This window comes from Acanthochromis polyacanthus, chromosome 3, assembly GCF_021347895.1.
Source record: "Acanthochromis polyacanthus isolate Apoly-LR-REF ecotype Palm Island chromosome 3, KAUST_Apoly_ChrSc, whole genome shotgun sequence".
In the NCBI taxonomy this organism is placed as follows: Eukaryota; Metazoa; Chordata; class Actinopteri; family Pomacentridae; genus Acanthochromis; species Acanthochromis polyacanthus.
In genome coordinates, this window is record NC_067115.1 from 2886891 (window position 1) to 3441673 (window position 554783).

General features: G+C 40.4%; 10 protein-coding genes across 12 annotated transcripts; 3 read left to right on the plus strand and 7 right to left on the minus strand.

Moving 5' to 3' along the window:
- Positions 1-54116: 54116 nt before the first annotated feature.
- gtpbp1l (GTP binding protein 1, like) lies at positions 54117-70250 on the minus strand. 3 transcript variants are annotated; one of them, XM_022194139.2, is made up of 15 exons: positions 70163-70250; positions 69663-69853; positions 69085-69196; positions 66143-66323; positions 63842-64025; positions 62563-62727; positions 62312-62435; positions 61288-61402; positions 59240-59384; positions 58351-58533; positions 57922-58057; positions 57567-57745; positions 57311-57448; positions 56697-56747; positions 54117-56035 (listed from the first exon to the last, which is right to left on the minus strand). In XM_022194139.2, exons 2-15 carry the CDS (start codon positions 69849-69851, stop codon positions 55922-55924), a joined length of 2016 nt encoding a protein of 671 aa, XP_022049831.1. In that variant the 5' UTR covers positions 69852-69853; positions 70163-70250; the 3' UTR covers positions 54117-55921. The 3 variants fall into 3 exon arrangements, with proteins under 3 accessions (XP_022049831.1, XP_051801354.1, XP_022049832.1); XM_051945394.1 differs by lacking the exon at positions 70163-70250 and adding an exon at positions 70062-70159; XM_022194140.2 differs by lacking the exon at positions 56697-56747.
- A 1751-nt stretch (positions 70251-72001) lies between these two features.
- On the plus strand, positions 72002-75072 carry lgals2b (lectin, galactoside-binding, soluble, 2b). Its single transcript, XM_022194142.2, has 4 exons — positions 72002-72083; positions 73685-73758; positions 73903-74074; positions 74660-75072. Exons 1-4 carry the CDS (start codon positions 72081-72083, stop codon positions 74804-74806), a joined length of 396 nt encoding a protein of 131 aa, XP_022049834.2. The 5' UTR covers positions 72002-72080; the 3' UTR covers positions 74807-75072.
- A 2400-nt stretch (positions 75073-77472) lies between these two features.
- On the minus strand, positions 77473-80011 carry LOC110951185 (E3 ubiquitin/ISG15 ligase TRIM25-like). Its single transcript, XM_022194141.2, has one exon. It carries the CDS (start codon positions 79907-79909, stop codon positions 78170-78172), a length of 1740 nt encoding a protein of 579 aa, XP_022049833.1. The 5' UTR covers positions 79910-80011; the 3' UTR covers positions 77473-78169.
- A 2054-nt stretch (positions 80012-82065) lies between these two features.
- uts2r4 (urotensin-2 receptor 4) lies at positions 82066-85230 on the minus strand. Its single transcript, XM_022194125.2, has one exon. It carries the CDS (start codon positions 84540-84542, stop codon positions 83469-83471), a length of 1074 nt encoding a protein of 357 aa, XP_022049817.2. The 5' UTR covers positions 84543-85230; the 3' UTR covers positions 82066-83468.
- A 1062-nt stretch (positions 85231-86292) lies between these two features.
- Positions 86293-113283, minus strand: zgc:92360 (uncharacterized protein LOC436988 homolog). Its single transcript, XM_022194126.2, has 11 exons — positions 112732-113283; positions 110371-110501; positions 108469-108560; positions 105586-105668; positions 102568-102680; positions 100802-100948; positions 99671-99754; positions 99378-99440; positions 93491-93562; positions 90908-91139; positions 86293-88671 (listed from the first exon to the last, which is right to left on the minus strand). Exons 1-11 carry the CDS (start codon positions 112817-112819, stop codon positions 88643-88645), a joined length of 1134 nt encoding a protein of 377 aa, XP_022049818.1. The 5' UTR covers positions 112820-113283; the 3' UTR covers positions 86293-88642.
- A 16590-nt stretch (positions 113284-129873) lies between these two features.
- Positions 129874-132392, minus strand: LOC127533274 (C-type mannose receptor 2-like). Its single transcript, XM_051945897.1, has 4 exons — positions 131892-132392; positions 130339-130701; positions 130129-130217; positions 129874-129969 (listed from the first exon to the last, which is right to left on the minus strand). Exons 1-4 carry the CDS (start codon positions 132187-132189, stop codon positions 129874-129876), a joined length of 846 nt encoding a protein of 281 aa, XP_051801857.1. The 5' UTR covers positions 132190-132392.
- Positions 132393-169623: 37231 nt separating this feature from the next.
- Positions 169624-454880, minus strand: LOC110951180 (voltage-dependent T-type calcium channel subunit alpha-1I-like). Its single transcript, XM_051945256.1, has 38 exons — positions 453567-454880; positions 377436-377864; positions 340984-341093; positions 335198-335331; positions 310296-310393; positions 298899-299058; positions 285251-285593; positions 283577-283669; positions 273441-273783; positions 272940-273346; positions 263018-263169; positions 259878-260063; positions 256524-256641; positions 255921-256076; positions 250528-250615; positions 247686-247849; positions 244691-244761; positions 243969-244464; positions 243271-243371; positions 239956-240079; positions 239223-239291; positions 228259-228437; positions 224804-224930; positions 223358-223483; positions 222178-222267; positions 217888-218080; positions 216744-216895; positions 213925-214034; positions 208245-208378; positions 205567-205637; positions 200681-200759; positions 200054-200175; positions 197097-197543; positions 187100-187240; positions 182235-182369; positions 180372-180546; positions 175671-175894; positions 169624-174142 (listed from the first exon to the last, which is right to left on the minus strand). Exons 2-38 carry the CDS (start codon positions 377848-377850, stop codon positions 173474-173476), a joined length of 7002 nt encoding a protein of 2333 aa, XP_051801216.1. The 5' UTR covers positions 377851-377864; positions 453567-454880; the 3' UTR covers positions 169624-173473.
- A 41829-nt stretch (positions 454881-496709) lies between these two features.
- On the plus strand, positions 496710-511694 carry fam83fb (family with sequence similarity 83 member Fb). Its single transcript, XM_051946149.1, has 8 exons — positions 496710-497023; positions 497994-499823; positions 499971-500063; positions 501053-503719; positions 508480-508647; positions 508939-509060; positions 510194-510918; positions 511024-511694. The coding sequence occupies exons 4-8, from the start codon at positions 503231-503233 to the stop codon at positions 511068-511070; spliced, it is 1551 nt and encodes a 516-aa protein (XP_051802109.1). The 5' UTR covers positions 496710-497023; positions 497994-499823; positions 499971-500063; positions 501053-503230; the 3' UTR covers positions 511071-511694.
- A 2930-nt stretch (positions 511695-514624) lies between these two features.
- Positions 514625-529437, minus strand: cyth4b (cytohesin 4b). Its single transcript, XM_022220038.2, has 13 exons — positions 529283-529437; positions 526413-526495; positions 526211-526275; positions 525305-525371; positions 524379-524497; positions 523979-524059; positions 522117-522229; positions 521752-521900; positions 520160-520271; positions 519718-519794; positions 518328-518399; positions 518036-518190; positions 514625-515656 (listed from the first exon to the last, which is right to left on the minus strand). Exons 1-13 carry the CDS (start codon positions 529299-529301, stop codon positions 515575-515577), a joined length of 1194 nt encoding a protein of 397 aa, XP_022075730.2. The 5' UTR covers positions 529302-529437; the 3' UTR covers positions 514625-515574.
- Positions 529438-531701: 2264 nt separating this feature from the next.
- rac2 (Rac family small GTPase 2) lies at positions 531702-549022 on the plus strand. The gene is made up of 7 exons (XM_051946114.1): positions 531702-531838; positions 539685-539756; positions 541702-541819; positions 542588-542650; positions 546685-546844; positions 547635-547768; positions 548473-549022. Exons 1-6 carry the CDS (start codon positions 531804-531806, stop codon positions 547763-547765), a joined length of 579 nt encoding a protein of 192 aa, XP_051802074.1. The 5' UTR covers positions 531702-531803; the 3' UTR covers positions 547766-547768; positions 548473-549022.
- Positions 549023-554783: the final 5761 nt, after the last annotated feature.

Here is a 554783-nt window from a genome sequence, read left to right on the forward strand (position 1 = left end):
GGGCTTGATCTCAGACATTCCTTCCAACACACAGGGTTAGTTTCCAGCTCAATAACTTCACTAACAACTCTCTGTGTCCCTGCACGGTGCCTCAGTTTGTTTTTATTTGTCTTTTGCTATTGATTGTGTTTGCTCCTGCTGCCGTCTGACAGACATGACGTCTGTTTGTCTAAGGCTGTTATCTACTACTCATATTATTTAGATTTTAATTAGTTGTGATTTTCTTCAATTTAAAAAAAAATACACAAACTAAATTAAGGGCAATCTACTGTTACTCTCAATTAAGCCTATTTTGATTGGAGTTTATTATCATAGATTTTTGTATCTACTGCTAATTTTATGCCTTGTAATTCCAGCTTTCCTTGCTTTCTGTTCTTTGAAATGAACTATTTAATGGTGTGATTCTCATGGTAAGAGTTAGATAATGTGGTCATTTCCGCATAAAAATCACCCAAGGTCTCATTATGTGTCCTTAAAAATCTACATTTATTCCTAGTAGAGGAGCCCCAGGTTAGATTTCTTCAATTATGGAGAGTCTCGTGGAGAGTCACTGGCTTCCAGCTTGAAGGGGAAATTACTATTATATGGAGAAAACCATTTAATGGATGCTTTTATCCACACAATCTTAGTATGTATGGGAACTGATGTAAAAACCGAGGCACTGTTTACTCGTTGAAGACTTATCTATTTTCCCCTTTAGATATACAGACACAAACAGACACTGTGTGTGCTTGAGTGTACTATATTCAACTGAAAAATAGTCCAACTGGAGGAAGCGTTTGGAAACCTACGCTAACATGGTGGTGAAAGTAAATAAAAAAAGAAATAATTTTCACAGACTTGTTAAAGCCGTAAAACCTAAGGGAACAGTCAGTGCTGGATAGTAAATCATTTGCTGCTCTTAACAGAACCACAGTGTATTTTGTGGCAGTCTTCACATATATTTGTATTTCCTGATCTTAACACTTAATGGATGTACTTTGCCTCCCTTCATTCCCCGTTGAATTATACTCAAGTTATGCTCAAAACTACGGTAGCCGACAGGGGCAAACACGCTGCAAACCGCAAAAGCGCTGCAAACACAGAAATGATCCAAAGCCAAAAACTCACAAACGCATAAAACACATGCAAGAAAAAAAATGCTGCAAGAGAAACATTCTGCAATCACAGAAACGATGCAGAAGCAAAGACTTACAAAATCACAAAACAGATGCAAACGAAAAATGCTGCAAATATATAAAAACACACACAAACCCCCAGAACAACCGCAAGAGAAAAACGCTGCAAATTCAATCCACAACGTTTGTGCGCTGCTCTTCGATAATATTGTATAAAAATAATATTGTATAAAAGATGCCAGCCAAGTAAAACATGATACTAAAACTAAATGAAAACGTACCTTTTCACACTAAAAAATATCAGACACTTTCACTTTCTTCTTCTTCTGCTTCTCCTTCTTCCGTCTTCTTCGTGTCTGGTGCACTTCCGTTGTGGATTGAATTTGCAGCGTTTTTCTCTTGCGGTTGTTCTGGGGGTTTGTGTGTGTTTTTATATATTTGCAGCATTTTTCGTTTGCATCTGTTTTGTGATTTTGTAAGTCTTTGCGTCTGCGTTGTTTCTGTGATTGCAGCATGTTTCTCTTGCAGCATTTTTTTTCTTGCATGTGTTTCATGCGTTTGTAAGTTTTTGGTTTTGGATCATTTCTGTGTTTGCAGCGCTTTTGCGGTTTGCAGCGTGTTTGCCCCTGTCGGCCACCGTACAAAACATTTATTGCAGTGAGGTGTAGCCAATATGAAATTTCACCCTTCCTACAATTCTATTGGCTTGTCTGTGTGACAAAATTTTAGTGATGAAAAATATACATCACATTTAGCCAGAGTTACAACCTGCACAGAGCTCTGCAGCTATTTCCACACCCATTACCTGCTCTTGTTTGAACTCTTTATTGCAGATACATGAAAATCTAGATATCTTAATGTCAATGCAATGCAATTTTGCATAGATATTTAACATATATATGCAATGCTATGCAAATATTACGTCAGCAGGATTTATCATGACACAACCAAACATTAATCTTCCACAAAACAATATCTGCACTCATTGCATTCTGTATTAAAATCAATGCAAAAATATTGGAGTTGTTTGCCATTGGAATAATTAAAAAGTTGTGGCTAAAAAAGTTAGCACCATCGCCTGTGAGCCAAAAGGCAGTGGTGATCTGAGCAAAATAACAGCATATATTCCAGTTTGGCACCATTTCTCACAATTTATTAGCCATATGTTCCCTACACAAATATGAAAAAGTATATCTACCACAGCGAGATACATGTAAAAACTAAGTTTCATAACACGACTTTTTCCTTGATAAGACACTAAAAATGAAGATAGCTAAATTATCCTCACAGGTTTAAACACAACTTGATGCTAGCCACACCCCAAGCCCTCCACCTCTCACCACTGAACCATGCTTTGATAAATGTGAAGAGTTTTTCCTGTAATAAGGTTCAGGCTGTTACAAGATAAATGACCCCACCGACTTGGATTGTCCTTGTCTTCCTGCACTCCAGTGGCATTGAAATCAGAAAATAAATGATCTTTTTTACTGGATACTTTTCGCTCCTTTCATTCAATCTGTCAGTTTATCCAATTAATTATCAATTTTCTCTTACTTCTAGAAAGCATCTTATTACTTTTAATCAATTATATTTTAATCAATTCTAAAGGGGAAAAAAGCCACATCTTTCGCTGGCCATTTAAAAAAAAAAGACAAATAATAAACATTTAAATGTAATTTTTCTGTCTGGGAAATTTTTTTTGGAAATGTTGCTAAGCAGCTGATTGAGTGTATGCCATGCAAAATGCTCATCAGCTTTTAGAATGGGCCATAGAATTGTAAGGCACTTAGCATTCCTTTATTATTATGTCTTTGATATTCTTGTTGTGGGGTGATAAGGAAGGGACATAACCGCAGGCATGCAAGGTAGGGAGTGTGTGGGGGAAAAAAAACAACCAGCAAAAAAACAACTTTGAGTGAAACCTTTCTGACGGGTTATCAAAGGCAGGCAGGGGAACAGATTAAAGGCAGCTCGAGATCCACGGATAAACTGAGGCGAAATCTGTGACCAAAAAAACAAATCCACGGAAACAAAAATCCCAAAAAACACAAAGGCAAGGGGAGCAGAACGAATGCAGGAAACACAGGAGGCAGTCAGGCAGGAAACAGGAGGTAAGCAGACTGTGAGCTCAACTTAGCTTGAGAGCCACTGCAGGAGCTGAGGAGAGCCTGCAAGTTCCTCTTGACACTAGAAGTGGTAGTCCAGTCTTGACCGGAGCCACAGAAACCTGGGGCTTGGCTGTAAATGCCCTCTCAATTAAAGTATAGGCTACAAGCCTCTACTCTATGTCTGTGGATCTTCCAGCCGCTGAGTTCAGTCTCAGCACAGTGTTGTCAAGACGCTGTCAAGAGGGTCAAGTTCAGGTCTGCAGGATCCATGATTTCATACTGCTGGAGGATGATCATACACAGGAGGGAAACAGGGAACCAAACACAACTGGTAGTCACACAAGAAACACAGATTGGAACTTAAACAGGTAAGCCGGAAGGTTAACAGGAAGGCAGGCAAACTGTTGTACTGACAACTAACGGGGGAGAAACACAAGGATATACACCAAGGTAACATTCCTGAAATCACAAGGGCTCAAACACCTGTTTTATTCCTTGTTAGATCTTCCTGCAGTTTGTGATATCATTGATGGCTTGATTTCAATGAAACATCTTCAACATTAGAGATACTGAGCACAGTGTCCATATCTTTCTTATACAAATATCTGTGCATCCACTGACAAATGAAGATTCTCCCCGACCCAGTACACTAATGGAGCACCCCAAGGCTTTGTCCTTAGCCCACTATTATCCTGCATTTATATTCTATCTCCAGGACTAATCTATCCAAAGCCTCCCATTAATGTCCATTTCTATGCAAATTATTCCCAGCTCTAGTTGTCTCCAGACTCTAACAACACATTGTAATTACGCAATGCAATCATCTTACAGACAATACAAACTGGCTTATTCAGTGTTTTCTTCTTTAAAACGGAGATAAATCAGAACATTTTGCTCCACTGATCACATCTCCACACCCCTGGGTTCTCTGTTGCTCTGCATTAAAACACAGTGTAGGATCTCAGTATTATCTCTAGTGACTAACTTAACTTCAGATTGTTTGTCTGCAAGGAGCCTTTCATCCATTCAGTCGTTACACCCCAGATAGAGCATCATAATTCACTGTATAAGTCCATTTGCTGGATTCCATGTCAGCAAAACATTCTGAACTTCAACAGATCCAGAATAACTACATATAAAAGCCAATAAGATAAGATAAGATAGACTTTATTGATCTCACAAAGGAGAAATTTACCGTTACAGAGCTCTTAGGAACAAACAGAGGGGTGCAAAAAGTCACGAAAGGTGCAAGTACAAGATAATAAAGATTGTAAGAAATGGTAAAATAGTAAAATATACACATCTAAGGATAGGAAACTTTTCTTATATACATTGTTATAAAATAAGATCTTTGGAAATAGAGCTGTTCTTAACAATACTAACTATAAATAGAATATGGAAAAATATCTACTAGTGCAAAAATGGATGCAGTGTAGTGTTTACAGTCACAGTAGAGGTGGTAGTGGTTGATAAAGTGTCCGAAAAATGCAGGTATTGGCAGGTATTAGCATCTACATAACACCCTGATGACCTGTACATTTTAGAATAAACTGAAATGATTGCTACATTTAAAGCGTATATGGGGTTAGAACTCGATTAAACCACCAACATGCTCTCCTCTTTTGAAGCAGAATGCAGCCTCTGGTAGACGTCCTTTGGTGATTTATGCATCAAGAATGAAATCCAGAGGAGGTGAACCCTTCAAAGCAAGTCAGATCCTTTTGACTCTAGAAGTACTAACTTTATTTCTTCTGTATGAAAACAAACTCTGGTATTCCCATGAAAGTTGATCCCTCAGCGTGCTCATTCACCTCCACATGCTAAATCTGCATACAGTATATGACTCACTAGCGTCTTGGCATTTAACACTGGATGTAAATCATGAGGAGTGGAAGCATGTAATGTAATCATAATTTCCCTTGGCTTGGGGCAGACTACTTTATCTCTGTTTTCATTAGCTATGAAGTGTTTTGATGGTTTAATATTCAGTCATAAAAGATAAAAAAACAGCTTCTCAGGCTGACTCTTTTCTGTAGAGTTTTGTGAAATTAGAAGTTCAGGCTTCATTGCTGAAGTTCCATCACTACTTCAGGCCTCGCAGCATGACTCCTCATGTCTCAGCGTTGGTTAAAAAAAGAGCTGAGATCCCCTGTCAGGCTTATTGTACCTGAAATCTCCAGTCCGCTTCCTTCCCACTGTTTCCACCTCCCTCTCTGTCTCTCTGGATATTCTCTCGTCTTTCTCTCCTCTCATCTCATAATCTGCTCATCCACATCAGCATCGACCAACTCTTGGAACTCTTCTGTCTCTCCTTTCACTCATGTCTCCCTCCATCCTTCTTCCTGCTGTTTCTCCCGCCTTTCCTCGTGGCCCCCGGCATCAATAATTCACAGTCCCCTGCAGAGGCAACCGCCTGGTGGACTGATTAAACATGAGAGAGAGAGAAAGACTGAGAGAGACTGCAGAGGTGTGAGGGAGATGCAGGGGAGCGGAAATAATGATAACGTAGACGAATCAATGTTCAAAACTTTGAAATGCACTAAACACAGACTGAAGAAATGCAACTGAATAGCAATGAGTTCACGGTTAATTTGAGATTTCCATTTTTGTGTGGATTTGTGCCCTTCTGTACTGTTTAAAACCGTCTAATTATGGAAGCTTTAACATCATGGCCTTACTTTTTTAGTGGACAGGTAGAAGGTGAGGGCTTGAAGGCCAGAGGTGTGGCTCTAATGTCTTTAACCCAGCAGCACTGAAAGCCCAGTATTATCCCCATCACCAAGTGGGTGTGTGCAGCATAGCCATCTCAGATTTACACAGCCTCACTAATGTACTGTCCTTACGTGAAAGGAGCATCACATTAACATTGTCTCCTCTCTTTAAATCTGCCACATCCTCTCCTTTCCACTCACCAGGCAGTCACCCATGAAGGAGTTTGTAGCTTGAATCTTTTGGTCTCCTTCCTTTGCAGTAGTTCTGTTCTCTACTTTGCCACATGACTACTTTTAGTTGGAAAAGACCTTAACAATGCATGTGGGATGAACCAGTGGTGTGGTATAAAAAATTATTTATATCGCTTAAAAGCGTTCCTTTTCATATATTTTTTTATATTGATGGAAATCCGATTAGTTTTACAGGGCGGAGTGAAAATTCTGCTGCTGTATTCATCGGCATCGGTATTTTTCAGGATCACATTATACATAGTTTAAATGAGAAATGAGATAAACCATTTTAAAATACCAATGGCACAGCAGTAATAGCAGCACCGGGAGCTGTTCCTTACTTTGTAGCTGGAGCTGTTTCTACCTTTAGTGTTGTCTGCAGGGAGCATGCTACTGAATTATTGTGTTGCACATTACATTAAAGCCTGATCAAAGAAAAACTGCCAAGCTTTTAGTCTTGTTTTGTAAAAAGTGGGTAAGTGGTCACTGTTTTCTAAGGTCAGAGCATGTTAATGTGCTTTTGCTACAAATATGCAAGTGTAGATACATTTATCTTTGTGGTTAATGCTGGGCATCATATAAGCTGCTACTCTGCATGCTCATCAGATCTCCATGGTGTTATGATAGCAATCATCCTTAACTGAACTCCAATTAAGTTCCTGCAGCCACTAAAAAGTTAGCTGGTGCATTAAGGAAATGGGATTGGCTGGCCTTAGGGAACATTTGTTGACTAATAAATTCTACATAAAGATGTAAGCAGGGAATCAGCCAGTTGCCAAATGCACTGTCGACATTGTTTTGTTTTGTTTTTCTTCTCTGCTTCAGTGACTCACCTGAGTAAAAGTTAGCAGGTGCAAATTGGCATTATAATACATGATATTGACTACCTAACATGACATTTTCCTGACAGTCTCACTGACTTGAAGCGAAAAAAGCACTTGATGTAGATCTCCAGCCATTGTATTTAAAGTATTTGTCTTCTCATTGATGATTAAGTACCTTGAAATCCATGTTTGTGTGTCAAAGTTACATATTTATAGGCTTTCTCAAGTTCAAGTTTACTTTCTCGTCTCCCCGTGGGAGAAATTTGTCTTAGACAAGGCAAAATCAAGCTGCACTGCAAGACAATAAAACAGGACACATGCTACTAAAAAACACAGAAAAATACATGAAATATAATAAATAAGTTAAAATAATATAAGAACAAAAACTAAAATACACACATCCCCCCATACATACGTGTCACACATCCCCACTCACACACCATCCAATGACCTCCCTTTGGCAGCTGCACCTCACTGCTCATCAATGAGCCTTATTGAGAGGGGGATAAACAAGTTTTTTAAACGTGTGAGGCTGCACAGCGGGACTGTATACCTCCTGTCTGAATTCAACAGCTCATACTATGTGAACAAGACATGATGGATCAGAATATTGCTTGTTTGCCTGGTGGTGGCCTGTATACATAAGTCTTGTGGCATAAATGGAACAGGGGTACCCATGATTTCACTCGCCATCTTCACCAGCTTATGAATCTGTGTTTTCAACTTGACTGTGAGAGCCACAAACCAGCAGGTGATCCCCTACCTAAGTATGGATTCAGTGGCTGAACAGGAAAAGATCAACATGATTTCTCTGCAGACACCAAAAAGCCTGAGTCATCTGAGGAAATGGAGGCATTGATGGATTCTGGCACAAACACCACCGTGTGCCAGCTGAGGTCGCTATCGATGTGCGCACCAAGGTGCTTACAAGAGGTGACCTGTTTAATGGGTTAACAGCAACTCAACAGTTTTTTTCCGTGTTCATCTGCAGTTTGTTGTTGTTACACCAATGAACAAATTTATCTACAGCACTTTTATGACTGTCTGGATCATGGGCGAGCAAACTGAGAATAAAAATATCGTCAGAGAAGTTGAATACAAACTGGTCTGGCTGACTGCTGACACAATCATAGGGTGAACTGACACAACCCTGGGGGACCCCGTGCTGCTTACCGCGGAGCTGGAGAGGACAGAGTTGAATTTCACTGGTTGTGAACGATGTTAAAGAAAGGAACGATACCACCTGATTAGAAATGGGTTGACCTTCAGCTCAACCATTTTTTTGAGAAGAATGTGTGATTGGATAGAGTTAAAAGCAGAAATAAAATCACTAAAAGGCAACCTGAGATATGTTGCAGGTTTTTCTAGGTGCTTTAAAACCAAGTGCATCATGGCAGCCATGGCATCTCAAGTGCTGCGCTTTCTTGAATAAGCAAGAAAACGCAGCAATGATGGCTCCACCTCTGTGAATAAGAGATCCAGCAGGAGTCTCTCCACAGACTCATCCATCCATCCATACATCCTCTATACACCGCTTTATCATAACTGGGGTCGCGGGGGGTGCTGGAGTCTATCCCAGCTGACTCGGGTGAAGCCAGGGGACACCCTGGACAGGTCACCAGTCTGTCACAGGGCTACATATACAGACAAACAATCACACTCACATTCACACCTACAGACAATTTAGAGTAACCAATTAACCTCAGCATATTTTTGGACTGTGGGAGGAAGCCGGAGTACCCGGAGAAAACCCACGCATGCACAAGGAGAACATGCAAACTCCATGCAGAAAGATCCCAGGCCCAGGCTGGGATTTGAACCGGGGATCTTCTTGCTGCAAGTCAAAAGTGCTAACCACTACTCCACTGACCTTGCAGCATACATTCTCTAAAATTGCATTGCACTTCCTGACATTGTCTGTTTCAAACTGCAAGTAAAAGTTATTAAACTCATTTGCTCTTGCTGTTTCATTCTGAGCAAACAAGGCCTTCCTTGTAGTGCTCATGTTGGTCATACCTCAGATAGAGTCCCATGGCTTCTTTATATTGGAGTTGGACAGCTTCTGTTCTGTACTCTCCTTATGCTGCCGCCATGCTGTTCTTAGCTGCTGGCTGAGGTCCTTCTGTGCAGCTCTTACTCCTGCCTTGTCTCCTAATTTGAAGGCTAATTTCTTTGTCTTTATACACTCCTTTATTCCGCTTGCAATGTAAGGTTTATTGTTAGGGTATGTCTTCACAGTTCTGTGGGGTATAATTGAGTCAACACAATAGGAGATATAAGCAGTGATAGAGTCAGTAGCAGCACTCATATTGGTGTCCTCAAAGAAAACGTCCCATTCCGTGCACAGGAAACAGCTCTTCAGCTCCTCTCTTTTCATGTCGGACCACACCTTTACAGTACATAGTTCAAGTTTTTTAGATTTAAAAAGAGACTGAGAAGTGGGGAGCAGTTGAATCATGTTATGGTCAGAGTTACTGAGAGGGAGTGTTGTTCTAGCCATGTAGGCATCTTTGATGTTATCATAGCAGTTATCAAGAATGTTGTTGTTCCTTGCATTGCATTTCACATACTGGCAAAAGCCTGGTAAACATTTGTCCAAGATGCAACGGTTAGAATGACCCAGTGGCTCTAGAGATGGTGGTGAACACAGTCTGAGATATGTCTGGCTGCTCTGGTGGCATTCCCACTTGGAGGGATATATGCAACACATACAAAAACTTTTGTAAATTCCCTTGAGAGGTAGGATGGCCCTAGGGTGACAAGCAGCAGCTCCAGATCAGAGTTGCACATTTTGTCCCTGACAGCAAAGTTAAGACACTTTCCCTTTTTTTCTGCCTTTGGTTTAGATGTAACTGTAACTGTTGCTTCCTGTGGAATGCATCAATCTATTTAGTTCTCATTTCTCTCTTCCTCAACCCCTCCCACTTCACTGCAGCTAGAGCACACCAGCTCACCTACAACTCCGTTCAAATATTTTAAGACGTTATGTTTTACAATGGTAAGCTGTATTATCGGCATAATCCAGCCATATGTGTTCAAACCGATTCTGGAGAAGAATAATGATACTGGAAACTCTACCATGCAAGTTGACAGGATGAGTTGCTACGTTTGAGACTTGTCGCTGGTATGTTGCAGTTTCGAGGTAGAAATGACAAAACACCATGAAAAAAAATGTCAAATGGACATGTCAAAAGAAGAAGAATGTGAAAGCTTTTGAGAAAACGTGTTATTGATATTTGAATGGTTTGATTCCTTTATTCCCTTACATCAGACATCAGTTAAACGCCCTAAAAAATGAAGCATGTTGTTACACTGTCACTTTACCTGCACCAGTAGAGTGCCAAGAAAGCACATGGCTTGCCTGATGGACGCACATGGAGAAGTGCCATGTTGCTTTTAATGGAAGAGCTACTAAGAACCTGGGAGCAGCCATTAAATGTGGTTCTGATTTGAAATGATAGAAGATGGCACCATTTAATGAGAGCTTTAAAACACACCACCTGCTTGGGAGGCACGGAGGCGAGACAGGGGGATTAATATTTATCTGTGGTGCCTTGAAAGCTGTGGCAAATGATAGAAAGTTATGTTTTCATGGAGTCTTCCCCTCTGCTTCGCAAATTTGTCACAGTGACTGTTAATAATTCAGTAATGCACATGACCACACGCCCACACACACTGAGGTACTTATTTTAAATGACACAAATCTGTTGTTAAACACACACAAGCTTACATTGCTGAGTGCACTTCTACATGGCTGAGACGTCAGTGCCCCTTAATGATTCCTGCCGATGCCTGAGGCTGCTGATATATTAGTGTCATATTAGGAGGAAATGGAAAGAAGTTACCTAAGGGGGTTGACTATTTCCATTTATTTATGGGCCTGTGGAAAAGGTAATGTACTATATCTGACATGGAAACTGGCAACATAGTGACACTGAGCAGATGCTGGAGACAGGTGTAATGTGTTTTTCTCTACCTGTGCTTAAGTCAGTGAGACTTTGCCAATATATGTTTTGCCGAAAATCTGTCAAAAACACAGTGACTGTATTTGGAGTAGAAACCGTGACTGGATTTGATGGACAGTCACAAAGACAAAGTTTGCACAGCCCCTTTCATATGAAGTTTCCAAACTTCTCTGACTCCTCATAATCAGACAATGGCTGCTATTCTGTATGGTAATGCATCTCCTCACTTTTTTCTTAGCTCCTCCCAGCGAGGATGTGAGAGACAGAGGGAGACGTGAGGATGTAACACGAAGACGAATGAGCCAAAGCTGCCACTGGGGTGCCACTGTGTCGGTCTTAAGCGAGGGGAGTCACTCGTGATGCGCTGCACAGCTGCATCACCTGTTAAGCTGAATGTTACGAATATCCACAGAAGCCCTGATTTAAGAACAGCTTCAACAGTGCCTCTTATAAAAACACAGAGGTGAAAATCTCTTCCAGGCCCATATCAGTCTTACACAGAAAAGAGGCTCCTATCATTCAGATAACTTGTTCCCTTGTTTGTTATTGTCATTGAACGGCTGTTATCTGCGTAATAAAACACTACATGCTGTAGCTGTAAAAGACTGTGTGTATCTTGATTGTACTGTAAAATAAAATTTAAAAAACGCTTCTTTATGTAATGCCACAGTACACAGAAATTCATTTTTCTATATAGTCCAAGTGTGCACACAAGGAGACAGAACATTCTATTGTATTTCTTTATGTAACTGTGTTCTGTTATATTATCTATAAATGACTATGTAAACTAAAAGCTGTGAGGATAAACTGTGTGAATAAAGAAAAATTGAACCCAGCTCATGGATCAATTACCTGCTGCAGCGGATCACTAACCAGACGTCCAGCCCATAGATCAGTGGACTCAGTTCAAATAAGGCGTTGTGCAGCCTGAAGGCTATAAAGGGGAAATATCCTCACATTCTGGCCATCCATTCAAAGATGATTTTAAACACTACTGTGACCGATCAATCTGAAAAAGAATCCTGTCCGCGGCCCAGGAGAGCACAACTGTGTTGCAACAGTGTTCTCTGCAGCAGGTAATAGCTACCCTGCTTACAATGTGTCATGATATTATGTGAACTACTTTAAATTAAACACTGGACTATTAACAGCATGCACACAACTTACCTCAATAAATCGATAAGTCTTATGGCTATGAAAAGATACGTACACGTGATAGTGATGGTAATGGCTGCATGTGTTGATCTCAGGGGCTAGTCATTATATTCACTGTTGTATGTCATTACAGAGAATCTTACTGCGCTTTGCTTTGTAGGCCATTAATGTAACACGGTGCCAGTAAATGCAGAAAAAACTCAAGGGACCTGTCCTAAAGATCAGCCAGATGGGAAACGGGACATCACAAAGGACTACTGTCTGAGCCATACCTTCGATGAAGCTGTGAGTAGATTTCTACCAGCACATCGTAGCACTGATAGCTCTCTACTGGCCACCCATGATTTGCCCTTCTGTGTCGCATCTGGGGGCAGATGGTTGTTGTTTAGAGGTAAATTCTGACACGTTTTGATGTGAAGTGCTCAAACATTTTCCAATCAGTCACATTATTAAAAACAACTACCTAATATCGTGTAGTTCCCCCTCATGCTGGCAAACCAGCTCTGGGTCACTAAACCCGTGGGCCCCTTGTGGATTGGGCTTCTTCCACCACATCCCGTAAATACTCGATGAGACTGAGATCTGAGGAGTTTGGAGGCAGGGTCTACACCTCTTTGCTGTGCTTCTCAAGCTGCTCCTCAGCAGTTTTTGTTGTGTGGTTAGGAACATTGTCTCTCTGGGGAAGGTCACTGTCATTGGAGAGCGTCATTGCTATATGGAGGGATGATTAGTGGTGGATGTAATGTGTCAACATGACATCCATGTGAATACCAGGACCAGAGTTCCTAAGCAGACGAGACGTGAGCTTCAAGAACTGACTGTTCACTTGCTGTCCAATGTATCCCACCACTTCACAGGGTCCATTGTAATGGGACAGAAGACTGCACCATTTGTCTGTGGTTTAAGTGGTTTTAATGCTGATTTGCTCATTAGTTTGTCCAGCATCAATTCCCACGCAATAACTAAACATGCTTTTTTCATGTTGAAGACCCGTTGGAGGTCCCTGCTCTTCACGGCCCTGGAGGTGAACCACAACTTAGCACACATGGTCACCACCACTTGTGCTGTCCTACACAACATTTTCCTGAGAACAGAGGACATCCTTGGACCATTGCATGACATTGACACCCCTCTGTGCCTTCCCCGTGTTCCCCATGCCTTCCTTCTGTCTGAATATTGCTGCCTTACAGGAGCACACATTATTGCACATGCTTTTTTGATTAGTTATGAAGCCATACTGTTCACATGTACCTTTTCCGTGCCCTGCCTTTGTTTTGTAGACCTTGTGGTAATTGTATGGGCACTTAGATTTGTCTGACATTTTATTGTGCTTTTACCCAGCATATTTATCGATCTCATTTATGGATCTGCATTCCACCTACAGCACCCTGGTGTCTGTGATTGTTTTTGTTGCTGTATATCGTATAAACTCTCTGGTTGTGTGTATGTTGTACTTCAAGCAAGCTACTGCAAACAAATTGCCCCTAGTGGGATTGATAAAAGTGTTTATATTGTACTCTTGACATTTATACCCTCTGACAGATATTTGTCTGAGGACCGCAAACTGAGATATAAACAGACTCATTATTTTATTTGTTCAACATGAAATTATATTGACAGTATGAACAAATCATTATCCAAAATACCTCAAATGCCAACTCTGTTAAGCTACATAATATAGTGTCATGAATTAAAGCGGTATTTGGGCTCTTTGGTCTGAAAAAACAAATAAAAAAAAAGCACCCACCAAGAATCCTGGAAGGCCTGGTATAAAGAACACGCATGAGAAACACAAACAGGTCAACAGAGCACACGGGAGTGACAGAAACACAGGTACACAGAGAGAGGGAGACCATGGACTGAAAGATGGAGGACAAATTTGTGAAATCACTCTTAGTTTGTCTTGAGCAGCACTTTCAAAATATAGTGATTGGTGGATCTTGGTCACCATATTGGAAATGTCTGACTCCTGCTAACTCCCAGAAAATTAAAAAATGAACAAAGAGGAGGAGGTGAGACAGGTAATGTAAACATCTCTGGACCATGGACTGAGACTTACTGGCAACTGTAAGTGGCCACACCTTTTATTAAGTCTTAATTCAATTTAAATGGTCAAGTTATTAAAAAAAAAAAAAAAAAAAAAACTTGAATACAGCTGTAATAGAAAGAAAATTAGCTGTAGAGACCAAAACAGTGTTTTTGTGTCTGGCTGTAAAACTGATGCACATTTGAACATGGGGCTGCTAAGGATTGACTTTCTCTTGGAGCCTGCCTCAAGTGGCCATCCAAGGAACTTCTGCTTTTGATATTTTAGCACTGGCTCAATTTTTCTGTGCTGGAGGGAGGGTAGCATGGAAGACACAGAAAAAAACTACAAAGTTCAAATACTAAGCAAGGATCAGACAGAAACCATGATATGTGCTCTGCTGAGGAACACAGCGGAGTAATGTGGCGATCAGCTTTGGTTTGTCTACTTGTCTGTTCGCAACATTACTCAAAAACAGATGAAAGGATTTGGATTAAATTTTCAAGTAAAGTCAGAAATGACACAAGGACCAAGTGATTAGATTTTGGCACTGATGCGGCTTGTAGTCTGGATCCACGGATTGGTGAAAGATTTCTGTGTCATTGCAAGACAGCAGCACGGCGTCACTGTTACTATGACAACAAGTGAACACTACGTCAGCTGCCTGCTGATGATCACATGATTGCGATCCTACAAATCAGTCGCTGCTGACTTATCGGGACTTGTCCGTGAGAAATGATCACTGAACATGCTTTTCTGTACTCAAATTAAAGTATCAACACAAACAACAGTTACATATCAAAATGAATTACTCACCTACTCCGTAGCCTGTTTGGCAGTGCTTGGCTGCCCTGTAACAAAAAAATGTTGCGTTTTTGCTCTTAATTGGATTAAAATGAGCCTTTGCATTGTCTCTGTCAGACATGGGATCGAATCAGTTTCCTGACAAATTCACACCTGACTGACGTTAACATACATGACACCACAGGATGGGTGTGCAGGGAGTTAAACTACGATGTAGACCTACACCTGCTCAGCACATAGCCCCTCTGGTGTTCATTTGCTCTTTTGTAGTAGAAAAGACAGTGTTCTAAAAACAAAATAACTGCCACTAGAACCATCTTGGACCACCTACATTCATGAAGAGCTGCTCCCAAGCACCCAGCGCCAGCTTGTGAGTTGGGCTGGAGACCATTAATCCATGTGATTAAATACCGTTTCTGGAGTGAACCAAGAGGAAATATTTGCATCTCCTATTCCTTATTAATCTACGAATGATGCTGTGATAAATAAGCCTTGAGGCAACATTTCTTTACATGTATTTGCATGTGTTAATGTGTATCCGTGCTTTTATTTGCTCCTGTACTGTAGCTGTGTGTGTACTTGTATGGGTGTTTCTGTGTTTGCATTTTGCTCTGATTCATTATTGAATTTATTTCGTAGACAGCTACACAGTATTGGGGCAATTCATTCCCTCATCAATATGAGTTTGTGAGGTCATCATTTTATGCAGGACTGCAGGCAGTATTGACAGCCGCAAGATGGGAGGATAGAGAGCATAAAATATTTTTCTTTATGGTTGTTAAAAAAGGAAAACAAGAAATGTCTATAAAGCATCACAGTCTTTGGAAGCTGGATTTTTTTTAAAAAGTAGAGGACAAATCAAATTTTACAGCAGTCGGAGAAAAAGAAGGATCCTAAACTGTGGGTCAAAGTCTCAACAAGCACGTTTTTAACCTAAATAAAAGAATGACAGATATGCACGGAAGAGTTTTTCAGGTTGCACAAGACCGTGGTCATGATCTTAAAAAAAGTTATTATTGGGGGTTTGACACGCTGCATAACTTCTATCTGTGCACGAGTGAACGAGCAGACAAATGCAGCACAGACTCAGAGTGAGGTTTGAAAGGTTTACTGCAAAACTTAAGTTTCAACGGGTGAAGAATGGCTGATGGAGGCCAGGGAGCTGGAGAGAGCAGAAGGCAAGGGGCAGGCAGAGCGGAGTGAGCAGTCTTTGGGGAGAAGGAAGAGGGTGATCCAGTGACTGAGCTGGCAGAGGAATGAAGCTTGCAGCGGCGGCAGAGAGTGAGCAGGCGGAGCTGGAGTTTGGAGGTGAGTGTGGTGGGTGGAGAGGGTGAGCAGGCGAGCGTGGCTCAAGATAAGAATGGACAGACCGGCAGCTGGCTGGGTTGAGCTCAGCGTGCGAACTGGCGGGCGAGGTTGAGTCTGAGGCACACGGAGATATTTTTTAAGTAAAAACAGATACAAGAAAGTAAGCACAAAGCAAGTGTTAAAGGCCTGAGAGTGTTATCTACTACACTGGGTGTCGGAATAATCTGGCAAAGGTGGGGATGCATTTAAAACTGCCTACTACATGCTACTGACTAGTATCTGTACACTGATCAGGCATAACATTATGACCACCTGCCTAGTATTGTGTTGGTCCCCTTTATGTCGTCAGAAATGCTCTGAACTGTTTCCCTAGAACAGAGGACCTGTCAGAGTGGTCTATGGGGTCTGGATCAGGCAGCGGATACTTTGGGTTTCTGGGTTGTGCAGTGGGGCCTCTGCAAATCAAACTGGTTCCACTGCATCCTGTTGATGCCTTATCAGAATGGGCTTTTGGGAATATGGAGGTCAAATAAACATCTTGGGCGATTGTTGTTCCTCAAGATGTTCCCGATTGTTTGACATTTTTACGATGTGGTGGGGTGCATTTTCCTGCAGGGGTAGGCCAGTGACATTTGGGATTGTTATTTGCATGAAGGAGTGTGCTTGTTCTGGGACAGTGTTTATTTTCTCATCAACACAGACGACAAAATCCTACATTTTCCAGCAGAACACCACATAGCAGCGATATGATGAATGTTATTCACTTCACAACAGTTAAAACAACAGCTTTAAAGCATGAATGTCTCATTTTGTCAAACGCCTGTTGCCTCTACTCCTCTCTCCTCGAGTATCTTTCTTGCACTCTGCACTCACGACTCAGGTGGGAGGGACTCAGACACGAGGGGATGAATCAACGATGTACGAACTAAGAAATGAGCAGAGGAGAGGGAGTGAGGCACGAAACCAAAGGAGACAGGAGGGAAGAAGAGAAAACCCGAAACACAGGGAGAAAACACTGAAATCGTGGGAGAGAGTCATACCTATTGAGACACACTAATCTTCACCCTTCATCACCAGCATAATTCAGACAGAATGTTTGTTTGATCAAATATGAATGTCGTCTGCGGAGGTTCCACAGAAAGGACATTAGACAGCCGTGTTCAGTCCATATCAAACATGAGCCTACAAATCAAATAAGCGTTCAAAGATTCATTGTTTGCCCTTATATACATTTCATTCAGCAAATGGGGCAAAGCTTCAACCTCTCATTACCACTTTCTTCAGTTACAGATAGACCCAGTGCTCGCTTGTCGTTGTTCAGAGTCATTATCATATCTTAAATTTGTATGAGTTACATTTTGAACAAAAGACATCAGTTCACTCTGATTCCCTGCTGCCAGAAGCTGTGAGCACAATCAGACATTTTTGAAACAATGGCAAAGCTTTTTTTTTTCCTTTTAAAATCTCTGCCAATGTTGTCTCAACTAAGTGTAATTACAGGTTTTGAGGAACAAACATGAACACAGTGATGAGCTTTTCTTCACAGGATGTTGACGCCTCAAAAAAAAAAAAAAGTATAATTAATTGTACAGCAGAGCCATACAGTGTAATGCTGGATGCTGACTGGTGTGACAGAACTCTGGCTCAGAATAACACAAATCATCTGCAGCATTTTTATGCCTCAAGTTGAATAATTCATTCGCTTTCAAAGTGAATCTAAAATGCTCAAAAGTACTAATCATACTGAGTTTGGCAACATCTGTGTTTTACTGAAGGGGACAACAAGTCAACAAGTTTCCAAAGCTTTGTTTTCCAGCTTTTTCTACGCCGAGGCTCATGCAGGAGTTGCACTTCTGCAATACTGGATGTAAACATGAAACTATCAGCCAAGTTATGAGATGGAACCTGAAGGGTTTGAACTTCTGCTCAGCTAAGGTCATTTAATCATTAACTTGGGAAGCCGGGCAGTGGACTGTTTGAAGCAGAATTTAAAATTTTTAATCTTTTTCTTTCAAATAAAACCTTGAAAATTAGCAGCAATTTGTTTCTGTCTGGGTGGCAAAATGGGAGAAAAAGTACTGTTGTGCTCTTTTCAGTCGGTTAATTCTGTCGTTCAGCCTTCAGACGTTTACATTAATGTTCCTTCCGGCTTCATTCATCAATCTCCACCACAGTCATGTACAGGGCCAAAGTATTTGTCGTACTGGGCAGTGCATGAAGTGATGTGTAATGCACAACAATACAACAAAAGACTAAACCTAAAGTAATAGCAATTTCATTAAAATGAAGGCGGGATCGGTCAGGATCTAACAGCTTGTCACCCAGTGTGCTTTTCCTCACATCAGACAGGTGAGCTGTCACACACAGTTTATAAGCTGCAGTTAAATTATTTATAACATAGCAGCCGTCCTCAGGTTGAGTCCTGAGCTCCATCAGAGCTGTCAGGATATTATTTTCCTGTAAAAGTCTGATCTCTTCACTAAAGTCTAAATAATTACTGTCAAGTTTGTTTGGTTTTATTTTAAATAGGAGTGTGTTCACTTTTACTGGGCATTTGCATTGGTAACAGCCTATTTATTGTCTCTCCATAGCTACATAAAGAGCTACAAAAAAGGTTGATCATCACAACAGGCCAGCGTAACGACTGAAACCTGGGATGTGTGTACCAATCTGTTAATTCAGTTTAGACTTGTGTTATAATGTAAAAGCTACCAGGTTTAACCTAGTAACAGAAGGAAGGAAGGCTTGATTTTCTGCTTTGATAATGTGCACACAGACACCACTGGCATAAAGTTGTTGCTGTTATACTATTTCCTACTGTGCTTGGAGGACTCTTAATGTAGTCGCCACACGGACGCAAAATTAGGGATGCACACGGACATGCGTTTGTGATCCTACATCACACGGACCCAAGCAGGCCGTCGCAGACATGGAATGTATGGCACTGGCTGAGGAAGAGCATGTCAGGAAGGATGGGGTCTTAATGTAGACAAAGCTAGGCTGCAGATAGCTCTTTCCTAAATATATATTTTTCTCTGTTACCAAAAACCTTCCAGTCAAAGTAACATGCTGCATATACTGCAATGTCTCCTTTAAATTTATATCAAATCTCTATGCTGGCTCTTAGCTCCTAACCAGGCGTGAACTAACCGTGACGTCACCCGTTGGTTTCAACGCCGAGAAAATGAAGCCCGGATTTTGCTACTTCCTGGTCGCCGTTTTGGATTTTTTGGAGCCAGTGACGTAAAAAGCGTCATCAAACAGACTGGACCGGAGAGCAACTAGGGGCAGGATTGGCTGAGGACTCTCTTATCCCGCCCACATTTTACCACAGAGGCTTCTGTTGCTGTCTATCAAGTATAGCCACGCCCCCTGGCTCCGCCAACTTTAACGATTTATTTAAAATTCAGTATTGATTTATTTTAAGATCGGCCACCTGATCTCTCATTTTGACCATGAAAACTAACGGGAAAAAAATCCTGAGCTGTAGAACATCAGTCTATCAAATTTTATTTTTTCCATAAATGAATTTGGGTCTATGGAGAAAAAGCTGTTTGGAGCCAACCCTAGCGGACGGCGTGATATTGCAAGTTTTTGACACTTCCGGGTGGGCTTCAATTCTGGAGCCAGATGCTACGTCCATCTTTATATACAGTCTATGCTCCTAACAGGAACTTTTCATTATTGGTCATTGAGCCAATCAAAATGTATTACTTTAATCAGTCTGTTCTTCGTATCACAATCAATTGCAAACCCCCCATCTTTTCTAATGAGGTATATTTGTGATATTGGACATGTTCATCATCAGCAGAATTTTTCTGCACACAGACATTAATCGATTAAAACTCAAATGTTGAATGCAAACTGATTACAGTTTGTTTCTCTTTGGCATTCATTGGTTTAAAGTGAGAGTCCTTTCGCTCAGTGTTAGATGACGAAAGCTTCTTTTTGCCGTTTTCCATTTGCAGCACTCCAAGTTGACTCCTGAGGCTGTAAGAGGAGGACAGATAAGCCCTCACCTCCCTGAGCTCCATGGTTGTTCCCCTCATTATCAGTTTTAGCTTCAGTCTGGATATTGTAGCACCAGCGCAGAACATTCCTGTTCTCCTCCAAGAGAAATGCAGCGAGCCAAAGACGACTAAATGAGACCGGTCTTCATTTCAAAACCCAGTCTTTTTCAGGAGACAGAAAGTGACTGCTCATTGCTACTGTCTGCCGAACTATTTTTAAGTCTGACGGTTTAAAAAGTTTCACAAGTGTGATAGAGGCTCCTCAACCCACAGAGTCTTGCTCTGCCACTTGCAAAAACGTGAACATTACCACAGTTTCAGTTATATAGATTTTGACCTTCCAGCTGAAAATCCCTGCAGGGAAAGAATTTAATTCGGTCAGACTATAACAACATGTGCTTGCCAACACATTGTTTTCCCAAGCTGTCTTGCAGTCTCATCAAAGAATCCATTTTGTGAACCACAGGGTTATTTTCAAGTGTAGAAAATCCATTTATATCTAAGATCTGAATGCCTAAATAATGTAGGCCCACATAAACTGAAAATGTCCCTCTTCATTGTCTATGCTGCACTGACAAGACAGAAAGGTTTCTACATGAAAATGTAAAAATCATTTGTAAATATAGGAAAATCTTTCATAAGATCTATTATATGAATTAACAACGTTTTACTGGCAAATTTTGATTTCCATAACTTTGCAAAAAAAAATATGGGCAAATGCATTAACTGAGAACAGCACTGGGTTATCCACTTTAAACTGAGAATTTCTCTAATGAAAATGGAAATATTAAAAAAAAAAATCAAGTATAAACTACACTTACTAAAAGGTTAACACTCACTTTTGGTATTATCTACTGTTCTGCAGCAAACCGAGAGAGGGTTTAATGTGATTCCCTCACACTTTTTCTGCTTAAAGTCTTAAATTAGCACAGATTTTATCAAATGAGCCGAACTGACTCATCCTTGATTTTGATAAGTAAAGACAAAAGCACCTCATGGACAATCCAGACTGATCATGTGTGATTCCAGCACACTTCTGGTCCTTGGAAAAGCAGACAAAAGCATCCTTGAAATGTGCTTTTCTCTCGGGTAGAGCTAAAAAGATCTTCTGTCACACATTCAACAGCTTCATTCAGAGAGCTCGACATACTAACATCCGTATGCCAACCTGGTAAAACACCTACCTACCATGCTCACTGTCTTAATTTAATAAAATGCTAAGTTTTGCTGATTAGCACTAAGCACACAGTGTACCTGGGAGTGTCATTAGCTTATCTTACATTTAATTCAAAGCCACAAATTATGCAAAATGCCGCTCTACTGTAGACATAAGCATGCTTGTGCTTAAAACAAGTAAATTTGCCTATGAGTGCAGAAAGCAAATTTAACTTAATAAGCCTTTAAATAAACCCAGCTGTCAAGCTGTCATGATAACAGTCATAGTCCTGAAATTGGATCCAAAAGACGGATTTCAAGCAATCTAGTTAAGCCGAGTTAATGCAAAAGGCTCCTATAGATGGACATGTCCCTTACAGTTGGTTGAAGAGAACTTCAATAAAGATGAAGCTGCTTGTCAAAACATAGCAAGAGCGACTAGATCTTAAATCCTTATATAAAGCTATTACATTTAGTGCGACTGGTTGAACACTCATAGGAACTAATGATACTTCTTTGGAGAGCCATTGTTTTTTAGTATGAAATTCATGTCAGTCAGTTAAAGAGCTGTTAAAATTTCTGTCAAAAATTGATACGTTTCATCAAGACTCAACGATTCACTACAACAACTGCCTTCATAAGAAGTGCAGTAGTCTTACGCACGTTCAAACACGAGTCCTTCTGGTTTTCGGCATAAATTGATAATCTAGTGATGCACACTTCGGGAGTTTCATACGCAACAAAACCAAAAACTTTCTAAAGTTCAAACATAAATGGATGAATTACTCCAATTTTACAGCTTGAGGGTAAATCTAGAGTAGTTTGACAGCGTCTGGGCAAAGTCGTAAGTGAGCTGGTGTGCTCAAGCTGCACAGAGTGGCAAAAGACGTTGTAGATGTAGACACAGATCTACACATGCTAAAGGAACCAGTAGTGTAGAGCTACATCTCAATCATTTTAAGGTAGACAGGAATTATTTTCATTTATTAAAAAAACATCTAAATATGCAACTTTGATAAACACATACGACTGTTGAAGGATTATGAGATATTATGAAGTAAAATTCACTTATTGCACCGGCAGTAAAATTTGCTTGTTTTAAAGGCAAACATGCTTTAAATGCCTTAAATTTGACAAGGCATATTTGCAGCGTTTATCCTCTGGCAGCCATGAATGTCTGTACAACATGCAATGGGAGTCCATCCCATTGTTGAGATATTATCCCTGCAGCCATGCTGCCATTATCACCTAAAACACACCAAAATGCACTGGCATTGCCTTCATAAGTATCTCAATACTGCCTTCCACTTAGATGCTCTGACTTCACTTTAAGAAACATATTTACATTATTAAAACAACTGGTCTGGAAACCAATGCACTCGTCCTTTATATTGTCAATCAAGCAACCTGCACAACTGAAAGCAAAACAAAAAAGCAAATTCTAGAAAAGTTCAATTTATGTCCTGAATTTATGGCTGTTTATTATTTTAATTATGTAGACAGAATAAATGTAAGGCAACTGCTAGAAAGCTGGAGATTAAGAGGTGTTTTTTTTATCGTAAATCTAACTGTGCTGCTTTGTGTGGAGTTTTTGATGTGTCCCATCAGTATCAAAGTGGAATGATGCCCTCTCAACATGGAGAAGGTATAATGCACATTTTAATAGTGTTATAGTAAACAATCTTGAGGCCTCATTTTCTTTCAGATATTGCAACTGTCACAACATGAACACATGCACGAAAAGATTAAACTGAGGAAACGGCAGATGAGCACAAAGAGACAGTGTATAATGGTTAGGTCACAGCTTTGATCCCGTAAAGCAGCTAATGAGCACAAAAACAGCTACAGCATCTCTTGTTACAGCGTCCTTGAGGAGAAAACACCAAACCTCGACGATGCCCACTCACTGGATAAGACTTCCAAATTAGAGAAATGACTTTTGGATGTGGCTGGAAAAAGAAACACGTGAAGCTTGACTGTGCAGCTTTTTACTGTGAAGCAGTGAGATGTGATTCTAGCCCTCTTCTGATCTGAGCCCTGTTCTTACAGAGCATCACCATTTATATCTGTTCTCCAAGATTTTAGATAATCAGTCTTGAAAGTTTTAACTTCCACAAAGTTGTTAGATTTTGAAAAGAATGCTCATAATTCATGCAGCAGAGTTTTTGATATCTTTGCTTTGGCCGACGTCCAGAAACATTTCACTTGCTGTAATGCAAATTGATAGCAACTTTTGTAATAGTATCACAGTGTAGGAAGCACCAACAGCTTGGAGGTGCACAAATACAGGTGTGGTGCCATGTTATCAGCTCTGTGGAACAATACTTAGACACCAAGTATTGAGAAAATGTTGATGTGATGATGGTGCTTGTTGAAACCTTAAACAATCAACTGTGAAGCGTGGGGTTCATGAGGGGGAACTCCTGAGGAATGAAGCCATCACCTCAAATCGTTCCAGGCGAAAGGAACGCCAGAGAAATCAGGAAGCATCATGTGCCAAGTGCCGCCGGGACTGTCACTCGCGAGTGTGACTCTACAGCCACTCACGCAAGTGCAGATAAACCGACACTTAGTGGAACTACTCCATCGTCTCTGAAGAAGGAAGGATGCTGACGACAACAAAACAATCAGTCAGTTTGTAAAAGAAGCATTCTCAATGATACATGTACCAAATTTGATATTTCATGAGCTATTTCACTCAAAATCACTACAGAAGATCAGAAGATCATCAAAGACACAACAGAAGTGAGTGTATGAATTATTCAAAAACTGCACCATCTCTCAATATTTCAAAACTGTTGAGTATTTCTCCTTATGAACCACAGAAACACATTTTAGGTCTGGCACTGAGGTTTTTGAAGAAGTCCGCATTGACTTACTGAGGGAATTGTATTTGTATTACAGTAAATCTAAACAGCTGGTTTTTAATTTGACATAAGCACCAATACTGAGTTTTTCAGATTTGAAGTTTGAAATCACAGCAGCCCATCACTAGCCTAGCCACGCTAGACAACCCACGGCAACGAATTTAATTCTCTGCCAGGGTGGGTCTAGTTACCCTCCATAAGGCTCGAGGCTGGATTCTCCTAAAACTGGCCGGACCAATCACCATGAAGTGTAGAGTCAGAAGGCGGGCGTAACTAAGTGACGACAGAGGCATGACGATTCTGACAGAAACAACCGGCGCACAATAAACAGTTATCTTTGGACTCGGCTTTGGCCACAGCCCTTAAAGATTTGAAGCTAAAATTCAACTTGAAAGATAAACAAAGGACGTCACTGAAGTGTTTCATTGAGAAGAAAGACGTATTTGGACTTATGCCGACGGGATATGGCAAATCCTTAATATACCAGTTGGCTCCGCTGGTTGGGAAGCTAATGGGACTTAGCCACAATCTGCCGGCGCTCTAGGAACTACGTCAGCCGATTCGTTGCGCTGATTGGTTGTATACCTACCCAATTGCTGCAGAGTGATTTGAAAGACAACCTTTTAGCCCGCCTCCCTCCCTGTCGAGCGGTCCCAGACCCTTGTGCCTTCAGAACATGGGTCTAGCATGGCTAGGCTAGCCCATCACAGAAATCATACCTGGAGCAATGTCACTAGAACAGAGTGAATCTCAAATACTTTGTTTCTACTTTCATGCACTAAAATGCCACTAAAATGACTGGTTTGGTTGTAGCTGTGCTTAAATAACACCTGTTGTTATTCACTTTATTGCTTGTTTTTGCTTTTGAACATTTTATGAGTTAACACAGCTAAGCATAATTTATAAAAAATGACTTACGTAAAGCAAAAGGACCTTAATTCTGACTCAGCAAGTCTCTAAACAGCTGTATAGAAATTTTAGTTCCAGTAGATAATTAAGACACTTTGACATGTTTCTACAAATAAAATTTCATCAGCGCCAAAGGGTCAAAAATGTGTCTGGTGCTGCAGAGGCAGCGGCCACAAAGTGTCCAGGCTTGGACAAGTTTTTCCAGCATTTGAATGGGATAAAAAAAAAAAAGGAAAGGAAAAATCAAACACGATGAGAAATATTTTATGGACTGGAGATGATGCTTCTACTGCATTATGCCACCAGGGCCCCCCAGGGCATTTTTGAAGCACACCTGGCAAACTGCTTTGCCAAGGAAGGTCTTGGATCGCTGGTCGGCTACCACTCATCTCTCATATCGCTTTAATGCCCACAGGGCAGGAGAGATTCTCCAGCCCCCGGGCAGCACTGGTATCCCAGACAGGAGGCGGTATCCTGGGGCTTCCTCTTCATCCTCAGACACGTCTTCCAGGCTTGTACACACAGAATCACATATAAGCCTGATGGAAAAAAGATCCAAAACAAATAGATGGACATAAATGTACACTGATGGGGAGTTTTTTGGGGTCCTGTATGTTTCTGCCAGGAACTTCAAGGACAGGGATCTACCAACCTTATGAATCCAAGGTGTCATACTATTCATTTTCACCTCTCTCTTCTGCAATGCTTCAATGTGTTGAAAGCTTTTTTTTTCCCCCAAATGCACAGAAATGTTCTGTGCACTGTTAGTACCAGAGCTCAGTTTCCAGCTTCACGTATACCTTTCCATGTACACACGTGGACAAAATTGTTGGTACCCCTCAGTTAAAGAAGGAAAAACCCACAAGTCTCACTGAAATCACTTGAAACTCACAAAAGTAACAATAAATAAAAATTTATTGAAAATTAAATAATCAAAAACAGCCATTACTTTTGAATTGTTGATTAGCATAATTATTTAAAAAAACAAACTAATGAAACAGGCCTGGACAAAAATGATGGTACCTCTATAAAAGATTGAAAACTATTTGACCAGAGTGACATGATTAACTCAGGTGTGTCATTTAATTGACATCACAGGTGTTTCCAAACTCATAATCAGTCAGTCTGCCTATTTAAAGGGAGACAAGTAGTCACCCTGCTGTTTGGTGAAAAGGTGTGTACCACACTGAACATGGACAACAGAAAGCGAAGGAGAGAATTGTCCCAGGACATCCGAAAAAAAAATTATAGACAAACATCTTAAAGGTAAAGGCTATAAGACCATCTCTAAACAGCTTGAAGTTCCTGTGACAACAGTGGCTCATATTATTCAGAAGTTCAAGACCCACGGGACAGTAGCCAACCTCCCTGGACGTGGCCGCAAGAGGAAAATTGATGACAAATTGAAGAGACGGATCGTTGGAATTGTATCCAAAGAGCCCAGAGCAACCTCCAAAGAAATTAAAGGTGAACTCTAAGGCCAAGGTACATCAGTGTCAGATCGCACCATTCGTCGTTGTTTGAGCCAAAGTGGACTTCATGGGAGACGACCAAGGAGGACACCACTGCTGAAAAAAACTCATAAAAAAGCGAGACTGGAATTTGCAAAAATGCATGTTGACAAGCCACAAAGCTTCTGGGAGAATGTCCTTTGGACAGATGAGACCAAACTGGAGCTTTTTGGTAAGGCACATCAACTCTATGTTCATAGACTCAAAAACCAAGCATACGAAGAAAAGAACACTGTCCCTACGGTGAAACATGGAGGAGGCTCAGTAATGTTTTGGGGCTGCTTTGCTGCATCTGGCACAGGGTGTCTTGAAAGTGTGCAAGGTACGATGAAATCTGAAGACTATCAAGGCATTCTGGAGAGAAATGTGCTGCCTAGTGTCAGAAAGCTTGGTCTCAGTCGCAGGTCATGGGTCTTCCAACAGGACAACGATCCAAAACACACAGCCAAAAACACCCAAGAATGGCTGAGAGAAAAGCGTTGGACTATTCTAAAGTGGCCTTCTATGAGCCCAGATCTGAATCCCATTGAACATATGTGGAAGGAGCTGAAACATGCCATTTGGAGAAGACACCCATCAAACCTGAGACAACTGGAGCTGTTTGCTCATGAGGAGTGGGCCAAAATACCTGTTGACAGCTGCAGAACGCTCATTGACAAATACAGAAATCGTTTAATTGCAGTGATTGCCTCAAAAGGTTGTGCAGCAAAATATTAAGTTATGGGTACCATCATTTTTGTCCAGCCCTATTTCATTAGTTTGTTTTTTAAAATAATTATGTTAATCAACAATTCAAAAGTAATGGCTGTTTTTGATTATTTAATTTTCAATAAATTTTTATTTATTGTTACTTTTGTGAGTTTCAAGTGATTTCAGTGAGAATTGTGGGTTTTTCCTTCTTTAACTGAGGGGTACCAACAATTTTGTCCACGTGTGTATATTTTTGCAGATTCTTAATTGTAGTTTTATTTTTGTCAGGCTAAGCTTGATAATTAGTATTGCAGTAGGGTCTTAGCCTTAATATTTGATTTAGTCAGGTAAATTTCTATTTTATATATTTTTCTAGGGTATTAACCATATTTAAATTACTCAGGAATATTCACATTCGTATAAATAACAATTTAGGGTCTTTACTTCAATAAATAATCTGGTGAAGTTAATTTACAACAGTCTTAGCTTTCTACTGGAAAGCACTTTGGCTCGACGGCTGTTGTTATAGATGTGCTTTATAAATCACAGTGACCTGACTTGACTGGTGTTTTTATGAACTTTTCTACCATGTATCACATTTTCTGGCAGGTTTTAATGAGATTATGATCAGTTAGATTATTCAACAGCTCCCTGCTGTCCTCAATGGAAGCTTAATAACAACTGAGACTGAAAGTTAATTCGAGACTGAACGTAGTTTTCAACAGTATCATGCAATCTCCCTCAGCAGATGGATATGTCCAGTATATTTTCACATTTTCTGAGCTCCGTATCGGCTGAAAAGTTAAGTTTTTTTGTTAACTGACAGAATGGAGGGCATTTCTCAGTGTAGTCAGGCATTAAGGGATAACCAAATGGGCCTGCTAGGCAGAGGCTGAGGGGCTGAAGAGCTGAAGGGCTCCAGGGCCTCGTTAGTGAAAGCAGCACAGAGGCAGAAGCTGCAGTTTTCCTACTGCTGTGCACAGGGCCGGAGTGAGACTCATTTTCAGCCCTGGACTTTCATGCCTCAGACCAGCCCACTTTAGATCAGACCTACTACTATTAAAATCATGTAATTCTAGCCTTGCATGTTCAGTCTTCAATGGCGCACTGTTCTGCAAAGTCTTATAATTCAGTGTGTTTTTCTAAAATATTTTGAGACCGGAAGTGGTCATCAGCAAGTGTGGAGCCAAACAGAGTACGGTGCATAGACTGTATATATTTTTTCGTTAGTTTTCATGCTAAAAATGAGAGATCAGGTGGCCGATCTTAAAATAAATCAATATTGATTTTTTTATAGAGCTTTAAAGTTTTGCAAAGCCAGGGCCCAGGTTACTTGATAAACAGTCTGGTTTGGAATAATTGACAGGTCCTATGGAGGAGACAGACCAGATTCTGTTCTCCTCGTTTGGATTAGTTCTGATATAATAACTGTTTATTTATTGATGAAGCAGCAGAACCTTTTCCACATAGTTTTTCTGCCTTCGGCTGATTCTACCAGCAGACACTGAAAGGACTCTGATTGATCGGTAAGTGTTTATTTTCGTATCGGTGCCGCTTTTAATGCACTTTATGTGCAGCTGGAGTGTCAGATATAATGTGTGCCATGCTCTCCAGATTTTGGTGGATTTATTTCTGTGTGTATTGACCAGAGAAGAAAGTTAGCATCCAGTAAATATTAGCTTTAGTGTTAGCAATGCTAACCGAGCTAGCTGCTCAGTCGTAGCCTGATCAAAGCTAACGTAGCATTAAGCTAACGATGTTTGTGTTGTGTTTCATGTAAACAGCTAAAGTGTGTTGTGTTGCTGTAATGTGGTACATTTAGTTAATAAATCTGTCAGTGGAGATGCTGGTTCACATCAATGTAACGTTTACAAAACCTAAATGTGATTAAAACAGTAAGGTTAAGGTTCTGTGTTGTCAGTAGTCCTGAATATCTGCTGAGTCTCTGAAGTTAAACTGGAGAAAACAGTAAATCTACCCTCTAGTTGTTAACATTGTTTAATGACTGATTCACATGTTGTAGTATGTATTCCTGCAGTGTAGATTGGAAAAATAACCTCCCAGAATATGACCAAAGTAATAATGAACACTACAGTTATTACATTTAAATTACACCACAGATAAGATGGATAATAAAATCCTCTCCTCTAAAGCTAAAGTGACGACAGGCCTTTCTGCTTTTCAGTCCCTGGCAAAATATATATGACAGAGGAAATCTTTCCAGGGGTAATTATTTACCTTGTGTCTAAAACCAAATTTCAAGGTACATAATGTTAGGGAAAACAAATAATTACATTAACAGAGCATATCATATTCAAAACCCTTCAAATTTCAAATCTAGCCCAGGCGAAATCAAAATTCTAATTCTGCCTAGGCGGATTTAAAATCTGCCTGGATTCTAATTTCGCCTGTAACACATACAAATGAGTTCTGTGTATTTACATTTTATAGAATATTTGTCTTCTTAATCTAAATACTGTAGGGTCTGACCCTAAATATTATAAATTGAAATAAATAATATTGTAGTGCAGTCATAAACTTTAATCAGCTAAACTTGCATAATAAATATCACTGCACAATCTTAACCTGAACATTCATAATATTTAGGTAAATTTACATAAATCCTGATATTCTACAGTCTTAACTGGAATATTTCTGACATGAATCTTTTTGTATCGTGCTGATGAACAACAATAACCTGACTTTCAGATCACATTTATTGTCTGTGATTGTGAGACTAAGTTCCTCCTCATTCTGGAACTTTCCCTGCAGCAGCTGTAGGAATAAATTAAAATAGAATCTGTTCATTTTCACATCATGCACATTTATTTATTCTTAATATCTCAGACTGAATGGTAGCTGTCAGTAAAAACAAACTCATCTGCTGGACTGCATCCCATCATGAAACATGGACAGAATTTAACACTCATGTATCCATGGCAACGCTAAAGTTTCTGCTTCTTACCAAAGTTCACAACAAAAGTAAAGATTTGAATGTAAAACTTCAGGGATGACTGCTGACCATGAGTATTCTGATCAATACTTCATGATCAATATCAGGACAGATGTTACAGCTCCAGCTGTTCCATTAGACTGCAGTTATTCACAGAGAAATAAAAATGTCACATTCCTCATAAAAACTAGATGGGACTTTCGTTAAATAAAGTGTGGGTGAATAAACAGTGGAATTAAATGAGGAGATGTGAGACTTCCACAGCATGGATCACCATCAACTGGATCTGAATGTCAGAATGAAGTGAGATAGAAAAGCTGCTTTGAGCTGCAACATTATGCTCTGACAATCCAACACAGCACAGTTTTCATCTGGTTGTTTTGCTCCAACATGCTCTGAAGTTCAGTTTTTACCTGAATCAATACAGAGATTCTATTTCCAACCAAGACTGGAATCAAAATTAAAATGTTATGAGATTATTAATGCAACTAAATCCTTTCAGATTGAAGGATTTACTTCAAAGTTCTAGTTCAAGTTTCAGTTAGAGCATATTGCATTCACAGAGAAAAACAGCGATACCTTCATAGGAACATTTAATAAACCTAAAGCTTCCCTGTGGGCTCACTGGTGGAGTTAGTTCCTGAGCATCTGAACCTTAAATCCAGTCAGAGGACCATCTTCAGTCAGAGAACTTCAAGACCTTCCATCGGCTGGACCAGATGTGGCATCAGCTCCCTCTGAACATCTGGATGAGGAGAAAAGACAGAAATCAAACACAGATCACAGAAATACAATATATTCACTTTCATCATTTTATAAAAGTAGCCTGAACTTTATTAAAACTGGACAACATCAGTAATGAAAGGAAATGTTTGTATCTCATCCTATTCCCTTTGAATTGTGGGCTTTGTGTATTTATTATCTTTTAATGATAAAAAATAAAATGGGTCACTGCTATGGTTTGGGCACAGAAAGTATTGGAACTAATGTTTGCTTGTTCGCTCTGTTCCAACAGCTCACCTGTTCCTTTACTGACAGCAGTAATCCTCTCATCACTACTGGCTCTGCCTCTGACACTAAATCTCTTTTTTTAAAATGGTCAAAATTCTCAGCACAAATCTCCCCTTTTTACAAACCCATCAGGTCAGTTTCATGAATGTAGAGCTGAATCATCTTCTCATATAGAGCAGGTCTACACCAGACTCTTCATTATGTTCATTCTAATAATATTCAGTCAGTGAACAATCCTACCTGCCACTCTGGACTTGTGGCTCTTGGCTGCTTCTTGGTTCTGGATCTTTCTTCTGACTCTGAGGGGCCGCAGGACAAAGTTTCCCAGTTATGTGGTCGCATCATACTATTATTTAAATTCTATAACATTATGCTTTACGCCACAATGACACACAATTCGTTGATTTGATAATTAACTTGAACGGTGGTTTGCAAAGTTCAACAAAGTCCGTATCCGTTTCCTCGGCCTCAAACCACGAGCTTTAGTGAAGAAGTTTCCAAATTCTGCACATTCGGCTGCATCTGTTTCCAGAGCATTCCTCTTTTTAATTCTTACCTTCTCCACACCACCCTTGCTCTTCCTGTTTTCATCTTTCAAACATCTTTGACCGTGTGCACGGACGTGTTACGTCACGGTGCGTCTGCAAAAAAGAAAAAAAAAGAGCTGCCAGTAGAGGCGGCCCAGGAACAGCGGCAGCAGCAGAATGATCAACCCAGAGCCATGACTGAACACCGGCCCTCGCAGCCCAAACATCAGACCGCCCCACTGGGAATTGTCCCGGTCCTCCTGATTAGCCACCCCGGGCCCGGCTGTGCATGAGAAGTGTTATGGCAGCACTTACAGCCCAAGACACAACCAATGCAGTCAGATGCACAATGGAAAAATCTAGACTTTAGGTGTGGAAAATGCTTTGGATCGCAGTTCTCCATAGCTGTGCCAGTTGCATGTATAAATAAGATGATACTAAGACGTCCTTTCTCTTCTACAGGACACTCCAGCTCAGTGTTTCTTCCTGACGTCGTGTAGTAGGAGGGACATAGTCTCTCGTGTCCATCCCTTTGATCAGAGATTGAACTAGTGCTGTTCACACATTAGTTTCTATAACCTCTAGATCACTACTGTTCTCATCTCACCACATAAACAAAACCACACTGTCATGTTCTTGATTCTGACGGCATGACGCCTCTGTCTAACAGGCAGTGACACAGCACTTTGGGTTACAAACACTTCATGCCTTATTAATCTCACAGAGGAACAACAAGATCTGGCCTCCAAAATTAGTTTATTTATTAATGTACAATTAACCAGAGACAAACTGCGGCAGGCATTTACGACTGTCAGCAGAGCTGACCGTACAGATTAGTGAGATTATTAATGACTCCTGAAGAGCTTGTCCCAGTCAGCAGTTTGAACACATCACAGAAAAGACTGTCTGTGCATTTTACCCAGAGCTTTTAGCCACTCATTCATATTCACACTATTATAATACCATTAGAATAACTTCTGCAGTGATACATAGCCATTTAATCAGTCAAAGTGACTGATTAAGGGGTTGGTCAGGGCATCAATTAAACATCAAATTGCTGTAAATCCACCTGATATATTTTTAAAATGTCAGCTAAATGATTCACCTCTCACTGACAGTTCTGATCAGCCCTCATCTGCATCTGTGGTACAGTCTACATATTATAGAAGACATTCTCTTTCATAGCAGATAACCTCTAAAGCAACACGTGTCAGTGATCCGTGGTGATGACTTTCAGGGATTATATAATTGCAGGAAGTGATATGAAGTCTGTGTCTCGGCAAACCTGCTGAGAACTGCAGTCCAATGGTTCAAAACAACAGCTGTCCTTTGGATGACACTAAAACTATCTCTAAGCCATCCACCTACACAAACACATCTGTAATGAGGCCTCTTCTGACAGTGCAGAGGTCTGGCCTTCTGTCCAGCACTGGAATGGTGTGACATTTAGTTTAAGGCACAGATCAAAGCAGGAAATAGTCGTGACCTTTTTGTATCTACTTGCATAATTTAATTAAATCAGGAATTTCAGAGCAGTGTGAAATGTTCTCAGCAAAGTCCTGCTTTTATTGCGTTACCGAGAAATCCCTTCCAACCGACCACATTCTCCATCTCATTTAGAGATGCGCCGACAAGCGGGTGGCTGAAGTATTTCTTAAGGGAAAATATGACTGAGGAAGAAAATACAGGGAGTCTAATAATTTCCATTTTCCAAAAATGTTGAAAACATTCCAAAAGAACAAATTTTAGGCCACAGTATGAGCCATATCTACTTGACTAAAGTGCAGCATATTTCAGTACTTGACCACCAGTTGACCTTTTACTTCATTAAATCACGATTTACCTGCTGTCATTTAATGCAGACAAAATTAGATCTAATACCAGCCTGTACATATACCGCTCATAAGTTTTAGAATGCCCCAGTTTTTCAAGTATTTTATTGAAATTCAAGTAGTTTAAGTCCAATGGATAGTTTGAAATGGTACAAAGCAACCTCCAAGTGCCACACATTTATGGGAATTTCTGCAACAGAGTTTGTTAAGAATCCTCTGAAGAATATTTGATTTCCATTGACGAAAGAATGCCACATGTGTTCAGCTGTTAGAGTTTTTTTAAAACTTCATTTGTTTATTTGTTCTATGCTATCATTTCAGAGGACAATGAGACATTAACATGCATCATTTCCAAATAAAAAAGAAAGAAGAATTGGGGTGTTCTAAAACTTTTGACTGGTAGTGTACATATTGAAATAGTTTAAGTCAAAACTGAACTAATTTATACTTTGTGCAGGCTATTGCTGTTCCTCCTGATTACAAACATCAGGTCTACATTGTGGCAAAGAAAAAGCAAAATCAGAACAAGAAGTTTTACCAAACTTGGACCGCCCGGCGACAAAGATGACCCCTGTGACCTTGAAAATGAGGTCACGGTCACCAAATGCGAACTTGACCTGTGTCTTATTATGGTACACCTGTGTACCAAATATGGTGAGGCTACATCAGTATTTTATGGAGTTATCACGCGGAAACCAAATTGTTACAGACAAACAAACAAGCAAGCAAGCAAGACCATGCAGCTGAAAACAATACCTTCCGGAAAACGCAGTTTTGCCGGGCGGTAATAAGACACTCCCAGCAGCATTGTGAACACAGCCTCAGTGAGAATTCATTGTGCTGGGGACACACAGCAGGCGCTCCGCATGGCAACCTGCTGATTATCCACCCACATTTTCATCTAAGAGAAAGCAGCTGTTGACTGCACCACGGTTACTTTAAAATAGCCACATTAGCTAATTTGTATTTTCAGCGACGCGGGCCATTGTGCACTATCTCTGTGAAACAACTGAATGAAACAGAACTGTGAAATGAAAAGGCCAATGCCAGAAAAATCGTGCTGGTTTGAATTACAGAAGTTTGAGAAATCTTGTACAAGTTTTTGCTTACAGATTTGAATGTGTGAACAAAACACAGAGGAAAATGTAAGAATGGAGAAAGACAAAGAAGGCTGATGGTATGCGATTGAAGCTGATCAGATGGTTAAGCACCTATACTGACAACAAAAATGACTTGAAATTAAACCTAAACTGAAAACCTCAAGGAGCTTTATACATGTAACCAAATAGTTTACAGAGCTGCGAAGTTAACTGGTGCAGCCAAAATCAACCTGCGGCTCAGAATCAAACACAAAAGACGCAAAGATGAACTCCTCGCTGTAAATCTACCACCCTAAAATACGTCTGTCTGAGCCTAAAAGCAGGCGCCTCATCACAGGAACAGCTTGGTTAGCGTGCAGGGTTGGGGCACTGGTCCAATCAGCCAGGGCAGGAGGAGGAACAATAAAAAGTATGGGATCCAAATGTAGGCACTAATTCAGTACAGGAGGTCTCATATACCAATTTATCAATGAGTACATCGGAATAGGAGCACAGAGTCAAAACACAATGATTATAAAATATAACCGCTTGTCCCTTATGGAGTTTTTGTGTGGACCTCTGTGCTCCCATTTGTTTTGCCAAGGCAAACAAATTGCACATTCATTTATTTTAAACAGTATTATCTTCCTTTCAACATCTCGAGTTTATTTAGCATTTAAAATGTGTCTGTTTCCAGCTGGTTTAGTCACATCGTTCTGGGCTTGTCCTGCTGCGTACAGAGCTAACATGCCCAGTGACCAAGCTACATGACAAATGACAACACAAAGACAGCTGAAAAAACAATAAGCATGACTAAAATTGACTCAGTTTTATTGGCTGTGCGTGTCAACTCTTAAATTTGCATATTGCTTTGACTGTCCCAAAAAACATTAACTTCTCTTGGCAGCTTCTGTGTTGAAAGAAAAGTTCATGAACACAATGTCAAGGCAAATTAACGGGATGTAATGAAATGCCAATTTGGTCTGATTATCAGGTTTGTATTTCTGACATGTTTGACTATTTGGGAGCATTAAAATCGAGCCAACATCCTGAACAACACGTTCTAATATATTTAGCTTTATGATGTTTTTAGGGATACCATTTTCACAAAAAAGTTCCCAGATATAGGTTAAGTCTAAACTGGAATTGTAGGCACCTGGCAGGTTTCTTTACTAAAAACAACGGCCAGTTTCTGCTTGAAAAAGAGGTGACACAGGAAGTTGTGTTTTGTAGAATAAAATCAATAAGCACAAAAGGCTAAAGGAAGCCAACTCCAGGTTATGCAGTTTGGATAATCACTTGTTTCCATTTATTATGTACAGTATATAGTGAGCAGAGGCAGTCTTTTATGTAGTTTCTGTCTGTAGATTTGTTGAAAACATATCTTGCTCAAGGGCAAACTGGTAGGAAAGAGCCAAGCTATTTGTTCTGATTTGTCTTTTGGGCATAAAGCAGATCGAGTTCCAAGAAAATGTCAAAGTCAAAAGGTTGTACTCTGTAATTAGTGGCTGGAGCCAGAGGATTTCAATAATTCCAACTGCTCCTCTACAAAACAAACCTCAACAGAACTCATTTTAAGAACAAAATAGTCGTCTTTTTTCATTCAGTCTCACAAATCACAAATGTCTGCCCAGGGAATGGTCACAGTTGTTCATGATGCAGATTGACCTTTACAGCAATTTTCCATGTGTCGACACCTGGGCAGGAAGGTGCAGAGAAGTGAATCTAACTCTAGCAGTGAGAAGAAAACGACTCCGACTGCATATTAGCAGGACTGAGAGTCTACAGCAGTGCCAGCAGCTCTGCAGAAATCCAGTTCCACCAAATTACATTCTTGTATAACTTAATTGTTTTTGAAATTACATTATGGTGACAACATAATTGCAGCTGGATTATCTTCATAAGCAATGTTTTTTTTTGTTTGTTTTGTTTTTTTTAAATTTTACTGAAGGAAGTGTTAAATGTCTGAACTGCACCAGACTCATTAGAAGATGGTCGGGGGGATGGAAGGCGCACAGAGTGAACAACCCTAACACACGAACTGATGGGAGTCTGTTGTTAGGTTTAGGCACCTCAAGCACTTTGTATAAGGCCAGGGAAAAATCATGGTTTTGTAGATTAGTAAGCATATTGTGGTGGAAGTCTCTGTAAACTTTGTTTGCATTTTTTTTCCCACGCCACGACCTTTCAACATCATTTAGTAAGCGGTGCCAGTTCCTAAACATGAACAAAAAGAACGTTTAATCACATTTTTGTCCTTAAAAGTGACTATTTGGCAAAATCTAACCTTTTTGTGGTACTGATATGTCTGTTGTTCACATATGTACGACTTGCTAAATGTGTAACCTCACATTTCCTCATGGTATTAACAGAGAGCACTGTAGCGCCATAATTCAGCGCTCGATTTAGACGGTCGCCAGGTCGCCATTTGCGACTAAAAACGTCGCAAATGGCAACCTGGCGACCGTCGAAATCGAGCGCTCGATCGAGCTGAACCGCCTATCATGTTTTCTTCATGGAGGCAGCCACTTTGTATGATGTCATCAACCTGCCATGATTCCCGGCGCTCGCGGCGACCTGGCGACCGTCTAAATCAAGCGCTGTAATTACCCGTTTCCTTCAAAAGCAATTTCTTTTAGAAAGCATTAGCTGTTGCAAATTAGACAAATTACACAGGACTCTAAGCATATGGGCACAACAGGGCTTTGAACTTACCATACTATGCTATAAAAAGCAAAAACTATACCTGAATTCAATTTTGTTTGAAGTAGTCTTCTTGTGTAGCACCACAACAGCTCCAAGTGCTCCCATCCATCCATCCATCCATCCATCCGTTCTCTATACACCGTGGGGGGTGCTGAAGTCTATCCCAGCTGACTCAGGCGAAGGCAGGGGACACCCTGGACAGGTCACCAGTCTGTCACAGGGCTACATATACAGACACACAATCACACTCACATTCACACCTACGGACAATTTAGAGTAACCAATTAACCTCAGCATGTTTTTGGACTGTGGGAGGAAGCCGGAGTACCCGGAGAAAACCCACCCATGCACAGGGAGAGTGATCCCACTGGATCTTCTCTGTTGTGTCAAAACAGGAACTGGTCTCTATGAATTTCACTTTTGGGGAAGAGAAAGAAGTCACCTGGAGCCAAATCTGCCAATAAGGGCAGGTGGAAGGAGAACAAACCGGTTATTGTTGCCAAAAAACTGAATGTGACAGTGGAACTCAGCATTGACAGTCTGACACTCATAACCCAACTCTTGTCAGCAGTGACGAGCCTCCACTTGAAGGGTGCATCAGTTGAATTTGATGTTTGCTCTCAATAAGGTCCATGGTAAATACACAATGCACACCAGCATCTGGTCACGCGGACTTCTAAGAGAGTGTTCCAAACAAGGAATCACAGAAATCATTTGTCTCTTGGAAAAATGGATATTTGTATTGAATCTTAATGAAAATACATGTTAGGAAAAGAAGAAGACAGGACGAGGAGGCAGAAGTAAAGGGAGGGTGGGTGGGGCATGAGGAACAAGAAGGAACAAGTGGGACAAGATGTACGATGCTCCGGGACTTCAGCTAAACATTTCATCTCCATCTGAATACTTGAGATATTTCCGTCTGGACCACAGCAGTTTACCAACATCTCTTTAGAACTGTAAAGAACTAAACTGGTTCTCTTTCGTTTCCACAGGGTTCGCATTTAATTTGGGAGTTTGTGCACAATTTTAAAAGTTGGTTGATTCAATAAAAACGGCAGTGCAGTGGTCCTGGAAGAGAGAGGAACTTGGAATGTTCAAGAACAAACAGAACACTTAATTTCTGGGAGAATGAAGAGACAAACAAGTAGACAGATGCAGGAACGGAAGAGACTGAAACTAAGAGAAAATCAGACTTTGGCTTTGACATAGCAGGAGTTGGATGCAGAGTCGCATCTTGGCTGGAGGGTCCAGCTCCTCTTGGCCCTCCCTGTTTCCCATCTCTGGATGCACCCATGAAGCGGGACGAGGGGAGGCAGACAGCAGGCTGATGCGAGTGTGTGTGAGAGAGAGCGATAGCAGCCGGCAGAGACGATAACAGCTGAATCAGGGAGAAACGGGGCCAAAAGTGGGATCTGCCCTCACCTAATGAAGCACCATAAATACAACAGACAACTTTCCTTTCTCTTTCTCCTTTGTCTTTTTCTTACTTTGCCAACTGCTGTGGATCAGCCACACACACATCCACACACAGACATACAAAATTCTATATTCAATAGCTTCCTTTACAGTATCGGCTTTACTGGAGATAATACTATTCCATGGACACGCGCCAGACGAGAGCCTTCACGCTCAAACACACCCGCAAACACCAATAGCCTGTGACTAACTGCATTCTCATGAGGCTGAATTTGAATAAATCCTAACACAACAATGACACCTACTGGCCAACAAAGACCACATGGACACAAGAGCAACCTTTGCACGAGAATGGAGACCATGTAAAGCCTAAGGAGTGCATGCTCGATACACCGCACTGTTTTGGATGACAGCAAAAAGTGCTGAATAGGAGAGGATAAATATAGCAATCTTGATTTATTAAGAGGGTTATTTGGTGCCTTGCCCCCAATCTGAATCGTCTCATGGTTGGATTTCTTGCTCACTACAGTAGCCCCTGCCTAATTAATTTTAAATCTCCTTGCCTAATTCAAAATGTCTGAGCCTCATTGAGAATGCTGGAGTTGTAAACGGCTGCAAATGAAGAAACCGTGTTGCTGAAGTCAAAGAACATTTCATCTGAAAGGCAGATAATCAGCCGGTTAATCTCACAACATCTGAACTAAAGAGCTGCAGACAGACCAGCCATGTCTCTTCACATTATAGAGAATAAAATCAGGCTGTTACAGTATCTTATAGAGCCTGATAATTGAAATAAAGACAAATACTTCACATGTGAATATATTATCATTTCAAGCAGACAGACTGATAACTTCATGTTTGAGTATGGTGTGATGGTCTTCTTTCCTAGAACTTTTGGAGGTGATGAAGGTTTGTTCAGACTATTTTGTGCCCCAGCAGAAGCTGTAGCCATCCTCGTGACATTTAAGCTGCTAAAACAGGATTTCAACTATATTGTGCCATGAAGCAAAACCCAAGCTAATGAGATTCATTTCAGGTTAACAGCTTTTTAAGTCTGGGTGACTCAGTTTCACAATAAATCTGCTTAAATTGTGGAGCGCTTAAGTGAATAAATGGTTGTGAAATCCTTCTCTGTTTAAGAACCAAGTCTCTGTCCTTGACTGTGTGAATGTGACTCCCGCTGGCTTTTGTGCTGAGCAGCTCATTTCACCAGTCTTTATCCCCTTTCATCGGCCATTCCTCCCAAATCAGCGAATTTAGCTTCATTGACTGACGCGGCACACCGGCTTAACATTAAAGGAAATATTTCTCAAGACATTGAAAACCACGATCCCCTGTGTCTTATTGCTATTATCTGACTATAAAAGGCAATGATTGCTTTTTTTGCAAGTACAAAGGAGAGAGTTTTTTTTTTTTTTTTTGCTTTGTCACTGATGTTTGTATTTTAATGGAATTACACAAAGGGATCCTGATCATTTTTCAAAAGAGCGTGCCCATCAAAAGCCAATGACTGAGATGTCAGCAGGAATTGATTTCTTTCAGCTGAGTTTCAAAGATAAAAAGAGAAACACAGAAATCAGAAAAGTTTTTTTTAAACAAAGAACATCAACGTATCAGTTAAATTTTTTGTGTTTTTTTTTAAACTATGGTTGTTCCTGGAAGCTTAATGTCTGTAGATTCTCTGTCTTCCAGGTCTTGGTAATCCTGAGTGCGCCAGAAGAAGGTCAGTGAACTTGTTTTTGGTTTTTCGGGGCCACCTCTCAGCCGCATACACTTCAGTCCTGACATCTCTCCCCAGGTAGCTGGGTGCTTTTACTATGCTAACCAGTGCTTCCTTGCATTCTGTCTCCCCCACAACCCAGAAATCTTTCCCCTTCCACCACTGTGAGGGATCTTCCTAGTACTTTGACACAAGATGCATGGAGAAAGGATGCTTTAATAGGAGCTTAGAGTGAGGAAGCCTACAGGAGTTTTTTTTTTTTAATCAAGTAGCATTAGAAATAGATGTTCAACCCAGTCTCCACAAATTACTTTCCTGTGCTACAAAATTGCATTTTCAATTATGTTTTAAGAGAAGCATATTTCTGTCCAGATTCCTTATTTTTTTTTGCAACATATCACCAATATGTTTCTGATAAACACACATCAACTCCTTTTCAGCCAACCAATCATATATTAGATGGGGCTTGATTTATCACTCTGACAAATCAGGAAATTGTAGTAAAACAAATCATGTTTTACATCAAACTCAATCCTAAACTTAATAAAGTAATTTTGGTGCCTTAACTTAACGAGTGTCTACTCAGTAAACAACAACAGGCAACTTAACTAAGTCTAACACTGACGGTCTTTCACCGGGTGAGAATCAGAGCCTCCATCCTTCTCTCCTACCTCCTCCAGTGGACGTTGTAGCTTTACAACCGTGGATGTCACAAGTGAGAAAACACATTTATTTCATAATGAAAATAGTTTTCCTCAAGGTGTAACTTAGAATGCAGTTTGGTTGGAACTCCCCACTGGTCAATGAGAACTTAGGAAGCCTCTATGATGAGGGAAATACCTTCAAGAACCAAACAGAAGCAGTTGCTCTACACTGGAATCATTTTCTTATTCTTCAACAGGGTACTATATTGCTACTACATGAGCTTAGGTACAGAAAGTACATGAGGTCAGAGCATGTGCTGGATACTGGACGCAAAGAGGTCAGCCACACAAAACTTGCTCAAGCAGCACATACAAAGTTCTCTCTGAGTTTATAGGGGTATCATATAGTACTTCTTGGTTGGCCGACTGGAAAAATAATCATTGACTTTCACGCCATGATGACTTCCAAGATAAAACTCCATTTTGAAAAATATTGGGACGAAGTGAGGCGTCCTGCCTTTCCAAAGAATTAGACACTGATCAGCAGATATAATGAAGTCTAAATCTAAAGTAGCAGGCTTTTTCAAAAAAGGAAAAAGAAAAACTTTCCTTTAAAGTTCCCTCATCTTTTTTCAGCTATTTCTTCTAATCCTATCTGCAATTAATTATGTAATGCATCTTTTTGTTTTTTTACAGTCAAGTATTCCCCAAGTATCCTTTTTTTCTAGCTCATTCACTTTCCCATTGTCTTTCTCATCGCCCACCCATGTTTTGAATCAATACACTATTCCTTCTGCCTGTTTTGCTGCCAGCCCATTTCTCTCCATCTGTCTGTCAGTCTGTTTGTTCTTCCTCTCTGTACAGCATATACCACAGTTGGCTCGCTCACCTTCCATCCCTGTTGCTCATCTCCGGCAGATGATCACTGTTTGTCATACAAACACTCAATGAAAGCAGTTTCATAGGAGCCAGAAATCACTTTGCTGGCGGAGTAAAACCTCGATAGATCGAGTAAAGTGACTGTAAATATCAGTGGACTAATGCCCACTGAAGAGGGTAACATGGAGGCTAACTTACTTTAGCTTTGCATTTGGCACTTTTGCACAGAGAAGTGAAACTCTTCTTTAAATGAAGTATGGCGGACCCAATAACAACACAAGTGTCAGTTCCCTGGAGCTAGATCTTGTGTCCCGTGGCTTTTTGCTAAAGCTACCCACAGATGACTTACGTTATGATGGCCCAAAGCACACAATGCCGATCAATACTGAGCTGAGTGACTGTCAGTGTGAGTGATTGTTTGCGCCCCTGGATGTTCACAGGCAACAGAAAACAAATGCTTTCTCTGAAATATCCTGTCAATGCATAATATGGTGGTTACATAGTGTTTACAGGTGACAGAAAAAACACTGTGATCCTGTAATACACAAAGATTACACCTGAGCTGGTTTATGGTTTAAACAAAGGGACAGGGTTCATAAGATAATGGAAACATAAAGATGAAAATATTAGAAAAATAACATGCTTCCAAAAATTCAAGAAGGGATAAATATAGTAGCATGAATAGGGATAAAGAAAGAGAAAACATGTTGATGTATGCAGAATCTCTCCAGAGTGTTGCAGTCTGCTGGGAATGACCGGGGGAGCACGACAGAACATGAATACTGGATGAACAAAGACGCTGTAGGATGAGACAGCTCTGTGAATTTTAAGAGTGAAGGAAGGACAGAGGTGACATCTGAGGCCATGCTGCCAAACACAGTGACAACGACATCGTCCTTTGCTATGACGAAATAATGGGCTGGACATGCCTCAAGAGTAAAGCCACTGGTATGCTTTCCACAACCGCGAGTACGTGATAATCCGCTAGAGTCTATGACATGAAGTTCGTCATCTCTTCAAGTCTGCAAGACTCGGTGCAGAGCCCGAAACTTGTGTCCAAACAGACATGACCTATTGCATGATGTCTGTGTAGGTTCTCATTCATCCAGGTCATGGTTATCCAAAGTAGTTTAAATCAATCCACTGGACTTTGAGAAAGTTCCTTGAAGACGTTTCACCTCTCATCCAAGAGGCTTCTTCAGTTCTGGTGGTGGTTGGTGTTGCCTCAGCTTTTAAACCTCTGTGTTGGAATAATAGCCCTGGACACACCTCACAGAGGTGTAAAAGCTAAGGCAACACCAACCACCACCAGAACTGAAGAAGCCTCTTGGATGAGAGGGGAAACGTCTTCAAGGAACTTTCTTAAAGTCCAGTGGATTGATTTAAACTACTTTGGATGACCTATTGCATGTATGCAAGTAGACTCCAAGCAGGCTAGAAATTAATATAATAGCAATGTTGTTCAAGTTGTCTGCAGAGTATGATTGAGGTCTAAGGGTCTGGTGCGCCTTCTGTAGACCTTTTTTTTTTTTTTACAGATTTACATAATAAAGTTACTGGGCCATTACCTAGTCACTTGCTATATGCCCCAATTATTAGTCCTACAGACAGGTTAAAGTATATAATGAAAGGGGATATGTTTTGAAAAGGGCACTGTGAAACTTGGTTTGGGTTTACCACTTTCTGCCATTTTTACAGAGCACGGGATCCAAATTTGAGCAGCAGGATGGATGTGTGATGCTCTGTCGTCTACAGCAACAACAACCACGTCTGATATAATGAAACACCAATCTGCTGATGTAAATTCTACTTCAGACTTGATTAGAATACTCAAAGAGATGATTCGCTAATCAGGTGCTGCCACAAAACCCTTTGCTTTGCATATTGTAAGACAGTTTCTTTGCTTTTTTTTTTCCCAGTCATTGCTCAGTGAATAATGAGTTGCAAAGTGAGACAAAGTTTGTTTAAAGGACACAAGATGCAAGTTACCACATTGTCTTTAATGTGAGCCTTAACTGGATTCTACTCAGGGGACACGTGGGTGAATATCTGTGACAGACATCTTAAATAGTTCCCTTTTTTTTGTTTTTTACAACACTGGAACATGCAAAAGACAGACAAAGCCACCGGACAGCTTCAGTCCATTGACTCTGGAATTCTAAAATAATTCCCTCATTTAGTGTTTGGGTGATGGCGGAGAAGAGCGCTGTCTAATATAGTGGCCCAAGAGCTCCCATAGGTGTTCAGCTGGCTTAAGATTTGGTGGTTGTAAGAGTCACATAATTTTAAAGTAAATCAAACAGTTCAGTGTCCCCTAATGCTTTATGGATGGAGGCATTGTCATTCTGTAAACGATAGCTCCCATCAGAATAGAAATGTCTCATAATAAGACAGAACAGTGTTGTATTGATTAGCAGTGACCCCTCCCTCTGAGGGAACAAGTAGAAACAAACCATGCCAGCAAACACAGTATAACAAAGCCACTGGATTCCACCTACTGTGGAGATCAGCATTTGAGGTTTTTTCAATTTCCCATCCATTTATATGTATTCCAAAGAAGAAGAAAAATGGCAAAAAAATCAGTATGAAAGGAACTGAGAGGCAGGAAGTCAAGTTACAGAAAGACATATTGTGCAAAAATGCAAACTAAAATGAGTAGCTCTGTAATTTTTAAAAAATAAAAAGGAAGGCTGTAGCTTTGTCTTCAAAAACCTTCTTCTAAAGGATGATTATTCAGGCTGGCTCGAAGCACTGCCAGTTGGTTTATAACTGATGGGATCCATCCTCGTACAAAAACCCACTAGTTGAGCACAAGCACACATTGCCTAGATTAATTAAAGGAGTTGGCCTCTCCTTTCCAGAACACGCTCATGTCAAAACAAAAATGAAAAGCTCTTTTAGTCATGCGCTCAGAGCAATTTAATGGGTTTTATTTTCCATTGACTTTCCACAATTACAGACATTTAACGGTGACTAAATCAGACACTGAATGTCACGTCTGCTTTCTGTGCTTATTCACTGATGCATTATGATGGAGTTCTTTTTATTAACTGTAGAATCTTTAGTGCATCTCTTTCACTTATTATCTGCCACTCTTGAGTTTCTTTGTTAATTTCTAATGCAGCAATATGAAGAAGTTTGGTTGAAATATCTATCAGCTTCAGCTAAGCTGTTCAGGAAAATGCATTGTGTTTTAGTTATTTGGCCAATTAATAGGCAGCTTCTCTATAATAATGATTTTCAAAGCTCACTTCACGTGCATGTCAGTTTCCCAAAAAGCTCCTCACAACATATATCTGTTGTATCACCTAAACCATCCCCTGGTATCAAGATATTTTATTAAACATAAACCAAAAACGTGACATTTTCCATCTTCATAAGATGTTTCTGTTGGGCTTATTACCTCCGCCAAGGAGGTTATGCGATCGGGTCCGTTTATTTATTTGTCTGTCTGTGTGCGTGTCTGTGGACAGGATTTCTCGGAAACTACTTGTCGGATCTTCACGAAATTTTCACCAGAGGTGGATCTTGGCCCAGGGAAGACTCCATTCAAATTATGTGTTGATCCGGATAAGGATCTGGATTCTGGATCCGGATTTAGATTTTCCAATTTCATATCATATCTCCAAAACTATACCATCCACATCTTCCCTTGGCGGAGGTCAGAAATCTTGGATTGCTCTTGTTCACTAACATACTATTCTAGTAAAAATGTTCGCCACCTTCAAGTTAAATGGATTATTGTGGGAGAGTGCTCATTATGCAATTATGGGAATATGTGCAGCCATGAAATTTGGCGTCAAGACTACGATCTTATCTTTCAGTCACAAGTTTATACTGCAGGGAGCCGGCTGTGGCAATAATTAGCAACTTCAAGAATTCGTCCCCTAAAGCAGCATTAGGCAGGCTCTAACGCTGAAGTCCACTCTAACTGCCTTAAAGGGTGTGTTGGATACACACTGTGTTGCAGTGAAACAAATGTAGCAGCAGCATCGAGTCGACTGCCTGAACTAGCTGTCAAGCTTTGCTTCATTTAAGCTGAGCTCGCATCTCAGTATTAGTGCAATCCCTTTTGGCTTTAAAACAGAGATAAGAGAGCTCTCCTGCAACCACTAACTACCTTCACACAGTGCCAATGGGATCAGCTGAGTCTAGCTAGCCTTCTGTGAACAGGGCCAATGCGTTTAATGGTGATTATGGGCATCACAGCGTTGCCAGAAAGAAGTTTGTCAGACAGACTATTTCTTTGGAATCAAGCATTTGCTCAGTGGTTTTGAGGTATTGTAGTAATATTGCTGTATTAGGTGACTAAAAAAAGCCATTTCTGAAGAGTTTTGCAACTTCATTTTTTTTTTGCAGCTGCAACACAAAACTTTATATCCAACTTGATGTTTCAAGACAGAGATTTAAACAGATTCTGCTTGACTGTGATAAACACAAATGGTCTTTCTTTAATGAATAGCCTCACAAGACAGTGATGACACCAGCAGCTACTGCAGTCAGTGAAGAAAATCATTGTTGCCATTGTGTTTCATTTTTAGTGTTGAGCACGAGGCCAAAGGACTGTACAGTCCACAAATGATACAGGTGGTTAAAAAAGCATTAAAGAATTAGGTTTGTAATAAGGGTCCATTGTTTTTTATCCTTTTTTTGTCATGTTGGTCTCGGCCTGAGCCTCTTAGGATAATTCTCATTCTTGGTCTAAACCCTGTGTTGGATTCCAGTTGCCTCTCATTCCCTTTACTAATTATAGCCACTTAAAAGGGGGTTGATTGGTTAAGTATGATTTCCACTTGAATTTTGGGAGACTTTTGTTGAAGTTCAATTTCCTGCTGCCAGTTTAAAGTGCACGTGTGGTGGTGAGAACAATTACCCGCATGTTTCTATTAATATCCACCTGCTAATGTGCAGTTGCTTCAGAACGTATTCAGATCTCATCGTATGTACACAACTTAGTGTGTTGTACATTTCATTTTAAACAGAAAACAATGGCAGCGGTTCCAGTCAATGTATGCAGACTTATCAAAAATTAAAAACGGAATCCTCTGGTTTCCACGAGTATTCATACTGTCTTCAGGTATGTCCTATTTGCTGATAATCCTTGACATGTGTCTAGAACTTGGCTGGAGTCCATCTGTGGCAAATTAATAGATTGAAAAGGTCCCACAATCCTTGCTGCATTTGAAGACAAAAACTAAAGCAGGAAATCTAAGAAACTCTCTGTGGACTGCCATAACAAAACTATAGTGAGCCCTGCAGATGGATCCGGAAAAGAATATAAAACCATTTCTAACATTTTGGGTGCTTATAGAACTAGTGTTCTCAATAACTTTGAAACAGAAGAAATTGGAAATTACAGGGACTCCCAGTGGAGCCAAATTAAGCAACTGCTAAGTAAATAAGTGGGAGAAATGATAAATGGTTGTATTTATATAGCGCTTTACATGATATGCCACATTCACACACTGATGGCGGAAGCTGCCATGCAAGGCGCTAACCACGACCCACCAGGAGCAATTAGGGGTTCAGTGTCTTGCTCAGGGACACCTCGACATGAACACAACAGGCCGAGGATCAAACCAGCAACCTTCCAGTTAGAAGATGGCCACTCTACCCACTGAGCCATGCTGTATTAACAGAGACATAATACTAGCAATCGAGACCATAAACTCATCAGAAAAATGTTAATTGAGGTTAAAAAAAACAAGTCGTGAGGAAAAGGATTTTTTTCTAATAGATGTCTACAGAATCAAACTTCTTTTTTCCAACCAAAGCAGTTGCCCCCTACTGGCTGTCAGACAGAATGCAGGTTTACAACACTTGGGCGCTGGCTTCACTCTACCTGTAGGCTACGACTATCTCTTATACACAGTCTGTGATCATTGTGCTGTTTTCAGCATATTATGACTCACAGCTTCTTGCAATATTTGTCCGAGGTGACTCAGCATTATTCTATCATTGCACTTCTTGTCCCTCACTCTCTGTAAAGGAGCACAATAAATGTTTAAACTAAAATGTAAAACAGAGAATTATATATTAAAGTCAGGACAGTAAAGTTGCTGACTGCTCAGTCTGAGCCTGGCAAAATATGCGAGTGTGAGGTCGGCTACAACACGCTGAATCCATCTTTGCCCTTTAAGAATCTCCAGTAAAGAAATAATTAAGTCTCTTCATATCATGCTTGAGATGACACGATGGCTCTGCATATTCTGCCAGTGATATGGCTCATTCAGTCCTGCAGACTTTGTGATGAGGCTCTTTCTCTGCATGGTGTGCAAGCCAGTAAAATCAGACGGAGACATGGTGATACATTGTTATTGGTTTTTAATTCTATCCGGGGAGACGGATGAATACGCAACCGGAGAATGGGAATAAACAGAAAGCCACGGTCCAAGAGGTTCTTTTTAATCTCTTCATAAACTGTGAGACTGCAACCTTGAAGTGCCCCCCATCCACATTCATCAAGTCATTCACTGACCCTGGGCTCTGCATCAAAGGCCTGCTCCCATTTCCATTTTCATACCATCTGGCTGAACACCACCTGTGAAAATGAGTTGACAGGTTCACAGAGCAGGACTTTGATTGAATTCCAACAAAAACAATCACTTGTTACGGACTAAAATATGAAGCCCTGGGGTTTTCTCAACTATTGAACAGATTTGATGGAAAGTCCTTTGCATTAATAGCAGGTGTGCAGTAAGCGATGTGTCCCAGAGCCATGAAAACGGCTGCGCGAGTGTTTTAGTAAAGGGAATTTCTAATTTGACTCCACAGCTTTCTGTGAGTGATTAAACACCAGCCTGTCATGCAATGTGTTTCCAATGCGAGGCAAAATTTAACAATAGACCCCCTTAGAAAAGAAATGACTCCTGTATTTGCCAATCAAAAAGCTCAACATATTCTCCCTGGAGAACCCTAAAGAATCAAAAAGAAGAAATGAAGAATTATGGAATGGCAGTGCACCACAGTGAACTCTCAAATGTCTTGGAATTGAAAGAATTTCCACGTGAAAGTGGCCATAAATTTCAGTATGCGGTGGTCAAAGACTAGTGAACACTCTCTGAGGTCACTATTTACTTTTTCCTCAGAAGAATATTACACGTGTTACCATTTTTGTTCCATACTGACTGAGAGCGTAGGGATATAACAGTGCAGCAGCAAAAATCTCAGCAGGGAGGAATGGGAACCCAAGGGAGGCAGCTTTACAGGCTCAGACAGCACTTAGACAAATGGATATTGTATGGCAGATAGGGAATTGTCACGAGGGGGGGTGGATGAAGCACAGCCAAGACGAAGCAAAGCGGCAGCAGCTGGAATGAGAAAACAGGTTGAAGATGAGATTTAGAGGCGACAAGAGGCTGTTATATGTGCAAGAGCAGCCTCTCAGCAAAGCAGGGCTAGTGGATGAGCTGGGAGAGTGGAGAAAAAGAGGAAGCTAAGCTGGAGGAAGGTGTGGGGCATGAAAGCAGGCAGGATGATTTTCATGCAAGGAGAATTTGCTGTACGATGTGCTCGACCTCTTTTAAATCTTAGCAAGCGGAACCACTGTGTCCTTTCTATTCACTTGTGCGTTCACCATTGGGTGGCACAGTGGATTGGTGGTTAGCAGCTAGAAGATCCCTGGTATAAGTAGTCCTGTGATAGACTGGCGACCTGTCCATGGTGTCCCCTGCCTTCGCCTTGACTCAGCTGGGATAGACTCCAGCCCCCTGTGAGCAGTATCGATAATGGATGGATGGATGGATGGATGGATGGATGGATGGATGGATGTTGACCATTGCACATTCTGCTAGGATGTACAAGAAGGCTAGGGGGTGCTACATCTTGAGGCTTAGCCAAGCCAATACACATCTGCTACAGACACAAGCAAACATGTTCTACCTGTGACAAAAATTAAAGCTCCGATAAAATTATTATTTTTTTGTCCGAAAATAAACTGAAAAAAAAAGGGATTTTTTTTCCCCTTCTTGAACAAGCATGACACAAAATAGCTAAAAGCAGGAATGGACTAGCAAATAGGAGTAGGGTTGTAACTGAATCATCCCAAATAGTATGTCCTATGTCTTTTCATAAACACGTTTCCTTAACTTTGATAGAAAATGTCATGAAATTACTTAAAGGTGAGAAGCAAAATTCATGAGACTAATGGACCTTTCAGACAAAGTGCAGTTTGAGCTTGAGGACTTGATGACCAAACTCTAACACGACTAAACCACCAAGTCAGTCAGATATTCTGTATGAAATTATACCTTTTTTTTATGTTGCCAAAATGTAATAGGTCTATAAGCACAAATTCATGACAAAACTTGAGCTACGTTTAAACATATTGCATACCTGCAACAAGCCAGGTCAACCAGTTCAAACACACCTGACAGGCCAACTTGGATGGAAACCTGTAATAAGATTGGGCTTTCCTTGTCTTATTGCACACTTGTGCCTTAGGATTCAGACACAGTATCAGCTGAACACCTCCATGTTTGTCACAGCATGCAGAGGTCAAAGATCAACTAATTTGAGCACTCTGCTTGATGCAGCGACTCACATTGAGCTGCGGTGCTAACTATTGCAAATGATGTTTTTCAGAGTGCAGTGGTGTCATTGATGCATTCTGCCCAGTGTCCCCTTGAGGAGAAGACGGCCATGATGCTCAGAGAATCCAGCTGCACTTACATTAGGCTCCATAATTATATGACAGATGTTGTTGATGTTGGTCCTCTGTGGGGAAGCTACAATGTTTAGTAGATGGATTATTAAAACTGCATGTTTACACTTCGCCCTGTGCGCCCTTTCTGCAGCCTACAGAACCTAGCCTAGCCGCGCTAGACAACCCACGGCAACGAATTTAATTCTCTGCCAGGGTGGGTCTAGTTACCCTCTATAAGGCTCGAGGTTGGATTCTCCTAAAACTGGCCGGACCAATCACCATGAAGTGTAGAGTCAGAAGGCGGGCGTAACTAAGTGACGACAGAGGTGTGACGATTCTGACAGAAACAACCGGCGCACAATAAACAGTTATCTTTCGACTCGGCTTTGGCCACAGCCCTAAAAGATTTGAAGCTAAAATTCAACTTGAAAGATAAACAAAGGATGGCACTGAAGTGTTTCATTGAGAAGAAAGACGTATTTGGACTTATGCCGACGGGATATGGCAAATCCTTAATATACCAGTTGGCTCCGCTGGTTGGGAAGCTAATGGGACTTAGCCACAATCCGCCGGCGCTCTAGGAAATACGCCAGCCTATTCGTTGCTCTGATTGGTTGTATACCTACCCAATTGCTGCAGAGTGATTTGATAGACAACCTTTTAGCCCGCCTCCCTCCCTGTCGAGCGTGCCTAGACCCTTGCGTCTTCAGAGCATGGGTCTAGCGCGGCTAGGCTACAGGTCACCAGTTACAAAAGTGGAACAAAATGAGAACGACTGCTCACACATACTATTATTACGATTGCATGAAAACGATTGCTACAATTATGCAAGACATATACGTAATCTATTACACCTAAAAATGTACTGTATTTGCGCAACTATTCAAAAGTTTGGGGTCACCCAGACAACTTCATGTTTTCCATGAAAACTCACACTTTTATCCATGTGCTAACATAACTGCTCAAGGGTTTTCTAATCATCAGTGAGCCTTTCAACACCATTAGCTAACACCACGTAGCATTGACGGTTGCTGGAAATGTTCCTCTGTACCCCTATGGAGATATTTCATTAAAATCAGCCGTTTCCAGCTATAATAGTCATTTACCACATTAACAATGTCTATACTGCATTTCTGATTAATTTAATGTTATCTTCATTGAAAAAACTGCTTTTCTTTCAAAAATAAGGACATTTGTAAGTGACCGTAAACTTTTTAAACAGTAAGATCCAACCACACTGAATATACAAACATCACCCATCTAAAGACATCCTATCACTCCTTCAAGGACAGACCTATGGTAAACATACTGATTATGATTTGAATATATGTCTGAACTTACTGTATAATCACTGAAAAACCACCACACAGATCAGTACACACCCTAAAATGTTGTAATAGTTTCCTTTCATTTCAGAAAGGATGCTCCTGTGTGTCCTACAGGCTAACGGAGATAAGATAGGAAGCACCCAAGCACCCTTTACTCAGCATTTGGAGAACTGGACCGGCTCTTATCGTCGCACTATGAAGCTTCCAGGTCATTTCACTCAATGAGAAACCTTTCTAAGCAAAAAAGACCTCAACTGATAATATCAAGCAGATTTAGGAAAACAAGCCCCAGGGGAAATAGCTACTACTAATCTAAGAGCACATCTTGTTCTGTGGATCCTCCTGTGGTGCTGATTGGGAGAACACAGTCGAAGGGAGAAAAAAGCTTTGCAATGCAGAACTGGCAGCAAAGGCTAAGGAGTGCAGTTAGGGCGCTAAGGTTAGCCCAGTGGAGGTTGACTGTAGGGGATTTGTTGGCAAATCAGTGCTATCCTTGTTAACTGGGAACAAGAGAGATGGAGCCAACAGCAGACAGCTCCTGGTGGGGAAAGTTATAGAGGAGTGTGAGAAGGCTATCAGCGTATTACACTGCTTAGCAGGCTCTAATTGGGGATGTGAAAGAACGGCCATGATGATGATGTACGGGGCCATGATACGTTCAATATTTGATAATGGATGTTTGGCCTACTGATCTACAGCGCCATCACTTCTGGGGGGGAAAAAAAAAACCCTGAAGCATCATTCAAGCTAAGGCTCAGAGAATATGCAGTGTGGCGTTTCCAGTATTAGCTCTGCTCGTAGAAATGGGAGGAATTAGCGTTTAATTAGTGGCTAAAAGGATTTGGAGGAGATTTCTTAGCACAATGCCTACTTGAGAAACACTGAGAATTCTCTGAGAAGACAGAAACGAAGAGCACTTTGTTAACTGTTAATGCCACTGGGGCAAGAAGCAGAGGAGTGAGAGATGTTAACAGAGGGCCTGTGATGGGAAGGTTTAACACAGTCTGATGCACATATTCAGAGAATGGCATTAAAGGCAGTGAATAGAAGCATCCTGTGTGGAATGACAGAGACTGTAAAGTGGCTCTCCTTCAGTGTGGAGAGTTTGTGGAGACGGTTTTAAAACTGGTGGCCTTACTGCTTATGTAGAGACAAAAAGAGCCAACTTCACTTCACACTACTGATCCGTACCACCGGAGATAGATTTGGAGCACGACGATTATAAAGGAGGCGGCAATATGAGGGAATGAGGGGAAAAAAAGATGAAGAATCAGCTGCAGCAGAGAAGAAAGATGAATGACTTGCAAAAAGACAGATAGGTGCAAAGATTTTATTGCTAACTCGTGTTGGTGAAGGCTCTATGTTCACCCGGCATTCCACACATTTTACACGGCTCTGATAAGAAATAAAGGGATGTTATTAGAGACTCCTTCAGCGCTTGGAGGCTTTTTTTTTTCATTTTCGATTAAATATTTTAGATACCCTGCAAATATGAAAATCCCCATCGAACCTTTGAAAACCGTGACTTCAAAGCCGCATTCATTCGACCTCAAAGGTGGAGATAATTCCGCAATTTCCCATCAAATTACTGAGTGATTTCAGTGTTTATGTAAAAACATGCATTTATGCGGCTGTTAGCGTTTGAATGGATATCAAACAGAAAACTTTTGCTCACTCCTGTTGCTTTTACATGAATATTTAACCTTTAATCTTTAAATCTCTGCTGTTCATCGTGGCACCAGCATTTGTTCTGTGATTTTAATTTAACGTTGTAAACATCCAGCGGCACGGTGCAGGGGGTCAGTGGCAGTTACAAACTAATGTAGAATACACCTCTAATTTGAAAATGAAGACATACAAACATCCTAGGCAATCATGGAAACTGAAAAGTGATGTTTAACGTCGCAAACAAAGCCCCCTTTCACCTCATTCTTCTTTGGATTCGCTGCCTCGCGGCGTCAGTGGATTGATTTGAAAAAGCCAAGTGAGTTTTCTACAACATCTTTATTTCAAAGGATTTACAACACAAACTGGCACCACTTAATTTAAATGGCATCTCCTTTTATCCTTCTGCACAACTCGCATGTTCGTATACACACACAGAGAGCATCAAAAACAAACCCATGCACTACTGGTAAAGTTAAGAGGGAATAAAGGGAGAAATATTCTGGCAGTTCAGTATGTTTAGGATCCTGAGAAAATGGGTTTAGCCCTTAAAAGACACTCAGATGAGACTGACCAGCACTCACAGGTGTGTGTGTGAGACCGGGAGAGAAGCCAGTGAGGAACTTGATAAAACATGTAGCTAACAAAAGGATGTAGTTTTCTGCAGCTCACTTTAGTTTGATGGGATCGGCGGTTTGTGTTAGCTTATTAGACACAATATGAGAGGATTTGCATAATTAACTGGTACATTGCCAGGTGGTGTTTACACCCTAAACAGTTTCTGTGTCACGGTTTGAGTAGTGTAGAGTAAAATCTGAATCATATAGAAATATCTGCGGGTAATATTGATTCTGGATGTACCATAAAAAAATAAACGAAAGTAATTTGTGTTTGCTTTCCAAATGTCATCGCACTGAAATTTGTTTTGCAGCTGGAATAAAAAAAGTGCCACCAAAATGAATGTTCTTCCTTGGCTTTTCAAATCGTGAGTGTCTAATTCATTTATCAAAATGGCAGGTAATGGTTTTTGTGCTTTCAGCTTGTGGGTTATTTGGTTATCACAGTGGATTAAATAGAAGAACTGTGCTTAACAGTCTGCGCCTGCTTGGCTTGTTTCCCAGCAAACAGAGTAAACAAGTTCAAAAGGACTTGAACCTGATTAAAACACGACAAACGCCATTTGGCCACTAGACAGCACTTGTTGGGAAGAAAGAAAAAAAAAGGGGGAAGGACTATTCAGAACTTTTCTCTGTTGGCTGCATGAACCCGATGCAGTAAAACAAGAACACTGGCTCTTGGGAAAACAGTTTGGCTTTTAATCAATAAAACGACCTTTCTTTTGCAAGGATTAAAGAGACGGTTTTGTTTGTCGGGCACAAGCAGATGCTCCACGACGCATGAGTAGTTAGAATTTCCCGGCAAGAAGGGAACTTTTCTGTTAAACAGCCACAACATTTCCATCATCACCACCATCTCTGTCACATCAAAAACACCTTCAGCAGGGGATTAACAAAAGACCAACGCAGCTACCACCCAAAACGGTGGCAGAGGAAACAAACACACCAGCTACATCCAAGCCATGGTTTTCTTTACAGACGTTCCCTTTCAGTTCACTCAATTTCAAATGTTCTGATTTTTACTGCCAGTGTCCATGACAAATCTCAAAACTACTGAATTTAAGTAGCAGACTCGAGTGCCGTCGTCATACGAAGTTTGTTAATGACGGTCAGGTGGAGAAAAATATAGGAAGTGTATCAATAGGAAAAAAAATACTAGTGGAGGCTGAAAACAGGGCTGGGGAAGTGACTGATGCCTCTGCTGGAGGTTCTTAGGAACACCCCTGAAACATCTGTATTAAAACAGAAATCGATAAATATAATGGAACCTACAAATTTCAAATTGTTAATGCAGTAAAACTCAAACCAAATAGCAACTATCACCCTCTGCAGCACACGGGTAGTTGGGTATAAACTGATTTAGGGTGAAAAATAATTGCAAACTGTTAATCGTTTTAGATTAAAGACACATGTCATGACCGGCCAGACAACCAGCAGAGCATCGCGGTCACTTCTCCTCCCCGTAAAGACGTCATAATGACGGGCTGAGGGCAAATCTAAGGTTGTGTTTAGGCCGTGCCTGCTGATCCTGCAGAAACCGCTGTAGAGATTGTTGCAGCGTTCAGGCCTTTCCCTCGATGTCTCTGACCACCTCTCCTGCGTCCTCCACCTCCCGACTTAAGCTGCAGACACACAAACACCACAGTGAGTCGCACGACATCAGGTTTCAGATGAACTGAACACAGCAGGGGAAAGCTGGGTGGTCCAAGAAACAACTATTTGTTTCTCATCCGTGCCTTTAACTAAAAAGGTTAAGAGGGGAAAGATGAGGTTAAAGCTTTTTTTCCACGGGGAAGGAACAGGGTGGAAACGTGAAAAATAAAAAGACAACTCATTGTAGTGCTGCAAACCTTTTAGAAATTCTAACATACAAAAACACTGGTTAAAGTTTTCATTAGAAAATTAATTAACCGGGCAGAATTCACAACAGAAGGACTTCAAATTAAAACACGCTACGCATTTACACCACAATCATGGGGAAAAACTTCAATGATTTTTGTCCTTTTAACGGTAAGTATGTTGACTGTTTCTAAATCAAAAACCACAGGGGTCCAGTTTACCAAGTAAACACGTAATTGTGCTCAGTGGCCAGCAATTAAACAGTGATGGTTTTACTGAGCAGCTTCCAGGCAGAACTGGGTGAAAATAACGTAAGACTTTGCAGAAAAGGAGTGTGCATGCTCAAAAACATCGGTTTAGAAAGTGAAGACAACAATAGCACAACAACATCCAAGTTTAAGGAGACGCTGTCACGACTCCCACGGTCTGCAGAAACTTCTTTACCTTGTTCTCTTTGTTGCCATCTTTACAGAGAGCCTCCTCCTCTGCCACTGTCTGACGCAGCATGCCAAGACAGGGAGGGAGGACAGGAGAGGGGAAAGGAAAGGAAAGTGTTAAAAGCAAAGGAAAGACAGTGAAGAGCAGAAAAAGCAGAGAGGAGGAGTGAGGACCACATGGAAAATGAGTGGATTGATGTGGGCGTACGTGGAGATGAAGGTACAGTATTATAGGAAGGGTAAGAAAGAAAACCAAAGGTCATGAGGAACAAACCAATACCTGATTAAGACATGAAACCGAATGGGTAAGAAAGGGGACAGTCTGAGGTTCAAAGACGGTCAAAAACACGGCAACTTTAACTCTCAGAAATGCACCGAAATGGAGAATAAATGCTTCAATTCAAATATCAAGCCTTTTGAGTGAGAGGTTTTCAATACAATGCAACTCTAAGATCATTAAGAAGGATTACACTTCTTCTACTATTGGCAGTTTTAAAATAACATGCAATACTGGACAGATAAAACATATCCTCACCAAAAAGTGTTGAAACTTCTAACGTCTCACTTGGTTTACTAAGAACTTGCACTTAATAAAGTTTCATAAATCACTGGTGTACTCACTGGTAGCTGTGCTGCGTTGGGACTGGGCGGCCGTACTGTTGATCCACCCTCTTCATTTGCATCTTTAGAAGTCTTCTTACTGGCCTGACTCTTAGACTGCTGGGCCTTAGCCGCCTGGGTGCTCACTGCTTGGAGAAGCTAAAATCCCAAACACAGCCAGCGTTACTTACACTTGCACTGACCTAGCATTAAACAAGCTTACTACATCGTCTACAGATGGAAACTGAAACAGGAAAGCAGCAATAAGCTTCCAGACCTTGGTGATGGTGCCCACAGCTTTGGTACGTCCTTCCCTGAACACCAGCTTCTGCTCACAGTGCAGGTACTCGGGGGTCTTGATGAAGCGGAAGTGGACCGTGGCCTTGTCCCCTGTCCTCAAACAGTCTTTGTTCATTGTCAGGATTGTGGCCGTCTGCCTGATGCTGCCACAGTGGACTAATGAAACAGACAGAGTGACCCAGTTATTCTCGGTTGAAACTTTAAGGGGGACTACATAGTTTCCAGAAAAGCCAGTCTAACTTTACACGAGTGGCTAAATCAAAGGCATAAAGAAGACACACAAACTAGGGCCAACTGCTGTAAAACACATTTGAGGGTGTGCTGTCACTGACCCATGGCCTGGTATCTGGGGGATATCGTGGTCGGATGGTGGAGGACCAAAATCTCAGCCTCAAATTCCCAGGTGGCCAGTGGCATCAACTTTGGTGAAACCATCACCATTCCTTTCCTTATAGATGATCGTTTGATCTGAAAAAATACAAAGTGGACGGGGGGGGGAACGGCAGGAAGAAAAGACATAAAATGAAGATGGGGAAGGAGTGAAGACAAAACAGAATTAGAGCCAGAACACGACCTGCTCCCACTCCTCGGGATTTGCATGTATTAGAAAACTGATTAGAAAGTTATGAAACTAATTCTTATTCATAATACATCCAAAAGTTTCTGAATAATTATCCTTTTCAGAAGTTTTTAAGACTTTGTGTCAGGTTGTCTAAAATGTCCTAAATGGCTGTAATTGAGCCTAAATCTCCCCTACACACCTTTTTGAGGGCAAAGGATGCCGTCTGTCCACCGCGAACCTCTCTGACAGGCATCCTCTTGCGGTGGATGGACTTAACAGCGATGGGGATAAAGGTGCCCAGAGGATCCGGGCCTAAGAGCAGCGTGTCGTTGAGTCGTATCATTCCACGTAACGTAGTGCCTGAAACTACTGTGCCCACACCCTGTCAAGAAAGGATCAACAGAGGACGAGTTAGGCGTCTGGCTCTTCTTCCCTTGGTACCATCTACAGAGAGGCTTCATCAGTCATTCTTAGTAACACTGAGAGTGCACTTTTCTACAAATTATGTATTTTCTTTGCATATTTTCTACTATGGAGTGTCGGTGTAGAAAGTTCCGCTCACGGTGCTTCACACCTTATCGTGAATTTTCACACACCGCCCACAATCTTCTTTACATGTTCAGAAAGTATTACTCTGTGAACTCTTTCTCCAGCGCTACATCAGCTGCCTCCTTTTAATACGATGCGCTGTGGAAACGTACAGAACGTCCTTGTTTTTATATTCAGCTCTGCTATTAAAAGCAGTGACAGTCTGGCTGTGCAAATCAAAATGCTGTCATGTTGTGTCACCACATGCTCACATACAGAGGCTTTTGACACTGAGTGCACACATTCAGTTCAGTGCTTCACATTTTCACATGGCCCTGCTGCTGGCAGACACATCAGCTTTTGCATCAGTATTAACCTGCAACAGCAGAGACTCTCTATTGTCTCCCCCTCGGGGCTTGATTTAAAAACATTTGGACTTCTGTCAACCATTCTCTTTGGTCTAGCTGCCCCCTTTGGCAACCACTTTCATGTGCTAAAACGCTATGGGGGGAAAAGAAAACATTGAAGAGTGTACAGCTGTGTGTGTTTTCTGTTTTTACCGGTACTGAGTATGTGTCATCTATTTGGAACTCTGCAGGCTCGTCGTTGCTGAAGGTGGCCCTAGAGGACAGGAGGTTCAGGAACATTTTCAGCAGGTCCATGTTCTCTCCTGTCACATTTGAGATCTGGAAAATCGGACACATCCTAGAGAGCGGGTGGGAGTCAGAGAACAAAAGTATGAGAGTTAAACATCACCCTCTGTTCAGTTACATGAACACTGGAATCAAAAGGCAAAAACACAGCAGAATGTTACAACTAAAGACAGAATGTAAGCAAACATCTGCTTTGTCAAAATGGGCTTCAGAAATGCTTGTGTTTCACTAAAACGCTGGACCTCCCATTGGGTGAGACGGCAGATTCCCTAAAGGCACTGTAAAACCTAACCTTGCCAGCAAGTTGATTTCTCGCGATATTTGTGAGTTCATAAATCTCTCAAGAAACCATCTTGCTCCGCTCCCGCATTCACTGAGCCAAGCTGGCACGGGCCAATCACGCAGCAGCATTCGTGTGTGGGGCGGGATATCCGGGTGTGAAGACGACACCAAACGCCAGTAGATCAAAACAAACACGGCAACGGAGGACAACGATCGTGTAGATGCTGCTATTAAGTCAGTTTTAGCTGAATCTCCTATCGCTTCTTTGAAGGAAGAACAACGAGAGGCGCTTTGCGCATTTCTGGATGGTAAAGATGTTTGTGCTTTTTTACCTACGGGTTTTGGTAAGAGTTTAATCTACCAATTGGCTCCGCTTGTTGTGAAGATCCCGCGATTGGCTAAAAACAAACCTGTCAGAGGCGGGACATACTGTTGCATTGTCCAATCCGTGCCTCTTTCCTCCGAACGGATTTACATGGAGCGGTCCCAGAATGATATTGTGGAGTACTATCAAGTACTACACAGTTATTAATCTGGCTATTGCCTGGTTATGTAAAACCAGTATAAGAACATTTATTAAAAAGGGCCTGAGACGTACCACTAAATGTGTTGATTAAAGTGAATATGCAAGACGAAAGATATTTAAGCAAATACACTCCTATGAGCCTGAAATACACCCTGCACGACCTGCACATCACAGCGCTAATGTGCACTGCTGCATACAGACATGATCTTCAGTAGCATCAAACACACTCTAGGCTCCTTTATCTACTAAAACGGTAACAGATGCTCTCGTACTGTGACATTCTGTAGGGAACAACACACACCACAGCAGGTCTGTCATGACACAGGTAACTGGACGAACATGCAGGCAACTGAACAGAGAAAGAAGCCAACACTGATGAATACAGGGTTCTGATGTGGTCATACAGTTAAATGTGCAAACACAGAGAAAGCTGTGTGCTGCATGTGCAAGAGTATTGTGTTGAAATATGGATTGGAAATATGCCTCTGAATAAAAACTGAATAAACAGGCCTGCAGCACCTTTATGGAATAAACCACAGGATGAATTAGTCAGCTCCCAGACCTGCAAAGTGCCAATCTCAAAGAGTTCAGCCATGGAGAATTTGGCAACACCTGTAGTTACTAGCGGTCACAGCAAACACAGTTTAATACCACACGGATTTCTGTGCACAACAAAGGAAAAGTTATTTTGTCATTTTAACAAATCGGGTAATAATTGAACCTTTTTCCAACCATATTAACCATTGAGCAACTGTAATCCCATGGCACAGTGAAAGGCTGCCTATTACGAAGAATAAAGACTATTATTATTACGGTCATTATTGTTATCATTATTCTGGTGAAGACACATTGTGGTTTTTGGAACAACTTTATAATACAAGACAACTTGTGTTTTGTGACTGAAATGCTTTTAATGTGAAGCTACAATAACAGGAAATGCTCCGTTAGCAACTTCATACAGATTTATTTGCAGATATGTTTCGAATATTGCAAATATTTGAGGATAAAACCTTCAGAATTGCCGCTTTAAGTAAACATGGCATATTTTTCCACGTACTTTCTCTGTTGTTTTTCAGTTTTTGGTCTTTCTGCTTTGTTTTGGGTCCATGTAGTTCCCATATCCAGCCCACCTTTTCTTTGTTCTTACCTCTCGGAGCTGAAGTTAGAGGCTGTGACGATGACATCATCCTTGTTTTGGACAAGAACTGGGATTTTCCTGCAGCCTGGCGACTTTAGTAACCTTTGTAATAATTTTAGTGTCTCTGTGGATAAACACACACACACACACACACACACACACACACACACACACACACACACACACACACACACACACACACACACACACACACACACACACACACACACACACACACACACACACACACACACACACACACAGACAAATCCACAGAAGTGAGTGTTTCTTAAAAACTAAAACAGTGCCTGTCACAAAGTCTGGCAACATGCCACACTACTTATGAGACAATAACACAAAATAATAGACACGCGTGCTTCATAATGAGCTAAATTTAATGAGTACACATTTTAAGACAAGGGAACTGGAAAAGAAGCAGGCCTCTATTAGAAAAAGCCCCGTATTTGTAATTCTGTGTGTTTTTTAAAGCATATTTAATCATATTTTAGGAAGGAAACTCAACATTTTCTGAATTACTCCCATCTGCTTTGTTTATTTGCTCTTCCACTGACTTCCCATTTATGCAAGCTCAACTCTTTCTCCTTTAGTTTCACATTAAAACCCTTCCAGCAGTTAACGTGATATAATTCCTTTTCCATCCCGGAGAAGCTTTTCGTGTAAGTGCTGAGTTTCATAAACACTAACTTAACATCATTAAAGTACAGCAGAGCAGTGAATAGAGAGAATTAATGTGTACGAAGAGTCTTTAACAACAAAATGCTGTGGACGGTGTGGTTGTTGCAATGATTTTATCATTGCTGTGGGAATGTAAATTACACTGAATTTACAATGCAAGGCATTACTCTCACTGATAACTGCCTTCTCACTATGTGCACTTTGACCATACGGGAAATTTCACCGTAACTAGTGAAGCTATTTACTGAAGATGCACAGCTCTGCAGCTCTGCAGCCTCTGGTGGGATTCAACACGAATAAATCTCTCAGTTAAACAAGCGGTCGTTTATCTCTTTACCTTGCAGGATGTTAGCAGGACACATGTCTATCTTAGTAACCACTACAAACACCGGTACATTCAGGGCCAGTGCCAGACCCAGATGCTCCTTGGTCATGCCAACGATACCAGCGTTACTGCCAACCTAAGAGGAGCGACGAGAAACAGACAGACAGACGGTGAAATCTGCAAAAAGGTCTGAAGCATTGAATGTTAAACGTGAACAGGAACAGAACACTACATAGGCTTTTCTTTCTTATCCTGCTCCTCACCATGAGCATGCAGAAATCAGGTAAATGTCCCGTCATGCCGAAGACAGTGGTCTTGAGATATTTCTCATGGCCTGCCAAGTCGATAAAAGTGATGACTTTTGAGGATTTCTCACAGATCTTGGTCCAATCTAGGCCTCCCCCGTGGCTGTCTGGCTTATTTACCACCTAAACAAGCAGTGAAAGACAAAATACAATATAACTTAGGGAAGATGTAAAGTTAAGAAAAAAACAAAGTAGAAGATAACTCGACAAGAGATGAGAAATAACTTTCGCCAAGACTGTCTCCAGAAGTTAATTTTCTTAAACCTGAATCAGTAGTTGGGTTTCCATTACAGTTTTTCGCAAAATAAAAGCGATATTTCTAAAATTTCGACAGAGTATATTTACGCTTTGAACGTGTTTCCATTGAAGGTTGTTCTGGGCAGAAGCATCGTAACTCTCGTAAAATATCATCCCGCGACATTTCACTGCAGGAAGATGGACGCCCAAAACGTGTTTCTATCTCCTTCTAACACTCTGCATTCCTCTGCTGTTTGCTGTCTAGTATGGCAGTGATGTTTTTCTCAAGAATAACGGCAAGAAAAGTCTCGGTCTCCTCTTCTGTCCACACGCACCGCGCCATGTTTACTCCGAGAGAACTGGTCATGTGACCAGGTACGTCACATCCGGTGACGTATAATTGCGGAAAAAGTGTTTTCATTGCGCTTTTGCGATATTTTTCAATCTCGAAACGTCTGAAAAACCACCTCATGAGAGCGTAAAAACTTTTTAGGGATATATTAGTCCTTTTTTGAAATTCGGGTGTTTCCATTACCAGTTTTTTATTGCACTATTTACATTTTGCGCATATCTAAGGGAAATGGAAACGCGGCTAATGGCATTGATTTCAAGTTTATAAATTATAGAGAACATTGAGAAAAGAAATGTGCATGCTTTTAAACTGGGCTGTCCATGTCAAAAAATGTCCATCTTTTGTATTTACACCACAAGCATCTCTTTACTGTACAGCCACGAGAAATGTGGGAGGCTCTACCAAGTTCCACATTTTGGACTCATAGCCTAATATTTTGTAACTACAGCACAGTCCATCACAACTATGAATTCTACACAATCAACAAAGCTAATTAAGCTGTGATAAAAACAGCAAAAATCACCCTTGAAATAATGTCTTTTTTGAGCAATGTTTTGACATACGTTTTTTTAATTCAAACAACTTCAAAGTAAATTAACTTCATTTCTTAATTTCTCATGCGTCCATTTAGAGCTGGCAGAAGCTCACCTGTCCTTCCTGGTCAAAGCCCAGGATATCATTGCCCACGCTGCTCGTCCTGCCGCTTTCCATTTCATGTTTGTGCCTGAAGAGCTTCTGGCGAGCAAAACCTCTGCCATTGTCCAGCTCCCCGTGGGTCAACACTCCCAGCAGGGTGCTCTTTCCAGCGTCTACGTTCCCTACAACTGCCACTCTGCAGACAGAACAAAAGAACACGAAGGGTGACTTTCAAGCGTTTAAAGGGGAACTTCGGTGTTTTGGCGCGAGCTCTCGCGCAATTTCGGAACGAGATTTGCGTTCTAGCGTCCTGAGATTTGGATACAGACCACAACAAAGAGCGATGGCCAGGTAATGTGGAGGTTTTCGTTCACTGCTCATCTCTGGTATGTTGTGGGACACTCGTTGAGACTATCTGAGCCGGTCAGTGTGGGGAAAAAAGCACGTTAGGGCGGACTTTGACGCGGGGGGCAAGTTGCCCCATACTTTTCGCTAGCTGAGCTGCTAGCTGAGCTACTAGCTGAGCTGCTAGCTGAGCTGCTAGCTGAGCTGCTAGCTGAGCTACTAGCTGAGCTGCTAGCTGAGCTACTAGCTGAGCTGCTAGCTGAGCTGCTAGCTGAGCTGCTAGCTGAGCTACTAGCTGAGCTGCTAGCTGAGCTACTAGCTGAGCTGCTAAGCTGCCTGCCTGGCTAAATACTGGAGCTATGTCGAAAATTCATTTCTCCATCACTCACATGTATGAAATTACATATGGAAACAGACCCCAGGTTGGAAAAAACCGAAGTTCCCCTTTAAGTCCAATCCAACATAAACAAAACCAAACAAGACAAGATACGGTAAAGATGTCAAAATATAATAAATACTGCCAGCAGCAAAATCTGATACAATAAAGGCGTGTGCAGTAATATATCACAGTCTGTCACTGACTCCAACAAAGCTGCAGAAAATCTTTAGTTTTATCCGTTTAAGAATATGTTGTCAACCAACTGTATGGAATGAATAAACTTCATTTAATTAATGCTGGAATTTCATGTGCACGTCAAGACACCAAAAAGACAATAAGTACATTAAACAGCAAGAAGTGTACGGCATTTGATCTTACGTAAAATGACAGACAGATAAAATACATTTCATAAATGAGCTCCTGTACAATCAGCACATCGCAATAGAAAATCTGTGACAAATGCAACAAAAGTGATGACATGTGCAATTTTTGATTAAGGCTGAATACATGAACAAAGCTATGAAACAACCTGTAAAAACACAAAAGTGTTCTCATTTTTGGTCTAAGCTGGGTCTAATGTCACACCGTTGCACCTGTTAAAACTGCAGAAGCAAATAAAACGGTGAGACGGCGCACCAACACTTGCATGCAACTGAACATAAGCTGAAACACAATTCCAGCAGTGGTTAGGAGACAGAGGAAGAGCTATATTATCGACAACACAAAGTGCAGCGGCTCTGCACAGGAAATGGCGGCACATGCAATTTGCTACAACGAAGCCTTGCACTGAACAACAGAACAACAGACGGGTAAGTGCTTCAGAGAGTGTGAAGAATTACACATCAAGTCCACCTGTGAGGACAGTGTCCAAGAAGAAAATTGCTGTTCACAAAATCACACAAAAGCTGCAAGGTTAAACTGCAAAAAAACAAACACTACATGAAGCCTAATGAATATTGGACAAGAAAAAAAAAAGTAAAAACTGACTGGGACCTGGCCAAGTTGTCCTTGACTTTAATTCAATAAAAACACCTGTACAGCATTTTCTAGTGGACGGCAGAGAATCAAAGAGCAGCTGAAATAATCAAGCAAAGTATAGCAGAACATCTGCTGTCATATTATGGAAGATTGGCATCATCCACTCCTAACAGACTCAAATCTGTCACTAAAAACAACATCCATCCATCCATTCTCTGTACACCGCTTAATCCTCACTTGGGTCGCAGGGTGCTGGAGTCTATCCCAGCTGACTCAGGGTAAAGACAGGGGACACCCTGGACAGGTCACCAGTCTGTCACAGGGCTACATATACAGACACACACTCACACTCACTTAGGCTTAACTCTTTGATGCACAGCATGGGTCAAAAGTGACCCATATTTAACGGAAAATGGGTATATCTTGACCCATGTTGTGCATCAAAGGTTTAAAATTGCACCCCAAAAAACGGTATTTATACTCTCTTTATACAAAACGCAGAACCTAACCCTAAGAGCCATCCAAATGAGCACCTTAACAGCAGCGACAGAAGTAGGTAAAAGCTCACGATACTTTTTCCAATTCACAGAACATCGTGTTATACTTTATACCTGACTTCCAGGAAATCCTGCTCGCCCACGCGCCGACGGATGAGGTAGTCCTGAATCTTTCCGCCAGTGTCAGTCCTTTCTCTCAGCAGGATTAGGTCAGCCTCAATCTGTTCACACAGCGACCGCACAGTTGCTACCGATGCTTCCATGTCCTTCTCATCCAGACCATAGTCACCTCCATCTAAACAGAAAGGAGAAGGAAGGACAGAGACTTACAATGACGCGGGATATAAAGAAACTGGATTAACGTTACTCATCTTCTTGCTAACGTGCGCTTTGCTGAGGTGCCAGTGAGCATATGCTTTCTTAGAATGTTTGGTTAATGTGAAGCCTCCCTGGGAATGTTTGGAACTTCACTGTTGTCCACCCAATAAAGGAATGTTAGTAACATGCAATATGACAGGGTGGTGACCAGGAAGACACATACCACACTAGACTTTGCAGAAGACAGAGCAAAGAAACCAAACAAACAGGTGGTGCATAGAAAAGACGGGAGTGTTGTGCAAAGATGAGAAAACCTCAATTACTGTAACCACAATTTCATAAATGATTGAATCATGACCAGTTAGCTTCAGACAATGTCCAAGAACAGCAGTGCTGCAGAGTCTTTCATAAAACTACACAAATATATATTTTTATGTAACTGTAAATTTCTCAGGAAACCTACTTATCCACAACATACCTCATATTAAGCCTTCACTCGCTGCCAGTTATTTTACGGTTAAAGCAGCTATAATTAGACCCTCCAGAAAAACACGGGCAAAAATCCTTGATTATGCGAATAAATATGCGGGGTTTTTATGCCAGTTTATGCGGGGAAATTGCGGAAAGTTGCAAAGTATGCGAATAGTTGTGAAATATGCAAAAAGATGCGAAATATGTAGGAACTGGGAAAAAGGTGATTCCTCTCCTACATCCTGTTACTAGGCTACCACTGAATGAAAAAGAGCAATATAAAGAAAAACAGACATACTACATGCAAGACACATCACAGTAAGTGCTGCCAATGTTTCATTTATTATCAGCTTAAGCAGGACTTAAACATTCCTCAATCATAAATTTCTCAGAAATAAAACATTCTTTCTGCTTAGTTATACTTTGAGGTAGCGCAAACTACCTGCAACACGGTTGATTTTCTTCGGTGCTCCAGAACGATGTTGCACGGGCTGCAAAAAAAGTTTCCCCCCCACTTTCGTGCAGTAAATCTGGGTACTGTTTTGCCCGCTCTCTGGCTGAAATATTCGTAGGTAAATGTGATCTTTGAGCATTCGCCGTTCTTGTTTTTCGTCTCTGAGCGCCGCTCCACATCAGCTCGTGCTTCTAGTGTGTGTGTGAATGCGTGAACTGATGACGTCAGGCCGGGCGTCACATAAAAAGTCACTCACAACTCCATTTATATCGGTTATAGTTTTCTCATTTTATGTGGGAATTGTGAAATCAAGCGGGACCCGCATATTTCTCCTTTTTTTCCACGGAAATGTGAGATTCTTGCGGGAATTATGTGCTGTTTTGCGGGGATTATGCGGCCTTTTGGGAAATAATTGACCCCCGCATAATTAGCGGCATTTTGGTGATTAATGCGGGAATTCATGCGATCGCATAATTGCATTTTTCTGGAGGGTTTATATAATCACTGCTACCTATTTCAATACAAACACCACAAAAAAAAACCTTCCTCTAACCGCTCACACAGTTCAGTTGTACTAGACTGAGAAACACTGACTTCCAGTGAGGTCATCAGACTCGTCAGCCGGCCACACGGGTCATGAATACTGACATATGTACTACTGAACCAGTGACAGTCCCTGTGCTGAGCAAGGATAAATGACACCCCTTTACACATGCACTGTGACCTCTTGAACAGGCCACATGGGTCAGACATGTTGCTGTAACAGGCAAAAAAAAATAACTCTGGTTCCCAACAAAGGCCCTCGTGTTTGTGTGTGGAGCAGAAAACTCGACAGCAAACAAATGGGATTAGCTGCCTGGGAGGCACAGCCAGCAGAAGTGATGGCTTCACAATGGCGGCTTCGCTTGTACTTAGGAATACTAAAAAACTACTTTCCCAAAACAATTTATATGGATATGAAACAATATATGCCATAGCCTAAGTCTATATGTGTGGAAATGTGTGTTTATATTTAGTGAGGCTGCACTAACTATATTTTCAAGGAGCCAGAGGTAATAAAGTAGAAAATAAGCACTGGCTTTCCACAACAACATGGCAGATTCTTTTCTTTGCCTTCGAGGTTTGAGTTTACTCTAAAAACAAGGTGCCTGCAAAAATATTAAAAGTCTCTGGTGCCATCTATAGGATCTGTGCATTACACACACCAGTGACTCAGGAGATTACTGTTTTGATCAAGCTGAACTTAAACTTCAGCTACAATATTACCCCAAAAAACAGCAGAATTATCGTTCATATTCTTATGCAAACAATCAATTTAGTTGATATAACAGTAAGTTTATACATCAAAGAGAATAAATAAAGATTTCATTAAGAAGTTTTATATGTGAAGATATTATATTTTTATTAATTCAAATCATATATTATGACAACAGAGGCACTAACAGCTTATGTAGATGTAGTGAAAACCAACATCGGCACAACATTAGTAAGGGTCAAATCACAGCTGAAATGAGGTTATCAAGAATCTTACTTTACTGTTGAATCTTATGAATCTACCAACAAAGACTTCTGACTGTCATCTGCTCCTCACAAATGAATTTTTTCTCACTGTATGAAGACAATGTAATGACAGTTTTATGTAGCATACTATCTTCAAGAACATGAGTTTCCTCCACTCTTCCATTGAGCAAATACATTTTTAACAACAAGCATATTCTTAATGGTGATTCTGCACTGCTTCAAGGTGAAGACCAGATTTGAAACTGCCTTTTCATGGTGACAAAGACATCATCCTTAGGTTCTGAACTCTTACCTGAGCCCATGCCAACCACATAGATTGTCTCTCCGCAGCCCTCATCTATCCGCTCCCTTAAATGTCGTAGTAATGAATCATACTGTTCTCCTGTTGGACTCACAAGGACCAGCTGAAAGGTGAGAGACCGGTGAAGAGACAGAAGACAAAGATTTTTAAAGTCAAACAAGTCTTTTGTGAGTGTCTGGAAGTCACTACTTCAGCAAGTAATCAGCTTTCGTTTATAGGCTGTGTGCTCTGCAGATCAGTCAATAAGGTTTTGCTTTGCTAATTCAGTCTGACGCCTGAGGCTTCTTCCTGTCAACAATATACAAATGACTGCACAGTTTGCACATACATTTAATTCTACCCCATGTCTGGGAACCTGCCAGCTGGATGCAGCTACATAGGCTGGGCAATATACGTGTCACTCTCCAGCGTTTTGCACAGCCAGCACAAAATGCGCTGTGTGCAACTTTCTTGCATCGGGAATTTTGTTACTACATATCAAGAGTTAACCGAATCAAAACAACAAAAAATGCTCGGTTGGAACACCTTAAAACTTAACGTTACTAGGTGCAATTTCCAACGAGGCCCACCTTGCTGCTTAAGTCTAAATGATCCGCGGACTCTCCGTTTGTACCATCGCCGTCTTCAAAGCCCTCTCCGCCTGATAGATCCTCGGCACATCCCCGATCCGGTGCAAACATACAAGCGGGCACTATGGACTCTGCGGCTGGTGCTGAACCCGGGCATTTCGCTGGCTCTGTCGCCACTGACGACGCCATTTCTACAAGGAAGAAAAATCAAAAATAAGCATGAACAACAAATAACTAACTAATTTCCTTTACATGGCTCCACTAGCTCATCTTTAGCTATTAGCAAAGACAGAAAGTTAGGTTGATAATCAGAGCAGGCTAGCTAATGCTAACCAAACATCGAACTTGTTATTATTACATTTAACACATTAAATGGGAAACGAAATTTTAATTAATCACCATAGGTGTAACATGTCAACTACATTTTCAAACTTGTGGACATTTAAATGGTGAATTAAGCCGAATTTGATATTTATATCTCTCATAAAATAGCAGCATACCAGAAGTTACAGCTAGCTGACAAGCTAACTTAGCTGTTGATTCTGGTTGGCTTCGGTGTCTGGACACCGACTGTAAGACACGCCTACCGTAAAACGAAGACAGACGATTGGCTAAACTACACAAAGCCACGCCCGTATATATGAAGCACAACATACATCAGAGTGTTGCTCGGGTGAAACCCTGAAACCCTGACCTACTTTCAAACACACACACCCTTACTGTTACACAATAATAATAATAATAATAAATAACCCCCAAAGAATGCTATAGCCATCAAATAAAAATGCATTATCAATTAATTTATTCTCTGTAAGGAAAACTATTACAAAATTAAGCTGAAAAGCAAGTACTTTACACCTTTTAAATACAATTTAAGTGTTATCTAAACATACATGGACATGTGAACTTGCTATATTATAAGTAAATATTATTAACAAAATATAAATGCAACATGTAACATTTTATTTAATTCTATTCATTCTTTTTAACACATAGGAATAAGCATTTGTTGTTAAAACACGCTGTATTTCTACACGTGAATGGATGTCATAAAACGACCAAATGCACACATTAAATGGAAAATATAATGGGCAGATGGAGAGTGGTGTCAGTGACCAGAATTCACCGGTAAGCGTGTCCACAGTTGCATTGCGTAATTCCACACATCTGCAACACTAAGAGTTAATGTTGGGCCACTGTTCCTGAAAGGCTTGGAGACGTTGTTGGATGTTTTGGGGGACGGGATCATATTGTTGGACACATATTTCCAGAACTGTCTTAAACAGTTTCTTAGATGACAAATAGTGGAGCTGTGGATGTTCAAGTGTCTGGCTAAAGCTCTGACCGACGTACCAGAATGCAGCATACGACCAGCCCGTTGTCGTGGCGCTGGGTCATTTAACTTCCAAAGGAGTGTCTGTGTACAGATCACGCTATCTGATCATTGTCCTTTCAAGACACACCTGACTAGACTAAGGATTAACCTAGTGGTTAAGAAAATTGTAACCATTTGAACAGTTTAAAGATTTTTGTATCCACTTGGCTAAAATAAACCTTTTTTAACTGGACAAATAGAAATGATATTTTTAACAGTTTTCTCCAAGTCAGAAATGAAGAACTTCTAAATGCTGCCTTTATATCTTTGTTCACTGTAAATAATAATTACTAGTATACATCATTTTATAACTTTCCCTTACATTCTGACACAAACATGCTTTACATAATGTTTCTATATATGTCTATCTGTTGTGTTTCTGTTCAGAAACTGTATGTTACTACAGCGCGTTTGTTTTTGAACCCAGTGTCAAAACTGGAATACAATTACTAAAAATATTTCCTATTGTAAAATAAAAAAAGAGGGCAAACTGTAATGAAAAGTAATATACTTTCTCAAAATGATGCTCTTTCACAGAAACATATGTCAAAAACATATAATAACAGCAAAAAGGAAGAAGAGTTATGCACATATTTATACAAATCAGACAAAATGTTTTACATTACATACATGCAATATGAAAACCTCAGTGATCCATAAGAGTAAAAAATGTGTGAAGGCAAAGTTGTCATCAGTGATTTAGTGATCAGGTATTTTGACTTTACATCTGAGGAAGAACCATTTCTTAGAAGCATTTTTGTCAAAACCTGCTAAGCAAAGGATTTGAATGTTACTTTTCAAAAAGATAAAGTCGGAAAAAAAACATAAAAAAAAAAAAAATGACCCACAGCAGTCTGCAAAGTGAAGAAGAACAGCGACTAAATGGTTTCATCACAGAGCAACACTCACCATGTGTTGTTAGTCATTTTTTAACCTTTCCCTCTGTGCCACTTCCTGCCCCCAGTGTCACCGGCGTTATATAAACCGCTCACCTGCCTGCAGAGCTCTGTCACTCCAGACGCAATCCACTGACGACAGCCAAGATGGTGAGTGGTGTGAAAAGCTTTATTCATTGGACATTTATTCATTCTGCTCATGGGCAAATATCTGAATTTGTTCTCTTAGCTATGGCATTGTGGCAAGCTGTAGAAAATTTGACTCATTTTCTTTGACTTTGTTGTCAGATTCTGTTGAGGAAATTCAATGTTTAATGTAGAATTTAAAACATAAGATACAGCATGCCTTGCCATCTAGAAGTTTAGTTTCTCGATTACGTCTAAAATATTCAAGCTAATATTCACAAATTTCAAATGAAGAGGTTAAAAAGTAGTTAATTCAAAGTTTTACTTGGTTTGTGTAAGATTTGTATCAGCATTATTACCACTTCTAATAACTTCATTTTATGTACAAAAAGGAGAGAAGTGGTTTGTAATAAACCTTCTTCTATTTTTTCCTATAAAAACTTAAATTAGCATTTGGTTAACCATTACCATTCAGTAAAGAGAACAGTTTCCTTGAATATTCTCGTGTGCAGACCAAGGGCAGGAAGTCTGAAATTTTAATGTTTCTAAGCCATGAAAACACTGTTCTCACATTTAACACTTCATGAGAACAAATAAATTGGTAAGTAATTAACTGGATCATCTAACTGTAAAAATCCCAGAGCTTTTTTTTTTATTCCTGTGAGGTATGCATGTATTAATTATAATAATAGCCTGGGGGGACCTTGGACTTTTCAGGCTGCACCCAAATAATTGGAATGACTCAAATCACAGTAGGATTAATAAAACATATCTTAACTGAAATGTTCTCCAACATCCTGTCCGTGAGTGCAATGATAAACCAGTGCTATTCTAACGTGGGTGGTAGGGCGGACACACTGAGGTACCTATGGGTGTGGTGCAGGTCTATAGGGGCCAGCATGCTGACGTTGATTTGTCACTATCAGAGGATGTCTGGCACATTGAGTAAGAGGGGAATTTACTGCCTTATCGATTAGGTGAAAACATTCACAGACTTTGGACAACATTTCTGAAATGCCAGAATAAGTGCAAATATTTGAAATCAATCTTTTTTTGGTTAGGTTTCCTGTTTTTTTTATAGCATTTTTCTGTAACTGTTAACTGCACACATTCACACTTCGTAGGGAAGAATAGCCAAGGGACCCTGTGTCTGCTTATATTCTAGCATGAGTTCCTCTTAAGGCATAACTTTATGGTTTTACTATCTGTATATGTGGACAGCATGTATGGGAACAAACAGGGCTCCTTCCCGTTTCGGTGCTTTTACAACAACGAGTGCAATGTCTCACCCTGGTTGATCATCAACAGCAAAGATAAGAATGACTCCAATCATCACTTCTCCCATTTCATCGTCGGTGTTTGCCTCTCGAAAAAACATCTAGACATATCATTAGCTCAAATCGATATATACATATTTGTACTCATTCCCTAACAAAGTGCGTTGGTTTCCAATGGGGAAGGAGCAGTTAAGGGTTAATGTTCCATCTTGAATCTTATAAAAGCTCTTTTCTTTTTGCAAAAAGTGACTGAATTTACCTCTGTAAAAATCTGAGTATAAATTCTGTGTGATGATAGGGCCATTTCAGTCAATCAGTTCCAACATTAATCTCTGTCTCCCTTTACAGAAAGTCCATGACATGACATTCAAGGAGGGGAAGGAGTTCAAGATCCGCATTAAGCCCAACGATGACTGCAGTAGGTAAGACCTCCTCATGAGACATTCAACCTAAAATGTTCTCTGTGTCACCTTGCGGTATTGATTCAGTTTTTATGCTCAAGAGGAAGCAGCATACCGTGAGACGGGTTCATGCTTAATCCACTTCTTTCCTCTGTGTTCCTGCAGGTTTGCCATCAACATCGGCCATGACCCTGACAACATAGCGATGCACTTCAACCCCCGCTTTGACTGGGGGGGAGACTCCAACGTCATCGTCTGCAACTCCATGTCTGGTGGATGCTGGGGCGACGAATGCCGCAACGGAAACTTCCCCTTTGTGCGTGGGGAGGAATGCAAGGTGTGTTAATGGAGTATATGTTAAAAATGTCCAAAGTGTCAAAGAATAAATTTGACTGTACCTTACATTCTTGTAAAGATCTATCATCCCATTCTGCATCATCCAGAACTGGCAAATCTCATCTGTTCCAGCTTTCAGAGATGTAGCTCATATTCTTATGGTTTGTCAGTGTTTAGACAACAAAGGCTCACAGCAGCTGAAAGGTGGGATTACAGTTCTCACACAGACCTGCTGTACTGTATTTGAATGAACATCTGTTGCAGATCATTAGTAAAGTGTTGCATTTATTACAGTTACTTTGTCCAAGCCCCAATATAAAAATGTCTTTCACCATAGAGACATGATTAGTGGGCTTGGTATTTGTGCTGCTAGTTCAACACACAGTAATGAAGCATTTTATGGGCTCATAAAACTTAATGGCTGCTGATCACAGCCTGACGTCTCTGGAGAATCATTCTGTGTTAAAAATGTTGCCTCAGTCTTTCTTTTTTACATGCATGTTCTCTTATCTTTCCATTGTGCAACAGAATATTAACCTGAAGACTAACCGTGCTTGTTTGCTCTTTCTTTTTTTGTCTTACTCAGTTTTACATCAACTTCAACATGGAGCAGTTTTACATCAAACTCCCCGACGGCAGCATGATGGACTTCGCCAACCGCCTGGGAGACGTCAAGTACAAGTACTTTGAGGTCACCGGTGACGCAAAGATCGTCGGCATCAAGATCAAGTAGAGGTTGACGTCTCTCTGACCCTTGACCTGTCTGGATTTCGCTTGCTGCTGCAATAGTCTGTTTTAAATTACTGAGCCCAGGCCTGAATGTCCATCATTCCTCCTGCTGAAAAGCAGCATTAGAACATGTAAACCAACATGAACTGCTGATCTTGTAATAGGAAGAAACAGCCAAAAGATGGAGCCACAGCACATCTTACCTCACTTTGCATGCCTGACAGCTCATCAGTCACTGAGTGTGTTAATAAAAGCTGAAAAAAGAACTAAGTATCGTCTCTCTCTGTTTTTTCATTATTTGACACACACGTACATCATTTCCAGTGATGGTGTTGACTTGAAATATCTGAATATTGGTGTATATGTTCTTAAATCTAAACATTATTCTTATAGCACAGATATGTGTTTAAATTGTAAAACAAAGGCACAAAAATACCTGTATTTCCTGTAACAATGAGGAACACTGTCTATGAGGGCGTTTTCAATCCCAGTGATGTAAAATAATTTAGCTGATGTGTGTTTTTAAGGACATCTAAATGAGACGTCACCGTACATTTAGGAGAGTTAAAACTACATATGTGCAACAGAAACTGTATGAAGACCAGAGGTAATGATACAATTATTTGTGGTCTTCATTTTATTATGCATAAGCACTGAAGCACCTTTATTGTTATTGCTCATTCCTTTAGATTCTTCCGACGTGATTTTCAGCCAGCCTGATCTCACCCAGTGGCCTATAAATATCAATCCAGCTGCTTGATTTATTTTGCGTGACATCACTGAACACTTCTTGCGTTTCATCAATCAGCGGACGCCGTATAGTCACTATTCAGGGTGAATTAGCTAAATTACACATTTCGTGCCTTGAATTTCTAACATTGGATACTGACGTGAGCTGTGCTGACTTGCTAGCTGCTGTGTCTTCGCTTAAATTTTTGTACATGCTAAATACAAGTAGGTGTCAGTATTATTAGAAATGTATGTCTGCGTCAGAAATGTCAAACACTGGATGCTGTAGTTTACAGTTGCTCCCTACTTGTAGGTGCCTGTCCTTATTTTTCCTAAAAATAAGCTGTAACGCCATGACCTGAACGATATGAAGAAATACTTGCAAACCTAAAGCTGACAGTCTTTTTTTTGCTATATATTTTTTTTAATCAATCTATCCTTCAATCTTTATGGAGCTTGAAAATGCCAACACAAATTAGCCTATTTTGTAGTTTGTTTGTTGGAATTTTCTTAAACAATGTCATCTCTTTCTCTGTCATCCCAGTCCTGCATGCAGCCAGCCTAACTGCAGGGATTGGAGACAGCTACAGGGATCTGCTCTGCACTGAAACAATCACCATATGCCTTAAAATGACCATAGACGGCCATACCCTGTGTCCTGCCTGCCTGTACCTGTCTCTAGTTATGGCGAGATGAAGCATTTAAGTTTTCCACTATTTGGTTCACTCATGGGCTGAAGCTTGTTGGTGCTGCATTTGCTCTACTGTGCCATCAAGTGGACAATAAATGTAGAACAGGCAGAGTGATTACAATGACGCTATGGCTTTGGCCTGAGAAGTTTTGAATTAAATGAATGAATTATGTTTGTGCTGCCAGTACATAAATTATGAATTTAAAAATATGGTGTCCGTCTTCATGATACAATGACGGGCTCAAAAAGGACAGTGGAAACACGTTGGCGACCTCTGTCAGTGTAGATAGAGGTCCGCATATCTCATGTTAAACTAACTGCCTTTGACACAATGGCTTTGGCTTTCTCCTTGGATTCCTTATATCTCTCCTCCACCACAGCTTTCAAAGCCTTAAGGAAAGAAGAGAACTCTCTCCGAACAGCAAACATGAGGGGAAAATGCTTCATGTGCTCACATATGCACCTGTCTTGCAGACAGGGCCGGCTGCTGGCATAAACACTCTATGCTGTTGTTTATAGCCACATCCACTAGAGGGGGCCACACCACAATAAGTGTGTGATTCGCATTTTGTCCCTGTCTTTATTCCAATAAAACATAAATCTGTTAATGCTGTTAATCATGTGCATGTGTGTTTTAACCCAATTACAAGCTGTGCACGTGATTTGGTAGTTGCCCTGTGCATGTTTTGGGGCCACAAAAAAAATCTTGCTTAGGGCCACCAAAGTCCTAGGGCCGGCCCTGCTTGCAGAGAGAACATGGACAGGGTTCAAAGCTTCAACAAGCTTTCTGAAGCCTTTGTCCACCACTTTGTTTCTTTGTTATGTTCACACTGAATTTAATAAATGAGCAAACTGACAATAACTTAGCGATGTGAAAAAGTGCACTTCTCTTTAACTTTACTTCAGTGTTTTTACACAAATGTCAAGATATGCAAATTAATTTGAAAAAAAAAAGGTTTCTAATTGCAGGAGATTTTTCTTTTTTCAACAAGACTTCTTATCACCATTGGTACATCATTAACTGACAGAAAAGGTTTTCTTTTCTTTAGAAAAATCTTTTTGCAGCAGGTTAATCACAAGTGAACATTACTTTTTAAAAACTTCTTTTGTCTTTACACTTTTGATTTATAACTAAATAAAAGAAAATGTCTAATTTTTTCCCCATAGAGCCGCCATTCGATAACAGCTAATGCTGATTTTTATTTGAAATGATAGATTTAGTGTAAAATGTTTAATAATGTCCTCTTCTTTTTGTTAATACATTGTTTCGAAAATGTTTTTAATTTTTTGGTTTACAGTACATAAATCATCATCATCCAGAAGTCAAACAGAGAATACCACTTTTTAAACAGTGATTTTCTAGAATAAACTCATGAGACTACATGTTTCAGGAATAATGAAATCAATAAATGTTGACATATTTTTTTCATTCATTTCATCCATAGTTTGTCTCCATTGTATAAGCAGACAGTCAGCGTTGTTCTTATTGATTATTGGTAGAGTCATAATAATAATACAGGTCTACATTCTTGAATATTTAAGAAGACAAAGTAAAAATCAACTACATTAATCTACATTTTGGTGTACTGATCAAACATTTCCATTGGCAGTCAGGATTTTCAAACACAACAGTATTAGAAGCTCATTTCACTACAAGTCATGTGCAATCACTTCAGCACATTTAATGAAGCTAAACCACATTTTATCTTCTAACTCTGAGTATTTTCACAGTTACAAATGAAAATAAGCCAGCAGGTTTGATTCTCCGCCCTCATAATTTCATTCTACTTAATGCAGCTGCACTCTTTGAGGACAACATCTGCTCTGACTAAAATGGCTTTATGTCTGCAGAAATTCAACACTCAGTAACAGACACACCACAGCACAGAGACAAAAATCAATTGACACTACCAGATTGTAACTCTTTGGCTCCTTCATAACATCTGTCTACTTGAGCTCACACAGTTCAACAAAGCGATCAAAACCATCAACTCCAAGTCCAGCATAGAGAGGCTGAGTGAATGTGGTCTGGACTCTGTGGATCAAGGTCATGGTGTCAGAGACTCTGTAGAAGGACAGAATACCTGCACCGTGATCCAGATAGACTCCGATTTTGGAGGACCGAAGACCAGAGATGAGAGTTTTGTTGCTGTTGTGAATAAAGAAGAATGAATTCTCTAAAGCCCAAGATCTGTCGTTGTACCCAAATTCACTTTCTGGTCCTGTTCTGCTCATATCCTTGTATGTGACTGCTACTGTAGCTGCTCTTTGTTCAACCTCCCAGTAACAACGTCCAGTCAGACTCTCTCTGCTCAGGACCTGCAGCTGTTCCATGAATCTGTCTGGATGATCAGCATATGACTGAATCTGTCTCGTCACTGTTGCTTTCCTGTTCCTGTCAGACAGTATTAACTGTTGATGTGCTGTGTTTGGATCCAGTGTGAGGTGACGTGAATACTGTAGGAACTCAGCTCTGGTCTTTGGTTCTGCTGGTGACAGGACTTCCAGTCGTTTAACATCTGTTACATTTCTTGTCCCAGTCCTCAATCTTGAAGCCTTCTTTCTTTTCTTAGACCGAGTTCTCAATCCTGAAACATTCTCAGGTCTTGGTGAGGTCTTGGTCCAGTCTCCTTTCAGAATATCCTGTAGTTTATCTCTGGTCTTTGACACGGCCACTGTAACGTCATCAAAGTATTGCAGACGGTGAACATTTGTGATGTTGGGTGGGTTTGTGGACTCAATGAGATATGACAGGAAAGGATAATTGTGTAGAAACTGGATGTGGTCTTCTGTTTGTGAGAGCTGCTCCATCTCAGAGCTTCTCCTTCTCAACTCAACAAGCACCTGCTTCAATGTCTCCTGAAGCTCTGTGACTTTTCCCACCTCATCTGTCTGCTTGGATCTGATCTGCTGCTTCACATCAGTGGCTCTTTTCGCCATGAGATGGATGAGACCTTTGAAGATCTCCTCCATGTTGGTTACAGCTTTGTCAGCAGATTGATTGATCGCTTCCACCTCCTGCTGAAGCATCCTCATATCTTTCTCTACGTCCTGGATTCTCTGCTGGATCATCTCTTGATTCAACCCAACAACTCGTTGCTTGTCATTCCTTTCTGCTGCAGCTGAAACTGTGTCGTGGCCTCTATGTTCATCCAAGGAGCACAGATAACAGATACACTGCTGATCGGTGCGGCAGAAAATCCTCATCACATCATTGTGACGAGAGCAGATGCTCTCCTGAATCTTCTTGGACGGGTCGATCAGCTTGTGTTTCTCAAATGCAGGAGACTGATAGTGAGGCTGGAGGTGTTGGTCACAGTAAGAGACCAGACACTGCAGACAGGACTTGACAGCTTTCAGTTTCCTCCCAGTGCAGAAATCACACGACACATCTCCAGGTCCGGCATAGCAGAGATCAGCTGGAGCAGACTGAAGTCCTGTTTTCTTCAGCTCTTCCAATAAATCTGTTAAAATGGTATTTTTCTTCAGGTCAGGCCTCGGTCTGAACGTCTGGCTGCACTGAGGACAGCTGTGTGTTTCCTTCTGGTCCTCTCCATCCCAGCAGTCTTTAATACAGTTCATACAGTAGCTGTGTCCACAGGGAATAGTCACCGGATCCTTCAGTACATCCAAACAGATCGAACAGCTGAGTTTCTCCTGGTCCATCTGAATTCCTTGCTGTGCCATTTCACCTCTCTGCCACGCTGATCGTCAGATACTTTCACTTTCTCACATGAGACAGACAAACTTATCTCTCCATGGATGGTATGACTTGCACTTCACAGCATGTTGGTTACACCCATCTATGGACTTGGAGATCTGTGAAGGGTTGCAGGAAACACGTGGACTGGACAGGATTGGTAGGTCTTGAAAGCAGGAAGAGAGGGGAGGAGCTACTGGGCTTCAGTCCAACCCAGGCAGAGGAGCCTCTGGAGCAGTTTGGTGTTTCTGTAGCCGCTATTGAAAGAGTTTGTGACACTGGATTGGCTGAATTCATCCTAAAAGTACGTCCTGCTCACAGAGTACAATCTCAGCTTATGGTGCTTTACGTCTTCATTTATACCCTCCAGAGTTTAGAACATCAGAATCCATGTTTTGCAGTCTGACATAATTAAAGTATGGTAGTTTATTTTACTGTCTAAAGCCTGTAGTGTATCATCTATAGAGAACATGCACATGATGAGTGGCTGCAGCCTCCTTTTAGAATATTTCTTTAAACTCCAAACTGTCAGCAAAGGAGCTCGTAATAGCTCAAAAATGTTCATCATGTCGTCTTATTAATGCAATAGGTTTGAGTTCAACATCTATCTATGCACCTTATGTCAGAAAAAAGAACTCAAAGCAATGGCAAAGGAGCTGGTCAGGGAAGTAGGAAATCAAGGGACTCATTTTTTAAAACTATTTCTTTCTGCTGCTGGGACTCTTATGTTTGTTGGGTTTGTCATTCTTTCACCACCAGGGGGCTCCCTTGGCTCAGTTTTCCTTGTTCTTTTTCATGCAGTAATTTTTCTTTTTTCAACAAGACTTCTTATTACTATCAGTAGCAAACAGAAACGGTCTCTTTTTTTAATGTAGGTATAAAATTGACAAAAATTGCTTTTTTTTTACAGCAGGTTAATCACAAGTTAACATTTTTTTTTTAAAGTCTGTGGTTTTTACATTCTAGATTTACAGTTAAATAAGAGGAAATGTCCAACTTTCCACAACAGATCCACCATTAGATAACAGCTAATGTTGATTTTCAGTAAAATTAATAGATTTACTGTAAAACTCTTGGATAATAGCCTATTTTTTTCTGTTTAATTGCCATTTAAACACACAAAAAAAGTCCTATTTCCTGAAACCGTTTTAATATGTATTTTGTTACAATATAGAAACAAACAGAAAATATCACTTTTCAAACACTGATTTTTCTAGAATAAACTGATGAAGACAATACTTGCTTCAGGAAAAATCAAGTTGATTCGTAAATCAAATCAATAAATGCTGACATATTCTTTTCATTCATTTCATCCACCACCAGTCTGTTCAGTTAGTTTGATTATTGGTAGAGTCATAATAATAATACAGGTCAAAAAAGTAAAAATCAACAACTACATTCATCTACATTTTTTTGTACTGATCAAACATTTCCATTGGCAGTCAGGATTTTCAAGCACAACGGTATTAGAAGCTAATTTCAATAGACTCTCTCTGCTCAGGACCTGCAGCTGTTCCATGAGTCTGTCTGGATGATCAGCATACAGTATGACTGGCTCTGCCTCCAGTTTACTGTTGATTTCCTGTTCCCGTCAGACAAGAATAAGAAAAGGTGTGCTGTGTTTAGATCCAATGTGAGGTGACGTGAATATTGTAGGAACTCAGCTCTGGTCTTTGGTTTATGCATTTCAATTTTAAAATGTTGAATGAAGTGATAAAATAAATGACATCATTGTGAAAACAGCAGTGTCTTCATTGTACAGTGTGTTATAATTTTACACTATTAATTTACAGTGATGAAAAATAACACAGCATGGCCTGTTATGTTAGTCTAATATCTGCTGTGGTCATAAAAAAATAGTATTTTATATTTATTGTGAATAAATTTACTTTAGAACGCAGTACAGCAGCTTACTTACAGTTTGCTGGCAGCTAGTTAGTGTGCATTTTACACTATTCTTGTCTACAATTCACCTTTATATCCAAGTCCTGGAATAATTGGAAGTGAGCTTTAAATAGGAATGAACCATTAAGGCCTGCAGCGTGAATGCGATCCATACACTGAAAGGGCTGTCAGGAAAGAGCAGAGAGAAGAGGATAAAACAGAATACTGCAGAATAAATAGAGTGATAATATACAGCAGAGGTGAGACGAAGCACCTCCTCATCTGACAGAGACAATTTGCAGGAAGACTCAAAAGATCTGTGTCCCAATGCTGTGGAATGTAGCACGATGCAACCACATTCCCTGAGAGGAGCTGAAATGTCCTTTATGTGTGTGTGAGGTAGATGGAAAAAAAACGTACAATAAAAGAAAAACTAATCCGGTTAGCTACATTTGATTCCATTGTCGATCTATTAGATTTTTTGTTTACAACGAAGTATTGCCATTATGAATTAGTGCAATCAATATATTTTCTACCTTTTTGAAAAACAAATCCATGTTGTAACTTTTCAATGCTGGCTTAAACTCTTTAATTGAAAAGTAATTCACATTTGACCACATATATTAGTAGCTGATTTGTCAGAATGATGGTATCAGGAACAACTTGTACACATCAAGATAAGCGTTAGATTATAACAGAGAACACAAATCACCGTGTCATTCGTGTTGTTTGCCCTCCAACTGGAGACCTGCAGTCGGACTTTAATGTTAGAAAACATCCAACCGCTGAGCTGAGCTTCAGTCCTTCACAGCTCTGGTTTCTCTTCTCAATATCACACCACATATGTTTGCAGCCTTTGCAAAATTTGAAGAGAGTGCTGCAGATCACAAGTTTCTCCACAAATATGACATTTTCAGTTCTGTACAAAACTGCTATACATTGTGAAATATAATGCAATAATTTTTAGGAAACAACTAATTTCCATTTCTCATTAACTTAAAGATTTATTTCAGTAAGTTCAAGACGAGTCAACTTTTCATTTTCAGTCCTCTTACAAACATGAATTCCTCTGCCTTGATGTAACGAGCTCAAAGCATGAAATGTTGAATGTTCCTTCTGCTTATTTAATTCAGTTTCTAAAGAACTCATTAGCAGACTTCCCAGCATGCTTTATGAGTTACAACTCTGCAGAGACCCCGCTGTTTTGTTGTTTGACGAAAATATTAATGATTGAAACCTGCTGTGTGTCTTCAGTACATGTTAAATTATGTTCTGCTTTTTTCTTCTCATAATAATGACAACAATGCTGAATGCAATGAAGGCTTATATTAAATTCATTCCGTCCCTCAACACACTTTCAATTAACCCAAGTCACAGTGAGAACTTAACGTTGTCGCACACGTGCTCTGGTACAAAACAACCACAGCTGGTAAATGGAAAGAACAGTTGTTTGCTCATTTGAGCAGATGTTGTTTTAACTTTACACGGTAAGTTAATTAAACATGTTTGCTCAAGTTAATTTAACTGGTTTTAGCTGGTTCTGTGTTACAAAACAACAAATACATTTTGAACAACATATGTGCTAAGGCAGCAAGTTGCACCAAATGTTTTTTCTTAGGCTGATAAGTCAACGACATTTTGCAACCACACGATGCTCATCCGTTAAAGGGTCTGCAGAGGAGTCGACACAACTGACCCAGGATCAGCCCTGCTTGACCCAACAGACTGACCTTTCTGGGCCAAGTAATCTTTATAGTTCCGGGTCAGTAGAGTGTAAAGAAACGGATTGATGCAGCTGTTCCCATAGGTCAGACATGTTACAAAGAAATTGACGTAATTATGAGCAGCTGGAGACAAAGCTTTGAGGGACTCTGGAGAGAAGAGTTTGGCCAGCTGCCATCCCCAAAAAGGTAAGAAACATGCCCAATAAGCGACTACAATGCTAAAGATCATTGATACAACTTTTTGCTTGAGTCCTCTCCTCCGAGCAGAGCGGCTGCTACCTCCTAAACTAGCCTGCGCTGCCCAGTAGCGCTTGGCTAGTCCTGCGTACAACCCAACGATTACCAATCCGGGCACTAAAACACTTGTGAAAAACAGTACAGTGATATAAGCCTTGAAGGCCTCCGGGGTCCAAGTAGGGAAGCAGATTCTCTTAACCAAACCAGTCACGCTGGGTTTGCCCTCCCTGAGTCGGATCATCACCATCATGGGAAGCGTCAGCACGAAAGCTAGCCCCCAAATAATCCCTGCTGCGAGCCTTCGGTTGCGGGATGAGGACCTGTGAGCGCTGAAGGGCCTGGCAACGGCACGGTAGCGTTCCAGGCTCATAGTGACCAAAATGAAGACACTTGCATGCATCGTGAGGAGGTCGAGACTCAGCAGGATGCGACAGCCGGCTTCACCGAACAGCCAGTCGTGGGCGAAGTAGGTGCAGACAACGAAGGGGATGGTGGAGAGGTAGAGCAGGTCAGCCAGAGCCAGATTAACGATGTAGACATACATAGAACCTGTCCGCCACAGAGCAGCTGAGCGTGTAATGATGAGTGTGTACGTGTTGCCTGCCACACCCATGGCACACATGATGGCGAGCGTGGCACCGAGCAGGGACGTCACCCACAGGCCTCCACTGCCTCCAGCACCACTACCACTCCCCTGGGACTCTCCATCTCCAGCCCCTGGGCTCAGGCTGAGGCCCTGCTGGGGAGTGACGGTGGCATTAAGAGTGAAGTTCATGGCAGGTTTAAAGATCAGAGATCAAAGGTGAGGCTCCAACGCTGAAGAGCCAGTTCACACAGAGCTCTTTGATAGTCGGCTCCTAAAAACGGAGAAGCTTTCAAGTCTGTGTCAGCATTTCATAGCGTTGGGTGAAAGACAGAATGCAAATAGCAGCAGAATGGAAAAACTATCAAATGAACTTTTTGGTGAAAAGAAAACATTGCTTGTCAGTTCATAGGATTGATTTGAACCTTCTTCGAACTAAATCCAAGAGAAGGGCAGTCGGTGCAACTGCAGGGGACAACAGCAGCTGTATTAATCCATAGAGGAGATGCAAGTTGAAACGATGACATGGCGAAAAGCACCAGTGACTACAGCTGCTTGTAGCTTGCAGTGCTTATTAATAAAGGTCTTCTACACACCTATGATCCCATACATCTCTGAAATCGACACAGTGGTGAAGCCTCCAGCAAAGATATAATCCATCTAGACACCTCAGACTTGAGAGGAGTTCTCAGTTACAGCGCTCAGAGATTTCACTGTTGGGCTTTGGGCTGAAGTACATCTGACATGGGTCATTTGGGAGCAGCAGGGAGGCGAAATGCCTTTCAGCTGGACAAACTGTCTTCAAAGTCCTCGATAGCAAGATCCTGGCGAGTCGAGATGTGCTTGAGAAGACTTTAGTTCCTGACATCACCAGAGCAGTCTCCACAGCAGGGGGGAAAAAAAAAAAATCTAAATTCTCTCCAGATATGTCAGCGTGATGTCTTGAGTAATTTTCAAATATTTAATAACTTCTTGTCCAAATTGCACAAAGTAAGATTGAGTCAGCAGCTGTAATGCATCCAAGTCAAATTTCGTCTCGTCTTTGTACATCTCTCTGTTTCTGTCCTAATGCAGGCTCTCAGAATATTCAGATACTGACGCTTTGTTAAATCCAAATCATTCATGATGCTCCCCTGCAGCTCCTCTCTGTGAATTCACTTAGTGGAAGCTGAGTCTTCAGTTTCTCCTTGAATCTTAAGCCCTACTTTATCTCCCACTTTTGACAGAAGACTGTTGTGTCTTTGTTCCTTGGAGTTCTCTTGGTTACGGTCCTCTCCTCCCTTCTCTCCTCTGTCCTCCCTCTTTCTCACCAGGGTGAAAAACTAGCATGGGCCTATAGATGTATGTGGCATTCCTCTCGGGCCTCAACCTGCCATCTGTGAGCACTAAGGTGGAGTTTTAGACACCCAGAAATCGCTGGCAAGGGCAGCCGTCTACAAACGCTTACATGGAAACCAAACACATAACACAAAATTTGGGTTTTTCTTGAAAAGAAGTACAATTTCGGTTTCTTTTAAAAGTAATGTAAACTCTTAATTTCAATGTCAGTGTGATACTTGAAGAGGACACTGTAAGCTGTAACAGCTTAAAACTTTAGCTGGAAATGATCCATACACAGTTCTGTACAGAAAATCATTGAAAACATCTCGAAGAAATACTGTCTGGATGATCAGCATACAGTATGACTGGCTCTGCCTCCAGTTTAGTGTTGCTTTCCTGTTCCCGTCAGACAAGAATAAGAAAAGGTGTGCTGTGTTTGGATCCAATGTGAGGTGACGTGAATATTGTAGGTACTCAGCTCTAGTCTTTGGTTTATGCATTTCAATTTTAAAATGTTGAATGAAGTGATAAAATAAATGACATCATTGTGAAAACAGCAGTGTCTTCATTGTACAGTGTGTAATAATTTCACACTATTAATTTACAATGATGAAAAAACATCTCGAAGAAATACTTTTTATTTGGGGGGATCAATAATTTCTTATTCTCGCTCAATCATGGTCGAACATAGAAATGCCTTTAAAATTGGACACATCAACATATACAAATAAAGTACCATTAAAATTTTCAGTTAGGTTATTTGATAGTAATAAAAATGATGAAAAAAAATAAAGGTCACATGTTTTAACATAGTCTTAGTATATGTACTTTATGCCACATGGAGGCGCTGTTAGACCATCCAGGGTTTTGTAGTGTTTCCATCTGCTATCTTGACATTGTAGATCTTTGACCGAAGCACTCATACCTTAAATACAGACTTGTTTTAAAAAAAGATAACTTACAAAATCATTGATGACAAATTGAAATCATGATGAAACTGCATTGTACAGGGTGGGGAAGCAAAAATGTCCTGTCAGGTAAAAACAGGGGGTTTAGATCAGGTGAGCTCGGGGGCTAAATTCCTTTGGGCCAGAAGTTCTCCATATTCTACTCACAGAACTTTTGGACCTTGATTGATGTGTGAGCAGGAGCCCCATCTTGCTGCCACACATAGTTGTTTTCAGGGTAGGTGGCCTTCAGCCAGGGCAAAACAGTGTACCTCAGAACTTTGTAGTACACATCAGCCCCAAATTTTCTGATCTGGCTTGAAGAAGTAGGAGGGCATCTGATTGCCATCTGAGCCCAAGACTCTCAGGACCATCTGGAGATCCAGCCTGTCCTCAAACAAAAAACGACCACATAGGTCGTCTGTACACGCCCGTATTACGACCCAGTGTTACGTTTTGACATATGCGACCTCTAGCGGTTGAGTAAATATCGACACTCCGGAGTTGCAGGTGAAACGTCACCATGAACAAACTTTTATCTAACACTATCCCTAACCTTAACCATAACCCTGAACCCGTGTTGAGAAAGTGAGGAAAAAGCCGTTTTGCGATGACGGAAAAGCCGTTTCGTGAATTAAATCCCGTAATTCGTTCCTTTTCCCCGTAGGGGCGCCAACATAAATATGCTCTCACGGGTCGTATTCCGGTGTACGGTGCATACGACCGATGTGGTCGTATGAATTTGAGGACTTGTTGGGAGATCTCTTGGTGCCCAAACTGGATTATCTGACATGCTGGATGCGGCGAATGGCCCTCTCACTGATGCCAACAATCTTGGCAATGTCCTTCTGAGGGATTTGGGCATTCAGGAGATCACAAACCCTGTTGCGTTTTGCTTGTTGCTTGCTCACTTCACAATGCACCAAGGTCTGACAAATACTACAAAGATTAGTTAAAGGTAAGGAACTTTGATTTTAATTATTGTTTTGATGACCCTCACCGTTTGGGCAGGACATTCAAATTTGTCAATAGGACATTTTTGCTTCCCCACCCTGTAGTATGTCTAAAGATATTACTGCACTTGGGAGATAACACAAAAACTCTGATCTTGCTCGAGCCCATGACCTGGAGATGACAGTGGTTAAAAAGCTTCAATAAACCACTGAATAACATTGCTTTTGCTGCCAATCTAGGCCTGACCACACTTAATGGAATCAGCTTTACTTCTGTCCTCATGGCCTGCATGCCTTTTTCACAGCAGATATTTCAAGTTGTCATAGTAAAAAAGGCACAGCTCCATTCAACAACAGCGTGACAGTAAGCCAGCATGGAACCCTGAAAATAAAGCAACTAAACGGAAAATCAAAATCCTTTCAATGAAAAGAGGCACATTTGAGTGCCTGCGTCCCACTAGCATTAACCAACCATCACAGAACACCTGGACACACGGTACCTAAAACAAGGGGACCAAGGCACTTTTCACCTCAACATTTCTATTTTTAATTTGCATTTAATATACAAAAATGCTATATTTGTCATGTGAGTCTTTTACTTGTCTATAGGAGCTTTTAAACAGTATATTCTTTCCCATGTGAAGTCTCCTGGCACAACGGCAGTGACACATTTAGAGAGTATTTATCACGAGCAGTCGCCACAATGACTGAAGAGACCAAAGAATACCATCCAGGCATTCAAACACGATACATACAAAGGATAAAGATTTATAAGTGATGCTTTGGATGCACAAACAACACACAATATCGAAAACACCAAATGAAAGTACAAAAAAATACAGTGACATTAAGGTATTGTTTTCTTCTTGTGTACCAATCAATATCGCCTTGGTCCTCTTGTTTGCATTCTTAATCTCCGGGGCAAACCTCTGGGATTTAGAAACAAGCTCCAGAGTGACCATAGTAGCAATGAAGGGCAGATTTCAGGTCGATGGCAGAATTTAAGTGGGTCCCATGTCAGAGCAGTGATGGGCAGAGGGGAGAAGAAATGGTCCCGCAGGTCTCTGATCCATCAATGTCTGTGCCTGAACAAGGCCTCCACTTAAAAACACACAGAAGCCCAAAGTTAGGAAAAAAAAAGGCTCTTTTACACACAAAGACAAACCCGTTGTATGATTAATAATTCAAATATTATGAGATTGAATGTTTTTATTTGTCCTGTACTTGGATTCGTGACCAAAAACCTTCAAAACTAATGAAATTGCCATGATACGATTACATTCAGTGCTAATTACCAAATGGGCTAACAAGTTAAACAAGAACACAGTAGAAATGTACACAGGTCTTGCTAAATTTGTTAATGTTTTTAAAAACAAACTTAAAACCTACCTTTTCAGTCTGGCTTTTACTTGAATTACCTTTTAGTGTTTTTATTCTTTTTACAACTCCCAATTTATAATTATCACTATTATTATTATTTTATTTTATCTATCTTTTATTCTGTTTCAGCTTATTTTATTATATGATATATTTAATTGAATTTATTTACTTATGTATCTATTTATTTTACTGATCTACTTATGGATTTATTTTATTTTATTCATTTATTTTTATTTATTTATTTTACACTTTAAACTAACCTCCAGTGTTTACCTATTTTAAACCTTTAAGATGGCGTTTCCTCAGTACGTACTGGGTATAACAATGTCCCTGATTTATTATTGTCTTTTATTTATGTTGCTTTTTAACAATACAGTGTATGGATTGCGGGGTGGGTGGGTTTGGGGCAGGGTGGGGTGGATTTGGGTCATAATTTCTTTCATCTTATTTTAATTATTTGTCTGTTTGTAAAGCACTTTGTGCTAAAACTGCTGTATGAAAAGTGCTGTATAAATAAAGATTATCATTATATTATTATTATAAATTTATACGTATTTTCATATTTCTGTACATGTTTCCTAAAATGTTCCTTGTTTTATGTATATTTATTTCCAGTATGTTATTTGTATATAAAGACAATTTCATTACTTGTTGTATAATGACAACAAACACTGATTCTGAACCTGAGCTCTGACCCCAACTTCCTTACAAGCTGGAATATGTGGAAAAAAGAAATTCATGGTACTGTAGGTATGTTATGACAAGTAAAGACTTCTCCTTCCTCTTTTAACCATATCATGTTTTGGCTGGCTTTAGGCTGATCGTTAAAGCCATTTAAGGGTGTGACTCTGCTTCCCCACCAGATAAGTTATCTAGAAGCATAAACAAAAGCATGAACAAGGTTTCTGTCACCTAGAAGTTACCTGAGAGTAGCCATCGTGTTGTACAAACTGTGTAGATTGGTTATGAACCAGTTTGGTGTTCACAGAGGCACAGGCACATGCGTTATGTCGCGGTATGGTGTGAAGCTATGGATGTGCACGTATCTGTAGAAGTCAGCAACCAGGATATGGTGCCAACATGTGACGGTATCCTGATTTCCAACATAGCTGGGTCTCTCAAAACTGTGATAAGGGCTTATCCAGATTTCAGAAATAGGTAAATAAAGTTTACATGCACAAACACACAACTGTGAATAAGTAAAAATAGCCAGGATACTCAAGATACATGACATAGTCTGTATTTTTCGCCAATTTCTAGTGGAACTGTTGCACCAATCAAGATGACAGGCATCGTTCTGTTTACCTGCAAGTTTCTAAAACATGTGGTTGCAAATATTTCCTTCAGTCCAACACACTTTCCTGGTAGATATCGCGCAGATGTAGGCGAGTACGTGACGAATGGAGTGGAACTTATTTTTATTCTATTCCATCGTCTTTCACTTTTAAAAAAGACATGCCTGCTGATGACACGATAGTTTGTGCTACCAGATGCTGCTATTTTGTCTCAAAGGACCTCTTTTGTGTGAAGCTATGAGGATCGCTCACATTAGGAGAAATTAGTCTTGAGAGCAAAATTAATGCATTTTCCAGTGCCCTCTTAAAGTCCCACAATGGAATGAAACAGTAGGATCAATACATTTCCTTCTGTCAGTTTTTGTAGGAACTACTGGTCAGCTACTCAAGAAAGATTTCCTTTTTCCTTATAAAAACGTTGCTTTAGCCACTAACACTTTCTCTGTTCCCGTTGTAATTAATACCAAATTGCAAGGAACAATATTTCTAGAATCTGTGGCAACTCATTTTTGTGACCTCTTACTTCCACAGTGTTTCCTTGGAGCAGAGTAGGTGTGTGATGTTACCTTTAAAAAAAGCAATCACAAGAAGTAACCAGCAGCTTTAGAGCTAAGCTAAAAAGCTAATAAATATTTAATGGCTACTTAAAAGTGAATTCTTACTTGTGTACTCCTGAGGGGACATTTGAGCGCTCATGACATCATTGAAGTGTTTCAGCCAGTCCTGTTGGTCACTCTCTGTCTCGCAGGTAAACAGGAACCAGCGGTCAGGCGTTTCTATGGTGATGCCGTGTTGCCAGGTGCCATTGCAGTGGGTGCCAGCAGGCAAGCCGGGGAAAGCATTGTAGCCATGGTCCCGGTTCCCCAAGAAAACTTCCCCTTTGGCAAAGGCGTCCTTTAAACAGAAAGACAGAGAGGTCAGCTGCACAAGACAAACTCTTTATTCTGCATTTTAGGGCACAGGGTATCTTTTGGACAAGATACAGGATATTGCAGGATGTTTATACTTTACTTCATAGCCCTGCTTAATAATGAAATAACTGACTTGCTGCAGTAAGTTTGACACCATTGGTCCTTCACCATTATGGTGAATGAGCAATTTAATAAGACATTTAAACAAATGTGAAACATTTTCTTGTCTAACACTAATGACACATATGAGGTAATAAATACGAATTTTACAAAAGTACCAGTCTTATTTTATTAAGTAAAGGGACACCATGAGAAAGTCTTTGGTGATGCTTAATGCCAAGGGGTCTCCTTTTGTACGTGATCTGAAGTGCGCTAAGACAGCATCATTGTGGTAGCCTAGCCGCGCTAGACCCAGGTCTGAAGACGCAAAGGTCTAGGAACTCTCGACAGGGAGGGAGGCGGGCTAAAAGGTTGTCTTTCAAATCACTCAGTGCAACGAATAGGCTGACGTAGTTCCTACAAAGCCGGAAATCAGAGGATGCGGGAGTTCGGTGAAGCCTTATTTATACAGTCAATGGGTGAAGCTCAAGTATATTACTGACATGTTAACAGAAAGATTATTCAGAGCCGGTACTAATGGAGCTCAACGACTGTTGTCGTTTTTGTTGTCGACCCTGGCAGAGAATTAAATTCGTTGCCGTGGGTTGTCTAGCGTGGCTAGGCTAGTTGTTTCCGGTTGTTTCTGTCAGAATCATTGTGACTCTGTCGTCACTTCGTTACGCCCGCCTTCTGACTCTACACTTCATGGTGATTCGTCGGCCAGTTTTAGGAGCATCCAACCTCGAGGCTTACCGAGGGTAACTAGACCCACCCTGGCAGAAAATTAAATTCGTTGCCGTGGGTTGTCTAGCGCGGCTAGGCTATCATTGTGGCCCATTGGCTAATAATGTATGCCACTGGAGTGCTTATTTCACATGACATAAGCCGTTGGAGTGGCTCTTGTTACGTTACCGTGTTCAAAGCAACTTTATAGGAATGATATCCATGGAATTAATTTTGTTTTACAGATGAATCAATTACTGATTGCTCAGGCTGCCAGAAGAAGTCTTAGAATGTTCACAATTTGCATCCCTACTTCCAAATACCGGTTAACAGTCTCACTGATTACTGATAACCAGAACCGTGCCTGAGAAAAACCAAAGCGTTCTATCCAAACACAGGATGCTTTCTTTATTCACTTGCATCCTTTTCTTGGTAAGCCTGCTGTCACATAGTTTATCAGGGGTTGGGGTCCAGCACAGGCCAGTGTTCTTCACCTCAAACTCAAAGTGCTCGTCCTTGGCCTGCCCGGGTAGCGAGGGATGCTAACTGTAAGCTCCTGGACGGCATCGCAGCTCGTCACAAGATTACGAGACATAAAGTGCTCATACTGAAGCCTCCTGGGTTCACTCAAACACACTTCAAGTGATTATGTGTCACATTATGTCTTATAAAAACAATTACAACTTGATTTCCTGTCTGAAATTTTATTCTGTTGTAACCAAAAGCAGACATGACGTGTGGATATATTGCTCTTACATGCACAGTGAATCATGGCGTACACACCCTCTGACATGCATAATTTACCTATTATCCAAGTGATCAAATGACACTGCTTTAGGCAGCTTCCTCCACATATTCCCTGTCCACTCTCGGCTTCACTGTACTTCTTTCTTTCTTTCATCTTCCAGCTTTTCTTGTCCGACACTCTTGGGATGAGTGGGACGGTCACTTAGCACCTATAATTATTGCAACCCTCCACTGAACCCTTACATCAGCAACAATGCTGAGCTGCTGCTGATCAGGGCTATTTGATGTGTATTTAGCCAAGGCTTGGGCAATGTGAGCTGCCCCCTCTTAAAGCCTCTGGCAAAGTCTCTGTGATAACCACAGCAATAAAAAATCCTTCTAATCATGCAGAATCTTCTGAAGCAGCCTCACTTTTACGTCTCAACCGATGATATGAGATGAATTAGGGGAACGTCTGGACAAAGTGTTGTCTGTAGGAGCGCAGTTTTCTGCAGGATGGAATCTAAATGTACTTTTGGGGTTCCTACTGTGAGCTCATGGCAAGAAATACAGTATGTGTAATTAAGTTTCAGTTGGATTGAAACTATCTTATATTCCATTTTCCCCACTGAGTCATGACTTCATATTGCCAACCCCGTCTACTTAATCTTATTTGCCTGATGAACCCCCCAAGAAATCAAGCAATGCACTAACACACCGACTACAGGCCAAAAATACACAGAAGTCTTTCTGATGTGTGCAGATGTTTGTGTCAGGACGTCATACCAGTGGATCTTTGAAGTACATGAGTCGTCTGTGGTCCAGGGTAAACCAGCGTTTCTTGAAACCTTCCGTTTGCTGCGTAGACAAACAAGGAAACGGAGTCAGACACTGGATGAGTGAGACAGTAAAGGACTGTACAGCGTCACAAAACAGCACTGTGCCTGAACCAAAGGAAGTGTCTTTGTGGTTTTAAATCAAAATGTAAATCACGCTCTTTGACTCTGAGACTCTGAGACTGTCATATATCAGGTTAGCTTGTCCTAATTGTCTACAAAATCTTAAAAATCCTCCTAGTTCAAATGATTTCATCAAATTTTGTCTAATCAACTGTGAGACAAGAACGCAGAAATTGCTTACATCTGAGCACCAGAAAATGCTTGGTATTTTTGCTGGACTTCTTTTTGACAGTTTTGCCAATTAATTTGTAATTTCTAGTCAGAGGAGACTAATTACAATGATGCTCGAAAGTTTGTGAATTGTCTCCAGTTTTGCATTAATATGCCATAAGACATCAGATTTTCACATGAGTTGACAAAGAGAGTCCAATTAAACAAAACAAAAATCTTATACTTGGTTACTTTTCTGTTTCTAAGAAAAAAAAATACAATAACACAAAGAGCTAAAGGAATGCAAATATTTGCTTGGGTATATGTTGTCACCCTTGTGTAGCAACAATTGCAGGTTAAGTTTCTAGTAACCATTTATCTGCCCTTTACACTGAATTGGAGGACTTTCAACCTTATCCTAGATGAAGAACAGCTTCAACTCTGAAATGCTGGTGGGTTTCCTCACATGAACGATTCACTTCAAGGCCTTGAAAAACATTTACGGTCGCAGTTTGTATGCTTAGGGTCACTGTTCTGTTGCATGTCCTACTTTCTCTTGAGATTCAGTTCATGACCCGATGTCCCGACATTTTCCTTTAATTTTCTGCTGGTATTCAGAATCCATTGTTCCAGCAACAATGGCAAGCTATCCCTGCCCAAATGAAGCGTAAAAGGTCCAAACCATGAAAATGCCACAGCCGTGTCTCACAGATGGGATGCTGGAATGCAGTGTTTTCCTCTTCTCCAAACATTTAAACTACAAAGGTCTCCTGATGTTGGACTCATGGTAATTAAAATTAGTCAATGTGAGCCTTAAGTTGCGTAAAAGTTTCCTTGGGTTCTTTTGTGAACGTGCAGACTAGTGAACTCACACAGTTTGAATGTGGATTGGTAGAGTCCAAATTCTTAACAGATGGTTTTTGCAACCTTTTCCAGCACCAACGACTCTTTTTGTGACGTTCTCACACATTTCCTTCGTTCACAACACAATACACTTCCTAAAACGTGCTGTGAAGCTCGGACTGTAATAGATGATTGTTCTTTCAGTTAAACAGAGCACACACTCAACTATGGTCTCACTGATGGAAAACACTAGGGCTGGCCCGAATAGTGATTTCTGGCCTCCGAATATTCCCTATTAAAGACGAATATCCGAATATTCGTTCTGCCCCGTAATGTCCAACGTAGACGGCCCGAATATTTGGATCCGTTCGTCTGGTCTTCCGGGTCCAAATTTTGCCTTCGTTTTGTCTTCAGTTAAACTGAAGAATTCCCAAACAGCGGAGGTCTTCAGCATCTTGTCTTGTGTTCATGCAACAAAGTGAAGCGTGACGTCAGAGTTGGCAGCAACCCGGCCATTCGAGTGGTGGAAACAAACACGAATGGAGGAGCCGAGATGAGCCGAAGTGGGCCGAAGGCGAAGAGAAGAGACGAGCTCCGAATATTTTTTCGTCTGGGGGGAGGAGGGGTGATCACATAGACATATGTGTATATGTCATCGACATATGTGTATATGTTTATCTGATCACACGACGGGATGAGCCGATATGAGCCGATGTGGGCCGAAGCCGAGGGAAGACAGTAACGCAGAATATTCTTTCCGCCCAGTAACGTCCGACAGGGGGAGGGGGGGTGGGGTGGGGGATTATATCCGGATACCCCCGTAGCGAACGAATATTCGGATATTCGGGTCAGCCCTAGAAAACACATGAATCTAATTTCACCTTTTCATTAACTGCTAGTTCTAAAGGATCTCATACTTTTGCCACTCACAGATGTCAATAATATTGGATCACGTTTCTCCATAAATAACTGACCAGGCACAATATTTTTTAATTTGTTTAATAGGATTCTCTTTGTCTGCTTTCAGGACTTGTGTGAAAATCTGTTTTAGGATCACGAATAGAGAATAATACTAAGATTCTAAAACTGGACTGAAACTTTATGAGCACACAATGACTGTCTTCATGTCGACTCTCTGCAGCCTAATTCAACCAGTTTGTCAAGAATATTTTCCTTTTCATGAATCAGTCGTGTCATTTCATTAGGATTGTGTAATAAACCAGATCTCAGGCTTTTTAAAGTGAGATGAAAGCATTCTTCTTTGTCAGATGCGCACTGTTTTCTGTTTGCACATAATACTGTCAGACTGTTTTCCTCTCAGCAGTCCCATCTGAGTGTTTGTTCCACCACATTCATAACACTGATGTTTAATTTAAAAACTTGTCATAGTTGAAAGTTTACAACAGTGCAAGTTTCCAAACCCACGATGAAAGCAGCCATCTAAGGACGCAAAGCGCGGCACCTTCGGAGAGTTTACTGAAGAGCACACGCTGCAGCTCTTTTCAGAGCCGCGCCTCAAATAATGACAACACTCAGGCTCCTGACTGCTGCCAGATTGTCCTCCTAAAAGTGTTTGATATTTTCACTGTGGCATAAGGCTGAGCAACTCACTATTCTTGCCTCATTTCGCCAGTTGACTCCTTCCACCAGTATGTCTCCTGTGCGGGAAGGAAATGAATTAAGCAAATCATCCCAACGCAGCAAGTTAATGAGTCCTTTCATCTCTCAGCCTGACAGACGGAGATTAAACTGAGAGCTTGTGTTTGTCTGAAGACAGAGCCGGTTGTGTCACTGAGGATCAGGTTGCTTGATGTCGCCTGTTTAGATGCTTCTGTCTGAATCCTGTATGTGAAGACGCCTGCATGTGTGTACAAATGCAAATACTAAAGTGTCAGTGCAACGCTGCACAAATGCCTTGTTGTGTGTTTCCTAAATCCCAGCATATGTCTTTGTTTTGTGTGTCTATTGACACTTGAGAAATAAGTCCATCCTCAGCTGGAAGCCCTTCATTCTCTGTTAAGCTGACAGACGGACGGACGGTGAGGCAGGCAGGTACAGTCGGTGCTTTCAGCTGTCAGTCAGCCTGTTAGGCAGAGGTAGAAGGGACCTGCACTGACAGCTGGGCTTGTTAGCCTAATAGATCGCCCCGTTCAATTAAAGGGAGAACAGAGAGCTGGGATCACAGGAGGAGATATAAGCAGGGGACTTACAAAGTGCTAATTCAGTCTCAATCACAGTTCACAAATAAATCTGGTTTACATATATACGGATATATTTTCCCCTCTGCTGACAGATAATCTATTAATGTCCTGAAGTGTTAATTACACTTGTGAATTTCTGCTTCTTCTTCAAGATCTATACATATAATCGTGTATGTGCAGTATCATAGCATCCACAAATGAATTACTCTATGAAGACATTGTCTACCATTGGCAAAGTGGAATAAATAAACCCTGTTAGGGCTCAAGACTGTGACCACAATGGCTGCATTTGCGACCTTTTTGAAAGTGTACCAATTAAAATTCCAAGTGGTTGCACTGGTGCGAGGGCATGACGATCACTGAGCTGTACTGGTGTCACTCTTACCGGTACAGACAGCCATGGCGTTAAGGGGGAGCTTTACCTTCAAATATGACAGATTTAGGTGAAAAAGTTAAATTTTAAAAAAGATGATTATCATATACCTAAATATGTATTCTTTGTCCTGATGAACAGTTTTTTTTTTTAAATTTGATTTCTTATATAATGAGTCATTAATCATAAACTTTAAGTGCTGATTTCTCAAAAGTTGATTTTCGGACACGAATAAACTGCCCCTTAATTTATCTTCTTACGCTTTTGACCAAAACTTCCCATTTTTGGCATGCTGCTAGTACAGGCTATGTAGAATGCACCTATTAGCCTTTTTTTGATAACTTCATTCTATGCTGAGTTATATATGAAAATCTTTGTAGCAATTGTTTCGTTTCATTACCATGGTAACCACAGTGAAATATGACAAAATGCCTAACAGGTGCACAGGTCCATACTTAAAGTACTACGTGATGCACTGGTATCATTTTATGGTAAATATTGCATGAGATTTTGCTTGGGGCAAATACAAGATGTAATTTCGGGTTCCACAATTCAACAGTATTTAATTTCAATCCAGTTGTTCAAAATGAAACAAATTTGGTTTCACAGTAAAGTTGGTGTTTAGAGGTCTCTAAAAATGTACAGGTTGCATACCTTATCTTAAAAAGTGTGTGCAATATGAAGCTTTCAACATTGGTCATTTTTAGTACTCAGCCGGGTGAAGCTCCCCCTTAACCACAGCGGTGGAAAGTAGTACTTCTACAACTTCGGTTTACTGTGGTATTTACACTTAAAAATGAGGTCTTCTCGTGAAATAGGAAAGACCGCATGTAGAAAAATATCACTCGGTTTCATCTGGGACAAATCTGACATTGCAACACCCCAGTTTAACTCGTGTCAGCATCAGCTCCCACAGCCTGCAATGTGGGGCGTTTAGGGAACACTGGTGAATTGTAATGTCTCTCGATAAGAAGATGTTCAGCAAGTGATGTGTTTTTCCGGGTCGGAGGTGCAACCAAATGAGAAAGCACTGTCAGCCCAGCCTGTGTAACTGATATTAGACGCCTCATGCAATTCATCAGTTAACCCCAAACTTTTCTCCGTTTTTGTTAAACACATGCAGAGAAAGAAAACGTATTGCTGCTCATGCTGAATGCTATCAAATATGTGTCTGGGATTTCAGTTGTCTCACATTGTTGTGAAGTAAAATGGAAGCTCTGTAACGCTACAGCTTCCACTCCTGCTGCCTTTTTTCATGAAAAAAAAAGAGAAAACGGATGCTGTCTGGATTAAAAAAGAGAATTAAGCAATTTGCTGTAATGCTCGAGGAGGCTGTTGATCGTCTGAGCTGGAATTTTCACTTTAAAATGTCACACACAGACGATTTCCATATAATTGCCGCATCTCCATAATTATTACAAATCACTGAACATCAAGTATCTGTTCCATGTGAACGGGCTTTTAAATTAACTGACAAATACGCTCTGATTAGTCCTGTACCTCCAAGGGAGTTCTGGTTAATGGAAATCAATGCCTCTGTACCCCAAAAACATTATCCTATTAGGAACTAATATAACAGTCATTAACACTGGTTACATATGCATTTTTTAAAATGTACTCTGAAGACTCTGACTTTAATTATAGGATTATAGCAGGATTAAAGGATGTAAAAAAAGAAGGAATGATTGAACTCAGACACAGAAACATCCTCTGTTAGCTGATAACCAACATGTGTGTCACATCAACAAATTCAAATGTCACACAACACGTTCCCTGCTTTGGAAGTTTAAGGTGAAGTTAACGTGAAATGCAAATATGATCTACCAGTAAACTGATTTACTGTCCAGACTATAACTGCAAGCAGGCAGGGGCATAATTAAATAAGACATCCACACCCTTTAAAAAAAGGACAGCCCCTCCAGCAAAAGTGGCAACACCATGGAACACCTACAAAAGGATCCCGTCAGCAAATTTTGTTGACTTCAATTTAGGAAATTCTTCTCGTTTATTTTCTGCTTATTGAAGCTAGCTCTGATCTACATTCACTGCTTCATGAAAATATCCCTTTGTGTATTTGCTTCTGAGATTTTACAGAAGAACTGAAGGGTGAGGAGTAAAATGAGCGTATATTTTCAACGTTTACGTACTCTGGGACCGGTTTTTTCCATGCATCCTTCTTTGAGAAAGTTCCGGGTAAGTTTGGGTATCAGCTGGAAGAAACAAACAAAAGGAAAACACTGAGATTAAAACAAACAAAACAACATCAGTTCAAATTGTTTCAGAGTTTTATGGCAGTTCTGCAAAAAATAGCTTCCATCATGAGCAGGAATTGTAACAGTTATGTTGCATATATGTGTGTAACTGTTCCTAATGAACTCCCATATTAAAAATATCTATATAAGCTTACATTTTAGGTGCGTGTTTGTCTGTGTGTGTTTACCTCTGCATCAGTCGCACCAGGGAAGGCCACCTTTAGATAATGAAGCTGAACTGCACGGATTGAATTGAACCAGTCGACGATCTCCTAATGAAGACAGAGAGGTTAAGACAGAGACGGTGAGGACAGACAGTCTTCTATTCCTTCTTTCTTTGCTCCTCACTGTCGTCAAGCGAGACACAGTAACACCACAGGTTTGTGTGCGAGTCTCTGTCACTGCTATAATTGTTATGCATGGGGAAAAAAAACCTGGTGACAATTTTGATTCCATTTATCTTACATGATGTCTTGATGATCTGTTTCAGAAACAGTGAAGTCCTCTGTTTGCTGAAACTGTTTCTTGTTTCTGAAGCTTTCAGGTTTATAGTGACTTGATTGCAATCATAAAATGCGGGATTTTCATTTTTAAATTCTGCTTCATAGCAGGAGTAACTGCATTTTTGAAGAATGTTTAGTTTTTTGTGCCAACTTCTTATGTTTCTAAGCTATTTTCTGTAGGTTTTTTGGTATATTTTACCATATTTAAAACACAAAAGGCCAAAATGATCCTAGATAGTGCATCCTAACCTCCAGTGTATGGATTGTTTACTACATGGAGAATTTCTTTGCATATTTCACCAAACAATAATGTCATCTCTACCTTTGACAGGATAGCAGGGAAATGGCATTCAAAGTGTAGCTTGTTTAATGTAACGTCAAAATGCCAAAATAATGTGTTCATTGAAAGTTGAATTGACTGTAATGCACAATGCACCCAAATAAATGTTAAACTGAGTCATAGTGTTGTTGAAATTGCACTTACTTTAATCTCTGGTTGTTTCTAATATAATTTTTAAAAGGACAGTTCATTACATGTAAAGATTTTTCTAATATACTTGTTCTCCTTTGCACTAAAACGTCGGAAAAACTTAGACTTATTGTTACTTCTCAGTAATTATGCTGTAAGTTTACTGGTTTAGTCCGTATGCGGCCCCTGGACCAAAATGAGTTTGACACCCCTGTTATAGACCCACACTGCTGAAGCGCAAAGAGGAAAGCAGTCATTCTGCTTTTACATATTGCATGTACTTAGGTATGTATATGATTCATTTTAGAGCCTCTTGTGTGCGCCACACACAGTGCAGAGATGCAGACCTTGCCATTGTCGTGATAAACGAAGATGTTGCGGGTGCTGTAGTCTTTGAGGTAGGTGATCTGCAGGCCGTTGGGGTTTCCTATCTTTTCTGGCTGAAAGGTTGCGTTGATGGTGTCCACCTTGATCACTGCTTTGGGTTCCTTAGCCTGCAGGAGAGAAGATAAAGTGGAGACTTAAGTGTGAAATGCAGGGGACAGCAACAAAATATGTAGGAACTGCTGACTAATTCAATGCTTGCAAGCTGATGCCTGTCAGCCGCTAAACAAAGAGATCAGGAGACGGATCCTTGTTGTTTTTGCTTAATAATAACTTATATTTTAGATTCTGTAAATGGTTTAATCATAAGTTTTGTCACTCCTTAATTGATCTCACTGCTATAACATGAATTGCAAATCTATTACTTATTTCTTCACATTTGATTGCAAAAAGAAGTCACGATGTTACCCTGCATAGTGATGTTACTTAATGTTGAGTAAACCTCAGCTTTGAAAGGCATGCAGCTCACTCTTGTGAACAAATGTATACAAGTCCAGTAACAAAATTCCAAATAAATGCTTCATTAAATGCTGCATTAGAGTGCTGCCAACACCACTCGAAGACAGAGAGCATATGAAAATCCACTGCAATTAAACCTGTTATACATATGAAATCTCTTAGACCTCTGAGAGTTCAAACAGAAATAATATGTAATTATGTTTTATGGGTATTTCTCTCCAGAACCTGATCAGATATTAAGGTTAAAAAGCAAAAGTCTTCTGCTTTGAATAGACGTGACAGTCAAAACAAATGCCTGTATTCATATTTTGTCTTTCTTCTAACCATAAAAATAAAATCTACACATCAGTCCGTGTCACTGATATCCATCATTTCCATCACCAACACTAATCCCAGCAAACCAGGTTATGAATGCTGTGCTTTCATCTGCAGTGGCTTGAATTTAAATGGGCAACTATGGAAACAGAACCTCCATCTGTGTGTTTCTTTGAGTTAACAGAAAACACACACAGCTATGCCTATTGAAAACTGATTACATTTGACCCCTTACATCAATGTGAACGTTGACTCTTGAGTGTGAAAAATCAGTAGGAAAAAGTGAGATCAATTGCAAGAGGAGCAGTGAGATGGACTGGAGTCACACTTTCAACTTGTGCCTAAATATTTTACTCACTTTAAGGCTCTTGTGAATCTGTGGAACTTTTATCCTCACACCGACTGAATGAGGATGTTTTTTTACTGTGCGGTATTCACACAGAGAATGAAGAAACAGAGTGAAAACAGTCATGGATACCAGGAAAAGCATTCACATTAAAGAGGCGTTTGTATGCCGAGACATATCCGTAAATGCAAACAGATTCCAACGTTACAGTCTTTCATTTTTTATTATGTCTTTCTGAATGTATTATTCCCACATCCCCTGAGCTGGTTTACTGTGACAAACAAAGTGTTCCCAGTGCTTCCAGGCCTAATTGGTCTGGGTGGTGTACAGCACAGTGAATCAGCCACACTGACAGAGAGGACAGACTGCTGGCTAAGCTTGTCTGAGCACGCTCAAACGCTGTGGAGGGAGCAAGTATCATTTTGGAGTCTCCTGGTAGGTGTGTATGATTACAAAGCCAACCATGTGTCTGTGTGGAAAAAGCACCGAGTCAAATAAAGTGGGGGTTTATGTCTTTAAAGTGTTCTGTGATGTGGTTGCATGTGTGTGGGTGCTGCACATGTGCAGGAAGAGAACTATCGAAAAAGAGCGTAATTAAAAGCTGCTTACGTCATATTTGGTAAAATACTTCAGAGTCCCCTCCCTCACAGAAAGGACGAATCGCCTGCTCAGGAACTGTCCGTTGTCCCGCCCCCTCTTCATCAACATGCCATCTCTCGTTCCTGCAGGAAACCAGTAGAGGTCAGTCATGAGTTTTAATCACAGACTGTATATAGGAGCTGGATGTACACACGTGGACAAAATTGTTGGTACCCCTCAGTTAAAGAAGGAAAAACCCACAATTCTCACTGAAATCACTTGAAACTCACAAAAGTAACAATAAATAAAAATTTATTGAAAATTAAATAATCAAAATCAGCCATCACTTTTGAATTGTTGATTAACATAATTATTTAAAAAAACAAACTAATGAAATAGGGCTGGACAAAAATGATGGTACCCATAACTTAATATTTTGTTGCACAACCTTTTGAGGCAATCACTGCAATTAAACGATTTCTGTATTTGTCAATGAGCGTTCTGCAGCTGTCAACAGGTATTTTGGCCCACTCCTCATGAGCAAACAGCTCCAGTTGTCTCAGGTTTGATGGGTGTCTTCTCCAAATGGCATGTTTCAGCTCCTTCCACATATGTTCAATGGGATTCAGATCTGGGCTCATAGAAGGCCACTTTAGAATAGTCCAACGCTTTTCTCTCAGCCATTCTTGGGTGTTTTTGGCTGTGTGTTTTGGATGGTTGTCCTGTTGGAAGACCCATGACCTGCGACTGAGACCAAGCTTTCTGACACTAGGCAGCACATTTCTCTCCAGAATGCTTTGATAGTCTTCAGATTTCATCGTACCTTGCACACTTTCAAGACACCCTGTGCCAGATGCAGCAAAGCAGCCCCAAAACATTACTGAGCCTCCTCCATGTTTCACCGTAGGGACAGTGTTCTTTTCTTCGTATGCTTGGTTTTTGAGTCTATGAACATAGAGTTGATGTGCCTTACCAAAAAGCTCCAGTTTGGTCTCATCTGTCCAAAGGACATTCTCCCAGAAGCTTTGTGGCTTGTCAACATGCATTTTTGCAAATTCCAGTCTGGCTTTTTTATGAGTTTTTTTCAGCAGTGGTGTCCTCCTCGGTCGTCTCCCATGAAGTCCACTTTGGCTCAAACAACGACGAATGGTGCGATCTGACACTGATGTACCTTGGCCTTGGAGTTCACCTTTAATTTCTTTGGAGGTTGCTCTGGGCTCTTTGGATACAATTCCAACGATCCGTCTCTTCAATTTGTCATCAATTTTCCTCTTGCGGCCACGTCCAGGGAGGTTGGCTACTGTCCCGTGGGTCTTGAACTTCTGAATAATATGAGCCACTGTTGTCACAGGAACTTCAAGCTGTTTAGAGATGGTCTTATAGCCTTTACCTTTAAGATGTTTGTCTATCATTTTTTTTCGGATGTCCTGGGACAATTCTCTCCTTCGCTTTCTGTTGTCCATGTTCAGTGTGGTACACACCTTTTCACCAAACAGCAGGGTGACTACTTGTCTCCCTTTAAATAGGCAGACTGACTGATTATGAGTTTGGAAACACCTGTGATGTCAATTAAATGACACACCTGAGTTAATCATGTCACTCTGGTCAAATACTTTTCAATCTTTTATAGAGATACCATCATTTTTGTCCAGGCCTGTTTCATTAGTTTGTTTTTTAAAATAATTATGTTAATCAACAATTCAAAAGTGATGGCTGTTTTTGATTATTTAATTTTCAATAAATTTTTATTTATTGTTACTTTTGTGAGTTTCAAGTGATTTCAGTGAGAATTGTGGGTTTTTCCTTCTTTAACTGAGGGGTACCAACAATTTTGTCCACGTGTGTCGCCTCTGGGTCTGAAAAGTGAAGCCAACGTGGAGGTGAATTCAACCTGCATTCTTTCCAACAGCCAGCAGGGGGCAACTAGCCTGGTTGCAAAAGGAGGACATTCTCACTTGATCTGTTACTTCAGTAAACATTTTCCTAATGAATCTATGGTGTCAGTCACTCCTTTAATGCAGCATGATGTAGCACATGTAAACCAGGGGCTGCTAGATTCCTTAAGACAATCTCGGTGCTTTGATACGTCAGAGAAAAGTGTGAAAATTCTATATCTGCTGCTTTATGTGCAAAAAATGGAGTTCAAAACAGTGCTCATGTATCCTCTTAAGTACTTATCATGTATACAATCGATTTAGGTAAATAGGTTTGACGCAGGATGCATGCTTGGCTCATTTTCCACCTTCGATTTAGGTGTTTTTCTGTCCCGATAATTCTGGTCTCCAGCAGTTACGGGGTTTGCTGACAGTATAGTAAGAATATTGACATCAAATATAATGCAAGTAAGAGTAATACGACTAGAAAAAGGAAAGGAGACAGGAGAAAAATGGCATTTCCTGCTGTGGGAATGTACTTAAGATGTGTAACAACCAGCAGTCTAGGTAGATGATCACGGTGTTTGTGGACAGTGTCACAAATTGTAGGAAGAAGGACACATGTTGAACTGTATATTCACCTTATGTGCAGTGACCGTGAAGAGTTCTCAAACACTGTAAAACTACCCTATTCTACACAATAGAGGAATTCAGTCACACACGTTCACACCAGAAACTGATTCTGACAAACAGGAGTGATACAGAAAGCTCCACCCTGCAAGTTGACAGGATTGCTTGCTTAGATTTATCACATATAAAACCCTGGGAATCTGAATCTGTGTCTTTGAGACTGTCAGTACACTGAAGTTTCTATGTAAAAACACTCAGACATGGTGTTGACTCCTTATTTTGCTCATGATGCATCGTATCCAGCCCATAGAAAACATTGTATGCACATGTTAACCTTCTGCTGTTTAGTCTATCTAAATCTATATATGATATTATCCTGGCTTAACCCAGTCCTGAACTGGCATCAGTCAGGTTCAGCTCCAGTATGTGAAGCATTCTCCTTCTCTGTAAGCTAATGCCTGATCACTGAAGGACTATATCCATCTTTTATACAGTCTATAGCTTTTAAAACATGTGTGCGTGTTTGTATGCATCCTGCACTCACCTTTCTCATATATAAAGCTGTTCCCAGGGTTGGAGAACTCTTTCCTCTCGTACTTGGCTCTAATCCACTGCTCTCTCAACACCCTGGACAAACACAGAGATAAAATGTCAATAAAAGTAGCTTGTAAAATACCAGCTCACGGCAGACTGATAGTCTTGTCTGTACTTTGTGATCTCATGTGATCTGCATAAGTAGAGACTCATATTTGTCTTGGGAATTTTTTATTTGCAAATTTAAGTTAGTTTGCTATTTAGTAGCTTATGCCTGAAAAATATTCACTTTTCAACACTGTTGGCTAGTTGCTGTTAAGCCAACTGAGGCTGTCTAGCAAAAGCTAACCTCAACAGAACAAACAAAAAAAAAAGAAGTGGGCCACATACAGTAAGTCTGTAATATAATTCAGTTTGAGATAAAACCTCAAACTACATTTCATGTTCTGTTAACATTTATATAATTATGAACATGTTTCTTCTCTTTTTCTCTGTCGCACATCTTCTGCTCCACCTGTTTTCTGTTGCTAATGATCACAATGAAGGAGCTGCATGGACTGACCATTCATAACATCAAAGCAAAGTTTGCCACCAGAGCAGTTCTGACACAGTGATGAGCTGCTGCACACATTTAACACACACTCGACAGTTTCAATCAGGTACAGTAGGAAAAACCTGGCTGTGCGACTCGATATGCAAGTGTTTGTTTCATTCCTGTGCCACCTAAGAAGGTTTGCTTTTTTCCCCAAAAAAATCCCCGTTTCACATTCATAGAATTCCAAACACTCTTTTCTGGGAGAGACCTGACCAAGGAGGACGTACTAAGACACAGTCCTCATCTGTCAACAGGTAATCAGACTGAGCAGCAGGAAGAGGATCACCAACAAAAAAAGAGAAACAGCCCTTTAAAAGAGAACAAAAGAACTTATTAGAGACCTAAAAGGCAAAGTAGACCACCTCTTAAAGAGAAATGCAGAGAGTCTGTGTTCAAGGAAGCATGATTTTCAGGATTAATTATTTACAGTGGGGAGGAGACACAGATGTCTCAGAAAGCTAAGGCTAAATAGAAATAATTAATAAGACACACACACATACAGAAGATCAACATGTTGTAATCTCCTCCTTGTCTTAGTGTATATTTGCTTTATTTATCATTAATGTTGTGCTGAACTGAAACAATAAAACACAGAGCAAAACAAATTAAATGCATTCACACACACACACACACACACACACACACACACACACACACACACACACACACACACACACACACACACACACACACACACACACACACACACACACACACACACACACACACACAACACACACACACACACACACACACACACACACACACACACACACTACTTTTCTTTACTTATACTCATTAAGAAGATGGGATGAATACTGGTAAGATTCTCTGCATCCCTTGACTCAAAATTCACAAGAAAAATCTAGAATCCCCTGTGCGACGGTGTATTTCCTGCTTAACACTATGTGTCTTTGTTTAATCTGGAAATTATTAGAATATATAGTTTATAGCATCGTACAATTACAATGAGTAGCTTAAAAATAAAAATTAAGAGCTGACAGTGATGGTCAGTAAATCAATTCGTACAAACTATTAATCAGCCAAGCTTCTAGAATTAAGAATGACCGCTGCTTGGATAAAACTAACGATCTGAAGTTTACTTTTACTTTTTTTATTAAGGAAAAAGTCAGTGCATAACGTTGCAACAGGAAACTAATCTTTCTCATCAACACTTGAACGTCAGCCTTGAATCTTACCAATGAGGATATCAGTCAGCTTTATTGGTTGGGCAAAGCTCTCACAACCACGCCCTCTCTTTAACTTGACCGAGCTTGGGCAAATCTGCCAGGTAGCAAAAGCAGAAAAAATGCATCCCAAGAACTGCAGTCACGAGGGCTCGCTGAGAGTGTGTTACGCACTGGAACGCTCCAAAAGCTAAGTACAAGACGGTCAGAGTGTGTCAGGACAAAGCTTTCAGTCTTGCAACCTTGGAGGTATTTTTTTCAAACACATCTTGAAAACAGCACAATACCTTTGAGGGTGAATGAGAACATGACGGTACAAAGTATGCAAAATGATTTACAGCTATTGACGTGTGAAATCTTACATTTTTATTCATTTTATGTTTAAAAAGCTTATATTTCCACTTGTACCTACTACAAAACTCTGAAGAGATTAACATGGCTGTTTCTTCACACCAAAGTGCCTCCAATGTCTATTTTAAATGAATTTTACCGCTATTTTTTATTTTTGCATTGATTGGTAGCTGGTTTTATTTGGTTTCAGCAAGTTTTCATATCTTCCTTATAACATTAATTAAATAATATAGCTGGTTAATTAATGTGCTTGTTCATTTATGTGTTCTCTTAGACTCTTTTGCCTTTTATATCAGTGTGTTGTTAATCATTTGCCTCAAATCAAAAACATTTTTGTGAATTTCTGTCATTCTAAAATGTGCTATATCAGTAAAAGGAACATGACTCGATTCTCCTTCCCAACTAGTCCACTACATATTCAATTAGAACTTGGAGAGTTGGGTTTATAACCACTTCAAAAGAGTGAGTTTTTTCTTTTTTTAAAAAAAAAAGGTGGGCTGATGATGTAACTGGAATAAAATCTAAAAGATAAGGAAGGACTCCTTTTAAGATTCCAGTTGCATGCAAATATTCACATGCATGTGTTCCAAGAAAAACAGGAAACCACATGCGAGGACACACACTGGTGCACTTGTAAAAAATACATCACAAAATATACAATCATGCATACAGCATATGCAAATATTAGAAGAATTAAAAACAAAACTGCATGTTGTCAAAGATATGATTACAGAGTGTGGTTGTTGCTATGGGTACTCACTGGCAGTCCTTGTGGGTGGGTTTGTAGTAGTAGACTGGAACAGCAGCCTCATATTTACTCCTCATCAGCTCATTACCATTCTCTGCCATGAACTAATAAAGCACACACACACACGGAATGAACTGATTATGCAAAGAAGAACTTGGCGCAGGAACAGACAGTTTTCAGGCTACGGGACAATTTTCTTTCACAGGAGTTTCAAACTGATGTTAGAGGAAACTACTGACCCACAGAGCCAAGATGACAAATGCAAGAAGCATTTCAGGATAAAAATGTACTAAGACCAAACTCATTTACTATCTGGTGTATCCACAGCAGGGTAGGGAGTCATTGGCCAACAATGTCACGTCCTCACATTTCAAATAAATAATAAACTCTTTTTTTTTCTTTTTTTTTTATTCTCAAGATGTTTCCAATTTTGCAACTCCCTTCCACTCAAAGCTGGGTTTGGCTTTTGTTAATGTGTGAACTGTGTACTTATTGATTTTCACACCATAAGAGTGTTTTCACCTCTAAAGGGCCATCTAAAATCTCTTTTTTAAAACCTCCAAGTAGGATTCGGGACTTCACAACGAGGACAACTGTGGAAACTTTAAACCTGTATTGCAGAAACGCTGACTCCCTATATGCAGTATTTAAGCTTATTAAATTGATAAGTGTTCCATGTTAGTAAAAGACTTTATTATAAGGGAATTTTTTTTGTATGCATCACATCAGACACATGCAACTGTTCAAAGCAGAGTAATTTTCTGTACCTTTCCACAAGCCTGGAGGTGATCTTAAAGACTGATCCTACTTTTTTATACCCTCCGTTGTGGTAGGAGCAGAGTCGTGATTAAATGTGTTACATGCTGACAGTGTCATGGCCACTCAGACGACAGTAGACTGCATGAAGCGAGGGATCAGGAATGTTCTTTTTTAGGGACAGTTGGATTGATAACACCTTCTTATCTGTCCATTAAACAGAGCAGACAGTCAGAGAGTGGAAGTGAGCAAAGTAAAAGAAATGAGTTGACCACTGAAGCTTACAGATAAATACTTAAGATCCCATTTATTCAAGCTGTACAACAAAAAAGCACAATTCAGCATTTTAAGATTTGTCATATGGCAAACTATTTCTTGGCTGGTGCCATAAACTTTGCAGAGTTTCTGACTTCTTCTTGAATTAATTTTTTAAAAAGTTATAGGTTGTTTGTTACTGCTAAGCTAAACTAAAGAGCTGCTTGTTTTAGCTTCGTGTGTATAGAAGCATTCATACCATAAATGTTATTGGTAAATTGGTAAATGGCACATTTTATTATCTACATCTTGGTAAATAAGCATAGTTCACAAACTGCTCTTTATAGAATTGCTTAGTATTAGAAGAATACCTTATCATTGGCCTCGTGTGTCAGGAAAAAAAATTAGAAAGTAGCATTAATTATTAATATTACAGATTTATAGTCTTAAAACAGCAGATCCATAATGATGTATTTGCATTATTCCACTTTTTTTTTATATCCAAACTGAGAATATGTCTCAAGTTTTGTTGAAGTTTAAGGAAATCATGTGGTGACTGCTGTCCCTTGAGGGCACCTGATTAGCCAGCCATGGCTAAGGACAGCAACAACCACAACGAAAACAAGTAAAAGAAGAAGTAACAAAGTGTTTTTGACCACACAAGTCAGCGCGAAGTGTTAAAGTTTAGGGTTCACATCAGCAGCTAGCAGCTCATATACAGATTATCACCACGGTTCCAAGTGAGTGCACACTTCAACCCCAGTAAAATGCTACTTAGTCAGTGAACATTTAAAGTATATCCAGTCAGCGTTGGTCCTCGTCAAGAAACTGAACAGAAACCAGCATTAAAACAGATAATTATAAAAGCTGGGGGTGGTGAAGGGGCTGACTGTGTCGTCTCACCTGCACCTCGTGGTCCTCCCAGCGGGACAGGCTCAGGGACTTGACCTTGCTGATGTCTGGGAAGTTGCGGTGGATCCCAGAGCAGGCCAGACAGACGAACACTCCCAGAGAGCAGGAGCCCCATGTCGGGTCTGAACAGAGGACATGAATAGGACACATGGAGCGTTGTGATATAAAATGGCATAGATAGTGTGGAAGAACAGGAATAAAGACAAGAATACAAGGACGGAAAGATGCAGGGGCTAAGAGGGATGCTCAATTTTAGACCAAACAAACATCTTTTGTATGGCTAAGAATTAAGATTCCAAAAAAAAGCTGCTAGTTTTGTTTTATTCCACAAACTACTCATTCAATCCACTAAATATTTTGAAATGACCATCAGATGTTCTCAGTCACCAAAGTGCAGCATGTCCTGTCGCATTTTATCAAATGATAAACAACACAACTTCAATACACTAGTTTTACCCAGTTCAACATTCTAAAGCCAAAAGATAATTAATTAGTGATATCAGACAGAAAGCAGTGAATGTCTATAAGCCAGACCCAAATGAAGTTCAATGACCCATCAACGTTACTGGCAATAGGCTAACAACAAGCATTGTCATCACTGCATATATTGTTGGACTTTCCAAGCTAAAATTAAAATACACTTATTCAGGGAGATGCATTTGAGCTACAACATGATTCACAGCTCGCACATAGTTTCTGTGTCTCGCCTAAAGGCAAATCAAAGTTGTTGTTAGGTGACAGGAAAGCATTTTCCCCAAATCAATATAAGCCTTGCGTTCATAAGCTTAATTCCAGTCAAGCCAGATCAGCATGACACAGAGCCAAAAATCTTTAGAGTTAATTTATCTGTCTTCCCTTTCTGTAAACCGAGATATACGAGAAATGCTTCCTTTGCTTTGGCCACACCTGTCTTATCTTTCCGCAACCTTTCTGTAGACTGCCAGTAAACAGAGCCTTTGAGAGTTGTGGCCTTATCGGTTGAGATCACAGACGTCTGAGCGGAGAGGGCATTCTGTCATTTTCCAACCGTAAAGGGCAGATTAGAATATGATTTGCTTGGCTGGTTAATATGCATGCCCAATGTTTTGCTATGTCAGTGGTGCACAACTTTAGTGAGAGAGCTAATGAAAAAAATGAAAAAAACAACAGGCTGACACGTGCAAGTCCTAACACACACACACACACACACACACACACACACACACACACACACACACACACACACACACACACACACACACACACACACACACACACACTATCTGTAGTCTCTAACAATGAGGAATCATTGGACATGATGGGAATGGGTACCAGAATTTAACCAGAGGGTCCATTAGGAACTTAGCCAAAAAATGTGGCTTTGAGCAAGAAACCTTGTCATCCATACACCTTTTCAATAAGCTTTTCTTGGATAAACAAAGAAAAGATGAGGAGATAACGCCTAGCAACAAATGATCCTTGTTTTACATCCTCGGGGCATAGATTCAGTGGCATTCTGGTTTTATTTTGATGCACTGAAATGTGGCAAGAACATGTTACGTCAAAAATTACTTTTGACTGCATTAAAACTCCACTGACAGAACACAGATAGATAGATAGATAGATAGATAGATAGATAGATAGATAGATAGATAGATAGATAGATCAACGACACGCCATAGCTAGTGCACGTAGCTGTTGAGCCACAGCTTCATTTTTTTGCTACTGTCAAAACTATATCTGGAAAAAGAAACACTCTTCTCAAACCTTGACACGCATTTTGATGAACTAACATCTTTACTTTGTTATTCCACAAACAGACATTAAATGAGGCAGGAGTTACATCCAATATCATGATAAAACATCATTTAACATAAAGACTTTAAAACATGTTTTGTCTCTAATTCACTCCACACATTTTCCCTTTAAAGACCAGTGGAGTTCCTCAGATGTCTCCATAATCTCTAAAAGTGGGCATAAAAACCTCAGAAGACATCCACTGTTAGCCTCAGCTGGATGAGTGTGGACAAGCCCTACACTCATGCATGTCAGGACTTGCTGATTTCTAGAAGTTTCTTCTCTTGGAGCCTCCACATTGTACAACCAAAGAGCTTCACCTGAGCTTGTTTCCTTCAGGAGCTCCTCCTTCCTGACTCACTTCTGGACACATTTCAGATCCCAAAAGCACCAAAAGCGGCTGAAACATTTAGTTTCAAGTCTCGTAGCTATTTCAAGCTGAAGCGGTTGGACTATAACAACAAAAGATGCATGAAAATGTGGTTTAAATGTCAGCTCAGGTAAACGTACTCCACACCTGAGCTACTAAAGATAAAGTTCCCCTTTTCACCTTTTACAGCTGATTTTTGCACCTACCCGGCGCGCCACAGTCTGCGCAGGCGTCATTTCCAGGTTTTTGCAGGATCTCTCTCAGGTACCGGGTTGCTCTTTCATTTGCCGACATTTCAGCGTGCAGATCGGTTATTCCTCCGCTCTCAGAGGGACACGGAGGCACTGATTAAAGGTGTGTCTCCTCGGGCTTCACTCCCCCTCTCGGAGCGCGGACAAGTCCTCGCAGGTAGCTGTGTGAGCCCTCAGCGCGGGCGAACTGAGCCTCCGGGTGGAGAAAACAATCCAGTCAAAGCCGCCTCACAAATTTTAAACGCCAAAATCCAGTTTGTTTACGCTCTGCAGCGAGCCAGAGTCCGGTGTTGACACCCAGAGGTCCTGTGGAGGTCTGCAGTCAGATCTCCACCAGGTCCCGGAGCGGCTGAGCGGAGGATGAACCAGCACAGGAGGAAGTGAAATGCAGAGGTTGTTCCAACTTGCTTTTCCGCATAATTCGAGCTCAGATCGCTATGCACGACGCCACAGTGCCAAGCACCAATTTAGCTTTAAGAGGGCTGACGTGCAGTCGGCCTGCCTGATTCCTGTAGTGGCCTTCAGAATGAAACACATGGGCAGTGTGTCCGGTTTATCAGAGATGATCAATCTATGTAACAAATGAATGTGCTCCATCCTTTAAAAACATCCCCATCCACTTTAGTATAGCTAAAGTGGGATTCTGTGCTCATCAGGTATCTATGACTTTTCATCACACTAAAATATGTTGTCTTTGTAGAAGCAGAAAGGAAAAATTACATAAATATATGCATGCAGTGGTGGAAAAAAGTTTTGGACACCCCATGCATTTGTAAAATAGTGCATTAAGAATTACACTTAGGTCTTCAGGTGCAATTTCTTTTAGTACAGTCACAGCCAAAATACTAAACACATCCTTTAAAAAAGCCATTAAAAAGCTTAAAATTGATTGATTCCATAAAAATACATTAGAAATGTTAAATATTGGGTCATTTTGGTACCAGTGATCCACTAATGAATGTTTTTTATTGAAAGACAGAATTTTTGCTGCCGTGGTTTGTGTCTATATAAAGCCAGCACATTTGAAAGTTCTTCAGAGACAACTATGGCTACAACAAGAAACTTAACTGAGGAAACACACCTGAAGATCCAGATTCTCAGCCAGGAAGGGTAGAGCTGCTGCCAGATAGCCAGGATGTGCAGATGCAGTCCTTCCGCAGTTGGATTCATTCTGCAGAAATACAGACCAACCAACAGCTTGGAAGACAAACCAAGATCTGGGCGTCCAAGGGTTTCTTCATCAAGAAATGTCCGCATCCTGATCTGCATGAGCAGGAAAACCACCGTATGACATCACAGGAGCTTCAGCAGCAGTGGTCAAACCAAACTGGTGTCCAGTGTTCCATCTGCACTGCACGTGGCCGACTTTTAGATCATGGCTGAAGGTCCTACAAGGCTGCCAAGAAGCCCCTGATCAATGAGAGACGGAGGATAGCCTGGCGTTGTTAGACCCAAGCACACACAGAACTGGACAGGCAGGAGTTGGAAGAAGATTCTGTGGTCAGATGAGTCCAGTTCCTAACTTTGTCTTCCTCCTGCTATAATGTGAGGGTACACAGAAGGCCAGGCGAAGCATCATCTCCAGCATGTACAGGACCTACTGTCAAGCATGGTGGAGGCAGTATCATGGTTTGGGGATGCATGAGTGCTGTTGGTGTTGATCATCTCACTGTCTGTGATAGCGCATTGAACTCTGCCAAGTAGTGGGATTCACAGGGTTAAATATTCTCATAAAAGTGACAAAAGTAAAAAGCACAAAGTTTACTGACACCAGGCGAAATAAAAACACACCAAATCTGAAAATACTCCATGTGCTGAAAAGTTGTCTCGTTATTGTTTTATTTTGTATAAAAGTAACAATAACAGCAACAATAAATGATTAAAAAGGTTGGAAAGAAGAAAAAAATCTGCAAAACAAATCAGTTTTCACTTCCTTTTTTTAAAAGTCGTTTTAGTGCAAAATATTTTAACGGCTAACTATATTTGGTATAAACGGACAACCCTGTGCATCTATTGTGAATCTCTGGGGATGTTTTTCGTGGTTTGATTTTCTTTTAGTTAAGAGGAATTTCAATGTTACATGGAGACAGTTATGTCTACTCTCTGGCAAGTCTGTCGAAAACAAACCAAAAATAAAAGAAAACAAAAGATAGACCTCTATCTCATCAACACCTTTGGGATGAAGTAAAATGCTAACAGTGACCCAGGCCTTCAAACCCGATTCACATGCACTATTGTGGCTGAACGGGAGGGGAAAAAAGGGTTCCAAAATCTGTTAGAAAGTCCTTAAAAGCAGTAGATTTTTGTCCAAATGTAAAGTTTAACCATCATACATGAGTCTTATCTCAAATAATCTACACCTGGTAATAATGAAAAGGTGTAAAAAGTCCAATATCTACCTTAGAAATGTGGTAGAGTAGAAGTAGACAGTTGGAAAAAAATGTTGAAACATAGTAAGATTTTCTTGTTGTATCTCCATATTTGGCCAGTAGATGGCAACAGTTCACTACTTTTCTGCCTATATGACTGTCAGAATATGTCCTGTGTAGTACAGGTGTGGCTGTCGGTGCTGTACAATTTCAGCGTAAATGTTTATCATTCTCTTCTTTCCCACTGAAACCCAGAGAGATGCTCAGGCTGGTGTGATGCTACCTGGTATATCTAATAATGATGCTGATCAGCCACACAGTAACCCTACTTCCCATTACAGAAATAATGATTATCTGTAGAAAAATGACAGCAGGACACCAAAACAGTCTGTTTTTGAAGTAGGTTCCCACACGCCTGAACACTCAGTACCCCAATTTGGTTGCCTGAGTGAGACTGATAGGGGCTAGGCCGATTTGACAGTCAGCGGCGGTTTGATGTCGTTTTGCAGTGGTGGGATTTTTTTCCTGTGACAGCGAAAGGCTAATGCTCTGTTACCAAGCTCATTTGTCTACACCAATCTGGCAGACAGTCGTTTGTCTGTTTCTCCACCACCCCAGTCGCTAAATCTTCTTTTTTGTTCTGTCGATTTTGGAGTTGGATGCTGAAAACTGTCGAGCGGCCCCTAATTGATGAATGTTAAAGTCTGAGAGAGTGCTGCATCCTTCCTCTCACTCTGGATTTACCGTGTAATAACATCAGTCAAATATATACGAATAAATGACAGAATTCTACAGCCAAACAAGTTACAGTGTTGTCTCCTCTGTGTCTTTTTTTACGTTATGTGACTGTCAGCGTTTGTTTGTCTGTCTGTGTTACTCAAAAACAGACAAATGGATGTGGATGAAATTTTCAGGGAAGGTCAGAAATGGCACAAGGGTCAAGTGATTCGATTTTAGCAGTGATGCAGCTTATAGTCTGGATCCATGGATTTGTTAAAGATTTCTGTATCGTTGCGAGATACTACTACAAATAGACCACTGCAGACTTATTGGGACTTATCTGTCTGAAATGATACACGGAATTGATTAAATTGTGGGAGTGTCCAATCAATTCCCGCCGCCCGCTACATACACCCCCGCTACATACACCGGGTTCTCATTCAAATGAATGAGAACCCGTCTCAAAACTTTTGACAGGGGGTGTATTTACGTCCAACGATTTGGTATCTGTACGTCACATGCATTACACACTCCTGTGCTCAGTGCAAAGTCACTTTCTTTGTGGGTACACCTACAAGGTAGGCCGTAAGTGTCCATACATAGAAAAATGTATAATGTATATTATTTTACGTTTCAGACACTCCAGAAGATGCGTTTGACGCTATCTTTGGGGGAACTTGAAGGCCATGGTGTATCAGGTGAAGATACGAGACATAAATCATCTCAAGGAACGTATCACCAACGCCATCACGAGTAGAACTTCAACTGTGCTCATTCAAGTTCATCAGCAGAGGAAAACGAGTATTAATATTAGTATTAAATAGTAGTAAATATAAGTATTAAATTCGAAACAATGGTAATCATATAGAGCACAGTGTGTAAATAAAAACAGCTGTCCAACATAAAATGTTTACTGTATGGAAATTAAAAAGCCACATGTTGCCGTGATTTCTGCCAAAAATTAATCCAAGATTTCAGCCGTCAGAAAACGACACAACTGAGCAACCACGGAGGATTACTGCACTCTCTGAATGATTTCTTGTATTTTACTTGTCATCCTGTAAAACCTTTTACCGGTTTTGCCTCTTTTATTGTAGTCTGCTTATCCTTGAAGCTGATTACATCACATTCTTTATATCACAACTTATCTAAAGCACTGAAAGCTATGTTTTGACAGTCTAATGTATTGTTGTACATCCCCTGCGTCTGTATCAACAACTTGTAGCTAAAAATGCACCCTGTATCTCTTTTCTGTCCCCCCCTCTGATGATTTATATGCACGCAGTTGGTGGCATTTTGAAGCTCGCCGGGTATGACAGGGACTAAATGGCAGCAAGTCCAGGCCATTAGTATGTGTCTTGCTGGGTGCTTCTGACATATCATGCCCTGTCTGTGGCCCTGCCTTTGAGTCTGGGCTCTCAGTATATTCTGTGATATGTAGCCATAAACGAAGCTTGCAGGAGCTGTCCAAAAAAGTTTGAATCAATCCTGCAGACTGGGCACTCATCGGCTGAAGACGTTCCATTTGAGAAAATTCTTTAACTCTGATGTCAAGTCTCCATAGGTGTGAAGAAAGTGGCATTAAAGTGGTTGAAAAGTCGAACAAACTGGGGTAATCAGAGGCTCGCACAATCAGGCAGGGGCTGTATTCGCCGACATCAGGGGAAAAAATAAGCATAAAAGCACATCAGAAGGGCTTTGAAAAGGCTGTCATACACTGAAATGGTAGTCTCAGTGGGACCGAGAGTCCCCAGAGCAAATTAAAATGGAAATATAAAAGCAGATAAAGCAAATTAGATTAACGCTCACAATTCACACAAGACATGCTAAGTAATACTGAACATGATTTTTTCTTCCAGAAACAGTTTGTCTGTTTTATTTGTCTGTTTAATGTTAGTCCACTGTACGCTCCCACATCAGCAGTGGATCTTAACTCAAGCTGTCTAAAGCTGAAAACACACTGTCACCATGGCGATGTGGCGCCTCATATGACACGCATCAGCTGTCACACCCGCATCAACGAGAAGCGTCGGACAGCAGTGTGCCAGCAGGAAAACAGTGCAAAAATGCCTTCTACAGCATGCACACATTAGGTTCAAATCATATGTGGACCAGTCCAGCTCAGCCACCAGCAGTGTGGAGGTTGGAAGATGTGGTTGTAATTTGTGCATGCTACTGTAAACTAATCTGCCTCAGTTCAGTGTTTTAGAGCTTCTGTTAGGAGTTCTAACGATTGGCTATTTTATTGGATCTTGTACATCAGGGGACCTCATGAAATAAGGTTCTGTTTGTGTTGGGACAGCCGCTGTTCAGATGTTCACATTTCAAACTCGCAACTGCAGCTGTGTGTATGATATACATTTTGTTCTAAACACATTAGGAAAGAATCATTGAAGTGAGAATATGCATAACATTTAAAATACATGCCAGTGAAATGCTTCCCAGAAGAGCATTTGTCTAATTATAGCTTGGGAACTGCAACTATGGGAAGCCTGTAAAGCCGGTCTAGGTGCTTAATTGTGAAAAAAATTCCCCTGGTAATGACAATTACCTGAAGTGCATTGCAGTATATTTATCTTTTCTATTTCAGGCTGCATAAACACCCTGTTATGCTACAGAAACAATTAGCTGCTAGGTGTGGGTCCAAACTGATCTCATGGGTAAATAAAGAGCAGAAACACAACAAACCCTTTCCATGGAACACAAATTGTGTAAATAACATCTTGGATTTTATATTTAGACATTGAAATGCACACTGACAGGCTCAATTTTTAAGCCTTAAAAGGTCTCATTTCACTGTAGTTACACACAATTACCAATTATTAAGTGAACTGTACAGGAGGTGGCCATGACTCTGTAAATGTTTTTGTATACTTAACAGTGGGAAAGACATGCATTACAGTATGCCTCCTGATGAAAGAAATTTTTAAATTATTTTTTTAATGTTTTTCCTTTTTCTCTGCTTCAGAATCTTCGTGCTGAACTTTAAATTTGATTCTTCTACACTCCCGCTCATGTTTCCTTTGTCGTATTTGTAGTTGCCTGTGCAGAATTCATATACTCCCACATCTGTAATTTATGCATACTTTGTTTCTTTGCACTGTTGCTCAACATCATTGATGCAATCTTCCTCATGAATATGTATGATAGCCGTGATTTGAGGCCCCTCAGTGGCCAAAATCAAAAAAGGCACTTTAATGAATTTAGTTTTGTTGTTGTAGCCTCCCACAAATATTACATTTCACTACAAGCAACGTACATTTTAACATTATCTGCAGACATAATCTGGATATTTCTATAATTTCAAAAACCAGCATTGCCATCCTAGTATAGAGGGTGTATAAACAGTCAAACTGCAGGCACCATATCAGCCAAGCCCTCTGACATACCTCTTGTTGTAACCCCAGCAGCAAGGGTTCTGCTGCTATCTTCTTTTTATAAGTCACATTTTATAATGTATCTATTGTTTTTTTTTCTTGGTACCATATGGCACATAGAAGCAAATACAACTGCCAGCACTAGTGTACAGTGGTCAGTATGTACAGCAGAAGATGTGGATCTTTAAAAGCCACATTTGTTTCAAAGCATTGTTGATGTTGCCTGTTGAGGCATAAAACATTTGACCGTGTCACCTTTGTTATTGCTTCAAAAATAACTGATAGCTTTGAACCAAAGAAAGCCTTTATTTCAAATCAAATCAAATCAAATCAAACTTTATTTATAAAGCACTTTTCATACTATAAAAAGCAGCTCAAAGTGCTGTACAACATTTAAAAACATTTAAAATAAGAATACCCATCCCGCCCTCCCTCCTTATAGGTACACAACTGCACGCACACACACAGACACACACACACACACACACACACACACACACACACACACACACACACACACACACACACACACACACACACACACACACACACACACACACACACACACACACACACATTGACTAGACATTGACTTATATAGAGATGAAACTTAAGCTGAATATAACGGGCACCTCTTTAAACGCTGAACCACAGGGTTCCCTGAGGAGTTTTCTTACACAACTAGCAATTTTTTTATTTTGGAACTTTTTATTTTTATTTTTTCAATTTAACAGTAGAACTTTAACTGAGACAAGGTTAGTGCTGTAATATCAAAAAAAGGTAGAAAACCTAATGCATACATAAATATTGCTGCAAATGATGCAGATGTACATCCGATATACATTCTACACTGCAAAGATAAAGACACAGAATAACATACATATATACACCCATACCCTTACATATAGACACATGTACACATTCACACATACATACATATTCCTTGCATGTCTGGGCCCGTTTCCATTAATCAAAGAACCACCTCAACAACCTAAACAGTTCACATTATCAGGTAATTTCCGACCGTGCTCCACCTCCGATCAAAAAGGTCCATTCTCAACTGTAGTGACGCAGTCATTCTTTCCATAAGATACACCTGTCTTAACCTCTGCTTCCACTCAGCCACAGTCGGTGATTTAACATTCTTCCAATTTGCCGGGACAGTTTTCTTAGCAACCAACAATAAAATATGCAGAATATATCTTTGGTCAGCACCGAAAAGGTCGACCGGTATAACACCAAGTAAGTAAAACAATACATTTGAAGGGATTTCTCTTTTCATAATTTTTTTTTCCCCACAACTAGCAAGTTATGATTACCTCCACTATTCCTCATCCAAACACATTGTGTGTATCCTCGAAGTATGAGGAGTTCTGAGACATCATTTATTGCTGTTTGTGACAGACGATTCATGTTGAGTGTGATCAAAAGGCAGATAATCTGGCATTTGCACCACTTATTGCCTGAAAGTGTATTCTGTCAGCCAAGAGATGACACTTTCTAACTGCTACGGCATATCTCTGACCTTCATTAATTATCCACCCATTGTCCATTTACAGCTTAATCCTCGGTAGGGTTGTGGAAGAGGCTGGAGTCTATCCCAGCTGACTGAAAACGAAGGCGGGGGACACCTAGAGACAAACAAGCACACTCAATTTAGAGTTACCAATTAATCTGAGCATATTTTTAGACTTTGGGAGGATGCCAGAATACCTGAAGAAAACCATACATGCACAGAGAGAACAAACAAATTCAAAGCAGGAAGATCCAGGCCCAGGATCTTCTAGCTGGAAGGCAACAGTGCTAACCACCGCTCCACTGTGCAGCCCTCCTTCATGAACTAGTCATCCTGTTTTCATTGCATACAGTTTTGCTCGATGGAGCGCTGGGTGAAAAGCATTTTATTCATTTATTTTTGTCAGAGTTCTTCATTGAATTTCAGGGTTTTTAAATGTCATCATTATCTTGTCAGAGGAAAAAGATCTGGCTGAATTGTCTGATGCGATTGCTCAGCGAGTGAGAACATGTGGGCCAAACGGATTTTTTTTTTTAGTAGATGGGTAGACGATAGATAAACACATCTCCTTATTATTAGCATGGTTGCTTTATCACTGAATAATGTTTAGAGGAAAATGTTTCATTTTTTTAAAAAATTGCATATGCTCTGTGTCAAACATAAACAGGATGTAAACATTGAACGCATCAGCTGTGATGTCACCATTTGATTTGTGGACTACCATCATCCAGTCAGCCTCCAGTTTGGGAGATTTTTTTTTAACAGGGCTTGACAGTCAAGTTGAGGACACTACACAAAGCCATACAGTAGTGATTTGATAATTACACGGTGACCTTATCCTGAAACATCCTCTGCTTTATCTACATGACACCATAATTTACAAAATCAGCATCATGCTGTATTGAAGGAGACTGGAGACTGGTGACAGAGACCATAACGCTCCTAACACTGACGTCAGCACTTAGAATACAGAGGGGACATTAAACCGAAATATGCCAAAAGAAAATGTTTCACAGTAATATAGACCATTGCGTCAAATTAATAAGGTCCTTTTGAGCTCTTATGGATGTTTTCTGTAACTGTATGCACCACCAGGCATCAACCCTGGAGTGTGCAACTTACATGTAACCCTTCTGGCATTGAGAATAATATAACACACCTGCTTATGTCATTTGCCTTCTCTTTAAGTGATTATTTGTGGACGGTAATTGTCCCTCTGACCCTCTGAACACAGTATCTTTTTCACTGGAGCAACAGTAACATTCCTAATCTGTCTACGATGCAACGGCTGCTCTTCTGTTCAACATAAGTTGTGAAGGTTGCTACAGAAAGCAGATTTCAAACTCAGGTTTTAGTGTGAAATACAGAGAGACTTATCTAACTCTGATAGACTTTATCAGCACTGGGTGATAACAGACTTTTATTCAACAGTCCTGAAGTCCAGCTCAAACCCAATGATCACTCAAAGAATGTGATTAGATTTTATAGGGTATATTAGATTAATGTACTAAAACCAAGATGCGGTTAGCAAATTAAGTGCACATAAAAAGAAGAAGTCTGAATGTGTGAAGAGACAGGGGAAAAGCAGAAAAATGACAGTATGAAAAAAAGGAAAGATCATAAGGGAAAAAACAAAAGACCAGAAAGAGAGAGAGAGAGAGAGAGAGAAGGAAACACAGGCATGGCAATAAGAAACGGAAAAAGAAAAGAATGAAGCCTGAGAAAGAGTGAAACCTAAATTGAGACAGATCCTGAGTAGAAAACAGAGACAGAAGAGAGGCTGGATGGCAGAGGGCGATACTAGAAAACAGCCAAAAAGAAGAGACACAAAAAAGCAGAAGAGAGCATATTACTCGTGGCAGACTCTGTCATAGAGTTAATGGGGTTTTGCCACTTCCTAGCATCCTGGTGCCTTCTGAACCATGGCCTTTGCATACAGAAAGATCATTAACTCCCAGCTCTGCCTCCTCCAGGGGCTGCATCTCATGTCAGCAAGAGCCTGACGCCATTTAAATCTGCACCATGTACTTTATGTAACACCCCACCCATATTAGCAGCCTAAATCCCAAATTAGAGCTGTAACAGGATTAAAAGCACAATTGTCATTAACTGAGATGTTGCAGACTCCTTGTTTTTATTCATTTTTTATACAAGCATTGTTGAGAAGAAAAAAATGTAAAAGAAAAACAAGATAAAGTTTTCACCATTATGTCTGCTTCACATCACAAAAGCTCACGATTTATCTTGTTCTTGTCTTTATGTACCTCAGAGATAAGCATCTGGTGGACATACTGCTGGATAGAAGACTATTTATTATTGGAGCGTACACATTGGCTGGAGCAGTGCTGATGACTGAGAGAATGGAAGGAAAAAGTTACTTTTTACACGTATGGACCCACACTGCGTCTGTTTTTTTTTAAAAATTATTATTATTATCATTATTGCTTGAGGTGATTTGATGAACACTTTATGCTTATTTAAAGATGTAAAAATATTCCTTCTTTGTCCCAGTAATTTGCAAGAAGGATGAAAGGACTGTTGTTTCTCACAAAAAATGACTTAAAATTCTGCTTTTGTTTGCTTTCACTCCAGTTTATATCACTGCTTTACCAATTCATTTCCAGAATAAAACCACAGCGTGAAGAGTGGCTTTCAATTTTCTTTTTTCTTGCCATAATTATTCCCCTAAATCAATCAATTACAGAGTTTCCTAGTTCAAACAAAGATGACAACTAGATTATACTTATTTGTGAAATGGCTGGCTTCTAACACTTTAGTCAAATTATTTTGATAGTTGTGTTGTTTCACAGTGCATGCAAATGCAGAACTTTCACCTGGTGTGCTGTAAAATTATGAGATGTCTACATTTTTCACTTGCAATTCTTGTGGATCACCTCAGCAACATCAAAGATAGCTGGAGTTTTGTGTGTTGTGTTTTCATGGGCGCATTTGAGGCCAAACCGTGATCGTAAACTAAAGTAAGCAGTGAGTGAAAAAGACAAAAAAAAAATGTCAAGAACTAGTGACCGAAAATGAAAAATGATTAAAAAGGTAGTGTCTACAGATACGGACCCGTACCCGTAGCCTGTGGCCTACGGATACGGCACTTTCCATTTGCCAGACAGATACGGATCTCACGAGTCAAGAAGCTGCTAACCACTGCAAACTGTTGAAAGGTACGCAAAGGTTAAGGTTAGGGTTAGTGTTAGGGTCAGGTTTAGGGTCCGTACCTGTAGTACCGATGCTACGGGTCCGTACCTCTAGTGTCTACCGGGAGTCACGTGACCAGATCTCGCGTATCTGATTGGCAAATGGAAAGTGCCGTATCCGTAGTCCACAGGCTACGGGTACGGGTCCGTACCTCTAGCAACTACTGATTAAAAATGACAGTAAAACAGCAACAAAAAAATGAAAGTTAACAGCATTTGCAAGAGTGTGTTTGAAGCGGTATCAAACAGTCGTATCAAGTGCCAAAACATACCAGAATTGTTTTGTAGCCCGAACAAAAGGACAAAGCAATATTAAATAGTGAGTGAAAAATAAAGTTAAGTGTAAAAAGAAATCATACAAACAACTGTCCAGCTCAGGACTCCACTCAGCCTGGTGAAAATCCTGTTATGATTTATTTATTGATTTTTTCCCCCCATTAATTATAGAGCTTGGAACTTGACTGTATTGGTTAACTCTCAGCACTCCCATTAGGCTTCATTTTGAACACACTGAAACCAGTTTGTAAAGAAGAATTAAACCACCAGTCATATGTGCTACCAAATATCTCTAAACCGTCGTACAACCTCTGGAGGTTTTTTGTGGAACCAGGACATGGGCAGTGCCTTTGGATCAGGCTGGCTCTGGTCTATCCCACAGATGCTAATTCAGGTTGAGATCTTGTGAGGGTAGAGGCCAGTGGGGTCAATGCCTCTCTATATTTTGTTTCTCAAGCCACAGGAAAAAACGCCCCTCTCAAAACAAGAAAAAAAACTTATTTCAAGGAGCTTTTACCTGGAAATAAGTAAAAAAAAAAAATCTGCCAATAGATGGTAAGATTTCTTAAAATAAGATATATTTAGAATATTGAGATCTTATAATTAGCTGAGAAAACTTATTGCAAGCTATATTTTACCAGGATTGTCAAGCTTAGATGCCTCCTGATGTCCGCACCAAAAAATGTTGCTGCCAAAAATCAAAAAATTGAGCAAAAAATTCCCCAATTTTATAAAAATTTGCAAAATCTTCAGGAAGAAAATTCACGAAAAGTTTCCTTTAAAAGTTTTATTTAAAAAAATCCCAAATTTAAAAATCAAAGTTTTAAAAATCTAAAAATTATAAATATGTTTTAAAAAAATGAACAAAGATCTTCCAAAAAAATCCTAAAAATATCTAAAGTGACTACATATATATCAGTAACAGTTCTAATATTTTCTTTAAGAACATTCAGGAAAAAATCTGAACATGCTTAGAGAAACAATTTTTTCAATATTTTTTTTTCCACCAAAAAATGCTCAAAAATTTCCCAAAGAATTTTGAAAATGTGGAGGTTTTCACTGTAAAATATATCTATTTTTTCTACATTTTAAAACTTTAAAACTAATCTATTTGACTCGCAGGATAACATGAGGGTTAAAATAAGATAATTTCAAGATTGTTTGACTTAAGATATGCATTGTCCCTCCATCTTGCTGAAATGTCACTTTATCTTAAATCAAATGGGATGAGACATATTGACTAAAAATAAGACAAATAGACTTTGTAAGATTGTGAGTTGTTCCGGTGCATTCCTCAGCAGGTTTTATAGTGAGGCTGATGTTGTGAGACAGTGTGGTGTGCTTGGTCTGGAACAAGTATGTATCAAAGGAACATCCACATGAAAGGCAGGAGCCAAGGTTTCCCAGCAGAGCATGTTGTGCCAATAAGGCACGTTTCTTTCGACATTTTGGTTGCGCCAGGAGGTCGATGGAAGCTCACACGAAGTAGTGTTGACGCGGTGGGTGGTGAAAACGGGACGAGAGAAAGGAGGCTCGTCACAGCTGCTGAGATGATCAGTGTCATTCACTCCACCTGTCCGAGGTTTTAATGTTGTAGCTGATCAGTGTATCTCAGCTAACAATATTATGCTTCTGCTGCCACACAAGTCAAAGAAACTGATGATTGCAGATTTAAGATGCATCATATCATTTATCCTGTTTAATTTTGTTCAATGTTGCCAGTTTGTTACTGATATATTACAGCAATAATTTTACAGTTACTGGTGAATGCGTAAATGCTTTTGCTTTGTTACCGTTCTGCTTTATCTGTAGCCAGACTGTAGGGTTTAAAGTAGACAAGTGGTGTAAATCCTCACTCAGATGGTGGAAGTGTAAATGAGGTGGAAGGCCAGGACCAGAGGGAAGTCACTCTTATCAATGCCCTCCCTTGAGTTTTCCACCCTCATGGAAGCAGATTCACTTCATCAGCGCAGACCCACAGGGGGAATCCAAGGTGTGTGTTCATTTGTGTCTGATTGAACACCTGATATCTGAGTTTGGGGGAGAAGAAAACCGGAAAACAGCTTCACTGTCTTCATACTGTATCTGCCCTTGAAATTGATTTAAAAGACAACTTTCATGTTTACATAATTTAACAGTTCGCCTACAGACAGAAAGGGGGAAGAATTAGACACAAGAAATAAGTGAGGCAGTCGTGGCTGTAATCCTTTTTTGTTCATCTTTTTATCAAGAGAAACTTTGCCACTTGAGTGATTTTATCGTTAAAGACAAACTTACATTCACATGTGCACCTAAAGTACTGTGAATTCTTTTTGGTAGTGAGGGTGGTCCATGTGCAAAGGCAATACTGAATCACTTGCATTTGCTGTTAAATCCTTTAAAGCTTTAAACTAATTATTTGGTTATAATATTACATGACAGGTGTCAGCTGTAATCAAACCCCTAAGAAGGATCACCTGACTGTACAGTTACCCTCATCTCTGCAGAGCTTTTACAGACACACACACACACACATATTCAAAAGATGCTCTCCATCACAATGCTGCTCTGTGGACAGCAAAAACACAATACAATACAATACAATAATAAAAATGTCTAGAAAGTTTCCTCCTGATTTGTTTTACTGACGAAGGTCACTGGTGTATTTGTCTCTTCATGCAAAACGTGTCACAGTGGCTTCCTGTATGTAAATGTTTTTGTTTTTTGTATACATTACATTGTCTAAGGTGACCCCCCCCCCACACACACACACACACAGACACACACAGACACTTAAAAGACAGACAAAGGGTTTTTGAGGAAGTTTAGAGACCCTTTATTAATCTTGTGGTGACCAGTGCAGGTTTTGTATTGTGCAGATTCACTCTGAGGGCACTGGATGGCTCCTTCAGTAACCAAATGCGTCATCCCAGGTGTATGAAGAAGCGATTCCTTCCTATATAGAAAGATATGTGTGAAATACTCATATATAAAGTATTTTCTGGCTAAAAGCGGTTGACGGACAATTAAAAAAAAAATACAAGAATCTCAGAAAGAACTTGATAAATCAAGCTAAAGGACCAATGATGCTGTTTAAACCCACAACTGTGAAGCATGGTGGAGGCAGCATCATGATGATTCCTGCCAGCAGGGCCTGCTGTAACTTCATTGATCACAGTAAGACCATCACCTTGTATTGCAAGTTTTCTAACATTTCATGTGTTTCTTAATTATTAAAAAAAATTAATTCAAGCAATTCAGAGATAGTTGAGCAGAAGCTATTTGATGATTAGAGATGGAATGACTCTACTCTGAATACAACTGGTTTTAAACTTTTTTCATTCTTCATTTTATTTTTTTTACTCTTTATTTACTTTTAATGTATCATTAGTATTTTTATCCTTGTGTTTATGGCTATACATTTTATTTTTTGTCTACTTGTTCTTTCCCTGACTTGGATGTGGAAATTTATTCTTTTATCTGCTGTTATTGTACATATTTATTTTGAGAATCTTTCACCATGTTTGGACTGACCAGCCTTGTGTTTTCAGTGTTCTTCCTGAGTATCCTTCTTTTCGTCCAGACCCTTGGTAAAGTCTGTTCTTCAAAGGTGCTAAATAAATTCTTAATTACATTTAAAACTTCTGCATTTCATCTTTAAATTGCATGAGGCTGCTTCACTTGATTCAGTTCAACTCAATTTTAATTACACAGTGCGAATTCAGAGCATGCATTTATTCAAAGAGGAAAATTTTAAGCAATGACAAAATCCTTTCCTGGATTTTACAGGGAGCTGTGACTTTTAGATCGGCAGTCAATGAGGCAGAGATGCTTTTAGGTTGAAGGGGATTTGTTTTTTGCTGTGTTACTTTCTGTATTTGTCAATGAGCGTTCTGCAGCTGTCAACAGGTATTTTGGCCCACTCCTCATGAGCAAACAGCTCCAGTTGTCTCAGGTTTGATGGGTGTCTTCTCCAAATGGCATGTTTCAGCTCCTTCCACATATGTTCAATGGGATTCAGATCTGGGCTCATAGAAGGCCACTTTAGAATAGTCCAACGCTTTTCTCTCAGCCATTCTTGGGTGTTTTTGGCTGTGTGTTTTGGATGGTTGTCCTGTTGGAAGACCCATGACCTGCGACTGAGACCAAGCTTTCTGACACTAGGCAGCACATTTCTCTCCAGAATGCCTTGATAGTCTTCAGATTTCATCGTACCTTGCACACTTTCAAGACACCCTGTGCCAGATGCAGCAAAGCAGCCCCAAAACATTACTAAGCCTCCTCCATGTTTCACCGTAGGGACAGTGTTCTTTTCTTCGTATGCTTGGTTTTTGAGTCTATGAACATAGAGTTGATGTGCCTTACCAAAAAGCTCCAGTTTGGTCTCATCTGTCCAAAGGACATTCTCCCAGAAGCTTTGTGGCTTGTCAACATGCATTTTTGCAAATTCCAGTCTGGCTTTTTTATGAGTTTTTTTCAGCAGTGGTGTCCTCCTTGGTCGTCTCCCATGAAGTCCACTTTGGCTCAAACAACGACGAATGGTGCGATCTGACACTGATGTACCTTGGCCTTGGAGTTCACCTTTAATTTCTTTGGAGGTTGCTCTGGGCTCTTTGGATACAATTCCAACGATCCGTCTCTTCAATTTGTCATCAATTTTCCTCTTGCGGCCACGTCCAGGGAGGTTGGCTACTGTCCCATGGGTCTTGAACTTCTGAATAATATGAGCCACTGTTGTCACAGGAACTTCAAGCTGTTTAGAGATGGTCTTATAGCCTTTACCTTTAAGATGTTTGTCTATCATTTTTTTTCGGATGTCCTGGGACAATTCTCTCCTTCGCTTTCTGTTGTCCATGTTCAGTGTGGTACACACCTTTTCACCAAACAGCAGGGTGACTACTTGTCTCCCTTTAAATAGGCAGACTGACTGATTATGAGTTTGGAAACACCTGTGATGTCAATTAAATGACACACCTGAGTTAATCATGTCACTCTGGTCAAATAGTTTTCAATCTTTTATAGAGGTACCATCATTTTTGTCCAGGCCTGTTTCATTAGTTTGTTTTTTTAAATAATTATGTTAATCAACAATTCAAAAGTAATGGCTGTTTTTGATTATTTAATTTTCAATAAATTTTTATTTATTGTTACTTTTGTGAGTTTCAAGTCATTTCAGTGAGAATTGTGGGTTTTTCCTTCTTTAACTGAGGGGTACCAACAATTTTGTCCACGTGTGTAATGGCAGATAAAGATCCAGGGGGACCCAGCCGTAAAAGAAAGCTTCACGAGTCCTACGCAACTTTCTGGAGGGGGGCGTTTCTTCGTAAATGTTAAGAGGGGGGAGGTTAGAGGGGGAGAGGGAGAGGTTGTATGTGCGCATGCGCATGCTACGTTCAAAGTCGTAGGAAATTAAATCTCCTCTAATGCCTTTAAAGTTGTCACTGTGTAAGTGTTGCTAATTAAATCACACTAACACACACAAACCAGTAGCTAACAAGAGTTCACAATAACTAAAGCTGCCGGCCTACATCGAATGTCACACTCTCTTCTTAAAGGCAGTCATATTGGAGATTCAAACACAAGGGGTGCTGCTGCACTTTAGTCAACACACATGTATTTAAAGAGCTCAGCTGACACACAGGTGAGGTTATTTAGAGATCCTCTTTGTGCCAGACTTCCCCATCAGGCTGCTCTCTCCACTTCAGGGTGACTCCACTCACTCCTTCCTCCTCCAGTCTGTCCTGGAGCTGAGAGACACACATGGCAGCCATTGTCAAACATCCACTCATACTGAAATCTGTGGCATTTGTTGGAGGCTAGCTCACATTTGCTCTGTGATCACTGCTCCCAGAATGGTGGGAAGGTAAAATGTGTGGGATGTCTGAGGATGGAGTTTGGAGACTTGCCTTTTTCAGGAGCGCCGCTTTCACAGCAGGGTCGTTCAGATCCACACAGGAGTCGTCCAGTTTGATCCTCAGCTTCACCACCCGCTTCACTTTTATTAGAAAGACACAGACAGACAGAAGTGGAAAAATTAAACATGCTTGGAATGGCTTCTGTGATATCAAACATGTGAATGTAAATAAATGAGCAGTGAGGAGCAGTAAAGCACTCACCGGCTGGGGTGTTGCAGACAAATGGTAACCTTCTTTCACAGAGCAAAAAGCTCCATTTTCCTGATCTGCTCAGAGATGAAGCACCACAAAAGACTTTATCTGAGCCGAATGGGTCTACATCATCATCGAAGTGGCGGAAGACGAAGCTGCTCCACTCAGACCAGTTAAAAACAGGATCTCTGAATAAGCCAATCCATGCAGCATTCACCCGGTGGTTGGCTCTTGAGTCGAAGACGTTGTCGTATTCTGCTTCGTTCCTCACAGTGGCCAGGTCTATGTAGTTGTCTCTGCAGTACTTCTGAGAATAGGACCAAGTCCCGTGATGGCTAACCACAGAAACAAATTCAGGATTCTGTTGGGTTCCTGCAATTTGAAGGAGAAGATGAGCTCACATATTGAATTAAAAAAGTGTTGTTTTTTTTTTAAAGACAGAAGTGAGTACACCCATGTGCAAAATCACTTCATGACACATGATTCAACTTTGTATCAACGCTCAGTGAATATTGTTTCTAAGTTATATTGAAAATACAAGCCCCAAGCCAGAGCATCTCTGGTTTTCAACCAACAAAAACAGCACGTCACCCCACTGTTCAGATCACTTCACAAATTAAATATTCTGACACTGGCATTCAGAACTACAATGACAACAGCTCTCTAATCCCTGAATTCTCTCATTCAGGTCTACACTCCGTCCTGCTCACTACGGTCAGACAACAAAAGGCGCCTGATCCAGCCACCCCAACAGGGCCTGTCGAGAGCTACACTCCTCTCCTCTGTGGTTTGCAGTGGTGGAACCATTTTTTCTTCAAGAACAGATTAAAAACCCAGCTCTTCCCTCAACTCCTTTACACTTGACAGACTGCAAAAAAATAGTAATACTAATAATAATAATAAAAAAACACTGCCAATGCACTGCCTAGAGGCACCACGGTCCTATTGTCACACTTTAACTTTTTTTTCATGGCTCTTATCCAGGTTGTTTTCTCCTGGCTAGATCCTTGCTTGTGTTGCATCTATTGTCAGATGTATGGATGAAAGTGTCTGCTGAATGAAATTGTACAGTTGTAGAACTGAAGGAGTGAGTCATCAAAATCAGAAGTGGACAGATTAGTATTCAAAAAATAAAATTAAAAAATAGAATGCTGAATCATGTGAGGGGCTGCACAGTGGCTTGGTGTTTAGCACAGGATCTTTCTGCATGGAGTTTGCATGTTCTCCCTGTGCATGCGTGGGTTTTCTCCGGGCACTTCGGCTTCCTCCCGCATTCAAAAACATGCTGAGGTTAATTGATTATTCTAAATTGCATGTAGGTGTGAATGTGAGTGTGATTGTGTGTCTGTATATGTAGCCCTGTGACGGACTGGCGACCTGTCCAGGGTGTCTCCTGCCTTCATCCTAAATCAGCTGGGATAGACTCCAGCCCCTCCACAACCCTAATGAGGATTAAGTGGTGTATAGAGAATAGATGGATGGATCATATGACGTTTACATGATATTGAAAAGGAGTGTACTAACTTTTTTTTAATCCTGTATATGATTATATATATCCTTACCTTTGTAACACACCATCGGGAGGAAAATGTCACAGCGAAGAGATTCCCATGGTCCAGTGGGGCTAGTGGCCACACACATTTCACTTGTGAGATAATTGGGTTCACCATCTGCCCAAAACCTGTACTCAGCCCTGCTGCCATCTGACCATCTCCAGTTGACTTCAGCAAACGCACCAATCCACACCTCAGAGTTGTAGCCAGTGGAGGAAAGTGTGTCGATAAGTCGGTTCATTTCGGTCGTGTTGCCTATACGTGGCCAGGTCTGTGAATCTCTCTCTGCAGTAGGCCTGAGCTTCATACCAAGTCAAAGGTTGGTTCACAACGTAGTACTGACGGAGAGGGCAGGAGGGGAGGATGAACCACCCTGTGAGAAACACAAGACACCAGAACTTTAGAAAATACAAGGCGGCCCCAACTGACAAACCTTTTCTTCAGCATTTAAATGAATTATCACAAACAGCACATCAAGAAAGAATTCACTGACCTGAGAGACACAAGAGAGCCAGCAAGACGCTCTCCATCCCGATGCTGCTCTGTGGCCAGTAAAAGGAGACTCTTCCTTATCATGAAAAATCAGTGGAAAGTTTCCTCCTGATTTGTTTCTCTGAGGAAGGTCACTGGTTTATTGGTCTCTTCATGCAAAAAGTGTTGCAGTGGATTAGTGGATGTAAATGTCTGATGGAACACATCATTCAAGGAGCTGTACGCTGAAACCTTTTATTCTACAACAAACGTTCGGGGACAAGAAATATTCTCCAGTTAGCTCCAGTGTAAAAAAAAAGATTAAAGATTAATCCTTAGGACTTTTATTTTTCTCCAAATGAAAATGGAACGGACCACTACAGCGGACATCTTGCATCATTGTTATATTTTGCTCATCAGGGCTGTATGTCTGCTCCACTATAGTATTGTACCACACTATACAGACTGGGTAAACCTCTGTATTTATTTTGTAGCTGATGAGATTTTCTTGGTCAAAGGTCACAGTGACATGCTTGAACTAGTTTTAGTGATATTATACCCCAAATCCACACACAAGACCCTTCAATTGATTCCTCTAAAGTCTTCTCTAGATTTATTATTATTATTACTACATGGATGTAAAGTGGTTGGTGGAGGGCAGGCAGTAATTCAAGCTGTAAGATGTTACAGTTTTGACTACAGTTTTTCTCGATTGCTAAGACACATTCCTGGAAAGCTGCTCTCCTTTTCCCTAAACTGTGAACACAAAACCCAATTTCAATCTACATTCACAAAACCTCTGACTCTTCTTGCAAAACCATACTTTGACCCCAAAACAGTTCAATCTGTGCTCAAAACTGAACTTTGCTGTCAAATCATGCCTCAAGTCAATCTAAATTACATACTCTGAGCAGTCACTAAACACTACATAGAAAAAAGGAAAACACAATGCTCAGGACATGAAGCGGTAGAAATAAATGTTTATTTAGGCTAAATGCATGTTGCAAAACTAAATACCTGGGCATTTGTAACACTTGTACATAGAAAAAAGAATTAGCAAAAAAACATAAATCCTGTGCATTTACATGTAGCACTTGTACGTAAAAATAAAGCACAAAAATATACAAATGAAGTCCAAAGAAAAGAAGTGCATTACTCTGCCACAGCATCATTTCTCCGTACTGGGTCAGGCCACAGGACTTCATCTACATCACAGGACACGTTTTCTCTGGCCAGGCAACGGAGGAAAAAACCCCTGGCATGCCGTATCCATGCTCCTCTTCTTAGATTTCTATCCATTGTAGTGCCTCACAACCAGTGCTCTGGCTTATATGTACCCTCACATCATGAGCCACAAGTGTGATCAATTTTGAGTTGTTGTGTTCAACTGGTGACGCCTGAGCTTTAACTGTGTTTGACTTTTGCCACCTGTGCTCACTATTTTGCAACACAGGTGCATCACAATGACAATGTGTTGACAAGATGTGTCCAAACAGGTGGAAAGGGCTTATGGTTTAGCCAAAAGTGTGACTGATTCAATAAGTGGGTTCAGGCAACTGAGAATTTGGTTCAGACAATAGAGTTTAGTGTTTTAGCAATTGAGAAAAACTGTAATTTAACATTATTGATGTAACAAAGAAGAGCATCTATGACAGGATAATTCTTATATAACATGTAGCTACACTTGTCGTCAAGGACTGTGTGTGTGGTGACCTCTGAAAATGTAAACCTCCTTGAATGATGTGTTCCATCAGACATTTACATCAACACTTTTTGCATGAAGAGACCAATAAACCAGTGACCTTCCTCAGAGAAACAAATCAGGAGGAAACTTTCCACTGACAATGGCAAGTCGCTATAATAGAGTAATTCTGCCACACATGTCAGGTTTGTTCGTATGAAAGGCGTTTGTGTTCTTAAGACATCATCATCACACTGAGTTTCAAGAGGAACATGCTCTACTTTGGTGTAACTGCTTATAGCATCACATACAGTAGACTTGTTAACTTGGTCGAAATCTTCTCACAGGACGGGGTCTTATGCAGCAAAAAAGACAAAGTGATGGTTAAAAGAGAGCTTAAATAATGGAATCTGGAGGTTTATATAACTGTTTCACAATCCAGGGTGGCCCTGTGTTTCTATTTTAGGCTGTATTGAGGATATTGAGCTGGGAATACAGAATTATATTTCACAGCTTCAAAGTATTGCAGTTGCTGCTTAAATGACATTATTACATCTGACATTGAATGCCACATCTTAATTAGTAAATGGTTAAATTGCTGCTGGGTTAACGGCTGCGTATTCGAACTCTTTATTTTTTATGCTTTATGTCTAAATTCGTTACTGTCTGTGACTCCACTTACTTTTTATTACACTAACATATTTCTGGTTTGGCTCATCTTTATGGAGCTGTATTTTGTTCTGATCTGTTATCACTGTCATTTAACTGTACCGTTACGCAATAAAATGTTTGCAGTTTCACAGTTGCTTCCATTAAAAAACATAAGAAGCAATTCTAGCTCTCTGTGTAAGTGTGCTGCAACATGCACAGTAAAGGACAGAGAACAATTCCATTCCTGGATGTATCTGTATGTGTAGGCTACTTTATTATTACTATTATTATTTATGTACCAAAAAATAAATGTCATCATGCCAAAATAAAGAGCATTTATTCATCTGTCTTTTACAAAAGATGGAACTCACGTGAAGAATACAGACAAAGATGCGACATTGTCATCCTCTCCATCCATCACTTGACAAACAGTGAGCATAAATCCAAACTCTGCTCCTCCAATGACGGCAGCAACGCAAGGGACAGATAAAGACATGACTCTGGGACTCCATGCAATTAATTACATCCTTGGAGCAAGAATGTGTAATCGAGATATTACACTTCAAAATCACCCTCTTCACCCCATTCATACAGGCCCTCCTGCTATGTATTTCTTCTTTTCACCTCTTGACAAACACAATTTACTGTTTGTCGTTCATCCTTTCTGTACTGATGGATGGAAAGGGACCAGAAACACAGATTACAATATTAAGCCGGGATTCTGAATAAAATGATAGCTTTGTTTATACAGAGGCACCGACTGGTAATGCAGCGGTTTTGTAGCGGGACAGATCATGATGGTGGAGATACAGACTGTTTCTGCAGTCTTTTTATATGAATATCAAGGCCACATGAAGAATTTACATACACCGTTGCGCTCAAATGATTAATGAACCAAATGAACGGCATATGTATGATGCAAGATGTGTGCTACAAGCTGCTGCGGTGCACATCAAAGTCAAGGTTAAGTCGTGTCAACCAGCCAGAGGGTAAGAGGAAAGGCTGAATAGATTAAAGCATCTAATAGCACAGATGTACTTCTCTATATATTTTATAATCCGTTCGGCTCTCTCCAGAGGTGGCCTTGCAATGCACATTTTAGTCCTGCTGCACACCTGTAAATCCATGTTGTCATTTCCTTTCATATTTTACACATGTATTGACACATGAATTGCACAGTATTGATTGTGTACATAGAGCAAAGAGAGCCTCTAAAACCTGGGTGACCTACTCAGTACTGTGTCTCTTGTGTAGACAGATGGAGCCCCAGAGTTGCTGCTGTTGCTCAGCTGCTCACACCACGCCTTCTGTATAAACAGGTGTGAGTCCTCGGATGGAAGACACTGTGATGTCTGTTGTTTCTGCAGAGACTGTTCCTTTCTTACGCTGGGAGATTTTCCTCACATGAGATCATGTGTCGGCATCACCCCTCCGGGCAGAGCCAGGGCTCTGTCATGTGTCAACACCTGGGAGGGCAGATCTGTCAGTTATCGTAGGAGGAAATGAGTCAAAGGACCATGAGCAGTTCTGTAATTACAATGTGAAGGTACCAGTCCTGCCTGTGAGGTGAGGTGGGACATGAAAAGCAAGAAATAATGATTATTAAAAGTACACTGATTGAGCAGCTAGATGGGCAGGTTTTGCATCTTTTACTATGCAAGCAAATATATTTTAATTAAGAACCTGGACCCGTAATAACTGAAGCTGCGGTATCATTTCATGCTCTGCTTGGCTTGAGATGTTGCACACTACAGCTGTGCACAGCAAGAATTAGTTGCCTTACAGAGATGCTGGAGGTGTGCAGCATGTCACCTTGTCCTAAAAATTCTGTGTTTCAATGTTGCTCTTCTTTTGTGTTGCATTACAGCAAACAGATTTATGCTTCTCAGATAGATACACACAAACATCTTTGCAGACCTCTGCAGACAGGGGTGTTTTGGGTCAGACCACAGGTTGCCGATCAGCCACTGTTCACAGCAGGTTGTGCCAACCTGTATGTCAAACTGACTTCGGTTTTAAGCAGAGATGGAAAAAACGTAAACATCCTATTTTAAAAATGTATTTATACATGTTTAGATTACAGGGAAAGTGCACAATACGTTCCACTTAGCCAGCTGGCTAATTTTCAACTGCAGATGTGATGGCAGTTACAAAGGACGTAAAAAATGCATCAAACAGTAACAGCACCACCCCACATTACATTAGAGCACAAACAATACAGAACACACACAACAAAGTAAGCTTCTGTTATCTCAATAAGTAAGACAGAAATAAAATGACACCCTTCAATGATTTTCACCCATGACTTTCGTTTGAATGTGTAATGTGTGCCACAGTCTCTGATAATAGTGGGGAAACTGTTCCATGTATGAGGTACTTTCACTAAAGAAGTCAACTGTCCAAAAGGCAGTCCTCCACACAGGTGTTGTACAGTCTGCTGGTCTCTGCCATTAGTGGCTTTACAAAAGCACCAAGAGGGGGAAGAGCAAAGCCATATAGAGCCCCAGTGAAAAGTAAGCACCTGAAATTCTCTGGAAACCGACTGATTGCTCCCTCTGGGTTATGGGTGAGATTCTTAGAATCTATTTCCCAAGTGTCAGGAACTTGGAGCATTATATGCAGACAGATTGGTGCAGTGACAGCAGTAAACCAGGCGCTGTACCAAACTGTTGAGGTGAACATGGAGCAGAGCTAGAGGGTTAAGCTCTTGATTTACAGACCAATCTACAACCAAAATCCACCTCTCGTCTATGCTTTTAAGTTCTGAGTGAAGACCAAAAGGCTGCAAGTGGCTTCAACAGGTTTACTCTGTAGGGTGGCTGGGCGTAGCCTTAAAGATAGTGTGAGGAGCTTGGACTAGACTTATTGTCGCATCGCTTCGAAAGAAGTCAGCAGAGGTGGGTCACACCTCTGATGATAATGGCTCCTGGGCTTTTTCTTTTTGAAGTTTTTCAGGTCCATCCAACTGGTAAGGAGACCCCCAGGTAGACCCAGAACTCCCTGGAGTGACGACATTTCTCATGAGGATCCTCTAAAAAGAACTGGAAAATGTTGTTGTTGAGAACAACTTCAGGAATGATCGACTTAGCCTGCTGTCACTGCAAGTCGGCTTTCCATCCACCATTATCTGTACACCGCTGCTTCAGTTTGTGGGACGATGAGCAATACCTCCTGGGTAAAAAAAAACAACAACAATAACATCTTTTTTTTCTAGAAATCTCTTGTATGTGCATGTCATTAACCCTTAAAGGCCAGGTTTCTGGAGAAGTACATATTCTAAAACCACCTAATCAATAAAAATATCGATCAAGTGTTGCGAGGTCTCATTGTCGTAGACGTTCGCCATATTGAATTTCGGCCGTGTTATTACGGTACACGGCCTGGATAAAAGCTTCGTAATTGTGGCTTCGTTATCCGGGTTTATCGTTTGAAATAAGCAAATTTGGGGCCAATGTTTATATCTCACCATTGGTCGACTTAAACATACGGGTGTGTGCATATTTTATGTTAATTACTGAGCCGAGAATGTTCGGTTTCGACTGTGTGTACGAGTAAGCATGAACCGAGTATACTCGGGCCCAGCTTTTTAAGGGTTAATAGCAATCAAAAGGGAATTGTGTTCAGAAAATCAATCGTCAGTCAAAACATTTTGACAAACCACTTGTTCATATATTTTAAAACTGGGTGTTGTATAGTTTGTTTGTTTTTTTTAGCAATTTCTCATATCATAATGTGAAACTATATCTAAAAAACTGAAATTATCACACTTTTGCAGAGTAGCATTAATTTTAATATTCCATGTTCTGCCTTTATGTGTTTTTCAGGCTATTAGATGTGATGTTTAGCAGACAGCCACGGGGTTAGGGTGTGTGTGGATGTGGGCATGTGCATCTATTCAGTAGAAAAGAAAGAAAAAACCCACACCTTGAAAATAGCTACTACAGTGTAAGGCATAATAACACCTAATAACATAATACCTCTGTATTATCCATGAGACAGACGCTTAGAAGCAATTTAAGGCAACTTTTTCTGACCTTTCCAACACAATGCTCTTATTCATATCACCATTTATTATACACACACACTACTGGGTCTACAGTGATTGTGAGTTGTTTTGCTATGTATTTATGTTGTTTGAGGATGGCAGAGCAAATAAATACAGTGACCTAAACAGTCCTGGGTTTGTTACCGAGGCATCAACAGCTAAATTCTCAAGACTTTCCGTAAAGGAAACAGAATGATTCGATGGGTGTTAGACAAGGAGAGTTGAAGACGTGTCGGTCAGTTCGAGGAGCTCATCTCGTGTTAACGTGACTTCAGATGTCTCTGGCACTCTAGACAGTGTTAGCTACTGGTTAGACAGCAGGCCATGTAGATCTAGTTGATGCTGTATTTGTCCCTGTTTGACAGCAATTCAATCAACTTGTTGTGTTCTCTGGTCTCCTGGGCCCCCATCACCAACTCCGTTAATACTAATTTGATATGCATGCCTGCTAGTAATAATCATAAAAATCCCTACATTGAATGTTAGATGATTATTGTCAGTCATGTTTAATCTACTATCCGCATGAGGCCAGAACTTCTGACTCACAGGCTAATCTGTGGGTCATGTTTTGCTGAGGGCATCACAATAACAAGAAACATACCTACATTAGCATGAGTAAATCACAATCCCATTTGGCCCCAATAGAATAAGGATGAAGTGGTCAGAAATCCCAAAGAAAAGCCCAGCTAGAATGTTTGAGTTTGTCATAAAGATTAGTTGGCATCAGTTAACTGTCTCTGGTCCCTCACCAATGCAGCATAATGACAAGATGTGAAGTCGAAGGCGTACTGCTCCGAGCTGCTGGTGGGCTCATTACTGCGGTGAACAGGGATTTAGTTTGTTGACAACTGGCCTTCCTTCTGGGGCTGTCCTGACCTTCTGAAAGCATACAGTCTTCACCATGCTGGGACTGATGCTGCTGTTTTATCTAAGAGTTCAGACAGGTGTTTGTGTCAAGTTAGACGTTTGGGACTGAGCGCTGGGCAGGTCGCAGGTGATTAGACAGTCTGCTAGGATTTAGAGTCCACTGGCTTCGTTAATATTCTCCTAAATATGTAAATCACTACAATCTAATTATCATCCCCTGCTCACAAAGCACCTCATTAATGTTTTAAGTCCGAGACTGTTTTCTGAAACTTCCACAAGAAAACAAAAAACTTGCCCAAATTCAGGAAAGAACTCCATAATTTTAAGGCCAAAATGAATCATCTTGGGGTCTATGGATACAATAAAAACTATAAATCAAAGAGTAAATGACAGCCTTATAAAATGAGTCAATAAGCGGTGATGTTATAGAATCTGTGTCAGACTTCATGCATCAGAAGTGAAGCGCAGCGATTCTATTTCAGTTTCAGACATGCACTCCTTTCCGTTAAGCTGATGGCAACTGAACATGTTGGCCTTTTTTCTGAATGAACACTCTGCTCACTTTTCTGTGAAAGTGTTGATGGCAGTCTCACTCGTTTGGATCAAAAACATTTCCTTATCACTTTCAGTATGGCATAAGCCTGAAGGCCATATTTTAGCACCAATGTTCATCCAAAAAACATCATAGACACAGGCTCGTGTTTCCCGTTCTTAGCTTGACTTTTCTAGCGTTAGCATGCTACGTAAAACCTTCAAGAATGCCCATTACTTATATCGATTTCTATGTGGTTCAAAGACGTCTGATGATTCTTGTCTACTTCTGTAACTTCTGCAGTTAACTTTAGTGTCAAAATACCTCATTTATGTTTTGGTTTCTAAGTAAATCCAGTTCTCCCTCAAGCGTAGCATCCACACAGGACTAAGTGAAGGCAAGAGAAAGCAAAGATGGCGTATTTCGGTAAGATGACCACCCCTAGCACTTTTTCGCGCACTAAAAAACTTATCAAATTCAATCTTGGGGACAATTGAGGCCTTCTACTACCACCTTGTGGCCAATTTCAGGTACTAAATCTCCTGAGAGAAAAGGCAAAATAAGGGACTAATTCAAAAATACTGGCTTTATTAATAACCTGAGGTTATCCACCTGGGTTACACTTGCAAACTGAAACATCGAAGGAAATCATATTTATATCCCCATCTGTCACATAGGCCTATGCAGGCCACATGGATGAAATTTTCAGGGAAAGTCAGAAATGACACAAGGACCGCCTCATAAAGTTTCCACAATGATGCGGCTTATAGTCCAGATCCACGGCTTTGTTAAGGATTTCCCATTGCGAGACATAGCTGCCGGCACGGCGTCACTGTAACTATGACAACAAGTGAACACTACATCACATGATTGTGATCCTACTACAAATCAACCGCTGCGGACTTATCAAGACTTATCTGTTGTAAATGATACAAGGAACAATTGATTAAATTGTGGGGGTGTTTCTGAGTTACATACACATTTAGGTCACGTGATTCGATATCTGTACGCAATGTACACATACATAACACACGCCTGTGCTCAGTCATTTTCGTGTGTGAGTACATCTATATTAAATGGCCACATTCCATGTTGCCATGATTTGTGATCATCAATAACTAATTTAAAAAATGCTGCATTTCCACAAAAATATGCTGTATTTCTGACAATGCCATGTGGGGGAATGAACGGCCTTGGCGGAGTGCTGCGCTCTGTGAGTGCTTTTCTAGTTTAGAATGATTTTATTCTTCAATTTAATCTGGATATCACTGTTTTTTTGTGAAAGAAGGCTTAACCTTCACCTAATAAGCAGCACTGTTATTACTGAGTTTTAGGTGCTACTTTAATCTGCAAATTTAAAAAATGTGTGTGCATTTACATATGAAACACATTCAGCACCTAGGAACATAATGAACATAAAAGCATGTTTGCAGTTCACAGACACCAGGTGACTCTATTGTTCATGTGTTATCCAGTGTGTGTGTGTGTGTGTGTATCGAAGGCTGAGCACTTGGCAGTTATATAGGATAGGGGTGATAAATCTTTTATCTGTTCAATTTCATTGCAGGTGTCAGGAGAGTCGTGTGTGTGCAAATATGTGCACATTTGTGTGTATGTGAGCGTGTAAGTCTGTATTCTAGCAACAGTTTGACATTTGGGCGTGGGAAAGGAAGATCAAACTGTGCTCTGCTTGGGTAGCATCTGTTTCCTCCAAATACTGGCAGAATCCCTGTGTGTACACACTGGTGTCTGTGTGTGTGTATTTCCTCTCTGTGATGTAAGATACAGACACACACATATGGCATGTTAAATGTTGTCATTGATTACTTACCTGCCAGCACTGGAGTGCGAGAGTAAAGAAAAAAACATGATGCTGATCTACAGGTTAATATTTATTCACCGTTTACAGAAATTCACCATCTCTGCCAGGGAAGCGGAATTATGTAACCATTGGCGTAGGTTTGTCTGTTTGTCCGACTCAAAAACGGACTGACAGATTTGGATGAAATTTTCAGGGAAGGTCAGCAGAATGACAACTCAGATGAAGAGATGGATGACATGCACGGCAGTGTGCGGTTAGGGACGTTTTGCTGTCTTTCAACAGACTCAACAACTATTCGGCATCCTGCTACAATCATATCAGCAGAGAATGTCAGTAAATTAGAGAAAAACAGACTTTGTTTATCCTGTGCAAATACACAGGATAAAGAAAGTCGGTATCAAAGGAGGTATCAAAAAGTAGTCCTTATATCTGGGATTTAGAAGTATTTGATCATTTGACTAGATGTTGAATTTAGAGGATATAAAAAGGTGTGGAACCCCCACCCTACTGGCGCCAACAAGATCTTTTGTTATCAAGTTACTGTACTAAACCAATAAAATGTTAAAAGGATGAAAGGGGGCAGGGCTGCAATCTGACCTGATGCCCTCTCAGCTAATCACAGCCTTCAAGTTGGAGCTCTTGCGTACAACTGACGCCATCCCCCTCTCCTTCTTCTCTACACACAGGACTAAGACCTCCAACACATCACACCTCTTCACTGACGCTTTCATTGTTTTCTCTCTCAGGGTGCAAAGAAGCATATACTTGTGCTGCGTTCACTGGCGAATCTCTCTCATCAGTCTGAAGATAAAGTGAGCAAATATAAGTGCTCAACTCTCCCCACTTCCCTCCTCCTCTCCATAGCTCGCTCATCTTTCTACCTCCATATTTTGATAAGATTACGCTGATGCTGCGGGAGGCGCCTCTAACATTACTTTACATCAGCTAAATAATTACTTTGCCCCTGCCTTGTGCATATATCATCACAAAGACCTCGCCTCCTTTCCTGCCTCTCTCCTTCCCAACGACATGGCTTTCATCGCAGCAACAATGGCTTCCGCTATCGATGGCAGAGAGGAACAGTCTGCTTTACTGAAGCATGCATGTGCGAGTGAAACAGGCAGTGTGTGTGTGTGTTCCTTAAATAGAACAGAATGAATTAGGCTTTTTGCCGTGGTGGGATCAGTGTGTGTATTCAAGACACTGAGAAACAAACTGATTATCATTCTCCCACTTTTAGAACAAATATATAAAGAATCTTGTTACTAAATATGTGAGTTTGCTGTCGTGTGTGTGTGCAGTAATGTTGTCACTCTGTGTAGGGTTGGAGTGTGTTTGTGTGTAACTGCACTCCTCTATACGTTTCTGCAACATTGCTTTAATGCAGTATTAATGGCAAGAGACAACCACATCAAATCTGTAGAATGAAGAGAGAAATAAGGCATGAAGAAAAAAAGACACACCAAGAGAGATTGTGTCTGGCGTTTTGCTACGATATGAGCACAAGAAAAATAGAAAAGTTAGAGAGGAAGATCGAAAAACAAAAGACCCATTTTAGCCGTGATTAGGTTTGACTCTCTAACATGACATTCTGCCTCCTTCATCTCCATAAACTGTCACAGGCACATAACAAACACAACTTAACCTCCTTTGAAGTTGGTTAAGATGGCAGCTACCGCTGTGTGTCGACTGTGAAAGCCAAGGGCTAGCGCTAAAAATGCAGCACTCGAAAGCACTATGGATAAAAGTGTCCACCACTGGTAAAATGTCCAAATGTTGGCTGTTATTGAAAATTAATGCCTGCTGCTGAGGCATCCACATAGATTGGCAATTTTCACACTGAGAGGCATAGCATTTTTAAGAGGTTTATCTTAGTTATGTAATGGGGATGGAAAATTATTGCCCATCAACGTGACAGGGAGAGATAGAGAGAGCCACAGCATATATTTGCTGTCAGAGGCTTTGGTCTGCGCCGATGTATGCATTTTAAAATGAAGAGCAGAGCAGAATGTGAAGTGTGGGCTGAGATGTAAACCCTACATGATATGTTGCAAATTACACACACGCCAAAAAAGCAGGAGGAAGACTGGCGCATGAGCGTGATGCACGCTTTATGTGTGTGTGTGTGTGTGTCATATTACATCCATATGCGCCAGTGAGTGTATTGTATGTGTGGGTGTGTTTGTGTATCTTTCCATTTCTTTATTTTCCAGCAGATGTTTTATTGCCAGCACACAGGGAGGAGGAAGATCCTGAGGAGAGAGGACAGCTCATCACCCTCGCTGCTTAAGGGGATAAACGGCACGCAAAAATATTTTGTCGTACAATGGAGGCGAAAATGGAATTTCTTTTGTGGATTCCATTCACTGAAAAATGACAGTGTCAGCAGTTTTTGTGTGCTAGACTTTACTGATTAATGCCAGTGAAAACGTCCACATTTCTCAGTCCACTGGCTGTTTGCGTTGTATTACACCTTTGTTTAAGTGTATAGCTGTTTATTTGTACTCTATTCATTTAAAGCTGCAGTTGGCAAAAAATCTGGAAACAAAAGTCAGGATTTAAAAATACAATCCTCCTCCTGTCACTCTCTCTTCTGTTCCAATCCCTTCCGAAAACTTTAAAAAAAAAAACGTCAGAGAATCTCAGAAAATACATTTGCAATACGGACGAATTTGGAACATCCAAATGGAATATTCTGTTTACATGCCGTATTCCGAATTGGGGACTTTATTATATTTGGAAAAATAATGGAATTTTAGTCCTCATATACTGTGGAAATAATCAAACCTTATTCTCTATGCCATTACTTCTGATTATCATTTTGCAATGTGTTTTGCAATTTATATTCTTTCACTTGATCAGTTAGACTCTCCTGTCAGTGGTTAGACTTTCTGAGGCCTGAAAAGGGAGCCAAGAGGTTTGTTTTCCTTTCAAACTGCTTAAATTACAATATGCTTAAATCTTATTTTCCCAACAATGCACCCCCCCCCCCAAAAAAAAAAAAAAAATCAAGAAAAAAAGCTTCAACATTCTGTGTTTTAGTTTAGAACAGCAGCCTTTCCCACAGTACATGCACATTTATCAGGAGGTAGCTGCAGGATGGTGTATCTGATTTCTCGCCTTTGTAATGAGACATAAACTCTACATGTCTACACCCTGCTGCATCTCATCAGCAATCAGTCGCAGTATATATGGTCTCTGCTGTGTGGAGGCCAGTGGAGCTGTGTGCACCAGACTCCCCGTGGTGCCAAATGACTGTCGGACTTCCTTTCCTGAACTGGTGATGGAGGAAATGAGGCTTTCTGATGCAATGAACCGCTTGAGGTGGCTGTGTTGAAAGTGTTTGAAAAAAATGTGGAGTGGTCAACCTGATGCCACCCAACTGCAGTATTTATTTTTGAATCACGTCCAAAGTTTTGTCTGGTAGTTGAAAGTGTGAGATAACAAGAAATATTGCAGATTGTGGCAGTGCTGTTATGCAGATGAGTTTTGGTGCTAATGATTTCGCTTCAAAGGATTTGAAAGCAAAATTGAACAACTTAAAGAAAATAAAAGCAGCCTGATGGCTTTGGAGGCAGCACAAGTCTTCTGTTCTGCATCTAAACCTGCTCACGGCTCCAACATGGAGTCTGTTGACTTCTATCCTGTTTCTCCTTCTTGAATGTGTTTGTTTAGTTGCTTGGGCAGATTCTCCTGTCTCTCCACTTGTCTGTTCCTCCTGCACTAATTTGAATTATTTATTTATTTTTTAATTCCAGATTTACAACTGCTTGCCCTTCAAAATAACGGAAGAGCGGCTGCTGAGGTGCTATGTTGTGTGGAAAGTGTGCAAATGTAAAAATACATCACACTCACTAGAACCTACGACTTTAATCGTAAAGTTGGATGTGAGCTGTGATTTGAATCTCAGCAGATAGCTGGATCTCACTGTGGTCACGCCGTATATGTGGGATCTCCATTCTCAGTGAAAATACTGCTGCCTGAAATGAGGGACACTGAAGCTTCCTCTCGACTAAAGAGATGGAAGTAGAGAAAACACTTTATCCATATCAAGCTGATATTTTCATAATGTTTTCACCATCTACATAGTTATTCATCTTCCTCTGTAATTGTTTATGACTGCACGGTGCGCCTGTGGTTAGCACTATTACCTCGCAGCTAGAAGATCACCGGTTCGCATCCTGACCTGGGATCTTTCTGCATGGAGTTTGCATGTTCTCCCTGTGTATGTGTGGGTTTTCTCCAGGTATTCTGGTATTCTCTCCCACAGTCCAAAAACATTGATTGATGCTTCTAAATTGTCTGTAGGTGTGATTGTGTGTCTGTGTTTGTAGCTCTGTGATAGACTGTTACCTGTCCATGGTGTGGATAGACTCCAGCACCCTGTGACCCTAATGACGATTAAGCGATGTAAATGTTCTTGATTGGAGCAGCACCAAATGCATATTGAAACATGCATTAATTCATATTTTCCTTTGCTGATTTTCTGTTCTGATTTGAGTTACGAGTCACTGTTGTGAAAAACAACAAGCAAGTTTGCAAATGAATTTGAGCATCTAGCACCTAGAGAGGCAAATAGTATCGATGGATTTGGGCATCACTGTTGGATTTACATTCATCAGGTGACAAGAACACAAAAATGAAAATTCAGTCTTCAATGGATTCTTGTAAGCTTCTGACTAATGTGATGTCATGGACTACAGCTGTAGGAGAGATGTGGGTACGTTTGCTCAAAATGCAGCTCAGATAGCCACTGTACTCATTTACTTTGTCCTTCTACCAAAAGTAGAAAAAAACTATATCATGAACCCACTGACATAATCACAGTTAGCTTGTTCACAAATTGCATTTTTTTTTACAAAGACTTTTTATATATTGGTGTATCTCATGGCAAATATTGCTTAAATTGAGGTGCATACACTGACTTCATACAATTATTTTGCTAATTTTAGATTTTTCCTTAAAATATATTCCTCAGTCTGAACCACATTTTAACTGTAGATTGCGTATAACTATCTATACATGAGAGCCCTTTTTCTCCAGTGCTCTTAAATGTGCACCTAATCTTGCAGATCTGTCAGCCAAGATCTCATTGATCCAACTCATTAAATGCCGACTTCTGGTATAAAATTGCCGTTTTTGCACACACCTTTCAGCTATCTGCACATTAAAAATTCCAAAAATCTCCTTTATTATGGGAAACAACAACAACCTACAAACAGCAACCCACACACTAAATATGTTAGGGATGAAGGTTTGGATCTTGCAGTAAGACAGGCCTGCTTGGTTTTATCAGTGAATTAGCCATTTTAATGACGGTGCTTTCCACCTCGCATGCAAATATCCCACCAAAACAATTCACCCATCACTATTTTGAAAGTTTGCTACATCATGGGCTTAGCACCACACGGGAAGATTCTGACTGGCTTGAAGGAATACAAACATACAAGCATTTTTTTCGTCTTACAGCTAAATTATAATGAAATGCAGTCAGATCATTCTCCAGCACTTAAACAGCACTGTGGATCTCTGGCTATTTGAGACTAACATCTGCCCAAGCTAGTTCCATCTGCATTACTTTTCTGCATTCTTAAGCATTTATGATTACATTCACATATATGTCTCTGCGCTTTTAAAAAAATATTTTACATTGAGAGTCATCATTTGATATGCTTATTTTTAGAAGCTGTGTAATTGTTGGGAAATCATTTGACGAATTAGCTCTCTCGCTCTCTGTTTTCTTCTGTTTTCTCAGTTTTACAGTATCTTATCAATTTCCCACCTCATTGCATTTTTCCGTCGTTGTAAAATTCTGCCCATGTTGTGTTGAAGAAGGCTCTCAAAAGCTCATCTTGTTGGGTCGTGACTTGTGGAAATGAGAAAAGAATTAAGATGAATTGAAAAAATCGTGGTCTCGTCATGGTCTGCACTGTTCATGTGTCAGGCACCATCACTGCAAACTGCTAGTCTGCAACAAGCTGTATTTTTAAAATCCTTTCTGTGTGTAGTCTGGTTGATTACATGCACTGACAGGATGAAGAAAACACTTTTTGATAGCGCTAATATTGCCATCTTGCTGGCTATCATTTTAAGACGTTATTACTGTCTTTCAGTTGCAGTGAACAGTAGAGAGCAATCTTTGAATGACAGTAATCCACTTTTTATCCATTTCAGGTTGACAAGCAGGACTTTGAAATGACGAGTTCTGAAAGAAGGAAACCGACAAAATCTGATTGGCTGACGGTCGCAGACAGCGACAAGTTCAGCTTCTGGCAGTTTGACAAGTTCACCATCTGAACATCATCTGAAATCCTGTGGTTGTCAGGACCATGAGTACCAGAACTTGACAGGTTTTTATTCAGTCACTGTGCAGAATTAGATGTTCTGTCCACCTACCATGTGGAGACAAGAAAACATGTATTGAACAGGACAAAAAATATTAAGCTGTTTAATAAAAATTCAGCAATAACAGTGAAATGTGAAAGAACACCTGAGATGTTCCTCATATCAAAGGACAGAAACATGAATGCACCTGCCTTACCGATCACACAGACACACATTAGGCTTACAAAACGTCATTTCAAACAACACTCCCTACATCTGACGACACCCGTACACGTCCTTGGAGCAGAACAAGGGACCGAGGTGACCTGTAGTCTCTGAGTCAATGAGCTGATATTACACAGAAGTATGGGGCGGTGAAGCCACGGTTCACTGATCTGATTGGTTCAGAGACAGAGGCTGTCCATTCTCATCCAGCAAAACCACGATGACTGGTCTGGGTAGAAGTTACAGCCGATTGAGCCTGAACTTCGCCCTCTCTCCATTTTCCTCCTTTTTTCCCCCTCCATCCTTTCTCTAAGCCTCCTACAGTATTTACCAGCATGGTTACACTTCTCAGAAAAATCTATGATTATTTAGTGGAGCTGTGCACTGTGATCATTCAGGTCATGTTTAAGTTAGTAGACTCAAATAGTTGTTCAACACAGCAAAGGGGAATAAAAATACAGACAGAAAATGCAGGAGGGAATAAACAGTTTATAGTTTTGTGTGTGTCATATTTTCTGTCATGAACGTGCTTTAAATTCTACAAGCCCATGGTTCTTAGTATGGTTGGCTGTGGCCAGAACAAATCAGAAATCTTATAAGCAGACTCAGCAGGTTGTCAGACCAAAAAATATTGAGTTGAGACTATTTTGGAAAGGAGGACATGTCAGGAGCAGAGAGTAAGGTGTGATCCTTCTCCTGGGCTGGACAGACATGCATAGACAGTACAGAAAAGATGATTAACAGTATAGATAATCAATATGGCAAAAGCTGGAAAGAAGACAGACTCCATAGAATTACAAGAGGCAAAACTCAAGCATAGTTTGGTTTTTTTGTACATATAAGAGAGTGAAGGAAACACACAGAAGGAGAAAGACAATATTCCAGCTGGCTATCTGCAATAGATCAGGATTATATTAAATACATGTATCAGCCAGAACATTAAAATCACACACAGGTTAAGCAATCATCTTGTCACAATGCAATGTTCTGCTGAGAAACCTTTTATTCCTGGCATTCATGTGGATCTTACTTCAACATATCGGCTTTTATGTCAGCATTTTTCAGGATAAAGCATACCTCTCCTATGGAAATGGCACTTTCAGACAGTTGTGGGACTATGCACCCTGTATCATGATTAAAACTGCCAGGAACAGCTGAAGGGACACGATAACGAGTCCAAGGCACTGGTTTCCACAGATTCTAGTCTGGTCCAGCAACTGTTCGATGCTCATCCCAACGCAAAATACTTCATGACACCCCAAGAGGTCCCAAGTTAACGCCCCAATGGGTCAGAACCAGGCGTGAACTAACCGGGACGTAACCCGTTGGTTTCGACGCCGAGAAAATGAAGCCCAGATTTTGCTACTTCCTGGTCGCCGTTTTGGATTTTTTGGAGCCAGTAATAATAATACTGCATTTTACTTTTAAGCCCCTTTCTTGACACTCAAGGTCACTTTACAGGAAAAACAAATACAACAGAACAGATAAATGAAGTTCTGCTTTTTGCTCAGATGTCCCGACTTTACCATGGCTTGCTGTGACAATGCAGTGCTCATATTACCATTAAAGAGGAATATGTGTTGTGTCGTTTAACTGACCTGGTCTAAAACCATGTTTAAGGCCTTATAAGGCCAGAAAGAGTTATATTTAAGATATTTGGTTCTGCACACTTGCTGACACTTCATTTTTAACTGTGCATGAGTTTACCTGCCTCTTACAACTGGCTCCACATTCTCTCATGTTTGTCTTTACATAAATTAGTAAGCTTTAATTATTGCCAAATGAATAGCTAACAGGGAATGAAAACAATACTCGGTTATTATTTTATATGGTCCAATAATCCACACATCAGCGCTGCAGTGTTCAGTAAAAGACTGTCCAGTGCTCCGGGTTAATTCCCTCGTTCTCCGGCTCTTTCCTCACTCCTCTCCACTGCACTCAGCAGATGTTTGCTGTTAATTAACAAGCTGACATGGCATATGTAGAGGTCGAGAGTTTGATGGCGGGCAAGTCCTCCATCTCGATGGTCATGAAAAATAAAGTTCTGTGAGTGCCGGACCTGCGGGGTTAGTGCAGTGGAAGTCCATACTGGAGAGGTCAGAGCAAAACACTGACCAATTAGTGGCACAACAAGAGAAAAAACCTATTTGGTTTTCTTTCTCAGTTCAGTCTATGAATTTGTCAGTCTGCACCAAACCAGCATGGAGGGGCATGGATGAGGACTGCCAGCTGGTCAAGGAATACATGTGCAACGCTGAGGGGCTAAGGAGATTAGAAACAACTTCTCCAGTTAAACACTGGACCTCTGAATCGGTTTCAATCTAAGATATCGTCTTGCCAGCAGCATTATCTTAAAGGGGAACTTCGTTTTTTTTCAACCTGGGGTCTGTTTTCATGTCATTTCATACATGTGAGTGATGGAGAAATTAATTTTCGACATAGCTCCAGTATTTAGCCAGGATGATGATAGCTCACGCCAAAACACCGGTGGGGGAAACAGCTGTTTGCCTCAGGTGAAGAGAGACGAGTAGAGCGATTTTGTGTCGGATTACAGAACAGTTATTTTTTTCTAAACCTGGTAAAACGAATGGGTCGTCAGTGTGCATTTCTGAGCTGTGGCAACAGAATGGTGCGCTACACTTCGCGCAGCTTTCACAGACTACCGTACTCGGAGAAGGAAACGCGAAAGTTGTGGCTAAACGTTTTACAAACGGACCCTGAAACTCCAGTTGATGCACTTCGACGTAAAAACTTCGGTAATCCGTTCCGTGTTGTGGGACACTCGGTGAGACTATCCGAGCCAGTCAGTGTGGGAAAAAAAGCACGTTAGGGCGGACTTTAATGCGGAGGAGCCAGTTGCCCCATACTTTTCGCTAGCTGAGCTGCTAAGCTGCCTGCCTGGCTAAATACTGGAGCTATGTCGAAAATTCATTTCTCCATCACTCACATGTATGAAATGACATATGAAAACAGACCCCAGGTTGAAAACAAACGAAGTTCCCCTTTAAATAAGTGGAAACATTTAACCTTTTAACTGTTCCAGAAAGTCTTTTTTTTTGTGTGCTGTACGGTCTGGTTGGTGTGGGTGGAGGAGTCACAATAGAATTCACACATTTTTGACTATGCATGAATTTACCTGCCTTAAGACGCATTTTATGAAGCTATCACTGCCCATAGGCACCACTGGGAGGAACAAATAAAAAGTTCACTAATTGGCAGGAAATTTGGATCTTTTCAATTTTCATATCCAATTAGTTTCATAATTTGTCATTTCAGGGAAACATTACTATGGGAGGTTGCTGATGAGATGAAAAAGACCCTGCTGAAGTAAGCGTGCTGTCAGGAGACGCATTCCAGTTGGGCGCTGACAGTTGCTGATCTGACACCAAATCCAAGTGCAATAATTACATACACGGGCACAAAACACATGAAAGAAGCTCCTGATCCAAGATAAATAAATAAAAAAATACCCTGCTCATGTTCCAAAACAATCATGTCACAGGAGTCAGTGACAGCAGATGTTGATTTATCGGTTTTTCAAGACCAAAATTTGCAATGTTGTTGTTTCCGTGGGAACGAAGGAGGAGGAGCTAAGCCTCCAGAACCTGCGTTAGGTCGAAGTGAGCACTGCAGCCGTTTTATTCTATTTATCGCTCCCACACACAAAACAAACACAATCATGCTACTCATTAATTTGCCTTTGATTATGCTACAGTACAAGTGCTCAGTTGAAACACCTCCTTTCATATCTTTGATGAAATGATGATGAGGTGTTGCTCTGCCAAGCCAATAAAAATGGAACTTGTCAGAGCGAGGCAATTTTAATTATACAGCAGAATTTATAGAAACTGGCAAACCAAAGGGCTTTTTGTACAGCCTGACATTTGATGGCATTTTTTTAAAGGAAAAAAGTACTGTGGCACTAAAAATCAAAGCATGAATGAGCTTTTTTTAATCATGTTTTGATCTAAAAAAAAAAGAAAAAAGGCTGACTTAGTTATTGCTTTGGTAAAATTTGTGCTCTTGTGTCAAGCCGTCCTTAGTCTGTCCTCCTTTTTCTTAAATGAGATTGGTTAAGTTTTGCCCTTACTGAGCTGAAGGAAAGTTTTGAGACATGCGGTTGTTAATGTGGTCAATGCATCGACGAAGAGATTCTACAGGACCAAAGTCATTTGTTATAGTACATTTTGGTGTCATCAGCAAAGCCGTGGTGATAAATCTTGTTGCCTTTAGTGATTTGTCCAAGGCAGACCCTTTAAAAGCTGAAAAAAAAGATCCTGATATCGACCCACAGCGAGGACAGCAGTGAGTAGGTGCAGTTTGTAAAGGCAAAAAAGAGGCTCCTGTCTTGTATGACCAGAGCTACGTTGGTGTTTTACCTGCACTAGTATTAAGACACTTGCTGTTTAAAACCCAAATACCTTAAAGGGAGCTGTGCCAGTGCTGTGATGAGTCGATTAAAAAAACCACACATTTTCAATGATTTTCCAATAAATGGGGAATGAGCTGGAAATTGTTCAGTGTAGAACCATCGAGATTAGTTTTTAAATAATCTTTATAACAGATGTTTTTTAAGGAATGTGAACATACCAGTCAGCAGCTCTACATTTAAACACATCGTGCTATGAGATGAAAGCAGTTTTTCTTTTTTAAAAATGTGAAAGAATTAGGATTTTACAGTGTTTTATTCTAAGCTTCGTTGCCTATCAAATGAAATTCTGACATCAAGTTGAGTTCTGCTGCTTTTGCTGCTCTTAATTCCACAAGTTAGGTTCTTAGATATTTAGCACAGATATTCTATCTGATCTTTCAATCATTTTTACTTGAACAAAAACATGGAAACATTGCACTTCAGGTGAATCTGTGTTAAGACCAGCATGTTACTGTGAGCTGTGCAGATGTTCTGGTGTACAACTGAATAATAAAAGCAATGAACAGACTACAGAGCACATTACTGACCGGCCTGGTGCATTGGCAGTGCTCATCAATATTTACAGAGAGCTACAGGCACCAAAGTACAGCAATAAATCCACCTTTAGTTAACCTCTCAACAGTTGTGAATGGCAAGTAAGTATTGTTTTAATATATATATACGTTACATATACAATTATATTTTGCTTCCATGGTGGCAACATTTATTGGAGCAATGTTGTCCATAAGTCCATCCATCCATCCATCCATCCTCTATGCACCGCTTTATCCTCACTAGGGTCATGGGGGGTGCTGGAGTCTATCCCAGCTGACTCGGGCGAAGGCAGGGGACACCCTGGACAGGTCACCAGTCTGTCACAGGGCTACATATACAGACACACAATCACACTCACATTCACACCTACGGACAATTTAGAGTCACCAATTAACCTCAGCATGTTTTTGGACTGTGGGAGGAAGCCGGAGTACCCGGAGAAAACCCACGCATGCACAGGGAGAACATGCAAACTCCATGCAGAAAGATCCCAGGCTGGGATTTGAACTGGGATCTTCTTGCTGCAAGGTGAAAGTGCTAACCACTACGACACTGTGCAGCCCGTTGTCCATAATATTTAAGTTAAATGAAAAAAAGAGATTATTCAGTAAATTACCTACACAATCTGACTGTTAAATTGTCCTTAAAATTCCTTGAACGAGCCTATTCAGAGCATTAGAGCAAGTAATTAATTGCCATAGCCATGCATCTGCTCAGAGCATGTAGAGACAGGGATATTGAACTAAGAAGTTATAAGTTAAGACTAAGTCCTTGACAGTTGTGGAGATATTGAGACCCTCTGTGATGACGAGATGACGAAAAAAACGTGAGCTGACTCCTGTATGTGTTGCATCAAGCTAAATATTTCAAGCAGTGCATTTAGTTCCTTAGCATTTAGCTGTGCTTGCATGCAAGTAGAAATCAAAGCAAATAACTACAACAAAAATAATGAAATGTTTTGAAGCCCTCTTAATAATTACTAACAAAATATGAGGACCTAATGAGAGCACATAGTTTTTTAAATTATTCAAATTCCCCGAAGGATGGCTGTTTATGCATCTCCTGTAAAAGAGAAGATAACAGTGACAGAATAAAAAGTTGGAAGGAAATATGAGGAATCTAAAAGCACAGCTTCTCCCCTTCTCTTGCATCTAATCACACATCTCAAAGGCTGAGAGATTAGATACAGTTAAAGGCTTTTTCCCTCATGCTGGAAAGCAAAAGTTAGCCGCGAGCAAAGCATGAGTTCAAAGTGTGCTAAGATGTTGCATAATTCTTGTTGTCAGGAGTCTAATTAGCCAGTTAACCTGGAGGAGCAGAGGGAGAAATATTCAGTTTAAGGGTAAAGTTAACAGTAATGGAGAGTCTCCACAAAAAAGAGCAGCACCCTGAGGGAACTAGTGAGTGTCTTCATTGGTGCTGCTCTTTTATGTGGAAGAAATAGTCAAGACAAACATCTGGAGCTTTTTTTGTCTGAGGATAGCAGTAATCAAAAACCTATTAAACAAAGTAGTGTCAAGAGATACGGACCTGTACCCGCAGCCTGTGGGCTACGGATACGGCACTTTCCATTTGCCAGACAGATACAGACCCGTACGCGAGTCTCGCGAGTCAAGAAGCTGCTAACCACTGCAAACTGTTGAAAGGTAAGCAAAGGTGTTAGGGTCAGGTTTAGGGTCCGTACCTGTAGTACCGATGCTACGGGTCCGTACCGCTAGTGTCTACCGGGAGTCACGTGACCAGATCTCGCGTATCTGATTGGCAAATGGCAAGTGCCGTATCCGTAGTCCACAGGCTACGGGTACGGGTCCGTAACTCTAGCAACAACCATTAAACAAATTTGTTGCGTCTCTAGTATGGCTGCAGTATGTCCTTCCTCATAATAAAGGTAAGATCAGGACAGAGTTGTTGCACACTTAACACACAAGGACTCCCTGGTGTGTGTGAGTTTAAAATAATATCTTTACTTTGCTTTTCTTTCGTTCAGAAAATACAGAAACACAAACACACTAGGATAATGTGGCTGCATACTGCTGTCGAGGTCTACTGACTGGATCACATTACAAACGTTCTAGTTCATCCTTGAACACGTATGAAGCATTAAATGTCTGCTCGCACAATAACCCTCAAAACACATTCATGCTCACAACACACACCAAACCTCTATTCCAGACGACTACCAGTGGTTACACCGCTGATTCACTTATTTGCGTGTTCCACGGTAAAGCACTGCCTCACAGGACATGGCAAAACGCCAGCATAAATGTCATATTTGCGTTAGGGATAGTCCATTAAGGCCCATTCGTGGCTGCTGCATGACCACTGCAGACTTTAAAAGTGGATTTGGTTCTATTCATGCTACAATTCATAGATCTCAGCCTGATATGAACACGGTCGTTTCCCTTCATATTAAGCACAGAACACAGTTTCTAAATGGCTGAGTGCGACTTGTGGCTGCGGGAGGAAAAATAATGTCACGTGATCTGATTGCCCACCCCGTGTCACCCCCCAAAATTTTCGTTGGAAATTTACATTACTGATCCTCCGATTTCCGACGCTCCTGAACGCAACTTCATTGTTCGAGTGCACCTGAATGCACCAATGACGTTAGTTTGATCTTTTGATTGTATTTCATTTAGATTTGAAGAAGCTTTGAAGACATTTCCTGATGCCAGATGAGGAGACGAGCAGCTTTGTACCTTTGCGGTAAGAAGACTATGGCCGTTTCTCAGTACATAACTGTCTGTACTTGCGTTCTCACTTACTCCTGAAACTTCATCATCGAGACTGTATCGGACCAGACTAGTGTGCATAGATGTGAATCAGTAGATAGATATATATCTATGGCTGCAGCTCCCAGTGAGGAGGATTTTATTAGAGGAAGTCAGACACAGTCACACAGAGAAACATTAGGACTCACACTGAAATGGAGCTACAGCTCTGTGTCTTGTAGAAGATTTATTTTTAAAGCTACATGTGTGATGGTAATAATCCCTGTCAGAGCAGACCTCATTAGCACTTCCGCTAGGTTGGGTAACTTCCGGTCACTCCATGGACGCTGCTGCTAGTAGTGTAGCCAGAATATGGATTAATTTTTCATTTGGGCTTCACAAAGACGAGAATAAAATTATTCAGAGCAAGTGGAGCAGCCAGCTAGTGCTTAGTACGGTTTGTTTACATTTTCAAAGTCACATTTTATAAATAATATATAAATATATATTATATATTATTTAGATACATATAAATGCAGATGGACTTCATATATTTCACTATGCAGACATTTTTATTGATGTCCAGTACATTTTATAGACATAAACATATTTAATAGAAATATCAGACCCTCCAGAAAAACGCGGACAAAAATCCTTGATTATGCGAATAAATATGCGGGGTTTTATGCCATTTTATGCGGAAAGTTGCAAAGTATGCGAATAGTTGTGAAATATGCAAAAATACGCACGATTCATCTGCCGTCTGGCCACGGAGGGATGTTTCCTCTAATGAGACACTGGGGCTGCTGTGGGGTTACTGGACTGACAGCCTGTGCTTTGGGAGGGGGAGAAGCTCACAGCAGCACCTGCTGCTTGTTGAGGACAGTAACTGCAGAATGATCCGAGTTTTCCTGTCAGAGTCTCCAAAACGGCAGAAAAAGTCGCTAGATTTGTAGCTAGTCACTTTTGACAAAAAAGTCGCTAGGACGCTTTGGAAAGTCCCTAAGTTGGCAACACTGCTTGTGGTACACCGTTCAAAGATTTCACGCAGTAAAAACAGCATGCTTTTAGGTGATCCAATGTTCATTAATCTGTCAAAAGTTTTTGTGGGTCCCACAGAACCACCAATGTCAGGATTGGCCTTCCAGCCTGTGGATGTCTAACCTATAATACCACATACTAATGTAGTTAGATAAGGGTAGGCTTGGCCTTGGAGGCAATGCTTGCTGGGTAATAAGCTTGTTAGTCAGAAATGCCAGTGCTTGCAGTTTGCTCTGGAAAATAGTTTTGGTTGTCTTGTTTTGTTTTTTATATTTTCCTACTGCTCTGGGTGTCAACATGTGTTGGTTTGTGGCTGAATTGTTTTCCTGTTAATAAAATCAACTTGATGTTAGGACTCCAGACATGACCAACCACACCATCTGCAATCTGAAGATTCCCAGAGAGACCTTTTAATGCTGGTCCACCACTGAGACTGAACAATGGCCTAAATGGTTTCAGCAAAGTCACAAAAACAGCCCCCTGATTTATTTACACTAATTACACATGAAAACTGACATCCACATTCTGTATTCTGACATTATTTTACACATGCATTTGTGGGCTGTGACATACACATAGATATGCTTTATGCCGATGGCTTGAATGTGACACAGAAAAACTGTGATTGTGCTGAAATGCTCATTAATGTCAAAAGCACACTCAAATTATCCATGGAAGAAAAGACGACGGGGTTGTCAAGACGTTATCATGATGCTCTATGGGAGTCATTATCATGTAAATAGGAGGAGAGGCTAAACAGAAGACCAACCCAGTGACCCTCTTATTTAGAGGACTCCCCAGATTGATGCTTCTGTCCTTGTCATTAGAATGCAGCTCTGACCAGCAGCCACCATCCTCCTCCATTTAGCCTGGGAATTACAGTTTAGCTGGAATTACAAATTATGTGATAGGATTTTCCCAGGGATGCCCTCAGCTCCCAATCACACTGATGTGTACAGACAGGCATTAACGGGTGCACACACACACACACACACACACACACACACAATCATTCCACTTGAGAGCCTACAGAGTCAATGAAATAATAACACGCTTGATTTTCAATCTGCCTCCTCTCTCCACTCTGTTTGATGGCGCTGAATCGACGTTGACACCCACAAATATGCTTTCAAATCTACTCATATTGGCACTTAATACCTGCATATGATAAGCATTTAACCAGAAACCTTCACACTACGTTACGTTAATTTGAACAGAACTGCCACAATTAGAAAATCTGCAGGTGAGGTGAACTTTAGTGAAATCTGACATGTCATTTTGTACTGCCAGGTAGTGCTGAGCTCTGAGGGGTCCAAAAAATAGGGGACAGGTAAACATGACTTGGATGAAAGCTTGAAATGACCCGCGGGGTCACGCCCGCCCGTCGCCGATGGGTACAGACACCTGATGGTGACAGTAGAGACGTATTCTGATGAGCCATCCTTTTTATCATAGTCATGTTTCTTTTGCTGTACCCATGAAGCTATGGTAATTTTTTGTGCATAAGTTTGATCTGGCTTGTTAACACAATCATGAAAGTGTGAGTTTTCATGGAAAACATGAAATTGCCTGGATGACCCCAAACTTTTGAACGGCGATGTGTATAATAATAGAGATCTTGCTCTTACGAAATGACACTGATCATTTTTCATTGCTTTGTGCTACAAGTAGAAAAGACCTGAAGGCAGCTATTGTAGGCGTGTATGTGTGACACGCAGAGAAACAAATGCTAGAAGTGGAAGTCAAGAATTACTTGTCGATTAATTTTGTTTGGTCCACTTCACACTGTGTAACTCCCACTGTGAGAAGGTGCTGATGCAGTCAGTGCCTTGATTCAGCAGAGTGAGCTAAGCTTGAAAATCCAGTGATAAAGATTAATTTGTGTACTCGCATACGCAAGTGTGTGTAACGCAGTCTACCGGAACAAACAAGAGCAAAGCTGTGGGTTTGTGAGATGGATGGTTTGTGTCTATGACTCAGTGTGCACATGCAGTATGTCCATATGTGCATGAGTCAGTGCATGAGTCTGTGCCAGCAGAGATTCAGAGGCCATCACTCTTCCATTGTCTCTCGGTTCACATCGGCTGCAGAAGGAAGAAGCTTTTGTGCCAGACCACGTTCATGCTTGGCACCTCCACACAGCTCATTTTTAAGCACCTTCTCCCATTGTCTCCTCCTGCGCTGTGCTCAGCGTGGCTTCAGCGTCTGAGCTTTAAGCTTAGCCTGAGCCGGAGACAGCAGGAGATGGGCTGGTAATTGCATGTCGTACTGCGCAGCCTCCTTTTTTTTCTGCCCCGGATGGCCAATTCATTTTGCAGCGCACCGCTCACAGAGAGGAAACATATGTGTAGCCGTTTCACTGATGAGATGCGGTCCAGCAGTTCACTTTGTGTGGCCTAAATACATTTATTGATGGAAATAAGAAATAAATTGAGACCACTCTTATCTTGTTATTGCACTGTAAAAATCCATCGTGTGGTCACACATGATTTGTCAAGGACGTGCATCTGCGAGTTCACTTCAATTCCACCATGACTAAGACTACTGTTCGGGTTTCACAGAAGAAATTACTGCAGCATGTACCATTCCTGATCCCTTTGCTCCTTCTCAATTGGCCGTTTTGACATAAGAACTGTACAATGTGGAAACAAATTAAATTCCTGATCATATTCTTCTGACTAAACTGTGTGTAGCAGCGGCACTATTTTTAAAAAGTCACTTATTCTGTGGTTATCACATTATGTTCTAATCCACCGTTGGAGCTGTACAGTCACAGATGGTTGGATTGGAGCTCATTTTGAAAATGAGCTGGTGGGCTGGATTCTTTACTTTAAAATATTCTTCGGAGGAAAATGTTTTCAAGGGGCATCCAAAGCAATTAATTCTCATTATGCAACTTGAGGTTTTTAGTGAAGCTGTTTGCTCAAGTGCCCGGAATGACTCAGTGAGTCAATGAGGCAGAGCAAAGTCCAGGAAGAGTGACATTTACGTGTGTCAGATCACTTGTTACCGAAGCTGTGCGACATTTAACATTTACTGCTGATTAAACATTTCCTATTAAAGGTCTCAGTTGGGAGCTGCAGGTGATCTCTCCTGAAGTGGCAGGTACAAAGGCTTTAAATGTGTCACTGCTGAAGATTTTTTGTGTACCGTATGCCGTAAAGGTGGCATTCAGCAAACACACACACACACACACACACACACACACACACACACACACACACACACACACACACACACACACACACACACACACACACACACACACACACACACACACACACACACACACACACACACACACACACACAGAGCTTTGTGAGGACCCGATGTGGACCAGCAGCAAAAACAAGATAAAACTCCGCAAGCACCACAGCTGGTCAACATCTGGCAGCGTGCTACAGCTGGTGGCTGGCTTCCATCTCCGTCAGGCTGGAAGGCCTGTCCAAGCTATTAATGGGACTGACATTATTTTCACACTCAAATGTGTTTCAGAGAAAAGGTCATTCCATGTGTTGATTTAAATCTCTGTCAGGTGATTGATTAAGCCCCTAAAAACTCATCTCTGTGCATCAAAGTTACATTTTTTTTACACTAAAATAATCCCTTCTGCTTCTAAAATGGCTTAGATGTAACTAGAATGTGCAGCTCTATGAAATTCCAGCAAATTTCTCCAGTTGAGCACAGCATCTCCCCTTTTACGTCATGTTCAAACTCAGGAAAAATACACTGCACTTCACACTTTAGAAATATTGGAGTAATTCAGCCACACATATTCAAACTGGAAACCAGTTCTGAAGAGGACTAATCATACAAAAATACCACCTTGTAAACTGACAGGATTTGTTCCTTAAGTTTGTTACATTTGAAAACCTGTCTTGTTGCTTACAACATAAAAAAAAGGATTTTAAATAGTAGGAGAAGACGACCAACCTGTCAGGAGGATTAGAAAGAACCACATTAAGTCAGAGTGATGTCTGAACTACCTGCATCTTTAGATGTCTATGAACTCACCAGAAAGATGGAAAGCTCAGTAAGAACTCCGGTGCCATCTGTTTAGTCTAAGGTTGCATTCCTAAAGATATTAATTTTGGTGGTTATGGGGAAGCTTCTGGTTAAGGTGTTTTAATTCCTGGAGGCAGAGCAAAGTCTAACTGAGCAAAAGAAAGGCATGTTTTGAAACAAACGGGGTAATGAAAAGACGTCAGATTTCCCACAAAGGCGTGAGGGTGCATAGCATGAGAGCGAACCGAGGATCTTGTAGCTGCAAGACGACAGTGCTAACCACCGAGACATTATCCAGCCTTCATTTTGGCAATTCTGACTTTTTCCACTCCTTCCATTTATATCAAAAGTGGATCCTCTCTCAAAAAAGGTGGAGAAAGACTGTTGTTTTGTTCCTCCATTTGACAGAGAATTGTGACGCCAAAAACTGCCTTTCTGAATTGGCCAGCTGTGAAAAGAGGTTGTATTCATCTCTGTCGCTCCTTTTTAAAAAATATTTTACTCAGTTTTTTGCGTCTCTTCCCATGTGGAAGCTGAACACGATCAGTGTCTGCCAAGAGAGACTGTCTGAAATGAGGGTGTTATCCTCATTCTCAGATGACGATAACACTCTGTGACCAGCGGCTTTTCACTCCACCTTCCAGTATGCCCATTCGGACCAACTAACTATAAATACATCTGATTTCCCATGCGGCAGGGCAACGTGCCTGGATCAAAATCTGGTCCTGTCGGGCAAAATAGACGCCCCCTATCTGACGCTGGAAAGTTGTGGCTCGGAAGGACGTTTCTGAGGCAATCCCTAAATCCAACTCGGACAGACCATAAATCCTAAATTACCACTGTGGTGTGGGAGTAGGAGACACCACCACAAACAATGAAAACTATTAGGAAGAAACTTAAAGCAAAGACATCACGTGGTTTTTGCATATGAAGGCTGACCATAAATAGTATTGAAAGGATCTGGACAGGCAGATGCTTTAAAGGTAAAACTTGGTCTGTCTGTCTGTCTGTCACAGTTGATCAAGCTCTCATCATACAGGTGAATAAGCGAAATTGGACCTGAGAACCTGCAGTTTGTTTACATGCTGTCTTTGAGTATATCTGTCCCACTAGGTTTCCAGGTGTGTGAGTTTGAGGAGTGGTCTCAGGTGTGAGTTTTGTGTTTGCATGCCGGCTCTGAGCTATATTAATTCTGAGCTGAGCGATGGCTTGGCACAGACTCAAACAACCCCTGATAAAATGTGCTGCCCATGAATAACAGGATTGGCTTTGCTGGCAGACTTTTTAAAAGTGGCTTTACTCAACTAGTGCTCAGTCACTTCAAATGTCCAGAGAAATGAAATGGAATGAGAAATGTTTACTCAGTTGTCAGGTGAAGCACCATCACCTGCTGTCATCACTCACTATCCATGGCAACCCCACTCGTCCCCATATCAGTGTGGCAGAAGTTTAGTTTTTAATCACCAGTTAAAAACGATGCTTTGTATTACCACACCTTTATGTGCTCTGCTTAATGTTCTTCAGATGAACGTGTCTGGAATCCTGGACATACCTGATCTCATACATGGGTGCAAATGATGTTTGGTGATGTCGTTCAAGTATGCTCATGTTTGTAGCTTTACTACTTGTACAAGCTGTTGCAGAATGGACTGTCTAACAGGGGTCTTATCTCAGCAGCCCACATCTGCTGAGCTAAAATGATCAAATAGTAGCATGGAAATAGTTCTTTAGGACTGAGCCAAGAAAAATGGCAGTAAAATCTGACAGAACTGGTGCTACTTCAGAATTGTTCATTGTGTGCCAGCTGTGGCGTGAATAAATAAATTAATATGGTGTAATTCTTAATCATGAAAAACCCAAGCAGCTTGTTTTCAGCTGATGGTTGGTCCATTTGTCAGTGCTCCACTTTGTTTGCCTGGAAAATCCAGACTGACTTTATTTATGTATTAATATAAATACAAATAAAGGCAGTCTGGCATTGTGATGACAGGAGACGATTTCAAAAAGGAGGGGCTAACGAATGCAGCTTGAACGAGAAAGAACCAATCAGCGTAACACGGATGTGACGCACAAACAAATCGACCTTGAAGTCCATGTAGTCCAAACAACAACGGCATGCAGCCGAGAAAGCGTCGCGGCGAATGATTACTGCCGTTTTTGTCACAAAAATCAGCGAATACATGGGGTGCTCTCAAGTACAACACTTATTTTTGAAAAGGCTACGCAACAAAAGACTCCTTCCGAACGATTAGCGGTGTTAGGAATAACTTTAAATCGGAGCCAAACCAAGTTGGTGCGTATGTGTAAAAGTTGCTTAAATTTACTCACACATTTGGAACGGGATTTTCCTCTGTACAAACAACGGCAAGAAGCCAAAAGTAACGAGCCATCCACTGCTTCCTCATTGTCGGAAACGTTAAGTGAAAAGAGGCAACGACTAACGCCATCCAAAACACCAAGAGACCACAAAAAGATTCGCTTTGGCCCTCCTCCTCCTCCTCCACCTCCTCCTCCATCTTCGAGGTGCTGAAGATGACGCAGCATTAACTCCCGCCTCCCGTGCTATGATTGGTCGTACCAAACTGTCCCGGGAGGGAAACGCGATTCAATTCGCCCAATGCCAAACTGACTCTCCTGTATCTCCTAACATGGAGATAGGAGATTACATGGAGATTCAGTTTGGATTTTCCAAGCTACCACTTTGTTCCACATGTTTTGTATGAGTTTCCCTAAAATCTAAAGATATTAATAGTTCCTAGAGAATGAATTGTAATAACATGTATGTTCTATTGACCTTGACCCTCAACATGCACATTTTGCTTTGCTCAACAATTTGTTTGTTTTTTTCAAATTCTGACTAAAAGTAAAGACTTTCCTATCTCCACTGCTATACATTGGTTTGAGTCTTTGCAAACATCAGCATGCTAACATGTTAAACTGAGATACTGAACATGATAAACATCAGAAATAAAAATCAAGATGTTCGTCACATTGTGTGAATTTGCATGTTAGAGTCAAAGATGTGTTCAGGTGAAGTGGACGTTAAAACAGACATTAGCACATCATTCATCCAACTTACAGATGCTCTGGGCACATTTTGCAATAAAAACCTTCTGAGCTTCCACCATGAGGTGAAGTTCCACACGCTTCTTCCCATTGAACATATGAATTACTGTCCTCAGTTTAGTCGGTATTGATCATCTGTCCAAATCTGCATGAGCCCACATACAGCTGAAAACTTTCCACACAGACAGTCCTTGCAGCCACTGTAAAGGCAACACTGAGCATGCTCAGTAGTAGTGTGCATGTGTGGAATATGTAAAGGTCAATCTACTGCACATGTATGGAAGAAAGCCCTCCAACTGGACTAGGTATTGGACTGAATGGGTCACATTGTGATTCTATAATAATTTTAACAAGGAATGCAATGGTCAGAAAATGGATTCACTGGTTTCCAGCCTTGTCCTATGATTGTATCTGGAAAAAATCCCTTTTGGGCATCACATAATGAACAGAAATAAAATCCACATGAGCAGCACCATACGACCACAGTGCTGCACAAGTGAAAGAGAGAGGAATCATATTGAAATCTGTCATTTTATGCAAAGAAGGTACATAAATATAAGAAAGCTACTTTATCTTATTTAGTTTGAAGCTTGTTTCTGGAGATTAAGGCAAAAATGTAATTAAACTGTACTGTATGGACTGCTGTGTGAACCGTACTTGATGGAAACTTGAAGGAAACTGCGATCGTCGTAAAATGGAAGAAGGTGGTGGCAGCTCATTTCTGTCCCTCAGCCCCCTGGTGCTTCAATCCAGTCATGCTTACAAATGTAAATGTATGCTTATTCTGAGAAGTGACAGGCATTATCCAGGTGTGAATGTAGGATGCGCTTTATAATAATCTCCACTCCTGTTGGCATATATGAGAAAAGTTCGACCGCTTTGTTCTCTGGGCTCCGAAAAATGAGCAGAAAATAGAGTTAGAATTAATTTCTATTGGGGTTTATGTGATAGCAAAGCTGTGTCAAATATATTTCACTAATGACATTTTCTTTCAGAGTTGGCAGCTCCTCACTGTAATGGCCCCGGCCTGGGTGAGATCAGAGAGGAAAATAAGGATGAAAGGGAGAGAGTGGCATCAGAGGGAAGAGCGGAGGCACTTAATGTGGATGCGAATGTAACGGAGGATGGATGGATGGATGGATGGATGGATGGATGGATGGATGGATGGATGGATGGGGAGTTGAACAGAGGGGAAAAGAAAAAAAAGAAAACACACATGGAAGGGAGAAAGCAGGAGGAGATGGATGTTTTTCTTACAGTTGCATGCAGTGAAATGTGAAAACAACCCCAGCAGCCAGAAATGAACCTTTCTTCAAATGCTAATAAACTACTAATTTACTTATTTTGAATGAAACATACTGAGAAAAACAGTAATTGTCTGCAGAAGGTGGCATGTGGCATGGTGAAGGCCACCAAAGTGCTTCCAGCCTGCATGTTCCCCGGGCTGAAAGGTCATGGATTCCAGTAAATACCACCAAATAATTCAGAATGCAAATGTCTCACGGCCAGTCTAGAAAGTGAAAGCTGTAGCTTTTAAAGTGACAGCGACCACCTCCTGATCTGAACAACGATGAAAAAAACTGCATGTTGAGCTTGAACATGCAGTTACTGAACGACAGCATGGATGAAGCTGTGTTTGTGTGTAGGCTTGGTGTTCAGGAGGGTTGCATTAAACCAAGAATCAAATCGACTCATATATGAATGTCTTTCGGTTTAGCCACACAGCTGCAGCCTGTAGATAAAATGAGCAGCAGAAGATGCAAAATATTGATTGAAATCGATTGTTCTGACACGGTGGAGTAACAATGGGAACATACTGACTTTTTCACGCTACTAATCCAGATAATCCTGCTCCAGAGTGCTGAGGTTAATTAGTTAAAAAATACTGATTCCACAAATGAAAAGCGAAGCTGGGACTTCAACGTTCTGCCATCAGATGATCATTTGTCTCAGACGAGAATAATTGCTCTGTTGAACGCAGCTCACTGACATTCACAATGGTTTGTTAGCAGTTTGGAGAGAGAACATGAACTGACAGACTGAAGTGTCAGCAGAGCTCTTATGGAATTAACATTAATTAGCTTCAGCTGGTATGATCTACTGTCTGTGACTGTCACTATAACCAGCAAAAGCAATAATAAGCGTCAGCTAACAATGACAGGCTGCTAATGTTGTCTACTGGTCTTAGAAACATAAGGACATATAGACAGATTTAATAAGAAATTAGTTGGTGTTCAAACCGAAAAATCGGAGCACTGTCGATTTTCTAGCTGATCTTCTTTGCTTTTTTTGTTGGTTTTACAGTCAAAGGCTGAGAACCAAACGTAGAAGATAGACTCCAGTTAGCAAAGCTTGAGAGTGGTTTATCGGCGAGGTTAGCGAAGGAGATGATGGCAGAGGGGGATGAAAAAGATGCTGGGTGAACGGGTCAGGAGAAGGCTGCTGACCGAATGGAAAACAGGCTGGCAAACAGAGGAAGTAGTAGACCTGAAACACGAGGAAGCAGGATCAGGCCATAAACAGGAACGCTTGAATTAGTACCAGACATTATGACTGAACAATCTGGAGGTAAGTGGGCGGAGGGCCGCAGAGGTTACAAGGAGTAGGTGTATAGGCCGATGCAATCAGGGCAGTACAGGCAGGTCGCAACACTCAGCAGAGATCTTGGTAACACCCTCAAGAACTTGTTCTGGGCTAACAAGACCAGGACCCTCTGTAAATAAATGGAGAGAGAACCAGAACTGCAATTTCAGTGGTCACCAGGACATCATTTTCTCCCACCCAGGCAATTGTACCGCACCGCTGACCTGCCTGAATGGTGCAGCCTGTCTACAGTTGATTCAAAACTCTGCTCACAAACACTCGACACGAGGGCAAACATTACTCCAGTCCTGTCTGAATTGCACTGGCTCCTCATTCACTGCAGAACTCAATTTAAGATTCTGTTGACTACGCTTAGATCTCTGCGTGGTTTGGCACCGCTCCGCACCTCGGCACCATTAACCCCTTATTCTGCATCCACAGACCCCTCATTTCAGAGATTCAATTACTGTCCAGGCTTTAAACAGTAGGGGGCATGGTTTCACAGTTTCAGCCCCAAAGCTCTGGAATAAGATACCTCTTACTGTCAGAGCAGCTCAGTCAGTGCCTCTGTTCAAAAAGCTTTAAAAAAGACACTCCTACAGAATAGACAGGCATTTGTAAAACATTTTTTACTTGTTTTTTATGATACTCAGTCGTATCATTTCCGATGAATGAAATCTTGAAAAAATTTGTGCCAGAAATCACAGCACCACTGATGTATGGCCCCTCCATACATTCACCACCAACATTCACATGCATTCATACTCCAGTGTGAGAGCAGCACTGGTGGCAAGGCGGGTAAAGTGTCTTGCCCAAGGACATAACAGCACATGACTAGGGCAGAGTGGGAATCGAACTGTCGACCCTTTGATCATTGGACAATCTGCTCTGCCACAGCCGACCCCCGCCCTGCATACAGTTGCCTTACTGAAGTGCTCTGCATCTCCGACATTATATAAAAAGCTTCCATTTGCAACACACAATATCTGCTGGGATGTGAGAGCATGACTACAGTTGGTAATGTATAAATGTAAGGACGGATTAGAGTCTGTACCGTTAAAATCAAAACGATAACCATCCCTACACCAGGAGGAGGAAAGATTATGTTTGAAGGACTGGAGCATTTATACCTTTTAACATTTACACTTTGCCATCCAAAACATGTTTGTAACTGGAGGTGAAGTTGCAGCTCAGTAGGTGAACTTCAGCTGACTTATTAATTTGGAGTTGGCTGCACAGTATTTCTAAAGAAAATGAAAAAACTGGGTGAAAATAAACACCCAAAATACAGAAGTCATGAAATCTCAAACTGTGTGGTGAAGCTATTAAACTTTGAAGCCAAGTTGCTGATAACATGCGCCACCAACGATGACACCACCATTCACAGAGGGCCTGAAAAGCTGGGTGCCTTCGGGAGGCTCGTGATAACATCCACACAGACTGAACCACTGGGCTGTGTAATAGAAGGAGAGGTGTCAGAGGCGAAGTTTCTGCTATCGCGAAAACAGTGTTTCGCTTGCATCTAAGGACAGGGATAAACAGCAACAAGCCCCACTTGTTGCTGCTGTAGGGGAAACCTTTCCACTGTCCTGTTCATTCTCGTTGTAATGCAAGAACACCATGATTCAGGAGTCAAGATCACATCTGAGCAGGAAGCGTCATCCAAGCACAACCTGGCAACACATGGTGTTATGACTGTATGAAAACAACAATTATTTTTAACATGACATATCCCCAGACATGAATGTAAACAAAAGACATGTTTCCATAACAGATCTAAGATATATTTGGATCTAAACATCCTTTTTAGTCAAGTTTTGACAGAGTGAACATCTAGATCCCATGACTGAAAGACTGGTTTCACTTCTGTTTTTGCCTTCCGGTTCCTTCATCTCTGATTATTACAGGCGTTTGGAACGTAGCCCACACCGCCATCCTCTGATGCAGTTCAGGCCCCATCCACACGAAGACAAAACGCTTAACGGTTTCAAAAACGATGGCCATAAAGACGAAGGCGTCTCAGAAAATGTGTGCGTCCACATGAATGCACTCGACACGCATGGAAACGCTGTAAAACACATGCCAGACCTCTAGGGGCGCTGTAACGATATGACGGAAACACGCGCAAACAGAAGAAAAAACAGTGGGTCCTTTTCCGAGCTGTATCCATAAAGTGCTGTAATGTGTCCTCGATAATGGTTTGTTCAACTCGTTGGTGATTGAGAAGAAGGAGATTTTGCTGCAACAGGGATAGTAGGGTCACTAGCTTCATCAGCACATTTGCTACACTGTACGCTGCCATTATTGTTGTCGTAGCCGCGTGTGGCGCATGCGTGTCAATGAAGATACGAAACTATGACGCAAGCGTATCTGAAAAGTAGCAGAGAGCCAGTAAACACGGAGCTGCCTATACGGCTTTTCAAAATCTTTCCACTCCGGAACCTGGTTTCAAAAATGATCGTTTACAGACCCCCAAAACGCCGTCTTCGTGTGGATGATACGCAGATTCCGCAAGAAACCTATGCGTTTAGATCTCAGTTTGTCTTCGTGTGGATGGGGCCTAAGTTTATTCCTCCCAAAGCAGTTAATACGAACAAGCCTGGTTTCCATTATCTTTCTGATTAAAACCGCACAACTTTTGCACAGGTTGTTTGTGGCAGTGTGAGGGCTTTTGGTTTGGTAACCACGGTGCACGGCAGTAGAGAGTTAAACTGAAAACTGTAAGAAAATAAACACCAAGTTAAATCGGAACAGTTTTGAAACATCGCTACGTGACAGCAATTTATTTGCCCTACAGGCTGGTGATTTAGCCTCTGATTTATTAATCCAAAATTACAGAGAACATATTGAACATTGTGCAATATAATGTCAGTCAGCAGCTTCAGTACTAAAGAGTTTCTTTCAGTGGAATCCGATAAGAGGCCTCAGACGATATGTGGCTCCTGGTCACTTTGGATCTTCGTTCATCTTTTAAGCTTTCAACACTTAGCAAGCTATTAAGTCAAGGGTTATGATTAGCAGAGCTTTAACTCACTCAGTCTGTTAGCCTCTTGACAAAAAAGCACTCTGACAGAAAGCGCTCTATCATTTCCTGTGTTGTTCACATGTTTCGTCATACTAGGCTGAATATTTGGCCCAAAATGCAATCATTGAAACGTCTTGACATTTTGGTTCATTATACTTCTGCGAACTCAAAAAAACAGATTGATGTTATGCAACTGTTTCTTGAATTGCAAAGAGATCGAGCTGTTATAAAAAGACTATTTTGATCTGCAGCTGATCCTTAGTGGCTGACAGGGTCACTGTGTGGATGTTGTCTGCCTGTAGGAAGAAACATGCCAAAATGAGTGATGAGTGCTGTAGCAAGAAGTTTCACATGTGGACAAAAGCAGCCTGAAAGCAAAAATATAGATTATTAAATTACACCAAGAAAAGTTCTTTTGGATATTAGACAAAAGGTTAATTTCTAAAAAATTAGAAAGTTAAACCAGTAGGCTAAATTATTCATCCAGTCTAATTTAATTTTAAAAGAGGTGTCACATGCAGTTATTCTAGATCTTCTTGCAGCGATACCACTACGGTCACAGCCTGACAAAACAAATACTGTACTGTGAGTAACACTTGAGACCCATATTAAACTCTGACACAACTCTGAAGAACAAACGGAGGGAAAACAATACAGCAAATGACATTTTGAAAGAATAACTTCAGGAGTCCGAAGATGTTGAAAAGCTATCTGACTTTTATATGACACTAGAATGACATTTAATCAAACGGGGGGGGGGGGGGGACAACCCACATGCATTTTGAAAATAAAGAAAATCGGGTCGAGGAGATGGGAGGGAAAAAGAGAACACACACTGTGGAATACATGAAAACATCATCATCCTTTCAGTGACCTTTGAATCTTGGTGACATTTTATTCTAATACATGAATTCATAAATATAATCTTCTCTCACCATATTGCCTATCTATACGAGTCTCATACATCTAACTGTACATCTACTGTAGCATATTGCATATCTCAAATAGAGGTGGGGTCGTCAATAGTCATTTAATCCTCCCGCTTCCCTGTGGAAGGGAGATAATACAATCGAATGAAAATAAGGAGGGGAATGAAGACAAAGTAGGGAAAGAGATAAACACTGAGGTTTCTTCTGTCTCGCCATAAACAACTACAGAAACATCCTGCATTGTTTTGACATTGGCATCTTTGTATGATGGTGGCTGTTGGTGTGTGTGTGTGGGATAATGTGTATGTGTGTGTTGTGTGTGTGTGTGAGTGTGAGTGCATATTGGTCCACCTGAGGTCCACCTGGTTGGGATTGTAATGATTGTGACACAATTATATATCATCACAATCTGTCAAAATGACAAGTGCTCAAAGGTAAAAACTACATTAATTTGGACCACATTGCTTGCCATAGTATTAGCTATTTTCTAATATCATGCTACACTCAAGCAGACCTGAGTCAAATAATCATTTGGGTTTAACAGAATCGGAGCCCCTTGCTTTTCAGATCCTATGCTGACTTCACAAGACCCTATGCGTTTCTATATTACATTTTGGTCTTTTTAAAATTGGAAAAAGTTTAGAAAATCTGTTGTCCAGTTTACTCCGAGTCCCTCGATCCATCCCACAAAATGACATAAGCCGGTATCTTCTATTTGATTTAAAATAAACTGTAGTGCTGGTGCTTTCTGGTGACTACAATAAAAGAAGGAACTGTTGACATGTTAACAACCTGGCGATTAGCAAGGGCCTATACCAGTGGTAATATTGGATCTAATAATGTGGCTTTGTTGTCTGTAGGCAAACACTGTTGGTACAAATGCAAAAGCTTATCCAAAGGTAGCCTTTGCATAAAAGACCGTATAACTAGAGACGCACAATATTGGATTTTTGCTAATATCTAATATGCCGACATTTTCCAAACCATTTGGGCTGAGTCTTTCCTGATTTATCCATCCAACTGCAGAGAACACCAAGCCTCGTGGGGTGTGGTAACATTAAATCCACCTGCCTCCTGCCTATTCTTCTTGGGATGACCCACTGGCAGGTTTAGACATAACTGCTTTTCAAAAGGGCCCATCGTCTGTGCGAACTAGCTACTTCAACTTACATGCAAAACTGGCAATATTAATTTTCATTCAATGCGCTTTGAAAAAAGAGAAAAGGGTGCTTAGTTAGTTACAGCGTCCAGTTGCAATGCCAATCACAAGGTAGGTAGCATGTCAAAAGAAGTTTCAGCAGTCAACAACTGTCGGATGCAAAGATGCTATTATTATGGTAGCCAGAGGGTAAAGCTGGAGAATTTAGAAAAAATAAATAAATTGCATTAATCCACATCTTATGTTAAAGAATTGTTTTTAAATTAGTTCAGATTTTATCTTTGACCTGTAGAAAGTACAACAACCTATTTAACATGTACATATGTAGGACATGTACTGAAAAAGTCCTTTAAAGTGTTTGTAGAGGGAACCTAATTTCAATGTTTTTGTTTTAAAAAATAGCTTAATATAGCTTTAATCTAATGTACTAATATATTAACATCAGCAAAGTCTCCAGAAAAGGAGTGGATGTATCTAACCAACATTTTCAAACAATTGTGGTAGGCAGCAAACAACTGTTTGCCAACAGTATTTGGCCCAGGTCTGCATTCAATACATTTTAGCCCTTTCATGGGTATGGAGAAAGCAAGACTCCACTCGGAAAGTGACCAATGCTTCCACTAGCTACCCACAAGTATCTCAGCAGCAGTCATATGTTCATTCTTCTTTTCAAAGAGGCCCTTCGTCGATTTTCTGACTAGCCAGGCTCCTCGCTTGTCTTGCCTCCCTCTTTCTCACAAATGGAGACAGGCATATCGACATTCACACAACTTCAATTCGTTGAAGTTGAAAAAAACAAAACAAAACACACAGAATATACAACCTTTCAATTTTCCATTACCCACCAAATCTGCCAAAGAGAAAATAAAAGGTTAGTGCTACTGTTACTGATGGATATTACAAAAAAAAAAAGAACAACAGAAAAAAACAACTGTACAAAGTTCAGTTCTTCCTCAAAAGAAGCTTCAGAGTTTGTCATCTGTCCATTTGTGACAACACTGGTTTTGCGCAAAGGTTCAGGCCACACTGGGTCAAGCAAGTCCTGTCCCTTCATGTAAACAGCATCACTTTCGTAATGTCCATCAATTACCGCAATTTTCACACCCATCTCTCTAATGGCTTCCGGATTATTCTGTCAAGATGGCTAAAATACAAAGCCTCTGACTGCCAGATCATTCAAGGCGGATTCCTGATTATGCTTAAAGGCCCCTTGTCAATACTGTTAAGACCTGTCTAAGAGCAACCACATGTCCTGTGGAAATCATCCCGCGGATGTCAAAACTCAGAGGTACCGGTCATCTTTTGAGAAATGACTGATCCCAAGCAGCTGCATCTGAGGAGGAAAGAGAGAGAACAGACAATTCAAAGACGAGAGAGAATTTCAGAAACAGGTTCACAGGACGTGTATTCAAAGTCTCTCCCTGTTCTGTTCAAAGTCCAGAAATGCAAATAGTAGAAGAGTTCCACTACAGAGAGGCAACAAGTGTTTCATCTTTTTTTCCTGGAGCTTGTGTCTGTGGGCCGACTGCTGCTTTTCATGCTGAATCCTGTGAAATCATTGTCCTCCTCCTCACCTCTTGCCCTTTCCTCTGTCCAGGGATTGGAAAGGTAACCATGGGTATCTATGCTGTAGAACTGGCGTCCATCTTTACTCCGGGCAGATAGATTGGTTTGGTCTAGAGAACCTGTGCTGTTACATTTCTTCACCAGCGGGGGTGCCAGAGAGCCCGGGGTGAGCAGCGAGGTCAGAGAGAGGCTGTTCAGAGTTTCCGACAAGTGTTCGCTGTTGAAGGTCTGGCGGCAGCCATCCCTGCCCGTCCCGGTGCCCACGTCCTCATCTGAAGGGTCCATGGAGTCCTGCCGGGGGCAGCCGGGGCTCGTGCTGCCGCCTCCACTGCTGCTCTGACTCCTCTGGTGCCGACGGGTGGCTTGGAGGGTTAATGTAGTGCTGCATCTCTTTATTGATGAGCGGCCCTGTTCACCTGTGGTCGGTCCCTGGGGGTGTAAAGAATGGCTGGGGAGAGGGACGAGGACAGGCATGGGGAGACCCAGACCTCGGGGTGGGGAGACGCTGAAGCTGAGCCCTTCTTCCAGCGTGGTCTGCAGGCTGCCCTCTGAGCTCTCTGTGGCCAGCGAGGAGTCACTGTGGGACGGGTGCTGGACAGAGAGGATGATCTTTTTAAAAATCTAAACCAAAAGATTAACTTTGTCGAAAAAACACACCAATACACACCTCTAAGCTCAGTCACTTCTTACCTGGGCTTTCAGGTGGGGCAGACCGACAGACCCAGTTAACAGAAAAGAATGATTTAAGCTCCAGACTTAAAGTTTGCTGACAAGCATGAACATGGTTTACTGTCATGGCAGAAGGGCTGACATGCATCTTCTGTCCAGGATGATGGGCTGTATCAGTGTTATTGAAATAAAATACAAAAAATGAAGAAACGAAGAAATAAATGTTGCAGCAAGACCAACTGTTGTGGGACACTAGAGATCCATGTTTAAAATAGTGGAACACCAGCACTGGATTCAGTTTTGGTTTGGAGATGGAAGAAATGACTGCGACGCAATAAGAAAGTTTTAAAGTTCATTGATATTGTACAGCCTGTTCAAAAAAACATTGTTTAATTCAAAATGTCACATGAGCAATGGGATTTTGGTCATTATTCCTAATCCTGGCACCAATACTGGAATATTCTTAGTGGACAAGACCACAGGGAAGAATATGAGATAATGAAAATTGAGAAATGGAAAAAAACAACTGCAAAACAGAAGACATAAAGAAAAGGCGTAGAGAGAAAGATCACTGAGGAACACAGAGAGACTAAGAAAATATAGAAAAGCGACATGAGTGGATGCGAAAAGCGAAAGCCAAGAACAACAGCGTGCATGGAGTCTGTATCAGGCTCAGGGCTGGCCAGGCTAATTAGCTGAGCGCCGCAGAGCATTACTGTAACAGCTCAGGATCACAAAGGCACTCAGGCAGGAGCTAAACAAACCAAACAGGTAGAGGAGAGAGAAGGAAAGATCCGTCTCCATGGTTACAAAGGAGCAAGAACTAAAATAAGGGTCTTTTCATTCGTGTTTGTTTCATGCAGGAGCAGGCAGAGGGGAGGTGTTTGTTTCAATATGGATTCTAGCTTTAATTACCCTAAATGACTCTGGAGTTTCAACACTATGGAGTAGAACATCAGTGGAGAGTGTTAAGTGTTTCTTCACAATTTACCAGTGCAATGATTACAGCACTCAGCTCTTTTCAGCCATTCTTACATCTATAGTTTCTGAATGATAGACCGCACAATATGTTTCTGTTTAACCTCAGTTTAAACTCCCAATTAAGTGTTCATTTCTAACAAAATGAAGTGTTTGTCAGTGACTGCAGCTATAATTACATCATTAAAGTCAATTTTTTTCTGTCTTCTTTGACTGTGCGTGAAAATACATTAAGATATGTTATAGTGTCGGGTGTCCAGATAATCTTATCGAAGCTACAACTTCTTTTGGTAAATACAATCACCGTGATTTGTGTTTGATGCACGGCAACTTTGGTTCACTGAGCATTCACTCAGAATGATTTCTCTGCTCTGTTCCATTGTGTTTCTGACGTGCTGCACTGAGACTGACGTCAGTCCTCCATTCGTCTCTCCAGCTAACCCTCCAGACACAAATGAACTGCTCACATTACCTGAGAGCTCAGAGGCCTGCTGCTGCTGTCTCCAGGTGAGCGGAGGGAGGCCCACGAGGCTGGGGAGGCCAACCTGGATGGCCCTCTGTCCCCTGGGCTAACACCATTCCCATTCCCTGGACTGTCTGGATGAGCTGCAGCAGCTGGGTGGAAGAAATCTGCTGGTAGGTGGAATTTGGGTGAAGACCCACCATCACCTCCACTGCAGCTCCCTTCATCAGCACCTGAAAGGAGAGGGTTGCGATTTCACAAAAAAGTTTTTATTTGTTCGTTTTAGTGTGTTTTGCATATTACATTTTCCCGTATCATTTCTTATCAGGATGGTTCTGTCTCTGATACAGGGCACTTTTGTCTTAAAACCCATAGCAAACATAAACAACATAATAGGAAGGTAGGAAATATTGAACCTAATCTCTTGAAAAGTCTCAAATCTGTTTGCACCTCTATGCAGATGATACACAACTCTACATTTCTGTTTCAATGAACATTCACTGAGACAATACCCGTGGCTCAGATTGTCATTGCAATCTTTGATATAGGTGGCCTTTTACCACCTAAACCTGGTGTAGGTAGAAATTTGGTGACATCACTGTGTAATAAAAATCGATACCAATTGGTCTGAGAGAACTAGATCTCTGCTTGTCGTGCTTACTGTGTTTTCAGGTTTAATGAAAATCTAACTAAAGACTTTGGCCAATCAGGTCAGGGCTTCAATCCTATAAGTGCTCAAATGCAGACAAGCAGGAACATCCTCTCTGATCGGAGAGAGCCTGATTCAACAGCACAAAATCCTGCAGGAAATGTTACTATTCCAGCATTGGCAACACCTTCCTACAAATACGTAAAAGCGATCCAAAATAGGAGCACAGAGTAAATAAACAGAGTTTGACAAGAAATACAACAAAACGTGCCAATAGCAGCGAAGCATACTTATAGAACACAAGCTGCATTCAGCAATTACTGTATTAAAAGTTTGCCAGTTTCTTTCCCTGAAAAGGTGGTGCTATTTAATTTTCTTATAATATCAAAACATGTAGTTGTGGTTGGTTAAGTTGTGTAGGTAGATCGACCATCAAAACTGGTGACGAGTGACGATGTTGCTGACAATTTAGTCTTCTGCTAACTAAAGCCCAAGACTCAAGGCTGCAGCTGATTCAGTTCATGTTTATGCTCATGGTTACAATCAAGCTTGTGAGGCCTGGGCATATGAAAAGCATCCATATGCCTGAGCTCAACTAATGAGGAAGCGAAGGAAAGAAAGGGGGGAGAATAACGTACTGTTCACAGGCCTTCCTCAAAAAGCAATCAAGCATCAAATACAGATGGTTCAATTTGTTGCTGTAAATATCCTTAAGACAATAAGATCCATCATCCAAATAGTATTTTATTTTAAGGCATTCCACTGCCCCCTTCCAGACAACAACAGTGAGCTCACAAACTACAGGATACGGAGTTTTGCTGAAACTGTTCTTTGGTCCTGGGTTTCAATACAAATTTTCATGTAGAGTTAAAACCAAGCTGTCGACAGAGAGAAGCACCTATTTTACTATAAATTAAGAGTAGAAAATTCATGGAAACGCTTACAGGGATTACTTTAAAATTCACCAGAAATTCCCTGAAACTTGTAATTTGCTTTGTCGTATATTAAACCATTGCAGCATCCACTATTTTGAGATATTTGGATTTACGCCTGTTCCTGTCTAGCCAGATATAGTTGTGTAATGTCTATTCATTTCTGCGAGCACATTGTTAACAAGCTTCAGACTGAAACTGAGAGATGAAGTTTTGTAACTTTTTTCTCACCAGGGATTTATCATCGTGAAATGAAAGTCATAAACTGGAACATTTAGCTCCAAATTAGACCTCCAGCGTCTGAAAAGCTAATGTTTGATTAGAATATCAAAACAAAATGCACTACTTACTGAAGTCATAAGCGACAAATTAAAAGTGGTAACGCCACTTGAATTGAGCATATTTTAGAGACATGAAAGCAGCAATTTAAATATTTCATTCCCTAAACTGAGCATTTAGAAAATTATGTAATAAAAAAACTATTTGATCTTTTGTATGGGTAATTAAGTCTCATTTTGTTGGCAGCAGGCACACCTTGTGAACACGTTTTCCATGTTTTCTGTGACACTGTGTCCACAACAGACTTTGCCTTGCATCGCTCCATCTGTTGTGGTGATGACGGTCATGTTACGAGAGGTGGTGAGCCATGAGCATACCAAAACATGTCATTCATTAACATCCCTGTATCTGCAGTGGAAGTCAATCAGCAACATGGAAGTGAGACATGTCCTCATGTGGCCGCCTCCTGAAACGCTCAGAAAAAGCCTCCTTTTATTGAAATGATACCATCAATGTCATGCCAAAGTCATGGTTTAATGAAATCATGGTGGTTAAATATCAGTGAGGGTCACAAAGAAGACTGATAAGAATGACAGGGAACGCTGATGAAGGGGATTATTTTAATACGACTGGTTGATGTGAAAGATTACGTTGAACCATTTGGCTGCCACTGGATGAAAAATGGCCCACAAATGGAAGGAAAGGAAAATTTCATGTATTGGAATCTACAGTGAGAGTCAGTCAACAAAGTCAAACATAAAAACGGCAGCAGCAGTATCCATGAAAAGGTAACAGCAGGTGTTCTCTTTTCATTGAATCATGGTCAATTTAATTTCGCTTTTTGGGCAAGACTTTCCAATAAATAATCAAGACACCAAACTCAACAAGGTTATTGAAAGTACAGGTCAGAGGACGGATACGAAAAATGTTCAAAGAGACTGAATATCCCTTGCAGTACAGTTGAATTCATTATTAAGAAATGGAAACATATGGTGCATGTGTATGTCTGCCCAGAGCAGGTCTCCTACAGAAACTGAATGACCATACAGACTAAGGGGCTGGACACATGGAAGGCGACAACAGTCGCGCTCCATTCATTTTCTATGGCTGCTGTGCGACGAGACGAACATCGCTTTCCCCCCTCCCAACAACGCAACGGCGACATTCGTGCATGCGAAATTTCGCGCGTGTTCATGGAGACGTGCACCCGCTGGCTTGCGACGCGATACAAGAAAGTTGAAAAATGTTCAACTTTTGTCGCTGTCGCCTGGAGCTTCAACCAATCAGCGAGGGTTTCACTCACTGACCAATGAGCTTTCAGCATGTTACACAGTACAGTCTGCTCCTATACATTAATGGTCCGCTCCGGTTTTCAGCCCTTTTCAACATAGAGGAGCAAATTATTTTAGCTTCCCGATTCTTTATGATCCTTCCCTTAATGACTATCGTTATATAAATAAAAAAGCTGCTGCATGGGAGTTGGTTGGCGCCAGGGTAAACTTTTATAAGCCAATGTCAATAGTAAAATTTCGGCTAAATCAAGCAATATCCTCTGGCTCATCATCTTTATGCTTTTCTGTCATGAAACTCTTTGAAAACCTAAAAAATCCCTCTAATTTCACAGCCAATCAGAAGTGAGGGAGACAAGCGATCTGTGCTTTTGCACAGCGTGCCGTGTGTCGCCGTCGCCTGCCGCTGCCAAGCATCGCGCACCGGGTGTTGAATTTGTCTCCTGTTGCGATGACTTTCGCATTCCCCCCTCAACTGTCGCTTCTCATGTGTCGAGCTCCTAATGAGGCAGTCCGCCAAGACAACTACGACTCCTCTGAAGGAGTTATGAGCTTCAGCAAATGCAACTGGCCATCACTCAAAAAGTATTTTGTAAGACATTCAGTGTTTCTTATTAAAAGACACAGTACCTCTCCTTTAGGCTTTGTTAAATGTGTTCACTGTATTTCATTATAGATTTGTCGAGCTGACATTCATACTTAGAAATCTGCATGTATAAAACCATGTTTTCCAGTTAGCAGTCCTCTACTTCCCTACTTTTTGTTGGCATATTGCTACATTTTCATGACCTGTTGCTGTCACTAACTGTAGGTCTGTGGAACAGACACTAACTGGCAGTAGTTGTAGTTTTGACCATGTATGGAATACAAACAAACTGAGGGACCAATTTGCCGAAATGTTGCTCTGTGGGGGGCATAAAATCCACACAGTACCATTAATTACTTTGGCTGCTAAAAACTAGAGAGATTTCTTTTCGAAAGGCAAAATTATTTACTAATATATTCAGTAGAAATGCATTACTAAGTCAGTTTTTTGTTCCATGTTTTGAGGCACTTTGTGTTCAATTGCAGTTAAAATGAGAAAAGCAAAAGACCGAAGGTGAATAAAACAAAAATGCAGTTCAGTCCTACAGATCCAAAGAATTCCGTAGGGCAGCAAACACTCCTTGTGCAGCTCCTCCATCAGAAATGAAAGAGAAGAGCAGCTGTTTTACGTGTTTACAGTGCAGCCACACTATGTAAAAATGTCAGAAAAAAAAGAAGTTATTTGTCAAGATGCCAGGAACAACTACAATCTTATTTCACAGTGCGAGAAGCACAAGCAGTTTCACAGACAACAGGAGAGTGTAGTTAGGACAGAAAACTAGCATCTTAACTGCTAATAGCATGATGCAGCCATATTTTGCAGCAATCCAGCTTTGTTTTCTAGTCATTCTGACACAGTACACCACAGTGAGTACAAACAGGCACAGACAGATGACAGATTTCTTCCCTCTGGATAACGGCACACGCTAAACACAGCGTCTGTAATGCTGTTCTGTCGTCATGTGATCTCCGGTACCTTTGCAGTGTGCCGGGCTTTGTTGCTCCAGCGAGGGAGGATTTAACTGAGGATGGATGCCCACTTCAAACAGCTCCTGGACACCGTCCTCGCTTCCTGAGCTGGAGGGACGGAGCCCTGTGTAGCCCCCCTGTGTGAGCAACTCCTCCGAACTGTGGGAGTCAGTGCTGCCCCTCTGAAGGGAGAAATCAGAGAAAAATGATGACGATAGAGGAGTGAGCGGAAGAGAACAGAGCATGAAATGCAGAGATGCAGAGAGAACAACCGTGGTATCCAGGTGTGCTGATGTTCACTGGAGCAAGGAAGATATCAAACTAAAGCCTTTCATTTCCTCTTGTCATAATGGGAACCCAAGTACAATTTGTTTCCAATTTCAAAAAGCTCCCTTTTCATGTGTCTTCCTTCATCCACCTATACAAATCTGATTAAAACTGGATGTGGTATAAAAAAAAAAGCAGCGACAGGCTTCAAAGCTTCAAATTGCTTGGCTGTTGTCGATTGTAAACTGGATCAAATGAACCGGTCTTCAGTATTGCGGTGATGAAACGGGCCAGGTGGAACCACTCTGAGCTGAGAGCACAGCGTTGATGGGGAGATGGAGATATGAAAGACTCGCTCTGCCTCACACACATCCCAGTACGCCCACGCCAAGATCACAGCGGGATGCAGGTGCTTTAATCAGGCACTAAAGCATGTAAATAGTAATTAATGATGATTAGCAAGATGGAAGAGGTGTGATGACATGATTTGTGACTCCTCAAAGCCCCATAGACATCTAGCGTGTGTGTGCGTCTGCATGAGTGAATGCACATCATTTTTATTACACTTAACAGGGCTTAATCTGAGACAGGCACCTTTAATACATGGCTGTTTTAAATAAAGCTGTGTAGAGATGCTCAAAAATTCATTAGTGGATATGACAGTGATTTGCACACACACGTGCAGTCGGCCTCTCTGCATGTACACTGTACGTAGGGCTGGACTGTAAATTTGTCACACGTGGCTGCTAGAACATAACACACATGTATTTTTCACAGGAGCAGCTTTGTGCAGGTTGGTCAAGTATGCTAAAAACAAAACAAAACACAAAAACAAACTGTAAACTGTTTCTCTATCCAAGAACGGGAAGAATGAGCAGTGAGTGACAGAGATGGTAAATCTGGCAGATCCTAACGATCTTAATCTTTCTCCAGAATCTCAGACTCCACATTTAATGTCTCAAAACTATGCAGGCAGGGCTGTCCATAATCACTGGCCGTCCAAACAATAAATTGCACACTCCAATACTTCATTGGACCGCCTTTAGGTCTGAGAACGACACACATTCACCGTGGCGTCGTTTGGATAAGCTTTTGCAATCTTAGAGCATTTATTTCTGTTCAGAGTTGCATTCATTTTCTAACAATATCTTATATTGATGACGGCAGAATCGGACCGCTGTGCAAAGTCTTCTCCAGAACATCCCAAAGATCCTCAGTGGGGCTGAGGTGTGGACTCTGTGGAGGCCAATCCAACGCTCTGCACCACCATCATCAAAACACCAAATGAGAGAATATCTTTTGAAAAAAAACCTGTTAACGCCTTCCAGTAGAGGTCCAGAGAGTTGGAGAACAAATGCAAATGTGGGCTGAAGAAGATGTTCTGCTGTTCTGCTCTGATGTTTTGTCAGACGATGGAGCACCACATGGTGATCCAACACCTTACTGAGACATTTTATACCGTTTTTTTCCTTTAATTTTACATCTGGTTGTATGTGTGATGCGACAGTGTGGGATACAGGGACACATTTTGCCACATGGTCTATGTAAGGTAAGTGTTGTGCATGTCTTATGTCCATGTGCTGCTGTGTGAGTGTGACCCTACCTGGCTGCCTCTGACCAGCAGCTGGTAGCTGCTGTGCTCATCCAGGCTGAGGTCATCAGGCAGAGCTGGAGATGATGACTTGTCTGACAGCTGCTCTGACATCAGCGACGCCTGCTCCACCTCTGCCAATCGAATCTGTCCACAAAACACACGGTGATCAGTCGCGTTGCATGACTCATTTGTCGGCAAGACACGAGAAAGACGAGGAAAGGCAGAAACCTGACTTGGATGTGGCGACAGAAACTAGATGGAGCATCTAAGTCAGCAATGTTCAGTAATCAAATAAAAATTTAGTTTTTTCACTGCATTTCGAAAGAACACAAAAAGCACAAGCATGAAACTGAAGGCTTCAGGCTTTGTATTAAAGAGGAACTGACAAGCACATCAAAGAAAAAATACTTCAATTAAACAAAAATGTAGTTTACAGCCATTATATTATTTGTGGTATTTTTATTCGACAGTTTTAAAAGAAAATGAATGTGAGTCAGACAGCTGCACAAAAAAACCTTAGTGTAAAAAAAAACACCGATAAAATGAAAATACGTATAAAAAAGCATTCAGACTCGTGCTTTGAGTATTTATGCTTTACACAGATACAGATACAGTAGACTATATATTGCCAGATATATTTTATGTACCTTTTAAGCTTTAAATTTCCTAAAAAAAGGATGAGATCTTAAAACATTTTCACCTCAGTGTGGGGAGATCAGATCAAATAAATATGACGTACAGCTCTAATATTTAGTTTTGAGGGAACAGGAACGAAGAAGAAAAGAGCAAGGCCATATTACATTAAAGCACATTTACATTCCAGGCAACCTCCAAACACATTTTATTTGCACAGAGTAAACAATAAATATCACAGCCCTGGGTGAAGCAGTTACTGTATGTATGCAGAAAATACGCAGTCAGGTTGTGCTTCTTTACAGGCGTCTATATCATATCTGAAGCACATCAGCAACAGCACGACCGCAGACAGAAACATCCAGTCTGCACACACATCAGGAGGAAATCACTGGATCACTGCAGCTGAAATTGGTTTTGGGACATACACCCCCTGCCAAAAGTTTTAGGACGCTTTCTCATTCATTTGAATGAGAAAACGTCCTAAACAGGGGGTGTACGTGAGACTGACGTGTTCATGGGAAAATCTGCACAGTTCGCATTCACTCATGACCAACATGTGTGTAAATCATTTAGTGGTGAGAAACGTGATTGGAGCCTTGAGAGGGACAGGATTGTACGAGGAAACATCAGAATAATCCAGGACACAGAGGTAATATGTGCACATTCTGACAGCTAAACCCTATAATATTGGACGCAGCTGTTTCTTTCATCAAAGCAAATTAAATGTGTTTACCTTATTTCAAGTGGAATTTAATCGGATGAAAACTGGAATACGATTTAAAGTGCATATATCATGAACAGCAGTGGGATAAAAATTGGATTTTTTTACACGTTATTATCAGGATAAACACATTTGTGGTTCAAGGACATTAAGCACTGAAACATGTTTTACTTGCTGAAAAAGAACAGCAATTCCAGAAGCTACAAAAATACTATTAGAGCATAGTACTGTGGCTTGATTGTAAAGTAATGCAAACATCCACGGCTAATCTTCATATCTATACGGAAAATATCATTGTCGCCTTCCTCTCACCTTGCTGGGATTTAACTGAAAAAAAAATGGTTTTAAGGGATATTGTATAGGTGTTTAGGACAAGATATACTTTCAATATTAGAAAATTAAAGGAACCTTATAGCAGTTTAGGATGGTTTACAGTCATATTATTCATGCACGGTCTTTTGAATAATGCATTTGGATCTGCCAGTACAGTAAGAATATTACACTGCTCAAACATGCAGCACAGTATTTTATTCTATTAGGCAGTGACCCTAAAACAACAATGAATGTCACGGTGTATAAGAGATTAACTGCACACAGAGAGTTCCACGGCTCTGGAATATGTGTAGGATTATTTACAGCTGCCAATAGGTTTGTGTTGCTTCTTTTGTTTACACTGGAGAATGCATAAGCAAACAAGATTTTTAGTGAGCTGAGGCACATACAGGCAACTTGGGGAAATGGAAGATGGTGTAGATCGACTGTGATGTTTGATCTTGTATTGACTGGGGGATACATCTGTGGATACATGCTGAATATACTTATTGGACTGACACACACATACACACAGTGTGTCACTCTCTAAGTTGTTTGTGATGCACAGTGTTGGTATCTGGTTTGGGAAAGCTGACATTCGTTAGTTTGATTCACGCATAAATGTTCCTTCAGTGACTCTCACAAACACCATGGCGAATATGATGTTGCAGTCACATCCATCAGTGGGACACACACACACATTCATAGACTGTACATAAATCTTTATATACAGATTTCTTTCTTCCTTTCTTTCTTCCTGCAAACACTGTTTGTATGATCTACGTGTACAACATGTTCACAGGTGTTACCAGTGCTGGAGAAAATGTGACACGAGATACTACAGATTATTTTACTACCTATATTTTTCATTTTTTCCCAGATTATCTGCTCTGTGTAAGCACAGCCTGCAGTTCAGCTGGAATTTTGCCTTGTGACTGATCACACCTGAAAATCCAAGACTGAATCAGTGCAGAGTAAACGTTTTTTTGGTGAGTGGAAATGGAAAATGAGACACATAAAATAAAGTGGTTTTGATGAAAATTGTCCCTATAAAGCTTAGATTTGTTCAATCTTCCCAAATAAACAGCACTCAACAGATGAGTAGTTCAAGGATCGCTAGAAAATTCCAAATCCCCCCATTCTCGCTGTTTTTCCAGTTTCTTGCTCTGATAAATGGGTCATTCCAGAAGTGGAGGACATTTTACATCCCACCCATCCAATTTCAGATAATCTATGTACAAAATACTAAAACACACAGCTGCTGTTTAAATGTTCTTGTCTTGAGACCAAATGTAAAAAGAAAAAAAAAAGAGAAAAGAATGTTTGAAAATATTTTTAAAATTACCAGATAAATCTGGAATTCCCCCTAAAAATGACATTTTTCTCTTGTCCTACCCTGATGATGACCAAATTGAATGTCAAATATAACTGCTAAAATGAAACCTAAACCTCCTTTTTGTGTATTCATTCTTTCATTGATGTATCTTGTAATTGTGGGAACATTTTTTAATCAACATAATATTTTAAATATTAATTATTATGCATGGAAATGGTTAGCATAACCTTTAAGCTGATAAAAGAAGAAAACAGGGAATCACATGATACACTGGAATTAATATCATCAAATAGTTTTCCAAAAGAATGGGTGGAGCAAAGCTATGTCCTCTCTTCTATTTTTCATATTTTCATCACATTCATCACACTCTCTCTACCTCATATTATCAGGATCAGACTCATTCTTTTCACTGTTTTCCATCAGTGGTCAGCAGTAACAGCCAGCTAAATATCTAGCTTCTATTGCTGAGAAAAAAGCTAAGATTAGCATGGATTAGCAACCCTGTTACTGTGATCAGAGTAGGGTTATTATAATAATATGATACAATAATAAAAAATAATAATACAAAAAATGATAACAGTGATGTGTAAGCAGAGCCAATCAAGCCTTTGATAGTTTACTCCGTATCATTGATGACTGTGGAGCAGAAAAATGTAAAAGAGAAGGTTTATTTAAAAATAAGAATGAAGCCTAAATGTCCTCCAATGACTCTAATGGTGCTTTTTTGAGAGTTTCTTTCAAGGCAACATGTCTTTCAAATTTGCTGCTGATTATGGGATTGAGGGGTTTAATACTGAATTGCACTAAATAATATGCGTGATAATGTTCATATTGATAAAACCCCATTTGCTGCTTTATGCTTCTTTTGTACCTCTTCCCTACACTGCAGTCCTTTAAGCTGTATAGCTCCTATCCTTGTCCCTGGGAGAAAAAAAACCTCACTACAGTTTTCAAAGGACACAATTTCTCACTCATAATATCAGGCCACCTTCTGCCGTTGCTCTGTGGTCCAGCTCTGACGCTCACATGGTCGTTGTAGACACTTCAGGCGGTGAACAGGGGTCAGTGTGTGAACTCTGACTGGTCTGTGATGTTCTGACACATTTCTATCACAGTCAGCATCGAGGGCGTCAGAAATTTCTGCCTCAATTGTGTGATCGGTCCTCACAGGTCAGCGTTCACTCCCCACATTCACCACTGGGACCTGGGTGTCCATAACGCTGTTGTCTGTTCACCAGTTGGCCTTCCTTGGAGCTTCTGGAGATGTTCTGTTCCAGTCATCCAGTCATTACAACCAGTCATTAAAAGCTTTTAACACATCCACCTTAACTGACTGTTTACCTGCTGCCTTATGTGGCCCACATTGTTAAAAGGTGTTGCTGTAACATAACTGGTGTTACTCACTTCATCTGTCAGTGCTTTCAATGTTGTGTACGTGTGTGTATTAGAAGTACAATATATACCCACTAGTGCATGGGTCTTGCAGTCAAGACAACAGATGTTAAGAATTGGGCCTCAAATGTATGTCAGTGTGAGACTTATCAAGCCTAACCTTGCTGTTTTTTGTGTAGTTTATTCTCCAATCTGCTGTTATTTTGGAGAAAAATACACTTATCTAGCTAAAGGGAGAAAAGAGAAAAGAAAGTGCAAGAACATATTTTTGTAGCATTATGTCAGAAAAATAAATAAATCAAACCACATAGCTCTAATATGAACATGAAGGTAAAAAGCCTTTATCATCATGGCAGCATGACTAAACACTGTCTCAACTGTGACTTCTTCACGGTAACACTGGGTAGTTCTTTGTATTGTAGTAGCTGCATAGATGGAGACAGCATCACTGTGTGTGAGATTGTGTCCCCCTCTCACCTCTTCTGGGTGACTCTTGCAGTCCTTGCACACAGGAGGAGAGCAGTAGTGATGAAAAACTGAACCAGAGAGGTTGTCAATCATGTCCCCTTCCAACGAGTCCTTAATCAGCAGAGACACACTGTCCAGCCACTGGCTCTCCTGCAACACAAGAACACAACTCTGACCTTTGGGTTTGCAATTAGCACAAATCACAGTAACTCCAGACAAGAACCCAGCACATTTATAGTGGAGAAATAATAAGTTGTGTGTTGATGTTTTCACACTGGATGAATTGTGTTCAGAGCAGAGTCGATCACTTAAAGGCATTAGAGGAGATTTAATTTCCTACGACTTTGAACGTAGCATGCGCACATACAACCTCTCCCTCACCCCCCTCTAACCTCCCCCCTCTTAACATTTACGAAGAAACGCCCCCCTCCAGAAACTTGCGTAGCACTCGTGAAGTTGTCTTTTACGGCTGGGTCCCCCTGGATCTTTATCTGCCATTATGTAAAAAAAGATGAGCAAAACAAGTCGCCAGCTAACTACGAAGCTATACCAAAGCAACACATACAGAAAACACGTAAGTCCAAGGCGTACGTAATCTACGTAACTAGGCCTGAGCCGGAAGATTTTTGATTGACAGGAAAGGGAGCAAACCAAACGCCTCGGACTGAGCGCGTTGATTGGCTGATGTTTTTCAGGTCCTGCCATGTCCACAGTTATTTTTTTTAAATTTTATATTCTTTTAGAGACCATACATACAAGTCCACTAAAGGTCAGTATATTCATTTTATGTGAATCAGACAAACTAAATAAAAAAAACATCCTCCATAATGCCTTTAACAATCAGCAATATGCAATTAAGCGTACTTTCCCAAAATGCTGAACTCTTTAACGTGCTACAGGTGCTGTCATTCTATCGTATGTACGGAATACAAAGTTAGACGGTTTACTGTCACTTCAATTTCTGTCACTGCAAGAAACAAATGATCCAAATTACTATTTCTCCAGATTTAAACCCCTTTTCCCCCTCTGTCATTCAACCACGTTCTCCTTAAAAACCATCTTCTCCTCATCCTTCACATGTAGTAGACATGATACTGTCTACACTCGGCTTCTTCTGGGCTTTCTACCACTCTAGCCTCGCACCGACCCCGAACTAGGTGGCTGCTGACCGCCCACAGGTATTACTACCCTTGACCCATTTGAAGTCCCCCTGCTAAACACTGCCGTCCTCCTCGCTTCTGGCGTTACAGTAACCTGAGCTCACCACAGCATTATAGAAGGCCACCGCAAACAAGCCATTCAGTCATTAGCCCTTACCATCCTCCTGGGGTTCTACTTTGCTACGGTATAATCCTATTTATCACCTAGTGTCTACAGATACGGACCCGTAGCATCAACCGTCTACATAAGGCAGCCAGCCCCTCCACCCTTTCTTCCTCATTAGCATGAAATCTCATCTACTCCTCTCTTATCTTGCTCTTCGTTAACTTACTCTTCCCGTCTTCCTTTGTACGACATATGTAGCAACTATATCATGTGATGTGCTGTAATTAACCACCATCTGCTGGAGATGCGGTTATTTTCAGCTGCTGCTGGCAGATTCCAGACAGATCAGTGACTTTTGCCTGCTTTAATTTGAGCATGGGGAAGACAAATGTCAATTTTGTAAAATTAACTGTGGGACCTGTTTAAGAAAAAAAGAACAAAAAAAGTGTTTCTGGTCTACTTCAGACAAGTTGTAGATCGGAATTCACACTAAATGAGAGAACATGCCAACATGCCATAATTGGCAGATTCCTGTGCTTCAGCCAGTAGCCAGTATGATTTAATACGAAAATAAACTGAAATATCAAATGAAGACAAAGTCTTAAGGATTGAATTTGGAGAATGAATCAAGAGCGGTTTAGCCGTTGAACTTTTTTTTAACCAAAAACACTGATATCAGCCTTGAATTGACACAACCTGTCAAACCTCTTCAACCACCTGTAACATTTTTACTCACTGTGGGCTCATTTTTCACTGTAATTTACAGTCCTGCCCCTCTACAGAAACAGCACAATCATTTCTAAAAACAGACAACTCATAAATGTCTTCTGTCCAGTGCAGCAAAGTTGTAATTACATCAATTACAAACACGAAAGAAAAGTTTGAATTATTTGACGACAGACATGTAGAATAAAGGTATTTCGATGACATATTTGCTCCTGACGGAACCACATGTCACAGATAAGTAGCTGAAGAACCGCCAGAAAAGTTACAATCTTTCAAACAATTCTTTCTGCTTGTACAGTTCCATGCTGCAATCAGTGGTGTAATTTTAACAGTTTTTTTAAGACACCATGTCTTCATTAGTTGGTTTTGGGGCTCAGAGGCTTGAGAACACCAAGTATGTAGCCAGCTATGTGAATATAAGTTCATAACGTTGCATTTTTCAAGAAAAAAAAGCTACAGAAGCATCCATTTTACTTATATGTAATATAAATATAAGTCATTCTCCACTATCGGCTGTATGTTCTCAGCTTATATATTGCAAGCATTTGACTATTCAAAATGTCAGTCTTTAGAAGAAAAGTCACGGCTTTGTATCGGTAATTTGCTGAAGCTCAAGTGATTAACATTTAACTTGATTAGAACAATGTTATTATAGACAACATCAGTAGGCAAATCATTTAAAAATGCAGTACACTGAAAGGATCCTTTCTTCAAGTGTTAATGAAGAGTCAAATGTAATATTAAATGTTTTTTTATGTCTACAGTGTTAAAAATAGTGCACTCGCTCACATTTGAATACTTTTTGTTAGAGTTTTTATCTTGTATAAATCATTGTTCATCATGTGAAATGAGATGAAATAGAGCTGGCATGTAAGCAGGAAGTATTTTGTTTTGTAGCTACTGTTAACTCATAACAAATTATTATTTGCAAATGATGATGAATTAAGACTCAATCATTGCAGTGTTTCATTTTACTAATTTTGTTTTCATTGTAGATTAGATGTTCTGGGTTCCCAGCTTACTGATCTTCTTGCTGTCACCTCCTGCTAGTTGCCTTTCTCCATATTATGCTCTCCTTGTCCCTGCTGCCATGTCTGAAGTTCACACTTCTAGTTCCCTCCAATATATTCTCCTTCCTGATTTTTCTCTCTTTATGGGGATAACTGCTAAAGGGTGTGAGGTGAAGAGGGCAGCCACAGTCAATAGCCAGTCCTTGGCAGCTCGACACACCATGAGAACACACATGCACATTGTTTTAAGTGCTGGGAGATGCACAGTGAGTGGTGAGGCTGCCTGATTGATTGGCCAGGTGGGGGGCCTTGGTTGTGGTAAATGGTGCCCATGACCTATTTTGATTCACTGGGCAGCTGTGCGGTTTCTCCCATCCAGAACTACACCCCCCGTCAAAAGTTTTAAGACACCGTCTCATTCAAATAAAGTAGAACCTGTCCTACAACTTTTGACAGGGGGTGTATTTCATCATATGGATGTGATCAGGGCAGGACTCTGATCATACATGTAAAGTTTCAGGCAGATTGGAGCATGTTCAGGACATTTACACAGCATTTGAAATTTCATGGCGAAGGATCAAAATTCCAGAGGCCGCCACGGACACGCCCTTTGACTTTGGAAAAAGATTTTAATAACTTTGGATCATTAAGGCCTCCTGTATGTACTGGCCCAATTTGAGGTGAATTGGAGTTTCCCCCTAGGAGGAGTTCGCTCTAGAAAAAATGAAAAATGGGCAAAATCTGACATTCAACGCAAAATAGCTCACTTTCTGTTGGGTTTGGAATGTGGCTGTCACTGACTTTTTTGTTCAGCCTGATGTGCTGCACATGTGTACCAAATTTGGTAGATACACCCCCTGTCAAAAGTTGTAGGACAGGTTCTACTTTATTTGAATGAGAACGTGTCTTAAAACTTTTGACAGGGGGTGTACACTCTGAACCCCACATTCAGCATGGCCTTTATTATTTCACAGACATTGCACTCATTTTTATGTCTAAATTCAGCGGCCATCTCTCTCAATTGTACAGAGTCCTTCAAAAAAATCCTGGATCCAGACGGTGACCTGGATCACCTCCAAAATCTAATTGATTGTTACTTTTGCTCTTCCGGACATTCTGTGAAAATTTGGTGAAAATCCGTCCATGACTTTTTGAGTTATGCTGTTAACAGACAAACAGACAAACAAACTTCGATGATTACATAACCTCCTGGCGGAGGTAATAATAATAATAATAATAATAATAATAATGATAAAGGATGGCCAGTTTGCTGCTTGCTAAAAACACCTTTTCTCTCTTGGTGGGACTGACTTGCCCTGCATGCTTCAGATGAACTAATTACAACCAGAGTGCATCCACTTAATGATAATTGATTGCCTTTTGTCTAAATGTTTTGTTCACAAATCCCCATGATCATCTAGAGGTGAAGTCATTAGCAAGTGAAGTCTTTCTAACAGCATGAATAATTCAACAGTAATTGTACAATAATATTGCTCTGGTTTTCTTAAATGTGTTGGGAATTAAGTTATTCCTTGTTTTGTTTTGTGTGAGCTTTCTGTAAAAGTTCAATGGATCTTTTCTTCTCTGCAGGTTTGTACTTAACACAGAAAGGAAGAAATTCAAACTTTGAGACTGTGTAGTTTATTTTATAGACTCTGGCCGTCCTCATATGTGCTCTACATCAATTTCCAAACTACCTGCCTGCCCTACGGGGAGCCTGAATGAGGTGAGGAAAATCTCTGGAAATGTAATGAGCTATCCGCAAAAGAGACTCTGTACTTTTGCAGCCTGTAAGCAGTCATAAGAATGAAATAAGCCGAGCGGTTTTAATAAGCGTTGTGTTTCACTTGGCCTGTTTGCCCTCTCCACTTGTACATTTCTTGCTTCATCTGTCGTGGAATTTGCAGTGTGACTCTTCTTCCCGCTGATTTGTACTTTGGGTTTGTAGGGACTCTCAACTTGTTTGTCATTTGACCCTTAACCGAGATGTAAATGGGGCTGAAGCGCTCTGCTGCCTCTTCATTTATCAAGCTGATTTCATTAGATTTCTGGATTTATGTGGGGAAAAATTCACTTCTTCACAACATTTTCACATTCATTTTTTTCTTCTGCGTCCATGTTTTCCTTCAGTCATCCTGTTTGTTGTGATTTTGTTTTTCCGTGGCCGTGTGTTCCATGAGGAAAACACTTAATCCTCTAATAAATGTACATATAAAAAGGCTTTACAGTGTGCTTTTGCTGGCTAATCAGGATTGAGATTAAAAACACAGCGCATTCAGAAGGACAAAAGGAAAGGGTCCACCTTTTTCTCGTTCCATCTCTATTTTTACTTCCCTCCTGATTAAAAATCCCAGTCCGCTGACAGACAATGAGCTCCATGCACAATGAGAGCGTGGTGAAATCTGCCACCCACTCACAATCTTAATGCCTCTTCCAACCATTCCAGTGTCAGCCTCTCTCATGCTGCTCCTTCATCTCTACTTGCTCATTGATTCAGTGTCATTCTTTGAGATGGATGACAAAGTTAATTTCCTTCCCTATGAACCGCAGCACAAAAGATCACTTAGGTTAATTAGGTTCACATGACACAGTTACTACCGAATCCAGATTTGTTGCTGAAAGAGACCCCAAAAGTAATCTGATTCCACTTTCTGTAACTGCAGTCAAAGGAAATGACATATTAAGACTTCTGTGTGGATTATTGGTAACTTGGGAATCATAAGTCATCGAACAAAGTGGCGCCAATTCAATCTAGTCTGACTCAGTTGATGGATGACATTTAAAGCTGCAATAATTTACTTTTCTGCCCATTTTAGGGGGGTGGATCTGCCTTTATATATAATACGGACACATTATTATGTAATAAAGTTATAGTGGTCAATATGTTAACAAGCATTATTAGTAAATATCTACTTGTTTACATTTATGGAGAGTTGCATTTTTTTCATTGTCAGGTAATCTGCGTTCACCATTTAATTAAATTTTTTGCTCTGTTTGGGTTTCAACCAGAACTAACAAAATACATTAAACGGATCCATTACGTTGGGGGGGAAAAACAATGACTAAACAGTTAAACAGCACGCTGCGCCATGAGCATTTTACTTCATTAGGTTTAACTGCAGAGCGACTTGAAGCTGCAATAACTCGCGTTTTACATTAAGACGAGGCAAACCGATAATGTGGAACGTTCAGTGGTGAAAAGGCCACAACACAGCTTCTACAAAATTATATGTTGTTCATTATTATTGATTTTCTTTTCTGTTTTAGGGGTTTCGGGAATGACTGCTGATTAAATACTTTGGGCTGTCTATTGTCTGTGTTTGTAAGTTTTCCTGAACCTCTGTCTCAGTTTGCGTTATCCATGCTGCTTACTTCATAATCTAAACCAAACTTAGATTTCTTTCAGTGTATGTTTTAGTATTTTCCTAGTAGATTGCAGCAAATGAGCAACAACGTCCATTTCTGTTTAGAAGTAGAGCCACATGTTCTTGTTGCTGAGACAGCAGGTGGAAATATTGACAGTATTTCAGGTTTCTTGTTCTTGCTTGATTTCATGAAAATGGTCTTTTCTTATGCCATTAAAAGAACAAACTGCTGTTTAAAAATACAGACTTTTGATGTGGGAATCGTGCAAAGTTTTGGCCAGTTATTCTCTTTGTTTTGTATTATTTCAAAGTCAACATGTAACTTTTTTCTGTAAACTGTTAAGAAAGCTTAACTATATAAAGTGTCGCATTAAATTAGTATCTGTGCCTGCTGTCAATTCCACACCACATGTATAAATCAGAGAATGAATAAATATGACATGTGAGCAGCTTTGTCAGAGTAAAGCGGACACAGGTGGCACTCAGATAGCACTAGCCGTCTATTAATCAGTGTTTGTGTTTACAGGGTCATTTCCTATAAACCACAGTGCTGTTCTCTCAGCACTGCTGTCACCAGCTCAAATAAACCGAAGCTAAAGATCAAGCGATCCACCTTGATCCTATTCACTGGTTCAAATACGATCCCTCATTCATCCAACCAATCATTCACTCACCTCCCCAAACTACTAACTAATGCTCTCCTCTCCCTTTTGCCTCCCTCCTTATGCTGTGCTCAGGTTTCATTTCTATTTGTTCTATTTTTCCCATTCTCTGTTTCCAGATTCCTCTTGTTTTCCCTCCCCTCTGCTTTGTTTCTACTTTTGTTTGTTTATTTACTCGTTTCCTTCTCTCTGGCTCAGCAAGCACACTTCTAAAAATACCTGTTCTCGTCTGCAGGTGCTATAATTTTATATGAGTGTGACTGTAAATGTGGCTTGTTTGTGATGCAGTGATCAGAAAGCTGAAATGACGCTGAGCCAACACTGTCACTGATAGTATTCTTTAGAATGGTGGACATGGCGGCTACTTAATACCTATGCGCCTGTGTGCATGAGGGTCCTCTTGCACACAGGGTGTTTTGTGTGTTTTAGCTTGTCCCAATGCATGTGTGGTAAAGTCATCAACACCTTCTATTTGCACAAGCAGGGCAGCAGTATTTCATGAATAAAAACAACTCCAGCTGCTGATCTGTCCCAAAGAGCCTGGCTGGAGGAGCTGCACCAACTGTTGCAACGGATCAAGATTATGGAGTCTAGAAATAACAAATACACTCCTGCTATTCATGCACAGTAAAATATTGACAGAATGTTTGCACAATGTTGTAATATCAGCCAGGCTGCAACTAATAAGAGTGGTGACAACAGTTGAATAATCAATTAGCCATTTAAAAGGACATAATTCACCAACTATTAGCTGTGAAAGATTTTTTCATGTTCTAAGATTTGAAGATTTGGTTGTTATATCTTTCTTACATTATGGCTGATTTATTCAGTCAGGATATTAGACTGTTAGTCTCAAATAAAACAAGAAGACATGCAAACCCTTATAGTCTGGAGGTCCCTTTACTGAGATAATGCCATATCTGGAATAAAAGTAACTGGCATCATTGATCAATGCTTGCTATGTTCAGGGAAGAAGCCTTCTCTTACTACTATGACTAAAGTGGAAGCAGAGTTTCTGTTTCATGAAATTTGCTTAGTTTGGATATGAGTTTTTTTTTAGGATAGAGTCAGTAATGTCAGTGCCACGTACTTCTTGGTATAGGGCCGTTTTATTTTCCAAAAGACAGCTTAGACTAGCTGAAAGTAAAATAGTTGAATCTTCCCAATCTTGCACCGGTCAGGTGGTGAAGTTAATGGGACATATTGGATTCCTAAACCACAGAACCAAAGGGTGCTCATTTGGCCTTACAGGGTTACAGTTTTTCTGACTGCATTTGTTTCAGGTGGAACCCCTCCAGTGAACATTTTCGTCTTTTTAAAACATCCATCTGGTGTTTTTATCTGCTAGGACACAAATAATAGGAGAAATAGGCAGTCAACATTATGGCTGAGCATTTCCACCTTAAAACTGCAGTGGATCTATGTTCATGTGTGACAAACCTGAAGAACCAATTCTGTCAGTTTGCTGGTCAGGACTTTCGATTTCATTATTCTTCTTGAGAATCAGTTTCTGGTTAAACTTATATGGCTGAATTACTCCAGTATTATAATCTACCATTGTGCAGCATGGAGTACTTATGCAGTGTTTGTGCAGAGCTGGAGGTGAGCTGGTGTACTGAAGCAGCGGAGGGATATAAAGGAGTCACATTTGAGCATTTTTGAGGCAGAAACAGAGATTAAAAAACAGAAATGAACTTTAAGGGGTTAATACTGTCACCTTGGTGCACTAGGAAATCGTGACGGGCATTTTACACTTTTCCCTGATGGTTTATAAACCAAAGATAATAAACTAATGGAAATTATAAACAACAGATTAACTGAAAACAGAAGCAACTTTTATTTTTAACACTGTTTAACTACCTTATGGTTTCTAATTCTTTCTACATGAAATCAGAAAACGGTAAGAAAAAAAGTCTAGCAGAGGTTCTGAGAGCCCACGCCGGCATTTGCACATCACTTGTTTTGTCTGAACAGTCAAACAATGAAAAAAAAAAAGAAAACAGCAAATGAACAGATGTGAGAAGGATTACTTTTTTTTTTTTTGCATTTTTGATCAATTAAGATTGTTTATTAATGGTTAACTAGTTCATCATTTCTGCACACAGTGGCTGAATTAACTAGATTGCACACTCTGGGTGAGACAGCAGCATTGTTAGTGTTATTATGAATCCAACTATTGAGGGCTAAAACCGAACACCTCTCAGGCCTACCTGAAGTGCCACTACACTGTGACTCAGAAAATGCATCGGTGCAAAAATGGATTAGATTGATGATCTTGCTATTATATTGTTGAATGTGATATTCAGTGACTGATGACTCATCTGCTTGCCATTACCATTTGAATTCAGAGAGGATGATGCTGCTGCATTGAGCTTTCTGTTCGGAGATCAGCCGACTCACATCCTGTCGGCTCGGTCATCTGATCCCACACTGTTCTTCTGCTGAGAACTTTCCATGACGCGGAACTCAGCCACATTTTCCAGGCTGGTATAAAGTATAGGCTCAGGACATTTGCTTCTGTTCTTGACTGCCAATGTTTCTCAAGTCTAACCTACAAGCCAGTCAATCCCAAGTGCCTGGGTGAGATTGTGAGAAGTCCATTTAGATGATCACCATATTATGCATATCTAATCAGGGTCTGCAGTAAACTCACTGGTAGTCATGGTCATTTGAGTATTGGTACTGTGCTGCTTTACGGAGGTTAAATGGTTGAATATGGCTCCAGTGGAAGAACATATCCATGATGAAAACAATGAAACATCAATTCAACTAAGTTCTTCAGTGTTTGTATTAGTATAAAGTAGTTTGCATAAAGCACTTAGTTTTTGTGAAAAATGAATGACATTTGTATGCAGCCAACATGGAGACACAAAAACCAAGAGCTCTCTATTGCCCAGCTCTTATCTGCATTATTAAAAGTCGAAGTGGGGCTGCATCAGCAGTAATTACTCTCTTGAACGTCTGAAAGTCCACTTACCTGAGCAGGGGAGTAGAGCTGACATCGGTGGTGTGTGTGTGTCTCATGAGCTGCACCGCCTCCTCCATCTCGCAGCGGTGCCATCATGCCACCACTTGGACCCCCGACCATCCCGGCTGTAATTGCACCAGACGCTGCGCCGCCCACACCCGCCCCGCCCGCGGCGCCGCCTGTGGCTCCGGCGATCGCTCCGATGCCCCCCATCATGCAGCAGAGGCCTCCCTGAGCCAACTCTAACTCAATTTCAGCGTCCATCTCGGCGTCCTCCTGTGCCTCTTTGTTGGAATCGTCCAGATGCTTCATGAGCACAGCCACCACCACGTTTATCAGGACAAACTGCGCTGTGAGCACGAAGGACACGAAATACATCGGGGAGATGAACTGCAGCCCAGCGTGGCAGCCGTAGTCAGTGCCTGGATGACTCGGAGGGCACTCCCTTAGGGTGTCCTGGTGGTAAGCAGGGTATTATGACAAGTGAGGAAGGGAAATAGAAAAGAAATTAAAGCAGCACAAGAACAGAAGAAGAAGGCATGAAGTCAAAGAGTGTCGTCAGTTCCTTCATTTTGATGCAGGAAGTGGTATCATAAACCACTTTCTTTCTACAATGTTTTCTATGAATGGGTCAGTTTGTCTGCTTGAATTTTATTTCATTGTTGTTTTCACAGACTTATTTTTTGTGGAAAAGAAAATCTTTCTCAGATGTCTTAATATTGGTACTAGAATTTATACGTCTTAAGGTTTTTATTGCATGAAATGGAGCATAGTGAGAATTTGGGGAGATGGACAAAGAGGGGAAACAGAAGAGTTTCAAATCAAGTCACTCAGATTAAGAAGAATTTATATAATAATAATACAGAATATAACTGCAGGTGAAATGTTTTTCCAGTATAATTTACTCTACTATTACTGTCTGATTAAAACAGTACCACAAGGTCTTCAAATCACGGGGTTTGTCTGCCTAACAGACAAACCCCAAAATCTTCTAATAATTGACAAGAAAAAAAAAGCTCAATGCATCTGAGAAGCTCAATTTCTCTCCTCATATATAACAAACGTAACCAGTGAATTATCAAAGCTTTGTTATCAGACCGAGTCAAACAAACAATAAACATCATAAATACAAAATTAGATTTAGGATGGTTTAAATCCAGTAACTTTACAGTTTAGATAAATCAGAATAGAAAAGAAACCCCTTAACTCATTCCCAAAGCAACAATGTCTTTACAGTGCACATCACTGAACTCTGACAATCCCAAAATCTGCATTTCAGCCACATTCAGCCACTCTTTGTAAGGGTCTAATCAGCACTGATGAAGTGTCACATCTGAGCTGCTATAAATGTTTTAGAGCTCCTGGTACTTGGGTGTGACTGGAAAGTGAAGCTTGATTTGAATGATAGTTGAGTGAAGCCTGAGCTCAAATACTCACATTTTGTGAATGTAAATTTGAATCTCCATTCATCTTCTGCAGCTTTTGAGTGCACACGTACTTTTTTTTTTTTAGCATCATCCTTGCTAAAGGGCACATTCATTTCTCGCTCATTTCCACCACCTCAGCACGGTCTGGTCCAGAGATTTGAACTAAAGACCTTCAATTATAGCTCTGCCTCTCAGCTTCATCTGTCTGAATATTATGTCTGTTTAAAATATATTTGGACAGGTTAAAAGGTAGAAAAAAATAGGCCTCGACGTATTTCTTGAATGTCAAATAGAGCTACTTGAGACAGCATCCGTTCAGATTGACCCTCATGAGAGAAAATCATGGTAGCTGTGTTGTTGGGAAAACAGGAGGACAGTGAAAACCAATCAGCTCAGCCAATTAGACAAATGACACCATGTCGCAGCTCTCATATAGCCCTGATGTGGTCCAGCCAACACTGATCACTTTTAGTCAAACACTCTATTTTGTTATTATATAAAACAACAATGTCCGTGTTAAGGCTCAATTTAGCTCAGAAATTTAGCTGAGAAACAGTGTAAATTATGTATAATCATTCATATTTTGTCATCTATGCACGTCTACAGTTTGTAGCCATGATTTAAATGAGGAACACTTTTAGCCCCAGCAGTTTAACTCTTAATCGCATTCATATATTACACAAACAACTGTACAACTGAAGCTGACATACTGTGCTGAAATAATGGGAATTGTCATTTCACAACGGCATGGATACAACAAGGCTCATACTCAACATTTATTCTTTGAAAATATAAAATGAATTGATGCCATTTATTTCATTCCCATCTCCCATTTTCCTGTACGAACAATGTGCATTCTCAATTGTTTTTTTGTTAGATTCTGCTTGTTTATGACACATTACAAGTAAGTTTCGAATAAACATGTCTTTACCATTGTTTTATCGCTTTACAGTCGCTCCTCTTTAGCCAGTCAATCATATATTTGATGGGGTGGGACTCATCACTGTCCTAACCCCAAAAAATGCAGGAGAAGCTTCAAACATGTTGTGAAAAACTGCCTAAACCTCAAAGTGTCTAAGCCTAATGAACGACTACAAACTGAATGCAAGTGTAAGATATTAGCCTCAGAATGGATTCACACCTTGGTCTCCTGGCTGAAGGTCATGCTGCCGCCTTCTGCTTGCCTTCGAAGTACAACCCCAAAAGTTTTAGGACGCCTTCTCATTCAATTGAATGAGAAAGCGTCCTAAAACTTTTGACAGAGTGTAGAAGCTTAGTTGTTTTGAAATGTAATTTTTGGGAAACTTTTTTTAAAAATTTTTTAGCATTCACATGTTTTGCAATGTGAGCTTTTATAGCTTCTCAGATCACCTCAGTCTTCCCTCTGTCCTTCCAGTATCAGCACTATGAGCCTGAATGCACGTTTCAGCTGTGAAATTGTGCAAATGTAGCATCTAACCATTGACATTGAAAAAAGAACCGCCTCGTATAGATCTTTCAGATGTTTAATCAACAGTACACTGCTCGGTGGGGAAGTACCTTCATGATGCCGTTCCAGTTGTCACCGGTTGAAACTTGGAAGAGTGTAAGAAAGGCCATTCCAAAGTTTTCAAAAGTAGCGTGGCGGCTCATTCCCTCACAGGGGTAGTCGGCATTACACACTGAGAGGAGACGATGATGAGAGAAAAGCAGAAGGGGAAAGAAGAGAGTGAAACTTTGGTTGCGGTTGTGTTCGAGTGAGAAATAAGAGATGAGCAGGTGGTACAAACGAGGATTATACTGGCTTTGTGCTGTCTTTCATTCGAAGTAAATTAAAATAAATAATTAAACAAAATGATGCCAAGGGGGTTGCAAACAAATCCCTGCACTTTGTTTCCATGCTGGTGATTATTACTATTACACTGCTACAATTTTACATAATGCCACTGTAGAGAGGCAAACCTTCTGTTATTTCACCAAACAAAAACACAAAAGGGACAATTTAAAATGTTACACAGCAGTGTGATGTGTCAAAATTTCAATTGGCCTTGGTGGCTACTGCGAATAAACAAAAACAAAAAAACACCCCCACGAATTAAAAGCCACCTTATAAGCCAGTGACGCTCTAAATATCAGCACAAGTGTATAATAAGAGTATAATTTCAGCAGATGTACTGGCAGACCCACCTAGCTCTCCAAACAGCTCCACTCCCAGAGCAGCATAGATGAAAAACAGCAACATGAAGAGCAGGCCCAGGTTCCCCACCTGCCACGCACAGAGGAGCATTCATGATATATTCATTTACTAATTAAATCAGGAGTACTTTTATAGTTTATGCCAACATCACATACACACATTGTGATCATATTTAGTATTCCTGACAGCAGAATGTGCAAGATTAATTTGTATCTTTTGTTACTTGTTATTGGAGCATTGAACAGAGTGTGATCTTCCTCAGGCTAAAAGATCCACTGTAAAAAAACAAACTGCAATACTTTCCCCATTTATCTTCTTTTTATGCTGTTAACAGCATTAACTGAATCTATGTGAAGAAAAGATGCAGATATCATTGCAGATGTTACAAACAGTGAAGCTTCTAAACTATTTATGGTGTGCTGGACTCCCTCTCTGTGTTGCTCACCCAGCTGGACGGTCAACACTGGACAGGAAGCCAAAGCTTTTCAGAAAATATGAAAACAGACTTAATGCTCATGAATTTTTAAAATGCTGCATTAGGCTTTGGAAATGTCATCAAACTAAAGAGGCACATCCAGGATTTGGCAAGCATTGCCTCAGATCAGAAATAGTTGCAAACAACCAAACTGGAGGTTAACACGAGCAAGCGTCAGAAAACCCCTCCCTGCCGGGAATCGAGGACAATCACTCTATTACACAATTTGGGGAAATTTTACGTGCTGACTTCATAACAGGTGTGAATCCATCCGTGCAGACTTAAAGTGTTCACAAATGGTGCTATGCAATGCAAATGGGTAGAGAACCCCCTGGGGTGCAATAGCAGCACTAGCAGCACACCATTAGCTTAGTCACTTCACAGGAAAGGCAGCGGGGTGTTTTAGAATGCGTGACTGTAGAATTCTATTAGACAGTCAAATAAACTGAGAGCGGCTGGGGATAGAAGATGTATAGTTTTTATTAGAGGAGAGGGTGACAGGGGAGAAAGGCAGGAGATAATGAGGGAAGGAGAGAAATTAGGAAAGGTTAGGCAAAGCCTGAGGACACTTTCCACCCCTCCCCTGTTGTGCATCATGATGCTTCCTGGTGGATATTAAAACCCATGACTTGGCCTGAGGCACTTTGCAGCATGTAACTTAAACCCATCTGATGTCTTTAGATCCCTCGAGCTGAGAATGAAAGCGCACTGCAGGGTGAGGATGCTGTGCTATTAGAAACAGATTGCTGGATGCCGAGGAAGCAGCAATGTTGGCAACTAGGTAACTGATGTTGTGAGAAACACAGTTACAGCAGATTTTGTTACTTATACCTTTTGGTTTCCATAGCGAACAAACTTGCATTGGTCAGAAAACTTTGAAAACTGTTCATTTGAAGTGTTTTTTCTCATATTAGACCAATGAAACCTTGAGTCAGTCACCTGCATCATGATGGACACATTTTTTTTGTTACAGTTGAGCACATTTTTGCTTTGTATTGTTAAAAACTTCTAAATATATAAGTTTGATACACTGAGATGAGGTCTGCATCACAATGAAAAAAGGATAAAGTGGTACTACACTGTTTTTAATTCATGATTATTTTATGATTATATTTTGTCCTATTCCATAAGTCACTTTAAAAAAAAGTGAAATATGTTTATATCTGTATGAGTGTTCACAGATTCCTATTCCTCATTTTCATTTCATTGCAGTGACTTGTGTTTGTGTGTATTAATGTTAACAGTAACATTGTTATGATATCAGTCGCTTCCACAAAAACAAGAGGGACTGGAAAGAAAACAAGCTAAAATGTGGATTTCTGTGTGACTGTGTGGGAACATATTTTCAGGCCAAACATCAAGAAGAAAAAAAAGTCCCCCTGGAGGGCTAAGTCAGAGCACTGACAAGTCAACAGAACTAAAAAAAATTAACTTGTGACTAGTCTCACTGCATTACAAATGGCTTTAATAAAGAGCTGTCCTGAAGAAAGCAGCCAGTCCAGATCATTGACTGTATATTTTCTGGTTTCCTTGCATTAATGAAATAAATAAAGATGTAGATCTTCATATTTTTAAGAAAAGGTAAATCATGACATCACTTCAGTAAATACTTCTCTTATTCTTATGTGGACAAAAGACAAACTACACTCCAGAGTGGATGCAGAAGATGACTAATGACGCGTCAAATTATCTTGGCACTGTAAGAAGACAGGAGGTAGCTTTTTCTACATTTGGCTCTGACCTTGAACATCTCTCTAAGGATATTTTTTCTTTATAATCCTCCACATCACTCCTCATCCTCCATTATTATTAAAATGCTTATAAAAAAGTGTTCAACCCCATTTTGTGTTTTATATTTTTATTGCTTTTCAGCACTGAATCACATCAATTCAGCTTGGATTTTTGGACAAGAATTTATATACTTTTTAAAAAAGTATTTTATGTCAAAGGGAACACAGATTTTAACAAAATAATGGCAATCACTTAAAAAAAATATAAAGCTCCTGATAAATCAGAGCAAGACTTCATTGGAAAGGATGGGGGTGGGGGGGGTGGGGGGGGGTGGGGGGTGGGGGCTCTGAAGGTTCTTTGGGTTCTTTGGTCTAATGAGATAAAACTGAGCTTCGTGGCCACAGACTACAAGCTATACTTGGCAGAAATTAAACACAAACACATGATCCCCACCATGAAGCATGGCGGTGGCAGCATCATGATTTCGGGGTGCTTCTCAGGGCTTTTAAAGGGAGAGGGGAAAATGAATGCAGCAAAGCACAAGAAAATAATGGATGACAATGTGACACAGTCTTCAAACATGACCTGGGAGAAGATTTGCTTTTTTAGAAAGACAATGACCTGAAGCAAAGAGCCAAAGCTACACAGAACCGGCTCAGAGACAACAAGGTCAACATTCTAAAGTGGCCAAGTCAGAGCCCAGACCTCAATCCAATAGAAGGTTTGTGTTACACTTAAAACAGGCTGTTCGCTTATAATCTCTGTGTAACCTTACAGAGCTTGTACATTTTTGCAGAAAACAATGAGGTACATTTTTTATTTTGTTAGTGGTCACAAATCCCAACATCGAACTATGATTCCATCCGGGAAACAAATAATTCTGTATATCTAAAAACTGAGAAGACCCCATCCTGCTGCTTTAAATTAAATACTCACCTGAGCACCAAATCTGTGGCTGAATAATACTCCCTAATCAATCAACTATTTGCTCCCGTTTAAGAAACACGGACTAAAAACCCCAGTGCCCTGCTGTGTGAGAAAATTGCACAGCCTGATTGAAAAAAAACTAAACAAAACAAACACATATTTGGAACCAATTTCTGTCTTTAGTCACAGTCGGTTTTGGCCTCTCATGAGATTTACTGACAAAAACAAAGATACTGTATGTCGGCAAAAACACATTATCTGTCCCTGAAAGGCTGTATTGGACCAACATGCTTTGATTTATCATCTGAACAAAAAAAATGCAGGTTTAAAAAGGCATGTTGTCTTTTTACAAAAATCATCATAACTACACCATTTATCAGAACAAGAAACTGTAAAAAAAAAAAAAAAAAGTCAGATTATCTAACTTTCCAAAGTACTTCAACTAATCATGAATGATATGCAGCTTGGTGAAGAAAAGTAACCAAATCTAAGCTTAAAATCCTGGTATTTAATCAAAATCGTGTTCTCATACATCTCATTTCAAAATAAATCTTTTGCACCTGATTCTGAAACAATTTTTTCATTTTCGAGACCTTCAGTAAATCAAAGAGCTGTGACTGCCTCGGCTGTGATCAACAGTAACGTGACAACAATTAGGAAACTTTTCAGTCGAGCTTCAGGCTACATTTAAACAGAGCAGAGAGGAGACAGATAATATCAATTACATGCAGTCACCATTTTTCAACATAAAACGGTGTATATGCTCATTTAAGGTTGAATCAGTTTTGTGACATGAATCATCTAATAAATTCAATTGTTTCATTTTTTGTGATTTATGGTAGCTCTTAAATTACACAAAAGGCAGCTGTGCTGTTTCCACCATTAACAACTGCAGTGGAAAAGGATCCCACGGTGACTAAAAAGACACAACGGGAGCAAGAAACCCATCCAGAAACCACTTGGAGCTCAGAGAGTTAAAGATAACCCAAAGTTCCTTGTGACTAGTAACTGTACCAAAGATGCACCATCACAAATCTGACAAAAAAATCTTCTCTGTCACCAATTCTATGCTTAATCTGTCTTTACTATTAAATACACTCACTCTAGGCATATACATCTCCAGCAGCTCTCCCATTTACTGATGTTGTTTCCACTTTAAACTTTACTTTTACAATAGTAAAATCCATCTGCAGAACCCAAAAGAAACTAATCATTAAAACAACCTCCAAAAGCCATTCAGGTGCTTTTCCCTGCAGACTAATGCAGAGTACGCTATAAATCTCCAGACATTTATTTAGTTCCTAGGGAGTTGGCGAACTTTCTTCAGCTCCCTGGGTGTAATAGGAATTCTCCAAATATCACGGTAACTTTGATACATATGCATATGAGCAAAGGTTTAAGAACGGAAAATCTTTTTGTGCACCAAGGGAAAAGAATATTTTAGCTGCTTTTGTCTCATTAACAGTGGTGAGAATGAAAAATCTGAAATGAATGCCGCAAAGGTCCTTATTTTTCCGAAATAAATGAGAGGCGCAGTGGAAAGGAAGCACAGTGTCGTAACACTGGGGGCAAACTTTTTGCCATACCCTGACTTCCTTAAAGCCTTAATTCTCAGGGAGCATTTATCGATGCTGGTCGTTTATCATTTCACAAATGTTAATTAACTCCTGGGTGTCCTTGTGATATGCTCCGGGAGAATGTGTGTGTGTTTGTGTGTGTGCATGTGTGTGTGATGACACATACCTGAGGAAGAGCCTGGACCACTGTATCAAGCAGAGCTCTCATTCCGGTTGCCATTTTCAACAACTTCAGAACTGAGAAGAGATCACAGAGGGTGACACAAATACAGTCTTTGAATCAATATATGACCCTAAGTGTTTGTGTGTGATGCTTCAGACATGTACATTCGGGTGATTAACAACTGATAACACCAAGAGAGTGAAGTAAAGTGAAACAAAGGTCAGACAAAAGACACCGCAGTGATAGAAGGGAACAGTCAAGATAGATAAGAGGTGTACAGAGACAGAAGAGGAGAGAGATAACAAACGATCAATACATGGAATAGGTTTCCCAGCTCTTCATAAGAGACCTTCCCCAATTCCCAGAGGTCCAAATTCTGGAGGAAACAAGACTGAAGATACTTCCAGTAGTAGAGAGAGTGACGGAGCATATTCTGTGAAAGGATGGTGCTCAGAAAATACAACCTCCTGAGAGTTGGCGTTTCTTTGGATGGCTAATAGGATGTGTCGAAGAGAAACAACCCGAATGTGTTAGTGGCACGCTCTTAAAAACTGCAATTTACCCTAACTTGGCAAATCGGTATAGTTACTGCATTAGTGTAGTTCCTTGATCACATGTCCAAATGACAAATGCCCGTTCTGACGTGGTTCTCCGCAGACTGCTCCCTGTGGGTTGGGATGAGTTGCTGCCCAAAGCAAAGGCGTGTAAGTATCTTGGGATCTTGCGCGCGAGTAACAGGAAGTGGAGCATGAGATGACTGATTGGGAAGCGTCAGCAGTCATGTTGGTGTCATACTGGACTATCGTGGGGAGCTGAGCCAATATATAAAGCTCTCAATTTACTAGTGGGTCCACGTTCTAACCCTCATCTATGGTCCTGACCAATGACTAGTGGCCGAAAGATTGACATTGTCAGTACAAGCAACCAAAATGAGTTTCCTCAGTGGGCTGGCTGTACTCTTAGAGAGAGGGAGAGGATCCTTCATGTCTGCTGAGGACGTTCTGACATGTGACTAGGATGCCTTCTGGGTGCTTCCTTTGGAGGTTCTCTGGGTGTACCTAATTGGGAGGAGACCCTGGGCCCTGGGGGAGAGGGATTGCATATCTCATCTAGCCTGTGAACCAACTGGATCTCTCAGGAGGAGCTGCAAAATGTTGCTGGAGAGAAGGCCATTTTGAATGCCCTGCTAAGTCTGCCATCACCACGATCCAACCCATGTTAGCCAAACCAAATGGATGGATGGATGTCTAGAGGAAAGCCACTGCTAGCAGCTTTTATCAGCATTACATAATACTAAGACTAAAACTTAAGTTGGTGGAACTGGCTGTTTGGACTCCAGTTGACTGTTAATGTATCCAGCAGGCAGTGGTCAAAACTAACAGAGCACATTTCTCATGCACTTAAATATGTTGGGGTACTGTACTTTACTTGAATACTTCATACTAGTTTAAATAAATGCTGATGTAACATTATAGATTAAAATATATGCATATGTATTCAAAAGCTACCCAGGAGTTAAACTACATAAATACAGGCCGTTTCACATTTACCAACTTCAAGTGATGAACACATTGATGTATAAATAATTATAAACCAATTACATAAAATACATTATTCCGAAACGTCCCAGTCTGCACTTTTACACTTCTGGAATTTTTTTTAATGTAATCCATTCATTATATTGTAAGCCAAAGCATTCCAGTACAAACAGCATACAAATATTTTACAATGCATTATTTCTTCAAATGTAACAAGCAAAGCTTACTTTAGGTAAAACATAATTGAACAACCAACAGGGGGCTTAGATCTTTGCTTTAACCATCTCATTTTAAAAGACCATTCTTTGCATTTTAGATTAAATCTACAACAACGTGTGCTAGTTTAAAGACATCCAAAGACCATATCCGAGTGTTTTCCTTCGTTCAATTTACATTTAAAGTTAAAGCTACATAAAGGAAGTGTGCAGTTTTCTGTTGTTTCCCACAGTCACACAAGTTAGTTAACATTCATACAGAGTGGTAAAAATATTATGAGAGGAACAGAACCAGTAGCCCTCACACTCATGATCAAATACCCCACTCGGTTCTTAATTACCAATGGTTGCTGTTTAATTAGCATATTACCCATGGGTCCACTCAGCGGTCCCTCAGCAGCATTATAGAGGGCAGAGGGTGATGATAAGAGGGCGAGGATTAAGTGAGATTGATGTAATTAGCCTTTATCCCCTTCAGTATGAAGTTAACAAGAAGTGGGGCAGCTCATAAAGCCAGTCCTGCAATTTCCCATGTGTAATAAGAACACGTGCCAGATGAGAATCGTATCAAAACGGAGAGTTACTGAAAGGTGACAAAGAACAGTTTTGCCTCTGTCTAGGGACAATTAGGACCATATTAGTATTGTAGATGAAACACGTACAAGAGAAATGAGATGAACTGTATGTTATCATCTGTATTTCAATGAGCGTCAACAATTAGATCACATCTAAAAATGCTACCAAAAAAGCAATTAATGCAAGACAACAGCATCTTTAATATGCTATCATGAAACATTGCACCAGTGCAGGATGGATTTGCGGTTGTAGTTATAAATGACGTTAACTGCAAGTAATCCGAGTATGACATATTTCTTGCGTATTTCACAGAAAAGTGAATTTACAGTTGTGTTTTTTGGTTTGCATGTACCTCGTGCTATCCTGAGCACCCTCATGATCCTGATGATGGTGGGGTTGATGGGAAGAGAGGCGTTGATCTCGATCTCCTCCAGGGTGATGCCCATTACTGACAGCAGCACAATGGCCAAGTCCAGCTGGTTCCACCTACAGAGACACACACAATGAGCTTTTAATGTGCCCACCGACATCTTTGAAAGGTGAAGACAGGCCTTAAACAGGTGAATGAGCATGAAGTCTTTACTCGGCATGCGGTTCAAAGTCTGTATTATGCTAATTTTCCAATGAATGTTAATGTTCTACACCAACTCTGTGCATAATTTGCAGTGACTTTCAAACAGCTGTAGGAGCTTCAGTAAAAAAATGGACTTTTCTCAACTGACTTGGCAGAGGAATGGCTAACAGCCCACCATTACCTGAAGGCCTGCTTTAGTCATGAATATATTATTACTAGAATAAGAGTTTGAATACTAGGCAACACTTGAACCGTCTGAAATATCACAGTGTGGGTTTGTTGTGTAGCCTCTTGTCATTTTAGAGACAACAAAGTGTATGCTGAATGCGATCCTGGCTGCAGGAAATGCAGCTAATGGCAAGCAATGTGATGAGTGGCATCACCTCATCCACTCCATCAAAGCACACAGATCATGGTCTAAAAATTGAAGTTCAACTAGTGTAGGTGTTACAAGTCAAGGGGAAGGTTAAGTTCATTTTATTGTTCCAATCAACATCAGATGTGGGGTTAGTTATGAAAGTAGTGCTTACAGCCCTTCTCTGGTTGTTGATTTAACCTTTAAAAGCTTATTTCTGCCTACATTTTTAGAGTCTAACAGTTAAGTTTGTTTCCACAAAAAACAACCCCTGCCTGCGTTAATCTAGCTTAGAATTTTAGAACGCTTTATTCTACACAGTGGAAGTTGTAGTATTGCTGTAATTCAGCCATAAAACTTGTGAGGTTCCTTAGGTTTGTTACCTCTGGAGCCTCCGGTGAATGATTCTGCATTTTTTTGACTGTGGGTAGTAAACTGCAGCTTCAAGGTAGAAATGCTCAGTCATGATGTTGACTAGCCTAGCTGCGCTAGACCCATGTTCTGAAGACGCAAGGGTCTAGGCACGCTTGACAGGGAGGGAGGCGGGCTAAAAGGTTGTCTTTCAAATCACTCTGCAGCAATTGGGTAAGTATACAACCAATCAGCGCAATGAATAGGCTGACGTAGTTCCTAGAGCGCTGGCGGATTGTGGCTAAGTCCCATTAGCTTCCCAGCCAGTGGAGCCAACTGGTATATTAAGGATTTGCCATATCCCGTCGGCATAAGTCCAAATACGTCTTTCTTCTCAATGAAACACTTCAGTGCCGTCCTTTGTTTATCTTTCAAGTTGAATTTTAGCTTCAAATCTTTAAGGGCTGTGGCCAAAGCCGAATCAAAAGATAACTGTTTATTGTGTGCCGGTTGTTTCTGTCAGAATCGTCGCGCCTCTGTCGTCACTTCGTTATGCCCGCCTTCTGACTCTACACTTCATGGTGATTGGTCCGGCCAGTTTTAGGAGCATCCAGCCTCGAGCCTTATGGAGGGTAACTAGACCCACCCTGGCAGAGAATTAAATTCGTTGCCGTGGGTTGTCTAGAGCGGCTAGGCTAGATGTTGACTGCTTGTTTCAATGATGGCAAGTTCTCTAGCATGTTAAAAAAAACATGATTTGGGCTTGCTAACAATGTAGAAACTGTTTATCCAGAGGTGATTCTTTATTATTAAATTAGTTTGTATTTGGTCAGTGCAAAAATTTTGTGCAGCTTAGAAAAGAAAGATCAGTACTACTGTTAACAAACAAAAGTCTCACAGAATCTATTTCAAATACCAGTACTTTTAGATTCAAGTTATTTTTAGCCAGTACTTTCTGGTCCATTAAAAGAATCCACACATACAAGAAACCTTACAGTTACACTGCATTGAAACCAAAACAACATGAGCAGAGATGGAGCGCAAGTAAGCAAAAAAATTTGTTAAACATTCGTCAAAGCCAGAGTACAGCATGGCCTCTATCAGGTCAGAAAGCACTTACACTTCCTTAAATACAAATTACCTTTTTTTTTCCTTTTAAAAGGAAGTGAAGTTTCAATTTTACTGCAAAATTGCTGCCTGGGGTATGTTGCTCTACAGTGTCTCGTCCTAGTTAATATCTCAGTCCCAGAACAACAAGAACTGGCACACCAGACTTATAAAGTGTAAACACACTCAAAACGAGGTTACCTCATAAAGCCAGGGGTTTCCAAAAAAAACTTACACAAGTGAAGACAGGAAAACAGAGAGAAAGGAAGAGCGACATCATAACAACGTGTACAGAAAAGACAATGGGGAAGAAGCAGCAAGAAAGGTGGGCTTCAAAATAGACCGGAAGAAGTAGCTTTGAAAACAAGAAATAAGCAGAAATTTTCTTCAGCACACCCACAATTCTCAAAATGGATCACAGCTGCAATATTACATCTACAAAGGAGTGTCAAATGATATTCACCAGCACCATCACAGCTGCTCCATATGCTTGTACACATGGGAGGATGGATAAATATCTCCTAGAAGTTATGTTCATATACTATTTAGGTACTGCATACTTTAAAACAGCAGAATATTGCCATATCTGACAAAACATGAGTGCTGAGTGCATTTGAAGTTTATCCTCGAGCAACGCATTTTATTTTTTATTTCTATTCTCACTTGAAATGCAATATGTGCTTACAGTGACTGGAGCATCCATCCATTTCCTTCCATTTATCAAGGGTCGGGCCACAGTTGCATCAGGCTGAACAAAGCATTCCAAATATCCTTCTTCTCAGCAACGTTGTTCAGTTCCTCCTGGGGAATCTCAGTATGTTCCAAAGCCAGATGAGATAATCCCTCCAGTAAGTTCTGCATCTACTCCCAGAGGCATCCCAATCAAATGCCTGAACCACCTTTTTAATTGTCCCCTGGGGACAAATAAAGTTTTCTGAATCTGAATTAGCTGGTGAACCGACACTTCCCACCCAGATGAACTGCACCTTAACACGGTGGACGGCTGGGTGTCGATGTGATCCTCGAAACTATGTCATAGGGAGCAATAGCCACTGCTAGGGACTGCTAGGGACTCCCAAGGAAAATTGGTCCGAGGGGAGGGATGGGATCAAATTAGTGATCAAGAAGCAACACAACCTCGCCCAGAACAGAGAGATCAGGACCGCCTTGTGGAGCCAGGCCCAGGGGTGGAGCTCACACACATTCTTTGTACTGGCCAAGCCCTAAGAAGCTACATGGAGTCGAAAGCATGATTAAACTTTAGGCGCTCACATCCATCCATGCCAAAACATACGACTCAACAAAAAATTGAAGTATGAGACAGTACTTTGTTTTATTAACCAGTTTACCAGCTAATTTATCTGTCGGTGTAAGAGCGTGTTTGCATTGTTGTCTGTTTCTTTGTGTTAGCTCTGAATGGACTTGTGGTGTGTCCAAATTGTACCTTGCCTGTTGTCTTATGTCACCTCGGACAGGCTCCAGCCCCCCTGTGATACTCTACAGGATAAAATAGATGGATGGATAACTTTTCCCATTCTAAGTTAGCCGCAGACGTGAGCGTGAGTTTGCATGGTTGTCTGTCTGTCTCTTTGTGTTAGCTCTGTGACCAGGATGTCCCTGCCTCTCGGCGAATGTCATCTGGGATCTACTCCAGTCCATCTTCCAGGATAAAACCAATATCTCTTATGGATGATCTTTCCTTGAATTTAGATTTAAAGTTAAATCCTTTAAACTTAAGGACTAAGGAGACGAACCCTGGGGTCTCGTGTAAGAATCTTGCGTTTTATATTCCCAGTATCCACCCTAATCACAGCTTCCATGAAGTATACAGCATACCTCCACCTTCCTTTGAGAAAGATGTGACTGTGAGCATAGTCCAGGCAGCAATTACTTGTCTAAAGACAGAATAAATGTGTAGAAACAGAAGAGACGGGGTTGAGGTAACAGTGGTTTTACTCTAGACTGGCTGGAGGCCCGCATTCACAATGAAGGACTTAAGTTTGGTCCTTGAATCTGTGATCATATGTTTTTCTACTACACTTGAGTGGCTCCCATCAGGTCGTAGGCTAAGATGTCCACGCTGCACAACACAAAGGAGGAGGTCCACCTTTGTCCCCACAGCAGTCCAGCTTCTGAACTCTGACCCCTCCCTGTCCAGACATTACACAGACCCCACAGCTAAGTGTACTTAGCACCTCAGAGTGAAGCACAGAGCACTTTACTGACATGACAATCGCTTTTAGAACTTTGTTTTTTACTTACAGTACTTTATTAAATTATAGAATTTTGTTTGTAAATCATAGAACTTTGTTTTTAAATTACAGTATTTTGTTATTAAATTATAGAATTTTGCTTTTAAATTACAGTATTTTGTTATTAAATTATAGAATTTTGCTTTTAAATTACAGTATTTTGTTATTAAATTATAGAATTTTGTTTGTAAATCATAGAACTTTGTTTTTAAATTACAGTATTTTGTTATTAAATTATAGAACTTTGTTTGTAAATTACAGTATTTTGTTATTAAATTATAGAATTTTGCTTTTAAATTACAGTATTTTGTTATTAAATTATAGAATTTTGCTTTTAAATTACAGTATTTTGTTATTAAATTATAGAATTTTGCTTTTAAATTACAGTATTTTGTTATTAAATTATAGAATTTTGCTTTTAAATTATAGTATTTTGTTATTAAATTATAGAACTTTGTTTTTGAATTACAGTATTTTGTTATTAAATTATAGAACTTTGTTTTTGAATTACAGTATTTTGTTATTAAATTATAGAACTTTGTTTTTAAATTACAGTATTTTGTTATTAAATTATAGAATTCTGTTTTTAAATTACAGTATTTTGTTATTAAATTATAGAATTTTGCTTTTAAATTATAGTATTTTGTTATTAAATTATAGAACTTTGTTTTTAAATTACAGTATTTTGTTATTAAATTATAGAACTTTGTTTTTAAATTACAGTACTTTGTTATTAAATTATAGAACTTTGTTTTTGAATTACAGTATTTTGTTATTAAATTATAGAACTTTGTTTTTAAATTACAGTATTTTGTTATTAAATTATAGAATTTTGTTTGTAAATCATAGAACTTTGTTTCTAAACTTAGAACTTTGTGTCGGTTTTATTGTCTGATGTTCTGTTCTGCGTTGATGCTGCTCTTTATGCCTTTTTAATTGCCCCTCAGGGATAAATAAAGTGTTTTGAATTGAACTGAACTTCATGAAAATCTCAGAGCTCAGGGCCAAACAGTAGGTGAGCGCCGTCACACAGATATCTGACCTTTGTGCTTCAAATAATCTTTCAGTATGTCTGCATTCCTGTTTACATCTTACCCTCACTAAAAGTCAAACCCAGACACACCAGTGCTGTGTGCAGTTTACTCATGCCACACCACAGGATTTCTGATGTTAAGGTTTAAGGCCACTCATTACAGCATCTCAGAGTTGCCAGTTTGTGCCGTTGCCTCGTGAAGGGTAACACTGGTACATGTCTAAATCTTACACTGTACAAAGGGTAAAGCAAGCAATCCCTTTATAAAAGTGTGTTAAATCTCCAAGGATCGTCTTGCTATTGGTACAGAGAGGAAACATTAGCTAAATGTATGAAATCTCAGTATAGCTGGAACTATACCTGTCCTTGAAGAAGCGTCGAAAGCCAAAGGCTACCAGCTTCAGAGAGGCCTCAATCACAAAGGTGGATGTGAAGAAGTAGTTGCAGTACTTCAGTGCAGTCTCCAGAGACTAAGAGTAACAGGGGTTAAAGAGGGACAGAGTTCAGAAAGAAGAGAAGCCGGCAGAAACAATCAGTTAATGTCCTGTTTATGTCTCATCTTACTTATTCTAAATAAATTATATTGCTTTTGTTGGAAGCAACATCGTGTCTTTGTCCACCGTAAAATATCAAAATACGATTTGTTTACATTTTTGTATGCCAATATAAAAACTTCTGACTTTGCTGCAGGAGGAAAAGATGAAACAATATAACAATTAGAGTATGAGAACAGTTGTTCAGTGAATCTGTTTAATCAATGTCAGACCAAGGACCTTGCCAATGAATCTCTTAAAAGAAGAGTGCTTAATTGAGACTGACAACTAAATCATGTCACACTCTGGGGAGGAACAGAGAACATTTCTTTTTCAACCACTCTGGCATTAATGAGTCAGACAAGAAAGGACAACATGGATAAAAAGCTTGCAGTGTTTAATGTGCATAATGAAACTGAAGCGTTTCCACTGTCGGCTGACACTGAAAGTCCTGGTTAAGCTACACTAAAACGCGTAAGAGCTAATTTTTTGAGCGATGCACTTACTAGTTTCCAAGTGTTAAATAAAAAGAACATCCATTGTCAGCACACCATCATGTCTGTATGCTATTTGGTGGGAAATAGCCTTTTCAGTACCCAAAATCAAACTATTCCCTTAACTATAGAAACCTTAGAGTTTTTACTGGATGATTTCACCTTTTACGTTGGGTCTTATCTCGGTCATGGTGAGGGTTAGCAAGACAATCTGTATACATTTTATTCATTTTATTATTGTCCAAAGATTATTTTCTATCCAGATCTTCTATTATTTGATGATACGTAGAGATTTATTTTATATATTGAGGAAAAATCAATTATTTTGAAATTGTTAGCTTTCCACTTGTATCTCACTATTTTGTTTTTATAATTGGATAGGGACGACTGTCTGGCAATATCAGAACCATATTCCATGACTTAGAAATTAGGAAATGATGAGATTAGTGCCCCACAGAAATAAAACTGATTATTTTATGCACTGAAGTGTTCACATTCAGTGCAATACTTGTGGAGGTAGAAAGCCAGGCGAATGGTAGATGAACATATGATTGCATAGCTATTACTATAGCTGTAGAAAAAAATTATATTGCATAGATATTAATATTTAAACATATTATTATATGAGTAACTTTAAGAGTAAAGCAGTGTGGAGACAGAATTGTATGCAGGTGGTAACTATAATTAAATTTGATGTAATTTCAAATGTCACTTTTTCTCACCAACACTTTATCACAAAGAAAAGCATTGTTGTAAAGGTTAGGTCATGTGACTTCAATTAGCATGTGCTAAATCTCACTGCCATACATACTTAGAGAGGAATTTAACTGAGAAGAAGTGATGTGAATTTGGACTGGGCTTGTCAGGCTCTGAAGGTTAAGATCGGCTAAGCTAGGCTTTGGCTAAACAGCTAAACTGAATCTCAAGTCCCTGCATAGTGGTTAAAGCAAATTGTGGCATAAATTTGTATCTTGCAAGTACAGCAAAACACTTCAGTCCTGAAATGGTGAGATACGGTGTATATTTCAGACAATAAATCTGAGGAGCGTTCATTTTTAATCAGACTTCTGCAGCAAATTTCCAGTAGTGGTACAATAAAATATACTCGGTTTATGTCAAAAGTTATAGTTTTTCAGAGCCCAAGCTCACCAATATCAATGTAAACAGCCCTGCTCAACTTGAGACAGCACTCCTACTCCTCAGAACAACATTTCTTGCTCGTTTCCTTTCACTGGGATTCAATCAAGTGCTACGATACCAGGAAACCCGTGGCTCTTTGACTGTGGCCTCACATGTGTGGGCAGTAGCTTTAGATGCCAATGACAGCTCAAATACTTGTTGATGTGGAGTGTCAGTGGTGGTAAAGCTGTCTTCAACAGACAGGTAAAGTTAACTGAAAATAATGAGCTGTGTGGGCTGTTGCCACAGCTACATAAGTTGCTATTATCTTACACCTTTGGCACAGGCATATTATTACCCGAGATCAGAAAAGGTTGAGTTCAGCACTGAGACGAAGCAGCCTCCAGACAACGCATTTCCCTTTCAGCCTACATGTGGTAAGAACCCCAGCTCAGAAATGTGACAGCAAACATGAGTTCCAGTGCCATGAGAAAATATCTCCTACATCACATTATTTAATAGCGAGTTACTGAAATACTTCAAATTCCTCCTGCAGCCAAAATTAATAATCAAGTATGATATAAGCAACAGATTAATATAAACGATACAGGCAGTAGGACTGTGTTTTATTATTGCTTTTGGCATGAAAAATGAGAATTTACTTCTTCAACAGCCCATAGCCTTAACAGCTGCTCTTTGTTTAACAGTTCAGAGTTTATCTGACTTTTAATTTACAATTTTTTTAAACTAGCACAGTTTCTTCTCAGCAACTGATTCCCCCCAACCTCTTACTTTACATAACTAATACTCTAATCTGCCAGATTGTTCGTATTTGAGCTCTTGGATAAATGTTTTGGTTGTTGGCTGTCCTTGTTGCTGATTCAGAGCAGCCGGCTGTCAGCCAGCCTCTGGGAGTGGCTACTTTCAACCATCACCACCCACTCAGAAGCCCTTAAACAAGCCTGCCCTGTCTGTCTCAATCTACCACCCACAACAGGTCCATCCCTCCGTGCGGGCGAACAAGCGTGGTCACCTGTGGTTGGCTGTAGTGCTCCAGGGACATGGTGATGACGTTGATGCAGATAATGAAGGTGATGACCAGGTCCAGGTAGTGGCTGGTACACAGAGCATGAATAGCCAGGCGGGCACGGCCGTAGTTGGAATAGTACGGCAGTTTCTGGGCCTCTGGACAGAGAAGAGGGTGAAGAAAAGGACAGAAAGGGAATAAGAAATACATTTTAAAAAAGACAGAAAACAGATTTGATGGAAGGATATAAATGAGCCCAAAACAAACAAAAAAATAGGTGAAGAGTGAGGGGCAAGAGTAAAAAATAATATGGGAAAGAGAGAGAAACACATGTATTAATAAGAAAAGACAATAAAGGCATGGGGAAAGCAATGCAAGGTGCAAACAGAATGATGTATTTAATGATTTATTTAAAAGAGTTGAGAAACGAAGGGCAGGGCAAATGATGAGATAGAGAGGGAGATAGAACTAGGAGCTAATATGAAGAGAAAAAGTTTGATAAATGTGTAAGACAAGATAAGTAGTTTTAAATGAGTTGAAATAATGACTCATTCACAGTTATATTATCATTATGTAATATAAAATATCAAATTAGAAGTGCTGGGTATATACCAAGATGGAGTGCAGTCTGCTAAACCTTCAAGTCGACTGTTAACTTATTATTTTACATTTTAACTTGCTAAATTGCATTTTATCAATGGCAAACATTTATAAGAGAAGATATTGTTACTTTAGGTTTTCTTTTTAAAATCTAGGCTGTATATTTCACCTGTTCGTGCCTCATTACCTCTCTTGATTTATTGCCACTAGCTGTGATTATTCCTCTTTTCCAGTAGGACTCCACTGATCTCTCCATCATTCATTCCTCTGTCCATTCAGTCTTTGCTCTCATCTTCTCTTCCCAGGAGGTTCCATGTCCCATCCATCATTATTTCCCTTGACAATTTCCATCTGCACTCTCATTTTTTTTACCCTACTCTCAATGTATTTTTATGTACATTTTCTTTTACCTTAAATAATCTTCCTGGTCTTTTTTCTTCTTCTTCTCAGTCCTTCCCATATTTTAAAACCTCTGCTGCCTTCCCTTCCTATCCCTGCCTACACAGGGATTTCTCTCCCCTCTACCTTCTTCTGCTTCCTTGGGTCTTACTTCTTCGTTTTTTCTCCATGCGGCGCTGGCGCTTCTCCTCTCGCCTCCTGGCCTCCTCCACCTCCTGGTGCTGCCGACACTTGTGAAAGTTCTCCACCACCACGCCCACAAACATGTTGAGGACGAAGAAGCTGACGATCAAGAGGAAGGAGATGAAGTAGAGCAGCATCCACGGGTTGTTGTTGGTCACCGGCTGGCAGGGAAGAGCAGGATAGAAGAAGGGGGAGAAAAGAGATTAGACAAGAAAGAAGGAGCCTGTCAGGAGAAATGAGAAATGACATGCAGGAGTGTTTTAGTAAAGAGAGTCAATATAGATGCAGTGACAATGAGGTATGATTAAAAATTTTGGAAAACCACAGCTACTAAAAGCAAAACTGTACCTGATTAGCATTTGGTCACCACACCCTTTAAAGTAGTCACCTTGTACAGCAATACAACACTCTAAATGCTCCTGCCACACTTGAAAGTCTCTACAGAAGTTCTGTTAGCATATCAGTTTTAAATAAAATCAGTTTTGGGGAAGGGGAATAAATTATAGGGAGGCAAATCTGGTGAGTAGGTGAGGTGGTGACCAACAGTAGTGTTGGTGTAGCCAAGAACTTGCGATGAGCAGGTCGACGTTTGCATGACGGCACATCCGGGTCACTTACTCTGAATGATCTCTCTCAGATGCTTTCTCACAGAAGACTGCAGTTGGGTCTTTGGGTTGCAGCTGTAGACCCAACTGCTGTCACCAGAGAGGGTCTTCTACTTAAAACTTGTGCCAGTTTGACACAGAATGTTGCTGTTTGCTCTCTGCACAAGTTTGAGGTTAATGTGAAATCACAAAAGTGCACCTGGGCTGCACAGTGGAGTAGTGGTTCGCACTTTCGCCTTGCAGCAAGAAGATCCCCGGTTTGATTCCTGGTGTGGGCCTGGGATCTTTCTGCATGGAGTTTACATGTTCTCCCACAGTCCAAAAATATGCTGAGGTTAATTGATTACTCTAAATTTTCCGTAGGTGTGAATGTGATTGTGTGTCTGTATATGTAGCCCTGTGACAGACTGGTGACCTGTCCAGGGTGTCCCCTGCCATCACCCGAGTGAGCTGGGATAGGCTCCAGCACCCCCCGTGACCCTAGTGAGGATAAAGCGGTGTATAGAGAATGGATGGATGGACAAAAGTGGTCCTGCAAGTGGTTAGAATGAAACGTCCAGAGAGGTTTACAAGTGAACTGGAGTGCTGGGAGTTATCTTTTAATGGTGATTTATTTAAGCAAACGTTCTTCTGGATTGTCTACACTCATTCTCATGTTCCTCCATTCAACTATTTGAAAATATTGTCTTCTTTCTGTGTTCAATTATTTACACGTTTCTACGTTTTATGACCCTTTTTCTCCTCTTATATTTTTTATTTGTTGTATCAGAGCAATTCAATTTTCTCAAGTGTGAGGAAATAATAACATGTCTGTCACATACTGAGTGTGATCAAAGTGTTAAGAGAAAGCACCAATAACAAGAACGCATGTACCTGATTTAAATTCTGTCCTCCTTGTGCGGCTTTTCAAAGCTGCTGGCATGTCAGATATGCACAAAGGACAAGAGTGATTTTGGGAATCCTCACTCTTTGTCCTTTAGCGTTGGTGTGTTCCACATCACACACTGTGTACAGTACAAGAAGGTTGGATGAATGATTGTTGTTGTAAGTCACAGTGTTTTCAGGAAGCAGAATGATGGCTGTGTCCTCTGACGTCACCAGTGTGAGAACATTTGGCTACAGTCTCATGGTATCTACTTCTGGAACAGAATTGTACCGGTCTATTGACTAACCTTTGTATTAAAAATGACAGTAAAGGATACCCACTTCATTCAAAGTGATTCCCAGTCGTCCAGACAAAGCATCGATACATGAAGAGTTGGAAATGAGTCTGGGCTCCTTTATAAAGTCTCACAAACTGTTTCTTTACTTGTTGCTGGATAGTTTGTTACCGTAGCAACGGATACAAACCAGACCAAATCAGAGAAAGCTGTTGTGTCCCTGTGACCTTTTATAACCTCAGTACTGCGTCTAGCTAAAAATGGAAATTAAATGTCTAACCATTGTTATTGCTACTGTCACAGGGAAACTAACTTATTTAAAGTGGCCGCATGTCTACTTGCTGTTGTTGCATTGCTACTGTGCTTTGAGTTTTGTCTATCTAATGTATTAAAATTATAATTTAGGCCACAAGTAATCCAGAGGACTCATGCCAACCCGACTTTCTTGATTCGTTTGCCACTGTGATAAACGTAACATGCAATGAGTGGCGTTACTCGTCTGTTTTGTTAAATGACATCTAATTCTCATGATGGACAGTCATCCAATCAAACGAGTGACTCCGCCTTTACTATCGTTCAAAATCTGTGACCTGCACCAGTCACAAGAGATGACAGAACATAGAAGAATAGGCAGAATAGAGAGATGATCTGAAGAAAAGTGTAGGATGACTGGGTGTGGAGGCAGTCATTGCAGGGAATCATTACCAAATAAAAAATCTACTTCAGGTGCAATATAAACAGAGATGAGAGTCAGATTTTCAATTTGGAGGACCGCTGATTGTTGAAAGCACAGGGTGGAGTGTAAATGGGATTAGTCATTCAGTGCCATGTTGGACTGTAACGAGGTTTCTCCCTGAGGTGGGGAAACTGAATCATCCAGAATAACGCTGTCTCTTTAATAGAGTCTCTAATAGGTTTTCCAATAAACCAAGTCTAAAGGGAATGCGCTCACTTTGTAGTCAACACAGACAACTAATTTGCATCATGATATTGGACATTGACGCCACGTGTGAATATGCTATTTGTTAGGAGATGATGACGCTGAACTACTCTGAAGCAGTACACGTCCTTATTTTGCAAACCGTACGTCTCCTCTCTAGTTTGTGAGTTTATGTTCGCCAGTATAACTGGTACAGTTTCAGCAATGATGTCAACATTCCACTTAAAAAAAAAAAAAATTGACTAAATGAAAAGGTTTCCACAAGTTTGCTAAAAAAAAAAAAAAAGAGTGTATGAAGTTTTTAACTTGACAGCCAAATTGTGAATCAACCCTCAATTACAAATACAACTTTAAGCAGGTTAACAAAAAAAAACATGAACACTTACTCAAATTGACAAAAAAATTGAGAAAAAAAATGACAGTAAATGCAACAAAAATAACAGCAGGGTAAACAGGGAAGTAAGCTAACGCCCTGAAAGGAAATCAGATCAGGCGTAAATACATGCAATGCATCTTACCGTAATCTCATTTTAGCAAAACTTTCAAGACAAATTGTGAAGTGGATGTTTGGAAGAAGTGCAGGATGATGCTCCTTTGCACCTATGAGAGCACATGAGCAGTCTGAGATAGATCTGATCAAGATGCCTCCAAGATGCCTCTCTGTGGAGGAGTTCTGGGACATCCAAGCGGGTAGACACTCAGAGCACCAGAAGGAAGGATTTCATGTTCCATCTGGCCTAAGAAAGTGTGGGATTCCCTAAAATGAGTTGGATGCTGTTGCTGGAGAGCTGGGCAGGCACGTGGGCGGGTCTCTGCTTAGTCAGCTACCACTGCAAAGTGGACTCAAGAAAGCAGTGGAAAAGTGTTGGATATATGGTAAATAAACATTCTGCGCGTCAGAATGTGACTTCATGCTGCATATGCATGTCAGTACAGTAGGATCAACCAGCCAGGACTAAACAAAGACAAAGATAGAGCAGACACCTCTCATGTTCAGTGATTGGCCCTTTAAGCTGAAGAGCACAACTCACACCAAACCAATATCACTAAAGAACCTAAAGACAATTCATCTATTGCTGAAAACTCACTTACTTTATTCACTTATCTAAGTATCTACAAAATACTGAAGTCAAAAACATCAGTATGATCAGATACCCAGCAGTCTTTACTCCAATTGATTAGTCTGCGTTAGCCTGACCCTGTCGTGGCTTTTGACTACCTCATAGAATGCATCATCGCCGTGTCAGTGGTTTGTTGTCCTTTATGCACATAAATGCAAGTTCAGTTGCCTTGTTCACATTTAGGTTCCTAAATTGCATAGATTCCAGATATCTAGCTTTCAAAATAAACATTCCTGTCTAAATAATTTCTATGACTTTTCTTGACTGTGCATTAAGAAGAGCCTCACATATTAGCATTGTCACAGTAATCTCATTAAATTATCTCGCTCTCTGGACACAAAGTTAGACTATGTAATTATTCTGTAAAACCATTTATCAATCCATTTGAGCAGACATTTCCAGGACAGCACGCAGGCTTGTGTCTGTTATTACCTGCTGGTCAATTCCCACTGCATCCAGTCCATGGTACATGATATTGACCCAGCCGTCCTTTGATGCCAGCACAAACAGGGACATCAGAGCCTGCAGTAGAAACACACACAAACAAAATTTAAATAAAGAGACAAAACTACATCATGTTAGCTTGGAAAATCCAAACTGAATCTCCATGTAATCTCCTATCTCCATGTTAGGAGATACAGGAGAGTCAGTTTGGCATTGGGCGAATTGAATCGCGTTTCCCTCCCGGTACAGTTTGGTACGACCAATCATAGCACGGGAGGCGGGAGTTAATGCTGCATCATCTTCAGCACCTGGATTACCCATAAAACACCTGCACACCTCCCGTAACCAAACACAAACATTAACAAAGTTATTCCTAACACCGCTAATCGTTCGGAAGGACAAAAACGGCAGTAATCACCGCGACGCTTTCTCGGCTGCATGCCGTTGTTGTTTGGACTACATGGACTTCAAGGTCGATTTGTTTGTGCGTCACATCTGTGTTACGCTGATTGGTTCTTTCTCGTTCAAGCTGCATTCGTTAGCCCCTCCTTATTGAAAACGTCTCGTATCATCACAATGCCAGACTGACTTTATTTGTATTTATATTAATACATAAATAAAGTCAGTCTGGATTTTCCAGGCAAACATCATGTATTGTGTAGGGAAGTGCTGGAAAAATATTACTGAAGGTAAACAAAAAGTAAAGTCACATTATAGAAAGCAGTTTCAACCCTTTGTGTTTAAAGCAGTAAGTGTGAATTGATATTATGTAACATTAATCAGTGAGAGAGATATATAAGATAAATGGCTACTTTTTCAAAAGAGATAATTACTAATGTAAGGAGGAGAGTCCGTCACTCATCTTTGCTATTAGATGGTACTGTAAGCTGCAGTAGTTAATTAAAAAAAAGAACTTTTACACTTAGTACAATCATTACTGAAATTTTTCCTAAAAATATAAAAACATTTTTACTGTTGCCTTACAAGCACTCCTTTATGCACTAACCTATCCATGCATCGTTTAAAAATGACTCCTCCACAGTGTGCACTGAAATACTGAGGGTTTTAATCTTTATTAGCGTTCCTACACGCTTGTGCACCGGTGCTGTGTATACATCTAGATTAAAACAGACAGGTTGCCAGAGACGCATTTTTATCTTTCTTGTACCTGTCCAAGATTGTCAAAGTTGTATTTGTGATGAACCCATCGATAGCTGGCAGCCAGACAGTCAGATTTGTTGGTGATGTTCTTCACATCGAAACCCACACAGTAGTAGAACTTGCCTTTGAAGAGCTTGGAAAGAAAACACAGAGAGAGGGGGAAATGAGAGACAGAGGCACACAAAGATGAAGCAATGACAACACTTGTGTGCGTAGCCATTTCCTCCATGCAGCTTTTGAAGTAATTTACTAATTAGCGTCTTTAACTGGTGTGTGGATGAAGCTTCACTGAGAAGCACTTGATATCAACAGCATGATTCCCCTCCTGAGAAAATATGTTTTTAATTCTGAGTTATATTGAAGACATCAAAGAGGAAAAGGAGTAAAATAATGCATTTCAGAGGATGCAGAGAGAATGAAAGCATGAAATGAAGTTGAGAAGGCATTGACAACTAGATTTAAAAGAAAATGAGAACTTCTCTGATGAAAGTAGGAAAACCAAACCGTCTGTACATTTCAACACACACTGATAGGCTTATTTGGGTTTAATGGCTCATTTTTTTCCCCAACAGAGCCGATAAGATTGTGGATCTTTACGAAACCCTGTGCTAGGATACACGGACAGCAACATTCTGAGCCTGTTTTGGAAGAAAATGATCCCCACCTGTTAGATTTCTTCCCATTGGATTCATCTCTAAATAGCCTTCTTAGTTGTGCTGTGAGAATATGATGTTAATCTAAAGTGCTTAAGGCAACCAGACTTCTCCTTTGTGATTCGAAGACATTTTATCATCATTCCTGGAAATACCAGGGATTTATTGTCACCCTCAGAAACACATGGCTAAGATCCAAGACTCACAGCCTCAAGGTGTGAATGGTGGTAAAACTGTCTGGGAAGGGATCACAGGACTGGAAAAAGTAGCTGACACATGGTGCAGTGGACCAGCTCCTCTGCTAAATGAAAGGCTTTTCCAGATTCACGTGAATGACTTCCTTCCTAAACTATACTTATCTTGTCTGTCCACAGTTTAAACACTGCTGTCTTCAAAGGAGTGTCTCTTATTTATTTTGATTGCCGAGTCTTGCTCTGAAGAACTGGCTGGACTGTGCAGTGCAACAGAAATTCTTGGTAATAGCAACCAGCCCATTAGAACGGAGGACGCCTCTTGGACGTGGAATGAAATGTCTTCAAGTGCAGTTGGATACTACTCGCAAGCACTTTGCATCATGGTAAGTCCTCCAGTTCTTGGGCTTAGCTTTTGCTCTAGATGTAAATTGAAAGCATAAACTGTGGCCCAGAAAGCACATTTTGACCTACTTTAACTCTCATCTGTATGAAAACTTTATATGACTATGGGGTTGTTGCGCTACGTCATCTTTAGTTGGCAATAGTTTGACTGTCTCAGGACTAATTAAAAAGCCTGATTAATAATAATAATAAAAAAAACCTTACCTGAACACCAAGGATGCCAAAGATTATGAAAAAAGCGCAGCAGATGAGCACAATGTTGCCAATGGGCTTGAGGGATGTGATGAGGGTCTCGACCACCAGCTTCAACCCTGGAGCTCTGCTGATCACCCTGAAAGCACACAAGAGAGAAAAAAGACACAACAGTTATGTAATCATCAAATCCAACAATTCAAACAGTCATCTAATTCACTTTGAGATGGTTGTAAACAGTTATGTATGCATACACTGGCTTTCATTTCTTGTGAAGAATTGTAATCAAACCACAAAAGGAAAAGACAGCAGGAATTCATTAAGAACAAAACTGACCATAATTTAGTGTAAATTAAGGTGCGTCAAACTCATTCTCTTAACACCTTCGTCACACCGCAAAAACTCTAAATCTTACCGAGTGTATTTGTCTTATTTTTAGACAAAATGTCTCATCCCACTTGATTGAAGATAAATTCACTTAAAAGTGACATTTCAGCAGATGGAGGGACTGGTTTTAAGACGGAAATATCTTGTTAAGTCAAACAATCTTGAAATTATTTTGTTTTGAGGTGAATTTTACAAGAAATCTCAAAATAAGTTCAACCCTCGTGTCGTCTTGTGGGTCAAATTGACCCATTTTGAAATTTGAAAAGGTGAAAAAAAAAAAAAATGTTCACAGTGAAACGTCTGATGTCCACATTTTTAACATTTTTGGGAAAATTTTTGAACATTTTTTGGTGGAAAAATGAAATGTTAAAAATGTTTCTGAAGAACTTTCACACAAAAAATCAACCAAAATCCAGCGAATTTTGCTGGATTTTGGTTGATTTTTATGAGAAGTTTTACTGATAAATATGTTATCATTTTAGATATTTTTAGGATTTTTTGGAAGTTTTTTATTCATTTTCTGAAAATATTTACAAGAATTTTCTTGACAAATTTGGGGATTTTTTTTAATTAAAACTTTTACAGAATTATTGGAATTTTCTTCCTGAAGGTTTCACAAATTTTCAGAAATTTGGGGAATTTTTTTGGCTGAATTTTGAGATTTTTTTCAAACAAGGAAAATATATCTTTTTGGTCCCTATAAATGAGAACAACAGGAGGGTTAATACATCTGAAATTAGGAGGTTACATGAAAGCAAAAATCTATTTTTGAGTGAAAAACTACTTTTTTTTTAACATGTCTGGCTTATTTTAAGACACCTAAGCTTGACAATCCTGATAAAATGCAGCTTAAAATAAGTTTTCCCAGCTAATTTTAAGATCTTAATATTCTAAATATCAAATCTTATTTCAAGAAATCTTACCAAGGCATTTTCCACTTGTTCTGTTGGCAGATTTTTCACTTATTTCAAAGTAAAAGTTCCTTGACATAAGTTTTTTTTTCTTGTTTTGGGAGGGGCATTTTTTTCTAGTGCAGGCAACCTAATGCAACCTGCCCCTTGGGAATAGCCCAGGGTTGCAAGATAAATTTGAAATGTCTCAAAATGATTAAAGAGGGAGGCAGAAAAAAAGAGAAAACATGAATCTGCTTCACACAATTTCTATTCGTCTTTTAATACATTTCATGGATCCTTCATTTTTATGATTCAATTTCACCGCTGCGTTCTTTTCAAAATTTTCAAATAAAGTGTAACTAAAAAGCTCAACTGTTGACAACTCATGAATACACTATTTGCAATCTTTGTGTAGGAGGAATAAATTGACATTCACTGTAAAACCAAACTAGGTTGAGGAATGCTGTCTTCGATCATATGTAAAAGAAAAAAATGCTAAAGCATATGGAACAAACCACAAGAACAAATGACTGGCTAAAATGTGGACATTTGCTCAACTGGTTAAGGTGGTGATTCATGATGTAAATTGTGTCAGAGACGTGGGTTCGAGTCCAGCTTCTGGCCCTTTAATGCAGATTTTCTATGTCTTCCAAAATATGGAAAAAAACGTCATAGATTTGTGTGGGGCGGCACGGCTCAGTGGGTAGAGTGGCCGTCTTGTAACTGGAAGGCTGCTGGTTCAATCCTCGGCCCATCGAGCTCGAGGTGTCCCTGAGCAAGACACCCAACCCCTAACTGCTCCTGATGGGGTCGTGGTTAGCACCTTGCATGGTAGCTCCCGCCATCTGTGTGTGAATGTGATGTATAATGTAAAGCGCTTTGGATAAAAGCACTATATAAATACAACCATTTACCATTTAATATATGGCTGTACAAGTACTACTGCAGTATTTAAGTGCCTTTTGAATGCCTGTACATGCTGCTATCCAATACACTACACAGCCGGCTGAGGCTCTTAGGGGAATAGTTTGACATTTTGAAAAATATGCATATTTGCGCTCTGGTGGAGAGCTCAATTAGGAGATCAATACCACTTTTATTAAGCTACTGCAAGCAGCTACTTAGCACCGACACTTTTAACAGGATGAAGCAGTTAGCCTGACTTTGATCCAAAGTGACAGAATTTGCCTAGCAGCGCTAAGCTTATTATTTCATTTTCTACATTACGTGTGTTTAACCCCATGAGCCACAATGCTGAGATACTCTGGAACTCAGAAATAGGTAAAAATGTGTGCTTAGTGGAGTATGCACCTACAGTACATTACTTGAGACGTGACGATATGCAGCAGGTCTATGTTGTAAAATCTGTGGGACTTATTCAGCCAATGCAAAAGCATGAAAACAGACGGAGAAGTTATCAAACATATTATTTAGCAGGTGTTTGATCTATCTTTAGAATTGGATTATTTTATACAGTATGTAGCAATATTTTACAAACAAAGCTTCAGTTCTGCACATTCCAGTAATATGACACTACCATGCAATGATTGAAATTTACAGAAGCTAACAGACAACAACAAGCTATAGGATAATGACATATCTACGCGAAATGAGTTTACAGGTAATTACATACAGGATTAAATGTGTGGAGACTGATGCACAGCTGTAGGCAGGTTCGAATTATAGTTAAAATTTGATGTGAATTCAAGACAATTTTTTCACACTAACGCCTTAACATAGCTTGAGGAGAATTGGAAAGGACAGGTCACATGGTTTACACCGACTTGTGAGAATTTGAATGCAAAGTATGTCCGAAAAACTCTTCGCGTTAATCTGTACAAAACCTGAAATGTGAAAGTTACAGTTCCACTTTGGTCCCGGATCATTTCTCGTTTGTCTCGGACAAGTACCTGGAATTCCTGGAATGTGTTGCCGGGCAACTGGTCAGAGTGATGAGGTGCACTGAGGTGCTGTTAAGTGGTTTTTATTAACCTTGGATAGAGTCAGGATATGCGTTTGCCATTTTTTACAGTGTTTATGCTGAGTTGAGTTAACTGTCTGCCAGATGTATCCTTATACTTAACAGACACATACAACAAGGGCAACAATCTTCTCATCTCACGCAGAGGCAAATATTTTCCCATATTACTAACACAATCCATGCAGGAAAACATTTGTTCTTCTGACCTGAGAGGACGCAGCGTCCTGAGCAACCTGAGAACACGGAGAACCCCCAGGATCTTAGCCCCGCCTGCCATGGACACCACAATGTCAATCAGTGACACGAAGACCAGGAAACCATCTAGAATGTTCCAGCTGCTCCTCAGATAGGCTTTTTCCCCAACGTACAAACCCATGGACACCACCTGGGGAGATGAAAGCAGAGAGATGCTGAAGGCCACACAGGTAATGCAACGGCAGCCAGATGGGCAGACTCACATCCACACTGTTTAATATTCAGATTGATTATTTAGCTTCTCAAACAGGTGGAAAGGAGAGGAGAGGAGAGGAGAGGAGAGGAGAGGAGAGGAGAGGAGAGGAGAGGAGAGGAGATGTGTGTGATTGAGTTAGAGAGGTGTTAAATCTACAGCACTCAAAAATCCAACATTCATTCCTCACTGGAAGACAAATCCACAGTGAAATCAAAGTCCTATGGATTTGTTTGTGCAGCTCATCAGCTTTTATGTTGACACTGAACTTTGCTGACTGTACTGTATCCAAAGAAAATGTCTATGAATTAAACTTAAGAAAAGAGTTACAATTTTAGACATAGTGCATACCAGACCGCTGACAGTGCACTGTGCCACTTCAGCAGTCTGCCCAAAATCCTCTTAAATAAAACACTTCTACACTCTAGACTCCCAAACTGTCATGACACAGAGGGCAAAATATTAAGAAGGCGTGTGTTGTGACTGAAGCTGCAAACTTTATGAGCTGCACATATTTCATTCCTGTACTTTAGTGGTCTGTCATCCTCTAGTTACAGCTGGGTGGGAGGTCTCACTCACTTGGCAAAATGAGAAAGGGGGAAATGAGTGAGGAGGGGTAGATCAACAATTCTGAGGAAACAGTGAGCCAGCTATCAGTAGGAGGAAGTCAAAGGCAGAGGAGAAAGGCAGAAAGGGCTCAAAGAAAACAACAGAAAGTTTTGAGATCAAAAAGGGTTAGTGTGAAGGAAAATCCGGATGGCAGATGTTTGTGAGCAACATCGTTTGACACCTGCCAGGTGCTTTCATGGCATGAACAATTTGACTGTCATGTCAAAACAGAAGTTACAAGTCAGAGTCGGCTTGTCTGCCTTGTTTTGCAGAAAATACCACTAAAGAGTGATATGGAAAAATTGAGCTTTCGGGAAAAGTTGTTGCTGGTGTTGACCCGTTAAGCTTCAGTGTCCCGCCGGCGGTACACCTACTAATTTGCATAGGAATTTAAAGAATGTCCGAAGGCTGCAAACGCGATTATACAAACACTATACACCGATGGAAAGCTTAGATTCTCATGAATCCGCCGGTATAAACCACTTTCAGATGTGATTACCACAGCGGGTGAGAAAAACACATTTGTCTGACAAACAACGAATATCCATCCATCCTTTCTCTATACACGGCTTCAACGTACACAGCGCGACTCACATTTCCGGGTTCATTATTACACACAGATGAAAATATTCCACAAAAAACGGCCATAATCCAACCTTTTACATCCAGACGACACAAGCCAGTAAACTATTTTGTCCAAAACATGTCCTGAAGTCGGTATAAAATCCACGAACAGGTCGTTTTCAAGGAAATGCACCTCGCGATGCGCGTCCAATATTCCTTGTATTTCTCGTCATATTTTTTATTTACAAATAGAATATTAGCGATTTTTTGTACTGAAAATGGCTGAAACTGACTGCAGCGTGCATGCATTTATTAAATCAGCACTTTGGATGATCATTTGCATTGACAATGTACCGATTGCTTGTGGATGTTTCATTGTTTAAAAATTCTGAAGCTTGCCAGCAGAGCATCGCAGCTGTTGTCAGGTTGTATTGACAAAGATCCAGCCATACATTTTCTTCCAGCTTTCCAGGGTCGGGTTGTGGTGGTAGCTGGCTAAGTAGAGCATTCCAGAAAACCCATTCCCCAGTAATGTTTTCAAGTTTCTCCTAGGGTGTTTCCGGGCCAACTGAGATATAGTATACCTCCAACAAGTCCTGAATCTACTCCAGAGTCTCTTCCCAATAAGATGCACCTGGAAAATCTCCAAGGAAGGCACCAAGGAGGCATGTTGATCATATGCCTGAACCACCTCACCTGACTCCTTTCAGTGACTGTACTCCAAGCTCCTCATCCTAGCTCTACGTCTGAGATTCCCAACAGAGGGAACTAATATCGTTCAGTTTTTTTTCCTCACTCAACCTTCTGGTGTCTGTCCAGAGCTCATGAGCATCAGTGAGGGTTGGAACAAAAACTGACCGGTAAATCAAGAGTCATCTTCACTGTGACGGTCCGGTACAAAGACCGCATTACTGCTTACACGACTGATGTCAGCGTCAACACAATACAATGAAGGCTGAAAACATAGAAGAAACAACGATAGGAACTTTTCAAATCCGTCCTACATTTTCGACCACTTACAAGCCACGGATGTGTGTGCTTAGGAAGCTTATCTTTACTTTCTGATTCCTTTATATAAAGTCCAGTGGTCACTAAAATGTACAAAACCATCTTCCCATCACATCTTTCTTTGAGTGCTTCTAATATGTACAGTTCGTAGACGTAAAAAAAGTGCAAGAGAAATGAAAAGTCACCACACATATACATGTTTTCATGCAGTCCTTAATTTTGCCAATCCAAGTAAAAAGGCAGATTATTGAGAAACAATAAAACCTATTGGCCTTTTAATTCTGGCAGGGGGGACAGCCGATGCAAACTAGCCTTTTGGCTAATTCGGGTGCATTTACATTTTTTTTATGTATATAAAATGTTTATTAATGTGCAGTGTCCCTCTGAAACAAATAAAGAGAAAAGAAAGAAAGATTTAAAATATATTGCATATTGCTCACTACATTATGCAAAAGGAAACTGAGGTAATAATTGAAACCTGTCTAAAACAGTTCAAACACTGAGACAGCACCTCCATTTACTAGACTCTGAACAATCATAATTACTGTCACCACAGTACCCAAACTGAAGGATGGTAGCAGCCAAATTCTGTAGAAATAATGTACAGAAGCTGGGTGTCAAAGGATGATATGAAATAAAATTCAAAAGAAAAACATGAGACAAAGAGGGAGAGAGAGAGAGAAAGACGGCTGGATAATGAGAGATAAGCTTAAAAAACAACAGAGGGAGTCCTACAGCATGCATCAGAACACTGACAGAAGTGGTGATTCCATACAGCTCTGTTTAGGAACAAACAGCCTTTCCACATTGTTTTGACAGCCAACAGGGTCCAAACTCTCACTGTGAGAAAACATTTCATCTGTCCTCACTGGTGGAGCTGTACAGTGGTGAGGCACTGTCATATCCTATACTGTAGATCTTTTGTCACGTTTTGACAGCCTGGATAGCCAGTTTTAATGTGTCCGCTGTGTTATTAACAGCAGTCGGCTATACTGAAGCCCCTGTGGATCTAGTGGAATGCCGTGGGGCTTCCATTAAGCAGATCAAATGTCACCATGATAAAACATGATGCATGGGAAATCTATAGAAGGCTAATACCAGCGCTATTATTATCAAAGCCTGTTCCTCTCCTCACGCGCTACAAGCTGTCGTTTGGCCGACAGGGCGAATACGTCACAGTGAATTCATATTTAAATTACATTCAAACTCCATTTGCAATTTGATTGAGCAGAAAACACGGTAATTATTGCGCTTGTCGCTGCAGCATTTGTTGAAAGCTGATGTTTAAAATGGGATTTTGTAAGTTGACGCTGCCACACGGTGACTTTAAAATGAGTGACCGTGGTCGATTGCTGATGGGTGTACGCTATAAAATGCTACATTTACACCAACTCATAGTTTCTGTGGACCCATTCTACACATGCACGCCTGACACAACAAGATGACAACCTCTTGATGGCAGAAGAAGAGCTGCTTTGCTTACAGTGTTTGCCTGAACAACGTGGAACGACGCAGCATCTTATCACGACATGAACAGACTGAAGTGAAAACCTAATGAAAATCACACATGATGAGCATGAAACAAGTGTGCTGATCATTTTTCCGGCACAGGTACAGTTTGCAGACGTGTAGAATTCGGGACAAGGAAGCGACCAAGGTTGACAGGGCAAAGAAAATGTGTCTGACTATGTGCACATTTTGATGTATTGTGGAATCAGAGACAGCTGGTTCTGACCTTTATGTAGTTTTTCTAGATGTTTGCTCGACAGATATAAAACGGAGCTGAGTTGTTGTAAAGTATACAAGTTGTAAGGGGTCATGAGGGTGGATAGTAGCTAAAGAAAGTGCAGGATTCTGACAGTACAGACGTGTTTACACCTTAAACCCTATGTATACTCAGTCTTTTGCAACAAACGGGCTTGGGTTAGCAGAACCTGTGGCTTTCGTTAAATGTTACAAAGCAAACAAGTCCATCTCCTGCTTCAAGGCTCTTGTGACTTTTTCAACATTTAAACAAATCACCACACTACGCTTCAGTTTATTTCTTTTAAGTTAAAAATATATACAGATTTGATATACTGCATGTGGAATTCTGACCTCATTCCAATGAGTATAAAAAAACTAAAATTTAGCATATGCCAGGCTTTTCTCAAACATTTTTTTTGTGTGTTTTAAATTAGATATGAGCCTGTTTAGTGGCACTCAGACCAGATTTGGGTCAGTGCTGCCCCTGATCAACTCAAGAAATGACTGAAATGTGCTCATCAGCAGCAGTGTAGCCTGTATCCAAACCTGCTGGATTTATTGTAGGGTCACTATTAATTACATTTAATTATTACATTAAGTTTTATTAGTTTGGGAATTCTATATCTGGATTAGAGGTACTAAGTTAAGCTTCCGCTGCAAGACTTTCTTACTTTGCGGGACAGTATAGGGGATGTGTGGTGCTAATATTAGTCTACTGCTTCCAACAAAAAAGTCTTAACGTAAAGAGATCTGAGCAGCTAATACTAAGTGTGAAGAGTCTGAAGGGCACTTTAGAAAAAGGCGTTTATTTAGAGACACACTGTATGGAGAGTCTTAAATAAGGACATGACTCAAAAAATTTGCTCAGTAATCTCACTTAAAGCTAAAAAGGAAGATAGTAGACTCCATTGTGACCTGATTTTCTTCAGCTTCTGTTACTAATCTCCTTAGGAAGTGTTATGATTCAGTGTTGCTGCCGTTTCATGACAGCCCCATAGTTAAATGACTACCACTGGATGGGAGGGAAAAAATGAAGCAACTGAGAGGGTAAAAACACAGTGCTGAGTCTTAAAATGAGAGGAAAAAATGCGTATAGCAACTTGAAATTGGGTATGTAAATGCACAAAGCAGTGAAAATGAAGGCTAAAATGCTCAGTCTGTCAGGTCTACTAAGATGTAATAATGGTCTGATTAGTTTTAGCAGGTAAAAGGCACAAAAACTGAGCATGAGTCTATGTCTGTATTTGTGTACATGTATTACTCATGCTGTGGGGGAGAAAAGACTTAAACAGTCATTGAAAAAAGCAGATCCCCATAATATAAATCAGCAAATTTTAGAGTTTAGGTGCTGTCCTCTGAAGTGTTCTAAGCAGAACCTTTGTGAGCGTATGTGTGTTCTTTTGCCTTTCACAACAACGTCACACAATCGAATCTGTTTCAAACTCACTGGTAATCAAGTTCGAACGGCATCGCCATCAAATGATATCACAGAGAAGATCACATATTCAGATGAATTTCAGGACAGTCAGAGACATTATAAAGGAGAATTTCCCCCCTTTAAAATGAATAGAAATCTATGGGAGAATTCCTTAACGCCAAAGATGGTGGATACATGACCTGCCACGCTCCCCAAAAAGCCAACTGTCAGCTTGATAGTCGCTGAACCAGGAAACACCAAACCAATTGTGTTTTTGCACTGACACAAGTCATGACACTGTGACCACAAGAAGTATTATAAGAGTTGGGAGAAACTTTATGAACTTTGTTTCAAGGCAAAATTTTAAAGCACTTTTGATCAAAACTGACAGACAGAATTATGAGCGTGGAAAATGAAGCTATAACTCTCTCCCTATTTATTTAAACTGAAGCCTGGTCTTCAGAGCAAAGAAATAAATGCTGAAACTGAGGACTAGTGAGCCTTATTTCTCAGGACTTTGGTGTAGAAGAGTAAAAATAATTATCAGTGCATATCAGCAATGAAAACAAATTTGAGCAACTTTTCTTTATTCACATCTAGATAACAGCTAAACCTTTTTCCTGAAGATATCATCACACGGAAAAATACAGTTGACTTGGTTGAAGACAGTGTTACTTGTTTTACAGGAGTCTAAAAGTCTGGGAATGTGCAGGTGGCCTTGAAGCGAGAGTTACATCCCTGTGCCGGATAAGATCTTTCCATGTCAGAACAAAAGAGTAACTATCCAGAACACAGAGAGCTCACACGTAGCTAAACAAAGTGGTACAAGTGTATAAATACTGTCATCCATTTTTTTCAAGGAGCTCCTCTCCCTTCACCTGGTGGTGTGTGAGATGCTGTGCACTGCATTAATAAACAGACACTGACTTCAAGACCCTCACTTTGAGGGTGTGATTCTCTTTCACCCACAGTAGCACACTGGGAAATCGCCACATACTGGAAGATTTCACTTCTCTGTAACCAAGTACTGCACTATAGACGTCGTTATTCTGCTACTGTAGCGGGCTAAGGAGCAGAGAATCCCTTTCTCACAGCTCTACATCTGCTAGGAAACCATTTTAAAAGCCAGCTAACCTAAAACTTCCACTCAAATGGAACAGCAAAGTTGAAAGTTTACTGCAGAATGACTAATCCCAGCCCTATTGGGGACAACAGGACGTCTCCGACCTCCCTGGGACTCTGATAAAATGTGAATAGTGATGAAAACCACACCTCTGGACGAGACGAGATTGCACTCCCCCATCCTTCTCTCTTCTAATCTATAACCTGTCGCCACTTTCAAGATCTCTTTCATCGTCAACCCTTCAGACTCTACATTACCCCTTTATCTGACCTCTTGCTCCCCCATCCTCACCCCTCCTTCTTTCCACTCAGGCGTGAACTAACCGTGACGTCACCCGTCTGTTTCAACGCCGAGAAAATGAAGCCTGGATTTTGCTACTTCCTGCTCGCCATTTTGGATTTTTTGGAGCCAGTGACGTAAAAAGCGTCATCAAACAGGCTGGACCAGAGAGCAACTCGGGGCAGGACCAGTCTATGGGACTGTCAATCAAGTATAGCCACGCCCCCTGGCTCCGCCAACTTTAACGATTTATTTAAAATTCAGTATTGATTTATTTTTAAGATCGGCCACCTGATCTCTCATTTTGACCATGAAAACTAACGGGGAAAAAATCCTGAGCTGTAGAACATCAGTCTATCAAATTTTATTTTTTCCAAAAATGAATTGGGGTCTATGGAGAAAAAGGTTTTTGGAGCCAACCCTAGCGGACGGCGTGATATTGCAAGTTTTTGACACTTCCGGGTGGGCTTCATTTTTGGAGCCAGATGCTACGTCCATCTTTATATACAGTCTATGTTTCCACCCCTCCATTAGCCCTTTCCTCTTGACCTCCTCTCCGGTGTCCCCAGTACCCCTCTCTCTTTTATCAGCCTCATCCACAGTCTCTAAATTGTCCCCAAACACAATAAAACACATTATCAATCATCAAAAATCAAATAAACAAGAGCAGTTATATGCTTGTTGTTGTACGAACGCCGCTGCTTGTAATTAAAAGGCGGTAAAGCTCTGAAGGTTGTTATTATTGGACAGGATTCTCATGATGGAATGAAGCTGTCATTATTTTGTTATTACTCTAAGTGTGCTCATACGGTAGCCTACTTACAACCAGAGGACCTACACACATCTTTGGACCGCAGCTTTTGAACTATTGCAATTAAAAGTAAGTCAATTATTTCATGTTTGTTTGCATACAAAGGGGAATGCACCACCAGACTTTTAGTTGGAGATGATGCAGGAATCAAACAGCCTGAGGCTTTGTAGCACAAATAAACAATTAGCCTACCTGATCCAGGAATATCTACACGTGTGTGTGTTTCTAATTAGAGCCTGATGTTCAAGGGTACACCCAGCGTGTGCAGGTAACACAGTTCACACTGATCACTACCACTCATCTGTGTGTGTGTGTGTGTGTGTGGACAGGAGATGAGAACAGGCAGCCTGTGATGGGGCGTGTCTCAGAGAAGAAACTGTTTAATTAGTGTGGTTGCTTAATTAGGGCTCCTTGGAGAGAGATCAGACTGACCAGCCTGGAACAACAGATTAAGAGCAACAGGAGGGGAGGGAGGGAGGGAGGACGGGAGCAGCGATGAAAGGAGGGCGAGATACAGTGAGAAGAAAATAGCAATGAATTTATCTAGAAATTACAACAAACAGCACAGCAGGATATCATTTTCTGTTCATTTTCATCCAACTGTTTTGTTTAAAGGAAATTGCTAACAGGTTTTAACACATAAGGAGTCATTCTATTAGTAAGCAAACATTTACACTGTGCACAATTCGCACAGTATTTTCTCCCCAAGCACACAGCCCACAGCTAATGGTTAACACATCATGAACTCAAAGTTACACCCCCTGTCAAAAGTTTTGAGACACTTTCTCATTCATATAAATTAGAACCCGTCTCAAAACTTTAGACAGGGGGTGTATTTTTACATGTGATGTGAGAAACTAAATCAGGTAGTGGGTATTATAATCTAATTTTTAATTTGTCAAAAGATCAAAATGATGAATATTTCAAAAATGAGTGGAAAGCTGCCACAGATCAAGGATTTGCCAAAAATTCCCCTTACAGCCTGGCTGCATCAATAGGACATAGTCAGGAAAATTAAAACAAAAAAATATAAAATAAAATATCGGTCATGTTGTCTGGCAACGCTTGAGTTCAACTGATACTGCAGCTCTTAAAAATGGCCACAATCCAAGATGCAGTGAAAAGAGTGTGTGTTAAATCTGTATGTGTGCATTTTTTCTTTACACTTTCAACATCGGCTTTTCACTTTCCCCCTGAGGACATTATGAGAGCCTTTAACAACGCGATGTTAAAGGTCAAATACTTTCATTCATTTTTATTACGTTGTGTTCATTTAAAACTCTCAGAGATGTAAAATAAAAGCTGCGAGAATATGAAGACACTTATTACTGCAATTTTTCAAGGCACCCCACAACTAGATGGCGTGTTGGCTGTACAAGTCAGTAAGAGTCGTATTCAGTTTATAAGTAGTAACTGAGGACCCAGTTGTTGAGGATTTGTATAATCCTAACCTCTCACTGCCTGCTGCATCCAGGTGAACCGTTTAAAATGAGCTGCAGCCACTCAGTCTGCCAGGTCTTTTCAGTCTCTACAGATATTTCTGCTCAACCTAAAATATCTGAGAACAGTGTGGAAATTAACACATAAGTTAAAAACAACAGTGCATTCATTGATACTGTACGGTGAATTCTCTGACATTTCCATATAAAATGATCACTCACAGAGAAACTTAAAGCAACATAAAGTCTTGGATTCACACACTACTTCTCATCTGTGCCAGCAGCTGGACAGCAGCAGCTCAGCTGCATTTAAAGCTACAGACACTGAAACAGGCCACACATAATTCAGCCAAAACCAGGAGTTGTACAGCCATGGGAACACGAACCATATTTGCAATAATTTTAGCAGAAATATTGAAACGCACATTTTGGGGGGCATGCAAGACTTTCATGAATTTGCCAAAATGGGCAGAATATGAGACCTTTAATATTTATATGATGAGCTGCAGGACAAATTGTGCCATGGATCTAGTGAGGTCATTGAGAGTGTGTGCGTGTGTGTGGGGAATATCTGCAGCAAAACAACTACAGCTGGCATAAGCTGGTACACTGAACAAACACACAAATACAAGACCCCTCAATTGTGACAACTTACTGACAATTGCTATGTTCCAGAGAAACTGCAACAGTCATTGATACGAGTGAGACGAGTGTGCAAATGAAGCAGCGCAGGAGACGATAACAATGGATTTCCAACGATTAAATGAAAGATCAGGGGGGCGAAAGAGCAGAGACAATGATAAGAAACGTACAGGACTGAACATGAAGTTAATCAAATGACCAAGGCTCATAAAAGATACAGCTACTGAAAATGTGAACGGCTGGATGACGTATTTGAAAGAATTGAAGTAAACGGATGATCAAGATGTAAAAGAAAGAAATTGCACGACAAGTTAAGTTCAACCACAGGCCAGCTGCATATATGTGCACATATGATGAGATTATCTATGCATCATCGTGCTACATGTGTCTTCATTATCTCTGATCATAAATTAATCACTGCAGGATTTTCTACCAATGAAAAAAAAAGGCCTGAAGACACAGGGGCCTTAAATAATAGATGACGCCATGTCTTCTGGACAGCAGATTAGAGGATTAAAAAGAGGGTGTGTGTGTGTCTGTTTATCGATGGGAATTCCAGGAGTAGCTAAAGGCCAGCTGAGGAATGATAGCCTTCTAATTAACTTCATTATCAGGCTGCCCATCGCTAATGGGACATGTGCAACTGATTAAACCGCACGTTTCAGAATTGTCAAGAAAAAGCAGGAAGGAGTAATAGGGGGAGGGGAATAAAACGGAGGGGAAACTAGAGATGAAAGACGAAGGGAGATGCGGATAAGAAAGGAGAAGAGGTAAAGAAAGAATGGATAAAAGGAAGTTGCAGGAAACCACAGAGCAAATCAGAAGATATAAGAAGTGAAAAGGTGCAAAAGAGAGGAGGTGAAGTGATAATACCTGGGGGGGGGCTGAAAAAGAGCAAAAATATAAATGTGCAGGAGAAAGACAGCAGTTTTAAAAAGGAGGAGATAATACCAGCAGATAATTGAAGATGGGAGAGAAGAGAGTCCAGGGAGATGAAATGAGACACAAGGTTGAGACAGGAGCTGGAAAGACGAACAGAACAATAGCAACAGAAGTAAGGAGAGGAAGGGTATTGGCATTTTACCTTAACAGTCATCTCTGCAACAAAGATGGCAGTAAAGATGTAGTTGGAAATTGTGAGAAACAGTCTTTCCTGTAACAAAAGCAAACAAGACGCAAAAAATTAAGGCAAAAAGCGCTTGATGGCAGTGGCAGAGAGAAGCCTGTAAACAAAAACTGTTTACATTTGACTGCACTTGGCTTCAATCAGAAGCATTCAACGCAGGACTAGAGAATCACGATCTGCTTTGCTCCTTCGTGGTTCACTCTGAAAACTTCACTGACTGCATTTGTCAGTATTTTCGCTAAATTAAAATTAGATCTTTTTGCTAAATTAAAATGCTAAAAAAGAGAAGAGCCGGTGCGCTTTAATTTGAATGCTTCAATTTCAGTTGCTTTGGAAAGAGCTTATTATGCAATAATTATGTTGTGCCTGATTGCAGTAAAGTGGCTTGATGCCAGAATACAGCGAGAGCTTCAAGAAAGTGCCATTTTGGATACTTTTTTTATTTTTTATTTTGGTAATTGCCTTTTGTCAGAGCAGCAGTGCAGAGTGATTTCTCATTATTGTTACTTTAGCATCCATTAGGCACAATGTTCCATACGCGGATCAATCAAGTTTGCCACATGAGTAAATAAACCAGGGAAGGACAGAAACCTGAATATGTTTTTCTCAATGTGCATCCAACACATATAGCTAGTAAACAGTGCTCAGCGTCGACAGTATGAAGGGCACAATGGAGGATCATCGGTCTTACCAGGCTGCCTTGCAAAATCTTCGGCCTCTCCAGAGCCACTGTGATGCAGTTGAGGAAGATAAAGGCCAGGACCACGTAATCAAACAGCTTATGAGCAATAATGGACTGGCAGAGCAGTCTGAACCTGAAAAGAGAAAAACAAAGCGAGGTAGAGCGCAGACAAAAATAGGAGAAAAACCTAAGGGTTGATCGAGAATTTTTCTCTACGGGTACTTGTTCGTTTCTTAATAACTTGAGCAGCTGAAGAATCTTATGTGCAAAAGTAAACAGGGTTCTCTGTAAAGATCTGATATTTTGCAGTGATTAATTAGATCGAAAGACGGCACAATTAATGGAATCAAGAGCACAGAGAGTGTAATCATGTTTAACACAAGTTTTAAAGTCTAATCGTTTTGTGTCTGGTGGCGATAAACATCTTCAACTCCACAGAATAATAATAATAAAAAAGGTAAATCCTTTCCAATTAGCATTTTGTGAGCCAGCACTGCTTCTGTTTACGTGCTGTAACAACTTCTAATCAGGTAAATAAAAAACTTAAATGCAATATTCTCGGAGTCATTATTTGCTGGGAAAAAGCACATTAACTGTTTTGCATTACACAGAGTTCTGGTTTGTATTTCTGCTTATCCACTCATTTGTGTCCTTATTGTTTCATACAAAAGGCTGAATGGTTTTGCCTCCTTTGGCGTCAAACAATCAGTCAAATCTAACAGTTTGTAAAGTTTTGAAGGAAATACTGCGCACATTGCAAAATCACAGACAGGCATTTTGTCATTTCAAGCTGCTGTATACCAAAAAGGCAGAGAACGACCGGTGCAGGGACAATCACTGAATAGATTTAACATTTTTAGTCATCTGAAAAGTTGTCAAATCGTCAGCTCCAGAGCCAGACCAGGCAGTAGGCAGCTGCTGAACGAAGGCATCCCACTTCTCATCTCATCTGCCAGCTATAAAGGGAGGAGAATATACCTACTGCTGCACCTGCTCTCTGGGTGAGGAAATCAATGTGCTAATCTGAATGCTTTTCCTCAAGACATGGCAACCCTGTCCCTTTATCTATCGATTCAAATCTGGCAACCCTGTCCCTTGAAATTGATGGTGACCAGCAGCTGCGTTAGCACTTATCCCACCTGAGACACAACTTCTGAACTTCTGATGCTGGCTTCTTTCTCCTTTGGTTTGCTTGTCTGCTCGGCTCACTTTAATTCTGCCTCGGTACACTCGTTAGAGCGCACACACGAATATGAGCACACACACTCCCACATGCACATATGCAAAGTCATCCAAACACACGTACAAACGCGCTACATGACACCACCAAAGATATAGCCTTACACTAGCACACACAGACACACACAGAGCCCTTGCTTGACAGATGGCACCTGCCAGGATGCCAAAACACAGCCCTGGGGCCTGGCTTCCCTTAAGTGGCTATCAGCACGCTGGGAATCGGGTGAGCGAGCGAGTGGATGACTGAGTGATTTTTCTTTCATGTTGCTTTCAGGGGCATTTGTCGCAGCAATGAATTGAATGCTGGTGGAAACACAACACAGACTACAGCTCTGTCTCCAGGAAAAAAAAAAAAGCGTAGAAGAAAGTGCTACGGAACAAACACAGCAGCATCGCTTTAACAAGATGCCAGGAGAAAGCAGTTCAATGTAAACAGACGAATGGTGTGACTGTGCAGCTTCCTGTTCTTTCACAGTATCTGGACAGAGGCGGCTACGTCTGCAAACATTTGTTTTTCGGGGCCATTGGTCTTGCTTGTCGAGTCTTTATTCTACACTGTGTTTCTCCGTGCTTAGTGCAGAATAAAGAGGCTGGCAGAAACAGTCTGCCAGAGCAAAGGATCACAAGTAGCATACGGACACATGAGGCCACACAATGGGCATTTTGTTTTCATGCTAACTTGATATTTGTTGTAGCCTAGCCGCGCTGGACACATGTTCTGAAGGCACAAGGGTCTAGGGCCACTCGACAGGGAGGGAGGCGGGCTAAAAGGTTGTCTTTCAAATCACTCTGCAGCAATTGGGTAGGTATACAACCAATCAGCGCAACGAATAGGCTGACGTAGTTCCTAGAGCGCCGGATTGTGGCTAAGTCCCGTTAGCTTCCCAACCAGCGGCGCCAACTGGTATATTAAGGATTTGCCATATCCCGTCGGCATAAGTCCAAATACGTCTTTCTTCTCAATGAAACACTTCAGTGCCGTCCTTTGTTTATCTTTCAAGTTGAATTTTAGCTTCAAATCTTTAAGGGCTGTGGCCAAAGCCGAGTCGAAAGATAACTGTTTATTGTGCGCCGGTTGTTTCTGTCAGAATCGTCACGCCTCTGTCGTCACTTCGTTACACCCGCCTTCTGACTCTACACTTCATGGTGATTCGTCCGGCCAGTTTTAGGAGAATCCAGCCTCGAGCCTTATGGAAGGTAACTAGACCCTCCCTGGCAGAGAATTAAATTTGCTGCCGTGGGTTGTCTAGCGTGGCTAGGCTATATTTGTTGCACATTTCTTGTTCAATTCAGCTCCCACTTGTGAAAAGAAGACCAAAGTTTTAAAGGAAGGACAGTGGGTCTTACATGTGAAGTGTGACTAGAGAAGCACATCAGCAGATTATATGGTGGATTATGCACACACAAGGACTGAACGTATCTGAATCTTTACACCAGCTACAGAGATGCCGCTAAAGGACTTGCTGAATAACCAACAAAATCCTATAAGCGTGTGGGGAATGGTCTGATATTCATTATTTGATCTAATCATGTGTTACTTCTGGTTCGACCAGCAAAATTAACCAAATATGACCTTAAAAACTCATATATTTCAGGAGATCTCATTTAAAACCTGACCAAAAATAAACAGTTTATACTAATCAGGTAATGTAATAAAACAAAACAAATTCTAGCCTCCACAGCACAACCAAAAAACTAATACCATCTATTGATAGATTTTGACTGAAATGCTGTTAAGTCCTGATTTGACTAGTGAGGCATTTGATACGTTGCTCGACTTTCACCAAGGGAATATGACTATATAAGCAAAAAGAAAAATTTACACCCAACATTACTTTAGATGTATTTATCAAAAAACGTTTGATGTGCTTTTCATCAGTCACAGCATTCCTCACATCACACGTTACAACACATAAGACAGAGATGGTTGATGAAGGGCTTGAAGGAGGTCAGAAGTCAAAAGACAAAACCCTACAACCGTTGAATATCCCAAAGAGAGGACATGCTCATCCTTTGTCATTACTGATTCTCAGTCGTTTGACGTCAGCGTTCACACGTGGGAATGATGTGAGGTTGTTCACTCACTTGTTCTGAGGGGAGAACAGGTACACAGACCACTCCTCTCTGGATTCACACCAGTCTGGCTTGTACACCTCCATCATCTTCTGGATGCGGAAACACAAACTCTTCATGGGAGAGCAGGGAAAACAGATGAGAAGAATCAGCATCACCAGAAGTTTTTTTACTGATTGTACCACATGAATCAACAGCCACTAACTACTGTATGTACAATATATATATAACAATGATTGAATATGTTCATCAAGATATCTTTTAGGGGGTTTCTGGGGTACTTGGAGATTTCATAAAATGACTGCAAATTCACTTTAGTCACTCATTTCTGCACCAACTCCTATCATGATTTATGTTTAATTTTGTTTGGCATTATTATCTGACAGTTTGTGGAAAAACAATGAAGACTTTTCCATTCATCTATCACTAGCAGCATCCCTGAGTGAAGCCCTAAGGCTCTTCTCTTTTCTCACGGAAACAACAACAATAAGAAACCATAAATAACTCTTCTAGCATCTCTTCTAAACCTTGAGTATCTACTATTGTGTTCCTACAGCTTTAACAGAATAAAGTGACAACTTATCATCTTAAAATATAATCACCATTCATGTTTACTGTCTGTTGTTTGGATGTATAAGTCCTCTGTCACAGTGAATGAAAGCAGAACCACTGTTAACTAATCTACAGAGATCAAGAAGAAAACCGCTCACATAGTCTGTTTCATCATCGAGGTCTGCTCTGTCCTTTCGGGCGTTGACTTGGGGGAAAACCTCAGCAATCAGCTGAGTGTGGGGACCCGGCGCCTTGCCATTACAGTCCCGGTGGTCCACACCTAAACCACTACCACCAGCCGACCCTCCTGCGAGGGACCCTCCTGCCCTGGACCCACTCCTCCTCCCAGGGTCTGGGTGGATGGGGGGCAGGCATGGAGGCTGTCCACCTGCCCGAAGCAGCTCTGGGAGCTCCAGAGAAAGAGCCCGTCGATCCCTCCTTGCAAAATGTCGAGAGAGGAACAGTGGGGGCGGAGGTGGATGATGAGGGAGCAGAGGATGGTGGGAGTGAGGTGGGTGAGAAAGAAGGGACTCCTGCTCTGCAGCGTAAGCGTAGGAGTGGGGAGAGCGAGTGCTGCGAACACGAAGGCTGCCTCCCACCGGAGGTGCCCCGCTGAACCCATAGCTCCTCCGACCCAGGCTGTTCGAGCTAGACCTGCAGAGCCGAGGAGATTCAGAGTACAATTAAAAGCTAATGCATATTCATGAGGTAAGCAACACTATTCTGTATATTAAGCAGTCAGTCATGAAGCTAAGAGCAACATAAAACAACAGCAAAAGTCGGATGTCTCCATGCACGTAATTAAGGCTTAATGAAGGTATTAAGAATTCATTGAGGCAACACATGAAATCAGTTGCTGAAAGTAAATCTGATTGTCTACCTGCGACTCCATGCAGACTGTGGAGGGAAAGGGTGTCCCCAGTTGTGGTAGTTGGAACTGCGCCCGTGGCGCTGCAAAAGAAACACAGCAGTCCACAGCCACTACTGAGCCAGCATATCTCCAAACCAAGCATCAAAGAGCCACACTGTCAACACGGGCATTTCACAATTAACTTAGTGAGTACAAATTTCCTTATTTACTTTTTTAAATGGCGAAAACAACTAAAATAATAAGAGGATCCTGCAATGTGCAATGCCACTGATGAATAAACAAAATTTAAAAAAGGCAAACCTGCCACCAGAACCTAAATACTCCTCTTGTTACAGGTCAACAGAGAGGAGTTGGTAGATAGACCATTGTGGTAACTGCAGAGATAAAGCAACACTTTTTCATACCCTGCAACCACTGGCATTCTTGAGCAAGAAACCACAGTGAAGCTGCTGCACAAAACTAGTACAAGTTGTTTAAGTGTATGGAGCATGGCTGCTACTGCATGCCAATCATCCATTACATAAAACAACAACTACATGGCCGAACAAATGAAACATAAACTGGTCTTTTCCAAATGAGACTGCTGTGCACTGTGAGCTGTCATCAAATTGAATATGCAAACCCCTGAGTGCCAGTTCCACTTAAAGGAACATAACCAGTTCGGTTTGTTTCCGCATGTCTAATCCTCTGAGCCTCATAGATCTAATTATATGTTTTGCCCTTGGAAACATGCGTGTTGTCAGTCAAAGTGTGAGCAAAGGCCATATACCGGGGAATCCGTCTCTATAGAAACTGCACTGACGAGTCTAAGCTAAATGTTAAATAACACTTCAGTCCACACAGAACAGCAGTGCAGATCACTCAAGAGGAACACTGAGTGTGTATGTTTCAGACAAATATTACTGTCAAGACAATTTGTTCCACACTATTTGGCCTTAATCACAGACAGCGGCTGTTACTAATGTACAGTATATTGTGTAGGCTTCTTTCACTGTCAAACACACAATACCTTCCACAACTTTACCTAAAATGTAAATTACATCAAATAAATGAGTGCTACTATTCAATTAATCAAATCAGATGTATATTACAATTTTAATATACACAATATAGTGTATATTTGTCCAAAATGCACACACTATAAGTGCCAAAACATCAATGTCCTCTGAAATCATCCTGAGAGTGAACAGCAGATTCTAGGCAATCTTTTATGCAATTTTGACTTGTTTGTGACTTGTGCCTTTTTAAATTTTAAACTCCAGTGTGCACTTGTCTCCACTTCTTTATGCATCATCATCTAAATTGTATCATAATTCAGTCACTGTCTAACTAACCCAACAAAGCAGCCTGCCCATTACACAGATGAGAGAGCTTCTGATTGTCCCACAGCACAACAGAGAAAAACATCAAACCCGACATTTCAACTGAGTCCAATCAACAGCATCTGATACAGAGTGAAACAAGAAAAACACCCAGAAAACAGATGGAACTGATTCATAGTCTGATGTGTGTGATTTCATCAAAGAACAAACACTAACTGCTCACAAACTTCAACAAAACAAAACAAAACAAAACATGACATTCTTCATAAACAGCTCTCTTCAACGCTTATTCCAATGCTTTTGCCCTAAGTGATGTAACCGGTGCCTTCTGATATCAATAAACTCGGAATGCTCCTGGAGGAGAGGAGGAGGCTTCACAGAGAAGTGGATCTCCCACGCCCACTGTGTTTAACATTATAACCTCTGCGGTAAGAGCATTGCTAAACCACAGCTTATCATCTCTCTGCTTTTCACTCCCCTCTATCTTCCTGTTAATGCATCGCCCTTCCTGTCTCTCATCATCGCCGTCTCTCTGCTCTGCTTTCTCCTCCCTGCCGTCTTTTTCTCTGCACTTCTCACATAGTTTAACTGAACAGGAGAGGGGAACAGTCAATTAATAATAGAAGTTGCCATGGCAACTGTATGCCGAACGAAACCTCGCAGAAGTGTTTCACTTTCTCTCTCTGCTAAGGTTTGAGTTCAACAGGCACAACACTGGGGGATTCCTACTGTGCACATGTAATGTAATCGTTTGTATGTTGACTATAGAGTACAATTATGTGGTTTGAATGTGGAAGTCAGGGCAGCAGTTGATGCAAAAAAACAGAAATGCTCTTTACAAGTAATCAGTGCTACCCCTTATGCTAATCTTCCATGTATCTAATAATATATGTGAAGCACAAATCCACCTTATTTGGTGACGCTAGACGTGTCCTAATAATAGTATTACTTTGAACAATAACTGCATCTGATTAAGGTTCTGTTTGTCGACTGCACTGTGCGCACATTTTGACGCGTACCGATTTGTGATGTGGGAGATTTTAGGTTTTGGTGTGTTAAGTAGCATAATGTAAGTTTATACATTGATTGATGTGGGGTTTTTTGTAGTACCGGCAGCAGCTGGTACAGAATACACATTGATGCAGAATTCATGTGGTAATTTAAATGGCTCTGATAATACCAGCAACCTATCTAAGGTGCACCCTTCATTTTTACCCTACGTCAGCTGGAATAGGCTCCATCCCTCTGCGACCCTCCACAGGACAAAGCGGTGTATAGGCAGCGGATGTTATATAACCACTGGATTCAATATATTTGTCAGTGGAGTTTGATAATGTGTGCAATCATGTGCAAATGCGGAGTTCATAGCTCCAACATAATTTCAGTCAATCACAACAGCCAACACCATCTAACCACACAGTGTAATTTATTGATCATCTCTGTTTGTTTATCCTCCGAGTTTGATTTCTCTATTAACATACCAAATGAATGCAGAAACGAATTATGGTTTCACCTGACAAAATGAGATACAATTACCCTGAATGAAGCTGTGCATTCACCATGACTGACGGCATATCTGGGCCCAGTTTAAAGTCTGCACACGTGGATTTGATACTGATGTGAGAGCATGCTTTGTAGTGAACAGGCTGAGAAGCATCCATGAGTGTCTGTGGATGACTTACCAGAGAGAGGGAGCGTCTCTCCAGGCTGCTCTTGCCCAGGCTCATCACGCTGCTCTTTCTGGACCCTGTAAAGCTTCGCCTCTCTGAGGAGTAGGATCCCCTGGGTCCTGAAAGGGCACCCAGCTCCAGGTGGCCATTAGGTGTCAGGGTGCAGATCCTCGGGTCTGCAGGGTATTGAGCAAAGTGAGCTTCAAAGAGATTTTTTTGTGGGCCATCGATGCAACATGTCTCCCAAAGTCCCCTAAATCACAACCTACTGCCAGGTCGGGGGTCTGCTGACATGGTATTCTTACATGTTTTTAGGCATCGCCAGTCTACAATTATTGTTCGTTCCTGAAGCGATCCTGTCATGGGATTGCAACTCTTTTTAGCTCACACGTTTTCCATCAGGCTGTCTTGTCTAGCTAAATTTCACAGAGTGATTTCCCACATTTTGTAGAATGACATTTGACAACACCCCAGGCAGCAAGGTTCAATCTGCTGTGCACTTTACAAGGTGGAAAGAGGCAAGACAGGAAAACACAGTGAAGTCTCTTTTTTTTGTATAAATTCAGAGGAAACAAGGAAAAATGTCAAGCCCTGGGAGTACTGGTGAAGACCAAAATAAATTTAGTACTAATACTTTGAAAGCTTTGGACCAACATTACACTGGTTATGAGTAAAAAAGCTCCAGAGATATCACATTTCTGTATTTGATTCCACTTAATTCAAAATTGTAAAAAAAAAAAAACTTAACAAAACAAAAAAATACTTGAAATGGCTGACGTGATGATGTGAGCATTTGCATCATATTTCAAGACATTCCTCAGCTGAAACTGTAGCAGAATGTAAAACTCTTTGGTTCGCATCTCAATCCTCTCAACAGTGATAAATAAATTAAACACTGAAGAGAGGCCGAGGCCGAAAACTTGCGCTACTCATGCAGCCGAGCTGAAGCCAAACAACCAAAGGTAAAGCCTCTGAGCTGTGTAAGCAAACAGAGTGAACCTTGTAGTTTTTCTGTTCATGGAGAAACAGACTGCAGGGTTTCATCTTCTGCTTACACTGCATTGCGGAGATTCCTCTGCAGCGGCAGTATAGCAGCGATTCTCCCAGTCTCTGAACTGATGTTTAATCCTCTCTGAACTGCATTGTTTTCCTGTATGGATGGAACAGGTTCATTGGGAGCTCTGGACAAAGGTAGGGCTCATTCACCTTTAAAGACGGAAGGCTATTCTCAGAGTTTTTGCAGGTTTGCAAGCCTTTGACACGTCTGTCTGTCTTACATCTAGTTTTTGAGTTGAGCACATCTACTATTCCTTTGAATAAACCTCAGTGGAAACAATCACTACTGACTAAAATGTGATGTGTAAGGAGATCCTTGAGCTTATTGTTCTGTTATGAAATGAAGGAGAAAATCTGTGATTACAAATTAGGCATCAGTGATGCATCAGGGAGGATTTGCTGAGCTGCAGGTTGTGTTTACAAAGAGCAGAAAGGCGAAACGTGGATGAAAATGTATTAAAAATGTAAGTAGTAAATATCAATAGTATGTAGGGGAACCACTTTTTCCAGTATTTTTTGTCAACAATGAAAAAAAAAATCTGTTTTCTGTTATTTTTCCTTCCGATTTATGGCATTTTGATTTTGATACACTGCAAAACAAAACATCACAAAAACAGAAAAACTGTGGGGCTTTTTTTGTAACTTCTAGCCATGATTGTGTTGTTTCCACAGAGGTGGAGGACTTAATATTGGAATGAAAAATTAGCCCACACTGAGTAAAGAATGTGGCAGGAGTAAAAACAAAGCTCAGAAATGTCAGACGCCTGTACGACAAAGTGAGATTAGCGGGACAGCGAGGTTTGTTGAGCTCAAAGTCTGAATTTTCATGAAGGTGGCTCTCTTTTTACCTGGCTGGACTTTAACTGTCACAATGCTCCCTCAAAAATGACCATTCGTTGGAATTACGTAAAACGATAAAAAGTGAACATAGGCTACGTTCAGACTGCAGGCTCAAGTGACCCAAATCCGATTTTTTTGCCCCTATGCGACCTGTATCTGATCTTTTCATGACAGTCTGAACGACACAGATCCGATTTTTTCAAATGAGACCCAGGCCACTTGGACATGTGGTCCTAATTCCGATACGTATCGGATCTTTTGCCATGCGACTTCAGTCTGAACGGCCAGGTCGCATTTATCCGACCTATACGTCATTGGTACACGACAAACGTCACTATTCTGCGTTCAAGCAAAACTTGCCATGAGAGTGTTAAAAAGAGGCGCTCACATATGTAGGTAAAGGTCGCCCTTATCATTCTAAAATTCTGAAAGAAGTCTGCATCTGTGAAGCCTCTCCATCACTATCCACCACTCCTGGCTGCGACTCCGCACCCACACAGTTCTCTGGACAGACGTTGCTGCCACTGCCCCACAAAACGCCAGGGCCAAAATCCTGGCTCTCTTCCTTCTTGACCTTCTCCTTAAAACGATTACGTTCTAAATATGCTGTTAGCGTCCATGTTTACTTCCGTAAACACTGAACATTCTCTCTGCGTGTCGTTGTTGTGTCCTCTTCTGCGCATGCGGGAACCTTTTGGGTCGTGTGAGGTTCACACAGGAGATCACATACAAGTCGCATTTTACTGGAAATTTGAACGAACTCGAAGAAAAATAAACGGATTTCACAAAAAAATCCGAATTGAGCATTAAGCCCTGCAGTCTGAGCGTAGCCATTATGACCTAAGGAAGACAGGAAGTATTGCAGATCCGCTCTTTTGACTGCATTTTCTAGCTAAGTGGAGCTAATTAAGCTGCAGGTGAGCGTAACTGTAAAGTTGGGAAGGGAATGTGTTCTCACCAGACAACTTGACAGAGTCGTGTTTCTCACTCTCGTCAAAGTTGGAGGAGGAGCGGTCGTCGTCCGAATAAGAACGATTTGCATCGCCCTGGAGATAAAGAAACGAAGAGCAGAACAGAGAGGAAAGAATCTATTACACAGGGTTCATAAGGGACTCTAAAAAGACACATTGTACTATACTCAGGACTTTTTTATCTCTTGGGTGACATTATTGTAAGACTGTATTCCCTCCCACCAGGTATTTTTTTTTTGATATCATCAAAGTGGTTCAGATCTGTGCCCTGTCTTCAGATTAAATCAGCAAACCTTGAAACTACTGACACACTACTCCAGAAACCCTCACAGGTTTGGTTAAGACCAGTGGGACTTCCTGTACAGTCTTCACTCTGGGAGCAAATTGGCTCAATAATCCTCGGTGTGTAGCAGCAGTAGCAGAGACAGAGCAGATGAGAGCCGGAGGGGAAAAGGCCGACGGTGAGGGAAGAGAGAGAATGAGAGGCAGCTTGAAAGACTGATGGCTGTGTTTTGTTTTGGCATTTCAGGAAGATCAGTCAAAAAGCCTTGTGATTTGTGTCAGTGCTTCCACCTCCAACTCACACATCACAGCTACATGCCATGAATATGGTAATGTTTTGATCTGTGTTTGAAAACTCAACTGGGTTACTCAGCCGTGCTACAATTTTCCAGCGATATCGTCTGTGAGCTTGACAGTTGACGGCAGATTGACAGCATCATTTTGCAGTGTTTTCCATTCAGAGGGATAACTTCAGAAATTATACTGTATTAAATGCACCATTATTATGTTTGGACTGCTGCTGCTGATAGACATCATAATTGTGACCGATTCCGTAAGTATTACTTCTGCAGCATAAAATGGGTTTTGAACACTTTGAATCCTTGGCTGCACATTATTTTCACAATATGACAATTTAGTCAGAAGTAGCACTGATATACATCTAAAAAAAAACTGTTCAACAAGGAATTATTTCTTTTTTTTTCTTTTATACAGACAGTCAAATTACACAGTTAATGATCAGAGGATAATGCCAGTCTTCCACTCCTACAAGCAGCATAACATATTATTGGACTTAGTTTTTATTAGTTCAGTTAAAGAAGAAGAGTTGCTTTTTCATTATTATGTAATATTATCATTTCATAGCTGAAGGCTATACACAAGTTACTTCTTTTAACATTGTTTACATATCAACAAATCTGAAACATTGAAAATGATGCTTCATCATCTGTCAGAAATACTTGCTTGTACTACAACAAAAATCTAAAGGATTATGTTTTTTACTGAAGAAAAAAATCAGGTATTATGTCTTCTTTTCCTTTCGACTTTTCCCTTCAGGGGTCGCCACAGCGAATCAATTGCCTCCATCTAACCCTGTCTTCTGCATCCTCTTCTCTCACACCAACTACCTTCATGTCCTCTTTAACCACATCCATAAACCTCCTCTTTGGTCTTCCTCTAGGCCAGGGGTGTCAAGATCCGTTCCTGGAGGGCCACTATCCTGCATGTTTTAGATGTTTCCCTCTTCCAACACAGCTGATTCAAAAGATCAGGCTCGTTATAATGCTTCTGCTGAGCTTAATGATAAGCTGATCATTTGAATCAGGTGTGTTGGAAGAGGGAAACATCTAAAACATGCAGGATAGTGGCCCTCCAGGAACTGAGTTTGACACCCCTGCTCTAGGCCTCCTGCCTGGCAGTGGGAAACTCAGCATCCTTCTACCAATATATTCACTCTCTCTCCTCTGGACATGTCCGAACCATCTCAGTCTGGCCTCTCTGACTTTATCTCCAAAGCCTCTAACATGTGCTGTCCCTCTGATGTACTCATTCCTGATCCTATCCATCCTGGTCACTCCCAAAGAGAACCTCAGCATCTTCAGTTCTGCTACCTCCAGCTCTGCCTCCTGTCTTTTCCTCAGGGACACTGTCTCCAGACCAAACAACACGGCTGGTCTCACCACAGTTTTGTAAACCTTTCCTTTCATTTTAGCTGAAACTCTTCTATCACACCTGACACTTTTCTCCAGCCGTTCCAGCCTGCCTGTACACGCTTCTTCACCTCTTTTCCACACTCTCCATTGCTCTGGACTGTTGACCCTAAGTACTTAAAATCCTCCTACGAACACACCTTCCCCCCCTCCTTCTTCGACCAACAGTCGTCCATTTTCCACCGGCACCCTGTAGGTCGACAGCACCGATGGTGGTCGTTGTTAACCCGGGCCTCGACCGATCCGGTATGGAAGTCATACATTTGATTCGCATGTTTGGTTTGGCCAAAGTTTTACGTCAGATGCCCTTCGTGACACAACCCTCTGTATTTATCCGGGCTTGGGACCGGCACAGTAAGCCACTGGCTTGTGTCCCCTTGCAGCTACATTAAAAAAATAAAAATAAATCAGGTATTATATGCAGAATCTAAAGTTGTAAGGAGTGCGTTTTTTATATGTTGAAGAGGATTTCATCCCTGATATACTTCACTGCCTACACTGGAAAAAGCACAGGTTCTGACGCCAGCATTATGTACTTGAGGATTGTATTTAAGTTTAAAATGCTAAAACAGCTACTGGTTGAGTAGATAAAAGCACGACTGATGAAGTCAGCTTTACATGTTTCTCTGGTTGCAACATATGTGCCTTGTTGTTCTGTGACCATGAATGATAGACTCTGAAGTTACACCAAACACTGCTGACATTATGAGATTTTTCATGTATGCAGCTTTCACTGCATTGCATTTTAGTCACTGAGCTGCAGTAAATCTGCATGTTGGCAGAGCAGCTGCAGCTTCACTGCTGCATGGGTGTCACCTCAGGATGTGTTCAGGCAAACGAAATGGTAAGTCACCTGTGTTTGGACAGCTTTTAGATTTCAGTACATATCTATACACGTAAAACACAGGAAAACTGCCTTAAAGCATAGAAACATGTTTTGGGCTGTGCTAAAATACAAACAGTGCAAATTAAAGTTACATGGCCTGTGCAGACGGCTGGATTGATTTGCTTCAGTTCTGTCAGACGCTGTAAGACGGATGTCTGAAAAACGCATTCTGTGTAGACCTGCTGTTAGCATGTCAGTCTGCTCAGTTCTATGATTATGAAAATCAACATGTGGGGCACAGGAGCCAGACTGATTTGAGCTGTGAAGGTCTCCGGAAATGTCTAAAGTCTACGGTTCAAGAATGCAGACAGATGGATGTCAGCTGCCCATCGGAGAGGACACCATGCAGGGAAAATAAGGGTGGAGGGAAGGAGAAAGGCTAAACACTGAACTGCTGCAATTTGAAAATGTGTGTAAATCACAGGCTGCAATAAGCCAACAGTTCACAAGCAACACGTCATTTCCATTATGTAGAAATGTGCCACTTGTTTGCAGGATGTTGTCATATCATTGTGAGATAAGTGCTGCTCCATTACTTTATAAACTCACGCATTTTTAAATATTGAAGTTTTGGTTATAAGGAGTTTGGCATTAATGTGGAACAACTGAATTACTGTGGAGTACAGGCTTGTTGATGTGTTGTGGTTAGAGGGTAATACACACGTGGACAAAATTGTTGGTACCCCTCAGTTAAAGAAGGAAAAACCCACAATTCTCACTGAAATCACTTGAAACTCACAAAAGTAACAATAAATAAAAAAATTTTGAAAATTAAATAATCAAAATCAGCCATCACTTTTGAATTGTTGATTAACATAATTATTTAAAAAAACAAACTAATGAAATAGGGCTGGACAAAAATGATGGTACCCATAACTTAATATTTTGCTGCACAACCTTTTGAGGCAATCACTGCAATTAAACGATTTCTGTATTTGTCAATGAGCGTTCTGCAGCTGTCAACAGGTATTTTGGCCCACTCCTCATGAGCAAACAGCTCCAGTTGTCTCAGGTTTGATGGGTGTCTTCTCCAAATGGCATGTTTCAGCTCCTTCCACATATGTTCAATGGGATTCAGATCTGGGCTCATAGAAGGCCACTTTAGAATAGTCCAACGCTTTTCTCTCAGCCATTCTTGGGTGTTTTTGGCTGTGTGTTTTGGATCGTTGTCCTGTTGGAAGACCCATGACCTGCGACTGAGACCAAGCTTTCTGACACGAGGCAGCACATTTCTCTCCAGAATGCCTTGATAGTCTTCAGATTTCATCGTACCTTGCACACTTTCAAGACACCCTGTGCCAGATGCAGCAAAGCAGCCCCAAAACATTACTGAGCCTCCTCCATGTTTCACCGTAGGGACAGTGTTCTTTTCTTCGTATGCTTGGTTTTTGAGTCTATGAACATAGAGTTGATGTGCCTTACCAAAAAGCTCCAGTTTGGTCTCATCTGTCCAAAGGACATTCTCCCAGAAGCTTTGTGGCTTGTCAACATGCATTTTTGCAAATTCCAGTCTGGCTTTTTTATGAGTTTTTTTCAGCAGTGGTGTCCTCCTTGGTCGTCTCCCATGAAGTCCACTTTGGCTCAAACAACGACGAATGGTGCGATCTGACACTGATGTACCTTGGCCTTGGAGTTCACCTTTAATTTCTTTGGAGGTTGCTCTGGGCTCTTTGGATACAATTCCAACGATCCGTCTCTTCAATTTGTCATCAATTTTCCTCTTGCGGCCACGTCCAGGGAGGTTGGCTACTGTCCCGTGGGTCTTGAACTTCTGAATAATATGAGCCACTGTTGTCACAGGAACTTCAAGCTGTTTAGAGATGGTCTTATAGCCTTTACCTTTAAGATGTTTGTCTATAATTTTTTTCCGGATGTCCTGGGACAATTCTCTCCTTCGCTTTCTGTTGTCCATGTTCAGTGTGGTACACACCTTTTCACCAAACAGCAGGGTGACTACTTGTCTCCCTTTAAATAGGCAGACTGACTGATTATGAGTTTGGAAACACCTGTGATGTCAATTAAATGACACACCTGAGTTAATCATGTCACTCTGGTCAAATAGTTTTCAATCTTTTATAGAGGTACCATCATTTTTGTCCAGGCCTGTTTCATTAGTTTGTTTTTTTAAATAATTATGTTAATCAACAATTCAAAAGTGATGGCTGATTTTGATTATTTAATTTTCAATAAATTTTTATTTATTGTTACTTTTGTGAGTTTCAAGTGATTTCAGTGAGAATTGTGGGTTTTTCCTTCTTTAACTGAGGGGTACCAACAATTTTGTCCACGTGTGTATATGTCCATGATAATTATAAATATTCAACCTCTCCTGATGAAGGTTGAACCTGGTTAACATTATTTGATGAGTAGGAAAAAAAAGATGAACAAACCTGGCCAGAGCACATCAATCACCAACACTTAAATCAAATATTCAGACATGGATCCATTACGGAAACAAGCAGGTAGAAGCCACGTGACAAGACTTGGCACTAAGCTGCCTTACCTCTGCCTGAAAGCCTTCAACCAAGATGGCCACCAGCAGGTTGAAGAGGACGTAATTCCCGAAGGTCATGAGGGCCACAAAGTAAAGAGCAGCAACCGGTGACGTGGCTGCCATCCCGTTGTACAAAACCGCATTCCAGTCCTCCTGGGTTAGAATCTTCAGAGAATTACATCGATAAACACACATACGTACATTTATTAATACAATTATTAGCAGAATTCTGCCACTATGCTAACATGTTATTAGCGGATACTAAAATAATTTTCATTTTCAGGCTAAGGAGTTTAATTCAAAGACATTTTGCACGTGGGTTATTATAGATCAGTAGTTTACATTTGATGTTTTTTTATCATCATCATCATCATCATGAATATTTCAGCAAACATATGTTTTCCATTTAATCTTTTAAATTAATTAATATTTTGTAGAAATCAGTTACATGAAAAAAATCTTTTTTGGGGATTGTTTTGCCAAAAAAGCCAAATTATTCTGATGATGATTTATGACTTGAAAACTGCCAAGAGGGTACTTTTTTTATCTGAGCTGTATGTGTAACCGCTTAATAAATGTAATCTGCATATACAGAGAAATGTAGTTCATCACCTGAAAAACAGTAACAATGGCCCACAGCAGGGAGTCAAAGTTCTTCCTGTCTGGTACTGTGTCTCCGGTCTCCGTCTTCAGACTGAATTTACAGCCAAAGATGTGCATCCCGAGGATACTGCAACAGGAAATGCCGTACAAATAAACATATCTGCATAAATTAGAATTAAATGTGGATCGCTGCACATTTTTCAGGGCATGAATAACACAGCTCGTACTTGTAGAGTGCTTGGAGAGGATTTGGATAATTAAAGCTTTTCCATGTCTAAGCTGCTTTTATATGAAACTCTTTGTGTTATCACTTGTTTTTCAACTACAACAGTTTCTTGGTTGGGATTATGAGGATAAATGTAAATGTCTGAATTCAACTAAAACTTAAAGAGTGTTTACAGAAGATGTTATCTGCTCCAACGGCCTTGTTGTCACTGCAGAATGCCACACGGATGATTTTCAAAGTAAAGAAATGGATTTTTTAATGTGTTGTTAACTGCACACTATTGTTATATTTTCATGGCATTGTTTGCCTTTGTAAAGTGTCTAGTGAGCAATGCTAATTGCAAAACATGTCTTACGTAACCAGGACCTGGGAACAGTATTGCTATGGATAATTGTTCTAAAAGCTGTGTTGATAAACATGATCATTAATTAAATTACAAAGGCAAAAGAACACCACAGACCACGGATTCTGGAAGTGTTATGACTCCTTTACTTTTTGCACTCTTTACTTTTTTTTTTCTCCACAGATACGCTAACAGGTTTTCTTTCCCCTTCCTTAGAAGCACAGTCTGTATTTTTGGCTGCTAAAAGGTCTCTCAATCAAAACGACAACAAAAGACACAACTTGATGATGTTGTGAAGAAACATGGGACTGCTGACTTCACTTCCATTGCTGCTGAAAATCTGAGGACCTGACTGCAGCATGTACTGTATAAAGTAGGAAAGTTTAACATCCCACTCGCCACGATTTCAGTGATTTAACTGTTAAATTTAGGCGTGGTTAAAGACTGACTGTGACTGGATGCTAGCTGTTAGCATCACATTGTTAGCTGCTGTATGAAAAACGGTGTAGTATCCTTTAGGGTATCTGAACACAAGAACATTGATACATCCCAGAGCAATTACTCAACAGTGACCACACTGGAAAAATGCCCCTCTCAAAACAAGAAAAAAATAACTTATTTCAAGGAACTTTTACCTTGAAATGAGTGTAAAAAATCTGCCAATAGAACAAGTGAAAAATGGCTTCATAGGATTTCTAGAAATAAGATGTGATATTTCGAATCTTGAGATCTCAAAATTAGCTGCGAAGACTTATTTTCAGCTATATTTTACCAGGAATGTCAAGCTTAGGTGTCTTAACCCTCCTGTTGTCCTCATTTACGGCACCAAAAAATTATTTAACTTGTCTGACAAAAATCCAAAAATTCAGCAAAAAATTCCCCAAATATATAAAAATTTGCAAAATCTTCAGGAAGAAAATTCCTTAAAAGTTTCCCTTTTATTTAAAAAAAAATACCCAAATTTGGCAAGAAATAAAAATTTAATAAATACATAAATAAAATTGCAAATATTTTCAAAAAATAAATAAAAATCTTCCAAAAAATCCTAACAATATCTAAAGTGATTACACTTATATCAGTAAAACTTTAATATTTTCTTTAAGAAAATTCGGGAAAAAAATCAACCAAAATCTTGCGAAATTCGCTGGATTTTGGTTGATTTTTTTCATGAATGTTCTTAAAGAAACTTTTTTTTTAACATTTCTTCTTTCCATCAAAACATGTTCAAAAATTTCCCCAAAAATGTTGAAAATGTTAAAGTGTTCACTGTGAAAATATATTTTTTTCCCCACATTTTCAAACTTTAAAATGGGTCAATTAGACCCGCAGGACAACACGAGGGTTAAACAAGATAATTTCAAAATTGTTTGACTTAACAAGATATTTATGATGCATTGTCTTAAAACAAGTCCTTCCATCTTGCTAGAATGGGATGCAAGTGCGATGAGACATTTTGACTAAAAATAAGACAAATACACTGGTAAGATGTTGAGTTTTTGCAGTGCAAAGACTCTTAAAGCTATAAATTTTGCATGGAATCATTTGGGTCACCCTGAGAAGACAACCGATGAAGACTTCTATTCCAGTCATTCATCTGCGCTGTGCAGCAGGTAACAAACAAGGGGGATGCTCACAAAAGACAATTTCAAGCCCTCTTGGAGATCCTGAAGATGTCTCAGAAGAAGTGAGTGTTGGTTCTGAGCCTCTACAGACCTCTTCAGAGCAGAGGAGTTGCCTACCTCCCTATGATCTGTAACTCACCCGAATGATATGCGATTATTAGAGCCAGTACAGACACCCATTTTAGAAAGTAAAAAAATTCTGATCATCGGATATATCTCGAGTTATCGTAAACACCGGACACAAACTATGTGACATTATTTCTAATTTAACCCAAGCATCTTTTTCTGCACTGCACTGGGAAAAAATAAAGTAAAAATACTGTTTCCCATCGGCACATATCGAACAACAAATACTACACTACAATATATCTGTGAGAGGCCGATGCCAGCCACTAAGCAGCTGACCAATATATAAATAAGACTCTAATCTTGATGTGAAAATGTTTGAAACAAAATACTTCTTACATTAAAATAAATCCTATAACAGAACAAATTGAGCATAATCTCAACGGGATCATTTTCTGAAACTACAATCTGTAGAATAATGCCAAAGTAAGTGCTTGTATTTGCAAGTGGACCCTGTGTGCTCAGGCATGTCTGAGGACACAAAAGGTTTTGAGACTGTATTGAAATTAACTCAGGGTCATTTTTCTTCGCCATGTCATACAAAACAAAATCTGAGGAACACGTTTGATTGGCAAACGAAGCTGAAAAGGAGGTAAACAAGGACAGCAAGTGATGTGGATATTGCTCGTCTACTCAAAGACCTTTAAAGATTTCAAAGTGTTTTTGTGTCGGTGCTTGAGAATCTCCAAATGCGTTCTTGTTACGTTGCTGTCGCTCTTTGAGTGTCTGCTTGTTAAAACCTAACCACATCTCCAAGTGCCTGCTTGTTATTTCGCACCCAGGGTTAACAGCTGCTGCGCAACACTGTGACCTTCTGCGCTTCAGTGGTGGCTATTAAGCAGGTGTACAGAACTTTGAAAAAGACACGAGCCAGCACATGCAAACACACATATACTCATATAAAAGCGGAGGGTAAACAAAGACCTCTTTCATAGTTATATCCCTGAAAACAACTCAAAACACTGTGAGAACAAAAGAATGATAAAGAGCAGGAGAAACTAGTCAGACCAACACAAACGCCCCGCCCATTTACAATAACTCCTTACCTAAAGATGAAAATGAAGAGCATGAGCAGCATGCAGAATGTGGCCACGTTGTCCATGGTCTTCATTAGGACCACCAGCTGTCTCCTCAGAGCTGGCATGAATCTCACCAGCTTCAGCACCCTCAGCAGCCTGAAGGTCCTCAACACAGACAAACCGCCATCGGACTGGCCGACAATCTCACAGACACTGAGGGGAGAAACACAAGCCACAAAGACAACACGGCAATATTAAAGAGGCACTAATAAATCATTAAGCAACTATCAATGCTACTTTTTATCAATGCTGTTTAATATAAAATGATCAAATATGTGATTTTATATAAAAATAGAGAAGCAAAATTGTGAATTATGTTATGACTTCTTTTGTTTTTAATGTCCAATTTAATGGTTCTTGAAGCTATTACTTTCTAGAAAAGCTGTAAATTGGAAGCACAATAAAGGCAAGGCGAAGGACAGAAAGGAGTTAATACAAATTAACTATGACCGGGTCTTGGAAACTATGTAAAATACTGGGTTGCGGTTAGAAGTAAAACATTGCTGCTGTGGGAAACAAAAAAGGTGCAAGTTCCATTCATCTGTTGCAGGATGCAAACTGCCATCATCACCCTCCTCTACACCCTTACCATTCCCTGTACAGCACAAGCCTCTGGACTTCATGTGTTGGCACTGAATGCTGGCATGTGACCTATGTGCAGATTTGGAAGTATGAATCCACCCAAAATGAATGTAATTTCTAGAATTAAGGGATGATATTCCAGACATCATTTGCCCCTGCAAAGTGTATTCATACGCCCAAGGGCGTCAGTTTGTTTTTAAAAGTGGGGGGGATGGAGACCACAGCACTTTGAGAAAATGTCAAAGAACGGCAGCAAAATGTCACAGGCTGGGCTCAAACTCACAACCACCACACCAAAGACGGAGGCTCAACCTGCTAAGCTATCGGTACATGCGTCTAAAGGGGTCTGTGGGCCGCTATAGTACTAATTCTCCCGGGCCGAAATTTTGCCCCTGCACGCCTCTGGTCGGAGCTTCCACTTGGCACGGGCGCAAATTTAGTATCTGCACGTTTTTTTTTAACCTCACGAAGGTGTGCTGCATGTCTGTGCAACTCTCGGCCGAGTGCGGATGGTGCGTTCAGGAGCGTCGGAATTTTCTATACTGCTGAAAATAACTGGGTTTACAACGGCTTACATGTGAAGAATTTGAATGTGTTGGAGACAAAATGACCCCTGACAAAAAGTGGGGGGGGCACGTCCCCACCGTCCCCCCTAAACTGACGCCTATGCATACGCCCCCTGTCAAAAGTTTTAGGACACTTTTTCATTCAAATAAAGTAGAACCTGTCCTACAACTTTTGACAGGGGGTGTATCTACCAAATTTGGTACACATATGCAGCACATCAGGCTGAACAAAAAAGTTAGTGACAGCCACATTCCAAACCCAACAGGAAGTGAGATATTTTGGGTTGAATGTCAGATTTTGCCCATTTTTCATTTTTTTTCTAGAGGGAACTCCTCCTCGGGGGAAACTCCAATTCACCTCAAATTCAGCCGTTACATACAGGAGGCCTTAATGATCCAAAGTTATTAAAATCTTTTTCCAAAGTCAAAGGGCGTGTCCGTGGCGGCCTCTGGAATTTTGATCCTTCGCCATGAAATTTCAAATGCTGTGTAAATGCCCTGAACATGCTCCAATCTGCCTGAAACTTTACATGTATGATCAGAGTCCTGCCCTGATCACATCCATATGATGAAATACACCCCCTGTCAAAAGTTGGAGGACAGGTTCTACTTTATTTGAATGAGACAGTGTCCTAAAACTTCTGACAGGGGGTGTATATAGAATTTTCAAATTAGAAAGAAGTGGGAAACTAGAATGAGTCAGATTTCCTGAAAAAAATAATTTCAAACTGCAGTTTCTCGGATTTCAGCTTCATCATCAGAGGTGAGCACATACAGCAGGTACAGTGGACTGTCATGTCATCCACGGCCAGTAGTGTTCTGGTTCATTGTAAGTCACGTGTGTCTCCAGAATGCATCGCTTCTTAAATTCATCTAAATTTTTCAGTGATTTGAGCCGAGTACATGACTAATTCTTGAAAAAATGCTTGTTTTATCTTATCTTCCAGGAATTAATACATCCGCTTCTGAGGCTTTCCTACGTTTCGGACACTGCATCAATCTCTTTCCTAAATTGTTTTAATCAAAATGTGTTAATTACTGTTTGCTGCTGCAGAACAACCACAGCAGGGGATCACTGAACTTGTACTTTATCGCCTTTTTGCGTTCTGGTTGATATTTATTAAGAACAGAGAACCGTTCCCTCGTGGAAAATCTGGCTTTAAAGAAATTTGTCTTCTGATGGTGGAAGCTATCAAAGGCTCCACTCAGCATATCAAAATAGCGTTGGCTATTTTCGACAAAGACTGAATAGGAGCACTTATACAGAGCAGCTCTGCATGAATAGCTGAGGACATTCAGATAGATGAAGAGAGGGAAACTGGTGATGTTGCAAGAGATAAGAACACAGATGTAGATATGTTCAATCAACACGTATCTTCTGTGATGGGCTGCACATTTGATCTTGTTCGGTTTTACTTGCTTTGATGTGTATTTGATCTCAGGGTTATAATGGGGATCACAGACAAAAGCGCCTAACCAGATGAAATGGAGAAAAAAAATGCCAGCAGATCAAAGGCATAGCCACTCACCCGAAGCTGTAGGCACAAACAACAAAAGACAAAACCTGTTTGCTGCCGTCTGACGCTTTGGCATCCAAATCCATACGGTACAGGTGGTGTATGTCAACGAGGTGGACAACAGTTTGACAAAGCATAAATAATTTAACTGCGCGACCTCTTTCCACAACAGTCTGGCAAACCTCCAAAAAACAAGTATGATGGCTGAATTACAGCAGTCAGCATTTGAGGAATATAATAATTTTGTCTAGCTAAAGCCATTTTCTTTCCAGTTTCAATACAATATACTCAGGACGTCTGACCTGTATAACAGTTTAAAACAGAGCAATGCCTGAAATGTGGGCCTCTACTGTATGCAACACTGCACGTCATGCCTGAAATAAGTGTGCAAGTGTAGGAAACAATCACAGCAAACGCCCATTATGCAGCATTTCACTTGTACCTGATGATGACAATGACTCCATCGAAGACATTGTAGGGGTTTCTCAGGTAGTTAAAGGAGCCGAAAGCTGTGATTTTAAGGATCATCTCCAAGGAGAACATGCTGGTGAAGACGATGTTGCAGATCTCCAGAACATTTGTGAGCTCCTCTGGCTGGCAGAGCAAAGAGAGAGGTAAAACCACGGGAATTTGGAAAACAAAGAAAAGAGAGAGAAGGAGAAAATGGAGAAAAAAGGACAAGTTAAAGCAGAAACAAATGCTAAATTCACTTGATAGTCCAGTGTAGCTGGAAGATCGAAAGAACGGATACAAAAATGAACAGAAAACATTGGAGAGTAAACACAAATTTCAGCTCTATGAGAACTGCGTTGTGCTATTAAAAGGATTTATCATTTGTACAGGGGCCATGAGGTTTTAGAGGTTGAAGGCAGATAAAAGTTAGCAGTAAGCTAGCCAGCTATTTGACACATGACCGATGGGTTAATCAGGTCGGCATCCTATATGCTTTAGGCCTGCTACATACATGGTGGCCAACAGGAATTAAACTAGATTTGAAAAACTAAAGAACAGTAGATAAAACAAAAAAAATATAGAAAGTTTTTTTTTGTTATGAATCCATAAACCAAATCTCAGGTCAATCAGAATGTGCAATCTACTACGCTTGTTCTTTTATATATTTATGAGTCAGAATGCTCAAACATCAAAGGCTTAAATCCTGGGAAAAAGGGCAGGGAGGATGTTTCGTTGCAAGTAGGAATTTTTTTTTTTTTGCAAACAAATATATTAACAAGCAGTGAAATAACCAGTGTGTTGTTCAGATATTGTCTGCTCTGAGCTGACATCCTCAGGCCTACTATCTGCTCCAATCAAGCACAGCAGCAAGAAGCAGGCAAACAAAATATAATAATCTGTCATCAGTTATTAATGTTGCCCGTGCTACCATTAAAGAGATACAGAACTCAGTCCACCTTGAAGACCAGCTCAAAGACTAAATTTACGCTCCAAGGAATGGTCTGGAGAGCAACGATGTAATACATCCATTCAGTCCTGGATTGCTGTTTTACTGCTGAAGTAATAATTAGCACTTGAACACGCTGCCAGGATTGAAATAAGTCCACTAAGTCCTCTTAACACTTGAATATTGGCAGGAGCACTTGGTTTTGCCTTCCATTGTATGCCTTTACGGTATTTCTGCTTCTCTTTCTTGCTGCCAGTCTCTACATCAGTATGTCTTTTCCACTATCTCTGATGCTATTTCAGTTCTTCTCTCTTTTTCTGTTGTTTTTCAGCTTCTGTCTCAATATGAGGAACACACACATACACGTACACACACATCCAAAGGGCTAAATTTGGCACAATCGTGATTTTTCAGCACATCACTATTCTAGAGTTCCTCTGTAACTTCAGCAATGACACTTCTGACATTTCACAGCCCCAGAATCAATAAGCACTGTGTGTTTTGCATTTACATGTCTATCTGTGTGCTTTTGTGCGCTTGTTTGTACCGCTGTAAAGTGTGTGCTTGTCACTCCTAATGAGTGTTTAGCAATGTGAAAACATGGGCTAATGATGTATGCCCACCAGTGTCCAGACCAGCCGAACAGTGCCGGCAGCCCCTGGAGATCCATTACTGCCGTCTCATTACTCCAGACCTGGGAACAGATCTAAAGACTGGTGTTTTCCGGTCGGCTGATGCATGGAACAAAATAAGAAAAGCAAAGGTTTTATATCTCATTGAGGATTTGCTGCTGATTGAGAAAAGTCAACATCTTGCACTTGTTAAGTGAATCAGTTGTTCCTTGTATAACTTCTAACAGATAAATCCAGATAAGTCCACAGCGGTGGATTTGTAGAAGGATCACAATCATGCGATCACCAGCAGGCAGCTGGCGTAGCGTTCACTCGTTGTCATGGTTACAGTGATGCCGTGTCGCTATCTCGCAACGATACAGAAATCTTTAACAAATCCTTGGATCCAGACTATAAGCTGCATCACTGCCAAAATCTAATGAGGTGGTCCTTGTGTCATTTCTGACCTTCCCTGAAAATTTCATCCAAATCTGACATTCCGTTTTTGAGTAATGTTGCTGAAAGACAGACGGACAGACAGACAAATGTACGCTGTCACTTCACTCCGCTGTGTTCCTTGCTGGAGTAAAATTACATGAGAAAGATATGTCTCATAGCCAAGTAGCTTGTAGTGCATGAACAGCAATTTGAAAACATGCATTAATCAACAAACTAATTAACAAAAGCATTAGAGGAGGTGAACCGCGCTGCTCTTATCACAGCACTGTCAAACCTCACAAGTTGTTTTAGGCTACGCTAGGGGCGGCCTGCTTCTCTTTAATTACTGGAGAAGTTCCAATCAATTATAATTTCTAATTAAACACATGATTTTTGATTGTGCGACTTCATCACCAGAACCTGTTCTTTGGCTTCATAATGATGATCGGGACCTTTCCATGACCTCTGTCTACAGAGCTCAGTGTCAGCAGATGGCAGATTTGAGGTTTTTAATGATCATTTTTAATACCACTTCAAGGAAAGTTAAAACCTTACACTTAAATAAATACCGTATAATTATTGTAAAAGAAATATTAAGCCGAGCTGTATCAGAGAGACAGATGACAGTGACTAATGTTGACATGAAATGAAGAGTTCATTTGCAAAAACAGATAACTCCGTTTTGATAAATTTTCAGAAAACTTTTTTTTATTGTTTCCTTGAGATAATATCAATCAAACTGAAGTTGAGTGGATTTGACTCAGTAGAAAAATACATGACAAAATAGAGAAAAAAATAAATTATAGGTGTTATAATTAATATCATCTCAAGTAAACAATAAAAAATGAGTTTTCTGAAAACGGAGTTACCTGTTTTTCCAATTGAACTCTTCAAATACAATATTCATTTATACTATTGTCTAATAATGTAGTCTATGTGTAGGCCAAATTAAGTTCTATAGAAATGACAGTTATTTAAAAGTTAAATCTGATTAGAGTGTTGCAGTCCTTTGATAGATATAGTTACTTTTGATCTATAATCTAACATACTGAAGCTGAACATGATCTCATTGACCGTACAGGCTCTTACTGCCTCTCAGTAGGTCAGAACCGTGTGAAAATTTCTAAAGCACACCGACAAGGCCACTGATACCAAATGATTTAAGACTCATTTAAACATATATTTTCAGTACAAGTCGTTTTATTAATGCATCCCACATCCTCTATAAACATATAGAAGCATTTAGGTTTGTTAACAAATGCTGGAATTTTGGTTTCATGCTAAGTCCATTAATAGTCACATGTTGTATGAACTGACTAAATCTGTTGTAATACTCATTATCATAAATAAATAGCTGATATTACAGTTACATAAAATGAAGAAACAAACAGAGTTTTTCATCAGTTTTCACTACAAGATAGCCGTGTATCACCCTCTGCACATCTTTTGAGTTGTTTTCACGGTGACAATACATTCCTCCCTACCTTGTCTAAGCAATAACTGTAAGTGAACATGTGGGACACGAGTTTGTTTTAATGTATACATGAGTTTGGGCAGGTTGGATGTTTTGCGTATGTGTTTTTCAGACTCTAGCCGGCCACTGAATCAGAAGTTAAAAAGACTGCCGGTATTATCTGTGCTATTTTTTCACTAGCTGGAAAGAAAACTCTGATCAAATAGGCATGTTTGGATAGGCTGAGCCCACTTTTGCCCATATTTACAATAGACCTGCTCTCTAATGGTAAAAAGGAAACTAATCAAAAAACATTTTTTTTTATTAATAAGGAGTCCAGTGATGATCCAATTATTTAACAATTCTCGAACATTTTGCAACAAACTCAGTCATTTCAGCCTATTCATTGCTCTAGTGCTGTCTAAGTTCTGTTGTGCAACACCTTTTTAACAAAGCATTTCTACGATGTGTAATAACCAAAATCATCAGCTGTGGCACTATGGAATAGTGCAGCAATGGAATAATGGAATTCATAACAATTGAAGAATCTATAAAGTTGCTCACAATAAATCTAAAATACTTTGTCACTGTGTTTGTGCAAATCTGAATGAGGATCACAGCCTTAATAGGGCTTGGACCCCTCATTATTAATTTTCCAGGTGGAAAATTACATTTATTACCAAAATAAATTTTACATGCAGGGTCTCAGTAACCGACAAATCCAATGTGACTCTAAATGACAATCTACTGCTTATGATCAACAAATATCGCCATTGTCTGCTCTTAAGTTATTTCAGTTCACATTTGACAGCCAACAAACACCTGACCAGACTGTGACCGTGGCTGCTCCAACAATATCATTCCAGTCATTTCCCTTTGGTTTCAGTCTTGACATTTTGGCAGAGAAAGACAATCATTTAGTAGCGTTATTTGATCTCCATCCATCCCTGTCTAATCTGCAGAGTGACTGTCATGCTGATGCATTATTAATTCCCAAACAGCTGCTGAATTCTCTCAAGTGTCTTCTCACTTGAGCAATTCATCCAGTTCAACGGGGATATAGAGTGGCAAGAGAAGTGAAGGCTTTGGAATGAATTTATGTGGTAATTAATCTTAAAAACTCTGTTTAGATTTGCATCAAAATTACAATTATGAACAGTCTGTTTTAACTAACACATAAATCATTGTCCTTGCCCATATTTAGTATTACATGCAAACACTAATGGTGTAGGGCTGTAACAAGGACATGAACCCTCATCCCATAACATCAGCAAAAGTCAGCTGGAGTCAGGAGCTGGTAAACCTGAAGTCCAATCAATAAAACAAGAAGGTGTGGGTTAGAGCTACTTTAACTTGTAAAAAACATCCAAGCATTTGAGTTTGTGATTTACAACAAACATAATAATAATAATAATAATAATAATAATTTGCATTTATTTGTTTTTTTCTCTGTCTGCATTTATTCTCATTGTTTAACTCCACAGAAGGGGTGTCAACATTTTATGAGATTAATGCTTATTTCAGTCCTGCAGCCAAATATTTCATTATTTAGTGCAAGCTAAGCTGACATTCTTTATTAGAATTCCCTGTTAAGAGCCTGGGAGGGCATTGCTACACCTCAGTGGTGACGTGAAGGGAAACAAAGGGTGGCATTTATTTGTGACAATTAAATTACAGCACTGTGAAATGTTGCTTTTCACTTATCCCGATTGGGATCAGAGCCCAGGGTCAGCCATAGTACAGCGCAACTGTTGCAGAAACTTCTAAATTGCATGAAGCTGGAAAGGTTTAAAACACTCTCAGATAGTTTTCATGGTGGGATAACTGAACACCAAAAACCACCTTGCTCATCCACAACAATCCAGCCCGATCTCACGAGGATTCGTGAAACTGTTACGTAAATTTTTGTTTCGGTTTCGTGCGCACCAACACGATTTCGTCATGTTTTTCGTGCCGCTCACCACGAAATGCGCACCAATGTATTTTAAACGGCGGACTTTTCGTGCCACCCAGAACGTATTTCAAACGAATGTGTGTATTATATTTTTAATGTAAAACCATGGCGAATCCAACGCTATATTTTGCATGACATCGTCCCTAACCATAACCCTAACCATAACCCTAACCATAACCTAACCATAGCCCGGTGGTACACTTACCAATTTGCATAGGAATTTCAAGAATGTCCGGCGGCCGCAAACGCGATCACACAAGCAGTATACGCCGATGAACAGCTTAGATCGTCATGAATCCGCTGGTATAAACCACTTTCAGCTGTGATTACCACAGCGAAAAACATTTCGTGGTGAGCGGCACGAAAAACATTTCGTGGTGAGCGGCACGAAAAACATGACGAAATCGTGTTGGTGCGCACGAAAAAGAAACAAAAAATTTACGTAACAGTTTCACGAATCCCCGTGAGACCGTGTTGAACAATCACAATCCCAAACTCAGCACAACTAAATAATGATCTCCAAGCTACTACAACCATTTGAATTTGACAATGAACTTTCAACACAAAAATGTTTGCAGTCTGAGTGGCCACCGCCTCAAGTTACTACAGTATTAAATGCAGCAAATGAACTGCAGTCTCCCACCTTATTACACAGTAAGAGGATCCAGCTAGCAGAGCAACCAGGTACAACAAGCTAATCTGCATTCCATTTGTTGACATGCATGTCTTCTGCCTTATGCGTTAACAGGTTTTGATTTTTATAACGACAATTAACCAATGAACAATTAATCATCAACATTCCTAGTATTAACTCCAAAAGTCATGCAAGAAAACAACTGAAGTTGATACAATAAGTTGTGGTTGTTTGTGCATTTTCTTTCAGGTGCAATCCATTGTTTTGGGGTTTCCTATGCGGGGGCTACCCATATATAGTTTAGTGAAGCAGGAAATCTACGTTCTCTGAATGACTGACTGTACTTGTTAGTTAGACAGAGTGAAACCTGATACTTCAAATATAGCCATCATTTTAGTTTCAGTGAAAAAAAAATTCTGTTTAGTACAGTGTGGTGTCAGTATTATCACATTAATATATATATATATATATATATCTAGGCATGTCTGCATCACACTTCGCTCTGAAAAATCTGTCTGGTTGTCTGCCAAAGCAGCCAAGGTAGCTAGTGGCCCAAATATGACTTGATAAAACACTGTACTCTGAAGAACCATAGGTGTTGTAGAACAGGTGAAAGCACCTCTCTACATGAAGAGGATCACAGTGATGAGACAGATTAAGCCTCTGATACCGCTGTTCAAACAGAGGGAGGCATGACTCCGGTTTGCCAAGCAGGCAGTGGAACCACAGACATTCCAGCTCACTATTTCCTCCCCATTAAGGCAGCAAAGTCTCTCTCTGCCGCTCTCTTTCTGTCTCTCTCTATTTTTAGCCACCCCTGAGATGAGAGACGACCCACCACTGCGGCGGTGGCAGGCGAGAGTGGGCGATGGTATAGCGAGAGCGAGAAATATTGATAGAAAGACAAAGAGTTCACAAAGCAGAGTGACAGAAAGAGACAGGAAACAGGGAGGGAAAAAAAGCAAGTTAGAAGAGAACACGTGGCGTCATTTATTTTTTATTGCTTGGAAAGGCTGGTGGATGTGATCTGAACCAAAGTTCGCATTGACACCATGGGATCATTTTCATGACCCTACCTTCATGCTGCTGCCTAACCTGAGTGTCGACATGTCTGTCCTGTAAGCTGTGGAATCCCATTTGACAGATATTACAAAGTCAAAAGGAGGAAAAGGCATGTAAGAAAGAGAAATGGATGTGCAGGGAAAAAACTACTCTGTAGAGGAGTGTGGCCATAGAGGGACAGTGAAAGAAACCAAAAGAGACCGTAAATTCATCCTGCAAGAAACATTGTTGTCGGTTCCCTCTGTAAGAACTGTCTGCAGAGAAAAGGTTACAGTACAAAAAGAAAAGAAACAACCTTCAAATATCGCAAATGTATGAAATCGATTAACGACCAATAATCGAATATTTGTTGGCCACTTTTAAATATTGATGCTTATAGTTTCCCCCCAAAATCAGCATTGTTACATGAGCAACAAGTGTTTCCCATGCCCAAGATGCTGCTTGCATACAAGAAAACCAATCAGTTTAAACTACAGGCGTGCTTGTCAGAAGGCATTAGCTGCTACAGTAGTCTCTGTCATGGTGGCCTTTTCCATGTTTAACCCTGAAAGTGCTCTCACCCACATAAACACTGAAAACCACCTCACCCATCCACAACAGTCAGCATTCAAGCGCAACACAACTACTCATTTGTATCTGAAAATACTTCTGTGGTTTGAAAACAGCTAAGAGGGTTGTTTGTTGATTCACAGCTAGAAGGTCCTGGGTTTGAATCTGGGCCTGGGATCTTTCTGTGTGGAGTTTGCATGTTCTCCGTGTGGAGTTTGCGTGTTCTCCGTGTGGAGTTTGCGTGTTCTCCGTGTGGAGTTTGCGTGTTCTCCGTGTGGAGTTTGCGTGTTCTCCGTGTGGAGTTTGCGTGTTCTCCGTGTGGAGTTTGCGTGTTCTCCGTGTGGAGTTTGCGTGTTCTCCGTGTGGAGTTTGCGTGTTCTCCGTGTGGAGTTTGCATGTTCTCCGTGTGGAGCTTGCATGTTCTCCGTGTGGAGCTTGCATGTTCTCCGTGTGGCGTTTGCATGTTCTCCGTGTGGCGTTTGCATGTTCTCCGTGTGGAGCTTGCATGTTCTCCGTGTGGAGCTTGCATGTTCTCCGTGTGGAGTTTGCATGTTCTCCGTGTGGAGCTTGCATGTTCTCCGTGTGGAGTTTGCATGTTCTCCCTGTGGAGTTTGCATGTTCTCCGTGTGGAGCTTGCATGTTCTCCGTGTGGAGCTTGCATGTTCTCCGTGTGGAGTTTGCATGTTCTCCGTGTGGAGTTTGCATGTTCTCCGTGTGGAGTTTGCATGTTCTCCGTGTGGAGCTTGCATGTTCTCCGTGTGGAGTTTGCATGTTCTCCGTGTGCTGTATGGGTTTTCTACATTGTCTGTAGGTGTGAATGTGAGTGTGCTTGTTTGTGTCTATGTGTGGCCCTGTGTAGGCTCCACCTAAAGGTGCAATCAGGTATCACAGCGAATGTATGATGTATTCTCTGACATGCATGTCCCTTACCATCTACCTTAATGTTTACTATATTTAAAATCGGTGAAATTAGTAACAGCAACAATGAATCAGTAACATTCCTAATTCCAATTGTCTTTCAACTAAAAGCTGTTGAAAGAACTAGCAAAGCTTTTCAAGTTTTAAGTTTTCGACTTGCAGGTTCAACATTTCTGTAATTTTTAAATCTTTCCAAAATGAAATGCAATATTTATTGGGATATTTCAACTATAACGTTTACTATGCTAAACTAAAGCTTCCTTGCTTACGCAGATCAGCTGCAACAAAAAGACTGCTGGCTTCTCATCTCCAAGTAAATGACACACACACATCAGACCAGGCCACTATTTTCCACTGATCAATGGTCCAGTTCTCACATTCACATTGTAAATGCATGCAGCAGTGGACATTTGAGTTACAGTAGCTCCACATAAAACAGCTAAAACATTTTTAAACTGCAAGTAGATAGTACAGATTTCCACATTAATAAAACCAACTGAAGTTGTTCCCACTGAGGTGGGCATGAATCAAATGTACAATACGGGTAAAGTCTTTATGCAAATACATCTTCTTTCTCCATCATCATTGGTTTTGTTATGAGTCTTTTACTGTTTGCCAAAGTCGTGGCAACAATTTTAGATTCTGTTCTTTAATTCCAGCACAGATCACACAGTACAAGACACAGTGGATATACCACAGAAACGATCTACTGTAGATCTGCTGTGCAAATTTACTGAACATGTAGGGCAAAGCCTGTAGATTTCCTGATGTAACAGAGACAGATTAAAGGTTTAAATCAGACAAAATAAGAGGAGAGAGAATTACATCGACTTAAGGCACAAATTAAGGCGAAAATATAAGGAGGGTGCACTCTAAAAGATAATGCTTGAGCTTGTTTTCATCAATCTTATAGAGTTATGACAATGTCTAATAATACTTAGTTCAGTCCCCAAAAATACAGTGAGCTAGGTAATTAAAGCAGTTTTTAATAGTCTTAACTGTCTGAAATCGTCTTGGCATGTGAACTTGGAGGAGGAATTTTAAACTTTCAACTTAAAGTGAAGGTAAATTATCAAGCCAGTTTCATTTAATCATCTCAACATGAATTTAGCTTTTAATCAACTAAAACAAAAAGTTGAGTTAAGCTATACATAATATTAAATTGATGAATTTACCAACATTCTTAGGTTAACTCAACTTATTAAAAATATTACATTTATTTCTGAAATTCTTGCAGCCATGCATTTAATTGAGTGGAACAAGTACCTTGAATCATTTTTTCAGCGTGTAGTTAAAAAAAAAAGGAGCATTTGTAACATAAGAAATGCAGAAAGCGCCAGCTGTACCTGCTCGTGGTGCTCGATGCCCATGCTGATGGTGTTGATCAGGATGGCGATCATGATGCCTCGGTTGAAGTACTTGCTCTCCACGATGCCCCACAGCTTCGTCCTAATCTCGTACCATAGCTCCTTGCATTGCTTCTTAGGACTACATCCCACGTTGGTCCCTGCACTGTCGAGGCCTTTCTTGGCCTTCTCTTTCCCGCCAGCCTCTACACCCTCCCTGTCTGTTTCCTCAACAGCACCCTCCTCTGCTTCATCATTGGCTGCACTGCGAACTGGTCCCACCCCATCAGCGAGCGTCAGCGCCGCCGCACACTGAGGGCAGCCATCTGTGGCGGAGGCAGCAGTGAGGGCCATGGGCTCAGCGGATGAGGAGTGGTCTGGTTTATTATGATGGGGACAGGGAGGACCTGACAGGATGCAAATGGATGGTGTTAAAGTTTAGCGGATACAGCATGTATTTGCATACTACATTGTTCTTTTAAAATGTTTCCAGTGACATACCGTGCCTCAACACCTCTCTTCTTCTCTCACGTCCTCCACGTCCATTGGACTTCCTCTCCCTCCCTTCCCCTCCACCTCTACCTCTTCCAACACCACGAAAGCCACGAGGTTTCCCTCGCAGGGTGTTGAAGAGGGCAACAGTTTGTCTCCTTGCCTTGCGAAAGAAGTGGCAGACGAGCTGGAAGAGCTCTTCGTAGCAGTCTCCGGGTTCGCTGGCCAGGGTGGAGGAGGACGAGCACCGAGCTCGCTGCTCCTGCATCAGCTGATGCTCCCTCTGCTTGGTCTCTGAGAACTGGGTGGCGATGACCACGAGGCACAGGTTGATCATGAAGAAAGAACCAACCTGGGAAGATGATAAGCAAGCACACAGTATTTAATCTGGCTGTTTGCAGACAACGGCTGCTGGACTGCTAAAGGCTGTTTCATATGACCACTGACCACTGCTGAGCATCTTCTCCATTAATGTCTAAGAATCCAATTTGACTAGATTGTTTGAGATGTAAATTGTTTGTCTGTAATCAGCTCAAAAGGCCTATCATCATAATCCCATCATAGCCTTAGCCACTAAAAAGATAACAAGTCCTTTTCAAGTATCTGCAATGATCTGCAATTTCCTGTAAAATTCTCCCAGACCCCTAATCTGGCCAGCTTCTGCCTGTGAATGAGACTGAATTAAAAACTCTCAGTAAGACAGCTTGAAGCCAGAGCTGTTCAGCTGTTGCTACTTGGCTGGACAGTCCAACAGATAAAACATTATACAGTATGTCTGCAAACAAAGCTGATGCATTTTCAGTGACACAATGAAGATACTGAAGTGGAAGTCACACCTTTTCTCTTGAGAGTTTGCCACTACTTTGCTGCTGCAATCAGCAAATGTAAACAGTGTAAAACAACCAGCATTAAACTACAGGAGGGGAAGTGAACATATCTGCTGTATTGATGCTGTTTAAAATCCAAACTCTGATATTTTTTTTCTTTTTTTTATGGTCATTAGTGGTTAATTCATGGGTAACCTTTTCACTTTTACTATTAAGCTGTAGACGTCATCATCTTAAAGGGGAACTACACATGTTGTATCTTGTGTGTATCTTGTGTTTTTTCAGAACAGTCCAGGCTCTCTGGATCTCTCATTTGTCATGATGCTGCTTCCAGATGTTTTATGCTTGCCTTTATAAGAAGATACAAATATTTATTTTGTATCAGCATAAAATACAAGCTGTAGAAATATCTTCTTCTAAATGTGTTGGGGAGACTGAACCATGATAGTGGAAGAAACTGAGAAAAACATGTGCTTCAAGACTAAAGAAAACAAATGTCTGTATTTTATTCACTGACGTGTTCACAGACAGTAGCCGTACTTGCAGAGGTGATAACCAGGCCAGTGTTTGCCTCCTACTCGGGCTGAGAATGAATGCAAAAAAAATATTTTGTGATATGAAGCGGTATTTTAGTACGAATGGTCGTATTTACATTTCTTTCACAATGAAAACAATACATATAAAAATGATGATGTGCTTCATGCTGCAGTCTGTACCAAACAAACGTGTCCCCTTATGTCTAGAGAATGTGATACGTAGGCGGGGGTATCTAATGAGCTCCACAATGCTTCATTTACTGTGATTGTACCACAGTTTCTCTCTCTTTGTCATTGTTAACAGTAATGGGTGTGGAGATAGATGTATAGCTGCATTTCATCTATTCTTCCTGTGGTCTCCTGACAACTTCCTGATTGATCCTCTTTTGATTCTGTCATATCTGGAGTTTGTGAAGGGTTTTAGATTTGTAACTGGTTTTAAGGTGTGAATTAAAGAGCACAAATACATAAAATGCACCTTTTCTCTCAGAACACTGTCTATGGCTCACTTTTTGTCTGTCCTGTGTTTGTTTTAGGTTTCATTTCGTGTGCACAGCCCTCAATGGCACGATGTAGGAAACAGTGTGAAATAAACATGATAGGTTAATTTGCCATGAGGGCAGGTGATGGTCACAGTCACAAAGAAGAAAAAAAAAATGCATGAAGCTTAAGTAATGACACAATGGTTGGTTGGTGTCATTTTTGAGCAGATATGCAGACAAAAAATAGGAAGAAAAAGAAAAAAAGAAACAGAAGAAAAAAGATGTATAGCTGCATGTCGGTTGTAACCTAAGTTTGATCTAAACTCCAGAAAATTTTATTTTTTACATTTTTAAAAAAATCATTGACATCACACAAGCAAGGAACAAACATTGTTAGAAAGGTCAAGCCTTGTGGATTACTTTGTTTTTTTAAATTTATGAGTGCCATCTCTCACTGCAATAAACATTTAGACAATTCAGCCGAGAGAAAGTGATGTGAATCTGGACACAAGTTCAAAACATTTCTCACAGCCACCAGTAATTGCCCCTCTTATCACTAAAATCTCACATATTATACCCAAAGCGGGAGCCATTATCAGAGATTTGCAAAGTAGGGAGAGCTATTCATTTTCAGAAGGAGAAAGTTCAATTTGTTTTCCATAGACAATGTTAGAGGACTCACAGTTGGACATAGATCTACACAAAACTTTCCTGCTTGAACCATGAGTACACAAGGTCATCCTGTGTTCTGTGTTATAAAATATCTGATTCTGAAGTATTCTAAAGTGCATTTCCATTTGTTTACTTTTTTCCCCACAAAAACTAGCAATTGGCAGAAGATGAAGAAAACCGGAGTAATTGAAAACACTGATAACAGAAAATCAAATCAATGATATTCTGAATAAAAATAAAATCTGAATCTCTGCAGCGGCCTGTCACCGGTCCTACTATCTAAGCAGTTTGTATTCACTTTAAAAAATCTGGAGTTCTTTCAAAAGTTTTCTTTTATCTTGCCATTCTTTCTCAAGGACAAGTACCTGAAACAGTCTATTCCAAAGAACAAACCTTCCACGACACAACTCTTCAACATTATCTAACTTCTTTGTGGGCAGGCTGGGATTGAGAGATGACTGCATTGGCAGATGAAACTTGGCCTTGAATGTTATTATCTATGATTAAGAAAAGATTGTAAGCAAAAGAAGGTTGGTGAGTTCACAAGAGAAAGACTGGGGGAAAAAACAGCAGGAGGGTCAGCAGAGAGAAAAAAAAATCATTGTTTTTTGCCTGATTTGTCATTCATCTTTACTTTTCATTGTTGCTGAATTCACAAAGATTTCTTTAAGTAAATCCACTTTTTTGTGAAATAAAATATAATCAGGTATGAGGCCCAGCTGAAAAAAACTGTTCATTGCTTAAATGTTTGATTCATTTTTTAGAGATGTGGGAAAATTGAAATGCATACTTTGTGGCAGTTCTGCATGTTTGATGTTTTGGGATTGCTTTCCACAAGATAGCAGGTGAAACAGGATTAGAAGGAGAAGAAAAAGGATAAGGTCACCCAGAGAAACAGAGCTGATGATGTGGAAAAAGAGGAGGAGAAGAAAGAAAGCAAGAAGGTGGGAAGGAGGATGAAGTCTGGTGCTCTGTGGGGCTGTGATCAATAGTGATTGTAATCCTGATAACCTCATTCTGCTCTCCATCTGGTGACAAAAGCTATGGAAGAAAGGATGTTTGTGTGTGTCAGCATGTGTCGGTGTGTATGGGAGTGTGTGTTGTGTGTAAGGCTGCTCTTCATTGATTCACAGCAGAGATTTGTGGCAGTTTTAAAGCCAGCTCACTGGACTTATGGACAGAAAAGGAGGCATTGGGTCCCAGCACCCATTTGGCACCCTCACTGATCCCATCAAATATTTATACTCACACTCTGCTGGAGCTGCTGAAATACAATTAGATTACTGTGTGCGTGTGTACGTGTGTGTGTGTGTGTGTGTGTGCGCAGTTTTACTGACTGCAGCAGAGTGGCTGCGTGTGAGAAGCAATGAGTGTGTGTGAATGACAGCGAAGGAAAGAATTACCATGACTCCAAAATGCTACAGCCACTCCACAGTTTTACAAGAGAGCAAGTGTATGCAGCGTGAAAGGCCATACATACAGAGATATAGCCTCTTTTTGCACTTTGTTTTAGTGTTACTGCTCAGTTTGATGTTCATTAACTCAGTTTGCAGCAACTGCACAGTACACTACGCGACCAAACAAATGAATATGCTAATGCTAATGTTGCACTACATGTCGTTGTTTTATGAAGACACAGTGGATAACGTATTATCTACCTTTCTAAACAGAGAAAGCTAGTGTATCTTAAACTTCTGTTGGCGGCAATAGAATAGAAAATCCTAGAAACGTCCAACAAGGGGAAAAGGGGGAAAAAATATATCCCAAAGTAAATAAAATCAAAACAAAGGAACCCTCTCAACCCCAAAACAGGCTGACAAGTTTGAAAGGCAGGCTGTCTTTCAAAAAAAAGAAAAAAAAATCTAAATTAGACTATTTTCTATGTTGGTTGTAACTACCAAGAAGAGGGATGTCAGTTTGGATACAAAGTGATTCTGTCTGACCATGCAAAGTAACTGACAATTAAAGATATCGGATGAATACAGTGGAGTAAAGAGTACTATTTTTTGCTCCTGGACTGTAGTGGACTAGAGATCTTCTGTGCTCCTTGTGAATACTATAAAAGTCGGGACATTAACGGTCATATGTACGTATCAGCATCTGTGCACAAGCTTCATGTTAACACCAGATATACTGTAAGCCAGCGCAAAGGTGGAGATTAAACAGCGTCAGATCAAGAAGCTTACCGCACTGTGCAGCTCTGCAACAAAACAGGTTGAGGATGGCATTTCTGGATGTTAAACCTCAACTCTACGGGGCCAAGCCATCTTCCATGCAAAGCCTTTAATTCCGCTGAGTCCTCTTGTCTAAACTGCTCTACATGACGGTAATCACTACAAAGCATCTCTCTAACTCTCTCCATACTTTTTTCATCCGTCTCTCCATCTGTCACTCTCCCTCTCCGTCTCCCTTTCATCGCTGTTTTCATCTAGCTCCCTTCTAGCACTCGCTCATATCAGTCACTCCTCAACCCGCTCTACCTCTCTCTCTCTCTCAATTCAATTCAATTTAACACACTTAATCTGCATGAATGTTACGTGAGTGAAATTGTCAAAGCATCTAAACACAACCTGAACTTCCCTCTTCCTTCTCTCCGTCTGTCTCGGTTGCCGTTGCTTGCCGCCTTCCATCTCCCAGTACTCGGTGTCATGCTGAATTAAAGAAAACATAATTAAAAGTCTCCTCATCCGTTTGCCAGTGTGATGAGGACAAGCTGGGATATGAACAGAACTTTTAACATGTGCACAGTAATGCTTAAATCACTTCCCTCAACTAAGTCTGTTAGTCAGACAAGCCTTGGAACACGCTGCAACAAAGCCGACTGGAGCCTGGCTGTCAAATCTTTTCTCTGTGGGGGGAAAAAGGCCGATATGTAACAACTGCAGGGAGCGAAATCCAGCTATGATGGATTATAACACATTCATAGCTAGACACTGAAAACAGTAAAGATTTGCCTCCTCATTTAGGTAATGTTTCGGGCATTAGTAGATATTCGGAGGGGAGATGTGAGGGAGCATTTGTGTTTCAATTCTAGCACTGAAGTCGATTATGATGCAGGGGATGCATAATGGGCGGACAGTTCAAGTAGATATTGTTAATTGGGATTTGACAGATACCAGCCAGAGGAAAAGCACCCCGAATGCAGATGTGATAACTTATCCCGAGGGCTGTGAGCTCCTTTAGTCCTTCAGCTGCACGTGACTTTTCATCGAGTGTCATTAGGTTACATGTTTTGACTCAATTTCTCTATAACAGACAACTAAACTGAAGCCACACTCACTGGTACTTCATGATCAATGTTAACATGAACATGTTGCAATACCAGACGTCAACATGCCGACATCCTCGATATTAGCATCTTAATTACATATATAAATGATTGGTCCTCCCTGGTCCAAATTTCTCCGACTCTGCAGAGCTAATTGTTGACACAAAGTGAGCTGAAGATGAACTGATAAAGGCATGAAGTTAAAAACAAATTCTTTTCGACATTTTAGGCAAGATTAAGTGTATGATTTTTGTCCTGCACAATTTTAGAGACAAAAAAGGAAACAAAACCTTGGGCACCTGGAGAATTGTTCTCGCTCAAACAGAATTGACCTTGGTCTCGGAGCTTAATTAGTTTATTGGTATTATGATTTGTTCATAATCACCATTACGAAATTAGGCTAGGTGATGTAAATTTTAGCGTTTTACGGATACTCAAATAAATAAAAAAATAAAATGGTTCTCTATCCAAAGATTAAACCCCTAAAAACTCATTTCTGTTTGTCAAAGTTTTATACTTAGAATTATCTTGTTTTGTTGAAAATAATCTGTTTCTACTTCAAATTGATTTTTTTTTTTTTAACTTTACTTTCAATGAATGTGAAGATCATTGGCATCTGTGTCACTCCCTCTAGTCAGCCCTTTGTCTGTGCTGAAGCTTGAGTTCACCAAATTACCCACAACTCTAACACTTACACTGCAAAACTATTCTGTACTACACACTAGGAAGTTGTAATATTGGAGTAATTCAGTGCCACAAGTTCAAACCTGAAGAACAATGATACAGAAACCTGCAACCAGAAGTATAGGGGGTCCTCGGTTTACGACGTCCTCGACTTATGGCGTTTCGTCGTTACGTCAGAACTGGTTACGTGGAGCTAGTTGACGAGAGGAGTGGATGAATACGTCGTCATGCAGTGAGCAGAACGGATAAAAGCATCATCACGCAGTACTATAAGACAGCTTTGTATATATTCGCCGGTTGTACTCCACCTTGGATCGTGCTACATTCACTAACTTTTTGCCCTTCATTATGGCTCCCAAGTGTTCCGATGCCAGTGCCTCAAAAAAAAGGAAAGCCATCTCCATGTAAGTGAAATTAGATATAAAACGCTCGGAACACGACTTTTCCAAACAACTGATTGATAATATGATGCATGCAACGGCTTTGTTTACATTTTCGCCGGAGTTCCGACTTACTGCGAAAATCGACTTATGTCAGTCCGTAGCAACAGAACTCCAATGTAAGTCACGGACCCCCTGAAGTCAGAACTGGTTCCTTTGGTTTGCTCCATATGAAACCCTGGAAGTCTAAATCTGTTTTCTTTTTTAAGACTGTCATCAGTAAGCTGCGGCTTAAAGGTAGAAACACTCAGCCATGTTGCTTACTGCTATTTTTTACTCATGATGTGATTTCAAGCATATAAAAATACCATAAGGACACACTAACTGGGGACAAAATTAGATGTTCCCTGGAGTTTAAAAAAGCAATGGAGGTCAAGTTAAGATGTGGGAAACTTACCAAGAGAACTGCTTGGAGGATTGATAGAAAAAATGAAAACCTCAATTTGACAATTTACCTTCAGGAAGATGAGTGGACTCTAGAGTGGTGGTGTGCTGTTGTCCTGTGCAGACACACAGATATGACCTTAATGGAAGAGTCACCAGTAGCTTTAGAGTCACAGGTTTGCAAATTAACTTCTAAACAAGCCTGACGCATTTTAGAAACTAGTCAAGTTTCTAAAACTTTCTGTTTTGGTGAAAAGAATGTCTCTCCAACTGTTCAGCACAGGGACGGATCGATGGTGCTTTGGAGCATTTCACTGGTAGAAAGAAGAATGGATTCATTTTTTCTCCAAATGAGTTTTTTTTCTCACATCCTGAGCCAGAAATCTCCACTTCAGCAAGGCTTACATACACCAAACTTTCTTTAGTTTTATTCCCACCTATATTCAGAAAGGGTTTTGCACATACCAGTCTCTGACATTACAGACATTTATGGCAACAAAAAAAACATGAAACCAAAAATTTGAAGCTGGTCCTATCCAATGTTCAAATGCGTGTTCCAGAAATTTACTCCAATTCAGGACACTTTTACATATGTAATACCTCATTTACATTTTTACACTTTCTGAAATGTGCTGGACACTATTTATAAACTTTCCCTCCTTTGCCTTGCAACAACACTAAAGTACTTTAATGTAGAAGGTTGGGGGACAGAACAACATATTGCGTGACGCTCTGCTAAACCTGATGCTGTGATCACTGTGTCTGCTCCAGCCATGTGAGCCCAGAGGACACGCTGAGGGATTCACTTTAATTAATAACATTTCACTTAAGATCAAAGAGAGAGACCAACATGTGGTCGCCTGCTCTCCCTCGTCTTCCAATCCTCTCTCTGATTTCATGCCGGCACTCCAGTCCATCACCACTTCCTGGTTTCTTCTCTTCATCGATCCATCCGTCCCTCTTCCCTCCCTCACCCGCCATCTTTCTCCCGTCCCCCCACACCTCATCTGCATTTCCATCTATCTATCTACTCCCCCTTTCCCTCTGTTTCCTCTCCCATTTCATCACATGTCTTTGGTTTCTTACTTTCTACCAACCCTTACTGCCGCTTTCGGTTCATTCCTTCTTTTCTTTCCTTCTTCCATCCCTCCGTCCTCAGTGATGCTTCCACATCAAAACGAGGCAACCATTATATCACAAATCATCAGTAGCAAGGCAATTTTTGATGCAGACAACAATGTATTAGAGCAAATCTGGGAAAGAGCGTGGGAATGTGTCTTTTTCTGTGTGTGTAAATAAATGTATATGTGTGTCTGTTTGCGGCAGTGTGTGCATGTTTCTGCGTGACTGAGAATAATGAGTGGAGTGACAGATACATGAATGATGGTATGCAGCTCAGTGAGGAAGGGGATATGAAATGAAGGCAGCAGGGGAGTGTAAGAAGAGAGGGAGGGAGGAGGGAGAGATAAAAGGAAAGGAGGGACGAAAGGAAAAGAGGAAAAGAGTGAAAGTCAGAGGGGAATGGATAGGTCAAAGACGGATGAAAGAGGGAGCAGTGGAAAGTAGATCGATAGCAGAGATTGACATATTTAGGGAGACAGAAGCATGTAAGAGTAATGCTAGAAGAGAGAAAGAAGTCAAGGGTGAAGGAAGTGTTGGTGAGAGAAGAAGGGCTTGTGTCTGAATCTGAACAGGCAATTAAAAGTGTAATAAAAAGACAAGACGGCCCCTGGGTTGTGGAAGTAGCTGGGACTGGCAGTCACGCTGTATTATCATAACACTTACACACACACACACACACACTCTCTAACGGGCTTCAGCACTCACTCACAAAAGCATATACACATACATCCACTGCGGCATACATGCACTGACAGAAGCTAAAGGAGTGGAATTAGAGTGTTTCACCACAACAAAGGGGGCAATCTTTAGGGATTTGAGCTCAGCTTTCACTGTAACACTTACACACTATGTGTGAGTTCATGTGTGTGTGTGCGTGTGCATAGGTATGTATGCAGAGAACAGAAACACATAGAAAGAGTACACACATATGAGTGTTTGATTTTCACTTTTTCCTCTAAACCTCAAAACCTGCCAGTGGGTTTAAAAGGCACGATATCTTTCAAAGAAACTGCAAAAATTATACCTATTGTCAGAGTCAGAAATTGAAAACAGCACGAATCTTGGGATTTTCAACTTTCCAAACGCCATTGAACTACTCATCTGGGAAGTGTAATTTCAACAGACTAACTAAACCTAACTTTAAATACATATGATTTCATACATCATTTAAAATGCACCAAAAACAAAAGATTTTGCAAAAATAAAAATAAATCTACCTTCCTCATTGCATCTAAGAAGCATAATTTAGTCATCTGCAACTAACAGCCACATGACAAAAAGACAGAGTAGACAGGAGACGAGTTAAAATGTAGGCATTAAAATATCTATAATACATATAATACATTTTTCCAGTTTTAGTAACATTTGTGGGCATGAGAGAAAATGTTTTACAAGTTGATTACAGCTTTTTTAAATGTTTGCAAATTAAACAAATTCAGCTTTTTTTGTCTTGTTTTATAATTTATGACATTGTAACTGTGACATACTGCACAGAAGAGGTTTTTGAGTTTACAAAGGGTGCCACTGTAGTGTACGATTTTAGGATAATATGCTAAAATTTAACCTTAGTGATCAGGAAAGCTCATTAAAAAACTTTCCTATTATAGTTTAAGTAATGTCTGATGCAATGGAGCACCTTCTAATTAATTAAGCACCCTCATGATGTTGTACAAAGCAGCCTAATCCTGTTAAACACAAGGTGAATAGGCAATTAGCCACCTATGACTTACAATTATAAGCAGGATGAAGTAGATGAAGTTGTAGAAGGAATGAGCATCCATCACGTAGTACATGATCTCCACCCAGCCTTCCAGAGTGATCACCTGCAGTCAGGAGCAAAGAAAATCAGTTCCCTCCACATTAAATCTGATCTGCAGCTCAAAACACGGGTGTTAAAGGAACAGTTCAAGATTTTTGGAAGGGAAAGTTTGATATTTCTATCATAAAGGCTGCAGCCAGCAGGCGGGTAGCGTTACTTACCATACAGGTGGAAACAGTTTGCAAGATTCTGTCTGAAGGTAACACAGCCCATGTTCAAAGCCGTTATATAAGCATGGTCATGTCTGCCATCTGTATAGTATAAAAATGATGATTTGCAATGTTTTGCTGGGTAATGCAATGGCCTGGGTGTCCTCTGGTTGCCAGGAAACTGTTAATGACCAAGGAACAGCCTTCGCACAATGAGTAATCATTTTTTCTGCAATTTAGTTTGACTACAGATTAAACATTTCAGTTAATGTCTTGACTAAGAGGTGTTACCTTTGGACTAGCTAGTTCCCTGTTACCAGTCTAGTTGTGGCTGGCTGCAACCCAATGTTTAGCTGAGACATTAAACTCTCCACCAGAAAGTATGTATGAAGTATTCCTTCAACCAAAGTGTTAAACTTGTCCAGTACATTAAAACAAGTTTAGTGTATTTTGCGTTCCTGTCCATGTATTCCAGAAACATATTTCACAAAGGGGAAAAAAAAAACTGATTTGCATTCATAATGCCTGCTAAAAATGTTTCTAATAAGAACTTTCAGTGTAATGATAATATGCCATTTATGATTTCTAAAAAAAAGTGTCTGAATACTGCAAGGTTCTTCCTCTATAGAACTACCTGGAAAGCCTCATCTAAACCTTGAGACCACTTAGAATATCAAAACATTGTTTATGCTTTGTCATGAACTGTGAAAAACTGTACAATTTAAGGCTACGTTTATACGAGGACCATCTTAACAGAAAACGCGAAAGTGGCGTCTTGTCTTCACTTTTTATTTCACGTTTAGACGAGCGGTTTTGAAGGAAATCTGCGTATATACGGTGACTCTGTAGTGTGTGGAATTCGATTAGATATGCATGCCAGGCAGCTAGGTGGCGCTGTGATAAAACGCCGCCATGTCTACGTGCATGCGTACTATCTCCCTTTTCGGATCTCCGCCGCGGTAAATGCCAGATGGCGACTAGTAAGAAGAACTTTGTTTGGACAGACAAAGAGGCTGAACTACTGCTTCGAATCTCTTTGGACTACAAAGCCACAAAAACATCTTTGTTTACTTTCTTGTACCGGCCGGCAAACCAAAGCACCGGCGCACGTATGTGACATAATTGAGTACGCGACGTGGTCGGATCCCGGCGAATTTTTTTTTTCCGGCAAAGTTTTGCGTTTTGCTGTTTAGACGGAAACGTAACGGCGGAGAGTTTTCAACTTTTCCACTCTGGAGGCCGGTTTCAAATTTTTGCATTTTTAAGCCCCCAAAACGCCGTCCTCATATAAACGATAGGGTGTTTTGTTGAAATATTTTGACGTTTTTACCCGCAAGCGTCCTCGTGTAAACAGGGCCTAAATTACAAGATAAGTAAATGGCAGTTTTGAACCTAAAAGTAGACTGGTCCTGTGCTTATGTGGCATAAATACCCACCTGGAAGATGACAATCCAGGCATAGGCGATGTTGTCGAAGTTGATGGCACCTTTGTGGGGGTTGCTGTACCCGGTGTGACACCTGGTGTAGTACTGGTTCCAGTTGACACACAGGCCGGCTACACTGACGCTGCCGTTGGCCAGAGGCTCGGGGCTCAGGCCGAGCGACTGGCGGTACAGGGCGTCATCTTTGTCCAGGCAGCATGTCCTGCCTCCCTCGCGGCGGGCGGGGACGTCGGAGCAGGACATGATGCCGTTGTCGACAGGCAGAGAGCAGATGAAGGGCCGCTCGTCATCCTCATCAGCCATGTAGTAGGGTCGAGGGAGACTGATGCCAGTGGTGCTGGAAGTGTTGAGGAAGAAGACAGTGAGCACAAAACCACACTGTAGCCTTCAGTCAGAAACAGCCTGTGCACTAAAGTCTGTCGTGAAATAGAAAAGCAGCAGAAGCAAGCACGTTAATTATATTAAAATCAGAAACATGGGCCAACAGAGAAGGACAAGAAGACAGCGTTAAAATCATAATATCAATAGAACTCTGAAAAAAATGAATCAAAGTTGCTCAGAATTACTGTAAATGAGCCAAATAACTCCGAGCTTAAAAGATCAAGAAGAAGCCGATTCATTTAATTATAACTCGAATCAATATTTTCTTTTGGTTTGTTTTAATTTGGAAAGGCCATCGGCTGACTTCACTGTCAAGTTTTAAACACCGATTTATAGGAAAAGCCACATCAGAGGTATGTGATATTCTGCGTACTGCGGCTGTGATGCTGCTTGATGACAAATTAAATCAAACTGAGAATGAGATATGTTAGAACAGGAGTCATGTGATGTTTGCTAGAAGAACTTTGCAGATAGCGGTTTAAAGGAATTCATTAATTCATCTCCAGCTGATGCCTAAAAAGAAGAGTTACAAAAATAGTGCCCCAATGCAGTTCCATCCACATCCTCCTACACAAACACTGAGACATGTAGAGGCGCGTAACCGACATGGACAAATGCAGCTGTACGTTGTGAGTGTGCATCCATGCTTGTGCGTTCTGTGATTTTTCAACACGGCAAAACTGTTTGTCCTTCACGACTATTTCATACATTTATGTGGTGTGAGACTGGAACACCACGTAGCAAAAATGATCCCAGAGAGAGAGATGAGTGGATGAAAGGACAGACACAGAGATGATTATGGCTGTAATGGTACAACTGAAAGAAATGACAGCAGAAACAGACAAATAGAGAGAGAGAGAGCGATAGAAGCAGTAGTGATGAAGACACTTTAACCCTGACACAACACTGTCTGCAACCATTTGCCAGCCTTTGTGTGTCTGCGGCTGACCGTTTTCCTCTGGTTTTTGTGATGTCCTCACTCTTGTTGATTGTATTCCACACATTTGTCTTCGCACCTCATGCTGAACTGACAACAAAGACAGCCTGAGAGAGAGAGAGCTGTCAAACCGGCGGTTCAGTCTAGCGAATCAGTGATTTCACCCGTTAAATGTGAACTTTTTTCCCTCTATGGTTTCTTTTCTTATTTCGCAACCAGCAGAGAAAAACAGGCTGTCAAACATATGGGAAAACAAAAAAAAAAAATCACACTGCATTCTGAGCATGAAAGAAAGCTGTTAAAACAAATTCACAGCAGTGTGATTTCCTTTTTACTCTTTCTTTGATATAGTAGTAAAGTTTATGAGATATTCTTTGGTCTACAAAAGGAGAATGATGACAAGTTCACCTCCTTTCACATTTTGTCATCAGCCATAGTGTTGGAAAGTGTTAAAGAGCAACTATTAAAGTACTGATCTCATGTTACTGCAAAAAGAGAATTCCAGTTTATATTAAAATCTATTCGTGTCTTATCAGAAAGAAGTATAAATGTCTTTGGGGAAATATTAGAAAAGCTCCATTTATCTCCACCAGCTGGACAGACGTGTCGGTTGTATGAGGCAATAATAAGTTTGCAGATTTTCTCATTTTATTCTTTTGTTATTTACGGTAAATATAATTTTTGCTGTAACTTTTGAATTTTAAGTTTACATATTGGTTTAATAGTTATTTCAGAGTAATGCTAATTGAATATGGTTATTTGTTTATCTTTTGGACTGGAACAGACTGTTCACTTTATGTTTAATCTTTGGTGGTACTGTAGCTTTAAGAGCTGGCAGTTTGGCTCACTGGAACGTGAGATTATTCTGATCAACGCCAGGTTAGCAGTGGAGACACGCGGTTTTCTTACCGTGTCCCGTCCTGTGTTTGTTTTGAAAACCCTTTTTTGTGGATTAATCAGCGACACAATGTAAATAAATACATTCTTGTTTTTTCATCATAACCTGGACTTGGACTGGATTGTTCAATACAACTGGGATTGGACATGAGTAAACCAGAGATAACTGCTAACTAGCATTAGCCAGTACATTGGTGTTTGATTGACAGTAGCTGAGACCAGCGTCAAACAGAGAGAATTAAACAAACTAAAAACGTCGCGCTAATGTACAGCGCACACAGCATGCCGTTAGCGGTACTGAAAAGTAAACACCTCACAAGCATCAAAGTGGGCCAAAGCGACATTTCCAGGTAAGTTCACATGCTGTTTAGTGTGCTGCCGCTGAGCTGCTAATTAGCCTGCAAAGTGACTTTAGCGGCGCACCTTCCACCAGTTACTGTTTGTTTGGCTGCTTGTCCAGCAAGGTGAAGGACAACATGCGTGTTCATGCCTGTGAGCTAGATAGGAAGGAGACACAAGAAGAAAAGCTGATGTGGGTTGTTACGCGGTGACTATAGCTCTTGTGTTGAGCAGCAGGCTGCTGTCTGGCTCAGTGTGACCGTCTGCTCTGCCTGTTATAGAACGGTGACGCTATTTCTTTATCCTTGGTTTGATTGGATGCACTGAAGTAAGGCCTACTTGAAAGAGAGTTCTTTTTTAAAAATGCAAAACAAGTGTGCGCCGTCATGAAATGGAGAAAATGAAAACCGTGATTTACAGAGTAGATCAGAATACACTCCGTGCTGCAGCAGACAAAAAAATGCTATTCCGTTTAAGCTGGGATTCAACAGATGAAGCGAAGCAGCATGAGGCAACGCAGTGTTCAGTCGGTCCTCATCAGCGTCATTATTTTATGGTTGGATTGGTGTGTCAGGGCTGTTATGCAGAGACAGACAGAGGAATAAGCTAAGAGCAGCTTATGACTCTACAGCTAACACCAATTAATACATTTAGGCTTAATCAGTCAAGTATTCGAGTCCTGGTGCCCTGGGGACCGCTTTCTGTTGTTGATGGAAAAAATAATGTGCTGTGCTGTAAAAGTATGACAGCAATAGCAACAGTAAATGAATACAACAGGGTACTACTATATCTAATAAATGAGTTCCAGTGGGAGCTCCAAGTTAAACTTCTGCTCACAGATATTTTAAGAAAAAATAGGATGATTAAAAAAAGATAGTCTCGCAGCACAGGAATGCACCTTAGCAAAAAGTTAAAGCCAAGGATAAATGGAATGAAATGAACTAAAAATAATAAATAGGACACAAAGAATGACACAGAATGAAGCAAAACAAGAGACATCTACTGTAGAATAATCAGCTTCAGGTTTTATGCCTCCATCAACCAGTGAAGTTGTAGATTACATCCACTTAATGCAGCAAAGATTTTGAAGGAATATATTAGGTGGGGATTGAACATTGTTGTCATCCCATCAGTATCCAACTAAGTGTGAAATACAGCCATAATCTCTCCTTCTGTTCCTGAGTAATGATGTGGAATAACAGCCAGCAAAGAGCATTCTGATGTCACAGTAAAGCTGACCTTCGACATGTTGTCACTAAGCCATTTTCTGTAATTAGGCATTTGTGTGAATTTTTGTTCTAACTAGTTTATAAACTGAGTAATAGCCGAGAAGTCACAGTGACCTCTGACCACCAAAATCTAATCAGTTCATCCTCAAGTCCAAGTAAACAAATGTTGCAAAAACTGAAAGAGATTCCCTCAAAGTGTCCCAGATACAGCATGTTCCTCAGGACAATGGGGGAGCTCACAGTGACCTTAACCTCATCTGAAGAAAAGCACTCCTGGAAATCATGTTCACGATCAGATCAACGGTCAGAAAACGCGTCTTCTGATTTCACCGCGGCCCCTGACCACCAACACCGAATCACTTCATCCTCGAGTATGGGTGAGCTTGCTTAAACTACTTTAAAGGTATTCCTGAGAATGGGATGGACTTACAGACACCTCATGAACATAAGGCCTCCTGGGTATAGGAAGGAACAGAAAGAAGAAGGATAAAAGGAAGGAAAAATTATTTTAAAACATTAATAAATAACTTAGAGGGAAGGCAATATAAGAAGAAAGAAGAGAGAGAAGGTAAAAGTGACTACTGTCTTTATGTTTCAAAAAGAGAAAGGGAACAGCAAAGCTTTATGTGATTTCATTTTTATTCAAGAAGGGGTTATTTAAAGGGGAGACTGAAGAAAGAGATACAGACGAGTGCAGACTTAGGTAGCAATTACATCTGACCTGGTATCTGAGAAGGCTCAGTAGAAGCTGCATTGTAGGCTACTACGGTGTCTCTCACTCCGTCTCTGTCTTTGCATCCTATTCATTGACTGTGTCTCTCTGTATTGTTCAGTACTGAATAGAGGCTATCAACAAGGCCACAGACCTAATCTGCAGCCTTTTTACGTCAGTTTTTACATCAAGCTTGCACTGGAGCTGAAGATATTTTTGACCTGGTCACTTTTTTTCCCCTCATATTTTCTCATCAAATCAAATGATTCCGGACTAAATTTCTTCAGCTGCATCCTCACATCTCAGCTGTCTCTATGCTGGCTCATACAGTCAAATGGCAATACCCACAACAAGAGCGTGAGATACGCTGTAACAGACAGATGAACGAAAATCCACGAACAAGTGCTTCTCATGCACACTGAATCAAACTGCGACATGTACTGTGAGAAGATGCACATGCAACCGCAAAGTTACTGAGAATTATGCTCACGTCTGCAGCTAAACTGAGCTTTTCAGCCTCTATAGCTCAGTTTTGGTTTGGTTTAGTTTTGAAACTTATTTTTTCTACATATATGGCTGAGGTGCCTTGCTCACTGTGAAATCTGCTCAGGAATAGCTTGAGGAATCCGACAGATAACACAGCACTGGTACAGCCTCCGAACTCTCCAGATCATGCCTCAGTGCCACCACAGGACACCCCCAGATGTCCCATGTCCATGGCCTGAACACTCAGAGCTGTTCTGGTGACATGAGAGGAACCTACACATTATTAGGCAGGTGGTTTTCATCTTGTCCCTGATCACCTTACACTATCCTTCAAAGCACTTTACAGTGAACAGAAGTCATCCAAGATGCATGTACAGACAACCTACTGCTGCCATGTATCTTGAAATGCTGCAGCCTGACTTGACTACTGTTTTGAAGGGTTGTTTGTACTTAAACCAGAGACCAGAGTGCCACGACCATTTTCCAGAAAACACATTGCCTTTTCTGACACTGCATTACCTCTCTGATTTTGCAGGAATTTTCTATGGTTGAGGAACAAGCCTAAACATTTTTTAAGGTCTCATGGGCCAAACATTGCTCAGAATGGACATCATCGCAGCTTGTTATGTGTAAAAGGGCAAATGGACTTCTTCTGCTCCGAATGACCCCCCCAAAAAATCAATGCAACGCTGTAGGAAACTATTAAAACCATATTCAAAATGTCTAAAGCAACACGACCCAGGGGCTTGAGTTTGACAGTTTAATGTCAGATAATTCCACATGGCTTTTATCTCGTGCTCATGATATTGTTCTCTCTTCTCTTTTCGGTCCTGAAGTTTTCAAGTGTTTTCATTAACTGTGCACTTTATTAAACAAGACTGTTTCTGTCTGATCACTCTGTATTTGTTTTAGAGCTCTTTATTCCTAAGTGTGCAATTACACAAGAGAACTATGACAAGTTTAATTCCTGGCCAAGCAAATCTGGTGACCTGCACCAAACAAAAGGTCAAGGAGAAAGTTTTCTGATGTTTTCTTCTGAACCGTAATAATCTTTACAGTTTGTAATGATTTGTACTTTACCAACAACTTAAGCTGGAGTCTGCAGAAACCAGCAACTGAATTTTGAAGCCACTTCTCGAAAGACATACATGCACTGTCTTAGTCCGGCTGGAGTCAATGACGGAGAGCCTTGATGGGGCGTGAAGCACAGTGCATTTGAAGGAGGTCTGTGAGCCCACATGGAGATGATGTGAGAACCAGGTCTGCTGTGGATTAGCGTGGAAACCTGTGCAGCAACCATGAGGACAATAAAGGAAGCTCCATTACAAAGTGATATGATGGACTGTTTATGAGTCAGGGCGGGAGAACACTTTGCTCATGCAACCGAACACTGCGTCTCCATCAGGTGCTTTCATTGAACAGTCATGTTCATGTGCAGAACACATAAATGCCAACCTACTGCACATGCATGGAATGGAGTAGTCCTGGCAAACACCAAGCTGACAAGATGATTTATAATAGCAGCAAACATGTGCACCTCCCCACAGGAGTATAATCAAGGTTCCTGTCACTTGGCTTGTCATTGCTGTTCCATACCGTTAAGTTTTCCTGTTGTTTCATATGAATCTTGCATAAGCAAACCAACTGTTCTGGGTATCAAACAAAGTAAAAGCATGGAGGGGATATGGAAATAAATCTTTTGCACTACAGGGTAAACCCTCGTAACATCAAATAGAAATTTACAAGCAATACATTTGCTAGATTTTCGCCAGAAGGGGGATTTAGCCGGTGGAAAAATACTGTCCACTTAACAGAATACCTGTATGTTGTGGTTAAAATCACCTCTTAAAGATAGTGGTTGTTTGACTGTATGTGCCCCTGCACATGAACAAAAAGAGAAATATTAACACCCTCGTTTTATGTCTATTCTTAGCTCTGCTCACCTGTTGAACCTAACTGCTCAGCAGTCTCATTTTCATACATTAGTTCAACTAACTTGTGTTTTTTAGGGCTGTTTATATACACGCTTTCCACTTGGCATTTTGTGTGTGTCAGGAAAAAAGAGCATGCATCAGAGTGTGTGTCTGCATGAACGACCTGTGTTACCAGATATGATTTCCTGCGGACCGCCTGTGACTCCTCCCGTTAATATTTTTATCTTGCTGCTAATCAGAAGTCCTAGAACATGTAAAGATCAGAAAAAATGTGACCGTCCACCCACTTACTATACTCTGCTTCCCATCACACACCAATCCACAAGTCTGCTCGTCTGCGCTTGACTGAGCCGACATCCAGCGACAGCCCAGCTCATTATCAGATTGGACAACGGTGGACATGTGTCTCTGTGTACTGAGGTGATTACGTTTGCCACCAGACAGTGTCAGGCAGGCAGCAGTCATTTCACACCTGAAGAGACGTAGGACTCCTGACAGAACAGACAACAAACGATGGCGTGTTTTATACCTCACGCTCTTGTTCCTGGAAACTCTGCAGTCTGATTTACAACCATCACATATTGTTTGCATCAGCTCTGTGGCAAAAATAAATAGATTTAAAAAATGCCTTCGTGCATGTTTTACCAACATTGGATGACATTACTGAAATTAACTCAGGTAGGTCAGGACACGCCGTGATTACATTCCCTCTCTGTCTCATCTCTGAATTGGTTGCTATGGTGATGGCCTGCCCCAAAGCCTCTCATCAGATCATTATTTTCTCTCTGGGCTCAGCGGTGCGAACCGGCATCCAGCCCTTCCGTGTAGCCAAACTGGCCTAATCAAACGCTTGGCCGTGGATTCGGTCTCCCCAGGCACACGCTCAGAATCCCAGTTATTGTCTGAGCTCTGTGTTTCCACAGTGGTATTAGCTGTTCTCTTAATCATACACATATTTGGGAACAAACAACACCTGTTAGGCTTCCAGGTCCTAATTCCGACTTGCTATTTCCTTTTGTGGGTACCAAGGGATTTTTCAGAGCATTTTTAGAATATTGCACAGCACTGAAAATAAATGTTGCCACTAAACATAGACATGTAGCAACATTACTTTACGAGTAACTTACACTGCATTATAAAGGGCTCAGTAATTTGAGAACAATTATTTGTTTTCTAACCAAAGCTGGAATTGAATTTTAGATCTGCAAACTTTTATAACAAGATATTTTGGAGCTTGATATATTCCATTAGAATTAGCAAGATTGAGCTATGAAGCTCAATAATGAATGAGAAAATATTTTCCCATAACACTATGATGTCACATGGCCTTTGACCTCAAATGTAATGACTTCAACATTTTATCCTACTAAACATTTGTGCAGAATTTTGTTAAAATTAACATATATATTATTTTGAATTATAACCACAAAAATGTTTGGTGAGATTACTGACCTCTGACCAGCGAAAGCTGACAAGTTTATTAATGAGTGAAAGTGAACACTCTCGAGGTTCAGGACAAGCCAGAAAACATAATGACGCAGAGGCATAAAACAATAGAAGATATTTAATTTTTTTTTTTTTTTTTTTTACAAAAAAACCTGTCATTTAAAAGATTTGAATAACCATTCACAAACGGATACCTCTGACGGAGTGTTTTTACACTGCGGTATTGGTAGATATACTTAAATACAAGATCTGGGAACTTTTGTCTTTATCCATTACAAATAAAAACCCTGCAGTGAAAGTCCTACTTAACTAAAAGTGCATAACTGTGTATTTTATTTATTATTGTCTGTATGCTCATTTTGCTCCCTCAAGTGAAGTCACACAGAATTCTGAGTTGTATGATGGCCGACGCCAGGATGATATATACACAATGTCATTTTATTCCTTTTCATCCAGTTGACACTCCAGTCCTTGCAATTCCTGCTGTCAAAATGCCAAAATATAATATCTTTGTTTCGTCATCTTTAAGACCTTTATATACAAATTTAGAGTCAACTCCATTAAATGCCTTTTGAACATCCTGAAAAGAAGTAACTTCACTATTTGCTATTGTAATGACGATGTGCTGGTGAGTCATCTCTGACTAACGCCAGCTTCACAATACAGACTGACAGGACAAGCTGTTTTACAAAGCCGAACATTGGAGTCCTTAATTGAGACCTTTTGGGGATTAAAACAGTAATCTGCTTAGAAGATCTGCTAACTGTCTGTCTGTACACCTAACATCTCACTGGTAAGGATCTGTACATAATGTTACGAGATTGTTTATGCAGATAAAGGCTCATTCTTTCTTTTTAAAGTGTATTAAATTCATTCAGCTTTTCAGGGAGCAAAATGCCACAAAGTGGTTTGTCCCAGTCAAACAAATCCTCTTAGACTCCAAACAAACAAAATGTGTTCAGTAAAAAGGAAAAAGTATTCACCCTAAGCATCGCTTTAAATCTTATCCACGTAGGGTAAGTTAGGAGGCATGAGGTGTCATAAGAACCAGCAGCTTAAAATCACCAAAAGACAGTTTACTGAAGAAGTAGAAGGTTGCTGACATGCAAATGTCAGCTGATGCGTCTTCTACCGTGCACAGACATATGCAGCACACGGTCTAATGCCCAGAAATGCAAAAACAAGTATTTTCCTTGTGCAGAACAAGAGCAGAGACTGAGCCTAAATCAACCACAAAGCATTTGCACTTGTCTGATTTTGAAGCGACATGACAGAAGAGTAATTGAATTTCTGAAACTTCCACCAAAATAAACAGCCCACAGCCACTGAGATACAGAACATTTTTCCTGAAAATACCAAGATATATGTGGGGGGAAAAAAGCAAATCGCATCCAGTTGTCAAACTGCAAAGGTTACCGATAGCAAGGAGGTAAAGGAACAGTGCACCTGATTCACATTATTAGGATCCTAAAGCTCAGACTTTTTCTCAAAAGTCACATACACTGCTGGAAATATTCAGTAGTGTCATATTTGTTCATATTTGTGTGGGTCCTTGGATGAATGTATGTTCTTACAACTCTACTTGTGTGAAACAGGAAAGCAAATGGTTGTGTATATGCAGCTGCAGGTGTGCTGTGCTATATACTGTCACTTAGCTAATATGTGTGTGATGATAAGGAGTAGCACTGTGAGGACAACAGCAGAAAAAACAATAGATTTCTTGGAAGAACACATCAACTCCAGCTTTGTCTTCATGAACAAGAAATCAGCAGCAGATTCGGTGAAACCAAGCAACAAACAAGAGGCACTGCAAAGAGTAGAACTGGACATCTTCACTGTTTGTCCAAGTAATAATCTGCTGAAATATTAGTGCTACTATGCACGCAAATACTGAGCAATTATAAAAACTGTAAACACTTATGAAAGCGTATGAGAAAAACTATAAAAATGAAGTCTGATTGAGTGTTGTGTTCACTCACCTAAATTTCAAAAGAACTCTTCTAATTCCCCCATTTTATTTTCTTAAAAGAGTAACATTCTGAAAAAAATGGTGGTTTTGTGAAGTAAATACTTTAGGTTATCAGAGAACATTCAAGTTTTTTCTGGTAAATTTGTAAGTTTATTTTTTTTTATTTTTTTATTTTTTTACAAAGTGGGACCAAATAATTCCAAGACTGCACCTTTGAAAATCAAAACCATACCTGCCTTAAATATGGTTGCCATCTGTTTTAGCTTGAGCTTTGAGCAGGAAAGTATCAATTCCAGTACTGCAGTCACGCTTGGAACAGTCTCTGGAAGTCCTGTTACGTAAGCACATGAAGCACCATCTGGGATGGGTGCTGAATCTCCTCTGTGTCAAAACAACATTTCTGCTTGAATTTCATCTGGTGGAGGAGGAAGAAGTTGCAGGGGGGCAAATTTACTGACTAAGACAAGTGAGGGCAATGATTTTATAGCTTCAGGGGGAAAAAAAAAAATCTTGCGTGTTATCATTGAACTCTGGTCAATGACCACAGTGCATTGGGGGACCCGCATGCTGTTACACCACAGTTCAAGTTAATGGTGGCAAATGTTCTCCTCAAGATGCCTCAGGACATGCCTGCAGAATTTGGTGATGACATATTGACTTTAGGGGATAAATCAATCATGCATAACCATGTTGATGTCAAGAAAATGATGAGAAAGTACTTCAGTCTTGGAAACTTTTGGACTCATTCATTCTCAAAGCTAAAGGTTAGGCTGCTGGTTAAAGTGACAGATCCATATCTGATCAAGCTGATGATATTTATACAGCACACTTAAAACAGCAGTCATTAGCCAAAGTGCTTTTTGGCAGAAAAAATAAGATCACCAGTGATAATCCTAGTCTTTAACATGAAGGTTAAGGTCCATTATGGACCCTTGAGTTGATAACGCATCGCTATGTGGCAGCCTGAGTCATGACAGTTACGGTCCCTGTGTGTTGTACATAGAGTGCCATGCAAAAGCACTGCCCCCCTACAGAAATCTTCTATTTTTGCATATTTCTCACACTTACGTGTTTCAGATCATCAAACTAATTTCAGTGTAACACCCCCCCCCAAACAAAACACAGTTTTTAGACGAGGATTTCATCACCTAAAAACAAAATTTTGTGTTTTTCATTTTTTGAAGGAAAATGCTACCCAGAAATGGGTTCAATTTCACCATTCACACCCACTTGTGATTACTGCCAGGCTTGTTGAATCTAACCATCACTAAATAGAACCTGTCTGGAACTGTGAAGTACCTAATGGGTACATGATGCCACATTCTAAAGAGACTCAACAGCAGATGTGATACAAATTCATTGACATTTGTAAGTCTGGAAAGGGTTACAAAGCCATTGCTGAGGCTCTGGGACTATAGAGAACCAGAGTGAGAAATATTAACCACAAATGCAGAAACTTGGAACAATGGTAAACCTTCCCAGGAGTGGACAACTGACCGACATTCCTCCAAGAGCACGTCGACATCTAATCCAGGAAGTCGCAAAAGAACCCAGACGAACATCTAAAGAACTACAGAAACTTCACTGGCCTCAGTTAAGATCTGTCTACAAGATTACACAATAAGGAAGAGACTGGGCAAGCATGGTATCTATGGGAGAGCTGCAAGGTGCAAACCACATAAAACATAAAAACATAAAAGTTTGTCTGGCATTTGTAAATTTAAAAAAAAGTAAAACATCTGGATGAGCTTCAAGAGTTTTGGAATAACATCCTGTGGACTGATGAGTCAAAGGTGGAACTTTTTGGAAGACATAGGTCCATTACATCCGGTGTAAAGCCAATACTGCATTCCACAAGAAGAGCATGACAACAGCAGTGAAACATGGTGGTGGTAGAGTGATGGATGGAGGACCTGGATGATTTGTAATCACTGATGGTGCCATGAATTCTGCTCTCTATCAGAAAATCTTCCTGGAGAATATCCACCGTTAGTTTATGACCTAAAGCTCAACACTAAAGGGTTCAGCAGAAAGACAATGACCCAAAGACCACCAGCAAGTCCACCTCTGAGTGACTCAAGTCTAGACTTGAATCTAATTGAGAAGCTGTGGCAAGACCTTAAACGGGCAGTTCATGCTCAAAAACCATCTAATGTGAACGAATTACAACTATTTTGGAGAGAAGAGAGGGCCAAAATTCCTCCATGGCCAAGACTGATCACAAGCTAGAACAAACATTAACTGCAACTGTTGCTGCCAAGGGTGGACAAACTACTTATTAAGTTTAATTATTTTTTTTTCACAGGAGTGATACAGGTTTTCAATAAATCTTCAATAAACTATAATTTCAAAACAGCATTTTGTGGTTTGTGAGTTCTCTGCATAATATTCAATAAGCGTAATTATTAGTTTGATGGCCTGGAACATTTAAGTGTGAGAAATCTGCAAAAACAGAATATTCCTGTAGGAGGGCAACTACTTTTGCAGGGTACTGTCATGCACTCCATGCACATTCTGCAGTCTTGAGAACTTTTGAACTCAAACCACTTCACTCTCAGAGAATATTCAATTTCTTCCTGAGAATATTACTTCTCTTCCCTAGATCTGCAACATTTTTTGGTGGTGGTTGTTTCTGTTTTTAGCAGCAATGACTATCACATTTTCTTTTCTACCCTTTCATCTTATTTTGCCAAATTATTAGTGATGCTTACCTAAAGTTTGTAGATTTTACATACCTACGCCTTACTGCATTGGAAATAATGTTAGTGGTTTGTGCATAGCAGAGGTTAAAGGGGCTGAAAGGAAAAGAGTGTCACTTTTTAATCCAGTGAAACATTTGATTCTGAGATAATGATATTTGCTTTGTGCAAATTTTGCTGTTGCAATCAGCCTCATTATATTAGCACATGAGAGACACAGAGTGAGAGGGAGCCCTTATCTCGCCCTCTGGTAATATCAGTAAGTTGAGTAGATGATGTAATTAATCTTCCAGAGTGGAGGAGAGGTGACAGACGCATGCACTCTCACACACCTGTAACACAACAAACATGCTGTAGCTACACTATGTGTGTAATCCGGTAAGTAATACAAGTACACGTATTTTTCTACAAGTTAAACCCAGTGCACATTTACGCCATTACGGTGAAAACACAAGCAGGATTGATAGGCACCAAACACACTTCAAGAGGCAGATTAACACGCAACGAGACAGACTAACATGTCGCGGATCTCTGTGCATCACATTGTCTCACACTTTCCTCTTTTTTTTTTTTTTTTTTTACACAATGACACATGAAGCAGACGTTGACTCACAGTGTGAAGTTCTCCTCCGGGTAGCAGCGGTTCCTCAGCAGTCCCGCCCACAGCTGCACCCCGATGATGCCGAAGATGAAGAAGACAAAGAAGCAGAGGAGGAGGACGTTTCCCAGCATTGGCAGAGTGTCGAGCAGCAGGTTCACCAGGATACGCATGCCTGGAGAGAGACAAGAGAAAGCTACGTGATGACACATCCCACAAGGTCCTAATCCTCACTGCTGCACTCTTAACCCAAAAAAACTCAACGTGAGCCATCAGTACTATTAACTCTAAATCATAACTGGATTGTTTATCTGGAGCTGTGACACATTTCTATTAGCAATGGCAGCATGCTTGCTACAAACTCCAGCTAGCTTATATAGACAATGTTATTTTTTTTTGAAAGTCAAATTTTCATCCGGTTAAAATATTTAGATTTTTTTTCGACATATGTGTACATACATGTTTATTTGTTGTGGGGTTTTTTTTTTTAATTATTTCTTATTTTATCCCAACGCATCCTTTGCCTGCTCTGGGACTACAGGTGGAAATTAGCATTCGTGCTATAACCTGGCATAATGCATCTCTCCCTTCAGGGTTAATGTTTATTTGTGCAATGTCCCATGGATCAAATAAATAAATAAAAGTAAAGTGAAGTAAAAGTGTGATGCTTGTGGAATATGCTGTGCCTGATTTGTACCATGTCTGTAACATGTAATATTTCCAGCAACACTGTAAAAAAAGAAAAAAAAAGATGAAACATTATTTGGATTTGACAATATTTTTGTGAATATATCTAATATCATCTGCCAGGCTCGCACTACAGGAGTTTTAAAATCGTAACATATTTTGAATTTGGGTTGTTTTACATACATACAGAGTAACTTTGCAGACATTCTTCTCTTCATTCTCAGACAGTAACAAACTACAAGGTTTGAAAGTAATGTCGCAGGACATTATTAAGACTGTCTGTCCAGAGGGAGCACTCAGGGAGCAGCAGTGTGAAAATCACATGATCACATGAGGAAACAGACGTAAACAGCGTGAAGACTGGGGTGCTGTAATGTTAACATTTCTTTACACTGACAAACAAAAACAAAAGTAGAAAGCGAATTGAGACGGGATAAGAAAATGCCTATAAAAGTGCATTCAGCATTGGTGGACCTGGTAAGAGCAGGTCAGCTATCAGTTTAATCAGACAGCCTTAAGAGGTAAAATGCTTTTCACTGCGTTCCAACACGGATGTATGCAATTGGCATTAGTGTGACAATCACAAACATACATATGAGTCAACAAGCAGATTTGTAGGTTCCAGAGAGCAATTCCTCACATTCCTAAATAATTTGGGCCAAACGCCACTTCAGACCGAGGTCAGATTTCTCCACCGGAAGGAGAGTAAAATATGGGTAAACCAGATCCAAACTCCTTGTATTATGAGGCCAGCTTTACGATGCCCTTCCAGTTTGATTATACATCAAGACCTTGGCCAGGTTTGTTATATTTTCAACAAAACGTAACCTCTATTGTAGAGGCTAATGTGTGCTCTTGCTGCTTTAAATCTGAAATGTCAAATCTCAAAAAAGAGGGATGAGCAGCAGATTGTTATGTTTCTTTGTCTTTATGCAGATAATGGCACAACAAAACACACAAAGATGCATTTGTATAATTTGTGCAGATATAAATACTAACACACTTTGAAGATGTATCCACTTATCCACTTCTTTCTCTCACATACAATGCATATTCTCTCTCAGCCCTCTTACTCTCGTTCTTGCAGGATATAATGCATTGCACCTCCTTCTCCATATGAACCATCATATTATCATAATCAGCGAATCAATCACTAATCTCCACACTAATTGTGATCATACGGCCCATTACTTTGCCTCTGATCTATCTATAGGGAAACTAAACCAGATTGGGCATTGATACAGCCTTTAGCTGACTAATCAAGGGCAAGTGGGAAGGCAGTCGATAGACCTTTTTCCAGGGGTCCCACCAAATGACATCATAATTTAAAGCATGTCATTTTGAAGATGGACAGGACTAGTAAGCCACAAAGCCTTAAACAGCCTTCAAGCATACCTGGAACTTTAACTGATATTTATTTCCAAAAAACAAACATTCTGACATTTCCACACTTGGAAGCTGTGTTTAGTTTATTAATTTTAATTTTTTGTCCATATTCTGTCTGAATATTGAAGAATGATTCCCATTGGCAACAGATAAAATGTTATTGTTTGTATCTCATTTGTGGGAAATCTTTTCTCCTAGTGGCCAGTCACACCTGGTAGATAAACAGCACTCATGAGAATTTAAATCCTCCTTTAATGGGTAAGATTCTACTTTTGTTAGGAATAATATCAAAGCTCCTCATCCTTTTGGTATGAGCTTGGTTTGAGCACAACTCATGACCTTTGGTGAACAATGTGCTCAGCTGAGATTTCATTTTTGATGTTAATAATAAATGATGGTCCTGATTTTCAAGGAATTCAAAGTTTTCTCTCAGTGCTCAGAGAAGCTGATCTATAAAAATGCATTTTTTTGGTCTGATACATTTCTGAGCCATGATCTATTTTCAAATATTAGCTCTTATGTCAAGGAAAGCCTATATCTAGTATTGCCTTTGTCTGTATATCACTGTAAATGGTAAAAAGTAGAGATGCATCCCTCCAATTGTGTAGGAGAATTTGTCTGGAATCTGGAAACCCCACTCTATACTCTGACATATCCATGAAACGATGAATTCAACAGTAAATCAAAGCAGGATAGTGGCTGTGGAGATGGACACAGCACTCTATGCAGGTTGTAAGTATGATTAAATTTGACTATTATGCGACTATTGTTTCTCATCCACATTTTGTTGCACAGAAAAATAGCTAGCATTGATTGAAAACTTCACATATGCAGTTTCATCTGATACACACTGCACCACGCTGTAATTAGCAGTTCAAGAGGCGTCCAACTGAGAAGAAGGAAATCTGTCAATCTGGACACAAAAGGTGTTAACAACCACATTTTAGCCTCTTTTTTTTTAATTACTGTGATTATTGACTTTAATCAACACTTGAAAAATGGAATTTAATTCAAGTTAGCTGATCTTAAAAACACTCAGTTGAACTCTCGTGGAACAGAAATCTGACTGACTATGTTGGTGTTGGTGAACCTGATTTCCTTGAGAAACTTGAAACAGACATCTCATTTCCTCACGCTGATTAAGTCTGTTTGAAGTCGGTGGCAGCTTATAGCGCTGCAACATCAAGCTCGACACCCTAATGGGAAAACATTAACAATTAATCGACACACAGGAAAATATATATATAAAGGAAACAAGAAAAAAATCTAAGCACGTACAAAGAGAGATACAAGAAAGACCTTACATAACGGGACACTGAAACTGTTTGTTAACCACGACTGAGATTTGATTAAAAGATGAAAAGATTCAAAGCAGTTCCCTCCAGGAGGCAAAATAAAATCCTGTTTAATGGCGTGATGGAATTAGGATGGCTATTTGATCACGGAATATAACCAAATGTTGAGTATTCAGAACAGTAAAGGTTTGTTTTATACAAAAGGCATCTTCAGTCATTATATCGTGTACAGCAGACCGAGGAGAAAGGAAGCTAAAAGGAGAAAGGAAAGGAGCAAGGTGCAAACTAGATTAGAGTTGAGAATAAACAGACGGAAAAGAAAGCCACAGAGAAAGAATATGCTTATGACTGTTACCTTGGTTACTAATATCTCCCAAAGGGGTTGAGGGTAATGTAGTAAACAGGCCCAGTCCTTTAAGCTGTGGCCAGTGGGAACCAGACATGGATAATTTCCATTAGTGCCATTAACTGACTCTTCTGTTCATTTCACACATCCTCCACTGAGTGTGCGTGCAGTCATTCAGTAGCATGTGTCTACGAGTGTGCAGAAGCAAGTTTTTGGCTGCGGCTTCTGGTTGTGTCGTTTCATATACTGTCTGCAAACTGTGTGCATTTGCTGGTGTATCTGTATGTGTCTGCATGACTGAAGCAATCTGTGACTCTCCCACAGCATGAACATTGAATTACCCCTGAGATGAGCTCTGTGGTAAATTGTCTGCAATAAAAGGAGAGAATTTCTGCTCTATTCAGCCAACAAACAAAGATGAGTGAAATAACTGACTTTTGGCAGCTGGTGCTGGTGCAGAGCACAGCAGTGATTGTCATAAACTGACCTTTTCCTCCTGTGGGCAGTGTGACTGGCGCCTTACAAAATAACTCAACACTTTAATATTTATGTTGGTAGCATAAGTGAGTCATTCAGTTCCAGCTCTAAAGATTGTGTGCTTTCCTAATGTCTTCAGACAAATGCCAGTGCGAGATATTGACACTAATGATGGCACAATTTAACATTTTAGGTATTTAAAAGATTTAGGCAAGGCAAATTTATTTATATAGCACATTTCAACAACGAGGCAATTCAAAGTGCTTTACAAAGACGTTAAGAACAGAGGATGACGATTATTAAAAGAAAAACAAAACATTTATGAAATCATAAAAAAAAAAGTCAGAACAGTAAAAAGATCAAAAACAAGAGTCAGAAAACTTTGGCTGTTTAAAATAACTGTCATAAAATAAGAGTTAAAATAACTGTTAAAAGCCAAATTTAAAGCCAACATTTTTAAAATCATTTTCTTCTTTTGTTTCTCAAATACTCAAACATGAAACTTGCGTTTTAATGGTTGCAACAATGAAACTAGTCAGCGAGTGTAAATGTCTCTGCAGAATAAAAGGTCATTGCTATGGTGGCCTCAAGCAGCTTTGAGTGTGTGTGTGTGTGTGTACTTGTTTCTGCTATTCCGGTGGGGACTTTGACCTGACTATTTGCTATAAAGGTGGGGACTTGTCTTACGGTGGGGACCTAAAATGAGGTCCCCACGGGTGGCAACACCGTTTTCTTGGCCATGTTGTTGTTAATAAAAAATGTAAAAGTGCAAAAACGTTTGTTTAGGGTTAGGCATTGATTTGGTGTTGGTTAAGGTTAGGGTTAGGAGTTAGATATGAATGGGAGTCAATGGTAAGTCCCCACCGGTATAGAAAAACAAACGTGTGTGTGTGTGTGTGTGTGTGTGTGTGTGTGTGTGTGTGTGTGTGTGTGTGTTTTGCTATCGCCCTTACTCTCAAGGTCTGGAGGAAATTGCAACACTGGGATTTATGCCTCATGCAGCAGCAGTTCCTTAAAGTTGTAGCCAGTTTAGAACACGTGCGTTTGTATATGAATGCATGCGAGTTTTGCGCTGCTTTCCAATCCATCTGCACATTATCAAGAAATAAAAACACCAGTTTCATTGCACTGCTCGTTCTTTTTCCAAGATCTAGCTCCCCTTTCATCTTATCTTCCTCTCTCCAGTTCTCCGTCCTCTCTGTCCCTCACCCCTTTTATCTCTCCGTCCCTTGCACTTCCTCAGCTCTATCCATCATCGTAATAGCCTGCTCATCTGAGTTCCCCCGCATCTCTCCTCTCATCATCCCTCTCTTTCTCTCGTCCATCTACGCCTATCCTTCATGGAGCTGGATAATCCCCTCTTCCCTACTTCATTTATCTCTCTTTCCGCCTTTTTTTCCCCTTCCCTCTCACCTGCTGATTTTTATTTTTTGTCCTTCCTTAACCCAGATGCTGTTTCCTTATTGAAATGATGCCAAATGAACCACAAAAAAGCATCAATCTCATGAGATCCTCTGCATTATATGCAGTGTTGACTTTCCTACAGTGCCTCTTTTCATGCTTGTTTTTTAGCCAAACATTTCTCCATCAGCCTCTTTATTACAGGACATCCAGGATAAAACATTTGTTCTACAAATGGCAGAAAGGAAGCTCGATGAATAGAAAAGTCCCCTCCCCTTACAGAATTGCCAGATTACAGCTGTAAATATGGCTTAGACTCAAATGACTCATCATTGTTTGTGCTGCCGCCCAACAGAGCTGTACAAAACAACCTATTCACAGGCAAATTAAGTCCACCCTGCGCCCTCCACACTGCTAACCACTATGATCATGATGGCATTTTCAAACACAAACTTTTCTGTGCAATGGTAACATTTGCTTTCTTGCACAAAGAAGTCCAAAATCAACAGAATGTATCCACTTAAACTCATCTCACAGTCAAGAAACAGGACCTTTAGGTATATGCATGAAACAACATATTCTCACTTCAACACAAGTTTCAGAAAAAAGAGTTTTGTGTCAGTTCTAGTGCATCAAGTGACTCAGAACAGTGTTTCTCATCTCCTGTTCTGATAATGTGTCGTTACAGGCACCATCTCCTTTCCTCTCCTCTCTTCTCATTTCAATCAAAAAGGTAGTACGCGTGTGAGACAGCGAACAATAACAGTCACTCCATCCATGCTAGTATAGTGAAATATATTGAATGGCCTTAAGGAGTGGTTTTGTTGACCTGTCTCTCCTTCACTGCACTCATGTGTGACCCTGCTCCAGTCTGCATGTATCTGTTTCATGATGACATTGCAGAGTAGAAACACGCACAGCGAAACATTACACGGAAAGCAAGTGGAGCAACGAAACAGCAGCAGAGACTCCCACACTGACTGGAAATGAACCAAGTGTATCTAAATGTGATAAGTAACATAAAATAAATATTTTCCTTTTTGGGTAGCAACAGACAAATACTGGAGAGTCCACTTTTGTTCTTCAGTGCAGCATGGGAGGTCATGCTGTTTAGAAATGGGCCAACAGTTTCAAAGAGAGGAACTCACATGCACTAACATGCCAAAGCTGCTGCCAAAACGTTGAACAGAGAAGCTCAGACAGCACACGCAGAGGAAGTTTGACCTCATTTTCTACTAAGGATGCCATTACTCCACTATATCTTTGCATCGCAGATTTGTTTTTCCTGTCAGAATAATTCTAAAGTTTCTTCCATAGACCTGTGAAGGACAGGCCATCATTGGTTAAAGGTATTGGTAAATGTGATAAGAAAGAAATGAGTGGCATCATCAACAAAAAGCAACAAAAAAAACTAGAATGCTGATTGTGTTGTTGTCAAAAAGATGCTAGTTGTCAAGAAAATATAAACACAGCGCTATAAATAGCAACACATGCGACAAAGCTGCATTGAAGATTAAGTGAGTCATGTTCGATAGATCATTTTCTTTTCTTATATCCCTGTTCCCTTCCAAAGCTATTACAAGCATTTTTAAACATGTCAGTGCTTTGGTTAACACCACAATTGCCAACCACGAAAATTTAACCACCATTGTTTTCAATTCATCATCTGACAGTGACTTCACTTCAAGATGGTCCTGCAGCTTCTGTGAAACACTGTGGAACCTTCTGACAACAAGTGCTCTTTAAATAAAATGATCCTCATTTAATTCTACAAATGTTTTCAAAGCTGTAGTTGTTTATGTGTTTTTTAAATGACAGATTTCTCTCACTTTCTCTCTTTTCGCCATCTATGCATTCTTAACAGAACTGAGGTATCCATAAGAGCGGGAATCATAAAAGCTCCTAAAACCAATGACCTGCATCCAAAGCTATCCATTACCTCAACACATTCCAATCACAACGAGGAGAGCGCCCATAAATGCCAACGACAATGCACAGTTGTGTCGAGGCTGTTCCACCTCATCAGCTCAATCTCCCTGACTCCTGAATTCAGAATTCATAGGGAGGAAAGTGTTTTTCTCCCTTTGGAACAAATTACTCTCAAGAAACATGCAAGAACGACCACAGCCTTGGCTTACAGGCACAGGGAGGGATAAATAAGCTGAGGGAATGCAGAGGGTTATGATAGAAGGAGGTGAAGAAAGCAGAATAAGAGTAGGGCTGTGTGGGAGGAGTCACGATTTAAGACCATCCATGACTGAACAGTGCAAAGCATAAAATTCATTTAGAAAAAGTATGTAATGATAAAAGCAGGGTTGAAGACCAAGGCACAATAGTGAAGAGATAAAAAGATAATACATGCATAGGATTTTGAAAAACTCCATATGCACCTGTAGTGGATTAGAAAAGAAATGGAGGGGAAAGAGACTGACAACAGGCATACAGTGGCCTGCCTATGTTACTAGCAAACAGACGCATCAGTCACTAATGCATGTTCATGTATGTTCTCAGCCAAATATAGAATTCAACATGCATTTTTTCTGTGACAAGCCAAACTGGCTACACCTGCTTTCACAGAAGAAGAAAAAGAAATTGCTCGGTTTATGTTGCAGCTTTATGAGCAGTGGGAGGTTTAGCAATTATAAAGGAAGCAAAACAACATTAACTTCAAGCGCCAGCATATCCGACTTAGAGAGCACTCAGAGCTTCTTAAAATGATTGCCTGCTAGGCACAATTTAGACACATAAAGCACCAAAGCAACTAGCAGCCAGCTCTGATTATTCCCATCAAACAGGACAGAGACTAAGGGGTTCTCTGTGAGTTGAAGCGACGAGGTTTGAGAGCTCAAAACCCTCCAGAGATGTCTGATCATTTCAGTTGTGGGTCTTCAGGGGAGATTTTGTCAGGATTAGACCAGCTCAATGTGGATGAAATTACTTTTTTTTTTTTTTAGGAATTTAAATAGCCCTGTGCACTTGGTGTCCTCAGGAATTTGTTTGCTTGTACATGATGAAAGTACGTAGAGCCAGCTAGTATAACAGCATCCAGTATGCAATACAACAAAATGACAAAACTTTTAGGACTTTCTTCAGGCTTTACACCTTTGGGTTTTTTTTTAGATGTTCATCTCCAGACAGAATCTATTTGCTTACAGGCAAAACTGCACCTGTAAACCACCAGGCCAGCTTAGGAAAACAAGTACATGTAATTACACAATCAAAATGCCATAATTACAGCCAAGACAATAAGGCATTTGGGCTGCATCTGGCAGTCAGGTTTGTGCTGCATATATGGTGCTACATTTACAATGGCGCCGGTTTCATGTGGCCCATTTGCTCCAGAATGAATAATAGTATGGCACGCTGTCAGTACTGCAACATTTGTTTTGTGCCCTGACAATACCTGCAGCCATCTGTTCCCAAGGTGAGCCTATAAACACAGTGCTCAGAGCCACTCCCACAGTAACACAATAGAGGCTGTTTTTCTAGATACATTCGAGGCAGGCTTTTAACCCTTTAAGCTGCAGTCAATTCCAGCCGTTTTCCGTACAAAAAAATAGTTAATATTCTATTTTTAAATAAAAAAATGACGAAAAATGCAGGGAATATTGGACGCACATCGCGAGGTGCATTTCCTTGAAAACGACCGATTCGGGGATTTTATACCGACTTCAGGACATGTTTTGGACAAAATATTTTACTGGCTTGTGTCGCCTGGATGTCCAAGGTTGGATTATGGCCGTTTTTTGTGGAATATTTTCATCTGTGTGTAATAATGAACCCAGAAATGTGAGTCCCGCTGTGTGCGTTGAAGCCGTGTATAGAGAACGGATGGATGGATATTCGTTTTTGTCGGACAAATGTGTTTTTCTCACCCGCTGTGGTAATCACATCTGAAAGTGGTTTATACCGGCGGATGCATGAGAATCTAAGCTTTCCATCGGCGTATAGTGTTTGTATAAGCGCGTTTGCAGCTGTCGGACATTCTTGAAATTCCTATGCAAATTAGTAGGTGTACCGCCGGCGGTACACTGAAGTTTAAGGGGTTAACTGAAAATGTCGCCTACAGTGAGTGATGAGAAGAGTTGGTAACATGGCAGAGCACACGAATAAGAATGAAGTCATAACACCGCTAAATAAAGACAGTCAAAATGTATTTTAAAGCCAAATTAGCACACTGAAAAATGCATTTTTATCATGTAAACAATATTTTACAAAGTATACATTCATAACTGTGCATGTGTTTTTCCTTTTGTACGGATAATTCAAAAATAGGGACTTTGAAAATAAACTATTAGAACTCGTTAATTTTAATTTAGAGGTGAATTCTAATCCTACCATATGGATCAAGAATCTGAGTGTTGAGAGTCTCTCATTTTTCATTAGGTATTATATTCCACTACAGAAAACTTTATACTGCTAAATTATGTTAGAAGTGAATTCTCTGTTCTTAGCTAATGTAAACAGAATAAATTCAGTGATAAGTTAGTTAATCAGAAGAAATAAAAATGATTTGAGATATAGCATAAGTGATCTCTAAATGTTTAGTTGTATGAGTCACTCGTAGTAGCACAACTCAGTTCTTTAAGTTGATGCTTAAAACTTTTCTGCTTCTGCATTTTACTAAGGTAAATTTATTCATATGTTGCACAGCACTGAAATTGTTTATTCTGTTTTATTCTGTTTTTGCTTCTTCTTTTATTTTACATATTTATAGGTGCATTTTTATACTGACTTATTTCTAAGTTTGTGTATTTATTTTATTGTTTTGATGGGATTCATTTTTTTCCTATTTGTGATTGTGTCGTTGATAAAGGTACCACGTAGATAAAATTGCATTTCACTACTTTATTTTTGTGATGGTGTACTTCTGACACAGGTAAAGTTGTGTCATGACATGCTTTGTTATGTGAGATTAGATTAAATTAGGGAATGTTAGGTGTGAAATTACCCAATAAGTTGTGACTGCAATGATTAAAACTGATCATGGTCTCATAACTTAAACACAAACAAATGTGGTAAGCAAGCAGTAAGTAGGCAGTTGCTGTCCAATAAGAACGTGTTCACAGTTACGGTATTTCTGGCTCAGTGACTCATGTCCAGCACCGGCCAGCTCCTGGGCAGGCCGCTCCAGCAGGCAGCTGTCCATGGTGCTGAATGAAAGCCACAGATGGCGTTACATGAATGGAGGTTTTTTTTTCTTCTCAGTTTTCAGATATCCTTGCTTTTTATTGCAGTGTGAATTGAAAAGTTCTTTTGTAAACAGCAGAAACAACTAAAAATAATGTGGCAGTATTATGTACAGTTCTTGGCAGTAATTATTTGCCTAACTCAGAAATTAACATATACCAACACCACATATCGTGTGCAAGCAGGCTGTAAACCTATGATAATATACTACCGTTCAAAAGTTTGAGGTCACTTAGAAATGTCCATTTTTTGGAAAGAAAAGCAGTTCTTTTCAATGAAGATTACATTAAATGAATGATAAATCCAGTGTAGACATTGTTAATGTGCTTAATGACTATTCAAGCTGGAAACGGCTGATTTTTAATGGAATATCTCCATAGGGGTACAGAGGAACATTTCCAGCAACCATCACTCCTGTGTTCTAATGCTACATTGTTAGTTAATGGCATTGAAATGCTAATTGATGATTAGAAAACCCTTGTGCAACTAAGTTAGCACATGAATAAAAGACTGATTTTTTTATGGAAAACATGAAATTGTCTGGCTGACCCTAAACTTTCAAACGGTAGTGTATGTCTGAATGATTTACGGTAACAGAGAAACCCACTGTGATGTGATCTTGTGACTTACTTGGCACCCTGTTAATTGCTTTAAGAGGCCGCAGCACCCTCACTGTTCGTATGGCAGTGAAGTTGACGTTCTGCAGGTCGAGAGAGTATTCAACCATCCTGGAAGATGCACACAAAACATACAGAAAGAAGTTAACACAAATATTTGCCAACTACGTGTCTACAGTCCCTGAGGAGCATCAAACAGGAGTCCAGTGCATTAAATCGAGGTCAATCTTTCCAATTCATTGCTGCATTCATTTTACCTTTCTCCACATCATGATACCACCACCATGCCTCACAAGGGGAGGGTGTGTTTGTGATGATATGTAGTGCTTGGTATCGACCAAACATAACGTCTTGTCTAATGGCAAAAAAGCTCTACTTTGGTCTCATCAGACTAAAGAATCTCCATCCAGTTGAGTCTCCCACATGCCTCCTGGTGAAGCTGAGATTTAATACGAGCTTTTTTCAACAGTGGCTTTCTCTCTGCCACTCTGCCATAAAGCTTTGACTGGTAAAGAACAGGCAACAGTTGGTATGATTAGTTTCTCCCACCTCAGCCGGTGAAGCTTATAACTCCTTTAGAAGAGTCATAGGTGTCTTGGTAGCCTCCTATACTTGTCTGTTACTTGCACTATCACTCAATTTTTGGGGATGGCTTTCTCTAGGCAGATTTATGTATATTCCATATTCCCTCCATGTCTGAATGATGGGTTTAACTCTTGACTGAAAGGTTATTCAACGACTCTGAACTGTTTATGTGTTCATTCCCTGACTTTTGCAGTTCAAAAACCTTTCAGAGTTTCTTGAAGTGTTCTTTTGTCTTCATGAACCACTATAACCTATGTGATCATCGCAGGAGCAATTTCATCTGAACCGCCGACTGCAGCCGATTTATTGTACTCCTCCCTCCAAATTTGTTCCTATTAAAAAGCTTAAACAGAAGCGCACACACCCTCACACAGTTGGAGCCCTGAAGCTCTGAGGCTAACATGAACTAATGAAATGGAATATGTATATCTGATAACGTGAGACATTCAAAGAAACATGGGTCAGTGGAACACATTGTAACATTATTTTTACTGCGTTGGAAATAAAAAAAGTGTCTGCTTCTATGTCTTTAAACACAAAGTGGGACAACACAACACAGCCATCGATTAGCTTGCAGCTGAGCATGAATATCGATGTGTGTAGGTGTACCGCTTTACATAGTTAGCAAAGTTACAGAGTGCAGCACTGGCAGAAAAAATAATGCATTGCATCATTGTGACTCAGGTGGAGGAAGATGTCAAAATACAAGTGAATAAGCGCAGAAAACCTCCTGCATCCCTGGAAGCTGGCAATACCTTTTAGCAAATGTAGTCAAAGCATGAAAGTGCATCCTGTTGGTTCGCGGGTGTGCACAAGCATGAGAGGCGTGAGATTAAACGTGCAACCATCTGAGATGAAAGCAGAGCCTCGTGAAGGAGCAAAGATTGGAGGTGGAGGGATTAAACAAGCTTGAAGGAAACCTTGGTGTGGAATAATGGAGATGGAGAAGGAAAGGAAAGATCGATATATATATATATTTTTGCTATTTGACCCATTTCTGACAAAAATATTGCTGGGAAAACATACTTTGCCTGAAGAATGGCAAAGAGGAAGACAGTGGGAGTGTAGAGAATAGGAGGGAGGACAGACAGAAGGAGAAAAGAAAAGAAAGTACAGAGATGACAGGGGGCAGAGAAAACGTGGGATGAGGACAAAAAGATCAGAAACCTACGTGAGGAAAGCACCAAGAGTTGATTAAGTGCAATATAATGAAGGCAATAAAGCAAAATTGAGAGCAGGAGAGAGAACGAGAGAGCCTGGGGGTTTTATCAAGTGCTGGAGATAATTATGTTAGGAACAGAGAGACAGAGAGGAGAGAGCAATATGCATATACCTGGCTGAACAGAAGGAAGCCGCTCAGGCTGAGAGGAGGAGGGGGGTAGATGGTTGTCAAAATGAGGGGAAGAAAAGCACAAGAAACTCAGGCAAGTTTCAGGTACTTGACACAGATATCCTACTCCTAAGATATTTCAGTATTCCATAACAGCAAGCTGGTTTCTATAAGAGGTTGGAGAGCCTACCTGGTGATTTTTAAAGTAATTTAAAAAGTCCCACCAGCTATTTGCTTTCGACCTCTCGACCTTCCCAAATGGAGAGGAGTCTTTCAAAGAACACAGCACAATGACAGTGAAACGGACAGAAGCATAGAAATACACCAGTTTTATAGTGCTATAGAGATAATTTCACAGTTTGAAATGGAATCCTGTGAGATATCAAAGCTGGAAAACAAGGACAAGGACAAGGTGCAAGGATGCGATCAAGTGGCTACCGCTCAGGCTGAAAAATGAAGCCAAAAACTACAGTTCCTACAATGTCCACTTGAGGCAGACTCCAAAGGTGAGTGAATCTTAGACCTGCATGGTAAATTGTTCAACTTCATAGCAAAAAATAACAAAAAAAAACATGTTTACAGCCTGAAGCAACAACTATTTAGGTCTCAAAAGCTAGTGTGTCTCTTTTCACAACTGTATGAAGGTCGAAGTTTTATAAAATTCACACATTTAAATTCTATTAAGGCTTAAAGTAACACATAATTAGGTGTGTAGCTGCTTTCTCATCTCAGCACCACTCACACCACCTCACTTCTGGAGTCACCACATAGAAAAGCCACTTCTAAGGAAAGGAGAGATATCACAAAGAGGTCATCCTTCATTATACACACTGCATGGATGTGCTACAATTACAAGTCACCTAGAAAAGCAGTGCTATGCATCACTTCAATGCTGAAAAAACTTGACCAGGCCAAGTCCGTAAGTTGCATAACTCAGCTGCACTGGGATTTCATACTGGGTCAAAGGTGAAACTCGTGAACAGAACAGTTTGTTTTATTCTTTGCAGTCCAGCAACTACACCTCAGTCCAGCGTCCAAGCTTCTACACACGCTTGAAAGCCTCTGCAAGGTGTGGATCTAACTCAGTGAACCGTGAATATGAATGTCTCCTGTTGCCAGCGTATTACCGTAACCTTGCCAGTGACAGAAAGCAGCTGCAGCCTCATTCTTCTACAGGTCCCCGACAAATCAGACAAAAACGCTCTAATAAAACACGCTGACCATGAAAAGTAAGGTCAGAGTTCACGGAGTACCTAGATTGTGTGTGACCACAGAGGCCGGTTGCTTGGTGTGTGGCCGTGATCTAATGTGACAGATGGTTGTCTGAGTAGAGAGCAGAGTGTTTGGGTGGTTCATGCAAAGCACAGAGCACAGGGATGCAAGTCAAACAACAAAAGAAGAAGTTCCCTCATAGAAAATTAAAGGAAGGGAAATGTTAAATGATAAGTTTCATCTTTTCAAGACATACAGTAGGTATAGTACGCTGTCGTTTGTGTGTGTGTGTGTGTGTGTGTGTGTGTGTGTGTGTGTGTGTCTGTGTGTGTGTGTGTGTGTGTGTGTGTGTGTGTGTGTGTGTGTGTGTGTGTGTGTGTGTGTGTGTGTGTATGCTAATGGTATGGCTAGTGCCAGAGGGAAGGCAAGGACAGAATAAACTGAACTGAGAGCAAGTGCAATTGTACTGAGATACTAACAGCTGCTATTTTATTTACTGTGCAGTAGTGCAGTGACACGGCAGGCAACTGTGTGTGCTTTTCTGTGTGTGTGTGTGTGTGTGTGTGTGTGTGTGTGTGTGTGTGTGTGTGTGCAATTTTAGATAAGACAGCTCATTTTGGCCACACAAACACACAAGATTACACACATGTAAGACACACTATTTTAAACGCAATAACATACTGCCACTTTTCACACACTGCGCAGATGTACAGACAGACACACACCCAAATAAACGATCACGCATGATAAGTAGAGAAAGTGGGGGTGACTCTCACAAAGCTGCGTCAAATCAGAGGACAGAGGCCACACCTACTTTACACTCTGAAACACACTCGTACATGAAGTATGCATAGTTACATAAGCTGTGAACCCACACAGTCTTACAGGACGCACACACACAAAAAACATTTACACACACAAGTCAAACTAATTTTAGTGTCTGTCTGGGTTTGCTCTCCAACCAAACAGCTTCATGAATATTTGAACTGAGTAACTAGATTACTTTTGTTCCTAAGCGGCCTTAGATGGGAAATGCAGATTTCTTTTTCTTTTTTCCTTTTTAACCGGCTCTGAAACATCCTCCTTCTCTTTTTTGGGTTCTCTCTGTCTGGTGTCTCTCCTGTGTCTCTGCCGTTTACTTCTCCCCTCCTTAAAGCGCAGTCACCAGTTACCATTATGAAATATTCTCTCAGGAGCCATCAGAGTGGAACAGTGGGAGTGATTTTCTCCAGGGCTTCCCTGGTTGCTGAGGAAAGCATTTAATATTAGAGGTAATGTACGAGGCTTTGAAACTCTACACATGAATCAGTTTTACTCAAATTGCTACTTCATAATTGTGGGGATCAGACTACGTCCAAACATAGATTTTAGTACAAAAAAGCATATCTGCAATAGATTATGTTGTTTAACCCTTTGATGTACAGTGTGGGTCAGGAGACACACATTTTCCATTGGATTTGGGTTACTTTGACCCATTTTGTGCATCAAAAGGTTAACTCTAGGGATGTTATCTTTTAAAAATTGGCAAAATAATCAAACTTACACCATTTATCAAAGCAAAAACTGTCAACACAAATACAGTTGTCTAAGTAATTATGTGTGACCTCATTACTTGTCGAGGGTTGAGGTCACCGAGTTCGAGGATTTCAAGTCCGGCTATAGAATAGATTTTTATTTTGATGAGAATCCATACTTTGAGAACAAAGCTCTCTCCATAGAGTTTAATGTAAACGAGAGTGGAGACCCCGTTTCCAAATCAACTGAAATCAAATGGAAAGCTGGAAAGGACCTGACAAAGCGTACTGGTCAGACACCAAACAAAGCTGGGAAGAATTTTCCATCAGGAAAATTAATTACGTCTAGACTTAAAATCAAAGTCCATCAAATTCCCATAATTCTGCACATCAAGCAATTTGCTAACTAACCAGATGCTGGAAAAAAAGAAAATGCTTCTTTGTCCAACCATAAAGCCAACAACAAATAAAAAAAACATAAGTTGTTAAGCTGTGAAATCCCTACAATATCATCCCATTTTGAATCCATTTTGTACATTTTTGTGTATTAAAAGAAAGTTGCTTTTTTTCCAAATATGATTTATGGTAGTATAACATTGTTATACTGCACAGATGATCTTTTATACACTTTATACTGCAGTGAAAAATGAGTCTACATTAAGTAAAAATGTGACAGGAGAAAAAAAAATGCCTAGAAGCAGCGACAGAGTCAGAGTTTTAAACTGTAATTATTAGTCAACTGAAAATGGCCACTGTCTGTATTTGATAAAGTTAATCATTTTTTCGAATGCCTCAAACCTGAAACTGAAAGGAAAGCTAGAGTATCCTTCCCTCATTTAAAGCCACGTGTAATGTTTTCACCTCTCCCGGGCCGTACGCTTCAGAGTCCTGACGATTCTTTGCAGTTTCACATTAAAGTCAGGACTCTGGATGAAGGTTATGTGTCTGTTTGGAGGCTCCCTTCACAGAGTTCTCACTTTTTTAATCAAACAAACGCGGTGTTCCCAACGGTGGTAATTATTTCGCCGTGGCGCAGTGATCTTTAAAAGTCACATTCACTATGGTCAGTGTCAAACAATGCACTTCATCATCAGCGAGCGACACAAGAAATGTCTGTTCTTTAATGAGCGTGATTATAAAACGACAGAAGAAAGCAGAGATGTACAAAACCACCTGGAAAGAGACGCTTTTCATTAAACCTATGTAATGAAATTCCCAGTGCTACAAGTTTTATGTTTATGTCGGCAAGTCTATATTTAGCGGATGAAGGAGCAAAGCAACACACAGAGAATCCAGACAGCCTTTCTACAGCTGTAAATTTGATAAGAAACCATTTCAGAAGACAGCTACCTTAAAACTCTTATCTAAATGGAACATCTGCTGGTTGTTTGCTTACTACTAAAGGACCACACATGTCTCTCTTACAGACAGCAGGATGTTTCCACCTCCACCAGACTCTGATAAGGGTCAGAAAGTGCCAACAGTAAAGAAAAGCCCACCTCTGAAGAAGAGGCATTCTTCACTCTGACTTTCTGACACTTCTCTCTCCCTAACAACCAGAACTTTCCTTACCACAATTAACTGAACAGTTTTAAATCCTCAAAATAAAGACATTCAGCATCACTGGAGTGATGAACACAACATCTGGACTCAATCTGTGATGCCAGGTTGATCAGGACCAGTGCTGAAGATAAACACATCAGATCTGAAGTGTTTGCTGAAGACTCACACACCTGATACACAAACACCCCTCTTCCCTCTGTCACTGCAATAAGAGACACAGAGAGACTCTCATCCCAACCATATATACTCCTATTCCAAAGACCTATTTCATTACTGTTGAATATATATGCTTACATCCTTAGTTATTTTAGAAGTTTACTCTCACATATCCTGAAAAATTTCACTTTGTATGCTTGTGGACATTTCTTCTGATTGTCTCAGGAGCCGTATTAGATGAGCATGTCATGTTTGATATCATTTTAATTGCATGTTTAGTGAGCTTTTAGATCTTTAATCATCATGGATATTTACCAGCTGGATTTATATGTCTGAGAAATGATCTTAAAGTAAGTGAGTATTTTGTGAGACAGTGAAGCTCAACACCACTTCTTGGGGAAACACATCCATGACTGGTTTGACGCCGATTTGAATTTGACTCCTAAACATTCTGTATAAAAGAGTGGGATGCAACTTTGAGCTCACATGATGGTCAAAAAACTGAATTATTTGTGCTTATTTTCATGCTGGCATTCTTTTTACACGCATTTTGACTACTTAGTTTGGGCTTACTAAGGATTCTTTTACACAATTTAAGCTGCGCTTTGTTTTTTCTATGTTTTACGGAAAGTTAGGCTTCAAGACTTAACTTTATTAATAGGATAACGTGAACATTTTCTTTAGAACTATGAGCTTTGACTCGTAGAAGATCCCCAGTTTGGGTCCTTTGGGCCTCTTTCTGTTCGGGTTTTCTCCGGGTTCTCCACCTTCCTCCCACAGTCCAAAAACATGCTGAGGTTAATTAAGGATTCTAAATTGTCCATAGGTCTGAATGAGAGTGTAATTGTTGGTCTCTCTGTGTAGCCCTGTGATAGACTGCTAACCTGTCCAGGGTGTCCCCTGACTTCACCCTAAGTCAGCTGTGATAGACTCCAGTCCCCTCATGACCCTAAACAGGATTCAGCAGTGTAGATGATGGATGGACTTATAAGTTTGGCTTCCAATTCCAAACGGACTCTAAATTGATCACTGCATTACCAACTGCTTCCAGTAACGATCGCAGTCACTTAGTTTGTCTGCATTTATTCATTCATTGTCTGTTGTTTTTTACGTCACTGTTGTTCATAATATTTGTTCTAAATGTTTTTGTATAATTATTGTTGGTTCTACAGTGTATTTTTTGTTCGTTTGTTTGGGAATTGGAGGTCAATGAAATCAGTGTTCACAGCTTGTGATAATGACACTGATCAATACAAGTAGATTTGATGAATTATTAATATACAACATGCATTATGAAGTATTAATTAACTAATCAATTTCTGAAATAATATTCGGTGGTGCCCATGATTGGAAACCACAAAGTCCAGTTTCTACATGTGTGGTGTGACCGCATGAGGCTTTTCCTACATTTTCATGACATCAGTTACAACAATTCATGCTTGTTTCTAGGAAAAGAAAAATTCTGTTTGTGTTCCTTTACATTTGCACTGCCACATAATTGAGCTAAAATTAGTGTTATGTACAGATGTGTGAAACTGATTTAAACTGGAAAATAACAGAGTTAAGCACATTGGACAGGGCAGAATCATGAACCTGAAGGGATGTGGAAATCAGTGGCAGCTAGAAGAAGAAGAAAAAAACAAGATAGAAAATGTGTATACACATCAGCTGCTCTATGTGGAAGCCTGATGTCAACGTCAGGATGCTGGCATTAATGTGATCTATACTATAATTTGTATTACAGTATTAAATCCTACATGTATTTCCTACATGTGTCAATACAGATAATCCTAAAGCAGCTCATCCTACATGTGATCAGTGCTAATTTTAAGCGCAGAAGAAGGAAATAAAGCTCTGAGGTATAGGTGTTCATCTGCTGCAGTGGCTGACAGATGTGGACATAACACTTAGATGTACAGATATTATAGTTCACAAGCATTAAGAGTCTGTTTAAAGCAGGAATTTGTAAAATCCTATCAAACTGCTAATACTGACGGTGGAGAGCCTTGAAAAGCACAATACAGCTGAATAGATAATGTGCATTTAAACCATTCCACTGGACATACGCAGGTCTAATAGGCAAGAATAAACTAATATGGCAATTACCAGAGAGCACTAAATGTCTCATTTTGCACCAGCAGTCTAGGCTAAACTCCTTCTGGAGAAGCTGGCATTAATTATTAAAATGAGATTAATGGATGCAGTAGATTTTGTCCCAGAAGTGGTTTGCAAGTCAGAGAAGACAGAGAGGGACACACATGCACACAGACATGTGAGCACAAAACAATCATTTACAGAAGCTGTAATTCACTCCTCTCTCCCTCTTTACCTTTTCCCTTCTGCTCTAATCTTTTATCCTTTCTATTAACTTTCCACCGCACAAACTCCATGTTCAGCCTCCTTCTTTTGCATCACATATATTCAATCTCTCTGGTCCTATTTATTTCCTCCCTACCTGCTTTGTTTTGTCCTCTGAGTGTGCATGTGTGTGTGTGTTTGCTCGGTTTGTGTGTGTGTATTGTTTTTCATTCTCACATTCCTACAGGGTGTCATGTGGTGTCGGAGCTCTAATGAGCTACTGTTACATCTCCAGCGGCGCACAGATGCTCATACACATGTCCACATGTTATACGCACAGATGGGTGAATATCTTGTCAAAGGTGAAAGCCAGTTATCTACTGAAGTTGTAGAATTCGCACTGGCTGCTTCTTTTGTCAATTCTTCTCCTCTATTCCTCCCTATCATACATTATAAAATAGAGGTGAATCCACCCCTGTGCAACTTCACATAAATGACAAATGATTCAAAATTGCATTATTTCTAAGATGCACAGCAGGTATTTGAACTTGCATGTTTTTCAGCGCTAGATCATGCAAGTAGTGCATTACCATAATTTCAGGACGATTAGCTGATTAGCTGTGTTATGTCTTATGTCTATGATTCCTGATTTCTACTACAGCTGGGTTTAAACAGATGTTTACGCTCACCAGTCTTCCATTTGACCGTTTCCAACTTTCTGAAGTTCCACAAACAAATTTTTCCATTCCTCTGGCACTTTTTTCCTTCCACATGCAGCCACAAAGCCGACATGCAGAAAGGTCCAAAACTAAGAAAGTTCTGGTGTTATCAGTCAGTTTAGACTCATGCTCATGCAATTAAGCTAATTGGAAATCACAGGTTTTGTTTCAGTAATCAAAAGCTTTTTCACTTTTGTTGCGCTGTTCTGCCAGAGTCACTAGTTTCTAATTTGAGGGCCCGTATTTTTAATTATGACAAAGGTACTTTAAGGTGATAGAATTTTAAATCATTTGACATTTAGGGGATATTACACAGGGGTCTACTCACTTCTGTTGTGCACTATGTGTAAACCTCTGACTTTGTAACAATGAAATAAGATGAAGTAGGGGAGTAAATCATCAAGTAGGATTCTGTCACAGTAAACTGCACTGCTAAGACAGGTGGCTTTCTGTCAACACAGGACCGGTTAAAATAAAAAACAGATGAGACTGAGGACAGCTACAGCAATTTAGGCACAATATATATATGAAGAAATGCTACATGTTAAAGAAAATCTCAATGATTCACTGCTTGCTCAAGTGTGGTTTCATTTCTGTGTTCAGTGTAGAATGGATGTTTAGCCTCACTTGCCAGTTGAGCCTAAACATACGGCAGAAAACTGTCTTCAGCAACATGAAGAACAAAGAGTTGTGTAACAGATGGTCTGACCCTCACAGAGTCCTGAGGTCAACGTCACCAAGTCAGGCTGGGAATAAATGAGAGCGGCAGCCGGAATCCACAGAGCTGTGGCAAGACGCTGTGTTTAACACCTTTGCACGGGACGGTAAATATTTTTACCTGGGGGCCCTGGAAGTCTTAGAGAGTCCATGGTTTGCTTTGGGGTTTTTTTTCTTCTTTCTTTCAAAGTGTTAAAGGTTTCTTTGTGCATGTACAGGGTGACACATAAAAAATGGGAACTTTTTAACAATCCAATAAAACCAAGAGTGATGGAAGAAAAATATTTTATTCATAGTAATTGAAACCTTAAAACATGCCATTTAGGAAACAATGATGGAGTTTTCATTTTTTAAAAATGACTTCCTGTAGGTGGCGTCCTCCTGTACGAATGCATTCTTGAAATCTGCTGTTGAGATTCCTCATTGACCGCTGCAACGTCTCAGCTGGGTTACTGTGAATTTCTTCCTGAATTCTGTGTTTTAACTCATCCAGAGTTCTTGGTCGAGTCGTGTACACTTTACTCTTGAGATAGCCCCAGGGAGATTTCAAGAATGCATTCGGAATCAATGTGTTGCTTGAAGTTTAATTTTCTTTGGACAGCTCCTTCCTACAGTTCTTTTCAACTATTATTGCCATTACTGCTACTCTGACTAAATTTCATTAATTTCCCCTTCAAATATATTTTGTTACATCTCCTTGATCCCTCATCTCCCCCTCAATTTAGCATTATTATACTATAATGTGTGTCTACTTCCTTTTGTTGTCTTTTTTAATTTTTTTTTAGTGATTTATTATTATGACATTACTGTTTAAAACACTGCCTCTGCTTAAGCCCTCCTTATTATCTCTGATGTTACTTTTATTGTTATAACCAGCTAAACAACCACCAAGAAAGTACCACAAACTAGCACATGTACACGCTCACCCCTACAGTCCCGCACACACACAATATTCACAACCTATTGTATGATTCAATTTTGTACCCCTGTTCTGTTTTTTGTTGTTGTTCGTTGCACAATGTTTTATATGCTTACATGTTATTATAAAGAAAAAAAGAGAATGCATTCGTACAGGAGGACGCCATCTACAGGAAGAAATAAAAAAAAAGAAAATTCCATCATTGTTTCTTAAATGGCATGTTTTAAGGTTTCAATTACTATGAATAAAATATTTTTCTTCCATCACTCTTGGTTTTATTGGATTGTTAAAAAGCTCCCGTTTTGTTGTGTCACTGTATAATCCAGAGCAAAGGGAGGTATTTTCCTCTGCAGATAACGCTGCTTGTTACCTGCCTAACATGCTTCATTTGAAATCCAGGTCCTTCTTCCATTACTTAGTTACATCAGCCTTGTTGAGGAATAGACATTTTTGTTTATAAACAATTTTTTCATCAACAAAAACATAATTAAGTTATGAAAATGTCTCTTCCATTTATATTTGTCGGCATTTTTCATTTCATCTCAAAGTGTAAATATAGCAATTATATTCAACATTTTAGGACTTTTTGTAAACTCAAGCACTGTCTTGAAAAGTGGTCTATTATGGGATGGCTACACCGTTTGCTGGTAGCAGGACTTGCGTAGCTTTGGTGCTGAAAGCAACATGTTTTGTGTTGAGGTGATACCGTTGGCTTGAAGTGCTGCAGTGATCAGAAAACTCTTTGTTGCACAATTTGCACACAACCTCATTTTAATCCAAGCTGCCATCAGGAAGATTCTCAAAAGAAAACTTCCTTTGTCTCGTCTTCCTTCACTGTTCACCAAACTTTCTTGTGCACTGCACCTGACAGTATTCCTGTGTATCTTCTTCGCGGCTGCAAACAAACTCTAGGTTCATTACTGCCACCTACTGGGCTGGAGTGTTAATCAGTGTTACTGGAGTGCCAGAAATAAGAGAACTGAGAAAGGTGCAATGAAATTCTTGCTTGTTTTTTTTTAACACGTTATTTTTTTCTGTAACTAATTAGTCCCAGCCCTAGTTTGTATGTCAAATATTATCTATGCTGAATGAAAAAGTGGCTTTCTCAGACACAAATGCACCCACATCTGTTTAGAAATCTGTCGGTGCTCTATGATACCAGACTGACTCCCATGCTTCATTAACTGTACTTTCAGTGTCAGAAACCATTAAAGATTATTGGCCACATTACTGTTACTAACCACAGTGTAAATGTCAAACTGTTTGCTTAGGAATGTATTGACACAATAAAAACATACACATATACCTGCACAAGCTGACTAACAACATATTGGTCAATAAGTTATGGTTAAACACTTTACCAGAATTTTTACTCTTCAACACGTTAAATATTTATAAGTGGAATGTAAAATCTCACACTGTGACAGCTCTTATTGCTGTAGAGCAGGAAGCTTGTATTGCATGCCAGCATAACTGACAATGAATACAATCTCTAACCACATGGCTGTAGCATGTCTCATGAACATATTCCACTATGTGACTTTGATTTGAGATAGTGTCATCTTGTATGCGAGTGAGTTTGTGCCCGTTTGGTGTTCTGCCAGTGGATTATATAGCCTGTAGAACAATGGACTGCTTGTCAAAAGTCGGATTCAGCACTATGGCTGTGCAAGTTGTTCCTTTTTTAGAGAAAAACTGACAGTTTGGAAGTTTCAGTAAAACAACGAGGTTACAAGGCGGTGCTGTGACTCACAGATTTTGTAAATGCCTTGCTCACCCTGACGTCAAAGAGGCTTACAACCAGAGGCAAATCCGTTTATTTGCCAAGAGAATTCATCTATTGTATAAGAAGCTATCTTGGTTCCATAATAGGGAGGGATCATTGATTTTGATAATGGGAGAATTTGCTCATATTAAATTATGAAGGACACCAGCAAAGTGAAAGCAGAAAGTGAAGGTCAACATTAGAGAAAACAAACATGGAAACAGTGCTACAGTTCAATCCCACAGTGAGACCACATAATAAGTTCCCTCGTGGGCAGTCAGACCACAAGTGGATCTCGGTCATCTTCCAGTATACAACAGCCCAAACAATTCCCACTTGGGAAACACTTTAAAAACCATAAAAACACCAAGTTAATAAGAAATTTTGACTTAAACATTTATTATGAGATAGAAAGTCATAATTCCGACTTTCTATCTCGTAATCACGACTTTGTATCTCATTTTTTTATAATCTCATCTCAATTGTGTGTCATAATTATGACTTACTGTCTCATAATTATGACATAGTATGTGATTTTTTGTTTTTTTCAAGCAGCGGAAACAGGCTTCCATAGTATACTTTGTTGAACGTCAATATAGATGCTAATTATTTTGTTTTATTTGTCTAATAATATTTGGCGTGATCACTCTTTGCCTTTAAAACAGCACCAAATCTCCTGGGAACACGTTTTATGGCTCTTGGCAGGTACAGCGGGTTCTTTCAAGCATCTTGGCAAGCATCAAGTCCTCTGTGGACTCTCTTCATGTAATCCCAGACTGACTCCGTGATGTTGAGATCAGGGTTCTGTGCAAGCCAAACAATCTGTTGCAGGACTCCTTGTTTGTTGTTTGGGGCTATTGCCATGTTGCAGAATGAATTTCAGGAGAGACACCTCCCTGATGGTACTAAAAAGACAACAATCTAAGCATGTAAGGTAAAACCTTTGCACGGTATTGTGCAAAGGCTTACTATGTGGATATGAACATACCGATCAACTGACTGGGCACACACACACACACATATATGCTATGCGGTCAGTTTATGCACCTAGCTAAAATGAATGCAGTCTAATACAACAGTTCTGCAATAAATCCTAACCTCAGGAAAAGTTATAATTGTATGGAGCTATATGAGCAGGTGTTTCTATTATCTGACCCAGCTCAGTGAAGGTTGGCTAATAACAGAAAAAAAAAACCTTCCTGTATAGACAACACAGTCTCATCACAGTCTCAGTCTACACTTCTCTAAAACAGCTTCAGTTAAGATGAGCTTTAAAATCTTGATAAAACTATGATTACTGCAGATCTGTGAGATTAGATGGCTGCAAGTGCACTTAATGACCCGGCAAATGAACCTATGCTGTACTCTGTTTAAAAATCACCATTTATGCAGAGGATATGTTGGTGTCAGCTTGTAAAACGATGAATACATAGTAAATGCCGCTTCAGAATAGAACTTTTTGTAATTTACATAGTTGATCTTAAAGTCAGAAAACAAAGGAACACAGACAGTTATTTTTATCTTTATGCAAAAACGTGACTGCTTCCATCCATTTCACAGAGCTATAACTGTGACAGCATTTATTTCTGTTAAAGCAGAGGGAGAATATTTGATATATGTGTACATATAGTTCTGCCAGCGCAGAGTGAGATCAATTATGGCCTTCCATCTGCCCCCCTTACCAGTGCAAAGTTTGGCAGCTCATTACGTATGGAGGAGATGCTTAAGATATATGCTGTAAGCATATGTCAGATACATGGACTCCAAACTTATATTTACATATGTGTAGCAAGAAAACAATTTGAGAATTGTGGAAAACACATGGCAAAACACAGGGATGGTGCAGTTTGTTCAGACACAAGTAGGATCTCCCCAACATTACATGATGATCTCACTAAGCATGGGGACTGATTGAAATTACTGTCTCAGCAGTCTCTCATTTTAAAACAGTCTCACATCTAAAATTAACTACGAAACCATATGCTAAACAAGATGCAACAGCAGTTTGTAACCATGCCCCAGTTTAGTTATTGTCAAGTTCTGTATGTGTTTCGACACAGCTTTGCTCAAACTTGTAAAAAGCCTGTTTGGCCATGAGGGTCACAAAGGGACAACTCAGTCTTCTTTGTTTTATTGCTGGTTTTGGTTTAAAGGTGGAATGAAAGTTGACACATTACTATTTTCAAATATCATGTGTTCTTTAAATCAAATAAATTAAATTTACACATTTACTAAATGATTTAAATTGACTTTAAACTTAATAATCTTGAGTGTGAACCAAATTCATTAAATTAAGCCTCAATTTCTATATACAAAGTAAACAAACATTTCAAGTTCTCTTAATCAGTCCTACCAGTTGCGTCCTCATGGTCCAAACAGCAGCTGTGTCTTATTTCATATGATGACCACGATCAAAGGAAAACTGAATGGACTGATCACCAAACCTTTGCCTGCTGGATGAGGCGGTGCCCAGGTAAACTGTGTCCCTGTGGAAGCACTGGTTGTCGTTTTTTAGTTCCACTCCTTTGCTGAAGTTGATGTTGCCCCTTCAGGCCTGGAGTGTGTTTTACATCCACCAGTTGGTGTGTTTGGGGATGCTCTGCCCTTTGACTTCACAGTTATCATGATTTTGAGAGCTACCTTTATTTTGAGTATTTCATATTACAGTCCGTCTAATTTTCAATGTAGCTGGTCATACTCTGAAGTAGGTGAGGTCACTTTGCAGTACATAGCAGTAAACAGTATCCTCCTGCTGAACAAAGCCATGAAATAAATGGTTTCATTATTATCACTCTAAAACACAATTCAAGATCTACGGTAACGCTGTGTAAAAGCTGATATATCCTGTCTGTGTTAAGGACCAATTTACTTGAGAAATTCTCCCCGAAAGGCCAAAAATTGCATTTCCAGCCTGTAAAGAACGAACTTTTTCGACATGATCGTTTGCCACTGTGGTGAATCTCTCAGCAGTCAAACCTCTGTGCAGCTTTGCCCATCAGAAGCCAATCATGCAATCAACATCTATAGCTGTAACAACAGCGGCACTACAGCGAGCGATTAGCCGACTGAGATTGCCCAATGAGCAGCGGTGACTCACCAAGGATGGGCGATGCTCAGAGCAACACATGAATAAGTGAGCCACAGCCTGAGCAACAAGGACAAATTCTTGGTTATCATTCTTACAATGGGTTTGATAAAAATGCAGTTTGGGCGTAAAATGTGTAAATTTATGAACCCTGACATTACGCTTTGATGTCCCTTCCTTTCTCAGCAAGATTGCTTGTATTTCTCATTCAGGCTCTCAGCCCACAGCACGTCTTCACCTCCTCTCCCGCTTCCTCTGCTGAGTGTTGCGGACAGATAGGGAGTGTGAAGGGAGAATGGAGGAGCTGAGAGGCTGAATGGTTCCTGAGAGAGGAGGTGAAAAGCTCAGCCTGCACTTACAGATAGTCTCTCCAACATTATCCCCAATGACAGGCTGTCACAAAAGGCAGCACATATGTTCAAATACACAATATGCACATGTATGCACTTACGCACAAACACGAGGAAACAATACCTGACAAGAGGGTGGATTCCAGGTTTGGTGACACCAGCATCTATGAGGCGAAAGTCGAAACTGATGAGGTCGTAAATTTGTCGACAAACTCAAGCTCAATTAAAGTGGCCACGACTGCTTTCTGTTTTCATCACTGCCTGGTCGTCACCGGCAACACAGTACGCAAAATGGTCAACACCACTATCAGAAAAAGGAAAGCTACTCTTCAAAACCTGAAGAACAATTCAAAGCAGCAAACAACTAATGCACTCAGCGGTCACTTTATCAGGAGCACCTGCAAAAGCTAAAGCATTCCAATGCAACAGCTCTGCTTTTAAGAAACTTTTGCATTTTTATCTGTTTTCACGTTGTTAAAAATACAATAACTGTACCTTATATTTATTACTGAGATCATAGTTATTGTTGGTGGTTTATTAGCAGACTGCATTTAAAAAGGCTCCCCATATTTTGCCCACCTGGTGCTGCATCACTATCACCTACTAAGGCATCATTAATAAGTCTAATATGTGTGTTAATGGGATCGTTTTTTTATCATATTTTTAAAAATGCAGCAGCTTTATATGAGAAAATTTCACAGCTGTACCTAATAGAGTGGACGGTGAGTGTAGAATCCTAATCTGAAGTAGAAGCCCTGATGCTAAGGCAAAGTAAACCTCTGACTGTATTGGTAAGTGGGCAGGTTTTGTTGCCTACTGATAGAGTCGAAATGATGCCAACTAAAAGGTCGTGAAAGTCCCAGAGCTCTCGTTATAAAGTGAATGTCTGTCCGAGGTTCGCTCTAGTTTTAGTTTCCATCACTCTTCCTCTTCTCTCTCTTTCCCTCCTCCAGTAACAGCCATCTGATTTCTTCTGCTTATCGTTTCCACAGTTGCTCCATTTGTTCTTTCCACCATAGATCAAGCCTTATCTAATAGGAGGTAGACATAATTGCATCATAAAACTGGGGCTTATCAGAAATCAGTCCTATCTCTGATGTAATCTCTATCATTACTTTATATCCACTACATTGTGCATTGGACATTTTCTTCATTCTACTGCTGCTTTAAAGAAAGATCAGGCTGAGAGACAACCAGGAGACATGAAGCCGTTACAGTGAAGATAGAAAAAAAACAATCTTACAGTAAGGCAGTATTAAGTCTAGGTTAGGTCATTCAAACCCCATTCAGACATGGAGTCCTTTCTATTAATCTGATGGCATCTGAACATGTCGGCTTCATGTCTGAATGAGAATTCCGGTCACTTTTTGATGTCAATGACAAAATGCAGTGACACTACTGGATACTCATTCACAGATGACATATTTCAAGTTTTATGGAAGGATTTAGGAAGCGCTTTTTCCTCCTTTTAGGACTAGTATTGCTCCTTAAAGGTCACAGAGAGCAAAAGACACCATTTACGCCCAAAAACTACCGGGCTTTGCAAAAGTTCTGTTACACTCAGTTTCATGATCTTTAGAGACGTTTACATGTCGGAGTGAAAAATTCCATTAAATAAACTGAAAGTTCTACCTTATAGGCAGGTGTCCTTAATACATTTTTTTCTCCGGTGAAGTTGTATCAAGATGGAAGTCAGAAGAGTTGAGATATCTGCTCTCCTTTGTGCTGAACATCAGCCGGATGACCGTCCAGAGTCGCGGAGAGGCTAAAGAATGGTGAAGATCTTTCAGGTCTTCACCATTCTTGAAAGATCGCTGAAAGATCTTCACCATTCTTGAGCCTCTCCACGACTCTGTGGATGGTCATCCGGCTGATGTTCAGCTGTTTGGCTCTGTCAGACTTGTTGTGGCCAGCATGAAGGAGAACAGATATCTCAACTCTTTTGACTTCCATCTTGATACAACTTCACCGGTGAAAAAAATTGTATTAAGGACACCTGCCTATAAGGTAGAACTTTCAGTTTGTTTAATGGAATTTTTCACTCCAACATGTAAACGTCTCTAAAGACCATGAAACCGTGGAACAGAACTTTTGCAAAGTCCGGTATATAACACCTCTCTCATTCACTTTACCACGCAAATTTAAATCTATTCCAAACTGAAAACTTACTGTGATGAAGAAATCAGATTAGTTAGACTCACCAGAAATAAACGTGGCCCAACTTATGAAAAAACCTCAACAGATGCTTGAATCTCTCATGCACATTTACAGACGTAGAACAAGAAGTGCCCTTTCTGTAGATAGATATTAGGGGTAGTATTTAATCTGCGACTCAAAAAGCTCAGTCACTAATCACACAAACACTAAATAACAATACCAAAGACCTGTGTGTGTTTTTATGACCAGCAATGTCTCTACAACAAAACCTCCAACCTCCTTGTTTAGACAACAACAAAAGAAAAGCTCTAGTGCTGAATTAAGTTAAACAGCAAAGACTGGAAAAGACAACTTCCTGTCACTCTAATGCCTTCTCTTGCTTTACTGTGTAATTTTTGTCTCTCCCAAATGCTCCCTGTCCACTCCGTTGCAGGCAAACATAGTGGCAGAGCGCTGTAACAAATTAGGATTAGCGTCACTCATTGGAAGTAATGTTATTACTGCAACCGAGAGCCAAGAGCAAGAGCTGTGTATGTAATCACCACATATGAGATATGAATATAGAGACAGATATGCTATGGCAGCGCTTTTGTTGTGCATAACAGAGCTGCCATCACTTCTTCAGCTGAAAGAGAAAGACGAAAGAGCAAATAACTGAGATGAGTTGCTCAATGAGAAAAAGACCAATAGTGGGATTCATAGGCCCATCTATATGCTGTATGCTAAATATGTTCAAAATGAGAGCGAAAGAAAATGTCTGGAATAGTGCAGACATGAAGACAAACCACATCAATCACCAGCTTGTCTGTCAAGGCTCCCATTCATCTTTTACAGGTGTAAACTTTTTTTGAATTTTTGATTCCTGATTCAGAAGAAATTGATTTAATTTGATCTTTTAATAGCTTATTCCATGACTTTACTATGTAGGCTTCTACCAACACAAAGATTGTTTTACAATGGAAGGGTGAGACTATGTGATAGTCATAATAAATAAAAAGGTAAAAAATTGGAATGGCTAAATATATCTAAATGTTTGTAAAATTCATGTATTGTGGCATTCTTGTATTTGTAGGAATTCAATTTATTGCATTACTTGGTTATTATTTCACATCCTCATTACTGGAAGTCTGCTGGTACTGTCATACTGCTGACAAATTAGGATTGTAATTTGATTTTTGCGCAAAACCAGACAGAGAAAACTGTCTAGCTAACCGAATCATATGCAAGAATTCCAGTGAGGTTTCCAGATAGTATTTTGTCAGAATTAAAATTCTTGACAGCAGGAGGTGGCGTCTGAGGGAGAATTCACACAAAAAGTGAACTCTTGGTTTAGTACTGGCCACCTGCCTACTCCACAAACACAAACACCCGGCTCACATATTGTTTCTTACAATCTAACTGTGTGCAGATTCTGGTTCAGCTACAAAGGCCAGCTCAGCAAAGCCTGGTGTGGAACTCACGCTGCTCTTAATCCCTTTCCTGCAGCTCTTCTACTGTCTGTGTTTGCAGCACACTAGTTCCCAGGGGTGCAATGTTTTATCACACCCCTCATTCGTCCTCGTTGCTGCACACGCTGCATGAGGGGGATGTAAGACTGGGGAGTAATGGGTGACGGCGGTGGTATCTCTCTGCCATGCATGCTCTGAGCATTGGGATTCAGCTCACAAAGATAAGGTGACAGGTCTCTGCAGCTGCTGCTGACAGAAAGACGAGAAGATGGGGAATGAAGAAAGGCATATGAGCTAAAAATTGTTGCATTAGGGTAGAGAAAAAGGATCAGATCAGACATTAAGTGCAAGCAAGATGGTGGCAGTAGTATCGTCTCTCGCCTAGGGGCTGGAACACTGTAGTTAGGAGCGTAGAAAGCTGGGAAATCCAGAGAAGCCATGGTAGTAAAACTGAATGAAAATTGTCACTATCCCTTAAAGGGAAAAAAAGAAGAGAATGATTTAGAAAAGGCAGTGGAGGGAATTATGTGTAAGATGAAAAAATGCAAGGCAAATTTGAAATGGTGAAAACCTACAGGGGACAATAAAAAGGGGGAAAAAATCAATAATTAATCTAAGAAAGATGTGACATGAATATCAAAATCTTAAGTATAGTTTCTTGTTACATGGTGCTAAAATAGTTATTTGAATGAATGAATTACAAATGAATTCTATTTTCAGGGTAGTTTTACAACCTTTGAAAGAGGAAAGAGCTTCACTTTTACCTATTTCCACCGAACAGTCAAGGTTATTCAGATCTTCCATCATTTAATATGATAGTACTTGCAATTTGTTTCTATATTAGCCTCTAAATGCACAAAAAATTTAAAAAAAATAAAATCCTATCATGAAGGTGTGTTTTCTCACCATAACAGACTGACAGTAGGCATGTATTTTCAAAACTGTGTAAGGGAGATTGTGTGGAATCGGGAAGTATCAGAACCATTAGAATGGGATACTTTTTGACTCAGAAAGTGGGAAAAAAATGCTTGCTTAATGGAAATAGATATCATTATTTTATTCACTGAAGTGTCCACATACAATTGCTGACTTGCAGAGCTGGCAAACCGGGTAAACGGTGGATTTGGTTCTGCTCTTTCTTGTGATATGTCAACATGTTGCACCACAAGATGTTTGGCCAGAGTTGCATTGCATTGATAGTAACATATGTGTGCAATTATGAGTTCATGAGTAATTTAAACAAGAGTAACGGGTGTGGAGATCAACACAGAAGTGTATGCATCTTGTAGCTGTGACTAAGTTTGATTGTTTTCTCACTAAAAATTCTGAAAGCAATTCAACCGAGAAAAAGGGATCCATCAGGTTCTAAGGGTTAAGATACTGCTTTTGTATTCTCATTGATGTACCTCAAATGTCGCGTGGATCTCTCTGGACATTGTGGTAAGACAAAGGAGAACAGTGCTGGGTTCATATTAAGTAATGCCATCTTCAGAGAGCTTTGTAATGTGGAGTTTTTTCTAGATTTGTTGACCGTCTACAAAGCCGGTACACTGGCTTATATGTCATGTTTTGCCAAGCATGACACAAACTGAACTGTATTTTTAGGCTTCAAGTCTGTATTTCTCCATTTCACACTTCATTGTATGATTATCTCACTATTCTTTCCGTGCAGAGACAGCGTCGGAGCACAACCAGAAACTACACACATGTGCAAGTCATTGTGCAGACTCAAGGCATTGAGTTTGAGGGTTTGAGTATTTATTATTGGACATGTACGATCCAGCATTTTTGGACCGTGAACCACACAGAAATTTGCATTATCTTAACCACTGGTGCCTCAATTTTAAGCAATTTAATCCACTTCTTGTGAATCCCCCAATTTGGAATTATGGTGGAGTCCTTGGGCCTTTATGCAGACTCTCCATCATGTTCCATTTTCCATTCATTTGTCTGTGCAGAGTCTGTCAAAGTCAATTAAGATGTTTTGAAACTCTCTACCATGATGTCTCTTTAAAAAGCTTCCCGAGAGTCACAGATGTGACATTTTTACACGGTTTTACTCAGGCAACCAGGTGGTATCATCTCCTTTAAAAGGAATGTGTTTACTGACTGTTGGGGGGGCTCAGCATTGCATGCTAATGATCTCGTTTCAAATGTCGGGAGCATAAAAATGATAGGATGGAACTTGATTGTTTTGAGTCATCAAATCATGTTAATTGCTTTAATTCTAATGTGCCAAGTGATAATTTGGTACCTCAGCGTTGGAAATGTTTGCTTCTTGCCAGAGCGTTTTCTGCTGTTTTCTTTATTATGTCACCACCTCTAATTTCATAGCGACTACATTTGCTGGTTAAACCGAAAGCCTACCCACAAGGACTGTTAAGACTGCAGTGCTCTTATATTAATTCCAAAAACCAATTAGATGCACACATTGAAACATGGCCTGCCTGATCTTAAACAGGGGCACTAAGGGAAACAATATTTACATTATAATACACACTACATCTATTTGGGTTTTGTCAGCAATACAGAAATCCTACATGACCCAATTTTGTGCTTGCACAAGTGTATAATTTGATTCAAAGTCAGAATTCATGTAATAACAATCAATAGAAATACAACCAGACCTGCATTACAGACTTTTTTGATGAATTTAGCAGGAATTCAAGAGCTTATTATTATTAGTGTGGCATCGCCCCAGCTCTGAATCAAACCCCACTCACTGCATGGTTTTAAGAATGCTAAGAAGTGGCACAAATGAGTGAGGCAAGAGTTGCTCAGTGGTCAGATAAAGGAGTGCGACACAGAGGGGCGGCGGGGCTCTTTTCGCCTCCAGAGTCCCCTGAAGCAGACAATCATGTGTTAAGCAATGTCCACTCCATTAAAAATGTTGATGTTTATACATTTGATGAGTAATGTTATCTATAGCACCAACACTGCTGTGCTTCATCTCAGTGTGGTCATATCATTTACCTTAAAACTAAAAATAATAATAATAATAAAGTGTATGATACCCTTTTCTATCCATCTGCTGATTTAAACCTGCAATGAAAGTGATCATCTTAGTGATTTGTCTCACATATGTGGTTGCCAGTACATAAGCAGGGCTTTTCCATGATATATCAGCCCGATCTCACGAGGATTCGTGAAATTGTTACGTAAATTTTTGTTTCGGTTTCGTGTGCACCAACACGATTTCGTCATGTTTTTCGTGCCGCTCACCACGAAATGCGCACCAATGTATTTTAAACGGCGGACTTTTCGTGCCACCCAGAACGTATTTCAAACGAATGTGTGTATTATATTTTTAATGTAAAACCATGGCGAATCCAACGCTATATTTTGCATGACATCGTCCCTAACCATAACCCTAACCATAACCCTAACCATAACCTAACCATAACCTAACCATAACCCGGTGGTACACTTACCAATTTGCATAGGAATTTAAAGAATGTCCGGCGGCCGGCGGCCGCAAACGCGATCACACAAGCAGTATACGCCGATGGACAGCTTAGATCGTCATGAATCCGCCGGTATAAACCACTTTCAGCTGTGATTACCACAGCGGGTTTCGTTGTGAGCAACACGAAAAACATTTCGTGGTGAGCGGCACGAAAAACATGACGAAATCGTGTTGGTGCGCACGAAAAAGAAACAAAAAATTTACGTAACAGTTTCACGAATCCCCGTGAGACCGTGTTGGATATATCAGGAGGTAAAAATGAATTACAGTGCTCTGTAGCAACACCTCCAAAGGCATCTGCTGTGTTTCCCCCAGAAGTTCACAACACAAGAAGTCGCTTTTTGATGTAGTCTCTATCCGTGCAGCATGAGGTCCAGTCTTAATATTCCTCGTCTTTATTCTTTTACATGGGAGCTCTTTATGATACCAGAATAGATCAAACCAATAGGCAGAGTAAAGTGCAGCAGATTTTGATTTTCTCCCGTGGGACATCACAATCAAATGACCTGACAGTTGTGATAATTCAATACTGCAGTGACTTTAGCAACTATTACATGTAGAACTCGCCAGTCTGTATAATTTCATGTCAGTATCTCTCGGTTTGTTTGTAATGAGTCAATGTGCACATGAAACAGAGCAGAACTTGAAGGAACCAGTACTCCCTTTGGTCAGGACCAAATGAACTGTCAAATAAAGCAGTCAAAGTGTGTTCACAGGTAAGACGTTCAAAGGTAACTGACAGCAGTAAGAGCAGGAGACTGCTGTCAAAATGCTGCAACAGGTGGCCCAGACAGGTGTACCGAGCAAGATATAAAGAGGGAGAAATGATAAGCTATTAAGCTTAAAGTGAACGCACAAAATCACACATTATTTTAGTGTTAGGAGAACTGCTGTGTTCTTACAACTGTGCAAAGGGTCAAATGTCAATTTCACTAGAAGTCAGAGTTTAAAAAACCAAACTTTAAAACAACTACACGCATATTTTCTGGTAAAATATGCAAACTTTCTTCATAAAGGCTAAAATCAGTCAGTGTAGATGATTTCACTTCAGCAGTCAAAGGTTTTGGCTCATATTCATTGAAGATGTCAGTAACAGTAAGAAGCCATGCAGAATAGAAGGCAGGGTCATTTCAGCTGATTCATTAAATTAGACTGCAGTGATTAGCTGAGCTGAATTGTATCATCGCTGCCTTATTGGCAGACATGTCCCAGGTGAGAGCCAGTGACTATCAACATGTTAATATTTGATATTTAACATGGACATGCTTGGCAATGCACAATGGTAGCACAATGGATATTGGACTGTCTGGAAGACAAAGATGGCTGAGCCCAAAAAAAGATACTTGGAGCTCGGCCTTTAAATAGAACCATGATAAATCATAATTAAATATCTGAACTTTCAAATAATTCAGACATGCTCCACTGGTGTTTCAACATGTAGAATTCAACCTTTATAACATCTGGTATCAGACTAAAGAACAGGTACAGCAAACAGTATGCCAAAATCTAATCATTTTACCATGTATCCCGTATTAGACACGTGTTTGGAAGAAAACGCTTCACTTTTCACACCCATGCGCCTTTTCCTGTTATGGAAAAGGGATCAAATAAAGGAGAAAGGAGGTTCTCACCCTGCCATGACAATGAAGAAATCCAGCCGGTTCCATGTGTCCCCGAGGTAACAGCGCCGGCCAAAGATTCCCAGAGCGACCATCTTTATAACCATCTCAAGAGCAAAGAAGATGTAGATGAATGCATCAAAGGCCTGACAAAAAGACACAAGGTGACAGAAGAGACAAGGTGTCAGAAAGGAAAAGGAGGAAAACGTTTCAGCTACTACATGGCTACAACCAGGATCTTTTGAAAAAGAATAAAAATACAATTTTTTAGCCGTTTTTTCTTTTTCTGTAGTATCGACATTTGCTGTAGAGTTCCCATCTGATGGGCTCTAAATATGATTCGAATGATCAGAGTATGAGGCAGGGACATCATTCACAGGTATGCATCTTGTAATGAAAGAACACAAAAAGACATTGCTTTGTATTTGTGTATTGCAGAAAAAGATAGAAGTCACTGAGATGACACATAAGTGAAAATTGTCTCTATGAAAACTGGTACAGCACATTAAAATGAACAGCCTGGAAAAGAAATGGTTATCGACTGAGTTGCAGCAACAAGTGGATAAACACCACCTGGTGCTATGAAACTGTAGCAACACGCTGACGGCAGAGTCAAAACTGGGAGTCTACAGATCCATCCTGCCTACAGTGAACAACATGCAGGGGAACTGTTATGTTTGCCTGAGTCATCTTTATCAAATGGGCATTCAGAGCTAATGCCAAGATGTATGCTTTCCATCATCTCAAGGTCTCTCTAGCCGTATGAATCCGAATGTCTGGACTTTCCCCACACTTTCATACTTGCAAACTTAATAGCTTCTTTGCTATGACATATGGAGTGCTTAGAGCTGTGCAACTCCACAATTTATCAAGTGTTTACAGAGCCTCAAGTGCAAATCCTGCAGATTCTTTCAAGAGTCTGCTTCAAGTTTAGATGTAGGTAGATTTTTCTTGAAAGATTGCTCAGAATCTAGAACGCTGTACTAAAGCAACAGCTAGCGTAGTGACACATGATGTCCACAAATTACAAATGTGATTCCAATCAGAATGATTCAGGAAGATATCTTGAGATGGATTTTAAAGTCAAAGTCTTGGCAGCTCTTGAGACTGGATAGTGCACTTTTAGACTTTGAAACAATGGGTCAAATTAGATTAGAGGCCCATCAGTTTCAAACTGAATCACCATTTTCCATGTGAAAATAAAATCCACTGGTGTCAGCTTCTCAGATGATGACTGGATGCTTCTCTTTTTTGTTCGACACTTTGGAAGATGTGACCTTGGGCTCTGAGAAAGTGTCGCGTATTTTTACATTTAGCTAAAGGACACAGACCAGCAAGTTCATCCCTCTCAGAAACAGCTGTTTCTATGACATCATCACAGTGCTATTTTGGGCATAAGTTGATCACCCTGGACTACTTTAATTACAAAATTTAGCTTTTAGTGGAGGTGAATTAGGATCAAGTTCTTCACTAGACTACTTATAAAATTGATACTAAGCCAAACCAGACCTCAACCTTCACCTCGTCTCTGGTCTCTCGCTTCTGTTTGTCCTCCAATCATTTAATCGTATTTTTCTTCCATTTCCTGGCCAATTTCATATCTGTAATCATCTTCTCTCGAGGAAATCTCCATTTCTCTCCTCCTTCCTTCAGCCCCCACCCTTGACCACCTCGGCATCTGAGCAGTTTTCCCTAAATGATGGGGTAATGGAAAATAATTTGTCTGAGCAGTAATCAGAGATAAACCCCACATTTATATCCCCCCACTTTAATCAAGCATCTAATTAAAAGAAGAGAGAGAGAAAAATCTAAATAAATCAAAGATCTCAGCTTGCTAATGCATGTTATTGCTGTTGTGAGCAAAAAGCCTAGATTAGCTGCTGTTCTTTTCTGTGTATACAGGGGGATTAGAGATGAACTGACACGCTTGCTGTTGCCTGTAATTTGATTTTCAGCAGGAGGGACTGTAGGCAACATGATCTGAATGTGAACCACTGATGTGGATCATTGTTCGGCATCCTATTCATAAGTCTTGGAGGACTGTAGGGATGCCATAATGGCGTACTAATGTGGAGGAACGGTCAAAGTTTGCAACCTTGGCCTTTGTCAGATCAAAAAGATGGACGAGGTGCTACCTTCGGTAAAGTTCACTAACCCAAGGGAGATGAATACTCCACTAAACATTCCTGCTCTCACATTTTTGCTGTTGTCTCTCTCATAGCTCTCACTCTATTTAGTTTTCTTTCACATGTATCTGTCTCCATAGCTGCAGCACTGGGGTATAAATCCAGGGATCACTAAAGTTACAATTCACTGCGTTAAAATTCATGATAAACTAATTGTTGAGATATTTTAGACTTGGGGATAAACCAACTTACCAACATTTCCATCGTTAGAGTCACACTGAAAGCATATTGAAAGCATAAAACTTATTAAAGACCTACCAGAGAGAAAATCAAGTGTTTCTGTTAACATGTCCATATGGTGTTTTTATATAAGACAGATCACAATAGGCTGTTAACATTACCGTACCAACGATAGTCTCAAAAACACAGATTTGAAGGATTTGAAGAGTCTCCATAATCCAGGTCATAGAGCAGCTAGAGGGAAGCTAAATACGATGGGAACAGTTTTTTGGTTTGGAAGATGTTTCAGCACATATAAACAAAGCTTTAGAACTGCATACAGCCTCTAAAAGGACTTTTCAGGACCAAACTAGCCACTCATCCAATCAAAAACATAGTGTAGCTGGCTCTGAGCAAAGCCTCTAGAAGTCCTGACAGGGTGAGCCAGGCTATACCAGAACTACAGAAGCCTTAGTAGACTTAGTACTAAGAAATAAAATACGCATGCAAGGTGAGGAACTAACCAGAACCAAGTATGACAAGGCTAGGGAAGCTTTACAAGGAACCAAAGACAAACTACACTTACACAAACCAGAACAGAATGTGCAACAAGGCCGACACAAACTAGACTGCTTAGCTGACAATCGGCGATAGAGGGAACGGCTAGGGTCTGCGGGTGGAGGAGGAATAGAGTGTGACTTGGAGGGTCTCGCAGGGCAAGAGTGCCAGGTTGCAGGTCCAGAGGAAATGGAGATATGAGCCAGAATCCAAGCAGGTTGAGTGTGTGTGCAGCAAACGGAGAGGGTTGTTACACAGAAGAAAAAACAGATTACCAGGAGCACAAAAACACTGGAGCAAAGATTTAAAAGCACTTGAGTTGACCAAGTGTTCGTAACACAACAGTCCAGCACTGAATGGTGATCTGAGTCCATCCTTTATGGCAGGAGATGCTGACTGGGAATAGGTGAGCACTCCTTGACACCGGTGTCTTCACTCAGCTGATTACCCAATACCAGCAACACACACATACACACACACACGCACGCACACACACACCTCACCTAGAGCCACATGAAGGGAAACAAGAAGGCTGGAGAGCTGGCAGCGAAGCAGAGGTGGAGGGCATGACATTCACATTTATTAGAGCGTATAGATTTTGCTGGTGAGCCAGCATTGAAATCGTGGAACTGAAAAACGGATTTTCTGAGAGGAAAGTATCGACTGTGGGGCTTTAAGCCCACTAAATCCATGCTGATATTGTATAGGGTCTATAGATACTTGGAGGAGAAATTCCATTAGGTCTAACTCAACAGCCACTTCCCCTAGAGAGCAGAATCAATCTACTGAGCGTGTGCGTTTGCTGCCGTATGATGTGTGTAGCGACTTTTGTGTTCTCATGTGAGACTGTGGAAAGCTCGAGTTCGGGGGTGATTCAACAAGTGCTTTGCACCAACAGAACGAAGACATAAGTGTACACACTAGGACGTTACACCCACTCAGGCCACCTTTGACATAAGTGAGAAGGGATTCTGTGTCTTGCTGACGTGCTGTGTGTTAGAAAGTCATGCCCGCTGCACCATGAAGACCACATGCCAGCAGTGAGTAAGTGCAAGCAGTTTCAGACCCCAGCATGGGAGGGAGAGCGAGGTGAGGTAGGGCTGAGAGAAAGGATAGTGGCATGTGGATATGTGTGCATGTGAATTAGCGTGGTCTTTATATGTCAAATGAACATTTAGGAATGGATGGATACATGTGCCAACTTCTTGGAAATACATTATTAGCTTTTTACTCCCTGCTTCTCATGTTTGTCTGTGCTTGTATACATTGTCGTGCATTACTCTGTGCATATGTTTATACTCAAAGGTTATTATTTTGATGAACTTATTTAAGTTAATAATTTGCTATATTTCAGGATGAAGCAATTATTTAACTTCATTTACTTGCTACAGTAAAATTTGTTGACCCAACTCGATTAAATTAGGTCAGACCAAACCCTTGGAAATAAGTCAGATCAATTCAGAAAATGCTGCAAAAGTACATTAAGTGGAACCAACACAAATGTTAGCTGTTGAAAGAATTCTTTTTATTAATCGGGTAGATCTTTTTTTAATGACGTTAATTTAAAATTCAATAATTAGCATTACTGTGTAATTTGTCAATTTTATTTTGAGGACTCTACTTCAGTGGCTGCAGATTGATTGATAGAATACTTTGAGATAAATCCTAATATTAGGACAGCTGCCGTGACAGAGTTGATGTTTAGTATATATCAGCTCTATATTTAGCCGATCAACATGCTGGTGCTGTAAAAGGAAAGGTCAGGGATTAGCAAGGTCATTAGGGTTCATCCTGAGGGGATCCTGACATCAACAACCCAATCATTAGTTGCTAACATATTTTACTTTGGATCAGAGTAGTGGACCAAAAGATTAACCAAGGCTAAAAACATCACCCTGTAATTTCCCTCTCAGCCTTTAAGACCTTGTTTGTATGTTTCCACCTTCTGCGTGAGAAGGTATCATCCCAGGTGGATATGAAAGAATCTTGTCTCTTCAGAGCCCCTAATAGCTGTCAAAACATCATAGGAGCACGATATAGGAAAAGAAACTAATGAGGCTCATACAGGATCTTGCACTGCACTTACACGTTGTCAAATCATCCTAATATTAACCCTGTTTGTGACAGGCAACAACAAGTTCCCACCTCATTTATTCATTTGTTTTGGTCTTTCCTATCTCTTCATAAGCACTGGTCCAATATGTTTGAACTGGTATCAAGGGTTACTGCAGGTGTCCTTCAATCCATTTGCATCAGCAGCATTCTTTGGGGTAATACTGGATGCAGTGATGCTGCCAAAAATTGAAGCAGACCTTCCGGCCTCCTTGATCCTACTGACTAAACAATTGATATTACTTCTTTGGAACTCGTCCATCGACTCCTGCATCTCATGAGGCTTGGATTAGAGATGTTCTTTATTCAGTAGATAAGATTGAACACACACTGTGTGGGTCTGCAGTTCATTTTTAAACCATGGCAAACCCTCTTTGACCATAGAGACACGCTTCTGGACTCTACCTGACAGAATACAACTTTGCTTCTGTATTAATTATACACTTCTTTGTATATACCTTTTCTTATTTCTTGTTTGAAACTGCTGTTTTACATAAATAATATATATATATATATATATTTTTTTTTTTTTGTTGTTGTTGTTTTTTTGTACATATACTAAAAATCGCATTGAGTTCAGGAAACTGTTTATAGAGTTTCGAAAAAAAAATGTCATAAAACTTTACAGACAAATCCTAAAATGACTACATCACAAAAATCCCAAGAACACAAGCTGGTTTTGAGACATATGCACAGACGTGGATGATCTGATTCTTCATGGGAGCTTCTTCTAAATGACTGGTGAATTTATTAATACAAATGTGAACATGTGCTTGTGTTTACCTTTAGTATTTGGCATCGGTCTGAGGAGCAGTCGATGTTCTCACAGGGCTGGTACATCCCCAGAGTCACGCAGTTCAACAGGATCACCATCATACTCACACGTTCGAACCATGTAGAGAAACAGCCGGTTAAGGAGAACAGATCATAAAGGGAGAACAGAAGAGGTTATAAAGCAAAAAAGCAAAACTGGTGATTTTTAAACAAACACAAGCTAGTTTGTCCATACACACTGCTGTTCAAAAGCTGGAGGTCACTTAGAACAGTGCATATTTTTGAAAGAAAAGCAGCTTCTTTCAATGAAGATAACATTAAATGAATGACAAATCCAGTCTAGACATAGTTAATGTGGTAAATAACTATTCTAGCCGCAGACGGCTGATTTTTAATGGAATATCTCCATAGGGGTACAGAGGAACATTTCCAGCAACCATCACTCCTGTGTTCTAATGCTACATTGTGTTAGCTAATGGTGCTGAAAGGCTCATTGACGATTGGAAAACCCTTGTGCAGTTATGTTAGCACATGTACCGAAATTTTATAATGACTTCAAAAACTGTAGGACAGACAGACAACTGCAGATCGGAGCTCTCTGAATTATAACTAGTATGATAGGATGTGCACTATTTTAACTGTACAGGCTGCAAATGGACTAAATCTGACAATCCACATTTCATCTTTTATTGCTACAGCACAGGGTCAGTCACTCCTAAAAGCCCGTTCTTCACCAATACTCCAACTTTTGCACCGGGGTGCTTTAAAAATTTGATGATGGGTCCTCAAAGTGAGCCTTATTTTTGTTACTACTACTGTGATGAAACCAAAGCACTGTAAAGTGAATCCTGAAGGAGCCATTCATAAGGTCTGATGCCAGTTTTTTTTTTTTTTCAGATCACTAATGTAGAAATGCTTTATTATAGAAACTGTTTGCAGTAGCAGTGAAAACTATGTTGTTTGATGTCTATAATGTGTATACTATGAAACAAGCAGGTTACCATTTAACGTTATGACTCTCCTGATACTCACACATACACTCCAAAGAAATCTAAATGTAAAGATAAATAAGCTGTAACAGATCACAGAATGAAACTGTACCATTTACTGTAAGTGCGTCATTGAGCGAGACGCTGAATCCCTGCTGGTTCAGTGGTTCCTGTTGGGAAGATCCCATTTCACTCTGACTGCTCAAAATGCTGCATAACAAGTATCAGGCAACACAGTGCCAAATATTTTGAGAGTATCAGGGCATGAACAACACTTGTTTTGAGCAAAAGGTTAACGGAGCAAGGAGAACATGCAAAACCAAGTTGTGTGCCAGAGAAAAAACGCGAGTCATATGGAGAGATTCAATATGTATTTACTGTGCTTTCAGAGAGTGAGTGCACTGCTTGGCTAACAAGTGTGAGGAGCATGGTGCTGTAAGGCCCCAGGAGGTCCAATCCCTCCCTGAGGCCATACAGCACAGGATGCTGAAACGCTCCCCCTGCACCCTAAAACACACATCCTGCAGGACGGGAGCAGCTTCAGCAAGAAATCAGACGCAGGAAAGTGGCGAAGCTGCTCTTCTTCTGAGCGCACCACACTGCAGCTTTGAACAGACTGAATTCCCTGAAAAGATTAAAGTCTCAACATGTTTCTCTTGGCCCATCCTCAACCTCCCAACAAAGAGATGGACTACTGTAGATATCACAGCGTGGACAAAGATAGGCTGTGAGTGGGCAAAACACATGCATACACATAAACACACAGACAGCGGCTTGCACACCAACACCCACTTAGCAGCACACATATGAGCTGAAAAGTACGCTGATATGCACGTGTGAAACGGGTTCAGAAACATAAACGATCACGTTAAACCACCCACTCTTGAACACACATTCACGCTCTGTCTCATGCACACACACACCTCACTATGGCATCTTATAATCAAAGATTAACTTCAAGTAAGTCAGCTGATATGGACCTTTTTAAGAGAAATGTTCATCACTGCAGGGGACCATGTTTATTTCTTATTTACATTACTTCTAATGGAAAAATAACTTTAAAAAGTATGCAAAGTGCAACAAGCAGTGTGTCAGAAATTTGGAAATTTGGTGTATTTGTCATTGATAGCACCATAGTCAAAGCTTGCTCAAGTTGATTTTGTTCCATTTTAAACAATAAAAAAAGAAACATATGTGAGTACTTGATGGAAATGTCCAATGTCTGAGGAAATTTCCTGATAAAAACCACTCTGTCATCCCCAATTAAGATCTTTTGACCAGTGTGTCAGAACAAAAGCATGCCAGAAATTGTGGGATTTAGTCTTTTTTTATAATTAATGGAGCTGATATCTATTATTAGTAACCAAAATATACAATAAACACATTTTTTGGAACAATATACATTTGACAAAAATCTGAAATTCCAGTCTCAAAGGAAGACAGGCTCTAACGCAAAATATCATTTAAATATTTGTAATCATTTTTAAATATTTTAAGGAGGCGGAGCTTCGGCAGAGTTATGCGATTATTTGTGTTGGTTTGTCTGTCTGTCTGTCTGTTAGGAACATAACTCAAAAACAGACAAACCGATTTGGATGAAATTCTCAGGGAAGGTCAAAAATGACCCAAGGACCAATCCATTAGGTTTTGGCAGCGATGCCACTCCTAGTCTGGATGCACTTTTTTTTTTTTTTTTTAAAGATTTCAGCTGTCAGAAATGAGCAGCCTTTGCAGAGTACTGCACTTTTCTAGTTTATCTATGCTTCACATATGTTTAAATAACAGAGAACTTTAGTGTTGATTGGCTGTTACTCATGATGTCATTTTTGAATCACCATATTTCATCAGAAATCAGTGAAAAAACTAAAACTTCAATAACAGGGAAAAAATGCTGATCACATTACTTTGTTCAAAATTACATCATGAATTTACTGACTTACTGCTTTAGCTGGGCTTACAAAACCTAAAACCCTAATCAAAGATAGTCCAGGCTTCCTTTCACTCGGCTCTGTGCCCACTCCAACGAGAGAGGGTGTTAGACACATCATTTGACTCTTCTTCTGCACTAAATGGACCGATGACATGCTGGCCACTTCAGTCAAGAGAAACAGGTTGTTATAATAGAGAGCTGTAAGGAATAATGAACCATTTCACAGCAAAAAGCACAGTTGCTGCAAATGATTCAAGAGAAGAATGCTTGTAGAAAAGAGGTCTTAAAGTTTATTTGTTTTTAACACTCAGTGGGAGCTACACATTAGACCTGTGTTATTGAATTTCCCTTTGGGGATGAATAAAGTGATTCTATTCTATTCTGATAAAACTTTAAACTTCATTCATTTAAACATGTACTCACGAAGTGTATTTATGCAATTAAGGATATATGAAAGTCTCTTTAGTTTTTGGCCTAATCAAAGTGAAAATAATCTTGCTGACTGAATATCTTCTGCGACAAATATGAATTGACTCATTAATTTTCTGTGTTCTATTAGCTGCAGTGTACAACAGACTTGGCAGCAAATCAGAGCCGAACACATTTTTTTTTCTTTTCTGTATTACCAACTGAATGACTTTAGGTTCCCATGGCAGCGCATCGCATGAAGTCTGCAATAACTGTAACTGCACGGCTTCATTCAGTGTTACGCCTCAACAGGTTTGCCAATATATCGCATTTTCTCAGCTAAGAATTTGTACGGCTCAGAGAGAATTGTCAGGAATTGGTGAAACAGAGCTGCTTCTTACAGACAATTTAAATCCAAAACTGTGAACAGAACCTTCCTCTTCAGGTTAGCTGTGCAGCATCTGTTGCCATGGTGATCTAGCAGGTTAAAACAGAGCCACCTTTGTGTCGTGAAAGACTTTAGGCTCAACATACCTGCTCCTTTTGTGAAACATTCTCTTAAAGGAAAGAATTTATCAGGGCAGTATTTTATGATTCCTGCGCTTTTTCTGCGATGTATTAATTATGTGTCATATAGGTTGACGCATGCAGTATTTCAAATAAATATATAATGTATTTTGCCTGTCTATGTATTAAAATCAATTGAAAATTCAATTACAAGTGATAAAAATATGTAAATTGTGTTATCACTCCACAGGCAGGAGCATTCTGCGGGCTATCACACACACACAGGCACACTTCTGCCACTTCAGCTTTTTTTTCTGCAGCTAGCCCTTCCTAATGAGGACAGAGATATCATCTGCAGGTGTCAGTGAGCGAGCGCGAGACCTCCAGGCAGTGCCTGTGAACACACCACCTAAAAAGCAGAGCCTTTCCAGGCAGACACACTTTAATGTGAATTGCATGGCTGCATAAAACTGCAGGTCAGCGCTTTCTTATTTCCCCAGTCTAAGTAATGATGACAGCCTTGGGCTAATGCTGTTAGGATTATCTCGGGGTTATTTCCACTGCCAAATGCATTCTTTAAAAACAGCCTCGGTGAGTTGCCAGGGTGCCCAGCATGCCGGTTACATTCTCACGCTGCCTATACATGAGCAGCCTTTAACAATGCACAAATGTCTGTCTGTCTCTGACCACTTTTGAAAAATGAGTCAATTAGTGTAGGTGCCTTGGAGGAGGCTCTGTCTTTTTTTTTTTTCTTCCTCACACAGACACATGCACATCAACACTGCAAGGAAAACGAGGTGGAATTCAAAGCACAAAGCTCTATTACATACAGGGTGTTCGAAGAAGATTAACTCAGAAATTGTTTTATAGAACAGCTTCACTGCCAAATTTTTTTTGAAGTCTCAATTTTTGTTTCTCAGCAAATAGTGACTGCGAAGATATGTGTTGTTTTTCAGCCTGCTCTGCTTCATATTCATCAGAGGCTGTCAGTCACTACTGGAGGCTCCTGGGAACACCTACAGTGTTTCAGTGTGGGCAGCTCCAGTAAAATATTTGGAAGTATATTATATAACACAATTACTCGCACTATATGTCAGTCTAATATGCTGGTCCAGTTCCTGTCAAGTAGCCTACCTAAACGCTCTTGAATGCTGATTATTAAGGGAGAAAAAACATTAAAGCATGTAAAAATATTTATTTTTTGTTCACCACTTTCTGCTTTCAAACTGCCCATCTTGTCTCGATCAACAGCTCTACGCTAAAGTTCAAGTCAAGCTGCAAGAGAAGATCCAGTCAGTGCATCGTAGAGCTTGCAGAAAACAAATTTAAGACTTTAAAAGGCCAGATAAAATTCAGCGGCACTGGAGACCGTTACCCAGAAGATTTGGATGTGTCGAAAGCATCAGCGTGACAGAGCTGGGAAGAGCTGGGAGGCTGAAAGTGTGCGGCAGCGGGAGTTAAATGAATTCTTAATACCTCACTGCATGGCGTCACTCTTTCTAACCCTTTCTCAAAGTCTATCTGCCTTTTCTCTCCCTCGCCTTCCCTCCCTTGTTTTTATTGTTTCCAAAGAGACACGCAGGAGGCAAACGACCTCCGGTTTCCATGACAACTGATCGGCTATCAAATGAAGTAAATCGTCACAAAGGATAGACAGAGAAGGGGAAATAAAGACAGAGACAGAGGGAGGAAGAGGAGGAGGTTGTTTTCTAACCTAAGGACGTGCCGTGTCCTTCAGTTAGATTTTTGAAGCATCACTTTCTGTGAGAAAATTTCCGTCTCCGCTAATGAAGCAACGATCCAGCAGGAGTTCTAGCTGTGATTAATTATAGTCACACTGCATTTTGAAAACATGATGATTAGTGTCAGAAAAGTAAACAGAACTTTGTACAGAAACCAAAGCACACCATGTTTTGGTGAATTGTGAGGGGGTGTGGATTCTTGGTAAATATTTCTTAGGAAAACACATGCCAAGCTGAATAATTCACAAGTCACGGTTTGTTTGTTTGTTTAACACATTCAGAAACACCTCAGTTTGTGATATCAGGGACAGTTATGCTTAGAGGTTTACTGACTCCACACCCTCCAGTGTTTTCACTTCCAACCTTGTAGTGTTCAACCAATGCACACTCAAGTGGCATCATTTGACAGTTTTGCACAGCTCCCTCTGGAGCCACAAAAAGCTTTCTACTATTTTTTTTTAACATATGCATTAATACTCCACAAACCCTGCAAAGACGGTAGGTAGAGTTCGCCTTAAGAGACCAAAAGTTGTGCTCACCAAAGCCAAAGAAGTGCTGATGTTTAAACTTTTGTTCACCAAGAATCATCAAGCAGAGTTAAGATGTAAACTCTCCTCTCGGGGCTGGAGTCTGTCCCAGGATTCACCTGGACAGGTCACCAGTCTGTCACAAGGCTACACATAGAGCCAAACAAGCACACTCACATTCACACCTACGGGCAATTTAGAATCACCAGTTAACCTCAGCATGTCCTTGAAGGAAGCCAGAGCACTCGGTGAAAACCACACAGACACAGGGAGAACATGCAAACTGCACACAGAAAGACGTCAGATTGGGAATCAGATCCAGGACCTTCGAGGTGTGAGAGGACAGTGCTAACCACTGAGATAGAACTCCACTCATAAAATAACAAAGCTTTAGATAACCTTTAAAGTTATTCCTTTAACCCCGTGAGTCCAAAAACTGGCTGGTGGGCTTGAAAAGACTGTTTCTTTTAAAAAGGCGCCAAAATGACAACATGTATCAGAACCAGAAACTGTAGAAACAGAAATAATCCTGTAACATGAGCTTCCATCAACAAGACTAACCAAGTCTAAGCTTAAAATATTGTAATACTTGTCAAAATTACGTTCTTTAGCTTTTTTATGGCAAAAAATAAACTTTTACTTAAAAACAAATTTTGTAAAAAAAAAAAAAAAAAAAAAAAAGAAAGATTCTGCACTCCTGGATGTAACAGCGAAGCTATTATTTATTCAGTGACCAACATTCAAGTGACAAAAAGATCAGGGACTTTTTGGCAGAAGTGGACTGAAGTGCTGACTGTGTAGAAAAATTCTGTACATGCTGCTAATGTTTTTTTTTTTTTCCTTTCAGTGATTTCTTTCTTTCTTTTTATAACAGTGTCATACTGCACAAAATACATTCTGAAGTTCTCTCTCCTAGCTATGGTTGTTCTGTTTCCATAGAAGTGCAGGACTTCATATTGCAGGGATACTGAGCTCAATAAGTTAAAAGGGAATATCAAACTGCAGTAAACAGTGGTTGGAAGCGACATGAACCAGTTATAAATACAGGGAAATCTGTCATTGTTCATGTTTTGTAAGAGTGATGTCACCTCTGGACTGGTTACGAAACAGAAAGTATAAACTTTATTCATTCACCTTATTTCAAAAGTGAATGTTTTTTTTTACCTAAACATAAAATGTGTGCTGCTCTAAGCCCACTTGGCACACAGCAAAGTCATTTATTCCACAACATTTACAGCTTTAGTCCTTTGTTTTGCCTTTTTGCTCTTTTTTTTACTCAACTCTCAACTCAACTCAACTTTATTTATATAGCCCTTTAAAACAGCCAGGCCTGAAACAAAGTTACAGTTAATTTGACCTAAATCTATCTGTGACTTGCTTGTTTTCCCCATCCCAACCCCTTCTCCCTCCATTTATCCTCTCCTCCATTACTGTATAATGCCTGGCGGGTCTCTTCTTTCCTGGAATTTTCCATCAGGGGTTCTTCGATCCAGTACAGCTGATTGGCTAAAGGGAGGAAGTAGTGTATTTGTGGGTGGTGTGTGTATGTGTGTGTTGGACAGCAGTAAATGTCATGGGATATCACACGGTAATGCTTCACAGCATCTCATGTCAGCTCCTTTTTTTACCCTGAGCTGTCAGGTAGAGCAAACACAAACACACGCACAGGCAGAAATGCAGACACATGGCTACTAAAGGTTATGTGGATAATTGTCAGAAAGACAGCAACAGAAGCCATTACTTGTTCGGTGGGTCTCTGATTGCTCATCAGCTCGCTGCCTTCTGGCCATTCAAAGAGTCATTTCTGATTTTTGTCTTCACTCTCAATTAGATTTAAACTAATGTTTAGTTAAAGGTTTAACATGTCGCCTTTTAATTTGCAGTAATTAACCCATTAACTCCTCAATGTTACTGTAATTATTATTAACAAATGGGACCATCTCTCACCAGACTCAAATCCTCAACCTATTCCTGCTACAACTAGCTGTGCGTTACAGATAAGTCTCCATAACATGTTTAGCATTTCACAGTTGTTATTCTATGTTAATTTTATGAAAATGTGCTTCGGTGAAGTCAGTTGAAGGTGAATAACATTACTTCCAAAAACGAGCACATCCAACAAACTTGACAGTAAGAATTTTAAATTACAAAGCACTCGCTGATTCAGAATCATTGTCGAGCCCAAAGATTCCTAATCGCTGACTATGCAGTTCAATCTCTTCCTTTCGAAGCTCAGCATTCGTATTTCTGTTCAAATGCATTTACATAGAAAAATAAGCAAACGGTTTCTACCAGCACAGCATTGATTCTGTCTGTATGCAGTTCGGTGGGACCTTCACTGGGTTACAAATCGCTTTGAAATGTATTAAACAACTAATTAGTCCAACAGTAAAAAGAGTGCAGCATGTCAGGTATTTTTAAACAACCCCCAAACCTTGAAATCCACATCTGGCATGTGATGTGTAGATAAAGAAAACAAGACGTGGTGGTTTAACAAGCTGGCAGCCCGACAGTTTGGAGGGATTAATTGACCGTGCAGTCGCTGATGGCTCCGTCTCTGTGACTGCACACAGCTCTGCAGGAGTCCTGACCTCAGCTTCAAGTTCACACGCAACTTTTAACTGTAAGTCAAGCAGTGACTCCTGAATGAATGTATACCTGTAATGTTAGGCATCTCAGTGCATTTGAATAGCTAGAAAACACATTCTCCCCTTTTGATAGAACCTTCATTTCCTAATTTCCCATTTCATCTCAGGAACATGTTCTGGAGCAGTCAGCAAACTGAACATAGAGAGCAAAGCGGATATCAGCTAGAGACTGTATATTAAGGTAAATGAACTGGGACCATCTTGGCACTGCCAGCTTACTTCTTAAGGTGCTGAGGCTGAGTCGGTTAAAGCGCCAGTCTAGTTAAACAGGAGATCCAGAGTTCAAATCTCAGCAGAGCCTGTATCCAAATATGTTGTATTTCCAGAGGTTTATCTTTAATCCTTGCTAATCTATAAATTAAGATTGACCAAAAGTGTCAGAGAGCCATGGACTGTCCAAAATGCTATCACCAGTCACACACTACTGCACAGTGGGCTGGGACCTGGAAATCTAGAAAATTTGACCCCCTCCAAATTGCTTTTATTTTTGTTTTTCTTATAGTAGAATAAAAATCCAGTTCAACAAAAAAAAAAAAAAATTCTATTCTTTAAAAAGTTTGGCCAGTTTGAATCTCAGGAAATGACACATTCCACAGGCGTAAAAAAAAACTGATATTTGAGCTTTTCATTCTATTTCTTTTGAGAAATTAATAATTTTTACCTGAGATTTTAACAATATTCAGGTTTACCTGCTCCAAATTTTCTGAATTGCTTAAATTTAGAAGATTTCTGCAAAGTTTGAAAAAATATAGTAAATTTTCACTTTTCTTTCTGAGACTATTTTCATGCACCACCCAGAATATTTTCACTTGCCATAAGCCAGATATGGGAAAGTATATATTTTCTGAAAGAATAGGATGTCAGGTGTTGAAAAATACAAGTGTCAGAAAATCTGGCTTATGGCAACTCTCACAGATCAAATTTTACTGAAGAAGGTCTAAGTTCCCCTGTGTGGACCTCGGGCGATTGATGTTAGCACGTATGTATCCAAATTGTAAGTAGTACTTCTAATATACACATACTTTGCAGTATAAAAAGACTTCTAGATGTCTCTAAGTGTAACAACTGCCTTCAAATTTTGAAAATGGTCATTTAAGGCATCAATTTAGGGCAGATTTCATTAAAAATTCTTGAAATTTGGTAGATTTTTCCAGTTTAGACTTCATGTTTCACTGTTATGCTTTTTGTAAAGTAGTCATTTACTCTGCATAGAATTAGTTAATAAAACATTTGAAGGCAATATCATGTCTCGCCTTTCAAATGTACGTTTAATCACCAAATTCCATCGGTGGAACCTACACTTATGTCTAGAAAAATCTCCCTGCAGCCTTAACTTTTTAATATAATTTAAAGATATCTTTTTAGATGTATTCCCAAGTATATTGCGGTTCAAATGAGCCTTCAATCACTACCAGGGGATGATTTTTAGCCAAGATATTACATTTTTTCCAAAAAATAAGCCGAACAGCCCACTGTGTACTGTAACTATCATGACCAAGCGAATTAGCTATAGAGACCAAAGATGTTTTTGTACCAGGCTGTAAATATGTTTATTTTGGTTAAATCGTTGGCCGTTTTAAGATGGGGGGGGTCTTTTAGACTTTTTAAAGCCAGCCTAAAGTGACCATTGAAGGAACTGCAGTTTTGAACACTTTTGCACTGGTTTCATTTTTCAGTGGGAATTCCCAGTAAAATGATGAACAAGCTAAGAAAATGTCAAGTAATAGTGGACTGCACCTGGAAATGCTGAATGTCAAATGTAAACCCCTACGCTACATGCACATGAAAAGTAACCACGCTGCTGAATAAAATTATGGCTACACAACTGGCTGTTAAACTCACATAACTTTCTTCTGTTAACGTCCATCTGTGCCTTCAAATGAACATTCACACATATCAGTTACCATTCTGGAAGGTCAGAGGTCAAGGATCAGCTACAGGCCAACAGCTGTACAACTGGAAAGAATAATGAGGTTGATTCTGTCTTTACAAAACTGGTTCTTTGATCGAGGAGGAACCCTAATAAAGTATCACGTTTCAAACTGTGCTAGTAGCAGATCCTCACCGTAACAGACACACAAAAGACTGTTCGGTTAAATAAACGATAAAGCGTTAGTCATATGAAACATTTTTAAGAATTACTCAACTTTCCACCTCCTCAATTCTCTGACTTCTCTCTCTCTGTCTGTGTCTCCCACTCGTTTTCTCTCCCAGATGGCCGGTGTACAGCTGCCATAGGATTCCTTGAGACAAGCTCTGCCCTGTTGCTGTGGCAACCGGTGCTGACAAAAATATAAGGATGCCTGTTGTTGTGTGTGCAGATGCTGTGCTTGGGTTTGTGTGTAAGCATTTATAGAGTGAATAACACACATTTTGGCCAGTTAAATCCTCAGGTTATTATTTGGCATCTTAACTGACGATCCAGTCTGTATAAAATACGTTTAAGGTGGACTCTGAGATTCTGTAGAAAGACTGGTCATGTTTAGCTAGTTACATATTTATATACTCAGCATGGACCAAATTTACCATCTGTCTCACTGTCACTGCCGTCTTGCCTCTAATCTTCTACTTCTTTTGCCCCTCTCCTGTGCAAGAACCTAGTTTCGAGCATACTCTCTAATCTTGTTGTGTGGAGCCACTTTGTCTGCTTCTCATTTACAGAAGTATGGGTATCTACAAACACTGCGTTGTATCGTCCGCAGACACAGAACGGACAGCTAGTAGGCCGCAAGGACGACACAGAAATGGTATCAGTTTAGAATTGTCAAATCTGCCTTTATATGAAGTTTTATGTAATCAGTGTAGTTTCTATTAAAAGATGCCATTTAAATTTAAACTCATTTTAAACTGCAAGCCCAAAACTTTGCTCACACACACACCCACAGGCGGAGAATCCTTCATTCTTGTAACAATATCAGTATACTATGAGTTCATTTAGCAGTCATCACCTCCTGGAAATGGATGTGTGTCGATAAACCGCCGCAGCATGGAGGGCGAAATGCATGGAAAGGGACAGATAAAGTTCCACTAGTTTACTACCGGCTGCGAACTGAGATGTCTTTTAGCCACGATGGCGAGATATGAGGAAGGAAGTGACAGGAAAATCCTCACTGTGTAATTTCAGATAGAAAACTGCTTGTAAGACAGGGAAAGACACAAACAAGCACACAGAATCTCTCTTTGGGCCATCTGGTGGGATTTTCTGTGCTTTTTTTTTCTGCCTCTCTCTATCTTCAGTCGTGTAGTATGGTGGTAATATGATATGGACATTAAGTGTGTAGGTTTCCTCTTCTGCCCACGACTGCTGTTACATGCTATTTTCATCCTCCAGTGTTGCCAGGCTTGTGTAACTGAAAGCAAAAAAAAAAAATCCAAATGAACAGACTGACCGCAAATTACGTAATGCAAACCCTGATTGAGCTAAAAATACTGAGACCATTGTCTACCAGTGGTAGGAGATACAATAACACAGGATGCAGAGATTTCATAGTGTTGTCCACCAACACACAGCAAGTCAACTCATTTATTAAGTCATGTATTAGTAGGCAACAGAATACTAAAGTTGGATTTTCGACCACTATGGACAGAAACCCACAACTGATCTTAGAACTGGTCCTGAAATCAAAACAATGCTAAACATGAAATAAGCTAACTGGAGCAAGAGAAATCCACCTAACTCAATGAACAAATATATTTAAAGGTGGAAAAGTTCACTATGTGAACAAAATGTCACATAATTGCAGTGTTTTGGATTTTCTGGGATACGTGATTTGCTTCCACACCAGCTCTGCAGCCGGTCCACTCTTCCTGGCTTGAGTTAGAGAGCGACTCCACTTCCCAGACTAACCTAACCGACTGACTCCAGCAAAGAATGAACCAAATGAAACAACTGCACAGTTACTAACATAACTGCTGCAGTGGTCCCATCATCTTTCTGCTGACAATATTCATCAACCTTCTGCTCTGAAATGTATGGCATAAATTCCAAATGTTTTCTCACAGGTGAAACTTGTTTTAAAGCATCAGAACTACCTGTGAGCACAAACTGACTCTCTGCTCTTAAGAAATGAGCCTCTGTCTGGAGGCATTTTTTCCTGTACCAAGAATTTGTATGCCATCATCAGCACAACTTATATGTGTCACGTAAATCAACAAACAGCCATGAATCCACTTTTAATTTTTTACCAGTTAGCAGGTAGCTATGAAAACTTTGCAACTGACATTAAAAGGAATGATTGGAGCACATTGAGCACTAGCATGCTAAGTTACAATTGCAAGGATGATTACTGCTACAAGGCAGCAGAGAATTGGTAAGTACTGAAACTGATAGCACCAACAAACCATGGCTACAAAACTATACATGCAGATAAAGAGAGATGAGAAAAAAAGACAAAAAATAGAGAATATGTAAAGGAATAAAGAGACAAGTTCAGGGAGCAGCTGGTCGATAACTATAGTGTTGTCATGAGTAACGTGTTTGGTTCTGCACACTTGAGTATGTCTAGTTCTAGTAAGTGCAGTTCATTTGGCCTTAAATGTACACAAACACTAACCTCAGGCACACAACAATCCCCAACATTGGTTTTCTTCAGTTCTTACAACAATCTCAGAAACTGGCATTACATACTGAGCAGCTATTACATGAAGTCCACCGACAAGTGAAGTTTATAGCAATCACCTTGTTACAATGCAATGTGCTGCTAGGAAACACTGGGTCCTGGCCTTCATGTAAATGTATCACCTGACTAAATAAAGCACTCCCATTGCAACAGCACTATCCAACAGCAGGAGCCTAAACCAGTGGCTCAAGGAACATCTCAGCTTCCAAACTCCCAAGATCTCAATCCAATCAAGCTTCCACAAGATGTGCCACAACAAGTCAATCAACAGAGGCCCTGTCCCGCAACCCACAAGCCCCAAAAGATCCACTGCCAATGTCCTGGTGCCAGACACCACAGGATACCCCCAGAGCTCCTGTGTCTATGCCCCAAAGACTCAGAGGCTTATTGGTTTAGTATGAATGGATGACATATGGAAATATACTACTCACACTTCCAGCACGTATTCTGTCTTTCTATCTGCCACTCTAGTTTTATGACATTCAGCGCATCTATATCTTTTGCTCCTATTCTCTTTTATGTGGCCATAGGCATGTCCGAGTGAAGTTTTAAATAATTTTAATCTAACATCATCAGAGACATCACAAAACAGTGTGGCTCTATGAAATAATTTCCTTGTCTGCCTGAAATGTTGGAAACAGTCCCACATTAGACAGGACAACAATGTGTGCTCATGTATGAGGTGCAACTGAAAACTAAGAGAACACTTCGTGAAAGTCCCATTCTTTAGGTGCACCCCACACTGCATTTCCTCCACTGTGTCAAATGCTGACCAGTGAACTTGGATTTCATTTTGGCAAAGAGGAAGAAGTGCCAGGAAGAGGAATCTGGCAGGGAGGGCAGGTGGAAAGTGATGATTCTGTTGGTGTGGCCAAAAAAAATCCAATGCATTTTAAACAAGTGTTGAAACGATGGCAAGCGTGACAGTTAAGGGTGTTTGCACCAAATTCTCTCCCCTAGACGCCTCTGGATGTTATAGTACAACTTATCACTGACAGCAGGAATAATTCATGATGCACAACCCCAAGAATGTGGAAAAAATCAATTGTTCTTGGCCATGCTCCTGACCTGATGCGTAGGTCTGCGGTTCTGGACACCACCAGTCTTGGGGTTGTAGAACTAACTGTCATCACTGGGGATCATCCTCAACATCAAAGTTGCTCGATTGTTCAGTTAAAAACAGAACTGAATTAAAAAGTTTTTGGCCCATGATGAAAATGCAAATGTGTACTTATGAGTCATCAGAACTTCAGGTAAGAATTCCAAATATGGTAAAAATAGTGGGAAATGAGTGTCGCTACAAAAGGAGGTTACTTCAAATGGGATGGCAGGCAAATACAAATGAGGTATGGTTTTTGTATTTTATGGGCACCGCACAGAGCTTTGTATTGCACCTTAAATGCAGAAGAAGAAGGTTTAGTCATTGCTTTCTCACACTGTCCACACCCTCAACTCATGCCTTACATCTATCAACATCTCGTCATCTTCAGCCCTTAAGACAGAACTGTTCTCTGTTCCCAACTCTCTCTTTCTGAATCACTTCATCGTCGTCTCATGGACGGCGACCAATTAGCCCGAGGTTGTCAGAATTAGCTCTTGAAAGCGCTTTGTATTTTTGTATTGTTTGGCACCATTATAATTCGGCTGAGACATAACAAGGTGACACATTAATATTCATTATCTTAACAAGAGGAACAAAGAGTGATATCTGTGGGGACAAGTATCACTTTCAGCAGGGATGAGAGGCTTCCCAGATTGAGACGCTAATTTCAGCTCGCGGTATGACACTAACATGCACTTCTACGCACACACAACACAGTAACACATTAACGCATGCCAGTCAACAGTTCCCAAGATAGCACCGTGCAGATAGCAATCATTGGAGGCAAGTGTTAATGACAGACTAATGACTGTCATTTACCAAACTTGGGAGAATGGCTTCATTTGAGCCTGTCTCGGTCTCTCATTTTTTTGTTTATCTGGAAGCTCATCAGCAATATATTACCTAAAAATATCTTTTTCATAAAATTGCCAAGCACGTCTTACAGATAAAGAGCTCTTCCTGTTAGTTTTCTGCAATTAATCAAACGTGTGTAGCTTGAAGACCTTTTTGTCCTCATGTGCACTTCACTATGTGCTCTGCATTGTTCTGTCGTTTCTGAGAGGAAATGTTCAAATCGTGCTGCCTTCTTTTTCAATCATATTCTTGTCCATAGTTACTGTTAGCTAAATATGCTTGGAGGAAAATATAATGGTGCCTATACTCGTCTTTTCTTTTTTTTTTGCTCTACATATTGCAGGCACTCTCTAAATGACTTCCTCTGTGTTTCCCAGTGAACTATATTAACACTCCTGTACTATTCAAGTGTGAAATGCATTTTAAGCTCTATATAGTCACCTTAAAAATTCCCATAATGGGACAAAAAAATGTATATATTTGACATTTACCCCATGCCCTTTGTTCAAAAACAAGCAATGTTTCAGTCAAGTCATGTATAATTGAGGCATATTTTCATAAAATGCTATTAACTGAGGTAGAGCTGACCAAATAGCATTCCTTTATTTACTGTACTGTTCACATGTTGCACTCCTGTAAGACAGACTGCAGTAGGAGGATTTTACTGCATATAATGATAGCAAATTAGAATGTGATGATGACAACATATTTAGATGAACTCCTGAGTTCAGATACTCAATGCTGAACTTTCACCAGTCTGTTGTCCTTCCTTAACCAAGGGTGGATCTGACAGAGAATTCGAGGGCGCAACCTGTTAAAATGGAGCCGTAGTTTCCAAAATTAGCATCATTCTGTGTTTAAAAACGCTTGAATTTACTGTTTGAGACCATAAACTCATCAGATCAAGTGAGAAGTAGGGTCATTTTCTCAGCGACCTTTAAACAAATCACACTTTCCCAATTCTACAATACTCAAACTGTTTCAATCCATCATTCTGTAATGCGGTTATACAAGCGCATGGGGTATCTGAAGCTCCAGGATCAGTGGGGATGCTGTACTCAACATGAAAGAAACTATATACCAGGAGAGGAGATTTTTAAAAAAAGATCAGTTTATGTGATTCACCTGGCCTTGATATTGCAAAATTAATAAAATTTAAAGATTTCCAAAATGTCAGCGTACTGCTTACTACATGAGGGTTGAAAAATGAGGTGAATAATCTCACTTGCTCTTTCTTTACCTGATGTGGTCACTTATTAGCAATGAGATCACAAAATGAGGATTGATTCAAGACTGTGTTTTGTCTGTTTTTCATACCTTTTGAATGTGTTTAACTAGTGCTGCATATGCTGCAATTTAGTTGAACTCTGAGATGAAACAACCTAAAAACTAAACTGAAATCAGTGCACATAAAAACAGTGTAATGTACATTAAACAAGTCTTCAGGTGAATAGAAAAAAGCTCCATATCACTTTGATTCTCTGAGAACAGCCGGACAGACAGCGAGGGATGAAAGGACGGAGGAGGGAGGAAACTGGGGGAAAACAAAAGAGGTGATGCTTGTGATGCTGATACCCACACACACATCCGACCGTACGTACAGACCCTGCTGTGCTAATTAGTGGGTCTGTGGTTCTTTGAAGGCCTCTGCTCACCTTGCGTGACCCCTCACCTCCTCACACACATACCCTGGTGATGCACACCCTCTAACCAGCTCTCTACAGGAGCCATGTGTGTTAGTTCAGCACCTGCAGGCTCAGTGGGCGATGCCATGCTGACAGTAATACATATTGGCAGTAACCAGCATGAAAGCAGAGCAGCAATACATGACATCAACAGCACGGAGCTGTCTGCAACAGGGGGGAGTAAATGCAAAGAGGATATACCACGCAGGGAAGAGCGAGAAATTAAATCTGTGAATCAATACCTCTGTGTGATGTAACTGCTTAAAGCTAAAGTTTGATGTTGACTTGTTCAACCTGAATAAACAGCAGAACCAGCAGTGAGTACAATTAGGATTCACAAGACTATCCCCGAGACTTGTTCTGCTTCCTGCTACATTGTGATTAATGTTGTTTGGAACTGGGCTGGTCAAATGAGAACTGATCAACACTACATTAAAGCTTGCATTTTAAATGAAACACTGCAACAGGAGGAAGCTCCAAGGCAATAAAGCTTCACATGGTCTGCGCTGGGAAATGTGAAGTCTATTTCTCAGGAAACACCTGAGACAGATGCTAGCAGTCATGCCAAACACAGTGACTCTTACAAAAGCAAAATGTTCACAGAGAAAACAAACAGACAAAAACTTGTGGCACAGAAGTTGTTTTTTTCCAAAAAATGTTGCCACAAGTTTGCCTTCCAGCAACATTCTGCCAATAGTGGCAAGTTTGCTACTGCTGGCCAACACGCTCAGCTGTGGGCTGCCACCACCGTTTGCCAGTAGGGCTAGACTTCTAGAAGTGGTCTCTGGTAGACAGTTATACTCAGTCTTTGACAACATTCTTGCAAATTTGCAGCAAGATCACATTTTCACAGACAAATGAGATCATGGCAAAAATCTGATGGCTCACTTTGTGGACAACCCATTGCATGTGTACTTAAGTATTTGTTGTTGATGACAAATTTTATGTAGTTTATATGGTATCGTAAGACTGATTGGTTGAGGGCTGGTTGTTGTCCAGTGTTAGCTCTAATTTGCATTTTAAAATACGACATTGTGGCCTCTTTGCAATGACATCGCCAAAAGCTAACCACTGCTGTTAGCTCGAAACTAGAAATGTCTGAATGGGGAAACAAAGGACAGCTTACCATCCCAATACTAGCTCATTACACATTTTTATACAGTTTGTTATACACAAACAGACGGCAGTGGCTTACTCATTAGTCAGCTGCAAGATCTTGTCTCTTAGAAAAATCATTTGTAGATTTGATCTACATGCATAGATTTCATCTATGATATCTACTCCTTTGTGTTTTTTTATTGGTTTAGTGAATGCTATATAAACTTTACACTGCCAGTAATGTCCACAGTACTGCTATAATTGCAGTTCTTCATTCAGAGCTTATTTCCATACTAAATGTCCATCACAACAGAAGAGGAGACACTCAGTTGAAGAACCTCAAGAGGAAACTAAGGCAACATATTACTTACAAGACACTACATGGTCTCACCCTTCAGCATATCTCATTTCATTTATCCCCGTATAACCCTTCTTGCCCTTTGAGATCCTCAGATAGGGGCCTTCTGTCTGTTCTAGACGCTTGGCTAAAGGGGACAGAGCTTTTGAAATGAAAGCCCTGAGGCTGTGGAATCTCCCACCCAAGGAAATGCAGCGGGCTGAGTCAGTCCTTTCTTTTAAATCTCTTTTTAAGACAATCGCTGTCAACTTTTTTTAGTACAGCCAAACCACATCCATCCATCTTCAATCGATATCATCTGTATACCGTCACAAGGAACTGATGTTACTACAGAATTATTAATCATCTCCTCTTAACAAATGGCCCTAAAATATTACAGATTGAATTCAGGATTCAACGAGCATTCAATGTGCGAGGCTTCACCTCAGAGGACCTTAAATCTGATGGGGTCAATGAAATTTTAAGCCGGGAAAAATAAATGATGAAACGGAATATGGGCCGAGCTCTGTCACACCCTCAGGCGCAGAGGTTTCCAGGGGTGGCTTTGGCATGAAGGGAGCAAATGACCTGCAGGTGAAGTTTTGAGGGGGAAAGATTGATTTTTGCAATAGAAGGTCCAAAGGCAACATTATCTGGCAAAAATGTAAGGTGCTTCATGTAGATGTTAAAAGGGTAGATAGTGGCATACTTAAATAATAGACCCTCCAGAAAAACGCGGACAAAAATCCTTGATTATGCAGGCTACAATCCTTGATTATGCGAATAAATATGTGGGGTTTTTATGCCATTTTATCCGGGGAAATTGCGGAAAGCTGCAAAGAATGCGAATAGTTGTGAAATATGCAAAAAGATGCGCGACTCACCAGCTGTCTGGCTGCGGAGGGAGGAGTCCTCTAATCAGACACTGGGACAGCCTGTGCTTTGGGAGGGGGAGAAGCTTACAGCAGCACCTGCTGCTTGTTGAGGACAGTAGCTGCAGAATGATCCGAGTTTTCCTGTCTGTCTCCAAAACGGCAGAAAAAGTCGCTAGATTTGTGGATAGTCGCTTTTGACAAAAAAAAAAAAAAAAAAAAAAAAAAAAAAAAGGTGGCTAGGACGCTTTGGAAAGTTGATAGACTTAGCGAGAAAGTCGCTAAATTGGCAACACTGTGACCGCGCTCCACATCAGCTCGTGCTTCTAGTGTGTGTGTGTGAATGCGCGAACTGATGACGTCAGGCCGGGCGTCACATAAAAACTCACAACTCCATTTATATTGGTTATAGTTTTCTCATTTCATGCGGCAATTGTGAAATCAAGCGGGACCCGCATATTTCTCTTTTTTCTCGTGGAAATGTGAGATTCTTGCGGGAATTATGCGCTGTTTTGCGGGGATTATGCGGCCTTTTGGGAAATAATTGACCCCCGCATAATCAGCGGCATTTTGGTGATTAATGCGGGAATTCATGCGATCGCATAATCGCGTTTTTCTGGAGGGTCTAAAATAAACTGCTATCAACTAAAACAACATCAGCCAAACTCTGATCTCTTCTTTATGTTCTCTGTCTTGGGTTTGTCCACGTCGTCATGCAGCGCTGCTCTCCAATGACTGAGACGTGAAAACTGGTGTGTGTGAATATGAAAAAAAACATTTGATTGACAGTGTTCTGACATCCAGGCCTGTAAAACCTGCTCCAACAGTAACAACTCTGACTGTTATATCTTCTCCTGTGATCTCTTTGAATGTGTCTGTATTCCCAGCAAATGGAAAACTCTCTAGTGGATTGTAGTGCATTCTACCAATTTTCCAACTTTCATCCGTTTCACATTAATAATTCAAGCTTATCAGCATTACGGTTTTGACACAGGGCCTTCAGTGTTTAGATCAAGAGGTGTATGAAAAATAAGATCTGTCACATACAATAGCTACAACTATTATTTCATAACTTGACCAAAATGTCCCCGTTCTTTATTTATTAATCGCAGTTCAGGAGGGATTTTGCAACTTGTTGGCATCCCATCTCTTCTTAGAAAATACTGCATATAACTATACTGGCAGTGATTTTTGATAAAAGTACAGATTTTTACAGTACCTGCCATTGCAAGGAACATAGCTTTAGGTTTATTAATGGTTAAAGAACAGTCGTGTGCTGGGCTACCAAATTAATTTTTATATCTCTATTTCTCTGTCGCTCTCTCTTTTGCCCACTCCTGCAGAAGCTGCCCTCCACTCACACTGCTGAAAATCAAGTTCATTAAACTAAAAAGTACTTTCGCTCTGTTCCGCGGCCCTCACACATTTTATTAAGCCATCTCATTTGTCCGCGTCATCGCCACTGCTGCCTCGAACTAAGTGAGACTTATGGATGTAACAGAATGGTTAACTACAAAAAGGTTGACCATTCTAACGAGCGGGAGCTTCTGCCAAAGAACAAACTGTCCGTTCAGTGAAATAGAATCTGCCAAAACTATGATAATAGCTGGTGTGGAATATGTTGCATGAAGGTTTCGAGCGTTTAGGAGAGAAATTGTTACTTTTAATTTGGTAATTTTTATTTTTAAGAGCAATTCTGTCCTAAAAATACACATCTGTCAGTGACGTATAAATTGGCTCAGAGTACCTGTTATTAGATTTGTCAGAGAAAATGATTATTTTATGACACATTCATTTTTATCAGACTGAATTTTTAAGAGTTCTAACGATTTTTAAAAATATATATTTTCAGACAAGTTTCCACAATGTGCATTTTTCTGTAGTTATTTGGAGTTTAAATTTAAAAATATTTGACAACATAAAGCAAAAATCATGTATTGATGAGGATAAAAGCTTCCCAGTTTTGGGGCAATATAAAAAAATAAGAGGCCCTGTGCATGCAAGTCCTGCATGGATTAATATATTATTACACCAGAGAGTACACAGGTCTAAGTTTAATTTGTCATTGGTTAAATTCTGTATCTGGTCCTATTAAATGTGACTTTTGTTGGTTTTACACGATTCAACATAAGTCCAGACTATCATGACTGTGGAATGTTTATATAGTGACTACAATTAAACAAAATAGTAGTGCAGTTTGATGGCACGCTTAATAACAGCCATTTATCTGACACTCATGCACACAAACAAACACTAAGTGGGGGAGACACAGACAGACTGAGAAACAGCTGTCTCATAGAAAAAGAGTGGGCGTAGAAAGATGAGTGTGCAGATGCATTTAAACTTAATCTCTGGCAAGTTAAAATAATGAAACAGACATTAACAGTAATAACAACAATTAATTCTGAACACAAAGAGATCTGGGTGAGATTCAGTAGCCATCCAGGCTGAAAAGAGACACAAATATTTATTTACAGACACTAATAGAATATGCATGGTACAAAAGAGGTCAAGCTGCTGTGCTGACAGATAAACCGTCTGAAAACTGCAGTGAAAAAACACCACATTAGCTGCTCAGCACACAGCCATTCCCAGAGATGCTGACCAACAAGTGCTCAGCATCTCTGGGAACTCCTTCAGGACCTCATGAAGCTCATCGAGAGAATGCCAAGAGTGTGCAGAGCAGGAATCAAAGCTAAGGGCGTCTATTTTGAAGGGTCTAAAATATAAAACATGTTTTGACTTATTTCACACTTTTTCTTTACCACATAATTCCATCTGTGCTCATTCATAGTTTTGATGCCTTCAGTGAGAATCTACAATGTAAGTAGTCATGAAAATGAAGAAAAAACATTAAATGAGAAGCTGTGTCCAAACTTTTGACTGGTAGTGTATATTTTTAACCTTGTTTCACGTGCATATTTATGTACTCTGTTGTAATAAACGACAACAGTGACCGTCATCTGGCTGTGGTATTTAGACATTTGGGAAAAATTCTAAACTCTGTGAAAACTAGTTTGTAAATGTTCCTTATGCAGCAGCTTTTAAAAGTTATTTCATGCATAAATAACTCAAGTGCAAAATAACAAGGCTCATTTGCATTTTTTACCCTTCTCTTTGTTTCCTGTCATTTTAAGCTATTTCAAAGCAGTGCTCTTCAAAATGAAAAGTTCTCTACAGCAAATTGTAGTGGCCATCCCTATTATGCAGCAGCAGAATTTTGGAATAAATTCAATAAAATATCTTGATGAAAATCCGTATATTTTGTGCTGATTATAGATAAAATAAGTAAATGCTTTAATAAATGTAAATTAGTGAGGATTATCTTTTCGCACACACTCTCTGCTCAATAGGCACATAAAATTAAAAAAAAAAAGATGTATGAACTTGTATGAGTGCATTTGCCGGCACACATGCACGCTCTTATTCTCCCCGTCACACATGCACAAGTAAACGTAAAAGAATGAATCAGAATCGTCCTCACATTTCCTTGTGGGTGCCACATTCCTGTCTGCATCACAGCGCTCTATCGACACGTGGCAACAAACATTTCAAGGTGAGGAGAGTCGGAGCAGAAGGAGAGGGGAGATGTGGAAACAATGAGGAACGAACAAACAGGAGAGAGATGTGACGTAAAGACGAGTAAACGTATTCTCTACAGCAGTCAGGTGGTAAAAGAGGCACATTTTGGCTTGAATGAGGACGATTGTAGCTGCAATTTTAGCTTGTGAACAGCTTTAACAGTGTTGTTTCTGTTTTGCAGTGGTAAAATTGAAAACAACAGCAATAGAAAAAGGGAAAGTAGTGGGAGTGGCAGCATTTAACAGTCCTTTGGAAGACAGAGAAAAGGAAAATGGGAGCGGCAAACGTTCCGGGCAAATATATTCATAGAAAACAAAAGATTAAAGTAATGTAAGAAATAAAACTTTAAGTGTACAAACAAAAAAGACTCTTAAAAACTGAATAAAAACATGAGAAGGGAGTGGAAGAACAGAGGAACAGGAGGGGACAGGAGAGGACAGGTCCTTGTGTGCAGCCTCTCCACCAGTTTGACAGATACGTACAGTGACATTAACACAGTGATTACCAGTCACATTAGCATAATAATTAATACGAGCATTAGCATAAGCACCATGGCTGGGAGAAGGAGAGCCAAAGAGACACATGGCACACCAGCAAGAGGATGAGGGAGTATAAAAAGAAGAAAAAAAAAGGTGAGTGGCACAAGAAACAGGATGAAAACTGGAGGAAACACAAAGGGGTCAACAGAGAGAGTATCTTGCTTTTCCATCACAGCTGTTGGCAGCTTCAGCACTGTCCGTTCCAACATGTCTTCATCGATAAGTTTATTCTTCATCCATGCAGCATGTCCACTTAAAAGACAGCAGTGTTCCACACAGGGAGACAGGCTGTCAGTTCTATTCCCTCTGGCAACACATGCACAAGCTGTATCTTTTTCTATAGGTGGAAGCACCGACCTGCACACTTCACAGTGACATGGTTAGCGTATAACATATAGCCGAGTGATATTCTCAGCCTGCAGATTAATCCTCAACCTCCCGAGTGAGCAGATTTCCTCATGTGCCCTGCCGCTGATCCTAAATGCTATCCTTCATAAAGCAAGATAAAACTAAAAGTCACGGATACAAGACATCAGTTAAAAATAAGATGTTGTATGATTATCATTACTTGTGTTATCATACAACATGAAGCTACACTAGTGGTAAAGAAAATGACTGATGTGCAGTCAGAGTCACATTGTAGAGAAAGTGTGGGAGAAAATAGCACATGTGAGCATTTTTCAGTATGCAATAAGAAAGAACTGAGGAAGTTTGCAATGCTTTTAAGAGCTAAAAAATGTGTTTGGCTGCATAAGATCTAGAATATTTCTCGATAATATAGTGTTTGTTTAGGCAATAATGGCAAATAGAGAAAGACAAGTCACATTTGGTGTTGATGAAATTTTGACACACATTTTTTTTTCACTTCAAATGTATGAAAATTTAATGGTACCAAAAACAAAGGATGACAAATGCGCGTCTGTTTTTCACAGTAGACGAATGAATTGTAACTAAAGGAAAGTAATATGTTTTTTCAGGAGACATTATTGCATAAGTGATAACGTTTTGAGAAGAATTTAGCCTACATTTTGCAGTAGCGTTTGTTTCGTACAGTAGATGATTCTCTGCAGCGACTTCAATCAGCAGTCCTTCTGTGCTAAAGATGTTGGGAGGATTAAAAGCAGTTCTAGGACAAGATTGTTAAGTGTGAAAATTCTGAGAGATCACAATTACAGTAGCACTGATATGAAGAATAACCCATCATGCTAATTCCATTCCCAAACCGTTAGAACAGCCAGGGGTAGAAACAAATATGTGCATGGTGGACACCATTGTGATCGATAAACAAGATAAAAAAAAGGGAATTGTTGGAATTTGTATGATGTATGACTTAACTCACATTTAGCCTATTTAATGTGCTATATTTAAAGCCAAGCTGATAGCTACTTGCAAATGTTGACACGCTCTTAACAATTCTGTCGTACATTTTTTCCCCTTTGCGTTACGATAGCAAAATAACCGCATTATGATCTTAATCAAGCCTCAGTCTGAGTAAAAGAAAAGAATTCCAGCAATTAGATTTTTATTATATTTATATGGCCAGAAAGTAAGCTAGAATCCATTTTTTGCACATGACTCAGCCACCAGTAAACGTGTCAACTCCCTTGTCTTTATTTTGATCAATCAAAGGGGTTTCTAGTTTTGGGCCACTATTGCAGTGTCCATTTGGGAATCTTAACAGTTTGATTGTTGGGATGTGGCAGCAACACATCATTCAAAGTCTCTGCAAAGAGCAGGTTAACTAATGTTGTCTATATAACTTCAGACAATAAATGTTTCTGGCTTGAGGTTAGGTGTAATTGAAAATATCAGCAGAATAATGATACACGTCATTCACCAAATTTCACATTTGGATGACTGTGATCCACGGAGCTCACAGTTGGGACTCTGGAGAGAGAGGGAGACCGATGCACTGACAAGTAGAAAATATACCGTTTACTCAACCATAAACTCACATTTACGGTACTCCTGTGTGGAGTATTTTTGTGACTGTGAATGAAAATCCACCAGTATAGTGCAGGGAATGGAAACCCCAATCACAACCAACAGGAAACATTACAGGAAAGGCTGCAGTTCTGGCTCTGAAAAGATTTATATAAATAAAGTGTGTTGTGGTTAACCAGAGGAGCCAACATTTCCAAACCTTAGAACATATTGCGTAGGCCAGAGCATCAAGCAACCATTGTCAGGTCCAAAAGGAAAAAAAAAAATGAAATAAAAACACACCCGAAAGAGCAAATGCAATATCCATGCGAGCTTTCAACCAACCCTAGGCGTGTTCGCTACAGCCCGTTCCATTCTCAACACTTCAATGCGAGTTCAAAATTAAGGTCCTCCAAGATTCAACAAAACCAAAATCAAAGCAAAGCAGATGGAGGGCGGACAGGTTTATGCCAAGAGCAGCAGCAAAGCACATGTCACGAGTAGCATGCCAGGCAGTCAGGTCTTGTCAGGTTTATCCATTTAGACAGAAATGACATTCTCAGACAGCTTTGCAGGTCTATGTAAACTAAACGAAGATGAAAGAAACCATCTATTTATCACCCAAACCCATAAAAATGTTGCCTGGGTGTTAATTTACCAAAACACCAGCGTGTCCAATGAGGCAGTTGCTCTCTCAGATTATCAGTCCATTAGCTATTTTATCCTGGAGAGAGTCATGCATGGCTGGAGTCTATCCCAGCTGACACTGGGCAAGAGGCAGCCTGGACAGGTTGGCAAAAAGAGACCAACAGACCATGCACATCTACAGCCAATTTAGAATCACCACTTAACCCTCCGTGCACTGGACTGTGGGAGGAAGTTGGAGCACCTGGAGAACACACATGCACAGACAGAACATGAAGCTCCACACAGTGAGGCCTCAGCTAGCCAGCAGGTTCAAATCCAGAGCTTCTATTTTTTTCTCCTGTGCAAACCATAATTTGTAGAAACCTCCATCCCAGCTTCTAATTTCATACATTTTCAACCCCAAACCATAACATACATTTGATATAAGGTTCTTTTTGGATGTTCCACAAGCCAAATGCTGTTCAGAAAAATAAAACATACCCTTAGACATCATTAAAAGCAACACCTGCAGCCGCTGCCAGGAAATTAACTTGACGATTATATCAATTTTGTTGAGCATCTTGCACAAGGCGGTCCAGTTTAGCTGCATTAATGCAATCATCGTCCAATCACGTCACCCGGAGGATATTTCACAGCTATCCCCAAACTGTCAAATTGCATTAAATTCAGCAGATTCTCATTTTCTTGATGCAGGGCATATGGAAACAGTCAATGTGAACGAATATCCATTACACACCCCGATGCATATCACCCGCCCCTCTACGCAGACGTCCATGAATTAAAGTGTAATTATCTTGATGTATGTATGCTACACTCGAAGCTCGTATAATTTTAGTGTCGACGTCTTGTCCAAACGGCTCATTACATTCTTCAGAGGTCAGCTTGGTTTGGAGGTAAACTGCTAATCACCGAACCATTCAGCAGACACAAAACTATCAGTGGCACACTTCTCATCCTCATCACATGACACGGAGGCTTAACGAGGGGATGATCATTAGGAGCAGCATTTTAAGATGAGCAGAGAGGGCAGGAGAGTCAAACAGATGAACAAACAGGTCAGTTGTGTATTTTTTGGAAGGAAATACTCTATTAAAATTTAAAAATGCTCCTCTGAAAAGCAGTGACACAGGCTCTGTTTGCATACTGTGTGTGTGTGTACAAACCTGCAGTTCTCTATGAATGTGAGTGTTTGTGTGAAAGATTGTGAGTCTGTGCGGTACTGCCGGTGGCACAGAGGGCCACATGTGTTGGTCCAGAGGAGATTGAAAGTGAATTGGAAACTATTAATCTGACCGTCCCTTCCTATCAGACGTGGTTTGGAGCGGAATATATATCGACTCCAGTTGCTCTACTTCTCCTCACACAGCTTCTCCTCTCTCCTCTCTTTGTCCTCATCTCTCCCCGTATCTCTCTTCAGTCCTGCAAACTCACAAGCGCAGGTTTAGCTGCAGAGAGCAACATTTTACATCTCGGGTTTAGAAACAATCTCCATTATTCTATTCTCCCATGCCGCTCCGATTATTCCTTCTCTACGTGAATGAACTGGGCCGTGAGACTGAGAGCTGGTTAACATGATATTCACAGCTCCGCACTCAGCTCTGTTCCCACTTTCAGCTCAGCATCAGTGGAATCACGCAGATGTGAATACGTCGACAGGACTCCCTGATGGAAACAGCTTTGTTGTACGAACAGAAACCACAGACCATGACGTGTTTGCCTTGACGTTTCTTTTCTTGAGCAACTTTGCCGTCGATTCAGCATGGGAAATGTACAATTTAGCAAAAACAAATGGCAATTTCATCGAGATGGTAAGACTGCTGGTGGCACCTCAGTTTGAATATGTTATACTGTGTGGAACCTGGAAATTCACTTCCAACTGAAGCAATTCTCCTAACCCCATTTACTCTGGTTCTCTTATTAAGTAAGCTTGAATTTTATGTGTACAGTGCTCCCCAACCACCGCTAATAAGACTGAAGGTCTGTGGTATCTTTTAGATTCAGTAAGAGAAGGCCTTCGCTGTAACAAAGTGAATGGTCAGATGAAACATATTGGAGTTTTCCCTCAAACAACAGTTTAATCCGATGAGTGGGATAAGAGGCAACAATACTGAACACAAATGTGATCATAACATAAAATCAAATCAGTCACCGTGAGAGGTTTGGTAATATTCCAGTGAGAATCAATATCTAAGTCAGAAATTATTCACTGCCCTTAAGGTCTGGCCATGAACATGAGATTCAATCGAACACTGATTTCAAATATTTATTCTCCAGCAGAGCTTTTTCCATTTAATTTGGTCACTGCTGAGTCAGACATGATTTCCTAAACCCCTCTAAGCGTGCATGTGGCACCTTGTCTCATCAATGACAAAGCAAATAATTACATTTAATATATAAACTCCTAGACTTTTTCAACTGAACGTGTGCTTCAGCAAAGTCAAAACTGTCTGCACATTTAGAACATATCACGTATAACTTATCTGTGTTTTGGGATCATCTCATCTATAGTACTGAAGCTGACTGAAAACGAGAAAATGCCTATTTATTGATTTAAAAAAAACCTAGCTCAAACAGAACGTGTTTTAATCTTCATGTTCTGTTTAGTGTCATTGTGGCATCAATGATAACAATACAGATGTTTTGTTTTGCTTTGTTTTGTTTTCCCCTGAAAGCTACGCCTGTGATCATGACATCAGCAAAAATCTTTGTAAATTACACGGTTTATGTTTTGTTATACTAAATTAAACATTTGATGATACATTGTTTGTGTAGCTCGCTGAAGAGCAGATGAACGGGTTAATCATGACGCATCGCAGACTAACCACCAACAAAATCCAAGGCCATCAGTTTGGAAATGGATCCATTTGGGGCTACTCAGAGACAATTTAATGTCCTTTTGGAGACGACGAGTGAGCTGCAGCCCGCAAAGTTTCCAATCTTGCAGTGACCTGCAGCTCACCTCCAGATCTTCTCCTCTAATATCTAGAATTTTAAAAGAAAAGGAAATCTTTGACAGGTGGAATAATGACTCAAAGTGTGAAACCTCCTCAGTTATGGAGTTCCAGTGTTGTTTAACTTAACAATGTATGACTTAAAGTTTCTTAAACCAAATCATAAGTAGTCATTCAGAATGAGCCAACAGAACATGACTTTGTGTTTGCTGTCATACACAGTAGAGAGAGGGTTTCTCATTATTACAATGTGCACATTTGTATTCTTAGTTATATCGGAGGTTTGCTAAAGTGTATATGAAATGTGACAATTTATATAAGGTAAAACCATTTATTAGTATTTCAGTTACCCTGAACAATAGATCTGTCATGTTTAATGTCAGAACCCCACATTTTTATCCATGCTATTGGTTCAACAACTAGATATTTATATTCATGGAATGACCTTAAAGTCGCGGTGAAGAGGGAGCTGAGCCGTAAAGCAAAGCTCTCGATTTACCAGTCCATCTACGTTCCAACCCTCACCTATAGTCATGAGCTTTGGGTAGTGACCGAAAGAACAAGATCACAGATACAAGCGGCCGAAATGAGCTTCCTCCGTAGGATGGCTGGACTCAGCCTTAGAGATAGGGTGAGGAGCTCAGACATCCGGAGGGAGCTCAGAGTAGAGCCGCTGCTCCTTCGCATCGAAAGGAGCCAGTTGAGGTGGTTTGGCCATCTGATTCGGATGCCTCCAGGGAGACTTCCTTTGGAGGTTTTCCGAGCACGTCCGTCTGGGAGGAGACCCCGGGGCAGACTCAGAACTCGCTGGAGGGATTATATATCTCGTCTTGCCTGGGAACGCCTCGGGATGACCCAGGAAGAGCTGGAAAGCGTCGCTGGGGGGAGGGACGTCTGGAACGACCTGCTTCGCCTGCTGCCTCTGCGACCCGGCCCCGGATAAGCGGAAGAAAATGGATGGATGGACCTTAAAGTTAGTTCTGGAGGGATTTGGCCTCTGATTCCTCATGGATTGAGGGAGATAAACACTAATACCATCACTAGAGATGAGCACACGCTTGATTGGCGAGAAGCTGATCTGAATTTTTGCTCAAAAACTTTCGCTATTAAAGATCTTCTTTGAAATGCAAGGTTTTCTTTCCTTCACCGGCTTTTATTCCCTGCCTAAGGTGCCCGTCCTGTTTCTGGATCTATCAGCTAACATCAACCAGCAGATCTTCACTGCAACACTCCCCCCTTCACCTGACTTCAGCTTTGGTCGAGACTACGCAAGTACTTCTTTCTTTCTGCGAATTTAAAATGTAAAGTTGAAAGCGATTCTAAATAAATGACCACTTTACACCAGCTGCAGATAACACTCCGTTTGCTTACCTATGTACAATTTCATTTACTACATGAAAGTATCCATTAACCCTCATATTGTTGAATGTAGTGTGCTATTGTGTCTGAATTGTGTCATTGTTTGATAGTAGCAGTAATCATATATTTAAAAAAACATTTTGTTGTGATTATTATCACAACAAAATGCATGTTTTCCTTTGGGAGTTCAGTGCAATCACAATCCATGACTGATGAAGCTGATCAATATAACTAGATGTTATAAATTAAATTAATATTCAATCAATTTTTCCCCAGATAAGATCTCCGTGTTGTCCCTGATATTAAGTGCGAGCAATTTCAAATCTGCAGTGTACTTGCACATGCAATATTTGTGAGGTGAAATTAAATAATATACTAAAAGACTAAGCTGCAGGCCTGACTATTGATACTCAGCAGGATCAGCAAAACTAGCAGCTCTTCCACATGAAACAGTCATTGGAGTTCAGTGGATAAAAACAGTGGATAAAATATGCAGAATCTTAACAGTAGCAGGGAAGAAAATGAATAATGTTATTTCAGTATTATGCCTTGATAATTAGTGCTTTGTACCCACCCAGACGTGACGCTTGGTGAGGCTATTCATAGTTTTGCTGTTGCAGCTACATTGTAGAGTAAATGCAATTAAAGTTCCTATAGTGCATTTATCCAACTAACGCCTGAGCAGAGAAAAAATTACATTGTAGGTGTTGACAAAGTATGTTCAGATATATAGACTTGATAAAAGTGAAGTTGTAGAAATGGACTTTTGACAGAAATATTGTTAAATATCAACATTCATTAAGTACAGGTATCAACAGAAGCTCTCATGTACTTTGAATGCCTTAAATTATGATTGAAAAATACATGAAAATTGCAAGTTTGTAATAAACTCTACATTATTTTTAGAGATTTTTCCAAACTTTTGTCTAGCCTCACTGATATGCTGTAAATGATGATTGAACCTGCAATATTTGTCATCTGTAAAAGTGTTCCATCTTTTCTTAAAATCAAAAACAATTCCTAACCGGTTCTTTTGTCTTTCCTTTCTGACAAGGACAAACAGACATTTTGGGTGTGTGTTACTGCAGATTAAAGACAGAGAAAAAGACCCCGGCAGTTCTACTAAAATGAGCGGAGGAGTAACAAATAAGCCTGCTGGCCACAGGCAGCAACAAAGAAGTGATGTGCAAATGAAAGACAGGAGGTAAACGGAAAAAATGTGTCCAACAGCAATTTGGAATTAGTGCAGTGCAACAAAAGTTTTATCTGTCTATAACTGTGGATTGCCAGAGGCGTTCTTTTTTAAGTTGGCTGCCAACTATCCCACTCTGCCGCACTGACAGCCTCTCTCTGCCTCTGCAAAATCATTTAACACAATGAAAACTACAAATGATTTACTGTCTAGAAGGGAAAAGGTGATGAAGAGTGATTGAGACAGAGAGGGAGGCAGAGGAAGGGGGAGCTGAGCCAGCAGCTACAGTATCACACAGCTCCTTAAGCCCCGATAACACTTTCTATTAGCTTTTCAACTCCAACCCAGTCTTTTATGTGTGTGTCCATTGTACCTGTCTTACAATAGAAACTCCTTCTTCCAAGTTATGCTCCTCGATTTGTTCGAGTGCACTCAAATTTTCCTCACAGGTCACTTCAGGTCACTCAGCTGCAGAGTTAAATTTTCAGTTCGCAATCATGTCACTACAAGTGCAGCAATTGCTCCCAACTAGCTCTTTTTTTTTTTTTTTTTTACAGCTAGTGGAGACCAGCTCTAAAACGAAAAAAATAAAGAAAGAAAACTGGTTACATGTTTAAATACAAGACATCCAGCAAGTAAGAAGTTCTACTTGTAATGCTAAAAAAAAGACTGATTTTGTGACTCCCATCTTGTGTTGATTAGTTTTAACCATCATTGCTGTGATTACAAACTTCATTATGCTCAGTATGAAAACACATGCTGCCAATTTCCAAAAGGCATTTTAAACTGTGAAAATTGCAGTTTTGTTCTCTAAATCACTCATGCAAGCTACAAGATCCATTCATCCTGAAAGTGTGTGTCATGAAAGAGCCAATCAAATCTGATCTCCAGCCAACCTTTCCTTTGAGTGACACAGCTTATTTATTATTATTTACTTATCAGAATTAATGCTAGAGTCCATCGCTGCTGTGATTTAAAGTGAGGTTTCTAAAAAAAAAGGCCTAAAAACGGCTGAGACAATGTGGACATACAGTACATCTCTGGACAGGATATCATCTTGTTTGATTGTGAATAAATGAGCTGTAACATAATGACTGCAATAACTATTCAAAAAGTCTAACATTTAATCGTGTAGTTAGTCTATGAGAAACAGACTAAAGCAACTATAAAAACAGTATTTACACCTCTGACTGCTGTGTTACTGAATAATTACAGTGAACACTTTGATTTATAATACAGTATATTACTAAAGACTGCACCCAGAGGTCATATATTTGAGCAAAATATTTTTATAACTAATACTAATGATGTGGAAAATATAAAAGAAAGGCCCGTCTGAAAATAACAGAACTCCGACAAAACGTTGACAACAAATTGTGTCTGTAAAGTCACTTTATCTGCATTAAACCCAGATTTAACCCGATTCATTACCCAAACCTTTAACCAAATTGTTTTTTGATGATGCAATTAAGCGTCCTCCTTACAAGCCAGCCAATACCTAAAAAATAAAATAAAATCAGCTTAGAAAAGTAGCACTTCATGAATTTTACTCAGAAGGCCTGAACATAATCTGACTGGCGATTACAGTTCACAGTGAAACACAAACGGAAGAAAGATACTATAGTAAAATGGAAATCTAATTTCTGGGAGACAGGCTTGAATTTTGCTAATATCGACACTGAGTAAAATGAAGCACATTAACACACACACGGACATGTCGAAGGAGTGGACGGCGTGATCCACACAAACAAAGAGGACTTCATTTGCAGATCAATCCGCTGCAGCACTCAGTCTGACCACACAATGTGAGAAAGTGGACCTGGTCAATACAAGCCCTTTCATTTCAGGGAGGGAACACGGACACACACGTCGACACAACTACACATCCACAAACCCCCATATTCACTCGGATTTCTTCTCATTCAGTTGCAGTGATTTGATCGAATGCTGGGAGATGGTGAAGTGATGTCCAGCAGCTGTGTGAAACAAAGACTTGCAAACTCTTAGTATTCAGTAAATCAGAAGACCTTTTAAGACCTCATGAAGCAAACCAGACACAAAGCGTAAATCCAATCTGCTTTAGCTGTGCAGCAAGGCTATAGCAGTCCATCAGAAATATCTCATTTTAGATACAGAATGGAGACGGTGTTGGTGTGCACAGAACCTTACCTGAGCTAAAGATGTAAAGCAAAGTCAGGATTTCATTCGTTCAATTTGAGTCCTTTCTTCCAAAACTTGACAACTAAACAGGATTCTCAGTGAAACAAATCTATTAGGCTTGTTTGTGATGTATCACAACTACACTTCTAGTCAGCACATCTTTGCAAATTATTATATTCCTTTCCCACTCTATTTGTTCAGTCATCCAGTTATACACAATTCAGCCACAACATTACCACCAACTGTGTGGAACTCTGTCCCCTTTATGCCACCAAAATAACTCTGACCTATTGGGGTAAAGCAAGCTGGCAGTAGACTGCAGAGCAGAGCCTTCATGAAGTGGACAAATTCCACTATATCTCACACATACACAGCTAAACCGGATAGTTGATAGTCTTGAGCTCTTTGTACATTGTCCTGCTTGGAAAGGCCCCCTAGAGGAGGTGTGCTTGGTCTGCTAGGTGGGGTGTACACGCCAAAGTAACATCAACATGAATGCCAGGAGACAAGATTTCTCATCAGGACAATGCGTTGTTAGAGATGATCAGTGTTATCTATACCTGTCAGTATAAATGCTGTGGCTGATTAGCAGAGATGTGATGGAAATCTGACCAACACAGAAAATAGAGGGCAATCTTCAAACATGTTGTAATAGTGTCTGCTTTAACTCAAATCCTACCTCCAACCACTATGATGTTTACATCAACATTCCCATGTAGTTCTAGCTTGCACAACAGCACACGGTCAGTGATACTCCAGTAAAACAGCCAAACTAGCAGTGAGAGCTTTACGTTACCACAGTTTAGAGTCTGCAAAATTTCATATAATACAGGGCCGTAAAGCCTGCCAGGCCCAATGTTTTGCAGCAAGTGTTGCCTTTACATAAATCTGTTGCTGTCATATCGGTGAGGACGGATCAGATCTGCTGAAGTCATATTCTTAGCTCTCTTACATAAAATCTGTGACTTTCATGTGTAATCACCACAATTACACTGCAGAGCGGTAACAGAAGCTGTTTTTTTTTTCCCCCCTGTCTGTCTGTGCATGACACAAAAGCTTAGTCTAGTGGAGAAAATTATACTTAATTCACTTGTGAGCTTTTCAAGGTAACACAGGAGGCAGGACTGGAATACTCCTACCAGAAACATGGAGAGAGACAGCAGGAGAGAGAGAGAGAGCGGATCAAAGCATAGACAAAGCCAAATGTTTTTTCTCTGACTTCTCTTCTAAGAGATTTAACTTCGGAAGACGTTTCATTTAGACCTGAATGAATGGTTTGCCTATTAAGCAACACTCCCACTATTTTCTTTTTGCCTCTTTCTCTCTATTTGCTTATAAATTCATGTCAGAGTCAACCAGAAGCTGAGGCGATGCGTGCTTAATGGGATGGTGAGAAGCACAATGTGAGAGCACATTTCTCTCAATTTTAAGCACTTAAGAAGGAAGATGCTGCCGTTTCTGTTTTTATTATAATAAAATCATGACTGTTTCATGCACATGCTCATATGCATGCAGATAAACAAACATATAGCTGTAAATCTAAGCTTACAGTCACACTTACAGAGCTTCTCTTCTCTATATCTCTTAAATTACCTACTTTCTGCTACCATCCTTAGCGTCTGTCCCACATTTACCTTTCTTCTTCCTCTTCCCTACTTCTCTACATCCTTAGTTTTGTGTCTCCATCTCACTGCCGCACACGTTTGCTTTATTTGCTCGTCTTGTTTCCCTTTTTCCTGCTTCAGAGACTTTAAACCAGTCAGTCATATCGCTGTGTTTCCACGCAGTCTTTCTCACTTGTATCAGTCTGCCGTGTTACTACACAGCTTTTTACAAAGTTTGGGGAGTTTGTGTGAGTCACACATCACCACACTGCAAGTGCTGCTCTTAAGAAGCTTGATCAGTAGCGTCTGCTGGACCTGAGGGCATGCAGCTAACACAGTGTGCTGCTTGTATTGTAATTGAGCACTCCTGTTGTTTTTGTACAAGCATAGCTGTAATTTGGGTGTGTTTATGCGTACACTAGCCTGACAGAATACACAGTCACGACACAAAAACACAAAGATGGTTCTCTTAAAGAGTCAGGATGAAAAGAGCGTCATCACCTTGAATAATGCAAGCATTAAATGCCAGCATGGAACTTCTAAATATAGGAAAAGTCACTTGTATTCTGTCTTCGTCATGACTTACTAGGTCTCCTTTTCACTATATGCGCTTCTATTTTTGGGAGCTGGGAGATAATGCGTGCAAATTAGAATACATTACCAACATCTGTGTGCACAAAGGACAGATATGCATCTTGCAACGACTTGCTAAAATGATCCATCTCCAGCCCGGTGCGCCTGTTTGGTGAATACAGTATACCTCTGAGGCATAAATGTGTCAGATTTTCTACAGATAAACAGGTGCGAAAGCATCAGTACATCTGGCCCTTGATGTCATCTATACTTGTAAATACCTTGACTGGGCTCCAACCTCACACACTCCAGCATGGGAGGGAAGTTCAGAGGAATGAACCTAAACAGAAACGCAGCTTGGAATTGTTGCGAGCTTGTCAGGTGAGGTGAAATATCCAGAAGCCAGGGTTTAGGTGAGCTCACGGCTAAATCCATCACCTACTAATGGAAAATAAACTTAGAGAGAAACCGTATAGCTTTCTTAATCGTTTCTTTATAGCCCAGAAATGGAGCGAGGCTGAGTGATTAAGTGATGATTGATTAAGACATGAAAGGACTTTCAGGGAGATGATCCACAACTTCACACTATCACCATTCACAGGATAAAGGATATGGGCTGGAGACCATGCGGATGCACCAGCTGCGGGGACACGTCGTCTGCTTCAGGCAGAAGAAGACCACAGGCACCAGCTCAGGATAGGGCACCACTAACACACTGGTATCACTGCTGCCATCGTCATCCTCATCATCCTCATCTTCATCATCCCCCTCGCACTCCACCAGTTGTCCTTCCTCCTCCTCCTTCTCAATCCTCTCTTCTTGAATAATCCCTTCTTCTATCTCCTTCTCTTTCGCCTCCTTTTCCTCGGGACATGGGCGGTGGTGTGGGGAGGGCCTGCAGGGGGACGACGTGGTGACGGGATCATCCCTGGACGTGGCCGCCGTCACCCTGGGGGTTGCTGCAGCTGACGGTGCCGTTGCTGCTGATGTTGCAACGCCGGGGTCCTCCTCCTCATCGCTCGTCATGGCCACACAACAGTCTTGGACGAGACAAACAGAACAGAGAGAGAGAGAGAGAGGGAAGAATTAAATTTTAGAAAACATTTTATCCAAATAAAGCGGTTCACAAAAACCAGACCAAAACGAACATACATGAGCATAAACTAGAATGATTGCTTTGTGTTTGTAAGCTTCTGTCGACCAGTGGGGGTGAAAGTCTTTTTTTACTAGTTTATTATATTTAACTGTAGACGCTAGGTATGTTATTCTTTAGTGTATTTTTTGTTAAAGGTTTATCTCTCATCTACTCTTGTTTGTATCCAGAAGCCAGATTGACCCTGAGGCCTCGGGGTGCACAGGAGGCCTAATATTGTCTGCTACAGGCTCACACAAGTGATGAAATGATTCTGTGGAGGTCTTCGAGTGCCTCATTAGTGGTAAAGTTTGACAACGCAATCCCACAACGACCCCCACCTTTTGAACCTCTGCTGCAAGTCTTACAAGACAAAAACTTCTCTGTAAGATTGAGGGTGATTTTGTATGTTTGCCTTTAACTTTTTGAAGGTTCTTCCAAAGACAAAAGCCATAGAAAAGTGTATACAGGTAAACCATACAGGCACACATATGATACATTGTAATAAGTAGCTCTGATGGACACTTAGTTTTGTTAGTTTACTTTCTACAGAATTTCCAGAAGATGACAAAATTTTCTCATTTTATTTTATGACAGTTGTGTGAAAGTTTGTCATAATTACTGTATGCATTCTTTATTTATGTTTTGTGAGGTCGCAGGTGCCTTTGACCATGAAATCCTAATGAGTTCATCCGTTAGTTAACATTTGTAAGACATTACTGATTTATTGTGTTCACAAGAATGGAACTGACATGCATCCACAGTTCATTCTAGAGCCCAAGCAAATTTGATAAAATCCTCTGAGTGGGTCCAAGAGGTGTCGCATTCACTAGAATGGGTCAGATAAATGGACTAAAACCTGATAATGTAATCACCTTGGCCCCAGCTGGCATTAAACTCCAACACAGATTCATCTCATAACTGTAACGCTTCATTTACCCAAATAAAATATAGTGTTAAAGTTTTGGAAACCACGGCTGTAGAAGCAAGAAGAAAAAAGATTGGAGTGTTGGCAGGAGGGCAAATCAAGATCTATTCAGAGTTAAAATGACACTTTCCTACAATGTAGCAATCATCATACATTATGTTGTAAATGCTTTAAAATGCCATTGTTACGTAAAAAAATGCCAGTTAGGATTTGACGCTTTCATTACCGCGGACCGAGTTTGATTCCTAGTCAGGGAGCTCCTTTATTGATCAGAAGGTCAGAGATCAAACCCCAGTGCTGCCGTTGTTGGGCCCTGAAGCCTCAACTCATCCTGCTCCAGAGGTACTGTACCACGGCTCACCCTGCACTCCGACTTCAACTGGGATATGCAAAAACAACATTTCACAATGTTGCAAAAATGTATTCGTGACAAATACAGGCTTCTTTTTCTTCTAAATCTCATCTGCTAAGCCCTCTTTTCACTTGACAAACAGAACTGATGATTACAGCTGATGTGGTGAGACAAAAAGCTCATAGTATTCCTGTGTTAAATGAGGAAAGTTTGAGATCGAAAACTGTTTTCTCTACTTTGCAATCACTCAGTTGACTGTGACTGGGAAGATGCTGCTTGTTGCTCTTCTAGGTGTCAGCTTAATACACCTCAGTTCACTTTCCTTCAGCTCTCTTTCAACAATACTGTGTTGTAATGCAGCCACATTTCTAATATAGTTACTCTAATGTGCACATTTTTTGAATTTCTGTTGTCAGACATTAAAACAAGCATGAAATAGTGATTTAATCCTAATTATTACCTATTAACAAGCACTTATTTCTTAAGCTGTGTATCAGAGTATATTGACAACTTGAATGAATTCTTGTAGAGAGGGTTTGTGGCTTACATCATTATTTTTCCATGCACACTAAAACACAAAGCTGGGGTTTAAGGATTTATACACTCTGGAAACTGTCTGGAAAGGCGAGAAAAAATTGCTGTTTGAAGCTAATAGGGGTCATAAATGGAGAGAGGAAAAGGATGCATTAAGAAACATCAACACACACTTAGATTCTTGAAGAGTAAACATGAAAAGAAACACATTTTTCCCTCACAGAATCAAGCACACAACAGTAAATCCCATACATGAATTACACCAGAAGAAATATTTCATCCCACTTATTGCACTAAGCTTGAAGACAGTTACACAAGGCATTCACACACCTCGCTTCTGAAATATTCCGTTAAGTCTGATCACAGGCAGGAGCAAGAGACAGAGAAAGAAAAGGGGCACCAGTGAGAGGTTGTGAAAGAGTAAAGCAGCAAACTGCTGAAAGGCTGGAGAGGAATAAAGGAGTAAGGAAAGAGTGAGTGAGTAAGGAGAGTTCAGTGGTTTAGTCAGAGGCTTAGTGTTGAGAGGAATCAATACTGTGTAGCTGGAGAGAGAATAGAGCGTGCAGGAGTTCTGATATGACTGACTGGCAGCCTGTGGATTTCCAGTGAGCGAGCAGGGCACACAAGCCTTAGCAAAAGCTACTGAAAGCTCATAGACGAGAGTTTCCGGGGGTCGTGAAAGTAGACCGTGTTGATCAGAGGGATAGGTTGGCTTTCAGGGTATTTTCTGACTACAATACAGAGGAGGATGCTTTATACAAAACACTGTTAATCTGTGTCCTATTTATTTTTAGGCTTATTATATTTACGCGTGAAAAGCAGCGAGAGTTATAGAGACTGCAAAAGGAGCTCTCTTAAATCGCAGCATCCACCAGAGTAATCATCGACTCATTGGTGAGATAACATAAAAGTTTATTGAAACCCATCGGGAAATTAGGTTGTTGAAGTGGAGTAACAGGATCCCTGCGAGGAGAGGAAGAGATGAACACAATGAGAACATAAAAACGAGCAATAAACATGCAGGGGAAATGAAAACACAAGTAGAACGTAAACAGATGTAGTGTTATGTATCCATATGCTGCAGAAAATTAAAATGAGGTGAGTTATTAATTAACAACCTCATCAAATCCCTACAAATTGCGGCTGTGTTGCAAAGTGCTACATTTAAATCATCACACAATGTATTCAAAACTTGGTTATTGTTGCTGAATCCTTTTTTTTTTTTTTTTTACATTTTATTTTTGCAGAGACATTTGCCGTTTAAAAAATGTTGTGTATTGTTTGGATGTGAAATGGTTTAATGAGGTAGACAGACGCAGCACTGAAACAGCTTGTCTGGTGCAGGCGGGTGGTTACTAAATACGTTACAAGAATAAAGAATGAATAGAATTTGCATTAACAACAATTGGCGGCATTATCAAACAACTGCTGAAATGAATGAAACACACTGCATGCTTTCCATGTGCTGATAAAAATAGTTTATCCACTTAATGCTTGTGCAAAAATAGACTCAGCTACATTAGGAATTTGTAGAACAGATAAAGTAAATACCACATCACTTTAATTACAACTGAAATAGCAAACAATAATGTCTTTATTTAAAATTGTCCATCAACAAAATCCAAAGTATTAAACATTGCAAACGAGCTGCTGCAATCTTCCACAGTAAATAATCTGTAACATCACTAATCTCTTCACAACAGTTTAACATTCAAATATAATATGTTTTTATATCCATAAATCATTCTCATAGCTGATAGTGGCTGGTTCACTGCAGTCAACATTAGTGCAGCTGCTGGAAACAGCTGCTCAGAGCAAATGGTCACAAATATTGTTGCAGCAACTTCATCATTCCAGGACATCTATCAGTGTTTACTGTCACCTCTACAAAGCGCTTACATTCAGAGAGAAGAGCAACACTGATGCACTTCATCACTTCAGTCTGACTGTTGCTGCAAGCAAAAAAACTCCTGTTCCTCCTGAACGCTGCAAACATCTCTGCAGACAAACACTGGCCTGCGTTAGGGTTTGAAAGTCCTAGTTTAGTGTTAGCATGAGCCCCAGATAGCTGCCTGACTCCTGCTGCAGAGTACAACAACATGATTGCTACAGGTAGATAGACAGTAGGGAGGCAGGCTCACTTTATGAAACCCTAATGGGTGGTCAGTAAACACACCTGTAGCTCCATCTGATGAAACAGAGACAGGCTCCACCTGGTAGTGCAACCAGACGATAGAGCAAGTCAACAATACATTCTCTGCTTTGCATATCCCACAGCTTTTGCCATATTGGTTAATTTCTTTTTCAGTGGTTTAGTTATTCGCAACAATAATCAATTAATGAACAATATCCTTAGTTGAAGTCCAAATAAAATACTATCTAAAGGCATGTCACCTCTCCTTTCCATTTTATACCACAAACCAATAGTATATATTTTCTAATTGTACAGATTCTGTACTGATATAAAGTTAAATGGTGCAAGGATCAAGTTCTGCAGGGCAAAAAAAAGATCTTTTATGAATCTTTTGTAACTGACATGAGCATTTCCACACCAGCTGGGAACACATATTTTATCAATTTACAGGTATATATCTAGATTTATGGATTAACTAGAACAAATTGACATGCTTAAATGCTCAAAAATTACATTGTTCTTTCTTATACTGCCCCACCTCCTCTTAATCCTGTCTGAAATGCTCTCTTTTAGTTCCTGTCTCTGCAAGGCCTCTTTCCTGGAAAGTCCAGTCTGTCAGATAACACTGGTTACATATGATAAACCAGACCTCTGAGGATGAGTATGCACAACTCAGAGAAGTGATACTAGACAGAAAATAATGGCAGACTGTGAGACAACTGCTCATTCTTTGTTTGAGGGCCTGCCAAAGCAGCCACTAGGCAGACATTATGCAAATGTTCTACATGGTGAAGTAAACGAGTTAAAAAGAAAAGCCAGGACTTCAAACGAGGTATTTACGGCAGGAAAGGAGCAGATTTTGATGATTCTGGGTTTTGCAACTTTGCCAAGCTTTTACACGACAATGCTACACAACACACTGCTGCAATGGCAAAAACTCAAAAAGCATACTATGGGCTTCTAAAAGCTAAACCTGTCACTGCCAACTTTAATCAGGGAACATGCTGGTAAAGACCACCTTGTTGCAAAAGGTCATATTGTTCTTTGGGGAAAAATAGATGCTAAAGAAGGAAGGAAGGACTGTGTGCATTTCATATCGCCTGACACACTTAGGGTCCCCTAAGTCTACAGGTGGAACCCTCTGCACTGCAGTGACGCTAAGCAATAATGTGTTTAGCTCTGCCACTGGAAGCCAGAAGCTACACTGAAACACTAATTGAAAATGCATCAATGTTATGCAATGCAAATTCATGAGCAATAAAGGCCAGAGATTGTTGTTTCATGAGAGAAGTCATTCAACAGTGTGATGTTTGGAGTAACAGCACTGCTTCAATTATCTGTTAATGTCACGCTACGGACAGACAAACGACTTCTAGGTGGGATTAAAGTTTTAGTTATTTATTTAGCTTTGTTTTTAGATTGATGTCCCATACATAATGTTTAATAGTTTTAGCTGTTCAGAATGTGGAGACCTTTGTTAGACACACATTTTCCTCATTTCCTCGCTCAACAATCACGAGGGTGCAATACAAAAGAAAACAGAGGATGGTTGACCATATTTTTTGTTGTGCTCTACTGTGCTTCCAGAAACCTCTGCATTTGCTGCCTGTGGACATAAATCACCCACACACAGGGATGATTTTTGGCAAATATCTGAATGATGTAGAAAGGAGAGTGGCAGACAGCATTTTAGAAAGCGAATATGAACAACCCTCTCCTAATAAAAGTCCTTTAAAGAATGCAAAGTGCAGGAGTCTGTGACACATTAGTGCTCATTAGGGCCAGTGGGACAGGCTAGCTGCTGTTTACTGTCTGCAGCCACATGCTGATTTGGCTTTACTGCTGCCTTTTTAGCTAGTTTGAGTTGTCCTTTTAGAGACAGCACAAGTAAGGTTCTTAATATGGTGAATGTGTCCGGAAGTTTTTCAACTTCTGCCTTTGTTGAGGGACTTTAACAAGCTGTTCTGTGAATCCAGTCTGTGGATCACTGACACTGCATGATTTAGTTGTTTGCAGCCTTGTTTTATGCAGATTTTCTGTATACCTCCGCTTGTCTTCTGCCCACTCACTGGTGCATACAGTGTCACACAATAAACACTATGCACTTGAAAATGACAATAAACGCAGCAATCAGTCACAACTTTGAATCTACTGACAGTGTATCCCATTGATTATCTTTTTACAATGCCATGTTCCGCTGGGAAACCTTGGGTCGTGGCATTCATGCAGATGTTACTTTAATGAGTGCCATCCATCTAAGTGTTGTTGCAAGCTAAACAGCACCCCCATGGCAGTGGCCTTCTCCTCATTGACTACAACAATGCACACCATCAAACTGTTAAAACTGCACAGGAAAGGTTTGAGGAACACAACAAAGAGTTCAAGGAAATGACCAGCCTCCAAACTCCCACAAATTAAATCCCATTGAGCATATCTCGCTTACAACCCAAAGGATTCAGTTCCAGCATCCCATTGAAAGGCTCCACAGGACACTCCCAGACGTCCGTTTTCCATGACCTGATGAGTCAGAGCTGTTTTGGAACCATGAGGGCTTCCTAAACAATAAAGGGCATGTGGTTGATCACTGTACAGTAGTATGGTCTTGAATATTCTTGGTTTTTAATTCCTATGATAATTCACACAGTACCAAGAGTCAGTAAGACACAATCAATCAAAGAGGAGTGTGATCATTTAATATCCCCCCTCACTTCAACAGTCACCCTGTGTGTGTTTCGACAAGATAACTCTTCATACCCATTATGACATCAATGCATTGCAGTTTCCAGCATCTCACAGCTGCTACTTCAGTAGAATTATTTATGTCTTTGAAGAATATAAGAAGGTCAATTATTTAAGCAATAATTCAGAATTAAGGAACTCAGACTGCACGCAAAAACAAACAAAAAAAAGACACAGAGATCGAGTGGAGGTCAGTTTTCATCCATTGATGTCACATCTCCATGCGCTGTTGTTCCAAAGGTGCTTGAATGAATTAGACTACTATCTCCAGGAACAAAAAAGAACACTGTCGAGTAGCAGTGAACCCGTGGCAGGCCAGAATCTTAACGGTCAGTCAAACATTAAAGATCAAATCCCGCAATTATTAACCCTGAGGTGATGTTTTTCAGGGCATAATGTATGATTGCTCCCATTAATCTGTCAGAGGTAATATGACCACAGGCGGTCATATAATCACAATGATTTCTGCCTTTAAAATCTACCAACAAAGTCTGAATGTGGTTGAACCCACTTAAGAAGGAGGGCAACAGGAGGAACAGTCCTAATTATCATAAAACTGAACTGCCGGTGTGTTCAAAACAAAGTGTCAACAGATTTCCAAAAGTCAAAGACTAAGCAAAAGTATTAATTTAAATCACAAAGAAGAAGAGAAGACATTAGCATGTTAAGATTATTGCTACTGCCAGTGACCTGAAAAACTAATAACTCATTCTGAGGAACATCGTGGCCAACGTGCACCGCCGACGCCAAACTAATGATTCATGTTAGTGAATCACAGTGCTGAATAATATCCCTAATTTCCCAGGGACAACAGATAGTGGCTTTTAAATAATGTTTAGTACCTTTTGTTTTTCATGATCAGCCAAGCAAATTACACCTTATTGCAAAGGTGGAACAAAATAATAGTTTTTCAAGGAACAAATGAGTGTTTCCACAATGTTACATTTCAAGGGCCAACCAAGTTGTCATGCACTGTTCAACTATAAGGTGCTTTAGAAACTAGTGACTGGGATGACAGTATGGCTGAGTAGTTATGGTGCTGACTCACTCAGCAGTGAGGCCCACTTCAGATTTTGCTTACTCAGACCATCGCTGCATGCCATTTTCCAATCCTCTCCTCCCCTACATACTACCTGTCTCCAATGTCCCTATCAATAAAGGCAAAAAAAAAGCCCAAAAGCTTGGACATTGGGAGGGAGCTTAAAATAGAGTCACCCTGTAGGGTAAAATCTATGCTAAGTTGATTCGGACATCTGATTAGGATTCCTTGTGGGCACAACAGCAACTTTCCAGGCACCCCTGAATTGGGAGGGCACCCCACGGTAGACCCAAAACTTACTGGAGGGATTTTTTAAAATCTCATTTGGCATACGATCTCTCAGGAGAAACGGGAAAATGTTCATGTGGAGAGAGACATACAGAATCCCCAGCTTAGCCTGCTTTCTGCTGGTAAACCCTCTCCTGTGATTATCAACTTTTTTTCCATATGGTGTTTATTATAGGCTGAAAGACACATCATGAACAAAATTAAATTAGCAGTATGAGCCATGGCTGAGCATTTCCACCTTGAAGCCGCAGTGTACCGATGACAATCTCTGATTCATTTCACACATAACAAAGCTACAGAAACAATCCTGTCAGTTCACAGAGTTCTGACTTTCTACATCATTCTTCTTCAGAGTCAGTAACTGGCTTGAATCAGTTTGGCTGAATTATTCAAATATTACAACTTGCCATAATGTAGAGTAATTTTACAGTGTTTGAGCAGAGTTGTAGGTGATCCGGTGTGCTTCAGTTGCAGCGATGTACTGGTGGAGAGATGGCATTAAGGCATTCAGTGGTAACTGTCATGGGAAAAAACTAAATATGTAATTTGATACAAAGAGATGACTGTTTAAGGGTTCAGTTAATCACTGCAGAGGGACTTTAAATGACTCACCACTGTGCCTTGAAGACACCAGACCTAGTTTCCTGCCTTTGAGGAATTGTTTCCGTGCTCAGCTAAAAGGCAATGAAATAACACAGCCATCTCCTAGATGGTGTTAACTCTGACTGGTGTATACGTGTGATTAACGACACGCGTCAGGCACGGATTGCCCTTTACTGATCACATGGCAGCAGCCAGTCATATATCACAGACTCAGCAAAGCCAAGGGTCACAATGAACCCTACAGCTCATAACCCGCCATAATCAAAACAGGAGGGAGTGGCATTTGAAATTATATGCATATATATATATATATATATATATATATATATACACACTCACATGCACAGTCATCTGTACAGTGAATCAGTTTATATCAGTTTTTAACCACCAATCAGGCTAATGCAAAAGGCTTACAGTAGTTTAGTGTGCAGTAGTTTAGGAAGTAGGCTTACAGTTTCCTGCACAACCACACACACACATGCACACACTCCCAGTTTACTGGCAAAGCTCACAGGGATTTGTTTAGTGTGAAATATAAACACATGTTTCACAACAATATACATGAAGGTCAAATCAAGGCTGGGGGACGTCTAGAATTCCCTGTGTGGAATGTTTAGCGTGTATGAAAGTGTGTTTGTGTGTAATGGTATGTGTGTTCTAGCCAGTGTTTGAGACTACTGTTTGCATTTCATATTCTCATGCACTCGTATTGTTCTTGGTCTGGAGAGCAATTAATACTGCAATGTTCAACTATTTTCAAAGTCCTGCAGAATACTAAGTGGTCCCTTTAAACTCAAAATGTAGATGGTCATTAGTCACCTCACATTCACTGGTACTGTTCACTACCGCAAACTAAAGATCAGTGGCCAAAACTTTTGCTTTGAAAGCTTTAATCTGCAAGTTAAGGCCTGGATGTTCCAAGACTGCTGAAGGTTGTCTGTGCATTGTTATCCTCAAGGAGGCCACTGCTATCAGGAAATATGGTTGCCATGCAGTCAGCAACAGTGTTTAGGTAGGTGTTGTGTGTCCAGCATACTGCATTTGTGCCAGGGCTGCAGCTTTCCCAGCAGAGCATAGCCCAGAGCATCTTTCTGTCCTGCTGTCATCTCTTACCTGGGTGAACAATTCACATGCACCTGACCATTCACACTATGTAAACAAAAAACAAGGATTCATCAGATTAGATCACCTTCTTCTATTGCTTTATGATGCCGTTATGTTTGAGGCACTTTCAGCGGTAGACAGGGGTCACAAGAGCACTCTGGCAGGTCTGCAGCTCACAGAAGCTGCAATCATCTTTGTATTCTGACACTTTTCTACCACAGTCAGCATAAGGGTTTTCAGTCATTTGTGTCAGAGCAGGTCTCCTATAGGATCAGACCACACAGGCCAGCTTTCACTCCTCACATGTTTAAATGAGCTCTTTGCACCCATAACCCTGTCGCTGGGTCATCAGTTTTCATTCCCTGTGCCACGTTTGGTAGCTACTAATCACTGCAAACTGAAAACACCCTACAAGATCAGCTGCTGTGGAGATTCTCCGACCCAGTCATCTAGCCATCACATGTTAGCCTTTGACAAAGTCTTTTAGGTCCTCACACACATCCTCCAACACATCAGCCTCAAGAACTGACTGTTCACTTGCTGCCTAATATATCCAAGTCCTGACAGCTGCCATTGTAACAAGATAATCAATGTTATTCACTTAACCTCAGTGGTTTCAGTGTTGTGGCTGACTGATGTATGTGTATACACAGATAGCAACATCTAACACTACATGTGAAACAGCATAGCAATGACCACAGAAAACCCCCTAAACCACATACTGACATACCTACACACTCTTTCAGCCAGTGGCTACAGTGTTGGAAGCTAATCGGGAGCTGTTTTGATGTGACACAGATCCTCATTAGCAAAGTTTCAGACCTTACTGAAGGCTTAATGGCCTGTAGGCTCACGTAGACACAGGCACATACACACACAAGCTAACACTGATAATAATTTTATTATACACAAACTCATCAGGAGCCAACTGCACGGCATAAATGAGCAGACAGATGAGCATGAACACACTCTAACAGACCCATACACACTCATTAAGACTGTACCACATTCTCACACAGCCTCCGACCAGCACACACTGTCACATCCAACTGCAGGCACCAAAAAGCAAACATGGCAGGCTCATAATGATGTTGGCTAACTCAGATGAAAGCCTTTAGCAGGCCCACTGGAGCCCTGTGCTGCTCCCACTATCCCCCATTGACATTTCCTCCAGCTAACAACACAAGCCGTTTGCTCATCGACTTTCCCACAGAGAAACAAACACTGACAAACGAGCGCTTATCCTCGTTCACACCAAGCACACACGCTTGCTCAGTTCAGAAATAGATTTTTAAGCCACTGAAGAAGGAGTCGTGTAAAAGAGGAGCGCTGACAGTGAAGGGTTCAACTCCCCAGGGAGTACTACAGGTGGAGCAAGGCACTAATATTTTCAATATACTTATACGAAATAGAATAAAGGCTTAGAGCCTTGTGTTTTGTTAACATTTGCATCTACTCTGGATTTAACAGCAGGCCTAAACAGAAGCTAGAATGAAATTTCAACAAGTCACAAGCCAGAGAGGCCAGACTGAGATGGTTCAGACATGTCCAGAGGAGAGAGAGTGAATATATTGGTAGAAGGATGCTGAGTTTCCCACTGCCAGGCAGGAGGCCTAGAGGAAGACCAAAGAGGAGGTTTATGGATGTGGTTAAAGAGGACATGAAGGTAGTTGGTGTGAGAGAAGAGGATGCAGCAGACAGGGTTAGATGGAGGCAAATGATTCACTGTGGCGACCCCTGAAGGGAAAAGCCGAAAGGAAAAGAAGAAGAAGAAGACAGAAGTTGACTTATGTGTCGAACTTGATTTGCGCTTCCTGCAGAGTGAATGAGCAGTGGCTTCTTCTGCTCCTGACAGCTGATTTATCAATCTTGTTGAGACTTGTAGCATCAATTATCTAAACCACAGGAAGCTTGTAGTACTATAGAAAGAGTGTCCCGGTGTAGCCAAACACCTTCCCAGCGCCCCAAGCAGACCATTAATTGTTGACACTCTCATTTGAAATTGAAAAAAGCTAACTCCCAGTGTCCATAATAGAGTTGTGTGTGTTTTTTTTCAGTTTGTTTTTATTCCAAGCAATTTTCAAGTAATTACTGTCTATCTACTGCAGGAAATGGCTTAATAATGTATTCTTTTCAGACAATAGGAGCCATGTGAATACACAACTCATGGATTAGATAAATTATTTCAAAAACACAAAACAAAGAAAACACAGAGAAACAATTATCTGTCTATTCATCTATCTGTTGATGCGATTGTTTCCCAGCCCTGCGTGGGTGAATCTATTTTAATGTGTCATATCCGATTGTCTGTAAAACACAACTTCAACAGCCTGTTTAAGATTCAGAGTTTTTATTTATTTATTTATGACAAAGGCCAAAATGGTATTTAGTTGAAGCTGAAAGAAAGGAATAACACAGCGGTATCTGGTGGATCTTTTTTTTGCCTTTAAGGATGTGTTGTTCTCATTTTTTTGTGCCCTAATGAATTTTCTTGATTCACCTAAACAAGCCACAACAGTATTTTGCTTTTTTCATCAGTAATAATAGGTATCATGGAAGTAGAGTGATTTCTGACCTGTCTCTTCTTACTGCCTTCACCCTACACAAGCACCACCTAAGGAGAATTGAGGGGCAAAAGCATAAATCAATCTAAGACAAACGATCCTCTCAAGTTTAAGAATACCGGGGGACCAGAAGAAAAGGAGCAAAAGTAATTCTGTGGTGCTTGTAGGCTTCTCTGAGTTTTCCTCGTAAAAATTTATGTTGCAAGAAACAGACAAAGGAGAATAAAATACCAGAACGAGATGAGGGTACACCACAGGTCAAACTCAAAGAGAGAGGCAGTTATTCACACTTACAGCCAATTAAAGATCACAAATCAACCTTCTACACCTCATACAGAGAACATGCATGCATTTCATACAGAGAACATGCACACGTCATACTGAGAACATGCACACGTTTCATACAGAGAACATGCACACGTTTCATACAGAGAACGTGCACACGTCATACTGAGAACATGCACACGTTTCATACAGAGAACATGCACACGTTTCATACAGAGAACATGCACACGTTTCATACAGAGAACATGCACACGTTTCATACAGAGAACATGCACACGTCATACAGAGAACATGCACACGTCATACAGAGAACATGCACACGTCATACTGAGAACATGCACACGTTTCATACAGAGAACATGCACACGTCATACTGAGAACATGCACACGTCATACAGAGAACATGCACATGTCATACAGAGAACATGCACACGTTTCATACAGAGAACATGCACACGTTTCATACAGAGAACATGCACACGTCATACAGAGAACATGCACACGTTTCATACAGAGAACATGCACACGTTTCATACAGAGAACATGCACACGTCATACTGAGAACATGCACACGTTTCATACAGAGAACATGCACACGTTTCATACAGAGAACATGCACACGTTTCATACAGAGAACATGCACACGTCATACAGAGAACATGCACACGTCATACAGAGAACATGTACACGTTTCCTACAGAGAACATGCACACGTCATACAGAGAACATGCACACGTTTCATACAGAAAACATGCACATGTCATACAGAGAACATGCACACGTCATACAGAGAACATGTACACGTTTCATACAGAAAACATGCACACGTCATACAGAGAACATGCACACGTCATACAGAGAACATGTACACGTTTCATACAGAAAACATGCACACGTCATACAGAGAACATGTACACGTTTCATACAGAAAACATGCACACGTCATACAGAGAACATGCACACTCCTCACAGAAAGGTCCCAGCTGGTCAGCAGATTTAAAGCCAGAACCTTGTTGCTGTGAGGCGACCATGCTAACCACACTATGCCACACTGCGAAGGTATCACTACACACAACATCTTTGTTTAAAATTTTAAGAGAAATATGGAAAAAAAAAAAAATCCATCCAAGATGTGCTGACCACATCATTTACTCAGCTCTGATGCATTATCACATTAAGGTCCCATATCAGTCTACTTTTGAGCAACTAAACAATCTCACATGTCTGTTTTTTCATTATTATTTTTTACAGAAAATACTACAAAGATAGTTCATTTTGCCATGACTGTATAACTGCTGTTTAAATCATGTTCTAAATGCGCTATTTCATTGTCTGTAGTTTTTATTACAGATGTGCTGCTGTTGTTGTAGATGACTGGCAGGTTTTATTTTACACCTTCAGTTTTTCAAGACATGCAAAGCACTAAAAAAATGTGAGTCCTTCAAGAGCATCACAAGTGCAGTGCTGGTTGTCGCAGTCAGGTGTAAAACTCTGAAAAGGAAACCAGTGCTCAACCGAATGACTTTAAAATCAACACTGCACTTAATTGGATTTCCAGCAATACACCTGCCAAGTATGATGTATAGATAGGATATACAGTTGTTGAAATATTACTTCATTAAATAGCAAGATTTGTTACAAATCGATGTGAAACTAACATTTGTAAATCTTCAAGGTGAGACAACTGTGAGGACAGATGAAATAGAGTCGAGACTTTCAAAGTTCAGACAAATAAAGATCACTCCAAGAAAAAAGGAGCATTTTAAGATCTTAAATTGATGTCAGTCAGAGAGAAGACAAAAGGTTATTCTCAAGAGATGAATTTTAGTAGGAAGTAGGAGAAAATGGCCAAAGTGATATTAAACTGACTTCAGCTGTATGCAGTAGAAAAAGGTGGGATAAAAAAGAACTCTTTCTTTGAATATTTCTTTTCTCTGACAAGTACTGTATATGGTGTTCAACAAGTCACTTGTCACTGAAGGACACAGCCCACAGACAGGTTGTCTTTAGAGGACTGAATCCTGAGAAAGATTTTGAAGAGGACACAAGTATTCACCCTGCTTTTATTCCAACCGGTCTACCAATGACAAGAAACCGTTTAGCAAAGTCACAATCTATTTTCAACAACTGAACTTCATTCCAGAAGAAAGACAGAAACTACTTTTGAGAGTTGTAAAATATTAGAGAAAATGCATTTCAAAAACTGAGATGACTGAATGGCTTGGTGATAGTGTCTGCTAATACATCAAATGTCCCTGGTGCTTTTACCACTGAGGAATTCCACAAGAGCAACCAAGAATTCAACAGCTTTATCAATGCCTTTCATGATGGCTGCTGATTAAAGGGATACACTTTTATTCCCTTCAAAACATCTAGTGTGCATTAATAAAACTACCTAATTAAGACGTGCCCAACAGCGATATACCTGATGCACTTGTTTCAGTGCTCAGTCGCTCCATTTGTGGCAGAATAAGTGGCTGTGGCTGCATGTATCTGCTGTTGGTCATATCCCTTCTGTCAGCGAACCACACAGCGTCTCTTACTCTGGATTCCCCTCGAGCCAGCTGGCTTCTGTCCATAAACTGCAATTAGCTCATCTTCTCTATCTTCTAACAGATTCAGACCGAGAAGACTGCTGAGGACTAAAGCAGCTGTTTGGCTGCAGTAGCTGTGCAGAGAACAAATCATTTCCACATAAACACTTCTGTGCTGTCTCAGCAACATTTTCCTCTCAGATGAGAAACACATGTGATGGCCTCTGGGCTTGTGCTATTCAGGGAGTCAGTACTACCAGTCAGGGCTTCAATGATTGGCTCAAAGCGTTTGGACTGTATTGCTGACAATGAGGGCGCTTCATGCTTACAGTGTGAGTGCGAGCACGTATGTAGGTATGCCAGCTCTGTAGGTGTTGAGTAGCTGGCAGGATTTTATGTAGCTACATGTGGTTTATGCGTGTGGGCACAGTTTTTGTCTTTGTCCATTTAATCATCAACAGGTCTGCCTGTGTGTTCGTCTGTGGAGGCTTTGGGCCCGTTCTATCAACACCACCCAGAGGAAAAGAAAATTCAAAAAGAGATCTCAAAAATGTTTCATTTACTTCTCCTAGACAACTTTGAGATCTGTGTGACACCAAACTGAGACTAAGGCTTATTTCTCCTGTGTCTCATTTTTTTCTCCTGAGCAATAAGATGCACTAAATCTCAGTTTAGTCTCCTTTAAAGTTTCAGAAGAGATCTCAACAAGCTCTCATATAATTCTCAGAGTTTCTCAACTTTTCTGTCTCTTTGTGATCTCAGACAGAGAAATCAGAGACCTCTCTCTAAGAACTCCATCTATTCTCATCCCAGCTTCAGTTCATGCATCTCATACTAAGCTCAGAGAGAACAAATGAAGAGATCTCCACAAGCGCTCATTGAATCCTCAGACTCAGATCAAGGTTTTGGTTGTTTTTAATCATCTATCATGTTGACTTTATTGTAATCCACATGATATTTTTTTAAATTAATTAATAAAGATCCAGATTACTTTATTCATCCCAAAAGGGAAATTCATTTGTCTGTCAGCTCATCTGCTATTTGCTATAGAATTATAAAGCCTGATCACTGTGGGTACAAAGATCTTCTATATCTTTCCATCCTGCAGTCCAGAGAGAGGCCCATCACGATATTATGAGTGGATGATCCGTGGTGTTTAGAATGATAAATCCAGTCAAGTGGGAGGAGAGGGTGACATGATTGAAGTCACCATATATTATTATAAGTGCCTCAAGATGTTTAGGCTGTATCCTGGCAACTTCTTATTTGTTGCAGCATTTATAAGGTGTGTGTGTGCAGATTAATATATGCATAGGGTGGCATAGCTCAGTGGGTAGAGTGGCTGCCTCACACCCAGAAGGTTGTGGTTCAATTCCAAGTCTGTTGTGCTCATGTGGAGCTGTGAGTGTCACGTATTGCTCATTTTCGTTTCCAGAGGAGAAATAAAGGAGCCATTAAAAACACTGTATTGAGATTAGCAAGGTATCTCCCACAAGTCTCAAGTATGACTCCCTCTAATTATCCTGTCTCACCTATTTCTCCTAGTGAATTTTAGGAGAAACGTATGAGAAACCTTTAGACAAAATAGAAACTAAAATGAGGCTGACATGAGAATCTCAAATTTGTCTCCTGAGCTGTAGAAGAGCAAGCTTTGAGCAGTAAAAGTTTCCTCTGGGCAACTACTGCCAATTGTACATGTAGCGACAAAACCTGTATCTGTTTATGCCACAGATACCACAGATGCCACAGATTATGCCACACAAAGTTCTGTATTCTAAATGATACCACAGCTGGGTGCAAAATATACTGCTTCATTTCTGCTTTAAATATTTTTTACTGCTATTTGTACTTCCAACTTAGATTTACAAGTTTAGCTGCAGAGATAAGTTAATAATTTAAGTATGATTTGTATCTAAAACATACAACTGTAAACTAAATAAAACAGCCCATAGCTACACTGGTCCAGAGTGTGACACATTTTCACAAACATGGCAATAAAATTGTTGGATGCTTACAATTTGGGGGCTATTCTTGTGGCAGAATTCATCACCCTATAGCAACCTTGAAAACAGCTATAGTTCTGTGTGGCCTTTGCACAAATGCATTTTAATTCAAACCACAATCTTTTGATGAACCTAACCAAGGGGTTTTGCTGCCTGAGTCATTTTGTAGTGTAAACAAAAGCGGACGGAAATTGAAGTAAATTGCAAACAGTGTCACACAAAGTCCTGCCGGGTAAATGTTTTAAAAATTTCACCACACATTCGAGCTTCTTATAGGCACTTTGTTGCTCTTTTTATCTACAAACCAGCTAGTCATGTGATGCGAAACTTGGGATGCTGGTCATTAGAACAGAATAGGTAAAAAAAAAAAGTAGGTATCTCACAACGTGGGTATCTTTTGTGCCCATGATAAATCAAATAAATAAAAATCTGAGAGATGTTCACAAAAAAATGCACCATACTAGCTCATAGGTAAATTTTGTGAAAGAAAATGTAAAAAAAAAAAAAAAAGTCGACAGTTGGAAAAGGTGTGGATGAAAAGAAATTTAGTGCAGTTAGCATTGTTGCCTCACAGTTACAAGGTCCTGGGGTCTTTCTGTGTAGAATTTGCTGGTTCTCCCAGCCCAAAAATATGCTGAGGATAATTAGTGATTCTAAATAGTCTGTAGGTGTGAATGTGAGTGTGCTGGGTTGTCTGTCTGATTGTTGCGCTGTGGTAGAATGGTAAACTGTCCAGGTGAATCCTGCCATCATTCTGAGTCACTTGGGATAGACTCAACCACCCCCCCCAACAAATCCCCCAGGAGGAAATGGATGCATTCATTTAAGAGGTTTGAGGAAATTGACACTGATGTCTCACATATTTACCGTCATCCCCAAAACATTTTCATTTCTGACCAAAATTTACAAAACCGGATAAAATTATGCAATACAGAAAGTGTAAAATACAAATGCAACAGCAGCAATGTGAGGGATTTATGTGAGATATTGTGCAGTAGTTGTCAGCGTGGGGCATTGACCTTCATCAACAATTAACCATCCCAGGCTTTTAGGCAGCGCCGTACAGCAGCATATTAGCAGTGACACACAGCACAAAGCTTTATCGGTTACATTTATTTGGCTTCCATCGCTGCACCCGATTGTTTCCAGTAGCTTAATCTCCTTAATATTTGCTATTTCTCACATGCTATCATCTCTTTCACGGGGCCACAGCGTGTGGGTATTATTGGAGATGACACTTCTTTAAAGCGTGTTGGCATTTTAATAAGCTGAGGAAATACCCTGGTGTTCCATACCTGACAGCTTACAGAATTAGCCTTTAATTGATAGGAGAGTTATCCCATAAACCTCGTAGAGACAATGAAGAAGGCCAACGAGGGTTGAGAGGGAATTAATTTGTGAGAGCAGATGTTATTTACTGCCACTGTACGGAGAGGGAGAAGAAAGGAGAGGGAGTAATAAGAATTTAAAATCTGAATTTCTCGGCAGAGCTGATCAGGATGCATAAAAATCAGAGCGGTTTCCAGAAAGAAATAATTTCTTCAGTGTTTGGAAATTTTACATGTAAATGCACGTTTGTTACATTTAATGAATTCACAAAATGCTGATTAACCTGGTCAGTGCCAGACAGAGGTGTAGTCATGATGAACAAAACCGAGACCAAGAACATGACCAGACCAGTGCAAGTCCTGTACTGAATCTTAAGATATTGAACGTGGACACCGTATGGGCAGGAAACATTAGCAGAAAAATATTGAAAATGCCTCCTCATTTATGGTTTTTATACAGAAGGTGTTAAGAGGTGAATTTTTATGTGTTTGAATTCTATGTGGTTTTCTATGTGCAACATAAAATCAACTTAATAATTTTAAATCAACACTCGATTTCCATATTTTTTGGATGAAGCCATTTATTTAAACGGTTCATAAGCTTATAATTAGAACTGTTAAAGTGTGCTTTTGACCAGGCCAAGCAGCTGACTTAATATGTAAAGTGGAGGTACGTTACTCGATCTCCACTGTTTGCACATGGCCTACCCAGCTCTATGTGGTCTGTCTCATTCAATCTATTGGAAAGCTAACAGTGAATTACCTCCCTCTTACAGCATATACAGAGGTAGTTTTGGTACAAAGACAGATTGCTAAGGTTATCTAGCTAGTTTTGCATCTCTTACTGAGAGCTTATCTTTCTTCATGCTTCCTTGATTATCATTATATCATCAATTTACATGCTGCTGTGTTTTCTTTTTTGGAAACTGTTTTGCAGACAAACTCTTTGTGGTTAAGGTAGCCAAATTTTATTACAAGAGATCTGTCAGATGCCTCCTCCCTGACAGCAGCTTCTCCTCCTGTCTTCTGCTTTCAACTTCTTGGAGTGGGTGTGAGGGGTGACAGCAGTTAACAGCAACATTTTCAAATTAGAAAATGAGTCATGTTGCCTCTTAAGCAAGGCATTTTATATCTGATCATAATATTAATGCTGATAAATAGATCCTACAATGCACATTCCTATGCTGCCTCAGGGGAAGCAGTGGAATTTCGACAACCAGAAATGATCGGTTCGCCACGTTTTCAGACTGTTGCACGAGTCATTATCCCACATTAAAAGCTGAACCAGAATATTTACGTGTATTTACCCTGATAATGCCTCTCTTGCTCTGCTCCACTTCCCGTCTCTACAGCCGCTGTGCAGCTCATGTGAAGTGGTTTGCTCAGGCTTCTTCTTTTAAACCCAGCAAACAGAAGAAATCAATGATGGGCTTTTCCAGAGTCATTCTTTATGCATCTTACAGCAACGCAAACAGGCTTGGCGTTGCTTGTCGCTCACATTCAGTCTTCTTTTTCAGTAGCTCATAGTCTCTCCTGTGCTCTCTCTCTCTCTCTCTCTCTCCCTCACACATACACGAATGATCCGTTCAGGAGATGTGCAGTTTTACACCATGACAGTAGGTTTTGTGGACACACACAGAGAATAACACAAACACACACCAACAGGAATCCAATTTGGCACGGCACACTGCACACACGCCGTCTTGCTCTAGCTCTCCTTATCGCCCCTTACCCCCGACTCATACATAGCGCACACATATTTACGTGTCCTCAATCATAACCCAACAAACGCACACAAACACGTGAAAGTCTGTTTCAAGCCGCACAAATTAATCAGAGCCAGGTTAGGTTTGCTCATAAGGTCAGGGTACTTTGACTAACACACTCTAAATGCAGTGAAACATATTTTTTTTCTCACCAAAAGCACATAGTAGACTGAAAATCTGGGACAAGTGATCCATTAAGATTCCCTGATAAATGTACCAACCCCAGCATGACATAGCTGTCTTCTAAAGACTAATAGCGTGGTCTTCTGATGATGTTATTGCAGGCTGTTCTCAACAGCTCCACTCTGGATGAGCAGTGACTATATGTTATCTCTAAAACTTACCTTTTAATATAAAACACAGATCCTGTCAACAATCTAGTATCAGCACTCACTTTTACCTAACTAAGCAGATCAGATATTAGCAGTAAAGTTACTGGTGCACAAAATCTACTGTTTCCATTATAATTCTGTGGAAATTCCCCACCAGTGGAGTTCCACAGGGGTTTATTCTGTGTCCTTTATTGTTTTCCATTTTTTGCCTGCTTTGGGACAAAAGTCTCAGCAAATATGACGTCTAATACCACTGCTGTGCAGATGTCACACAAATGGATGCCCCATTTAAGCCCAGTTGTAAAGATACGTCCTCCTGTCTGGCTGATGAATGCTTGAGGCTAATTTTTTTTCCCCACTCAGTTTCAATTACTCGGAAGCAGAAATCATCATAATGACTCCCTCTAGAAACAACACAGATCATTTAGGTAAACCAGAGGCCCAAAATCTCTGAGTGGTTTTTGATTTATTTCTCTCTTTTAATGCTCAGATGACAACGGCTGAACAGTATTGTTTCATTCTGCTGAGGCTGATCTCTTAGGTCAGATTCTTTCTTTCTTTCTTTCTTTCTTTCTTCTACAGACTTTGAAAATGTTGGTCATCGCCTCCAGACTCATTTACTGTAACTCACTCTGCTCTGGTATCTGTGATGGAAACATTCGTAGGCTGTGATTAATCCAAAGCTCTTCCTGACTTTTAACTCATTCCAGTAGAAATAACCACATTACTCCAGTTCTTGGTGGCCTGAACTGATTAACAATAAGTTTAAAAACAGATCATTTATGTTTTTAAAGCATGGCATGGCCAAGTACACTATTTTAATGACTTCTGAGACTTATATTCATGCCCCTAAGTAAAAAAAAAATCCTTCTCAGAAGATCAAACGGCAACATTGGTGTCTTCTTTAAAAACATTATTCAAAACTTTAACATAAGGCCTTCACTTGATTGGTTCTCTTTATGTTTTTTCCTTGTATATTTTAGGCTGTTCTTTGTAAAATGTATGGTTTTTCTTGTGCCTGTCTTTAAAATAAAATCCTTTCCATTGTGGTTATTTTGTCTTTGCTGTTTTTATGTGTAGTGTTTTGCATTGGAATGCTTTGTTCAGTACTTTGGAATTATTATTATATCATTTAAAACTCAGTGTGCCGCTTTCAATGACATTACTTAAACACAAAGACATTTCTTTCTCTAACTGAGAACAAAGAGTGACTATTGGGTAATCCAAATGATAACACTCTAAAATGTACTTATATTCCTATTTATAGAAGATACCAGACATGAACTAGCAGTCCTTCTCTACCTACTGTCTAATATTTTCCACATATGTTGCATTCATTCTCCATAATTAACTTTCTCTGATTCCCATGTGTGACCCAACCTTTAGCAGCATGAATCTGATTGAGCCAAGTGCATATGTTTGAGACTGAGCCTCTACAAAAATGTTATTGGTTACGTACTGCATATAACTGAATAGCACACACACATAACTTAACTCACACAGGTCTTCTTCCTGTGTGAGTCAGGATCCCCAAAAAGCCCTCTTTTCTGAAATGCATCACTTCCAAGGTCTAATTCTCAAATTGTTCCACATAAACCAAACAGACACACACAGGAGGACACTCGCTGACATAATGCATTCCCTTGCTTTGTCCTGAGCCATCACAACTGTTGTTCCAAGCTTAACATGAACCCGATTTTAATCTGAACCCTGAAGCTCTGAGGTGCAGTTTCACAGACGTCGGTTAAGACTACTCCCACACTAGACACTTTCTCAGTGGAGATCTTTATCTTTTTTTTTTTCCATTAGTGCTAAACATTTCTGAGAAAATGATTATAAAAAGTCATGACCCTCAAACTGGAATTTGAAGTGAAGGCCACCTGGACCATCATTGTACTGCTGTGTGATCTTGTACTACAATTCCCAGAGAGAAGTAATTTGGTCATAACTCTGACCTTAACCTTTAAAGGTGTTGTTTAGACACTGAAACCATTTTCCTTTGTCTCTACCACCGTGTGAACTGCTGTTGCTCGTACTAACTCCGCTGTACTTCTTACTTCTTGTGTTTTATTTCCATAGATACATAAAATATCCCTCCATGTGTTCCGAGCTGCATATCAAACACATTCTGAATGTTAGATCCACCAAAACCTGAAGCATGTGGTGAGACTTCACCGCAAGGAACAGCTAACAAAGGAGAGGAAATGGACAAAGTCATATTATTTCCTCAGCTGAGTTTTTACAATAGACCCAGCCCACGCTCTGGTTCTCCTTATGGCTTCTATAATTAATGGACTCATTCACCTCCAGCAGGTAGCCTTCATTCAGTTAGCCAGACATTGTACAGCACAGTGGTGCACTCTGACTGCGCTGCAGAAAGAAAGAGAGGAGACTGAAGTGTTTAAAAGCCGGGCTGAGGGAGAGGAGTACCTGAGATGAATACAGAAATATTTAAAGATAAAGAAAAGGAAGGAGAGGAACAGGTAAGACTGAGAGGATGACAGAAGAAGTGGGGAAAAAAACTGAGTTAAGGGGAGAGAAAAAGATGTCTTGTCAAGTCGGGGTGTATGACACTGTAAACACAGCAGGACGCTGACATAAGCACCAGTCTGCTCTGAGTGTAGCAGGGGGCAAACAGTGGGATTTCCACGGTAACAGAGAACTGCAGAGAACGGGGTAACAGGTTGAGAGGCTGTTGAATTATTCAGCTCCTTGTTCAACTTTTCAGCAGCACTATTTTAACCTGTCTGTGTCCTCTTTTGGCTGGGACAGGTGCCTAGATATGAGTGGAGGTGCGTGTGTGTATTTTCGCTTTGATTTATTGGAGGAAAAGTTGATTCAGCGTGCAGTTATTAAAATGTGTTCGTCCTGATAAATATTTCCAGCGCAGCAACAACCTGCCACTCGTGCTCGGAGCTACTCCACAGAAACAGAGGGAGCGTTCGGTACCTTGCTCTACTGCAAAGCCTGATTCAAGCTCAGTTCTTAACCTTTAATAAAGAGTATGAACCCGCCTTTCTGCGCAAAAAGCACACCGACTATTTTCACTGAATCACTCGTCGCTTATTGACAGAACACTGGCAGGTCAAACAAATGGCCATCTGAACTTTCTGAGTCCACTAAATGTGGAGGGATAAAGAAAAAGAATTAAAGTGAAACGGGACAAGTGGGAGAGACTTGAAAGATTGAATCGAAGTGGGGAGAAGAATGACAGACTGATCAGGCTTGAAGATGAAAAATAATAGAGGGAATGGGCAGGAATCCAATGTACTGTTTCATTCTCTAACTCCCATTCTGATCACCCATTTCCACTCATTTGTAGGATTTCAGTTGATCCTTTAGAAGTTTGAAAGAATATATGAAAACATGAAGCCGAAAGCACAACATCTTTAACACCATAATGTATAGGAATGGGCTGCACGGTGACTCGGTGGTTAGCACTGTCGCCTTGCAGCTAGAAGATCCCCGATTGCAACAGTTAAGAACCACAAATGTCTAAAATTGTCTAAAATGGTCTAAAATTGGGGCTGCTCAGTGGCGTAGTGGTTAGCACTTTCACCTGCAGCAAGAAGATCCCTGGTTCGAATCCCAGGGTGGGCCTGGGATCTTTCTGCATGGAGTTTGCATGTTCTCCCTGTGCATGCGTGGGTTTTCTCCGGGTACTCCGGCTTCCTCCCACAGTCCAAAAACATGCTGAGGTTAATTGAGTACTCTAACTTGCCCGTAGGTGTGATTGTGTGTCTGTATATGTAGCCCTGCGACAGACTGGTGACCTGTCCAGGGTGTCCCCTGCCTTCGCCCGAGTCAGCTGGGATAGACTCCAGCACCCCCCCGCGACCCTAATGAGGATAAAGTGGTGTATAGAGGATGGATGGTCTAAAATTGGGTGCCAATCCATAAATTCGATGTTGAGGTATTTTCCTGAAAGTAAAAATGCTGAACTGCTGGTAGCACTAGATTAAAATGGGAAATCAGACGTCATGAATGTCTGTACACCAAGATATTTACAGGCAATGCCGGGCTTTATATGCTCAAGTATATAGTTTGCTTCACAAGTTTGGGGCATGTACAGAAACAGTGAAGGTGGCTTTGTTCAGAGCTCACTGCACTCCTCTCTATACTGCCCACTTGTGGTCTAATTACAGCAAAGCAAGCCTGTGTAAACTCCAGGTTGCTCATAATGATGCCATGAGAATGCTGCTGAGAAGACCACGATGATGTAGCGCCAGCGAGATGTTTGTGGCTGCAGGTGTTAATACGCTGCATGCCACACTGAGGAATTCTATGTATAAGTTTATATGTCGACTGAATAACTCAGAGAACATTATAATTATGGCATTGACTAACATCAAATTTAGCACTACACGCTATCTGTCCAAGATATGGAAGCATTGGTATAGTAATCTCCTCTTAGGTAATTGACTTTTTATTTGTTTTTTTGAATTGTTCATTGTGTATATGTTGTGTTTTATTTTTTTATGTACTGTTTTTTACTCTTATCTGGACCACTGTGTCTGTAATAAAGTTTATACATATACATATATATATGTTCCAAAAATTTGACAGCAATCTATACAATAGTTGTTGAGGCATTTCAGTTTGGTGCAAAGAAGTGGATTTAGACATCTTGATCAGCTGCCACACAATGTCTTCTATATTTTACTAATTCTATTTTGGCATCCTTTCTAAAGCTATGGATCCAGTAACAGGAACAAAACATTTCTTGTTGCCTGCATTAAAGCAATAATGTTATTTAAGTTTCACAGAGATCCACACTTTTAACAAAGGTCTAAAAAGCAGAAGTGTTTCTTGGACAGTTTGTAGTTCAGTAGGCGTATGTGACAAATTAGTTATAAATAGGTGTTTATAAGTTTAATATCCACATTTGTTTAACAGGCACCGTGAAGCATTGCAATAAATTAAACAGAAAACCAATGGTGCAGCAGTACAGCTTGTTTTCTGCCGATACCTCAACTCTGAGTATTTCTCAGTATCAACAACTGGTCAATACTTGATCTGCTTGGAAAAGCTGATGTCAGCATCAATACTAGTCCAGCAGCAGAGTGGTGCATCCCTACAGAAAACTATAAAATACTTATGGTGGGCATCAATAATAAGAAAGCTTTCAGGACAAAATATACAAGTTCATATTCAGGGTAAAATCCAGAACTGAGGGAAGCCCATATGGGTCACCAAAAATCTATACGCTCAACTTGGGAATATGACCTGTCCAGCAGATATCTGGCTTCACAATTTGAAGGCTTGGCTGAGGGCAGAGTCAGAGTAAAGGTCATCAATGGGTGGTGACAGTCATCAATGGCCATCCTCCTCTTGACAGCATAAATGTGCACAGTAAGCCAAATACAGTGAAGAATTTGACACATGTTGATCACAGACCAAAAACAAACACACAAACAAATTAAGTGATGGATGCAGGGGATCAATAATATTTTGAATTTTTTTATATTCATTTGGCATTTGTCTTTTCGTTGAGTTCCTGACCAATGCTCATGCTCGACTATTTTTGCATGAGCTCTCTGTGGTCACCACCAAACAGAAATTAGCAACTAAAAAGCTACATAAGTGCAGGATTACTCACTAGCAACAACTATTCTGATGTTCCCTTGTAATCTGGGTGACTCTACTAAAGCTGGACATCTCCAAAGTTCACTATCAATCAAAAATGAAACAACAAACCGTTTTTCTTTTTCATTCCATATTCTGGAAACCATTATATTTCATCTTTTTCTGGCTCCATGAATTGGAAACTTTGAGTCCGATGGAGCTCATGTTGTGAGTCACATTACTCTAATGAGTGTTTGCTTAAGAGTTCTTCCCAGTGACATGTTAAGGATGGAAATTTTGACACAATGAAAGGTTTGGTTTCTACTAGCATATTAAAGGGGTTGTCTGGACATTCAAAGGACAAATACCCAGCAAGGCAAATTACTGCTACAGAGAACATAGAGGAACATAGAATCATTTTTGAAAATCCCAAAAGCTTAAATGTACTATTACAGGTTTTCTAAGTGAATATTGATCTGGTATATAGCTGTGCTCATAAGTTTACATACCCTGGCCAAATTTGTGAAATATTGTCCTTTATTTTTTTAGCAAATATGTTTGTTAATGGAAACATTTTTCTTTCATTTAGGGCTGGTGTTCAGACAAAGCTATTTATTGTCATGCAATTTTATTTGCTCTGATCATTCATGTTTTCATTAAAGAATGGAGTACATTTTACAAATTCTGCCAGGGTATGTAAACTTATGAGCACCACTGTATAGTGGCTCCAGAGTTACAGAACCATTGTTTCTGAAAAACACACGTTGAATTCTACGGAATACTTTTAAAGGTTAAAATTTCCAGTGAGATGGATGTATGGATGTATAGACGGATAGATCTTCTTTATCTGTCTTTCACCCCATACTCCTTCATCACACACCCATGTTTACAAAATATTTATATATGGATAGGGTATATCATTTATGGATTGAAAGTAGGAGTATGTGTAAAGTGTCTGTGTGTGTTTTGTGGTGTGTACATGCTTTACGATAGGAGTAGAGGCATTGAGTTGTTAGACTGTGTGTATTTGATGATATCTTCAGATTATATTTACTGTTGTACAAACCCTACCCACCCAGGGAGTACAGAAAGTAACTATTACCAAATTTCCACACCGCAAATGTCTCTTCTGCATCATGCACTGTCGTCTTTGAGCAAAGTCGGGTTGGAGTTAGAAGTCTCAGGTAGATATATTACTTCTTAGTCAAATAAAATCTGGTAAATCCATGGCTACGTGGCACTAATCGAGGAAATGTGCTTTGTGTTTTCGTCTTGGGGAAAACTGAACTTATGAATGCTCACAAAGTGAAGTTTTGCCCCTGGTGTTGTTGGGTCATTTATTACTCCATGATGGTGCACCAAGTGATAATTTTGGACAGACTATGTGTTGCATCAGTCAGATCCAGTGTTTCCTCAGCTTTACTGATGAAAGGCTGAAGGCGCACTGTTATCACAAACTGACAAGGCGAACATCCTATTCTCTCTGTGTACGCTTGAAATCTCAAATTTATTGGAACGCACCGAATTTATTCGCGTAAATCCAGAAGTGCATCAGATGTGCACGTGTTCATCCATCTTAGCATGGTTGAGATTACATATGTGAATTACATAACTGCTGCTTCAGACTGTGTGTGTAAAGTATTATCAGAGCGCTTCTCACTGTGTCCTCCATTAGTCTAAATGTGAGGGTGTGACAGTACCAGACCGCTAGGATCTATGGCTGGTAAAAATAGACAGTGAAGCAGCTGTAGCACTCTGTAGGCTGCTAAGAACACAATCAGTCTGTAGTCACACGATCTATCTGCAGTGCTGAGGGACACAGGAAGCCGGGTCCATAAATCACCCTTTTACTTCCTGGGTTAAAGGATCGACGGATACAAGAGAGAGATTAGGAGGAGTGTAAATATACACAACCTAGTTAGTGTGAGCAATATGTCACTGTCATCGACTGGGAGAACTGGGAGGTGAACAGTGGGTCCAATTTGTGGAGTCTGTTTTATGAGCAGGTTTTGTAAAAATATCATGTCAGGTATGAGAGAAAAGTAAGGTGGTCTATCATATTCATTTTAGATTAATAATAAAAGGCTTAATGATCAAATGCTCTTGATTTTGAGGAGAAATCAAATTTAAGTTAAGTCACTTTTAGAAACTGCTTGTTTGGTGTAGAGATGGGGGAAAAAAGTCAAGTTCCCTCCAGTTGTAATCTCAAATTATTAATTAATTTTAAAAAAATTTTTGAAAATGCCAACCAAGATTCCATGTAGAAATGCAATGACAATTCATATCCTTGATCTCTGACAGTAATTTGTCCCCTCAGTCCACTCCTTAAAATGAATAGGAGTAAGTAATTCCAAAAGTTGGAACCAATGCTGTTATATTAGCTCTATCTGTTCATTGGTCTGTGACAAACATCATTTGCTGCATAATTGCTAACAGCCAGACTGGCAGGAACTTTACCACACAATTGATTTTGACTGATTGACTGACTTTGACAGTTAGTGCACAAACACATCAGGCTAAATGTCTAATTGATGGTGATTTTTTTTTTTTTTGTGCACACTGATGCTCTCAGATTGGATGAGACCAAAGACCCCTCTTAGCCAATATCAGTTAGCTGTTAGCTGTAGTTGCTTCAAAAAGTACTCATAACCTTTTGCATACTTTGTCAAGATGTAGATTTTATTTTCAATTTTTAAATGACTTCACCTTTTCTCTACTCAATAAGCTATAATTAAAAGCAAAATCTGTTTTTTAGATTTTTTCCCGCCAAGATTCGTTTAAAAAAAAACCCCACCTCATTTGCAAAAGCATTCAGACCCTTGACTTACTACGTAGTGGAAGCCCTTTTAGCAGCAGTTACAGCTGCGTGTCTTCTTGGGTAAATCTCTAAAAGCTTCGAACACCTGGCATTAGGCAGTTTATTTCATCCTTCCAGTCACATCCTCTCAATTTCCATTACAGTGGACGGGAAGCGCCTGTGAACTGCCATCTTCTCTTCACAGATGTTCTGTGTGCTCATTGTCGTACTAAAAAAGTTTAATGGCTCTCCAGTCTCATGTCACTGTATGCTGGAGTCGTTTTTTCAAAGACCTCTGATGACACTCATATTCCCTCCAATTCTGACCACTCTCCCTGTCCCTTCTGCTGCAAAGCACCCCCATACGACATTTTTGTCTCATCAGACTAGAGCGGCCTTTCTTTCATCCTCACAGAGTCCTTTAGACGCCATTTGGCACAATCTAAGTGGAACGTCATGTCTTTTACTGAAGAGCGTCTTCTGACCTACTCTACCATTAAGGCATGATTGTTGGAGTGCTGCTGAGACGGTCATCCTTCCAGCAAATTCTCCTATTTCTCTGGAGCATTTCTGAAGTTCTGTTAGAGAGACTGTTGGGTCCCTGGTCACCCCGATCAAGGACTAACGTGCTTGGTGAATCACTTTGTCCAGACAGCTAATTTTGGGGACAGTTCTGCTGGTTTCAAACTTCTACTATTTCACAAATATTGAGGCTGCTGTGCTCCTGGGGACAGTCAGAGCTTTAAAGACAGGCCCAGATTCAGGGTTCACCACAGTTCATTGCAGAGGTGTACAGCGAGTTCCTTGGACTTCATTTATTTATTTTTTGTTCTGATATGCACTGTGAGTTGTGGGATCTTATATACAGTAAAGATCTGCCCATGCATTATCTATACACCGCTTAATCTTCTTTAGGGTCTATTCCAGCTAATTTGGGGTGAAGACAGGATACACTCTGTCATTGGCAATAATGTTGTGACTGATCAGTGTATGTGCAATGATGGCTAAATGGAATTTTTTTCAGTTTAAAATTAAATTTTACACTACTGTAAGATGTGCAAACGTTGAAGGGAACTCACTGTACATCAGAGGAACAAGACTGCTTGCCCTCATCACCCACTTAATATAAGTGTAAACAGTACCATATGGATAAGAGCGGACCAACACAGCAAACCATATTGTGGTAATGACTTTCTGTCATTTACAAAGAGCAATCCTGACAATAAAGCCCTAATGTAACAGAGGATTATTATAGAGGTGTCTGATAAGTTGATAATGGTTTCAGGTGGTAAATGGAGTGGGAAAATATGCTTAAATAGACATGACAGAAATAAATAAACAAACAGAACATGACAACAATTATCTATTTATTGTTTAGCATTGCTAATATAATGCAAATATATTCAAGAAATTCTAATTCATTATGGTAATTTGCATGGTTTTAGGGTCATTGCACATATTTAACACATGACATCCAGTTTCACCTGTTAATTGCAAGAAAGATTACGCTTTAATGAGGGAACATGAGGCTTGTAAATGGAACAATGATTGTGTTCATCTTCTCCAGCTTTGGAGAGAAAACTGCTCTTCAATTGTCTCCTTTTATAGTAATATGATGACTGTATTTCTATGTTTATAAGTCAATATAAATATTTCATGGCTTCCTAATGTAATTATATTATTCAAAAACCTTCTCAACCCCCCCGGCCAGCAGGCAGATGGGTCCCCCCTATATAGAGCCGGGTTCTGCTCGAGGTTTCTTCCCTGTTAAAAGGGTGTTTTTCCTTGCCACTGTCGCCTTTGGGCTGCTCTGGGGGTCAGGCATATGGGTTCTGTAAAGCGTCTTGAGACGAGTTGACTGTAATTGACGCTATATAAATAAAATTGAATTGAATTGAATTGAATTGAAAAGAAACATGTGGAGCGTTTTATCACAGTGTTAAAATATCCCCAATGAAATCATAGAAAATTTTGGTTTATTTATATTTTTTGTAAAGGTACATCACAATGAAACCAGCATCCCGCCACTGGTTATGGTGTGTCCTACAAAACACCATATAAACCCTATAAAATAAAAATCCTACTGTAATCACAACTGAATCGTCATCTTGTCAACAGGCCGTAATTTTTCACTAAATAATATAAGGCAAATATGAGAGCTCCAGTCTAAGCAAGAACTCGGAAATTTAGACGTTATGAATATCAGATCATTGCTACCCTGACTAATTAATGATCTGATACTTCAGAAATATCTGGAAACATGACTTCTGTGCAGCAGATTTAAGCCAAGAAGGAAAAATGAAGATGTTCCACTGACAGAAAAAAAGTCAAACATTTCGATATATCAATAATTTTAATCTTAAAACAGACATGAAAAATACCCCTCCTCAAGATGTTTGTATTGTGGGAGCTGGGAAGTAACAAGATGAGGATGATAAATGAAACACCTTTTATGCTACACAAGATACCTGTGAAAATGCACATTTTATACGAGACACTCAGAGTTTTAACATTTGCTGTTAAATACAGTAGATATGCACTTTGATGTGCTGAATTCTAGGAGGACAATTTTTAGTGCCAATATGACTTCCAGATAAATATTGTTACATGTAATTTGCCCATGATTTTGCTGAGGTACAGCAGTGGATTGATCCAAATTCCAGTTAGTTAGTAACATATGAGACCCTTTTCAGGCACAGGAATCTGCAGGTCATTTTAGGGCAGCCTGAACATTTGCGCTTGTTCCTGATTGCAAGAGCTGCCATTGTAGAACTTCTTTCAGGAAGGTTTTGGGGGAAATAAAAAGTGCTTACTCCAGGTTAGGTACTTCTGAGTAGCCCTGAAAAACTGCTGTGCAGGCCTCAACACTGATTGCTTAAACACAGAGAAGACAAATGCAATTGTCGAAAAAACAAACGCCATTTTTCTGCCCTCTTGATGTCCTTCTAAAGTAGCAGTCTCCTCCTCTTCTATTCCTAAAGTGTGCCAGGGATAGACATAGCAAAGAATATTAATTCTACAGAAATAAGAAATTCTACTGCGTTTGAGCTCCGTTGATAGAAAGCATGGACAAATCAAAGCAATTTTGAGGTCTGGTAGTGACTACTTCAGCTACACCTATTTCAATGTGGAACTTGATGAGCCCTCAGTAGAGGGCAGAACCACGCCCTCTGCTGGCGAAAACCCTGTCCTCCCTATACAACTGATGCAATATGTATCAATTTTGATCATCGTACGTATCTCCCTCCCTACTTGATCTGCTGACCTGTAACTCCGCAACTGAGCAGGGGACCTTAGGCTGATCTTCAGTGCCAAGTTTGATTATCCTGACTTCAGCGGACATAGCCACATACATACATACATACATACTTACTTACCCAGCCAGATACCGCACCGAATGCAATAACCCCGCCGACGTACCCGTCGGGCGTGGTCAATTATAAAGGTGATGTGCCATCTTTTCTCCTGGTACATGCACAACAGGCAGAGAGTCCATGTGGTCCCAAATTTTGGGCTGCATGAGGACATCTGCACAGAGGTCTACGACATTCTCAGAGACATGACGAAATCTGCAACACACCATGCCCTTGCAGACATGGAGAGCATGAATATGCCTTTACTCAACAACCCTTTGTTGTTCAATTTGCTGTGTGCACATAGAACTGAAGTGATGTCCAACTACTACCATTTGTTGATGTTTTGGACCACCCAAAGTAGATGTTGTGGTCAAAGCTGCTGAATCCTCCAACACAATGGAAACAAAGTCTAAAAGGTTCCATGATGCAGCTGTACCTGTAAACATTCACACCATCCTGTTCCTGCAGTGGAAAGCTACCTAATAACTGTAGTGGCATAATGATGTGCCTCTAAATGAGATTTTCAGCAGGTACATTTATCACTTTAATTTAGTATGTTCAAATTGATGACAAATTACAGCTGTTTTGTTGGCAGTACTGGTCACGAATCAAGTCCTGAAGGTAACATGGACATCTTGACGGTCCATCTAATAATTGCATATACTCCAAACCAAAACTGTTAGCCTAATGATGATGTTTTGAAAAGAAAAAAATGTGAGAATATTAAAGCAATTTGGACAAAACCTATGGAAAGCATGATTTGTTATCCACAATTCTTTGGTAATCCACCTGTGGTGCAGCAGTGATGCTTGACAAAACAGAAATAATCACAGTCATTAGGCATCATCCTCCAGGGCTATAAATGTTTGGACAAGTGATAAAAAAAACATTCAATAACCAACAGGTAGTCAGAGCCATCCCAAAGGCCACATCACTAACATGAATACAAGGAATATTAGAGGATACCTTTGCTACATGTCTGAAAACTGCACTCTTTCCAGTGACAGACACATAACTAAATACTGAGACCCTCCTTTGTATTTTAAACTATCCAGTTTTCAGTTGTTGAACTCAGCTCAACATATCAGTGAGTCACTGTCCCCACCAGGCCTCCCAGTGGCTGGATTCAATCCCTAAAACACATATGCACAATGGTGGCATCAAACGCTTCTGATTCCAAATCAGTCACAGCGAGCAAAAGGAGACGATGCTCACGCTTCACATCCGGAGATCTGAGGCTAATGAATCGGCAGCAGGTGAATATCAACAGGAGTACATGCAAGCACAGGAAATGTATGTTTGATGAAAGAACATCAGAGGGGAAAGGGGAGGAGTGGTAGGCCGTGGAGCGAGAGATCACGAGCAGTGGGGGTGAGGTGAAGACAAAGAGGAGCTTTAGATTGAGATGGATGAAAATTTGTGTGCATGAGAGAGCGAAAGAGAGAGATAGAAGGAGAGTGGAGGTGAGAGAGAGGAAGGGGTGGGATGATGGATGGGAAGAGAGGGGAGAGAGCGTGGGGGTCATATGACAGATACCTCGTGAGTAACGTTGGGCCTGGGGTAAAATAACTCATCGATGGAATTACACAGGGGGGAGCAGTCTGTGTGACTGTGTGAGTGAGGATGTAACACAGCAGCATGTATGTTCATATGCACATACTCCGCATGCATGTGCATGTAGGTTTTCTATAACTGTTATATGTGTGGAGCTATGTGCAAGATGTGTGTCAGCGCAAGGAACCATGCAGAGGGAAGCAGCATGAGCCACCAGTGGGAAAAGAATAGGATGGCAAATACACTCCTGAGAGAGAAGCATACTGAGAAAGATGGAGGGAGGGAGAGAGAGAGAGAGAGAGGAAGGAAGAGAGAGAGAGAGAGAGAGAGAGAGAGAGAGAGAGAGAGAGGAAGAGGGAGAGAGATAAAAGCACGCTGCAGTGGGTGATTTGGTAAAAAAAAAAAGAGAAGCGAGCAAGAGAAAGATGAAGAGGACAAGGAAGGGATAAAACCACTGCAAAGAGATAAAGGGTTGTGCCAAAGTGAAAGATTGTAACAATAGAAACGGGAAGGATCACACACACACATGCACGCGCTGCCAAGCACAAGCTGACATACAGATAATGATGTATTGACACCAGCGGCCTGCAGGTGGGATTCTCTTCCCCTTTGTCACACAGACTAATCCTTCAGCATGCTCAGACGTATGGGGTCATTATACTACATCACTGGACTTGGAAGGGATTAGACAGGCGGTCGCACGTGCACAAAGCAAAACGACGGTTAGATTAGCAGAGGAGCAGTTCTACAATGGGTGCAGCAATCAGGATTGTTGGGGCGGACCACCAATCAACAGGAGCAGTACTGACGCTCATCAGTTGGTCTATTTGAAACCTAATTATCACGCAGCATTAATTATTTATCTGACCATCTTTAATAATAAATGTGTAATAACCATAAAATTAGGAGAGAAGAATGCATCATGAATTGACAATTGTTTATTTACTGCCAGGGACCATGTGCACCATATTCTGTTATCTCTCTAATGTAGACCCTCTCCTTTAGAAATCATGTTTTCTACCGTGTCAACATGTTCATATGGCGACAGTCTGAGAAAAACACATTTATACTTCTAGCATTTCATGTGTAACAGACCTAAGGAAATAATCTTTTCAAGTTGCAGGGTGGAAGTATTATTATTTTTCTTTAGAATTAGAGTCTGAACCTTAATGGCTGAAATACTCCAATATGTGCTCACATATCAGCAAATAATGGAGGTGGAAAGAGAAATCTGTACATTCTAGAAACAAAAACAACATAGACTTATATCTAAACCTTTATGGTGTATGAAGTACACCATGAAAGTACTTTAAAATATGTAATTCTGACTCATGGAGAGGACTTTTTTGGGGTTTAATCAGAGCAGAGAGGGACTTAAAAATATAACAGCCAATACACTTTGTCATTGGAAACAGTTTGGAGAAACACATATATTCTTTCTCCGATAAATTAAATGCTATAATAAAAAAATGAGAATAAAAGCTTAATGTGCATAACACCCCAAGTTAGAATAATACATAACAGTGAGGCAATAGAAAACAATTCCAATACACCATAAAAACTGCAATAATAAAAAAGCTATAGCCAAAATATTGTCAGTACTCAGTTTCTTTTTGCAAATATAGAATATAATGGACTTCAAACAGTGAAGCTCACAGCTAGAAACACAACAAGAGGAACACAGACAGCTGAATGAGTGGCGTCTGAGTTGCTAAACTGTCCCACTCTAAGCTGTAGTGCTAGCTCGTTGTACTTCCTGATGTGACTGACGACCCCCTAACTGTCTGATGATTTTGTGTGTGTGTGTGTGTGTGTGTGTGTGTGTGTGTGTGTGTGTGTGTGTGTGTGTGTGTGTGTGTGTGTGTGTGTGTGTGTGTGTGTGTGTGTGTGTTTGTTTTTGTTTTTAGTGAAATTCTTAGGAACACACCTTGCAAACTGCAAGGTATTCTAATTTTTTTCAGACACCTGTTAGCACTGTCAGTTTGTGTGCATCCGCTGCTGATTGGTAGCCATGTCGACAATCTGGAAGTGAATTAATCCACAATAAATGCTTCAACTTTCTTAGATCTGCAATCAATTCAAGATTGTTTGCCAATAATTCTTGATTCAGTCCTCACACGACATAAGGATCCACAATTTTGATGCACAAGCTGTAGATTGAAACATGTTGAACATCAAACTCTTTTTTTTTTCTCCTTGCATTGATGGTCTATCCTGCACCACTTGCTATTTCACTGCTCTCAGATCGATAGTGAGGAGCTCTTCCATGGCTCATCACTGCTACACCTCCACCTCCACCTCCAAGATCTCTGACATTGACATTTTTTGCATCTTGACAGTTTACAGTTTTTTCAAAAACAGATGATTAGTATAATGCAAGATTACAAAGGAAAATGCATGCACATTTAGAAATATGGGAAGCTTTGGGACAATGTGAGCAAGAAATTCATGAACGGAAGTATAAGGAGGAAATTGTGCATCTGTGCAAAGAAAAGGGGAAATGCTGACAGACATTCAGGAAGCAATTAAAGAAGAAACAAATGTAGAATATACTGAGGGGAAAAAGAGGGAAAGGAATAGAAAAAGAAGAAGTAAGACTGGGTGGACAAATGGTAGGAGTTCAAGGAAAGTCAGACAATTGGGAGCGAGTATAGAGAGAGAGTCAGGAAGCCAGACAGAAGCCAAGGCAGGTGAACAAATAGGGCGGGAAAGAAACAAGTAAGACAGAAGAAGGCCAGCTGATTGGGAGGTCAATTAGTAGGGAAGAAGCCAGCCAGGAGGAAACTAGAGCATCATTACAGAAGAGAGATGGCAAACTGAAGCACCGCTATATTCCACATGAAGACATCGCTGCCTTCGCTTTCTCTCCTCCACCTCAATGGGCGAGTGAATGTTGTGCAGGCTGACGGTCGCCCATGCAAAGCAGGACAGTGTGTTAGTCAGCTCAGAGGGAACGCGTGCGACTCTGTACTAACAGTTTTTAAGGAAAAAAACCCTGTTTGATATGAGGATTAGGACTGGTGCTCTATGCACAGCTAAATAGGCTACACAGAGCTTAGGCGTAAAGTAAAGAGAGCAGCAAAGATAAATTCACACTGAATGGCAGCAGAGGATTTATGTTTCACTACCTGGAAGCTACACGTCAACACAGACCCACACACTCACATGCAGTGCTATAATCAGCTGAATCCTTTTATATTAGGCTCTGTCAAGACTTTTAGCCCGTCAGCCCACAGACAGGCAACATGCATGAACACATGCACAGATACGCAGAGCATTCAAATTGTGTAACATGCTGGTTTTATGTAAGTGTGTAGCACACCCACTCCATGGGAGCTGACAGTTTGAAGAGCAGTGAGGTAAAGAGGATGGAGAGAGAGAGAGAGAGAGGCAAAGACAGTCAGGGTGAGAGTGGAAGGAAGCCGGAGGGAAACCAAAAATGAGCAGAGAAAGTCCATTACTACTCCTGTTTTCAAACGGTGCTTACCATACAGTAGGAATACGTGGACAAATTGTAATAAAATCCAACGGCTGTTAGTTCATTGATCAATTTACTGACTCACACAAAATTCATAAGAGATACATTAGTCAGTCATGAGGTGATAAGGCCAAAATGCTAAATTTTAACATTGGTTTTGTTAGTTTAATGCACTAGAACACCTGCAGTTATAGTTCTGGTTTGCATCCCAGAGTGAAAGAGAACATGGAGGTGGGACATACAGTCTAAGATACTTCATACACCGATCAACCACAACATTATGGCCCCTGACAGGTGAAGTGAAAAACATTAATCATCTTGTTATAATTCAATGTTCTGCTGGGAAGCCTTGAGTCCCGACACTCATGTGGATGTTTGACATGTACCACAAACAGCTCCACGCTATGCTGAGGCACCATCGATGGTACAACTCAAAGCAGCTCTAAGGTTCATAGCAACTCATTCAATAATAAATGAGAACGGTGTGGATGACCAGAATGTCTGCACACAACCTCTCCTCAAAAAAAATTAAATGAATGGTGCATGCATGGAAACTAAGAATCAACCTTCAGACTATTTGTCTACATTGGTCTAGAAATGAAGAGGAGGAGGAGTTGAAAATAAAGCTAATAAATGAGTCCAACACATCAGTGCGCGTTTGTTTGATGTAGCCACAGGCTTTGTGAGATCATCTGCTCATTGGATCATCCACCCATTAGTTAGATTAGTTGGAGTTTAATGTGCAAGCAGAAAACACAAGGTCTTATCTGCCCAAATATCAAACAAAGTGTTGCTGAAAATCTAACAACAAAGGCAAGCTGCTAGCACTATCATCTACGTCCCCGTAATAAAGTGCATTTGGCGATAGCAGGCATTTTAGCTCAAACTTAGAAGCAGTTAGAAGCTGGATCATGTTCTGACCACAAATGACTGAATCCAGAATTTGTCAGTAACCAGATGAGGTTACACATCAGTTAAAGTGCAAATTTTGCCATTTATATGAAATGTTACTGTCAAAAACCAATACAGAAACAATCACTCAATCCTTCAGTCTTTAGTTGCTGCCCTAAATTGCTTTATTGTCCATGCATATATACATTTGATATAAAGTGATTCTTTGAGGTTTTCAAAGGTCTTGGGGGTGTGGTTGCTGAATATCACCGCTCCACAGCAGGAAGGTTCCACTTGTTTGGAGTTTGCATTTTTTCCTGCTTCATACAGTTTTCCTGGGTTGCAGAATTGGTTGATTTCCGTTTATTGTCCAGAGACTTTATTCTCCTTCAGGTGTTCATGGGAGTAGGTTCTGCACACGTGCTAGCCCCGTTAAGTGCTTTTTCTCCCCTGCTTTTGACCCAGAAAACCAAATGAATGACTGTACTAAGCTCTGAGTGATCTATCTAACACCAACAGGCATATTCAGATTCTCTCCTTCAGTTTGATGGAGCAGAAAATGTGAGGCGATTGCATCATCCATTTGCCACCAAGCAGGGTGTTGCATTTCCTTCCATCTGCTCCCAGTGAAATCTGTGATGTTCCACCATCTATCACCACAGATTCTCATTTAGCCGGGATGCTTCTGCTCAAGCTGTGTGACAATGTGCCCAGAAAATACGTCTGAGGTGACACAACCTGTGTAAACAAATACAGGACACGCTCAGTGTCAGGGCCTATCTCCATTACTGGGGGGAATACAGATTCCACGTACACGTAGGATTTTATGCTTCAACTTTTCCAGACATATACTGCACAAGACATGTTAGAGGTCACAGAGGGAGATACAGATTCTCATAAACTGCTGCCAGATAGCAGTTTGGTGGCCATGTGGTGCATCACAGCGAGTAATCCAGCGGCTAACTAGACCGCCTCATGACTGCACATAATGTTGCAACTGCCTGCTCGCTGCTTTGGAAAAAGAGCTCATGCTGGTGAACATCTCAGGGAAACTGTGGGAAAGAAACGAAAGTGTGCAGATAATTTACTGGCAACGGGAAACATGTGAAACAAAATTTCAGCATCCAGACATAATTCTACGTTCATGCAAAGTTTTCATGTCCTGTGGTGTCAGAGGTCTGCATTTGGCAGAAGGGTCCTGCTAGATTTGCAACAGATGCAGAAGCAGTAACATTATCATGTCCAGTCATTGTGCAGGAAGGTTAGCTTTCACATACCATAACATATCACACACAGGAATCAAACTGTTCCCTGGCAACGGTTTGTAAGTCCTGGCTGAGGCTTTCATCACACTGTGTATACACAGAGGTTTATAGGTGTGTCTTATAGAGCATTTCAATCAGAACCCCATGAATATTTGACAGATGGATTGGCAGTTTAGGAACAGGAAACGCGCAGTATTAAAAAAAGGATGTCTACCACAGCTTCTGCTGTCATGCATTTGTGAATTAGCTCATCAAAAAGGGTATGTAGTCAGCAGTAACCAAGTAAAGGGGTAAAAGCTGGTCCATGATATTGTACAGGAAGAAGCTTGCTCATTCATGCACGAAAGGTGTTTAAAAAGTCAGAGCGGCAAAGATGCATGCACTGGGAATATGTAATGGAAGCCTTCTTTACATTTCTCAGTGTTCTCCTCAGAGGGCATCCAGAATTGCTGTTATACTGCAGAAGACAGCGTCAGCACACATTGCAGTACGGTACACAGATGTAGTGCAGCTAACACGAATGGTAATGACACAAATGGTAAGGGGAAGAAAAAAAAAGGAAATCTGTGCGTTGGTGTGCGTTTCCCTCTGAATTAAAAAGCAGCACCATCATTAAAGACAGCGACACATTCACCTGCTCTCTTTCAAAGCCTTCTACTCATCACCCACCCCTATTCCAGCATTTCCCATTTCTCTCCCCACTTTCCATTTCCTCTCTTCTTGTCCACCTTTATTGCCCTCTGAAGCTGGAGCACAATGGATACTCGATTTGCTTTCAATTTTGTTTTCCTGCTTTGTTTCCCCCTACCCGTATTTCCTGTTCTTTTCTATTTTGGTGTTTTTACTCCATCGGCTTTTACCTCTTTTCTTTTGCTTTCAGTGACCGCCTCTCACTGTGATTTTCACATTTAATTGTTTCGCATTCTCTCTCTTGTGAAGATTGGCCAACTCTGAATGCATCCCACCAAGCTGAACACGAGCCCCATTTTGTTTCCTCGTGCTTGGCTGTGGTGGATCAAAACCCAACGTCCCTCTTTAAACCATACCGTAGACTAGTAGCAACTAGGGTATGGTCTGAAGAGGGAAAGTTTCTGTTTATAGTTCATAAAAAGGCAGTCACAAATGGGAGATATTAACAGGCTTGAACTCCCCACTTCCTTATTTCCTGCCTCACTAAACACGCTACCATGTGTAGCAGACATTTCACTCATGCAGCTAAAAAATAAAGCCAACACAGCAGTGTCAAAATCTGCATTTCCATGAATGGTCACTTGAGGCTGGTTCCAACTCATCACAGACCTCCATGTTAAAACGATCAACATTACAGCACAAATGAACTTGCTCACAGCCTGGTACAAACATGGTTTTGGTCTCTGTCGCTGTTTTTACCGTTCGGGACAACTGTAAAGGGGGTACATTTTTACAAAACTCACAAGTTTAAATTGCATTAAGGATTAAATTCTGCATAATCATGTGTGTGGCTGCTTTGAATCACATCAATGATTTTACTTCATTTCTCATGAGTGTAAATGTTTTATGGGAAAACCATAAATCACAAATATGGTTTGGGAAACTATTTCACAAGCAACTTACTTTGGCTTGGGTGAAGCGATCTGGGGGGTCAGTATTGATCCAGAAACATCAGAAGCTGTGTAAAGACACAGTTTGCTGCCACAATCTTGAAACATCTTTCTCAATCACTTTGCTCTACAATTTCACACTAATTGCAAATAGGACATTTTAGCTTTCAGTTATGTTTTTCATAAAGCTGGTAAATGTGCAGCTATGTTAACTAACATGTTGCTGACTGTGTTTGTATGCAGAGTAAGTTTTTGGAGCTGATTTTTGAAAACAACACACAGTTGAAAATTGCGCTCTGAGAGAACAGTAAGACGGAGATGACTGTGATTGGCTCAGAGAGACTAAATCATCTGAATAAGACAATGGCATCATTCAGTGCAAAATCTTTGGCGTGACCTTTCATCAATCTCATAATTTTCTCCCACATATGAGAGGTGACAAAAATAGCTTTCTTCCACCTTGGGAGGATTGCTAAGATTTGCTCTTTTTTTGTCTTTTAAGGATACTGAGGTTCTTATCCATTCTTTCGTGTTTTCTACATTGGATTTTTGTAATGCTCTCCTGTCTGGCTTGCCTAAGAGGAGCTTTCACAGTTTACAAATGGTTCAGAATGCAGCAGAATTATGACCACATCTCACCAGTGTTACTCTCACTCCATTTGCTCCCAGCTCCTGCTGATTTTAAGATACTGCTGTTAACATATAAAGCTGTAAATGGCATTGGGTCGTCATATTTAAAGGAGCTTGTAGTCCCACATGAACCAGCAAGGTCCCTGTGCTCCCAGGGGGGCGGCTCTGCTGACTGTCCCTAGAGTTAAAAAAAGAAGACAGTCGGTGCACAGGCTTTTTATTTTCACGCACCGTCTTTCTGGAATGCTCTTCCGTCTGACATTAGGCAGGCTTGCTCAGTGGAGGTGTTCAAAGCAAAGCTAAAGACCCACTTGTTCTCTGCTGCATATGAACCATAACTTGTGAGGTACTGTGTCTTCTTAGATATGGTTTTATCGTTGTTAGTGTCTTTTCAGTCATTATTTTCTATCAGTTATCATTTTATTGTAATTTATCCGTTGCTTGCTCTGTAAAACACTTTGACTTGAAAGTGCTATATAAATAAAGTTATTATTATTAACAGTAAAACCAACAATAAGAAAGTAAATGCTATGGGGCTTTATTTAGGCTCATTTCAAGACTTTAAAGCTTATATTTTAAATGTGTGTGTGTGTGTGTGTGTGTGTGTGTGTGTGTGTGTGTGTGTGTGTGTGTGTGTGTGTGTGTGTGTGTGTGTGTGTGTGTGTGTGTGTGTGTGTGTGTGTGTGTGTGTGAATGTGACAACCTTCTACCATTGCTGGAATATCACAATCCTGCTGTTTCTCCTTTATATGTGCAACATAAAAAAAAATTTTCGAGAGCAATTGAACTGAGAAGATGTGAGTTTGGACACAAATTGTGTCTGTCGGGCTCTCAGGGTTAAACAACGTACTCTAAAGCTGAGGTGAGCTACAGATTCAGGCAAAAAATCTCAAAAGTGAACCCCTTAACCTCATTGCATCGTTCTCACTGTGTCATTTGATACATTGTTGTTATCAGAAATATTGATAGCAGCTGCCTTAAAGATCCTTATTAAGTCTGAGTAGCAAGCAATTATTGCTAGTTTGATTTCTGTTTTCACTAACTTGCATATACTCTCATAGCACACATCTGTGGCTCTGTAAGACCTCTTTGTCTCAAGGGGAACTTGATTTTCTCTGGCACTTCAGAGGCCCTTTGTCCTTAACAACCGTCCACTTGAAGAGTAATAGCTCCAATATCTCTCTCCCTCACTTCCCCTGCCTGCAGTAGCACATATGTACCAGTTTCTTTTAAGTATGCTCTTCTGTCTTTCCTCGCTTCAATAAAAACTGAAATAATACAGATTTGCAGTGGTCATGTGATAGTTCAGCTGTTGAGGATGATTCCTCTCCTTCCTGGCTGCCAAATCAACCCACAGCTTTTATCCGCCGTGGTCGTTGTGCACAATGCTCTAGCTCTTCTGTTGGTAAGAAAACAGGGAGAAAAAAAAAAAAAGCTGAATCATTTGCACGGCTGACAATGCTTGAAGTTGCAGCTGACAGCCTAAAACACTAATATCAAGGGAATGAGAATGGAACAAAAACATTTAGTCAAGAACAGTAAATCCTAAACAGTCCTGAGCTAAAATGTCAACACTCATAAATTCTTGCTTTTACCTTGAAGGCTTTTTCTATTCAGGCCCTCAACCCTCGCTTATTCCTCTGAAGTTATGAGCTAAATCATCTCTGTTCGGATTTCATACGGCTGTTTAGCCTTGTAATGTATTAAAAAACGCTCTGGCAGCGTGAGGAGATTTTGGACTGCGCTGCCAATAAAACATTGTTGAATTTGCCAGCAAATGACAGGGAGAGGAGGTAGATGTGGGAAGGGGCACAAGCAGATGGAGATTACACAGATTGAGCAAGAGAAAAAACAAGTTAGAAAAGTTAATTTGAATTAAAAAAAAAAATGGAAAAGAAATACCTGGCACAAGTGATTACTCAAAAGCATTTGCACATCTTCCTCCTGTTTTTGGTGTGGAACAACTAAATAATCAATACCAATCCCCGCTCAATGAGGGAAACAAAGTGTATTTGTTATTCTGTTTAGTGAGCGTTCACATCAGGCTGATCAACAAGCAATGGGAGGGAGACACCTGCTGAAAAACACAAATCATCTTGAATCTCTTCCTGGAGTGTGAGGTAAGTCACTCACATCTCAACACAGCCAATCAAATCATCTGTACTTTGTCACATTAACAGACAAACATCATGAGTAGCACATGTGTGTTAGTCATAATCCCAGCAAGATATAAAGCTCTGACTTAGTTTTTTAAACTGCATAGGGCTTCCCCACACTGGGTTGAATCCTGTTCATGATGTCAACATTCTTGCTGTTTCTCAGACGTCGATGATGTGCAAATGACAAGGAAGCATCCGCTGACACCAGCTTTTTTATATAATAATAAGTTTAGAACAAAGAAGAGCAGCATTGATCAGGCATCACAGACTGCCCCAGAGCATTCAGAGCCAATATCAAGCTCTCATTGACTCTCTCTTCAGAACTCACTCAGGTTTGCATTTTTGTTACATTCCTAAAATAGCCCAAGTCATTTTTTGACAAAAGTTATTTATTTTGCCTAAATCATCTGCTCATGATACTGGCCACTCCTGGTAAAATCATCTACAGGTGAACTGATCATGTGATTCTCTGCAGCATCATGGCCTAGGTCAAGGTTCAGTGTGGTGTGGTTCAGTTTTTTATGTTTGCTGAAAAGTCTCAAAAATTGACTTAGGCCGATATTTTAAGAGGGTGTTGACATTATGAAAACTAAACATCTGGTTTCTATCAGTAAGAGACCCTGCTGACCAGACAAACTGGAGCCAGTGGAATTAATTCCCCAGGTGTAGGACCTCTTCTGCATAAACAGCTCAAGCACACCAGCTCACCTACGACTCTGCTTAAACACTGCAGAACTACTAAATGCTACAAAACGGCAAGTTGTAATGTTGGAGTTAGTCAGCTAGACACATTCAGATTGGACATTAATACAGAATGTCCAACTTTGCCTGTTGACAGGATGAGTTCCTTTGCTCTGTTACATACAAAACCCTGAAAGTCCAGACCTGTGGTTCTGAAAGTCGTCATACACTGTCGTTTTAAGGTGGAAATGCTCTACCATGTCGTTGATTGCTTTATTTGCTGAAGATGTGCCTCACAGCGTATAAAAATCCCCCACATCTTATGGGCATATTATTCAAGCAGAAACCTTGATTTTTCAATGCAGAAGGTCTTGAGAAAAATATGTCGAGATAATTTGAGATATTTTCTGAAAAGAACGAAAGAGACACATACACACGTGGACAAAATTGTTGGTACCCCTCAGTTAAAGAAGGAAAAACCCACAATTCTCACTGAAATCACTTGAAACTCACAAAAGTAACAATAAATAAAAATTTATTGAAAATTAAATAATCAAAATCAGCCATCACTTTTGAATTGTTGATTAACATAATTATTAAAAAAAAAAAAACTAATGAAATAGGGCTGGACAAAAATGATGGTACCCATAACTTAATATTTTGTTGCACAACCTTTTGAGGCAATCACTGCAATTAAACGATTTCTGTATTTGTCAATGAGCGTTCTGCAGCTGTCAACAGGTATTTTGGAACACTCCTCATGAGCAAACAGCTCCAGTTGTCTCAGGTTTGATGGGTGTCTTCTCCAAATGGCATGTTTCAGCTCCTTCCACATATGTTCAATGGGATTCAGATCTGGGCTCATAGAAGGCCACTTTAGAATAGTCCAACGCTTTTCTCTCAGCCATTCTTGGGTGTTTTTGGCTGTGTGTTTTGGATCGTTGTCCTGTTGGAAGACCCATGACCTGCGACTGAGACCAAGCTTTCTGACACTCGGCAGCACATTTCTCTCCAGAATGCCTTGATAGTCTTCAGATTTCATCGTACCTTGCACACTTTCAAGACACCCTGTGCCAGATGCAGCAAAGCAGCCCCAAAACATTACTGAGCCTCCTCCATGTTTCACCGTAGGGACAGTGTTCTTTTCTTCGTATGCTTGGTTTTTGAGTCTATGAACATAGAGTTGATGTGCCTTACCAAAAAGCTCCAGTTTGGTCTCATCTGTCCAAAGGACATTCTCCCAGAAGCTTTGTGGCTTGTCAACATGCATTTTTGCAAATTCCAGTCTGGCTTTTTTATGACTTTTTTTCAGCAGTGGTGTCCTCCTTGGTCGTCTCCCATGAAGTCCACTTTGGCTCAAACAACGACGAATGGTGCGATCTGACACTGATGTACCTTGGCCTTGGAGTTCACCTTTAATTTCTTTGGAGGTTGCTCTGGGCTCTTTGGATACAATTCCAACGATCCGTCTCTTCAATTTGTCATCAATTTTCCTCTTGCGGCCACGTCCAGGGAGGTTGGCTACTGTCCCGTGGGTCTTGAACTTCTGAATAATATGAGCCACTGTTGTCACAGGAACTTCAAGCTGTTTAGAGATGGTCTTATAGCCTTTACCTTTAAGATGTTTGTCTATCATTTTTTTTTCGGATGTCCTGGGACAATTCTCTCCTTCGCTTTCTGTTGTCCATGTTCAGTGTGGTACACACCTTTTCACCAAACAGCAGGGTGACTACTTGTCTCCCTTTAAATAGGCAGACTGACTGATTATGAGTTTGGAAACACCTGTGATGTCAATTAAATGACACACCTGAGTTAATCATGTCACTCTGGTCAAATAGTTTTCAATCTTTTATAGAGGTACCATCATTTTTGTCCAGGCCTGTTTCATTAGTTTGTTTTTTTAAATAATTATGTTAATCAACAATTCAAAAGTAATGGCTGTTTTTGATTATTTAATTTTCAATAAATTTTTATTTATTGTTACTTTTGTGAGTTTCAAGTGATTTCAGTGAGAATTGTGGGTTTTTCCTTCTTTAACTGAGGGGTACCAACAATTTTGTCCACGTGTGTACTTGGACAAATTAGTCTGACTTGCTGGATGTAGACTTCACACAAACGTGACATTTTTCAGTGCATATTTTAGCTTTAACCTCCCCTCCTTTCCTGAAGAAAACAACAACAACCTCCAAAGTGATTCACCCATTTTCATCTCTGTCACCTCCATCACTGTTTTACAGGGACACTATCACACTACCCAACACAACTGTGACTTCGTTTAAAGAATGTAGACAAGGCTGAGCATTTTTTCCCCACCTAGTTTAGAACAATCATGATGTGCAGTCAGACCATTCTCCAATGCTGACACAGCACTGTTCAGGTCTGGCTTTGTAACTACGGTACTACTAATGGACAACCGCAGATTTAAACCAAATTCTGTGTTTTTTAAAAAAAAGTTTTATTCACTACAAACAGCACAGCCATGTCTTGAGATGGAAAAATGTAGTGGGCCTGATTTTTACAGAGAAAACACACAGAAGCTGTGAGCTTTGTAGCATGAACCAAAATAGTATGTTGGAGATATTCCTGATATGTTACTCAAGCCCCCCCAAAAAAGCAAACTGCATCTAAAAAAAAAAAAAAAAATCAATCAAAGCTTATTTTGTTCTACCACTATTGCATGTTTTTTATCCATGTGTCTATCTGTAACCACTGTGTAACTGCCCTGAAACCAAAATACACAAGCAGCCAAATCCCCAAAACCAAAGCAAACACATTCCTAAAAACTACCCGCTTATTTTACCCCAATCAAAGAGTAGCTTAATTTTCCTTTCAGTAACGATGAATATCATTTAACCTGTTGACAGATCTGATGAGGCATCAGCAGCGAGTCCCTGCACTAGATGAAATTGGATCATTTCTGACATTCAAACGCCTCTGCTAGAGCTTGATGCAACAGTCTGTGTGGGAGTGCAACTACGCAGGAGCCATTGATTACTTTGTGGGTGTGCTAACAACCATATTTTGCTTCACAAAAAGCATATAATAATCCTTTACTGCAACACTTATACATTTGAGCTGTACATTATTGATGTAAGCTCTCATGCACAGGGAAGCCACAGAAAACTATGTGGAAAGAACAGAGCAGATAAACTTCGGTCATTGCTTCTTACCAGCGCACAAAACCACACTGGATAAAACTAAATACAGGGGGTCCTCGGTTTACGACATTATCGACCTACGAAAATTAATGTGGTGAAAATCGACTCAGTAGGACCAGACCTCCGACATAAGGTGAGGACCCCCTGTAAAGTATTTTAGACAGCAAATCTGGTCACTGCCATCCATTATGACTGATAAGAAACATGGCATAAGTCAAAGAAACACAAGCTGCACTGCGATTACAGTTTGAACTCTGCTGATTTTAAACAGCCAAGTCCAGTAAAATAGAGGACACAGAATGAAACGCAGACCGTTCTGCTAATATCTAAATAGATAGATGGATAGATACTTTATGAATCCCGAGGGAAATTTACGTGTTCAGCTGCTTACAAACAACATAAAATAACAAAAAAAGGCAGGTTAGTAACAACTGACAGTAAAGGTTGGAATATAAACTATTCTAATTGAAGATCAATAGAGCGCTAAATGAAATTAAAAACTCAATATACAGTATATACACATTTCAAGGCATGGAACTATAAAAATTAAAGTGAATTAAGTGATAAAAGTGGATTTGACAGGTAGAGGAAAAAGTTGTATCTAACTACCTAAGGTGCATGGACATTCGATAATAAATAATAATAATCACATAGCTCCTAAAGTGACTATGCAACAAGTGGAGACTAGTTTTAAACACTTGGCTAAGATCAGGGAAAGATTCTGGTTTTAGGTTATTTTTTGGGAAAAAGCTCCTTGTTCTGCTTCAAAGCAATAGTGGCTCTTAAATTTTAAACTGAAACCACAATCATCCCCCAGTCTAGGCAGTGCACTTCTTAAAATAACAATAGTAGTGTCTTTTATCAGGACTATTTTAAATTTGAATACATTTCCCAGTTGGAAATGAACCCCTGGAATAAGGCCTTGCTTTGAAACCCTATTTCTCCCTATGACTTATAACATGCAACTACCTTTTGCTATCAAAGCCCACAAGACTTGAAGCCACTATTTTGTCATCTGTATTTCATCATTTCTTGAACTGTAATTAGCACAACAAAGGGCTCCGTATTCCTAAATGACTGCGCTCAGAGAAGAAATTCCTCCTCAGGTTTCTTTGTAGTAAAAGCCCCACATATATATATACAATATTCAGCTATGTGCAGAACAGACACGAAGAATAGGAATATACAGCGAGCTGAAAAAATAAGTACAACCCATGGAAATTGTTGCCCTTTTTTTTGACACTTTGACAACCAAACAACTGAAACGGTGCCTGAAAAAGTAAGTCCACCCATGGCACTAGAAGCTGGCTTTGGCAGAAATAAGCTCTGGTAGGTGTTTTGTAGAATTGTCTCTGATATCAGTTTGCAGAAATTTTTGACCACTCACTTTCAAAATTAAATCATTTGCAAGACTTTTAAAGGATTTTCTCACATTATGCCCCCTTTTTAAATCAGCGCACTCAGTGGTCTCCAGAACCCTGCATTTCTTCTTTTGATCCATTCCTTGGGAGTTTTGTTGCCCACTTACAATCATTCACTTCTGGTTCAACTTTCTGCTTTCATGTCTACTTTCTGACACATGGCTTCACTCTATCTTCTATACTGATAATAACTTTCTTTGCATGGCGCAGTCAGTAAAACAGGTGCAACTGAAAGTGCTTTACATCGATAAAAGCAAAACAATATAAGGTCAATAAAAAATAGAAAAATGACAATGACGAATTAAGAAAACAAGACTATCTTTCTATAATATGAAACAAATAAGTCTGATACCAGGAAGCACAAAATGCAATATCTCCGTGTGTCTTATTTCACTCTGGAGACAGAGACCAGAGCTAGAGGATGACAAGGATAAAGAAGGGATGTACCTAACCAACATATCAGATGAAGAGTCAGGAGCTAGCTCACTAAGAGATTTAAGTGTATTCTCTGTGTTTAGTTTTGCTGAGAAGGCGTGCTGCTGCATTTTGGATCCGCTGAAGTTTGCTTCTTGAGGACGCCTGACAATTAGGCACTACAATAGTCAAGTGCAGAAGAAATGGAATCATGAATAAATATTTTGGTGTCCTCATTAGACGGCAAAGTTTCCAGAAACTACTTTTGAGATGGTAGCATGCATCTCTTCAAGCTCCTTTTAATAGGATGCAGAATTCATCAGTGCCCAGTCACTGAGTCAGTGAAGCAACCCCAAACCATGACTTTCACAACCATGCTTCACAGTTGGTATGAGGAAAAAGCTGTTTTTGTTCTGTGCCAAACATGTCCACTGTTACTGTGGCCAAACAACTCCATCTTTGATTCATCCATCCAGAGCACATTATTCCAAAAGCTCTGGTCTTTGCTTGAAAAGCGATTGGCAAACTGCAGTTTTGCTCTCATGTTCTTTTTGGACAGCAAAGGCTTTTTCCAGGCACGCCTGCCACACAGCTCAAATTTCTGCCATTTCTTTGTGACTGTAAACACGGCATTTTGACACCAAACGTTCTTCTAAAGGTTTTAGGCCTTGATTGTAATCTTGTGTGGATGCACATACAGTCAGCTGTGGTTGTAATAAAACTATTTTCTATTCTGTTTGGAGTCTACTGGGAGGACTCTGTTCCCTACATAAGCAGTTGATTGGCATCCATGTATTCCACACAGACATATCAATGCTTTTGTGGTATCTGTGGTACACAAATTTTAGGTTGCAAGCAGGTTTCTGCAAATTTGGAAGGATGAAGAAATGTACATATCTGAAAATGAACATGTGCTTACTTTATCTAAATGATTGTATTTATATAGCACTTTTATCCAAAGCGCTTTACATGATATGTCACATTCACCCATTGATGGCGAAAGCTGCCACGCAAGGCGCTAACCACAACCCACCAGGAGAAATCAGGGGTTAGGTGTCTTGCTCAGGGACACCTCGACATGAGCACAACGGGCCGAGGATCGAACCAGCAACCTTCCAGTTACAAGTTGGCCACTCTACCCACTGAGCCATGCCACCCCCATCTATGTGATTAATCTGTTTATCTATTTTTAAAAGTATGAAATTGACTATGAAATGCCCATTTCATGTGTAATTTGTATGTAATTTAGTTAGTTTGTCAAAATATGTCAAAAAACCCAACAATTTCTAGTAGGTCTATTAAATGAGTTGTTAATGTGACTGTAAATGCAGAACAGCAGCATATAGTACAGAAGAAGAAGAAGCAGAAGGAGAAGAAAAAAAATGTGACAATTAGGTCCAGGCAATAACATGATGTCGACATAGCCCATTAATAGAAACTTCATCAGTAGCAATTGGAAGTTTCATTTTCCATCCATCTATTATCGACACTCTGCTTAATCCTCATTAGTGGGGCTGGAGTCTGTCTCATCTGACTTAGGGCGAAGGCAGAGGACACCCTGGACAGGTCGCTCGTCTATACATTTAAAAATATAGATATTTTCAGTAGAATATTTGATAGTTTCACTTACATGCATCAGATGCAATCCTTCACGAGAGCATGCAACAAAAAGTCTAAAAACACCCAAAGCCCTGTTTCCCCCACTGATGCTCCAGGTGTCCTGCTCCAAAGGCTAGCAAACTTGACTTTTGGGTTAAGTTAGACTTTTTTTTCTCTGGGACTTTATTAAAAATGGGTCATTTAGAACCGTCAGTGGTTAACGATATTGACTGCAATGAAACACTTAGTTGTGGTGATGTTTCCAGCTGTATCACCCAGCCCTGGTTACAGTAATCTCCCTTTTCTTTGTGGAACAAACCACTCATTCCTTGACAAGCTTGTTACGTTCCACCACTACCCATAATGCCTCTGGCTCCCTCCACAGAGTGAGGCAAAACAGTTCGAATAAACAAGGATAACAATCACAGCAATGAAACAACAACAAAAGAAAAAAAATAACTGTGATAAATAAATGGTTCCAAAACTGCATTTGCAAACAGCAGCAAGAAAGAGCAGCGGGTGGTATCTCTAATTACGATCCTGCACACTGTCCAGCTTTCAACAGGCTAAAGATAAGAGGGGAATGGAGAAAAAGAGAGAGAAAATCCCCTCTCCTCCTCCTTCAGGCCTAAACTATTATGACAGCTGGTTCCAGTGAGCCATGGCTGGCCAAACTCCTCCACCAGGTCAGTGTGTCTGTGTGCGCGTCCCCCTGGCCTGGCTGCTGGACTCCCCGTAGCCAATTTCCTTGTAATTTTCCTTCTTCCAACAATTGCTTATTAGGCCAGACGCCAGCCATTATAGCCGCACTGAGGGGGAAACACTGCAACAAGAGAAGAGTACCTTACAAAACTAGTGCACTGGCCAGAGCACAGAGAGGTACATGAGGATGAGCTGATGTGAATTTGGCTGGCTGATAGAAATTTTCCAGAAGAGTGGTCTGATTTGATTGTCTGCAGTCCCCAGTGAGGTTAAGTTAGAGAACAGAGGCATGAAGCAGGCAGTGGGATTCCAATCCCCCCTTGCTGAGGCATGTGTGCTGTAGCTGTGTGTGTATACATATACAAGTGTGGGCTAAATTCGAGCTTCAAAGCAAGCTGCTGAATTTAAATATCCCCATGCTGTAGCGCGTGAATGTACATACATGTGAATGCATGAGGGATCATAGTCAAGAAGGTAAAGAGGGTCAACCTCCTCCATCTGGAGTGTGACATTGTGCTCATCCCTGACTCCCTGTGCTTCCATTCATCCTAATCACAGTCTTCCTCACTCTCTCTCAGCACTGGGTCAGCTCTCTCTTATGTCTTTGCTCTCCAACTGCCTGCCAGCAGACTGCACCTCGGGACTACAGCGACTGTTGGCAGTTTTTGTAGACATTTTTCTCTCAGGAAGTTTGATGCTTGCTTTACTACACAGTGCTGCTATTTTACTCCAACTTGGCAACAGCGAGGCCGATGGGGAGTTCAGGTAAGACATGAATCACAGCTCCGCCTTTCAGACTCCACTCTAAAGCTTTTTGTTTTCCTTGTTCTTTTTAAAGGTTTGCAGGACTTAAAATGATACTCCATGAATCCGCAATGTTCAATTCAAGGGATATCACTTGAATAGCTTTAGCTTTGTGTTTATAACAGAAAGAAGAGCAATATAAGCTGGTCATGGGGTGTCACAGGTGTTTACCAGGCAGACAGAGTCTAACAGGACACAGTTAAATTGCTACGCAGGAGATGAGTTATCCTGTATTTTCACAGTTTGACACATATGAAGGGCATAAGTCTGAACATTTTGGCTGCTGCTTTGCAGATTGTGATCAATTGATACTCTTTGTCTCTAGTCCCCCAACTTTATGGAGGTAAAATATTATTTTACTGGTGCAGTCTTTTGTTTACTGGTCAGAACAGATCACAACTCTGCATGTAATTGAAGCTGTTGAGTATTCCACCAAGCTGAAGCAGACATTTTGCCAAAAACATTGTTCACGAAGAGACCAAGCATTTAACAGACCAACTAGTCCTCTAGAAGAGGTGGTGTTTTGGCTTATAAGCCTGAAAAATACTTGCATGAACATGTATGAAAGCTCCAGGGAAATCAATAAATGAGCACTTCTTATCAGATTCTCATCTTGGCGGCTGTGGCTCAGGTTGTAGGTTAGATTGTCCACTAATTACAGGAGCGATGGTTTCAATTAAACTGTTTAAACTTGCTCAGCCATGGTGAAGGTTTGTAGACAGCAGTTCAGCACTTTTAGTTTAAATTACAAGGAGATGATGGTGTTGCATGTTGACCATCCTTTATTTGAACCTTTACCTTACTTTGTTGGCATGCTGGCCAATTTTTTATCCACTTCACCGATTTTGCTCTTCTCAATAGCCTATTCTGTATCTCATAAGAAATAAATTATTTTCTTTCGAGATAACCGAGCTCTCCCCTATAGGAGAAATTAGAAGCAAAGGCAATCAGAGCAGCCAATCTACGGTAATTATCCAGTCTAATGTGACAAAAACAGGAGAAGCTCAAGAAAAGCAGGATGAAAGAAAAACAGATATGAGCATTGAATTTGATGGCCAATAATGCACCTGCTCATGTAATCAAGTTTTCATTTTGATATCACTGCTATTCTAAATGCTGATTATTTTATCAGACAAATAAAGATCAGTGCAGTCAGAGAAAAGAAAGGGCATTTTCAAGGCTTAAACTGGAACGTTTCTCAGGAGTTGCATTAAAGAAAATGGCCTAAATCTCATAGCGATATTAAATTTAGCTCAGTTACGTTGAGGGGAAGAAGACTAGACAAAGATGATAACTTACTTAGAATTTGCCTTTCTTCTGGGCCAAATTTTGAAACAGAATATAGAGGATATGTTATGTTTAGAAAGATCCAAGTGCATTTTTGATTAAATGGTCTTAAGTAGAGAAAATGTAGATGATTCATTCAACATCTAGAAATTTGTCGGCGTCGTGAAATGTTTTCATGATGATCAAAAAAAAGAAAGAAAAAGAAACATAAATCTTAGAGAGGCCCATTTGTAGGGCTGCTGTGATTGATCACTTTGAATAATTTTGCTGGTAAAATGTCACTGGTGAAAAAACAACCATCCCAGAGCTGAATCTGACATTCAAAATGCAAAGATATTCAGTTTACGATCACAACAGACAAAACAGACAACAGACAAGAAGGAAATCTTCACATCTCAGAGGTTGGGAGAAGAAAATATTTGCCATTTGAAAAATGACTCAAACAAGTGCTTTGTTATTGAATTTGAATTTTTTGACTGACTGACTGCTCAACAAATCTTTGGAACTTGGCACGTCAGAATTTATTTTCCCAGAAGAGCAGTGATGACCGCATGAACTGCTAAAACTTAGTAGGTGCATGACAGCAACACAGATCTGACCAGAGCGTTTCTCATCACCCATTATTGGTCAGAACCTGCAAGTCTTTGTAGTCCTTGGAGGCTTTATGGAGGCCACAGAGCTTCGATGAATACAAATAACAACATCAACAAACATGCAGGGTTCCCTGTTGTTCTTTACCACACTCACTTGGGAAATGTGGGGCTAAACTAGTTTGACTTGTGGTCCATCTATATTCAGAAAGGAGGTAATAGAAACCAAAAAGCATGATTTATTCATTGTGCAAAGTTCACATCTCCAGTCAGTCTTTTCCTCATTGGGAGCTCATTTATAACAGTTATTGGATTTACAGTTAGATAATATAGGAGTGCTTGCATATGGTATGATTTGAAAGGAATAAAAGAACTATTTGTGTAACCTGTGCATTAGTGTGTTTATTAAGTTAATGACTTCATGATTAATTAACTTATGCGAGGGCCAGTTTCACATTGTTATGGCAAAGACATGGATTCGAGCTTTTCTTGGAAGAATTTTGTTTTTACTTCGGATTAATTATAAAGAGAGCAAACAACTCTTCTGATCTTCATCAAACAAAACATGTCCAGTAAACTAAGAGCTGCTACTGTTACTGCTTTAAAGTCTTCACATTAAGTTTACAACCAAAGAGTTATCAATTTCCCGTGCAGTTAACTGAAAATGTACATTCTATCCTGATTTCCCTCATTTTAACTGAAGGTGTTCAATTGTAATGAATAAAATCTGTTAATGCATGTGTTTAGAGTGCATACATTACATTTCATGGTTATTTAAGTTTGCTGAACTGATTTGTTTTGCTTATTGATTTGTACCATATAACAATTTAGCAATATTATTTTGGAACTTTGGAGAAGACAAAACTTCATGCTCTTATTTTTATATATTTATATGTGTATCATTTACGTTGTTTATGTATATCTCCTTTGTTTTCAACCTATCATTGTTTTAGGGGGGCAGTTCTTTGAAGAAAGTGCAGCAGTAGACTGGTTAGTCTGTTTGTAGCCTGATCAGGATCAGTTCACACCTGGATATCTCCTGTTTGTCTCTCTCTTGTTTTTTTCGGTGCAGACGTACGTTACTAAGTAAAATGTGGGAAATCTAGGGTCAGAGGTAACTTTAGTTTTTGAGTAAAAACTTCTTAAAGAGGACTGCGTTCATGTTTTCTTTTGCATCCTTTTTTCATGCCAATCTTCAGAGCAATGTTTGACGAGCCATAACTTATGAAATAAAGAAGGTCAAGTCCTGGAATTTTGTCGACTCTCTGATATGTACATACTGTTTGGTCTTTAATGGTACAACTCTGCTTTGGTCTGATTGGTTGTTGCTAATTGTCACTGTTGTCATTTTTAATTTTAGTTATAAACTGCATTTCTTTTTTCTTCTTCTTGTTTCTTCTGTTTTTCATGTATGACTGCACTTTATAAAGCATTCTACACTGTATATGGGAAAAGGTGGATTAATGTATGTACACTAATCAAGGTCAAGTTATTGACTGATGTTGCACGCCATTTTCGCTATTTGTAGTTGTTGTTATTGATATTGATTGATGACTTCACCTCTGGACTTCTTTTCTTTTTCAAAAACTGGACTGGGAGGTGCTACGGGCAGCGGTTGGTTGTATGGGGGGTAGGCGTAAATAAGCTTCAGCCTACTCCTTTTTTTTTTAGCCTGATATGTATTTAAATGTTGTAAATCTTTAAACTGGCTAATGTAAATTGCTCAAATGAAATAAATCACATAATCTAATCTAATCTAATCAGTACACACTAATTGCATGATGGTGCAATTTTGGTCAGAAAATGTTTTTCTTTTTCCCCTATTGCGATACTCAGGAGTTTATAAAATGTAGAGTATGGCGCCAGGCAGGAGCATATTTGATTAGAAAAAAAATATTAAATTAAAATGATCCAACAGGTGAAAACAGACATTAAACTAACATTTAGAAGAGGGACTGCTTCCAGTCCATACATGAATTACACAGATGAGTAGGTCATGCTTCTGAGTGTGCGATTTTTCACGAGCAGTCGTAGGTGTTTGGGCTTTTACTGCTTGGTATGCTCCCAGAGACAGTCTGCAGCAGGCCACTTTGGAGGCTGGAGCCTGCCCACCTAGTCAGTATGATAAATGGAACTGGTATCATCTTGGCTATTTCATCACTGGATGAAAAAACATTCCCTAACTTTTCAGTGACTGTGCTATGCCCTCCTCAACCCTCAGCTACTGCTGGCCTAGTTTGGGTATACATTATCCTGCCCAGTTGGTGATAAATAAAGAAGATTATTCTGTGTTTCCCACAGCCAAGAGTGACTCATTATATACTGAGAAATCAGGGACATATATGCAACTTGCATATGCAAAATGTGACCCTGTCTCTTAGAAATTACTCTGGATTACAGGGAACAACATTCTCTATTATGTTCCGAAACACAAACAATATTGGGGAAGAAATGGAAATAGGAAACGTTTCTCTACAACTGAGCTTCATGTCCCATCACCTTCCAAATTCAGTTTCGTTTTCACTCTGTGTTCGGTTACATTTAGGCATCAAGATGGTTGAGAAATGATTGTGCGCCCCTTCTTCATTTTCCAGGTTACCTAACTAACAGGCTTTACCCCATTTAATAAATGACTGGCTGGCTTTAAATGAGAGGCAGTAAAGCAAAAAATAAACAGCAAAGATATGTTGATTTGAAACTTGTCTAAGTCACAAACCACCAGAAAACATTTCTCTCATAACACAGGTGAAGGAGTTTAGAATTTTATTTTTTGGGACACGGATTTTTAACATTAAGTGATGTATTTATAGAGCGAAGAGCAAATATTCCAAAATAAAACCACAGTCTGACAAGTTAGAGGCCTCAGTGATGTCATTTTGAGAATAAATATATATGATCGCTGTTCTCACAGCAGATGTGACATTTCTTTGCTTGAAGGAACTCCTTCCTCTGTTCTCTCCGAATCTGTTATTGCCTGTAAATCATGAGCCACAGAATCACTCTGCCAGATCCATTTAAGCACCAAAAGGTGATAAGGGAGAGATCTGTAATCGCTGACTGACACGGGTTATCAGAGCAGCGCAGAGGCAGAGGGCAAAAGGCCAGCACACAGAAAAAAAGAGAGAAAGATGTAAGGATGAGTGAAAGAGTACTGCAGGCTATGGATGGGAGGGAGCAGGAAAATAAAGGAAGAGACTAAGATGTTTTTGCCACACAAGTTAGCATCCAGTTTGAGCAGACGGTGTTGGTTTGGTTCTTCTCAGAATACAGTTTTAGTGGGAGATGATAAAAATAATCACCTTATGTACAGTAAAGGCAATGAGTCTGAGCAACCTTTTTCCACAAAAAAACATTTATATTCTCCTGTGATTTCTCACCATTTGATAAGCAAATCACTCTTTAATGCTTGAGCAAATGTAAACTCTGATTATCAAAAGTGGTTTAAAACTATTTATTCAATTTTTTTCCAGTTTTGACACAAACTAAAATATCTTTGAGAAACAATACGACCCTCTGTGTGGCCCCAAAAATAGCTCCATTAAGGATCCTGCAAACACTGAATAATCTTTATGAAAATAGTCGTTTCTGAACTACGTGTCAGACAACACAAGACATCTGAAGATGTTTTCTTGGCCTGTAGTAATTTTCTATGTATTGTCACTGTTTTTTGACTGTAGTTGGGTTTCCATTACAGTTTTTCGCAAAATAAAAGCGATATTTCAGAGTATATTTGCACTTTGAACGTGTTTCCATTGAAGGTTGTTGTGGGCAGAAGCATCGTAACTCTCGTAAAATATCATCCCGCGAGATTTCACTGCAGGAAGATGGACGCTTCTATCTCCTTCTAACACTCTGCATTCCTCTGCTGTTTGCTGTCTAGTATGGCAGTGATGTTTTTCTCAAGAATAACGGCAAGAAAAGTCTCGGTCTCCTCTTCTGTCCACACGTACCGCGCCATGTTTACTCCGAGAGAACTGGTCATGTGACCAGGTACGTCACGTCCGGTGACGTATAATTGCGGAAAAAGTGTTTCCATTGCGCTTTTGCGATATTTTTCAATATCGAAACGTCTGAAAAACCACCTCATGAGAGCGTAAAAACTTTTTAGCGATATTTTAGTCATTTTTCAAAATTCAGGTGTTTCCATTACCAGTTTTTTATTGCGCTATTTACATTTTGCGCATATCTAAGGTTAATGGAAACGCAGCTTGTGACTTAATGGAGAAAATAACTGCTGCAACCCAGATGACCCAGTGGTTCTTGCCCCGTCTGACTTCTTGTTTTTTTTACTATTCCTAGATCTCAGCAATTTACTCTGTGGACACTGTGTTATTATCATCAAGGACTGGAAAGATGTCCGGAACTACCAAAAGCAGAGCGATCCAAAATTGCAGCAAGAAGAAACCCTCTGATAGACGAAATTTTCCAATACTAGAATTAGAGATAGCGAGGTCATTGATGTTGTGCAGGTGACGTGAAGTACAGCAGCTTTACAGATGGTTCAGAAGCAAAAATAACAGGATAATGTGTGCCAGTAGAGGTGGGTGGATTTAGTTTGGTTGCACAGGCAGAGACAGAGAGAGAGACAGAGAGGGAAATGACACGGAACGAAAAAAGGAAGGGTTTCGAAGAACACAAATAAAATAAAAACCTCTAAACAAAATTGAAACCACAGACATTTAGGCGCAAATATGCAAAGTCTCAGAAGGCGGCGTGTCTCTTTTGCTTCACGGCTCCCTCGTTTCCTCTCGCTGCTCATCGCCGTCTTCTGTCTATCTTTCTCTGCTTTAATTATCAGCTGGCTGCTGCAGACACAGAGTAACCGCTCCTGACAACCAGGTGTGGAATGACAGGGACGCACATACATTTCTCGCACACGGACTCACATTTTAACAAGATGCATGCAATCATGTGCCTCCGTAAACATAAACAATTGGAGACACCAGCAGATATGAAAATAAGAGTCTCTGCCACACACTGTGGTCCCTCAGAACGAAGCGTTGTTAGCAGCAAACAATGACGGTGATATTGCAGGCTGGTTGGAAATGAGAGCGGGGGCGAGAGAGGATTAATTGCAGGTGTGAAGGAAAAAGAGAGAAGAGGAAGAACGGGAGGACAGGGGAAAAATATGAAGACAGGAGAAGGTGGATGTGAAGGAAACAGAGCTGCAGGAAGACAATGCAGGTCTGAGGAGGAAGATGGACTGGAGAGAAGAGCTGCTTTAAAGGTCCCATATTAGGCCTAGTTTCAGCCAAAAATAATCAAAGCCTCACATGTCCCCTCAGCGTGTGTTCCAGTTTTTCAGCTCATTGATGCTTCATGTCACCATGACTCTATAAGCCCTGGTTTTAGGATTGTTCTAAACAGGCTGTTTTGTTCTGAAAACCAGTGAGCTACTGCACGTTCCCAGCCCCCCTTCAGGAAGAATACACTGTCTGCACACATTTGAGCTGGTTGACTATTGGTTAGTTCACTAGCAAGGACCACACCATCGACTGTAAGTTTGATTGTTTATTGGATGCAAAGGATCATTATACTGGTGAAGACTGTGTTGAGCAGATGCGGCGTGCGGGGGAAAGCTTAGTTGGAGATCAGCAGACCCCCGAGGGAAAGAAGAAGACAGGAGGAGGAGGCAGAAGTAAAGGGAGGGTGGGTGGGGTACGAGAAGCGAGAATGAACAAGTGGGAAGGGCAGACTGGTACGTATAGATGCACAACAGGAAGGTGTGCTCCTGAACCTCAGCTTAACATTTATCTCCATTTAGATGTTACATAGCAGCTGGGTCAGATTCCTACTGGCTTGTACAGCCTGGAGGCTAACTAGTTTTGGGAACTACTTTGGGAGGACTTGAGCAATAAACTTCTTCACATCTTCACAGCTTTAATTTTCCATCTCCATGTTTTAACAACCACAACTCACAAAGTGGGTTTTCAGCAGGTAGGAAACAGATTCTGTTTTAGGATCACGTCACTCTACAAAGACAAACAGAACACTGGAACTGCTTTGGAATCACTCGCATCTTCCCCTCGAATGGTCCATGCTCTGAGCTCTGCTTGAATGGTCATAATATTGACATTTTAATTAACACTGATCTGTTATCTCGAACATTACCTGCACCCGAGAAGGTCAGGAGCTCATCATATGTTACCATGGTGATGTAAGAAGTGAACCATGATCCTGGTACAGAGTTAAACTGAAGTAACTTCACTTTGATAACTGAGTTCAAGTCCCCTGTTTACCTGCTTGTGTTCTTCCTGGTAGGCCTCCTTTGGACTGACTTTGTGTTCCGTTGGATTGTTATTTTGTTGGATTTTTGGACTAACCTCTTTTATCTGGCTCTCCAGCTGCTCCTTTTTCTACAGTTTTGCCTCCCAGCCACTTTTGTTATCCACTGTATCTGTACGTTTAATTAAAGTTATACAGTATTTGCTGATCTAATCTACCCGTCTGCTGTGAGTGTCTGCATGTGGGCCCATTTTTTAATGAAGCACAGCAAGCGAACACTGTTGAACAGCTCCTGCATTAATATTATATCGATGTGTGCCTTTGTCTTTAATCTGCAGGAATCACATATTTTACATCAGGAGAGACTTTAATGTGGCAAAGCACGATGATAAAATGGACAACAAAGTGTAGCATTCTGGCTCTCTTTGCATACACACAGTGAAGATGCAATCATACAAACCACTGTCTTGTTGCATTACATACCATAGCAGAGACCAAAGCAGATGAGAAGAATCCACACAGAATCAACTGGTGGTTTCATTTAGTTAGTTATATAACACAAATGTAAAAGTGAACAGCAAGTCAGATTACCTAATTGTTCCCCTAAAATTAAAACTGCAGATTGCTGCAGCTGAGGCTCAGACTAATTCACTGCTTGATGATTAGTTAATGTAATATATATATATATATATATATATATATATATATATAGTTTGTAGTTGCAGAGAGATTATTGTCGCCTCATGTCTGTCCTCCACATTGCGGTTTTGTTGCACCTCATCTGTGTTGCATTGCGTTCTCATTGTGTTGCATCAGATTGAAGTCCCAAACTTCAAAGATAATCTGTGGAAAGTTCTTTGCTGTGCGCCACGTTGAAATAATGAGACGTAAAGTTCATATTGCTTGTTCTCTGGAGAAATGACTCATTCAAAATCTATTAAACGATAGCCAGTCCGCGATGCTCTGATGTTCCAATTCCACAAAGTCACAAGATATTTGTGTTTTATATACTGGGCAGGGGGGGATTTATCATATACTTGTCTATAAATAGCTAAATATCAGATCTTGGAGATTGAGGCTGCAGTCAAAGTCATGCCACAGTCTTTCATTCTATACTTTCAAAGCAACCTCGCATAGCTTGATTGAAGCCTACCAAGACACCACTACCACCATGGGACAGGCATATTTCAAAGTAGATTCTCGCTCACTTGTGTCTGAGTGCCGCTTGTGGGTGTATTGTAGGTTGTCTCAGCGCAGGTTTTGTTTACAGATGGCACAAATTCCTAACCTTTATGCATACTGATGAAGAATGAACAGATGCGTTTCCCCTCTGCTCCACTTCCACAAAAAGCAACACTCGGTAGGGAGGACAAAAAAAGAAAAAAAAAAACAATTCACTGGAGCAACACTGGAATCTGAGTGTTTTCTCTGGTGATGAAAAAGACAGATGGCGAAATGCAGAATGGAGGGGCGACAACGAGAACGTATATGTGGTGTAGAAAGATGGAGGAATGCAGATGTTATGAGAAAGCTGCAGGACTTCAGAGTCTCATCAATCCCATAATCTCATTGCTCTGGTATTTTCTATCAATTAGTCTTCAGAAATCCTGTAGAGGAACACACACACACACACACACACACACACACAAACACACACCACACACGGGTCCAATCAATCCAGCTGATTAAGGTGCAGGTCAGAGACAACTAGTCAATTTTGTGTGCGTGTCTGTGTGTGATTACTGCTGTGCTCTGGGGCCATAAATGTCAGACTTCCTCTTCTTTCTTTAATCACTTTTGCATAACATTCTCTTCATCTCATTCCTCACACAACATGTAATATTCACCTGCGAACACTCGCACGTTCACGCACACAGCTGGATATGTGTGTGAGTCTGTGCGTGATCACAGTTCAGACACCACCGCCACTGCTGCTGCTTCTTCATTACCAGCCAAAGTCTTAAAGCACAATTACCAACCACAATGGGAACACTGCTGAAAGGACACTTGGAAAAGGACAAATCACCTTCTGTCTCTAACGTTTATGCAATGACATTAACCACAAATGAAAAAAATGCTGCATTACGCCCACATCAAGTAATAAAACTCACTTGTCCTGATGCAGTAGGACAGAGACAGATTTTCCTGGCAGGGTTTAAAGACTGTAATATTTTATTGTACTATGAGTATACTCAGCATGACACCCAGACTAATATTTTCATTATATGACTTGAAGGTTTTCACTTTATTGCTGCTCCTTATACTAGCATTCCAGTCTTGTTCAGCTACCATTTTTCAAAAATCCTTCCTGCAGAGTTCAACAACACATCAATACAGATGCCTAATCTAACCAGAATGACTCAATCCATTCGTCCATTCAGTCCACACCGACTCCTGCCTTCGTTTGGCGTACCAGCTGTTTGTCCATCAGCAGCATAGAAAAGTGGAGAAAGACCAAACAAACCATTTTCATCAGGCTGACCGACAGCAGATATTTACTGTAGAGAAGTAGCTCTCACATGGCAGACAAAAAAACTCCTGTTTTTCAGTGTGGTTTCAGTGATAGTATTGGCTTCCCTCTGCTCACTACTCATGGCGATGGAGAGGAAAAGCAGAAAGTTCACTGTGACACTGAGAACTGGATCATTACAGAGTGTGGTCTTCAAAATGCTACTAACATTTTCTGTGTATCCTTGAGAGTAAAACTCCAACAGCCCAGTTAAAAACCCAACCTGAATCACCCAGTCTGGATCTCAACATTGCTTTATTTCCCCCTGTTAAATAGTAAATTATTTTCGTACAGTTAAAGTTACTTCCCAACATTGGGCTAATTTGACATGGGGAAATGTGCAACAGCTACTGTACATTAATCCACAGCTAAAGACAGATTAACAATTAAGACTGTAAATTTCTGGGATTCCAGCATGTTTTTGGCCTGTTTGTTTCTGTCCACATTGTGTGAGGTTTTGTTTTGTTTTTTTACATTTCACATAGAGAGCACAGTGTCCTTCAGGAGGCCTGGTGCTGGTGGGGAAGAGGAGGCATAAACTGCTGGACTTCCACATATGATACACTCAGAATGATATGCTTTGTAATCTGAGCTCTGAGTAAGCTTGCAGTTCTAAAAGAAAATATTAGACAAAACAAAATGCAATTACACCCCATGCTGCAGCCTTCGAAAAGTGCTTCTGCTGCCTAAACCTCACCTCAGATTGGACTCCTGTGTGTAAGCACGGATCTACAGCCATGGCCATAAGTTTGGACACAGCATGACTTACTATGTCTGTTTTGATGTCTATTACAGAACATAACTACTATTTTTTGACAGCACCAGTTTAATTAGTCAACAAATCAACAAGGGATATAATATTATCAATAAATCCCAACAATTGGAACAACTTTGTTCCCAAAACATAACATTAGAAGAAAATAACAAAAAAATGCAGTACTTTCACAACCGAATTTGGTAAGAATAACAAAATGACACCAAACTTTTTTGATGTTTTTTTTAAATATGAAATTTAATATAGTTCTCAGGTGTTGTGTATTATCACCCAAACACTTCAGTATTTTGTGGTATTTTCTAAGATTCACAAGCGTCATGGTACTTGTGTCCAAACTTATGGCCATGGCTGTATGTGTCAGTGTTGGTGCTCTGTTAGCCCACCATCCACCCCAACCACCTCCTCTGCACTCTGATTCACTTCATTAATTCAACCCCTCATTCATACTAAAACAGTGGAATTTGGATGTAATCCAGGCAGTGATTAAATGAGTGATTAATGTAGTTTTGAATGTCAAATCGAGGACACAGATTTGCTTTTTTAAGGGCACTAATTCCTGATGAAGGCTAATATTTTAATCAAGTGTTGCTTATCATTGTGATAAAAAAAAAAAACATTCTACACACGACTGAGCGAAGGCATGGTATATAAGGAGTAATGGAGAATTTAGGATGAAACAACTTGTGACTATAAATGAGTTTATTTTTCTTTACTTTCAATATTTCAATACAGCTACATTACTTGTCTTTATTTACATGTGCAGCAACCCAAAGTGAATACTGTAGGAAACCTTATGTTGCCCTCTATTTTTACCTACCACTTTGGTTCAATTTCTCCATTCTTAAAAATGTTTTGAGTATAATATGCATTATTCCTCGAAACGGCCAAATTTTGCCCCGACTTCGCCACTTTAGTGTCGTGTTAAGTGCTGGCTCAGCTGGTGACTGAGTAGTAAAAGAGCCTTTTAAACTTAAATTTAAAGGGCAGAGTGAGAAATTTACACCAAATGCCAGAGACATTTAACATTTGGACTGTGGCTCTATCGTTTCCTCAGGATGAAATAATGTGCTGAAATGGAAATACATGGAATGTTAAATGATCAGCTTGTAGAAACTCAACTACAGTACCCCAAACACCTCCTACCAAGCTGAATGCAACATTAATGACTACTACGAAGGGGGGGTCCCATTGAATTAGTCTATATTTTATTTTCTGTTTTGTTGGCTCTGCAATTTGACTCCAAACGACCAACCAACCTCTGAGGAGCTTTGTGGTCAAAGAAGTTCTCTTCTGGTGTCAACCTGTCATAACAATTTGTGTTTCCTAGAAGCACAGCCCTCATAAATGAGAAAGGCAGAAGTCTAAATATAGATGTGATGGAAGGGGAAGCACAAACACTCCATGACAAACACTATTAAGGCCGGGTCAGAGACAGACCAGGAATAGCATTTAATACACAGACCCTGAACGAAAAGAAAAAAAAAACACCCTCACACGTACTCAGACGCACAGAAATTATGAATGAATGCACATCAGAGCTGCACCTGGTGTTCAGAGAGCTCTTATTGAAATCATGCCTTTTATAAGAACTAGTGCAGAAACCATTAGGCGATTCAAATCACCGAGTAAATTAGCAAACTGATGGAACATGAACACGGAATTTTAATGCTGATCAACCGTGAAAGGCAAACATTTTCTAGCTACAGTTTCCTCGATAGAATGATTTGTTGTTGATGTAAAACCAATGACAGCTTGGTACGTTTTGGCCCCTTTCAGAAAAAAATCAAGGTTTGTACCTCGTTAGCATGTCCATGTGGTGTTTTTATATGCTGGAAGAGAGATCAGAGGCAAAACAAGCAATTATAATCAATGCCATGGCTCAACCGTTCCGCTTTGAAACTGCAGGGCACCTACGACCGTCTCAAAAACACAGATTCAGTCTTTGTAAGGGATTTCATACACAACCAACTTAAAGAGCCAACCCAGTCAGCTTATGGAGTGGGGGGGGCTTTGTGCCTTTGATTCCATTTCCAACATGTCTGGCTGCATGGCTACAGTGTTACAATTTGCCATTGTGTAGTGAGGATTACAGTGTTTAAACAGAATCAAAGGAGAGCTGGTGTACTTGAGCTGCAGAGAATGGGGAGAGAGGCAGTGACTTCATAGATCTGCATATTCATGAGAAATCAATAATTCTGGCAGAAAGGCATTATTTCAATGGAGAAAAAACACATATATTGCTTTTGTAAACCTGTAATGATTTTATTTAGGGATTTATTTAACTGGAAAGGTGCCTAAAACATAACAGTTATTAAAAATCATGATTAGCTGCACCCTTCCTTCTGTTTCAGGCCAAAGTTTATTAGTCTCCTGAAATGGTACAAGAAAGACACTTTAATGACGAAATTGATTCTCAACCGTGTACATAATTCAGCCACTCTGTAAAGCTTACTGTCTGTGTAATATTACGTGTGTGTTCTTTATCGTCTTACACACGTGGACAAAATTGTTGGTACCCCTCAGTTAAAGAAGGAAAAACCCACAATTCTCACTGAAATCACTTGAAACTCACAAAAGTAACAATAAATAAAAATTTATTGAAAATTAAATAATCAAAAACAGCCATTACTTTTGAATTGTTGATTAACATAATTATTTAAAAAAACAAACTAATGAAACAGGCCTGGACAAAAATGATGGTACCTCTATAAAAGATTGAAAACTATTTGACCAGAGTGACATGATTAACTCAGGTGTGTCATTTAATTGACATCACAGGTGTTTCCAAACTCATAATCAGTCAGTCTGCCTATTTAAAGGGAGACAAGTAGTCACCCTGCTGTTTGGTGAAAAGGTGTGTACCACACTGAACATGGACAACAGAAAGCGAAGGAGAGAATTGTCCCAGGACATCCGAAAAAAAATTATAGACAAACATCTTAAAGGTAAAGGCTATAAGACCATCTCTAAACAGCTTGAAGTTCCTGTGACAACAGTGGCTCATATTATTCAGAAGTTCAAGACCCACGGGACAGTAGCCAACCTCCCTGGACGTGGCCGCAAGAGGAAAATTGATGACAAATTGAAGAGACGGATCGTTGGAATTGTATCCAAAGAGCCCAGAGCAACATCCAAAGAAATTAAAGGTGAACTCCAAGGCCAAGGTACATCAGTGTCAGATCGCACCATTCGTCGTTGTTTGAGCCAAAGTGGACTTCATGGGAGACGACCAAGGAGGACACCACTGCTGAAAAAAACTCATAAAAAAGCCAGACTGGAATTTGCAAAAATGCATGTTGACAAGCCACAAAGCTTCTGGGAGAATGTCCTTTGGACAGATGAGACCAAACTGGAGCTTTTTGGTAAGGCACATCAACTCTATGTTCATAGACTCAAAAACCAAGCATACGAAGAAAAGAACACTGTCCCTACGGTGAAACATGGAGGAGGCTCAGTAATGTTTTGGGGCTGCTTTGCTGCATCTGGCACAGGGTGTCTTGAAAGTGTGCAAGGTACGATGAAATCTGAAGACTATCAAGGCATTCTGGAGAGAAATGTGCTGCCTAGTGTCAGAAAGCTTGGTCTCAGTCGCAGGTCATGGGTCTTCCAACAGGACAACGATCCAAAACACACAGCCAAAAACACCCAAGAATGGCTGAGAGAAAAGCGTTGGACTATTCTAAAGTGGCCTTCTATGAGCCCAGATCTGAATCCCATTGAACATATGTGGAAGGAGCTGAAACATGCCATTTGGAGAAGACACCCATCAAACCTGAGACAACTGGAGCTGTTTGCTCATGAGGAGTGGGCCAAAATACCTGTTGACAGCTGCAGAACGCTCATTGACAAATACAGAAATCGTTTAATTGCAGTGATTGCCTCAAAAGGTTGTGCAACAAAATATTAAGTTATGGGTACCATCATTTTTGTCCAGCCCTATTTCATTAGTTTGTTTTTTTAAATAATTATGTTAATCAACAATTCAAAAGTGATGGCTGATTTTGATTATTTAATTTTCAATAAATTTTTATTTATTGTTACTTTTGTGAGTTTCAAGTGATTTCAGTGAGAATTGTGGGTTTTTCCTTCTTTAACTGAGGGGTACCAACAATTTTGTCCACGTGTGTATTAGCAGCAGGTTTGTTAGGTCCTGTGGGTCGTGGTCTTCGTGGTCTTGTTCTGGTGCATCCTGGGGAAGCTTAATTGACCAGACTGGCTCTTTTTTGTGCTCCATAAGACATTCCTGAGCAGTTTTTACTTGTCGTTTTTTTTTTTTTTTTTGGTTAGCACACATTTTAAGACTGTAGGGACTAAATTTAGGAAGTGATTCCTATAAAAGCCATTTCAGTTTTATTGTAAACTGACTGGACTGGGGTTTTTTTTTTTATTATTTGTCAAATAATATTCTGGACCTTGCTTGTCCATATAATGCTGTAGTCATCAAACTGCCCATAATAGTGGAGACAAACAATAAATTAAAGCATAGTCAGAAATGATATTAATAGTAAGAGAGTCCCTTGTCTGCTTGTCATTTGCTCTGTTCATCAGCTGTGTTCCCTGAGTGCATCTCCTCTACTTGGCAGCCCCCCTGGCACTCAATTCTCCCTGCACCACTGGGCTGCACACAGTGTGTGTGCATGTTTCTGTGCTTTTTGTGTGCATGCAGGTGGCCCCAACCTCCCCTGTAAGGATATTTAAAGGCCTTTGGGATGGCTGGATAGATAGCAGAGGCAACACCTGAGCATGGATGATTGTGTGTCTGTGTGTTAGTAGGTGTGTGTGTGAGTCAGTCTCGTCTCCAGAGGGCAATAATGATCTGTGGTCAGGGTCAGGGCCCTTGAGTTATGAGAACATATTGATCCCAGTAAGCCTTGCAGTGATTGAGTGTTGTTTGTGTGGACAGTAGCTCCCCATCACTGAGCTCTGAGTGCTGCATGGTGGATGAGAGGAAAAACCTCCCAGTTTGTCTTCCTTAGCTGATGTGGACCACACTATCCCTCCTGAGTGCATCCAGTGTAGTGGCATGTGGTTTTTGTGAACAACCTGGCAAACCCCCTCAAGCCGACGTCACTTCACAGCTACATTTTGCTTTACATCAAGGTAAACATCAGGAAACTGACTAGCAGATGTGTTAGGATGTGTGCTACCTCACAGCGAACAGACAACGCCATCAATCCATTATTGAATCTAACCAGTTATAAACGTAGCTTGAAATCAATGCAGAACTACCAAAGCTCAATGCAACATTTTCACAATGAGGTTAGCTAAATCCACTTCTTTTGATCAGTGTGAAAAATGATTTCAAAATTAGGTAAATATGAGGCCAAATAAAGACAAAAAGGTCTCAAGTTCACCAGTGAACTTTGTGACTCATTTTTGTAATATTTTGTCCTGTTTTTTGTCTTTTTTGTCTGATTTTTATCATTTGTCTGTTATTTTGTTTCTCATTCTTGTCATTTAGTGTCTTGTTTTTGTCATTTTGTGTCCCGTGTTTGTAGTATCATCTCCTGGTTTTTTTTGTCATTTTTTGTCTGACTTTTTTCATTTTGTATCTCATTTTTTGTCATTTTGTGTTTCATTTTAGTCTTGCTTGTGTTTTTTGTCTCACTTGTCTTTGTCTCATTCTTCTGTTTTGCTTTGTTGTCTTGTGTATCCTTTTTGTCGTTTGTCCATTTTTTGTGACTTTGTAACTTTCTTGTATCATTCTTTGTCTTTTTTGTTTTGTTTTCCTAATTTGTTGCCTTTTGCATCTCATTTTTGTAATATTTTGTCTTGTTTTTGTTGTTTATTGTCCTTTTTTGCCTGACTTTTGTTGTTTTGATCAAAAAATAAAATACTGTATTCTTCAGTTCCACATACCTGTGACTAAATGTTTTGTTTCTTTGTAGACACTCTGTGATCTGGAAGTTATAATGTGTAAAGGATAAACTGAGGCATAATGTTGTTGAAACTGAATATCGCAGAGAATATCGCTGAATTAGACACACCCTGATGCATGTCATTGTCTTATCAGTGGAGATGATTTAAACAGGCACCACAGACATAAACTACATTGTTTCTCCTTGAGCCTGACATTATATTATACAAAAGTAAGATTAACTGAGGTGCTCTATTCACATATAAGGAAGTTCTGTATCTCCCATACAGGGGTACAACCCACAATTATTTTTCATTTGAAAGAACTCAGCTCTCACAATAATTAAATTTTCATTCAGTCCATCAAATGATGAGAAATTTTGGATTTACAAAGGCCTCTAGCATCTAGCACAATCTCCTCTGCAGGTGTTTGCACAATTTATTAGAACCAATTTGAACTTGTCCTCACAGGAGTTCCCACTGATATTTGACACTAGTAGTGGCTTTGATGCAGCCTGCAGCGAGAACATAAGAAGAATGTTGTAGCAGAAAAATGGGGCTGAAGCTGAAATTCAAACTTTAACAGTGTTTGTGCATAGCCACTGTGGAGCACATAGCATTCCCTACTTGCACAGCATTTTAAAACCACTTGATATCTCTTTTATAAAAACACTGGTATTCTGATTATTAATGTGTTTTGGGTAGATTCAGGAAAGAAAGCCCTGTTGGTTTTTCCACAGACCAATAATAAACAAGTAAGTGCGGCTGCAGAAATATGTGCAAGAAGCACACCTCTCTGCAAGACCCTGGGGTTATAATGTCTGATAACACCCTTCTCTGCATAGGCCTGCAGAGTATTTTACAGATTTTGACAGCACCATTCTGCCTTAAGAGCGGGACAGTTCCAAAATCAAGAATCACAGGTAGTACATGTCTGCATCAATAAGGTCTGGCAATCACCACGATTCTCTAAGAGTTTTCAAAACGCAATGCAGTAAATGACATCCAGAAAGAAAAACAGTTGGTTATCAAACTGAAGAGTTGTCTGTCATGGAAATGGATAAATTATTTAACATAACAGAGAAGTAAGCAATCTTGCGTCAACAGATTCTGGCAAATAGGAAAAGGGAGTTACAAATCAGAGCTCGATGACAGACACAGATGGAAAGCTCAAGAAAAAGACGCTAAAAAGCACAAATTTACAGACTGAAGGGCTGAACTCGAGAACTAAATCAGCAGCTCTGACAGTCTCCAGCTCACTGCAGCTCCTGAAGCTCCTGTTCGTAGCAGAGCTGTCATACAAATGCCAAGGCCAGTGGAAAATGACACATAACCTGAATGTAAGAACTCTTAGCAATATAAAAGTAATGCAATTCTCTTTTATCTTTTTCCCTACATCTGCACATGTTTGCATTTGGAAAAAGCTGGAGGGGATCTTCAACTCGCAGCGAACTCTCACTGCGTGTTTAAAAATGTGTTGTATCTGTAATGGTGACTTGAGAGTCAGTAGGTCTAAAGACTTCTGCAGGGCGATGTATAATTTACGACAGAGTGTCAGCGCTGCTCCCTGATCCCATATTCCTACACAATGCCCGCGCACACATTTCACAATGAGGTTTCACACCTTACCTGACCTTCCCAATCACCAGATCGAAACATCATTAAATCTTTATATTAACTTCTCAGACCTGGAAACTGGGCCCATTTCCATCTCCTTCAATCCCCACGACGAGCTGGAGGGAATGATCTGATTTGTTCTGACACAGTTCAGGACAGGTATGACAGCCGTCCACAGAGGACTGACACTGTTCTGAACAGAGTGGCCCTCCTCACGGGAATTTATTTAATGCGTTTCCATCCCACACGGCACAGCGAGATAATGGCATGTTTATCCAATGCAATGTCTATCTGTAGCAGGAAAAAAAAAATCTTGCACACTGTGCCTGAATCATAAATATGCAGTGGTACTGTCTGTAGAAGACTATATGTTTTGTCATTTTTCACTTGCACAACGACATTTAGAAACAGCATGTTAGCATTTAAACTACCAGTTAATCTCAAAACAAATCAAAGAAAAAACAAAACAAAAAAAAAAACCATAATACCTCAAGAAGGAATCGATTCTAGAAATGCACAAAAGCCACGGACAGCAACAATCTGAAGGCCACCCATTTTACCCTTCTTCCAAGACATCATCAAGCTCTGCGCTGAGGGTCACACACCCTCTGAGCCACTAACTGTGATTGGCACATGGTCATTGGCCTGGGACCTCCACCCCCTCGACACCACCACCCTGGCCAGAGAGATGGTGTCAGACCAGGTTGATTCAGTGGTTAAGCGGATTATGTGGAAGTCAGAGGGGTGGTGACCATGAGGAAGTGTTTGTTCTGGTGCACACTTTCTCTCTTTCATGCTCTCAAATTCTCATTCTGTATTTGTATGTGATATTATACCCACTGTCCTCTGTGTATTACACAGTTTGAGCTGGACTCCTCAAACAGCCGCGTATCTGAGGTCTTGTTGTTCCTGCTGCAGGCCAGTTGCAGTCAGAATGTGAAGTGCTTTGCTGGTCTCCATAACAGTGCCTCCAACAGTTTCCTTCATGTTTGGTTCTCCCCTTCCAAAATATTTCGTAGGTCTCCTACGCACGAAAACATACTTCTTCAATGTCGGCTTGTTTAAGACACTGCAGCCAAAAGCAAAGGTTACAGTAAAGCCACATTTTTTTTAAAGCAACACGTAGCTAGGCAACAGTCCCAACAACAGCAACCAAATATTTTTAATCCGCAGCGAAAATAAAGGTATTCTGGAACCAAAACAAGCCCTGGTTCTGTGTGTCTCCTTCAGCAGCCATGACAGTCAGTCATACAGAGATCATCCAGTTGAAAAGACTACAGCCAGCATTAAGCCACAGTGGAACCACACAAGCCCCATGAGCCACCGTGGTTGCTGTGGCTGTGTTGAATGTGTGATTAAGCTGCTTTCTTCTTAAATTCACAAAGCGATTGTTTCTAGAACATTCATCTGCAAGGTTGTAGTAAATCACTCCTACTCCACCAGAAGTGCTTGCAGAATGATCAAAAGTCTACAGATGTGAACAGCCCAGTTTGAAATGTTTGTACATACAAAAGTGGCCAAAAAGTGCATTTAAACCTGTAGTGCACTACTCATGAAATCAAATACTGGCCCATTGCAACAAGTAATTTGGCAACAATGAAATGTTTGGCATTGTCCTTGGCTCACCACACACATTCTTGTTCACCCCTTTGCAGCACTCTTTGAAGGATCACAACACAATTCCGGTTTTAATGCCAACATTTGGCCTTGTTTCAAGCATCAACTCCCTCATTGTGATTTGTACATTTCAGACTCACACCGGAGCGCCAGGATTTCAGCGGCAGTGTGTCGGCTGTTGCACCTGGCGTCGTATTCATTAATATACCTCTGAGAATATACACCAAATCCAATTTCAGACCGAGCACACTGTGGCTGTTTCTACAAAAACAGCCACAGGATATTTCCATCCACAGAGGGAAAATGCACAATATTTGTTTTGAGGAAGCCAGCTCCTGCTTTTGGTGATTTATGATGACACAGAGGTGATCGAGCAAACATGCAACAGTGCTGGGATGAACTGGGATGTTGTCCTCGAGGGGCAAGACACCAACATGTGTCACCAATGTTGTTTATATGTTTCAAGTCCCAAATATATTACTTATTTTTTTACATGGAAGATTTCTTTCCAACAGATTGAAAAATAGTTCCTTTCTTATAAAGAGATGTGTGATGCATGCAAAGCTGGTGTAGGAGTCAGAAATATGAGTGTAAAAGTGATGCGACAGACAGACAGACAGATCAATGTCTTTTAGAAATGAGGTAACATAGGTTGTATTGGCAAAGCATACATGTGACTCACGGTCAGAAAAATAAATCCCTGCAATGATAAGGAGACTCAAGATATATATGGGTAACTCCAATCAAATAGGTGATTGCTGTTTAATAAGTGCAGTTAATTCATACACCCAAGCTGCAAAATGCTCAGAGGCCACACAGCAGATACACTAAGAAACTCTCACATTACACATTTTTATCCAGAGAAGCTGGTTCTTTTTTTTCTATTGGGGTCAGTGGTCCTGCTGAAACATGGTTAAACATATTTGCAACTGGGAGATACCCAGAACAGCACATTTACTGCCAAGCAGCTCGGCTGAGGCAGTAGGGAATTAAGTGTCTTGCTTGAGGCCGCCACAACAGTGCTAAGACGAAAGCCTCGGTCCTTCTCCCACCAGTTGGAAACCTCTCAAGGGGTTTGTACTGAAAGCCTCGTGGTCGCAAGCCTGCTCCTCTGATGTGCAAGCTACAAAGCCACCCATATAAAGGTAAAGAAAGATTGCGAGTGTCCAGCAAAAGTCAATTTGCCAAATGAGTAAAAACAAAAGAAGTGATACCACGTGATATCAAGATCTTGAGAGAGTTTTCATGTTGCCGTCACAAGAATTGTCCTTTTTTTTGACAGGTCAAGCATGCACAGGGGAGCAAGTAATGAGCCAATTACATCCCTCCTTCTGATCATTCGTGGTGATGATTTTAATTGCCATTTCCCTCTTTACTTTTCAATCAGCATCATCCAGCCACAATGACACATCTTTTGTTTATTAGGAAATAAACTGCAGTCCATATCCGTCTTTCCATTCCTCCCATCTCCACATAAAGACCAACACCATTCATTCGCTTATGTCACAAGTGAATGCATCACATTAAGTTCTTTCAATAATGTAAAGATCAAACAGCAATACACATCCACCAATGCTGCTGCTGCTCACTGTGCATTTGCTAGAGCGCAACACAGAAATGCCTTGAAGTAAATGATCTCATATCTAACCTGAGGCCACAAACCTCATTGATTCGAAAAAAGAACAGAGGCAGAAGGATGCTTTAAATCAGTTGAAAGAGCGCCCCCTGTTGCTTGTTTGATCCTTGAAGAAGGATTTAGAAGTCAGGGCATCCAGGAGAAGGAACATTTGCGCGTCAGTATTCCACTGATCCAAAGAAGCAATCAGTACTTTCTTCAGTGTATATACTTATTAAATTAGTGTGTAGAAGTCAGAGAAAGAGAGAGAGAGAAAGAGAGAGAGAGAGAGAGAGAGAGAGAGAGAGAGAGAGAGAGAGAGAGAGAGAGAGAGAGAGAGAGAGAGAGAGAGAGAGACCCTCGGACCTGTTGACCCAGAGCCATGTATGTGAAGAAAATAGAAATGCATTCTGCGCTGAGCCTTTGGACCGACCATCGTCATGTACCTGAAAAGCGCCTTTAATTTGTTCAAATTAATTTTCCCTTCTCTTAAACACAGTTCTGAGAACCTACTCCAGTCACATGACCAAATTACATACATCATCTACACCGAAAGATTTCTAATCTTAATAAAATCACGTCTTAACATAATTCAGACGTATTATCCTCGTTGCTTTTTGCGTCTTTGGCACCAGCTGTCGCGTCTTTTTGAAGTTGTTTTCTGTTTTTTTTAACCTACAGGTTTCATTTCATTAGAGATGATAGAAAGAAATGGTTCATGATGACAAAGTAATATATTATATGGAAACAGTTATAGATTTAGGCCTCTGTAAGAGCACACCTAATCCATTTGTCTTCATATTGATCGCAATGTTCCTTTTCAGCGACAAATGATCACATTTCACTAATCATTTTATCGTGGCAGTAATTGTCCTGTTAATATGGAATAAAAGCAACAGGAATCGAAGAGACAACATGTTCATTTCTCTCACCTTTTCAGACATCAAAGAAGAGCGTGTCCACAGTTGTTCCGGAGAAGAAAAAAGCCTGGTAATCCGTAAATGTAAGTTCTACTTTCCAAATTCTTCTCCCTGCTCTCTGTAACTCCCGAGCCTCTGCTGCGTCTCCGCTGGAGAGGTTTGATATCCGAGCGATTTCCCCTCAAACCCAAAGCAAATATCCGACCAGGGACGTCCCTGTGTTCGAAGCACTCCTGCTGAACGTCTTCTTCTTCGTCTTCATTCAGTTTTTGCAGAAATCTATAAGAGACGTGTAAATGTGGTAGCAGTTCATACACAGAGAGAGTAGTGGATGGTTACTTGGACACCTGCACGCATCAAAATCGGACTCGACGGTGCGCCTCGGGAATCCACGTGTCCTTCATGTCTTTCCTCCTTTCCATTTTTTTCCCCAACTCCTGTGATCATCAAAATGGGAGAACTAACATCGACGAAGAGCCCAGAAAACGGATCCAAGTAGACTAGAGGAGCAATGTCTCCATAAGCGCAGCGTGACGCGCTGCGCCCCGGAGTCTGGAGAGGTTACAGGCTGCTCTGGGTGGCAGGTCGGTGTCGCAGCTCCGGGGAAAATCAGAAGCCTTCAGAAAAAGAATGATCTAAGATGGCATAAATGGGTGTCTCATGGTAAGCCCCTCTGTGCGCTCTCTCTATCTCCACTTTTAATTAATGCCCCTCGACCCCCGCAAGCTTCTCCAAAGCGATGTCTTCTGATGAATTCCAGGCAAACCAGCCAGCCCGTTGCCGACACTTGGTTTGAAACTACCGTCTCCTCGCGGGACTCGTCTCTCCAAACTCGGGGAATTCCTCAACTGAAGCGCAAACGCGACTCGCTGGATCAACACCTGTGAAGCCTGTGGACACAGTGGAGATTTCCCCTGCCTGTTGCGATTGTTTGGAGGGTCCTCTCTGCATGTTTCAAAGCGGCGGGGTTTCTCAACAACGTGTCCTGTCGGCGTTTACGCACTAAACATCGGCAGGCTCCGCGGGTGACTTCATCTCGGAGAGGAGAAAGAAAAAAAGCTCTCCACCGCGACTGACAGCCTCTGAGCCACCGGGCGCTCTCCTCTGATTCCCGTGTGATCAGAGGGTCCGATTGATCTATTCTAAGGAATAAAAAGATGCTGTAAAATAAGCCGCTATTACGGATTTACTTTTGGTTAAGATTACTTTAAACATGTTTCAAGGTTTATTCCCACAATCCGCAGGCTCCAGTGTCTCTGCCGGAGGATACAGGTGGGAGGCAAAAGGCCCTTTGAGGTGTCGCAAATGAATCTTTCAAAAGGGAGGCGTGTGCACGCGTGCGTGCCACAGAGAGAGAGAGAGAGAGAGAGAGAGAGAGAGAGAGAGAGAGAGAGAGAGAGAGAGAGAGAGAGAGAGAGAGAGGTGTGGGAATTATAAAGGGAGTGTGCGCAAGAGAGAACGTGAGTGACAGGGGAAGCATAATCAAGCAAAGGAAAACAGCAAATATAATGCAAAGACTGAAGCAAAACTGAGACAGACAGACAGAGAGAAAAAGAAAGAAAGAAAATTCTCACATCAGCACCAAGGACAGCGACTGGCCATATTACAAAACGTATTTTTTTAAAATATATTCCTGTCACTTCATACTAAAATGGGAATATGTCGAACCCATTCCTTGATGCTTTCATGGACAAGTTCAATATCAAAACCTGTAGTTATCAAACTATAGAGGCCTATAAAGAGCTAAAGAATAACACAAGAAGAGATTCATTTCTGTCAAGGAATGAGTAGGGCTACTAGCACTATGGACCCTACAGATGGGTGGCAAATCAAGGGAAAAAACTAACAGAAAGTGTGCTAGTAAGGTACTGGTTTGCTATGCGCTGTCAGAACCACCTCACTACACTGATAGCACTGATTCCCCAAACCTCTGGAACTCTGCTGGATCACTGGAACACCATTGTTCCCAAAGATATTTCCTTATTTGGACTTTTCATAATAGGTGTTCCATTATGTTGAGATCTGCTGACTGTGAAAGCCACAGCACATAAATTCTGTTCTTTTCATACTAAAACCCTTCAGTGACCCCTCGGGTATACCATCCTGGAAGAGTCCACTCCCATCGAGACAGAAATGTTTCATCACTCAAAACGATTTGGTATTGATTCACGGTGACCCTTCCTTCTAAGGGACTCAAAACAAAATGGCCGCGATAGCGTAACAAAGCCACTTGATCGGGCAGTCAACAGTTCTGGTTTTCCCTTTAATTTGCCACCCATCTGTAAGTAACACTTATAAGTATAAATATCAAACCATCCATCAAGTAATATGTCAATCCCAATAAACAGATCACTGGATTTTTCGTGTCAGAGGTGAAATCTGCAGAGTGTCTGCATTTACAGTCCCTGCAGGCAGAGTTCAAATCAATTCATTCATCTTATGACAGTAAATAAATGTCAGCCATTACACGGGTCTGTTACTGCCTGATTCAGTTATCCAGTTTGATGCTATTGATCTTCAGCAGACTCCAGGGTCCTTGGGGGTCGAAAGTGAAAACCCATGCACAAACACAATTCACTTGACCTTGTGTCCTTCTCCAGCAGTGTAGTCCATAGTCCAATGCAGTAGTTTCCATCTTAAACCAGATTTTTGGCACCAGGTTATAAAATTCTAATTTCTAACAAAGAGCTGTTATATTGGTGACTGGGTGAACAGCATATGATATGAAAATAGGTAGTGCAGAACAGATGTGAGTGTGCCTCTTACAATACATCTGTGATCACTGACATCCATCACTATCCACTATCTATACACCGCTTAATCCTCATTAGGGCTGCGGGGAGCTGGAGTGTATCCCAGCTGATTTAGGGTGAAGGCAGGGGCACTCTGGACAGGTAACAGTCTATCACAGGGCTACACATAGAGACAATCACATTCACACCTACGGACAATTTAGAGTTACTAATTAACCTCAGAATGCTTTTGGACAGTGGGAGGAAGCCAGAGAAGTCGGTGGAACCCGTACATGCACAGGGAGAACATGCAAACTCCACGCAGAAAGATCCCAGGAAGGCAGAGATGCAAACTACATATCTTCTAGCTCAAGGCAAAAGTGCTAGCCACCAAGCCACTGTCAGCACCGATCACTGACATACAAGTTAGAAAATCTGTGATCACTGAAGCTAAACTGATCACACCTGTAATTTCCAACCAGCCTAATTGCATGAACATAGTTATAAAATTACTGTGAACAACAGAACTTTCTCAATTTTGGACCTTTGGGCTCTGTCCAACTGTATGTCTGCATCAAGGCTCCCATTGAAAAAAAATTATTAAAAATTATTTAATATGTACACTGATAAAGTTAACAGGAAGATTGGCATCAACTCAAGATCAGCCAAAACGCAGATGCGGTAAAAATCGGGGCATAGAACAAGCCGTAGTACCACTAATCAGAGCTGCAGTAGCTGTTCTCCTAAAATGACTTGACAGAAAATGCACCACTGGCACAATCTAGCTCTGAAAAAACAGATTTGCAAGTGCTTCAGACTTGGCAGAGGGGTTATCAATGGAAATTGGAGTTTCAGTGACAGCTCAGACGGCGTAAAGGACAGTTCATAACATCAACCTCCATGGACAGCACCCAAGAAAAAAGACCTTACTTGCTCTTTGGCACAGAACCACAAAATGAAACTCTGCAAGTACGCGAAAAGAAGCCTCATGAATACCGGGAGCACATGCTTTGGTCAGATGAGACTAAGATCAGTTTGTTGGGCACAGATGTTTGGTGTGAACCTGGTCAGGACCAGCACAGTGAATGCATAGTCCTGACAGTGAAGCAGGGAGGTGGGAGTCTGATCATATGTTGCTGCACGAGTGCAAAAAGTGTTGTGGAGATGACACCTGGAAGCCTGGGGATATGCACAAAACTGGCTGGCAAGATGGCAAAAGTGAAAACTTTGACCTGGTCATGTATGCAACCCGGCTTTAATCTAACAAAACATATTTGGGGTATATTAAAGAAACATAAATGGTAGAGCACACAACCCATCCAGAAAAAAGCTGCTGCTGGTATCCTTCATGGGCTGCATAGTCGTGTAGTGGTTAGCACTTTCGCCTAGCAGCAAGAAGATCCGGTTCAAATCCCAGCCTGGGATCTTTCTGCATGGAGTTTGCATGTTCTCCCTGTGCATGTGTGGGTTTTCTCTGGGCACTCCGGCTTCCTCCCACAGTCCAAAAATATGCTCTAAATTGTCTTAAATTGTCCATTGGTGTGAATGCGAGAGTGATTGTTTGTCTGTATATGTAGCCCTGTGACAGACTGGCGACCTGTCCAGGCTGCCTTCGCCCGAGTCAGCTGGGATAGACTCCAGCACCCCCCGCGACCCTAATGAGGATAAAGCGGTGTATAGAGAATGGATGGATGGTATCCTTCATGCTGAGAACTGAAACCGTAAGCAAATAGAAAAGGTGGATATACAAAGTATTGAAAAAAGATTTATACTGCTGTAGTTGCAGTGAGGTCCTACTGTAAGACCTGTATTTGTATTACAGTAAATTTAAAAAGTTTCTTTTTAATTGTACAGAAGAGCAAACGTCTACTGTTCAACTTAGAAGTTATTGAGTTAATGTATGTTGGTGCAGTTTTGAAAAATTTGACAGTTATTCACATGTCAACCATGATAACCCTTCAAGAAGAATACTTTGTTTTTATTGTCAAAAGACATTTTTTACCTTTAGAGGACTCAAAAAAGACATTATTTTAAGACTTCATTCATCACAAATCAGAGGTTAGTAATCATAATGCACAAAAGTGAGTTTCCTAATGAAGAACACAGAGCTCATCTCTCCATTTTTTAACCTTTACTCTTTTTTTTTCTGGCTTGTTGCAGCCCCATTATTGCTGCTTTTGTTGTCTCTAAAGTGACTGTTTGCTTCAGTAGAGCTTATTGGGTTTTGAGGCAATGGCAATAGTATTAGCAGCAAGAACAGGTAGTTAATTCCTGAAAATAAATTAAAAGCCTTCTCCCCTTGTTTGTTTATCTGTGAGATCGAAGATATTTTTGTTCTTTTCTCCCCTTCTCTCACAGCAATAGCCACAACCACAGCATTTAATTAAGCTAATAAAGTAAAGAAATGATTTCTTTCTGCTGGCAGTTTACAACTTCTGCTTAATGGTAAAGCCACTCCTGAAAATTACTGTAGTCAAGCTCTTTTATTTGGCAGAGATGAGGCCCACAGTCCCTTATTCATCCATTCTGTGAGTAGATGTAAAGCTTGTTGTGCTCGACAGAACAGAAAAGCCGTTCTTCTTGTCCCTTATTGAACAAAGGCCCATACAGTGATGTGAAAAGTAAGGACATCCAATAGAAACTGTTCACATATAGTTTCATAGAAGATTAAACATGAATAATATTACAACATATTTTCAAGAAATTGAACAACTTCCATTGGATGTGCCTATTAAATCTAAGCCAAAAAGTTCAGTCACAGGTGCTGAGGTTTTTTGTCTTTCAAAGTCTGATTTTTCTGTCTGGACAACAACGCTGCCAACTTTTTGGCATTTCAATAGACACTGCACCTTTTCCCCTGACTACTTGCATTTAAAATTATTCAACAATGAAGGGCAGTGAGTTATGAGCAAACACAAGGAGTCAAAACACAGCACACTCCACAGCCGGTAAAGCAAATGACATATCTGGAGATTCTGCCAGAGATCAGCCTGCTGTTGTTCTTCATATGCTATTTGGCATCAGAGACTGACATAAAAGGATGTTACAGCAGGCAATTAATTCACAAATTTTCTGAATATGGTGATTTAATCAGATTATATCTGTGCAAAAGAGAATACAAACAGCTATTTCATTGTGCAATATCAAGATGATCGTGTATCTAAAACGTGACAGAAAATCCAGCAATGGTGGTGGAATAAACACATTATCAGACATGAAATCATTTCAAGGTAAATCTATCCTCCATGCCCTGCAGAGACTAGAAAAGCTGCTTGTGTTTGTGTCTGTAAGGGCTGTAATCAAGGCTTAATTATTGGACGGCCAGCCAGAAGCTTTGCATTCAGAACTTCAAATCAGACTGAAACACCAAATCGCAAGTAGAAAACTGTAAGTAAGAGCTTCACTGTCTGAGCAAAGATAACTTTAACGCTGATAACTTTAGGTCATCAGCTGTGGCTAATATAAGTTCTGGTGCATCAATCATTTTTCTGAAGCTCTCAAGCCCCAAAAAGTCCTGACTGAAAGTGTAACATAAACATGAAGCTACAGCCAACAGACACCATGTCCTGTAAAAACACAACTTCACTGTTTGTGTCAGGTGAGATAACTCATAAAATTGTGCTTCTGAAGTGATTTTATTATCTTTTCCACAACTATAATTCCCCACCATCCAGTGGTCCTCAAATCTCTTCAAATGTTTCTCTGGGTTCTTTTCTTTTGGTCTCTTTGTGTGCATGTGTGTTTGATATTGATTTTACAATAATGCAAAACAGCTGAGACCGAAAGAACGAGAATGTGGGCACAAGCGTGTGAAATGAGCTTCCTCCATAGGGTGGCTGGGCTCAGACTTAGAGACAGGGTAAGAAGCTCAGACATCTGGAAAGAGCTGCTGCTCCTTTGAGTCGAAAGAAGTCGGTTGAGGTGGTTTGGACATCTGATTCTGATGCCTCTGGGAAGACTTCCCTTGGAGGGTTTTGCACGTCCTCCTTGGAGACCAGAGGATAGACCCTGAACTCGCTGGAGGGATTCTGCATCTCGTCTGGCCAGGGGAAGTGACGTCTGGATGGAATAAAAGAAATGCTGCATTTTTGTTTGGCTAGACTTACTTGAAAGTTGGTTTAAAATTAAAATAACCCATCCATCCATTCTCTATACACCACTTAATCCTCACTAGGGTCATGGGGGGCTGGAGTCTATCTCAGCTGACTCAGGCGAAGGGAGAGGACACCCTGGACAGGTCACCAGTCTGTCAGATGGCTAAACATAAAGACAAACAATCACACTCACATTCACACCTACAGACAATTTAGAGTAATCAATTAACCTCAGCATGTTTTTGGACTGTGGGAGGAAGCCGGAGTACCCGGAGAAAACCCACGCATGCACAGGGAGAACATGCAAACTCCATGCAGAAAGATCCCAGGCCCAGACCAGGACGCGAGCCGGAAACCTTCTAGCTGTAAGTTCTCACCACCAAGCCACTGTACAGCCTCAAAATATCATCTTAGTTGCAAATAACAAACTAGTCCATTCAGCTCTAATCCAGTGTCACATATCCAGACCTATCTTCACAGTGCTGTGTTAGCAATGTAGGACGATCTGGAAGCACCTCATTATTATGTGTGTATAAAGGAGAACATGGTACAGCTTGTTGGTATTTCTTTGAACCAATCCTAATCATCTTCAGAGGGGGTGTAATATTTCAGTTGGACATTTGCATGCAGGGAGATGAGCACTGTCATCACAATGACTAATTCACCAAAAATAAAAACAAGCAGCCCTGTCTGACTGCACCATCCAAATCTTTGGAAAACATCATATTTTCAGCTTGTATATTGCTCCTCTGACGCGTTTGACAAAAGTTTGTTTAAACAGTTACGCACAAACAGTGGAAAGTGAGGAGGAAACCGCATGAATTACACAGAGGAAATGACAAGCTTAGACTATATGCATCTATAAAGCCTGGATCTGGTGAGACAGACTAGCTCTAATCTAGTGTCAACAAAGATGGTTGGAATTAATTAATTTGAAGGTCCTCACAAACAGGTTTAGTGCTGAGTAGTTGGTATTAAGCAAAGTACTGTATGTGGTATGGCTCCATGATCATTTATTCAATGTGTTTTTTCAGTCAAAATTACAACTCCACCTTTTGTCTTTCATGATATAAAAGCGGTTGTTCATGCCTTCAATACCAAAACCTGACAATATACAAAAAGACAGATTCTATTTAAAGCCTAAAGCACCAGAAAAATGACAAGAAAGGCATACCTCCACATAATGATGTTTAGTGCCAGTACATTGAGCAACATCAAGTCTGTCTCCCTCTTATTATCTCACACACAGTCACGGACAGAAACGCACCGAGAGGCACAGCGGAGGTGGCAGCGTGGTTTATCAAAATCTTATTGGATTTAACCTCGTCCCTTGCCACTGCAAACAGAACAGCAAAGGTCGAGCGGCCGGAAGACACCGGAGAGCAATCCCACCCAGGAGTCAGAGCGGTCGTTGTGTATCACAGTCACGTTCGTGCTTTCCGCTAAATGGTAATGGACTGCAGGGAATGGAACATGGAGGACCACTGAAATATGGCAACAGGCATGAAACGGTAGGACACACCCTGATTGATTTTTACTTTCGACATTCTGCGTACATGCTTGTCTAGGGAAAACTTGCAAGGAGAGCAATAGTAGAGTTAGCAAAATGCAACCAGTGACAAGAATAATGAATGTTTATGTGACAACAGACAGAAAGAAAAAATGTCACAAAACATGGAAGCTGTATGGCTCTTTAGCCCTTTTCAGACATAGGGGCAGGCATTAAAACACTGTTGCACTCAGTCTGTTAAAGTGGTGTCATTCTGTTCCTTATGGTTTCATTCAGACCTGTTAAAGTGACAGAGAGGAGCCACAGCGCATGCATGACATTTCTCAGAAGATCACGTGACACAATGCAACATTCAGGAGGACCTTGACGTGGGGTTCCGTACCTACGGCCCTACGCAAGTCGATTTTTACCATAAGTCAGAACTCCATCAGAAGAGTCTGACTTATGCTTGGGAGCCATAATGAAGGCCAAACAGTTAGCGGATGCAGCACAATCCAAGCTACAGTACAACCGGCTAATGTAAACAAAGCCGCCTTATAGTGCCGCATGATGACGTATTCATCCGCTTTGCTCGCCAACTAGTTCCACATAACCAGTTCTGACCTAACGACAAAATGCTGTACGTCGAGGATGTCATCAACTGAGGACCCTCTGTAATACACTTTTAAACACAACCTAAATCCTGAAGCTTTTTAACTATGGCTCTACATGCGACATCTCATTTGTCTCATGTGAAGTGAAGCAGACAGTGTGACTTGTTCCCAATCGGTGCTGCTGCTCTACATGCATACATGTTCACAACAACACACTGTTTGGTAACGCTGACCCTGCTGCTATCTGATGCTGCAGGTATTGATAATGTCAGAAGGAAGACTCCTACAAACAGCTGGAAGCAACAACCTGAGCTGCAGCGCCTGTAAGCATGTAACATGTCTAACTGGTCAGCATCATTATTCTGACCTGTTATAAGCTACAGAAAAAAACAACTAAAGTTCTATTTTTATGGACATTTCAGTTTGTAACAGATGTGAAATTGTATCATACAATCTTTATTCCAGACTCAAAATGGTTCATAAAATTACATACAAATACAAAAGACAGTAACAAAACAGAAACAGAGGACTACACATGTAAACTATATAAACACTCTCTCCAGTGTCTCCAGAGCACAGAAGTGTGCCAGACACTGCTCTGCCCAGGTTTGACAAAAGCTTGAATAACTTTATTATCAGAGTCCATGAGTCGCTTAATGAACTTAAAAATAAAATTTCTAATAACAGCATTCAGTGTTCTGACATTATTTTGCACAAACAACTGGCTCGCACTGGTCCACTGAGGGACCTTCATTAGAAGCCTAAAGGCATCATTGTATGCAACATGCAACTTTTTAAATTTGGCTTTTGTGTAGCCATGTAAGGCAAAATGATGTTGTAAAGTGTTTTGGCAATTCTGGCAGAAAAGAATAACCAGGGTCCTCATTCAGACACGAAACCAACACATTTAGATGCACATTAACAGGAAAATTTAAAAGGGCTTTTACAGGAAAGTCCTTCTCTGTAAAGGCCAATCTGAGCTTTGATGCTGCATTTGTAGCCTGTATTCAGTCTGGGACTCTATTCATCTAGCTAATGTCACTGCTAGTTGGAAGCTGCTAGGAGCCATTATTGTTTTTTCACTTTGATCAAAGAAATGACATTTAACAGTTGGTACTCCTGTACAACAACTTGATTTGGACTTCTAGACAAATGCACACATTCTCTCAAAGAGGCTACGAATCATGATTGCTTTGCCTCATCCATAAAATGACACAGGTGTCAACAATGCTCAAGTGCACATATGGTACGGATAGACAGTCTCTCTAATGGATATTGCCTGAACAGGGAAGCAATAGTCTTATATCATACTCCATATTGTGGTCGCAACAACGCTACTAATCTCCACTGAGGAAAGTAACGAAGATAAAAAGATGACATTTCTGATAGTTTATGTAATTCAGGAAAATAACAAGAAACAGACTGAGCTTATGTAACAAACTTAATATTAATCAAGGTTTTTTTTTTTTAAAGAAAAAAAACAAGACATTTGGCACCAATTGCAGTGATAGAAAGCTTCATATATGCGTTATTTTGATAAATATGTAACTATGATAAAATTTGAAAGCCTACTAATTTATGAAAATTATTCTACTATCTGAAGAACTGGATTTAATTTGACTTTGCTCTGCACACATGTACAGTATGCCAGTCACGAACAGTGAAGTGCTGATCACACATAAAGAAAGGCCCCCTGAGGAGCTGCTGTTTGTGCTCCACTAGGTCACCTTTTCACCCCGTGACTATGTGGCTGCTGCAGTCTGTCACTTCAAGAGCTCAAAAAGACAAGGCTTTTATCGCAGAGGCTTCTTCAAAACAACGCCTTGATGCAACCAAGCGTTCACCGAATGCAAAGTTGTTGTTTTTTTAAAAAGTCACTGTATTTTGTCTTGCCATAGTAAAGGGACTGCTTAGCTGAAAGTCTCTGTTAAAACTATAAATACACAAAAGAAAGAGGGAGTTCTTCCTTCACCAGGAAGACTGCAGAAAGATGTTGAAGCAGGCTGGAAGTGGTCTGCCTGATGGACCACTGAACAGCCTCAGCAGGAGGACCGTTGCAGATGAGTCTGTTATTACCCCATTTCAACCCACTTGTAGTTCTGCATCTGCTGCAGTGACCTTGAGGTTGATGTGTCCTCAAGTAACGAGTGTATTCGTGCCACAACAAGAGCAAAAAATAAAGAAAAGAAAATGGATTGGAGTCACCTTTAAAGTTTCAGGGTGAGATTTGTTGTAAAAATTCCGGTGGGCTCTTGTAAGGTGTCAAGCAATAATAAAAGTTACTTTTGAGTTTTGTGGCAGTTGAACATGTTGCCCCAGAGCTATTTATGTCATACAGAAGACATGTCTTTTGCCTGACACAAGACCAATGAGACGTGCTTCATATAAAGTGATCAGTCAAAAAAATACACCTTTAACAATGCAGATCTGACTGAAAATCAGTGGCCACCACAAGGAAGATCAGGCACTCCCTCCACAAAAAGCTTCTGAGCATGCATCAGTGCTTTAAAGGTCAGCCATCACTCTTAAAACCTCCACTATGGACTATGCTTTATGCGCACAGATGCAAGACAGATATGTGGTGTTACATTTCTTTTGTAAAGGTTTGTAATGGATGGAGTATAAAAGCTATCTAAAGCTACACAAAAACTCAGGTGCAGAGTAGAACAGGTCATCCTCACTTCTCTCAGTTTCTTCTCTGTGTTTGATTTCAAGACGTCTTACAAGTACAGTCCTCCAGTATGAAATTGCTCAAGGATTTGGTGAAAATTCTAATTTTCAGTGTCATACATAGGTCTGGGAGAAATTAGTCAATTTCCTCTTTTTAACTTAATATGCAAAGACTTTGAACCGCCAAGGGTGTGTACGCCCTCTCTTATCTGTAATATACTTAGTTTTCATCACTGCTGCCTTCTTTCTTCATGATCACAGCCCTATATCTTTCTAATCTCTAATCCTCTCATCAATATGCAGAGTGAGAAAGAAATCATACTTCTTCAAAAAAAATAAAAACACACACCGAAATATGCAGATCTGGAGACAGAAAAAGAGGATCTGGGGTTTAAAGCAACACAGCGATAACAGATTCTAAGCAAAAGCACACAAAAAACTATTTGCTCAAGTCAGACATAGAAACAGGATTGCACAAAATTTCAGAGAAACAAAAATGTTGTTTTTAGAGGATAATGTCTCACATAGGTCTTTGCAAACACATTTGCGCAATATTAGTATTCATGCTTAGGAAGTTTGTGCAATAATATGAAACACTGTAGGCAGCAAGCAGATCTATCACCTAAAAATGTGTTTCTCTACAGCTTAACTGCATTTTCAGTTATGTTTTGAATAAAACATTATGTTTATAAACACTTTTCTAATGAATGTATCTTTGCCATTTATTTTATTCTTTACCTGTTGCTTGTTTTCAGCTAACCAATCACATATTAAACAGGAGTCATCAGCCTAGAAAACAGAAGAGAGGCTGTAAACACGTTATATACAACCTTTCTTTGCTTTTAAAGAAGGATAAACCTTCTGTAGGTTTCCTGAAGAGCTGCTTTGAAGCTTGAAGTAGTGTCTTTGTAGGGACTGTCCTGTGACGGCAGCCACCATTCAAAGCCACTTAATTATGCATAATTTTTAGCCTTTAGATAAGTAAAGCAGATGATTTGTTTCACTCCTTATCTAGTCTCATCAACATAAAAATGAGTCCAACCCCGTTTTTTTGTACTGGGGTGTTTAACATGTTTATTTTTACTGTAAAGTTGGACATTTTAATATAAGAGTTTATGATGATTGCCTCATTTTTTAAGTCAGCCTCAAGTGGACATTTGTGGAACTGCAGTTTTTAGCATCTGTCACACTGGCTTCATTTTTTAGCCCCTGAGGTTGTCACTTAATTTTGATCAAAACCATTATATTCACCTAAACCCAACCAAAGGTAAAGAAAATAAACCAATGTAGCTTTGAAAGTAAACAACAAGTAAAAGCAAAACCAAAGTTCCCATATGGGACATGAACCCCGGTCCTCTGAGTGAACGGCCTGTTGCGTAATGGGGCCTTTGTGAGTCAGGTGGGAGTCCATGAATTCCTATCACAACCTCCATGATCCCTGATGTGTCTGTGAAACTTTACATCCTGCATTTTGCCTAAAGTAAATTTGAACGTCTGCAGTGGATTTTGCTTAGGCTGTACTGTGTGCCAGGATGCAGGAAAAACTAAGCAGCAGCTGACAAACAGGCCATACATTTTTGACAGTCAAATTTTGGAAATGTATAATTAAGAGTAAACTCTTTCAGGTACCTTCACACATGCTAGCTGAGTGCATACATAATGGTTCGTGCTTTTTTTTTGGCAAAACACCTGGCAGGACAACCTCCTCACTTAATTCTCACCGTGGGATATTGGTCCAGTTTTTGTCACAGTAATATTTCAGGAGCATATTCCATAAAACCAGCTGCTATGCTAAATTAGCAAATACATTTCTTTGCATTGAACATTAGGGGATGTGGTCACCAATTACAGACACTAAACAAGGCTGTTTAGGAATGAAGTGTTATGCCTCCACCCAAGGGCATCAGTTTGTTTTTAAAAGTGGGGGGGATGGAGACCACAGCACTTTGAGAAAATGTCAAAGAACGGCGGCAAAATGCCACAAGCTGGGCTCAAACTCACAACCACCGCACCAAAGGCGGAGGCTCAAGCTGTTGAGCTATCGGTATATGCGGGTAGAGAGGTCTGTGGGCCGCTATAGTACTAATTCTCCCGGGCCGAAATTTTGCCCCTGCACGCCTCTGGTCGGAGCTCTCACTTGGCACAGGCGCAAATTTAGCATCTGCGCGGTTTTTTTTTTTGTTTTTTTTAAGGTGTGCTGCGTGTCTGTGAAACTCTCGGCTGAGTGCAGATGGTGCGTTCAGTAGCGTCGGAATTTTCTATACTACTGAAAATAACTGGGTTTACAACGGCTTACATGTGAAGAATTTGAATGTGTTAGAGACAAAATGACCCCTGACAAAAAGTGGGGGGGACACGTCCCCACCGTCCCCCCCTAAACTGACGCCTATGCCTCCACCCAATGTAGACTTTGCAGCTCTTTCAAACTGCAAGTTTTTCCCACACAAAGTCACAGTCTAGGAATATGTATTTAGTTCAAAATATGAATGAGAATGCGGTTTAATGTTACAGGAATGTAGTGAATCAGGGGGTTAACTGACTAGTCAACAGGTCCACAGTACTATACAGTAGGTCACAGTTTATAGTCTTCATTACTCATCTTAACTCTGTTTGCATTACATATAATCGCTGTTATAAAGAGGCAAAAGCTTAAAATTCCCACCTCCTTCCTCCTCCGATGACCTCTCTATCAGTTTATATCTTCCCCTCTCTCTCTCCCTCTCTCCTTGTCTCTTTAATGACACTACACTGAGGCCATTAGGTAGATAATTAAATGTGAGACTCATTCATCCCCTCGGTGCTCTCCAGGCCCTGATGGTACATGTTTGTTCATGTGTGTGTGTCTGTTCTTTGTCCATCTGTCGGTCTGTGGTTCCTCCAGAGCCCAGGGGAGAAGGAGGAAGGACTCTGCTGAAGCGACAACATAGTAGGGGGTTAGGACTTGCCTCCGATGAGAACTACAGGAAAATAACACAGTGTTCTTCTCTTCTGCATAATCACCACTTGTGGTCAGTTACATTAACAGATTTTCTTTAATGAATACATAGGGATTATGTATAACTGTCAGCTCAAGAGCAGAACTTTGCAGGAAATAGGTAATTGGTCCCCTTTCAGTTATGACTAATGACTCCAGGGGGACATGTGACAAGTTTCCATCCAAATATAGCACAAGTTTTTAAAAGCCTATTATGCTTTTGGGTTCTTTTCCTTATGTCATGTGTCATATAGTTTCTTTTTTGTTTGTTTTTGCTGCAAGAGAGGTATGTGAAATCCACTCCAAAGACAGTTAAGACCAAATAAATTGTCTCCATATCTTCTTGTACCAACCACAGCAGACATCACAGCATGAACACACACTATTCCATTCATCCATCATTACTTTATGCCCATTGGTCTGCTATGCTATGAAGTAGCCTACTGAAGGATTTTGTTGCCTTCCCATCCCAAGCACAGTGGGAGCACATAGCACAAGATTTTTTGGAGAATCTGGAACGTCCCTCTGCGTTTGGGCACCGTCTATAAATTATAGCCCTTTTAATGAAGACTTTAAAAGGAGGGTGATGGAAAATCTCCATGCACATGCTAGGCTCGTAACAAGCATTTGTTCGGAGCACCATTTGCTTTCCCTACATGTGTATTTGTGCACTTGCAGTGCATACAATCTGCTCACTCGCAGATTTTGAGTTTCACACGAACGTCCACAGAGGGGTCCGCACAGACCCTTGATGACTTGGGCAGATGACCAATCTTACATCTCGTGAACCCTACGCCACCATCTAACACATTTAAATAATGCCTAGTGACTAGTTTGGCACATCCTCAAACAAAGAATCAGCTGCTTCCTCGCTGTCCACGAAAAAAATGTTATTGCTTCTGCTAAAGCTCCATCCCGATACTAAGCAGAGTGTTTCAGACAGACAGCAAATAGAGGCGCTGCATCAATGTACAGTATAAGAAATGCAATTTGTGCTTTGAACATTAAAGCATGTAAACATACTCTAGTAGAGTATAAAATGACCTGTAAATGTGCATACTATGGGCTCTCTAACATAATTTTCAGACAATCAGCAAAGCAAAATGCAAATTAATTCATATTTTCATTCCCTATTGTGCTGCAAAAAAATAAAAAATAAATCTAATTAAACAGTTGATGGTATTAATTATCCACTGTGGTGCCATTAAACCACAGAAGAAGAACAGGGCCATATAACATGACATAATTGAAGGTTACAGTCTCTTCTTTATTCAACACACATCTGATGTTTTCTCCTCTTGCCGTTTTTCGTCTGTGTGCAGGTGAAGCTACATTGAATGCGCATGCTATGTGTTGTTCATGATTTATTTCTTTGTCAGTTTCAATTGCAAGCTGTACATTTTGTTGAAATACTCTGGTATTTACACGTCAGATGAGCACACGGTCCTTTTGTGGCACCATACAGTTTTTTTCCTCCTCAAATTTCTAGTATTCTACTCAGGGGAATGGAGGCATAAAATGTCTTAAATTGACCATTAGCATACCATTAGTTTGGATTTTCTTATATTCAAGCCAGGAAAGTTATTTTGCACAGAACATTCTTTTAAACCCACTAAGACCTCGAGGGATACTTAAACTTCAGAAAGTCATAGGGAGGAGAGATCGAGGCTGGGTCAGGTCAGATTTTCCAGATGATGCTTCTGCAGCTGTTCAGCCAAATCATATTTTCATTTTCATCATGTTGATATAACACTGATCAGAGGATATCTGAGGCTAATAAATATTAATTCTGTATGTTTGCAGCGTTATCTACAAATTCTGGCCTTGAAGAGTCTGTTCACGTTCAGTTTTGAATACTGACAGGATTCTCTTGATCAAAGTACAAAACTTCCATCAGTGGAGATACTTGATGGTAGAGGATATTCTGTCCAATGTCGTCGTGAGTGTTTATTTGAAAATAGAGTTTTAAAATTGAAAAAGAGAGTGCATCATAAATGGATGAGTTTCTAGCCATAACATTCAGCGTATTTCTCTTTGAATGCTTGCCCGACAACTTCTGTCAGTGATTTGGGGGAGACTGCATCACCATTCAAAGCAGGTAAGAGCTGTGATAACCACTATGATACTGTCATAATGCAACAATATTCTGATCATAAGTTCTCCTATGATAGGAATATGGAGTGTTTATTTTTTGCATTTATATATTTTTTTGTATCACTGTCCTTTATGACTGAGGTGAATTAGCCTGCAGCTGTCCTTGTGCAGCCTCTGATTCTTGTTATCTTGTTCTGTATTCAAACAGATCAACAAGACACACTCAACACACTGTGACGCTTAAATGGACACTTGTATAAAATTTTGCCCACACACATACACCACATGTAGCTTCACAAAGTCCAGCCAACTGCAGACTCATCAACACCTACAGACTTGGCCTACCTGGATGTATTCACGCACCAACACACACACACACAAACACACACGGTTAAATGGTGCTTTGCAGTAATGCTGGCGGGCCAAGTGGTGAGGTTGCTCTGTACTCAGCAGCACTGCATTTTTTTTTAACTGACTGGCAGCCAATAGCTCAGCACTTCTATCCTTATGCACTTGTATGTGTGTGTGCGCGCTTGTATTTGTCACTGAACATCTGTCAACATATACATTATACCCATGACAGCTAAACACCTGTGCATTGATGTGTGTTATGAAGGACACACACACACACACACACACACACACACACACACACACACACACACACACACACACACACACACACACACACACACACACACACACACACACACACACACGTGAGTGGCTGCATTAGTATGCACACATAATGCTTCTCTTTGTCCAATTTGAAGGAGCTGGAGTTACTCCAAAGCCTGCTCTCTGCTGGCTGTGTAGCCCAGATTAGTGGCCCCTGACTGGGCTGCACTGGCAGAGAGAGCTGCCTCCTCATCCGGGAGCTCCAGGGAAGCTTCAGGCCTCTGAGCTCTCCCAGAAAAACTCTCATTGTATAGCCAAGTGTCTATCTCTCCATCGGCAAGCGAGGAGGCTTATGCTCTTTTGTGCTTGTGATGATACTTTAATGGCCAATTATAACGAGCGTGCGGATCTCCGGCCTGAATTTGCTGAGACATCTTGACAGCTGACAGTTTTCCGGTTCCGGGTCGCTGCTCGTGTGGTTGACCGGCTGGCTCGTAGAGCAGTTTTTTATAGCGTTTACAGTGGTTTTTTTTGTTTTTTATAGGGTTGTCCTGCTATTCGTGTCCTGTCTATGTGTGTCTATGTGTTCCCAACGTTCTATAACTTGGAAACTTTCTCTTTTTTTTTTTTTTTACTCTGGTAAACACGGCAAGTAGACACACTCGCCGCCGCGGTAGACCCGCTAGCGCTAGCGGTAGCCACCTTCGCTAACGGTACGACCGCGGATTCTACTTCTTCTACTTCTTCCCGGCACTTTCTCACCATGGACGCATTCCTCTGGGCACTACTTCTACCGCTCTTCCTCCTCCTGTGGGACTCTGTCCCCACGAACGGGTTAAGTTTCCCTGACGGCCAGCGGATCGTCTACTCCAAAGATCTCCTGCTGCAGCTCGGAGCCAATCCTCAACCCGCCACCATCACAGATTCAGTTCCAGAGGAATTACTCCGCCACCGTTCACACCACAAGCACAAGGTAACACGAAGAGGCAAGAAAAAAAGTGGAGTAAGAGCCAGATTAAAGCGGGAGACATGTAAACAGCGGCCGCTCCCCTCCATTATCCTAGCCAACGTGCGCTCGCTCCGTAACAAGCTAGACGAGCTACAGGCTAACATCAATTACCTGCACGAGTACAGGACGGCTTCGATTCTAGCTTTCACGGAGACGTGGTTAAACAACAACGACTGTAACAGCCTGCTGCATATCGATGGCTTTGCCCCCACTCTGAGACTGGACAGGGACAGAGAGCTCACCGGTAAACAACATGGCGGAGGTGTCTGTCTGTACGTTAACACACGTTGGTGCTCCACCGTTGTTGTGAGGGAGAAACTGTGCTCTCCAGACATTGAACTCTTGGCTGTTTCGCTGCGCCCTTACTACCTACCTAGAGAGTTTCCACAGCTTTTTGTTATTCTGGTTTACATCCATCCCAAAGCTAATGCCGCCACTGCCACAGAACATATCATGAACTCACTGGACAACCTGGAACGCATCTCCCCCGACTCACCTAAGTTTATCCTCGGTGATTTCAATCACTGCTCCCCTGGGAAAGCCCTGAAAGGTTTTCAGCAGTACATAACATGCACCACACGCCTGGGGAAGACGTTGGACAAATGCTATGGGTCAGTTCCAGATGCATACAGGTCTGTTGCTCTCCCCCCTCTAGGCTCTGCTGACCACAGTACTGTTCTACTCATTCCAGCATACATCCCCATTATACGGAAAGCCAATAAAATCATCTGCAACATCAAGCAGTGGACCAAAGACAGCATTCTTGCCCTACAAGGATGCTTTGAGTCCACAGACTGGGATAACTTTTTAATCCCCTCCAATAACATCAGCGAACAGGTCGACACCATCTCTTCCTACATCTCTTTCTGTGTGGATAGCATTATCCCCTCCAAAACTGTCACAATATTTCCCAACAATAAACCATGGATCACCAAGGAGCTCAAAGAAACCATCAACAAGAAGAAAAGGGTCTTTTTCACTGGCTCTGAATTAGAGAAAAAAGAGGTCAACAGGGAAGTTAAGCGTGCCATAAAAGCAGCCAAGCTGAAGTATAAAAACAAAGTTGAGGAAAACTTCACACAGGGGAACCTCCGCTCAGCTTGGCAGGGCTTGAAGAACATGGCTGCTGTGAACACCACCACCAACTGCAGAAACACCATCCATGTGGACGGTAGCAGCCCTACATCTCTTCCCAACGACCTCAACTCTTTTTACACCAGGTTTGAAAGAGACAACACCGCACAGCTGGAGGAGATCAGGACCACACTCCAACCCACTGACTGCACACTGACCTTCAACAGAGAGGAGGTGACCAGAGCCCTGAGGAGGACTAAAGAGACCAGCTCCCCCGGCCCGGACAACATCTGCGGTCGTGTGCTCAGACACTGTGCAGAACAGCTGGGAGGTGTGTTTCAAACCGTCTTCCAAAACTCCCTGGACAGTAATAGAGTTCCTCAGTTGTGGAAACATTCCACAGTCATCCCCATCCCCAAGAAGAGTACAACCAAAGTACTCAATGACTTAAGACCTGTGGCCCTCACCTCTCTCGTGATGAAGGCAATGGAGAGAATCGTGAAACAACATGTCATCAGAGTAACTAACTCACAGATTGACCCTCTCCAATTCGCTTATCGTACGAGCAGAGGTGTTGATGATGCCAAAACATTCATTCTGGACACTGTACACCGTCACCTGGAACACCCAAACACTTCAGCAAGACTTCTGTTTGCTGACTTCTCCTCTGCATTTAACACCCTCCAGCCTCACATCCTGGCTCATAAACTCTCCTCCCGCTTCCACCTGGATAATCAGCTCATCCTGTGGATTCTGGACTTTTTAACCCACAGATCACAGAGGGTGCGGGTCAACAACACCTTCTCTGATGTACTTCACACCTCCACTGGTTCTCCTCAGGGCTGTGTCCTCTCTCCGCTTCTCTTCATCCTCTACACTGATGACTGCAGATCCACACAGCCCAACTCCCACCTGGTCAAGTATGCAGACGACACAGTCCTCCTGTCTCTGCTGTCAGGACCTTCTTGGTCTCACAGCTCAGTCCTCCAGGAGTTTGTGGACTGGTGTGATGACTCTTGTTTGGAGCTGAATGTTAAAAAAACCAAGGAGATGGTGGTGACCTTCTCCAACAAGCAGATGGCGCTGGCTACAGCCGTCACCACCACCATCCATGGACTGCCTGTTGAGCTTGTGGAGGAGTACAAATATCTGGGCACCATCTTTGACAGCCAGCTGAAATTCTCCTCTAACACAGAGGAGATAATCAGGAAATGTCACCAGAGGCAGTATCTCCTAAGGAAACTCAACTCATTTGGAGTAAATAAGAACATTCTCCAGACATTCTACTACTCCTTCATAGAGAGCACCATTACTTTCTCCATCATCTGCTGGTTCTATTCTATCAGCCTCCAGAACAGAAACCGCCTGCAGAGGACTGTCACTGTCTGTTCCAAGATCATAGGACTTCCTCTGAGAACTCTATCTGCAGTGTATGAGCACTTAACATGCAGACTGGCGAACCGGATCATCAGTGACCCCTCACATGCTCTCTTCTCTGCATTTGAGTGGCTTCCTTCTGGTCGACGGCTTCGCTGCCCCGCATGTAGGACACAGAGGAGAAGGGCCACCTTTGTACCCAGGGCGATCCAACTACTCAACTCATAACCACAACACCCCCCACCCACTGCCACCACCTCCCACGGACTTTAACACGGACCTCGTGAACTTTTCCATTTGCATTTTGCACTCTGCATTTTACATCTGTACTGACTTATTACTGTACCTACCTCATTGCCATTGCAACTATTCTACTTGTACTACTGACATACACTTGTATATTTGCACTAGTAAATTGTTTACCGTATTGTCATTTTAATTTTTTAGTTTTTATTTCTGTACATAGTATTTTGCCTTTATTATTATTCCATTGCACTGACTGCTCTACGTGCCTTTGAATTGCCCCTTGGGGACAAATAAAGTTTTTTGAATTGAATTGAATTGAAGTGTGCTCAAAACAAGGCCACAGAGACTGGTGTTCACTGTGCTTATCTTCATGCTTTCCTGCTCTGTCTTAAAGTCAAAATTTGGACTGATGGCCATGTACTACAGCAGCATTCATGGTAGAAACTTTACTTTTGGTTATAAATTGCATTTCTACAATGCCAAGGTTCAACATTTTAAAAATCATCTCTGGGCAGAAAATAAAACCTGTACTTACTAAACAATAGGAATGATGAGTCGGTGTGAAAATAAGACCTTGAGGTGAAGAAGCTCCAATAAAGCAATAGCCTTTGGTGTGTACCTAAATATCCTCCCCCAGCAGGACAATGTACACATCCACATTGCAAAAAGGGCCCCGGAGCAACTAAAGAACACAACAAAGACATAAAGGTGTCAATAAAGGTCCAAACTCCACAGGTTTGACTAGTTGCCGGAACAACTCAGATCCAAGTAGGAGCCGCCCTGCAACCCATAGGACCCAAAAGATCATCTGCCAATGTCCCAGTGCCAAACACCACAGGACACCTCCAAAGGCCACGGGTGTTCTGAACGCACAACGCAGATCTACACATTATGACACAAGTATTTTTAATGCTAAGGTTGATTGGTATATATACATTAAATCCTGTCTGTGATTGTTTTCATCAGTGCATCATTCCTGTATTGAACTGAAGCTGAAAGAACTAGCACATCAAGTGTGCACAGATAACAGTTTGCTCTTTCATATTCCTCACTATGTTGCTGCCACCAGAATTCTGCATGCTCCACTATTAAACCACACCAAGCGAACATTCTTTCCAAGTCTTCCTCACCCTTTGGTACCATTTAGCATAAATGAGCCCTGAACATCTGGACTAGGCATGAGCATGCTGAGGGCAGTTTCCTGATTGCACATTAAAGGCTTCTGCATAATAAAGTCAACAGTATTGAAGCTGTTGCCTCTTAATGACACATGGGAACAAAGATGTGGGTTTTGTCTCTGCAGCTTTAAAGTGATGCTTCTTATTTTCATACTAAAAGAACGGTGCCCAGTCGGAAAGTATAGCTTTGTCCAATCTCCCCCTTCTCTTTTCTTTCAACATCTTCTCTCTCAGTTATGTTTTTCAGAAGTAACTGAAGTAAACTTTCAATGTGACTCCCCCTCTTATCTACTCTAACCTTTTACTCTCTTGCTTTCAGCTTCTTTGCCCTCTCCTCCTCTGGTCTCTCCAAAGCTGTAAATGAGCTGACAGAGAGCCTGAAGCGAAGGGACTAAGCTCCAAGCACCAATCTGGTCTCAGCTCAAATGTCAACCACTCACACACACAGAAACTTTCTCCTCTCACCCTCTCACCGCTCTACCTCTGTCCTCCCAGTCTGTTCCTTTCTAATATTCTCCTGCCCCGCTTATTCTTCCTCATTCTTTCCACCTTTCTCTCTTCTATCTCTCTTGACATTTAACAGTCTGCACTCGACTTCCCCGTAATTTCATGTCATCTCCGGCAATCTTGCTTTCTAAAGGGAGGTTAAGGATAGGAGTTAAAATAGACAGGATGGGGTCGAGACAAGTGGCGGTGACATTTGCCGGCGTGTTCACAGCTTCTGTGGCCGCCGTAAACGAGGCCGATCATTTGGCGGAGCATCATGGGACTGTACTTAGAAACCGAAATGACAGAGAGCATATCGCCTATGTGAGATGCTGACACAGTTTGGATCCATCAGTCATAACTAATCTCAATTTGAGTATTTTTAGAAGCTTTCTCAAACTCTCGAGCTCTTACCTAGCAGAACTTTGATTATTAAGGGCACTTAAATCCATCTTTCATTTCTTCTCAAGATCATAAAGGAGTCTGAATGATGTTTCAGATCCTTTAACATCACCATCATGAGTTTTGGCACCAACACCAATAAGACACATTTTTTGATACACTGTGTATATGATAAATGTGGAGAGCCCATGGTGGAATGATCAAAGCGGCATCACGGAAAAGGTTCTAAATCTGCAGATAAAACAGAAACTTGCCATTCAGAGCAAGGACTACAGTCTTAAAAAGTAAGAGAAGGCATACATCACAAGTGAGTGTCAATAGTCTTTGTGTAATTGCGCTCCTGACCACAAGGGAGGATAAAGGTTCTGCATTAATTTAGCTAAATAAAATTGCTACAATTGTCCAAATGCAAATCAGGAACAGTATACTGATCCAAAAACAAGTGAAAACATTTTTGAAATGTGACTGTTTTTAAAACAAAGACCATTAAAAGTTATTTTTAAAACTTCTACCATGGCGTGTCTATAGAAATAAAATTCTGACCAAGCAAAAGCACACAGAACAAACTTTACCTCCAAGTACAAATGAGAAGAAAATGTCTAGTATTGGTGAGCTGACCTTTTAACCAGCCACTCGACAGTCATCTTGCTAATGCCATGCAGTGATTTCAGGCTAATAAGACCAGACCCCTATCTAAAATCAATGGGGAGAGAGTCATAACTGCAGTTTCAATGGTCAGTGTGTCATAAAAAAAAACATATACTTGGAATCACTAGTTAAACCGCCATGTTTTTTGTTATCGATTTCTGGCACAGATCTCTATTCAGGATTGTTTAAGTAGTGAGTCTCTTCCTTTAAATGTCTCTCAAAAGTGCATGTATATGAATTTTATATTTAGTTAACTTCCTAATTCTCACTTAAAAAAGAGAAAATAATCTTAACTTATTCCACTTAGTTGTTGTAGATGTGTGTTTTGGTCGTGATAAATGTGTTTTGGGGCATTTTTGCTATTTTTAACATATCTAATATCCAACACATAAAACATATTTTAGTTTTTTGTGGTCTGTTAGCACATCTACTCAAGGTCAGATTTTAGTTGCACGTATTATACTACACATTTTCATTTACAGTGGGGAAGCTTTGTAAATGCAGAGGGAAAAGACAGTGTCATTACCATCCCCAATTCTATACATTACATTTGACATTTACAATACTTTCACAGTATAATGGGTGAAAAATGAAAATAAAAGGTCCAGGTGAAGACAGATAAGCACTCAACAGCTGCCCCTTTAAGGTTTGGTCAATTTCCGCCCGAAATTTCTACTGAGATTTACAGAAAGTAAATTGAATGCTGTTCTTGAACTGTTTGGAGTACATGCATGGTTGGGGTCTCATTTGAAAGCTGACAACCTGAATTTTCACCCAGTGCAGTCAGAATTACTCTAGGTGCTACTGGCACAGAGTTATGTATGTTGGAACACACTGAATTAGGATGAATTTTTTTTCTCGCCTACATTTTTTCCCTAATAAAACACCTGAAAATCAGTGTGGCAGCACTGCAACAGCTTGAAAACACAATATTGCAAAAGCCTGGGGTCTTACATAGTTCAGGTCAAAATTTCAGAGCAATACTACAAGAAATGAGTGTTTCACACATGTATTTGTACTGATATGCTCCGCCCCTGTCAATGTTGGATACACTCTTTATACACTGTGCACACTCTCTACAGAATGGTATAAATTCCTTTTCACTTCATTTTCCACTTCATTTTCATTCCAAAAACTCATAAAGAACTCAAAAAATCACTTCAGATAGGCTTCAGTGTCGATCACACACACAGATTGAGAGGAATACAGAGAAACAGCAGGTGGACCCCGGAGCTCACGAATGAAATATCATATCAAGCCGCTGGCAGAGGCGGGATTTATAGGCAAGCCATTCAGCAAGCTCATTGGCTACCAGGCCTGTCAATCTAACGTTTCCTCCGGCGTGATTTGCTGAGAAACAAGTCAATCAAGTGATGTAATCGATATCTGTCAGACTCGGCCATGGTTGGGTAAATCGCCGAAGTAGGCGGAAACGAGTCACCTGATTGGTTGAAGTCCGGTTTGAAGCGGTCGAGAAGCCTCCAGTATCCATTTTGAATCGCGAACAAAGAAAATAGGACCGTGTATGATAAAGTTATAATAGAAAGATGCAGTGAATATGAAACGCACAGCGCCACCACGCGCCGCGTGCACGCGCACGGAGCCGATCGTTTTCTGGATTTTTTACCTATTTCGAGACATGTTTTGGCCAAAGTATTATACTGGATTGTTTCCTCTGGATGGCTAAGCTTGGGTTCTGGCCGGTTTTTGTGGATTATCTTCTTTTATGACCAGAAACGAGCGTCCAAACTGCGTCGACAGGTGAGCTGTGCACGTTTACTTGACTTGTTGTTTGTTGGATAAATGTGTTTATATTACCCGCTGTGGTAATCACATCTGAAAGTGGTTTATACCGGCGGATTCATGAGAATCTCAGCTTTCTATGTGTGTATAGTGTTTGTATAATCGTGTTTGCAGTGTCCTTCTATTTAAAAAAAAGCGTATACCGATAAAAAAACGGCCCGCCCGCGGGCCGCCGTACTTTAACGGGTTAATGGAATGGTTGGTTTCAGTTATTTTGCTGCATTGCTTTCATTTTAACGTTCTTTCAAAAAGTGCAGCAACAAGATGGTTTAAGTTTAAAACACACATGAAATTCTGTGTGTAAAATCAGCTTTGCCCTTTTACAGTCAGCCAAGCCTCATGTGTGGAGCAGGGTGGGTCTTGGGGTGGGCACTGGTGCTGTATGATGGGGGGATGGAGGCCCTGTGGGCAGGCCAACTCCTGTGGACGTACCATCTGGTGCCCGTGGCAAACAAGGGCAACAGTATGACCTGGACTGTACAGATCAACATACTAAACACGGCTAGCTCAACACACAGAGAGGGCTAACGGGTAGAGCGTACATTCTTCACTACAAAAGGACTACTAATAATACTTCGCTTTTTATCATGTAAATGTTGTATCTAGCATCCTGAGGAAGAAGAAAGGTGTGTCTGGTTCCATTAAATAACCGGCAAACCCTTCTCCTTACAGCTCCTGTGTTGAACCTTGGAATGAAAGTAAAGATGTCTGTCAAATGTGGAAACTAAGTGATCTGAAATTGCTTCAATTAAGTTTTTTTTTCCTTCTACCATTCAGCTGAGCAAACAAAACCACACACAGCCCAGTGGACAGTGAAAATCCAAACCAGTGACACTGAACTTGTCACTCCACCGACAACCAGCAGGTCTCTAATAGCTTGGTAGCTGAGCTCACCTCTTCACCTGTTGTTCGTTTGCTCAAAGCATCCATCAAGACGCCAGTGAGCAAACTGTGCAAGTGTGTAGTGAAGGGTGTGTCACTGAGAGTCAGAGAGAAGGGTAACAGAGATAAGAGTGTGTGAGAAATGATCAAGGACCTGACTGTGTGTGTGCTTGAAGCAGGAGCATGCCTTCAGAGCGGCATGCCCACAGTGTGACATCATTACCCTGTCAATCATATGTCTGATGGACAGGACAGCCTCTGTGTATATGGTTTTTTTCTTCCCCACAGCGCTGATCGAAAGTCGCTTTGCCTCCACACATCTCTTCCTCCCATCTCCAGCAGTTGCATACTTAATCAGACTGCAGCGCTACACTGACCCCTGCTGATCAGTGCCAGTAGTGTCACAAAGCTCAGCCACCCCTTTAGTATTCACCACATGCGCAAAATATTTGACATTCATCTTCCTGATATTGAATCCCATTTTGTAGAATCTGCACCCCAATTATATTAAAGTATAAAGGGATCTCCCTATGCCATCATCTTCTTTTTTGTCATCACCTTTTTTTAATCTAGCTGTCCTCTTTCATGATTGGAAGAAAGGTAATGAAATTATCATTGGGCATATTAAATCAATATTAGTTTTTTCTATGTCTTTAAGAGTTTAGTTTAGTCATACATGCTTTTGTCTGCCTCCAACACAGTCAAAGAAACATGATTTAAAGAGTTAACAGAGCTGCACTCAACTTTAAACTGACAGCATCTGATTATAGAACTGGGGAAATACAGCAAAAGTTTCGACAATTTGATGGGCTTCATTGCCTAGGAATGTATAATATCACATAATGCCAGCAGGGAGGTCTGTGGGCACTTTTGTGACTTTCATTTGTTCCTCTCGGCGTCTGACGTGGGTGGAAGTAGGGACATGATTTCAACCATCATCAGAGAGGAACTTTTTCTGCATGGTGTGCTCTCTTGCTGCCATTTACAGAAGTCTTTGAGTTGCATTTGTGCAAAGTGAAAGTATGTGCCCCAAATTGTAGGAAATGGAGTTCTTTTCATTTTGCAACCCCATTATATAATTTAGACTGAAAATGGCTGTTTTATATGTGAAGTCTGAATACTGCAAATTGAACCATAAGTAGACAATAATATAGACTTTGTATATTCTGAATCTGTGTAGAAGCAGTCATTAGTGTTCAAGTTTTTTCCCAAAACTTTCAGAAAAGCAGGACCTTCAGTAATTACGGGCCTGAATGTATAACTGAACTACTCAGGAAAAATAGTTTTTTAAAAAAATGAATCTATTTTAAACAATGATGATATTGGACAAAATGCAATCAGGCATTCAAACAAATAGTACCTTCTACACATTAACAAGGTTTTTCACCTTGTCATCATGTCCACATGGTGTTATTATATGCGCAGAAAACACATCATCATCAGTGATAGAAGGAGTCAACACCATGGCTGAGCATTCCATCTTAAAGCTACAATGCAGTGCTTATAGTTTCATACGTAACAAACCGAAAGAACCAGTCCTGCCAGCTTACAGGCTCTCTGTATTATTATTGTTCTGGTAAATCAATTTGGGTTCCAAAATGTACTGCTGGATTACTCAATACTTGCAGGTGAGCTGGTGTGCTAAAGCTGCAGCGACTGGTGAGGTGAGAGCCACACACTGTAAAGGAGGCAATGTGTAGAGTTATACTGAAGCCATTTAAAGGCAGGACGGGATATTTTTCATGAAATAAACATTATAATTATGTAACGCTGACACACAGAGATGGGTTTTTAGGGAGGAGAGGGACTTAACATGACAATATTAACAACAATTTGGTGTTATTACTAGTTTGACTGAGCACGTCACCTAAAAAACACTTTCTGGTACAACTAGACAACGTTCCCAACTATTTTACGAGGGAAACACATTTTGCTGCTCTGTGCCTGTGGGTTTAGTTTGTTTGATTGCCTGCCTGTTTGTAGTGTAACTGCTGTTTCCCATTCCCTTTGATCACACTCTCCAAACCATTTTCCTGTGTCCCTGCTCATATGGAAATGTAAGTGCATGTAAGTGCATTGACTTTGACAGGGAAGAGCAGCTTGTTTGTGTTTGGTCTGGATGGTGCTCTGATGGTAAATGTTGAATGATTTACAAACTGACCATTAAGTCCTAATTGGAAAAGAATGTGTTGCTTGATCGATAGATAGTTCAGTGACATGTTTACACTCACACATGAAAAAGTGACATCACTGATTACATAAATTTCTTTTCTGCACCCAAGAGCAAGAAACTCATTATCCTTCCTCTCATCTTCTTTTTACCCCATTTTCCTCTTGTCACTTCAATTTTCTGTTTCCATTTCTTGCTTTTTTCTGCTTCTGAGATCTCTCTGCTCTTTGCAGTTCACTCTATCTCAAACTCTAAAAAATCCACAGCAACTCTAACAAGTATTCAAATCACCCAGACAAATCATAGTCAAACAGACTGGAGACAAAGCAAAAATAGACAGTGAATAGATCTGCTGATAAGCATGCTGACATCATACCAGCAGCATTACATAACTGACACCTTCCGCTATAGTCTCAGTGGCAAAATGTATCTAAATATATTCCAAAATAAATCTAGATTTTGCAGGCAACATTTATTTGAAGCTCAATTGTTAATTGGATGCAAAGGATCACTATGTTGGTGATGACTGAGATGAGCTGATGCGGTGTCAGGGAAAAGCTTAGTTTGAGATCAGCACTGGTTCCCAGGCTGGCTGACCCCCAAAAGCCTACCAAATAAAAGAAACAAAGAGTGGGTTGGGCTAGATGAAACGATAGAGATGAGTCAATCTGGCATCTTGGTGCCAGATTGAGTCGTAGAGGTTGTTGCTGATAGCGCAAGAAGGAGAGAGAGAGGTTGCTGGAAAAAGATGATGAAAGAGCGAGGAGTTGGCAGCCCGGTGCCAGACCAGAAAAGGTTGTTGGGAAGTTTCAAGGGAGGAAAAATGAGTTGGTATTCCATGGCAAGAAATTTAGATTTATTCTTGGAGGTGAGCTACTGTGTTAAAGGCGAGCTAGATGGGAGAATGATAGATGCCTGAGTCTCCAGGCTCGAAAGCTAAGTTGAGAAATATGCTCATGTTGTTGTCAAACTCTTTTACTATATCTGGCAGCCCAGTGTCAGCTTATAGTCATAGAGGATAGGAACTGGCTGGAAAGAGAGAGAGGTTGCTGGGAAAAAGAGGATGAAAGATGGAGAAGCTGGCAGCCCGATGCCAGAAAAGAAAGGAAAAGGTTGTTGGGAAGTTGGTGGCGAGGATGAATCATACCTGCAACCTGGGTGTAGCTATGGAGAGCGTGGTGACATCATGCTTAGGTACACATCATGATGTCTGCAGGAGAAGATTGTTGTGTTGAAAGCTCTGAGAGTTGGTCAGAAATTGAAGTAGTTTGACTTTGCTGTCAGTGGGGTGCCAGGTGAACACTTCCCTGAAGATAAATGGTGATCTGGTTGGAGACCTCATAGCCAGGGGAACTGTCAGGACTGTAGGAGTGTGATGAGTGAATGATTCAGATTCTCTGGAGGCTTGCTTGCTTCAGGCATCTGTGGTGGGTTTCTTGTTGTTTTGTTGTTATTTTTTTAACTGGGCGGAGCTACGGGAAGCGCTCTGCCGCACAGCGTGAGCCTTTGTAGTAGTTTGTCACGTGATCTAAGCTCCAGGAGTTTGTCATAATTTGCTGTCATTTAATTTTGTTTTTGCTCAGTTGCAGGTAAAGTCTTTCTCTTTGCTTTCTGAAGACCGCTGACGGTCCGGTCAGATTTGGTGTTGAATGTCATCAGAGCATCGGTCGGGAGCGTGCTGATCGTCTCTGTAGGCTTTCCCTACTTCCGGCATCAATGCTGGACCAAGTGGAACTCGAGGAGGGAGCAGCTGCACTTTCCCTGGTTGTAGCTGGCATCGGATGAGGAGTGTTTGATGAGCTGGAGAATGGAGCGAGGAGTTGTGATCAGACTCGTCTCTACGGGACGGGTGACCCGGTTAATGGCGTTTCTGGAGCGATGCAGATCCCCTCGACTCTGGGACCTCGTTGTAGATTAAACTGATCGTCATGGAGGAGATCTGAAGCTGAATGTTTCCTCGTGGATGAGCGGTTCGTGGTGAGTCGGATTGTTCTAAAACTTTCAGACTGGGAGCTGAGCGATGATGTGCGTTGCTCCGTGCACGAAAAGCGAGAACGAACAGGTGGGAAGAGCAGAGAGGTATGTATAGACGTGGACCGGAAGTGGGGTGATTGAGGCGTGGTCCTCCTTCTGAACCTCAGCTAAAACATTTTATCTCCAATTCAAAAAGAAAACTCGAACAGTTTTCATTTTCTGTGGCTAACCTACACAACATTCACTAAGATTTAAGGGCTCTTGGTAGTTTTTTCCCCAACTTTATTTCAAAGACACAGAATTTGTAGACATGGGTGACATACAGCTTCACCTGCTGCAAAATGAAGGAGGGACATTAGAAAAACACCAAAAAAAAGATGTTTTGGTTGCTAAAAGAAATCAAATGTCAGTTGTATGGAAATATTTAAGCTGCAGGAAAATATGATGATGACCAATAAATATACATAAACATACATGTTTATGCATATTTACATACATGAACATATATGTGGATATGATATGTATCTATTGAACCCTGTTACTATTACCCTAATTTCAACACTGTTGCCATATCATTTTTATTGAAAATAATCATAAATTACTTTCTCTGCTTAACCCATTGTACTTTAAAAAGTTAAAGTAATTATCAGCATAATGTGTTAGAGTAAATATTGTAAAATAAATACTGAATTTATTAAAGTGAAACATGCCACTATTGAAAAATTGGGCAAGATAGATTCCAAAAATTGCTTAAATTGATTTAAATCAAGTTATATGTGAAGCCAAATGGCTATTCAGAGTGAAAGTTACTGTCTTTACTTAAAAGAAATGGAATTATATTTAAGAAATTAATTAATGTACTTTGTTTCAGGTTCCTTAGTGTTGGTAACAGGGATGCACCAAGTATAGCAAAATACAAATAAAACATGTAATAAAATTTGTACCATTGACGTGTAAGCTGAGCGAACTAAGGCTTGGATAATTTATTACCTATTTTTGGCAAACATGTAGCAGAAAATTATAAAAGAGAAGGGTTATTTTTCCAACAATTTTGAGGCCCAAATCATTCAATTCTGGAATGACCCAAAAGATGTTTTGTCTGCAGTGACCACGATCTAAAGCCAGATCTGAATGTCTTCCAAAACTTGCCAGTGCTACACCATATGAGAAAATGTCCAAACAGCACAGAGAAGTTGTTGATGTGATAACCTTTCACCTCGTAAACAACACAGTGATTTTTCTCACACTGCTCTCCCAGAGCTGTAAAGGGAAAGCTGGATGCAGTTTGAAACAAAGCCATCAGAGGTGGAATATTATGCAGCCACAGTGGACAACGAAGCTCTGCACAAGTATGACCGGTGACTTCATTATTTAAGACTTTCAAGTTTAAAGTTGGCATTTGCAATCTTCAAACCAGCATAATTACACAGCATCTTGCAGTCGGTCAGTCATACCAGTGCTAGTTTTACCAAGCTCTCATGCACAGGTGATTTAAGCGCTGTTCTATGGTGCCATCAAATGTGGAGGGAAACTGGAAATGCTGTTCAATATTTTTCTTATTGTTGTCAGATCCACTTACAAGACCAGCTAACAGGTGTTGTGTGTGTATTTACAACCTGTCTTTACTTGTTGCTCTGTGTCACACAGCTCTGTCGTTTTCCAAAAACTACACACTGCTGCTGCTACACACTACTGGATGACATTTTCCTTCATAATCATGACTCATTACCATAAGCATTGTAGTTTACTCATCATCTCCTCGTGCACCGTTCTGCTGACATATATACCCACCTGTGTTCCAAATGTGTTTGATCTAGAGCCAGAAATAGTCCCCGACAAATGCATTACTTACTCCTTACTGAGTAATGTTTGCTAAAAGCTGCAGCGAACAGCTCATTTTGGGAAATTGTATAATGTGAGTATACTGTGCTTTATCATCTGTTTTAATCTCAGTAAGATTAGAATTTACAAATGAGGATCATGCTCCATTGAAGGAGACTTGAGGCTAGTGATTGAGACCATAAAGTCATTAGTAAAGTGTTTATGACGGTAACAACATATTAAGAAGTAGAGTGTTTTTCTCATAGACTTCTGTACATTCAGCCTTGTTTTTGCAAACAGAGTCGACGCCTCCTGCTGACAGTTAGAAATAATGCAGGTTTCAGGCACTTAAACAATGGCTCCACTTTGCAGAACTGCAGGAACATCCATACTGATATATCTATAGTAAGTTGACATAAATCATCTTTCCCTCGGTTGTCACCTGGTAACCATTGTGATTCAGCCTTGGTATAACACATGACAAAACCTTTCCCACATAGAAACAAAAACGTCTGTGTTTATTCATCTATGTGTTTATTGTTTGAAAAGTTATTTCTAATTTGTCAACAACAAAAATTACAACATATGGCAATACTTGATATCTATCCAGCCTAAGGCCAAGCCCTAATGTATTCTTTTTATTTTTATTTTTTGTCTTTTTCATTCCTCTGCTATTTAGAATCAAGGCTGGACTTTAGTGTTTGATGTGAAATTAGATGAAACTTGCGCATGTTGGAACCATCCAAAAAAAAAAAATCAGGACAATGACCTTAATCTTGTCACACAGTATATGACAGACTGAGGAATACAATGTTTTAGTGTGAGACTGACAGTCCACACTCCACACACCACCGCTTTCAGTAGCATTTCTGTTCTGCTGAATAATTCAACTCTGAGGCCTGCCAGGAGGTCGTGTGTGTTTGGGTGTGCGTGGACATTTGTTCCTGTACGAGTCTGTGTCTGTGCAGCAGCTTCAGCGCTCCGTCCTCTCCCTTCATCTCCACCCACTCTGATCCAGTCTCTGTCTGTGTGTCATCCAGATGAGATGAATATGCATGGTATTAAAATGAGGGTCATCTCAGTGCCGTCTGCAATAGCAGGACGCACATGGGAGCTGTTGCCATGGTGACAAGCAGTTTATTTAAGAGAACCGACATACAACATTAGCCAGGTGGTCATAATGGTATGCTTGATCGGTGTATGTGTGTTGATTTCCTTTATGCTACTAAAACCCCTCTGACCCAGTGGGGTGTGGACACAGGACCTCTGGGGATATCCTGTGGCAGTGAATTCTGTGGGTCCTGTGGGTTGCAGGGTGGGACCAACCAAGATCAGGCTTATCCCGGTACTTACCACAGATGCTCAATAAGATTTGGATCGGGGGAATGTGAAATCCAGATAAACAGCTTAGCTCTGTTGGGTTCTTAGCTGTGTCAGGTTGCATTGTCCTGCTGAGGGTGGCAACTGGCATCATGGACTGCTGTTGCCATAAGGGGGTAGGGGGTTGGGGGGTTGCTTGATCTGCAATGTTCAGGTGGGTGGTTCATGTCAAACATCCACATGAATGTCAGGACTCAAGGTTTCCCAGCAGAACGTTATGTTATAACAAGATGATTGATGCTATTTACTTCACTTGTCAGCGGTCATAATGTTGTGGCTGATCGGTGTATTTAGGGTTTCTAAAGTGAAAACTGGCCAGAGGATTTCAACTATAAACAAGAAAATCTCTCAGGATTTAAGTTTATTGACTTAAAACTGAGTAAACTTAAGTTCCTGACTGAGGAGAGGATATATTACTTTTCAAGGGTACCAAAGAGTTTCACCAACCCTGAAAGACCTTCTTCCAGCATCTTCCTCAACTCTTAGTACTGATGGACCATATCTGTGCTGTTGCAGCACACTACAGCACGGGCACAACCATTTATTTCACAGCTGTTTCGACCTGAAGACACCATCACTTGTAGATGGTATGATGCAGGAATATGAACTGATGATGTATGTGTCCAGCGGATGAAGGTGAAGTATAGACAGTCACTGACAGAGACAGATAGGCTCTTATCCTAGCCTAGCCATGCTACACCCATGTTTCTGACGGCACAAGGGTCTAGGGAAGCTCGACAGGGAGGGAGGCGGGCTAAAAGGTTGTCTATCAAATCCCTCTGCAGCAATTGGGTAAGTATACAACCAATCAACGCAACGAATAGGCTGATGTAGTTCCGAAAGCACCGGCGGATTGTGGCTAAGTCCCATTAGCTTCCCAACCAGCGGAGCCGCGGAGCCAACTGGTATATTAAGGATTTGCCATATCCCGTCGGCATAAGTCCAAATACGTCTTTCTTCTCAATGAAACACTTAAGTGCCGTCCTTTGTTTATCTTTCAAGTTGAATTTTAGCTTCAAATCTTTAAGGGCTGTGGCCAAAGCCGAGTCGAAAGATAACTGTTTATTGTGCGCCGGTTGTTTCTGTCAGAATCGTCGCGCCTCTGTCGTCACTTCATAACGCCCGCCTTCTGACTCTACACTTCATGGTGATTGGTCCGGCCAGTTTTAGGAGAATCCAGCCTCGAGCCTTATGGAGGGTAACTAGACGCACCCTGGCAGAGAATTAAATTCGTTGCCGTGGGTTGTCTCGCGCGACTAGGCTACTCTTATCCATCACTGTGTCCAGAACGAGGCCAGAACACTGAACCTGCTGTTCGGTGTTCTGGCCTTCTTCTGGACAACAAGCTGACTAATACATGATATCTTATTGATTTTTGTGGTGAAATTATCATTTCATTTAGGTTCATTTCACAGGGAGGTCACTGCCAGCCGTGAGTATTAATTCTGTCTTCATTCAAGGATGTTCGGTGGAGCTGAGTGCTGGTCTTCAATGTGTTCTTTAAATATAAATACTTTATGGAGGCCAGTAAGGGTCATGATTTTCCACAGCAGCTCTGGGAGGGCAAGTATTATGCATCAAGCTTAAACCTACAGCTTACTAGACAGTCTGGTAAATTTGGACCATAACAAAACTCAGCGGAAATGTTTACTGACGGATGCTCCACTGAAGGACTAAGCTAAATTCATGTGCTTACTTATGCTTTGGTGTGATTCCTTGTGTGTAATTAACTTTCTTTTGTCCTTCTGATGAACCCGGAAGCATTTCAGTTACATTTTTCTGCCAATCGTCTGAAAGAATCACAGCAACTGTAGAGTGAAGACTGTTAAACAAAACTGACCAACAGATATCAATGAAGCATGTGCAATTTGTTTATACAAGAGAGATATGTTTGTTAAAGGTGTGATATGTAACATTCAACTGCACAAAGATGTAGTGGAGAAATGGCTTCATTGACAACAAAATATAGTCACTGTCCCTCTGTGTGTGCTGACTGTGCTTCTCATCACTTCAGCCCTGAGTGGTTATTCAGAATCACAGAGACAGAATGACAATCAATTTTTTTCTTCTCAGGGTTTTGTAAATATTACAGAGCAGCTTGCTGATGTAAGTCTCTGATGAAACCTACTTGTGTACCCATGCCAAACTAAAACAGAGTGATGGCATGCATATTTAAATGATTTATCACTAGAGGGCAAATAAACGGCCCAATAGTTCAGCATTCTGGCCCCACCAGAACCAACCAATTATCGTTTTGCTTCCAAATGCTTGAAGAATTTCATAGCCGTAAATGTCTCTGATTTGAAGGTTCATGAAGTCTGATTGTTATGACCGCTTCGGAGGTGACAGTTTTCATTTCAAAGCACTTGAAGATTCTGTCAGGCTTCTCTCTGTGGCGTGCAGCTTTTACTACAGGGGACGGTACTGTCACATTTATGAGTGTTTGAAGGAATTTTATGGTGCTGAGACTCATTGTTGCTCTTGTTCTTTTGAAATCCTGGTGGGATATTTTTCTTCTTTTATTCCTTTTTTTTTTAGCTTTCGAGAGAACTTCTATTTTGAAGAACTTTAAATCTTTCCTCACTTTCTTTCACTCCATTTGCTTTGTCTTGGACAGAGCTTTGGGAGAAGTTGAGTAAAGTGAGGCAAACAGAGTGAAATGGAATGTTTGCTCTCAGAATATTTATCATAAATCTGTCTCTCTGTTGCCAAATAAATTCCTTTCCTCCTCTTCCATGTGCACTCTCCAGATTTTGAAGTCCCTGGACACCTAAAAGGTGCCACAGTCACTGCTGCGGACTGCTAACACACACAGACGCACACTCAGTCACGCACATCGAACAGAGTTTTCAGGTCCATTAATGCTGAATGGCAGCTCTGCATTGAGCCATATATGAGCCCTTTCCACCTGTTAAAACTGAGTTTTATGAGCTCTGTCATGAAATTTCACGGGTGTCAGCCATTAAACACAGTCAGTAGTGTGACACACTTGCACACAGATGCACGCACAGTACCTTATTTGAACAGTTACACCTGTACCCTTTTTGTTTTTTCCTGATCTTGCATAATAGGCTGCATAACAATAGATGCACGTACAGCTGTAGGTCACCTTGGCAACAGCTACCAAGAGGTAAATGATTCTTTTGGCCCTATGAAAAAAATCATGCACATAAACATCTACAAGGGTACATGGAGTCCATTCATCAGGCCCCTCATGGTGGGAATGCTCATTGTTCAGAGGCTGCTTTTGCTTTTTTTCCCCTCCTAATCACATTGCTTTTAATGCTTAATGCTAGTTGCAGGATGAAATCCCCACCGGACACCACATGGGGATCTGCGCATTCATGGCAGGCCAGCCACTGAGACCGATTGTAAACATCAGAAGGAAAGACGGAGGCAGAAATATAGTGTCGGAGGTGGCAGTTTGTGCTTTCATTGGCCCTGGCTGCATTTCTACATATTATCATCTCCAACACTTTATTTCTGTCTCTCATTCTATCTGTCAGTCCTTTCTTTTTTGTTTTTGGCAGACTACTGATCCCACCTCTGGCCCCCCTTCTGTCTTCACTAACACTAGGTCTCCTTCTTCTTCTCTATTTTTGTCCTTCTTACCTACATTTCTACCAGGCTTTTTTTAATCTCTGTTTGCAGTAATTTACTTGGCACTACAGTGTAATCGACCTTTTACTGGCATCAGGTCAAAACGTGAGATTCTAAATCATGGACAGTAAATGAATATGAAAGTAACTTTTTCACTTAGGCTATTCCTAAATACAGCCTCAAATTGATGCTAGAATTGATGGAAATTCTTAGTTTAGTTGTAACGACTAGCTTTCCAGGCATTACTTAGAACTGATTTGGCAACATCTGTCCCTTTAATTCTCTAAATCTTTGGTCTAGTCTTTGTAATTTTACATTTTATGGCCAGTCCTCTCAGGCAACACTGCAGTGCCCTTTAAAAGACGTGAGACAAATCGCTGCACCCATCACTGCAGCAATTTCATGCCACTTGACTTTGGTATCGTTGCTCTCACCTGCCAAACCAGCCGAATTAAAAGGTGGCTGGATAATGTCACAGAAAGTTTTACAGTGACTGAACAGTCTGAGTCCCTCTGCTCATTTGGCTCTTCAAGTATGCAAATGAAAACATTTAGCAATTAGGGTTAATTGTAAACATTTCGGTGCGATTATACACTTGAAAATTATTCAGGATTTATCCTAATTAACATCTATGAAAGATAGTGCCTCTGTTAATTAACTTGACATTCATTATGCACCGTGGTTTTTTTTAATCTTCCTCAAAAACACTCTTCCTCTGTTCACTTATTTATTCAGGGACTGTTGTATTTTGTGGGACTGTGATGCATGGTATAGCAGCATTTGTGATATTTATAATACATTAATTAACATATCTTGGCTATGTGAAAATAAAACAATTAGCAGCCTATCTTGCTGATAAATACACATACTATTATCAAGTTGTAAATGTCTGACATCTGATGGAACCTGTCAGAATTACCTTCATTTGTAGCTTGTACTTTCATCTTATGTGCATCTCTCAGTCTGTGTGTATGATCGTCTTAATTCATTGTCAACAACAGACTGAGCTTCAGTCCTAATCATTCTCTTGACATCGAATACTTTGCTTTGTGCTGCCACCATGTGGCAAATACAATCACTACAACAACCTTTAATTTGACATGAAAATATCTTACTACCAAAAGACAATTCAAAGTGTTTGACAATAGGAATGACAAAGGTATGATTAAAGATTACTTGGAGATACGCAGCTGTAAGTTCCCACAGCAAATATGAGATCAAATACATGACTGATGCTGTGGAATAATTCAATGAAGTCTGCTAAATATTTCGCTTTTCATTCAGTTACTTCAGAGTCTCCACATCTCCAGCCAAGTTCAGTTTATGGCAGATTCTTTACAGGAATTACCTGGGAAACATCAAGAAGTGAAGAGATGTTTTATTATGTCACATCTAAGTACAGACTGCAGAGGTTAGACCTATGCAAAACAAGTTCAGTGACTGAAATGTCACCTACTGAGGAAATGTTTAATATGAATTATTACATTAAACACAAACTTTGTGTTTTGAACACCTTCATATTTAAATCCCAATAAACTTGCAGCGTTTTTCAGATGTGGTTCAGTCCTTTTGTGGACTATAAGTTTGTTGTCATGTCAGCATTCCACGCTGATCAGACCACAGACTGTATATAAAGATGGACGTAGCATCTGGCTCCAAAAATGAAGCCCACCCGGAAGTGTCAAAAACTTGCAATATCACGCTGTCTGCTAGGGTTGGCTCCAAAAAGCTTTTGCTCCATACACCCCAATTCATCACCGGAAAAAACAAAATTTAATAGACTGATTTTCTACAGCTCAGGATTTTTTTCCCCGTTAGTTTTCATGGTCAAAATGAGAGATCAGGTGGCCGATCTTAAAATAAATCAATACTGAATTTTAAATAAATCGTTAAAGTTGGCGGAGCCAGGGGGCGTGGCTATACTTGATAGACAGTCTCATTGACTGGTCCTGCCCCGAGTTGCTCTCCGGTCCAGTCTGTTTGATGATGCTTTTTATGTCGCTGGCTCCAAAAAATCCTAAATGGCGAGCAGGAAGTAGCAAAATCCGGACTTCATTTTCTCGGCGTGGAAACCAACGGGTGACGTCACGGTTAGTTCACGCCTGGATCAGACCTACCATTAACACCTCATACTGTACACGTCCCCCTCTGACCCATCAAGGCCTCGACTCCACAAACCTCTGAAAATGCTCTGTGGTATCAGGTAACAGATCGTTTAAGTCCTCTGCCATCAGGGAATGCATGAAGCTGCAATGACCTTTGTGTTCTAACAACTTTCTGTCATAGTCAGACTTATGGTTCATCTTTGATTCACCAGTTCTTGAGTACTTTTTGTTGTTGCTAACCACTGCTTGCCAGGAATACTCCACAAGGCCTTGGATGTACTGAGACCCAGGCGTATCATTATCACAATTTGATCGTTGTCAAAGTCACTCACATCATTACACTGATCATTTCCTGCTTCCAACACATCAACCTCAAGAACTCACTGGTCACTTCCTGCCTGATATAACCGAAATCTTGACAGATGTCTTTACAGGCAGTTATTCAGTTCACCTATTAATGGTTTTAGTGCTGTCCCTGGTAAGTGTTTATTTTATACAGATCTACCCAAAATGAATACATTATTGGGACAAGCACAAATAATGCAGTGGAAAAAGATCTTTCTTCTACTCAGTTACTCATTAGAATAATGAAAACATAATGACTTGTGAATATGTCAGCCATTATGTTTCTCCTGATCAATTCATGTAGAAGATACTCATTCTGTTCGCAACATAGGTATGACGCCACCGGACAGTCGTTTCATTTTCAACAAATCATCAGTATCATGTGCAGGAGGTTGCAAGAGAAAAAAACTGTTGTTGCAGCTGGATTTCTTTCAAGCTCCTACAATCCACACATCAAAACTTTACACTTTAAAATCAGCCAAACTGTGAAAGTTATCTGGGAACTATGGGAGGCCATAACAGAAAGGCAGAGATGCGAAACACCTATCAAACATCGTCTATCTGAATACAGATACACAGATTATTTTGCTGGTTGGACAGACATCTCTGTACACTACACCATATAAACACACGTGCTAATCTTGTAATAACCAGTTATTTCATGCGCCACGCTGATATGTAGCATTTAGCATGTTGATCTACTTTTTGATTGCTGATGGTAACATTTTTGTGTACAGCCGTTCTTACCATATAATAGCAGAACAATTCAATTTGTAATCCGAGACTGAGTGTCAGACTTTATTCTTGACTTTGCCAGAAACAATGGTTTGATGTAAAATAGCTAAAGCTCAACTTACTAGCTCTTTATGAATCTTTAAAACACATTTAAAAACACGTTTCACAGGTGTTGATAGATCCACAATCAGATGTGGGTCTTTGGCTCAACGAGTCCTCCACATATAATACCAATAACATTCACTAACATGTGCTTGTTTGTGGTTTAGTATCTATAAGGGTTGTTAATAGTCAACTGATGTGCTTTATGAACCTGTATCATGAAAAAAAAAATCAGCTACAATTCGCACTTTTACTTTGGATCGTAAAGATTCTGTCGGTTGATACAGTATTTGTTTTCTTTCCATTTCCACTGTGCTGGTAAGTTCTAATCTTTGTCTGTGTATCTTTGCACCTATCACTCTGTGTGGGTCAGCAGTGACAGAAAGTGTGTTTCGCTAGAAGTCTGTGCTTCCTGTGAACTAACATCAGAGGTTTGACACTTGTCTGCATAAACTGTCCAAACTCAGTTCTGCAGGGAGAACAACACATACATGGTGAGTTGTCGTCTTTGTTTTCTAAATGAGAGGCTTCGTCTGTTGTCATTTTGACATGTAGCTTGTTGTCCTGCTGATTTCTGAGCTGCCATCATATTCTATTATCACTGAAGGTGCAACGGACAGAATTCAGTTACACCGCCCATGAAATGAGTCCGATAACTTATGGATTTTTTTCAGTCAAATCCATTTCTTTACTTTGTGTAAAAATAACAATCGAGGAAACACAATCAGAGGTGTTAGATTACATGTCCACCTCACCTTACAATATGTGTGTTGAAAACCAATATCAGAAAGTGTATCGTGTTCAATCAAAAGACTGAAAGCATGTTTGGTGATACAGTACACGTGTCCTGATTCAGTGGAGAGTGGGTTGCACCACTGTGGAGCTCAAACACCCCTTTTTGCGGTGCTTTTGGACTGCAGTGTAATAAAATGTGCTCCAGAGGACAAAACTGATTAAAGAAACTCTGTTACAACAGCTTTTTGTAGGTTTTAAATGGCTGCATAATTACATATATTACAAGTGTTTCCTCATCCTATTTATCTGTTAACCATTTTCACTTGTAAACTCACACATAGCTTCTTTTTATCTTTTGTTCCTTTTGTATTTCAGCTCTTTTACCATGGAAGCTACAGCCAAGTATGACTTTCAAGCCACAGCTGATGATGATCTCAGTTTCCGCAAAGGAGACTGCTTGAAGGCAAGGAACACACACACGGTGTTAAACACACCAAACACTCATCACTTCCTGCAGATATTGTGTTTTCAATAACCGTTCTGAAAAGCTTTTGATATAGAATAGAATAGAATAGAACTTTATTTGTCATTGCAACAAGTACAAGGAAATTGCAAAAGCCCTTCAGTCAGTGCAAAACAGTGTGAGGAATGATATAGTAGCAAAAAAATAAGGTGCAAAATAGCTGCCATATTAGGTGCATTGAATGACATGAGGTAGTTATATTATAACAAAGGTCGTGCTATTAGCCTTTGTTCAGGACCCTTACTGCTGTTGGGTAGAAACTGTCTCTGAACCGGTTTGTCCTTGCAGTGACTGACCTGTACCGCCTGCCTGATGGTAACAGTTTAAACATGTGGTGTCCTGGGTGAGAGGGGTCCTGGGTTATATGAAAGCATATGTGGTGTGTTTTTATAATGGCTGCTGCTTTTTCATGTTAAGCGGTGTCGCCTCAGTAACTGGGCATTCACTACATTCATATAGTGTAAATACCAATCATATTTGCATTGTGCTATTGTTCTCTGCAACACTTTTCAATAGTTTCTGTGTAGCTGATAATGACAATGTGTTCTGAAACTGCATCCTGCTACTTTAGCTCAAGTGCATTTCACACTTGCACCATAATTACAATGAATGCAGAGGTGCAGGCACAAATACAAGAAATGTACTCAGCAACTAAAAGTAATGGCACAATATTCATCCAAGCAGTGAAAACAATTTTCACTCCTCTCTCGGTCCAGTTGTGTTTTTGACCTTTTAGGTTTGCAATTTATCATCAAGCTCTAGAAATATCAGTTATGGTTTCCCTGACTTTAATAGAGGAATTCATTACAGTTTACAGTTATTACAACAGTATGAACAGTGAAAAAGGTTTGAGTACAATTTGATTTGTGTTTATTCCTCATGTTTAAATAGATAAGCTTTTTAAATGGCCGTGTTGCTTTTTTGAATCACAGATGAGTTTTGCCAAATAAACAGACAGTTTGATGCATGCTGTACTGTACAGCACGCATTTCTTTGCAGGTGACCTTAACACCTCAACAAACAGGAAGGAAGCAAAACAGCTAAAAGAGAAAAAGAAAGAGAAAGAAATGAAAGAAAGAGAAAAGAAAAAAAATCTGCCAACTGTTCACACCTCCTGCCTCGACAGAGATGAACCACAAACACAGACAGCTAAAATAGCTAATCATGACCCTGAGAAAAAAGATTTACAATTTTCACCGTGCACCTGAAACCAGGAGGTAGTTTGCTGATATTTTTTTAAGGTTTCAGGAAAATCATAGTATATATCTGCAGCTGTGTTTGGAACTGTAGATTCTGATTTGTTAAAGAGGTTTATTGTAAACAGTAGATTTTTATATTTTGTAAAATGCACAACTGGCAACACTGCAGCACAAACTATTGACAAGTCTGACCACATGACCACATGTTGTACTTGTGAACCTTTACTTGGAACTATTAATGTATTGTTTTCACTTTATTGTGGATAAATTTCAAATGAATGTGTTTTGTGTGCGTCAGATCCTGCAAACCTCCGGGAACTGGTACAAAGCAGAACTTAACAGAGTCAAGGGTTTTGTCCCTAAAAACTTCATCAACATTCACTTGCCCAGGTAAACTATCACATCCATCCATCCATTCTCTATACACCGCTTTATCCTCACTTGGGTTGCGGGGGGTGCTGGAGTCTATTCCAGCTGACTCGGGCGAAGGCAGGGGACACCCTGGACAGGTCACCAGTCTGTCGCAGGACTACATATACAGACACACAATCACACTCACATTCACACCTACGGGCAATTTAGAGTAACCAATTAACCTCAGCATATTTTTGGACTGTGGGAGGAAGCCGGAGTACCCGGAGAAAACCCACGCATGCACAGGGAGAACATGCAAACTCCATGCAGAAAGATCCCAGGCCCACCCCGGGATTTGAACCGGGGATCTTCTTGCTGCAAGGCGAAAGTGCTAACCACTACTCCACTGTGCAGCCCCTATCACAAACAGCTAAACTAAAAATGCACGTTATACAGGTTTTGCTCTGCCTTTTTTAACAATCATCAAATCCATCCAAATGAAAGAATGAGATCATGAAGTAGCATTGAAAGACATCCAGATGAGAGCCAAAGATAGAGATACTGCTCATTAGATTTAAAAACTAAATAAGAAAGAAATAATGCATACAGAGAGAGTGCTGCTTTTGCAAAACACCACAAACATGTATGGCTGATCAATCTTTACTCTCTCCTAAGTGCATTCGCAGGCTTTTAGCAGTGTAATAGTTTTGATTTTTCTTTTGTTAGCAGTATATATATATATGTATATATATATATATATATATATATATATATATATATTACAAATTGTCATAACTCAAAAGCCTGATGCATTGTGTTGTTTTGTTGGTAGGTCTAGGTCATGTGTTTTTAGAGTGCATATATATTTCATCCTTTATCTTTCCTCCTATATACCTCTCTCCTCCCTCCACTCTCCTCCATCACCATGATGAATTTGTCCCTACCTAAACATCCTCTGTTCTCTATCCCCCTCCTCTGTTGTTTCCTCTCCCCTGCATGACTCCAGCTGGTACCAGGAAAACGCCAGTCGCAGTGATGCCCAGCAGAGCCTGATGTCTCAGCCTGTGGGAGCCTTTCTCATACGGGGCAGACAAAATGCAGGCCCTGGTGAATTCTCCATCTCCGTAAGGTGCATTCAGTGTTTCCATGCTGAGCTAAAAAAAGAAAAAAAGATTACTATTTCCAAATAGTTAACAGTTGTATATTGACTGATAAAGCAACTGCAAACAGCTCAATTCATATATACCATTTTCTAAAAATAATAATACCATATAGTGGTTTAAATATTTGTCAAGAATAAAGGGTTCATGCTGATGTTTTGTTTAAATCAGGTAAAACTGGTCTTTTTAAAACTCATCTACAAACAGTAACTTTTTGTGCTTCGTGCCTGTCATTAATGCCTCTACCTTGTTGTTTCAGACATCTGTCTCTATCTCTTTCTGTCACTGTCACATCGCTGTGGCCAAGAACAGGCCATGATTAGTCCTCACCACTTCCTCCAGCCGAAAGCAACACTTTCTTTCTCAGAAACTTCTCTGCTTGCAGCAATCTGACAGTGATCATTGAATAGCATACTTAAGACGCCTCAAAGTGCTTTAATTTTCCTACTCATTGATCTTGACTGAGCGATTTATGGAGATGAATGTGCAGCTCCCAGACTCACAGCAAAATGTACCCATTCAGCCTGATGTGTACAAATTTAATACACTGTTAGGCACTAAAACTTAGTATACTGCTAAACTGAAATACCCACAATTAAGTTTGACAAAGCTGTTCTTTAAATTCTTTGGGGTTCTGTTTATATATTTGTAGTTAAATATAAGTTTTTCCATTCATTTTTAATTGAAGGATGCATTGGAGGATGTCCAGATGAAGTGCCTTTCAGCTTTTTTCATCTCTCTTTTCACTTTTTTCTCTGTATATTAACTTTTATCTTTTGTACTAGTGAACAAATTGAACAACTTCTGAGTAACTGACAAAACATTTCATGTTGCTATAATAGATTATTGTAACATTTTAACTGAGGATGCAACTTTGTGTCATGGGTGGACAGTGATGTCACTGCCTTTCTGTCATCCCAATCTCCCAAACCTAGTTTAGCTTGGTGCTTTCTGAGTGTCTTTATGTTCTGCTTTCTCTTCATCTTTAATCACTCTGTTCTTTTCTTCTCTACCTCATGTGCATCTTGTGTCCTTTTAGCTGATGGTAGGATTGTAGCTCTTTTGCAAGGACTACAGGTTAACAAGCTTAGTAAACCCAACAATATCTTTATTACCGCCCGGCAAAACTGCGTTTTCCAGAAGGTATTGTTTTGAGCTGCATGGTCTTGGTTGGTTGGTTGGTTGGTTGCTTGTTTGTCTGTAACAATTTGGTTTCCGTGCGATAACTCGATAAAATATTGATGTAGCCTCACCATAGTTTGTACACAGGTGTAACATACTAAGACACAGGTCAAGTTCGAATTTGGTGACCGTGACCTCATTTTCAAGGTCACAGGGGTCATCTGGTCCAAGTTTGGTAAAACTTCTTGTTTATTTTATTTTTTTAAAGGCTTTTTATGTAATGCATGAACATAGAAAGATGTGCCCTTGGTAAAAAAAAATCATAGCAAAGAAAGACATTTACAAAGAAACAACTAAAAATGCATCACAGTGTTCTCTTATCATCTTGTAGACATCCAACAGATGTGCAGCATTTCAAGGTGCTGCAGGACAGCAGAGGGCAGTATTACCTGTGGTCAGAAAAGTTCCTTTCTCTCAACCAGCTGGTGGAATATTATAAAAGCAACTCTATCTCCATAAAGAGACAAATATTTCTGCAGGAGACACAAACAAAGGTGGGAACCAATGATTCAAAACCTAACTTAAGTGATGGGCTCAAACCAAATCAAAAACAGTCAAGGTGTCATATAAGCTGAGAAATGTGTAGTGTAAGAATGCAGCAGTAAAGGACATGTGTTTGTAAAATGTCTATGTCCCAGCAGCAAAGAGAAGGCTCAGATAGTTTACCACATCTACCTGCTCCTGCTGACTCTCGCCCACTTTGTGACCGTGTCCCGTCCCAAGCACCACGTCAGGTAGTCAGTAATGCTGTGTGTGTGTCTGTGTGTGTGTTTGTGACTGGTTACACTGATATGTGTGTGCTTGCTGTCCATTTGAATGACTGTGTGTACACATGTCGACTACTTTGTGTTTGCAGAAGGCTCAACAAATCTGCTCAATTTAGAACACAATAACTGCGTGTGTCATCTAGCCCCAGTAGTTTGATCTTTGAACTTTCTGTTTGAGCTGCTGCACTAACTTCTGAGAATGACAAAAAAAAAACAACCCTGCTTTTTAAGCGTGACATAATCTAAAGAGTTTCAAAAAGGGTTTAACCTTTTAGTACCTGAGCCCTGTTTTTGAGGCAGCTGCTCAAAAATGAAAAAAATAAATAAAAAGGCTATATCTCTGGAACCTCTTAGTTCCAGGGCTCGACTGAAAAATCACACTTTTAAAAACATTTGATTCCATTTTTATTGTCAGACCTTTATTTATATGTAAAGGGTACAGGATGTAAAGTAGAAATTTAAACAGCCAATCAGAGCATTCGACACGAGAAGAGTGGATTGATAGTTTTCTAGTTTTTTAAGAAAAGATAATGAAAGAGCAGATTTGTTAGTCCCTGGAGCCCCCCGCCGGCGGGGGGCTCTAGGGACTAACAGGTTAATGAGCATTAAAAATAAATAACTGCCTCAGCTCATAAAGAAGTGTGCCATCCTTCACCTTCTCGGAATACATAAAACTACCTGACAAGAATGTGAAAAGTAGCGCTAAAGGATCAAAACAACACAGCAGGATTCAAATGATTTCAGTTATGGAAGCCTCACTAAGCATTTTTTTCTTTACAACTTCAGACTTTGTACTTTAACTCAGCTGCCCAGTTAAATCCATACATGACACTGTCTGAGAATCTGTTCACAGAAAAATAAAGCATTGAAAGTGCTGAGCTGAGAGGTGGATCGTCTTGTAGAAGATAGGAGTATTCATGTCTGTGTCTCATCCTGTATGTCTGCCTTGTGTCTAGTTCAAAGCCTCCCCCACGATGCAGGTCAGAGCTCTGTACGACTTCCAGGCAGAAGAGACAGACGAGCTGGAGTTCAACGCTGGTGATATCATCGAGGTCCTTGAGTCCTCGGACCAGGCCTGGTGGAAAGGCCAGCTGGGGGACAAAACAGGCCTGTTCCCTTTCAGCTACACCAAACCCATCTGAGAGCAACATACAGGAAAACAAATGTACATGTAGCCCAACGTTTTTATTCAAACTAATGTCGACTGCCGGTTCTTGGGACTGAACTACAAAACTTACAGCAAGTCACTACTCGAAAGTAGCAGCAAAAGTGTTATCGTGTCACAGCAGAAGGCATCAGCCGTCTAATATGAAAATGAAGATGAACCTGTTTGTTTAGTTGCACGCAGACACACGCTGCACATGGGATTTCCCATCATGGAAGGCATAGCTTTGGTTTCTTGTTAAAGCAACATAATGTGGTCCAATGAATTAATGTAAATTAGGCTATTTTTGCAGTCTGGACAACGTTACAGTGTTGTTTATACATCATCAGTGATGTGCTAATATATATATATGGCATAAACTGCAACATCCACCAAAGTCTATGTCTTTTATTTGGATTTATGTATCTATGAAGTTCAAACTGACTGCAGTATGTGAACTTAAATGGCTCTTCTCCTTACAACCATGAAAGCCAAGCAGTGAAGACAGTGATCAGTGACATGATAAACTTTTATTTAAAGAAAAATGTCTACATTTGCACAATAACTTTTGATACTTTGCTGTTGTTTTTACTGTTCCGATTGTGGATTTAAAAGCAAAACATATGATCAGCTGACAAACTATGATGCAATGTTATGGGGAAAAAAAAAAACTCAGATTATAAAACTCTGCCAACCCTGCTCACACATCAGCAATAACATGCCAGTAATATAGAATACAAACCACAACAAATCAGTCTACAATATGGGACAACAATCTACCAAGGTCCAATTTTTATTACTGTAGTTTAAGAACCTGCACAGTCATTACCAATTGGTCAGTCTCCAGAGAACAAAGGGGTTGTGCAAAAATGTAATAATTAAACCATCTGGATGATTCACTGGTGTGTGATCACGTCTGCACAGGAAGAAAATGTTTTTGAAACACTGAAAGATTAAAAGTACAAGAAAACACTCATATACTGTCATATGTTTGTATACTTACTACTAAACACACATTTATTAGTTTATATTCACGCTGCCAAGAGTATACAGAGGGTTTGTGAAGATTTTGTCAGAATAAATATAGGATGTGTGATACATTCCTTAGGGCAAATGACAAGGCTTGTCTTGTTTGGCCTGCATAGAATTCATCTGTTTGCTCAGTTTATTGCTCGGGCTGGTGTGTTTTCGCAACATAAACGGGGGGTGGGCTGGGAGGGAAAGAGAAACTTCCAACAGCTCTACATGTTTCCCGGAGAGTGGAAGAGTTTCCACAGAAACAGCCCTCAAACGTTTGCTGCATTCAGGTTCCAACTGTAAATTGGCCACTCTCATTGGTAAATAAGCCACAAGGGGAAATTAGCAATGTCACAGCAGAAAAGTGGCAGTAAGAAAAGCGAGAAAAGACAACTACAAGTTAAAGAGATGAGGTATACACTCATACAATATATACAATATAAGAAAAACGGAAGAACACAAAGATACTAGAACACAAAGAATATTTAGCTACATGAATGAACTGCACTTTGGAGAATATTTCATAACTATACATAGCATAGGTATATCCTAAATCTTAACATTCTATTTTTAAAATGATTCATTATATGTATATGTGAAGTTATCTGGTTATGTATTTTATTATGACTATATGGCAGAATTACCAGAAATGGCAATGAAAGCTACATCTTAATCATATATAAAATGTTACAGGAAACACTAATAAGTATTCTGTGTCAAGCAACATCAACAGAACAACAGACTGACTGTCAATGAGTAAGTGTAGTCATGCCTACACTCTAGTAGATGCTCTTTATTCCTCTGGCACTTGAAGGCATCATGATCTCTGAGCCCCACCTCTGTCCCTCCCGGTCAGGTAAAATAAAACTTCCCCGGTTTTATTTTTACCTGTGCAGTGACACATCAGCAGGCAGGTAACTTCTCCTCCTGGCATTAGAGGGTTCCTGAGCTCCAGGGAGGGAGACAGCCGACCATGGCCGAATCCCAGCTCATGTGCATGGAGGACGGCCACATCGGAGCCAAAGTCCCGGAGACCAGACCGGAGTTCTACTACAGCGAGGAGCAACGCGTGGCCATCGAGGAGCTGCTCAGGAATGGCGATGGCGCCTTCAAAACACGACTCAAAGAAGACAACATGAAAGATTTCCTGTCTGCCAGGGAGGTCAAACTCTTCCTGACCTCTTTCAAACGCTACGACTCCGGGAATGACAGCAGCGGCGGCGGCAGCAGCGCAGCGTCCCCGAAGCAGGGAGCCGCCGCCGGCACCGACGCGGATTCGGGGGTCCATTCCACCTACTGGCCCCAGATGTCGGACACTGAGGTGCCGTCGCTGGATATCGGCTGGCCCAGCGGGGGGTTGTTCAAGGGGGTGACCCGGGTGGCCGTGCACACACACCCGCCCAAAGACAACGGACCCCACATCAAGGAGGTGGTGAGGCGGCTCATCCAGGAGGCCAACAAGGTGAGGAGGAAGAGGAGGGTCAGGGTCCGGAGAGCTGGCATGATACCTATTAACAACTGCAAAATGTCAGTATTGCTTTATTGATAGCCAATTAACAATGACCTAACAGTAGCTAAGCTGGGTTTATTATTCTGTTATTTCATCATAATGAAAATAATGAACTAAACACTGAAAACACCAAAAAATAAACCGTTTTATTAAAAAAAACCAAAACAATCCACAGGTGAGGTAGGAAAGTAGAACAAGGTGTGGTGATGACCAGGATTTGACCTAATGTGAAAGAGGAATGCCATTTTTATGATTATTATTATTATTTTCATTTTAAAAAAATAACCTTTCAGGATTTTTTTGTGATGACAACATTTTTTTAACTTTATTTTTCTTATTTTTACTACAAATGTGGTTACACATGCGTAACACAAACAGCAAGGTGAGGGAGTCACAGCTTCCCTAGGAAAATAAATATATATGCAATCTCACACAGTATAAATGTGTTTTAGGCTGGTTTAAGCAGATACAATTTTTGAAGTTACTGGGCTAAGAAAAGGGTCCATTTTTCCCAATATCCTTCCCCTATGTCCTTTTCTAGCCTCAGATTATTAGTGATCTGCTCTAGATGATGTATGATGACAACAATTTGTTCAAAATAAAATGGAGGAAAAATCTTTTTTCAAGAATACAGTGTGAGAAATTGAGATCGAGTGTGCGACGCTTTGTGAGAATGCAGTTTTGTTTTCTGTTTCGCCATTTACGGGAATGTACCAAGCTTTTAGAACTTGTTCAAAGCTTGAAATTCCATTCGGCTCAATGCTTTCACAGTACACTGCTATCACTGAACAGGAAACCTGGTATTATCAGGAAACTCAGTGTCGCATATCTTTGATTTGGCCTGTCCTCAGCTGGTGGGGCATAGAAAAGTAGCTTCAGGGGGTTTTCTTGGAATTGCAGTAATTAAACCACAAGCTTGACGAGGAAACACTCAGGCAGATTTGTTCAAAGTACACGTCAAAGGAAAGTTTGATGGCATGATTGATGAAAGTTAGCAAACTGCTAAGATAACAAGACACCCATATGCACCCATAAGAGGCTGGAAAACCTTTGATCAGGAAAAAATGCCACAACAATAGTGGAGATTAAAAATCAATATATTATTATTGTTACTATGTGGAATAACAAGTCAGTTGAGGCTGAACATTGCGATCAAGCTACACTGCTGTTTTACCTTATCATTATGTTGTGTACTCTAAGTATCCTTTTATTGTAACAGGGCTGAAGCCGTGGAACGCAGCACCACAGAAGGAGTGGATACTGGTGTCCAGACACTTTTGATCATGTAGTTCGTATGTTGTAGCAGCTATAAAGCCGACTCCTACGTTCTGTTTGGCTGCATGAGGCCCAGGAAGCGTGAGTGTTGGAGTGATTAATACCCCTCACACAGCAACAGAGAGCCCAAAGTCGGTCCGAGTTGCCACTTGTAATGTTTGCTCATAGACTGCCGGAGCTGCGCTGAGTCATCTGTTCCGCTTGCTCACAGTGCAGCAGTGACAGGCTCTGCTGGGCTCACCCTGCCTTATTATGCCTCTTTAAAACTGGGTCAGGGAGGACAACTGGAGCATGTGTCAAATACTCACTCAGGGTTTTTTTAATTGGCGTTGTTGCACAACTGCTCTTTGCACTTCCCCAGAATTCTCTTTTCAAACTCCCTTTCTTTCTTCTTCTGTTCCCTTATCTCCTCACTCGCTTTTATTTGATGTTGACTTTTTGTATTCCTCTCTTTAATCGTTTTGTTTTTCTTGCTTTTTTTCTTGCCTGCTTACATTCTTACACTCTCACCTTCCTTTGTTCCTGGTTCCAAATCAGTTCCTACTGTACCTAGGCATTTTAAGTGGTGAAACCAGATCACTGGTGCTGTTGGCGGACTGCTGTTTTCCCTCATATGTTTAGTGATTTACTTTATGCAAATCAGTGTGTTGTTCCACCTTGCTTTTATTGCCTTGTCATGTTAGTCATACAGGTTTACGTCAGCTGGGTGTTTTGTTTACTAGTTTGTTTCTCCTTCAGGTCATTTCTAACCAGGAATAAAAACTGGCAGCTATGCTTTCCATATATTGACCCTGGTTTTAAAAAAAATCAGACATAAATATACAGCAGCTGGTTTAGCTTGGTGTCCATGAAGGAATGTAACAAAACAACCAGCTTTGTTTTGACGTATCAGAAAGTCAAGCAGCTCCTCTTCAACAGACAAACACATGTAGAGCAACCAGTTCTCCAGGAACTGTATTCATCTTAGCGCATAGATATGACATTTGTCCTCATCTGGGGTTTTTTCTTCTCATTTAACTTGACAGTGATGATCCAGTTCTGTCTGCTGTCCACAAGTCTCAGCCTGTATCTCTGTTGTTATCCTCACAGGCCCACTCAGCATTTTTCCTCAGTGAGACTCTGGGTGGAAACAGCGGGTCTTTTCTGCCTTACAGAGGACCATTTGTTTCAAATTTAAAGGGATACTTTTTCCACCACTTTGCTTTTCAAAGAACCAGTTGAGTAACACACATTTCCCAAATCTGCACCCTCGACTAAACGTTTCCCTGCATGTTTGAAAGGACCTCCTGTGTTCTGTTTGTCCCCACTTGATCTTTGACAGTATAGACCTGATACACGACTGTGGCTTTGGCTGTTGTTATACTATAAACTTCAGTTTACGGTGCTGCTTCATAGAGTGTCTGTTGTTACGCTGCAGGGAATAAAAGTGCTGGTCTACATAATTTGACTTCAACAGACCGGTGGTCGATCGATTATTGACTTAACAGGTTACTGGATTCAATATTTAGCAAGTCTATTATTGTTATTGCTATTTTTAAACTAAGCACTGATTAAATATATTAATGTACCACTTGAGCATTGTAGCCCATATGTATGAGAGTAAGTGGTGGCTGAAGAGGAGCACGGTGTGAGCATTAAGTTTATGGACCAAAGTGAGCCGGCTGCTTCTTTCTGATGTGTGTTTGGTGCAAATAGTGCATGTTCCATCCCAACTCGGGTACTAAAAGGAGGAGAAGACAAACTTGACATTAAGAACAACAGAAACATTGAAATGGTTTGTTGTGATTTCCTTACTGCAGATCAATAAAATTCAAATCGATTGAGGAATGAGGTTTTTTTCATTTTGTTGCTGTAGTAAAGCGTTGATATCCTGTTTTACTTGTCATGCTGTTACAACACTCGTGTTGATGTGTTTGTTTGTTTTTTGTTGTTGTCCTGTCCAGCAACAGAGCAGGCAGAATGGGGATCTGGCTGCTGCATTGTGCCGCACAAGTTTGCTTTTCCAAGGGGAATTTATAAGTATAAGACTCCCCTTGATAATGTTCAATAATTTATTTAGTTTGAATACTTGTTGATGAGATAAATATACATAAATTTGCCATACCTGACAGGGAAACAAAGAGGCAGGAAGAAAGAAACCAGAAAAGAAGAAGGAAAAAAACCAAAAAATAAATAAAAAATGTGTTGATGTGTTTGAATAAACACAAGATTTATTGTGATGTGTGGTAAATTATCATCAGAGTCTCCGTTAGCATGCACAAAGTTCTACTGTATAATTATACACACTGTATGGGATAGTTATAGATAGTTATCAGGTATTTTCTGAATTCAGCATTAGCCCCACTAATAATGAGGATCTAATGGCTACAGAATGATTAGTAGGCCTTTAATCATCTTTTACTTTAGTTGTAATGAAATCTGTTGCTAGACTGGTGCGTTTAGTGGGCGTTACAGTTTTAGATATTGTCTTGTTTAAACTTATTGTAGTTAACTTCAGTACATGATTAGTCGTACATCTACAATGCTGGTGTACAGTGCATCCAACCACTTGCAGTCCGTACTGCTCGTTTCTTCTTATTTGTCTGTTGACCTAGTAATCCCAGTCATTTTTGTATTCAGTAGTGATTTTTAACAGTCACACAAAGCATTTAGTCTTTTTTAGCCTACACACACAACCACCGGTTCGAAGGAATTCCTTTATTTGGTAAAAGTGATGTGTAAACCTCTGCTAATCCCAGCGCTGCCAGAGGGATAAGCAAAATCTTTACTGGAGCATTTCTTAAGACAGAGACGCATTTAAGTCTGAAATTCCTCAGCTGATCTCCTTTTGTTGTTGTAAAGCTTTATCTGCATGATCTGTCAGCTCAGGCTGGAACACAGCACAGGGATAAAACAGAGGCTCTCGCTACTCTTGTATGACCTGCAGCGAAGGCTTTTCCATGAGGCTCTACAGCACCTTCAAGGTTAGAGTATTAGCAGGTGGCAAAGTGCTTCAGTTGGGCAGATTAGCTTCACCTCATGGTTCTTTGTTGGCTCTCTGGGAGGCATTCTGCCTTTAAGTGGTGTATTGTTTGTTCTTTTCTTATTGAAAGGTAGCGTGGATGAGACGCCGAGCAGTGAGCCTAAGCTGACATTCCGGTTTCTCACGCCACACTTTTCTTCTCTGCCGCTGTGTTAATGATGCGTTGGGCTCTGTTTGCGTCAGTTTTGCTGTGATGATGCTGTGTGTGTGTGTACATGCTTCTTTTCATCCAGTGTTTTGCATTTCCGGTTCATTTTAACACTAAACAGATGAACACTCTACCACTTGTTTCTTTCAGTGTTTCAGTATAGCTTCAACTAAATTTTATCACCTAATGCTTATCCATGCCCCTACATGTTTCCACCAAAGCATATCCGTTCTTGTTGCGTTCGACTTGACGACTCATCTTTTGCAGGTGATAGCCATAGTGATGGACCTGATCACAGACATCCAAATACTGCAGGACCTGATGGATGCAGCTTGGCGTCGCTCCGTGCCCATTTACATCTTGTTGGATGAACAAGGTGTGCCACACTTCCTGGATATGTGCTTCAGACTGCAGATTGGAGCACAGCATCTCCGGGTAAGAAAGCACTTTTATATTCTAAAAATAATTTCAAGTACGTTTCACCATAAGGAGAGAGGCTAGATCCATTATTTAAATAAATACTGACTGACCTGTTTGTGATGATTGAGAACTGTGATGTACATACTTGGTAATGCTGCTGAGCCATTGGCAGCCAGTAGGAGGCATAGTTGAACTGTGGTTTTAAAATTGAAACTATCGACTGTTTTAGCATTGGTGAATTTCTACTCTCTTAACTGTGTTGTTTTCCTTTTTTATGGCCTGACTGTTACCCTTTGTTGTTTGCAGAATATCAGGGCCAGAACGCTTCAGGGCATTGGCTTTGGGTTGTCCTTCGGCAGACTCCCAGGGTCACTCTGCAATAAATACATGCTGGTAGATGGAGACAAAGTCATGTTTGGCTCCTACAGGTGAGGTTTGTGTGTGTGTTGGTATGAATTTTACTGCTGTGAGGAAAGAGAGCATATGTGTGTCCCAAATGTTGTTCTTGCATAATTATTTATAACAAAGACAATGATTTCAGAAATTAAGTGAATATTTTAGCCTCTATGTGTAGGATTAAGAAATTTCCTGATGTCATATTGTATCACAGTCCAACATATCACACCTGTTCATCCTCAGCTGGGATGTTTGTTTGGTCAGAATGCACTTTGAACAAACCAGTTTATCTGCTTTTATCAGTGGTAATGCTTTGTGAGGACATTTAATTGCTGAGTTCTGGAACATCAGATGTCAGCGATTAACTCAATGATGTCGTTAAAAAGACTGAGTGATGGAAAAAATGATCACACACGCGCTTTAAGTTAGCCAGAATTATTTGGAGATGCCTAAAGTTGCAGCAGTTACCCAAAGTGAAATTCTCTGTCAGTTTACAGACGGATATGATGCAAATTTTACCTCCAGTATTTGTGTATACACACAGCTGTGTGCTGTTAGTTATGATTAGCAAGGTTTCAGATCACTAAATGAAATTACTTCTGCTGGATTTTACTACCTAATGAATCTTGGCTTTGTGTGATTGTCTGACTACTCGTACCATCATGGTTTAGCACATTAGCATGCTAGCTTTTGCTCATTGGTAGTGAACTCACAGCTGAGTTTGATGAGTGTCAGCAGTTTTGCTCAGCAACAGGAGTGCTGAATCAAAAAATGTGTTTGACCTGATAATAGCATTGGAGGAAATGCCAGTGGACCACAGACATTATTGCATTTCATCCTGATTATTTGGATCAAATTTCGGTTAGCGGTTAATATCAAACCCCCAGTCAGGACAAAATTCAGTGGAAGTAGAGTTAGCAGTTATGATACTTCAGTCTGGGGCGAACAGATAGACAAACTTAGCAAATAATGTCATATTTCTTCCATAACAAAACACAAAGATAGGAACTATTACTAATACAAAAATGGCTAATGTTACAAAATGTGACCTAAGTCTGTTTGATGAATGGCTACAGCACTAAAACTTTTAGCATTTGCTGTAAAACTAATGGATCAATGAGTATGAAGAAGCGTCTAACTGTTGTTAATCTTCTGCGTGTTCCAGTTTCTCTTGGAGTACATCTCGTATGGACAGAAACATGATCACTGTGATGACAGGACAGGTGGTTGACTTCTTTGACCGAGACTTCCGAGAGCTCTATGCCATCTCTGAGAAGCTGGACCTTTACAAAGAGTTTCACGTTAGCCCGCCGGCTGCTAACACGACCACCACCATTCGTTCCAAAGTGGGATCCAAGCGCCCCCCATTACCAGCAACCACATCCCGCTTCCAGGTTAGCTTAGGGGATTCACCGAATCCTGACATCCAGGTGCCTGCACACAAATACTACAACCCCAAATATGCTCTGGCGTTTGGAGATGTTCCACGTCCACCAGGATCTCTGCAGGAGCGAGGACCTAAGAGGGGTTCAGTGCTGGCTGAGATTCCCGGGGAGATGGACCAGGAGAGGCCACGACTGACCAGCAGTGAGAGGATGGGTCCACCGCCCTCAGAAACCCTAAGTGAAAGCTTTTCAAAGGCAAACGGAGTCAAACAGGACAAAAAGGGGCGGTTGACATGGAAGAAATTGTTTAAGGGGAAATCTTTTATTAAGCCGCCTGAAAACAGCAGCGCGTGCCCTTCACCCACAGAAACAAATCGAACTGATGAGATTGAGGATAGTTTTGAGGTGGTTGTGGTATCTCCATCCAAAGGGAAGAGGACACCGTCGAAACTGGACCGGAGGACACCGTCTGAGCAGACCGTCAACACTGCACGGGACAATGAGAGTGAGTCAAAAAGAAGGGTTCTTAATGAAGAAAGTTGGTTTCTTGACAGTTTCACCTCACCAGTGCCTATTAATAATGATGTTACTTTTGGTTTTCTTCTTACAGGTCTTAAGAGTCGACGTCGAGGAAAACAAGCATGCAAAGTGTCTTGATCTGATCCTGCCTGTTTTTAACCTCAGAACTCATTCACACGTTCTTACAAAGGATTACAAAATGACTTCAACACTAACATCACACATGAACGTGCAATATTGTAAGTATTTTATAACGACCAGATGAATGTATAGTCTTTCAGATATGCACGCACAGTTTTTATGTGAAGTGCTGAACATAAAACCAATGGTCAAAGTACTGTGGGATACCTGTTTCCCTGCGTGGGTGCAGAAATATTTAATAAGATATTTCTTGTTGATCACTTCCTTTTTGTTTACTCTGAACCTTGTTGGGATTTTAGATTCTTCACTGTTGGGCTCATGAGTGTTTTGCATTTTAAAGACAAAAAATTAAGTTGTTATTTAATGAGCAACCTATAGCAGTGCATTTCCATACTGTGGATGATTTGCTTTTGCTACACACAATTACAGAGAGATTTTTTTAAAGCAGTTGAGCAGATATGGACCTTGCGTTTACCTTTTTTAGTGAGGTGTGCACTGTAAACTTTACTATTTTTCACTTGTAATTTATCTGAAAGTGAATGTTGCTAAGAATGTATCTGTTTGATCCACTAATATTCTGTTCTTTAGACTTAATAAATAGTTTTCTTTATTGATTCCACAGTTACACTACCTGTGTAGTTTTACTTTTCTAGGTTTGCATTCTATTAATACAACAGATATGTTGTTTTATTTACATTTTAAATAAAGTTTTGACTGTTAAAACAATGCATGTTAATAGTAGGAAAGACAAAGAACATAAGTAACAGTTGCAAAAAAAAATCCAAAAAGCCTAACAAAAAGGTGTGGGGAAAAAAAGAAAAGGGACAGATATTTGTGAAATTGTTTAGCTGCACTGCAGCCTCTCCTAGTGGAAACCTGCAGTAGTAGGATGCTCCAATGCTGCTGGTTGCACTGCACAAAGCCACCGCTAGCTGCCTCCCTCGTCCTCCCTCTGGGTGTCTGCTCACCCATCAGGTCTCATCGAAGAACTACAGGCCTGATTGGAACTCATGGTTGAGTTGAGGGTGGAAGAGGGGAGGTGAGAGAAGTGGGGGGGTGGGGGGGGTGTTGCAAGGGGGAGGGTGGGTGTTGCGAGCGGGATGTGGTGCAATATTGAAACAGGAAGCTGAAGCTACAGCAGGAAGAGGTGTTCTCACACTAATTTATAGGCTAATTCTACTGACACACATTATTTCACAGGACACTTTAGTCTTAGTGTTTATCCAGAAGCACAGCAGCTGTTGAATGGAGCTTTTATTGGGTCACAGCAGAACTTTTCACTTGCTTTAGCAGAGGAAGGTGTCATCACTAGCAGTAAGAACTCCTTCACATGGTGCTGTGTATTGTGACTCTGACAAGGCTTTTTGATTGGCCTGAGCAGAACACAGCCTTTGTTAATTTAGTTAGTAATACCATTGCCTATCCTGCTAAAACAAATCAAAATGTCTGCAGTAATAATAATGACAATAATAATTCATTTTATTTGTTGGCACATTGCAGAACATCAGGGATAATATCCTAATAATGACCAAGAAAAGGATCAAAGTGGATGTGAGGCGGATGGATTACAATTTACAACAGTCACACTATTCTAAACACGTTTTAAGTTGGGATTTAATTGTACAGATTCTCTGGCACTCGTGGTGTTGATTCTAGAAGCCCAATTTCATGTGGACTGGATCAGTGAAATCATGTCGCAATAACCTGTAAATAACAACAGCTTCAGATTTTTCCTTTGTTTTAGTGCAAAAAAGTTCACGTTTAAGGAATTGTCTTTTTACAAAGCATTATGAACAAACTTAAATTTCTTTTTCATCAACATTCTGCAGGGCAGCAGAGGAACATCTTGAATCATGCATCCAAAATATCTTGTCAGGTAAAGGTCATTTTATTTCAAGGTGACTTGTACCAGTAACCAAATGACAGATGCAATAATGCACCTTAAACTTATCCAGTAAGAGAAGTGAAGAAGGCTGTGAGCGGATGTAAACAAATCAGGTTTCACAGTGTTCACAGAAAGAACTAGAAAAGCACTTGGAGAGCGCATACCTCCACCATGCCATTTGTCTGTCCGTCTGTCTGTCTGTCTACAGCATAACTCAAAAAGTCATGGACGGATTTTCACCACGGATTCTAACCACCACCAGCTGGCGGCCATCTCTCAATTGTCCTTCGACCTTCAAAACATTCCTGGATCCAGATGGTGATTCGGATCACCTCCAAAATCTAATCGATTCTTACTCCTGCTCTTCCGGACATCCTGTAAAAATTTGGTGAAAATCCGTCCATGACTTTTTGAGTTATGCTGTACACACACACACACACACACACACACACACACACACACACACACACACACACACACACACACACACACACACACACACACACACACACACACACACACACACACACACACACACACACACACACACACACACACACACACACACACACACACACACACACACGTTTGTTTTTCTATACCGGTGGGGACTTACCATTGACTCCCATTCATATCTAACTCCTAACCCATACCCTAACCCTAACCTTAACCATCACCAAATCAATGCCTAACCCTAAACAAACGTTTTTGCACTTTTACATTTTTTATTAACAACAATATGGCCAACAAAACGGTGTTGCCACCCGTGGGGACCTCATTTTAGGTCCCCACCGTAAGACAAGTCCCCACCTTTATAGCAAATAGTCAGGTCAAAGTCCCCACCGGAATAGCAGAAACAAGTACACACACACACACACACTCCGGTGATTACATAACCTCCTGGCAGAGGTAATAAGTAAATGCTTTAGGATTTTTTCATTTACTTTTTCTTGATGATAAACAATGCATAGAAATGATAACCCTGAGTGTCAACTAGATAGTGATTGTTAGTAAAAACCCAAGATGTCCTTTAATGGAAGCCTACAATTCCAGGTGATGATACTTTTAGGAGGAGTTGCAGCCAAGCCAAGTTGAATTTGGTCATTTACAAGTGAAAAAACGTCCCAGTTAAAATCAGGTATAGGTTACAAAGTTGACTGGAGTTTGAACTATTTCGACAGTGTTTAACTAAGTGTGCAATTGGGATGTACAACTGAAACAGTCACTTAACTTGGATGTCCAAAACCATACTTTCCCTTTCAATCAAATTTAGCCCTGCTTCATCAAATGAAATGAACAAATCTGAGCTAATTGGGAAATCCTCATTTAATACCTTCAAAACTTAAAATTTGAAATCATTTTTTGATACCAAAACAGGTTGTTAATGACGACAAAGTTGAACATTAACCTAGTTAGTTTGACAAAATCGCTATAATTGGACTGTTTGCAAACTCCTTGATGCGATCTCACAATAAACCGCAAAGGTGGTTTAAACACTTCACCCAAGAGGCACATGCAAGGACGCGAAGAAGCGAGCTTATCAACAAACACAAAGAAATTGTGAGCATGAGGAAGTAAGGTGTGGTCGCGTGTTTTCAGAGTGCATCCGACCGAAAACACAGCTGCTGTCTTATTTAAAAACAGGATCCCCTTTTACATGTCAACAGACATCCAAATGCTTTTTTATTAAATAACTATTTCATGAGAACAGAATAAGACAGTAGTCACAATCCATAAGGTATACAGTAGTTACATTGACACTCAATATAAGATTGCTAAAGGATTTCTTTCAAATATTACAGTATATACAATAAATTTCTAATAATGCAGACATGTGTGTTGCACTTATTGCACTGTGCTTTCAAATTAAGTGACATTAAAACATAGGCTTCTTCTGCTTGTTAAGTAAATGCTATGAACCCTCAATGAAGCTCAAAACAACTGAAGAAGGAGCAAATCCCCAAATTATATTTACATACTTCACATCATATGTACAAAATACAGCACTTCATAAACAAGTGTACTCAGATGACACCCAACCTAACAAAGCTTTTTAAACGAAACTTAAAATGATCGTTGGGCAGAAATAAAGTTGTTACAGTGACTTCACTACCAAGTGTAGTGAGAACTGCTGGGGAGCTGTGAAGTGTCATCCTGCCTTTTTTTACAGCCGTCATGGAACTGCTGAGACACATCGCATGCTCGATTTGTCTTCCTGAGCTGAGAAACTCACTCGGACAGCCATAAAAAAAACTTTGTCATGACAGACGAGATAAGAGACTACAGTAAATATACAACTACTAAAAAAATGTAAACAGAAGTTTCAGTTCACAACATCCTCCAGCAAAGATTAAAATACAGCCAACACCGTTTATCAAGAGATTCTCGAGCGACAACAATGAGTCAAGGAGTTTTTCACCTTGAGCACTGTTTTTCTCGGCCTGTGAAAAGAGAAGTTGGAAAGAGAAGTCCCTCTTTTAGCCTGAACGACTCCCAACAGGCTGTGTCTGTCTGGCTGCCGGTGTCCTCACTCAGTTGTGTTGCAGGATGTTTAAAACAGAAGAATCCCACAGCGGTGCAGTAAGATGAGCCTCTATGTGGTGGGATGCTGCTCGCTCAGTCTTGAGGAGTTTGGTTTATCACCTTCCTCTTGCGGACTGAGACCAAATCGTAGAATGGATCCTTGGTGATACTCGCCCTGTTTGAAGGAAAGATGGTTGGCATGTTGGTGTGCTTGTAGTTTTCATATTGTGCAGACATGAATGTGTTGACGTGGTCACTCGTCAGGACCTGCCTCTCCATGACATTAACCATGAAGTTGAATGCAGATTTTGTTCAAATTTAGGCAGATAGTAGTTATGGTTAAGATCTGGTAGGTTTATAAAATGTCATTTAAAGTGTGACTGTTATCTGTTAGGGCTGAATGTCCTGAAATCATTCAGAATTACTGCTTTTCCACCAGTTAAGATCTGATTCTAGTCCTTCTTCAACTGTGGAACCTTGGTTCACAAACATTTGTAGCAGAACAAATCCTTAATAATAATAATAATGGATTAGATTTATATAGTGCTTTTCAGGGCACTCAAAGCGCTTCACAATGGATCTATTATTCATTCACTCACACATTCTCACTCTGGTGGTGGTAAACGTGGGGCAGACTGACAGAAGTGTGGCTGCCAATCCGCACCTACAGCCCCTCTGACCACCACCAACATTCATACTCCAGTGTGAGAGCAGCACTGGAGACAAGGCGGGTAAAGTGTCTTGCCCAAGGACACAACAGCACATGACTAGGACAGAGTGGGAATCGAACCGCCAACCCTTCGATCATTGGACGACCCGCTCTACCACCTGAGCTGCCCATTTGACAGGACTTAGCTGATAAATATCCAGCAGCTTCTTTTAATCCACATAAACATTGGTTGCTGAAAAATGCATGTACTGTATGCTTTGTTTTTAACTGCTTGCACTTGCTATGGTAACCTGCTCACTACTAGCATTACTTTAAAACATAACAGACTGTTTTCAAAGAAAGCTTTAAAACCCTTCTGTGTTACATGTCTAGGAAGAAAACGGCAGGCAGATAAAGTCAACACTAGTGAACACAATGAGGTATTTAGAACTGAAGAGCCAGATTTCTGTTTCAGAAGCTGCCTGGTGGAAGATGGAGAGTGAATATTGGAGTTTTATTTGTCAGGTGGGCATAAACATGACTCCAAACAAATGCTATTGTTGCTATGTGTTTGCTGGATGTAGTCAACTTTGTAGATTTTATTATATTTGTTCAGATTAAATTAAGGTTATTTGAGGTTAACTTTTAGCCTTGTGAGAAGATTCTAGATTTATGGTGCTGTTTTTGTTATTTTAGTCACAACTGTATATTTCCAGGTTACAAATTACTGAGCAAGCTGAAAAAAAGCTTTCTAAGTTTAACAAATAGTTGATCTACAAAATCTAGACAACTTAGTGTCTATGTATAGGCTGTGTAATAATCTGAACATGTTCTGGTATTTTTCTGGTCGCTTTCACAGATTTTTCGCTTCTACATTAAAAAGTAACATGTTTTCAGCAGCAGATTTTTGTTGTTGTTTTTGTATGTTTCTTTGTACAAAAACATGATAGTAAAAACCAAGACTCTTCCGCTCATTCACTCTGACCTCCTGTCCAATGCTGGACTCACGCTACAGATGTTAAAACTGGTTTGCATCACACGTATGGAGAAACTTCAGATATTCTTCTCACACTACAAGCTATTTAAAAGATTATGATGCCAGACGAAGCAATCAGGAAGCAGTACGCCTTGTCACGTCATGCGATCTCGTGGGGAAGCAGATGTAAACAACACGAAGACTGTGGCGCAACAACTTACTTTGCAGTTAAAAAAACAAACAAAAAAACTGAAGGCTTAACGAGCCTGCATTATGAAATGTTTTTTAAGATGTCTTCTTTTGTCTTTTTCCCACAAGAACTGTAGTTGAGATTAGTTTTAATATCTGTAATTAACAACATTAAGAGTGTTTGGCGTTGCTTGGTAACAGAATCAGCTGCTCGGATGATGATGATGATAGTGTTGACATCCAGATTTTATCTCATAAAGAACGTGTTTGATATTATCGGGTTAAATAAAACAATCTTAACCAGTTTAGACTAAGATCACACTACAGATTTTTCATCCGATTGGCAGGCGAGGTAAATTGACCTAAAATTCTTGTAGTTTGAGCCCAGAATAAGACGTTTTGCATAATAATCTTGCTTGCACTGCCATCTAGGTGCTGACTGCATGCTATCTCCACATTCTGTGTAACACATAACATCATAATGTGGCATAACAAATGATCCTGACGTGGCCTCAAGCAGCAAAACAGACCAAACTATGACCCACAGAGGTAGAACTGCAATGCTTTTCCTCCACTCCAGAGGTCATATGTAAAACTTTTTAAGGCACGAACCTACTCAGCGATGTTCCTCACCAGCAGCAGACATGCTTCATGGAAAGTGGATGCATCTGGTTGTGTTTGTGTGTTTGTGAAGATGTGCACATTAGCATACATGCATGTGTTTGTGAATGCGGTCTGACCTGATGGCCTCGATCCAGGAGTCTCTCTCTTCGGCGCTGGCAGCACAGATGGTGTACGACTGGTGTTTTCCCTCTACAACCCGGCCGTCTGTCTCTGTTTTACATGCTTTGATCTTCTGCCCTCGACTGTTGGGGTTGTACAGCTCCAGACAGTACTAGACGACAGCAGACACGATGTCAACACGACAATAAATCTATCAATCTATCAACTGTGTGTGTTCACAGAAAACCTCTAAAATCCCTTTAATTCAATCAACTTTTCCAATGTGTTGAACAGCTGACAGGATCTCACCGGTTTGCGAGAATTTGGCACTTCCCTCACACAGAGGTTCTCAAGAGGGATGATGCCTCGGGGCTCTTTATCCTGCAGACAGATTAAAAAGAGATGGATCGAGTCAAGTGATGCATCAGGAGGGCAAGAAGGAAGAGCTGAGAATAAGAATGTCACTGGCGTCAAAAGAAAAGGGAAGCAGAAGAGATAGACAATCATGAGCCGAAACATAAGACATTTTCTGAGGATAAAAATGACTTTTACAATTCAAGGTCCACACAATATAATGTCAACTCTACACTGAAAACGAATGGAGCCTGACTCCGGGACACAGTCGTACATCTTCAAGATTAAAAGATTCCATTGTATTTCGTCTGCGTCCTGCAGATTACACAATCAAAACATTCTCACTCACACCACGTCACACATGAATGCTTGTTTACGACAACTTTATGCCACTTTACACTCTGAGGAGCATCATTTTACTAACATGCAGGATAGCGAGACTGCTGATGCTCTAGATGAGCATCTTACCAGGTGAGGTAGCAGATTCAAGGTTCTTAGGAGTTGGAGTCAAACATGGAAGTTTCACCGAGGGCGCTGGGATCTGTGTCCCATTTGGAACCGTTACTTTTTGGCATAGTTGATCTATTGTTGAGATTTTTTGTTTAGTTGTCATTTATTGTTGTCAGTCATTTTGGCAACTTCAACTACTAGGTTAAGATCACGAACCAAAACTACTCTGGAAGGTTTTACAAGAATAATGCCTTTCACGAAGTTAACCACACATTAGAATGATAAATTCTGTCATCTGCGACACTGTCTTGGTTACCACAGTGACAAATTCTGCCCCATCAAACAGTTTGAAAAAGAATGACAGTGATGAGAAAAGCACTTTGCTTTGGTCTATTGGCATCTGAATCAGAGGTTGAAGGAGTTTTATGGAGGATCTACCTGTCGTGTTAAGTAGTGATGCCGAAAGGTAGTTTACAAGCATGCCATGAAACTGTGTTGACAAAAGTTCTTGTAAAACTAAATGACTTGCAAAAAGATCTCAGAGTTTCTGAACGGTCACCGCTATGGTTAAGGTCTGGTTTGGTTTTCTCAACTAGAACTTCTGAACGAAGGTTTGCCATAATAATCTAATTAAACCTGAGTCTCTGGTGTTGAAGTTACATGACGTGTACATCCAACCATTCAGCGTCACCTTCTGTCTGAAAAAGTTTTGTGACTCAACTGTGGTAGAATTTAGGATTTCTCACCAACAAAAGACCACAAGTGGACATTGTAAGCAGTTAAAGAAAACATACAGGCCTATACTAAAACATTAGAAGCGACAAGAGGAATTCTGTGGCTTTCAGAGAGATGTCATGGTGATAACGGTGTATGAGGAGCACTGATGGAGCCTTACAGTGGTGAATTCAAAGTAGTAGAGACAGTTGTCAGTCAGGATAAACCATCGCCTCTTCCATGTCTTCACCCGACCTCCTGAAATGCAGAGAGTGAAAATGTAAACCGTTATTTCTCGTGCTGCCACCTGCCTCTCTACACATGCATGTTTAAATGTTGTGCAACCTCTCAGAAAGCTGACGAAAATACACAGATGCTGTTTGAGTAAAGTTAAACATCTGCGCCACCTACCACTGACACAGCTCTGCGCAAATGCACAGCACGCGACGGGGGGTTCCATTATTGGGTCATGTTCTTAGTACTTCCTCTGTACTTCCCCGGTTTAACCATTTTAAAGCAACTTAGTAAAATATGCTGTATCACACTTAACCTCTTCTTGTCTTATTCATGAATATTAATGGTAATGTGCATTTCTCAGGTGTTCTGAAGAGGAGGAAATTTACCAAGTTTGAGGAGCCAGCCTTCTCTGTCAGGGTTGAAGAAGGTGTGAGTCAGATCATTCCCATCATCCTCTGGGATTTTGAAAGGCTCGTTGCGTATGCTCTCGTACAGTTTCTGAGTGGAGAGGAGTTAAACAGTCAATGATGTGATTAAAAATACTTAACAAAAGCACTAAGCTTTTCCCTATTTTTGTCCTGTGGTGTATGCAGAATGTTGGATTTGCATATTGAGTTTCTTAAGTTTCAAATAGTGAGATATATCTATGCAAAAGTAACCTCTATGAGGCAAAATCTCAGACTACAGACTGCTCTGAATGCTGGGTTTTCAGGTTGTTTTTTTTCCCTCTTGCTTCCCCTCACCAGGCTTCCGGAAGACGGCCAATCGGAAGACAGCGGACCTTAAGAGACAGGATCTGAAACAACTTGTTTCAGACAGGCAGAGGCGTGTAAAGGGCTAAAGGATTCTGAATCGTGTAACGGTGCTCTAGTGGAGACCCGAAATAACAATATCAAGTTGGAAATAGACAAAATAGGTCCTTTTTAAATGTATTTTTTCAGCATGTTGAGAAAAATGTGAATATAAACCTCTATATAATCTTTAAAAAAGCACATTTCTAAACAAGTCCTAACTACCAGCTAACAGCCGACCGTTATCATTTGCATATCGTTAATTTTATTCACATGTGTGCACGTATTTGATTTCTAGAGAGACAATGAATAAAGTGTTCTCAGTGAGAGTGCGACCATGGTGTGTTCATATGTATCTGATACATGTCATGGGAAAGCGAGCATGAGAACGACATGGATGTGGTTAAATTTGTGTGTTTCACTTGCAGTCATTATTTTGAGATAGCTGTATTGTTTTCTCAATCAGAGGAAAAGGTTCTACGGTTTTACTTCCTTTTTTTTTAAGAATACCGTTTTGAATGTTGACACGTTTGGGATCGATCTGAACATTTTCTATCTAATATAAACTTAATTTGAAATTAAATGCAGAAATGTAGAAAACAGAAAAGCAGAAAGTGTAGAAATTAAGGGATTCATTTCTACACCATGAATTTCCCTACTCTCCGTTTGGCACCTTAAATATACGGGAAGTATAAAACACCACAGTGCAACCGTGCAAAATAACTTAGAAACCAGCAACGAGTTAGTCCTACTAACAAACACAGTCTCTGTTCTTCAATACGTCATATTCCTCCTCCATAGAGATCAAATCACAACAATGAGTCATGCTGTTGCCATGATTCTTCATAAAAAGGAACATGAACACAGAAAAAGAAACTACGTTTTAGTCAAATTTAAAGAAAGAAAGGATATGAGATTTATATTTCATATAAAACTTGCAGTGAAACAATATGAAACATAAATAAATGCCACAAGGACACTAATGATCAAAGTCCAGACGATAAAAATATCATCAGTTCATTTCCAGAAGCTGTGTTACAATTTCAGTTATTTTTGGATGCCCAGAAGTATTCCAAATGAAAATTTAGATTTAGGTAAATGGTATTAGATGCACTTTGTCCTTTTACAAATATAAAACAAATTGGCAGTCGACACTGCTTCTTGGCGTCTAGTTTGGAACTTCTCACCGAAAGCAGGTCCTCAGGTAGGTCCTCTCCGTTGTTGATGCCTCTGTTCATGGAGAAGAAACGCTCCAGGGTGGTTTTGTCCTTCACGTTAGGGTTGTGGAGGCTGGTGTTCAACATGATGATGGCAAAAGACAGGATGTAGCACGTGTCTGGTGTTAAGAAGAGGATGAACACAGAAAAACGGAGAGAGGAAGCACAACATAACAATGACTTTTGGTGAAGTAGTTTACATAAATGCAGAATTAGTGAAGAAAGGAAAAGAAGGTATGAAGGTGAGAAAGGTAAAAATACAGAGATGCTGTGGTCATTGAAAAACATCCACACAGAGACAGGCGGTGCAGGTATGTATATTTAGTGAAGCTAACCAGTCGACTGGAAGACGTTAGTGTTGCAGTCACAGTAGCGCGTAGCGAAGGCCTCCATCATGCGGTCAATCTTCTGAGCTTCACCAGGCAGACGGAAACTCCACAGAAACTGTCTGTCACATACACACCACAACACCATGAGACCCCTGCATGCAGTCTACGCAGGTATTCTGTAGGTTAGTGACCAAGATGGAAACTATATGTGAGAACTCTTCAGTACACTTAAAGACAGTTTAGAGTTATATTTGGATATTAGCTACATTTGGCTACTTTGCAAAACATGTGACCAGCTACTTTAGTACTCTGAAAATACTCTTCCTTAAATGGTACTCCAGTAGTTTATGATTGCTTTTCCGCAGAGTTGAAGGACTTGATGGAGATTGATTAATAGGCACTTTGTGAAGCCGCATCTGTCCATCGTGCTGGTTTGATCTAAAGACTAACATCAATATGCTATAATGTTAATCATGTTCACAGTCTTACTTATGCATCTTAACATGCTCACAATTACAGGAAAGACTGCAGCAGAGGCAGCGGTATAGCAACCTTTGCTCAGTGGTTTGTGTCTCGCACGAAAACCTCCCACAGTTTTCTTATTGTAGGAAGTGGTGTCTTTTCACTGGACTATTCTGCCTGTAAAATACCCGCATGCTTCCAACGTCACGCCCTCAGTTTGTGACAAAAGCTTTGTGATACAGATCTCTAACCACAAATCCACAGACAAAAACACTGATGAAATCAACATGACAACATCGAGATGCAGAGCTACAATCAGCATCAAACTGCTGCTCTCAGGCTGACTAATTTTGCATGATGAGTATTTTTACATTGGAAGATCTGAAGACTTTTTCCTCCATGGTGCCATAATCAAATTTGTGAAGTCTACCAGTCACTGACACAAGCAACTGAGTGTAACTTTCCACTGCTGCTGACATTTCTAAGTGAACAGCAGCCCCTCATACTGTTGGTGGAAACGCTCTGATGTTTGAGGCTCATGTTGAGTCTGCTGGCAATCATTATGAATATTCAGTGAGAACTGGGTGTAATCTAAATGTCAGATTTTTACTCAACGATGCATCACGGCCAAATCATTCTTGATACCAATGTCATCATGATATTTGAAGACATTCTTTGCATCTTTAACTTTGTTTTTTGTGTGTTTTGTCTCTTTCTTGCCAGATAAATTTCATTCAAAATGTGGAAGAAGGCTGTAAGGGAATGTGCGGCCACAACTGGATCAAATGGGTTATTTGTGATATGAATATATGTTGATTATTAGCATCATATCAGCTTTTTTTTTATGTTGTGGGTAAGTCAAAGTGCTACAGTTGCTACACCCCTTCTTGGCTAGTAGCTTCATTTCAGTGATCATATAAAGATATTTTGATTAAAAATTGTTCTTTTTATTACATTTTTGATGCTACAACATTTTTTATGTTTGTTGAAAGTACACGGTCGTAAAAATCTGAGGTGCATCAATATCAAGCGCCCAAATGGACTTTTTCAGTATAAAATTCTGTTTTTCTCTCTGTACAGCTGTGAAATATGCAACCGCTACAGAGTGTTTAGAAATGCCCGATAGACAGAAATTTCCAGGACCAAAAATGGAATAAATTGCACTATACAAGGTAATCCACTTGATACAACTAACTGCAGATATTGCCATGTAATTTACTCTTATTTAGCAGTCTGCGGGTAAAGGTGGCATCTTTTACACTTTGTCGAGTTTCCATTGATGCATTTATTAGGTCACAATCTGATGCACTACAGACATGCAGATATCCCTCCTGATTCTGTTTATGATGGTGGTGAATAATGAGAATCCTGTTGAAGGGACACAAATGAGGATAAAGGGGGCTGACCTGAGAGCCTGGACCAGGTTGAGGTCGGAGAACTCGTGCAGATCCACGAAGGCTTTCAGGGTCTGCAGGTGGAGCTCCTCTCTGTGAGATGGGGGGGAGAAGCAAGACAAATGAAACCACTGGAAGGTATTCAGATTTTCCAGACGAAATCCACCTTCACAGCCCACTTCTCCTCCAGCAACTGCTTTTGCCACCTCTGCTGTCTCCTCCTATTAATTTCCACTGTGTTATTTCTCAGATTTACTCATTATGTCACTCTGTGATGACTCATCTCATTTATCCCCCAGTTTCTTTATCGTCTTATCTTCTATACTTATCAGTATCTCCTTCTCCCTTCCCTTTTCCTTCCTTGACTTGTCATACCAATTCTTGTGTGCTCTCTCTCTCTCATCTTCCTCACCTTTCTCCAAGAAATTCTCCGATGGCTGTCTTGTTGAGTCCTTCCTCCTTGTAGAGAAACTCAGCGATGGATTGAGCACTTCCATCCAGCAGTTTATTCTCCACCAAGTAATTGATGCCCTGCATGGAAGTATACCGGTTACTGGAAGTATAAGTTCATGTCTCAGCAGCTTTTTTTTTTTGTGCTAAAACTGAATGCGTCAGAAGAATTTTTAGTTCATGACAGTGCTTGAGATGGATGTAGCAGCACATACATTGTGAATATCCACTGTGGTTAAATGTGTTTAGTTTCACAATGATATCACCTCCTGTTGGTATAGTAGCGCAAGCTTTCAGCTTCTGTAATCCCAATTCCTTAAAACAAATTTCTCTTCCTCTTTCTGCTCCATCACAGACTTTGTAAAAAGGGAAATATATTTTTAATCATCCTTTTCCTCTCCAAACACCTTTATGTTCAACAATGTCTCTCCCACATCTCTTTTAAAGTACTCTAATGTGATTTTACATCCATTTCCAGGACATTAACATTTTCATATTGGTTGCAAAGCATATTATAATTAACTCACATTAGAATTTAAATATGTTCGACTGCAGTTCCGTCTACTTATGCTGCAAACAAGCGATACATTTGAGACTCGCCAGCAAAACCACAGAAACTGTGCTGTGGGCCTCCATCAGTGTCAGTTCACAGACTCACAGCACCCTCAGTGTGAGAGGAAGTCCACACAGAGACAAAGAGAAGCAGCTTGTTGAAGGTTTAGAGTCAAAAAGCTCAGACAGTGAGACGCACAAGGCCAAGCAAGAATAGTAAGATATCATTTCTACCTGAGACATACACTGAGAAAGATATTTTAATAACACGTTCACGTCACGCTGATATTTGTGTCTCAGCAAACCACAGACACCCACACACGCTTCTCTGCTCACCTTTTTGGGGTCCATGTTGAATTTCTTCTTCCCATTTGAGAATTGTTTGCTCTTCTCTATAGTTTTGCTGAGGAACAACATCGGAGAAAAATTATTTAGACACTTCTGTGAGCAAAAGTCTGAGAATTAATATCACTTTCATGCAGGATTCATACCACAGCAATATTGTACTTTCTGATCATTTATTTGGCATTAACACAGTATGACACACAGTAGTATAACGCACCACAGACAAGAAGAACAGAGACAGAATCCTTTTCAGATAGAGCCCTTATGCCACTAGTCCTGACCACAGAGTGTATTTTGTAGTGTCTGTGAAATGTTCCAACAAGATGGACATGTCTTGTTCATATTTTTAATGAACTTCTAATACACTGTGCTCAAGCAAGATGGAGTCCAGTTCTTTCTCTATAGATAGTAATATTGTTGGAATGGAAAAATTTCATCTCAATGACTTTTAGGGAGAATCCAAAGAAAATCTCAGACTCAGAGAGCCGGAAGTTAAACTCATTCTGTATCATTCATGGGAAAACGGCTCGCCTGGCTCCGCCCTAAATCATGAAAATCAACACATTACATGTTGTTTAATTCTAACAAAATTCAAGTGTAACAGTGCAATGTATGAGAGGATTATGTACAGGAAATTTACCCACCAATCATTTTTAAAGAGCCTCTTATTAAGCATTAGTGCGACAAATAGTGATATTCTATTTTCTTCAACTTTTTCTAATTAAGGCGGAAGAAGGAGAATATTATTGGAAAGCCGTTTTGAAACCGAAACATGTCTGACATTTCAAATTTTAGCAGGAGCATTTAGTGGGTGTTCTGACGAGAGAGGAGAGTTTACATAACAGCAAAGACTGGTTTGTAAAATAGGTGGAGGGTTTTTCCCAGACGAGAACTCACTTTTCCTCTGCAGACTCAAAGCTGAGTATTTCCGCCATGACATTGTCGATCTCCATCTTTAGCTTCTGCACAGGACAAGATGAAAAAAGTTTTGCATATTTGTTTCCTTAACATCAAAAGCAGAACAAGTTGACTCAGTCTAATAGCACAATGGCAGGGCATTTGGTTTGCAATGGATGTAAACGCTCTGCGTGTACACTACCTGGATATCATCCAGAAGGTCTTTCTTATACGTCTTGATGCTCTCGATCTCCATCTTCTCATCCGCTGTAAAATCTGATGAAACTGCAAAAAATAGACACAAAAACGTCAGAGCAGTTCTCAGGAATTCAACGTTCCTTCCACAATTAATTGTCAGTTCTTCAAATCGAAGGATTACCCACAAATTTCATTACGTCAGAATACTCAGCTAAAGCAATGATGCAATTCCATTTGAATCGTCCTTTGCTACCTTGCTGTGCTGTCAGTACAGAAACCTTTCACAGATGGATCTACTTTGCTGCACAACGATCCGAATGAAAAGCTACGTGTTCGATCAGTGAGCTGTATATTTAAAGGCTTGCACTGCATGGGGAATAGAGGTTTCTCAGGAAGATATGTCCGACAGCTGTTGTGGTTTTCTCATGAATCAAATCTCTGGATACATATTTAAACACGGACAGACAGACTCATATTTCCATTTTGACAAACATTAACCTCCCACTCACACATTAGAAGCTAGTTTGAAGTCTAAGAATGCCATACTACTAAAGGATTTTTGCCATTTATGCCAAAATAAGTAAATAAATTAATAACTAAATATAGATATCAATCCATTATATTGTCAGGATCAGGTGTCAAGTACGCTAGATTTACAGAAACATGAATATGTGGTTACCATCCGCAAACACTCAGATGGACACCAGCATTTAAAGGAAAGGCCCTGACTTTAAATTCAGCAGTTAAAAGTGTGATGAAGACTCACAGGAAAATAGATGCCCAAGCTCCAAAACTAAATTTCAAGATTTAATCCTCTGTGCCTGGATTGTTTCATTCAATTTCTGCTTAGAAATACTGACAAATTCATGAACCAATTTTCTTTTTGCATAAGGTATCTATAAAAGCATATCAAGATTTTGATTCAAAATCTCAAAATCAATAATGAAGTGATGTGTACTTTAGTTATGGCAACAGTGTGGACTGAAGCATTGAGAAGTTTTACCAAAGACTTGCCTAAAGAGGTGATCATATCAAGTACTTTGCAAGAAAAATAGCCTTTTTCTAAAAAATAAATCCAAATATTTCATTGAGCTTTTCCCTTATCGTTATCATCTATCGCTGACTTCTCCCCTCTACCCAGGATGTGAACCAAAAGATGAGGCAGAGCTCTCTGAAAGCTTGCCATTTGTAATGCGAGTTCTTATTTTGTCAGTCAAATTATCACTTGCACAGTATGCAACAAAGATTTTTGTAAATTGTGATTTAAGCCAGAGTAATTTACAATGTTTATTTTTTAAATAGAAATGTATGCAGTGCCCATTCAGAAGTGTTGGTAGCAGATCTGTTAACTGACCTTCTGTTATCATACATTAGAGTGACATACACTTTGGCTTCGTCATTATCCTCTGACAGAAGGTTACTTCCTTACAACTTTCTTCACTGTCCTCTTACATGGACAATCAGCTGTGACTATTTCAAAGATGCTTAGGGAAAGTTAGAAGCCTGATGTGAATGTCGGGGAGCAAATAGAGGCCCTCTGAAGAGGAAAAAAAAGCAGAACAAAATTTTAAAAATAAATGTATAAATATACATGTCATCAGCATAGATGATTTCATTGTTAGGTTCTCAGAATGTTATTGATAGGTCACCAGTGAAACCTGACCTGTAGTGCTTCCTCAGTGGTGTTTTGTCACACACAGATAGTGGAAGATCGTGTGAAAGATGGATTCAGAATATATCCTCAGCAAGAAAGAATCTTTAAAAGTAAAAAGTTAGCAAAATGAAAACTGCCAACTCTTCCTGTAGAGATACGTGAGCTGTTTTCTGGTAATGATGTGACCACAGGACTTCCACTTCCCCACCCTTCCTTTACACATGTTGTGCAACAGACTTCAGTCATCAGACCCCTCATTTGAACCATTTAAATTTTGGTTTTAATCATCTGGAAAAACAGAACAAAACAGTGGATACGCAGCAACTATAGACTGACATGATGGCTTTAAAGATAAAGGATTTTCTAGACATCAAACCAAAGATAGAAACTTCTGTTTTTGCGTTTTGGTCAGTGATGTACAGTCCTGTGAGTGAGTATGAGTGTCTCTTCCTCATTTCAGCTGAGAGCCACAGCGTTTGCCCTGTGAATCGCTCCACCACAGAGAGCATATGGTAATAAGTGGTATACCAAGAACTGTATTCCTGTAACATCGGTATTCCCTGCTCACTGTGCACTACTGGGTCACACCTTAGGGAATGCAATTTGCAGTTCCTGTCTTTATATCACAGCTGTTCCTAAATTAAAAGTTTGACAGTGTGAGAAGCTTGAGGCTGCTATACCAACAGCTGCGTCTGAGACAAAAGTGCCGTTTTGTTTCCTGACCACACACGATGGTGGTGAATGATCTGCACTTAGATATCAAAGCGCTTTACAGTGTGTTTGTCTTTCTCCCGTTCACACACACATTAATACACAAATGTCAGTGTCTTGCCAAAGGACACTTCAGCATTCGGAGGAGCGAGCAGTCAACCTTCAACCAGTGGACCCATTCCACCACCTGAGCCACAGACTCCCCATGGTCAGTGATCATGGCTCCAGTATTAACCATATCAAATACACACAGGGTCATCAAATACATCATCATAACTGTGTATAAATTAAAGATAATTATACCTGTAAATGACATAACTCAAATGATAATATCATAAACTAATGTCCTATCCAATATCTTAAAAAAAAAAATCAAACTGATTTTTACAACAAATGCTGAAAAAAAAAGTGCCAACGCTAGGATCAAAGTCTCTATTAACATCTAAAATATAATTAAAAATATGACAACTATCATTAGAAGAAGAAGACAATAGCAAAGCGGGTCTTACCCATTTGGCAATCAGTCATTTATATCCAGGGAAAAAAAAGAAATAAAATACCAATACCAGAACAGCTCAGTACAGACAAGTTGAAATATCTGAGTATGCAGGCTGCAGCCTCCGCACTCAGTGAAGCAACAGCTGAATGAGTGGATGTTCTTTAAACCCCACCTCCTGCTCAGCCGTCACCGCCAAGCTTATGAGAGAGAGTGACAAGTAGACCGTCCTTCAAAATGAAACACTTATTAGATCAACCAGGTCGTTTCTGCTTTCATCTAGTCTCTGCATGCAAGGGGTCAACAGAAAAGAAAAAGTAGAAAAAAAACAACAAAACAGTAATGGTCCAGTGTGGAAATTTAAAAAAAAAACATGAGGATTGCTTGCAACACCAGAAACACATCCTCTGCTGTTGTGAAGTTGTACCTTTGACGGAGGCTCTTTTGAAAAAGCGTTGTTCAATGAAAGGTGGTTGCACAACATTGCAGGAAGGGAGTTTTGAAAGGCAGGAATCTCGTCACATGCTGAGGTAAGCAGCGAACCCTTAACACCCATAAAACTGCAGCCGAGAGAGAGAGAGAGATACTTTACAACATCTACAGTATAAAAAACACCGAGTTCCATTTGGTTTTCTTTCAACTGCAAATCACATACTTTTACTGTAGAGATACCACCTTCCTTCTTGCCCTTCCTGTGGGGTTTTAACTCTGGCTGACTTGACAGTTTAACCACTGCATTGTAGAGCGTTTAACAGGGTGTTTTTGCATGCAGCATCCTGTTACTGTAACTCTGGTTACTGGGATGCTATTTAATTTTACTTGCAGCATACTTAGGTCATTAAATGCAAGTCGCTATGGGTATGGAGTCACAGGAGTGTCAAATCAAAATAGAAATAAATAAATAAATGTGGAAATATAAAGAGAAATAAATAAATGTGGAAATATAAAGAGAAATAAATAAATACATCAATAAATAAAAGGAAAAAAACAGAAAAGGTAAAAGCAAAGACAAAATTTTCCTTTTATTTATTTATCTATCTATCTATCTTTATATTTCCACATTTGTTTGTTTCTCTTCATATTTCCACATTTATTTATATATATTTTGATTTGGCACTCCTGTGACTCCATACTCCATAAATGGGAACACCATCCTTATGCATTAAAGCGAGGACAAACAGACTTAAAAACAGCTTCTTTCTGAGAGCCATCACCACCCTGAACTGTCACATCTCATGTCACACATCCAGCCAACAATATAATGTAAAATGTTCACACTTATTTATATTCACTGTTATTTATGCTGTACATTTGTAAATAGAGACTGTTTGCACTATCTTTAAGATTTCTGTTGCACTGAAAAAGAGAAGCTCTCCAATCTTGTTATGTAATGTATAATGAAAATAAAGCACATTCTATTCTATTCTCTTATAAAGCTGTCTTAATGCAATTAGATGTACCAGAGCTAAGGTGTTTTTTTTCCCCCCTGAGATTGACAGGACAGCCCATCTGTTTCCCTTAAAATGAAATGCTTTCCTTTAAATAGAGGGTAAAAATAGATTAAAATTAGATCAAAGTGTGGATGAGTCTAAACAGCTCCACTGCTGTACAGGCTCAGAGCTGTGGATGCAACGAGAAACGGCAAAAAAAAAATGACACTGAAGCGTCACCTAGTGGTTGGAATGGAAAGTTACAAGTGCTGGTGGTGCATGATAGTGTGTGTGAAAATGTGTTAAAATTTTCTTTTGGTTTATTTTCCATTTATCTACAGTATCTGCCATTTTTTCAGATAAAAATTAAAAAGGAACAAAATGTAAAGCAAACAATATAAATCTCCAAATCATAAATTACTACATGTTAGGGTAAAGACTAAGTTTAAGTTTCGAGTTAATTTGAGTTTAGCTTAATCTAAAGCTAAGACAAGTAGCAGTTATGGTTAGGGTGAGGTTTCCAGAAAATTAAGATAAATTTGTGTGATGCAACAGCGACATACTGTGTGTGTGCATCACTGTGGTTTATTAATAAGGATTTAAATCAAAGTAATAAATTCAAGCTGCATTCCAAACATGGATGTGTGCTTGTGTGTTTCTGCGTCCGTATACGCACGCACGATTGCAAATGTACACTCAAACAAATGAGGAAGTTTTAAATAAAGCTGTTGCACCAACATCTTCCCCTCCATGATCATTTCAGTTTACTGCAACAGTTCCGTTTTTCAAAATAATTAACATTAACACAGTTTTGTTTATTACTTTTTTGAGAGGAAGATGTAATTTGCACACACTTAAGTTTTTGCTTCAGTTCTGTCATTTGGAAGAGGAAAAAAAAAGCCCCAAACAAAAAACAGGAAGAAGAGATGAGTGCAAAAAAATGAAGAGAGAGAGACTGCGAGAGAAAAAGACACAGCAGAGGCAGGGAGGGGAGGGAGGGAGGTGTGCAATAGTTTCCTGTAGTTGCATGCTCATCTCTTAACCTTCCTCTCTGAGTCCGTCTCTGTCAGAGCGAAGAGCACAGACGAAGCTGAGCGGAACAGGATGCAGGCGATCAAATGTGTGGTCGTGGGAGATGGGTAGGCCATTATTTTACTTTACTTTACATGGCAGAACTGAAGCTGCCTGTCAGTGATGAATCATGGAGTGTTGGCTCAGCTGGTGCATGATGGTGATGTTTGGCCTACGGCTCTGAATTTAAGGCGTTTTGATGGAAGTTTCAAAGTATTTGCATGGCAACCAGTAACAGTTTCTTCAACTTCCGCAGTGATGTGGCTCTGTGGTGTGGTGTTGCCTGAAAAAGCTAACATGCTCTGTATTATTTCTTAACGTTTTTCTTAAGGTAGAGGCTGTCCTGTGTTATATGTAAATCCTTAGGCGTGTGTTTGACAGTGAGGGTGCTGGATGAGCGGTACAGGCCACAACATGTAGGAAAATGCTTGAATCCTTCAAACCCAGAGCACAGGCTCCCCTCTGTAGATGGAAATCAAAGAAAAAAAAATGGCAAAGAGAGTTGTTCATTAAACAAAGAAAATGGAAAAGGGACAAGAAAATGAAAAAAAGAAACACTAAAGCTCTATTTATTTAAACTTCATGACATTTAGAAACCTGGTAGGTTTTTTGTAAAGGCTAAAATGTGTTAATTCAAGAAGTTAGAATAATGTGTCAGCTAAACCAACTTCTACATCGTCTTTATCCTTGAAGGTGGGGCAAAAGAGAAGGCTGCCATCATGAAGGAAATTGTAAAGCGGAAGCACTACAGTTGTACCTCCAAGTGATCAGTAAACAGTTAGCAGGTAGCACTGTAACTGTGTTTTCTTTTGTTTTGAACTTTCTGGTGTGTGATTTAAAATTGTAGATTGAAAAGGAGGTGTGTGAAGATTTCACTCAGTACTTTTAGGATGATTTTTGTTAACTTTAGTGCCTATATTTAAAATCAAACAGTGTCTATGAAAGGAAAAATGCTGATTTTTACTGCTGGTTTCAGCTGTAATAGGCAGGCAAGCTTGCTAATTAAAAGCAAGCTAGTGGTTAGTGGGAGTTCTGTCAATCCGGAGCAATAGAGGGACACTAATTTAATTGAGGGAGGAGGTTGGTGTGGAGCCCTGTGACAGACTGGTGACCTGTCCAGGGTGTCCCCTGCCTTCACCCGAGTCAGCTGGGATAGACTCCAGCACCCCCATGACCCTAGTGAGGATAAAGTGGTGTATAGAGAATGGATGGATGGTTGGTGTGGATGGTTGGGCCAACAAAACATAGCACTATACCATGAGAAACCATTGTTTTCTGTTAACCAAGAACAGACATTTATTGCTGGCTTTATTTATTCATTATTTGTTTATTCTTCAGACTGCAGTCGTTCTCAAACTTTAATTATTTTTATAAGCATACTGGCATGAATTTTACACCAAAGCATGCCCCTATAGAATAGAATAAGGTTCAGGAGTGCTCTGCATCTTGGTTTTCACCGCAGTTGTCTTCATTCTGCCCATACAGTTCCCAAACTGCAACAGTCTGACATTTAAAAAAATGGTAGGGCTTAAGGTGATTATGTCAAACCTTTGCATGGTAATTTTTTGTTACAGCTCTCTCATTTTGGAAAAAAAAACACACACACAATTAACTGACTGAAAGGAGCAATGTGAGGAATGTAAAGAAACGAATGAGGAGAATTTAGAGCTCGGTCCAGCTTTACACCCATGATTACCTGACCAATCGAAGACTGCCAACACAACAACACGATATTAAAACTGTCACTGAAATGTGCTTTTCAGACAGTCCAAACGGCGTCATGGCAAGATGTATATCGGTCTTACAGCAGCCAAGAAGCTGTCAGTTGAGGGTGGTATGAGTAATTTCTTCAGGGACTTTTCATTTTCGGATCACCTCCACCAGGACCGATAGTGCCATTGTGCAAAAACATGTGCATCCGTTCTGCAAGTAGCAGCAGCTTCTCCTGTTGAGTTTCACAGAAGGTGAACATCAAGCAGGTGGACGCTCTGAACACCTTTTCAACAAAAAAAAGAAAGAAGAAGAAGAGCAGCTGCAGTGTTTGTGGGATTTGTGAACACGTGTTTATTTGTCTACATGTGACTCAGCCAGAGGTAGAAGAAATGCATCTACCAGAGGACGACTGGGCTGGACAGACAGAAGAGGAAGTTGGCACTTAGTTGTAGGGAAGTTGGCGGTGCGAGTCTACGTACATACTGAACCAGCTGGCCATCTTTATTTACAGTTTTCATTTACAACATCCCCCTCTGGCTAGACATTAACCCACAGAGATTTGTTTTAAATTCTACCCAAAGTTCAGAAGTTATTAAATATGTTGCACTGGATTTGGACGAAGTGTGTCAAAAATGCTAAATTCAGTGAACAACTACCTCCAAAGTTCACAGCGAAATTAAATAATTTCAGTAGAATTGTGATGAATGGTAGAACTCTGTAGACGTTTTTCCACATAGAGCTCAGTTCTGGTGAGCTTTAACATGCATTTTGTGCCACTGACCCAGAGAAAGCTGCAAGTCACGATCTTTGAGGCAATTAGACAACCCAAAACAGATGATGCAACCGTAGCTTTTGGTGCAACGGCAGCTGTGTTGCCCCACCGATATTAACTTCACTTTCACAGAATAAAGAGAAGCTTGTCAAACAAAGTTCCTTCCTAAATGTTATCTTTGAGGGACTTTACCATCCATCTTTTATTGAATGAAATGGTGACTCCATGGAACAAATAAAGCTGTGATGTATTAAGGAGAACTGGACACTGTATACCAAACATGGTGCCCTCTCACATGACGGCTTGTCTATTGCATGGGCCCAAGAACATTAGCTTCCATAGTGTGTGATCCATTGCACATGCACATTTGTGTTTCTCCCACAGGCAGCATCTACAGGTTCCCTCCTCAGAGACGTTATTTGCAATGGCATCACACCAATGAAACTTCTTTTTTTTTAGGTACTGCTAAAAATTCATATTGAACATGTCAACAAATAATGTTATTTGCGGTTTCAGGCACTGTGGTCATAGACTGTATATTAAAGATAAACAGATATCGTGACAACACTTGTTTCTTTGTCGATTACTGTTTTGAAGCCTCAAGTTTGGCATTTATTATCTTGGTCTTCTGAAATCTGGCAGATAGTTCTAACTGAGAACTACAGGACACTATTTATATACAGTAGCTGTATCTGAAAGTGGACTGGTCCTAAAGCAAACCCTACTTCCTTATCCATTCTACTCTAAATGAGAGTATCATTTACACAATGAACAACGCTGTAATGAAGATTTAAAACTAGCAACTGGGACCATAAAGTCATTTGGAAAATTTTTACTGGTATAGCAAATCAAAGCTGAAGTGGAGTCATTTTCTCTGTAGAATCAGATGTCTTTTTGCCACCAGAAGAGTCGCCCCCCTGCTGGCCACAACAGAAAGCAGGTTTAAGGCATTCTCTGCATTCTCTTTTATATACAATCCATGCTCTTCCATGGGTCATTGCATGGCTTACTTCACTAAACAGAGCTCAGAAAAAGTTAAACAGTTGAAGATTTAATACTAAACACACACACACACACAAATAAAAAATGTCCAAGATTTCCCTCTTGAAATGTGACTTACTTTTCTCAGCTTCACTTTTTCTAATATCCTGATAGCAGTGATGAAAAATAACTAAATACATTTACTCAAGTATATTACATTAGTTAAATCTTTACCTGCTTGCATTTTATATCATTCTTGCTGCTTTACTATTCATTTGACAGTTTTTAGTTATGCTTAAGATGACCATCTTGCAGTGGATAAAGCTTTTAAAATTCACCACACTGCTATAGATCAAACCAGGGATTTTTAGCTTTTTACCAGAAACGGTGCAGTCAGGCTCATATTTATGATTTCCCCCCCCCTCTAAACTTCTCACATGATGATTTTGGGTAGTGTTTAAATACTAAAACTGAAAATAGATTTGTACTGCAGAAGTCAGTTTTTTTCTTCTTTCCTGTGTGATAAATAAAGTAGGTCACACAAGCTTCACTTCTGACAGCTACATCAAGTAACACCAGCTGCTTCTATGATATGCTTCATCATGTCATCAGTCAGACAAATCTCATTTTAGTGCTAATATTTATTTACTTTTATTTAATTTAAGTAGCACTTTTGCTACAGGTCTTTCTGTCTATTGGTGCTATAAGTCAAGTAAAGTGTCTGAATATTTCTTCCACCACTGATGAAATGACAGAAGGTATGTTGTTGTAATGGATACGAGGTTCCACCTAACAGGTTAAACAAGCAGAGAAGATAGAAAGACACAGTGGAGGCAAAGAAAGGTGAAAGAATAAAAAAATGAAGAGCAGAAAGAGAGAAACAAAGACAAAGCAAGAATGAATTTCTTTGAAGAGTATGCCAAGCAAAAACCGGATAATGTAGGATGTGTCAGCAGGGGACAGAAAAGTTGATGGAAAAGCAGATTAGGAACAACAGACGGAGAGACATCCGAGGTCTGAAGTCTCTTTTGGTCTTGATAGCTCAGTTTGGCTGGTTCCTGTTTTCAGCTCTAACTGATGCTTCTGAAACAGATCAGTTCCTTTTTGACTCACACACACACACACACACACACACATATTTGTGTTTCTATACTTATGAGAGCCTCCACTTACACATTACAACCCTTTACTCACAGTCCTAACCTTAACCACCGCTACAGGCCTTCCTCTAACCTTTGTGTTTACCTGAACAATGTTGTTACAGTGAAACCAAATCCTTAACCTCCAACGGCCTTTTACATAGGTGACAACCAGAGAAAAACGCATCCAACTCAGCGCTGAAAACTCAAACCGGTCCTCGCAAAGATATGAATAGTCTCTCTCATGCTTTGTTAGCTGATATCTCTGTTGCTCACACCACACTTGAGTCATCTGGTTCATAGGCTGGCCTTCTTACAAAAGCTAACTTATGTGACGACAACTGTCTGTCAGTGGTTCTTTGTGCTTTTCTGTTTCTTTTTAAGGAGAAAATACTTAGATTTTATAATCATTTGACTATTTTTTTTTTGACAAAGTTGGCCCAATTTAGAAAGGTTAGTTAGTTTAGGCTGCATTTTAAAGTGCCAGTCCTCCCACACTTCAGAAGGATGATTTGTCATTCATCTGCTAATTAGCTTGGCAGGTTGACCAAAGCATCCTTCAACTTTAAAGTTGAAGCTTCTGTTGTGCCGAGGAAAATTTTCCGTTTTTATACAGCCTGAAAGTCTGAACACCATCTACCCTTACAAAGCAGATCCTCAAATCCTAAATCAAGAGGCACTCATGAGCCTTTATCGTTTTAATTCCTAAATCTTTTCAGTGTGTAGGATTTGATTGTGCTATTATTTCAGCTAGAGCAAATGCTTTTAACACAGCTTTTCAGACACACTGTTGGATGCCGAGTGACTTTGGACGTTTCTATTTTATCAGTTATTTGAATTTGTAAGAAAATTGCCAGATTGATTCACAGACATTGTAGTAATTATTAGAAGTCTATCAAATGTAATGAAAACTGCCCAGTTTGTGGTAGCAAGTGGAATTTTCAATTACGAACCACAAGCAAAATTCCATTAACCTCCAATGATCGACATGTGGCAGATGTTCTTCTCATGATTGTGAAGCTTTGCAAATCAAAAAGAAAACATCTCTATGTTGAATACAAAGGGTTAGTTGGATTTTTTTTGTGTGTGTGTTTGTGATTTGGTTGATTTGACACCCAAAGAAAGTGGGGGGAAGTTTCAGCTCATCTCATCTCTATCAGGTGCAGAAACTTGCACCCTGTTCACATTCACATATTATCTTCTATTCTAAAAAAAAAAAAATGCCTTCCAGTGTATCTGAACTTGCAGAAACAGTGCCTTGTATTTTAATTCCCATGTCATGTGAGCTGGAATCAATAAGAATGTTTGTCTAACAGCTGAACTACATGCACATCCTACATGCCCCGACACCCAGGAAATATGCGCTGTTTAGAAAAGTTTTCCTTCACTGTAGCCGTTATAAGACATTCTTAGACTCCATGTTTTGTCCATCTGTAGACCAACACCAAGCAGCCCCTCCTGGGGTTACAGTTAAGCTCTCAAATAGTGCACTATAAAAGACAATAACCCATGTCAGCCTCCCAGACTTGATTTTTGAATAGAGTGGATATATTTTTATGAATGTTTGCATCTAAAAACTTGGCGTCACATTAGAAATTAAAGGAGCAGTGTGTAATATTTAGGAGGATCTATCAGGAGAAATAGATTCTAATGTTTACAGTTTTGCTTTCATTAGTTTATAATCACCTGCAAATAAGAACTGTAGCTTAGAATGAGTCCCTAAAATCAAATAGATATTGGGCCTACATGTTGTGATGCCAAGTTTCTACAGTAGCCCAGAACAGACAAGCCAAACAGTGGCTCTACAGAGGGCATTTGAAGTTGTAGTCGCGGTACTTTATTCTGTGCTTTGAGAGGGAGAAGTCAGAGAATGACATTCAGTTGGCTGCAATCTGCAACCACAGCGCTTGATGCCGTTAAATCCACTCACACTCTGGTCCTTTAAGTTCCACTAAGACTTGTGTGGGTGACTGAAGCTTTTAGACTTTTATGAATCTAACCAACACATCACAATGTTTGTTTCAATGACAAAAAGAGCGTGACTCTAAGAGCACATGGTAATTAAAGCCAGCAAAGTCCACCTACTGATGATTAATAAGAGATGCAGTTAGATGCTTTACCAAAGGGAATAGATGGAACTTACATTAAGATCACTGACTCTGACTTTTCATGAATAGCTTGTGTTGCATTTGACTTCACCAAACATATGTCAGCAACAACCAAAGATGAAGTTAAAACCAAACCATCCATAGTTATGAATACTCTTATCACAATCAGATCTGTTTCAGCAGGACGGTTTGGACCTGGTTTGGTTAGATTTAATGCATAAGGACATCAGTTGCTACCTTCAGATTGGAAAGTGAGAATATGCAGAATGGAGAATACATAGAAGAAAAAAGGTCAAGTAATATGCTATGGTATCTAATAACTACGGGATCTTTAAAGGTCAGCAGTGGTGAGGTAATGATTACTGATTGTGGGTGACGCAGTGATTAATTCCCTGTACTTTGGGCAGAATATACATTTTCTTGGCCCTGCCTGATTGCAGCCTTTAAGTAAGCAACACCGTGAAACAAAGAGATTCAAACAGCCTGAAGATTAGACTATTACTTTATATAAGGGAATCTAAATGTCACCCTGAGAGGAAAAACCACAGCTACAACACTCTACAGAACCTCTGTTTGATGGAGTTGCAATAAGACCGAAGCAGCTCCTCGTAGATCAGTCAGATTTATCCAGAATGCTATCTGCTCGGTGTAGCAGTGCTGAGTTAAGGTGATGTGTTGTTGTTGAAACACTCTCAGCAAATCTGGAACAAAATAAGAACCAGGCTAGTTGATACTTGTTGGGTCGTGCAGGACTGCATGCAGCCACGTAGTTTCATCACAAGACGCTCACTCTGTAGTTAGTCTGTGCTCATCCCAGTTCATTAGAAAAAGTGACAATAAAAGCAATACTGTTAGGAATAATTTGGCTCTCTATCGCACACTAAGTAGGATGTGACCCTACTAACAAGATGAAAATAATATTTTCAAAAAGACAAAATATGCACAGCTCCATCTGCACCATCCCTGTCAGCACATGATGGAACGGTATATTAATATCCTGTCTGGTCTAATCTTAATACTGCACTATATGCTGTTTTGTGGTAACTCCGTGGTGCATATTATGGAATGGACGCAACTCTAGCTCGCTGTACAGCCCCACCCACCTTTAATCTTTCTCTCACTTCAAAATTTATTGCCTGAAACGCTGTTATTGTCTTTTTCCTAATGCCTCTCTGTATGTGTTTTTACTTGTGTGATTTAGGGCTGTGGGTAAAACATGTCTCCTCATCAGCTACACAACCAATGCCTTCCCCGGGGAGTACATTCCTACTGTGTGAGTATGACACACACACACACCTATATGCAAGCACACACACGTTCTGTCTGTCTCTGTCCATGTGTGTGAGCCTACATCAAAGAAAACATACATCCACATGTATTTATGACCACTCATGAATGTAATAAGACGCACGGACAAATGTTAGAGTCTAGAAGTCTTTATCACGGTAACACAGACACACAAACACACGCTGCAGTGCTGCTGTAGCTCTCTGATGGCGTTCACACAGGCAGGTTTGGGCTGGCAGCAGCCTACAGGTTAGGAAAACATTTCTTTTGAAAAGCCGGCCTGCTCGAAACTCAGCTGGTTGCAGCAAATGTGCACTAGAAAAGGAAAGACGGTGTTTGTTTTCCTTGAATAAATAACGCTGTTTTGCCCCCTTATCCATGACACAGATGGAAGTAAGTACATTTATTCAAGTACTGCACTTAAGTACAGGTTTCAAATGCATGACTGTTTTATTTCCACTCCGCTACATTTCAGAAGGAGATGTTTACTTCACCACATTAGACAGTTTTAGTTTGGTATTTTGATTTTCATAAACAAACATAGAAAGTGCCTATATTTTGTAATGCTTCCTTTAAAATGTAATTACCCAGCAGTATGTACAAGTCGATCAGCTGATTGGAACTATTCTGCAAATCAATTAAATTCTTTTTTTGTGCAACAGTGTCTCACATTCCAGATTCTCAAATAGTCTGTTACCTTTCCTTTTCCTTTAGATTTTTATTTATTGGAAGTAGTTTTGACATTTAAAAACACCCCAAAATAACTGGGTGAGCTCTAAATTATATTTCTCAGTATTTTTTTCGGTGCTACAAATAAAAAAATAAAGAAAGTTATTCAAGAAAATGACCAACAGATTGATCCGTCATGGAAACAATCAAAAGTTGCAGACCTGTACGAAATTTTTTTTAAAAATAATAAAAAACACACCTCCAACTTTCACCAACAGTAAAATGTAACTTATTAAAACATATTCAGTTTGTTTGCTTTTGTATCATGCAGCTGCAGTGCTATACTTTCTAAACTTCCAGTGCAGAGCTTTTACTTAAAGGATCTGCAGATTTTCTAGCCAACAATAGATGTAATACTGTAATAAAAACAGAATAACAGCTTGAAAAATACCAGGTGCTTTTCATAGGTAAATAAGATTTTAAAATATATTTAAAGTAAGAAAAATATATGATTTGCCCCTTTTCAGTTAAAAGCCTGTAATTGTTCCACTTTTGCACCAGCTGTAATGTGACTCTGAGCCAATGCATGGCAGGGAAGCAGAGAGTTGATAAAATAGATGCACAAGGGAACACCAACATCATCAGTATGACGGCCTAGGCAGGAACAGTCTGATTCATTGACTTCTTACATAGTCAAATTGAGATTTTTGTAAATATTGTATTTATATTTTTCTCTGTTTTTGTACTTACAAACTGGCTTGCATCAAAATTTCCCAAAGACATTAATAAACTTACTTGGAATTTAATTCACTGACATGAACCCATTGCTCTTAAGGTAAAAGCAGCTTATAGTAGATCCAGGCAAAAGAATAAAACATACAAGCTGAGGAATGAAACTGTAATGTGTCCATGTGTCCACACAGGGGCGCTGCTGCTTAAACATTGCATCTCTAAATACACATTACTTCTGCGTTACACAGCAAACAAAGACAGACAGTCAGTTCAGGTTATTTATTTAATTAAGCTCTATTTGTTTTCTGGAAAATGCTATGATCAACATTGTTTTTACTTGTCCTTCTAAAGTTACTTCTACACATCCTGACCAACTAGACTTTTCATGTTTTCTCGTGATGCTCTCAGACATCTCATATGACCTCAGTGTGATGACATGTCTATGGCACCGATAAATCAACTGATTGTTTAAAAAAAAAATCAGTTAAATTAAAGACTGATTGATCGCCAACCTTCTCTGCTCCCCACAGGTTTGACAACTACTCAGCTAATGTGATGGTGGACAGCAAGCCAGTCAACCTGGGCCTCTGGGATACAGCTGGACAGGAAGATTATGACAGGCTCCGCCCACTGTCCTACCCACAGACGGTGTGCAATCACACACACAGACAAACAAATCATTAGAGCTGACTAAATCTATATGGTCCCCAGCTGTGCAACTAGCAGAGTTTAATTTACAGCTGTCAAACCCACATTCAATACTGCACTCCAGGGCAAAATTACTGCAGCAGGGAAGATTCTGAAATGCTGACGGTGACGTTCAATGTGATGACTTCTTCTGTAAGATAAAAGGACCAGGAAGTTTTTAGTTTGAAGTTTACTCGAAAATTGGAATTGAATGTAATGCATTATCATGGTAGCAAATCTGACTTATTTCTCATCCCATAATGCTAATGTCCAGTTGCTGCAATGCCGTCCAAACATTTGGGGTTAATCAGACAATTTCATGTTTTCCATGAAAATTCACACTTTTATTCATGTGCCGACATAATTGGGTTTTCTAATCATCAATGAGCCTTTCAACACCGTTAGCTAACACAATGTAGCATTAGAACACAGGAGTGATGGTTGCTGGAAATGTTCCTCTGTACCCCTATGGAGATATTCCATTAAATAGTCATTTACCACATTAAAAATGTCTAAACTGTATTTCTGATTCATTTTATGTTATCTTCACTGAAAAAAATGCTTCTTTTAAGAATGAGGACATTTCTAAATGAGCCCAAACATTTGAACTGTAGTGTATTACAATAACTGACACCAAAATACTTTACATCTGATTCTACTGTAAACCCCGATCCAAGTAGTAACAGCTGCCGTCTAATCTGCTCTCTCTTTTCTCATTATCCATCATAGGATGTTTTCCTAATCTGTTTCTCGCTGGTGAGTCCAGCGTCCTATGAGAACGTCAGAGCTAAGGTGAGTCTCATCTGTTACCTGCTCCCACAGCTTTATTTAGGGTCACCTAAGTAAAATAAACACGTGTCATCCAAGTGACTAAATTAAGTATTTCTAATATATATCAAAAGTTGTTTTATTGTATTTTAATAGAAACAAGCAATTAATGGCATTGCTGCCACATCAGACATCTGTATGCAGGGAAATAAATAAAGAAAAAATAACCAAGGACAGGAGGTATGGTTGGTTGAATTGTGTTCTGTTGTATTGAGTGCATGCATGAGATTGATTCAATGTCTTCACTGATCTTCAACACCATCTACTTTAGTCTGACTGAAACACACATCACCATCACTTTAGGTTGAACAAACTGTGGATTTTCTTTTTCTATTTTCATCATGTTTCTGAGCTGGCCACAGCCATGACTGAAGACATGTTTGTGGGTTGTCCATCTGTCCATTTGTGAGTCCATCTCATTCTTATGAGTGTTATGATCTCCACCCACCATTGTGACCTTTACAAAAGTTTCACCCCCCTCTTGTCTCAGACAAACTAAATGAACCAAGGTTGTTTACAGGTGAAACTAACAAAAAGTGCACAAACAAACAGAAAACAGAGGTCTGTGGTCTAAAAGAGGACAGTGTGTGGTTGAATACCACTATCCCCCACTAAGTCTACCAGCTGGTAGACCAAACAAAAACCCCTTAAAAGAAAAACTTTCCCCAAAACAAAAAACAAAAAAAAAGGAAATGCTGGGTTCTGTGCACTGACATGACACAAAGACACTTAGGTTTCCATAAGAAGGCTGACTGATGGTGTCAAACCTTCCAGGTCACCTACCCACAGCCATCTGAGCAGCTGGGAGATCCCTCCTTATATCCCCACCCAGCTGATTGGAAACAGCTGAGCTCAATCTCAGAGGTGCAGCAGATTGAGCCTGATCTGTGAGCCAGGCTGTGAACTTTCCAAGTCTGTAACAGTGAGTTGGCCCTCCCTTTACACCAGGCGACTACAGCGCTGGCTTTTACTCATCTACCAGACCCTATCTGGGAAGACAACTCAATATATCTCCAGCCTCCTACACCTCTGCCATAACAACTACCGCCTGAAGTCCAGTGATCTCATAACACTCTCTGTTCCCAAAGTTTGCACAGTCTTTGGCCAGAATTCCTTTTGCTTTGCTGCAGCAATGATTGGAATTTCCTCCAAAAATCTCTGAAACTGTCATCTCTTCCATCACCTTACATTTTGAAACAGAATCAGCTTAATGGGCCAAACATGCAAACACATACAGAGCATTTCACTCAATTCTGTGTCTCTCAGTCAACTTACTTCAAAGTCTTCGCTACATATTTTATGTGAAAATGAACAGACATTAAATTGCAACTCACCTGTCTGGCAGTTTATGCAGTCTTATTTGCATTTAACAGCCTTCACCATCAGTAATCAATAAAGTTGGCCCCTTGAATTCACGATTTCAATTATCTTTTGAGAATGAAATCTCAGTCAACGTCTCAAAGGCGCTTTGGTGAAATTTCTCCCGGGTCACTGTCTGCACAACCACAGGCAGCCACATTCATTTTTAATTAACTTCCCTTCACTGAGACGCTCCAGAGTTGTGTGAGACATTATTCTAAGCAATGAACAGCAGCTTATTCATTTTTATTATTATTGCATGACAGTGCAGTTAATAGGTAGGATAGGCTCTTGTTTTCTTTTCTTTTTTTCATTTGACAGATGCCTGACAGAGTATGAGCACAGAATGACCTATACAGCTACTAATGCACATGATGCAGAGTGACTCTATAGTTTCACATTTCTGAAATCAACGAGCACAAATATGTTCCAAAGTGGAGAAAATGACACAAACAAGGATGTCCACCAAATGGAAAAAAAGCATTTGAATTGTGCATGCTTGAATTCACGTCCATCTTCTACTTGATTTTTGACAGCAGTAACGGTGTGGTCGGTTCAATGTAAGAAAATTGCAAAATGATGATAATCATTGTTTTTCAGAGCCCAAACTGAAATCCTCAAATTATTATAATTATTATTTTGCCTAATCAGTAGGTCAAATTCCAAAGTGAAGGAGAAAAGCAGCAAATCCTCACATTAGACAAGTTGGAGTTTTTCTTACTAAATTTCCTAAATAATTAATCAAATAGGTGCTTTTCAGTCCATTTATTTAACATTTAATTAAATTATCTTTTAGTTTATTTAATTCAACTTCAGATTAACAGCCGTCCATCCATTCATTTTTCTGTTTATGCTCATATGGGTTTAATTATTCTGTCCTTCAGTCTCAATACATTACAAAGAATCAAATTTTATTGTGAGATAAAACCTTTTATGTACAGCGCTCTCATTTTAACTGCTCTTTCAGCTTTTGTGCTTTCATGCATTCATATATTCCAGCATTATGACGCAAGCAGTGCAACAACAACAGCAGGCTCTCTTCATTTTAGTACCGTTTACTTCTGTTTTGTTCACATGAGTCTCTATAGTAACAAGAGACAGAAGAAGCACTGCACAGATAGCCCCTGCTGGATTTGTGGATATGGAAGGAAATTTAAAAAAGAAAATAGCAGGCACAATTGAAGGCACAAGCAAGTTGAATGTTTTAATTGGCACTGCTTGCATTAAGTGTGCACAATCAATTAAAGAGCCTTTCTGGTGAAAATCAAGTTTCAGATACTAAGGCAGAAGACCCGGTTAACAGTTTTATTAGATGACACGCAAGGCACTGGGAAAAAGCTGGAGAGGAGCAGGGCTGATAGCACGACTGCTAGAGCTAGGGCTTAGGTTGCTGAATAGAAACCTGGAGCTCATCGTCAAGAGCCTGGAACTGAAATCTGGGAATAGCTGGAAACCTCGGTCTGAGGATGGGTTAAGAAGGGTAGGGGAGCAAATGCAGAGGAGATCCAAAAGGTGTCCAAGATGAGCCAAAGTGGAGGCCCAGACAATGAGAGAGGTCTGGAAACCAGGACCGAATCATCCGAGGAAATGCTTTAGCTGAGTTTACGTTCCGGCAGGGTGGAGGTAGCAGAGCATTTGAACCAAGCTTGATGCCTGTCATGTACAGCTGGTGAATCTGTGCTCCTGCTCCACCGCTCTTTTCCAGTCCTGCATTCACACTGAAGCAGATAGAAAGACTGGCTGCTGGCAGGATTGGAGGTAGAAGCAGCAAGCATAACAAGCAGCATTCTGGGCCTTGACTTTGCCAAACGCCTGCCTTCAAACGGAACCATTTCTCCCTTCACATTCCTTCCTGCATGAGTTTCAGAAACTCATTTGTTTTGTGTGTGGATGTGAGAGATTATTGACAGCGCAGTTTCCAAGCAGCTAAATGTCAAACAAATAAAAGGATAATAACACAGTAAAGTATAGATTGACCAGAGTAGACACTCAAAAGAAAGACGACACAGTAAGATCCATCGGGTAATACCCATAATCCCCAAATGCCAACCAGCGGGCTTGTGACCAATCTTCCAAGCAGGCTGGATTTGCCGGTCTGAACCTACAAGAATCTAGAGGCTGTGGGCTCTAACTGAATTAATTCCTTTGCAGATATCATCTCTCATTTCCTCACTGAGGAAAATGGATGGAGGATAAAAGAGGCAAAGGGCAGAGCGAGAGAGCACGAGGATGAAGCGTAGGAAGGAAGGGGAGGTATGAAGGGGAGAGGCAGAAAAGAGATCAGAGGCAAAGCAGGAAAGGTAGGAATCTAGTGGACACCTGAGTGAGAGGCAGCCAGGACAGGTCTGGAAATGATTTTTTATAGATTATATGCAGACTGAGAGTGAAACTTGGATTGCTTGATTGAAAAGGCAAACTTACATCCAAACTCCAGCGACAATCATACACTTCTCTCTCTTTCGGAGCTGCAGCACATATTTCATGGCAGGTTAGGAAACCTTTCATCCAGTGTCGAGTGCTTCCTGACTTCAGACCTCCTCTTCACCTCCTGTTGTGCTTTTAATTTCCAACACCTTCATCTTGTGTGTTTCTCTTTCCCTGTTCTCATTTTTGTCTTCCTTTACTCTGTGTTCTGTCAGTGGTACCCGGAGGTTCGCCACCACTGCCCCTCCACACCCATCATCCTGGTGGGCACCAAGCTGGATCTGAGGGATGAGAAGGACACCATCGAGAAGCTGAAGGAAAAGAAGCTGGCACCCATCACCTATCCGCAGGGCCTGGCTCTGGCCAAGGAGATCGGTCAGTAGCACTGATGGTTTCCTCTCACTTGTTTGGAAATTTGTTGCCTCTCTGACCTGGAATAATGTGAAACAAAGCAGGGCTTAAATGCTCAGTCTTCTCGGTTGTAGACAAAAAAATGTGATTAATGTTCAATGGAGAAATTCCCTTTAGACCAGATGTTGAAAACAAGCACATAGACTTTTAGTTAAGACATTGTCATAACACCAAGGTTAATATTAAATTTATAACTGTGCAGAGTGCAAATGCAAATATATTTATTTACCTCTGGTCAAAAGAAGTTTTCAGGTTTAGAGATAAACACACATCTGCAATTCTTTGCACAACAACAACAAAAATCTGACTTTAAACTGTTTAAAATGCATGTAGCAGAGGCTTCATTCTCTGCAACTGCACTTGTTTCCTCCAAAATTTTAATTTTCTGCTACTACTGGAGCAGCTGATAACAGTCTGGCATGGTGTTGCTGATTTGCAGATAGAATTAGGTTTGAATACATTTTGAGTGAATGGTGTGTTTGTTTTTTAGTCGTCCAGCTTTCCTACTGTTGATTCCACAGTCGTTCCACCACATGACAATTGTCCATCCTTGGGAAAAAGGAACATAATATAGAGCATCATAGATTAAGTTTCAGAGTCAGATACTAATACAACAAGAAAAGACAGACAGATTCAAAGACAAACGTACGCCGTTGTCACATAACTCCACTGCGTTCCTTGGTGGAGTAAAAGTCTCAAATTGTGTACCTCAGTTCTGCTTCTCCTAAATATGTGTCTTTGTCTGTATGTACAGATGCAGTAAAGTACCTGGAGTGTTCTGCCTTGACTCAGCGCGGCCTGAAGACTGTGTTTGATGAGGCCATCCGGGCCGTCCTCTGCCCTCAGCCCACCAAGGTCAAGAAGAAGCCCTGCTCCCTGCTCTAAGTGGTAAGACTCATGCAAACACAGGTTTAGGAGGGATGAGGGGTAGTTTTCTTTCTGAAGGCATTCAGAAAAAATCACGCTTCCTCGTGTAGTTTCATATGGATGACAAATGAAATATAAGTGAGCCAACAGATAATAAAAGGCCAAGATTCACATGAACTGACACCGTGCAAGACAATACAGAGAGAATGTGAAACAGATGGAGTGAGTTCTGATAACACACAGAGAATAAAGACCAGTTCTTATAATGTCATTTTAATAATGTCACATTTGATTAATTTAGAGAGAAAAAAAATCTGATCACAGGACTTGGGCGATTATTTCCAAGCCTTCAGGGCAGATTTCTGGCTTGTCAGGGGGAGGAGACTCATCATGTAGTGAGATGGAAAATGCAGCAGTTATTGGACAGAGAATGATTCAAGGCGCCATACTCTGTAGGAGACATATTATCAGCTGAACAACACAAAGCCAAAAAAGGACGCTATTTCGAGCTCCTACCTATTAAAATTAGCATAGTAATTGCAGAGCTGATTGTGTCCCACTGCTAGTAAATGTGCAGAGGTGTTGATAGAAATTAGTCACTTTGCAGCTGTCAGAAAAAAAAGCTAAATAAAATAATAAAAAATGTTCTTAATGCTGAAACTGAAATTCTTATTCCTTGAATGTCCTGCATGTGCTGCCTGTCTAACTTGTAATTCATCTTGTAGATTCTTGAATGACCAGAGAAGAAGAGAGAAAGACCGCCTCGGGTTGAAAGAAGAAGATTGGAAAGCTCTGTCTCCTGTAGAAAACTAGTTTAAAGAAAAAATAACACGCTCACTTTGGCAGTTAATTCAACAGCAAAGAACTTTTGTGTACAGCATATTATGTAACTGATTTTTTAAAGTGCTCTGTAGGTGAGTTCTCTGCAAAATAAATGAGTTTACCAAAACAACTCCCCAGTGTGCCCCATGAGCTGAAGTGGAAGAGCAGGAGCAGCATGGAAAAGTAGCAAAAATCTCTGCAGACGCTGGCCCTTTGGGTTCAAAAATATGTCAAGGAATCTTGTGGAACTCAAAATAATTATAACATTTATCACTTAGAGCAAACACAGTGTTTTAGTGAGATAAGTTCATGTTGTGGTGTTTTTATAGTGATCAGGAATGATTCTTTGATCTGAGCAGACAGATGAACAATATCATGTTTCAGTAAAATGTATTAACAAATGTATTATTTGTTGTGATAATAAAATAAAAGACGTTTCATTTAGTAAAAATATTTCCTGAAAAAATCATTTCTACACAGCTGATATGATCATGATCACTTTGGTGGAGGATCAAATCTGTGGTTTTTCAGTTCCTGCATAACGTTCTCGGTCTGATACAAGCAGCACCTGACATGTATCATCGTCTGCAGGACGGCGGCAGTGAAATGCAGGAACACGGCGTGGAAGCTGTGTTGAAGGTAATGCTGATGCATCTCATTGCATTTCCACCATCTGGTATGAGCATCATCGATCTCACTTGGTTTTCCTGAAGGGCAAGGCACCAGGACAGTGATATCAATCTGACTTATCGGTGGAAAACTGATTAATGCACATATAGGGTTATAATCATCATCTGACCAGGTGGGAAACATTGCTCATTATTTGTTAGTTGAATGTGTGTGTGCTTGTGTCAGAGAACAAATGATCCTGTATACCTCAAAGCCAGGGTTATAGGCCCAACTGCAGACACGGTGGCTCTCTTCACGTGTTGTGAACATAATGGATTGTAGAAATTAGCTTATGAGGCAACAGTATTGGGCTGCACAGTGGATCGGTGGTTAGCGCTGTCGCCTTGCAGCTAGAAGATCCCAGTTCCTGGAGGACCATGGAGTTTGCGTGTTCTCCCTGGTCATGTGTGTGTTTTTTCCAAGTAGTCTGGTTTCCTCCCACAGTCCAAAAACATGCTGAGGTTAATTGGTGATTCTAAACTGTCTGTGGCTGTGAACATGAAAGACATTGGTGATCTGTTCAGGGTCTCCTACCTTCTCCAAGTCAGCTGGGATAGACTCCAGCACCCCCGTGACTCTAATGAGGATTAAGCGGTGTATGGATAATGGATGGATGGCAACAGTAGGTGTGTTAGTGTTTGTCCTTTTAAAAACTGTAAAACCATTTCTCATTGTAAGACACTAAATGCCTGACATTTATTCTGAGTTGAAATTTTGATCATGTCATTTCTTAAACAACCACTTTAAGTAGTCTGTAAATATCTTTTGTAATCACTGAGGTCACTGTAATTGTGTTGATAAAAGCACTAAGCAGTGTGATTCCTGACAGGATTCTGTTTGATGACGCTGTTCCTTCCAGTGAACAACATGCTATATATTAAATTCATAAATAAATAAATAGATCAGGGTGGTTTTCATGGAATTTTTGAGAATTATAGAGACAACAAAACCACTTGGAATAATCTTGGTTTGTGGTTTGAATTAAATGTTGCTGTCACATGTAAATGTTTTAATATGTAACAGTCATGCTTGAAAAGGTATTGTGAGAAATGAACAAACAGAATACATTGTCACTGAACTGTACTGATACATCAAGTATAAACATGTATCTTTTCTTAGTTATTGATGCTCGTGCAATGTTCTCATCAAACACACAATCTTTGGTGTTGTGTTTTCTTCAAAACATTTTTTGTGTAACTTGTAAGTACAGTATATAAATGCAATTTTCCACAGACAGAACTACATGATCCAGACTGCTTGTTGTACTGAGAAAAACCATCAAACAACAAAACAGAAACAAAGTCTACATAGCAGCCAAATCCATTTTACAAAATCAATAACATTAATTTTCTCTCTCATTTTAGAACAGATGAGTATCGATTGAACCTGATCGTGTAATAGCGTGAGATAAACAACTACATTGTCTAGGAGCAAAGACAGCAAAAGCTTGGCCTCATTTCATCTTAAATGAAGCTTTTGAAACATTCAGTACTCAAAGGTAGCAAGTCTGACAGGTTGGGCATTTCACTGAGATTGTTCCATTTCACTGACAAGTCCAGCAGAATGGAAATATGTATGAAAGTCACAAATTACAAAGCCCCAAGATAGCATATAAATGGAATATAAAATAGAGCCAAGATGGAATATCATAAGAGGAAAGAAAACACCAGTGGCCAGTGGAGATGTCCAAGGTTGGAATAAAGCAGCTGGTGTAGTCGCTGTTTGCAGGTAAGAGACAGAATCCAGCAGTAAAACACACCAGGCAGGCAGCATCACATACCGACACAAGATCATCTTATAGACCCACTGTGAGTATTCAGTCACACAATAGCTGTGCATGGACAGCTGTCTGTGCAGCTTCTATGTCACTGCTTGAAATGAAATCAATGTCCTTTATTTTCACCCTAAAGCCTCTTCAGAGGCTTAGCGGTTTGTCAAACAGCATCCAGCATAAAGGCTTTTAGTCTTCAGCAGAGGTAGGCAGCCTTTTCACATCAGATTATGACTGACTTGATGATTGTAGAGAACTTGGGGCCGACAGCTCAGATTAGGATCGGTTCACTTTTCACTTGACAGGGCAGTAATGTGTTCCATCATTGCAGGCTTTATGTCCAATGTGTAGCCAGGTGGAAAACAAAAGGGTCACAGTTACAGGTCCAGGTCTTTCATATGAAACTGTATGACAAACTGGATCACTGCAAGAACAATGAGGCTTTTTCACTTTTTGAAGACATCTTTCTATCTTTATTAACACTAGACACTTTCCTCAAATGAGTCAGATTCAGAGACCTTTGACACATGCAGCAGTTTGTCTTGTCAGACCAGGTGAAGCTCGGTTTCAGCAATCTGCTGGCTTGAAGAGGAACTTGTGAGCTTGTGATTCCAACATGGGAAGTTGTGTGTTTGTGATGGCTACCCCAGCCACACCCAGTCCTCACACAGGCTGGCTGAATCCCAAACCGCCCCCTACACACTATCCCTACACACTACCCCTCCGTTTGCGCGTTCCCGTGGAGGGTCCTCCATATTAAGGGCCGTCCCAAACCGCGTAGTGCGGAGGGAGAGTGGACTGTTCAGCCCTTAAATAGCGAGTCTGCATCGATGCTCACTCTGGACAACTTTTTCAGGAAGTGCAACGTCGAAATGGAGGAGGAAACAAACATATCGCTGTGAGTTCCACATGCGTCCTTTATTTCTCCCACGCCTTTTTCACACTGACAGAACATCACAAAAAGAGTGATGTAAAAAGATAAATCAAAAGAAACAAATCTTCTTCTCTGCTGACATTTGATTTAATTGTGCACCCCCTGACACCTTAAAATTTGAACACAACTGACAGAATTCATTTATTCATTCATTTGTTGTATTTGAAATGCCAGATAACAGGATTGGAAAACATGTGAGTGAAAAAAAAGTGGGATGTTTTCGTCTTCTGGAAGCAGCAGCGATCCTTGTTAGTTGCAACCTGTGCCACAGCGCTACAGCCATGCACAGTAGGCGTCTTTGTGTTACCATGGCGATGACGTCTTCCGTTCTCCGGTGAGGCGACAGGGCGTCCCATTCCTGACGATCGTATTTATACCCTCCCCCTTCAATAATAGGTGCCCTCCACAGCTGCGAGTGTGACTTCTTTTGGAGTGACACTCGGTAGTGTAGGGGGAGTGAGTAGGGGGCGGTTTGGGATTCAGCCATAGTCACCACCAGGCTTGGAGGACTCCGCCCAGGCCTGAACCAAAGCAGACTGGGGAAGGGGAAAGTTTGGGGTTGAGTTTCCTTAATAAATTACATTGATTTACTTATAAATTTATGGGATTTTTGTTAATGTGAATTATTGGTTTACTGAATGTTAAATTCCCTGTTTAGTTATGTCCTGTCTAGTGTTTTGTCCATGTCAGTCTCCCCCATCCTTGTGTGTGTTGGACTGATCAACCAACTTAAGTGTTCCAGGTGTGTCTTGTTTGGCAGGTCAATTGTTTTTTGTCTTGGTTCGGTTCAGTTCTCTTTGGGGGAATTTTGATTCAGTTAATTAAGATTATTTTTGACCTCTTTTACGGGCCCAATTTAATGTTATTTTTGAACTTTTGTTGGCTACAATAAAAAGCCTTAAACTTTATGATTCTTTTGTCCTTCATGTTCAAAGGGCAACATCGGGCGTAACCTGTGAAAACACTGCTGCTAGGCAACAGCACGGTGGATCTTACCGTCTGCATCTAGAGGCTAACCAGCAAGCTGAGGAGTAGATGAAATAGTGTAGATTGTAAAAGAATAGCAAAAAATGAGGCCACTGGAAATATTAATGTTGCATGACATTAACATTATTGTCAGACAATATGAAACTAGTAGGAAAAACTCAGACTAAAATTACAATTAATTAATTCACCATCACACCTGAATATATCACTCAACTTTGAGAAAAGTGGGGGGCATTCATAAGGACTCTTCTGGGAAACACAACACAGTTTAAAGGCAGGAATTATTGCAATGCAGTAAATAATTACACGAGTTCCTCCTGTGATTGACATAAAATATCTGCTGCAGAAAAGCTCTGATTAGCTTTAGTTTCACTCCACCATTCAATTCATTGATACGTTTACATCAGAATTTGAGGAAAGTAATACTCTAACAAAGCTACATCCATCCATCCATCCATCCTCTATCCACCACTTTATCCTCACTCGGGTCATGGGGGGTGCTGGAGTCTATCCCAGCTGACTCGGGTGAAGGCAGAGGACACCCTGGACAGGTCACCAGTCTGTTGCAGGGTAAACTGAACGAGACAACCCAATATGCAGTAATCTATAACAGGCAACAGAGGGCGCCACAGAAAGGCAACATAATTTGTTGGATGCTGTTGTGATGCCAGTCGTGCAGTGGTTAGCACTTTCGCCTTGCAGCATGAAGATCTCTGGTTCCCGTCCCGGCTTTCCCGGGATCTTTCTGCATGGAGTTTGCATGTTCTCCCTGTGCATGCGTGGGTTTTCTCCGGGTACTCCGGCTTCCTCCCACAGTCCAAAATTATGCTGAGGTTAATTGGTTACTCTAAATTGTCCGTACGTGTGATTGTGTGTCTGTATATGTAGCCCTGTGACAGACTGGTGACCAGTCCAGGGTGTCCCCTGCCTTCACCCGAGGAAGCTGGGATAGACTCCAGCACCCCCCATGACCCTAGTGAGGATAAAGCGGTGTATAGAGGATGGATGGATGGACGTTTTTGTGCACCATATTTTAATGTGCTCTCAGCAAGGGGGCATTTTTAAAACTATTTTTTTCATTTTGAGATTAAACTGTAGCTTTGCAAAAGAAAGTCTTGCAGCTGAAAAGTTAAACGTTATTGTTTTAGTTTATTTTGACACACAGCATCTTCTGGACTGCTGCCAACAGACTTAAAGGGGAACTTCGGTTTTTTTCAACCTGGAGTCTGTTTCCATATGTAATTTCATACATGTCAGTGACGGAGAAATGAATTTTCAACATAGCTCCAGTATTTAGCCAGGCAGGCAGCTTAGCAGCTCAGCTAGCAGCTCGGCTAGCGAAAAGTATGGGGCAGCTGGCCCCATATGGCAGAACTTTCTGTTAACAAATGACCCCTGCAAAGCCACCAGTCACATCCTGAGTCCTTATCAAACCCTATTGGCTGCAACACTCTACACATTTATGCAAAGTCATGGTCACTTATCAGCAGCTTTGTCCTTTGTGAAGCGACAGCAGAGAAATAAGTAAGACCAACTACGATCTGTGTAATTGTTGTTTTGCATTGTGAGCCCACTGAATTACTTTTTACTGTTTGTCACTCAGAGGATTTTTGACTTTTATTCAGAACTATGAGGTGAAATGACCCACCTGATGTTGGCTAATGTCAACATTCAGAGACAATGCAGGAAGCAGTGTGTGCTTGTGTGGCTGGCTGAGTAATAACAGAGGAGAGGTCAGAGTGGTCCATCTCCATACTATTTATTTTTGCTTAAATTACTAATAAACATGCATATGCATACATGTTATTATCTTAAGGCCATTATGCATGGCAAATATCCCATGCAATATTTGT

Excerpts from the sequence above, each read along its gene's own strand:
- LOC110951180 (XM_051945256.1), bottom strand. The coding sequence starts at position 377,850 with ATGACGAGCGATGAGGAGGAGGACCCCGGCGTTGCAACATCAGCAGCA. Across the intron at positions 299,059-310,295 it reads AGCAATTAACAGGGTGCCAA|GCATGCGTATCCTGGTGAAC; the intron begins GTAAGTCACAAG and ends GTCTCTCTCCAG. Across the intron at positions 205,638-208,244 it reads GGTGCTCAGGATAGCACGAG|TTCTGAAGTTGTTGAAAATG; the intron begins GTACATGCAAAC and ends ATCTCTTCTCAG.
- fam83fb (XM_051946149.1), top strand. The coding sequence starts at position 503,231 with ATGGCCGAATCCCAGCTCATGTGCATGGAGGACGGCCACATCGGAGCC. Across the intron at positions 503,720-508,479 it reads TCATCCAGGAGGCCAACAAG|GTGATAGCCATAGTGATGGA; the intron begins GTGAGGAGGAAG and ends CATCTTTTGCAG. Across the intron at positions 508,648-508,938 it reads TTGGAGCACAGCATCTCCGG|AATATCAGGGCCAGAACGCT; the intron begins GTAAGAAAGCAC and ends TGTTGTTTGCAG.
- cyth4b (XM_022220038.2), bottom strand. Across the intron at positions 524,498-525,304 it reads TCAACATGGACCCCAAAAAG|GGCATCAATTACTTGGTGGA; the intron begins GTGAGCAGAGAA and ends ACTTCCATGCAG. Across the intron at positions 524,060-524,378 it reads GGAGAATTTCTTGGAGAAAG|AGAGGAGCTCCACCTGCAGA; the intron begins GTGAGGAAGATG and ends CCCATCTCACAG.
- LOC110951185 (XM_022194141.2), bottom strand. The coding sequence starts at position 79,909 with ATGGCACAGCAAGGAATTCAGATGGACCAGGAGAAACTCAGCTGTTCG.
- uts2r4 (XM_022194125.2), bottom strand. The coding sequence starts at position 84,542 with ATGAACTTCACTCTTAATGCCACCGTCACTCCCCAGCAGGGCCTCAGC.
- rac2 (XM_051946114.1), top strand. The coding sequence starts at position 531,804 with ATGCAGGCGATCAAATGTGTGGTCGTGGGAGATGG. Across the intron at positions 531,839-539,684 it reads TGTGTGGTCGTGGGAGATGG|GGCTGTGGGTAAAACATGTC; the intron begins GTAGGCCATTAT and ends TGTGTGATTTAG. Across the intron at positions 541,820-542,587 it reads CACTGTCCTACCCACAGACG|GATGTTTTCCTAATCTGTTT; the intron begins GTGTGCAATCAC and ends TATCCATCATAG.
- zgc:92360 (XM_022194126.2), bottom strand. The coding sequence starts at position 112,819 with ATGTCGGCAAATGAAAGAGCAACCCGGTACCTGAGAGAGATCCTGCAA. Across the intron at positions 102,681-105,585 it reads CAGCTTTATATATGAGAAAG|GAACGAGAGATGGCATGTTG; the intron begins GTGAGTGCAGGA and ends GGTTTCCTGCAG. Across the intron at positions 91,140-93,490 it reads TGTACTTCAAAGATCCACTG|GACGCCTTTGCCAAAGGGGA; the intron begins GTATGACGTCCT and ends TTCTGTTTAAAG.
- lgals2b (XM_022194142.2), top strand. Across the intron at positions 73,759-73,902 it reads CCCAACGATGACTGCAGTAG|GTTTGCCATCAACATCGGCC; the intron begins GTAAGACCTCCT and ends GTGTTCCTGCAG. Across the intron at positions 74,075-74,659 it reads TGCGTGGGGAGGAATGCAAG|TTTTACATCAACTTCAACAT; the intron begins GTGTGTTAATGG and ends TGTCTTACTCAG.
- LOC127533274 (XM_051945897.1), bottom strand. The coding sequence starts at position 132,189 with ATGAAGCTCAGGCCTACTGCAGAGAGAGATTCACAGACCTGGCCACGT. Across the intron at positions 130,218-130,338 it reads TGTCTGCAACACCCCAGCCG|TGAAGCGGGTGGTGAAGCTG; the intron begins GTGAGTGCTTTA and ends TTCTAATAAAAG. Across the intron at positions 129,970-130,128 it reads AAGCGGCGCTCCTGAAAAAG|CTCCAGGACAGACTGGAGGA; the intron begins GCAAGTCTCCAA and ends TGTGTCTCTCAG.
- gtpbp1l (XM_022194139.2), bottom strand. The coding sequence starts at position 69,851 with ATGGCGTCGTCAGTGGCGACAGAGCCAGCGAAATGCCCGGGTTCAGCA. Across the intron at positions 69,197-69,662 it reads ATTTAGACTTAAGCAGCAAG|CTGGTCCTTGTGAGTCCAAC; the intron begins GTGGGCCTCGTT and ends CTCACCTTTCAG. Across the intron at positions 66,324-69,084 it reads TGTGGTTGGCATGGGCTCAG|ATGGAGGTGACTATGGTCTG; the intron begins GTAAGAGTTCAG and ends CTTTCTGTTTAG.